The sequence below is a fragment of the Leptosomus discolor genome, chromosome 7, assembly GCF_034619465.1.
Source record: "Leptosomus discolor isolate bLepDis1 chromosome 7, bLepDis1.hap2, whole genome shotgun sequence".
Classification (NCBI taxonomy): domain Eukaryota; kingdom Metazoa; phylum Chordata; class Aves; order Leptosomiformes; family Leptosomidae; genus Leptosomus; species Leptosomus discolor.
Window position 1 is genome coordinate 29101996 of NC_141397.1, and position 556494 is coordinate 29658489.

A 556494-nucleotide genomic window follows, 5' to 3' on the forward strand; every position below is an offset into this window, starting at 1 on the left:
AGATTGCTAGACCAGCTCAGCCAACTGCCTGGAGGATATCAAAAGAGTGTAATGAATTTACATAAACTAGAAACCCAAGTTTTACAATATAAATTATTTTAAGGTGTACCTACATGGGAATAAGGTACAGAAGAACTTAGAGGTGTTTCCAGTCTTACAGATACACTGCAGTATCGCTATACCCTTATTCAGAACTTACGATGTTAACTACCTGTTTAAACCTCATAATTTGATGGTAAACAATGTATTTTTACTTTCAAACTCCAGTTATTAAAAAGAGGAAAAAAATCTTGGGAGTTCTGAAAAATTACTTTTCTTAGAGAACACTATAAAGAGATTACATTACTGTGAAGACATTCTGAAAGATCGCCTCCTTTGGATGAACAAAACGGAACACTTGAAATTTAATGTTTTTTGTTAGCACCCGAACAGACTTATTTAATTAGTTATTAAATTCTTAAGGCCAAACGAAACTCCTAGAGACATTACCTTTGAAAGGTCGGATTTTTCCCCCATCCTGTGCTTAAATGAAATCATGCGCTACAACCACACATAAAATAAATGTAAAGACCTACTGCTGTAATTTAAAAATAGAGTTTCTGGATGATTTTAACATGACAAAAGCCCACCTTAAACTACGACATTGTGAAGAATAATTGAGAAAATAACTAGTTTATAACAAACTATGAATATGTAACCATACAACCATGGTAGATCACCAATGTCTGGAATTAACTGTTAACGAGCTTGTTAATTTAACACAGGAGCCAGCACACAGCTTCAAGTCCTGAAGCAGGTCCACTGAAAGCAGTCAGACTCCTATGGGTCTCAAGTTAAACAGTTCACTAATAGACTAAATCAGGACTAAAATAGTTTGGTGAGCTGAATTCATAGCAATTCATCTTTCTTCACAATATCTAACCACAAGCCTGATACGGCTCCAAACTGTAAAGCACACTAAGTGATTGCAAGCACAAATCTTCAAACTGGTTCTTTTCTTCCCATTTTATTTCTTTTCTGTTCCAGAGTTAAGTAATGAGCTGAGCAAAGTCCAGTGAAATGAATTGCATAACAAAGACTTACTAGGTAAAGATTTTCACATTCTCTCTTTCCCAAATATGTTCAATAATCTGGATAATTTACAGAAACCAGTCTTAAATCACAATCAGAATTGTATACAGAAATGATGACTAACAGAAACTACAGTGGCTCTGCATGGTCCTAAGAGATATGGTGTCATAGACTGTCACGGAGAACTAGGGAACTGCTATTTCTTCATCTCCAGGATTGCGCTTCCGGGCCCTCGGTGTTTGGCACTGCATATGTTGCAGAACTGGACAGAAGACACCTAGAAATTAGAAAGAAAACAAGAATCTCTTAGACAAATGTAGCCACACTGGAATGTGGGAAGATGAATACAAAGCGCTCATGCCTTTCTCAATGTTACTGTTCACAGTCAGGCTGTTCCCTTTCAACATACTCGTGGATAGGTGTAGGAAGGTGATATAAAAGAACATAATAAAGCAGCCAGTTCTGGAGTCAGAAGGCAGTACTCCACTCACTCCAAGCACACTACCACCACCCTCCAGGAGTGGTTAAATTTCCGCCACAACAAAAATTAAAATCAGAGTCAAAAGCATCACTGATTTTCTTCATAGATAAAGAAGACAGTAAGTCACTTGGTCGGCTCCACTAACGCTGGATGTCTTAAGTCACAGCTCTGTCTTTGGATAGTGCTCCACAGATTTCCAACAGCTGAGAATATGGCCCGAATACTGTCCATTTGATATCAAATACGTGTTTATTGTTACTCCTGTGTTCAGCTCTGTGTGATGCTTTATGCACGCGTTACTTTCTCTTCAGTATTTTACCAGTAACACAACCGATTACCTAAGGCCAAGGCTTACTATAGCAGTGGAGAATTTGGCTCAGATATATGCAGATAGCTATGTACATTCACATGTATTATAGAATATATATCATGTGATATCCATGTCACATTTAAAAATCCCATCTGCCAAGTTACCTGTCCCAGAAAACTGCAAATGCTAGATAAATTTTAGATTATTTCTCAAATAATAACATTCGTGGTAAATATTGTTTAAATAAATATTTACTAGTTGTTGGGCTTTCTCATGCAAACGATCTAACTCAGTAAGATTTTCGTAACATACTTAAGTATACATGCTGAACCATATGGCTACAAGCACTTTGCTTGGTTATTTGCAGACTAAGTGATTCACCAAAGATATTTTTTCACTAGATGTTCATTTTCAGAGACAGATACAGAAGCAGAAAAGCCTGAATTTTCTTTCCTTTGCGATTTTGTTACCATTCCGATGCTTTCATTCCTAAATTCAAAACTGGTTATATCTCCCTTTTTTTGGTTTGTTTTCACGCAAAAAAAAAAAGAAAGGAAAAGAATATTTCCGTGCTGAAGAAAAAAATGTTCTGAGCATAAAGATGATTAAAAAGATATTTAAATAATCACTCTGAAATGAGTGACTTTTTTTTTTCTTCCAGGTGAGAATCATTTAATATTGTTCACTTGAGAAAATATCTTTATTCTTGTCTTTAATTAAACATAATTAAAGTGAGAGCTGCAATGGGAAAGAAATTAATTAAAAAAATGAATCAAACCGGTCGTATTCCCTGTATGTCTCAAAGCTGCATTGCATATTCAGATTGAAGAAAGTGATAAGATACTTCTCAAATAGCAGCAATTTCTTTCTAAATTGGATGAACTTTAGTTGCAGTGGCCCTAAACTCAGTCACACACTACTATGGGGTATCATCAGAAATAATCACTGCAATCATATTACATAATTCCTGACAGACCCATGCCCTTCTCCACAGCTGACAAAGGAAAGGATCTGTCCTTTTATCTTTAGCGAAGGTGTCAGAGAGATTAAGCTAGCTCCTTACCGTGTTAGATACCGGGAGGCACTCTTTGTGAAACATGTGTCTGCAGTGGAACACTACCACGTTGAAGGACTTAGATGCATCTGGGAAAGAGAAAAGAAAATTAATTACAACAGGCGATGAAACAAATGATGATTCAGTGGCTACAGCAGTACATGCCTGCATTCTGTTATACAGATAGAAACATCAAGTAACATCTCTCAAATTAATTTCCACATTATTCTGGCTCATTTACAGAAATGATGAGGAGCCATGGCTTCAGGTAATGTGTCCGAGGGATAGAGTTACAAGACAATTTTAGTCTGTGGCTTAAATACTGTGCACCTTTTCACCAGAAATTTTTTCACGTCAATATGTGCTACGTGCTAAACTTGGGGAAGGAGAAGAGTAAACTACCACCAAATAATTCAGCCATTTTGGAGGAAAGTTAGCAAAAAAATTCTTGCACTAGTGCAGGGAGAACCAGAACGTGAAGCAGTTCTAGGGCCTACACTGCATGCCATGATCTGGAAGTTTGGCAAGAAGCTGCCTAAGTGCACAACAATGTGCCTTTTGATTCCCACATGAATACTTAGGCCAATTAGAAGCCTACATACAACATCCACATAGCCAAAGAATAACCATCTCGCTCATCAGCATCATCCACATTCGATTCCTTGGCTCCCATTCCCGCGACACACACCCCCTCAAGGTCCTAGCACATTCAGCTCTGCCAGGTTCACTATCACCATGTGACTGCTGTGGTCTGTACGTTGGTGCATGTGACCAGGGTATAGTTGGTTTTATTTAAGTGAAAAATGGCAGAAATCAGATTAAAAATCTGTAAGTGATTCTATTGGGCCACGCACGCTTGGCAAACAAAAAATAGGTGCATCCGTATACTTTGTCTTATGTATTCTTGTTTGAAGATGCCATGACAGATACTCGCACAGTCAAACTATTTCTTCTTAAAATGCCCAACAACTATATTGGTATTTCTGACCTACAGTTGCCTTGCAGAATGTGCATCTTCAAAATAATTTCCTGAATTTCTAGTTTCAAAACTAACTTTAGAAGACGTTTTAAAACTACAGTCTGTTGTAAGTTGTTTCAAATATGACAGCAGTGACTGAAGCCAAGAGTTTTCTACCTCTTGGACAAAAAGTATATTCCATAAAACTTCGTAATCTAACAAGTTCAGTCTAAATAGTTTAACAGTCGAACAAGATTTGGCAGCAACAGCTTAGTTTTGTGGTTCTAATAATCTTTGAGAATAGGTATGTTGATGGAATTAAAAGTTGCCTTGCATTCCATGTGTTTCAAAACAGAAAATAAGGAAGTCAAACATGAAAAAGAAAGAAAATCTGGGTTTATTGAAACAAAAAGAAGTTCAAATTAGACTCCACCCCCACATCAGAATTCATAAGGAAGCTTTGCACAAGAGACTGAAATTTATACAGTTATTACCAAGAGAGATTACTAAACATTTTTATGAAGTAAATAGTAGTTCCTTTGAAAATAATAACAAAAAAAAATAGACAACCTCTTTCTCTTCTAGAAAAGCATCCTACCTGAAGGAAGTATTGGAGACAGACATGATTCACAGATATTCTCCTCTGGAAAAACAAAACAAATCAAACTTGTAAGGGCTTTGTTAACTAACTTCACGTTTACTTTTCTACAAAGCCGGCATGAACATACTGTTATTACAGAAATGAAGCTTGGTCTTCAAGTATTTTCTTAAGATGCCTAACAGAGTCTATTAAAGATTAAACAGCAATACTGAAGCAGCATTTCTATTAACAGCATGAGAAATGTTTAGATCTTCTAATCTTGACGATGGCAGAACTGCAGGAGTGAGGCTGCTTAGGATCAGCACTGTAGAGGCACAAGGCAAGCTGAAAAAAAGGAGCACAGGATGGGTGCCTGATCTCTCTGCAGCGTTTTGTAGCAGAAGCTCTGATCCTCCGTCCTGTTAGCTTTTGCCTCTTGGTATTAACACTCAGCTGGTGTGAATTACAGTGCTGCTCACACACATCATTAGCACTTTGCAAAATATTTTCAACCATTTCTGAAAACTATCTTGTAGCTTTTGTTTTGGTTACAGACTTTTATTACCTGACTATCTGTGTTGGCACTGAACAGCATTTTTCACCTTTACAGACACACTGCAGGTCACAATACGCTACTGGCTATGCAGAGACTGATCAAGGCAAAAAGCTACGCGCTGAGTCTTGTACTTTTTGAGACACGGGTAGTTCCTTCGCTAAGGGGAAAGCAGCTAGCATCCTACTACACTCTACAAATAAGGCACAATACTCAGGCTTTTGAGCAGCTTCCAAAGCTGACAGTCATGTGGCTTGCGTCTATAAACCAAGTAAAAGACTTCAAAACCTTGAAAGTCACCATGTCTCCCCTGTACCCACCGTCTACTAGAACACCCTTCATCTGAGTTCGATGCATTTTCTTCAATAAAGAAAGGGAATCGGCAACAAGTATCTTTTTGCAGCCTTCCCGCAGCAAGATCTGTTGGCGCAAAGAACACAAATACAGCGGTGGTTGAATAGATGGGCAGCTATTAACTATCTTGGCAAGTCTCCGCTGGGTTTCTGCTGCCAAAGAGAGCACAAGGAATGTTTAAGACTTTTCAAGCTATTATAAATGAGGGAAAGGAGGAACCTCCAGTCACCACCAGCTCTACCTAAATGAAAAACTCACATAAAAAAATAACTTTCAAAACTTCTTCTACCCATATCTTTCCTGTCTTCTTTAAGAAAGGCATTTGAAACTCATAAAACCTTCATAAACACAGCAATTCAAAATTTATTTTGTTCAAACACATTTCCTGCTGAGGTGTTATTTATAAGCAGCATTAAATGTCAATACAACTAACCAAAGGTCCAGAGTTGACTCCCCTTCAGCAAAAGGCTTGGCCACCTTTCGACTTACTTAATATTTTTAATTAGATTAATGTGTCATTGCCTGACAATGTTGTGAAACACAAAAAGGAACCAAGGGCCTTAAAATTATACAGAGCCTTAATGAAGTAAGTACGAAAATATGACAAACCCAAATAAGCCTTGTGGAATTTTTCTTCTTCCCAAACTGATGTTTGGAAATTTGTTTCTAAGACAACACTCTGAAAAGTGCTTTCAAATGAAGCTCGCTGTCAATTCCAACCTGAACGACCCTACCAAAAAAGTGGTACAAAGAGGCAATGCCCATTCCTTTCTCCTGATTATTTGCATTGCAGGAGACATTGAGCTTTCTAAAATAGTCCACAATACAGCTAATGCAAATACCTAAAAAGTAGTATAATGATAGATTTTACAGCCAGGTGAACACTGTCCAAACCCCTATCTTCTCACATACATATTGTGAAGTCATAAGGACACGCTGCCAAGAATGATATACAGTTAAGGCTGCAAATCTGAAATATATACAAAAAAAATAAAATTGAGTTACGCTTTAAGCATTTCAAAGTGGGCATGTCAGTGGGTAAATGACATTCTCCAATATTAGACACACTGAGCTATAAAATATTTCAGAGCAACAGAAACCAAATGCAGCTCTAGAAGACAAACACTCAGAAAACAAATCATTTTTATATGTCATAATCTCAGAAACTATCCGAGTATGTCTCTCCCCTTCCAACTTTATCCCAGGGCAACAGGGAACGTTAAATTTTGTTTTAAATATAGAAAAATGTCACTGACTTGGAAAAAAAATACTGGAAACTTTTTGCAAGGACAATTGAGTGAGACTATCTTTCAGAATGAGTGCTTGCCTGATTCAAAATATTCTCAATCAGCGAATTATTTCACAAAGACAGGTAAATAACTTCAAGTGGATGAGGTCTTGGCTATATACTGGAGTCTTTGCTAGCTGCAGGCAGCACAAGCAGATGAAAAATCCAGTGTTTACGTAAAAGGAGCAAAGCAAGCTTGTTACATGAGAGAAGCGGAACAGACATACAATGTGAATAAGGGAGCATGATTTACTATTTTCTACTTAAAATACAGAGTGCAAATAGGAAAGCTTCATTAAAAAAAAAAAAAAAAAAAGAGGGAAACAGTAGACATCATTAGGTCACTGTAAAACCTCAATACTGTTTGATGCCTTAAAAACCAGAAGTTACAGAAATATCTTATAAGATGTATCTTATAAGACACATGCATTATTTTTCCCCCACTTAAACTCCACTAAGATTTTTCCATACCACATTCAATGACTGTTTATCAGACCTTAATTTGCTAGAAATGGAATAGGGTAGGCAGCTATTGTTATATAAAAAGAAAAGTCACAATGAAGAATGTGAAATGTCAGATCTCAAGGTAATAAATCTCAACACTTCTGCAGAAACAGATTTGAAGAGCTCAAAGATGAGATGGATAATTTAAGCGTTACAGAAAGAGAAGCAGGAGAAGGAATTTGGAGGTGAGACAGAGGGAGAAAGAATGTTTGTGTTAACTTCTTTACACTGAAAGGAGGGAGAAGTATATAACTGTGCACCCAAAGATTAGGCTAAAATTAAAACTGACATCAGGCATAAATCTGTAATGAAACCACTTTCCGAGGAGAAGAAATAGGACTCAGAGAGGATGAAACTAAACTTTTTTTACCCTTTAAAAGCACATCATTGTAAGCACAAGCAGGACAGCATGGTACACCTACAGAAAGAAGTTTTAGGCAGATAAAATGCTTTTTATCAAATTAATGAAAACTGCTGAAATCAAAACATTTATTGCGGAAAAGAATTTTAGTTAATTTTCTGACTATATTAGGGAAGATGCTACTGCATAATTCAAATCAGAATCCATAAAACCTTCTATTTAATTATAAAAGTCCTGATTTACAAATGCCTAAGACTACCTTTAAAGGAAAACACTGCAGCACACAGTTGATTAGAAAGGGTGTACTCAAAGCTCTGGGAATAAATTCAGGCCTTGATTCAGCTTAGCCCTCAAACACGTCCAAGTTTCTCGAGGCCAATTAACCAAATCCTTCCAAACGGCATCATGACCACCATTAAAAGCACATTATTTTTAGCCTTTACAACCAAAAGCCAGATGTCCCTCTGTGCAAGCTGCCACCTGCACCCTAGTGCCTCCAAGGTGTCTGAACAGCAGCTTATTCATGTTCAGGAGCAAAACTCAACAATTTTTCCAGGTGCTGTTTCAAGCAGCATTCATCAGATTACCATTGGGGTCTATTGGTTCATAAGCTCTGTTATGAATAAATAGATGTGAATTCTATGAGTGGCTGAATCCCTGTTATCCACCGGAGTTACTGCAGGTTCAATCGAAGCGCAAACTAATAAGCCAACATTTGAGTAAAAGAGCTAATCCACAAAATATAGACGTACTGCATCTAAACAAATTGCTTTTGTATTTTAAAACTAGGGGAAAAAAAAGTCTTAGAATACCAACACCTCTTGAAGTTTTCTTTTAAGAACTGTAATACAAAGGATAAGAAATTAAACATTTCTTTCTGAAATGATGGAGGTATTTAAATCTCTTCCAACACCACAAGCATTTCCTAAGTTTCACTTGGGTATAGACTGAAGCTGAAAAGACACCTATTTTATACATTTGGAAAGTGTAACACGCTTATAACTAACTCACAAGTGCACAAATAAGGGGATTTTTCTTTCAGCCTTCTCTGAGAGACACGTGATACAAATACATTTAGAAACCTGAAGCATGATCACATGACTTATTTTAAGAAATATACAAACTTTAACAGTATATTTGAGAAAGAAGGTCTTTGTTAAGACCAAACCATTGTACAACTGATGAGTTTCAGTCTAAAGAAGTTTCATAAAAACATCGGTAGTACTGGTTTCACTGAAAAAAAAAAATAGCAGCTTGAATTTATATTTTTGCATAGCTATACTAGTAAATGCTGATTTTCCTACAATTTTCAAGTAAGAGCATTACTGCCCTAATTGTGTTGGCTAAGGGATTTTTTAAAAAATAATTGCACTGGTAAATTCCTAATGGGAGCAGAGGTTCTGTATGAGCCTCAGAGAAGCAATGTCTATGTGTGGAAACCAAACTAAAGTTATACTGCCAACAACTTTTCCACTGTACAGAGACAAAGTTGAGTTTTGATTCTGTGTTTTTGAAAACACTTTTAAATGCAAGCAGTAAAGATGAAAATTATTAAACTTTTGTCAGGGTATGAATATGACTTGACTCAATTTGGTTAGCTTGCCATAGATTTGAATGGTGTTCAGTTAGGTTGGAACTGTTGATGGAAGAATGGTGATTTATTCGCCATCAAATAACAAATGTGCTAGGAATGTGTCATTTCTAATAAATAAGGTTTCTCCTTAAAACAACGCATCTTCAGGAGTTTATAAATTTAAAGGAAGTAATCTGTGGTCTATTTTACCTACAAATTTATGACACCAAAGAACTAGATTTTAGGAGTTAGATACAAAATATAATAAAAAGATTTTAGACTACACTTTACTTGATAAATATTCCTGTTAAACTTCAGACAACTATAACCCTGTCACCTATGTCTTCAAAACTTTGTTGCCTATGAATGTTACTGTATATAAACTCTAAAATCAGTATTATTTCAGCAGTAAATAAACTTTCATCACTACAATAGATCAGTATCACTTGATTACGTACTATGTTTTTAATATATTAACTCAGAGGATGATAAAGTGAAGATGCTGTCATAAATGATCCTCAGGAGGGGAAAAACAGAACAAAAATAGCCACTTGGAGTTTTAATCCCAATTCAGAAAACAACTTAAGTGAGTACTTAAACCTTTTCCTGCTTAGGAGAATATTTAAGAGTCTGCTCAGTTTTAAGTTCATGGCAGAATTGCATTTCCTGAAGCCGGAAAACAAAAATGGGTATTCTTGAAGAATAATAAGGCAACGTAATAGATCCCTACTTGTAAAGCACAGCTGTAACGTCAGAGCAAAAGCAAATTAGTAGTACTTAATTGATGTTGTAGTCCAAGAGCAAAGTCTCATATGATCTACATTTTACTTTTACCCAATAGAATCCCTGTTTCTATCTTAGTGCCATGCTTGGTTGGTTGATAGTGAACAGATACTAACTCTTTTTCAAAGGTTTAGTTAACCACCTTACTTTAGAGCTTATGAGCAGCATGTAGAACAGTTGCAGTGGTTCATTTAATGGCCGGTAATTTGTTACAGTGAAGCAATCAGTCTGCAGAATGCCAACATTAATAAAAACTTAAATTATTCAGGGAAGATCATGGACTAAAAAAAAAAGTTACAACAAATTTTGTTACATTAGTAGACGCCTTTGCTGCATTCTCTAATGCACACTGTAAGCCACATATGGCATGATTTGGCAGCCATTAAATTTGAATCACTTGGTTTTGCTGGGATGTAAAGAATTGTTTTCAAAAAGACAACATCTGTCAAAGGCATTGCTTTTAGCTCCTAACGATATTTCAAATCACATCTAATGTAAAGTTTACTGCTATGGAAATTTAAGAGTATAACAGGAAATCTGCATCAGCATACTTATATAAGCATAAAACAATCTTATCGGGGCTGGCAAAAGGTATTATGGCACAGCTGTAATACCTTTAGGGGAGCCAACGTTATGAAAAGATCATCATAATTTTCGTGTTACGCAGTGACTTACAAGCCAAGCAACAGGTTCTAATTTCACCTGCACACCTCCTTTGTGGGTCTTGGGCACAAGATTTTCCTTTTTTGCCTTTGAAAATGGGAACAATAAAACTTACATGCATAGAGCTTGAGATCCAAAGAGATGAAATTACAGAAGGTCCCAGACAATGAAATTTGGATTTCTGTATGAATTCAAAATGTTTGGTATGTGATACAAATCAGGAATTTTTTACAAAAATCCAAAGAGTTGTGCCAGGCCAAAATAGAGGACATGGACTTCTCACCATGAACCTATACAACGTGACGTGAAGGTGTGAGCAGACATCATACAAACAACCAAAAGCTAGTTTTAAAACAGCTCCTGAGGCAGCAGTCATGATGAAGCTAGGGCAGAATTGCCCTCAGCAATGAGAGGCCCTTTAGACATTTACTTGAAGTCCCAGCCATGTCCTGACGCATAAGCTGAATGCAGAAACAGTCTTGCTATAAAATTTCAGCTTGTCAATCTAAGGCTACTTAGGTGAGTGTGCAAGAGCTTCGATCATAACTCTAAATTTCAGTGTAGACACACAATTATCTGTTCATAAATGCTGCACTTTATATTGCGTCTAACACTTCAGAAACAGTTTTATTTCAAGCTATAGCTTACATTTCTCTAAAGATAAATAGTCCCTGGGTTTTTTTGGCTATATTGTTTTGCTGTCGTACAAGCAAGCCAAGCACAAATTACACTAAGCTTTCCTAATTTCTATTATTCCTGCGAGATCTAAATTTTAGCCCTAGAGCTATCCAAATCTACTTCAAAGTGAATTAATTTGAAATCCATGAAGCATTTCAATGCTAACAGCAAATAATTTTAGATACCACTCTGAAGGTTAAATACATCCTTTTAATCCCAAAGTAATTTTGTTAAAAGGTATTTGAAGACAAAGTGATTCTTCCCTCCCCGAAATGTGTCCAAACAATGTCATCAGCTTTGTCTGAAGCCACACAATATGCTTTGCATATGTGTAAAGCAGTAGCTATGCACACAGCACTTTTGCAGTCTGCCTGCAGACACACCAAAAATTACCTTTTGATTTCAAGAGAATGCAGGAACAGGAGGATCAGCAGTGTAAGCAGCAGGGTACTGACAGCAGCATGCAACTGTTTAAACGCAGCATGATATTTAGCTAGTATTATTTGGGAAAGATATTAGTATCTCACAAAGTCAATTAAAACTGGAAGTAATGTTACAATGTGCATTATATGAAGACATGTGCCTGTTTATCTGGGGTAGCTCCTTGCACTTAATGAGCACCAGGAGAATAAGAGACTTAAAATGCTTCTTTGAAATAGCGAAAGTCATAATCTAAAGCCCATATGACAAGAAAACAATGGAAAAACCCTTGGAAAGGCTTAAATCCTGCATTTTTAAAAAGTCCTCTAACATCATTGAAGCCTCAAGCAGATATAGGCTTTATTCTGCCTGGTAAGAGACCAACCATGACCTTACTGAAAACCATCAAGCCCACCTATTTGCTAGAGATGTCCAAAGACTAATAGCAGATGGGAAACAAATGTTTACGAGGTCAGAAAACTGGAGTTTCAGCTGCTTACTGGGCTATGTTTTCCTCGGACTGCACATAGTCACACTGGAGGCGTTCAAACTGCTCTATAACCTTATGTCTCTTGGAGGGCAGAGCAGCGTCACAGGGAACTGAAGTTTGGGCCACCTTTTGTAGCAGGAAGAAGTAAAGTATGCAATGCAACTCTGTCTGCGGTGACTTTCAGGAATGTTGACAGGTACGCTTCTTGCAAATTCTTACAAACACGCATCAGAATCACGTAGGGAACAGCATATATCTGTACAATTATGCTGGGACAGGAAATCCCACAAACCAATAAGCAGTCTTTTTTTTTTTTAAATGCATAGACATCAACACATTCTGCACAACAGACATGAATTTGATTTTAAAAGTTCACCTTCCTTTAGTTAGTATGACAACATACGGCTCTAATACCTGGTGAATGTTTTAGTGCATGCTGTGCTCTGCCTCCACACACATGAAACAGAATGAAAAGTACTGGTCATGAGACTCTCCAATATTGGATAGTCAGGCAGTATAAAGTAGTCTGAATCACCCAAGATCCTTCCAGTTCTACCTACCCACCTGGCTTATGACAGTATAGGAGACATTTAGAAGTGCCAGAAGCCAAGAGAAGAGAGTATTCATCTTGACAAACTTCTACCTTTTTTGTCATAGTTTCGTCCCAACCTGCAGTGTCAATGACAGATGTCTACAAAATGAACAAACCTTCATGACAGCCATTTCTTGTGCTGTTCAGTGGCAAAGCAGTTTTATTGTCTCTGAAAATGAGTATCACAGGAAGAACACAACATTTACCTGCAAGTTGTAGTCCTGAAGAATTTTCACTAGTGAGTCTCTCAAATTAGGAATCTCCATACCTTCCTTGATGCGGTGTATCAAAAGAATGGGATCAACATGGGTTCCAATATTGTTCAACAAACCAGTAATAAAAGCTGTGAAAACCAAGAGGCAAAGAAATTAATAAAAAAATCCAGCAAAATATCTGATTAAAGGATGCTTTGGTGACAAGCTACAGGTTTTGGCTGATTCTGTGACAGTTCTCCACTAAGAGATAACACTAAGCCACTTTAACATAGCCCACATATGTTTCTTGCAGCTGTACTTTCTTGAATACAGGCCTTTGGAGAAGAGAGGAAGACACATTTTGGCAATTCACAGAACTCCTAGGGTATTCAGAAAAGGGGTAACAGAGCACCCAGCAGAAACCCACAAGTAAATAATGCATTTCAATTCAATAAAAAGTGTACTCCAGCAAATAAGAGCCAGAAAATTATCGACATTATGTGACTACTCCATTCCCAGTTCCAGGGTTTAAAAACAAATTTTCAAGCACTTAATGTAACTCCAATGTGTTTCTAAACATTGCTGAGAGCAGCACAAAACAAGTCTCTTGCTTTTTGAAGTGCACCTGGCTAAACAAAACACTAGAAGGATGAACCTGAAGCTGTGTTTCTTCTTCAACCACTAAAACTAAGGAATACCACTGGAGTCGCTCTGCATATGGGCAGATGGAACTGAGAGAATTCTATATGCTTTGAATCCCATTTGCTCTAAAGGTGTCACTAACTGTTGCAGCACTTTTAGTGAAGGACTGCTTTAAGCATGGTAACTTGAGAACACCATTCTTCTAAAGGAATAACAGATTTTGATTGCTTCGCCCTGTCAGAATTAGTGGCCAAGCTGACGAGGTATGTATTCTGACACTAATTCTGCCAGACATTCAATCCTTTGGAAACCCAAGAGAGACTTTGAAGCCTTGATTTAAAGCCCAGAAGAGGTTGCAAAACTAATGGAGTAGATAATTAAAATTATTTTCTCAGTCCTGTGAACTCCTCTGAATCTATCTGCTGAAGAAAAATGATGTTGCTTATGAGATTCTGACAGGTTCTGATTCCATCTAAACTTTAAACTTGAGTAGCTATTCACATAACGGACGAAAGGCAAAATGCACTCATAATTACAGATCCTTCCTTTGTGCCACTGAAACAAAACAAATTAGTTTTTCTACTGAGAAGCAGGAAGGTGTAGGTTCTTCATTTTCAGAATTTCAAAGTGAAGCAGCTGCAATAAACACACTACACAGCATCCTCATCAAGCCTGCAGACTTTGTTTTGAGGCTGTCTAAAAAGAAAGCCTGATTCTGCCAAATTAAAAGCACCATTCTCCCCTTCATTTGTCATTAAGGACATAACTATGCAGAGCTTAGTCAAATGTTAAATCCCTAAGTACTCATTTTGTAGAATGCCCACATGCTGCCTTACTGGAAGCTGTTACGCACAGTAGGATAGCTATGTTGTGCTCCACAAACCAGAACACCTCCCTGGCCATCCATAAACGCCTTCTCAAACATGCATGTGGATAATTCAACCCTTTAATTGCGATAGTATTCCACAAAAAAACACACATGCAAGCCTTCTTGAGAAACTATCCCGCTTACGTGGTTTGTCAATAGAATATAAAATGAGGTCTTCCCAAAGTTCTCCATCATCTTGTTCCTTGGCAAACTCAATAGCTTTATCTACATCTTGCAATTCTTCCATTATCATCTTCAAGGCACTGCGACTATTACCCATTCTGCCTAAAAGGAGAAAAATAAGTAGAGAGATTATAAATCCCAAATGCTTATCAATGCTCAGTGCTTTAAGAAGCTCTTTCAGCATGAATTTTATAAGTGTGAAGTTTCCTCAGACTAATTCAACCAACACCAAATCCAATCAAATCTGATGTAAGAATGCAAATCCCAGAGCAATCAGCATAATCTGAACAAATGCTTGGAGTACTTTGCTGGACCAGGACCGGAAGCCTGTCTGAGGATGTGTTGGGTCATATTAGGGGTTCTGAACTGCAGCAACACCTAGCGTAAAAGGGAGCGTGTGTGTATGCATGTAAACTATGACACGAAACATCCTCTTCAAGAGCCAGCATGGGCACTCTTAATTTGCAGTAAGTGTAGCACAACTTACACCCATGGAAAATGAGAGAAGGGAAAATGAAGTAGCAGTAGTAATGTTGAACTATACATAAATCCATGAGTACATCTTACTACTTCTTCCCTCTCTTCAAACTAACAGTATTACTCTTCTCTTGAAGATTGTCTCAAAAATACCTCCCCTCTCAACCTGTTCCCTGTAGCCCCTCAACACCTCCAACACCTCAGAAAAACACCAAATCAGAAACACAGTAACACAATACATGGAGTTAAAACATCATATGATTAATCCAGTGCTTTGTTTTATTTTCTAAACCATGCTATTTGGTTGTACTGACTGCATACCAACTTTGCCTCTGCGAAAGCGCGTTAAATTATATTAGACAATACATCATATATTTTCACAGCATAGACTTTATGACAAGATTAAAAACATTTTGTAATTTATCACACTGAGCATTACTTACTCAGAAGATAGACTGTCTCTTCTACAAAGTTCCTCTGTTGGCAGATCTCAAGAGCCTTGAATTTAAGGGAGGGAAGGAGGGAAAGAGAATACAGGGAACCATGTAACATGATATTTTATTGATCACAAATGCTGTAAGAGGCTTAAAGATCTTTCTCCATGAAGTCGCATTACTCATTTTGACAGGAATACAGCTCCCTTAATATTGTACTGTCAGGTCCTCTGGCATTAATTAAGAGGAGAAACTCCATGGCATTTTTTAAAATTTTTCTCCAAGATTAAATAAATCCAGGGACAGGACAGGTATTTCAGTCTGGATTATGCCAATCTCTACCTTTAAATCTACCGGCAACTTCTTTCTTCTGCTTCCAAAAGTTGGTCCATCCAAAAGCACTAAGGTTATCTCCTGTTAAGACTTGTTTCCTGCAGGTGGACTTATGAGGTCTCTAGTAACAAAGGTCTGCTTGGCATTCATTCGTAATATGAGACCATAGATCTCCTCAGGGTAACCAGAATGGTTTGGGGAGGTGGAGAATGCTCTCCAAATTTTGTATCCAAGAAGACAGTACAAGAATAATATAGCGCAAATATGAACGAATAACAAGGAAGCATTTATTGCAAATTTGGTTTAAAGACCTGAAGGCTAAATACCATAAGCAGTTACAGAATCTGTGTGTAGTTGAAAAACACTTAGCACGATTATCAAACCTACCAAATTAATTACCAACAAGCTTCTAGTAACAGGGCTGGCATGCCATAAACAATGCCATGTCTGTTTCCAATTTGGAAGCAGAAAGCAATCTCAAGATTCATGGCATTCCTGTGAAGAAAACTGTTCACCAATAAAAACTTCCATACTTGGAAATCAAAATTACAAGTGTATAAGATACAGGTGGAGCTCAAATTATTCAAATTTTCAGTTTATTTCTATGAAAATTAGAGATCTGGACAAGAAATTTCGGGGTAAGGGTAAGTGAATTACCAAGCAGATACTTCAGAGGAAAGAACAATACTAATAAGCTATAAACACAGCTGGCAGCCTTTTTTTCTCTCCACTTAGAAGCTGGACTACAAAGTACCAGATTTTCAGCAGTTCAGAATGCTGCACGTTTCTTGACTGTCGTGCTCCCTCTAGAGGAAAACGCGGAATATTCACACTTCTTTTTTCAGTTCATTTTATAAAACATTTGCTAAACTGCACTTGAATAAAAGTCGCTTACTTTTAAAGAACAAGAACTATTTCTTCCTGCCCGGTTTATAATTTCTTTAAAGCAATAATAAGTGTGAATTTGTTCAAATATCATTGCTTTTTTGAATTTATATACTGCACTGAATCTGCTTAACTGGAACTGAAAATACTGGTAACTGGGAAATTCTTAGTCCCCTTTTATTTCCTTAGAACAAAGATTTGTATGGGGCAAAAAGCATTACTACATGTTATGTATGGTAAGAAGTATAATTACAGAATTAGCAGTGACAGTATATGCAACTAAGTTTTATATAGTGTTGGTATTGTTCCTCTCTTCCTTAACTTCTTGAACACATTACCATTTTAACGTAAGGTTAGAATAACACTTTTTATAACACACTTTTCTCTCACTTTGGTCATTATTGTAACACACCTTCCAAAGTTTCACAAGTCTCTGACACGTTCTTGCTCAGAGCCCATAACTTCAGCGAAGCAGTGCCAGCAATGTGCTTGCATCATTTACATACAGCACTTTTCTGCACCACCCACCACTGAAGATAGGTGGTTGGATCTGCAATAACTAAAACTAATTTGCACCAAAAGAAAATAAAAAAGTGCAGGTAAGGTTTTACACAGAAAATCATGACTCCACAAATAATACATAAAGCAAAAACTAAGAGAGAATGAGTTAAAAACAAATAAGCCAAAAACAGTGGACAAAACTATATGGCTGGAAACCTCTCAGGCTCATTGTCTAAAAAGATCACTGAGACAACCTAGTTCCGTGTCACAGTTTCAACAAAGACCAAGCTTGCAATCCCAACAAAGTATCTTCCACCTGCTGTTGCAAATAAGGTGCCAGGAACAGTACTAGCTCTCTTGAGAATGTCAACCATGTAAAAGGCTATATTCAATATTACATTCAAAACTACTCCACTGGTGTCATCACTACAGCTGCATACAGAGGCATGCTTTCACAAAGTCTGCTCTGCTTGGCCATTAACAGCAACAAATACAAATAATAAAATACTGACCCAACTAAAGAGGAAAACTTAAATTTCCATTTGATTCCTTTAATTCAAGCAGGGGAAAAAAAAACAAACCAAAGACTGCCCTTAACTCTATTTATTTTTTTAATTTGACAAGAAAGAGCAAGGCAGAAAAATGTAAAAAAGGTTAAAGGGGGTTGAAACACGGTACTCTGTAAAACCCCAAGTCTCCTAGCAGAAGTACAAAGACAAAATACTTTCAGTCCTGCTAGTTCAGTAACTGTTATATTGTGTATATTATTTAAAAGCAACTTAGGACTTTAGAATACAAAGCCAGAAAAACTGCAGTTACAGCTACTCATTTTTCAAGATCTAACACTGAGTAGTCCCAGATTTGTCAAAATGATTGTTGATTTCTTGCAACCAGAACCAGCCAGGCACTGATGAGTAGAAATGCTGCAGGTACGCATCAAGTGTGAATTCAAACTTCTGCATTAAAACCCTCCACCAATTCCTGTCCTGTGAGCTGAGAGAGGAAGTTCTCAGCTGTCAGCCAGCTCTGCAAAGCAATCTTCTGCAGGTGAGGTCATAAACTCAAAGGATCCCTCCTTTTGGCAGTAGAGGGCAGTACCAGACACAGTTACAAATTCACAACCCTACAAACTACAGACATAAAAACCGAGGACCTATGTTTAGATTTTGGGGGCTTACCTTCTCTAGCGGACAATGTGTGCTGTCTCTGAGAAATGGTAGTAAGTTTGGACGATCATATTCAGCGTAAAGGCTGATCTGTTTCTCATGATATCGTTGGCCTTTATGGTGGTCTCTCTTGAAAAGCTTGTGCAAATACTAGGAATCAAAAAAGAGAATCAGAACTCAAAATCACTTACACAATATTATTCGTTCTCCACTAATAAAAAACTCCTCCTAATTTTCTCAGGAATGTGCTAACACATACTAAAAGGCACAGAGATTAAATCCTGATATAAAAGACTAATTTTATATTTTTCTGAAGTACCTTCATCGCAGCAGTCTCCAAAACTAGCTCTGAAAAACAGGTTTTCAGCAACACTTCAGTAACTGTCCTTTAACCTTCAAGAAAACTACAGGATTTTGAAAACTTTGGAGAAATAAGTCAAACGAAACATTTTGGTTATCTAGATATGCTTGACCATTACAGATAACTACATATGAAACTTTTACTATACAAAATGTTTTAACCAAAGCACCCTGAAGTATAGATACCATGGCAAAGCTCCTTCTTCCCTAGATGAGCACAGAAAAGCCTTGAGAATGATCACGAGGGTCACTTATATTCAAAAGGAAGTAGGCTTCACCCTTTGAAACTGATGCATCTTTTCCATAAACTGACAATCAGTCAGTTGTCTTTCCAAAGCTCTTGGGCTGGGGGCTGCACACTTCACAGAGCTGCTTCCTATAATCAGATCTCTAACGCATAAACCCAATTTCCACCAGACTGATGCCCTGAGCCCCACCTGTACAGCGCAGCAAGTTAAACTTCCCTCGCTAATACAGCTCAAGCCCACAGTTCCACGTTACGTATTCCACTGACAGCACACGTTGAAACTGAAGAGCTGCTTTTGGAATAGCAATGTGGAGCCACAGGCTTACAGTGATATTACAATTCTGCACAAACAAGAACAATCTTGCAGCGTATGGAAGTTACAGCTCTAGGAAGACAGGCAGTTCACTGTCTCCATGGATCAGCAAAACATGCTTCAGAGCTGCACCTACCATCCAACCCCATTTTTGTGTAGGGAAAGAGGAAGGGTACAAGCAAGAAGTAATTGAGCAGAGTCTGCAATGCCATAAGGAGTACCTCACGGTATGTTAACAAGTAAGCAGTATATTATCAAGTTCTCACAGGCACACATTTAAAAATTATTTTACCATTGTAAAAATGCTATGGCCATGCTAAAAAATGGATTAGCAAAAGTAGACACTTTGGCTCTGATGATTTATGACATTTCAGTGTCACGTGGACTTTGACAAGACAACCACATCTGTAAAAGCTAATGCCCAGCAAAGAGTCTATTCAGCTCAACTTGAAACCAACAGAATATAGGAATATTTACCACATGCTGTAGCTCAGGCCTGTTTTCCAGTTCTTCAACGACTCTGTCAATCTGAAAGAAAACAAATAAAACCCAACAGATTAGCAAACCTGTGATGAACATCACATTTACAGGACTGAAAGAATCATAGAATAGATTCATAGAATCGTTTAGGTTGAAAAAGGCCTTTAAGATCATCATTAACCTAGCACTGCCCAAGTCCACCACTAAATCATCTCCTTAGGCACACACCTCCAGGGATGGTGATTCAACCACTTCCCTGTGCAGCCTGTTCCAATACTTAACAACCGTTTCAGTTGAGAAATTTTTCTTAACGTCCAATCTAAACCTCCCCTGGTGCGACTTGAGGCTGTTTCCTCTTGTCCTTTTGCTTGTTATTTGGGAGAAGAGACTTGACACCCACCCTCACTACAGCCTTCTTTCAGGTACTTGTAGAGAGCGATAAGGTGTTCCCTGAGCCTCCTTTTCTCTAGGCTGAACAACCCCAGCTCCCTCAGCTGCCCCTCGTAAGACTTGCTCTAGACCCTTCACCAGTTTCATTGTTCCTCCCTGAAAACGCTCCAGCACCTCAATGTCAGGTACACAATGGGCAGGTAATACAAGCGAGTATCGGACTGCCATGCCATGAACTTGTATACTCACGGAAATTTTATCTTCATTATCCAAAAGCATGTCTACTGCTTTCTAAAGTAAAGACAGACAACCCAGTTAAGATCCAGGTACACACACTTTCTCACACTTTCTAGAGTTTTACGCTTATTCACTGATGGGTATTAGATAGATATTGTACTCTTTTCAGCAACAGTAATTCAGAGAGCAGTTTGCATAACACCAGCATTCCTCACCAGCACAGCATTACAGAAGAACACATCATGTATCCTTTCAGAATACTTCTCCTATGTTTCCACACTACTAGCAATCAATACTGTGCACTTATATTGCAGGTAAAGTATGCCCATCGAACCATGGGTCACAGAAGGCCACTGCCAAGTGATGTAGAAATATTATTTGTCCCACTGCAAAAGGGAACTGCAGGGTGCTGGCTATATAACAAACACATGACTCAACCTGCCTTACAACTGGATTCCTCCAAACTATCCGCACACCGACACTGTAACACAAGCAGACAAGACCATGTAAGCAGAATGGCCACCAGGATTCCTGTTCTGCTTCCTCTTACAAGAGCAAACTTTGCTTCTCATTCAAAAAATACAAAACCACAGATTCATGATATGATCTACTCTATTTAATAAAAAAAGAATTATACTTTTTTTTTTCCTCCCTGTAGTTTAGAATGGCATACCAAAGATGATCATCTTTGGTACAGATGGCTCCATATTTTAGCTCCAGTGCTTAAACAACCACTGCACTGAAAAAAGGGCAGATCTACTTGGTTTCCTCCCAAGGATCATACAAAAACTTACTTGCTGAGGTTTTACAGCCAGCTGGGAAGAAGAAACATTGAATTCAGACACAATGCATACTTCTTAATTTTTGGAATTTAGGTTAATCTTGCAAACTTTCAGAAACATATTAATTGACTGCAGTGAAAGAAAAGTGGCAAGTACATTTAACGTATGCGTCACAATAAATTCACTGTCTCCTTTCTTTGGCTTATTAATAGCATTATTTGATTAGAAATGCAGAAGGAATATCATGGTGAAAGTCTACTTGAGAATCATAACAAAGATCTCAGATCTGGCACTCTTTTCACTGTGAGTGATACTTAAATACAAATACTAAGGAAAAAAATCATCCTTGGGTCAATTATTTTGCAGTCTATGCAAGCATCATCTTCCTCATCTCAGAATGCATCCAGACACAGCGAACACACTCTCTGCCTCATCACCATCTTTAGCTCATTTATTTTCAATCTGTTAAAATATCTCTAAAGGAAAGTGAACATAAAGTCATTAAGATCACCATACCTCTGAATCGAAATCCATCAGCAGAACAATTTTGTCTCTGATAGAACTGAAAAGATTGTGCTTGTGGATCAACTGGAAGACGTCTTTGTGCCTCAGAGTTAGGTAAATTTCTAGGGCTCTGCCATAGCGCTGGTCATAAGTGTACCTGATAAAAAACAATGTTATAATACACGTGATCTCACGTATCTAAGCGTAGGAAAATCACCTTTGAGGGAAAATATAAATACACTCACAGATGTAAAGCTTGTTAGGATGCTACTTGATTTGATAAATAAATAAATAGGTACTGTGATTCATTTTTGTTAAAGGGAAATAAACCACCATGTAACATTAATTCAAACTCTGTTTATACCAGCCACTGCATTTATGTTCTGACCTGTGGTTCTCTGAATTTTCATTTTCCTGTTTTCAAACCACAGGGGAAGCCACACAAAAACCTAGCTTTTCTATTTTTGGAAACTAATTGGAACTCTCTTCAGAGCTAAAAACCATTGTTTTCTTAATACTTTGGGACACACTGTAAACAGACAGTAGCTCTGTTTTCTTCAAAGAAGCAGTTTGAAAAGAACTTAACATGGGAATCAGGCTGAGAAAACCAAAGAGCTTTATCCCTCTATGAAGTAGCCTAGAACCAGATCAGGTTTGGCACATTTTCCAGTCACGCAGTAAATCTAAACATACTACTTTTGAAATAGTGGGGAAAAAATACCATTTAATTTTCCTGTGGGTAATTCCAAAATCCACACTTCAAAAAAGAGGCTTCCTCCGACAGCACAAAGAGGAATGCTCGCTATTTGCTTTGGAAAGAGTAGCAAATCCAATCTTATACCAAACTCCTTGCTTTCACACTCAGTGTACATTTATAAGGAAGGGAAAAGAACTGCTAAGCTGTACTATCAGCAGAGTGGGGAGGAGAGAAAGCCGATACTCCATAGACCGCAGTAAAGCAGATATTTCTGTTAAGAGACTTAGGCAGATATTTATAGACTATAGTATGCTATTTCAAGCTTACTTTTTGTAATGGGAGTTTAAAATTGTACTCACAATTCTGCAAGCGTTCGTAGCAAAGTCCTGTTCTGTGGATCTTTCTTCAGGTGATCCACTACAGCTTGAACTATGATTGTGTTGTTGTAGAGATCTCCAGGCCACTCTTTTATCAGGGTTGCAAACCCCTAAAAGCATAAGAGATTGTAACATAAATAGAAAGGACAGCCTAAGGAACATTTCAAAACATCAAAGCTTCATCTAAGCCTCTGAGATGACACCTGCTGTGCTTCACCTCTAAGCCACTTTTACGTGCCCACAGATGTGCACAGTGCAGAACACAGATTTTCCTTCTTACGGCAATGTTATTAAGATTCATGATGTTTAGTCTCTTTCAGGTGCTATAGGCTTTGTGCAGCACCATAACCATTTATGCTACATTAAGCAAACTAAAAATAACAGTATTTATAACAAATAATCTCATAGTATTTGTGTTCTCTGAAGAACAGTGTACTCACTCTCTTAAAATCAAACAAAAAAATTATTCTTTTTAATCTGTTCATTATTGTGGAACTGTCCATTGATAATCTGTTTGGTTACATCAGAGAATTTGCTGTCAGAATTCTACATTGCTGAGGGTGTTTGGCTGGCAATAACTATTACAGGTGGACATGTCAGGTGGCAGTACCTCATAGTCACTCTCCAAAAACTCATGCAGGACCATTTCATAGATCAGAGGTTTTAAAACTGGATCCCGTCTGGGCAAGTAACGACTAATTGCCTATAGGAACAAAGAGAAAAAAGTGTCAGAAGGTGAATGACATGTATCATCCTGGTACATTGATCACAGAAAAAAACAACTGTTGTGAAATGAAAAAAACAAAGTTATGTGCAAAACATGGCTATTTGTAAACACTGGCAGTGCTGTACATTCATATTTGTAAGCAGTATCCTGAAGTTATTTACTTTAGGATTGCACACACTGGAATTGTATTACTTATCTGAAAGAATTTTCATTAGAAAGATAGGTGGTAAGATACTAGTTAGAATGGTAGAATCAGACATTGCACTTAGAGATGTCTGAATACTTACTGCTAGCCATATAGAAAATAAAACCCATAAAAGACCTCTCAAAAGAAGAAAGTTTTCAAAATCCATTTTGTACAGCCTTGGTCTTAAATCTTGTAAAAAGCTACAAGCATTCATTAGCAGAAAAATGTGTACTTTTGATTTATGACTTACTGTGACGTCACTACATTTTATGGAGAGTTCTGGTTTGTCAGCTATTTTTACATACCCAAATGAAAATTGAGAATACAACTCTCCATGGAAAGGGTGAAGGTGTGTAATCTGTTGCTCTATAAGAGGTGTTGATGAACTGCATTCTGGCAGGCAGGAGACGAGAACCTGCCAGAATGAATCAGCTCATTCCCTGGAATTTCAGCACAGCATCTTATTAGCACTATTATTCCATGCAACTAGGGGCCAAGGTTATTACCGCTTGCCTAAATAAACCCTACTGCTACCAGCCGTGTTGGGACTGTGGGGTTTGTAGCAGAGGGCCCATCACTGATGAAATTCCTCCAAACACTCAGAAATGTTGCCTGATAGTCACTAATGGCACATGGTGCACAAGTATTTTGTTACTGAAGTTGCTTGAACAAAGCAGGAGAAATAACATCTCGCTACTACATTTTTATTTTTTTTTTACAGTTTTACAGACAGCAACAACTATTCTCAACAAATTATCCTAGTATTTCAACGGAAACACTTGCCCAACTTGCATATTTCATTAGTCTTCCATCTATAGGTGAAAAAGGAGGTAAAATAAAAGACCAGTAAAAAACCCATTGTTAATGACTTTGCAAAAATTAAAATTTCATTGCTCACAGGAGACCTATTCTCTCCTCACACTGTTTGAACTTGGCCAGTCTTTGAAACATAGCATGCTGCCAACATCAGCTCCCGCCGTCTGTCACAGAATTTAATAGCTAACTCAGGGCACGGTCTTGCCAGCTGCCCTGGAGAATGATATTCCTGACCCCCTCATAAAAAAAACCCTTTTCTGACCATAAAGAAAGCAACCTGGACATAAGTTGGAGACTCGAAGGCAGAGTACATTCTCCAATGGCTCTTTTCATTCCCACTTTCTACCTTCCTGCCACCTCCTAAACAAACAGCCTTGCCCGACAGCCTCTGCTGCAACTCTTGGCTGTGGCACGGCTGCACAGTGAGCTGCGGAGCAGTGCAGCTGCCTCGTCGTGTGGGGGCCAGGCTGCCTCGGGAAGGAAATCTCTCCTGCCTCAAGTCCGACTGCTTTGAAGGAAAAGCACAACCACCTCCTGTAGTTTGGCCTCTGTGCTCAGCAAAGACTGAGAAACATCGGAATTATTTTTAAGCCTAGGCACAAAGGTGAATGAAGATCCAGGCTGGAAGTTACAAACTCTTCCTATTTTATTTTTAAGCAGCAGTTAAGGAGTAAGGTCAGACAAAAAAGGTCCAGAATCAGGATGCCTTTGTATCAATTCCTGAATCATGTGGTGAAAATGACTTTAAATAAAAAAAAGGATACTGTAGACAGAAATATTTTCTTCCTTTTTTTCATCTTAAGACCTGCTTTCAGACTTGATCAAAGGTGTAAGGATGGGGTATACACAAGAAAGCCCATACAAAAGTTGACAGCAGATAGCCTAAACCGTATCACCAATAAGCCATAATTATTTATTCCTCAGAGGATACCTATGAGACAAAAGAGGCTGTCTGGATAATGCTGCTCTATGCTATGCCCATCACAGTCAGGTGAAGTCCTTCCTACATCCTCTAGACAACATTTTGGTCATTAACACATTGCTGCCACTAGCTGATCATCCTGCACCCCTGCTGAAAGTCAATACTGTCACAGCAGAGTCAGAATGGAGCATATCCCTCACGCCGTAACAGCCAGCACTCACAGAATTTGGCATCTGCCTTTGAATCCACCTTCCTCAGCTGTTGGAGCAGAGACACTGGTTTCATTCTGAAGTGACTCGAGCACAAGCATGCAACTCCCTCAAGCCACTGCTACTGGAGGAAGAGAAGAGCCGATCATCACAAGGCTCTAAAATCTTGAATATGCCATAACAACGTTTGCTAGAGGACACTCACCGAAGTCAAGATACCAAAATGCAGCCTCTGGTAGCCAACCAGGACCTTTTATACAGAGAACACTCAAAAAACCCTAAACCCACAAGCAAACAAACAAGACACTCCACAAGCTTTGACATTGGGGTATCACTAATTAGTCCCTCTGCAGGCAGGAAAGTCTAAACCTTTAGTTTTATTGCCACCTTAGTTATTGGCAAACCATGTTAGATTGGAAACATCAGATTTCAGGCAACCACTTATAAGCAGTGCAAATTCTTTAAGAAAATTCCCTTTTGAAATACACTTTGTCTCCAAGTCTCAAACGGAGTCTCCTCATCAGGGCTTAAAGCCATTACAGCCCAATTACTATTGTATTTAATACCCCCTGGTTAGGTAAAGGTAAAAATTCCAAATAGCATACAAGTGACCCCAAGCATTATACGAACTGCCTCATTTAGATCTGGCTTAATTTAGTTCATCCTTTATGATATTCAGGTATCTTTAGGAACTTCGGAAAAGTTATATGGAACTGAAACAGTAAAATAAGAATGGCACCTTCTAGAACTGCAGCTTGAAGCTGAATAATGTAACGGACAGTATCTTATGTTTTTCTAAGTCTGCTTTCAAGGGGCTGAAAACAACCAACTGTTTAGAAAGGCAGCAATTTAGCAGAGATATTTTTTCAGCAAACCTGCAAATATTTTTATATTTTACACTCTGCTGGATGACATAAGTGGAGACAAGAAAAATATCCACTCCAGACACTTACGTCTAAAAAACAAAATAAACTCAAAACGACTAAGAAGCAGTGTATCAAAATTTCACCTGTACCTGCACTCAGGTCCTTTATTGGATTGAAATAAAGAGACAGAAACATGAGATTTCGTCTTCCAAGGTGGCAAAGAGTGCACTGAACCACTAAGAATTCATACAAAAGGCAAGGCTGTTCTTGCACTGGAGTGGCTCTAAAACAAAAGCCAGACATTTCTGAAAACTGTAATGCTGAAACACTTTCACTCTTTGAACAGAATTAAACAGCTCAAAACCAGCAAGGGACTGCATGCTGTGAGATCTTAATAACGCGTCCTTTTTGGCTCATTGAGTTTGAACAGGAAGACATAAAATTCAGAAATAAACGTACATGCGCTACCAAAGGGAGTGTGCATAACGTTTTCTGCTGGTTTGGCAGTGACGGCGCTATAGCCTGGGCAATTTATTAACTGAGAATCTCACATTAAACATGTACTGTTACGGTAGCTGGCTTGCTACCAGGGAAAACACAAGACAGGGCAGACTGCTCCTCTTTCTCGCCTCCGTTTCTAGCACACAGCATAGGTGTCCCCTGTTGCTTTGCAACTTAACTATTCTTTGACAATTAAAGCTGTGGTTCTGTTGCAAGAGACTTAGATTTCCAGGAAAGGCTGGCAACCACAGAGGCTATTTTCCTTAAGAGTTGGGGTACAATTTTTCAGGACGTACAGGAAGGAAGTGAAAAGTAAACGGGAAGATGTATTTAGCCTGAGCATCTTTGCAAATAAAGGTCTTGGGGGTGGGTCTTTTACTTGAGGGCTGTCAACAAGTTACAAATAGGTAGCTGAGTACCTGGATGTGCTATGCCTCCAACCCTGTTTTGCGGCTTGTTAACATAAACACATCAGTCTGAAACACAACTGTACAACCAGAGATCTGGGGCAGGAATTTCAAGCAGTGTTGTATCCTGCTACCACACTAGGGCCATTAAATGCTATCCTTTACATACTTAGTCAAAATACATAGGAAACGCTGCATGTCAATTACCTGAGACTGAAATTAACTTACCTTAAGCTGACCTATTTCTTTAAACTTGTAAACTTCAAATTCCCACAGTTCTGTGTTTTTCCCAAGAATCTTCTGGCACTTTCTGGAAGGAAGATGAAAGGCGAAAGAACAAAAGTAGGTACATAGATTAATACAAATTTGACAGCATTACTGCAAGGATTCCTTTCTTCTTTCTTCTCCCTATCAAGATGCTTTCAAATGCGACTTATTTTGGTAACCATCGCTTCAAGCAGAGTATGCCAAGTACTCCTCCTTCCAGATCTTACAATTTTGTTGCATCCAAGAGGACTCAAGTGCTTAGTATGCCTTCACCCTTATCGATTAGGGCCACATTAGCTTTATGACTGAAGTTTTCAAATTTCAGCTGAGAAAAACTAATCACTTAAAAAGATATGCTTATGCTTAAACATACAACAAAACACAAATCTTAGGTAATTTCTGATCTTTACTTTACATACCTATGTTTGACATTTTTGTTTACACTCATGTAACCACAAATTATTTTCTGATGGTCTTACTTGCAAGGACACACTAATAAACTTGGATTATCAACATCCCAAGAAAACCTCAGTTTCAAAAATTTGGTGTGACTGAAAATTCAAGGTTGACTTTCAAAAAGATACATGTCTTAATTCTAGTTAAACAGTAACTTTTGGGTCACTACAGGCAAAAAAATACAGGGCACAGTAATACATCTGTAAGTTTTGAAACTTCAGAACACATAGAAAAACAACATCACAAAATATTTCAGAACCAATAATTCGCTTTTGCTTTTTCTCCCCACACAGACATCCTTTAGCCAGCAAAGAAAATCTGTAACAATAAGTTACCGAGCAGCCAGGTCATACTCTCCTTTCTCCACTAGGTGATTGATATAGGCTAAGCCAATGTCCTAAAGAGAATAAAAATAAAGAATTAGTTACAAAAGTTTGGAAGCCAACTAACTGACCGCCACAGTAACTATCATTCCAGCTGTATGCACTGCAGTCAAGCAGCAGGCCCTAAGAGGATACCCTGAGCTCTCCTTTAGATGTAGGGCCCATAGAACAGTCAACAAAAAATACTCGTGTAGACCACTCACAGGTTCAAATTAAGATATTCTTTTAAATAATTCTAACCCCATTGATGCTGAGAAGACTGTGCCACCTCTACACATTAAGGACTGTTCAAAATGCATAGCTAATTATTCAGTGTTTGCATTAGTTACCTCAAAAAGAAAATCACCAGCATTGTACGAGACACTTCGTCAACACAAAGTTTGCAGGGGGAGAAAAGTTGGTTGAGAATATAAATCCTAGTGCTGCCCCGTAAAATAAAGGAATTACCAAGAATCTAGCAAGATTATTACACAGTATTACATACTAAATTCCCCTTCACAAGGGTCTATCACACAGGTCAGCGGCAAAATTTTTCTGGTAGGTATTTAATATATTAATATTTTGGCAAAGCAGCCATGCATTCTGCTGTAATCTCAACACTGGAGTCAACACAGACCAGTGTGCCCACTGCATAACTTAAGAATCACATCACTAAAAGCACATGGTTTCTAGGAAAAAAAAAAAAAAAAAAAAAAAAAAAAAAAAAAAAAAGAGCAAGCTGTACAATGAAAAAGAAGAAAAGAAGTCCTTGTTTCCTACAGAAATAAACACATTTGGGTCTTCTGAGGCACAACAAATTTTTTGATCAATATCAAGGACAGTACTGAGCAGAGCAGAATATGAACAGAGGTATCCAACAACTTCAATTGCTCAATCTACTACAAAGTTTAAAAAAAAAAAAAAATCACGCACACACATGAGATTTTAGGATTTCACTCCACAGCAGAAACCACCTTAGTATTTTCAACTTCATCATTTTCAAGAATGAAGATTTCTTGTGGCCTCTTTCTCCTGTGGGCCAGCTCTCCAGTGAGCAAAGAGTATACGGAAAGGAGCTGTAGATCTGTGTTTGTTTAGGACCACTGCACTCTGCTCAAGAGATGCACAGATCCTTACTGCAACCTAAAAAATCCCCAAGACCGCCAGACTTGTCAGCTGGTGTGAGTGTGGTGTCATTTGTCTGATCGCTGCTGGGCAGTGAGAGCATGGGTTGTTTCATCACTGATCCTTCACTTAAGGCTTGATGTCAACATTCCTTCTCTCAACACATTCCATGGGTTTTGCATTAAAGACCAAACACTCAACAACTCTGCTTGTATATATCCACACTGAATTTCATCCTAGCAGAGCAAATTTCTGCGAACAAGAGAAAAGCTCCCTCCTCGCCCCCCAATGTATTGCAAGGACCTCCTTTAAGAATTCTTTACGTTTTTTACAAGGGTTGGAGAGCACTTAAATCACACAAACTCTGTGACAGGCATGTCATTAGGTCTTGATTCAACTTCTGGACTAGACAAGAAAAAAAGGATTTTTAAGACACTGATACACAGTGTGCATATTATAGCAGTAATGTGGCTAAAAATTAAACACATCTTCTAACACTTTGTACTTAAATACGAATTTCCATTTAAAGCAGCAGCAGTATTAATGAAATACCAATGTGTTCACACCTAGGTCAATTTAAACAAAAACAACAATAAAAAAGAGCTAAAATTAGCGATGCTTTTGTGGCTATGACATTATCCCCCTCTCTTTTGTCTGAAACATCGATACCCTTTGTTGCTCTGCAAGGGACTATAAACACGGGAAGTAACAACACAGGAGAAAAGGAGCTTAACTATGTAAAATAATGAGAATTGCAAAGCAACGTGAGAGCGCTAGATGTGAAACTGCAACTGAATTTCAATAGCATTTAAAAGGTTTTCCAATTGCACCTTTTAAACTCCTGCCAAAACCCTGTCATATGTACAAGGTAAAAGTTAAAGAGAAATGCGTCACCTCCCACCCAATCTCTAATATTGCAATACTGTGTGTTACTTGAAACAAGAGCAAATTTAATACGAAAGTAAAAGCAAACAAAAAGCCCATCAGCAATCACAGAAGTGGAATTCTCTTCTTTTTAATGTCAATAGCACCTTCATAAAATCCAGACCCTTTTGTGTTTCACATACTAACATTCCTGCTCTGCAGCTGAAACCAGGAAATTGAATGCTAGTTGGGAGTATGCCTAACAGCTATTGTCTGGTGCAATACAGAAGAGGGAATGTATTTGTAGCATCTCACAGCATTCTAAAAGAAATCAGGTATTTTGTTTTGAATAGAAGTTTTGAGACTTACCAAAATCTTGTGCTTTTTTATGGTTTTCTGACTGATCTCAGCTGCCATCAAAGCTTCCTATATTCGAAAGGTAGAAAACAGAGATACTAGCCAAATACATAAACTTCCAATACAGAAAGCTCTAGAACTGCATACATCAACTATTTTTCAGAGCAGGGTGTTTGAAGCACTAGAATTTTTAATGCCATGGTTGGATGAACAGCCTTGAATTCATACTCAAACAAAAGCAGTCAACCAAAGAGAAAACTACCTTTGTTTCCATCTGGGTTCACTCCACATTACTATATTAGGATCAAATCTCAAGATTACAACGAAACAGACAATGTAATCGCATTGGATCATTTTCAAATGAGAACCCTTCACTACCAAAACCTGTAAAAAAAAAATCATCAGGAAAGGGGGTGGGGAAAGGCTAACTTTCACTTCTGTGACTTTTGTCTTCTCCAGTCAGACTGATTTTATATTTAAGTGTAATTTTCCGTTCTTCTACTTCTTTCAAATGTATAGAAACAAAGCTGGCACTTTTACAAACAAAATGAAACCTTTAACATACAACATAACACACAAACTATCTACTACCTTGACTGGCTTTCATAAAGGCACACACACAGCTGTCACTTGCAAATTGCTGGAGTCTTCAGGGACCAAATGCCGTGATTTACATAAACTGTAAAACTGCACTCATCGTATGAGTTTGCTATTCAGATGCAAAAGCATCCACAAAGATTTAACAGATCTGCATGAGGAATATCATGATTGCATTAACAAAAGGAATATGTGCTGAATGGCTTTCCCACATTTTTTTTTCTTATAATGGGCAACCAACAAATAACACATAAATAAGAATTTGCAAAGTTACTTTATGCATCATAACGAGTGTTCTAAGTCATTAACTGCAGAACATCAGAATCCAGAACATTGGGTGCATGTTGATATTGTCTGTAAGAATTTGTTATTATTGCTTTAGGTGCTTAGATATACATGCTTAAACACACCAATATTTATGCAACCAAATACTGAGCTGCTTTTTTCCAAGGGAGCTGTATACCCTTGTTTTTAATATTGGCTCTGCTTTTTTGTGAGTAACTCTACTTTCAACTCCAATACCTACAGTTCAAGCTCACATCATTTTACTTTTAAAAGCTTCAACACTGAAGGTAAATAACGCAGAGCAATGCACAATACACTAACACAACTTTTTTGTTCTATAGTGGAAACGATACAGAATGGGAAAAATCTAATACCACCCACCAAGTCTATTTCCCTTCCCTCTTTAGTTGGGACAGATCTAGAATATCCACGTAGCTCATCAGTTAACTGTTCCACTGCGTCAAAGCCAAAAAACAGCTTTAATAATTTTCAGTGACAGCTAATACATTTCATATCTGATGCTGAGAGCACAATATTCACAGCATCTAATTCAGCTACCTCACTTGGGTGCAATTCAGATGAGTTGTTTCAGTAGGAAGACTAAGTCTCCGGAGAGATGTATAGTCAACTCCTACGCTTTACAAGCATTTAGTCAATGACTGTAGGAACAGAAACTATTCAATTCCAATGACCTAGCAAAGTTCATCATCCCACTCCAATTTCCAAACCAGGAAAGCCTGAAGGAAAGAATTTTGTAAAAATTACTTCGTATTTCTTCTTTTCAAGAAGCCAGTCAATGTGGTCATCTTGGTCCCGCTCTTTAGCCACAACCACATCTCTTGGGCTGATGATATAGAAAAGTGATTCACCTTCCGAATACTCTGCAAATGCATACACAGTTTTATTGTTATTACATTTTCCTTAAGTAAAGCCCTGATTTTTAATACACCCTTGAGGAAAATTTAAAGAGGAGATGCAAGGAAGACAGCAAGGCTACTCCTGCACAACATGCTTGTTTGGGAAGCTGTATTCTCCAATAAACTAAAACCAGTTTAAATGGCAAAATATCTTTCAAAAAAATCAGTACATCTTATTGCAAATTCTGATTCATCCACTATGTGTAAACTTTATGATGGTTTAAACACATTATTATACTTTTAGAGGACTATTACACTACATAGCCTGCAATAAACTTACCCTCCCCATCAAGGTCAAGGCCATCAAAAGCATAAATGATAGATGCCGTAACCCCTTGGGACACAGCACATCATCACAGCAATGCATTTGCAATGCTATAAGTTAAGGCTATATGTATAATGCATTTGCTTATACCATAAGCCTTTATTTTTGATTAAGCTCAAAGTAAAAACGTACTTAAAAGAAAAAAACAAAACACAGAAGATCACTGTTCAGAGTAGTTAGTTCCACAGAACCCACAAAGAAACACCATCAATATTTTGTAGGTACAGGAAAGAAAACCATTCCCCATCCTTTATCTGTATCTATACATGCATACAAATACACTACTGAACTGATAAGCAATCCACAAAATAATGCTTGTTTTAAAGCCATTCAAAAAACGTGGGTTGTCAGATTAACTAGAATATTCATTAAGCATAAAAGTACAACTGTGGACATCAATGTTCTGCTTAGGGACAGGTATAAAGAAATCCCAATGCTACTGATAGCAGCAGAGATGTTTTGGAGATCAGGAGGAGATGGAGTGTATTTCTAGTGGCTTAAGGGCATTGATGTACACAGAGGCCTGCCAAGCCTATGATTTGAAGCATGCTGCCAGAGAAGATGCTTAAAAATCAGATTCATGGATTTTAAAAGCCAGAAGGAATGTTTTTGTATAACAGAGGCTATATAATCTTCACCAAGGAACTCACCATCAGCTTTGCCATGCATCTTTCTGAACTACAACACATATATCAGAAAACGAGCCCTTCTTATTTAAAAGACTCTGGTATATATTGTGCCAGGGCTTAACCTCCCTGCCTGTTACATAATTAAACCTACCTTCTAGGTAGGTTTAACTTGCCAAACTCCAGCTTCTATTCACTACATTTTACCATTCTGGAGTCTGTTACACACAGATAGCTTTGTCAGTACAGGGAAGCCGAATATCAGTGTGCCCCTTTTAAGTTGATCCAGGTGCATCTTACTATTGAAATTAAATTTATTCCATCTTTGTTTCTAAAGCAGCTTTTCCAGACGCTGTACCATTCATTTCACTATTCCTGAAGCCCTTTGTGTCCAGAGACACAAGAGCTGCTACAGATCACATGTTAAATACATCTTCATCAAAAACACTGCCTTTCACAATACTGGACATTACGTGTGATCTATATTTCTGCCTTCCCCAGCACGTCTGACTTCATAGATGGCATTACAAATCACGATGTTTAAATATGAACATTTTTTTATTTCATGTGACTGGTTCTTGTGGATTTCCACTTTACACTTCAGTGGCATAAGCAGTTACAGAGAGTTATTCAAGGAGAGGACATAAAAATGAAAAAGGAAGCCGAGTCCTCCCAAATCAAGTGTTTTTTAACCAAGGTACAAAAATAAAACAAAACAATATTAAAAACACCTACCTAAATGATAATCTCTACATTCATTTTCCTGAAATCCTCGTACTGTTAGCGCGTCAGAAGAGATCTCTTCACAAGACTCAGATAGGGGTTGTACAATATCCAGTCTAGGCCTTGCACAACATTCCACTTCCTAAAAAAAGTCCAACATCTTAGTTGCATCCTACACAATTTATCTTAGCAATGCCAGCTGATGGTCATCTACAAACAAGGCTGAAATTCAACAGCTGCAAACACTCTCAAAGGTCCTGTACCTTGCACTGGGTACTGAGTTGCAAACCACACAATTTGCAAAGTTGTGCTCCACAGAGTAGCTGTAATCACATCCGAAACACAAGTGAAAGTTATTCCTACTCTTGGCTTGCTTCCCTTGAACAGATTAGCGCAGAGAAGGAGGTTTTTAGACAAGACACAGGTCTAACCCTTCCCCTGAGTTTGCTCACTATTTTTCTACTGTTGGTCACAGACGTTTTCAGGGCGATCACAGATGATCATCAACCATTGCATTCAACAAGCAACAGAACAATTTAAGACACATTCTCAGCTGGGACCAGGCCCCAAAGGACAGAACTCTATGAATCAATGATATCCTGGTACCATGATGTTTTTTTTTTTAGCTGGTGTTTAAGTTTGCACTTTTAAACATCCAGCAGCAGTAGGGAAAAAAATTGACCTGAGAATAATCTAAAACCATTGCTGTGCTGATGATCTTAGAGTAACACGAACTTCTAAGTGCAATGTAGGTGGTTATGGTAAAATGACATTGGGGATTTTAATCTTCTATCCAAGGGAAACTGATGTCTTCAACTAGCTGTATTTTTAATTAAGCCAAGGTCCAAGACAACCCCTTTATTTCTAGTTCTGGCTCTGAATTATAACAAAATACAGAATGAAAGAACAAGGAGACATACTAAGTGGATTTACACAGCTCTAGCCTACCCATTCGGCAGCAGCACCACCTCCTGGGTCTTTTCTCAATTTAACTGTTCCAGGGCAAGTGATGGGGGTGTGTGTGCATGTGTACTAAATTAAAAAAAAAAAAAAAAAAACAAAAAAAAAAAACCATGAGTTCAATTCTGATCCGATCTGTAACAAGCAGGAAGCAGTCATTTGAAAGCTTTGAAAATCAAGCATAGGAAGAACAGTGTTTCTCACAACCCAACAGCATTTGTAGCACGCAGCGTTTCTGCTGCAAGCTTAGGCAGCTTGGGCTTTGCAGAGCCCAGACACTACCACAAGGGTTCCCACTATACCAGGGCACAGATACAGTGTCAGGGAGGAGAGTACTCTTATTTCCTTGCTTGAGTTATCCAGAAGACTGAGAAGTTATCAAAGTCTAGCATTTAGAGGTTGTTTAAAAGGCTAATTAAAAACAAATACATGAAAAAATCTCTTTCCTATGTTCTATTACCATTGTATCACCTGAAATTCTCTTTTCATCTTTCTTTTGTGAAGCAGTTAGAATGACTTAAACCTTTATCAGTCACTACCTCCTTTACACTAGTTCCTTTCCCATGCTACTTCTCCATTAACAGCAGCTTCCCACTTTCCTTGCTCCCTAGCATTTCAACCCACCTCTTCCTCCCCCTTCCTCATCCCATTTGTTTGCCACCTTTTCTTTCACAGACTCTCCCTCACGAGTGGACTACTGTACTGTCTCTCTTGGGAAACACTGCTGTGACATTTTTTTTCTCCTTAATATAAATAAAGAAATAATAATCTGACATGCTGTAGCAGAGCTAGAAGCTAACCCTATTGATTTCAGCAGGCTTGAGCATTTGTTTGAACCTACAGCATTTCATTGCCTAGCAACTTGTGCACCCAGTTGCTTAAGGTTTCTATGGTGATGGTTGTCTAACGCAGTCACACTATCAAAGAGATGATCACGAGCATCTGCCATTCTCACACCGCAACTTCAAGGATTTCCTCCTCTGCCTCACCTGTTATTTGGCAATATGAAATAAATGTTGGGAGACAGACAGAGCACTCACCTGTGCACAGTAAAAACGGCTGACATGAATTCTGATTTCTATCTATCTACACACGTATCTGGGTGTGCACAACTAAAGGCCTTGGAAGCAAGGCAGACAGTGATGTCACTCGCTCGCAAACATGCATCCCACCCCGCCACAGCAATCTTATTGCCCGAGTTGATCAACTTCACTACTTTCACCTCTTCTGAGATGCAGCGTCAGCAAGCCCCTCTTATGGCTAAAAAAGACTTCATTTCTTCTGGTGCAGAAAGAGAGAAAAGTAGAGAAAAAGAGAAAGGGGGAAAAAAGGAAGGAAAAAGGAGAGAAAGACTAGCTAGAGACCTTCTCTGCCTTCTGCAAGAAATAAAGTAACCCAGACAGGACTTCTGTCTTCAGTCTTCAACATCACCTTCACTGACCTTATTTTATAGGTCAGAGAAGTTTCAAGCACTGTTCACTACCAGTGGACTACAATTTTTTTCCACAGATAATCAGATCTGTGTAACAAGTGTAAGGCTCAACTCACAGGGCAGTCTGATGCTGTGAAGAAACTGTAACATAAAAACAATTACCGTTTTCTCAGAAATCTCCTTTACATACGAAAGTATAACAAGCTGGTCGCAGAGAGGTGCAAGTCCACTGATATAGAATTCGGTGTCGAACTGGAAAACTGAAATACAGGAAAGACGGACTGTTAAATAAATGAATGTGCATGAAGTACTCCCTAAGAAAACCACACAACCGATTTTCAGCGGCAAATAACAGCATGCAGTAGCACTTCAGAGAAATGAAGATTCAATACATATAATAAACCTACAGACTTCCCAGTTGGACCAGCAAGATGAAAAATTACATTTAACAGATTAAATTCCATTAAAGCTTGCAAGAAGAAATGTTCGTGCTCCAGGACATCCTAGAGATGAAACATTTGAAATGAGTGGTCAGCCTGAGTTTCAGTAATCACACTGAAAAAAAAAAGGAAGCAATCCCAAAACCAAACTCATTAAAATAGGCAATAAATAGAACAACTTCATTGGTTTGCACATTCCCAGCAAGTTTGTGAGAGGCCATAAGAGAATCACACCTACTACATCTACTGGTGTGATATATGAAAACACAAAGATCATTATTTATTTATCATCACTTTAAACATCCCAGGAAGATTTACAGATACCCTCATTGCAAAGAAAACATATGGTTAAATAGTTCCTTTTCTTGTTCATAAAATGGAAAATGTGATTTCCTTCTTGAAATCAAAAGTTACATGATGAGTACTTTGAGAAAGAGAGCCAAACTGTATTTACAAAAAGGCTCATTAAAGCAGACCTCTGCCGAAGAAATAGCTATTTAGTTTTATTCTGCTGAATTTACAGTGCAGTCCTTTTTTGTGGGCTCCTCTCTCATGGGGCCCAAAACAGGAATCATCCAAGTGCTTATATTAGAAAAACATACCTACAAGCTTTTACAAAAATATCAGATGCATCATAATCTTCTCCCAAAACATGGGTTTTAGAAGAATCTAAGCGTAAGTAGGAAAAAAAAAAAAGTTTCCTCACTTACTGCTTAGCATGCTACATTACTAATACCTACTATTTACTAAAATGGTTACTAATTATTTTAGCAAAGCAAACAGAAAATGCAGCACGATGACTCTAAAAATAAAGCTAATTTTCTTTAGCTAAGGTAGTAAGAAGGAACAGGAAAAATAATCATCCTCCTGCTAAAGGAGAAAAAAATGTCAAGAAAAGTACAGAATTGACACCTGTCTCTCAATGAATAAACAAATACCGTTCTTCTCTTAATGACTGCTGACACTTTGACATCACTAGGGGACCAAACACAGCACAAGGGTGGGACATGCAGTCTGTTCCAGGACAGAATAGGCTCACGTTTGTAATCCTGGACATAATTATCTTGTTCTAGCCTGCAAGCCTGATGAGATTACTTCGACTGTGTTACATGTTGCTCTGAGTGATGATTTTAAATAAACCACAGCAGAAACATCTGCATAACATACCTCATTCCCAGTTTAAAATTTAGTATTTAGCATTTTAAAAGAATATGGAACACAGAAGGACGAATATGCAAAAAAAAAACCAAAGTCAAATCCATAATGCTGGCTAGAAGAACAAGCAAAGAAGCTTTCATTCAGCTTTAAAAAGTGACAAGAGAAGGCTTGCAAAGGCATATAAAATACTGTGGTTTGAATTTGGAGAGGGAAAAAGCACAGTGAATGGTACATTTATAAAGATTATGGGGACAATTCTAAAAAAACACGTTTTTTGTGTGGTTTCTGTCTTTCACTGGAACTTTGGTTCCTTTGCCACTGAAAATGTTTGTGATGCCCACATAATGTCCACATATTTAGGATCAAGCAGTAGTGTTGTTCTACCAGACAAAAATAAATAAATATCATCACTTCAAGTTTTGTTTTTAAATAGAGTTTAGTTTCCTTGGTTTCACTTTCAGCTTTCTCCCAGCTCATCCTGCTCAAGAGGCCTTGTTGAAACACAATGCTCTAGCTCTGCTGCTGCAGCCTTGAACAAAGAATAGCTGGCATAGACAGTGCTTCTTGACCTGATAAAAACCTTTGATGCAGCTAATCAAAAAAAGTCTTACTGAAAAAAAGTTACAGAAGTTACAGTTGCACAGAACACTAATAGGTTAATTTGACTTACTCTCTGTACACTTTGCTGTGATCAAGGGGGGAAAAAAAAAATCTAACACAGAGACATTGCAGAAATGCTGTTAATTTGAAAAGGATCCGAAACAATTAAAACAAGTGTAGTATTGAACTAAATGGGAACGACCGAGGTATGGCTATGTGTCATACATGTTTATGCCTGTCATAAGAGAAGATGGAAGATATGCTGACAGTGGATCTACTCCATGTTAAGCATCTATGTACAGCTGTCAAACAGATTATCAGGAAGCAAAAAGAAGAAACCTATAAATCTTTTTTTGTTATTCATTAAAAAAAAAGTATCAAATACACCACACTCCAGAAATAAAACAATATATGCTACATTATTTACCCAAACTCTATAAAGCAACTTTCTCTGGAATTTAAAGATACAGACACACGTGGTAGACTGAAACTAAAAGAAGTCTATTTCATTTAATCAAATCTCAAAAAGCAGCCCCTGCTTTTCCACCGCAGATTTATAGTCAAGTTCAGGTTACAGTCCGAAGTTTTTGCCATTCATTTCAATAGGGCAAGATTTCAACACTGTCTTTCGGGAAGGTAAGCAGGAAGCTAAACTAGCACGCACAGAATTAACATGAAACTTAATGTGTGGAGAAAAAGAAGGATTTATTATTATGTTTTTTAATTCCATATGATATATGAAAGAAATGGAAAAGACAACACTCAAGCTGTTTTTTTAGGTATCCCACTCGTGTATCAACAGCAGCAGAACTACAAAGCACCGTGAACTGGCCCAGCTTAGCTAGAACTCTGGTGCATTGTTAGCTGCTGGGGCAATGCCACTACACTTTCCCAAATTACCTTTTAACCAGCTACTTCAGGTATATCCACAAAATTTGCAGTCACTGCAATGTACTCAGTACAGCATACTCTTAAGTGTTTTCAAGATCGTATCTCCACCAGAAGTGCTTTTACTGAGCTGGGTTATTTAAGCAAAACAAAACTGAATATAAAATAGCATGTTTTGATTAGCTATGATCATGTGCATGCAGCTGCATTTGATATAAAATATAAAAAGACTTTTTTTTTTCCACAGTATGTGCATTCAGTTCCAGCTAAAGGACTAGAAAAGCTCCCATATAAGTATCATTCAAGCTGCCTTTAGAAGGATAGAAGCAAATTACAAAGCATAAACATATATAGATGACATTTTTATTGAAATAAAAGAATATTCTTACTTTTAGGTGTACTATCTCACATAATCCTTAAAGAAAAAACAAATCTTTTTAACATTCATATTTTTCTCTGAAAATCTTCAGATAGGAACACCTGCCCCAGCATTTAAATATTTCCTTATAAATGGTTTCTATCTCCCATAAGACTCCGCAACAGCATTCACATATTCGCATTTCCAGGGCAGACCTACCTCTGACCAGAAGCCTGAGCAGAAAGCTCAGGATCTGCCCAGTTAAACAAATGTTAACTGTGACTCAAAAGTAACTGCAAACTTCTGGTGAGGAGCAGTGACACAACCCACATAAAGGTCCTTTATTTGGGCTTGAATACTCTTAGAACTCCCTGCAGATCTTCTGCCCATAATACTATATGTGAAATAAAGCAATTGTTTACCTAATCATGTAGATATTGTGATGGCATTTTAATGGACTATCTTTCTTCTTGAATTTCAGTGGGAAAAGCAGTAGGACAACACTAAAATTGATGGCAGGTCCTATACATCAATGAGTAGCAAAAACTGATGCTTCCAAACTCGGGAATTCACACCCTCTACTATTCACAATCAAAATGGTTGGAAAAGGTATATTTAAATTTAGTTTTGTTCAAATGTTGAAGGTTCAGAAAAGCTTTAGAGAAAATTTAGCAACCATTAATCATTCTACATATAACTTTGAATGCCATGCACCAAAGAGTATGACCATTTTCATTAAAGCAAAGCAGGACAATGAAAATGATACTGTTAATTGGATATAATCACTGAACAAAAAAACCCACCTGGGCTTAAAATCAAAACTCTGTAAAGCCTCTGTCACTGAAAGCTGTTGCCTTACTCCTTGCTACCAGCACAGAATGGAAACAAGGAAGAATTTTGCTAGTAAAACAAAACAATTTCTCTCAATTATAGTATCACACTAATCAGAAATATCAGGAAAAAAGCCACTACCTCATCATGTCAGTAATCATCCATCTGGTGAGGTCTACTACTTTAATTAAATTAGAAAGATGTCTACTGTATGCAGTGTTACAATTTGCTGTTTTACCTGCAGTGAGGTCGTGTGTAATAGAAGTGCTACCGGGGTGCTGAAACCTTCTTACCCCTACTCCATCTCACACAGTCATAAAAATCATCTTTAGAAATACAGCAATTGCCTGTACAACTCTCCAACTACAGACACACACAACCTTTAAGGAAATTCTGTGGAATCCTTGATGACAACTGCAAAGTCAGGAGCTTAAGTTTCAAAGCTTCAAAGTTGATTTGGGGTGGGGTTTTTTTGTTTTTTTTGTTTGTTTGTTTGTTTGTTTTGTTTTTTGTTTTTTGTTTTGTTTTTTTTTTTTTTTGTCAATTTGCTTCTCAGACTGTATCAATATAAGGTTGATGACATTTAGTGCCAGTTAATTTCCTGCTCATCACATTCATTAATTAAGCTTTAAATTCCATCCATATAAAGAGAAAAAATGCTGGTGTGGTAGATCCCAGTACCTCACTTTACAAATCAAAAAATAAATAACCCCACATTTTCTGTTCAGATAAAAATGCATGATCTCAATGCTTGGAGGTAACTTGTCATGCAGTTAAACAGCCATTCCCTCACAAAACATACAGATGTGCTGTTACAAGCATATCCACAAAACATGTCATTTTTAAACCAGGATTCTACTTTGTGGGGAAGTTGAGGGAATGCAGAGGGGAGACAAGGGCTCAAGAGGCATTGCTGGCTGGTTGGCACCTGGAATTAAGCTGAGATTCCTGAGATATAATTTGGGATAAAATAAATTTAATAGGAAGTCTCTAATCAACTTCAAGTCTTTTACTGACTTCCAGTGTTAATCTCTATTTTCCACTAGCATTAACAACCTGAGTAACTGAGGCAGAGATAAAGTACTTCTCCATAAAAGTATATAAAATCCTGAGCTACTTGACAAGGCCATTGAAGACCAGATGCCCGTTTCACTTTGAAAAGGCATTGTATTAACTGCAAAGTGCTAATTAGATCTTTAGCAACCAGCCTTCTTACAGGCTCCAGTTGGGGAAGGGTTCCCTGTTCAGACCAGAAGTTGTCCAGCATGACAGCTTTTGTACATGCATCAGGAGTGAGCACAGAGGTCAAGCACTCTTTAAGAAGGATCACAATGGCATTTAGTCCATGTTAAGCCTGTAATTCAATACCAATACTTTCTAATCAATACACTACTTCACAGTGGTAGCTGACAGAGCTGAACTGATAGGATCTGCTCAGCTAACATACATTTAAACCTAAATAGAAACATTTCACTGGAGTTTATCTTTGACACCGAATGAAGACCCACAGAGGCAATGAACTGTAACATATAACCAGAGACAATGGAAAAGATTACTGAAAAAAAGCACCATTAATATACTGAAAGATGTAAATAAAACTAGCAATGTCACACAGATCTCAGTGCATGAGACCTGTATAATTAACCTAATTTCTCTCACATGCAATCACAGCATTATATTCTTTAAATAAAACAAATGAAACAGTTCAGTAGCATTACTTTCCCACACTATGGGCCATCTGGTTTAGCATCATGGTAGACATTGTATTTATTTCCTGCCTCAGAGTAAGTATAGCTATGTGTCAAGACAGAATTAGAAGATGAGGAGGACCTTGCTACACAGGGTCCTATGTACCTAACTTGCAATGCAGGAAATGCTCTGTGCCCTTATTCACTGGGCTGCAAACCACTGAAGAAACATTTATGATCTACTAATCACAGTTTACTATGATACTATTGTGGAACTGAGGCCCTCAGAATGGCTCTAAATGAGCATAAATCTGAAAATGTTGAGACATGAGAAAATGCTGCATTATCATAGACTTCATATGACAGCACAGAAGCGACTATGAAGTCTCCTAGTCCACTTCTGGTTTTCATTCCAGGTGCAAAATTGTAAAAGCAACAGGGAGGGAATACCAAAAAACCCACACCACTGAACATGACAAAAGTTACTCGGTTTCATTTTTTGTAAGTATGTTGCAAAGATGTTACAAGTTAAAACATCCGAAGGATATTCAGCTATCCTGCCACTGAATCATATTCCTGCCTTGTATAAATTCTTTACATTATGAAAGTGTATCAGCTTATGCATCCACTTAGGATATTAACAGTCTTGCAAGAAACTACACTGGTTGCTGGTCTGCCCTTCAATAAGATCAGACCTTCCAGCTATGCCTTTGAAAAGTAAAGTTGAAATAAAAATGAAATAGATGCTATGGCATGACACACAGCTCTCAAGAAGACCTTCTATGTGACTCCATTAAAAGCTATTGTAATTTATACTGAGACTTGAACAAATAATGTGTCTCTCTTTTTCCCTCCCAACATAATACCCACATGCCCACAAGTGCTGCTGACAGTGTTTGGCAGAGCTGTTTCAGTGCTTTGACCTGAAAACTGAAAGAAAAATCTCAAGCACGTCATTAATAGGTTAAGTGAGATAAAACGCCAGTCCTCAAGAATATAGAGATGATTTTAGGCTAAAAATTGAAAGATGAAAAAGTTACTTCCACAAAAATCTCTAACCTTCAGGTATGCCCCTGAATAGTCTGATGACAGCTTTTTTTTTAAAAATGAAATTCCAGTAGACACACATGTAAGACTAGCTCCCTCCACGCAGACACATTATAGCTGAAGTAGAAGTTGCCTCTGTTCACTTGTCACTATGTAAATAATCCCATTTAATTATTTTCTAAAAGTTACTTACAGGTACAGAAAACAGTATATAAAAGATCTGAGGTTAAAACTCACCACTGTACTTCTTGACAAAATTCTCTCAAATATCCTAGAATTCCACAGTTAACTATTCTGTTAGGACAATGTAATCTTAAAACAACAAATAACTTTCAGGTCTCAGTTAATTGTCAGGCATGCCACCATCTCTCATTATCCAGAGTTCCTATAGAGTTTATCTTAGCTGATTTTCAGAAGCTATTTTAAAACGGTTCTTTCCTGAATCGGAAAGCAGAGTATACACCTATGCCATGCACCATTCTAATCTGACATGAATCAGAATCTTGCTGGAATACTCTTGTCTACAATCTCACGTCATTACAGTCACAACAAGGAAACACCAAACTGTTTATCTTCCCAGCACTAGCTCTTCACAGATATTTCCCTTCCCCAGAAGAAGTTTCTGGGGACAGTTGTGACTTTTTGATTACATGCCCTCTTCCTCTCCAGATTTCCTTTGAATTCTCCCTCCACTTCACGCTTTAATTAATACACACATTTTGTCAAGGCCTTTTCCATTCATCAACAAAAATGAAATTTATTCATATCACCTAAGCTAGACAAATAAGAAAGCAAAGAAGAACACAAAACGCAGAAGAGAAAAAAGGCAACAAAAAAAATCCATTTTGTAGTACTATACCAAAGAGATATTTAAAAAAAAAAAGAGAAAAAAAGTTATGAACAGTGTAATCAAAGGACACATAATCTAATAACGTAGCATCTATTTTCTTCTTACTACTACACTGATCATTTAACCAAGATGAAAACCAGAGTGCTCTGTAGGAATCTGTGTGAAAGTTAAGATATCCACTGTTCACACAAGGATCTCAGATTTTAGATGATCACAGAATTTAAGACTCTCTACGAACACAAAAATAAACCTACGCAGGACAACCTCATCAACTAAAAACAAGAAGACATTTATATTACGACTACGTGTTGCCTCTGAACTATGCTTTTTCAGGCTAGAAAGAGAAAACAGACCTTTAAAGCTTATATAAATTGTGAAAAAGAGTGCATTTGTACAATCATACCTATTTCCACATAGCGGTTTGGAAGGTCACGCATTTCACTGGCATGCCGTTCTTTTACTGAGCAAATCTAGGAAACAGAGGTTTGGATCATTATGATGAACAAACTGTAATTCCCAAAATGATACTAACTTGTCTCAGAAACATCTTTTCTTATCGAGGCATTATTGGACATAATTTCTGTATTTTGAAAAGCACAGACTGTAAAACAGTGACAATGCATCACTGAAGAAGAAAACCAGAGAGGGAAGTTGTAGCTGTAGTCCACAGCCTTATAAATACACTGGGAGAGCAGAAGGAAGACGGACTACACAAGAGAAACCCAAAAATATCTGCCCACTATAATTGCTTCATAGTAGCATATATGTGAGTCTGGTTTTGCTATCTTCCCACACTTGGCGTCTCATTACGTTACAATTTCAGGAAGAATATGCTATTGCAACTCTCAGTAACAGGAGGGGAGAATACACATCCAAAGAAATGCAAATACCCAAATGTTGTGAAGCACGAATGATACAAGGGGGAAGACAGATGCCAAACTTAGGACAAACCTCCTCATTTGTAAAACTCTAATGCTTCACCTACCTCACTTTACTCTCCCTTTACATCTACTTCTACCGATCACTTTTAATTTGCCACCGTGCAGCAATGTAGCAGTTTGTTATTAGAAAACAGCTAACAGGCTTGTAACAAACTCATGTCAGGTGCTGGTCTGAGTAAATCACAAGTTCAAAATGCCAGTTCCCTGCTGAAAGCAGAACAAACCCCCCAAGCAGCCTGTCCCCCCCATCCCACCCCTTTCTTTCCCCCCATGGTTGACTGAACTCTCATGTGGCTGTTCCAGCAGTCACAACCTCCTTGGCCACGAAAATGATCCCCTCCAAAATCACCTCATGGTAAGTTGTTCTTCCTTAATGCTAATCAAAACAAATGAATTCAACAGCCCACTAAAAGCTTTCAAAAGAGGAAATCTCTCCAAGGCACAGAGGAGAGAAGTGTCCCTGAGGATTAAATTCGCTGCGTGCTCACACACAGAGATCTGTCTGACCGCTGGGTGTCTATCACTCCTCCTCCTCATAAGGGTCAGTCCAATGACATTTCTATGGCAGCAGGAGTTCTGCACACTGTAGTCAAACCAAATTCTATTTTTTTCGATTGTCTTTGCTTTTCAGAAATAATCCTCCGTTTGTCTGTGATAACAGCAAGCATTTATTACACAGACAGGTAATTGCACCTTTACTGAATTTCCCCAGCCAATGATCAGTGTTAAATTATCCTTCCAGCAAAGGCTGCAGGGATACATATCTGGGCGAAGGCTTATGTCATCTCGAGGCACATTGGTAATTCTTTGCTTGGAGATCATGTCAAGTATCTTCACGCCCTGAAAGTTTAAATACAAGAGAACTTTATTCAGTATGACAAACTTACTCACTACATCCTGTATTATTTTGTACGCTAAGGCAGTCATAGCAGTTCAGGGCATAAATTTCAGGGTAGGGCTGAGCATGCCAACAGAAAAAGCTGTTGATACAAAGACCCGTCTAACCCAGGAGGTGACAGAAGGAACAAAGGGATTAGAGTTAAGTTAGGCATTTTAAATTCACATGTCAAACGAAAAGATATAATAAGTGAATGAGTAGCAGATTAGCAACTCCAGTCATGAATCGGTTTAGCTTGTTGGGCTGGTGCTACTACTGGAGAAATGAAAAAATTCCAGCTCTTCCACAACAGTTCCTGTAGAGAAGCAGAAATTTCCACCTTGGAGAAAGATAAGATGTGAAGCAACAGCTCATTAAGATAAATGAAGACAGCCTCTACTTCTCCAGAAATGCATTTCTATTCTTACATTAAAACAGAAAAGCAAGCATATTTAAATGATGCCTGGTTTTGTATGCTGTTATTTTTCACTGCCTCCTCAGGGAACATCCTAAACTAACAAAAAATTTAAAGAGAGGAAGATTAAAGTCGGGGGGGGGGGAGCCTTTAATCAGATTTTTCCGTGCCATTTAAGACAAGGTGAGCTATAATATCTCCAACAGCAAAATGGAGATTAATTTCATGTTAAGTAATGACTCGTTCTTAGTGATTTAAAAACAAAACTCCCAAAATAAAACAAAGTATTTTAGTAGATATTTCTTTTCCGCTCACTGAGCTTAAATAACAACTATCATGACCACAGAAAAGAGAATGGAAGGGACCTTGAAAGGTCAGCGTCCAGGATGCCATCCCATGTTAGGATTTTTCTAGTGACAAAACTGACTTAAAAGATTCCCCTGCCTGTTTCTGTCGTGTCCGTGTGTCCCGTCCCGTCCCGTCCCCCCCGTGAGTTTCTATGTCCCCAGCTGTACAGATTCAACTGTCTGTAAGTCAAAGAAAAGAGTCTAAGCATGGGGGTCATTGTCTAAGCTAGGTTTTGCCTTTTTTTTATTTTTTTATTTTTTTTTTTTTAATCACAAGGAGCAAAGGAGCAGTAAGTGGTATGGTGGTACGGGCCGGGTTTTTTTTTTTCAGTGATCTTTGTCACTGAAGAACTGCAAGTGTGGAACACACTCTTATTGGCATCTCTTCAGTTAACGGCCATCAAGGTTTCAGAAAAAACCTTGCACGTAGCATCTGCAGTGTACAGAGCCCAGATCTCTGGGTAACATAAACAAGGAGCTTATGCTTTCTGTTTTATACGTTCACCTGATAAAACTTCCAGTCTTGCTTGAACTGCATTTTAATAAAGCTGTCATTTATTAATCTTACCATTTCGTCTTCAAGGATGATTTTCAGATAAAAGTGACCCTTATCACACGTTCTGTTTTTCTACAAGGCAGCAAATCCTATGTGATATAGACTAGCTTACGTTTAAAGTGTCTTTCAAACCAATAGCGTAGGATCCTCTATAATTTGCATCATGAACCAAGAGAACTTCAGAGTCAACTTCCTATCATGAAGAATCCTAAACCCTGTTCAAATGGGAGTTATGCAGCCAAATGCCTCTAAGGATTTGGTCCTCATGTGTCTGTTTGGAAAATTTACACTCTTGGCCATGGAGGAAGAAGAGGGTAGCAAACATGGGTTACCTGAGCATCTGAGAAGCAGAATTAGACCTTGCCTAAACTACCTTAGAATATTCTATGTCTAACAAGCTTACATACAGTGTGCCAAAAAAAAAAAAAAAAAAAAAGGCATAAGAAAATAAAAACTAGGTAGCCACGCAGAGATAGTAAGAAGCAAGGCTAGAAAAGACTTTCTCTAACTTTGACAAAAAAAAAGGGAACATAAAACCTTGCGAGAGGATGCAGAAATTTTTAAAAAGGTAAAGGCGGAAGGGAAAAGCCAATAACCAAATATATTACTCTTTTGGAGGGCAAGTGTCATTTCATTTTTCATTGAAAGATAGGCCCTGACCATGGCTTTTTGTCTCTGACAGATGGCTCTCAACATTTTATTAGTATTCTGTGTTCTGATGTGGCACATCATCTCTAGGGATAGCTCTCCTCAACTGTCCTCTCTATTCCCAGCAGATTCACCTAGAATATATATTTTAATTGTACAGCTCTGAAAAGAACAAAACCTTCAGAAAAGCTAATGTTATGTCAATCAAGCATTCATTGAATTTTCAGTTCTAATGCAGTTATTAAAGGGAAGAAAATAAACAAAAGACCACTTCTAACAATTTCATATCAAACTGGTTTTGAAGGGAATAAAAGAACAACAGCTTTAAAATATTTTTAATAAATACTTCCCTTCAGCAGAGAAAAACAATAGAAGGAAAAAAGCTAGCATTTCAGAAGCACTTTCACGACATTTTAAAATAAGACTTTGAAATTTAGACATGATGCACACTTAAAAACATATCCCTTACTGCTAAGCTTTAAAACACTGACCTTGACCCATCAATTAGATATACAGCGATAGGTGAAATGCAACACTCAGCATGAAAGCAATGGTTCCCTTTAAAATATGAATTACACTTGGAGCAAAAAGGGCCTATTTTCTCCCAAGTCTAGCCTTTTCTAGTGGCCTACCAAAATGAGAAATTATTACTATCATTTTTTATAATCTCCAACATTAGAAGCGCATATTACAAAATCCAGACAGGTTTGGTTTGGTTTTTGGGTTTGTTTTTTTTTTGGAGGGGGTGTGGGGTGGGGGTGGAGATGTTCTATTATTTATAGAAAGAAGAGTTACACTGGCATTCCTTCCTCAGACAGTTTGCTTCAATAAATTGCACTGGTCAAAACTCTGCAAACAATAGCGTACAGCACTATGTACACACCTATCACACCCCAACAGTGGCATGTAGAGCAACTTTTCTTAATTACTTCAGAAGTGGCAACCATGTGGAAAACACTGACTAGCCAGCAGGAAACACCAAATGAAATGTCTACAAAGAAACAAGATCTAAACCACTATCCTTCAATGCCTTTTACACTTGATTCTTTAAATGTACCGTTTTTCAATGGAGTATTTTGGTAATTAACATTGAAACATTTCAAATATCAGTGTAACGCAGTGGTATTTTTGTTCATTCAACAAAGGTGACAAGTACTTACCATATTATTGGCCCAAGCAATTAAGTGTCCTCTCCATTTTACATTTCTTATATTTCCCTCCCCTTCATGTAAAACCGAAGGCTTCCATCTATTCATCCAGCCTCTCTCATATAACAGCAACTATGAAGAAGTGCAACAAGAAATATTTCTGTGACACAGTGCTGTATGTAAACATGGGAGGTATTTTTTGCTTCATTATTCTTTAACTCTGTTTGCATTCAAGGGCGATGAAAAATACACACCTACCACAAAACTAAAGCAAACACAATCAAACATTTTCATATAGTACATACACACTGAGAATCTTGTATACCGCAGAATTAATGTTACTTTACCAATAATATTAATATCAGGCCTTCCATCAAGTTTCTCCAAAGAAGAGTAAGTATAATTCTTTCCATTTTAAGGATAAACAAATTAAGGCATTTGAGAACCTAAGCCTACAGCACTAGTGACAACAATTTCAGAAAGTTGGTTAAAGAAACCAGGCCACCTCACCCTAACCACTGATCTCATGATAGGCTCATTCTTCCCTCCAGAAAACAGGTAGTCAAAGAAAATTATTGAGGACCCCCAAGCCTGCGACTTTTTGCTTGGCCCCATGTGGAAGTGCACGGCCTTCCATAGGGCCCTAGAGATGCTGTGTGTCCCACACATGCAAACTGCTCTGTACCACAAGTGCTGCAGATCATAAAACTTGGGTGATTTGGAATCCCAGGTTCTGCAAATAAGGAAGGTATTTTAGAATATCTAAATGCATAGGAGATGTTATGAAATGCTTTGCAGCAGCAAAGAAAAGCCCAACTACATACAGACAGTTTGCATGACAGTCCAGCTCTTTTACTGGTCCCTGTATGGTTTCAGGAAGTCATTTAGTAGGATTATAAAACTGAATTCCACCAAGTGATTCAAAGTGCAGTGCTTGCTAAGCAAGAAGCTGAAGGATCTACGAAGATCATACTGTAAGGTACCAGTCCTGCCAACTTTTGCACGAGCACAGGCACCTACAGACACATGCATAACCTGAACCCGAGCTCACACAAGTGCACAATGACCATTAAGAGGCGTAAAATTGCTACCTGCAAGGGCTTTACCATGCTAAAAGCTAAACCGAGTACCTATGTTGCTAATATTTCCCATCTAAGATCCAGCTGCACATGCTTTTTTATACATGGTTTCCCACCACCCATATTTGCATAAATATGTCAAATGATAAGATACTAGTTGTTTAAAATAATATCTTTTAACATAATAAGGCATTTTTAATAGCAATTACACAGACTGCCTCTCTCTCCTAAAGCCACAAGATGGCATCAGAAGACAAGAATTTTCTCCAAAACTTTAAAGCAGTCACTATCTAGGACAGTCTATCAGAAACTTTCGCGTGAAGTGTACTTGCAGACATCAAACTTCTCACCCAAGCGTATCTTGCCACCTTAACCCCACCCAAAATGACTCTGTCCTTCACATAGCTCACATGACGGTCCACCTTTTAGACAGTCTAGGGTGGGTTTTTTCCCACCTACAAAAAGGCTACTCAACAAAACTCTTAGAGAACAAGCTATTTTGCAGCAACAAAAGCAAGACACTGAAAACAGAGGTAACATCTATGGTCATAGGACAGTGCCATACAGAGGAATTCCCATTAGCAAGCTGGTATGTGGATGTGAAACACCAGGAGCAGCCCCCAGCCCAAACTCATTAGCTCCACTCAGAAGCTAAGGATGTCATTAAAAACTAAGTGCTGTGCTGATGCATACTTGAAAATTACTTTTTTCCTAGTTTACAAACTCCAAAGGAGAGACTTGACAGAAAAAGAACTGTCGCTTAAATGCTTCTTTCAATACTGTCCAATAAAGACAGCAGTAAAATACATAGTATTTTCACCTGGACTTACTGGACAAGGCTGCAAAAACTGAAAGCTTAAAACTGGCTGATGTCAATTATATTAACTGAACTTTGAATCTTTTCTGCCTGTGACTGAATCGTGATTTAAGTTTATTTATTACACACAAGATCCAGAGTGAGTTTGGAATGGCACTTTGTAGCTGTTTTGTTACTTTTTTTTTTTTTTTTTTTTTTTACTTTTCCACGATTCTCTACCCAAATAAGAAACTGCAAAGAAAATAAGTCACCTGAGAAAGAACTGGTGAGGAGAAGATAAAAAAATCCTGCTTCAGTCTATGCTTAACTCTAAGTACGTGCTTAATTAAATTCTCAGACCAAGGCAGTAGAGGACAACAGTCTGATATTGCCTGTAATAAATACAGAAAGTGACTCTGAATCAGTGCAGCACCCAGAATTCCCTGTTTCACATTAGCAAGTGCAACAGGTCCAACACTGAAGCCAAAAGTCACTCAACATTTTGGCTTCAAAAAAAAAAAAAAAAAAAAATTCAATCTGAAAACATGCAATGCAACTACCTGCATTTTATTCATACACATAACATGACTGACTTATTATTTCTTACAGCAATGACACCTGGAAACTGAGTTACTGGACCCAGAATTTTGCTACACGTTTTGGAACAGCTATCCACCGAATGCATCTCTCTCAAAATAAGCATTTCTTAGTTTTAAAATAAAATAAAAATAATTTATTTCTTAATTTTCCTTTCTGTCTTCACATTGAAATGTTTATCGCACCAGGAAGCCACTTAAAACTTCAAGAGAAGCTAGACACATAACAAAAATCCACTGTTTCTGGAGGGGTTCCTCCTACCACCTCCCTCCCTTTTTGGTAGGGGAAAAATATTTGAAGGCTTTATTTCCCATAAATCCTGTATTTTGGCCGTCAGCACTTACAGTACTTATATTTCAACATTTCAACAAAAATCACTTTCTTGCATTCTCTGCAATATAGTTTATATTTTCCCCTTTTTGATTTGCTCTGGTCAATCTTTCTAGTCCTTTGTTACAATACAGCAGTGCTTAGATTGCACTTCCAGCATCTCTTGCATGTACTGCAACATGATAACATAGCTAAAATAAAACAAAATAAACTTAGACTTCAAGGGTCCTCACACACACTCCTTCATAGTACACTGCAATCTTCTGATAGTTCACTACTAATTATTTTGCAAGTCTTCTTAACTGCTTATATCTGTCCACTGGATCAGTCAGAAAAATGGCACACTGAGATGCATGAAACAAGAGGACGGTGCAGGATGCTTTTTAGTTTTACAAACAAGTGGATATAATTCTCTTGGATTGGTGCCTACATCTCTCTCTATCTTTCACTACCAGGAGATTAACCTCCTCCAAAAAGAGCTCAAAACTCTCTTTTAGAGTGCATCCGCTAAAGAGAACAGACTAGTACTTGGATTTAATGGAGCCTCTCATGCAATTAGCATTAACACTAATTACATGTAATCCCAGTCTTTAAACTATGTACAGGAATTCTCAATCCTCTGAACAAAGAGGCCAATGACTGCAGCTTTGGTAGTATCCAGACAGTGAAGTAATTCAATTCAATTGCATCCCACTACCAAATATCATCTTTAAAACACTGACATAAAAGATGTCTGTTCTCACACAGCGAAAAGTTTCAAAGGAAACACACTTTTACTGAAGCGCTATGCACAACATTATCACTTTGTTTCAATATAGCCCCTTCTCTTTAAAGAACTGGATGAGTTTTACAGAAGAAAAAGGCTGAGATGTCAATTTGTAACTGAAGAGCCACCCTTCCCTTCCCTATTGCAGCACTGTTGGATTAGTTTCTATTTCACAAAAAAAAATTAGGAAAAAACTCCCTGTATTTTCCTCGTCCTGTTCTTTGTTTGCCTGAGTGTGAAGACATGCCTACCTCTGGCAATTGTTCTGGTTTTTGGCATCTGTGTCACTAACTCTCCCCTCAGCCAGGCAAGATCACAAAAACCTAAAATGCTACTGCCATGGTTACCAGTGATCACTATAGGTATTTATTGTTTTCAGCACAAAACCAGCAGTTACAGGCACAGCCAAGATTAACAGATATCAGAGAGTAACACAGAACAGCATGCCACATGAAGGCTTACTGTTTCATCGGGCACCCCTAGGAAAATATATAGCAACAGTAAAAAATTATCATCACTTCTGTTTGGAACAGCGATGGACTGGATGAGCTCAAACGAGGCAAAGAATAATGTAAGCCTCAAGTTTTCAACTGAAAATGAGTTTTCCAAATGTCATCACCAAACAGAGTTGTTTAAGGAGCTGAGGTGTGGATGGAGGGGAGGGCAGGAGGTGCAGTCAAGGGAAATCAAGCAAGGAGCCAGTGACAGACAACAGCAGCATTGGGAGGGAAGTGATGGGAACGGTGAGATACGAAACAGGAGCTGCTGCTGTAGTTCATGGACAGAGGAGCCAGAAATTTTGAGATGTTTAATACAAACAAATGCCATAGGACTTTTATTAGGTTGTATTTTTAATAGCTCAACTGCTAGATTCCAGCTGTTGCTTATTCACAAAGAGCTACAGAATTAACACCTTTGAAAGAAAGTCCTGCAGCCTTGCAGTCAGAGACACAAGCTCTCACACATTTCATATATTTAGATCCTCTTTGCTTGCAACCTCAGGAAATGAAAAAAAGTTTTCTACACAGACATTTGCAAAACACACAACCATAGATTACACGCACACGTGTATGGAATGGAATACAATCCATTCTCTCTTTACACAAACCAAATTTGTTTGCTACAGCACAAGGAGGATGTTTTGTTTTTCGCAATAAAGAAGAAAGGCACATCCAGACCATAATAAAGAAGAAATGTAAGCCAAACAATCTGCTTATTAAGCAAACAGCACACCACTACATATCAAAGTCTCATCTGCTCAAAAATATGGAATACGTCTAGGCATTATACATCGCAGCAATCAAACTGCAGACCTGTGTGACTGTGGCTTGCTTGCTGCTACAGTTTGTTTCCTGCTTAAGGTAAATTATCCAATGCACGAACAGAAATTGCCATAGTATTTACTCTTTCTTCACTTAAACCAGACCTTTGAGTATTTACTGACTGACATTTTATAGCTTACAAAGCAATCTGCCTTTCTTGTCTGGTACTCTTCTACCCAACATAATGCCAAACAGCTGACTGTCTGCTTTCTAAAAATGGACTGTGCTGCAAACAGCATCCTGACAATTTAATAATTTGTCAAAGTAGTGCAACCAGTTATTATGAAGTACATATCATAGGGTTCAGAGGTAAAGGTCATCTACTTACTCACAAAGCAAAGTGCATCTGCTGACACTAGAAAGCAGACAATTAAAAAAAAAACCCTGAGACATTCCCTGGCATACTTTAACATACAAATACCACTACCCATAACAGCAGTTGCAGAGCCCCAAGAATGCTATTTCTCTTCCCACTTGTGCATTGTTTGCTATCGCTATCCTTCTGTATTGACGCTGCTCCACTGGAGTGGAATGGAATTTAGATCGTCTTGTTTCACATCTCAGGCAGGAGACACCATGGTCCAGCCCAGGATTCTAACACTGAAATAGTATTTGAGGCTTATTGTGGGTTTTTTTATTTGTTTGTTCATTTGTTTTTTAATAATAAGAAATTTGCCCCGGGTAACACTAAGTTCTCTCAGCTTTTATGACAAAGAAAAGAGAGTTTAATGTTTAAGCATGTACACTGATATACAAAGATGCTAATTATGGGAGGATCATAGAATAGCTTGGGTTGGAAGGAACCTTTAAAGGCCTTCTAGTCCAACCCCCCTGCAGGGAGCAGCTACATCAGGTTGCTCAGAGACCTGACCAACCTGACCTTCAGTGTTTCCAGGGTTGGGGCTTCAACCACCTCTCTGGGCAGCCTGTTATGATAAATGGGACAAATGGGACAAACATGTTCAGACACATCTGCATGTGACAACCAGTTCTCCAGCAAAAGAAATACAGACCCCATTAAAAATATGTTTTTATATCTATTTCCACCATATATAGATAATACATTGTGTAGATATAGATACAGATTGATATAAAGTTGAGATTGTTGACAGTCACAGAGTAAATTTTCAGTTTTATCTTGGCTCCCTAGCCCTTAAAATGTTTCAGATTGGATACTCAAATCAACACTTATTATACAAAATGTACGTCTTTGGCAAATGTGGAGGCTCAATCCTTCAAGATACCGACTATCCTACTCCCATACTGGCTTCAGAATTCTTATGCTTAGTTGTACTGGGTCCCCACTACCATGCTGGCTAGAGAACCCCTCAAAAAACTTTCATTAGCACACATTCAGCAGTGTGACTCAATCACTCCAGAGGATTCACTCTCCTAGGAATTTCACTACAAAAACCTTTGTATCTGGTTCTTTACGTTAATCAAAACATAAAATAGGGAGTCTCATCAATGCCTCTGCCAAGAAAGAAACCTCAAGTTGTCATGCTCTTGTAAGTTATCTTTACATAAGATGCAGTAGCTGATATCTTGACTTTGGAACTGAAATATCCTTCAGTCTTCTCTCTTTCTTAGTTCTGCCTCTTTAACCCCCTGGATATAATGGATACTTGGACTTTGCAGTAACTTTCATTTAGTTGATGTGTTGGGAAAGACCAGCACTCTTAACAGTTAAATAAAGAACACCTTGTTTTCAGCTTTACCACCCTCATTTAGCTGGCTTTTACCCTGTTATTTTTTAAGATTAGACCCTTTTTTAAAAGGTAGAAGGTTATGGCCTTCAATAGCACAGTATTTGTCTTTTCCTTTGCTTTGAAACTGTACTGTCTGCTCTGGACAGGAATGCCCTGTTATTTACAATATAAGGTATTATTTCAGGGTTACCACCATCTGCCAAGTCATCACAATGGTGCTGTAGTTAATTGCAGAGATAAGGGGGAGGGGAGCAGGGAAGAGCCTCTGTTTAGTATGGTACCTATTCCTTCTCACTGCAATCATGTCAACATTTCCACAGTACCTGCCTTGTTTCTAGGCACAGATAATATTCATTCATCGAAAAAAAGGGTGTGGAAAAAAAGCTTTTCCAGCCCAAAATAGAAGGCAATGGTATTATCCCAAGCTTAATGAACATTGCTTACTTTTAAAAGCCAGTGCTTTAGTAAGCAAAGACAATTTAAATTGGTTAACTAGTTCATAATACAATTTAGAGAAAATCTGCTCTTAGAGGACTCTACTACACGCCTAGTCAAGCAACTGCATAAATGTATGCACGGTAAAGCCTCCGACAATCTGGAATGTTTGAAACAGTTACCCCAGGGAGCACTGCTCTTAAGTCAGCTTTAGATCAGGCTGAGTTTCTAAGACACGGCAAATCTCAGCATCACACAACAATTCATGGAAGTTCCAAACATCCACCAGCGCTGGGAACCGAGGACTTCCACTGCACATCCCTGAATCACATCACTTAGCTTTTTTTCCTCCCTCTCTACATTTTTTTTAGGACACTGTTGCTCATCTTGAACATTTGCACAATGCTCTGCAATGGGTCTTTGAACTGAAAAGTATATTTTTTATACATTTTATATTGTTATGAAGAACAGCGTATTTCTCAAAAAATTAAGGAGGTGGTAATTTACACACCATTCATTAAATATCCTACTGAGGCAGATGCTTGGCTATAAATTAATAAATTTAAGCAGATCTTAAAGTGGTTTTTTGAGGTAGGACCAAATAGGTTAAGATCAGGGGGGCAAGTTCTTGCTTCCTGTGTGCATGTGTGGTTTGGTTTCTCTATTTTGTTTCACTGTAAACCAAAATCAGCATGAAATTCAAGTAAGAAATTAAGAATATCCTTTTCATATTCTGAGACAACAATGTTCATAATGCAACTAGAGGAAGTGATCATATTTCTTTCTGGGTCCTTTTATCTGCACAAATTATCTTAGCAAGCAATTCTAAAAAAAACACCAACATTTAAAATGCTAATATACATCATGTCACCATCTCCCAGACCAACAAAAACCAAAGATAGACCATGAAACCCTGTGGATGAAGAGTTCACACGCTTCACACTATGTTTTTGAATGCAGCTCAGGCAAGGAGCATAGCATGAGGGCTTTAAGCAAAGTTTTTCTCTTAAGCTTGATCCAAAATGAGCATAGCCTTACCTCTATCCTTACTGCTATCCCTGCCTTGGTGCAGGTGGGGAAGATAGGCAGTATGCCTCACACCACGGTCAGCTATCAACTACGAAGTCGCTGTGTCCATGCAAAGGCTAAAAGCGCCCATACCTCAGGAGACACATGAGGTCCGGTCCCCCTCCCCAAAGGAGCTTACCCAACTACACAACCTCCAGGCACAGGGAGAGAGATATGAGGTCCACAGCCTGAGGTGCGATGCTTCAGCCTGCTTCTCCTCGCTCTTGTGGGCCAGTTCCCCATTACCTGCTGCCCCCATACAGCTCTTTGGCTTTACACTTAAGGAGAAGTGTAAATAAAAAGCAGGGATGTTTTTCAAGGCTGCCTTCTTTTGAGGAAAAGAAAAAAAAATCTTCAATAAATAAGCAGGTGGAATTTAACTTTCTGAATTTTCACAGAGCCTTTACACAAGCACATATGCTCCTTTTGGAGGAAAGGAGAAAAGGGGAAGGTTTCTACCACAAGGCTAAGAGGTTTTATTTTTTGGTTTTATGTATCAATAAAATCAAATTACAGGTGTCATGGGACATCTATTTCAATGCTAAATACCTTATGTTAAGATGTCAATTAAAGTTTTCCTGAAGAGGAAACTTCCTCAGCAAAAAATGAATGCATTAAGAACGAGTACACCATTCTCCAGAGGACGGAATATAAAACAACCTGTCAAGTAATCAAAGATAACCAAAGAGAATGTGTTAACTCCCTGATGTTTTTTTCTGTTCAGCATCAGGTGAATGCAAGCTCTTTTACCACCTGACGGAGCCCTGTTCTATTAATTCCCTGCTTCTCTCTTTCCATATCCCTTTTATCAGCACTAAAAAGCTTCACATACTGGTGGCTGACAAAGACATACACTGACTGTGCATTATTTTAAGGACAACACCAACTTCGACCAGCCAGCAAAAACTGTCAAGAACACACGCCACTTAAAAAGCAAAATAAAACACAGCTATGCTTTGAAACATACTGAACTGTTAATGAAAATTATGTTGTTTTCAGCACTAGAAGTCTATATTTCTTACATGCTGGCAAGGGAGAGCCATGGCATTCAGTTTGATGCATCTATAAGTGAGGATTGTTCATCCTTAATTCATAAGAGAAGGCAACAGGAAAATTTCATTAATTCAAGACACTGTTCCTAATCAAGCTTTTCATATTTTGACCGAAATATGCAATGTGATACAAGATACTTGTAGGAATTGGAAACAGCTGTAATCTGGAAGTCAGAATTGCACCCTACACCAGTAAGACACCTAATGCACATTTAAAATAACAACTGTCCCAAGTAGAAGAGTTTAACTACACATATAAGTACTTAAAAAAGTGGGAGCTCTACTCTACGAAGAGCTCCCCTGAATTACTTGAAAAACAAACAAATAAAAAACCCCACACCCTGAACAAGAACTGATGAATCTTCATGTTCTTGTGTTTGTTTACTTTAAAAAACACAAACAAAACAAAACAAAATCACCCACAGGTAAAGCAAAAGAAAAATCCCAAACACCAAGCCCAACGCGCATCGCAAAAGATCAGTATTAAGCTCTAAACTCTGCTCCCACTTAAACAAACTAAAATGAATGGAGAAAATCTGGCCTAGGAAATGCAAGTGATACTTTTTTCAGACTAGGTAGACAGAAGTATTTCTACTCTGAGGCTCAACTTGTTGCAACATGTTTTAACACAAAAAGTGCATTTCCCCCCCTCTGGAATTAGTTTTAATTAAGAAAGAATGTTTTGGAATACAATGCACAAAGAGAAGGAAAAAACAGAATTCTTCGCTCTAGGTGTTGAAAATCACATACACAGCCTCCTGAGCTGTTTTTAAAAGCTGTTTAAAGATAGCCTAAGTTCATTACATTACGACTACTTACCTTTTTCCCTCCTGTTACGAACTGCTTGAAGTGGGATCTTACAAAATGAGGATGAACAGCAACAATCTGGGGTGGGGGGGGGCGGAGAAGGAAAAAAAAAAAAAAAAAGAGGAATGTGGCTTAAATAAGAGTTTACAGGGAGCATTACATCACTTTCTAAACTAGATAACCCTTTGCCAAGTATCAAGTATTACAGCTGAGTTCTTTCTCTGAAGTAGAGCCTGGTTGTTTTGTTTTTCCTGGAAAAGAAGAAAATTCTCCATATTATATGGCAGGTGACAACTCACACCCTGACACTGAGGGCCACACCACACAGAACAAATACTTTTCTCGCACAGCTGTCAGCAGAATTAGGACCATGCAACACAGAATTGCTCTGAGCAAGGGTTACCCCAATGAAGTCTTGTTTGGGCCCTGCCTAGAGGGCGCACGCACCTCAGCTCTGTTGCAGGACAACCTCGAGTAGCATTGATGCACCTTAAACAGCCTCTTTGCTTTATGTGTTACGTGTCAAGCATGGGAGACCCCGCTGTAAGAGCAGTAAGGCCCTAGGAGGCAAGTGAGTCGCATCTGATGTGTGTGAAAACTTAATGACTTCATTACTTTTTCCCTACCCAAGAGCAGCTGTAACATGGAAGACCCCAAGCAGCAAAGTGCAATCATTTGCCCACACCACCTCTCCTCCTGCAAGAAAGGTTTCTTGTTTAGAAAGAAGCTAGATCTTCCCATACGCTTACTAGAGGTGCTTCTTCAACAGCCAGGCAGCCACAGTCTCTCAAGCAGAGTATAAGTGAATTTTTCCCTTCAGACAGTATACCTCAACATCGCTACTCACTGCCTTATCCCGAGGTGGGTTTAAGGGATATGAATGAATCTGAAAATATTGACCCCACAGTTAGCAGAACCCTTAGAATTTGTATCACAGATCTACAAAGAAAGAAATACGTTGAGACAGATAACAGCTGAAACAGGACAATTTCTTTTTCACTTTACCTTTTCTATTTGAAAAACTCAATAATACTCCTTACAAAACCAAGATTGGCTTTCTTCCTACCTAACCAGATCAAAGGCTTTTATATTGAGATATATAACTGTTTTTTAGTGACTTGAATAACATTACAAGGAAGTGGTATTCCTCTCTCTTATTTAGATTCAATGTGACCTTTCTGTTATTAAAGATGACACCACCACAATTACTAAAGATTAAAACAAGCACTTACTTTAATAGGACAGTCAAATGTTTCATGAAACTCTTCTGCCGAATACAATCCAAACACCTGCACCTAAAGAAGTATATAAAAACACTCAAAAATATTTACCTAAATAAACACTTCACAATTAAAGGCAAATGTAAATCACTAACAACTAGAAGATTAATTTGAATGCCAAGTTACATCTTTTTTCCTAAAGAAAAAAAAGTCATATTTAACAATTCAGAGTTAATTGAGACATCCTGGACTTCTATTATGGTGTATCTCTAAATATTTGCATCAGGGAAAAAGTAGTTATTTGAATTTTTTTTTTTTTTTTTTTTTCCAAACACAGCAAAAACTACAAGTTCCTTTTGCTTTAGGCTGATCAAATCTGTTTAACAGATACTGATCTAAGTAAAGTAAGAGCATCTTAATAACATTCAGGGGAAGATAAATTAAAAACTCTTCCTTTCCAAGAAATGTAGGATTTTTTCCCCTCCAAGCAATACAGGGTTTACATAAGAAAAAAAGAAATTTGTGACAATAAAAGAAAACCAGTCTGAAAACCAAGTCCCATATGTTTCTCGGCATCCTCTGCTCCTCCCAAGTGCATTCAGTGCTATTTTGTTTTATTCTATGACCACTGGAGATGTCTTTCTCTGAAGATTCGCCCTCTTCTCATCTATGTTGATGTCTCTCCTAATTGATGGCTAGGAATTAGTAATTAATTTACTAATTATGATTTCCACAAAGAATAACAACTGGCATGCTTTATCACTATGATTTTAAGAAGTTTCCACCCACTGCCAGAAGCTCTTGGAACAAACCACCCCAGCAAGGATGGACACTGCTGGTGGGAGAAGGGAGAAAAAAAGAGCATCCTGTGGAGTGATCAGTGGAAAACCGTATCTCACAGCAAATCTGCCTCAGAAGGTTCTCAGACACATTTAGTCATTCATCCTTCTTTTCTGGAAAAGGTAGTCCCTTCAGTAACTCTGCTCTGCATGTTCAACAAGTTGGACTGAAAGTTCTAAGAGATCTTTTAATCTTATTTCTTAATGTCTCCCCATCCCCATTGTGATTCCTTCAGGGGGAAAACCAAAAAATAATAGCAACAAAAAATAAAAACACCACCAAAGATCTGCAGAACAAAGCCAGTAAACACCAGTAATGGGCCACAAAAAGTGTGATTTAATGGCTCTAAAAAGATGAGTTCAGAGGACAAGAACCCCTAAAACTCCTGCAGTCAAGGAGACAGTAAAAAATTAGACTTTGGGTAAACTACAAGAAGAACTAAGCCATCAGTGAGGAACTAAGCCACGCTCAGAGTGGCTCAAAGTTCAGCAGCCTCAGTGAGGTTAAAACCATCTCAAACCACCTCATCTCCTTTTCAAGCTTGTCTCCTGGATACATCTCCTAAGCAGCATTATCAGCTCTGTCCATTACTCATTAGCGAATATACTGCTCTAACAACACGCTTTAAAAATACTGCTGCATGCACTGTGTAGGGCTGAGCTACTGCTCCAAAGGATTAGAAAATCAATATTTGGAGACAGTGAGATGTATCACAAAGCTGTGATTATGTAAGCCAACCAAAGGGTTGTATTTGTGTTGGGCCTGGCTGTAAGCCTAGAAAACCTTTGGACTGATATCTAGAGGATTTTGTTTTCTGGGGTTTTATTTTCATCTGTTGGCATAGCACATCCAATGCAAGAGACTAAATAAAATAAGAAACAGGAAAGAGAAAATAAGACAGAGAGAAGAAAGGAGGAAGAAAAAGAATAGATGTGGTTAAACAACACCACTGCAAATTCCATGGAAGCAGAATCCTCAAAAATGACAAAACACCCCTCTCAAATTAAAACTAATTAATCAAAGTTATCATTAGCAACACTGCCTTCAACATTTTCATAACACTGCATCCAACATGGCAATATGATATTCCTTTAAGAGTATGAAAACAAAATGGAGCCAGTTAACTAAACAGGAAAAAACAACTCTGCATAAAAGACATGTTATCATGTTTACTCTAGGGACACCATATAACAAAGTTTATTATTTCTTAATGTCTTTTATTCTTCAGAGAGAAAGTGATTCTTTTGATATTACAAACCTATACCAGATTTAACTATTTCTACTTTCTGTGACCACTCAGCTCATGATGTTTTTGGGTAGCTGGAAAAAGGATTTCATGATGAGAGTCCACTACATTCTGCCAGTCCTGTCCAATTTTAAATACCCAGAACCCACCACTCCAGTGCATCCAGACTTTGCTGTTTCTTTGCTTCCATATGTGGAACCTTCAGTGATCAAAAGGCAGGAAAACAAACACATTTTATCTACAAGCCACATTTCTTGAAAAATGATCAACGTAACACTTCATGGACATTCTCAACATAAATGTCGTTAAAGGCATTAAACATGATACCAAAACATGTAAGCACACAGCTTTTCAATATAATTTATATTTCTTTGTACAAAAAAAGTTACAAGTCAATAAGGCTGCAAATTGTATCATTGTTATGTAATGACATAAAAGAGCTTTAGCAAAATTGGGAGTCAGATCCAGATTTTTCAAGACAGCATACAAGTAGGGAGAAACCTAACCTAAAAAGCTCCAAAATTCTGAAGCTGCAAGCCTGCTTTCCATTCTACTTATTCCAGCACCAAAATTCTCCTCTTATATCCTAACTTTTCAACACCCAGCCATTTTCCGCAGCCAGTGGCCAGACTAGAGTGGTGGTGGTTTTGATTTCTGTTCCTTTCCATGCCAGTGGTGACCAGCTGCAGCTGAGTCCATTGGCAAAGAAGGTTTTAAAATGAACCAAATGTGCAGTACAGAAAAGCTGCAAGTGGCTCCCAAAGAGCTTGTTGGCCATCTATGACATACAGGTGCCAGGTTTTGACATTAGGTCTGGATGCCACCCGACAAGAAGAGGCTTAGAGAATTGCACTGTACTGCTATGCCCTGCTCCCAGTCAACGTAGCTCGTCCAAATCTAGTTTGAGGTGGGAAAAGAAAGAAAAAAGTAGTAAAATAAAATACATCAGACTGCAAAACAGGTATGAGGAGGGAGTTCTCATCATAAGACCTTCCTTCAAGAAGGCAAATGGTTTCCAAATCCCTCATACCGGATCCACTTTGATATGGGAAAACACACTCCCTGGCTATTGCAAGAATCCTTTGCAGTCGTCTAGAGGACTTCTCTTCATTAATTGGTAAAAAACGCTTGCATCAACACACATGGCTCAAAATTCCAGGTCTTTTTATCTTACCCCTTTTTTTGTTTAAAATTGATTTAAGAAAATGAAACTGTTTCACTTTTTTATTTTTTTATTTTTTTTTAGAAAAAGAATTTCACTATTTTCACTTATTTATCTGAGTAACAACCATTTGTGCAAGTGTTTAACTTCTTACAATACGAACACTCCCACTGTAGTAAGGAAAGAGCTATAGGGAGTATAAACTTACACTTTTGTTATGACCCAGAATCTTTAAGTGCTACATTATCTGGCCAGGAATTTCTGCTATTTTCTTACACAGTAGCACAAAATACAAGCACGTGTTTTCACCCATTTTCGGGGTGAATTCTTTTGAAGAGACACACCTTGCTGGGACAAGTGGAAAGTCTAACTTCTAAAACACCCAGATCTTTCAAATCTCCAGATGAGTTTTTCAGTGTAGGTTAGGGTGAAGCATCAATGTCCCTGAACTCTATGAATGCAAATATGATGAATATTGTACTTTTGATTCTCCAGGCCTGTATCAAATACATCACCAAAATTAGCCCTGGCTTGGGGACCACAGTTTAGATTGCCTTGTACAGCATGTAATGACACCTACTGGACCCACAATAGCTATTTCACTAAACAAAGACAGATTGACCTTTTAAATTATTGGAGTCTTTTCAAATACAGAGACAGCAGAGTAGGGATCATGGATTTTTGAAAGTTTCTGAAATAAAATACGTATTTTAATATTAATTTAATATATGAAAAATGTGCGTGGCTTGTAGTCTCACTGCAACATATATATTTCAAGTCAGTAATCCACAGTCACATCTGAGAAGCCCTTACAGCATGTGTTCCCTTCCCTCCACTACTCAAAACACCCAAATCAACAACGCTAGCTCAACATTTTTATTACCTTGCACAATTACTGACCCTTCCTTTATCTTGCTTAGACAATTAGGACACTCTTGCTGTGTTTCTCACAGGCTGTAAAATTCTACAACCCGCTTTGATAGGCACTAGTATCCCAATTACTGTGTCAAGATACTGACATCAAGATATCTCTGAGAAACAAAAGGCTTGGATACATAAACTGGCTGCTTGCTTGTTGAGGAAAAAACTCACCTATTTGGAAGGAAAAACCACAAGCACATACAGTCTAAAGGGTTTGTTTCCCCATTTTGCCTACTGCAAAAATCCAGTTTTATTTTTAATTTATAGAACTTCTGCTGAATGGGATGCATCCATTAGGATCACTGACATTCCTCCTCCCCCTAAATCTACCCTGTAAGAAATTTTCTCCTCAATAAGTCAGATGGATATTGAGAAATGATTTAAACTATTTTTAACACACTGCATTTGTATATGAGCATTATATTAAGAAAGAAACTTAAATACACTCTGTGTATTAGAATTTTATCATTGCAAACCAACATTAGAAAGGACTGCCATCGACTTAAAAACAAAAAAGACATTCTTATAAGTGGAAAATCAATCATCAAACCCACTAAATGTCACAGCTCAACATTCCAGAGAAGCACTGATAATTGTTAGTTATACACTGCACAAATGATATATGTCCTCAGTCAAGGAAGTAGGTGCCAGTTTTTTAGGAAACTGTACATATATTGATTTTACATTTATTTAATGTGGCTGTTGTAAGACACTTTATTCTTCTGATAAACTATGATTGCTTATCAAAAGATTCTATAATTCAAGAGAAACATTCATAATGTGTGTGAAAATGAAAACCACCAGCCCACAGAAATCATGCCCACAAAATCCAATTTTGTGGATTTATAGCAGAAAGGCATTAAACTACTGTCTTGCAGGAACAGCAGAGTAGTCACTGAAGTATAACTGGCACAGCAGTAATGATTAAGGTGACACGTCCTCCTGCCACAGCTGTTAATCAGCTTAATACCAGTTACATTATTGACATTCTTGTAATTACTTTTCCTACGGTACATTTGTGCAAAATATATTTTACTTTAATTTTGAGTATTCAAAGGTGAGCTCAGATCTCAAAATGGATGGTCAAAGTGGTGGTGCTAAACGTAAGAATTAACTCCACAGGTATCACAAATATCTCAAGTGTAGTACTGAGGACTACCTACTACCTCATTAAATATGTAAATGGATTTGTTGTACCTTGCCATCTTCTGAGCAAACACCCATGTGTTCTCCACTTTCATCCAGGCTGATCTGATTTATCTTCACCGGGCTCTAGAGAAAGAAAAGAAGGAAAAAAATCCTTTAAAGTTGACTTCAAAGTTACATCACCAATCACATGCTTTAACATACCCACATTTATGTGTTAATGGTTGCATGAATCAAAAAAACCCCACAGAATAGGTATTTCTATGACAATGCCAAATGACAGCCTTCTTTCCAGCCTTTGGCTTAGCCCGCAAATTTGACATTTTTTGCAGTTGTGCGTCTCAGGGCTCTGGAGCTCTTTATGAAGTGCCAGGCTCTGAGATCTTGAGCATCTGTGCCTGCGTACCACAGCTGTTCGTTAAGAACCTCTCCCACTATCAAAGCACAGCATAAAACACACTGAGCATATAGACATCAAGGCAACTAAAAATTCTTCTGGTTTGGTCTGATGGCTATACTGGTAATTATTTCTTCCTTCAAATCCCTTCTCTTGCATTCACTTTTGCCTCTAATAGTGTTCTCAGAAGCAAGTATTAAAAGGTATTGAAGTGCACAGGTGCACTTATTCTTAAACAAACTGAGAAAAGCCTGAAGACTGCCCCAATTTAATAAATTTCCCTTTCCCTATCCAGATATACTTTTGGTTCTAATCTACAGGATTACATAGCACCTGTTACTGTCTACTTCAGTTTGAACATCTATCCTTACCTTAAGTACTGAGGACTAACTTATAACATCATTTGGGTAATGTGATGCATACCCTCTCGCGTACAAAGCCCCATCCAATTATATTCAAGTATCAACAACCTTCTTATGTACCATGATCCTGATTTCACCCTCTGTAACAAATATCGTTTCAAGCATCACTGAAAGATCTTGACCCAAGTTAGTCTCTCTTACATGTTTAAGAACAACTTTTGTTACTCTCATAAAATTTTGAATGGACTGAACCACAAAACAGATCACTTCTGTGGTTCTGAGCATGATAAAAGAGAAACCCATTGTATGTTTGTGTGAAAAGAAAGTGTCTCTGGAACAGCGCTGGAGTCATGGGGTCACATTAGAAGTTATGCAACTGTGCCTAAAATATCACAAGTTCTTATATAGACTATGGCAGTTGCAATTACAAAGTCTATATAAAAAGTACATCATAAAAAGTTATATAAAAACATGCTGTCCAGGTGGACCATCTATGGGAGATAAACTGAGGTCTTCTCCTTTTCCCCATAAAACCAAAAAAATTCCAACATAGAGAAATGGAAGCTTTCCTGTCTTCCACCTTGAAAAGAATATAAGCCCAAATCACAGAAGAATTAGAAGCTTCTTTCTAATCAAGGTTGAACCCCTGAGCCATGCACTGCAACAGTTGCCTGATGAGTTGGGAAAAGGATGCTGCCAGCCCTTTTGCTTTCCTGCTCCTTTGCACGCAGGAGACACCACTCCTGGTGTCACTTTGTGTCACCACAAAATTCTACCTGGAAATATTGGAATTATCACCTATCACAAAGCGGTCTTCCCACTCTGTGCTGTTTGCCAAAAAGGGCACTGCTGAAGAAGAAGTCAAACTAATTTTCCTTGACTTATGTGCTCCAGAAGTATTTCCATTCACCACACAGCAGTTATGCTGACTTGCAGCTTTTAAAAATCAGAGGCCAGCACATCACTGGCAGTGCAGGCAGCTGGTGCATGCTTCCCAGCTGCACTCCTCCCACACATTTGTGGGGTGTCAGCTGAGGGGGCACAGCTCAAGCCCATCAGCCTGCTGGTGTGGTCAACATCCTTGTGAAAGCTCAAATTCTCAGATGCTACACACACAGTTGGCTAATTCCAGGACAGGAGGATGCTGAGTAAGGCAAGACATGTCAGTTGTCGGTCTCACTTCCTAGAAGATTCAAAAAAATTGCTAGCACGCACTTTTATTCCTGCCTTACCTTGAAAATGCCTTTCTAAACTGCTGTTTTGCTCATCAAGGTGCAAGAGAAGATTTTGTCTCTGTCTAGGGGAGAAAAAACCACTTTAAAAGAAGATGCCAGCACGTCTCCGCCATTCCTTCTACAATGAGAAACAACTCTACCTCTGAAAGAACAAGCACAGAAAGTTCAGCTGAGTTCATCATGGAAGTGGCATGGTTTTTTTGTTCTGGGATGCGTTTAAGTTGCCACTGCCACAACTTTCTCAAAAAGGTTTTTCAACTAGAAAGGCAAAGAATCCACACTGAATAGCCCCATCTTAACACAGCATCAAGGTACAGTGTTCAATTGTCCATGTTCTTCTCATCTCTCCAGCACCTACATTGCCACCAGGTCTGACATGACAGCAAGAGCAGATCTAGCAACACTCCTGCATGATGGCCTTCGTGGAGACACTCTACTGGAACAAATCCCAAGACAAAAAGAAACAAAACAGGACACACCGGAAGAGTCAACAGCTCAGTCCTATAGTCCACACTGTTCCCATTTTGCTGCCAAATGGCTTTGATAGTTTTGACACTGAAAAAAAGAAGTGCAGGAAGTAGGCAAGGTAGACTACGTAAGTTATCTTCACATAAAAGCTAAGATGAGGAGCAGGATGATGGAATTTATCTGTCATGCTGCAGTTTGAAAGTCACTATGATTGCACTCAGGTAACCCAACAGTGCCTAGCAAGACAAAACATCTCCTTATATACATGCAGAATGTTGTCAGTGGGGGAAAAGGTAATTCCACAGTATTCGCATTTTTCCCCACATTCAAAATTGTGCACAATACTTCAGAACTGTTTGTTGAGTAGAAATTTGACGACATAGTATTTCATACCACTGTACATAACTGGCAACTTGGTACAAGCCTTCTGCATGCCCAACACCTCTATCAGTTGCTTTTTACTCTTCCTTTCTCCAATTCCTTTTTTCCTGTTGTCGGCACTACATACAGATGACGTTCAGGGAAGACAAGTAAGTTCAACTAAAAGCAGACCTGCTCACTCACACAAACCTTTAGCTACGTTCCAACAGGAGAGACTATTCTAGATAATGTACACAAGGCAAAGCAAACAGACAGTAACTTTTTTGCAGCACTCAAGTTGAATTGGCTACTAGCCTGTTCACTGACTTTACCCATCAGAATGTTCTATGGAGCTCAGAAAGTGATGATAGACCATGAATTTAAAAGCAGTCAAGGCTGAATATTAAATACATTTCAAAATAACGTTCCAGCAATGCCAGGATCTCGTTCAGAGCTGAGTACCAGTCAAGGCTACCATCTCCAGAACTACATTCCACTGGAATGCAGTTTAAGATTCATAGCTAAAGCTATCCAGGAATTCAGAAATAAAAGACCATGGATAAAACTGGTACATGAGTTATCTAAATCAAAGTGTTTCTTCTGGAATTAGCTCCAATTCATCTTTCCATATAAATTATTTTTATAAATATACTGCTGTGCCAGTCAGCAGAGTTACTAACCGTTTCAAACTTAGTTTTATTTATACCCTGTCAACACCCTATGGATAATTTTGATATTTCAGAAAAGAGGAACACAGATGATTTTGTGGGTTAGCCTCCCTCTCGCTGTTTTTATTTTTTAATTTTATTGAACATTATCAATGAACAGAGAGTTACAGCTGTCTTTCTCTTGTGGTTTTTTTGAACCTTATTCCAGCTAAGCCATTGAAGAGTTTAATTTGCCTGGCAAAAGAAAATAGGTTTTGGGTTTTACAGAACAGAGAACAAATGCCCTACCTGCAACACCCACCTTTACAGGTCAACAAAAGATGAAGAATCACTCAAGGTTAGAGAGGACACAGGTAGTCACTAACTCATCGCAATCTGGAGGCCTGATCCTTTGATACAGTCAAAGCCAGGATATGCTCTGGGGCTTGCTCAGCTGACTGTTTTAAAGGTATTTTAAATGGGTGGCAAAAAACCTGTCCAAATTTACAAGCATCCTATTTTTTAAAAAATAAATTAATAATTACAACAGCAATCTGAGGTCAAAAATTAGGAACATATAATCCATGTAAATATTAGTCAATTAAGAGATGATCTAATCTTAAACCCATGCCGTAAAACCACAGGCAGCTGCACAGAGAGTGCTGAGGAAATTACTAATAATTATTTAAATATCACTACATTGGGTAATCTTCTTTTAACCTAATCAGGACCCCTAGCTTTAGGCCAAACAAGTAAAAACACACAACATCTTTGTGGTCACAACGATACTTCCAGTACTGTATAAATAATAGTAACACACACAGTATTCCTAAAGCAACGTAATTCAGATCTGGCAATAAGGAGCATACTGCTAGTTAGGAAGGGAAATACACTGAAATGATTAGCCTGGGAACAGCTTCAGAATTTCATGCAATGTGGAAGTTCTGGCAAAGAAGGAAGAATTTCCATTAGCTGCAGTTTTCTTTCTGATGGAGACATGTTTGGAATTCTGGACAACGTAAGTAAGTTTGACTGTTCAAAATCAATAATGTCAAGCTGACACTGTAGAACAAAAAAATGTTACCTTAATGGAAGAAAGAAAAGTTTAAGGAGAGGGAGAAAAACCTAGCAGGCACCTTGCACATAAAGATCTACATGCAGGCTTTTGGAAAATCCTAAATTTAAAAGTAAGGAAAAATCAAATATCTACCAACAAATGTATCTCATGTGATAATCAAATTACCTAATGTAAAATGCTTGAAATAAATGCACTTAGTATGGATTATGTCAGCTCTTCAATTAGGAGTAAATTCATGGCCACTCAGAAAGCTTCTTTTAATTGTGTTCTTTGTGGCAACTCCTCCTCCCCTGACACTCATCATCAACCCACCTTATACTATCAGTCCCCCAACAGTGAACCTGAGAAATCAATCTGCTAATGTATAATTTGTAAAGCTCCTCTGACTAACAAATGGATAATTGATTCTTTCACAAATGCTGCATCCCAATGGATATGAAGTGGATGAACAAGAAACATAAGACTGGATTTCACTCCAATTCTGTGAGAAATGCAATATTTACAAGCTAGGAATCTAAACGTTTTAATAGTTGCCTGTGACTTCATGCCTTTTAGCCACAGTTAGCAGGCACACATTAGGAGTGTGAAAAGCAAAGCAGTGTTCAATTTTACTTACAGCAAAGCTCATTTTACTTCAAGAAGTTCCCATCACTAATACAACCCCCTGAAGCAGCGTTTTCACCCATTCTTTAAAAAGAATTTTCAGAAACTTTTCCTAAACTAACCCAAACATTTTTATCTATCTGTCTCTACCCACACATATACATATCCAAAGCAGAAAAACACCCATAGATCTTTCCTGCTACATTAGTATCAGTCTGGATCTACATAACCACTATGTAGCTGCTCTCCATACTAAGGCAAATTGTATGTACACAGAGTTTGAATTGTAATTAAGAAAAACAAAACAAAACAAAAATTGTTTCCTACAAGTGCCTATTTTTCATTTATTCCTATGTTTCCATCTGCATGACGTTCACATAAACAAGCATGTAGAACTCCAATGTACAGCAATATGACCAATCCACCCACTGCTTAAAATATTAGCCACTGGAGTAAGGACTACCATTTTTATATTTGCATTCTTTCCACCACGGTGGAGGTATCCAAGTGCAAAATACTGATTTGTAAACAGAAACTGCCTCAGTTATTGTCATAACTGAGCTAAGATCCTCTCAAAATGCAAGCCTTGCTCTAGGAAGGATGAGGAACTTGCTTTGAATAGTCCCAACTGTTCAGTTTTCACATCCATAAATTAGATATTCTATATGCATTGATTATCAATGAATTGAGAAACAGACGCCTTCAAGACTCTCAGAAAAAAAAAACAAAACCAAAAAACCTAGGCAAGTACTGAATATTCTCTTTCCCCAAGGGTGCCTTTCCGATCCAAGATGATACCCTTAGCCCACCTAGAAGAAAGCCTGTTTCACCTAACTTACCAAAAAAGGAGTTTTGCTTTTCAGGCCCTTTTTATTTTGGGAAGTGATAGGATGTGAGAGCAAATAAACCAGACAGTGAGAATCTTCAACTACTTAAAAAAAAAAAAGGAAGGTGTGCAACAGCTAAGCATAAGTGACAAGTGTATTACATGTTGTTTGTCCCATCTGTTTTGACTTCAGAACATTGATGCCCAGAGATTTCTTGTACTGAGGAACTACCTTTAAAAAGAAGAAACTGAACCCATGCATTTTTCTTGCCCCAGATGCTGCAGTGCTGCACTGACTTATACATATTTGTACACTTTTACTGATATAATAGAGAAAAGCTACCCAAAAAACCAAATTCTGATGCTGTATCATGGTTAACCAATAACAAGGTAAAAGTACACACATACCTATGTGTTTATACACAACTGAGAAATGTAAGCTAATAACACAAAGGTTTAATTTAAAAGGCAGCTTTGAAAGTTAGAGAATAAGCTGTTCACCATTGCCTGCAGTAGAAGTAATATACTCTGAATTTACAACACTTAAATTTTCATTTGATGAAAATTTACTAATATCCACACCAAAGTGGTTTTGTTCAACAATACTGGCAGCCAAATTCTAAGTGAGGATTCCTGCTCCTGTGCTTTTCCTACAACAATCTTGAATCTGTCATTCTCCAAATGAAAAATGGGAGATTATATTGGTTAAAAGAAAAGGGAGGGGAGAAAGCTGGGGAGAGAGGTCTGGGACACAGAACAATAACAACATTAACTTTTGTTTTGTCTGCAGGAAGGCAAACCTTGCCTATAAAACAGAAAGATCTCAAATGCTTGTCTAAATCTAAGGGAATATGAGGACAAGGAATCTCTCATATATAGTCTGAGAAAGTGAGAAAGACCAGAAAGCCTGCAGTGTTTTCAATATTTTCCACATCAGTGAATCCCTTAATCTTGTTTGTCAACTACAGGGACTAAGAAAAAAGGAAAAAAAAATTAACAAGGGATGTCCCTAAATCTGTAGTAGTTGCTAGATAATCAGAAAGCTTGTCTAGGAATGATGGAACTATTACTGAAAACAAATCTATATTGAAAGCCTACACTTCTTCGTAGCAGAGTTTAACCATTAGCTAATTCCTGACGGATCCAAAGTAGAATCTATTTTCTATTAAAACACTGGTGTGTAAGGAGATATCCTCCTGGGAGCTCTGTGCCAAAGTAAACAAACTACTCCCTTTTCCTCCTCTCCCCCGGTCCCCTTCACCATCCACTGTATAACTGTAGGGCTTCAACGACGGCATGTCCTAAGCCTGCCTCTACTACTCTGTTGCTATTTCTGTATTAAAGCTGTCTGAGAATACGAAGCAGTATTCCCCATCACACACCCACGTAAAGGGCTGAAGTATACATAGAGGGTTGAGGAAGGGCTGCAGGCAATGACTACATACACCTTCCTCAGCAGACCCAACAGGGTGTGGGAGAAGACTATCCCAGGTAATCTGGAGGTTCACCTCACTGATTTCTCTACCTGCATTCTTTTCAGAACAGTTCCCCAAGCAGTGAAGAATTCATCATTGAGCATTAACTTTCCACACAGGCTACTTAATTATAAATTTGGCTTTGAAGAACAATCCAGAAAACATAACTAAACCTCTAAGGATGAAACTTACTGGGGCACTTTCACAGCTTGTTTCTAACAGAATACCACCACCACTGTCATTAATGTATTTAAACAAGATTTTGTAGAATTCTACCCCCTTGAAGTGGAAAGTATGAGATTTGTCTCCATTTCTTCACAAGCCACATTTCAGAGACGAGACTGATGAGAAAGGCCAGCCAGGTCACACACTGCAAGTTTTTGCCAAGACAGGTTTTATTTTTAGAGATTATTTTATTGGTGCTTTGACCAAACAACTTCTAAAGCAAAGAGGCTATTGACTATTCTTCTCATGGGCCATGCATTGTTGTGCCAACATCATTTCCAGGAAGGTTTTCACAACAGCCATGACCCTCATCCCCCTCCCTGACCTAACATGGGAGAGGACATGACCACATGAAACCTATCATCCCTGCTTCTCCATATATTCCATTACGTAGTCATTATTTTCTGCACAACTACATAGTTTTCTTCCTTCTATCAGCTCCAGCAATGAAAAACTGGACTAAGTATTTTTTTCCAATTATTTTAGCCTGTCAACCATTCTGCTACAGACAATGATCCCAACTGGATGGCTACTGAAATCGGTGAAAAGATCTCTTACTGATGGAATCAGACATAAGCAGAAATATTATAAGGGAATGAACTCCCTTTCCTGGCTGAAAATGACGTAACTAGTCATATTCCTGTCACAGTTAAATATTACACTGGGTGATCAATGCTGAAGTTCAGCCAATAGCTAGAACTGAAGTGCCATTTTCCATGTAAACATGTAGTTATCAACACTGATATAGTTTGGCATAAGTCAGAGCTATATGCAATAATAAACACATTTCCTGCTTACTGAAAGCAGCGTATTCTCTTTGGACACCAACTCTGGAAGTTCCTTTATTTGCAGTTATATCATCTGGGAAAGTCTCACAAACCCATCAGAGATACTCAGCAATGATCAACGTTGGGTGTCTGAGTCTTGACATGATCCTAAAAAGATGTGCAAATCAAAAAGATAGGGGGAGGGGGAGGAGAGTACTCACACAAGTAGAAACTATGGATCATGAAGTGCACTGTAACTTACCGTAAGCAGCATATTGTATGCCATATCCTCACTGTGACAGTAGGACAGGGAAAGCTAAATGTGAAGATGAATTGATCCTGTGCAACCACCTCAATGTATTTACATACGAAGAGGCTCTATTTCAATGCCAGTGAACTGTAGACATGACTGTTTATAATAAACTTTATTTAAAGTAGATCAAAAAAGCAAACAGATTCATTCATTCCTCCATCTTTACACTGCTCACATTTCACAGCTCCTACCTTCAAAACTGCCAAGACCTGCAGCAACTACAGACTTCAATTAGAAGCCTGTTTAGGGTGATAGTGGAGAACCTTCCAACACCAAAATACTGATTTCTGAAATTTCTTATACTTTTATTTCTCTGTGTCACAGGATGCTGAGAGGAACTAACTTCCTCAGCAGCATCACACTGAAGATGGCCAGCTTGAAAGAAGCTACTTTGTCAGCAGCCGCTCTGAGGCCATTAACACCCAACACTGGTCAAAGTGGAACTGTCCACATTTAGCATTACATCAGGAGTGCAATAAACAACTGCTACACACACTGTCACGTCTTTTAAAATAAATACGTCTCATCCTTCAGAAAGGAAGCTTTATTAGATTTACAAAGTTCATTATCAATAATATCTTACTCCCTATGGGAAAAAATACTTAGTTTTGCCTTCATGTTTCGTTCATCATGTTATGCCCCTGTTATGTCATTCTGTGTTTTTAATAGTGCTGCATTTTTATTGTTAATGGAAACAAAGGGCTGTAGCTCTATCATTAATGTCAACCTGTATAAGAAAACATTGTCATCCAGAACTCAGTTGCTTTGGACTTTCTAACTAGGAAGACATTTTCTAATGCAAAGAATATTTTATTAATGCCAAAAGTCTGAATAATTCTGACAAGCAAACTGCTATTACATTGTATATGTACACGTAAGTGCCTGCCTTCTGTATAGAGGAAAATGCCATCCAGGTATAATATGCCATTTGAAAGGAAAACAGCTCTAGAAATCGGCAGTATACTAGCTTCTTAGGAATCAAACCTTTCCAAATCCTCCCTATGCTTTTAAAGGTTGTTAGGGTTTAGAAAATGCACATCTACGTTACCAGTCTTTTATGAAAAGACTTCATTATTGCTACCTGAAACTAGGTGTTTCGTTGCTGCTAATAAAAACTTTAGAGCAACTTGGCCCAGTGGTTGAGCCATGTATCAGCAAAGGGCATTCGGCGGGGGGTATGAGGCAGACGTGGCACAAGGTGCCTCCGAGATGACTGGAAAAAGGAAGTGGTGAATCACTGGTCTCGTCCCAGTCAGCATCACCTGGTCAAACCAGAAAGTTCTCAGTAGGGCAGGGATGGTGAGAATCAATGGCTCTTTTGAGTAGCCACAAGTAGCAAAAGACAGAACAACCTAGCAGCATCAAGTCTTTCTTGTCAGCAACTAAGCTTCTGGAAGGCACTGAAAAGCATGGTCCTTATTTAACAGTTTGAAATTTGTTGGGAGTCTTTTGAGGCTTTCTTTTAAGAGACAATTACACTCTAGAAGAGTAATCTTTTGCTTAAGTCAGCGATGAAAAAAAACTTTACTGTGTGTGGTTGTTTAATGTGTCTTTGAAATCAGAAACTATGTTTCTGTGATTTTCTTAAAAGCAAATAGACTTTGTTGCCTAATACTGTGGTGCACAGGGCAATTTTTTAGATAAAAGGTCAGTAGCAGTTGCAAACGCAAATTACATTTTCTAAATTATCGCAAGCTGTAGTATGCATTCAAAACAGCAAATGTTACCAAACCTGGATAGTGACAGGATTAGAAGAAAAAAAAAAAAAAAAAGAAAGAATGGTTTTGATGTTTCTACATAATGTCACAAATAATTTTGTTCAAAAATGTTTGAAAATGCCACATGTAAATTCACTTAGCAGAATTACAGATAAGGTCCTCTACTTGATCTTTCACAAAAATAGACTCAGAGTTCCTACAAGGGCTGGTGGAAAAAAAAACCCACAAAATAAAACAAAAAAATTCATTGGAAGCTTTGCCCTTTCATTGGCCAACAATGCTGTATTAAATACTACAGTAGTAACATCCTCCAAGCTTAGCATTCTCCCATAATGAGGTATTTTTTTCCCTAGAATTTTCCAGATGTCAGTTTTTTTGAGAAAACACAGAATATGATAGGACCCTCCCTAGTCAAGAGAGACTGAACTATTTGTTATGTCTAGATGACTGTGACAAAACGCTGTCTACAGCCCTTTACCTCATTAAGACGTGACATTAACAAACTCTTACTGAAATCAGTGACATTAAAGAGGGCTGCTAAGATACCTTAAATGCAATACCTTTACAGTTGGTCATGAAATGCAACCTACAGACCACAGGATACCCACTCTGTAGAAAAGTGATTGATACTGGAGAACAAAAATGAAACTTCTTCTTATCCTTTATGTCAAAAACAGAGGAAAATCATTTGGACAATAATGAAGTTGTAGAAAGATGATTTAGTCTAAGAATGGGGTTGACATCCTTCTCAAAAGGACATACATGGGCAACAAGGCTGCTAGTGAAAAATCTCAAAACAGAAGACATAACCAATTGCAGTCCCAGAAACAGTTGATAAAAGTACATAGGCTTTAAACTTTAATTGAAATAAACTTAACCTACAGCATACATGTTACTATTTGTGACTCCACAAGCACATATTGGGTTTGTATGAGTTAACAGCATTCAAGAAATAAATGTCTGGACCATACAAGACCTTCTGTAGCAGAACTCATGCTTCCAACTAAACTTTCTACATTATTCTGCACTAAGCTACAGAGTTATTGCAAGCTACAACCTTGAAAGAATAACTGAATGAAACGGTCATGATTTCCTCAGTTTTGAGCTTACAAAATTAATCATACATGATATGACAATTGTTTAAAACTCCCATATTTCATCCATATGCCAAGCAACATTCCTAGTAATAATGAATGCCTTCCACAGCCATCTGATCTCTTTGTTTACGTAAAAATTTAAGCAACACTCCCTTCAAAGGTAAGTTAGATACAGTGGATACAAAGACAATGTGCAAAACATCTGAGAGGGGTTTTTTGTTTCAGTCGTGTCAGACAAGAAACTTTTCTAGACCTACAGAATAATGGCCCTGACACCACAATTTTTGCTGGTCTAGGCAAGCTACCTCACTTCTCATGCAGTGACAGATAGACACCATGATTCCTGACAAGGAAGGGTCCTAATCTTCAATAATTCCACAGCTCCCATTGGAAACACTCCAGGTCACAAACAACCTAATAAGCACGGTACCAGAACAAACATCATAAGACATACTTTCCAAGCCTTTATAAGATCCAAAAAGCCAGACTCAAAAGGCCATTTGAGTTACTCCCACAACTACTATAAAAACCTCTGGTTTTCCAAATTATCTGCAGTTAAAATGAAAAGACAGGTAGACAGAAGCAGAAGAAGGGCTATTAAATTTGGTTTAGACATCCAAGTCTTAAGAGCAAAATCCCAAAGCATGTCACTTTTCTCCAGTTTTTCCACCGGACAGAGCTAGGGGTTAACATACAGCATCTAAGCCATAGGATGCACCACCCATTTGGGTGTGAGGTCCCATGGAGGGGAAGGAAACCCATCCCCTGCATAGACACTCAATCCCATCGAAACCTTAATTTTCACTTTGGTTTTTGGAGCCTACATTTATAGCAGCCTGCTTGGTTTTGTACAAAACACAGGATTTCAGCTTCAAATTTAACAGGCACAGTGACACCCTGCAAATACTAACACACAGCTCTTTACTCTAAATTGTGTTGCTTCACTTCATTTCCTGACTAAGTCTTCTTTCATAGTCTGACAGTGACAACTAAAATGATGTAGTTAAAGTAATAAACAGGGAATTTTAAGTAGCCTGTCAAAATAAGTGACATTTATATCATCTTAGTCTTAAACTCTCCTATAAAGTTCCATTCAAAGTAACTTCTTCATTATACAATCAAATGCTAAAAGTTACCTTCCCCATTGAAGGATGCTGCATTATCTCTCACAGCAGTTAGTGGGCTCCGCATCATTTCCAGCAACAGCATTTTGCGCTTAACAACAGCTGTTTCTTCATTAGCAATTAAACTCTTTCAAAAGCGTGTCAAGTCAACAGAAACCTCTGACATTTTGTTTGCAACCTGCTGAGTTATCAGCAAAACCAACCCACTTGCTCCAGAGGCTGGCAAGTGCTGTGACTTTAATATACCCAAGGGCAAAAATACCACCACAGAAGGAACTCCCCTTTAATTTTTCAAGGTAGCAGAGATGACCTAGTGATTTTAGATTTCTGCCACTCTGATTAAAAAAACATAAAGAAATGTTTAGCACTACACAATGTGAGACAATTAGAAAAAAAGTGGCGAGGCCAGGAAAGAAATACATGGTAAAAAGAAATGCTTGAGAAAGGGCCTCTACTTAAAGTTTCATTCATTCTGAAAAACCAGCAGTCTTGAATAACTCACAAATGCTGTGTGCTAAATGGATTTCAATTTCTTTGCACTAACAGAAGCTTCAAAATACTATTTACATTGTTTTCTAGGCTCATGCATCACCTCTGAAACACCTCCAATGCATTAAACATTTAAATCCCCCCTACTTGTAAAATAGGTAACATTTCCCCTTCTCACACAGTATCACTGGCACCAGCCAAGGCTTCCTACCATTTTTGCTTTAAGCTTGATGTTTATTAGAAGACCAGAATGGGGGCAGGTTTTCTTGCCCTTTGAAAGGTTTTTGATTTGTTACTTAACTAAACATGTTTGTACAGCTTTCTTCATATCTACAAGTCCTTAATCTACAAGATGTCAGTTGAGGCAATAATTATATTAATAAATTGAGACAGTCTAAGAAAAACAGAAAGATGGAGAGGCATTTGGAATTAACATGCTGTGAATCAGTCCTGCATCATCCTTTGTCAGTGGCATTAGCAGGCTCTTTTTTCCCCCCACTTCTTGTTGCCTTTTAGTAATAATTTTCAGTGCATTTGACACATTTCATCTCACTCAATGCACTGAACCCTAATACAAGAGAATACCAGTTTGTCAACCATATGTTATTTGAGGATGCATATCAGTTAATCTTAGGCAGCTGACATTGTCAAAAGACAGCCACACTGGCAAGAACTAAAAACACGCTAGGGAAGGAGGAAGGAGGCAGCATGCAAGAGCACAAGCGTGGTTGCTGAGATACCAGCACTACCCAAGGCCAAAGCCCCCAAATTCCTGTCTCTCAATTCTCCCCAAAACAAAAGTCTTCCACACCAGTTTCAAAGCACACACTTCCACTGCTGCTGACAAGAGGAGCTGCTAGCCTGCAAAGACTAGTCATCCACCTGGCACAGGATCCAGCCTCAGATATTTTAAGAGCAGGATGAGAGCAAGACTGTCTTCTGAAAAGACTTTTTAGTCGTCTACCTTACTTTCACAGAAGCCTCCGTGAATATTTATAGGTCAAAGTCAAGCACGTGATTAAGTCTTTGCAGCACTAGGGCCAGTATTTGCAGTTCCGGATACTCACATTGTTTTGCTGCTATGGACATTACAGAGAAGTCCTCAAAGGTTTTTTTAAACAACAAACAAACAGCACAGCGTGTTACAATAGCAGGCTTTACATTTTAGTGTTTCTTATAGCTGTTTATAGCAATTTAAAATGCTAAATGTATTCAGTCTTCAATAGGAGGGTCACCATTCAAACACTGGCAATTCTGGAGATTATGCAACATACCTGTGAGTTCTCTCCCTAAAAGTTCACAGGAGCTGGAGACATGATAAAATAACTATGCTGCAAATCCTCTGAGATCACTCTCTATTTCTGTTTTACAATTTGTCTCAAATTCACATATGAGCCAATATGGAAAATAAAGTATTTATTATAAAAAGAAAACTCTTATTTCTTCAATTTCCAAATGCATTTATATTATTGAACAGAATACCTAAGATCAAGAAAGAAAAATGGAAATCAAGAGTACTACAGTAGCAGTAATTGTATTTTCTACATATATTTAATATGCACTTGCCATTAAAAATATTTTTAAAAAAGGTTAAAATAGAACCCCCTCTCCATTCTGTTTATTTCATATTTTAACACTATTTCAGATCTAGTGACTTTTAAAGTTTCCTGTGTATGGTTTGTTTTTTCTATTTACACATTTAACAGATTTATATGTATATAAAACTTATTAGTTTCTTTATTCCCCAACTTGGCTTTAAAAAAACCCCAAACCCCTGAAAAATACAGATAAAATCTCAAATGCAGAACAATTCCTTGAATTACATAATTTATTTCTTCCAGACAAAGGGCTTCACATAGCTATCCTTACTAGTCATTTCTGCCATCTCACAGGACTGAAAACATCTGCTGAAAAGATTCTTTCAAAACCAAAAATACATAAAACTCAATCCTAGGTACATTGTTTACTGCAAACAATTAAAAGATTTCAGTGGTCATATTGCTTGCTTTTTAATGACAGACTAATTTATTTACTCAGAACAATTTTTATACACTACTAACTTCCAGAAATTAGTAACAATAGATACTTCTCATATTTACAACTTCAAGGTAAAACCATACCTGCCATTCCAGTAAGAGAAGTGCTTTTCAGAAGAAATTTGCTCATTCAACAAAGAATGAGAGAAAATACCACTAGAGAAACTCTTTGCCCCAGCACATTTACAAGGAATGCTTTGCATCTATAGGACTTCAGGAAGTTACTCACTTTCTTCTCAAGAAAGGCTTAGGTTTTATTTGGGATTTACAACATGGCAATGCTCTAACGCAAATCCCCCAGGAGGAGAGACAGTAAACAGGCGTTGGTACGAGAGAACAGAAGTAAGACCCCACCAAACATTTTGATGCGGATGCCTCTGCTCTGTAGTCCAAGATCTTGAAAAGTTCAGGTCAGAAGGAAAATATTCTGACACACAGCATCCACTTCAGAATAGACTGCCTACGGGTTCAACAGCCAACAACATTCATTCAGAAAACTTCTCTGTTTAAGCAGCCAAGGATGTCACAGAGCTGTTTTGTTTCTCACACAGGCAGCCCATTCTGTTCTACCACACTTAGTAGTTCCTTGGAAATCTTTTCTTTTAAAGACAAGTGGTCCTAGATCAAAATAATTTTTCTTCAAACTATAAAAAAAGAAAAATAGAAGCTCCATTTCCACCTGATCCATGATATAATTTAACTGTTGCGCTGGAGACACGCACGTTACAAGAAGAGACAGAAACATTAAGAACAGAATCCAAGAAATAATTCTTTTTTCCTATTCTCCATCTCAAAAAGCAGTTCGTACTCAAACAATAGTTTAAAAAGAAATCACTGCCACCTCTATAAGAAGACAGCACAAAAATCTTCATCCTGAAGCAGGCTAAGTTTGGAAAAGGGATAACAAAGTAAGCACTGCAGAGCAGCAAGTGGTTTATATAGCCCAACCTTAACTTCATCATAAGAAACCACCCTCCCAGCAGGCACTGGTAGGACTTTTTATTAAGGAAAAGCAAAGAAAAGAATAGCAGATTTGGGTGGGTGGGTATAAAGAGGACGCAGGGATTTTGTTTTATACTCTCTAGTAGACAACAGGTCCCCTTGATCCTTCTCTACACCTAGGTAGTGCCCTAAGTCTTTACAGAAAGAGGACAATTTCACCTTTCAGAACACTTTAATCCAGGCTGCCTCAAATAGATGACTTTGGAGAGAAAGAAACTGTATCTTTAGGAAGCAGCATACATTTGAACTAATCAGAACTGTAAGGGAAACACCAAAAACTTTTCCTCTTTTGAAATGCAGTCAGCATCTCCTCTGTGGGGCTGATGAATACCCAAAGTTAAAAGAAATAGCAGAATATAATTAGCTTGACTTTCATTAACACCCAGTAAGGTCACTGTCAATCTGACCAATGCTATATATAACATTTCCTCCAAAGGCTGTGCCTAGGAGTCTAGGTTTTGGCTGTGACTTCCCCACCCACCTACCCCACCCCCACCATTGTACAATTGCATAATTAGATTTTTCAAAAATATAAACAAAAGCTTTCACTCTTCCCATGCAGCTAGCTGTGTCAAGTTTAGGACATGCATTCTCTTTGCAAACATGCCAACATCTTGTGATGGATACTCTGACAAGTGCTGACACTGCCATGAAAAACCAATGCTTGACTACTAGATTTTGTGTCAATGCCAGAAGAAAAAAAATTTGCTAATTCTCTCCCTCCTCTTGTGGAAGAAAGGGAATTTGAAAATGAGATATTAAAAAAACAAAACAAAAAAAAAAATCAACAAATATCCACAATTAAAAGGAACATTTAATACTCTAGAACATAGCTTTAAATTCCACATTTCATTCATCCTCTAATATTAGGAACCACGATAAGGAAAAATTCTGCTGCTTCTCCTTCAATCAATACAATCCCTTAAGAGTCCAAGCCTCAAAACATTCACATAAAATATTAGTGTTATATATTTGCAGAAGATAAACTGAACCAGCAAGGCAATCAATCAATTTTCAATTACTTGTGGCAACTAGATAAGATGATAGTGCACACGCTAACAACTGACAATAGTCACCTAATGAGCAGGCTCGTGCCTTATGGAGGTCACAAGCCTCTGGATTACATAATTAATAATAGCCAATTATAAATATGTATTTCCTCTTCTGTCTTCATAAAGGAAGTTTATTATATGTAAACTGAGATGTACTCATCACCAAACCATCCAGTGCAACTTCTTTTTGCAAGGAGCATACAGTGCCTCTTATGTTATGGGGAGGGAATTCATGAAATGCGTTAGTAAAATTTCAGGTGTAACAAAAGTGTTAACTTATTTCTTACTTGATACATCACAGCGTTTTTACATCCCAGTAGATGTGTTCTGAATAATGCCATACTTACAACATCAAACTTCTGTGTGATGTTCCCCTGGACATCAAGTAAATAAACTTTGCCATAATGTGTTCCCAGTGCCAAAAACTGTAAAAGAAAGAGACTGATTACACAAACACAAAGACACTGCAACCAAAATTACAATGCTAAATGAACTCCGGGATTTAACAGATTAATGATTAACAGCACTGGGGAAAAAAATACCCACCACCTTCTATAGACAAAGGCTATTTTAACTGGACCTAAAGAATAAAACAGGGCTTCAAGCCCGTATTACTGTGATAGTGCAAGTTAGCTGTCAGAATGAGTCATGAGGACCCTCATCCACTGACAACTAATGGTGCGTCTGCAGTCCGTACACACTGCCTGATAGACTGTGGCAGCAAATTAAAAATTCAGCGTGAAAGCAAGGACCGAGACAGATGTGAAATAGTTCCTATATCCTTTCCACAGCTTTGTTTCAATCATAATCGTTTCCTTTGGGCTTTATTTTTAATTCTCCTTCATTGTTAACATGAAAAACAAAGCATTCACACACAGCAAAAGGCCACTGGTAAGACATTGGTAAAACACTGCTGAATTACAGAAGGTCTCTGACAGCGCATTTAAGCACACAGATAACTACTAGGTTTGTTTTCCTTCACGTAGTAACGCTCCTACATTGAACACTCTTAAGACAAATACACTTTTCCTTGGAAATCTCAGGAGTTTCATTCTAAAAAATAGTACCAAAATAAAGAAATCTCCACACAAAGGCATGCTATCACAAACTTATTTTGACACAAACAAGAAGGAAATTTATTCTGGGAGATCTGCTGTTAATTGAACCATGTGAACTACACCTAAACAGAAAAGGAAGAACTTCAGTACTACTTGATTTATTACAGAGGTTTCTTTTATTGCCCCCCTCCTTTCAGCATTACTCAAATAGTCTAGGCTCCTCAATTCTCTGTATTTCACTGCATGTGACCATGCTTCATTGCAACCTATAATGAAATGCTCAAATTTACAGGCACTGCTAAGCGTGTCAGTCAGGCAGCACAATCTTTAAAAAATAACCTTACAGAAAGTCAAGGTTTAAAAGGATTTATCAAAATGGAATTGCTTAAAATGAAATTTCAGTTCAGGCACTTAAAATATGAAGCTACATTAAAAGGAGTCAAGAAAGGGAAAGAAGGGGTTCATTAGAAATTCATCCCCTGCAATGCCTTTCACTCCTGCAAGGTTGCCTTTTTTCAGGAAGAAAAAAGTCCCCCGGGTAAAAAAATCAATACTGGTTAATAAAACATCAGGTGTGCAGACATAACTAGGTATGACTATTCCACTGCACAGGCCTGCTTGAATGCACCAGGTGCCATGACGATTAGTCATCCAGTGCAGACAGCAAGCCTGGTGAAAATACGATGCTTTAGCAGTGAGAAGAAATAAAATAATTCTGAGGGGAAATTAGCCTGAATACAGAAGTCAGATTTTTCAGGATTCCCAGCAAAGTTACACTGTTTTAATCAGTGGCATATTTAACATAGTACTATATAATTTTGCTAATGATGACTCGTCAGCAGGGCTTTTCCTGCCCTTGCAGGGAAAAAACCAACCAAAAAACCCCAGAACAAAACAGAAAACACCCTCTCAAAACCCATAACCCAGCTTCATTTTCTTCATTTTTAAGCGCTCTGTTGTAAGAGACCTATTCCTAAAAGACTCCTGCATCTAGCTTCTAACAATATTGATCCTTCTCATAAATAGTGTATCTAGTTCGCTGGAAAACTAAAAGTGCTGGGATACTTAAACAGCTTTCCTGTATTGTCACTCTTTGTGACACTATAGTTAAAGCTGTATCTGTGCACATTCTTATAGAAAAACCTGTTCAACTCTCGGCTTTCAAAATTTACCTGAGGCTCAGGAAAAAAAGGTAACACAAAGAGGCCACAGACCAGGGAGGAAATACTTGCCAATTTTCCAAATACCTGTGTAACTCTAAGTTGTCAAAAGCATTTTAAAAAGACTTATTGTTTTCATTCACACAGTTAAAATACAAGCTTCATCTTAAGAGCCTCTTGAGCCATGGCAACAGTCCTTTGAGTAAAAGAAACACAGCACAAGTCAATCTAAAAATACAGCTAAATAATAGAGATAGATCCCTCAACAATAACTGTTAAGGAGCCATTACTGGCTGTGAGAAATTATACATTCAGAAAATAGCCATTATGTTTTACATACTAATAGTTACTTGACAAATCATTAACTCATACTTTCAGACGCTCTTCAGCATTCCCCAACATTTTAAAATGTTCTTCAGTATCTATAAAAGTGAAGAAAACCCAGAAAATAAAAAGCAATTGTTTAAATCACTGAAGAAACAGATGAAGTTTCTTCCTTGTAAGAACAAAGGAATGATTCTTTGTAAAATTTCTATTCTTTGCATTGTCCATCACTTTCTCCCTCTCATTCTCTTGTATGTCTCAAACTTATCAATATTAGACCATGTGCATGCCCTCTCCCTGTTTTTAACATACACTGTTTCCCTGTTTTCCATGAATGAGGGAAGGGGAACAGGGAAGTGTTAGTATGACACCCCCAAAAAAACCCCTAACAAACAAAAAAGGAATATTGTAATTATTTTCTTCTACACTTTATTAACAGCAACTTAGCCATCTTTCACATCTGAATATATGCTAAGCTGGCCCCTGGCATGATCAAGTCTGCCTTCAGTGATTTAGGCTGTACAAATAAGCACAGTATATGCCAACTCCCTTTTCAAATAAAGGAAAGTTGGGACTGTATCCCAATTCTAGTTCATAATACTGTCCATAATTAAAACCAAGTGAGCATTTTCCCAGTAGCTTACGTAAACATCCCACCTAACAAATCACACAGCTTTAATTCTCACCTCATTTTCTCACTGAGAAAGTATGGATTGTTCAACACAGGTTTACCATGAATTCTGTTTATATTAGTTTTGGCTTGCAGTGCACCTCTAGATTTGGCATAGAAATATACTGATGCCTTATAAGCATAGATAAATATATAAAACCAAGCAGAAGTTGTATCTCTGCCACAAAGTCACGTAATACCTTTTCATGCACTGTCATGCAGCTGGCTGCATCCTTCTGGAGAATTTCAGTCACTCCATTAGAAAGCCGTTCATACTTCAGCTTAGGTTCTTCTTCACTCTCATCTTCCTAAATTTTTAAGAGCGTAAGAAAAAGGGAGCAAGAGAAAAAAACCAAAGGAACAGTTTTCAGTTTATTTTATATAAAAACAACTTAAAAGACACCCGAAACCTATCACACAGCAACAGGCGAAGATGGATCACTGCTATCTCTTAACAACAGCCATTACAATCAAAAGCCAAACTTTCACATTTCTATCATTAGAGGGGGCTTGGGTTTTGCTTTTTTGTTATTGTTTTCTCTTTTTACTCCAAAGTTCTGGGTGCAAACAAAGACTGTATAGCAACATATCAATTCAGCTATAAGAGGCACTTAGTCACTATCAAAAAAGCAGGAAAAAATGTACATGTGTACTTTGTTACATGAAGTTAGTCATTCACAATTTAGAAGAAAAATATAAAAGGGATGGATATGGAAAAACAGATGACAAAATAAAGTGTAGCCACAATAACTCTAAGCTGAAGCATGCAGGTTACAAGAAACTTCAAGACCTTTACAAGATGCTGCACCTCTGTAGGAAGGATAGAGGCAAAATGCTGTGAACAAAAATAAAAAGAATCCGCTAGGAATAAGTTAATTGTATAAACACACCAATGGTTTATGTTTTTGTTTTTGGTTTTTTGTTTGTTTTTTTAAAAAAAAAGAAAAAAAAACAAAACAAACCAAAAAAGAGTATAAGTATGTTGTTGCAGTATGTTGTTGCAGAACTGTCTGGGAAAAGGATCCGGACACAGCCTATTCCTATGGATCACCTATATCATCTACATATTAGGAACTTTTTCTGGTAAATACCAAATACCAAAGCTTTCCTCTTTTTCTTTTCAAGCATGTTAGGCTTTACCACCCTATCACTACTTAGATGCAAAGAGAGATGATGCATCAAGTGGCACAGAGTGAAAAGAAAGGAGACCAAGCTAAAAAAACACAAGCAGCAAAATCATTGATCAAAGAACACACCAAAATATTTATCTCTTAGGAAAAGAAAATCCGAGGTGCAAAACACCTCTGTGGTCATAGGCTTCTATCTGTAACAAATGATCTAGTGAAGCACAACGCCAGAGAGAGACTTCATAAGGTACAGTAAGCCTCAGTTAATACTATACATGCACAGACATACACAAACCCATATATATCCCTTGGTCCTAACTGGGAAACAGTATACCTGCAATAACAGTCTCCTACACTCACTATTAGTTCTAATGAACACATCAACATTGAGCGTGTTTCCCACATAAAACATGTCTTTCATTCCTAAGCAACCAGAATGTACCAATGCAGTGCTCTAGTAAAGGAGTGCCTTTACTTCCCACCAACCACTGCTTTCCAACCGCCAGCACGGAAAATAAGAATGCACAGTGTCAGCCTATGGCAGAAGAACTACATTTTGCAACATTTTCTCGTAGCTAATGATGTGAAAAATAAATTTGGAGAAGAGACATGTTAACTTGTTAATAAAACATACTTTGTTTAAATTGCCTTTGGAGTACTGAAGCTAGGCTTTTCCAAGTTAAATATTACAGCCATTTACCATACATTACCATCACACACGGCAATATGTACATACCCTCATACAAAACACATGAAAGCCATACAGACCTATGGAAACACTCAGTATTTAGCCCCATGCTTATATAAATATGCTGCAAAGACAGGTCCTTTTAAAATGTTATTTGAGGGTTTTACGACAGAATACAAATGAGATTAATATAGGGATGTCAGCAGTCCATGACGTAGCAGTCTGAAGCGAGGTGTCAAAATGTCCACCAAGAAACAATTTTATTCAGTAAATCTAACACTGAACAAAGTTGTTACTAGACAGAATGACAATGTCAAATTACAGGGCTGTGTATAAATCAGCCAAATTCCTTGTGCCTACAGATCCCTAATAAATGAATGACTACAGGGTAGAGGGAGAAGGTAAAGTCAAAGAAAAAAGTGTCCACGTGATGGAAGGAGGGCATAAGGAAGTATGCGTCCATTTCACAGCAATTAATACATTACTGCATTTTATACATGGCTTACAAAGATTACACTTGAAATGCATGAGTAATCATTGAATAAATTCATAAAAGTAAAAATTGAACTCCAGTCATCTAGTTTTTATAAGATCCCACATGTTGCTGGAGTCTAGACATCCAATGAGCAACCAACGTGAAAAGTTAATTCTAGTCTCTTGAGTAGTTTGCATAAAAGCATTCATCCATGGACCATTAGATAAAGTTACTGTAAATAAGTTTTGCCTGTCTTATTTATGAGTGAAAACTAAGTAATTTTTCTGCACATGCCTATACAAAAAAATATATACTTTCAAAAGTCAGTGTACCGAAGCATTCTGCCCGGCTTCAAAAAAAGTAAATAAAATGAAAACTTCAAATATTAGGCATGATGATGTACCCATTTCACGCTTTCTTGACAGGTATCTTTTATGTTAAGGAAAAGTCAAGCTAAAAGGTGAATTGAAATGGGGTAGGGGCACTTCACTGTAAACAAAATGAAATGAAAAAGGTGATTTGCAAAAATGTAAGATTTCTCTACTGCTTCAGACTCTACCTGATATATTAAATGCATTTGATGATCTCTTATTTAGAGTATCAGAGTTTAATAATTTTAAAGGTATTTTTTTATTAGGAAAATCTCTTATGCAGTCTGAACTTCTAAAGTAAATGGAAGCCAGTGTTAATAAAAAACAAATCAATATTTTTTGTTAAATTTTAATAATCCTGAAAACCTACAAATAAAACCATCAGCAGCCTGAGTTGAGATGACAGTTAGCTGCGTTTCTATGACAACCTAGAGGAATAGTACAAGCCCCGACTTGCAGCAAAGCTAAGATATAAACAGAGTGACATTTACCCCATACAAGAAAAGTCACAGCTTTCCTTTTTTAAGAGGGAAAAAAATAGAAATCAATTGTTCAACTAATATGGATTTTTACTAAGTGTATGGCACTTTTAATTAAAGTGAAGTCCTTTAAACCATCCTAGATGATTCTAAACATTTCAAAATAAATTTTACAGCACTGCTCCTTGTACCACTGCTTATCATCACATCTGTATTTTCTGCCTAAAAAAAAAAAAACAAAACAAAACAAGCCCAACACTGAATTTTGAAATTCTTGTAAAGGAAACATACTGCACAAAATGTGTAAAGCGCTCCATGTGTGGCAGCCTTAAATTCTGAAAGGGAAGGAGAGCCACAGAACTGACAGGGGGAATCTGCCTTTGTGGTTTTGTAAAATAAGTAACGACCATTTTTCAACTACAGGAATGCTAATTTGAAATTCATATTCCATTTAGTTTTCTACTTGCCTTTTACTGCTGAAGCTAGCAGTCAAATTGCTAAAATATGCTGAAAAGGACCTGTACAGAACAGGTATGCTTAAACATTTCCCATTGATAGCACATTTCCAATTGAATGAAATACTCCAATTAACCACTAAGACCAATACAAATCCCTTCCCACAAAGAGCTCCTCCATTTGTCACTGCTGAACTCCTGAATTAAAACCAAATTCTTCTTCCCACACCTAACACCTGATAGGTCTGAAACTCACTACCAACTCTTCTGGAGCAGATTTACAAAACTGAGGAGAGTTGCAAACGTGCAATAAGCTCTCAAAAGGCCTACAGGAACAACTGTGGTGGAATCATGAGTGGAAAAAAATAATCTGAAATTGGTCCTCGCGAAGAAAATTTCAAGGAGGAACCTGTGGGCAGCTCCTGGAGTTATTCCATTAGCCCACATTTGCTCCTGCAGCAGAGGATCTGCCCACAGGACAGTCTGTCACATGAACTACATGCTCTACTGATTGCGGATACTCTAATTATGTTACGGGCACTGACAGCAAAGTGTCATCCTTCCCGCACGATTTGCCCTCAAAGTTTTTCAAAGCCTTTATGGAAATAAACGGTGCATACACTATAAGGCAAGTGCCCTTCCTCTTTGCCGCACATCTGTCCAGTCCCAGCCAGAATTCCAATTACTGTAGGTGGCCATTCCAGTCTTGTTTACACCCGCAAGTTTTGACCCTGCAAAGCATTTAAACTCAAATACAAAGATATCTCAGGTCCATCACTCAAGGAATTTCAAAGGAGCTACACTCACACTCTACTGCAACAAGGCCCCAGTGTCATAGGCCTTCCTAAAACATCATGTCTTAAAAAAAAAACCCAAACAAAAACAAAACAAACAAAAACCTACAGCTCCTTTTCATTTTTCCCATGCTTTCTTTCAAGTTCATGTCGATTTCAGAGATTATAGGAAAAGCATTAAATTAGCTTGTTTCCTCCTAGCTTAAAGGCCATTAAAAGCGCTCTGCCTCTGCATATCTGAATAATTAATGTTCAGGATACATTCTAAAATCTCATAAAAAACAAAACAAAACGAAACCCCAAGACACCACTCTGCTGCCAAAGCACAAAGCCAACATTATTGCTAAAAAGTGGGAACAGGCTACTCAGCAATGTCCAAGAGTACCTTTTCTTAACATTTAATACAGGCCAGATCTTTGGAAACCCATGTATAACTTACTAAGAAATCAGCATTTTTATTTATTTAAACAGTCATCAGTATCACACAGAAGAAAAAAATTAAACTAACTAGTTACAGCTCCAGAATTATTAGTTTAGAAACTATATGAAAATCTCCAGTAGAATGAAAGAAACCAACCCCATTTATTTTAGAATTAAAGGTTCACAGAACATCCTCAGTTATGCAAAAATGAATAAACACATCTTTAGTGCTCTGCTGAGGGCAGCTTCTCTTATTACAGAAATTCAACAACAAATATAAAAAAACCCCACCAACATAAAAAGACCTCAAGCCCCAGAATGCAGTCTCCAGGGAGAATGACTTCCTTCTCTTCTGTACATACAGATGCATAAAGTGCAGCAAAATACCCAGCAGAGGTCAGTTGCCAAGATCATGCATCACCTTTTTGGTCTTGACTCGATCCAAAGCATAACCACCTCCAACTGTTAATTTTTTATGGAAATGATGTCTTAATCAGGGGGTCGGATTGGTTGTCTCAGCTTTGATTTTGAGGGTCTGTGGGACAGTGGGCTGGATCTGTCCTCTACAAATCCCCTAACTGACATGGGAGCAACAAGGACTTATCTGAGTGGCTGGTACCCTGCTGAGAAGCAGAACGGGTGAATTCAAACCACACTGCTACAGAAAGCACATGATCAGTGTGGATTTACACCACCACCCAGGCCATCTGCAAACCTATCACCAGCATTGGCTGGGAGGGCAGGACTGCACCAGGCAGGCTGTGCAAACCTCAGTTGGACAAGGGGTCCCATCAAGCACCTTACAAACTTCAGGATAACTGTGGCAAGACTTCCATGAAGCAGCATGTGCTACCCAACAAAGAATATAGCTAAAATTCTTTATCTAACCTTCACTCATTGCCACACCTGGGAATTGTACCACATGGGTCATAATGCCTTCTTTGGCCTGGTAAAGAAATTATGATTATTTTCAGTCTTTATCCTCTCCAGTTCAGATTCCAGATCTTGTTAGGACCTGACTACCTCCCTTCATTCAGGGTCAAGAGATATGAAGCACCGATTTATAAATGAAGCTCACTTCAGGTTTGCCAAACCCCACACCCCAAATTCTTCAGAGAAAATACTCACCTGAGTCCCTCAGACAAGCAGGTTCACTATTTCGTTAATCTGTCATCTCTAGTTCTCTCTACCCAGATTGTATTTAGGCTAAATGTGGCCCAAATAATCTGGTAACCCAGATGACCAGACACAAGTGTCCATACTCCTAGTACCACCCCAGGAATATCCATCTGCATAATTTCACACTTCCTGCTTTACCGTATTTCACACCTACACTAATTTCTAATAGCTGTATGTTAAAACACTGAGACTGCCCATATTTTTTTTGTTCCCAAAGGCAGTAATTAGGTCTGACAAACTGTATAGTTTCTCCACCCTGGAAATAATGCTTCAGTTTAGACACCTTTGCTCAGCTAGGACAAGGAGCAGTTTCTTCAGCCTGGTCTGGAGGACAAGGTAAGATGTAGGCACAGCAATTCTTTACTGCAGCTCTGCAGAGCTGGGTCTGCTGGCTGGGCTACTCTGGATTTTGGGACGCCAACAGAAAACTAAACAAGTGACTCTGCTCACCACAATGCTACCCCAGACAGGTTGAAGGGGGTGGCCTGCCTTCAAAGCACCAGCCAATGCCACCTGTAACCCAACTATCCAAAACCAACAGGTTAAGGGTGCTGGCTCACAGTGTAACACTTAAACTCCACTTTTAAGACTGCAGAGTCCTGAACCCTCATGAGCGAAATGAAACAGAACCTAGCCCTCCCCTAGCCTCCCCCTTCCTGCTCTGCTTTGTCCCGGGGCAACCCCCAGATGGACATTTGCTGATACCCAAACTCCTCTCAAACACTTCACCAAACCCTCCCAGCCTGGACTCCCATCTCAATTTCAACACCTTCCAGTGTGCCTGCAGGACCCCTATTTTCTTACTCTTCAAAGCCACTACGTCCTCAGCTGGAAGCTTACTTCCAGCCAGGCAAAACTCACAGCAGAGCAGCTTTCCTATCCCGAGTTTGTAACAGCTGCTTACAGCCTGGCATGAAACAGCTGTACAGGAGACACCAGAACCCAGCATGAACAGCTCAAACACACTAAATCTGGATCTAAGGACAAGCAGAGTGCAGCTTCCATCCCAGCGGCCCACCCATGCCAACTCAGAGACACTCAGCAGCGCAGAGATCAAGAATGACCACCGAGCAAGAGGATTCGGAAATGTAGACAATTGCTGTCCTGTATTTCCGCGTCCTCTTTCTGTGCCTTAACAGCATAGATGTTCTTCAAACACATGGAAGGAAAAAGCAATTTTATTTTACTAATTCAGGGTTCACATACGCAAGCGAACGCACTGCCCATTTGGCAATACGTGGGAATATGGCTAGTGAATTAAAACATTAAGCAACAAATCTGCTACAAGTGAAAACATCACACGGGAGCAACACCTGCAGGAGGATTAATATTCCTAAAGCAGTTTTAGAAAATATTAAAAGGCAAGCTGTAACAAATTGTTAATGTCTGTTGATGAATGTAAGGAAGTAACACCATCATGTCGCAACACAGTTTGGAGATCCCTTCAACTTCCATCCCAGATCACATTTTAAAGTCCCTGTATTATTTGGTAATAACACTGAGTAGGTTTTTGGGTTTGTTTTTTTGAGAACACGAAAATGAAAAACTCCTACTCTTTGTCTACTAAACGGCTTATCATGTTCATTTTAATCATGATAACAGCTTGGTTATACCTGTGAAGGGTAAACCAGCATTCTCCCCCTCTTCCTTGTTATATTCACATTTAACAGTCACAAAACAGTCTTCATAAATCATACACTTGCCTTACGATTGCAGGCATCAGATTATGACTTGTACTTTAAAGATGAGAGGTAAAACCTTTGAACCTCATATATTAAATCAGAATTGGTGCATCACCTATTTGACACAAGAAGGGATCCAAGAATATTTTTGGACATTTATCCACCTCCCTCTACCTCAAAAGCAAACATGCTTTTTGTTTCTTAGAGCAACTTTGAGTAACCTGACCTGCTATTAACTGCATCAAGCGTGCATGCCAGCAGCGTCTTACTCTTCCCCAGCACCATTTGGAAAGCTCACATCCTTTGAAGATGATGACCAGTTCTGGTCAGAAATGGTGGGAGGAGAGAAGCTTGCCTTTGGAAAGTTTTATAAGTCAAATTTGTCAAAAGATGCAGATTACAGCAAAGAGGACATATCACTATTTCTGTAAAAGATGTACTTATTTGCTCAAATTTCTTCCATTGTAACATCTGACTTCAGTGTTTGCCTCTGACGCTGCTAATTTTGAAGGAAACTGCCCACAGGACAACCTATTGCCTGCCCTTCTGACATGGGAGTCAGAAAAACCCTGAGCCTAACTCACGTTTCTTGTCACAATTGGAACCTAAACACTGGTTTTGAAACGTAATTTAAAGAACCAGTATTTCTAGTAAAAACAGCTGGAAATTCACAACACAGATTTGCCAAAATGTATGTTTTCGTTGTTCCAAAACATTAGTGGGTTGTTACTTTGTATTATCAAGTAACACATTAAGTGCAGTTCAGAAGCCTATTCAGTCCTTAAAAATGTAACACCTCAACTTCATGTACTGGCCATATTTGCTTAAAAAGATTCCCATGTTCTAAAATTATGCAAACGTCACACCTTCCCTGCTGCCCATTTCTAGGTCTTACCCTGCCTTCTTTTAAAAGAAAACACAAATTCAAAAACAAACAAGAAGCAAGCACTCTGTCCTCTGCTGTTCTGGCAGATACATCCACTCGTGCTGAAGAAACAAGTGACGCAAAGCAAACAAGGAGAATTATAGCAGAAGAATGCCTAACTATTACAAAGTGCAGCTTCATCATTACTGTTTCTCCATCCCTAGGATATTGTTTCCAGACTTGTGTTCCTGTCTCAAGAATGAAGGGACTACCCATGCTATTTTCAGGATTAGGATCCTGACTCAATTTTTCTCAATGCAATCAAATCTCTAACACTAAAGGGATGCCAAGAAAAACTCAGACTAAGGCCTTTAACCTTCAAAAGCCCAGTTTGCTCGACAGTGCACAAATTGGAACACAACTGTATTTTAAGTTGTTTTATTTACTGTGCTGATTTTAGATACTGAGCACTTTACCAGACCCTCTGGAGACTAAAACTTACTGAAAGAACATAAACCTCTTTTCCTCCATTACTTTCGTATTAAAAAGTTCGTTCCTACAAGAAAATTTTAACAAAGCAGACAAAACAAGTTAGTTGGTTTAAGAATGAGAATAGCAAAGTGCATTTCATCTTGAAGTTACTGGTTCAAAAGTAGGTAGAGCAGTAGTGAATAAAAGCTAGAAACATGAACGGTCTTATTAGCCTGCTTAGTCAAAAGTCAAAATTGGGGGGGGGGGGGGTGAGAAAAAAAATCTCCCAAACAATTTCCTATAAAAAGAAAGCCCTATTATAAAATTATTGAGCTCAAGTGACAACTTGGGTAGTAACTTCAACAAACATGCAAACTACTGAAGTAAGCATGGAGGACATATCACTATTTTAGTAAAAGACCTGATTATTTACTTTTGTAGTTTTGTAGAACGCTTGCAGGACAGCGTGAAAGAGCACAGGCTGCTGTATTTTGAACCCTATATAAACACAAGTTTTGTGAGAATTAATGTAGTTTGGAATAAAGATCACAATCATTTGGAATAAATACCAAAAATCTATTCAAGTTTCCAACCTGTACAAGAATTAGTTTCTATTCTGCAACTAAAGGCATGAAGACTGCAATTTCTAAACTATGAAAACACATTTGTGACTTACGCTGCTAAAAATATTTTCCCCTAATTTTATGATGAAAATACAGTAAAGTTAGCTCAGTGAAGTAACTGAAGTGAATAACCTCCCACCCAGTTCCTTTATGATTCTTCATAAGGCAAAGCACCAATACTTTCCCAGTACCTGGCTGTAAAATTGGTAAATATGGATTAGGATGGTAAAATTTCACACAGCAGTTTTCCTTTCTCCCCATGCATTTTCCGCAGGGATTTATCTAATACCTTGACCCCTTTGGGAAAAAGCAGACATATACCAGGAGCAAGGAATTAAGATGATATGGCTGCCTGTGAATATGTATCAAAATGGGCTGCATTCACAGTATGAAATGACACACAGATGAAAGGCAAAGCAGAGAGCATTTTATTTCTTCGCAAAACTGTTGTGGTATACAGAATGTCACACTGTATCTGCGGAACACCAATTGAAGATTTGCTCCTACAGGTCTGAAGGAGTCGGGCACCGCCAAGTTGTGAAGCAGAAGTAACACACAGATGACATACTGCACATAAGCAATCATCATAAATGGGATGTTGAAAAAAAAATAGTAATAAGAAGTCCATATAGTACAATTTGGTTTCATTCCAACTCCCATCAATTTGTTTTGTGCATGGCAAAGAACACCTGAAAACTTCCAAATCCACTCCAGTGTTCAAAAGCACAGGATCAGCCCATCCACATCGAGCGGACCACACAGAGGCAGCACAGGACAGGCTGTTTTATCTTCCATCTCCAAATCCAATTCCAACACCGAAAAATCCAAACACAGTTCAAATCTCAATGAAACTATGCACTTCTACTTGTATTTTCCTTTTGCTGAGTAAGGAACTTGGGCAAACATTTGTTTCCCCCACGAACACTACTCAAGCAGCCTGGTTGCCACCCTGTGATGTACTGCATATGAAAACCCTACAGTGCAGTTTTGGGAACAGCAGTTTTTAAAGTTCACCCACCCACCGCAGCAGAAGAGCTAGATGGTATATTGCTGAATGTCCCCGCTACTTTCCTTTTTCCAGCCCAGACTGTTATTCCACCCAGATGGAACACATTTAGAATTTTGGAAAAGTCGCTTCTGCATACTCTGTTAGCACGCGAGCTTTGCAATTGCATTTAATTTATGTAGCGCTCACAGCAGCATTTTTACTTTTTCTGTATTCCACAACACACAGATAGAACAGGCACTTCTGGTTAATATTAATAGCTCATTAAATGAGGTATTTAATTTTCACTCAAACCCAGAAGATATTAAAAGAATATCGCAATAATCCATTTCTCCTGCAAGTCAATCCTCTAACGATGTATATTATAATGTTAGTTACTAGTCACTGCAAACTTGTTTTTCAAATTAATGTATGAAAAGATTCCATTTAAACTTCAATAAATAATTTACTATGCTCATCCTACTGACTCAAATTGATAAATTATTTGCATGATACATTTTCTCATCAATAAGGAGGAGAACTTTCTATTTGGAATTTATATGTCTTCTCCTTCCATTCTCCCCATTTAAAAGGCCAATTTCACTTAGAGCCATGCAGGGGGAAGCAATCTCTCTTCAGATTGCTCAGGTATGTGAAACAGAATATGGGTTTTTGAGCATTTTTCTCCCATTTTCTATCTTGAAAACAACTGGAAAAGAAAAATGGCAACCTAGCGCAGAGCTCTTCAATAGCAAGGAGAAGAGGCATGATGAAATATACTTTGCCAAAGGTCACCCAGGAGATGTAAAAAGGCAAGTTGGACTGAGGTACAGTAGCCAAATCTACTTTTCAACCATCCATTTTTTGTTGCATCAATGGTGACACCCCTTCAAAAGCTACCGGCCACAGAAGAGCTCACCTCTTCCAGCCCACTGCTCCACACTCCATGTTAAGAGAACATTTTGATGGAAACAAAGTATGACAAGGCGCTTTTTTTACCAGATGCTTTATTTACTTGAAATGATTTAATTGCTTTGACCTAATCGAGACCCAATCTACAAGACTAAGATCTGGAATGCACTGAAAAGGAAAAGAAAATATCAAAGCTTTTTGGTTGCGTCTTTTTAAGGCTTACATGTTTCTTAGCTGTGTTCCTGCTCTGATCAGTTTTCAAAACCTTAGAGAAAAAACCACTCAATTTCAGTGGTAAACGTGTAGCAGTGAGGGGTATTTCTAAACCATCATAAACTGAGTACTAGGTTAACCAAGAATTTCTACAATAGTTTCCTCTCCACAAACTCTCATAGAATTTATTAATATAGTCTTTAAATAACTAAAAGAATAAACTAAATTAAAAAACATTTCCCTTTCACAGGGTACCAGTGATCAAAGATCAGAAAACAGGCCAAAAAAATTAAGACCAGGAGATATAAAAATATACATGCTAGAATGGAAACATATGCAACAGTGATGACTAACACACACAAGTAAAAAACCAGCAATGAATATATTAATGCAACTTTTTAAAAAATAAGATCATTTTTAATAACTTTTTGCAGAAGATTAACATCTGCATCCACCTGCCTTTTTTTTTTTTTCAGTTTTCTTTAACAGGCCAACAATACAAAACAAAAAATTTACCCTGTAGTGCAGCACCTACCAAAAAAAAAAAAAAAAAAAAAAAAAAAAAATCAATGAAACTTCTTACATAATCACAGGATCATTTCATGGGACACAGCACTCACTTTATGATTCCAGTGACACTTGTTTTTGACAAGGTGCTCCCTGTAAAGAAGATATGTACTGGACTAGGGCAACTGGCTCATAGCCCCAGTAGTAAATTAGAAAGGAGCAGAAGGCTTTAACAAATAACTTACCAAATTCCAGGATGATAACTTAGCTTTGATTCCCTCATCAAGTAGGAAGGTTCTGGTTTTTGAACATCATGGTTTTAATTCTGTCAGTACCTCACACTCACAAATGGGGTTTGAAACCCTCTCTCTACTTCTCAGAGGTAGGAAACTATTGCTCCATTTTATAAGGTGGCATGGGGGAAGGGGACTGGGACATGGGACATGCGGGGTGGGGAGAGGCATGAAGGCAAGAAAAAGGCAGAGCATAATAAGTCTGTACATGAAGACTGAACATAACCTGTACTTGACGTCTCAGGTTGAGACAGAAGCTGTAGGCCCTGGGACCCTGAGGCATGGTTCCAAACACTGTTCTGCTACCTGCAAGTTACCTGAAATAACTGTTACTAATATATGCAGACCAGCAATTTTCCAGGGTGCAATTTATGCTTTTATCAGTACAAGTCCCAACGGGAGTGTTTCGTGCTCTATGTATACAGTGAAAACAAAATTAATTCACCTGACCGCACAAGATTTTGTAGTCTTAACACAACGAACAGTGACTCTGCCATACTGTGCACCTACAACACACTACAAACAAACACACTCTATAGCAATACAGTACAGAGCAGCATGGAGGTTCAGGGAGACTCAAGCTGACTCTTTAATAAGCTTTCTTTTGAATTAAGAGATACAAAACCAGTTCCTCTCTTCATAGAAGGCGGTACGTGGGTGCATTTCACAATACATGCGATCCTGTTCATTACTGTATTCTAATTATTCCTTGTTTTAAATTAAAGATCACTTGTTTTAAACCAAAATAAAAATTTGTTTAAACCACTCCACAACAGTCCCTTATGTAATATAACAGGATTTTCTCATTACAAGCAACTTTCAAAGACAAAATGACAAGCTGAGCAGCAGCATCAACTTAAATGCAAGAAAAATACCATTGTGCATCTCATCTTATCACCACATTGTACTGCTACTGAAGAAAGCTGAACTATTTACACATTTATTAGCATCCTCTTTTGCTAATTAGCTGGCAAAATGTAAGTATCTGCTTGACAGAAAACAGCTGAACTGAGAAAAGTAAGATTTTACAGAAACAGACACATTGCAAGGAAGAAAATTAATTTGAAGACAGAAATTCAGATTCAGGCTGTAAGTAATTTATGCAGACTTTTTTCCTCCACAGTTTACAAACAGCCAAAAGTCAGGTTACTTTTTTGTCTAAGATCTCATCAAATGTGACAGTCCAAATACGTAGCTCCAGGTGCTGTAAAATAAAATTAAATAACCCAATGAAACCACATCCTACAAGGACTTTTCAGCCAAACAAACCTGCTCAGGCTTAGCCCCAAATGTAGCATACTTGATGATTAGACAGGGTTGAGAGAACTAAAGCAATTGAACTCACAAGCACAATTAAAAAAAACAAGCACAGTCAAAACCAACCAAAACCAGAAGATACAAAAAGAAAATAATTATGTTTCAAGACTGCAGTAGAGTTACTTAGCAAAGGTTTTTCTCTTGAGAATTAAAAGACTGTGTTAGACGCACTGTTTCCTCATCATATCATGGTCTAATATCTAGCGATCTGTCTAGAAGAGGAGAAAAAGCTTCTAATACCCCTTATCATATATAAGGACACAAAATAAATGGAAGTTGTACTGTAGTTTCCAGGAAAGAGACATTATATTTCTACAAGTGCTGACACAAGTAACTACCACTTCCTCCACACTGAAAAGTCTGCTTAACACCTGAACATATGCACCAATGCACCATCTCTCTGTTAATCAACACCTTTGAATTGTACACATTCTGATTTAAACAGCTGAAAATACTAAACACTTAAGCAGCCTTAGAAACTCAGTTTCCTGGGAAGCAACAGTTGGAACCAAACTTACAATGAAGGGCTCTTAGCTGACATACCTTCAAGAAACTCAATTTTTGCAGACTCCCACATTTTAGGCCTATTATAAAGCTCTACCACCAAGTCTGTGCAAATAAGCATCCTGGCATTTGTTAAAGAGCCTGTCATTCAAAACAAACCAAGCAGGTAGCAGTTAGAGTTAGCATTTTATTTACTAGGATATACTAAAAGAATGATACTAACATAGAGAATCACTGTATGTTAGACTCTTTTACAAAGAAAATGGCACAGAAGTGTAAAAAAATACAGGAAAAAAAAAATCCCTAGTTTGTTTACACAACTAATTCAGACAGGGACATCTTTTACTCAAACCCAGGAATTTAAAAATTATGTTCCTCCATATTAGAAAAAAAATCTATAGTATAACTTGGCTTTGTGTCATGTGCCCTCTGAAATCAACAGTAATAATTTTCAAGTTTATGAGAAGAATTTATATTAAATTCAGTGCAAGACCAATTGTATAATCAAAAATCTTTATGGCTATGATGATGTCTACAAAAAAATATATTTTTAATACGTAAAACTGGACACAGGCTGCAAGGATTAGTCTCAGATTCTAGTATTGCCACCATAAAATCCAGCTCTGATTATTCAAACTATGGGCCACTCAAAAGAAATAATACAGTTTTATTAACACAAGAGCTATGAGTGAAGCCATCAGTTCAATCTTATCTCTGACCAATGTATAAGAAATAACATAAGCAAGCACCTTGCTCTGTGTTATCTGTCCTTGCTGGTGGCCCCAGCTGAGGCTGCTCATCCACCACTATTTCTTCCTTCCTGTAGCCATCCTAGACCACACAGAAGTCAAGTATATCTTTCCAGATTTCTCAAGGTTCCTTCAATATGGCAGATTCGGAGTTAGTACACTGCTCTTTGGGGATAAATTCTTGAAGCCTCTGTAGCTCCCTTCCCCTCCTCACCCCCAGGCTGCTTTTTTCAGCACCTACAGCAGGTAGGCAGACCTTGCCAGAACATGAGAATTTTTGACAAAATGTCATCTCAAGAACAGAGAGCCTACAGAACATGATTAAATCTAGACCGTGAAATTATTAAAGTAACACAGTAATTGCCTGAATGTAGTACTATTGCATATATAATTATTCTGACAATTAAATTTTCATTTGATCAAAACAGAAGTGCATGCACTTGTATTTGTCTGTCAACATAATTCATTTTACTATAACAGGGAATTGTGTGGGGTTTTTTTAAATATAAAGAAGGTTCTAATAGCAAATCACAGCTCCTTTTAAATAATTTAAGTCCAGATTCACATTCCTTGCTACACAGTACCAGCAAAACATCTAAAGACAACCAACGAGGTGGTATTTTTCCCTCCATACTGACACAGAACTAGAACCGACACAGATTTAAGCGTGAAGCATTTTAAGCAGGCTTACCTCAGATTCATCTGTTGACTCTTCATAAGACCTGGTTTCCTGAAAATGACACAAAGACCAAAGGGGAAATTAGCTAAGTACACATATAACTGAGAAGTATTTCCCTTTTTAAAGTACTTTTGAAAGTACTTTATTAAGAAACGGAAGACAAAGCAGAAGCAACTCAAAGTTCAGAGTTTCCATCCTTTCCATTCATACCCAATTTGTGCTTGCCTTGCAATCTAGTGCCACACTGACACTCGGTGGCACCAGTTGACTGTGTTACTATTGTCAGTTACCCTAAAAGCAAGAGTGATTGGATCATCTGAGAATCTATCCCTGTGAAAGCTTCCCTCCTGCCAGAAGTTTTCCAAAGCAACTGCCCATGTCCTGACCTGCAAGGCAGAACAGCATTCTTAAATTGCACACAAGCTAGCTTTGGTATTCAATTACGCAGCTCATAATAGGCTTATATCAAACTTCAAGAATTTCAAACAATTTTCCATAGAAATCCAGCACAATGACTTTCTTCTTCCCATCCCATGTCAATGCAAGCCGTGTGGTTTTCTCTTGCCTTTGAAGCAACTGTACGTTTAAAACATCTCTCTCTGGCAAGACAATGATTCTTACCATCCTACAAAAAACTTTTTTGTAAGTCAACTTCTGCTAATCTCTCACCTGTCCACCGAGAAAATCTGCTGATGCAATGCCTCCTCAAAGAGGTCAGCAAAATGAAGATTTACTTAACGTATTTATCGTTATCAATACCAAAAAAGGTTACAAATAATATGCTGACAGTGAATGTAAGCATTTTAACAACAAAATACGATACAAACAAAGAATGAGCAAGAGAAAAGGCAGCATTTCGAATCTTATGAAGCACTATTTGGATAGTAAGATAAAGATGTACAGAATTTCACCAGAGAAGGGAAAAAAAATAAAAATTACAGTCACCAACAGTTTAAAGAGAAATGGAAAGGCAAGACAATTTAATACACTGACAACCCATGTCCTTTTTAGTTTGTCACGTTTATTTATTGTCTGTGTTTACAAAATGCACTGATTGTGACCTCTAGGCAAAATGCAAATGCACTAGTGGACATTCACCTTTAGTGACCATCACAACAGATGGGGGAAAAGAAAAGCAGCATTTCTACTTGCAACTCAGTGCAAGGTAATTACTGCCATCCGTTTCCTCCATTTTACTCACTACAGCCAGGCCCACCTCTAAAACACACATCCCATACAAGGATTATCTGTGTAGTCTATACGTGCGACATCAGTTGGGAAATTGCAAGCAGAAAGAACATGGGAGTCAAGGGAAGGTGGAGTAAAATCCTGGCATACTTTCGGGCTTAGGTCTGACTTTGCAAGCACAACTGTCCATCAGTCTCACAGTCTCTACTCACAAGATGCAATTACCTTTCAGGAAGCAACAATTTTGTTACATACAATCCTTGTGCATCTTAAATTCTACTTAACAATAACCAAATGAGGACAGAATGAAAATACTGTGGTGTTAACACTGCCAGGCTATTGAACAAGCTAGATCAACACACAAAGTCCAATGCAAAATATCACATGATTCCTAATAAAAAAATCTGTCTTTCTCTCCAGAATACCAAGAGATGCCTACTCAACTCCTTAATAAATCAAAACTATTAGCACCACCATTTTGATATTTCGATACAATGCACATAGTTGGTAACAACAGGAGATTTTCTTTAAAAAGAATAAAGAATCTGTTCTCCCAAACAAAATAAGCAATTACAGCACGTGACATTTTTGCCAGTAGACGTGAGACTTTCTAGTGCAGGTACAAGTCTTACATTACTTTTCCCCCGTGGTTCTAATTGTTGGCTGTTCAGGAGAACACAAATGCAGGGAATGCAATGATGATAATTTTCAGGATGAGCCCACTATCTAACACCATGCAGACAGACTCACATATGTGCAGAGTGGAGTAATAGCCCACCTGCTGTTACAGCAGCTGATCCTTACATCCACCTGAATCACTTAATAAAGATTAAACCGACTTGCAAGTTGTAATGTGCAAGAACATCCTTGGAAAATACTGGCCTACAAAATCAGGGCACACCAGAAGTTGATGTAAATAATCAATCTGTGTGGACCAAGAGAGTATCAATCTGTTTTGATTTAGTACACGTACCCTGATATCCCTGCTGTATTCAGAAGGCACTGCAACCACAGCCACTAAATTTAATATATGGCACACAAATTCAGGCAAACGCTTCATAGTCTTTATGTTTTACTGCAGAAAATAACATGAAAAAATTCAGGAGTCTTGGCTCAGGAAAGAAATGCAGAAACTGTATTTGTTCCCTGACAAGGACTTAGCTGAAGGTGCTTAGAATTGACACTTACCTACTAACTCACTTTGCTAGAAACTTACTATGAAAAGCTTTTTGCCTGAGTTCTCCCACTCGCGCAGGCAAACTGGAAGAGTAAACTGCAGTTATGACTGCCCTGGGGTTTTGTTAGGTTCCTCTCTCCTCCCTCCAAATGCATGAACCAAGAGGATTATCCCCCACTGCTACTTTTAGTAGCCTTGTAACTGTGAAAAGGAAATCCCTCAACAGGGATTTGTAGACAACCAGAATCCCAAATCATGTAGAAATAGCTGTCATTGGTAGGTCTCAGACTCTAGGGGAAAACCAGCAGTACACTTCAGCCAGCTGGCAAATGCTGTTGCTCAAGGAGCCTAAGAATGGAAAAAGGGAACACAGATGAGGAAACCACAGAAATGTGAAGTAAGCTCTCACTTAGCAGATCCAACAAAACTTCTCAATAAATTCTTAAGCTGGCTTTCCAATATGATGGATATAGGGTTTTCCCTTCCCTGCCTTTGTAAACAGCAAATGCTATCCACTGTATGTTTAGGCCCATAACTTAAAGCTGCTGGAAAGGGAAAACCATGAAACTTGGGCTTCAAAGAAACCTACCCAAAACAAACCATTTCAAAAAGAACCTAAACAGGAAACATACACAACCCTTTCAGTAGGGGTGTGCATGCTCCCCACAGGAAATAAACAGAAACGAACAAGGTTACTTTCCTACCACAGTTCAAAGAAAGCAAAACACAGGGCGTTTTAATCTCTTACATTATTAGAGAAGATTTGGCAGAGGTGGTTTTATCCTGACAACCCTTTCAAACGCTGCCACAGCTAAAACCACACCAAACCAGGGGACAAAGCCACCCCCTCGGCAGGCAACCCTTCCCAGCAAAACCCGTAACAGCAGGGAATGCAGAAAGCAAATGCCAATCTCCAATTAAGGCCAATTCCCTTGAGGTAATTCCAAGACCCTCCCACCCGTACGCATTCAAGACAGGCAAACATCACACAGCCTAGCTGCGTGTCAATGTCCTGGCTCAGCAAAGAATTACTGAGAAAGTATCTGAAAGGACTGTGAACTTCACTTCTTGCTTTTATGTTATGGAAGGAGTGGTCTAGGCAGGGGGAGCTTTAGGAGGACACCCACTTTAGAGAACCCCGTGTCACAAGCACCAAACTCCTCAAATTCTGTCTCAGCAGAAAACTCCCCTGTTGAGACGAACTTGCTCGTGTCTCCTGTGCCACTCGTTAATCGACAGCTGCTCAACTATTTTAGACGGACCCTTCACCTCTTTAATCCCGGCCCTACAGCGGTGCCAGCTGCATTTCTAAACCCCTCCCTCCCGCCCAGCTCCGGGCTCCTGCATGGGGTGTTATGCAGCAAGAGGAGCCCTCCAGGCCTGCGCCGCCCCCCCTGAGCCGCCCGTCAGGTTTTTCAGACCAAGCCCGACAAGCAGCCCCGTCCGCGCACCGCGGCGGCGGAGGAGGAGGCCTCGCACCGCCGCCTCCATCCTCGCTCCTCCGCCCCGCCGCCGCGAGGCTCCCGCCCCCGCTCCCGCCCCCTCACACACGCCCCTCTGCTCCCCAGGGCCGCCCCGGCCCCGCCGCCCCGCTCCCTCCGGCGGGACACTGCCCTCACGGCCTCTACCTTCTCCTCGGCTTCCGCCATGGCGCGGCCAGGCGACTGTCATGTGAGGCGCAGGAAGCCGACGAGGGCGGAGGCACCCTGGGAAATGTAGTTTCGGCGAGGAGGTGCGTTTTTCTCCGTGGGTGTGTGGTGTTTTTGTTTGTTTGTTTGGGTTTTGGATGGTTTTTTTGTTGTTGTTGTTGATTATTTTGGGGGATAGGTGGAGGGAGAGCTGCGGGTACAGTGATGCTGCCTTACAGCCTACACCAAGGGCCGAGGCAAGGCTGGGCCCAACAGGGACAACACATCCCAGGCAGATTTTCCTTCTGCCCTCCTTAGCTGCAAAAGAGACACTTTTTTTTAAGATTAATTCCTTTGATTCTCTCAGGGAGACCTTCGCACAGCCAGCTGTGATAAGACTGAAGGTGACCACCATGATGATGACAACGAGATGGTCTCTGGTTAGTGAGGGTTTGGGTGTAGTTGAAGCTGAGAGCCACCTGAAGCATATCTGTGTTCACCACCATGCTGTGCACTAGACTACCAGTTCTCCAGGACAAGGCCCATTTATTGGCACCCATCTGAGCAGCACTTGGATGAGCACAGCTTTGGTTGTCATTAGATCCTCTGGTGAGACATGTAGCAGGCTGTGTCTATGTTTAGCCTGTACCCAGGGCTAAACTGTAACAGCTGCTCTAACATCCCAACAACCACTCACCAGCCAGGGAGAAGAATCAGGAAAAAAGAAGCCAGACTCACAGGTAGAAGCGAAATGTTTAATGAAACACCACCAGTACCAACAGAGATACACAGAGTTATACTCAGCCAAATGAATACCCAGCTGTCACAATCAACCACAGAGCAGACCTCAGGAGAAACCCACAGGAGCTCTCTCTCCTTATCAAACCTTCTGCCTTTATACTGACCCTGACATTATGGGATAAGCTACACCTGTAGCTAACTTAAGTCAGCTGCCCTGGCTGACTAGAGCCTACCCAGCATGGCTGGGCTGTGATTCTGTCCCAGCCAAACCAGGACACTCTGTTCTTTCTGTACTTTTCAGGTAATTTGTCAACAGTCAAATTGCGCACATGCTTTAGCATCAGGAGAAGGATTTTAGAAAGCCTAAATACCTTTCTATAATTCTAGAGGCTGCTGCATTTTCTCTTTTAAAACTTTAAAATAATACTTGAACACCTATTTTCACTTAAATTACTTTCTTTATATGTTAAAAATATAACCAAAGCTAAAAATCGATTGGCAGTACTTTTTATCACTTGGATTTTGCCATTGGAGCTATTCCAAATCTAAGGTGGAGCTACAGTGTTAATGTGCTCAGTTTCTACCCTTGAGATCAAAGCCAAAAATTTAAAAATGTGCAGGTCAACTTTGGCAATAAAGGAGAAATCTTGGAATATTACACTGGAAGACTATAAGGCCATACAATTAAAGTTAATCACAGGGATTGTTACCTTGGATATGAAAATTGTGTGTATTGTTGCTGTACCTTTAGAATTGCCAGAATTTCAACTGAGAAGTGATAGAACTGTTGTTTAAAATCGCACTGAGAGATTGACATTGGATGAGAGCTATCAAAGTTAACCGTGTCAGTACAAGACCATATGACTGTAACTATCATTTGCAAATGACATAATATAAGCAAACTTCCTTTTTTGGTCTGTTACCAGATGTCTACAGACTATCAGGTTACCGTGTAAATGTCATCCTGGCCATATAAGCCAAGAGATATCTACAGAGAAGTTGTTTGGCTGCTGTTGTACAAAATATTGTTGAGACTTCACCTGTATATAACAGGAAAGTTCAAGTCAAATTTGTTGCAAAGAAGATGAATTTAAACTGGAAGAAGGCAAAGGACCACTAAAAGGATCACAAAAATTTAGGATCTGTTTGTTGGGGAAGACTGGAAAAAAGAAAGGCTTGGCTTCTTCAGTCTAGAAATAAAAAAAAGAGCTGAAGAGGAAGAAGAGCTGTTAAAGTGAAAGATATGAGATCAAATAGGTATCCGCTATCTTCAGTGCACTTAGGCTGGAAATGAGAAGTAGATTCCCGTGTGTCAGTTGCATGTGGTCCTCAGAAGAACCTTGCTGGCAAGAAATTCACCTGATTTCAAGATGAGATTTAATGAACTTGTATAAGAGTCTTTAAGATATGTTTGCTGACAGCTGTGTTGCTCATCCAGAGAACTCATTCCAGTCCCATTGTGACCTTCTTGAATCTTAGTCCTGTTCAAATCAATGAAAAAAAAATATCGGTGCTGTCAATGGAGCCAGGACTTGTCCTGTAAGATATAATGTGCAAGCTGTCGTATCTGGTACTTGAAGACTCGGTATCGAGTGAAAGGAAACTTTGCTTGATAATTTTTTCCCCCTACTTTTAGGGGAAATAAAACTGCATAGCGGTTTTGGGTCTCAGGGTTGGTTTTCTTTTTTTTTTTTTTCTTTTTTTTTTTTCTTTTTTTTCTCAACAGAGACATTTTGTGGCACTTTTGAAACTGGCATAAACATTCATAGCTGTCTTTATAAATGCCAAGAAAAGAAGAGTGTAAGGGAAAGGATGGCAGATCTTGTAAACTTTGCTATTATAACAGCTAACAGTGCACATTTGTTACAAATAGCAGTCAAGGAACAGCTGTTCTTGTTTGCATTGCACATAGAGTAAGTGGTATAAACAATGTGATTTACTTAGTGTGCTACTTATTCCTGGCAGAAACATGCAAAACTAATTTTTTTCTTGTTTAGACTTAAGGTATGAATTCAATCTGTTGTGATTATAGCTTTTTATTGTGTCAGGAAAATTTAATATGTTGGCATCCAATTCTGCCACCCCTCCCACACCCACCCTTCAAAAGAGCTGAAAGCCATCATGACGCAATGATGTCAATGGGTTTTAACATCTTTCAGCACCTGCTGCAAAGCACTCAGCATCCTACAGACTCAGGCCTGAGAACATCCCAATCAACCTTTGGAGATTAAAAGCGTAGTTCAGCATAAGTGGAAAATAAAGCACTGTCTAAGGGAAGTAAACGTTCTGTCCTAACCTTAAAAACTACTCTCTCTCGCTGTCTGTCAGTGCGTAGATCTGAAGTTTGGGTTAAGTCAGTTGTACAAGAGGGAGAGGTTTGGGATCCCTGGTGAGATTATGAATGCCTTGAAGTTTAGGTAGGTTGTTTGCACTCAGATCCATCTCAAGTGACATGCTGGCTCTACCTTATTGTTTGGTTTTAACTCGGTTCACCAAAAATAGCATTCTTCATAAGTCTTTTTAAGTAGAGATTTTAGCCATACCATGATGCTTTTAATGCTTGTAGTGCCTACTTTAATGCAGAGCTTCCAGTCGATGGGAATTCTGCAGGACACTTCTAACAGAATGCTGACACCCTTATGCAGCTTTCTAAGATTCAAATCTGTCAGGAGTTTCTGATTTATCTTTAGCCACAGAAATCAGAATTATCATTGAAATTTGGTCCTTGACCAATATTCAGATTCCAAATACTGCTAGAATTTTTGTCTCTTGCTTTAACACACTTTCTTCTTCACTACTGTGAAACGTAACAAGCAGCAAGTATCCATGCCATTTGGTAGAGATTATTGTATTTCAGTCTCCAAGAGCTCTCAGTTGCTTTCAAGTAGGACTGATTCATCCAACAAAATTTTCAGCTGGGTTATCTCTCTCCCAAGTCTCGACATCACTTATTCATAAAAAAAACCCACCAGTGTTGTTTGTAAGTTAATAGCATTTAAAAACGATGTGCTGGATAAAACATAGCTAATATTGTTGTTGGAACAACAGAAGTTCAAAGGCTTTCCTCTTGTGTTTGTTTGGTTGTAGAAATAAACTTGCAAAGGCCTTTTTTTCTTTTTTTTTTTTTTTTGCTTGCTTTCAAAGAATTATGTCTGTGAAGATGCTTTCGGTTTGTAACATAGCTTCCATAAATATAATCTTGAATATGTTCAGGAACTTCATACTTCAAAAAAGATCTTATTTCACCTGCCGGCATGATATTGTTTTGCAATTCTTTATTTTTTCTTCTTAATTCACCTCTAAAATTTATGTATCACGTTTCTTCTTGAAGTAAGCACCAGAACAGTGACTATAAAACCATTTCAATTATAATTTTTTTTTTTTTAAATCGAATCACACAGGCTAGATAAGCCATGCTCATAAATCTAAGCTCATATGCAAATCTTCATAGGATAATCATTAACAAGGATAAATAGATTTGGTTTTGTGAAACATGGTAGTACTGTATGAGCATCACAGTAACTGCCTTCTTCAATTAGCACTAGAGATTACCCCTGTGTAATTTGTCATGGTACGAAAATGGCAAGGTAAGAAATGGGAGTATACATTACCACTATGTCCCACCACTGCAGCATATTTAAATTAAATCTAAATGATCCAGCTATTTTTATAAAAATGAGAGTGGTGATAATATCAGAAAGATTATTACAAATTCTTTAAAATAGTAGATCTGTGTTCTCTGACATTTAAAAACTTTTCCAAATTATAGTGAATTGTTTTCAGATCCATTAGGAATAACATTTCCCTTAGTCTTTTCTTTCTTCCTCTGACCCTCACTCCCTATCTGTGTTTCTTCTGCTCCCTTTCTTCATCCTCACTCTCAGGCAGTCTTTATTGAAAGATACCTTCTTGTGCTGGGTAGAGCACATAGAGAAGATGAAAAAATGTGAAGAACAGTAAACAACATAAAGCCAGTACAATTATCCATTTACTGGAGATAAACAAGGGCTGTGTACAAGGGGAGTAGTAGTAAGGGACCCTCTTAAAACCCTTATTGGTAAAAATATAAAGAGCCTAGTAGAGAAGGAGCAAGTCTGAAATTGGAAACTTATTATACTATGAGAAAATTTCATTGATCTATAGATTATGAAGCCAAATGGGATTAGCACTGTGGTTTAATCTGAACTCCTCCCTAACATGGGCCATGAGATTTACCTGAATTAATCCCTCTTTGTACCATTTTTTCAAAAGAAAACATACCTTGACATGACATTTCCAATTACACAGAACTCTGCACGTCTCTTAAGTTGTTTCAAGGGCAGTTATACTCCCTGCTAGAAAAATAAAGAACATGAAATGTCTTACCAGGTCAGAACAGTGGTCCATCTAGCCCAGTGCTTGGTCCTCAACAGTGGCGAAAAGAGATGCTATTTGGGGAGAGCATGCACTTCTGAGCTCCACTCCCCTTGTCTTACCCCATCATCTACTGGCACGGAGCCAGGGATGTTAGAAGGCAAACCCCTGTCTGCTCTGTCAGAAGGCACACCGCTGACTGCTCTTTCTAGCTTCTGTTAACAAACCTGCTGTTGATGAATTTGTCTCTTCTAGACCTGCTGATACTGCTTGCCTTCACAATCTCTTGAGGCAATGAAGCCCATAAGTTCTCTGCCTGTTGCTTTCTTTTTTTCCTGTTTTAAACTGCTCTGCTATGACTCTCCTACCAGTTTTGATAAGTGCCCCTTAGTTCTAATATTACAGGACTTTGTACATAATGTGTTTTCCTTATCCCTATGGCAAATGTAAATTTCTCTTAGTTCAGCTCTGAGCCACTCCATTATGTCCACTGTGACATCGTCTGTCAGCAACTTTTGAAAGTTCTGTATTAAAAGATTTCTGTTCCCCATGTCAAAACTTGTAGCCTAACATGAAATCAGTTCTTAGTTATTTGTTAAGTTAGATAGGAAGATGCCACTGATTCTTTCACAAAAGATGTTTTACAAATAACTTTTGTGACTGATTGCTGTACCGCCAATCTATTACCATCTTTCTTAATTTGTGCCTAGTGGGACATGACTTTATTAAACTAAAGTAAAAGACTCACTCCTCTTGCATTTATTTTATTATTGTGAATAATGCTACCATTTCCAGCTGTTGTTCCATTTTTAGGATTCCTTCTCTTTCCTAATAGAATTAAACCATGCCTTGTCTTTGACCCTTCTGAAGTTGTCTTCTTTTTTCCCTGTTTTCTATAATACATATTTTTATGATTCCTAGATTTTGATTTACAGATACTGCCACTGATTTTTTTCTGTTTGAAACAAATTATAAAAGTGAAAGTCTATAGAGCTAAACCTATAATGGGTGCTTTCACATCTTCCTCAGGAGTATTTTCAGTTTTGTGGTCTTGTTGTAGAGTCCTCACTACTCTGAAAAGAGTTCCCACTTCCCATTTATATCTTCCTCCTAGCTGGTTATTCATTAGTTTCATCATTTAAAGCAGCCCTAGAGTTTGTTTTTGGTAAGAGACATATTCCATTGTCAAACTTAAATGCAATTTCAGTAATGAGCATTTTCATGAACGAAAGCACTCAAATTTGATCTGATTTAAAAGTAGCACATAATGGTTAGAACAGTCTTAAGATATTGTCTGGTTCAAGTATCTCAAGAACAAGCTTGAATTTCATCCCCATGTTGACATTTAGGTTTCGTTAGCGTTTAGCTATTGGACTTCCTTCCGATGTATTGAGAACTGCTGTCTGTCTTTATAACTGAGATCAGTTCTCAAAAGAAAATACATATTTAGGTAGGGCACCAAATCTTGACTCTAGGATTTTATAGTTTTATTAACATTTCTGGAATTTGATATTGAAAATCCAGGATCCAAATTTCTAAAACTTCAGTCTAGTTTAAGATAATTTCTACAAATTATCTGTCTTACAATGTGACTTTAACAGAACTGTTTATCATGTTCATTATGATCAACTGTTTATCATGTACATTACTGGCATAATGAAGTCCTTGTCATTACTGAATTATCAAGACAATTCTGTCTATATTCTTGTTATAGGTTGCACCAGCAAGAGAATCCTGGTTCCCAAGTTGATTGGTGCAAACTGTCTTGAGGCATTGCTTTCTTGTGAGTTTCCAATTTTAAATACTTGAAATGATGTGAAGATAATTTTTCTGTCTGTCAGGTGGGTGTCTTGCATTATGCTGAGATTTTGCATGTCCAGGAAGGAGACACAAAGGAACAGGCAAAGGAACAAAGCTTTGTCTTAGTTCAGCTTTGAGACACTCCATTGTGTCCACATACAGCTGGAGGACTGTCTCATGAGGAAGGAGCCACACATGATGGGGTCTGCTGTGGTATTATTGGTCTATAGCAGACCCTGGAGGAAACTGTCACAGAGGGCAGCAGTTTCCTCACTACAGAGGGGAGCCTGGATGTGAACAGCCACATGCACAGTTTTGGTGATCAGAGCAATGGGGCACTGGAGATAAAGAGTGGGCCAAGCTGGCTATATGTACCTGTACACAGAACAATTTTGTGCTCCTGTGGGCTTTCTAGATACAGTTGATATTACCCAGGTATTTTTTGCTATTATTTTCCTTAGGCTGTTACAAATCTGCGTGAATCTCAGTAATACACTGCTGCTTTCACTCACACTTGCCACAGCTGCTTCCAGGTATTGATCATGGGTAACCAGAAGATGATGTAGTAGTAGGTTTCCCAACCACTCTGTGTGGTATGTGTTTCCTTTTAAAGAAGACCGCCTATTTGAAAAGCATCTTTCCAAATGGCTTATCTAAACTGACACGTCACAAAAATATCATTTTTCCAAATCTTAGTGACATTCTTCTATACAAACGGTATTACAGTGGTACACAGACATACCTTGGATATAATTGGTCTGCTTGTATTTTAATCTAAAGAAAAAGGAAGTTTCGGGACACAGTAGAACAGATTTAATAGAACATAAGCCATTCTTCTTTTAATCTTAACTTTCATGCCTGATGAAGGTTTTTCCATTGTTAGCTAAGAGGCATTCACTAAAAGGGACAGCGGCAGCAACATTTGTTCAAGTACTTTAGAGAATAACTTTGCAAAAACAGTGAAGGAACAGATTACTACCTAAATAGCAACATTTTCATCAAATACAATACTGAAGAAAACGTAATATTGTATATTTATATATATAGTGGATAGATGAGTTGTCACTGGAGCACGAAGCTTCTCTATATGTGGCTTGGGCTGCCTCACTTGCTGTGTTGTGAAGACACAGTAAATCAGTTTGTTTATGCTGCATCTTATCACTGTTAAAGATTTGGAGTTCTTTTGGAAGTCTTTTCCACCTGAAACAAAAGTGGTATTCTTTTTGAATTTATCATATTTTGTATGATTTCAAGGTGAAAAAACTATAGATTACATGTGTTTTCAAAATAACCTTGTCCCTCCACACACCAAAAAAAATCCCCTATAAAGTAATATTTTCAGAAGCAGCTGCTTATCCCTGCCACTGAAGCTGATAGGAGTTTTATTATTGATTTCAATAGGGAAAGAATTAGACCAACACTTAATGCTTTTGAAAATATAAACCATTATTCTTCAGATAATTAATACATAAGAAAGAAAAGTTTCAAATATTGGGATATAGATACAAAAATTTCTATTTTCTTTACAGCTATGTTGTATCTTGCCTTTGACTCTCAGGAATCAAATCACCAAAGCGCTCTCCTATTCCTTTTCTTCTCAAGTGTCGTTTCTGATAATTATTTTTCCTCACTTTCTGATCTGTTTTTTAATGAAAAACCTTCTTCTTCTTCGTCTTCTTCTTCTTCTTCGTCTTCTTCTTCTTCTTCTTCGTCTTCTTCGTCTTCTTCATCTTCGTCTTCTTCTTCGTCTTCTTCGTCTTCTTCATCTTCGTCTTCTTCATCTTCGTCTTCTTCATCTTCGTCTTCTTCTTCGTCTTCTTCATCTTCGTCTTCTTCTTCGTCTTCTTCGTCTTCTTCGTCTTCTTCGTCTTCTGGTTATAGCCATAAAGCATATTACACTAACATTCTGAAGTGAATTTTCAACTTTGCCATCTTTGTATATGCATTTTGTAACTGCTTAACTGAGATCCAGAGAGTGGAAGGAAGGAAAGAAGCAAAAATGTGAACAAAAGCAGCAAAATAAATTAAGCCATGAATAGACTTCTGCCAAGAAGATAGCTACTGATACGGCTGTTTGATGTAAAATTGTGGTTCCACTAAATTGAATAAGGCTTTTGCTGTTCATCAACGAGGTGTTAAGACTTCACACAAATATTCCATATTCTGTTAAACAGAGGATTGAAACATTCAGTTGGTATGAACACATGAAATTAGGGGCACATAGCTGGTTACAACAGAAAAAAAAAAAGCCCATATATTTTCTGATAATGTAAAGTTGCCTTCGTTTTCAGTTGTTACAGTATAACTGAGGCATTCCAATTTGGGTATGGATCCTGCAATTTTATTCACGAGAGAAGTCCAATTGACTTTCCTGCAGCCCAAAACATTAAATTAATTGTGTCACAAGCCACCCTGATGTGCTGCTACCATTCGAAGATGCTACCCTGTTTGAACAGAGGTCCAGAATGAATTCTGGCCAGTAGAGTAAACCCTCAATTGTCTCAATGTACTCCTCTTTCTTTACAGTTGTGTGTGACATTCACACAAATAATCATTTACGTTTCAGACCCTTTGTTACACTCACAGAAAACTTAAAAAAAAAGGCCTCAGTGTAACCGAGGATCAGGCCGTTTATTGCCATTTGGCCTTTTAATCACAAATTCCTGTACTACGAGACAACCTCCCCATTTACTGAAAGCAGAATCCTCTCTCTGAGTTCTATTTTCTGATGCTCTAATCATAACCTAGCTTAGAAAAAAACTCTTAAAAACAGTTCTTTCTTTCATTACATATTTAGCTGCATGTATCAACCCGCTTTTTTGCACAGCTATGTTTTCCTTGCCATTGCTTCCCATCCTCTTACATCCCCTCAGGATTTGACCCTAGACCATGTAGCTGAAGTCTGAAAGTTCACCCTGGGACAATCCTTGATTATGAAGCAATGTCAGAGTCAAAATCCAGGTCCCTGGGGTGCAGGGTAGTACCTGTAAGTGGTACCTGAGGTGGTATACAGACTGTTTAAGTATCTCCTCTTACCTCCCTGCACCTTGGAGCGGAATACCTTTTTACTCAAATACATTCTCAGCGAGTTTTATTTTGATGTAGGAAACATACCTAGCTCTGATAATGCACCAGCAGATTTCAGCAAATTCAAAGGTAAGGTTCTTGAAGTTGTGGTATCCAAAGGCTGCGGATTTAAAAAATGCTGTAGAATCCACCAACCTCTGTCCTAGAAACAAAACTAATGGAACGTTAACAATCCTGCTGAAGTCAATGGTCCCGACAAAGGAAGTGATTCACCTCCAAAGGTTTTAAAAGATACAAGTATTCCGTAGAAAAAAAGGCCACACAACTTTTAGACATAGGATTCCTACACAGCATTCCCACATCATGTGGTTCTAATGTAAAAATGTTAATGAGATGGTTGCTCTCGACAATGGATGTGGATAAATACAGCTGCCACATGGCAATAACAGGATGATATCCTCCCCAAAAGCCATTTTTTGAATTTGAAATAGATTCTTTCCATTCTTCTTATTCTTTAGCCCCCACGAAGCTATTTTGTGGATAATAACACTTCTATGAGCTCTTGGGTCAGATATTGAAGGGTTCTACCCATTGCAGGCTAGGTGTGCACACCAGCAGCAGCAGAATGCTGGTCCTCACCTTCCCACTTCATTTAAGCAGATTTTTAATACAGTGTTAAGAAGTAGCCTCAGTTTTATCTGTGCCTGGATTGCTGTCAGCAGTGATAAGGACAGGTCGCCAGCAGCACTTCTCCACAGTGTTCACTGCCAAGCCAGAAAATACCCATAGTGCTTGAAAACTGTTACCATCTGTTTGCTTCGTGCAGCATCCATGAGGAGCAACTTCCCGTTCTTCAAGTGGTGAAAGTGAGGCAAAGAGCAATACTAATTCATTTTAAGCAATTCAAAAGGAAAATCTCTGTCTCCTGGGTCCCAGCCTTATGCTCTGGCTACAGGACAGCCCTTCTGCCCTTGATGGCCTGCCTCAAGTATTGCCTTTTTCCATTAAGAAAATATTGATTTTGTTCTCCTGCTTGAAAACAGAATAGAAATTAACATGGCTCTTTTTGGTTACTTCATTGTTTGTGAATCACTTGGGAATAGTATTTATTAGTTAACTGCTGTTGCTCCTCCAATGGGCACTCACAACCTTTTTTTCCCGTAGTATGCGTTAAACAGCAGCTATTAAGAATGTTCCTCTGTGACAAAGTGCCAGGTTTTCCTTTTAACTATTTAATGTCATGCAGACAGTCCAGCCCCCCAACATATAAAACAGATTATATGGTTTAGAAGAAACAGGACAGGGGCACTCGAAGATCTTGTTATTAATTTTATGAGCATCTGGCTCCTCATTACAATTAGCCATTTATATTGTGGTGGTGACGAGAGCATGCTACATATTTTCGAGCATAACTGAGAGCATACAATTTCTATCTGAAAGAACAGACTTCTAAATCAACACAGGATCTCATTTGAATTCCATCTAATCCCTTGAAGTAGCTGGGATTAGTAAGAGATGGGGAGGATCAAAGGGTGATAGGAAAAGATGCAAGTGAACTGCCATGGCGAGAGTTGGTGGTGGCAGGCACAGCACACTGGGATTTTGGAGATTTACTAGTACATGTAGCACTAGTCCTGAGGGATCAGTATACAGATCTCCTCTGTCAAGTGATACATAACATGTTACTTAGGAGTTTAGTCAGAAGGGGGGCAAAATTACTGGAGTAACAAGCCTAACTATTATTTCCTAAGGCAATTTCTGTGAGAAAACTTGATTGAGATGGCAGAAAGGAAAAGTCATGGGAGCTGACTGTGATGTACCACAGACTCCCTAAGTGGTAGGGGGAGAATTGTTTCACTGTTCTATGTCTCAATTTACCCATCAATGAAATAGAAATAATGAAATGTACTGATTGTTGTGAAGTATTTTGATATCTAGAGATGAAAAGTCCTAAGAACTTGAGGCTCAATCCGAAGCCCTTTGAAGTCCTCAGAAGGCCCTTGATTCAGCTATCTTAATTTGCATTTGCCTTAGTCTGCAAGTCACCCACCAGTCACCTGAAATTTGGAAATGTACCACCCAACGCATTTCTCGAAGATGGAAAAATATATTTTTAAGTAATCATTATCATTATCTTCAACTATTTGACTATTCAGTTTGAATTTACAAAACAGCAGTGCAATATATGCATTTGGATTATTTGTAATATTTTACAAGATCAAGGTGAAAACTTAGAAGATGGAGAAGAAAAAATCCCAGCATGTTTCCTTGACACCAAAGAACTAACTCTGACAGAAACAAGCCTTTTTTTTTATCTTTCTTCTCTGAAGATAGATGAAAAAGATCAGGAGAAACTATGTCTCATTAGAAGTAAATGCAGTCTGTGGTAATCCATACTAAATTTACCAGGTCGTGTCTTCTAAGAAGGTATTAGGCACCAAAGGGCAGGTAGTAAGATTGCAAAAAAAACGCTAAAAGTATTTTTAAATTGGTGTTTAATTTTTTTCAACATAATAAATGAAGTGGCACAGACTTTCCAGAAGAATTTTGAATCTTCAGTGTGATAGGTAAGGTGAGAGAAGGTTGTAAGACGAATGACAGTTTTGCTCATTATTCAACAAAGCTCACAACAAATGAAATGGGCACCTTCAGAATATACTTTGTTTTCTTTTTCTGGAGACTAAGCAGCTTCTTTTTGCTAAAAGAGAAATATTATCTTTATGAAAAAATATTTTTCCTAATCAATATTTTTTTAACCTCTGGGTTATTACTTCCTCAAATCTCTCTTTAATTTTTTTCCTCAAGATTGGTCTATGTACTTTAATGAAAAATCTGCAGAACAGACACATGCTATTGTTCACATTAAAGCTTTCAAAGGTTATTAACTATGATGGGGCACTACTTGTCTTCAGCACATTTTTCTGTAATGTATCACGTTCTTGGGATGTATGTGTATGTGTTTATATAATTGGGAGCAGAAAGAATTAGCTGTTGGCAAAGCAGAAATATCCACATGCTAGTTATAGTCAAAGATCCAGGAAATAGACATTCTGTTCTTGCTATGCCACATATTCCCAGTGTCTTGTGTATGCCACTTAGCTTCTTTCTGCTTCAGCTCAGGTATCTGTTAAATGGGATTAATACCATGGGGACATTTATGTATCTTTCTTGACCACTTCAGAAGCCGATGATTACTGGAAACTTTTACCTTTGTTTTTATTAAACTTCCTGTGATGAAAAAGAATTTAACTCTTCAATTTTCTTATTTTTCTTCACTTTTAGAATATAAAATATGCAAAGAGCCTAAGAAGTGATTTACATGTAAAAACCATTATGCCAGCTAGTCATTCTCCAGAAGCCTTTCCTCTTCTCCTGCCAGGTCATTATTTTGCATTACAAAACAGCTTAAATTCTCAGGAGTATAAAACTCCAGTTTACTTCCATCAGGACTTTGTTCGAGAACTATTGGAATTAGCCCAACACTATTTCTTTTGGAGCCCTCCTTCCAGTCATGGGTTTGAATGTATACCCTCTAACCAGATGTAGACCGTACATCAAAATAGAGCCTTAGATGTTTTATTATTTCTTGAGTGCTGGCCAGAACAGGATGATGAACACTGTGTTTGAAACTGCTGATGCTATTGAAAAGCTCTACAATAAAATACCTCTTGCTATCTTTTTTACTTGATTACCAAGCTGAAAGCAGGATTTTATAATAAATGGCAAATCATGATCGCTTGCTTTTCTATGTCTGTCACCTATCTTATTTGGACAAACTTAGACAACTACTGCCTGAATTGGGCTCAATTCCAGCATGCTTGTAAAATTTCAGTGTTCTCTCTCATCTCACTCCCATGTTATTAAAGTTCTCTGTGCACTGTTCCCCCACCTCGCAGTACTCTTACAAGGTATACTCTCTACCCCATGGGAGTTTCGGTACACAATTTTAATTAGGCCTATGTCACAAACTTGGTCACTTATGTAAAAGTAGATAGAAGCCCAGTTCTCACCTCACTCATAAACACTTTTAAATTACAGTCATGTCCTTAACTGCGCTGGACTCAATTTTAATTACTAATGAGGTTAAGTCCAGAAAAGTGATTGTAGTAGAATAAGGATTAATACATAAGTGGGAATACATGATATAGTAGCATATGATATCGTGAGACTGGACTTGATCCAAGACATCCTTTCCTAGCATATTTGCTGTGTAAACATGAGGTTTTTTCTTTTTCTCCTGTTTAATTTTTTAAAATTTTATTTTATGAGTTTGGGGACTTTTCCAAAGTGAACAATATTGCTTTAAAATATACACATAAATGATAAGGGTACATTTCTTTTTGTGAGATCTGAGCTGACAGAAGTACAGGGGAAAGTCACTGGCACTGCGGGGAAGAATGTGACATTCCAACTTGATATCCAAACTCTTCTACAAGCTGAGGCTGTTCTGACTAGGGGCCAACCCTCTCTACTTCAAATTCTTGTTTCAGAATTGTTCGTACATAAGATTTTGGCACTTTCTCTTATGTTTAAGAACATGATTCAATGCTGTAAAAAGTACTAGAAACGTTCCCGTCAATTTCAACTGATATTGCATCAGAACAAAAGATAATGAAATACTCAGTGGATTATTTTTTCACTCTACAGGTTCTTAAGGTTACTTAGTTTTTTAAAGCTTGAATAAATTGTCAGGGAGGAAGAAAGTATTTCTAATGTTAATGTCAGCGGCAGAATAGCTTCGTTAGCAAAATGTACAGTATCGTTCATGGTGTGTTGCACACATCATTGGATTGAGCAAAGGAAAACTGGTAATGACAGATCTTGTTTTCTAAACTTAAAATTAAATCTGTAGTGGAGTAGATTCTCCCAGGCAAGTAAATGCCTGAGAAAACATTTCACATAGATATCAACAGCTATCTTAGTGAACCTCATGCTCCTAAAATTTACAAAAAAATGATAGTTCCACAATCCTTCTTAATATGCTTTTTGTGTCACATGCCAGATTCATTTCTCTGCAATACTGACAAAATAAATTATGTACATCATGGTTAATAGCTCAAAAATTAAGTTTCTGATCTTGTAATAAACATGTCTCAGGAAATGCAAATGGAAGGCCCTTAGCATTATGAAGGTTAAGGCTTCCAGGGTGCTGTACAGCGCTACCCTAGCAAGCCGTGGTTTTTCTTATATGGTACTCACCCTTCCATTTGTCCTGCATCTGCTGCAAACACATGGTTATGTTAGCCAGGTAGGCACAGGTTCAGTTGCAGCTGTAGTCATAATGATTAACAGATAACTTCATGATTATCTTTTTTTCCTGTTTTCCTACTGCATCCTACTTGCTTTATTTCTGCTTGCATAAAGAGTAGTACATCTAGTATCAAAGTGATCACAATGTGTAATAAACATGACTATTGTCCTTTGAAAGTTTTCTTCTAAAGCACAAAATCATGTCTGCTAGTGAATGAATACCTGAGACACAAGCCTACTGAGATTAGCATCTGTGTTTTCTTCTAAGACCTCTCTTCCAAGCAAAACAATGTGCAAAGTACCTTCCAAGGTCAAGTTCAATAGAAGGAAATCTCCAGCCGACAGAGGTGTATAGGATAACTGATACAGACACATGCTGGAGAATAAGAATCTGTACTGAGTGAGCATCCACCTGCAGCTTTTCCTTCTGAAGCATTAATACAGGACCACAGGAAGCTTCTGTCATTTCAGTTTCTCAGGAATTATAGGCTGTTTCTGTGCCTTGGTGGTACATTAAACAGAGACTGTGCAGTGCAGATGCATATGAAGGGCCTCCTTCCAACATGCTGGGCAGTTAAGGGACATTGGCACCTCACAGAGTTGGGCCTCAGAGGAAGACATCCCTATGGCTTTTTTATACTTAGACATTTACTGAAATAGGTGTTATGGTATAGCTATTCTACAAAGCTCCATATCAGTATCTTTTTTTCCCAAAAGAAAATTGTGTATGCATAGGAGGTTGAGGAGATGGAATAGGGGAGCTCACTAGCCCAAGAAAAACTTTGTGCTATAACCAAGTATCTTTCAGTATCTATGTTCTGGTTTAAACATACACAGGAAACGTAAACAAATCCACAGTTTAGTAGAACTTCCAGACATATTTCTCTTTGCCTTGCTCAGGGCTGAAGGCAGAAAACTCCCCCCCCCCCCCCCCCCGGCTTTCTGGAGCATTCGCCTGCCTCCTTCCCACCTGAGTGCTGAGCTGCTTCTGACACTTTGGACCTCATCCCTCTGCCAGCTTCCAGCCAAGGTCTGATAAGTGCAGGGAGGGCTATGTTCCGGAGTAAGATGATCCAGATGTGTATGCTTGAGCAGAGAGAAGGTCAGACATGAAAGTCTAGTAAAGTTTGTGCTTTTGCTGATTAAGGACAGAATGTCTGCCCTACTTCTATATTATACTGTAATATTCTTTTTTTCTACTTGTTAGTTAAGTAAGACTAGCAAGATGGCTCTTTTCTTTGGGTCTGATCTGAAGTCCATTGAAGTCAATAGAAATAACTCATATCCAGTTCCACTCTGACAAATGTTTTAACTCATTAGGTTTTTAATGTAAGTAAAACAAACCCTGAAAACAATTAAATGATGCATTAAATTCTACCTTTGTGTGACTCCCTTCTGCTCTTTGCCCACCCAAAAATTCCCAATGCAATGGGATGTGGTAGATTTTCAGAATTAATTTTTAAATTTGTCTTCTTTTCTCCATCATTGAAAAATGCAATTTAAGCTTTCGTGAATAGAAGTGCTACAATTTACAGAAAGACACTTTTAAAATGCATGCCTCATTTGTTTATTTATTTTAAATACCTTTTCTGGTGCTGTATCACTTTGGCCTGTTGATATTTTAGATTGGAGAAAGGGAACAGCTCTGCAGCAATACTGACTAGCAGAGTCTCACTAGAGTAACATTGCAGTGCAGATGAATTATGAAAACAGATGGTGGCTAATGGCAGCTGAATTAAAAATAACACCATTATTAATCTAGCGGCATTTCTGTAGAACTCTTTACCCATAGGTCTCAGCAGTTTATAGATAGGTTTTTAAACTGAAGACTCTATTTTGCCTTTCAGTTGCAACAAAACCAGAGCACAGTCCTGGCAACTGTAGGCAGCAGTCTGTGCTCCATCTGTTGTGCTCTACATCAAGCCAGCTCTGCTGGCTTTTGTCAGCAGGTGAGCTGGTGGTATCATATGTTGAATAAAGTATGCTTTGCAGGACCATAAGCCCTTACCAACCTGCTCAAGAAGCAGAAGGACTTTGGAAAAATATTGTTCCCATAAGCCAGAGAACTGCTTTCTTTCCTTTTCAGAAGAGCAGGAGACTCATATTCTTTCCCCGATCACTACTCAGCAAGCTTCATGAAACATACGAGTGAGAGGCCACATCTGAATGAAAAGATTACACTGGTGAGTTGGGTGGCTAACGGGGCCCATCAATCTGAACTACTATGGGATGTTGAGCTTCTACTGACTTCAGCTTTAGGCTATATTTATCTAGATGCTTATATGGTGATACACTCAAAATCTGTAAAAAATGCTGAAATATTAGCTTTAGTAGTCCTGTGCAAGGTACAAGACTCAAGCATTGGAACAGGCTGCCCAGAGAAGCAGTTGAGTCACCATCCCTGGAGGTGTTTAAAAGACATGTAGGTGTGGCACTTTGGGACATAGTTTAGTGGTGGACTTGGCAGTGCTGGGTTAATGGTTGGACTTGGTGATCTTAGAGGTCTTTTCCAACCTAAACGATTCTATGATTCTGGACTTTCACTGCTGTGAGAATTAAAGGCCGTGTTTGAAACAAGGTGAAGCCCTAAGCCTCTATCTGTAAACAAAGCTTTATTGCAGGATGTCATTGATGACACTGTAGTTTGTACGTGCTGTGTAGTTTGAGTGGAGCAGAAGCAGAAAAGCCAAAATTCTGATTCTGAAAATAAGAAGTGACAAAATGATGTTCACTATTGTTATGGAAGCAGCCTGGGTAGTCACTAAAACTAAGACTCTTTTAGAGCTAAAAATGGATATTGTCCACAGGATAGGAAAGATCATGATTCTTTTTCTCTTTTTCTGAAGTGGCAAGAGAAACTTTCTAACCGTTTGCAGTTTGACTTCAGACATTCATTTTATAATCCTCTTTTGCTTTGGTATACTCTGTACTAAATGCAGCGCTGCCGAAGTGCCTATAATGGTGTTTTTCTGCAACCTCTAACCAAATTCTAGGATGTGAAAAAAACTAAATTTTGAATCTTGTTGTTAAACTGTTACAGTGACAAGAAGCAATTATATGAGATAGTTCTTCTGCCTGTTGACTAAATTTTTCTTCTGCCATTTACCTCTTTCCTTGATAAAAATAATTACATTATCTTGCAAGCATAGAAACTTTTTTGCTCAAAAGATCATGAAAAAAAAATCACTGAAAAAAAAAAAAGTACAAACAAATGAAAAAATTAAAATAGATTTTACATTCAGTAAAGTCAAAATCCTGCAATTGAGAGTGAATATATTTCACTAATGCTGGTAAGAATTAAAACCCAAAAGTCTTGATGTTTCAATTTAAGAATTTTGCGATTTTAATTTCAGTAATGCCTTTGGGTTTTGAATTGCTACTTTAGCTGACTTTCTGCTAATGCTTAAATACCGCAGTCAAGGCAGCAATATAAAGTCATATTATTTTGCTGTCCTTATTCTGTTGTGCTTTTGTGTTAGTGAAATCTTTCTCAAGCAACTGGCATGATTAGATTCAAGGCTTTTAACTGGTTCAGCACTGAGTGTGATCACAAATGCCACCTCTCAGTTCAGGTGTCTTGGACAGTAACTAGACTGTATAGCTGCAATTTCTATCTGCAACCCTTCGCTGAGGACAGTAGCGGAACAGAAATTTTAGAAAAGATCATCTGTGCAGTCTCCTTTATTCACTATGATATCAAATGTTGGGATATTTTTTTAAATCACCTGTAAAATAGAAGGTGGGCCACAGCTTGTTGTTGCTTAAGGGATGCCAATGCTGTCTTCTTCTTTGTCTTCCAAAGCATTAAATTACGCAAACAAAAAACCCCCATCTTACCCCCTTTGGCATTTTTTCTGAACCGGAGCAGAGTTCATTTCTACTCCAGGAGACTTGAGAAGCTGCACTGTTTGAAAATCAGTCATTAGCAGCCCGTCTTTCAGACGACTAATATTAGCAGTGCTGTCAACACAGGTTACAGATCCTGTTAGGGAAACAAGGGCTGAGTTCCTCTCCCTGCCCCTCAGCCTGCCCGTGAGTCCACTAGACCATTAAAAGTTCTAAATGAACAGTTCCGTGCTTCTACTCAAACCGTGAATATCTATGTGTTTCTTGGCCTAAGATTTTTGATATTCAAGGTACTAAGGATGTTTATACACAAGGCTTTTCATGAAGGGATCCTAGACAAGACTTTCTTAGCAGTTGTGAGCGCCCAGTGAATTTGACAGCACTTACTTGATGTTCTGAAAGAAAAAAAAAACCCAATATTTTATATAACCAGTTGCTGGAAATATGTTTTATGGTGGTTTTTTTTTTCTGATAATGTTCTGCTTAATAAAATATTGATAAGTCTGTACTGATAACTCTGAAACATGAACAAAACTGGACGGCCCCAAAGTGTTCCGAAATCATGAGCCGGGACTATAAGCCAGGCTTAAATTACAGAAATGAAATGTGCATATGATTATTTTCTCTCATTTTTTCAGGCCATATAGCACAGTGAGGTCATATTTTCAAGCTTTCTCTACACACCCCAGTATTAGAAGTTTAAGTTTTTAGAGGAAATCTGAGATTCCCATGCAATAAAGACTCCTGGAACTGGAATTTTAAGGAAAACCAATGTTTGCAAAAAATAGCAATTACATTTGTCTGTGGGCCATTCTGCCTTCCTGAAGAACATAGTAAGTGCCATATTAATTCACACCACAGGTGTTTTCAGCAGTAGTTGCTCCTAGGTGTTTAGCAAAATAGTATAAAAGTAAGGTACATATAGAGTGATCCTCCTGACTTCCCACAATGAAGAACTCCATTAGGCTTTGCAACCAGACCACTGTGTTCCACACCCATTATCTTGTACCTTTGGCTTTCATAAAATCCTGTGGTAGTAAGTTCCATAATTTAATTCCGTTCTTTTCTTTAAAATAGCTCTGTGTGTTCTAACTACGTTATTTGATTATGCCACTTGCTTTTCTTGAGCTCGTGTATTATAAGCAACAATGACCAACTGCTCTGTGTTCAAGCTGTCCCCATTATGCGTAGTTTTGATCTTCCTTGCTGTTCTGTCCCTTCTTAGTCTTGCTTTAACTCACACCTCTGGAGTCTGGTCCTTAATAGACCTTACTCCATGAAAGCATTAATGTTTATTGGTACTTAGTTGCATCCACTGTAATTCCTCAAAAATCATTCATCCCGAAGGCACAGGCATTGCAACTTCAATCCCTTGTGAAGAATGTGATGAGTTGCGAAGGTATGACAGCCAGAAAACTACATTTGTGCACCATAGTAATTTTTGGGGGCTGAAAAGTGGCTGCAACTGACTGCAGATAGATTCTGAAGTGACCCTATTCTGTTATTTTTATACTCCCTCTTTTCCTCCTCCTCCAAAACCAGTTGGGAATAATGTCAGCTACCAAGGCGGTGAAAACATCAATAGCTGCTTTACCTATCTTGTTGTGGCAGTGACTTGTGACAGGGGACTTGGGAGCCACTTAGTCAATACTGTAATGGAGATGCCTGTTAAAAATACGCTGTTATCTGGTTGGTAGATAAAGAACATAAAAGACAAATGTACAATGGAAAATGTTCCCACAAATCGAAGTAGTGGCATCCTACAATGCGTCTGAGTAAATGAATACACATGAACTGAGGTAATAGGGAATGAAACCCAAAATTTTCAGCAAGCCCTGAGCAGCTAGAGACTTGGATATTTGGTCACAGTGCCACTGCTTCTGTTCTTGCATTTTTTCTCTGTTTTCATTCAGTGTCCAGGTGAACTTATGATGGTGTTCTTCCCCTCATTCACCTCCTTTGTTAGACTGAGAAAATCACATAAAAATAGAGGAAAGAAGAAGTTAATTCTGCTAGTTTTTAACACACCATTTTTATGGAGATCTACATTATGGAGGCAGGGATAGCAGGGGTGATGTTTCTGTTGTACTAGTCGGGGTCACCAGAGTGTAAATGACCCTGTTTTTCCCTCATCAGTCCTTAGAAGCTTGGAGTATTATTTGGAGGAACACATATAAGGGAAATTAGTTGTATTCCTGACCCAAATATCTACCATTTAGTTTTCAAGAGTCAGGCCTTTTCATTCCATGCTGATCCTCTTGTCCAAGCTGGACCTACACAAGACCTAGCAGTTTCATTACCCTCTACACATAACCTCTGAAAGAAACCAAGGAATCTTCTTGAGATGATCATCATTATCTTGGCTCTGAAACTTGGCAATTCTCTCTCAGCCTCCAGTCTTTCACCTTCTATTGCCAATGACTGCTGTTGCCCCTTTTCCTCCTGTCCGACTTCCATTCCCTCAATTGTTCAGTTGCCCATATCCCATTTCTTTGCCTTCTTCCTTCTTACCCTTCATTCTGCCAAAGTTTCAATTTACTTTTTTCTTCTCCCTCCCCTCAGTTTCCTATTTCCCACTTGTCTTTCTTCCCAAACTCCTTCATTTAAAGATCCTTTAAAGAAAGTTTAAAAGAGATATGATATAAAGTAAATAAAATTTCTGAAGATAGATCGAAGTAACAGGATATTCTCACAGCTGCCTGTGTCAGTTTAATTTGTGTGTATGTCTTTCATTTTTTCCACCATTCCTTTAAATAGTGAGCAATTTGGATCAGAAGTTTGTCTCAGAAGTTGTGTCTCATAATGAAGTAAGTGATATAATGAGGCCAAAGTTCAAAATGGTGTGCAGTCCTGATATAAATGACCATAAAATTCGAGATTCTTGTTTTGAATGGCTGACAGCAGGTGTGGATTCTGTATGGTTTTCTTGTGTTAAAGGAACGATAGTTGTACAGTTCTGTGTGGGGCTTCCAGCACAGTTGGGGTTTGGCTGGATCCAGTGTAATGTCAGCTATGTGGCAATGCAGTTACACATCTGCAACTGCTGCCTTTGCATTATATGTGGCTGAAAAATGGAACCTTTTTTCAAGGGATTTATTTTATATTTTTATTATTTCTTTTTTAGTTGTTAAAATTCTGAAAGCTAGAAATTGAGAGAAAATAAGAGAAAGTTGAGCAGTTGTTTGAGAATTAGAGTGAAGGATTAACAGTACAGTTTTTCAGAACTTATCACATGAGAAAGGACTGAGATCTTGCTCATTTTTAGAGTAGCTGCGACAGTAGCCAGCAACAAGAAGCGCACAAGAAATTAAGAATCTGACCTTGGCTTTGTAGGAAAAATCCATTCCAGTGCATTACACTATAAAAATACAACTTGTTTCAGACACGGCGCAATAATACTAGCATAACATTTTAAAATTATTTTTATTTGTATCTTGCTGGGTTTTAATTATGTGCACTTTTAGTTAATGAACAAATGAAGCTGCACAGTGAAAATTTAAAAAATCTTCTTGTTCTAATTTTACTGTTGTTATGCACTTTTTACAGCTATATTTCTTGACTACAGCAAAACTGATAAATGTACTGTAGGAGTCTCTATTTGATTACCAAATCCCAGTCAGGTAGAGTCAGGTCACAAACCTCCAATGGACAGATATGTGTGAGTTTTTCAATCAAATCTGACAGAAATTAATTTGAGGCTAACATTTTCCTTTGAGATGCCTTCTGTGTGTGTTTGTGCACACAATACAAGCTTTTTCCTGCTGGAAACCCTTAAAGAGGACCATGATTTTAAGGGAATAACTTTTCCCTTGCTGAATAGTAATAAGATTTGATATTATATAGGACAAGATCTTTGAAACTTTGATTATCCCACCAGAGAAAATACTTTCATGTAAACAGGTTAAAGCCATGACATTCTTTTTTTTTTTTTTTTTTTTTTGATTCTGAAGTCATTTATCTTGTGGCTTTATTCTGCTTCAGATATTTTATTTTATTTCTAGAACATCAAATGCTAACTTTATTCAGTTGCTATTGTTTTCTTTGATGTCTTGATAGCAGGTGCTTATTGAACTGAGGCAAAACAGAAATAAAGACACATGCAGGTGGGTGGGTGAGGCTTTGGGAATAGACAGAAGATTAGACAAAACTGATATTCCAATACTAGGGAAGTATCTAGATTCAAAACATATGCTCGATCAAATAGGAGTGCTCTACACTTGCTTTGGCATCCAAGCCCCTTTTTGTGCTGCCCATCAGAGTTGTGGCCTTCACCTTGGTCTAGGCTACCTCTTTCCCCTCTCTAGGGCAGGGAAGATGCTAACAGAAGAGGTTTTCCATTTTAGCAAGAGGAAAGGAGAGGACCTACAAGCAGACCATGATCCTCTTCTTCTTCCTACCACCTGCATCTTGACCTTTATGGTGAAAAAAAATCTTGGAGCGTAGCAGAGTTGCTATGTATGTGAGAGCAACAAAGATCCATGAGTCCCAGAAAGGGGAGCTTTGAGGAGCAGAGAGGTCCTGTAGCTTACATGAGTAAAAGCAGAGAGAGACAGTATGTCCTTCACAAAGTGGAATACCTTCACAAAGTAGTTGAAAGAAAACATCTGTACTTGATAAAAGGAGCTGTACCCTTAAACACACAGGGTGGACAGCATAAAGGCCTTTAATGCCACCCTGTCATGGAGCTCCTTCACAAAATGCTGTCTTAAAGGGAAAAGTTCTTATTCTCTGACAAGATGAGATTGGCTGGAGGCAGGAGACACTGAGGTGTCCCGGTTTCAGCTGGACTAGAGCTAATTTTTGATTCTTAGTATCTAGAATAGTGCTGTGTGTTGGATTCAGTATGGGATTTGGTATGAGAAGAATGCTGATAATATACTGATATTTTTAGTTGTTGCTAAGAAATCAAGACTTTTCAACTTCCTATGTCTTGCTAGCGTGCAGGTGCCCCAGAAGCTGGGAGGGAGCACAGCCAGAGTAAGGGACCCAAACTAGCCAATGGACTATTCCATATTATACAGCATCATGCTCAGTATACAGATGATGGTTACTCAGGAAGTTGGGGGCTCACTCTTTTCTGGGATTGCAGTTTTGAGATTTTCTCCTCTGGGATCACTAGCTGGGAATGGGCTGGGCCTGAGTCGGTGGGTGGTAAGCGATTGCATTGTGTGTTGCTTGTTTGTATATTCTATTATTTCTTTTATTATCATTATTATTTTAATTTTATCTTATTTCAGTTATAAAACTGTTCTTATCTTGACCCATGAGTGGTGCATAGTTGCCAGCTGGGGTTAAACCATGGCAGTCCTTTGGCACCAAAAAGGACTGTAGTGGTTTAACCTCAGCTGTCAACTAAGCACCACACAGCTGCTCGCTCACTTCCTCCTAGTAGGACAAAGGAGAGAATCGGTAAAGTGAGAAAACTCATGGGTTCAGATAAAGACAGTTTAATAGATAAAGCAAAAGCTGCGCACACAAGCAAAGCCAAACAAGGAATTCATTCACCACTTCCCATCAGCAGGCAGGTGTTCAGCCATCTCCAGGAGAGCAGGGCTCCATCACTCTTAATGGTTACTTGGGAAGACAAATGTCATCACTCCAAATGTCCCCCCCTTTCTTCTTCTTCCCCCAGCTTTGCTTGCTGAGCATGACGTCATATGGTCTGGGATATTCCTTTGGCCAGTTGGGGTCAGCTGTCCCGGCTGCATACCCTCCCGATTTCTTGTGCACCCCCAGCCTGCTTGTTGGTGGAGTGGGGTGAGAAGCAGAAGAGGCCTTGACTCTGTGTAAGCACCACTCAGCAATAATGAAAACATCCCTGTGTTAGGAGCATGTATCCAAAACACAGCCCCATAACAGCTACTATGAGGAAAATTAACACTACCACAGGCAAAACCAGCACAGAGGGAAATCACAGAAGTCCCATTACAGTCTCCCAGCTCCCTTCAACCTGTTGCCCATCACAACATCTGGTGGCTCTGTGTTTTTTTACTGATTATTGTGAAACAGGCTAATGATACTGATCATTCCTAGTTGGATATGGCTAAATGCAGAAAAATATAGTAGCCCAAATGGTAACACAATAATGGCACAGAAGCTGGTAGTAATGAATCCCAGTGGATCCTGAATTTCTGAATTCTTTCCAGCTGCTTCTTACTTCTTCTACAATGTACAAAACAGAGAACAGTAACCCAGCAGATCAATAAAAGAGCAGTGTACAATACTTTTAACGATGGGACTTAATTTTTTCAGATCTTATTCTAAACAAGCAGACAGACTGTCCTTTGCTGTGGTGCACTGCAGGAACTGGAAAGGTACCAAGATAAATCCCTCCTTTTTTTTTTTTGTTCTACCAGACTTCATGATGCTTGGGCCATATGCACTGAACAAGAAAGAGCTGAGGGAGGGCAGGTGCTGGTGGAGAGCAAGGCCCTGAGTCCTTAGCATGGGGTCCTGCTAAGGGACCAGCACTGTAAATGAGTGAGACAGCAGCCTCACTATGCAGAAGTGTGGCACAGGAGATGGCTCTGTGTAACCTGAGAGCAGAGCGCTTTATCCCATCTACAGAGATTCCTGGAGGCTGGAACTTGTGGCCCCTCTTTCCAGCTCTCTGAAGAGTCCATCAGTAGAAACTAGGGAAGTTAAGATGCTATGCTAGGTATTTCTAATGTGAGGAAGTGAAGGGAAACGGGGAAAAGGCATTCAAGACACAATCTGCAAGGAATTTCACTAAATCAGTCTGTACAATTTTAACAGTGAGGGTGTAAAGTCTAGCCTTAGACTCAAGTTGTTGAATAAATACTAGCTTAATATGTATTCGGTCAGTGTCTGCAACTGTCCCAAATGGCCTTCCCTCTGAAGGCTTATAATGTTTTTACCATGGCCCAGAGAAGCATCTCTAAAAATCAGGAACCTAAACACAGAGGGCTGTTAACCTTAGCTCAGAGAATCTGTGCTCTTAAACAAACCTGCTGCCCTTGATCTGCGAGGCCATTTGTGCTGATATTATGGGCCATTAGGAAAATTACAATTCTTAAAGGGGCTGCTGAGAGGCAGTTTAGGTCCTAAACTTTTGGAGAGGGAATGAACGTATTTTTTACAGTGATTATAAAACCTAATGATTTTAAGTAATGGTGATTCCATGGTGTGAATCCTTATCATTCTCCTTTCAGTGTTTTTGTCCAAGTACTGAAGCACTGTGCATTAAAAGTGGCATGAGAAACTGATTGAAATGAAAAGAGAGTAGTATATTTTTTGTCCAATCTGAAAAATCATAGTTTATAAACTGAAAGGAAAAAGAATGACAATTACTCTGAATTTTAGGATTCTCTCCATTTTGTTATTGATGTGGCTAACAGCATCAACTGCTTATACTTTTTTTTTCTCCACCCGAATATATCCATGGAGGTCTTAGAACCCCACTTCTCAGAAATAGTTCTATTTTGTGTATAAAACTGCTTCAGGGAATAAGTTTACAGGGCAAGGTCATAAAGGTCTTCCAGGAGTAAGAACATGTGAAGATAGAACTCATTAAAATCACAGCATGATACGACCTCTACGAGTCACACAAAGAAATCATCTAGAAGTGTATGGACTTTATGCATGTTGTACTTTACCTTGAAAACCAATGTAGTTTAAACACCCAGTGACACCATAGGCATTTGCTCCACTAAAGATGCTGAAAGCACTAAGCAAGGACTGGCCTGCACAAAACCGTGTACATTTGATACAAGTTTGTATAGCCTGTGGCATACAATATTAATAACAGTTCTCATTTTTACACTCTGTCCAACTTAATCCAGATCATTTGAAACTAAAACAGTTGATCCAAAATGCTTTGCATGTGAACATGGGACTTAGTCTGGTTCTTTGTATTCTCAGGAGATATAAATCAACATAGCTTCATATACTTTAAGAATGCTTCTCTGATTTACTGCAGTTCAGGATTCAGCTGGAAATTACTTCTATTTACTCAATACTCAGTTTAAAATAATTTCTATAGCTTCATAGAGCATATGTTGATATGATGCATTTTTGTCCTGCTCCATTTTCTTCAGATGTGGCTGCTTTTCTCATCAGCCCCCTGTTCTTGTGCTTTTACTCATTCACTGGCTAAATCCATTCATCCTTGAAAAAATAACAGAGTGTTCTGCCCTAGTCAGGAGCCTATAGTCTCCACCTCTTCATTACTGGATTGCATTGTGCCATTAGCTCAGCTTGTTCTCTTCATGGTTGCTGGCACCTATTTTTTTGATGCAGCAAATCTCTCATTGTAGGCTTATTAGCATCCATGTCAAGACAATGTGTAAAGTCCTCCTCTTTCAATACTGATGAATGCAAACAAGTAGAGAACAGAACCCATGAGCAATCTGTATCATTTCACTGTCACATTAATACCTCTAACTCTAATTGACAGGGTAATTAAAACCCAAAGATATCCCAAGAAAGCTGCCTGGGTAGCTGTGATCATGCTGTATAAGTGACACAGAACACATTCTGTGAAATAGGTTCAAAATGTTTTCTCTGAATTTTGTGTCACGAAAGCAGCTGTCCTGATTATTCACGTCCTATTAAGTGTGCTTTGAGCATGTCATAATCAATTAAAAATACTTGTCATTTCAGATAACGGTTTGGGAATTTCAAAACTAGAAATAGCTTCCTTGGGACAAAGACTCCTAAGGGCTCTCCGCCATAGGGGCCCTGTCATTCACCTGCCTCTCGCTCTTCAGGTTTGTGACAGTTCAAGGTCAGTCCTCCATAGGAGACCTCTACAGCAAAACTACAACTTTATTGCTCTACTCTCTCTCAAGTCTTCTCCTGTGTGCTTTTTCCAGAACCAGCATCTGTCTAGTTTCTCCTCAGTTGCTACCAACACTGCTCTCACTCTTCACCCTCTTTCTAGCTCCTGTGTTTTTATTCACCATCTCTTATATCACTTGGTCTGCCCGTTCCTCTGAGTTGAAGGACAACAACTGTGAGAAAGGTGATTTTCCATTTATGGACACTGAAATTGTAAAGGGCCAGTTGTGTCAGTTGAATGTTTAGAATAGCATAGCATAGCATAGCATAGCATAGCATAGCATAGCATAGAATAGAATAGAACAGAACAGAACAGAACAGAACATTTCAGCTGGAAGGGACTTACAATGACCACCTGGTCCCACTGCCTGACCACTTCAGGGCTGACCAAAAGTTAAACCTTGGTGTCAAGGGTCCAAATGCTTCTTAAACACTGACAGGCTTGGGGCATTGACCACCTCCCCAGGAAGCCTGTTCCAGGGTTCGGCCACCCTCTCAGTAAAGAAACATTTCCTAATGTCAAGTCTGAACCTCTTCTATTCCCTGCACTCACCATGAGTCGAGTAACAATGAGACAGTTATTTGCCTGAAATGCCAGGGGGACCTCAGCTCCAAAACCACTTTCAAGGACACATAACACAAAGGATACAAGTGGAAACAAAATTTTATTTTATCTTATATTTCTGAACCTGTTTCAGAGCTGATGCTCACAAGCACTAACACCATGTGCATGTAGCCAGAGCAGGCTGATGCATTCTTCAGTTTAGCTTGAAAAAACATCCCTTGCAGCCTGGCAAAGGGAAGCCATTGAGCTGCAGAAAGTAGCACCAGGAACATGGGCCAAGCAGTCCTTGTTTCCTGAAGTATGAACTTGAAGAATCAGGATCAGGGGTATTTTCCAAAGTATGACATATATTGATGATAAGATCCTCTTTGCCTTCCCAAACTTCCCCCACCGCCGTGCTCCTTGGCCAGTGACGCATGAAAAGCGCTCTCGTGCCTGCCTGGGGCTTGTACTGCACGCGGGGAGAGCTGGAAAGTGGCAGCTGCGGCTGGGGCAGCAAGCCTGGAGCCCTTCCAAGCACAGGCTGTTGTGCACAAGCCAGAAGTCCTGGCGAAGTGGAGCCAAGGGAAGAGCAGAGCTCACTCCTGCTACCAGCTTGCACAGGGCAAGAGAGCCCGAGGGAGCCAGGGCACGAGTGGTGCCTGGGAGGGGCAAGAGCAGTGGGAAAGGACCGAAGGGAAAGGGCCCAGAGGGGCCCTGACAGGGGCCGGTGCTCAATGCTGCAGAGGAAAAGAAGCGGCTCCCGGGCTCCACCACGAAGGCTTGCCCTGGGGCTCAAAAAGCTTCCTCCCCCCCTGGATGCGGGGCCCACAGGCCACCTTCGTGGAGCACGAGCAGCAGGCGCCTGGCCAAAATGGGCCAGAGGAGCCCTGGCAAGGGGCTGTGCTCAGTGCTGCAGAGGAAGGCAAAAAACCCCGCAGGGACACTTGCTAGTCCTGTGGGGGGAAAAAAAAGCCTTCCCCCCCCAGCTGCAGGGCACGAGAGGCCATCTTCATGGTGCACGAGCAGCAGGCCGTGACGCAGCCACAGTGGACCAGAGGAGCCCTGACAAGTGGTCGTGCTCAGTGCTGCAGAGGAAGGCAAAAAACCCCCGGGGCCCAGTGCCAATCTGCCCGGGGGAAAATTCCTTCCTGACCCCAGCGCTGGCTGGCGATCGGCTACTCCCTGAGCACCTGAGCAAGACCTGCCCCCTCGTCCCACAGGCTGGTCGTGCCTCCCCAGAGATGCCCAAGCCCTGTTCTCTCTCAGCCTGGAGCCACCTCAGGGGCTTCCCAGAGTGGCCAAATGCCCTTGGGCCGATCGACCTTGGGGCAAAGAATCCTTCCTGCACCTGGCAGGGGCACCAGTGGGTGCTCCAAAGCCCAGGGACCCCTGACAACATCTCTGCATCCCTCTTCTTATGGCTGCTGCCCCTGGCTCCATGGAGGATGAGGATGGTGAGCTCTGCAGTGCTCCTCAAGAAGGCATTCCCTTGCTCTGGCCACTGCTATCCAGCTGCAAGGGCCTGATGGTCGCCTCGGGCACCTCCAGGGGTTGCTTGGTGGTTCTTCTCCTCTCCAGCAGCCTCATCCAGCCTCTGCTCTTCCTCCCTCAGCCCCCCCCAAGGAAAGGATCCCACCGGCTCCTCAAGGGTTTCCTCTCAGCTGTGCTCGGGCTGCCCGCAGGCCAGCTCTGGCAGGGGACGGGGCAGGGTGCTCCCTTTTGCCCTGCCCCGGGGCATTGTGACTGCCGCGTTGCCGGGTGACGGCACTGTGACGTGGGGTGACTGACAGGCCCCCCCATGCACAGCCCCGCCCACTGCCCCTCTGCCCAGCACCCTTGGGAGGAAGGCCTTTGGGGTGCTGGCCCCGAGGCAGGCCCTGTGCCCAGGAGGCACAGGGGCTGTCCCTGCCCTTGGTGGCCAAGCACTGGGCACAGCTGCTGGGTGTCCCTGATGCCTCCTCTGCCACCCTGCAGAACCAGCCCTGCAGCCCAGAGACCACCCCTATTAGCCATCCCCTCTCTGCACCACAGCTAACGTCCACAAGGCCACACAGCGAGGAGGACCAGGCACAGAAACAGTTCACCAGGGGGATAACAGGGGGTGGTTATGGCAGCCACAGCCTGGAGGAAAGCCAAAGTGTAGCCAGAACCATTGGCTGGGATGGACGGTGCCAACAGACTACCATGGAAACAGGTTTTGAAAAACGAGTGAGCGGAGGTGACACTGCTGTGGTGGAAAGGTTGGTCATTTCCAGACCTAGAACATTTGGATCAGTGCCCAAAGCACAGCCAGGCAAATGACAACTCTTCCAAACATCAAAAATAGCCCATTGCTCTTATTGCAGTCACATCCCCTTGTCCCACTGAAGCCGAGCTGTGCAGGTCCTCTATTAAACATGCCCATTGGCCGTGTTTATACAGGATACAAAACATGCTTCAGCCACGGGGTAAAACTTTCAGAGTTCATTTGTGACTTTAACCTTTCTGAGAGTTATTTGCCTACCTTGATTTGTGGGAAGGTGTTCCGATCTTATCTAAAACCCTGGCAAGTCTACTTTTTTGTTTAGGATTTAATATTTTGAGTACTGAAAGAGTAAGGAATGTATTGTTCTCATCATTTTGTGTGTTGATGCCAACATTGGTACATGCAGACTATGTAAATAATGGCATTTATACCATAGACATTCATTTGGTTGTGGTGGTGCCAGAGGTTAAAGAAAGGGATTTAGTTCCCTCGGCATGAACTCTACAGAGACATAGACAGCATGCATGATTTCCTCACCATTCCTTACCAATGCACCAAGGGACATTTGCTACTACTGCACTGTTTATGGTGAGGTCTCTTCTTGGAAAGAAGTCCTGAATCGTTTTGTGTTCTTTACCATATTTTTCCTCGCACTTCAATAGCTCTTCTCCTTCTTTGGCCCTCAACCTTGATACCTTTCTTGAAAGAGATGGCAGCCCTCTTGGCCTTTGTCTAGCTCCTTCTAGTCATCGTCTTCTTCTGTAGGCCCTCCATGCCCCTCATCAACTGCTTAGTCTTTGTCTGCCTTTATCCAAGACAGAATTTGTCTTTCTTGAACCCGAGGAATGAGAAGCATCCATAGCGGTATAGGTGAGTTCTCACCAGGGCATTGCACAATGTTTGCCTTTCCTATGGAAATCCCTTGCCTGACACACAAGAATGCGTTTGTCTGTATCACATTCCTGGCTCGTAGTCACCCTGTGACCTGCTCACACCTCCAGGAATGTTTGCCTACTCCAATGTTTCCAAAGTGGAGCAGAAACTCATGGTGCTCCACCTGACGTTGTTACGTGTTTCTACCCTGCAGTTCTTCACCCAGGGTTTATTGATGTAGAGGATGTCTCTTCTGTCAGAGCTTCAGCTGGTGGAGAGGATGAGGGCTGTGGAACTATGCCATGAGATAGAGCTTTTTCTGACTCATGGATGCCATGAAATCCAGAATATGATGTGGACAAGGAAATCTTGAACGATGTTTTTCTGCAACCTAAATTTGAAAGACCTGACCATGAACTTCACTGTTTCCTACATATGACGACAGCACAGCATGAAGAGCGGAGCCTGAGAAATGTGTTAATGAGGCTTTCACCCATCAGCAGCCTTCTGGAGTCCAGCTCCTTGCAGTGATGACCAGTAGATCCAGCCGTCCACTGGCTGGCTGAGCAATGGACAGGCTGGGTGGGTGGGCTCTGAACATGAAGCTGGTGATGTCAGTCTGGTCACCTTCAAAATGGGTGTCTACCTCCTAGGGAAGAAAATATCCGCAGCTGGCACTAACTGAGCTTCCATTTTGGAAGTTTTGTGGGAGAGCATGACAAATCAGCCCAGGCACTGAAAAAGATACAAGAGACGAAACACTGGTGGGTCAGTGTGATGCAGTTCGTGGCACTGTCTGTGGGGATATGGTTTACTCTCCAGTAAAGGTTGCTGATGACTTTTTAAATTAATTTTTTTTAGGCATTTAGTGAAGAGGAAGGTTGTGGCTGGTACCACTGATGTGAGTAAGGAGGTGGCTAGCCATGTGGCCATCTGCCACTAAAAGGCAACTGCCTCTTTAAGAGGCCCTACATTCCTGTAAGATAGCTGCCAAGAAGAATGGAAGATTTTGCTTTTTATGTGCTCACCTGAAACAGCCTGAGAATGTTGGTGTGATGAAATTACTAATGACGCCATTCAGATACAAAGGAACATCTTTTTTTTTTTTTCTTTGATTAGTGAAAGAAACTATGAAAAACAGTCTTCTAGCACACACGTGGTAATTAGTTTGTAAAACTGGTGCAATGAGTGCAGAAAGCTGCCAGACTATGTTCATTTAAAAACCATCAAAATCTTGATAGATAGCTGTAGAGAGCTGCTCTCCGGATGGATGCCTCAAACCTAGGTCATAGCTTGTCTGCAGCCCTGCCTCCTGGGTGGGCCTGGGACCCATGATGCAGCCCTGTCTCCAGGCCTGTTTCCAGCTGCGTCTCTTGCTAATTACGGCCAGTCCCCCTGGTGGACCCTGGGCCTGGCTGATCCCCTCACTGTGTCAGGGCTATTGATGGAGTAGGTTACCAGCTGCTGGCTCTGCCCATCTGGGCTGGAGCCTGCGCGGTGGTGCCATATTGGTGAGGGCATGGCCTGTGCCAAGGTCACCAGCAGCTGCTGGCTCACCTGCCTTCAGTGAGGAGCTGGCCCTTTGTGCTCCCTGACACCCTCCTTGCATAGCCTAATCCTCCAACATTTTGCAGCTCAGGCACTTCCTAAGCCAGACAGTGTCAAAGTATTCAGCGACCCACCAGTGAATTGCCCTCCATAAATCTATCCTGTCTCACCTTGCAAGCTTCTGGTTTGCCTATGGCCAAACTGTAGACACAAGCTGATCCTCAGCAGGTGTGAGCATTAAAGCTGGCAAAGAGTCATAAACACCTTAAAGCAAGAAAATAATAGACAAACTTAAATATAGGTTTTACTATTAACTGCATTTATGATAATTGTTATCATCTAATTACTTACCTATATGTATAAGCAATTAACACAGTTTACTGATAGATGAAACAAACCCAGGAACAATTAGTATGTGGCAACTCTTTCAGTAGCTCAAACCTATCACGCTTTCATTCCTGATCCTGTGCAATACACAGCAGGATATAAAGCATGTAACCGAACGATGTGAACTGACTATCAGAAGATCAAACATTTCTCACTGCAAGATGTCCTAATGTAATGCCAGGAAGTACCTCCCTGTATATAGCATACCTTTGTTTGACACATGAAATATTCAAACATCATCTAAAGTGATTGGAGCAAGAGAAGCACAGGTATTTGGGTACATCATTTTACTTGGGCTTTCTTTTTTCTTTGTGGGAGAGAGGCATCTCCTTAGGAGTTGGGGATCTAAGGGATATGTAGTATGTAGGAAATGTGTACTTTCACTGGCACTACCCACGCGTACTGCCACATCCATATCCACTCTTAATTTTTGTCTCCAATGATGCTGTCACCCCATTGTGTTGTGTTGAAGTGGGAGTAGTGGCTATGCAAGACGAGCCATTTACAGCTCAAACAAATGAAAGCAGATATATCAGTGAATAAGAAGTTAATCATAACCACACACACTGTGAAACTACCTGCTTTTCCCTGTTGGTGTGATAAGAGCATTACTACTCTGAAGACTTATATAGTTAACGCTGCGACTCATTAATAAATTCCTATTTTTCAACTATGTTTCTGCTGTCCTTGTCAATGCCATGTTCTAAATCCTGCCAAAGATTTTGCAAAGATTTTGGAAAAAGACAATTCCTTTCACTGTAAGAATCATCTTTTTGCTTATTCATATTTCTTGGCTGTCTTGCTTGAATGATGTTATCTCACCCAAATATAGTCTGTTCTTTACATGATGTTGATCTCCATTATTGTCCATGCTACATCCAACAAGGATATGGCTTAAAAAGCCCATTGTACCAGATACTGCAGAAGAAACCATGAGATATGAGGAATGTGGTTTTGTTAGACTGCTGTAGTTAGTAGTACATCTGGGAAGTATATTCTTAAACCTTACTCAGTCACCGTCACCCTTTCTTGCCAATCCATCTTGCCTCTTGGCATGTTTTTCTTCCACAATTCTGTCTCACCTGGGAGAGGTGTGGCTCCTGACTAACCAAGTTCCAGCGTCGTTGCTGTAATCACCTCCCATCGCTTTACATAAAAGTGGAGGAGAAAGGTGCTGTCTCTTTACTATGTAGGTAGAAGGAACCACAGTCCCATTTCCTAGGTTTTTTTTTTTTTTAGGGAATGCCCTCCATATTATATGCATTCTAATTTAGTCAGGAACCTGAAAGATCTGTTGAACAATTGTCCTCCCTGAGACACAAAAATAAGTTTTCAACCAAACCAACTTGTTAGATCTAGCAGGAAAGGGGGAGAATTTATTCTCATCTTCCCAAAGATACAAAGCATGACAACAAGTCTCCTTTCTTTAAAAAAAAAAAAAAAGAAAAAAGAAAGATCTTTTGCAGAGATTTTCTTTAGACAGTGCAGGATAGTGCTGTGGGAAAGGGAGGCGTCCCACTGGCTGCACAGGAATGAATAAAATGTAGGTTATGCTTACGCCTTGTTCCAGCAATTTAGACACAGAATCATTTTCTTTTCCCAAATTTCCTTTCCATTATATGTCCAGGTGCTTATGAAGGGAAAGAAGTGCAGTCCTTGAAGTGAGGGAGTATGTCCTAGTACTTCAGTTTTTGAAAAGTGGAGCTCTGGGGGAGTGGCAGGGACCTAGAAATTATGCATTAATAAAATCTGGAGGAGCAGGATTTAGAAGCAGCAGGGTCTTTTTTTTTTTTTAATAGCAAAATTCCCTTCGAAAAGCAAAAATGATTGACTAGAATGGACTTGTGCAGAGAGAGACTGTAATCCATTAGTGCCTCAATACAAAACAATTCTTTTGGAATTAGCATAAATGAAAGCAGAATTTTGCTCATATGGAAAACCCACTCACATATCCATGAAAATCAAGATGCAAAATGCAATATAGTGTCTGGTTGGCAGAGATGGATAGAGAGAGGGAGAGAGGGAGGAAGAGCCATTGACAGCTTAGAATTAGGCTTGTTTATCTTCGAAGAGTGCAAGACCGAGCCTTGCGTGTTTAACCTGTTCAGCACCAGTGAGTAAAGGGCCTGTAGTGTGAGATACAACAGCTTGCTCTGACAGTGCCGTGCATCCATCACTCCAGAAAAGAGGAAAAATAGTCCCCCTAGTGTACCGATGCTGTAAGAAGCAGGATGATCTCGCTCAATTCACTAAATCTGCTGCAAGTTTTGTTATGTCATGTAAGCAACTGCACGGGCTCTGTTGATCACAGGGCTTGTAGTTTTTGAAGCAAGGAAGCATAAACAATCTTAAATAATGAGCATTAAAAAATAAATGTAGGGTTTAACTCGTTTTAACTATGAAGTAATTGGGTTTTGCATTGCTGTATAATTCTTAATCTTGCTTTTCTCACCTAGGAAATATATATTCTCCTGGAAGAAATAAGAGAAAATATTATATACAGTAATGCTATTTTCACAAGTTCTTAGCTTTGTAACTGAGCGGTAAATTCAAGCAGATTATTCTATTCAAAAGTACCACTTATTTTTTATTGTTTCAATCCAACGGGAAGTATTCTGTAGATAACTGATCAGAGAAAAATGTAGAGTCTGAAAGGGAGAAAGCATTCTGTGTCATCAGGGACTACCACTTTTCCTGGATGCCTGAAACGCAGTGTGCTGCTCAAAACACAGGCTTTGTATCACTTTGCATTTGCACTCTCATAGATTAAGTGATAACGGAGCCTTCTTCACATGTAAGCCTTGATCGTAGACCCCTTCTCCGTAATTTTAGGTACAACAATGCGAGTCTGGCCCTTTGTGCTGGGTGCTATAGTGGCATATAGGAAAGCATAGCTGCCGTATGTTGCTGTGGCTCCATAACCATTTTCCTCTTGAGTATGCTGAGAGAGCACCACGGATAAAAAGTTTCAAAGGAGACCAGAAGATCTCTGCTAGGGATACAGCACAACTGGTTGGGAAGCAATATTTGTCATTCTGTCCTTCAACAATTTTACTCAAGTTGGCAGCGTTAGAGCGAACCTGGCCTGCTGAGTTCCCCTTTGCACCCTGCTCTCCACCCGAGTCTGCCCTGTGGCAGGTTAGGAAGCACCTTGCTCCCTCACCTTTTTGAATGCTGGTGGGAGAGCTAAATCACCTTTCGAGCAGCAAAGCAAGGGGGTGTTTTGGGGGGGATTAGAAAGATGTTTCCTCACAGTGAGTAAAAAGACAATATTGGACTGACACCTCTTGGAGGATAGCCAGTGAAAGGCCCAAGGGATTAGCAGTGAAGCGGGGATGATGCCCAGGGACCAGCTCTACAGCCCCTACAGGACCAGATAGACCTGGCTGAGGGAAAAGGTCTCCAGCTCCACAGAGGTAAGGGCAAGCCCAGAGGTAGCCGAGGAGGCTCTTACAGCTGTTCGGGTTAACAGTGATGCCATGACTTATGCAGAGGCATTAGCTGCAGGGACATTGTTTTACATTTTACAGAGTAGATCGGCACTTCCTGGAAGCGTAGGTTAATCATGGTAAAAAGAGAGGCACAATACCCCTCACTTTGGGAGGAAGGAGCTCTTGCAGCTCTGCCCAAATGTGCATGAGTGTCTGGTTGGTTTGTTGGTGCATAAGGGTGCAGAAAATTCGTGTGCATACAGCGCTGTGCTTATTTGTCTGCTGCAACGTATGTCTAGGTCAGTGTCTTTGCTAATAAAACTGCTGCAGTAGTAATTGTCAGGTTTAGTTGCTTAGATAAGTTAAGGGAATTTGAAAAGTGCATGTGCATATCCACTGCAAAAAGGCTTCTCCTGAAGAGAAACTATAAAATAAACATCCTTAATTTTCCTTTCAAATTCATATACAGTAGTTCAGGGTGTCTGCTTTCCTGCACACAGCCAAGGCAATCTCCTCTACTCACTCCCCCATTTACCAGTTGTACTTTGGATTGCTTGCAATGATATGGGTGTTGGTTATGGCCTTCACAACACCACGTGGTTTTTCTGTGAGTTGTCTCGAGGGATGAGACTGCGTCAAATTCTCAGCTGACCAAAAGGCAGCCCAAGGTATTAGTTCAGTGTATTTTCTTTCGTGAGTAGGAAGCAGATAAAATTTCAGCACAAATGGTGCGTTTTAATTATGTTTATAAATGAAACGCAGAGCAGATGTTGAAAGCACCATTTCAAGTACTCCTTCCTCATCCCAGAGGCAACATTTCAGTCTTAATATTGTATATCTATCTCTCTAAAAATGCTTGCTTTGAAAAACTTTTTAAGCTAAAATACCTTGCTGGCTTAGGAGCACTTCTGGGTTCCTGTGCATCTATGTATGAATTATTTTCTTGTTTCTGATTTTTGACATACGTGCCAAAACTTCCTTTCTTAACTTTTTTCTTAGTAATTAAAACCCGCAAGTATTAGCTAAACTCAAAGAATGCCAAGTAAACTTGATATTACCTGACCATCTCACTTCCCTCAACATAAGTTGTCTCTCTCCTATACATGCATGCTTACACACATACATATATATGTACACATACACAAGTGCTCCGTCACATTCCAAGCACTCCTGGATGTTGAATCTTAAAATTATATTGTAGGAAATATTAGACTGGCAAGAGCTGTGCCTGCAATTGGAATACTGTTGATATTCTCACATTTCTTTGGCTATCACATGCTAAGATCAGTATTGTCAATACCTTTCAAAATGAGATAATAACTTCAAAATATTGCCAGAAACTTACTTAAAATGGAAAGGGTGCATTATAGTAAGCTTAGAGACTAGACCGCTTTTTTCTGCATTTTTGCTTCTGACAGTCTTTGAAAAGCAGGTTGTTTTTACTGGTAACAGAAATGCGATTTTAGGAGGGCAGAAAGATGCACTAATATTTATATGAAGCTGTAATACAGCAAAAATGATCCGGGCTGCTATTCCACTATATCGCCAGACGACTATATTGATCTTCAAAGGGTTAAAGTGCTACCGGGTTACATTAATGTCACCCTTCAGCAATCACTGGCCAATAACCTATCAGCAATCAATGCTACAGCGTGTTTTTCACGACACTCAGTTTTTGGAGACAAGTGGCTGATACATTTTGACAAGAAGAAAAAATAGTCTTGGAAATTCCTGCAAATCTTAACTCAGAGGGGAAGATATATGAAACAAACTGCTTCCATTAGAAAAAATGGTAATGTTTGCCTTCATAAGTAACAACATTTTATGTCAGTTCAGTGGAGCAGTGAATGAACCAAAACTCTGCTAACCTTCAAAACAGAAAGGATTCCGTAAGTAGGATTTACATAGTCTGAATATTTTATATTTTGAGTGCTCATCACAGCTCGCATAAGCTAATACTTAAATATATATTTTCAATAAAGGAAACATTTGACTTCTGGCAGAGTAAAGCAGTGAGGCACATTTTGGATTTTGAGTACAGACATAGTTTTCTCACCCCGTGCTCCTTTTTTAACAGTTAGCTATTTTCTTCTATCAAGTTCTCATAATTTGCACACATCCAAAAAAGGCGATGCAAGCCTCTTCACTTTGACACAAAAGAAACTTAAAGAAAAAAATTAATCAGAAACTCAGACAGACATAAAGTAGAAGTACAAAGAGGGGAATAAAAATAGAGGCTGCGAGAGAACGCAAGGGGTTAAAGTTCTGACCACTGTCTGCATATATAAAATTATATCACCTTATCAGAAAAGTTTAGGCTCAAAAGAAAAGCCTTGGTTTAAAATACGTTTTAGGTTTATTAAATCTTTAGGCTGAAGATTACAGCAAGTGTTTTGTCTTTGGTGAGTAGCTTTTTGTCTCACTTTATTTACTTGGTATTGGGTATTTGTCAATGTCATTTCATATCTGCAGAAAATTCATACGTTCTATGGAAGTATGTATGTGTGTGAGTGTGCTGAAGGTCACATGACTGTTTCATCCTATTTGGTGGAGCAGCTTGACTTTTTTTCCCTTGCTTTTGGTGATGGTTGTGAGTGCAGAAGTTGATTGACAGATGCATGCCAGAAACCCCCATTCTCCTTTTCAAAGACTACATATGATGGATTGCGATCTTTCAGCTCAGCAGGACACAGGGACCATGCAAGCTGTAATTGGTCAGGTATGGAGTCAGCCATTTCTCAACTCCCCTTTTATTTTTTTTTTCCACAAGGGTCTAACCATATGATTCACATAATTCATATTTACAGTACCATCTTTCTATCTGTATCTTCAGCTACCAGCAAGTGTAGTACTGAAAGTAAGAAAGGCAAAAGAACCACAATAATGTGGCCAGGGAATCACTAGTTAAACCTAAAATACCATGCTTTTCTTCCAATAAATCCGGTTTATAATTTAGTCTGAGCTTTGCCAAATCAATCTATTTATTAATATGCTGTTGTATTTTGTTTAAATGTGCTGAAGTAGAAGAACTGAGGAGTGAAAGTGTTATGTTTGCTGGGGAGTCGCTTTCTATTTCTAATGCTGTTCATTATTTCTATATTGACTGTTTTCCTCTACTACAGTCTGTGTATTCTTTTTTTTCTTTTTTCTTCTTTTACTCCTAACCCAGATAATGTGTGATTGAGCTTGGTAAATGTAGTAGTCTTTGCTGCTGCAGAGGGGCAGCCTGCAAATTAAACACTGCCACAATCTGAAAGGTCCAGGTGGTCTGCTCGTGCTTCCTAATGCAATCCAGCACAACAGCTTTAATAAACAGCTCTATTTAGTTCTCCCTCCCTGTATCCAGGGAAGTGAACTGGTCTGGGGCTGCTGTGATGAAATGCCAGAAGAATATCTCTCAAAGGCCTCACAAGCTGATTTTTAGAGCTTTTCCGTTTTGTCGTCTTTGTCTTCCAAATGGGTCAGTGAGTCTTTCTGTTTTCTGATTTCTGATAAGTCTGTAGGTTTTATCTGTGTATTTTAACTGTGGTGTTTCGAGCTTTAGTCAGAAGAGAGAAGAATCATTGTCTTTTCATTTGCTTCAAATAATAACCTGAAGTGGGGAAAGAAATTGAATTATTTTGTCCTGATGTACAGAGAGGGCTGTTTTCCTATGAATGCAGCCAGAGTCAGATGAGGGTATCTGTTTTTCTTTTTTGAACAAAATTTTAAGTGCTCAACACTTTCTCATTAACCACTGACTTGTAAATCAGTCTCTGGCAAAGGTTATTTTTTGAACTCTCAAAAGTTTGTGGTTTTTTGCATATGTTTCCAGTGTAGTGAACGCATGCTGCTGAGGTGATGACATAGTATTTGTGTTTCCTATATGTTGATACAATGGTGGAAAAATATGCATCCTACACACTGTTTTCAACTAAATTACGGCAAAGCACAGAAGTCCCTGAAAGCACATGCTTTATTAATACCATCGTACACAGTAATGCATTTCTGGGTGGAAAATGTCAAATATGTAATACCATGTTTACCACAGACTTTTATTGCTTTAAATATTTTAAAAATAGAAGACACATTTTTTATTAAAAATCCCCCGAACATTAGCAGCTATCTATTAGGCTGGCTTATACCTAAAAAGTGGGGCGTATTTCCCAGTATTACATTGTGTGAAAATATATATTTTAAAGTGGGTTAACTACCTTTTTGTATAAACTTGTTCAGTCTTAAAGAAATATATATAATGATTCTAAGGCAGATACAATGGCAATGTTTTGAGCAAGTACACTTGACAGAAAATGTACCTTGAAACTGTGATAAATCTCAAAGATTGTAATATCTATTTAATGTAACTTTTGCTTTGGCATGTAAGAGAGTGTAAGTTAGCTATTTTATGTTTAAAGCTTGCTAGTTCTCAGAAAGTGGTTTCGAGGCTGAAAAGGGTAGGAGCATGTTTTTTTTTTCTATGTGTAACATTCCATATTTCATCAATTAAAAAAAAAAAAAGTTCAGTGAATGTCTGGAAAAATGCTTATATCGTGTGTTAGTGTATTTCATTTCCTAAAAATCAATACCAAGGGCATGGACTTCAAAGAAAAATACATTTAGCTATTTTAAGTGACTAACTTCCGTGGGGGGTTTATGTCAGAATTTACTGATATTTTTATTGTGCAACGTAACGTGTTAGGTTTTGCAAACATTTTTTTTATATCTGGATTTGTGTGTATTTACGTATCATGTTTAAGTGTGCACAACCAAATGTGTTCAAAGAATCCACAAAATTTTCAAGTATGTTTTTGGTTCAATTAATTTTCCAGTGTTTGGTTGTTATTAGCTACATGTGAAGAGAGAACAAAAAGTTTAAAAATACTTTTTTCTGATTAAAAAAAGATGTATTTTCTAGTTGCATAATAAAAGAGTTCATTAAGACTTGGGAAGCATGGAGCAATCAGTATAATTACCACACATTGCTGAAAATAGGAATAGACTTTACAAACTCTAATACTCAGCTGACAAGAGAAAGTTACTATCAAAAGGCAAACCCTGTGCCATAAAATCTTTCTACACTGTAAGTTTATATTTAGTATTGATAAATAATATTGATAAATAATAAAGATTTGCATATTTGCTGTGTGTGTATTTTAGAAGAGACATTAATTTCCCAACACTATTATCTTAGAAAAAGTTCTTAAGAGTCTTTGTTAACTTTCAAACCTCCAAAAGCAAAAACTTAAATAAACGTTTATCATTTCGCCTTTTTATTTCAGAATTGTGTTTTTCTCCAGCAGTAAGAACTAAATTTTGTTTTGACTAGTCTTGTAGATGTAGCTTTAAATTCAATCTTGTTTGCTGCTAATGGAGTGTGAACTTGCCTAATTAAAAATCCAAACTATACATGCATATCTCTGCTCCAACGGAGATTAGAAACACCAGCAGTTACTTGTAGTTCAAACACTAGGCTGTGTATGACATGAAAGTAATAGCAGGAGCATGCTGATTTAAAGGCATTTTCAATACCAAGTACTTGTTCATCATTAAATGCATTTTCCACTTTTTATTATATTCTTGATTTCATCTGTCTCCAAACCAGTGCCCACAGTGGCTCCCACTGGTGAAGGCAATGGTAGGCAGAGTGCTACAGTCCTGACCATTACCTAGCACTGGGTGCTTGTATAACTTCCCTCTGGATTTTTCCTCCCCCAAGCAAGCAATAAAACAGCCAAGTACTCTGAAGAACAGCCTCCTTGCCTAGCATGTCAAGATCTAGAAGCTCATTGCTCATTGTGATTTTGATTCATAACTGGAGTGTTTGGAATGAAACTCCAATCCCTGTCAGCAATAGTCTGTAGCATCCTTCCTTGCACGCTGAACCACAATACCCGTTATTTCTTCAAATGTGTTCTGCTCTTATAGAAACTATTAGCTGGATTTTTATGCCATATTCCTTATATATCCTGAGCCCATCTAAATGAACAAGTAATTAAATGCATCATCTAATTATTCCAATTATGCTGTATTTTCTCTACCTTGTATGCTTTCTACAATCTGTACTGTACCTTTCTCTTATTTTTTTTTTTTCCCATCTTTTTTTTTTTTCCTTTTTTTTTTTCTTTTTTTCCCCAGACCTGAGCTTGTGAGTGACAGGTTAGTTCATCAGCATTACAGCCCTCCTGTTTTTGTCTCATCTCATGCAGACAGGTCACTGTGTCCAATCACCCTTCTGGCTCTGCTATCCCCGGGGGAGCCTGGGCCAGCCTGCCATCTTGATCCACCGGCCTGAGGGCCCAGGCTGGCTGCACATTTCTGTGTTCACTTGTTTTTGCGAATATAGTAAAAGGGGAAGGGGAGGGGGGCAGCTTAAATTAGATCTCTGTAAACTGAGAGAAAGTAAATTAGGTAACATTCTTCTTCAAATAAGCAGGTGTTTGCAGTTATTATTGCCATGTTTGAGTTCTCTTCCCTCACATTAACCATGTTTATTTTCTATATTTCAATGGTATCCTCCATGTGAGCTCATCATCCAGTAAAGGCTATTTATGCAAGGGTAAACATGTGCTCTTTTCCCGTAGAGTTCTGCTCTGAAGCCCAATACTGATCTATTGCTGCAGCCAAGGTGGGTCTTCCTGTCTTGTGTTTTAGTTTGTTGATTTTTTTTTTTTAAGTTGTTTTGTGTTTTTCCCCACAATTAAAGACAATAGAGCAGGGGGATAAATGTTTTGGAGAAGCCATTCACTTCCATAACTCATGGGTCACTTTTCAGAAGTTTGATCTGTTGTCAGTGTTGTTTTGCAATGCAGATCAATATATATCCAGGAGTTTAATTTTTACCAAATGAAGATCAGATTTATGATGTTAATTTGTCTTAAGCAATCTTTAAGTGATTCTTCTTGTTGTAGTAGGGAAGGTCGTTTTCTCTTGGAATACTTGTTTACATCTCTAATCTAATATACAGAAGTGCTTATAATGTATACAAACAGAAAAGAACCATCTTACACATTAGTTTAAGACCCACTTCTATAATACAGCAAGGAATTGTGCCCTCTTGTCTGCAGTTCGGGAAGAATCCTGTTCTTTCTAGCAAGAATTAGACCCATCACTGTAAGTGTGACTACTTGCATAAGTAAGGTCAGACTACTTGTCCCCTTGTCTGCCTACTGTATGTCCAGCACAGACATTGTTGTCCTTTACAGTCACCAGTAGTTGTTTTCTGCAGTTCGAGGCTGTGAGAGAGAGACTTATGGACAGGTACACACTGACTGTTGTTTTCAGTAGTAGAGAGACAATGTAAACAATAAGAATCATGTTTGAAAAACTTCAAAAACATATTTTTTAATATTTATGAATAAGCTGGTACTCTGATAATGAAGCATTCCATCTCTGCAGAAACCCACTGTTTTATACGCTCTCTAGTATACGGTGTCCTTAAGAATTATTATCGTAAGGAGATGCAGGAATGTGGCTGTAATATTTTACTGTATAAATATTTGTTGTAGAGGAGTTTGGATCTCGTTAATTTAATATATGTAAATTCTTTGGTCCTAGGCCTGGATTCCAGCAAAAGAATGCATTTCTCTGTTGACTTTTGGTTTTGCACCAGAAAAGATGGATTTTTACAATTTTCATTCATGCATAAAAACATTTTTCTTGCTTTCACACCAAAATCAGGTTTTAATTGAAATCAGCCCTCTAAAAACTTCTTTAGTCATTTTTTCTTATCAAATTTCTTTATTCTTTTCCGTTCTATGCTACTCTATGGTCTCATGTGTAAGTTTGTGGGTCAGACCAATTAAGAGGTCAAATTTTTAAAAAGCTGTGATTTACACTCTGTGTATATTCACTCTAATTGTAAGAGAAAAATAAAGTATGTCAGATGACCTTTAAATTGCTGGGCAAGTGACACTCGACCAGCAATGTAGATTTTTATCTTTTGGCAATGCATTTACATTCAAGTACCTCCGCTGTGTTTCCTAGATTGTAGACTGATAAACTAAATACCAATCTGGGCCACTTTTGTATGTACAGTACATAGAAGTGACTGTGCTGAGCCTCTTATCTTACGCTGACCTGTAGCTGTAACAAGACTTTTATTTTTCTTCTCTGATCTGAACTGCAACTCAAATGGAAGAAAATAAAAGGACAATCGAAGACAAATTGTATATAGCATTTTCAACACTAGATGAGGAGTTGGCAAAATATTCTTTTTTCCCATGATTTACATCTCTCTGTGGCATTTGCTTATAATGCTGCTTCTTACTCTGAAATTGTACATATGGCAGGAAGAACCTCAGATCAGTCATTTCTGAATATATGTGTTTATCTCTCATTAAAGTTAACAGGACTTAAACACGTGCTTAAAAGTTGGTCAGCAAAACCACTTAAGCCTATATAAGAATTCTGCAGCTGCTAGATCTTCAGGTGCACATACAGTACTGAACTCAGTGGGACTTGGCATGTAAATAACACTGCAGGATCTGGTCCAACTTGCCTATTGAGTACCTGTCATTGCTAATAAATACAACAAGTCTGGTTTAAATGCTAGCTAAATAATTGCTATGCAAATTTTTATAATTAGAATTGACTATTAGGATTAAAGATAGTAATTCAAGGGTCTTAAACATTTCTGTTGTTTGAGGATGTCAGGGCTACAGGTAAATGGACTATAGCTTCAAGGTTTTTGTTTTATCGTTGGCTTTGAAACCTCTGTGATATGTAGGACTGTTTCTTCAAAAGAGAAAGATTAGTTGTTGATATTTGCTGCTGATTCTTTGTTGACTGGTAGTGCTGTTCCATAGGAGAGCTTTATCTAACTGTTAGATCAAAAGAAAATTTTGAAGATCAAGAGACTGTGTTCTAAATTTCTAGCCATTTTTAAAAGTGGTGGTGGGAGAAAGTGGAGAAAAAAAAAGGGATGGGGGTGGGGGATGATGACAGGGGACACAAAAATCTTTATTCCAAGCCATCCGTTCATGGTGAATGATATAAATCAAATTTTCTTAAGCTGTTTAGAATAGATTTTGTACTTACTAATAAGCCTGGCTTTTGGATCTAAGTTATACAATTTGTATATGCCATACTATGTTATAGCAAAACTGGGTCCAACAAAATTTTATGTGTAGTCTTCCTTTTACTCACAAAGGTAATAGCAATTGATGTCTTTAACACTGATGTGTATACTTAAATTTGAGGAAATGTGTTTCAGAGATGAGAGCCTCAGAAACAGCTCTTGCCCTCTGGTGTAGTTGCACAGCTGTCCTGCCCTTTGCTCATGTGAATGGGGAATTACAGGGTAGGACACAGATAGCTGTTCTGGTCAAAACAGATGGGTCTTGTCTTGATGGGCTTTTCTGTACCACCTTACTATAAAAGAAATCAAATAATTTAATAAGCAGTGCTGCAAAATGTAACTTGCAAGAGTTTGGTCCTGTGATATTTCCAGTGAGTGTTACCTAAACTACTTGCCAAATAAGATCTGTTCCCATAGGTAACTCTTTCCATGATGGGACTCTGAACCCACACATGGGGAAGGGCATTGTTAAGAGAAACAGATTCTTAAGCAAAAGGAAAAAAAAAAAAAAAAAGGTTAGAAAGAAACTTCAAGCTACTTCAGTCACTGATTCCATCAAGTAAATTTTATTTTATAAGTTTCTGTCATTTTCAAGGATCTTGGGCTTGTGTGTGTTTAGAAGACACAATCCAGCTGTGTAATGGCACTTCCAAAAAGGAAATATTACAAGGGCAACAGTAAAAGACAAAAGTGGTTTTCTAGTCACCCCCTGCTATGGAAACAAGAGTTCCAGGCAATAGAAAATAACAGAGCATGAGGTTTTTAGTGAAAGTCATGTTAATAGAATTACACAACAGCTGCTGTTAGACATAAGAGATAGTTCTGTATCAGAATGTTGTCCTTTTCACTAAACTGTTTATATCTCTAACTGCTTTTCTACTCACTGAGCCAACTTCTGAAGGTCTAACTCAGCTTTTACTTTGCTCATGTTTCATGTGCAATGAAGCATGGAAGAGTTTTACCAGAATAAAAAGTCTGGGTTGTTTTGTTTGTTTGTTTTTAAATCTGGAAACTTTTTTGGGGGGAGGGAATAAATAAATTAAAAAAAATATATAAATTTGCAATATAGACTAAGACTGAAGCAACAATATTAATAACTAAAACATTTCATATCCTTATTTCAAGCTTATGACTTAAAATAACATTGTCTCCTGTCAATGGCAAACTAGCATCAGCTTCCATTTATTCATAGTATAACACTAAAGGCAGTGATTATTTTTAATTTATAACAAGAGAGAACTGTGCCTCATTGTTACTGAATCCAGCTTTAAAAATAAAAAAGGGCTAAAGATGCAAGTAACTAATAACATTTAAGTCTGGCAGTTCTGGGATACTGTCATGATGGCTATAGCGGTTGGTACTGGAACCAGATGCTGCCAAGTGCTGAATGCTTCCAGGGTCCTGGGTTTCCCACAGGCAGGACTCTTCCAGCAAGACCTGAATGTTTTCAGTCTTTTTGAAGGCAGGATTAGGCCCTGAAGCACACAGACGGAAATTTATTTGATATTTTTTTTCCTGCTCAGACATTGTTCGTAAAGGAAAATTTGAAAGGTTTCCTGTGAAAATTGTTCTGTTTAAACAGAAATAAAGTAAGCGGGAATAAAGGGCAATTAATGCTGCTCTAGGAAACAAACAGCTACTGCAGGATTCCTGGCCATCTCACCTTCCTTTCACTGTGCCCGTCCGTTTCTGTGTACAAAACATGCTTCACATTCTTCAAATGGATTATACAAAGCAGAAGTGATATCTGCAAGCAAGTAGCTCCCAGACTTTTGGCAGAAAGGTTGAAAGTTGTGGCAAATGTAGAAGTGGCTTCTAATGTAGAAGAATAAAGCAGAGAACATCAAACTCGTTTCACTTAGTGTCATTCATGATGATTTATCATTATAGGCAGGGTAAACTGTGATCTCGGAGCTGAAACAATTTTGTCCATTAAGAGGAAAAAAACAACCCCAAAAACCCAGAATGTTTCTGCTTGGTTCTTATATGCTTAGGGTTGCAATATTGAATTCAGAATTGGGGAAGCTTAATCTTGCAGCCAGATTTGACAAGATGCTGGTTGAACAGTAGGCAGAAGTGATGGTTTGTGTGATGTAATGTCCATGGTGGGAAATAAAGAAAGATAAGATTTTCCCAGAAGTCTGGATGCAATATTCTCCAGCTGCTCCAGCTTCTCACCAAAGTAGGCAAGAAAACTTGTGTGTGCAAGTTGGGAAGCCCAGCTCACAAGTTCAAAGCCTGACAGAAGACAAACTGAAGTGCTGTAAAACAGCATGTGAGGGTTTGAAGTGTCTTTGAATGCAGCTATCTGTTTGTTTGTTTTAGTGCTGTTGCTTATTTGAAGGGTGATCATGAAACCATTTAGGCACATCCAAAAGTATCCCCACAGACTTACTGGGAAAGCTCATACAAGCACTGTACTGTGCGTTAGACTATGTGATGCTAAAGGCTTGGATCTCACCTGGCCTCAACAGGATACAGGCACGTACAGCTGAAAAACATAAGCCAGTTCTCCAACTCCACTCAGTTAATCCTGGAGAGTAAGAGTCTGGGGGGTGGGCTGGGTGCAGGCTAAAACCTGGAGGCTGCATCTGAAATCATGGAGGGGTGAGCAATGGACTCATTGGCAGGTGTTTGGAAAATAAGGCCTGGATGGATTTTGAATAGACAAACAACCAAAAAAAACGGCTGAAGACTGGAGTTTCTTCCCCTGAATATGTTTGTTTCTGTTCATTTTTTAAGTTAATGCTGGATTTTTAGCAAGAGGAGAAATTGAGGCTTGCCCTCTAACTAGGGATTTAGAGCAACTGTGTAATGAATTTTAACCTAAGAGGCACTGTGGGTATTCAGCAAACCTTTGTTCTATTCTGCTCATGTCCTTATGCTAGACCCATCACTGTAGTTATTAGATCTCAAAGATTACATTCTTTGATCTAGTGCTTTCTAAATCCTTAAACCACAGTTTATTTATTTAAAAGGTTATATCCGGCATTGGATTGGATTGCAAAGTACCCTTTGACTCTTTCATGAAGGACACAGTAGAAACACATGCTGCCAAAGGAGTATTTCGTTCTGACCATGAAGTACCAGAGCATTTTATTGAATTAAGAACTGCACAAGTATCTGTGCTTTTAATCTGGCCAGTGTGTTGAGAATTCTTTTTACATCACTGCTATCATGATGTCATTCATTTCTGATACAACAGACACTTATTAGGATATGTAGGCGAATTTCAGTTACTCTCTAAATTAAAAAAAAACCTGCTAAGTATCCTTGTATTTCCCTGAGGAAATAAAAGCACACTGAACCTCAAACAGATGTTAAAAATGAGTATGTTCAGGATGTGTTCTTGGGGACTTTTTTTGATGTGGTGCTTACCAGGTTTTGTCACAAGTAGCTCTGTGGAGCTGAACAGAGTTACATTTGGGTAAACATCACCAGCAGCTTTTAAGCTTGTTCCGTCAGATTCAGAAACCCTTACATGAGCAAATTTCCTAGTGTAGTCTACAATGCTTGATTAATTATGGACTGTGTGATATGACTCCCAAGCTAACCAGCAAGAAGGCAGAGCAAGAAAAAAAGGAGGACAGTAAACTTGAGCCCAGTGTGCTCGTGCTCCATCCTGTCTGACATTAATTATACTGTACCCAAATGGCTCTTTTTTTTTTTTTTTTTCCAATCAGTCCTGAAAAGCAAACTGTAAAACTTCTCATGTTATTTCCCTTAATTCTGGAGAAACCAAGACTGAAATTGGCACCTGAAAAGAGAAATCTTATTAAAAATAGCTATTATGGTTTCATTTTTTTTAATGCTTGTGTTTGGTTATTTTTCTTTTTTGAGAAGCTCAGCCCCTGGAGATAGGCGCCTGATTCTACTTTATACTGAGACTTCTTTATACCATCTGGTAGTATAAACCAGCTGTAAAATGGGTGTAAGAGTAATTTATTTATGTGTACTTCAAAGCTCTCTTGTATTTCCAGGAGGGTAGAAAACCACCATAGTGTAAATGGGAATCAGGCCCAAATAGATGGACTGGAATTTCCATTTTTTCAGATGGAAATGAAAAAGAGATAGGGAGAAATCAGACTGGGGAAAAAGAGGAAGGACTAAGCCTTATTTAGCTGCAAATTGGGTTTCATTAACATCCATTCTGAACTGAGAAACAGAGAAGGTGAAAGGGCCAAATCCTGTTTCATTGGCCACATCCATACCTTTGCTAGCAGCAATGAAAGGGAGGGAAGTGAGCATCAGTCAAACCATACTAGTTTGCACCTGACAACACAATCAAAACAAAATAAAGGCTGCTTTCTCAATCAATCAATTGCATTATGGTTTTAAAATGAGTATGCTTAAAACAGAAGACTTAATTGATTTCTCTCTCATTTTTCCCCCTTTTCTTTTATTTTTTCTTTTTTTATTTACCCCATGGGCTTCACTGTTGCTCACTGTGCCCTTTGACAAAGATCTATGTTTCCAGAGCATTATTCAGTTAGTGCACCTGGATTAGTGAAAAAGAAAACAAATAAAATTCATAGGAATTAATGTCAGTTAAATTCCCTCTTTCTATACTTGTCAGATGAATTCTTGAACTCCAAGTCGAAGGGTGAATATAAACAGCAGAGAGAAGAAGCAAAACAAAGAATAATAGTTATGATAATGGGAAACACGCTAAAATTTAGTCAGACATGGGAAAAAATATTAAAATAGCAATTTTGGGGTTGACCCAAGGGTTTTCTTTGAAATGTTGAGAAGCTTTCTACTCCATTTTATTTCATAATCCCTTTTAAACAGCCACATAGGAAGCTTAAGGGATTCTGTGAAAGTTCTGAGATATTTCTCTCTTTGCTTCTCCATTTTGTGAGTCCAAGGGAAAAACATTGGCAGAGCTTGTAGGACCTTCTATGATTGAAGTAGCCCAGTATTTCCTATCTTAAGAACTTTGCTGCTGCTGCTGTTAGTGTTTCCACCTGGTTGGCTACCTCTTCCTGAATATTTTTGAAGACAATTTCAGCTAAAATACTTAGGCGGTTCCTGAGAAGGATAGGGAAATATGGGATAGTTTTGCTCATTTTGAAGCACCCTATATTTAAGAGCAAAACTCTAAATTGGGTGAGAAGTAGGAGCATTGTGTCACAGGTGTCTCTTCTGTGTCCTGTGACAATCCACCCATGTTTGATTATGTTCCAAGCCTTTAAGAAATGTAGTTGGCACATGTTTACTTTGCGACTCTGAACAGCTACATGCCCTAAAGATTCACAAAAAATAAGGTGTGAAAGGAACCTCAGAAAGTCATCTGCACATAGACAGGATAAGCTTATCTGAATCACATCTGACAGGTATTTGTCTAAGTGCTTCCTGAAAAACTCCAGCAGCACTTATTCCACAGTATCATTGTGCTATTAATTGAATTTAACTATTCCTGTCTCAGCGCCTACTATTAGAAAGTTTTGCTTGTGGCAAAAAGAATCTTTCTTGCTCCAAGTTAAGCCTATATCTTTTTCCCTCTTTCAGGGATATCAGAAATAAACTGACCCTCCTCGAAAGCCTAGCTTCTAACTTGGCCTGCCTTGGGAAATGGCAGAGGTGGCACCAGGGACCCTCACTCTTCTATGTACTTAGTGACCACCCTCTGGGGGAGATGGAGGATGAAGAGGTGTGATTCAAATGAAGACAGGACAAGAGCCAAGGAAGATATAGGTATAGATTGAAACAATGAGTGCACGAGTAGTCAACCAGGACTAAACAGTGGTGAGGGATAGAGAGGAAAAGTAGGAACTTGAGGGAAGAGCGGGTCCAAGAGTGGCTGGGAACTGTGAGTGACAGTAGGGAAGAGGACTTGCCCATCTATGGGCAAACTGAGATGAGAGGAGCAATGGAGAGGGGACTGGACCTGGCCAGGAATAAAGACAGAAATAGAAAACCTGTGGGAAGGTTCCCTCCGGAAGTTTCTGCTTGGAAGTTTCTGCTGGCAAATCCCACTGGCAAAGTATCTCAGTTTTCTTATAAAAAATGTGAAGCTGCTTACACCAAATATGAAAAACGCTATTTGTATTGTTGAGCCACATAATTCAAATGAAATATTTGTACAGTCATAATTTGTTTTCCTTGTAAATATGTATAAAAAGGCCCTTTAATTATGTAAACAACTTCATATACCATGGAGATTAAGTTCCTTTAATGTGACTTCCACACCTCCACTTATGTTTCCATAATAGTATTTGACAATATAGATAATATTTTATTATATTTCTTTCTGAATATTTTATTTGTTATATAATGGTTTTTGAATTCCTAGAAATTGCAGAATGTTTATGTATGTATACATACACACAACTACATATCCACACACATATATATATATATATACACACACACAGATGTCTGTATATATATATATATTCTGGGCCAAATTCCAGAAAAGTCTTGTTTTATTTTAAATGTTTGTGTGTGTGTGTGTGCGTTTGATTTGCATAATTTTTAAAGATTAAAAAAAAAAGATAATAGTTAAAGAAAAAGTGACTTTGAATTAAGCACTCAACTGTTCTGCTTACAAACCCCCAAACTGAAACATAGGGACTTTTTTTCTCTTTCTTATATGAATGGTAGAATTAGAGGTTCTAACATAGCTGAATTTTAATTTTGAATGAAAAATTTTCCAGAGATCTTGTCATTACTATTTCCAACAGACAAAACCTATCAACTTTGCCAGTAGTTTTGCTAGAACAGTGATAGACATTTAGATTTTTTGATATATATAGGCACTGGTCTTTGTACAAAGCAGACACATGAAACCCCTACAATAGATGTTAATTGGCTCATAATTCTCCACAGCCTCAATTAGTTATTTACAACATTAAAAATGGAAGCATTGCAAAGCCAAGTGCTTTTCCACTTCAAGTGTCTAATACAGTTCCTTTAGTGCAAAGTAAAAGCTTCAGGTTACTACGGAGAAACAACATTGGATTATCATTTGAACAGATATAATTGCTACTTTCAGCAGTTTGAAGTCACTTTAATTCCTATACTATGCCAATTTTATCTCTGATGGGAGGGGATAATTTTCCGAAACTTAGCTTTTCTTTAGCGTTATTTACAATTGCGACTATAATCTAATGTATGATTTAGTCAGAGCATGCCATCATAGTAAAGGAGAACTGGGAATACGTAGCTAGTACGAACCACTTATGTGGGGCTGAGTGACGTGCAAAAGGAAAGGAGTAATTGTCAACATGGAGGGTGTGGAAGAGGCAGGATTAGAAGAAAGGGGGGGATCCAAGGTGGAAGGAGAGCATGGCAGCTAGAGAAAAGATGTTTTGCTAAGGCTGAAAATTTCAGAGTTATTTTTAATAGGTTTGTTACAGTTTTATATATTGAACTAGTGGTAATAAGGACTCACAAAGGTTGAAAGATTAGGACCAGTAGCCAGGATTAAGCTGTGGCAGAGAGCTGTGTGAAACAGTTGTGTACAGGAAGACTGAGGATAATGAAACTACATCCGTGTTATATCTTTCTCCTCACCTTTATCCATTCAGCATCTGCTCAGATGCAAGTTCAGGGACCCATCTTACCAAGCGTCAGCAAAGCATGCTTGTGGTAGTGGTGCAGTAACAACTCAGACAAGCGTAAAACCAGGGCTCGAACCCATCACCTTCCTGTTATTTATTGGTAAGTTGCAAAATTATTAGCTGTTACTACCATGAATGTTAATCTCTTAAATTCCATTTTTATGCCTTAACTGAAGGTAGATTGGCATAGAAATTGTCCAGTGGCAAACTGGGGCCTATAATATTTTGGATAAAAGTTACAAAACCAAGAATAAGTCTATGAAGCTGCCCTTAAAAGTGACTTACATGCAGAGCTGTTCTGTTAGCAGAGGCAATGCTGGCTGTGATACTGATCCCCACCCAATGTGATTTACTGACTCTTTTGAAATTACTTTTCTAAAAGACACTTTTTTTTTTGGTCAGTATCCTTCTGCTTTGGATTGGCTTCTGCTTGGTAAATGCCACCTTGGACACTCACTGCATCTGCAGCTCTCTCAAATGTAAGGCTAGGATATTTTATCCCCCCCGTCATGATTTCATCTGGTAAATATCTCCCTTCATCCCAGAGAAAAAGAATAAGAACTTTATTTGATTCAGTTTTACTAAAATAATGCATTATATTTTTTTTGTCTTCACATAAGAATGGGTTTCATATGCAAGCTCACATTGGTATCTGGGATGTGTATTTGTATCACTGAATGAATGAAGTCCCATGTTGGTACCCCTGTGCTCAGGGACAGCTGCTACTGGCATCAGAGGCAGCAAATGCCAGGTAGGGAGACTCAAAATTTGGTTCTTTAGCTCAAGGTTGTCATATTATTGTAAGGCATGTAACTGCGACAGTATTGCACAATATAGTGGGGAACAAACCATGAAATATACAGCAAATTTTCTAATGAAGGTTATTTTTTCCATAACTTTCAGTTTTGCGAGTCTGTGCAGTGACATCAGCTCCTCTAATTCTTACACTGAAAAATTTTAGGCCCAGAGTTTTAGCTGTAGCATTTCCCCTACAGCTTCTTGGTCATGAGTAAGCTTAGTCATATGTATAATCCTTTGAATTTGTACAGAAGATACAAACAGTGTAGAGGACACCAGCTGGATTTTAATTCACAAGGACATTTATTTACACAGCTGTGGGTGAAATCAAGCAGCACCTTTAAGCAGGGAGGGGTGAAGGAGCTGCTGCCTCTAAGGTTTGGGGAGTAGAGCTGTGCCTCACCAGCCAGGGGCTTGTCCCCATGGTACCTGAGCAGGGCAGGACTGGGATGGCAGCCAGGGATGGCCAAGTCCAGGGCACCGTGCAAGGCAGTGGTCAGCTAAGAGGTCATGCAAGGACATGGGGCCCACAGCAGGACTACAGGGAGCTGGAGGCCAGCAGAGCTGTGGCGTTGCTGGGCTAAATGGGGCCATGGGCAGGGTGAGAGAGGCCCCAGGTGTGGCTGTTCAGGGCAGTTAAGGCCCGGTATTTCCCTGGGAGGAAGCTACGAGCAACTGGGCACTAGCCCAGCCTCTGGGCAGTGGCCCTGCTCTATAAAGAGTGAGCTGGGGAGGCTGAGGTAGGGTTTTCTGTGTTGTGTACTGCCTCTGCCTTCTGGGCCTTTTAAAGCCAAAATCCTGTTTTGTGGTTGAGCATGGATTTAAGATCAAATTTTTTTCCAAGAGGGAGGGTCTACAGGGAGTGGAGGAAGGTGGGCTGAGGGAGCAGAAGAGGCATGTGAATGTTCTCTGCATGCAAGTGCCCTAAGGAGAGGCAGAGTATGTTTCCAGTCTCTGTCTTCCTGGTCTGCTGGGTGACTGGTGCCAGGCTGGTAAGGCAGTGCCAGGCCCAGCCAACAGGGCACAGAAGCTGCTGACCATGCAGCTGATGGGCTTGGCTCTGCAGGCACATGAACACAGGCCCAGTTTTAATGCCATGTCTTGAGGGTGCTCCAGACTCCTGCTGCTCCTGGTTCTTCCCAGTTCGTGTAAGTATCACCATACATGTGGTGGCAGGTGCTGTTTATGTATCTTGCTATGCTAATACTGTTTCATTTTGGGACATCTCCTAGTATGTATGAAATTACCAGTAAAGATCCTGTTGATTGTAATAGGGTCATGTTTGCACTATGTACTCATCTGAAATCTTGTGTTGGAATCTTTTGAAAACTGGGTAAGTGCAACAGAAGGGGTGCTGCTGAGTTTCAGCCAAGAGCTTCCCTCTTGTCTTAACTGGCCCTGTGCTGAGGTTCATATCTTAAAGTGGTGCAGGAATAGACTCAGGTAGGTGCAGGGACCCACTTACCTAGAGAATATCCTGGGAAGCTACGAATAACAAGAAGTTAAGGAGAAAATGTATTTAGCCAGTCTTTACAAAACCTCATAGTAATTTTTTGATGTTACACTTGGTTTGGTGTATTTGTTCGCTAGTTGCAATGAGTGACCAATGAACCCTTTCATTGTTCTCAAATGTAAGGTAAAATAATTGGATTTCTTTGCAATTTTCTTTGAAGTTGAAGGGCAGTAAATGTGAATTAAGAATGATCACAGCATTGCTGAGTTTTAATTTTGCAGGTGAGGTTCTCTGTACCAGATGCATGGGGAATGTTGGAGAAAATTTAGTTGAATTTATCTGTGTTACACTGGGGGAAGCTAATTGTGGAGTGTAGGCCATCTATGAGCAGCTGCAGACTGTGGAAAAAGTTGTTGGTCAGGAAATATTTGGGCAATCACTGTTAAAATATCATAACTTCTTTGAGTTGCTTCCTAAATTGGAGTTATGAAATACAGATCAGAGATCCATGATAAAAATGTAGCATGTTCTCCAGCACATAGTTCAAATTTGGAAAAAGTATTTAATTTATTTTTCTTTGTTTTGGTAGTGTCTGGCTTTCCCATGGATTATTGTTTAAAGTCTAAAAAAAAAAAACCAACAAAAACCCCCACTCAGTTTCAAGACTGAATTTTTTGAAAGGTGGAAATCTTTTCTTCAAAAAGGAAAGGTGTACCACAGCTGGAAGAGTAGAATGTTAATGAAGAGCTTTGAAAGCTGTTTTTAAAAGGAGGAACAAAGAAATAATTATTCTGCCAGTGCATAGAAGGATATAGGATTCATCTTTTTTTATATTGGGTTCTTTTTCCCAACAGCCTGATGAAGGTTTTGACATTTAAGCAGCAAAGATCAGAAAGCTAAGGCTTACAGGTGTACCCTCATACCTCAACTCTCATACTACCACTTGCGAAATTCCTGTTAGGCTAAACAGAATCACAGTCAGGCAAAAACTGAATTATTTTGAGAATCTGTCCTTTGCTGTGCTGCATCAAGTATTGCATTACAGTGTTGCTAACAAGCTTTCTTCTCAACAGAAAATGTGTTGGGCTTACTAAAATTAGCATTCACTATGACTGTTTTTTCGCTCCCTACTTGTAGAGGACTTGTACATCAAAGAATTTTATTCTTGGATAATATTATGTCAGTATGTCTGCATCTTTCTTAAAGAATCTCTCTTTAGTGTACTTATATATTCCAAAGTGTTTTACAAATGCGGCGTTCTCCTGCTTCTAAGCCCTTCAGCTACCTGTAAGATGAAATGGAAAAATATGTAGTTGAGCTGAGTGATTTCGCATGGCAGTGTGTATATGGAAGTAGAGAACACATTATCAGTGGAGTTTGAAGCAGTGCAATTCCAGTGTGGAGCTCAGGAAGGATATTGGCAGTCCTCTGTGGGAGATTTCCATTGCCCTTGATATAGGCCAAAAGGAGTGGAAGAAGTAGCTCTGCCACTGCACTTGCGCAGGCTGCTTTTTCACCATGTTTCTCATTTAGAAAATAGATCAGTTGTTAATGAATGCTTGGAAACACGGGGTAGTATTTGGCTTCTGAAACACTTATTCTCTTCCTTACTTCTGTCTTTCTACCAGGTGCTCTTTCCAGTCTAAGAGATTGTCCTCCCTCGGGTGCTTTGCCAGTACTGCAGCTCCACTTTGGGTGGGTAATAGCAGTTAGGCTACCTTCATTTGCAATAGGCATTAATTAATTTTGTATTTGTTGGTTTCTAGCAAAACCTGATAAAATAGCCCACTCCATTCCTGTACAAAAGGAGGTAGACCTAGAATATAAAATGACGTGCAAATTTACTCCCATTGACTTTAATACAGAACCTTGTTCAGAACAGAGGTTGTACGCATGGACATGGTTCTGGTACTGTTGCTAAACATGCTGTTATCAGTATTGCTAAACAGACCTTTATTATGAGCACAGTCAGACTGAGTGTAAATACCAATTAAGGCCTAATCCAAAAATGTATTGAAGTTTGTGGCAAGATTCAATGTGCTTTGGACATGTCCCAAGGTAAAGAATTAATCACTATTTTAGCGGGGTTCTGCATCTGCAGTTGAGAAAATCACCTTGCTAATGAAGGACTTTTGCTTACCTGAGTCCTCCCACTTTCAGAAGATCTCCTGGTTTTGCCTTGGTAGAAATAATATGTAAACTCTTAACAAGTATGAACTAACTGTAGAGAATCATCAGCAGAAAAAGCTACCTTACTGCATAAAGAAGGCATAATGGAAACTTGTATAAATAAACCACAGGATATTTATCCAAGTTTACTGTTCTGTCAAGCTACAAACTCTGCTAAGATGGTTTACAAAAGTCTGTGGAAAAACGGTGAAAATACTGGCTTTACCAAAATCAACAGGGATTTAATCATTAACTGATACCACCTGGAGAACTTGTGGTAGTTACGGGTACAGAAAGTATGTGCTGGGGACAAACCCATTTTAAATCTGCTCTGAAGAATCTTGGTGAACTGAGATTATGGAGAAATTTCTGCCTTCCAAAAGCTATGTATTGACTCATGCCCATGCACCATGAAGGAAGCTTAAAAAATAACTGCTCCAGAACCTGAAGGTATGCTCATTCTCAGTGGTCTAAAGAACTCCATCATCCAAGGATGAATCTTCTTTTTTTTTTTTTTTTATTGCTTCATTTTGCTTTGTGGCAGTACCTATGTTTTATTGTAACAATTCACTGGTTCAGGAGTGATGTGAACATTCAACACAAGATCCCTATTAACGAAATGTTCCACTTACGACAGTATTCAATACATAACTTTAATGTTTTATGCACTATTTTAGTATTGATAGGCACATTATCCTGTGTGTATTAATAGGTGTATGTTAGGACCCTGTGATACTTAAAAGTTACTATGGAAGCAAACTTCAAACATTTTCCTACTGTCAAGCTCAAATGGTTCTGCTTCAATAATGTTGTTCTAATCACAATATTTGAGCCCTGCTTGGATGGGAGGAGCCCTGCTGTAGTCAGTGATGCTCCTCATGCCCTTAAAGTTTGGGGTATGCTGGAGTATGTCCTAACCTCTGAATGGGCCAACAAGGTCAGTGTGGGAATATCCCCAATAGGCTTCATACAGGTCTTCTCTTCCTCCTCCCTGGGTTATAGGTGTGTAATCGTCATTATCAACTTGCGTATACCTTTAGGATCAATGTTGAGTTGTCCAAACGTCATCTGCTTGGCTTAAACAGAAACATGATATAGGAATATACACAAGTGATGCTTTCATTTCTACAGAACATCCGACAGATTTACTTCTGTTATTTGTTTCTATTACACAACTTATGCAAACTAAAAGATGTGTGTTCTATAAGATGCTGGCTGTATATAAGCCTCCAGACACACAGATGTCAGGATGCTTACAGTCTTTGCCTAAGCATAGTATAATTGGACCTCAATATGTTGATTCAGTAGTTCTGAAGAGAAAGATACTTCTTTCCAAGATCAGATTTAAACACATCTTGGTATTTTTTTTCCTTTCCCCTCAGAAGTTTGTTTTCATCTGATGAAAAGATTCTTGCTGCACAAATGGGAATTGGCACTTAGCCCAATTTTTAGGAATTAGTGTAGAGTTAATGTTACCTGAAAGGTTTTTAAATTGTTAAAAGTATTTCTTAAATATAAATCATTACAAGCATCTCATAAATGAGAGACTTAATTTTGAAATTTTTAGCCTTGGAAATCAACATAAAACTGCAGCATGTTTCTGGTAACTGGAGGGATGTTGCACTTTTCCATTAAAATATATAATTGTACAGAATTGCTTGGCATGCCTCCATCTACATCATTTAGCGAAAACTTTAAAGACTTTTCAGTTTTTCAGATGTGCTTGCGTGTTTTATGAATCTTGTAATTGTCAGTCAGTAACTTTCCTCCTCCAACCTATAACTATGGCTAGACTCTTTCAATGTGTGCCTGTATGTCTTCTGATCCTTGATTTCTCATATGGCATTCATCTGCTCTGACTTGGGCATCTTAAAACTTATACATCAAAGACTGAGGCCGTTGCTCTAAAGCCTGTTTTCTCTCCAAGTGCTATAAAGGAAGGCAAGAACTGTGAGCTACACTGGAAGGTCTTAGTGAACACTTGTTCAGTTGAACTCTTAAGTTAGGAGATCTGAACTGTGGCTTTCATTATATAGCAGTTAAATAATTGTTTAAAAAGCTAATTTTGAAATTCTAGCTGGCAGGTTAATTCTCAGAAATCAATTTCCAAAGCCTGCAATTTTGCCTTGATAGAAAGAGCATCCTAAGAAGTGTACTGAAGTTGAGGGCTGGAAATGCTCCAACTCTCCTCCATCACAGGAGGAGGACATGTGTTTCATAGCACAATTCACTTATATCAAATAGTCAGAAGATTTTTTTTCTCATATGAAGTATTATCTTGATTTTTTAATGAATCATCTGGTATGTGAGGTTATGTGCTTCCTTCCAAAAAAAGTTTTTAAAAATACCATGAAATCAGATTTTTTTCACAGAACAAGTACTGACTGTCACTTAACCCTTATGTGAGTTGAAGACCTGGAAGTGCTGATATGCATGTAGGCAGTCTTGATCACTTAAACAGAGCCTCTTTGCTCTCCTTGGATTGCCCAGTGCCACACATGAAATCTGTAGAGAAGCTGTGAGTTTCAAAGGGAACCGATGTGGTGCTGGTGCTATGCCAGTGGAGTTGGAGAAAAAAAGCTCTTGGGGAAACGTGAACTGTGTCCAGCTGACGCTCTGGAGCCTCAGTAGTGAGCTCCAGTAGTCCCACCATCAACATGAGGTACACATTAAAGTTGTGCCTGTATAGGGACCCTGTGCATGCCTCTGACCCAGGTTCCACAGGAGCAGGTGGTCGTTCTGCTGTGTGGAGCAAGATGCTTTGCCATCTTCCTCCTCCCTTCATTCACTGCCATCAATGCTACTTGCACAGTTGCTACTTCTTGGTGTTGGCCTCTGCTGACTGTCTCCTCAGGATGTAATGGGAATTTTCAACGAAAAAAAGTGGCTGTTACGGATTGGATGTTTTGTCACGTTGTTACTTGACTGTGTAGCTGCAAGCAAAAGTTAGGGTTCAGCTTGTGTCTGGTAAGAAGCAGCTGAGTTGTAACTGAAAATGGATGGGTTTAGTTTTTAAGGTTGAAATAAATTTCTGTAAAGACCCTTCTCATTAGTTAATCACCTGTATGTGTCACTTTGAGGAGAGGTTAAGTGGGAGACCCCAGTCCATGTAGACTTTGTAGTCATCCTTCACATGAGACCAAATTAAATTTCACGCCTTTTAGTGGGGGATGTGTTTCAAGTCTGGTATTAGCAGGATAAAGTTGACATAAATACATGCATGTTTAATTGTCAAATGACAGTGATTACAAGTTCTCAGTGATTTTTACAGGATTGACTATGTATATTGTTCCCAAAGACCTTCAAAGCTCAGCAAAAATCCATCCAACCAAGAGGTTCTGTTCCAGTCTATTACCGATGTGTTGCATCATAGCTTTAAAAGATGGTTGCTGTAAAGATGAACACAAAACCCAAGACAGACCCCTCTGCCCTGAGCTCAACTCATTGCAATGTAACAGAGAAAATGCTCTGATGGGTGAAACTTTCTCTTACTCTGTGGTGGGATTAATTGAGACCTCAGATGGCAGCGTGACACAATTACCAAACATATTGTCTGATCGTGAACAATACTGCCAAGTGACAGATTCACCTGTAGGGAACTCCCTCCCCAAAAGAAAAACCTCAACTTCATGGGGCTGAATAAATATATATTTTTTTGTTGTTGTTTCCTGTCTCATGTCAGGAACCTGTTGAAGTATGGATGGCAGCTTGACAACAGGCCTCTTGCAGCCAGATGATGTTTTTTGTCTCATTTAGAAAAAACAAAGCGAACTTTGGGTATGTTTTCCCTAACTAACTTTGTGAACTGGCAACCTGTGTGGCACCATGTAGTGGGGCCCTGGGTCAGCCCCATGGGCTGGGGCAGTAGGGCCCCTGGAGTGTGGGAGCAGACCTAGGCATGGTGGTTAGGTGTGGGAAGAGGGTCACTTGGGTGCATTTTGTTTAAGCAAAGCTATTGGGAAGTGGATCCAAGAGGTACTGTTGGGGGAGGTGAAATGCTGTTTGCTGGGTTATGGCAGAAGGAAAGGAGGGATGGGAGTGAGTGCTGCAGAATGGGGAGGTCTGCCAGCCCTTGCTCTAGTTACATGGCTGATGCAGCAGGCCCTATGTTTGCCTGTGCAGTGCCAGGATGGCACAGGCTTGCCCTCAGTGCCTGGGCCAGTCAGCCCTGGGGCTGTGCCTCTGTGCTGGTGGGCTCTTTGCTGCAGCCCCTTACTGCTCCACCTGTCATCTCTCCTATTGTCACTTTATTAAACTGTTTTAAAAAATAAAGGCCCTCCTCAACCTGTTCTGCTGTTTGCTTCCACTATGCTGCTCTTTAGGAGAGCGAAGTGTCCAGCTTTTGTAGCTCGTGCTAATATCATGTTTGAGATGATGAGCTGGATGAAAACACTATGATGCATATTGGAAGGCTCATCCTTTGCTGACTGTTTGCTTGTGTTTTCCTCTGTGTCTCAACTGAGAGAGTTTTCTATCTGTTTGTGTAATTCTTCACAGTCAAAATCGTACTTGTAGGCACAGCATAAATAATGGTCCTGTAACCTTTTACAAACAAAAGGTCTGTAATGGAGTTAATTCCATTATTGCAATAGAGTGGTGTATACACAAGCCCATGCTGTGGGTCTAGGGAGCTCTATCCTGGTTGATGTACTGAATTTGAATCTATGTAACCCACAGTAAATAGTTTGCTTGTGCCACAGAGCACTTAAATAACTATACAAAATTAATGTCACTGGGGGGGCGGAAGCTGGATTTTTCTGTTCTCTGCTCTATTTTCTATCTTTTAACATATTAAAGTATAAATGTGAATTGACTGAATCCCAACAATATTCTGGCTGGTGCAGGCTATCAATGTCCAAATCTGCTTTTCTCCCGGGATTCTTCTTTGCTTAACTGAAAAGAACAAACAGACAGTGGCATAAGCTCAGCCTTCTCTCCAATTCCTCTTGAACTGTTTCTTTCCATCCCTTCTCACACTACTGCAGTAAATTCAAGCTAAGTCACCTGTCTCTGTAAACTGATGGTGGGATAGAGCAGTAGAAGAGCGTGACATCTCCAGTAAGGGGCTTAAAATCCCATTTTCCATGATGAAGGCTCTAACAAGAACTGCACTGTATTAAAATCGTTAGGGTTACTGTAAAAATTCTTTAATAATGTGGATCCTGAACACCTGAAAGCTGTTAATATTTATCACATGGCAGCAAAAGCATCCTGTGCAGTGGGATATCAAGCAGGACTGGTGTCTCAAGTACTATCCCATTATGCACCAGTTCAAAGGGAGGGGGGTGTTTGAAAGACAATGATCCCTATCAGATGGGCTGGAGCAGAGATGCCTGCAGATAGCACAGGCTGGTTTGAGGTGAAATGATTCAAGGAGAATGTTCGAGTTTTATTTCTCTGAACTTTTTCTCACTATATATGCTAATTGTACTGGTTAATGAAAGAAAAGCTTTCTTTAGCAGTATTTCTATCCCACCCTGACGAAGAAAAAGCTATCTGCTGGCAGGATCGTCTTTCTTGTCCTATCTGTTGAACAGAATGTTCCTAAGTGCACCAAGTGTTGTCTGCGCTCTTGTCATGCGGTCTTCCCACCATCTCTGCCCCCTTTTGGAGGATGTATTGGGATGGTTCGCCGTCTTTTTTTCCAGCAGAAAAGACTCAAGGTGAGAGACAGAACAAATCCTATAAGGCAGTTCTGTCACTCACCTCATCTTCATAATCTTTCCTTAGCTTTCTCTGCCTTCTAACCCTGGTATTGATCGTGTCATAGGCTACAGTAGACCAAGGCAGGGGGCTGAAAACCTTTCCGAACAGCAGTTGCCAGTCTGCCTGTTGCAGCTGGAAGAAGAAAAGCATGCTGTGAAAACAATCAGTGCATTTGCTTTAGATCTAAGTGATTCCAACTAGGTCGATGCTTCATGCTGATGTGTTGAAAACATTTAAAAAATTTCTCAGAGTTTGATTTCAACTGAAACATTTCAGCATGTGTCTGACTCTCTGAAGTTGTTATTTCTCACTAATGTAGCAGACAACTGGTTTTGTTTTTTGTTTTTTGGGTTTTTTTCACCCTAGCACAAAGCAGTAGGGAAATTGGGCCTTTTGTCTAGGTAAGTTTGTTCTGAATGTTTTTATGAGAGGGGGAAGGTTTTTTTAAATAAGATGAGGCCCTTGCAAACTGATTTTAGAGGAGTCATAGTTTATTTAATGAAGAGAAAAAGAAGTAATCACACTTTTACAGAGTGTGAATGAGAGTAGCTTTACTTAAGCTGCCTTTGCTCCCTGTATTTGAATTTTCATTCAAAGGCAGGCTAGATCATTCATAAATACATGAAGAATATTTTATTTTCTTTAAAGCACATGATGCTTGTAGTGTGTTTGCACTCAGTATAATTGGCCTGATTCTCTCTCAGCTTGTGATCACAGAGCAAATGAAGCATTGCAAAAGGAAGCTATCCTCATCCAAATTAGTATTTATTCAGTTTCCAGGAGTGGCAGGAACCCAGGACAACATTTTTCTATGGCAGGTGGTAGCACAATTGGTTTCCCAACTGCTTGGAAAATACCACAGAGAAACAGTATTTGCTATAGTTTCTGTTGCTGTTTGGTTTGATTTGCACATGCTCTGCAGTCACTAGAGTCTATAGGAAGCTAAACCAGGCAAAAACCACAGGATTACTCTCCTAGTTTGGAGCTGGCTGTTCAGTGGTCTCTGTGGGAGCTGATTGGCAAGACCTCACCTCTGATTCTGCTCCACTGCACTTCGGTGCATATTCCCCTTGTTTCATGTGCTGTTTTCAATAACGTGCTTATCAGTGCCTGTTGTTCTCTTTGGGATACAACATATAAATTATACAGCGTATAAATATATATTAAATACATGTTGGAATTTCTTTTCCCCCAAGGAAGTGAAGTCACCCATGTGTTGTTGCCATCTTTGCTGCTTGCTTCAAATAACAGAAAGAACATTCTTGCGCTGTTCCAACAGGAAATAGCAAACAAATACTTGCCTTGAGGTATTTCATTGAGTTTCAGGATACCAGGAGATAGAGATGTTCCAAAAAAAATAGGTATTTTGTTGGAAGAAAATAATAATAATAAAAAAACTTTAAAAGCTGTATTTATCTGTGGAGAGGAATTTCCCTCCCCCCTGAACTAAGCCTTTGCAAATGCAGTGTATAGTATATGTGGCACTAATGGATTTCATACTTCAGCATTTATTTCACCAAATATCATGCAGTGAACAATAGTTGTCATTTAAGCAGCTGTAGTTTGCAACTGTGTAAGTCCTAGATATTAAAATGAGATAAGGCAGTGTAAGGGGGTGTGTGAGAAATTCTGTAGTCTTAGCGGTATTATTTCATTCATTCATTTTTAAAATTAACTCCATGGGGATGCTGCGAAAGTGCAAGATATAATTTAAATGCACTATTAGGAGTCCTGTTTATAAAGAATGTGTATACTTAATTTATATACTCAAGCCAATGATTTACTTAGATACTTGATTTTTTTTTTTTTTTTCCCCCTAGAGCAGTGGGTAGAGTCTAGAGAAGGAGAAACTTCAGCGTTTAAGAAGCTTATGCCTGGCAGGAATTTAGCTAGGTCAAACTCTTTTCCCATGATCTAGTATGGCTGTTGAGCAACAATAGGCTCTCCTCATGGGAATTTTCCCATTGGTTTCAACAGGACTATATCTGTGAAAGCAGGGGAGGGAGGAGGGTTCTTAGGTACAAGTCCTCAGTGGTCCAAATGAATTACCTTCTAGTGTGGATTTAAATTTTTAGCTTGCAGTGGTTCACATAGCATTGGAACTGGTTGGGAATTCCCAACAGTGCCCGTTTGCAAATGTAACACCTCTTCAAGCAGAGGCTCTTGATGCTGAAGTGCTCAGTTCCTCCACTGAAATTAGAGGACAAGGATTAACATGTGCTTGTGTTAGTCTTTTTGGTGAATTACTGAGGAACCAGTTGAGGGTGACTCTAGACTGATTTTACACATTCTACTGTGCCTCTGCCTTTTACAAAGACTTTTCCAAACCACTTCCAGTGTAACCTTTCCACCTTCCATGAATCATAAACAAAAGTAGGTTTCAGATTCACTATTCCAAAAGGAATTCAAACCTAAATCATGGTGCTTCCCATGTGCATGCTGACCTTCACCCTGCTTTTCTTGATGTAGTTTTTTAAGCCTAGGGTTTACACAGCAGCAGCCATAATTGGAATCGACACTGGAAAACCACATAAGGCAATTCACTTAATCTGAGTTTGTTGTGAAACTGAAAAACGAATTCTGCCTTAATTCTCTGTAGATTTCCTGGCAGGAAGCATCTTGGCATTTTCAGGTGAAATTTGTTCAGGAGGACCTTAAAGAAAGGGTCTTGCTTTGATCTGTCTCTTACAGAGGTCAATGAAAGAGACTCCATTGATTATAGTGAACACTGGGAAGCTGCCCCATTCAGAGCTACATGTAACTTCCACTTCTGGACAATTGCTTTTCCTCAATAGCAATCCAAGGAGAGACTGGTGTAACTACATAGGGAAGCCAGACAGTGGTGAGTAAGAGGGAGCTCATCCCAAAGAGCAACTGAACAAGGAGGGAGTAGAATACGAGGACTGCTATGCTTTGTTACTGCTCATATGCTAAACTGATGGATGCAAATAAGTCTGCTGTATACTGAATTAGAAGAAAGAAATAAGGGAAGAACAGACTTGCTAGATACAGTTGGCTGTAGAGCTTGTCATTCTGTAATATTTTTAACTCTGTTTTCAAATGCTGTTTGTGCTCAGGTGCTCTTACTGCTATAAATAAAGTATATCAATATATCCAAGGGGAGAGAAAAAGCTTGCATAACGCTGTCCAGCAACTACCTGTACCTCTACCCTGTTGCTTTCTTTAAATTGTCTCCTTTGTGTGATCATAATACAGTTAAAGTTGCCTCAAATCTTTTATGTACCAAGGTCAGATTACTAATTCTGTGTATCCTATAAGTCTTAAATGATTTCAACAGGCTTGTCTAGCTAAATTGTCAGCTAGACCATATACCTGTGCCAATTTCTCTGCTACAGAAACTCCACAGTGCAGCCCTGAATGATAATTGAACCAGATGGATATTAAATACGGCAATGAGAATGGGACCTAATATTTCAGGTTTGGCTCTACCATCTTCAAAGTACCTAGGTCATTTGCAACTATCACAAGAGCCAAGGACACTCCATCCAAAATGGTAGCCACTGAGCCAACAAAATGCCAGGTGAACAAGTGCGTGGGGCTTCTGTGATCTCTAAACAAAAAATTAAAATGAAAAATGCAATAGGGGGACTGATGGTCAAGAGACTGTTCCTCTTGGGAATGTGGGGGTAGGACGGCAGTGGGGGGAAGGCATTAGCAGAGTTGTATTATGCTTATGCTCCCCTTGCAGACACCATTTGATAAAGCTTTGACTTGGGCATCTGAGAGAAAAATGCTCTCTTGGGCACAAATCCACTCTTCCTATGGGCTTAAGATATATACTGAGACCTTTAGTTACTCCAGGCTATCAAGGGAACTAGCTAGTGCATGGTCAGAAAGTTTGTATGCCCCCAATACACTAAAGTCAATGCAAAACTCCCTTAGCAGGATTAGCAGCTACACTCTACTCCCTGCTGCCCCCAACCCCCAAACTTGTCTCGGTTTTTCTTTTTCTGCCCAGCCTGCCAAGCTCAGGGTTTCTTTTTCAGAAACATATGTTTCTTCTCTGGAAAAAGTTGATATAAAGGGGGAAAATAATTTTCTTTATCCTTTAATCCTTTATTCTCTTTGCTTTTAAAAGTTTATTTCCTACAGTTGGCCATCTTGAGCTTCTGCTTCTCTGCTGTGTCAAGACTTGCTTAAGCTTGAAGGTTTTTTAGGCTTGACCAAGCATTGACAGCACTATCACAGGAGCTAATGCTAGAGTCTGCCAGTTTGATGGATTAAGTAAACTTATTGAAATCTTTTTTCTTTAATACTAAAAGATGCCAAGGGCTGTTTTCTATTCTTGTGCTTTATGTGAAACACCCACTGACATTAATGGGAGTCCCATGTGTGGAATTAGAGTAGAACATGGACCTTAATATTTATAAGACTTGTCAACCTTGTGCATAGAGTAATCTGGAGGCGTGTTGTGATGCTGCTTTGCTCTGCAGAGACTGTTCTGCTTATACATCCCCTGCCTTTTAAAGACACTTCTTGCATGAACAGTATGGTTGCTAGCAACAGCATTACTCAACTTTTTCCCCTTCTAAAAGTATTTTAAAACATACTGTTCCCTTTGTGCCATCTGCCTGCTTTCCTTGGTCAATAAAATATACTTCAGCTGTTTCAGTCTGGTTTATAAACAGTCTTGTTTGCTGGCTTGTTCATACTGCTACTCTCTGGAGGAAGAGAAAGAGAGAGAAAGTTTAACAGAGAAGCCATTTCCAATGGCCTTTACATTCTTTCTAGTGTTTGAACAAAATACCTAATCTTTCACACTCTACCTACCTTGAGTCTCTGCTTGTTCTCAAGTTGTACCTTGCTCTAACACAGTGCTACTATGCTAGGTAGCTAAGGAAAGTTCATTTTTTTTGTTAACAAAAAAAAATCACCACCAGTCCCATTCCTATTTCAAATACACACCCTGCTTATTTTGTTAGAACTAGGGCGGCAGCTCAAGAGGACTACCGAACTGTCATGGATGGCCTCAGTAGGGCAGAACTTCCTGCTGCAAAGCTGCTTTCTTTATCTTCCCAGAAAGAAAGACATTCTTTGCCCAATCTCCAGCTCTTCCTCAGTCATGGTACTTGAAGTTCTTCATCTTTACCTGGGAATGACTGCTTGTGCCCACAAAGGAGGCCTTATGTGGATTTTTGACGGGGAGAGTAGAACTGGTGACAGAATTGCAAACGCTTTTTGAAGATTTTGGTTATAATGCTGGAAGGTTAGTGAAGAAGTGCATGGAGGTGGGGAAAGAAGGGCCTAGGTAATTCTTTCTGTGTTTTGAAGATAATTTGGACAATAGACTGAACAAGACAAAGATGGTTACTTCCAGTCTCAAATGCTTATGAATGTGGCATTCACTTACTGTCATCTAAGCCTTTCACAAATGCGGCTGGTGAGTTTGCTCATTATGAAGTACTGTGGAAGTTCTAACAGTATTTTTATTAAAATAAGACTGTTATTACTTGTGAAAATCTCAAGAATGCTGCCCAAATCTGCATACAGGGTACAGTAAACCTGCTTATACTGATGTCAATGACCTGGATCAGGTCCTAGATGTTCATCTGCTTTAATCAGTCCTCGACAGATCTAAAGATGTTCACACAGAAGTCTACTGAAGTTAAGTATTAATAGCATATGTGCTTTACAGTGGTGTGGGGTACTCTGCAAAAAAGCTCTGCACTTGGTGTTTCCCAGGGATTTAAAGGTGTTTTTCCAGAGGACCTGCCTGCTATGCTGTTTCTTTAAACCTTGTAATTTTTAGTATTTTTAAACCAGATCCCCTGTGTAAGCAACTGAGAGATAGGCTACTTTTAATTGGATGCACTTGACCTAGGTATATGGTTCTGAAAACACATATGGGCATCAGCAATTAGTACATTTTCTTGGTGTATTTACTGGGTTAGCATGTTAACGGTTAGTTAGTCAAACCTGAGAGTGACTGCAGAAGGTGGATGATATAAACAAGTGATAATAGCAGTTAACAGTGCAGAACTGTCAGAAAGTGATGTAAACCCTCAAGTCTCCTTCTCAGACCCTTTACCTTAAAGTTGTTCTTTAAAAATTTACATAAATTACTGCAGTGTTTTAGGGTGGTACTAGCACTGCACTGAAAAGACGTTTGGACTCAACCCCTTTAGTTAACATTATTATTTATTTATTATGAATGAAAGAGTAGAAGGCTTACCAGGCCATTCCAAGTAGACTTTATCTTGCAGATTCCAAGGTGTCCATTTGCAAAATGTGAAAATGACATTCCTCCATTCCTTATTCTGCTTCACTGTGCTCACAGTGAAGTTGGTTACTTTCAAAGCAGGATGTCATTCTCGGTCCTCTGTTGTTCCTCCTGTGCCCTCCCAAACTTAGCTTCTCAATGTGGGACTGATTTTCCCCATCTGTCTCTCTTTTTGGTTCCCCCATGCAGAATTTTTAGTTCCCTTTTCTGTTAGGTAAGACAGGAAAACCCGAAGCCCACCAAAACAAGATAAGTTTACTTTATTAATCTTTATATAATTAAAGGTGACTCTCTTTACTGTTCTTTTCCTCCCTTGCTTCTATCCGATGAGGAAGAAAAATGCTAAAAATATCCAGAATCAGAGTGGTTGACATTGGAAGGGACTGCTGGAGATCTAGTCCATACCTCATGCTCAAGTAGGGCCACCTAGACCTGGTTGTCCAGGGCTGTGTCTAGATGGTTTTTGAATATCTCCAAAGATGGTTACTCCACAATCTCTTTGGGCAGCCTGTGCCGATGCTCAGTCACCCTCACAGTGAAAAAGTGTTTCCTGATGTTCAGAGAGAACTTCCTGTGATTCAGTGTGTGCCCCTTGCCCTGCTACTGGGCACTGCTGAAAACAGCCTGGATCTGTCTTCTTTACACTCTCCCTTTAGATATTTATATACACTGCTGAGATTCCCCTGAGAGCCTTCTCTTCTCCAGGCTGCGCATTCCCAGCTCTCTTGGCCTTTCCTCATACATGAGGTTCTCCAGTTCCTTTTGCATCTTAGTGATCCTTTGTTGGACTCTTTCCAGCATGCCCATCTCTCTCTTGGAGCCCACAACTGGATACAATACTCCAGGTGTGGCCTCACCAATATTGAATAGAGGGGAAAGATCACTTCCTGCAGCCTGCTGGCAACACTTTGTCTAATGCAGCCCCACGGTACCATTTACCTTCTTTGCTGCAAGAGCACATTGCTGGCTCATGTTCAACTTGGTGTCCACCAGAAAACCAGGTCCTTTTCTGGCAAGCCCCTTTCTAGCTCATTGGCCATCATCATATACTGGTGCACAAGACTGTTACTACTCAGGTACAGAACTTTGCACTTCGTCTTGAAATTCATAAGGTTCCCATCAGCCCATTTCTCAAGCCTGTTGAGGTCCCTCTGGATAATTGTTCTTCTACAGGGCATTTAAAACAGGTTAGAATAGGTTCATTTTCAAAACTCCAAACATCCCTTTTGTTATGTTTTTTAAACTTCTCAGAAAGAGATTTACCCTGTGACGAGCTATGGTTTACAACTTTTTAAGTGGGGCTTCTTTGAGAAATTAGGTGAAGTGTTATGGCATTAAGAGGGGAAGTAAGTCTCAGCCTTTACTACAGGGTTGCTCAATAATTTAATTTGAAAATTCACATTGTCTAGTGGTATTAGTATGAGTGTAACATGCCTTTGAATACAAACGTAACTTTTAGCTTACGACATAGAAGAGCTCCTTTCTGAAACTTTCTAGGAATTTATTACAGAATTATATCCTGGAATTTTGCATGTGCATATGTGCTGTCCTATACAACATTCACGTAACTGTTCAGAGAATATGTAATTCAGTTAGTGAATTTCCTTAACATAATTTTTTTTGGACAATAAGTCAAAAATATTGCTTTAAAATGTAATTGGAAGAAACTCCTTAATATTCTGGAAAACACATCTTAACTTGTCTAGTGTAAGGTTAATTTTATGGTGTTGCACCACTGTTGTGATTTGGTGTGGGCATTTGATGACATAAAAAGAGCCTGTCCCTCAGACGGAATGTTTCTGTGGGTCTTCACTTGATGAATGTCTGTCTGGATTTCCTGGATGGCATCTCCCCTCTTTGAAAGCAATGGGAATTTTATATTTTGGTGGGTGCAGGATTTGGTCCTTTGTGCATGTTTCAAACATTGGTCTCTGAAAGGTGTGTGTGTGTCCTTTGGTATTTAGGCATTTTAGCCAGTATGTCTGAACAGAAACCTATACTGTTTAGTATCTGGTTTTCTTAGTGCAGATGAGGAGTAGATAGGTGGTCTTAAAGGGTTGACTACAGACAACCATGATTTGTCTTGGCTCTAATCATGCAAATGCTTCCTGCTAGGCAGTGTCCTGCAGTTGGGATTGACCTCCACTGTATATTATCTCAGGAGCAGACACAGAGATTCTGAATCCACCTCTGTTGTACGGTTTGTGAAAGGGCACAGTATAAAAAGAAAAATGGGTAAATAAAAAAGTTGTGTTAAAACAGGAATGAACAGTTACTACTCTTAATTCAAAAATTACATCATATCTGAATGTGAGGAAATTAAAGGAGATAAACTGGCAAAATAAAAGCTAAAAAATAAAAATTTTCATCCCTTTCCTGACCCAAATAGCTCTTGTTCAGTAGCAACAGGCCCATCTTGGGTAGGCAGACAGGGAGCTGTAAGTGTTGTTCCCTCTGTGAGAAGACTATGACCAAATTTCAGATCTAGGAGTATTTAATCTTACAGTCATTGTTCTCCTAATCTGTGATATTAGAAAAAGAATAAAAAGTTGGTTTTTTTTTCCTAAGCAAATGATATTACCTTTATTCCAGGAAAATCCAGTCACTGAACAAAACAAAAAACTCCAACCTTTCTGTGAACAACAGAGAAAACTGAACACCTAGAGGCGCTGGCTGTGCGGGTTGCAGAATGGTCTGGATAAATACTTACAGACTAAAGCAGGTGATTCGTGCTACTCTAGATCAGTCAGTCACAGCTGGAACACTGGACATGGGCTTGAACTATGACTTCAAGAGGGGGCTATCCTCAGAAGTGTAGTGCAAGATGCATACTGATGTAAGAGAGAATGGGGTTTATTCAGTATGACATAGAGCCTGAAATACAACTATTATACCCTGCTGGTGTGGTGGATCATGAACTCCTACCTTAGCAAGGCATGTTCTTCTTTAACAGATCAGGCACCAGTGTGCTTCTTTGCAAGTAGTATTAGGCCCTTTCCATTTTTTTCTTTCTGATTTGTGATGCTGCAGGGAGATTGGATGCTTCCATGGTTTGGTTTCAATGAAGATATCCTTTTCCAAAAATCTGTGGTAAAAGACGACAATTTCATGTTTCTCAGGAGGAACATGCGAAAATGGTTTGGGGTATTTGTGACGGATGAGAGCAGGTATATCGTTGTGTGTGTATATTATTATATCTGTATGGGCCAGCGCTCCCCTTTGATGGGTACTGGCTATGGGCTGCCACTGACTAGCTGTGTCTTTCTGACTTTCAAGTACATTTCCATGTGTTCAGGATAAGAGGAAAGGACTAGTCGGGCATTGGTTTCCTGTGTGGTTTTTACCTAGTCATTAGATTAAGAATCCAGCTTTAAAATGTTGACCCTGCCTCTCAGTGGTACTCCCGTGTGCGTGCACATATGTACATGCGCATGTGGGCCTTATTTCTGTTCCCTGCCACGCCTTGAGAAGGTGTAGTGAAGGTTTGTTATCTGGAACGTGCAAAGTGCTTTGAGAAACTCCACTGGAAGTGTTCAAAATACACAGTTACGAGGAGGTGCTGCAGTGAACTCGAGAGGATCCCTTACCATGGCGTCCTTGGGTAAAAATAAGATTTGTCACTCCAAGAGAACTTAATTTTATCCTTTTGTCCCTCATAACAATGATATGAATTGACTTTATCAGGAATTGACATAGCACATTTTTTACTCTTCTTTATATGTTTTTGTCCACTGTAAGTCCACTTACTTCAATCTCATTTGTTCTGGTGGACACAGGGATGGTAGAGATAACAGGGGGAAAAGGTGATAAATTTAACCACATGCTCCCTCAAGCATGAAACAGTGCAGTGGCCCAGCCTGTTCGGGTACATTCTGATACCTTTTGCTCAAGTAGCACCTAGGGCAGCATCTGTTCTTGAGCACTCTTGTTAGTACTGCCCTGGTTATAAATACAAAACAAATTAAAGACCCCACGTGAACCAAGAAAAGACGAGCAGAAAGGATTAAGGAACTTGTACAAGCAGTCTTCTTGAACTCTGGAAGTGTACAAGGCATTGAATATTCTGAGTCTAAACAGTGATGCCTTCTACATCTGGAAAATGGCAGAGAAACTTATTCAGGTGCAGAGTTTAGTTTTCAGGATAACACTAGCTTCATTAGAGTTCTGCATCTCAAAATATTCAGAACTGCACTGTAGGGTTCAAACTCCATCCCTTTTGGGGGGTCAAATATGAAGCACTTTCAGAGTGCAGAACTCAGAATTTTTCCTGCCTCTGCTTTCCCATCATATTTGGTTTCTCAGGTTATTCTGGACTTCCTTAGACTTGATTTTCTGTGTTCGTTCCAAAACCTACTTGCAGGAGAGAGCCTGGTCTCCAGACTGTAGATTTCCCTGGGCAGCAGAGGCTGCCTCCACTCCTCTCTGATTTCTCAGCATTAGGGAGAGGGACAAAGCTCTTTTTTTCCCTTCCCCCCCTTTTTTTCCCTTCCCCCCCTTTTTTTCCCTTCCCCCCCTTTTTTTCCCTTCCCCCCCTTTTTTTCCCTTCCCCCCCTTTTTTTCCCTTCCCCCCCTTTTTTTCCCTTCCCCCCCTTTTTTTCCCTTCCCCCCCTTTTTTTCCCTTCCCCCCCTTTTTTTCCCTTCCCCCCCTTTTTTTCCCTTCCCCCCCTTTTTTTCCCTTCCCCCCCTTTTTTTCCCTTCCCCCCCTTTTTTTCCCTTCCCCCCCTTTTTTTCCCTTCCCCCCCTTTTTTTCCCTTCCCCCCCTTTTTTTCCCTTCCCCCCCTTTTTTTCCCTTCCCCCCCTTTTTTTCCCTTCCCCCCCTTTTTTTCCCTTCCCCCCCTTTTTTTCCCTTCCCCCCCTTTTTTTCCCTTCCCCCCCTTTTTTTCCCTTCCCCCCCTTTTTTTCCCTTCCCCCCCTTTTTTTCCCTTCCCCCCCTTTTTTTCCCTTCCCCCCCTTTTTTTCCCTTCCCCCCCTTTTTTTCCCTTCCCCCCCTTTTTTTCCCTTCCCCCCCTTTTTTTCCCTTCCCCCCCTTTTTTCCCTTCCCCCCCTTTTTTTCCCTTCCCCCCCTTTTTTTCCCTTCCCCCCCTTTTTTTCCCTTCCCCCCCTTTTTTTCCCTTCCCCCCCTTTTTTTCCCTTCCCCCCCTTTTTTTCCCTTCCCCCCCTTTTTTTCCCTTCCCCCCCTCTTTTTCCCTTCCCCCCCTCTTTTTCCCTTCCCCCCCTCTTTTTCCCTTCCCCCCCTCTTTTTCCCTTCCCCCCCTCTTTTTCCCTTCCCCCCCTCTTTTTCCCTTCCCCCCCTTTCTTTCCTCAGCATGCATCCCCTCAAAGATTAGCACCAAGAATACTTCTGTGCTGGGAGCACCAGGAATAGAAATGGAACCCAGCGTGTTAAGTTTCATACTGGCACTGGCATTTAGAATTGGAATGAACATTTAAGTGCCCACACTGTGCATATTGCCACCGCTGCAGAAACAACACTACAGACGTTTCTGGCAGGATCCTCTTACTCTCTGCAGCAGGGGAAAGAGATTGTGTAAAAAGTACAAATTAATTCCTCTGCTTGAGTGCATAGCCCACTTCTGACTTGGCACTACATTTGGACTGCTACCTGTAGGCCGTATTATCATCCTGTCTTCAGGCAGACGCTGCTTTTGCTTGTATGTAAAAATGACGTGTTTAAGCACAACGTGGCTATCTGATTTGAAAGTGTAAATGCCAGATGGTGTCTGCTACTTCAGTAACTGGCTGAACACCTTTCAGGTCTGTGAAGCACCTGGTAGAGTTATAGTTGCTATATATGTTATAATTAACTCTCAGGGCCTGAAAATGTAGCTATGTATGTGCACGTAGAGAAAAATCATATAGCTGCACACAGTGTATTAAATATTTGTATGTGTATATATATAGGGAAAAAAGTACAGAATATTTGTGTAGGTACAGAAAGAGTGATATAGTAACAAACATATATGTGTGCATGGGTGTAATGCCATTTCCTCGTATCACATCTATCAGGTTATAAGCAGCTAATAATTTTCTTTTTCTACTCACAGCCAAGCATTATAATGGCATATGCTCATAAATCAACATCAACATGGAACATTGCTTAGCAAATATAAATGTATGTGCATTGCGGAATGATCTGAGATTACAAAAATATATCAGAAGTCAAAAGTAGCTGGTGGAGAAATGCTATGTCTTTAGTTTATTGAGATTGTTTGGAGGATCCTAATGTACTGTCACTGAAAGAATAATTTTTCCTTTACAATCTACTTAGCAAAGATTTATCGATCCTTTTCCCCTTCATAGAGAATTACTGATCCATTTTAGAAAATCAGATTTTCACACCTTTCATGAGAATGTGAACAGCGCAGTTCCCTAGGGATTGCCAAGGAAGTTGACTTTGACATGAAATCCCTAGGTACCAGCACAACAGCCTATAGTCTCATCACTGATTTGTTGCACAGGGTAGTAAAATACTTTTATACATTTACAGAGAAATGATTGCACTGCAAGGACTTATTTTTCCGTGCTAGTGGATGTATTCAGGGTCCTGTAATTTGTGTAAACAGCTTTTTTCAGGGACTGAGGGGGCGGTTCTTCTCAGCTGTGATGTTATGAACAGTAAGGTAAGATAAAAGTTGTTGAAATTCCTGTTGCAAAGGTATTTTGCTGTACTGTAGAATTTTTCAGTGTGTGTAAATAACTTTCTTCAAGATGTGTCTACTCTTTGTCCTCATTATTGTAGTATCCTAGGTAGCTAAGCATTAGGCATGTTATATTGAAGTATGCATCATAATGAAGGTGATTTATTATAATTAAAATGGCATGGAGAGCAGCTTTTATTAGACATATTGTTTCACAGGAGAGCTTAATAAAGAGCATTATTATTAGTTATAGATCTACGTGAAGGATGTTGTTTACTGAGAGTTATGTGAGTATTAGTCAAAGTCTGAAGTTGCTCATTTGAGCTGTCCACTGTAGCGGGGGGGAAGAAGCATTCGGCACAGCAAAGAGAAGAATTTTAAGATTGGAGGGGAGAGAGAGACAGACAGAGAAAAGGAAATGCCGAGTGCATGAAGTGTTCTCTGCAGGAGCAGTTCTAGAATACTTTATTACATATCTACGGAGACAATGGCATGGACTGTAAGTAGCTCCTGTCTCTCAATATAATAATGCACATAAAGTCGGGGTCAGATTGGGTTCGCTCTGGGCTTTGATGCTGCAGAAGGTCACCAGGGGAATCGATGGACAAAAATGAGACCTGAGTTTCATGCAATCAATGAGATTTTTCTATTTAAAGTGGACACTGCTGAGTGTGAATCTCGGAGCTTCAGATGTGATTTTGCTCAGCTTTAGCAGATTGAGAGAAAGATGCACTGTAAATGTATTGTTTGTTTTAATAACTCTGCTGGCACAAGGAGTGTACATCTAAACAGGTTAGTCTGGCAAACTATTGTGAAGTTGCATGAGATGCAAGAGCTGCAAATATACAGGCAAATTAGCAGCTACTTTGAATGTTAATTACACGGAGTTTTTATTCTGTTTCTGTAGAGATTTAATTGCCTGGCATTTAGATAACCCCTAAAATACGGTTAGAGAATTACTGAATCATTTGGTTAAAAATCATGTGGGATTTAGCTGTCCTATAAAATACATTTTCTATTATTAATTTCATAGTCCTCTACACTCATTATAGCCAACTCCTTAGTTTCTTTGGAAATGATTCACATTTCCACAGGTTAAAGCAAATTTTTATGTGCCTTTGGTTAAGAAGCTTCGTTCTTTTGAGTAGCAAGTGAATGCTTGGGACAGAATTGCTTTGACAATTTTCTCAAAGTTTTCAGGCAGCTGAAAGATCATCTGTTGTTTTGCCTTTATTGTGTACAGTTATCTCTCTAGGATGAGGGAAGCAATCAGGAAGGATGTGATCAGTGAGTCTGACATAGCTGTAACACTGGCAATAGCAAATAATTGACTGATATGGGGGACATTTATCTCTGTTGTGAAATGGTTAAGAAATTAAAGCATGTTATAAGCCAATTTCTAATCACTGATATATAAGATTTTAACTGCTTTGCAGTTGATGGAGTTGTTCCAAATTTACACTGCCCTAACAGACATAGGTCCTGACACTGCTTTCCATTTCAAAGCAAGTCAGCTATTGGACTGTATTTCATGAATGAGAAAGCCACTTAAATCTAGGATTTAAATGATCTGGTTGGTTGTTTTTAAAAAGTAAAAAGAAAACTGCTGACATCCTCCCACCCCACCCCAACAGTCCTCTTTCAGTAGATTGCATCCTGCGTTTTCTGAGCTTCCATTTCACAAATTTAAGTATTCAGTCTGAAGGAACTGTTTATCCTACGTCACTGCATAAGTAAATGTCCACCAGAGGCTATGAGGGAGGAAAAGGGGAAGCAGCAAACCCAGCCCCCTGTATTTTTCAGTCTATTATTAAAAATGGCCTTTTTGATGACAGTAAATAAAAATCAAATTATTCCTTCACACAGGTTCAAAACAAACCCAAAACAAAAAAAAAAACCCAAGCCAAAGCCTTGACAGTCTTTTTCTTACTCTTAAAAACAGAGTAATTGAATATTTGTGAGAAGAGCACTAGCAATCATAGATTTTCTACAGCTCGAGTCTAAATTCGTTTGCCAGAATCTGAAAAATGCCCCAAAGTAGGGTAGGTGTACAGAAGAGAACTTAAGCTTCTGCCTCAATTTCTGTTAGCAGGGCCATTTACAATTCAAGCAGAATTTATGCTCACCTGAAATGATTTATTTGTGTTTTCATGTATGCCCTGAGTAAGAACACTTCAGTTTATATTATTCTCATTAAAAAGAAAAAAGAAAAACGTCCTCCACCTCAATATCCTCTCTTAATGGTCCTTAGTGTTGCATTCTTAGGATGCGTTAAACACTTTCCAGCTAAGTCTTTTTGATAAAGCGTGGAAGGATATGTATTAGTTGAATTTTTTATATGAAAATACTGGCAATAAAAGCCCATTGCAGCAACAACATTCCATTGTAAAACAGTTCTCCAGCAGATAATGGAAAAAGTAAGGAATTGCAGGTAGATTATATAAAACTCAAACAATAGCACGATGAGCCACCAGATTTCCTGTGTAACGTAGGAGAAATCAGAAGGTGATACAGAAAAGGGAGGGAAGAAAATACTGCAACATCTGTAACACTTTTCTCTGGACTCACCTTGTTTATCAGTATTTCTCTTTCCTCTCTCTGGCTGCAAACATAGAAAGGTGATAAACCATGGCACATACAAATTCAATTGCTGTCAATTTGTAGCACAACTAACATTTTTTTTAGCTAATATTGGGGTGTCTGTCTTTTGGGGACAGCAGACCTGACATGATTCTCATTGAAGAGTCACCAAGAGTTAAATTATGTGTTTTGCAGTAGCTGCAATGATTGCTGCCCTTTAAGGTACTTTCTTTGAGTTAAGTATATGCGGCCTCTCTTGGGCTCCCCAGAGAGATCTGGTTGGTTTCAGCCAACCCCAATAGGGTTGAGTTCCCAAGTGTCCACTCTTGAAAAAGTTTTTTGAGATTTATGGTGAAATATTTGCTTGCAGAATCTGGAGCAGTGTCAACTGGGTTTCTGTGTGTGGATTGCCGCAGAATTAGGTACTGAATTAGTGCACGGTTCCCTGAGCAGACCTTGCATATGAAACTAATAAAAAGGTGGTTTTCTGATTCTCTGGTTTAAAAGTACTGTATATTTCATTGTACTTTATCTTTCTGAGTGTTTTAGGAAAGGGTGGAAGATGAACTGCGTTTACAACAGCAGGAGCGTATGGGCTACAGGGAAAAGAAGGACAAATGATCCAAAACTGAGGAAACAGATGAGTTCAAATGAAAATTTTGCACACTGGGAAAATGTTGAATGTCATTTATATGGACTTCACCTTATACTCACACTTAGTATACTTTCCTTTTCATACTAATTACTGAATCATCCTGAAAAGAATTTTTTTTTACATTTTCCTTTAAAAATACTGGGAAAACAGGAATGTAAATTAAAGCTTCCCATGGACTTTTTAACTTCTACAACCAGCTCTTATTCAAGATATCATCCTAGGTCTCGCTGATCTTAGCAGCATTATGAAGATCATATTTTCACACAGATGAACCATTCATGACAATTTCTCCAATAGATTTGACACAAACATTCTTTTCTTTGTTATTGGAGATATAAGCTTTCTATTTTTGACCTATTTTTTCCCCCCGACTGACATATTTATTGAGGCTACTGCAGGGAAAATCCCACTTTCCATTAATATTTGACTTCTATTTGTTCCTCTTGCAGAGTTTCAGGCTGATAGAGCAGTAAGAGGGTCTTGGTCAATGTCAGCTTATGTATGTGCATGAATTAATAAAAAACCCCTAAAGTTTATTTAGAATTAATGTTTAAAGAAACACATACACATATGCAGTGGTTAATACGTGTATATGTATTGTTTTGAGTAGATACCTTCATGATTCTGCTGTTGTAGATCAACAGGTAGCATTTATTGATCTATTATAACAACAGTTCTAGTTCCAGAGAAGATGAAGATTTTGATTGATTGTCCTCATCCAGAGTGAGTTCTTCCTCCATCTCTCCAGAGTCCTCAGTGGCACTGGCTGCAGATAGCATGGAGACAAAAGATTTCTTTCTGAGGAAAGGATGTAATTGTATATGTGTATAATAGTGTTTGGATTCCAAGTAATTATTTCAGTGCCCTTTGCTATATCTATCTGAGCAGTTTGATACACCTTTTATGCTAAGAGTATGTAAACTATTGGTAGTAGTACAGAGATCTTATGTCAAACCTCCAATCTACAGAATAAGATGATTACAACTTAATGTACCTCATGGAGTGGGAATGTCTTTTGTGACTTGTGCTGTTTGCCTCTTCAGACAAATCTTCTTACCCTTTTACCTTTTAAATTAAACCAAAAATCAATGTTTCAGTTTTAAGAATTCCAAACATGCAAAATTCTATATTAAGAAGGTAGGAAAATATTTAAATAACTTTGCATTTTTTGATCTTCAATATTAAACTGTAAGATACTTTACTTCATATTTCAATGCTAAATGTTTATTGCAATGTCAGTTTATTCTCAGTCTAGGTCAACAAGGAAGAATGTGTTTGTATTCATTTAGATAAATAAGCTACTTGGCCACTCACCACTCACTGGTGCCAGGTGCAGCCACAGAATATATTTTACAGAACAGGTTTTTGGATCACAGTCACCAATTGAAAAGCAGATCACCTTCCTTATCCTGCTTTATTCCTACCTCCTCCTATGGTCTGTATGATCTCTCAAAGTTTATCTCTGAGTTCCTTCTACTTGATGAATGGAGTAAAAAGTAAGGGATTCTGTTTTCCACCTTTTGCTTTCGCTTTATAAACTGAAATGTTCCCCACAGAAGCCTGGAAAGGAAAAGTATGAAAGCCAGTACTACTTCCTAGGCAGTTCTCCATCAACCAGATCTCTTGGTTAGACTCAGTAAGACCTCCATGTCTCCAGGTTACCGTCCAAAACCAAATCTCAGAGTGTCCTGAACATTTCTATAAAAGCCCCTGCCCCTTATTGCCATGCTGTTTCGTTTGGTTTGGGTTTTTTTGACCAGCCATACATTGCTCCCACAAAGCTTTGTCTGCATGCCCTTAACTGTCCTGAAAAATGAGACTGCTGGCACAGAGTTAATCACCTCTTCTGACAAGCTAAACCAGAAAAACCTGCTTGGAGGCTATTTTGCAACAGATCCATACTTGGCGATGGCACGAACAGTAGATAAACCTCATGCCTTTGCAGAACTAAGCTTCCCCATCAGTTGTATGGCTCCCTGAAAACTGGAGTCTGCCATGTGGGCTGAAGGGGGGCGTGTCTTTTCTTCATGCCAATTCAAGAAGGTTTTTCTTGGTTTTGAGCTGCAGCCTACCTCTGGATGGCAGTACGGTCACTATGAACAGGTCAGAGCTCCTCCAGCTTTCTCTTAGGAAGTAGATACCTGGTAAATTTGTCTAGTCTTCATCCCACCCCAGTAGAGTTTGCCTTTCCCCCAAGCTTTCAAAATTTGACACAGGAAGTGAAGCCTCAAGGCTGGAGTCTCCAAGCACAGATGAAGAGCTACAGAAAGCTTCCTTTTCAGCTGCATTGTTTTCAAGTTTTTGTGTCTCTTCCTCCAACTGAATTGTCAGCTACAGCTGTTCAGCATTTTAAGGGGTTTCTTTTTTTTTTTTTTTCTTTTAAATTGAGTATTACTACAGGTACCTGATCTGAATGTTCTCCAAAAGTCGTTGAGAAAGTAAGAACTTCTTTCTCTCATGCAGACTGGTTATACTCAGTTATAACATGGTTTACTCACAGCTCATTTCTTTCAGTAGACTTAAGCTCTGACACTTTATATATTTTCACATTATATAAAGATATTCAGGGTTGATAATAAGTTTTCTTGAGCTACAAGGAGGCACATTAGTCATACACGAAAAATTTCAGAGTGTATACTTTTCCCCCTTGCCCATGTGAACTGCGAACAGGAATTGTCTGATAAATTTTCTCCAAGTTTAGTGTAAGTCTTTTGTCTTTGGTCTTCAGAATGTATCTGGCTTTTTTTTTTTTTTTCCTTGCAAGCCAAAGCAATGGGATTTGAAGCAGTACAGGAGCAAAGAAAAAGGACTTTGCCATGAAATTTTATAATTGTCGTGCTCATAATTAAAATGAGATTGTTTGCTAAATAATATCTATTCATATTATAGGTCTTTGATAAAAGTACCGTATCAGTGCAAATGTGTATGCAGAGCAGGAGTACTAAGCAATGTCAGATTTTACTACTGTTATCTGTGACACCAACAGGGAGACTAAAAGGGACTCTGCTGTGCATTGTCATCAACAATGTTATAGACTGTGCTCCGCTTTCTAGACTGCCTTTGTAATGTCATTGCCTTAAATGAAGTGCTAAATTATGGTTGTAGAATCCTAGTGAAGGCAGTAGGATTAGAATAGGTGTTACGAAGGTCATAACTTATTAATGAGGCAGGAGGGAAGCCACTTTGATAGAGATCCTAGGCTGAACCTGTAGAGATAGCATTTAGAGGGAAGCCCAGCAAACATGGGAAAGACTTTTGGAGATAAACACAAAACCGTACATTCTCTCACTTTCGTTATCAGTGCAGTGTTTTAAAATCTTCCACTGGATAACAGTGCAGAGTATTTCTTTGACTTGCAACATGTTCGAGGTGAAAGAGCTTTGGAGATACAGCTTAGAAGACACCATAACCATGCGTGATTTTGCCACTCCTCTGTTATGCATGTCTCTGTCCAGTAGAACTTCAAATATCACAAACAGAAGAGCTTTTTCTACTTGTCTTTTCAGAAGGTTATAGCCTAGCACTTGCTTTCCTGTTTTGTTTTTTTTTTTCTTCCCACTCATAATGCCCATTATATATGCTTTGATGTCATTTTCATCCTTTTCCTACTTAGGTCTGTGGTTACCTTTCAGCAATTTGGCCCTACTGCTGTGCTCCATCCTCACAAAATCTGATCATATAAGTGGTGCCATTGATTCCAGTATGTATACTTACTGCAGGGTTACATGCTTGAAGGACCAGTTTATACCTCTCAGATATATATAAATGCCTGTCATATCTTAAAGACATAATTTAACCACAGCATAAACATGGCTTAGTTTTCATCACAGCAGTTCAGTTCCTCTGTCACAATAAATTTAACATATCTGGTTGGTCTTCTTGTAGTGCTTTTCAGTATATTGTCATCTTTTCATTTAAGACGTGTACAGACACTAGGTCATCTACAAGAAAGATCTCTTATAGATGGAGTGGCTGCACAGGGGGTTAACATGATGAGACCCCTAAAAACTGGGGTTTGAAGCCCAGTGTAAGTGGTCATTTGTGTTGCCACTTCTCAGTGTAGTGCACCTTCTTTGCGGTCTTCCAAATCACTTTGATATCACTGGAACTGTGTGTATAGGTACTTTTGAAAGCATTACCTTACCTGTGTTAGTTTCTGTGAAGGAGAGAGGTGGAAATTACAGAATTTTCATTTAACAATTTCTTGTCGTAAGTTCACATTCATTCACTCTTTCTTCTTTCCTGATGTCTGTAAAAACAGAATGAAAAATAGTTGAAGTCTGCAGCTAGAAGTCATCTTCAGAAAACAAGCCTAGTAACTTGGTCGACTGTTTGTACTGTTAGGTCGTCTGTCCTTCTCTTCCTGTTGCTACTTATTCTCAGCTGCTGTGCTGAAATCAGGTTGGGGAGCGGTGTAGAGTTGGGAACAGTTCTCCGAGTAAAGCATTGTGCATGTGGTCATACAAGACTTCTAAGATCATAAAGGCTTTAAACTACTAGCTAAGGCAGATTTTGATGTGGTAATGTCCAGGGAATTGCTACTTAAGCCTGCAATTCATGTTAATGCACCCTAATCCTTAGTGAGTTGCCAATTAATCTAAGTGGGTTATAGCATAACCCCTTAGTAGCTTTTCTTTAAGTGATACTAATACATGATCCTAGAAAACTGAAAAGCAGCTCAGCTTTTTTATCATTGTGTATGTAGATTTTCTCCTTAATTTATTAACTTCTGTTCCATACAACACTATGCCTTGGAATGTAATGAAAGTGATAGTCTGTGCTTAATCCTCATAGTACTCTAAAACTGTCATTACTTTTTTTTTTATTATTATTCTTGAAGTGTATTCCCTTCAGACTTCAAGGCTTGTGAGTTTCCAGACTTCTCACTTCAGAGGTAGTTTTGAGCCCAACAGATACTTGGTTGTGTATGTCAGGATTTGAAGCTTAAAGATGAGCAGAAGAGGAAAGTTTGGGAACTGCTGGTAGAACTGTACAAATAGTACTACTCACGCAGAGGTTATAGTTTCTTTTCCACTTGAGTTTTATGTACTTCACAGGGAAGATCTGTGCAACACCACTAATCCCATGTCCTATTTAAGTGTCTAGTCTGAGAATATTTAATGCTTTTGCTATTTTGACTGCACAGGTGAAATAATTGTGTGATTGATTTGATTCTGTTGGAGCTGTTGGTCATCTTTTAATAATAATTCTATATACAGGCAAGTGGATGTATTACTTTACATTCTCTTGGAAACAAGCAAATACTTTGTAATGGTCACATAAGTGGTGGTGTTGTGCTCCCTATGAATATGCCCTACTTGTGAGTGCAAAATGGCAGCATGTTCTGAGGGTAAAAGACCTTTTTCCAAAACCGTTGTGGCTGCTATTGCAGTAATGGGATATCAAACAGGCAAAATTATATATGTTGTGAATGGCTACAATATAGTTTCATTTACTTACAATGCTTGAAGTGAAGGCATGATGGTAAGCTTATACAAGGTGTTACATTGAAGTAATTGCCCACGAACTTGATTTTATGCCAAAAGAGAACATTTTAATATCTACACAAATTCTGAGGACGCCGTAGCCTGTGTGGAAACACAGAGACCAAAGGATGTGATTAAGCATTCAGGTACTATGGTGCTAAGAAATACTTAAATAACCCCAAAAATAAATGGATTAAGTAGATGTGGGTAAAAGTAAAAGAGAAAGTTAATTTAAATCTATGAATAAGAATTTGGTCTAAAATGCAAAGAAGAGAAAAAGGAGATATTTTAAGTCACTGGTTTTACTCACCCCAAATGTAGCCAGCTTTATTTATTTGGTGTTTGCCTAAGTCTCTTTGCTTATGCTTTCATTATGCTAAGAATTCTGTTCAGCACTCTTCAGACTAATGTGTGAGGTTGGAGTCAGGTGACAGAAAGGAGGCTGAGTTTGGCTCCAGAGGAAGCATATGAGCTGGGACCACCAGGCCTGCGAGCTGAGTAGAGCTGCCTGGCTGTGCGAAGCGGGAGCTCAAAGAATGTCACAGACATGTGGGTGCTCCACGTATTTTCCTAAATTGTAGATCTGAATCGTTATACTGGGGCTGGCTGGCTGGAGGCATCTTGCTTCATAGCAGCCCATATGGTGCTGTGTTTTGGACCTGTGACCAAAACTGGGCTGATAACACACCAGTGTTTTGGATGTCGTGGAGCAGTCTTGCACAGTGTCTGTGTTAGAGGTAGACAAGAAGTTGGGAGTGGACGCAACCAGGACAGCTGACCCCAAGTGACCAAAGGGATATTCCATAGCATGTGATGTAGTGTTCAGCATTAAAAGCTGGGGGAAAGAAAGAAGAAGTGGGGATGTTTGTATTTATGGTGTTTGTCTTCCCACATAGCTGTTATGCATACTGAGGCCCTGCTGCCCTGGGATTGGTTGGACATCTGCTTGTCAATGGGAACGAGTGGAAAAAACTCCTTATTTGTTTTGCTTGCATGTGCACCTTATGCTTCCCCTGTCAAGCTGTCTTTGTATTAATCCACAAGTCTTCCATTCTTCCCGTGGGTGCTTGTGTGGGTGCTTGGCTGCTGGCCAGGGTCAGGTCACCACAACAGTGCAAATCTTCAGGAGGGAGCAACTGCTGTAACCACTTAAACCAGGAATAAATGTGCTAGAAGAAAATCTCTGCGGGTTAAGGACTAAGAACCATCTACTGGGATTTTAATGTGAGTTGTTTTGAATGTCACATTAATAACTGCTTGGAAGGGGAATATTACTGAGGAAGCATCAGTATCAGCTCTGGCTGTGGAAGAAAAGGAAAAGGAACAAGGATAGGTCCTGATAACAGGACCTCTGTAATGAAGAACTGCTTTCCTAATTCTTCTTGAGATCTTCAGGCTGGGAGGATGGAGGGTGCACATTGTACCAGTGAGTAGCAAGAGAGCAAGGAAAAAGTGTATCTTCCTCCTAGAAGACCCTTTGAAGTTGTCCCAGTGTTGAGTTTCCCAGGCACAATCAAGATCTGCAGCAGCTCTGTGAAATGGATCAGAAGTGCCACTAGGTTAAGAAATGGGAGAGATGGATTTTTGTTGATGTAAGGATTAAATTGGTTAAATATGCATAGATTGATTATTTGCTCAATACATGAGAAAGTGGGTATCTGTGGATATTGGAAGCAGGTAAATTGTCAAAGGAGTAGGTTAACAGAAGGAATAGATGGAAGTAATTGGATAAAATTAAGAATGGGCCGCTTAAATACGGTGGAAAGTGCCCTAACAGTAAATATGATTGAAATTTTATAAGTATTCTTTGAGGAAAGTTGGTTTTTATGAAACTTCGAGTTGGATATTATTAAACCTTGGAAAAGCATAGATTAAGAAAGAGTTCAGTAGAGGCTCTGTGAGGATATGGTGGATTACTTTGCAGATGTTCACAGGAATGCTTAAAAGTCAAGAGACACCTTTGCCCTGCTCCCTCTTTTGCAAATGGGTTAAACAGACTATAGAGATTAGGTGTCTTGGCCAGCCGTGCATAGAGATTCAGTGGCAAACCTGAGTCTCCAAGGTGCCAGCCCTCCTATCCTAACCACCTGGTGGCAAACTTTCTCTCCCACAAAGAAAAGGCTGTTTTTCATTGAAAGAGGACTAAGGGGAAGGGTGAAGGTGATTTGAATACTGGTATGCTCTCACAGCTGTCCTAGGGTACTTAAGCTTGCTGCAGGAAACCCAAGTGGCTTTTTGCCTTTTGCATATACGAACTGTAAATACACATAGATTCTAGATTCAGAAAACTAATGATAAATAAGGACATAGGAATTAGCTTTTTCTTAAAAGTAAAAAGCAAAGATGCTTTTTTTTCAAATACATATGCCAAACACAGTATTAATTTCCATTTAGCATGATGCATGAAAATAACTTATAATGAGAAAATAATGCGAGATTGTGATCAAAACTGTCATATTCTGAAATTTATTCCTTTATTTTTGTAATTTTTTATCACTCTGAAGTTATTAATGGCTATTTTTATATTTGGTTTTGGTATGCTAATGATTCCAAAAACAGATTTTGTAACGGTACACATATTTGTGCATTGATTGAGCATACTTCGTGTAATTCTACATATTGCAAAAAAATCTGCAAATTATGCCATGTCTCCAAATAATGTTAATTGTTTGAAAGAAACTCTTATGTTCAAAAACTATATTTATTAATTGTTTTATTAAAAATAATATAAAGTTTGTAGTGGTTTGAAAAGTAATTTGAGACCAATAATCTTATGAGATTGTTTATGTCTGCCAATGTTGTTTTAAACAGCTAAACTACATTTAGGGTTACCAATTGCAACTTTGTTACCAATTTCAGTGACAAGATCAGGGCCCTTGCATAGATCTTGGTGATTTTTCAGGTGGAGAATTGCATATGTATATGGCCCTGTTGAAGCAGATGTCAACAATCCAAATGGCTTCATTGGGAAGAAATCAGGACTGCTAAAATCTTTTCTATATATGTACATACATTATATGTGTATGTGATAATAGCAGGATCTTTGGAAAGATTTTCCTGCTGTTGAAGCAGGAGGGAATCAACACTTGTGACTATGCTCTCTGTGCAGAGCAGGGATAGTTACTCTCTAAGGGTGAAGCTGAGCAGCCCAGTGATATTGGCTGGTTTGCAAGTAACAGGTGCATGCAGCCAAGTGTTGCTGTAGTTGCACCTTTTGTATTCCTCTCTGATCAGGTTTTCTGCCTTAAAACATTGTTTGTTTAGAAAGAGTTTCCTTAAGAAACAATAGGGAGCCAATGGCAGATCACTTCATGGCAACTTTTTTTTAAAAAAAAAAATACAACAAAGGCAAACAAAAAAAAACCCCAAGCCAAAACACAAGCTCAAACCAAACAATATCTAATAGAGAATAGAATTGTCCATGTAAGAAAATACTATGAGATCTGAGAAATGCTTTATTCATTGTTTATTGATAATCCAGTTACTGTAATTGCTGCTAAAATGATCAGTAAGTGTTATGCTATTTTCCCATTGTAAGGCATTAAACAGAAAAGCTGCTGTTACACTGCTCTGAATTGACATGATCCTCCTATAGATCCAAGACATAATACTGTTATTGTGTGTGGTGTGTGACATTTCCTACCCCAGCATAATGAATGAAACACTGGGAGTTTGTAAGCATACCTGTAGCTTCCAGCAGATTAAGGCCATTGACAAAAAGGTGAAGCACCTTTTGGGCTTCAGGTTCTCAAAACCAAGTTCTGATGCAAATTCCGTCAGAAGCGTGAAGTTGTGTGATAGTTAAAGGCATGTTGAATTTGGGATACACTTAATTAGAAATTAGTATATTGTAATCAACAATGTGAAAAGAAAGATGTGGTACCCAGGTGTTGATGAAGACCTAGTATGAAGAAAAGTAACCCTGAAGATCCTCTGTAATGATTAAAGAAAAATTGCACTCATTTATCAATGGGAAAGGCTTGGAAAATGTAAAAAGCATAACATTATTGATCTGCAGTATTTGTGGTGTTAAGTACGTTTAGCAGTTATAACAGCAGGTTTTGCTGTCAGATGAGTTCAGCATAGGAGAATCATAGGAAAAGTATTCCCTGATAAGACCATGTCCATGACTGGCTACAGACAGATCTTGATTTGGGTTTTTTAGACCCAATGCAAGTAACTGAATTAACTGCTGAGCTAGGTTACTATTTAACCTGTGCTCCGCTTTTCAAAAATTCAAGTTAGTGGTTTCTTTGTTTTACAACTTGCAAATCCTGACATGTTACGTAAAATCAAGCTTTTGTTTAAGAGAAGAGAGTCTCTTTCGATTACTGTGAGACCCTTCTATGCTGCCAAGTTAAGTTCCTCTCTTGTACGTGATCAACATGCAAAAACTATTGTAAATTTGGTTTTGCTGTGGTTCTGGACGTGCTGTTTTCTAAAAAAAAAAAAAAGGCAACTTTAACTGAATTTTGGCTTTTGGGGGCTTCTTCCCCCAAAGTAGTTTTTGATGTATGCATGGTAGACAAAGCCTGACAAATGAAAATATAGAAAAATTGTATATAATACCATATTTAAATTCTGATTTGTTCAAATTAGTGTCACTTGAATGCTTTGTGGTTGAAATCCTGATGAGCAATATTTCACCTGGGAAAGACTAACTCAGACTATTCCATGCAGTATTTTATGGTGTTTCTTAGTTCCAAAGAGGCCGTTTATGGCCTGTTCTTCCTTGTGGAGAACAGAAGGGTTAAATTGATTAGGGGATGCTGTAGGTTCTAGAAGGATTTTTTTTAACATCTGCAGCAAGATTGTCTGGAAAGAGAAGCCTTGTGCTTAAGGCCCCTTCAAAATAGAAATTAAGTAAATATATTTTAAAAAAATAAAAGTAAAAGGCAAGTTATGGAATTGCCAGGCTCACAAAAGAGCACTCATGAAGATAATGCAATCACTTGGTAAACAGAACCGTGTTTCCTTTAGGTGCTCAGAGAGTTGGAGACTGAAACAACGCAATGTGAAATCATGTTCAGGGTGAATGGAAGTTTTTGTTCTGATAGCAAGGATCATTTAGACAGCTAAAATATGTATTTATTACATTAGGGTAGATTTTTTTTTCCCTAAAAATGATCAATACCTTTATAGAAATGTTCTTTTTTTTTCTAATGGAAGACAATGCCTTCCTCTTCATAAAGGATTTTTTTTTTTTTTTAAATCTTCTGTTAAGTTGGTCCCACAGTATACAAGTTTTAGAACACCCTAGATATTCTTATAGGCTTGTAATTTTTGAGATGGTTTCTTATGTTTGACATGGCTCCCTACAGAATAAAACTGACAGAGCAGTGGGAATCATCCACTGCTTCTGTGAAGAAAATGTGTCAAAGTCTTACTCCTGATAGGAACCATCTTCTAATTTCAGATTTAATTGCTCTCCTATGTCATCTCCTTTCAGGAGACCAGATGGCAGAAAAGTAGGAAGTCTCTTGATTCAGTGGTCTTAAAGGTTTTCTCCAACCTAAATGATTCTATAAAATGAGTGGGAAAGTCTCTAGAAGGCTTATTCAACCATGTTGGCCCCAGTCAAAAACTTTCCTGCCTGTTCCACCTTTGTGCTGTCATGATCTGTAGGGCCTGACCTTCTGGTTTCTCAAACATGGGGTCGGCTTTTGTGTGGCTGCAAGAATCTCTAACTAGAAGAAAGCTGTTTTCTCCCACCACTCTCAGAACTTGCTGTTTCTCCTGGTGGCTGTGTGCTGTGACATCTATCATGTCTTTTGAGGAGTATGGTAGCTTCTCTGGGTCTTGACCTCTATATGCATACAAACTTCTGGTACATGCCCACAGATAAACAAACTCCTTTCCAGTAAACCAGAATGTCATTTAAATGGGGAATCATTCTAATTGGGCCAAGGCCAAAATTACAACTCTTGTTATATTAATTAGTAGAGGAAAGTTTGATGTATCTTCACCTTGTACACGGTAGAAAACTCTAAAGATTAAATGATTTGCAGCAAGAGCAGAATGATTCTTAAATCAGACTAATAATTGGATAAGAAGCACCAAGGTCAACTCCAAGAGTTGAAAGCAATGTTTAGAGTGAGGCTTTTACGCTGTGTGCGCTCTGGCATTGGTGATTCCTAAGTGTCACATGGGCCAGAAAAAACACAAAGTCTGGATTCATACATGTGAATCTTTCTTTCCCAGCCAGTTCCAGAAATGGCTTTTCTGGACCAGAGGTGCAGCAGTCTCCTACAATGATATAGTTGTTCCTTGCTTTTTCTCTGGTGAAACCAACATCGTTTTCCTGCCTTTCCTGTTTGAAACATGCAGCATGACCGCTGGGGTACATCTAGAACAATAAATTCAAGTTGATTACAAAATAAGTGGTGACCTAGCTGTTTACTACTGTGCAGCTGCTGTGTGCATATTCTTATTGTGCAGCCTCTAGTCAGCACATTGCAGAGCAACCTAGCTAACAAATTGTCTAGGACTTCCCTTGTAAACCTTTCAGCTTGCTCTCAGTAGGCGTAAGAAATACGTGAAACATTTTCATTAGGGAGAAGAGTTCAATAGTGGGGAAAAAATATGTTTAGCGGGGTGGGTTTTGTACGATTTGAAAACACATTGTAGTATCTCAGTCTCAAGGCACAGCAATTCAAGGGGCATTGCCCTGTAAAACTTAGTTTAATCAAGTTTCATTCAACTTCAAAATTCCCAATTAAAAGTTCTATGTTTCTGAAAATCCCCTTTTCTGTCAGAAGCTATGTTATGCTAACAATTTCAATTTCCAGAGGACTTAAAATTAAGTAAATAAATGAAAGAGACCATCCTAGCATTACTGTCTAACCTGAGAAGATTTCAATGAAAGCAAGCACATGGGTGCTTATTAATTAAATTGTTGATTAACTTCAGTACTATTAATAACATGAGTATAATTAGACACTGGTTAGTTAGCTATGTTATTTTTAACTAGAAAATGCTGTTCTTTAACTGCAACCTGGACACTAGGTGTGAAGATGAGTATCAGTGCAAAAATATAATGTCCAAAGTCGCACTAGTATTGAGAAAAGGGAGAAGAAAAGAACTATCTTTTCTGCTACAGAGATTTTCATAAGGAGAATAAATACTGTTCTAACTGAAGAAAAGTGGAGACTGTTTTGGGTGATAATATTCATATTGAGTGAGAAGAACAGGGAATATATCAGCTTTTTGCTGTAAGAGGGAGGGGCAATACTGAAGATTTTAGTAAGTTAAATATGAGTAATATAGGTAACATAAGTAAATATGTAATGCAGTAAATAGAAGTACAAGGTCAAAGTAGTGAAGGGAGATCAATGATCATATATCAGCACTTTTGTTTGTTTTGCTTATAGAAACATCCGTCTAAGGATGGTGGCACAGGTGGCTGTGAAGAAAATGAGAAGATTTTTATCTGTAACTTTTTCTGAGGAAGTGACAGCCAGCAGGCAGCAATGGTCAGTGGCTAGCAGGGGACAAAAGGTTGATTCAAAGTAGGCTGCATAAACCAGAGTATGGATCGATTGGGATGGAAATATCAGCACATTAGTGACAGCAGATAAAACAATGTTTAAAGAAGAAAGAACCAAAGAAGGTTGTCTATGAGAAACTGCTATTTATGGAAAAAAAATTAATACCTCTTGAAGCAATAAGAGAAGGAAGAAGGACTAGTTCTTAAAAGGAACATAATCTTACATTATACTGCTACTTGACACCAAATAAATCCAACCCTTCCCCCCAGTAGAGTCTTTCTAATATATTCCTCACTCAAAACCTATAAGCTGTGTCTTAGAATAGCTTTATCCAATGTTCTGATGGTGCTCTGTCTCTTGATTAAAATTTAGAAAAAAATCTATAATTTGAGTACTCTTTTGGTATAGTCATTAGAATAATGTATGAACAGTGTAAATTGTATGTTTATTTGAGGTATATTCAGAGTGTTTGCTCAAACATGCACTGTATGTGTCCCAAACAGAAGTCTGTGCCAGATCAGAATCCTAGAGGGGAAGCAGGGTTTATTTCATATTTTGGAAAAAAAACCCAAAAAAACCCCGAAAAAAAAAATCAAAAAAAGAATGTGAAGCACATCTAAGCCAGAGAAATAAAGTCTATGCAAAATAACTTCAAACTAAGGGCAAAATAAAATGCAAAACAAAGGATCTTACTTTTTCTCCTAATTAAAGTAATTGTTCATGATGCAGTAAGTACAAAATTTAAAGCAGTGGCTAAACCAGTGCCTTTATAAAGCCCAAGTCCTACATTAAGGATAAAAGTACTTCTCCCACTTTTAGACTTCTGCCTAGGGCACGTTTCACACAAAAAACATATAGTTTCCTTTAAAAGCTGTTTTTGATTACCAAATAGTTTTGCTTAGAAACTGCGCCCTTAAAGTGCAGAAGCAAAGCTTCTAACATGTTAATAAGTGTTCTCCTCACTTCACACAGTGCTGCAGATAAGGTGGTGGTAAAGGTTTTGGCTTCTAAAAGAGGGTATGTAACCAGAACTGTAATTTGCATTTGTAAATCCACATGATTTTTACTGTTAAATCAAGCCTTATAACTTGTTTAAATCGTCTAGAAGTGGTAGAGCTTAACAGAGGTGTAGCAGGTATTGCAGCTGAATTACAGGAGGTATAAGCCACCCTTAAGGGAGACGCACAGCAGGCAGGACCACTGGCTACACAAAACTGTCAGTGAAATCTCATAGAAACAGGCAAGTCTGGAAATACTAGTGCTAGTTGGACAAGAAATAGATGACGAGTTATATAAGTATCTGCAAGAGATGCGTGTAAAATTTGTCACTGCATGTGTGGTATATACAAGTATGTTTTGAATAAGGGGATTGTAATTCCTTAGTTCTCACATAACTAGAACTCTGCTCTTTTGGTTATGCCATCTGAAATTCTGAAGCATTGTATTCCTTTTATATACCTTTGTCGCTTACTTAAAGAACATAAACCCTTTTCACAAAGTTCATCTTGTTGGTTTTTATGCCTTCTTAGACTTTGCAATTCTATGATTTTGTATATGAAAAGCTAAAACTTTTGTGTGGCTGTCGGTCAATGGAAGATCCTGTTTTACAGCGCAAAGTGTAACCTGATCTTTAACACCTTCCAAAAAGCAAATGCTGAGTGTCAAACTCACAGACATCCAGGGCAGGGAGGAGAACACTTCCTGATGGCACTATCTGCTGAAGATGTGTACGTAACTCCTTGCCTCAATGCCTCCTCTCCAATGCTATGGGTTGTCTCTGGGTGGGGGTTTGTAAACGGGCAGAGGATGAGGAGAAGACTGCTGGGCCTGCAGCTGGCATAGCAACTACTCCAGGTGTTTTCCGATTTTTTTAGGGAGGCTATTGGGAAATATAGAAACAATTCCTCCGGTCCTCAAGGATTTTGCAGACTAGGCCACTTGCTGTGCACTGGAATTAGGATTTATTACACTTATTGTAAAAATAATAATTTTTAATCATGCATAATCCACTGCAGAAGAGATGTATTCTTAAGTACAAAAAGCAATTGAAGGCCTGGAGAAAACCTGAAGTTAAAAAATGCCCATTTTTTTGAAAACGTGTTTTTGAAGGAGACAAAACTTCCCTCAACCCATCATTTAAGTGATTTATTTAGTCTTCTTGTAGACTAGAATTTTAGACAGTACCTAATCCCTCTGCTTACAGAGAAAGTTGTCATTCATTCACCACCTGACAGAGAGCGCTACCCTGGGGGTTAACTACAGGTTCTGGTACTGTCTGAGTGAGGGGCAGCAGTTTATGTTATTTCAGTTTTTATAGTCCTTGGCTCTGTGTTTGCAAAGCTGTTTTAAATTCACTGCTAGGAGTCTGCCCAGCCATGTGAGTGACTGTGACACTTACTGTGGTGCAGGTCTCAGAGACATCTTGCAGCAATGAGTTCCACACGTTTTCACCACTTCCCATTTGGAAAAGTATCTTTTATTATTTATGACTTTTCCATTTCAGGGAAGGCCCCTTTTCTGCTCAGATGAGATAGAGTGAATAGTTCCTGATCTACATTTTCTCCCTGCCATTTATTATTTTGTATACTTTCGATCATGCTTTTCTTATTCACTTTTTTCTGTTAACATTCCCAGTCCTTTCAATCTCTTTATCGTTCTTACCGCCCATCTCTTTCCAATGTATGTTTCTTACATGGGCTAACCAGAACTGAACAAAGTACTAGGATGAGGCTGAATAATTGGTGTACATAACAGGCAAAATCCTGGCCCCATTGAAGTTGCTGGGAATTCACTGACATCTAAGGGCTGAGGTTTCTCCCAGTGCTGTCACATTTCCTGCATTATTCTTCTTTCCATTTTTCATATATTCAACTTCAAAATTTGGCAGCTTAGACTTTAATCTAGAGTCCTACGGATTCGGCATCCTCCATTAAATTGCTGTTAGTCCTCAGAGTAGCAGTGTAGCTCTGTGGACAGGATTAGTTCCCCAAATCACTTTGATGAAAAGGGTCAAATTTTGTCCTAATTGACATTTGTTACAGAGCCACTCTTGATGTTAATTTTGAACAGCTGAAACTGAGGGCAGCAGCTCAGACTTTGAAACAATGCTGTTTGTGTTCACAGTGACCTTTAGCTGTAAAACCTGCTAAAATACATTATTTAGTATATGAAAGAAAAAAACCAAAATTTTTGCCGCAGTAAATGACTGTCCATAATGCAATATGAATGTGAGGCAAAACAGGTCAGAGTGTTTTTACAGCATCTGTAAAAGAAATCTGTTAACTTCTGTTTCCTCCACAGAAACATCTGAGAAATGTTCAGATTGTTGCTGGCTAATAAATACAGTAAATGAAATGTTAATAAATCACCAGCAATTTAGCCTGACAATAACATGGATTGACCACATTGATTAAATTGATTATGTTTCATATATTTACAATATGTAGACACAAGCCTAATTTATTTTCTGAAGAGTTCAAGGTAGGTATCACTGGTTAAAAAAAAAAAAAAAAAAAAGGCAAAACAAAACAATGGAGTAATGTTTGTGGTTGCTATCTGCAATAATCTAATGCTGACAGAGAGCAGTATTTTATTTAGTAATTAACAGTGTAAAGGGGAGAGAAGCTGTCATGTTGGTTCTTAAGCTGGGGAATGTGATGAAAGATGATATCTGCGATCTCATCCTTTCCACTTGTTTAGGATTGTCAGGATGAGAAATGTCAGCATTATGAAAGCTCAGCTCTGCTCTTGATATGATAAAACCCTTCAAAAGACAGTCTTTCTCTCCCTCTCCCCCTCCTTTCTCCCTCTCCCTTTCGCACTTGCTTTTTATTTATCCTGTTTTGTTAGATGGCAGAAATATAATTCTTTTCTTTCTTCCTATTATAAGCCACCATTTTTGTTTTATTATATGTTTCACAACCCCTAATGCCCCACTGAAAATTACCTTGTTAAATGACAGTGTTTCAAAGCCATGAATCCTTTCCACCATTCCCTCAGAGGTTTGAAACAGTCAACAGACTGTAAAGAATAAATAATAAAAAAGTATTGATTATTTTGATGACTGTGAGATTCAATTAAGTATTAATTTTGCCCTCCAGTGGACCTATCAAGGTATTCAAAAGGGAGGATTCGGCTCAGCTAAATGCGTGCTGAGTGCTTCAGCCTTAAATAGGGAGAAAATGTGTTTACCTACAGTATTTGAAGAGGAGTGCATTGATGCACAGAGTCCAATATTTAAGTGCTGTGCAAATTAAGCCCTGGTGACAGTGACATTGTTTTCAGCGATATGAGTATTGACTAAAGAAGTGCATTTGATGACAGCTTAAACTATTTGTATTGATTAACATTTTCATAGATTATCATGTGTCATATCAAATTCACTTTTCAGACATGAATACATTAAAAAACCCATAGGCAAACATCGACCAATGTAAGGACGGGACAGAGGGAACATGCTAACCAACCTACTTGCTCGCTGGTCACCTGTTCTCTGCATAAGAACCATTTAGGCATGAACTTTGCAATAAATAGCTGCCAGAGAGCGCAACAAGGTCACTTGTTCCTTTCCTTTTTTTTTTTAGTTTGGGTTTTTTTATTACTGTTTTCCATGCTGTCATGATATTGTGCCTACTAGTTTGCAAACGGAATAATAGTATGTGCTTGGAAATAATGCCTGACCCCCAAATGTCCTCAATGAACAGAAGATAAAACACATCCAAATCATCAAGAAAAAATTTAAATGTCTGTATATATGCGTAAGTTTTATGGGGGATATAATGTCGCAAACACAAGAATAATTGCAAACTGTATGCGTAAGTATCTTCCCTAATTTTATCTTTTAAGAAAATGGTATCTGTGGTTTTTATTTTCAAAAGAAAAATGTACGTATGTGTTTATGGACTTTTGGAGCATAGTATCCCAAAGACAGGAACAGTTAGAAGAAATCTGTGTCTCTGTTGAATATATGTAATGAAATGGCTATTTGCAGCTATGTATTTTCATAGAAATGCTGGAATCTGTATATTTGATTTTGTTAATGTACAGCTGAGGATGCCTCTTTAAATCACTATGGAGCGCTCGCAGGGCGCTCCTCTTCCACAGTGCTGGAGCATACAGGAATGTCTTTTCTTACTATGTTAAGGACAGGGTGAGGTGTAAAAACATACACACAAAAAAGCACATCCCACAATTAAAGCTGTGTTGGTTATGTTGCTTTCATAGAAGTTTTTCTCCAAAGCATCCTGAATCTCTCACATGCTAGTTGAGCTTTAATAGGGTGGGGAGTAATGGAAAACTCATTGGATCTGTAATAGCTCTTCACTTGACTGCAGCCAGCAATAACAGCAGGAGCAGCCAGAGATAAGAGAGAGAGAGAGAGAGAGAGTGTGTATGTGTGTGTGTGAGAGAGAGGGAGTGGAAGAGAGAGTATACGCACACCAAAGCTGCCACTTTTTTTTTCCTCTTACTCTTTTTTTTTTTTTTTTTTTTTTTCTCCTTCCCCCCCATCCTAGGATCCAATGATAGCTGGACAAGTCAGTAAGCCCTTGCTGTCACTGCGGAGTGAAATGAATGCAGAGTTGAGAGGTGAGGACAAGGCAGCTACTTCAGACAACGAGCTGAATGAGCCCCTGCTTGCGCCTGTGGAATCAAATGACAGCGAGGACACTCCCAGCAAGCTCTTCGGTAAGTCTGTCTAGGTATTTCATTTCACTGCTACCATGTTGTCCGGAAGAGCAATCTCCCCCCGTTCTTTTTTTTTTTTTTCCTCATTCCCACAATTTTCTTGTAAGTATGAAGGAGTAGCTTGGAGCGTGCTGGCGTACAGCCCTCTGCTCCCATTGCAACTGGTTACCAGAAAGACAGCACCACTCCTGAAAACTTTTGTCAACCATGAGCTTATTTTACACAAGTTGCAGACATTTTATGTTCTTTTTTGATCCATGGTCTCTAATGTAAAAAAAATGGGGGGGGGATATGGTAATTTTCTTGGAGTAGTTTGTTAACACATACTGCGTTAGGTGCTGATGTGTCTCGTATGCTACCAGCTTTTGCTAGGGCTGGATTAAACTGAAAAGTTATCATTTTGTATGGTAAAGATAAAGCAGGCTGAAGAGAGATGAAACATTCCCATAGAAAACACTCTGTACTGAGTAAACAAAGACTACCAAGTGTACTGCACAAGAAGCTAATGTTTTTGGAATTTAGATTATAAATTAAATATTTATTCTAAAGCTTGTGCAAAGAGGAAATTACCTTTTGAATTTTCATTTATTTTTAAATAATCTAAATTGTACCAGATAAATGTAACCTTTCACAATCAAAACAAAAGCAGCAAGAGTGGCACTCCAACACAGACATCTGTCATTCAAATGGATGACACCCTGTAAGCCAACTCAAGCAACTCTGATCTCTAATCACAAAAAGGGAGCAGAGTTGTTGAAGCGCGTGCTTGAGTGATAGATGTTGATAGATGTCTGAGCTGGAGCAGCACTATATGGTACATAGTGACATTTTGGGTTTAGAGGGACTGCTCTCCTGAAGGAATTTCTTTTAATTCTTTCCATCTGTGACTTGAAACAAACCTTAACAGAAATGGAGCATTTCCTTATTTTACATGACCCTATAGGTGGAAGTTGAAGGGAAAAAACCTTGTTTAAAAGGAATGCAGCTTTAAGGCAGAGAGGGTGAGAGCCTATTTTCTAAGATTCAAGTTTTGATTTCATAATCTGTAAGGAAATCTGTAGCAGTGTTCAGATTTCAGTATTCCAGCTACAGTAAGAACTGCAAGATTTTTTTAAACAAAAGAATACATGCAATTTTCTTTTAAAATTTTGCCCCTTACTAAAAGATATAGCACAAAATGTTTTACTAAACAACTTCACTGCAGATATGGGAAAATAATAATAATTTTAAAATCCTAAAATTCAATTTATGGATTACAGTAATGACCATTACTGAATGTCGTATCTATTTTTAAGCACCCTCTTATTAATCTTTGTTTCCATGGAAAGCATAATTTCTATTAGCAGTTTGAATGTTCAAAAAGCATATAAAAATTGTTTTAGTCCATTTTATCCAGGAAAGAATTGTAACATCTAAAATCCAGAGGGCTAGTAGTTATACAGAGTAGTATAAATACCTTCAGCTGTGTTTACGTATTTCATTTACTCAAATGTTTAGGGTGCATCTACTAAGTATTACAAGGCATATATAAAAAGAAAAATGGACTTTTAATTTGAGGGTAGTGAAGTGTCTGTTTGTTTGTAGATCAGGCAAGTTTTGTAATAAAAGGCACGATATTTTTTGAGCCCTTGTCATTTGGATGCTCTGCAGTAATAGTGAAATAGACACAGACACTTTTGTTGGAGTTGCCATGTGGGATACAGAAATGATGTGCAACAATATCTTATCTCCTTCTGAACTGCAAGTGTAATTTAGGTCCCTAAAAGCACTAATGAAAAATTAATTAATATATTGTGCTGTTTCTATTGGTGAGTGTAAGGTGTTTGCTAGCCTCATTCTTACACTGCTAAAAAGATGTTCCCAAGTAAACAAAAGTAGGTGAATTAGTTCAACTGCCTCAGTATGAACTCATGTACCATTTAGTGAGGTTCTGCTACAATTATGACAGATTCTATGAGTCTTTCAGCAGCAGCCCTTGTCAGTTGATTTTAGTAACTCTGAGAACATAACAGAAAGGACAGTGGGCTATTTTGATATATTTTAGGATCAAACCGAGCAAATTTAAAATAAAGATGATTAGCCTTTATGTCACAGAGGCATCCCTTAAGATACATTTGCAGTAAACATTTAAAATAAGTATAGTCTAGTTTAAAGCTTTGATGCATAAATATGGAGCATTATCCTATAACTGTTTCTCTCTTTAATGTTATGAATAACATGTTAGGAATGCATACTTTGGGCCTCTCTCTGCAATCTCTGAAATGAAATTATTTGTGGACTTACTGACATGTCATGGCGTAGTTTGACAATTTTCTCCTCCGACTTTCTTTTGTGTGATCAGAGGTACTAATTTTCTTTTTACAATATAACATTTAATACAAGCTGTGTGAAGATTTGCCCCAAATCTGTTAAGCAGGACAGGGAGGAGTGTTTTAGAAAGTCAAGAGGAGGAGACAGGTCCATAGAGAACAAAGTTTTTCTACACTGCTGCTTTCGTGTTTGAAAATCTGTGAAAATCGTGTACTGATTTAGTTGGAATGAATGACTGATGTTTGAGTGTCTTGTTGATGTAGCAGTATTTCACGAGTCTTATTTTCATATAGATGAACAGAGTTGAGTGATTAGATGCGAAGAGCTTTTTTCTTTCTCACCGGACACATTCTGCTTAGCTTCTTTGGATGGATGTGTTTATTTCTGCAAGGACCTGCATTGCTCACCTGTACCTTTTCCTAAAATCCGCCTCCTTTGTCTCAAACTTGCTAGTTTTGGTATTTCACTGCATACTATAGAAATAGCGGATATTTATTTTTTGTTTTGTGCAGATAGCACAATTAATCATTAAAATGTGACCTCTTCAATAACAATCCCTGCTGCAGGTGAGGAAAGGGCAGGAGTACAATTAATTATACTTATCTTTGACTTAGGAAGATATGCAGTAAATTTTGTTTCTGTTACGGGTGCTTTGCTGTCAGTGACAAAGCAGGTGAATGCTGTGGCTGCTTGAGTCTCAAACACCAGCACAAGCTGGGATAAGTTTCCCATCTGAAACTGGTGCACAGGTGTCTGGGAAGAGGCACTTTGTCACTGTGGTGTGGTACTTACCTGTGAGTGACGACAGGAGCAGCTGTGATTAGAGAGGTTGTGCCTGCTTGTTGTGTGCCTGCTTGCTTTCTCGTGGTGGTGGTGGCGGCGGCGGCTGGTTTGGTTTTTTTGGTTTTTGAAATAAAAGGATGCCCTATAGTCTGGCGGTTTACATCTGTAATCCTCTGCTTGTGCATTTATACCAGCAGACTTTTTGGAATCCACATACCTGCGTGCAGAGGACTTGATACTGAAATCACGTGAAACAAGAAAGGAGTAAAAATCGTGGTGAAAAATACTTTCTGAAGTGCAAAATACTGGTAAAGGACTCTATCCTGAAACACATTAAGTCAGAAGTACAGTTTTGAAGTGTGGAGTTAGCGCAGCTACAGTGTTTCAATTGCAGAAATCCCAGTTTTTCTGAGCAGTGTGAGCTGGAGTTGTTTTGCAAGAGATCTTGTGGCATATTACTTACTCTAAAACATTTGTGAAGAAGAATCTCCTATTTTAATCATGTGATGCAATTAAGAAATGGAGAAACTGAGTCTGGCTGATGACATTCCTGGTGGTGTCATTTTCAGATCGACATGTCTTACTCTGCAATATGCTTTAAAGTCGTAATGCAGGCCAAATGCCACGGCTCTTACTACAGAAAGCTTTTGTTAATGCTAAGTCATAGCTTCACTTGAATAAACACATTGGGATTTGATCCTGAGTTAATTAATCCTAGTTGCCATTTTATGCAATATCTTCAAACACGTTTAGAATAAGTTATGAACTATTGATCTGAAAAAAATTTTAGTAAAGAAAAAAACCCAACTAGTCGTATTTAGGTGTGTAATATTATAACTGCTGAGGTTCAAAAGTTGGTGTAGACACCAGGGAGACGTCGTGCATAAAATTACCAGTACAGCTGAAATCCCAAGAAAGAAGTCGCTAGATCAAGCACCAAAAGGCCCTTTGGACTGAGGCTGGCTTTCCTGGAATTAGATCCAGTCCTTAATTCATCCTTACTTTAAGATAATTTGTGACATAGTTAGATGATGGTAAAAAGAAAGCCAGGAATTCACTTGCATGTTAAGGTAATTTTACTGCATTACAAAAAGTTGCTCTTTGAGATTGAGCTTGTAGTTCTACACATCAAACTCATTGAAATAAACCAAGCTGCAAGTATATAGTGAGTGCAAGACCAAGGCTCTAATTGTGGAGCACAAGTAGCACAAGTGTTTCGCATTTAATAATTGCAGGATAGCAAAAATCTGACTGCTAAATATTTCTCTTTTTTTCTTTTCTTTTTTTTTTTTTTTTTTTTTTGCTGGCAACATTTTGTTCTAGTGAAATTAAATCTTAGATTTCCTGTGCTGGATCTGGAGACTGTTGTTTCATTTGGTTCGCTACCAGTTTTTTGTTTGTGGTTGGTTTTTTTTTTTTCATAATGCTCTGTATGCTTGAAATATGGAGCGGGAATATGCAAGTTAAATGAATTTGCACACATTTCTGTAAACAAGGGTTTATTTTCAAACCCCTGCACTGGCTTTGGGATTTTGTTTTCCTTTCCCATGTTATTATCCGTGTTTCAGAACCTCATGCGTCTGTCTATATAATCGTACATATATACGCTGTAGTAGAATAGGGTAGAAGTTGTTTCTAACTGATTGTGTTTTGCTAGTAGGTCCCTCATATTGCTCTTTAAGGTAACATACATTATCTAATTTTATTTATTTATTTTAAATCGAAGTTGCCTGGATTAGAATTTATGGCACTGGAGTAATTTCAGTTACAAAGGATAAAGTACTAAATTGTCTTTTACCTCTGGAGACAGTGGTCTCTGCAGGTCAGAGCAGAGGTCATTGCCAGGTTGCTGTGAGGAAGCTCACGTTATTGTTATTAACAGTGTATCTTGCCTGTGGGAGGAAAAATAGCCTTCAGACTAAGAGCTTTCCTTTCATCAGTGTCTTTAAGGCTGATTCTCAGTGTTTTGGTTATATCCTCAAAATTTTAAGGCCTCTAAGATCTCTGCCCATCAGGAGCACTTTGATAAGGTTTGGTAATTTCAGTGAAAGAAAGCAATGTGTGTTTGTTGCTCTTGATGCTTTTTAAAGCTTTAGTGAATATTTCCATTCTGATACGGAAGTTCATGGCCCAAATGGTCTCAATATTAAAATCAGAACCTTCTTTTAGATGTGGTAAACACTTGAAATACATTTAGTCTGCATATAAAGATTCTTGTCTCTTCACATAATTTTATTCAGTAATTTCCACATTATGGCTGCTTTGTTCTGAGACACTATCGGTTACCCGTGCTATCCATAAGGGGTGTAGGACTGATCCTGCTAGTGCTTGAATGTTTGATACTTCTATTAAAACAAGTAATCTGTGGATTAAGAGCACTATATCATTACAAAGACTGTGTCAATGAGGAACGTTAATGGATGGCATGTTTACAGAACTGGGTCATTATACAGGCTTGTAAATCTATTTTCTAAAATGTAATGGTGTCTTTCTCAATTAACGAATAAGTTTCCAAAGAATCTGAAGATCTGGCTATGTGATGGATTGTTATTTCTGAAGGATATATTTGACATGAGCATTTTTCAATAGGTGTTTGTAAACAGTTAGGGACTTGAATAACTACTCTGAATAATGTTATTGTCTGACTTCTTGGAGAAGTTCTTACTGAAGTCAGTGGGGAATGCACTTGTGAATGTAGAGTAAATGCCCATTAATGCCTAAAAAGATGTTATGACTATTTAGACACAAAGCACGATGCAATGGTAAGACAGAAAATCCATCCTTAGCTCAGTATTCCTGCTGTGCCTAGGTATTGCAGGTAGCTCAGGCAGTGGTGATACTGATGCTAGCATGTATATTCCAATTCTGAGGAGACCGGAGTCTTACTTTAACCTTTGATGAAAGCAGTATTGGGCTGATGAAGGGAAAATACTGCAGCCCCACTTATAAATTCCCCTGCTTGTATGGAAATAAATCAGTCTTATTGCTGTGCCTGAATTGTGACAAAGACAGCCTATTTTTAGAAAGCAAACAAAAACAAAAGCTGTTTTCAGTATGGAGAAAGTTTACTGTGTATTTTAAAGACAATTCTGTTCTTTCTCATGAATTTCTAATTCTTTGCTAAATTTTTTGAGCTAAGTGTATGTTATGTGTTTCTTAAATTAGGTTTGATTTTCTGTATTTATATACAGAATAACTAACATTAGAGAAGGAAGGGAAAAAAAAGAATGAAAACCTAGTATGTAATTGGCATGACCGAATGACAAATAGTTCATTTCTAATTAGTTAATCTTTCTTCTCCCTGTCTTTGAAGTTATAAAAATAACAACAAACTTGTTTAAAAGCAACATAAATGGCTGTTTCAAAGGAGACTTTCTGGCTACTAGACAGTAAACAGGTAATTTGTGAAAGAACGGTTACTTTCTTTGATTGAGGTGCTTGCCGGTTTGTGTTATGAGATTAATAATAGATCAGACACTTGCACATTAAAAAGGAAGCAAACGTAGGAAGGAGAAGGAAGGAAAATTGCATGTTTCTGTTGGACTTCACATGATTAAGCAAGTTCTCCATGGAAATGTGTGGGTGATGCAGGTGGAGGTGAAGTTAGATTTGCCCAAATGTGCACATGGCACCACTTAACACCACTTTTGATTTCCTTATGCTAAACAAAGAGATAGCAAGTGCTTATACCAAGCTGGCACCCTGTCAGGGGGCAATCTGTATAAAGTTTCCTGCTGTCAGGTTAATAAATTTTTTAAAAATATCCAAAGGCAGAGGTAGCTGTAGGAAGCTCATAGTAACAGTTGCCATTCTCCTGCGGATCATTTTTTCCTTTAATATCCTGTGTAGCACTTGGTTTTCTTTGTTGCGTTGTCTTCATAGGTTTTGTTCTGTCTGACATTTGTGGGTTCTTCTTTGTTTTAATTCTTTTTCTTTGCTAAGCTGTTTCTTCTGATGCATCTATCGCCTGCGGTCCCATTTTTGGGGGAGAGATGGTCAGGGGATGGGAAGATCAGCTTTGTGGCTGATTTAATTGTGTATTTAGTATACTGATGTTTCTTCCATTAATGGTTTATCTTCTGACTTTTTAAATGACTACTCCTAGTACTACCATTAGTGCTACCAAAATAACACTATTTTGCAAGTTGCAAAATCATTTCTGATGAGCTTAGTGGTAGAAGTTACATTAAAATGACAACTAAATGAGAAAATTAATGCTGAACAGGGGCAGAAGCAGAATAAAATTAAATGTGTCATAATTTGTGGGTTTCAACTGGAATATAATTTTGTTATCCAAATGGTTTGCTATTTGTTAGCATAAAGTCTCGTTTTTCTCTTTTCCCCACCATATAAAAATCAAAATCAATGTCTGTATGAAACAAAGGAAGATTTGTATTGTGACATGTTCTGCTTTATGTTGTGATACTGCTTTGATGCTCTCAGAAGTAGGACTAAACCCTTTTACTTTGAAAGCTGAGGTCACCTAGAGAAGAATAGTGCCTCATCCCGTCTGGCTAAATAAAACCGTCTGTTTTCAGAGAGAGTGAAGTAGGATTCACTCTCTAGATGTTCCAGGGATATCTACATCTACCACATCAATGCACAACCCATGCCCCTGCCACTCTAAAATGTTTGTTTAACACTAAACTACTGTTTGTCTATTTCTAAAAGTAGTTTGGATTTCTCTTTTTATTTTAGAATGTGCAAGAAGAGTTGTTGGGACAGTGTGAGTTTTGTTTTTCTTATCAGTCCTTTCTTTTCAGAAAGGTAAACCATGAATTTTATTCCTGAACAGAAAATGTTACATTTCAGAAAACAGAGCAATCATGTTATTTGAAAGTGACTACAAAATTAAATATACACATATTTAATGTATATATAAAAATTATCAGACAGTGTGACAGGAATATGATGTAAATTATTTTAATAAAATTAAAAAAAATCAGTCCTAAACCAATTTCTTGTTACTTTAAAGATTCAGATATTACAGAAGTAAGAAATAAAGATTTTCCTATATTAGGAACAATATTTGCTACAGCAATCTATCATTAGATTACTTCTTTGAAAACTAGCATGGAGTTTATAGAAGCACATACATACTAGCTTTGAAAAACACCTTTGCGCTTTTTGGTTCAGGCGGTGGCTGTATGGTTTGACCACTGGAGATCGCATTAAGTAATTTTCATTTTCTAGCGCAGTCTCCTTTCTGACATAGTCCTGCTTTTTAAAACCTTGTTTTTAAGTTGTTGAATAAAGAATTATTAGCAGTCAATTGCCTTCCAGCAGAAGACAAAGGAAGTCCTCTCCTAGACTGCACTCGTCGCACAGCCTAGCCTGTTATTCTCCCCACAAACTCTAAAGCTTGTAAAGTAGAGGAACAGTAAAAGCAAAAGTGCCACCTTTCCTTACTGCCCTTCTCTTTTCTAACAGCCAGGCTTGGAGCCGTTCCCTTCTCTTCTGCTTGTTGGTGTGTGCACACAGCTGGAAACGCACACAGCAGCGCATGGGCAGTTGTTGCTCAGGTCTACTCACATGTATTTTGCCTCTGTCTGTCAAGGTCTGCTTTAGGTCTCTGTGCTTTGTTTGAAGCTTAGCATTTGGGGGGATTGTTCCTTGAAGAGGATGATCTAAAACCCGTGTTTAATCAGGAAGCCAGAATTGCTTTTCAGTAAATATGCCTTAAGGCATACTTTAATATATTGTACTATTAAGTACGTGTAATTATTTCTTGAGATAGCACAGTATTAACCGGAAAGGAAGAAAGAGCATTTGAATTCAGTCTAATCTCTTGAGCAAACACAATATGGGGCAGTTCTTGTGTTTTCTTTTGCATACAATTAGGATTTATTCACGTGGTGTAGAGATGTCATGTTTGTTTAGTGATTTGAATAAACATGAGGCCAGTTTCTGACAGGTCTCAGGTGACCATCCATCACATATGCAGCAAGACCACAGATTTCAACAGGGTATTTACCCTATCAATGCTTGCATGCCAGTCTGTGGCCTCCACCTCTCTACTGTGCTCACCACTCTACAGCTTCCCATGTTCTGGAGCTAAAATCAGCTAAGCAAACATGCTGACAGGAAGGAACAACCACTCTATAATTATGCTGCCTTCATATTTAACAAAAGACGAATTATTGAACCAATCCCAGGGTTACCACGGGTTTCTGTTACGCTGTGCAGGTACATGTACGTATTGCAAAGGCTCTGCAACTCCACCTCCACTGTTTTGCCTTGGGGAACAGGCAGTAGCTGTGGCAGGAACAGCATCTGACCTGCTGCAGGCAGAGAAGGGGTGCTGGTGTTGGAACCTGTGTAAAGCTTCTGTAAAGGTGGAGAAGTTTTTAGGGGATGCTTATGGGACAGGTAGAGTGGATTAGCATAATTAGGCATTCAAAAATAATTAAGGACCATAAACGGTAGTTATTACTGAAACAAAAACATGACTAGAAAAATCAGAAGTGATTAAAATGGCAGGGGGGGAGAAATTATATTGATATGAGCTCAAAGGTGACTGTAAATGTACAGGCTTGGTGTTTCTCCTCCTTTCTTATGCTTCCTTGCATGAAATCACATATATTTGGGACTGCAAGCCGCAAATCTCTCTGAAAGAAAAATGAAATTTACAACTGGGAGAAAGCAGAACATGAAAATATTTTGAAAAATATTTTTTCTATTAATTGAATATACTTTACACTCATAAGCACAATAAATTTAATGATAATATCCAGCAAGAACAGCATCTGCATAAGTCATTTGAGTTGTTATGGTTTTTTCCTTGGTATGAAGAGTGCGAAGGGAACACTTGTGTGGCTCTGCTGGGATTTGATGCATTGCTTTCAGAGTCTCCTTATTTTAGTGCATGGATACAACACAGTGAACCTTCTCATAACAGTTGCTGACAAGAAAAAAAAATCTTTCAATCAGCTGGTCCTGCTCACTTTCCCCAGCCCCCACATCTCTTTGCTTTTATGAGGCAATGAATAAAAGAGGGACCAGATGATGCAAAGGCTTACTCAGATGAAATGTCCTAGTCGATGAGCAACTTTGGATTTGCAGGACTCTGGCTTGTGACCCTGGGCATCAAAGGGATTGAATTTGGGGGCTGAGCCTTTCTCACATTGCCATTTTCTCATTTGTGTAAAATGATTGCTGGTGTATTTTGAATAGCACTTTACATATTTCAAGCCTGCATGTGGCGGCAGACCCCCATCTGGTGTAAAGGCTGGTGTGTTTTTGGCGTGTTACAACACAGTGCATCCTCCTAGCAGCAGCCATGGGGCTGTCTGGGGCTGTACTGGAAGGGAGATGGAGGGGTGGAGGGAGGGGTTTGCTTCATAATCTGAAATCTCAGGAGCAAAACATTCATGTTTATTGAAAAGAGTAGAATCAGGCCCTTTCTTGCAATGATTTAAAAAAAAAAAATCTAGGCTTTGGTCAGGTTTTGTTATTTATTTTTAATAAGCCATTCTTCTGGATTTGTATTCCCTTTTTTGTGGGTAAGTATAACTGCTGTATTTCAAACCAGGTTAAAACAGTTAAAAAAAAAAAAAAAAATGTTCCCTAAAAGACAGCTTACTGCTGACTGTTTTATTTTGTTTATATCTGGTATTTCTTATGGTATTCAGATGGTTGTGATAGACTAGCACAAGAGCTGCATGTCTTGTCATCTGTACTGTATCAATACATTTTTATAATGATACAATAACCTGAACCCTGTAACAGTTTATGATCCATTTGAGAATTCTTATGGATTCTCAGAGTGACGGAGACCCGAAAAAAGAACTTGACTGCTTTCGCAAAACTGGTGCTGTGACAGGAAAAACTAGCGCGCCTGTGATTTAGTTGCTAAGGAATCATATTGATCTGATTCGTCATTAAACTTTTAAGTTTTGGGGGAAAAAAAAGTCGAGCTGGTTGAAGGTGGAAAAACAGTGATGTGATTGCGAGGGTCTGCAATACAGGTAAACTGTGCCATACTACTGCTGATATTGATTTGTTATGATTAATAAATATGATTTTATGCATTACCCATGTACTGTATCTGTAATAGTGCTTTTTTTAGCGCAGAAGAAAATGACTTCTTGCTCTTTATTTTTCATTGACTATTTTTAGTCAATGATAAATAAAGAACTTTAACAGCAGTCTGAATAGAGGAAAGACAGGACTTTAAAACAGAAACATAGCAGTAATGAATAACCATATAGTGAACTGCACACATGCAGCCATTTTAACATTTGTAATGGTGCTAATTTCCTACTGCTTTTTAAAATATGCTTCCACATGAGCTCTCAAAAACCATAAAAGCTTGGCATGTAAAGTAAATTGTTTGTCACTTGCTGACGACCTGCCATATTTATTGTCAGGAGAAATGGACATTAGTTGGAAAAGCAGTTGTTAAAGGCCAAACAATTTTTAAAGATGGCAAAGATGTGCAAGGGCTTTCCTTTTTCTAACAATGAGCCACCCCTTCAGACATCAAAAGACAAGATAATAAGACACTTCAAGCACAATTCAAGATTATATTCAACATCTAAAGGCTCATCTCTTGTCAGTTTGCATTTACTCTCCTAGGGATGTGATGCTTCTATCATCATTCTGTCAAGAGGAGTCTGGCAGAAGCGGTGAGGGCCCCTCATTTCACACACTTAGTGTTTTTTATCAAATAGCCCATGCTCATTCAGATTCAGCCAAAATGGAGGGATAATTTGAAGAAGGTCACTCACAAGTACAAAAATCTTGTGCTGATTTGTGTGATTAGAAGGCATTAAAATTGCACGTTTATGTTAGTTCTGAGATGTTTTGTCAGTTTATTTAGTAACACACTGTTGAAGCATAAAATGTTTTTAAAATAAAAAAGGAAAGTTTGCTTAAAACAACACACGCTCTATTATTTAGCAAATATTTGAACAGTGAGCTATTCTAAATGGCATTGTTTTAATATAACCTTAAAATGCATTCACCTTCCATTTCCCATTTGAGAGTGGGATGTTCAAGAGCTTTAGAGGTGAAATCTTGGCCCACTCAGAGACTTGTTAAGATTTCACTCACTGGTCATTTCATCCTTAGAAGGATCTAGGAGGCTGAATTCAGCATAAAAGGAAGCATTTTAACAGCTTACGTAGGCATACTTGAATACAGACTAAAATAGTACAGCACCAGTAAGGTTACCTAGAGATGATATATAAATTATGTCACACAAGATCTTTGATTTGGCACACGGGTGTTTTGTGCCTTACTTTTTGTGCCTTATTCAATTCTGTGTGGGCAGGTGTTTGGACCACATTCTTCTGGAAACCGGAGTTGTGATAACATGTGCTGTCTGAGGACATATTTCCAGTCTCTTCCTTCCCCTTTCCATTCTGCAAACTTGTGATATGGCATTATATGTGTTATTCATGATAACTTTTTCAGTGAATTGAGGGGTGGTTGTTCTGTGTTTTGGAGAGTCATAAAGGAAGGAAGGGGATATGATTACAGAAAGAGTTCTTTTGGTTGTTGTTTTCATAGGTCTTAGGTTAATAATGAAAGTTCTAATTACTAAAGACAGCATTTGAAAAGTAATTTTATTAATCCTAGGGAAATAATTTGGTGTGACAGTGTTCTCAAGTAAACCATAATAATACCTGTAAAGCAGTGATCACCAATTTTTTTAAATTGTAAACTTCTAGCAGTAAAAAGTTTTTGAGCATGCACCCCCAATATACACATATTTATTTATAAATTATATATACATACTACTATACTAACACGTACAACATAAAGTGTACACAGAAATATTTAAAAAGGATGAGATGAAGGTGAAATAAACACAATTTAAAAAATATCTTTAAATTTTACTGGGGCACAAAAAGAAGTTTTTTCTGCACCCCTATGGATTGTCTTGCCTACCGCTTTGCGTGCGCACACCCCAAATTGGAAAACACTTCTGCAGAGGACCAAGAACTGAAATGATATTAAGTAAACTGCCTGTCTGTCTAGGCATCCTGTGCTCAAAATCCTCACTGAAATGGGTGGGCCAAAAACTGTGTTTATTTTCACATCTGCTGTCTTACTAGATTCAATGTGGGTCCCTTAAAGATGAGGGAGGGTAGAATTTAGCTCTGCAATTTCAACCGTGCAAGTCAAGTTAAGTCCTGAGAAGGAAATTGAATCTTTAAAATATGGGGTCACTTTGCTTGTACAGGCTTCTAACTTTTCAGGAAAGAAAATAAGAGTGGTGCTTTAGCAGCTTTTTTGGCATCTCTATTGGATGTCATGAATGAAACTTTTCTGAGGCTTTCTTTAGTGATATGTATTATTTTCATGTCATCTGGATGTTGCCACTTCTTGTCTTGGCATTACACAGCTTTTCTTTGCTAGCAAAGAATATGAGGATCTGACAGGGAGAGGTACAGACAGGCAAGATTGGGTAAAACTGTATTCCTTGTTTCTGACTTCTTTGGTTTAAGCAACAAACAAGAAATGACCAGATGGTGCTATCATATTCAAAACATACGTAGACCATGTAACACAGGGGGGCCAGGCATCTTCATCTCCCATTGAAAACAATGGGATGTGAGGCTGTTTAACCTCTCTTAAAAGGGAGCTGCTGCTGAGGGACTTGGTTGGAGCTACTCTAAATCTTGAATCAGGAATTTATCAGCTCAGGAAGGAACTGTGAAGAAATGTGCGTTTGGCCTCGTGGAAAAAAAAAAAAAAAGAAACTCAAAGAAACTCTGCTCTATGGCTTGCCTTTGCACAACACTGAAGAAAAGGTATACTGCAATCATGGTGCATTCGAAGGGGTTTCACCAGAAAAGAAACTGCAAGGGAATTGGGAAGCTGTGAACAAATTGTCAAAAAGACAGATGGAATCACTGACTGACGTACTGGTAAGGTACACTAACAACTTCCACCTCAGTGGTACAGTATGCTGCAGTGTAGAGTGACTTCTCAAAGGAATTTGCTCTCCTACACATGTAAATGCTGTTGTGTATATAATATATCAATGTAGTGTGCAGTATTTCCAGGGAACTTATAAGGAGAAGTGAGTGTGCATTTAAACAGGTGCAGATGTTTAAACTGCCAGACTGTTATGTCCAGGAGAAACAGCATTTTTTGCGCTCACTGAAAAGGCTTTCCTGCTTTATTCATAAGGCCTATCTATATTCAGAAATTTGGCTCCTTTCTGCTGAACTATTCTGGAAGAGAATTTATGGCTGTTTCCACATCAGTGTGATTCTCTGTGCATCCACATCTGCTCTGCTCCATACTGTCTGCTAGAAAACCAGCATCCTCTGAGTCTGAGTGGGGAGAGAGTGAGATGCTTCCTTTGCAGGATGCTCATTAAGGAGCGACAAAGATTGAAGGGCAAATATGACCAAAAGGTAGCATGAATGTAGTTATGCAAGATCCATAGTACCACTGGAGAGTGCAAGTAGTCTCTCTAAAAGGCTTGCCTTCTGAACAGAATCTGGTTTCTAGTAGGAGAGGATTTATTTGCTAAGTTTTTACCAGGCCTGAGAGCCTGTGAGCCAGCTCTGGCCTGTTTTGTTACCATCTCTCTCAGTAGAAGCATGTGAGCTTATATGCTGGTTGTTATGTGTGTATCATTATTTTGGTTTTGCTCCCTGGTATTCATATTCATTAAAGATTGGCTTCTGACACGCTGTAGTGAATTTTGGAGGGGAAAGAAGAGTGGCTGCAAAGTTACAGGACCCTGTGCATAAATTCAGCTGTACTTGAATCTTTCCTAGCTTGCTTGTATATTTTCCTTACTCAGTCCTTTCCTTGGTGTTCTAGGAGGCTTCTTCCCCTGTGCCTGGGGATGTTGTCCTGGCAGTCCTCTTCCCTAGCACGAATGTGCAGAAAACAAACACTAGTTACAAGTTCAGTTAAAAGTCTGTAAATGGTTTTCTGTCTGCTCTCAGACCTCAAACTGTGGAAGTTGTAGGGATACATGCAGGGAAGCTAATGCAGATTCTCAGTGCCAGCAAACAAACTGAGCATCCCCACACTGAGCACCAACTCTGTTTAAAAAGTATTTAAACTGTAGCTATTGTGCAGTCCATTGGGAGCATTCACAGTAGGATCCAGGAAATAAAAATTAATTCCCATAACTGAAGACAGAGGAGCCACTATGTTTAAGGCATTATGGTTCTGTTTTATCTTTCTACCTATCCTCCTACAAGTAACAGGGATAGGTAGTAGATTCTGCTAAAGTAATTGTATTGATTTGCTCTGTGCTGCGCACCCAGCTGCTTTCTGAACCACTCTCTGAGCTGTTCTGGCAAGAATTTTGTGGTGCTTTAGAGAGAGCATCATGTGATAGACAAAGTGTGCATGAGTACAGTGTTTCTAAAACATAAATATTAAAAACTGAAGTTCTGTTAATTTCAAAATCAAACTGAAAAGCTGGAGTGGCAAATTTGACTTTAATTGTGTGTTTGCAATCTACATGAAGGCGTCTTTCCCCCAAAGCCTGCGCTAATATGCAAAGAGGCTGGGAGGAGCATGCACTTACATAAAGTAAATGCCTATTTAAGCTCTTGAACGATGACACTTTGGGTATTTCTATATGCTTCTGGGTTAGTTTTTACATTAGTAGACTGTGCATTGTTTTCATGGGTAAGTGGAAGTGAATAAGCATGAATAAATGTGTTTCTGAAGATACAATTCAACCTTTTTTGTGTTACCATTGAACTGCATGTTTTTAAACTGTGTCTTTGACTGTGGCATCTCCTCTTAGAAAATTCCTGCCCAACAAATAGCTCATTACATCATTGATAAGATTCTGCTAAACAAACACTGGATAACACAAGATATCAGTCCCTGACAAGCACGTGCACACACACAAAATGTTGCACTTACCCAGTTTTGTGAATGCTTTTGTGGGTTTTCTTTTGAAGTGGAGCTGTTGCTAGGCTTAGAAGAATTACTGCAATTCTTGAACTAGCTACTAAATAAATAATGAAACCTGCAGGTATGAAATAAAATTTTTGCACTTTTTAAATCATTACCGTGTTTCTTAAGTATTTCTCACTTTCTCCCCAAAAAAAGATTTTCTCCAGCTTTTCCCTCAGAGGGAGGAACTTGCAGTAGCAAAGTAAAGCCACAGGAGACAGTTTCTCAAATCCTGCTGTTATTACATCCTTTGACCCCTAAAAGCCAGGCTCTGACACCAGAATTTAAGCCATACATCCCTTAAAAACACAGGTACATAACTCTTCAGTTTCACTGAGGAAGTTTAACCAGGTCTGAAAATAGGAAAAACCATGTGCTGGTGTTAGTCAGGTACAATAGCAGGTGTTGAAGGTTGTTCTTTCACTTGTCCTTTGCAAATTGTGACTAATTTCAGCAAATGCTCTAATTACTTGGCAATATTACATTTCTGCTATACTTGTTTGTGTATAGTAAGACATACCACAACTTCTAAAAGATGGGAAAGGTGATTTTTAGAGGTGTCCAGTCCACGTTGAGTGTGTTTTGATGTGATAGAATCTGCAGGTTCTAAGTGACTTCAGAAAGCACCCTCCCCCCTTAAATCATTCAGAATATGTTACAATAAAATTGGTTAAAATTCAGTAAAAACAAGTGACAACAGGTACAGATCAGTCTATAGGAAGTAGAGGCTTGAGAGCAGCTAGAATTGGTCAGACAAAACAAAGCCTCTTTAATGTAGTTACAACTATTTCTTTGATTGTTTTGTGATTAGAGGGTCTTTTTGGTTCCAACATGAATTAGACACATGAATGCCTAGAGACTGATGCTCTCTCACCTGCAGCTAAGCTCAGGTGCTGGTATAGAGTAATGGGATAATGGAATTTGTGGCATTTTGAACATAAGTATTTCTCAAGTCAGCTGTAGGGAGGAGAGGGGTTTAGTATGGTTCTGTTTTATTCTTTTAATTGCAAAGGACTGTGTATAGAGGCAGAAGCAGCAAAGACTGATTATTTGTCAGCCTTCCAGAAAATCAATTTGGTTTAACTACTTAAAATGTAGTTAACTACTTAGCATGTCATAAAATACATAGAATATATGGGGAGATCTGTTGCAACACTTGAGAACGTGCTCAGTGGCCTTTCCTATTCACATGCTGTGATACTGGTTCTGAAATAACTTTCCAATCCTTTTCTTAGAAAGAATTGTCATGTAAGTGCAGATAAGAGCCAAATCTGCTTGTTTAATGAGAGGTGACAAATGACAGTGGATTCAGGTAGAACATATAAAAATGTGTCTACCTGCTGGAATATACAACTTATAAATGTAGTGCTTCTAAAACAATCAGTAGTCATTTAGAAATTATTTTTGTAGGGCATTTTGCTGAACTGCTACTGTCCAAAGAGTTGTCTGTGATGCGCATTTGCTGCTGCCAATGTTGCATATTTCAGCTGCAAGAAGCATGGTGGTTTACATGAAGTATGCTTGTTTACTATGCTTTATTTTTCTATAATGTAATTTTAGTTGAAGTCATATTAATGCATTTTAGACAAAGCAGAGCCCACGAAAACACCATCAAAATAGCTCAACTTAATTGTTATAGCAATACCATGCTGCATTGCTTAAAACTTTTAAATAGGACCTTATGCAATAAGATCAAACATGAAATGTTAAAACAGTTGCCTATCAATTTGCTTAGTTGCAATTCATGTAAACTCCTGCTCCATGCTGTGGGGTGGGAACACATGGCCTGTAAGTATGTAAAGAGGAGTTCTGTTGCAAGAATGTGATGAACTGTCCAGGGAAATTAAGGGAGGCTTGCCTAGGATGGTGGCAATATGTAATAACTCCATGAGAAGTGTTGTGACAATGCTACCAGGTCCTGATCTGGGCACCAAGCAAGCAGCACATTCAGATCCTAGGATGAGAGAGCAAGAGGTGCAAGGTTGCTGAATGAAACCCACACAATGATTTGGCATATCTGAAGACTGTGTGTCTAGTAAAGCACAACAGCTGTACAGCTGCAGAAGTATTTACAACCTCTAAAGCCATCCTGTTCTTTGGGGATGTGATCCTTCTCTAGGGAGGACTGGGATTGGGCAGGATTCCAATGAAAACCTGTGGGGCAATATTCCTCTCCCTGTTCAATCATTTACCTGTATAGGATAGAACTAGCTCCTATTGCTGGAAGGAGTAATCATTTATATGAATTTAATAGAGATTGTGTGTATCTGGCCTGTATTCCTGTGGCACAAGAGCTAATTTCTGCTGAACCTCATTAAGGTCATTTTCACCTAAACTTGGTGCGTGTAAAATGCTATCTCGGCAGGACGGGAATGTGTTATGCCTACTTAACACGGATCTACCCATGGTGCAATGCAGGAAAGACTTTTCTACTTTGGGATTATGTTTTTATCTCAAATGCAGCACAGCAATATAAAACCCATAAACCCATTTATTTTTTATAATCATGTATTGCTGTAAGTCACAGTTTTAGCTGACATTCCCTACTCTTTATTGACCTGTTTTGTGAGATTTTGTAAACTAGCTAATAAACCTTTTCCTTTGCTACTGTTAAGTGTAATACAGTACATTGCATTCACAGCTAAAATAAAAACTATGGTTTAGATAATTAAAAATTGTTCCAAATGTCTTAACAATAAGCACTTAGATATTTGTTCACAGATATACTTTTATGTTACACCCTACTCAACACAGGACATTTTCTCTGACTCATCTTCAATGCCCCGTTTTAAAGCACATATTTCTGAGTTTGGATTTAACTTGTATGCCTCGGGCAGTGGCAATTGCACTTTCCCATAACTGAGCAGTAAAAAGTGTATGTTGTGACTGTAGCTTGGTCTTCAGGAGCTGTGTTGGAATCTAGGGTAATGGAGGCTGCTTGGGGAAGTACGGAGTGCAGTAGACACAGTTACCCTCCTTGTTCATTGTCTTTGGAGGGTAAGATGGCTATTTAGATCCTAGATGTTGGACTTTGTGGGCATTATGAGTCTTTTAGCCCAGACAATGGTATGACTCTGGTGATGGTTTATCTAGTGCATGTATCAATGAAAGGTTCTCGCCACCAACTTGTTGGGTGTGTGTTGGATGACAAGAGCCTCTAATGTGGATGAATGGTCTTGTCCTTGGAACTACATTGAAGAAGGGAAGCGTTTGTAAAGAAATAATGGCATGTGATGTCTCTGGTGGGAAGGTGGGTTGGAGTACCACAGTGGGGTACAGCTGTTAATAATTAGATGAGTTTTAGGCTTCCTGCTGGAGTCTTCTACTGCAGACAGAGTGAGTAGTAAGAATGATTTAGGAGGACTAGAGATCTTTCTCAAGACTGTACTTGATGTCTGTCCTGTCAGGGAGCAGTGAGGCTGGCTGTTGCCTAAGAGAAGGTGAGCCAGAAGTGAAGGGTGACCCCCACTGATGGGGAGGGAGTTCAATGGGGTCTGAAACCAGGTCCAAGGCCTACCCAGGGAGCTCAGAGAGGAACAAATGTAAATGGGGCCAAAGACAGGACTAGAGACAATATTACAACATATGTACGAGTTTGGCTCAGGAGACAAGTTACCTACAATGTAGATCCAAGGCTCATCCAGAAGGCAGGGCCAGAGACGACCAGAAGCTGGTACAACAGAAAATGCAACTCAAGCAAGGGTTGAGCACTCAGGGCAGGGTATGCAGGGGATGCCCCAGGTCATCAGACTTGCACATTCGGGCCTATTGGTACACTCATGGCCCTGACACACACGGGCTGCTAGAGCTGAATTTTTAAGTGTCTTTGTAACTCTGCAATACGCAACTTCAGAGGAGTTGTGTAACAAAGTGTATCGGGTACAGGCAGGTAAGACACCAGTGGGGCAGGTTTTGTTGCTGTACTCAAACCAGTGGTGCTCAGCAGGGGATGATGCTATTTTCACAATGTATGTGGCCCAGATTTAAGGGAAGATGCTCTGTGAATTTCTCCATACTGGTTGATTCTATGAAGTTTGATATGTGGAAGGGTTTTTTCCGCCCACAACCTCAAGCAGTGAGGAAAACTGCCTTCTCAGGTCCTCCTTCCTCACCCTTATGAGCCTGTGAAGACTGATTGCGCTGTCTGTATTAGGAACTTGTATAACAAATAAGTCTTACAGGTGCGAGTGAAGACTTCCTAACTTCTGTAATTAACAGGTTTTTACCCTGGCAAAATTTTCTAATGCTTATTTTCAATTAAAATAGGAATGAACTGTGGATAGGAAAAACACTTTCACTCCCCAAATTTAATGATGTCTTTGTACTCTTTGAGTTATCCTGGTCTTTGGAGTTTTTGTGGAAGGCCCTTCAAGCTTATCTTGGAAGAAAATTTTCATTATACCAGTTTTCAAGTGCAGGACCAGCTCTCCAAGGATCTCTGCTGGTGGTGGCTGTGGAACAGCATGCTGCTACTTCTGATTATTTCTTCTGTGTATTAAACCTGGGTTGTCTTTTATGGCTATTGTCCTTTTAGCTGAAGTAGTTAGGAAAACTTGTTCCATTTGTAGCATGTACGGGTTGATACTGCCCTGGTGATAACTGGCTATTACAAGTTAGTGGTGACTGTCTAAGGAATGAATTTTATGCATGAGGAATATTAATGTGAGGTGCTCATGCATAAAAAAGAAGTTAGTTGAAATTTACATAACACTTCCTGCACCTGCTTGAATGAACTGTTAGATTATTGTACCGGGCTGCCTCAGTTCAAACACTTTAGCTTCCGCCATTCTCAATGGATTAGTAAAAATAATTCTGTGGTTTGACAGAGGAATTTATATTGTGTTTGAGAGTCTTTAAGCAAACACTAGAGAGTGAAAAATACATCATAGACCTGGTGAGCTGTGCTGTGGGAAATGTAAACTAAAGCAGTGATATATCTTTAGGAGTTGTTTCCCTTTTACTACTTGTGAAACACCTCCTATTTTAACCAATTGTGAATAAATAAGTTCTGTGATATAAACTGATGGGTGAAATTTATTAAATTGTAACTATCATGCAATACATACTGAAGAATAAGGGAAATCATTACATTTTCCAGGAAGGAAGTTAAATTTCATCTCTGAGGACATGCCCAAATGCCAGCTTCAAACTCAAATTCTTAGGTTTTGAAGAAGAGTATGCTGTTTTCCGTGTGCATGTGTTTACATGGCATCTCAACCTTTGTGTTGAGAGAAAAGTTGCCTTTATTTATTAAGACGGAGACAGTTAAGTCTTCTAGTCTTCTCAACCGTGTATTTCCTTCGGCTTGTTCCTCCTGATTAAGAATGCAGTAGTTATTGATACCATAGATGTTGACTGTTAGATTCCCACAGCTGCACTAACTGTAATAGGAGTTGAAAAAGAGTTATTATAACCTATACACCCAAGGGTCATATGGAGGAGAGAACAAAATGAGATGGTAAGGGTAAAGCACTTAGTGTACTCTAGGTTTCCTATGTTTTTTTTTTTTTTAAAAAAAAGGCGTTACACAGCTCGGAGGTCAAATCCAGGTACCCAGAAGACGAAAACAGGGAAAGCACACTTGTGGTTGAAAGTGCAGCCATAAACACACTAGCAGAGTTTGTGCTATGAAATATGAGTATTTACAATCTTAAAACAGTTAATTTATTCTTCTTGAATTTTGTTTACATTTACTTGCTACTACACTCATTCCAAGTCACTCTGGACTTACACCAGTATTTTAGATTTTAATAATGTGATTGTTTTCCCATTTATACTACATTCTATTTCTAAATTTTGAAGCTTTCTTAAAAAAAATAAGCTTCAGAACATCATTGAGTGTGATTTTACTTTATACAGTTAGACAGCTATGTCTTGAAGACTAAGAAAACTGGGAAAAAGTTTTCACTTGTTGCTTATATATGTTAAATTAACATCAGATTTAATGACTCTTGTTATCTGTATCATACTTTATATACAATTCTGCTAGTATTGCATGAGGGCACTCTCTAATTAAAATGAAGTTAAACCACTTAGGGTGACTGTGGGAGACACTGCAAGCACCCTGGAGAGCAGGCAGGACTTGAGAAGTGGTGTCTCTGGGAGTTGTCTGCTCTGACTCAATAGATTATGATTACTTATTTCTTTATGCTGTTAATGAACTTGGTGCTTTGGGAATATGTACTAGGAACAGTCATGGGTTTATCAAACAGCATGGTTTTCATTCTGTTCTAGTATGACCACATGCGCTCATCATTTACAGGCAATTCTCTGTCATTTATGTAATTGACAGTTTTTTGTGTACTGTAGTAGAAATATGATTTGGTCTATATATTTCTAATATAGGTATCAACCTGTAGTTCCGAGGCTTAAGTACTGTAGTTGTATGGTTTAAATATCTCTCAAAACCTTAACAAACCCCAACCAAACACACACCACACACACACAAACCCCCCAAATGAAAAAACACCCCCTATACCTCTCTCCAAATCAAAACCAGCATTGTTTTCAAGTTTTTCAGTATGCAGGATACCTCACTAGGCAAATGTGGTCAATGACATCAGGACAGCCTGTTGAAGCAGTGGAAACAGGAGTTAGAAATTTGGGGTTGTTAATCTCTGAAAGCTACCTGGCATTCAAGGCAGCAAAAGGGGGAGGGTTGTATGAATAGTGCATTCCACAGTACCAATCCTACTGAAATGACAGACTTAGACAAGCTTCAGGACTGTATGAAGGTTTTGTTTAGGTGTGCTTTGTGTGGGAAACTTCTCCCATGTCTGAGGAAAATCTATTGTACCTAATGTTGTCTTTGGTCCGGGGAGCATCTGCGGTTCCCAGCCTCGAAGACTGAATGCAGTGACAGGCCAGACCAGCACAGTTCGTGAGCTGTAACCCACAAACTTGGTAAAAATCCATCAAATAGCTCTGCACTATTCTGAGCTTCTTACAAGACAATGGTGGTGGTAAGGAGGTGGTGGGTTTCACTGTATTTTTATTTTTTCAGAGTAGGGGAGACCATGCTTGTATGTGGTTCTTTGTTCCATCCAAATTCAGTGCCAGCATCTGGCCTCTGTCTAGAGTTCAGCTGGCAGAGAGAACCAGAGGTGGACAATTTTGCCTGAGATCTTGTGCCTCTGAGAGGTAGTAGCTTTCGTCTCCCAGCTCCCCACTCAGCATGGATGCAGTAGAACTTGAACCCATGGTTCCCTGCTCTTGTGGGTTCTGCATCCTATATACTGATAACCTTTATGGAAACATTACAACAAGCTAATGGTTATTCTCTGAGCTCCTTCAGGTTTAAATTAAACTCCCAGTGTTTTGAGAACTCTATGGAGTTCAAGTCCCTAGGCTGGATCCTGAGACCAAAACTCCCACCGGTCTTCCACGATACCTACAGGTGTTCAGCCACATGCTACTGAGGCCAAGTCCTGACACCAGATGCTCAGAACCATTGTCACTGGCTCAGCTTAAGGAAACTCACTGTGTTTAGCCTTCAGAGGGTCTTCAAAAAGCCTCATGCTGCAAAGCATGCATGGTTACTGTTTTAATAAATTCTTTCCTGATTTAAAGGCTTGGCAGTTTGTAAATTAATTATTAGCTCATGTTGCTTTATAAAAAACCAGATGGTTTAATAAAAGTCTACTCTGTAGCTGCCTTTGCAACATCCGAAATTTACCTCCTCATGAGAGCAGTGTTATAAATACATACAGTGTGAAGAGAGAGTGAGATACTACAACAGTTTTATGGCTATGTAAGCAAACCTCCTTTGTCAGAATTCAGTCATCTTTAACAGCTGGGAGGTGATGCTTCTACTGATGGTGATCACCTTCCAGATGATAGTACCTACTTATCCATCTCACAGTAATTTAAAGAAGAGCCACAGCTCATCCATCTTTTTCAAAGAGTTACAATGAATATTTGACTGTAAGAATTTAGCATTTACCCTTCATGGGTCAGTGGATGGGTTAGTCTTAAAGCATCTTTAGGGAGAGATTATTCTAATAAAGCCACTTTACACACAACATACTGTACTAGTACTCCATGTTTCTTTTTAAAAAGAAATAAACAGAGTAGCAGGCTACATTTCCTAATAAGCTGTGTTTCAGACGTAACATCCCCACAAGCTGGGGATGATGTGAACTTTCATTGAGAGTAGATTAATGGCAATATCTAATTTAAACCCTTTTTGGGAAAGTAGATATCCGTAACGAGCTAACAGGAAGACACTTCGACTATTGTTTTGAGGCAGTGTTCTAGGAATGTTCATCTTAAAGGCAATATTTTTATACTCCTTTTGCTGTTGCTTCCTCATTTAATCTCGATTTTCATTAATTCATTATTTGTGTAAAGAGTGGTTTAGCTTAAAATTTGCAAGCCATGCAAACATAAGGTGAGATCTTAGTTTAGCATTTCTTAGGAAAACGTGTCAGTTGTATTTTAGAGACATTGAATTTTTTTAACCACAAATTACAATTGTTACAAATTTCATGGAGACTGCACACTTTTCCTCCCTGTTTTGCGTCTGCAACACTTGCTAGACTCAGTAGCTCGCAATTTTAGAAAGCAGTTCAGGACAGGGACTGAAGAACATCATATTTAGTTAAAAGTGGAAGGGGATTTTAGTCAACAGTGCAAATAGTGGGGTGACCTTTGCTTACCACATTTCCTTGCTCTGTCACTAGAAAGAAAAGTGTCGTTTCTCCCCTATGTTGAGAAACTAATGGAATTGCTACATGGTAAAATGTTGTGCTTTTACATTTGAAAATACTGTGCTAAAAACTGAGGAAGAACTCAGGTTTTTTTTGTTGCTTGTTAACACTTACTACTGAAACTGCCGTGTGTTTATGAGGATGTGGCCTCCTATTAGTGTTTTTCTCATAGTGAATAGTGGGTCTGAGCTCCTATAAAATACTAAAAAGGGAAAGATCTTAACCTCTCCTAGCCATAAAGCAAACCTCTAATCTGAACAGAGTGTAAAGCAATGCACTGACGTCTACTTGAGGTCTGTGAATCTGCTTAGCCTCAGCTAAGGGATGCAGAATTGGCTCACTTTGAGATGAATCTTTGATTCTTGATGATGATACTGGAATTTTTTTTTTTTTTGCTATTACTGATTATTTCAACAGAAGCATCAAGTATTTTTTTGGGTTTTTTTTGTCATATTCTGAAGGCACCCTCTTGCTCACCAAATGTTTCCCTTGTTCTACGCCCTGTAGTTAAAACCTCAGCATTGTTCTGTCAAAACTTGTGGCACTGATCCATGTCGGAGGAAAAAAAAAGAAAGTCTGTAGTATGCTGTTAAAAATTTAGAGGAAGCCTAAAATGCATTAAATCAGGAGGGAAAAAAAAAAAAAAAAAGATGCATTGTTCACGTTCGTATTTCATTCACCCATTTTTAAAATTGAGCTGAACTGCCTGAAGATTTCTGGTGCTTCCTTGGGAGTACAGCGGGGTTCAGACTTCTACTACAGAGCTTGGACCAGGCAGGGAGGAAGCTGTGTTATCTAAGGTAAAACTGAAAGTTTTTAATATAGGCAGGATATAAGTTAGTAATTAGCATGCATCCTCTAATTTTTAATATGTAAAATGATGCTATTTCACTTGAACTCAAAGTAACGTTTCGGAGACAGTAGCAGTTTCCCTGTTTCACAGTGATAAAAACATTAAAAGATTGTGAGATTTTTTCCGGTACTACACTAACGGGAGCTATGTAAACATCTTAGATAGTGGAAAGGTAAGTTGAACTTGCAAAGAAGAGGTCTTGAGCAACTAGAGATGAGGTGTACCAAGGGCCAAAGTTGCACAAGGCCTGGAAGGCCTGGTAATAACTTTATATACTGTATTATGTCTAGGAGGGAGAATTTCAGCTTTCACTGACCTTTATTTTGAGGTTTTTCTTCTCTATTTTATTTACAGTTACACGTACTGACATTTGTACAATTTCACATTTGTCAAAGACAGAAATCTGGCAATTTTCTCGTTCAGGCTTTGTTTTAAATTGTGTGTGTGTGTGTGCCTGTATGAGATTAGCCTTCTGTTAACTACTGTGGCATGCAATTAGAACTTGCAGCAAGGGTACAAGACACTCGCTCTTCTAATAGTAATGGGTGTAGAGGTACACATCTGTTTGATCTGAGTAGCAAATTTAGCTAAGAATGGTCCTGAAACTTTCATTTATGTCATAAGAAGAGGAAGAAACTCGTACAGCAAGGCTTGTCTAGTATTTTCCCCTACAAGACCATGTTTTTGGAAATTTATGACTTTTTTTAAGCTACAGTCTAAAGTTTTTAAACTCTAAACTAAAATTTTCCATGTCTCATGATTCCTGAGGGCAACCATGATGATCCAACCATTTCTTGAACCAACAGCAGGGAAACGTGTATTGCCCAGTTTTGTTACTTTATGGTTCGTCTTGCACATACTGAAACAAAATTTGGCAGGGTGATGTCCTGTCAACATCTCCTTTAGAACCTGCCTGAATTTATCTCTTCTATCATCATTGAGAAATCATCTTTTTCACACTTAGCCTTGTTAGTTGCTGGCAGCTAAGTTACTGGAGGAGTCTATCTTGCATCCACCAGTGAGATTCACCTCAGGTGTACAAAAACTGAGCAAGGTGACTGCTTTTGCTTGTCTGTGATTCTATGGCAGCTCTGGCATGAAGTACTGTGTCTAGAGAGCAGGTTTGCTGAGGAGTGGGTTGGGGGAGATAAAAACAGAGAAAAGGGGTACAGAAGAGGCTGGCCGATAGCAATTGAAGTAAATTACTTCTTACAGTTCAGAACTACTCTAGGGAATCAAGGATAAGAGGGTCTTATCTGGAGATAGGAGCAGGCAACATGGCTTTACCAAGGGGAAGTCATATTTGACCAACCAGATAGCCTTTTATGAAGACATAACCAGGTGGATAGGTGATGGTAGTGCAGTGGTTTATCTTGATTTCAGTAAAGTATTTAACACAGTCTTCCACAGCATCCTCGCAGCTAAACTGAGAAAGTGTGGTCTAGATGATCGGGTAGTGTTGTGGTCAATGGGACAGAGACTAGTTGGAGGCCTGTACCTAGTGGGGTCCCTCAGGGGTCAGTACTGGGACCAGTACTATTCAAAAATTCATCAATGACCTGGATGAGGGAATAGAGTGTACTGTCAGCAAGTTTGCTGATGACACAAAACTGGGAGGAGTGGCTGATGCACCAGGAGGCTGTGCTGCCATTCAGAGAGACCTGGACAGGCTGCAGAGCTGGTCAGGGAGAAATTCAATGAAATATAACAAGGGCAAATGTAGAGTCTTGCATCTGGGAAAGAACCATCCTGTGTACCAGTATAGGCTGGGGACTGAGCTGTTAGAGAGTAGCGTAGGGGAAAGGGACCTGGGGGTCCTGGTGGACAGCAGGATGACCATGAGCCAGCAATGTGCCCTCATGGCCAAGAAGGCCACTGGCATCCTGGGGTGGATTAGAAGGGGTGTGATCAGTAGGTCAAGAGATGTTCTCCTGCCCCTCTGCTCTGCCCTGGTGGGACCGCATGTGGAATATTGTGTCCAGTTCTGGGCCCCTCAGTTCAAGAAGGACAGGGAACTGCTTGAAAGAGTCCAGTGCAGAGCCACAAAGATGGTTAAGGGGGTGGAACACCTCCCATATGGTGAAAGGCTGAGGGAGCTGGAGGAGACTGAGGGGTGACCTCATTAATGTTTATAAATATGTAAAGGGTGAGTGTCAGGAGATGGAGCCAGGCTCTTCTTGGTGATGGCCAATGACGGGACAAGGGGCAATGGGTGCAAGCTGGAGCATAGGAGGTTCCACATTAACACAAGGAAAAACTTTTTTACTGTGAGAGTGACAGAGCACTGGAACAGGCTGCCCAGGGAGGTTATGGAGTCTCCTTCTCTGGAGACATTCAAAACCTGCCTGAATGCGTTCCTGTGTGACCTACTCTAGGTGGTCCTGCTTTGGTAGGGGAGTTGGACTAGATGATCTTTCAAGGTCCCTTCCAACCCCTAACATTCTGTGATTCTGTGAATAAATAATTTCAAAATCCCCTAGCAAAATCTTAGCCACATGGTTAGTGACTGGGCTGCCCCAAGGATCCCTGCTACCTTCCTACTTGACCTGTGTGTGGAACCAAGAAGTCCCAGTCCCACTTCAGGCCCTTTACAGAGCCAGGGCTGTGCTGTGTGATCTTACCTCCTCTGCCTCAGTTTGCTTTTTTGTGTTAGGACATTAAAATCCCACCATTGATCACTTCAGGGTTGTGAGATGGCACCCCTAAGACCCAGATAATATTAGTACTTCTCTGTTTTTACATGCTTGATTACAATCTCATTTTTCTTTTGACCTACAGATCTGAGCGAGGATGTAGCTCTTCGCTTTGCTTGAGCACATGAAACACTAAGCATATTTTCATGAGATGTATGAAGGAGGACAATCTCCTTAGCCCCAGGGTTGTCTGTAAATTTCATCACCTGTAGTCAGTGATCATCTTTAGGAAAGCTTATACTTTGGGTAAAGAGATGGCCTGATCCTGCTCCTGCTGGAATAGTGGGATTTTCCATTACAGCGATAGATACAGGGGTCAGGCCCAGAAGCTTCTGAACCAAGAGGCTGGAGAAAATTATCTTTCAGACCCTTTCATAATTTTAAAGGTGCTCACAGAGTGATTCACTTCTTCCTTGCCTCATTTTGACACTGAGTTATCTGGCCAAAAACCAATCTAGCAAAAGACCCTTTCGAAGCTGATCCTGCCAGAGGGCGACTGCTTCTTTAGCAGCGTGGAGCCCTCTCACCACAAGGGATATGGGTTGTGTATTGAAGATATTTGCCTCTCAGCACCTTGCAGCATTTCACCTAATATGGCTCATCGTGCAAGTATGTCAGATCTGTAACTGTCATATGGCAGGTTTGCAGGATTAGACCCACCTATTGCCCTTTAAGAACTGTTCTCTAACACTGACAAAAAAAAAATGTGTGTGTAGGTGCATATATGTAATACGTGCATACATACACACACACACACCAGGTATGTATAGGCTGACGGTCTTCTATTGTACATTAGAGAGCAAGACAATTCACTGTTCTCTGCTTAGAATGGAACTTTTAAAGAATGTGTATGTACTATAAATATATATATATGCATAGATGTATACATACATGCACATGCATGCACACAAATATTCTTGTCATCTACAGTGTATTAAAAAGAAAGACATTTTAGTTTATTCCCCTTACGAAATTTGTTCAAAATGTATGTTAGTGTATCAGTTCCTGTATTACAGAAGAGAGCAGCAATCAAAAGTTGCCTGGTATTTTTAAGCTGAAATTAGATTCATTGCTTTGATTATTCCATTGTGGGCCCCAAGTTATATTTTAGTGTCCTTCACCCTTTTCTCCTTTATTATTTATAACCCACACTCTTTGAGCAATGACCAGGACTAATCTGTAACCTTCTGTCCTTCTGCCTGATTCGTTCTCTTTTGAAACACAAAGATTGGAGAAAATATTTTCAGACTCTGTTAAAATATAGATAGATAGATAGATATTTCTCCCTTATGTCTTAAACTGAAATAAGACTTAATGGAGGTTTTGCTTTTCTAATTCAGTCTCAGTGGACCTACTTTAAAGGAAAATAACAAAGGACTGGGAAATATATATTTGGTATTCATTGTATTATAATGCATCTACCGCACACACATCCATGTAGGTATTTCATAGGCATTCACCAAATGGCTTGTGTGGCCATCTTGACTGTTATATTAATGCATCTGTGTTTTGTGGGGTTCCCCCCCTCAATGTTTTTTTGTTTCCCCTGCAATGTTAGCTGCACCTAAATAAATAAATTAAATAGTAATTCATTTGTGCTCACTCTGCATCACAAAGAAGTGGGGCATAAAACAGCATTAGCAGTGAATCCCCCGAGGACCAAAGAACCTCACAGGGGGCTGGTCGTCTGAATGGTCTGTGTCACTCCCTAGCAGCTAATGACTGAAACAGGATCCATTGCCACTGGGAGCTTTTAATTTCTTACATTGCACAGACTGCTCTGATCCAACGCAAAGTGACAGCTACCATTTCAGTACAGCTCATTAACAGCTTTTGCAAAAGCCAGCATGCATCATGACTTCACGTATGCTATATTCCCGTGATCAGTGTTCATGCAAGCTAGAAATCAGCCTTTGGATAAGTTATAAAATATCATAGTTACAGGCATAGTAAGTGCAGTGTGTTAGATACCTGGGGAAAAAAGATAGTATATTTAAACTTATCTTGGGGCAGAATGATTCATGTCCATACTTCAGAATAACTTGAGAAAACTCAGGGATTTATTTACTTGCTGCAAGACCAGCAATAATGTATTCAAGAGCGGGGAGGACATAACAAAACAAGCTTTCCAGGAAATTTAGGAAATGTCAGGATAGTTGACAGGGGAAGAGGAAAAAGGAGACAATTCAAGAAAATAATTGGAAAATTAAGGGAAAGTTCTGAAATTCTCTAAGGTATATGAAATAGCAAGACATAGTTATGTCTGTCAAACACAGGCAACAAAATTAGAGTAACTTTTGTTGTGTTAGGTTGATTTTGTGTTTGTGTATTTTTGTAAGCACTACAAAATTTTAGCCAGCTCTGGTATCTTCAAAAACAGTGGAAAAGTCTTGCTTTAATTTATACAGGACTGTTTATTTTCCCAGAATATGTGTATATAAGGAAAATTGTTTTGGCTGGGTTAGCAGTCCTGAAAGCAACTTTCATTTGTTTACTTTTTTAAGTAATTTTTGTTAAAAAACCAAATCCACTGAAAGTAAGGAAAGAAAAGCCTGGGTTTTCCATTTCCAGAAGCACTATTTATGTCGAAAGGGAAAATAGTAAAATAGGTCCAGAGCACCCTGGTGTTCCTCATCCTTCAACCTTTTTGAGAGGGGCAAGAACTGTCCTGCTGTGGTCTACTAATTCTAACACAACTGATGCATCCTGGAAGGGTGTCCCAAATCAGAAACAATGTTGGTGTTTGCCTTATGATAAGTTTGTGGGAACATATCTGTGGTGCTTCTATATCAGCATCTTGGATCTGAGCATATCAGAGTAGATTCAAAACCAAACATTATGTTACAAAAGTATACTGTTACAGTAGACTCAGAGGACATCGCTGAGTAATTTAGAACAGTACAGGTTTTTATCAACCCTCCTTCAGCTCAGTGAAACTGAAGGTATTCAACATTTTCAGTGACTATAAAGAAGATATGGTCTCAGAACTGAGGGTATAAAATATTCTGCGGGTGTTTGCTGAAGGTGATATTTACAGTTGCAGAATGAGAAGTTTGGAAAGTCCAGTGGGACACAGGTCACCCTTAGGTATAAAGTCCGTATTCGGAAAGAGGCAAGACCTGAGAAATGAAGTGTGGCGTGTGCCTTGCTCAGTAGTGGTAGCCAAGGTGCAACTAGTTGCCATTTAAGTCCTTTCCTTAGTTTTGCTTCTGACTGTTTGTGAGACTGATTGGAGTCTAATTGCCATGAAAAGTTTAGATTAGTGCATTAAATAAATAGTACCAGACATCGGTAACATAATAAGAAAAACTGGGATGTAGTTACATTTAGAGCTTGCAGTCCAAATACATGAGTTAATGAAAAGCTGTAAGATGTGGCACAATTGTTTTAAGGTGGAAGCTTCCATTTCAAGGAACTTTTCTTCTTCTTTTTTTCTTCTTTTTTTTTTTTTTTTTTTCTTTTCTCTTTTTAATATAGAAGATGAGAAAAGTGCAAATGTTGGGCCTGTAGAGTAGATGAGTTGAAACTATGGTTATTGACTAGGCGACTTGTACTGACATCCTACAGGACTGGTAGCAGACAGAGAGACAAACCCAGAATCTTATGTTTTTAGGGCAGTAGAGAATGGGATCACTGAGGAAGTACTGAGGTGTGTATGGGTCACTCTATTTCGGATGGCAAGTTTGTCCAATAAAAAGAGACAATACATTGTCAGTATCAATGATGTATTTTGACAAGTAAAACTACATCTGAAAACATGTAAAACATTATGTAAACCACCTTGCTTCAGCTCATAAGCAGCTGTTTCTATTTGTGGTGTTCCTTTGACACATCTCGTTCCTCACTCATTTTTCTATTAGCATGCAACACGTCAACATGTAAAGAGCAAACGCATATGCACTTAATAAATCATGGAAGCACAACTCAGTTTATGAAACAAAGCTAGATATAGGTCCATAATAATATATTTCAGGAAACAAATAGAATTATGTATAATTATAACTGTGTTCACACGATGCACAGAGAAATGATGATTGGCTATATATAAACTGGAGTATTGGTAACACTGAATTTTTAAAAAATATTACATCAAATGTACATATCATATGGCATTAAATGTGTGTGTATCAAAAATACATTGTGTTAAGCTGGAAAACTAGTAGGTAAATATTTATGCATTCAACAAACAAAAGATACAGTGGATCCTCATTAGTTCAAACACTTTGAGGGGCTGTATCTTAGTAAAATCTTATGTTCCTAAAGGTGACAAGCTGCTAGTGCAAGTACATAAACTTGGATTAAGTTTTGACACAAAGAATGAATGTTTTCACCTTATAAAAATGATTCGCCTAAATGTAAAGGTCTCTCAGAGGAGAGCAACAAGAGGAGTAGGAGAGTGGCTCAGCATTAGCAGAGGCAGCTGACTTCCAGAGCTCCGGAGCAGTCAGACTTCTTCTCTAGATAACAACTTGACCACCGATGGCTTGGCGGGACTCCCTACTTTGAGAAAGTGTCCTTATTGCAGGCTCTAACCTCTTGCCGTGGAGCTGCTGTCTCCTAATCGCAAGGTGCCTCCAGGCTTGTCTGAGTGTGGGATTATGCGTATCCCATGTCTAGCACAGCTTTGAAAAGTCTCTGTAGCTAAACTAGTGCAAAAGGCCAGTTAACCCTTTGTGTGGAGATTATTCAGCCTTATTCAGCCATACTCACCCGTCAGCAAAGGAGAAAAAATTAAAGTAGTTTTAAATAAGTCAGTTAAGTGAGTTATGATTAAAGAAGCTAGAATTATGTCTATATGCAGGCAGACTTTTTAAATGCATTTAGTATCACTTATACTCCCAAACCATCACCTGTTGGTTCAATCAGGCACATCTCTAGTAGTAGGAGACTAGCACTGTGGCTGGTGATATACCTCCAATTGTAATTTTTCTCTGTTTGGTTGGAAAATTCAGTTTTACATAGCTGCATGATGTTTCTACAATATGTTGTGCTCATGAGTAAGGCAAGAAAGCACCCAACCAGGAGTCTTACATCTCTGGCTGAATGCATAAACAGCCTGAGTACTGAAGCTCTAAATAGCATATATTGTTGTCTGTCTGTCTGTGAAGACTCAGAAGTCTGCAGAGCAGATGTCTCAAAATTAATTAAAATTATGGATTAATAGTACTTAATAGCACTTAGAAATATTTATTTTCACCTCTGACTTCTCTGTAAGGTCGAAGAATTAGGTAGCAACTAAGGACCTATTGAAGATCCTGTCCTGTGGCCTTTTTCGTACGTTGTTCTATCAAAGTGCAATGATAGTTTTTCAAGTGGAAAGGTTACATGTGTGAGTTAAATTGCAGGGTCAGATGCTGCTCTTGGATATGCATGAAGAATCCAGTTGATGGTGATAGATGAATCAGGCCTTAGGTGGTAATATTGGGGTATTATACTCTTTAAGTTGAAGGAGAACATGCGTGGCCGTGTTTTCAGAAATATATAGTGACAGTGTACCCTTAAGACAATATTCCTAAAATAAGTACTCTGTATTGGTTCACGTGAGCAGGGCATGTTAACAGCTGGATCACTTTGGGAACATCAACTCCTGTAATCATGAATATAAAAATCACAGGTTTTTGATCTTTTTTTTTAAAAAGAGTAATTTCCTCGATCTTAGGTTTTGAGGCTCCATGGTCCTTGTATTCAGATTTCTATTCTTGAAAACCATGAAAAGTTGAGGTTTTTTTCTTTTTTTTTGGTGGGAGGAGGGAGAGGGAAGAGAGAAAACTCATCTTTCTTCACTTGACTCCCACAACAGGACCCTTAGAAAAGCATTAAATACCATAAGTCTCAGTGGAGCAAGGTGACTGTCAAGGCTACATGTGGCCAACAGAGAGAGGATCCTGTGAAAACTTAGCAGATGTGTTGATTCCTCTTTTGTTATTGGAGCTATAGCTTCTAGGATTAATAAAGCAGCAAGCAGACTTTGTGACTCTTCAAAAAGTGTAAGTCTTGTGGTGAAAGTTGTATCCTGGTATGGGACACAGTGATGTAGCTCCATTTGGAGTTCAGTTCTCTGCTGGCCTGTGTCAAAAAACAGCCACTACAGATACAAGGTGAGCTCTGGGGAGCTACTTAGCTAGGTATCAAGAACTGCAGGAGGATGTCTGGTGAGCCTGTGCAGTGCCTGTGCCTCTGCTGGGCTGAACTCCCAGGTAAGAGTGGGTCGTGATGATTTTTCCCTCTGCAAAGAAAGGAGGCGCTGTTGTCTGAGGTAATCCCACTTGCCTTCCACTTTCAAATAGCACATGGGCGGGAGGGGGGGAAATCGGGGCAAATAACCTTTTTGACAGGGAGGAAATGAAATGGGAAACTTCTAACTCTGAAAAAAGACAATTGCTTTGTTAGGATGCAGGACTAATGTTTAGTCTCTTTCTATGTGCTTGTTTTTTGACAGGGTGAACTTAGTTGATCTTACAGGTCTAAATGTTTATCTTAGCTGGTCGTAGTCATACCCATCCCCTCCTGCTCACAGCCCCCACCCCGACTTTTGAAGGACTTGGGGGTAGGCAAAAGAGTGTGTCTGGGACTGAGTTATTCCAGCTGCAAGAAAGAGGAAATGGTATTTAAAAACCCATTTAATTAAATGACAACACTTGGGATTTCATTTAGTTCACATTACAGGAGGAATTTAGACTTCCACTGCTACCACCTGCTGCCAGCCTGAGCTGTGAGCGTTGCTCCTGAGTCTCACCGATGCAGGCGAACTTACCGCCGAACCACTTTCACAGTCCAGAAAGCATGACATTCCTTGTTACCAGTGGGAGGAAAGGCTAATTGAGAAGTGTGTATAAAAGCTGTAATGAGTAGCATTTACATGTATTGATTAGAAGTAGGGCCACCGTCTCTCATTTATCACCACCAGCAGCTGTGAAATTTTCCCCACGTCGATTGGCACGGCTCATATTCCCGCTTCTCTGGTTCTTTATTGCTTTTTCTTCCCCCCACCCACCCTGAACCAGAGTGCTGATCCACCAGCTGGAATGGGCTGGTAATTGCTCCAGCTTCTCCACCAGCTGCCACAATTGCCAAACCGCTGGAGTGAAAAATTCCATCCCGCATTTCCGATTTTTTACATTACCACTGCATAATCATATTTGACGAATAATTAACCTGGGTTAATACTTCAGGGAGCCATTTGCAAGTAAATTGATAAGCTGAGTGCTGTAAAGGCGCACCAGGGCTAAAGGCTTTAGGAAGCTGCACACAACAGCCCACTGACTGAGCTGTTTTAATATGCGCACACCTCCTGACCATCTTAATTAAGAGTGGACTGTGGGTGCTGTCCTCCAGCCTCCTTAAACAGAGCATGGCTCAGGAGCGGGGAGAGGATGGGAAATACACTCAGACTCTCTGCTGTATCTGTCTCGTGGCAGTGGTGCAATGGATGTGAATAAGTGCACTTTTCCTCCCTTTTAGAATTAGAAATGAACACTGTTAGATCAGAAACTTGTTAGGATTGAAATCAATGGAAATTTTCCCTGCCAATTCAGTGGAGCTGGATGCAAGTCAGGTTGGAGAGCTGTTTTCCATACCTTTAGTAATGGCATGCAGGTCAATGAAAGAGCAGAGTTGAGTCCTTTTGGGAATGTATATATTTGTATATTTTTTTCAATTAAGGCAGCTGCACTGGATTTCAAATAAGTGCCTTTGCTTTGGGGTTGATCCTGAACTTCTGAGACAAGTGGAAAACCTCCTTATAAGACTTGTGTGGTTTATAAATTCACTTTTTCTTCAACTTCATCTTTTAGAGTGTTTGACACGTATCTTATTTGGAGCAAGATTGCACCAAATAGCTATTTGTAACATTCAACAAGGTTTTTTGGGGGATGAGGGTACTGTAAAAAATATTTTTGGTTTGTTCTTTGCTTTTAATTCAGTGGGTGGTACACATTTTACTTTCATCCTTTTTTTTCTTTTTTTTTTTAAATATTTTATAGCTAAATTATTTAGCGATTAAGCTTATCACAAGTGAATCAACAGACGTTTTATAATGCACTTGTAAGGAATCCTGTAAAAAATAAATGAAAATAACTTATTTGCCTAAAGACAAGACTGTTCATATAACAGTTCCCACTGAAGCTTTGTTTGCTGCGAAGCCTTACGCTTTCATTGCTTCATTCAACATGGGCTCTTTGACAGATCCTTGCTTGATAATTCAGCAAGAGAATAAACAAGCCTCCTTCCTTTAGGAAGACAGGCAAAATTCTTTCTATTTTCTCATCTTAGTTGATTTCTGTAATGTCTTTCTGTCTCAAAAAGTCAGATATTGATTGAGACCCACTAAAGGGTGTGGATGAGGGATCCAGAGAATTTCTGTTGTGTTTGTTTTTCTGGCTTAACATTACTGTTATCCAGGCAAACGCTTCTTCCTCAAGGTGTCCCATAAATGCCATAGAAATCTGAAGCACAGTTTTGGGCAGAGCAAGAGGCAAGAATTAGAGTTAAATAAGAGTCATATTTTTGCAAGTCTTATCTGGGTTTTGGTTTGGTTTGGTTTTTCCTATGTAACAACGTTCCTTAGATTCCCAGGAAAATCTCATAAGGAATATTAAAATATATCTTAGTTTCTGGAGAGAAATGCCAGAAAACGGTATTTAATGATCTAAAAAAGAAAATAATTGGTCACTTAGTATTTCCATAGAAACTGTGTGATTTGTTCAAGACTTTCAGCCTAACCCTTGATTTTTGGGAATATCTGGTTAGATAGTCTTGGTGGCAGCCCTGATGTGCAATACAACTGCAAAGCTGTAAATCGGGAGAATATTTAATAGATTTGTGTATCATGCACTTGTACTTGCCACCATGCCCCAAGCTGGTGGCATGCAGAACATCATCAAGATAGCGTTAGCAGTGGAGTTATTAGCAGCTGCACACCTAGCCGGGGGGAACAGTTCCCGGGCCAGGACGCTGCCTGTCTGAACTCCCTGTGCAAAGCCCTGCGAGCCCACAGGGCCCTGGCACGTCCCATCATTCCTGCCCCAGGAATACTTCTGGAGATGGTGAACGGGCACGTGGAAGCTACAAGAGCCATTTAAGTTATTTCATCTCTACATGAAAATCAATCAGAAGACAGTTAAATAAAAATGTATGCATTAGGGTTTTAGAGATCAAGGCAGTTTTATTATTCACTAAGATGACTCATAAGAGAGATACAGATGGGATTATTTAAAATTAGACAGTGACACTACAGTCCTGTGATGATCGAGGCTTTCTGTAACACATCTCTCTTACAGGTATGCTGACTGGAGCAGATTTTGGTAGGCTGCTGTGAAATTATAAGCCGGGTACCTGGAGGGAACATAATTTTTCTTGAAAGGCTTAGTATTTCTTTAAGAAGCATAAACCCTAGTCATGTGGAATATTATCTTTCTATTATGTCATTTGCTTTAAATAATGGGGGTTTATCAAAAGTAGCTTAACTTAAAATTTGTCTTATGTTATGTGTAGTGATTTACCCTGTTGCTGGTGAGAACCTAAGGATTTCTGGATTATTTTGTGTCATTGGAAATCTATGTAGTTTCAGAGAATTCCAAAAGGAAGAGTAATGCTTGAAAATATGGTGTTTACATGATTTTCAGTGGTTCTTCTCTTTTTTGCAAATAAACTCAGTTTAATAAGTATTTTTATAAAAAAACTTCTCCATTGCACAGGGGAAAGGGTAGCCAAACTCTGAATTCCTTTAAGCCTCTCAGGCTGAGAGCTGTATGCATTGTGGTAGATGTATGAGCCCGTATAAATCCCCATTAGTGGTGCAGAGGGTTTCCATTGCAAATATGATACCCTAAAGACTACTGCTAAGTCATTGCTGGTCAAAATTCTCATGCACAAGGTGAGTTTGCTTTAGCAAGTGCCTTAGCTAGAAACAGGGGTGAGAGCATGAGGATGTGGCCCATTCACAGTAAATACAAAAGGAATTAGCCTTTTTGGTTTTGTTTTTCTCTGCCACACAGCTTTCCAGGTCTGCCTTATAATTTTCATGCAGCCAAATTGTCATACTCAGCTGTTTCTGTGAACATCCTCTTTCAAAATTAAATAGAATTGCACAGGATGGCCTGAAGATTCAGAAAATAAATAGAGACTAATACAAATATGACTGTCATGCTGTATTCCCCTGGCATGTAAGCAGGCTGGCTTTTTTTTAAAAGTAGATCTTCTGTGCATGCTGGACCTAAAGTCAACGCTGGGCATTTGTCACCATGTGTGGTAATGCAGGGGAAAGCAGTTCCTTTCAGAGCTCAACTGTAGCACTAAGTGAAATCAATGGCCAAACAATCTAACACAATTGGTCACATATTGATAAAATTAAACACCGCTGTTAACGTGACTTGTCATTGATCTGACAAAAACAGAGTCCAGGGTAAAAGTCGCCTGAAGCCTTTAGACTCTGTGTTTACGTAGGAAAGGTTGGGAAATTATTCACTCTATCTGCTTCTAACATAATTTTTTTTATTATTTTTGCTGACAATACTCCTCACTCTAGAAAACACTTGCAGAACTTTAACCTCTTCATTGTCAGAAACCTGTGAGTGTGCAGCATCTCCCTCGCTGTGCAAATTCTCTCTTGGTTGAGGGAGTTGAGTCTCTCTGCCCATGGGCAAATGGAGGAATACTTACGAAGTTACTCCGAGTACTGGGAAGCTTCCCTGGGCCAGGGACTGAGGGAGGCTGGTCAGCACAGGGATGTGGTCATTCAGATCGGCTGCAGACAGTTTTGCCAGCAGGCAACCCCAAATGGTGGAACACAGTGTTACTGACTTTGAAACAGGGAATATATCAGGAGAGCAGAATTAGGCCTATACCTTCTGGTGCACAACGTATCTGGCTCATGCAGGGTATAGCCAGTTGTCATGTAGCAGCTATGGTTCAGAGGGTAAAAATACCAATAAAGACAGCAATTAAGAGGCTTTCTGCTAATATCCCTTGAAAATAGTCTGCGTTTCAGGAATCATTTTTATTGAGCTCCAGCTTTGCATCTGTAGTTTAGCTGTTGGCCTTTTGTTGGTGTGTCAGAATCCAAAAGATTTTTACATTATGAAATCTTCAGCTGGCTGGAATAATTGCCATGCATGCTGGAAACAAACGCCTAATGAGCTTCTGAAATATCTGAGCAAATTGCTTCAGAGTATTTGCAGGGGAGAGTTGTTCTTATTGCTGCTGAGTTCTCTGATCTGACCTAGGAGTCACGCTTTGCTTTTAGGCTGATTGCAAACCTGATAATGTTTTCTAAAGTACTGTAAAAGGAAGGAGCCTGGGTTTGTAAAAAGCACATCTTACTCGTAACTTGTAGTCACAACATGTCAGCCCTCGTTTCTGCACCATTCACAGTGTCAGGAAAGGCATTCTCACCTGTTCTGTGCTCACAAGCACTTCTATCCTCCTCTCCTACAGCTCTTTGCCTCTTAGATGTCTATTTTGTTTGCTGTAATTTTTATGTTGTGTTAGAGGTTATAGATATTTGACACTTTGATAGTGGATGTTGCTTCTTTATCTGCTGGCTGCCGAGCATGGGCATCGCTGACGATGATGCCAGCAGGCTGTGCCCCTGCGTGTGCCAACATAGCGTGCGGTGCTCCTGGGCAGCCCGAGCACCCCGGGGTGATCAGCAGCAAAAGACTGCCACACACCTTGGGTTTGGGGGAGAGCAAGAAGGAGCTGTGTTTGTGGGGGTTTTGTTTGCTTTTTTCCAATGTTACAGTTGTATAATGAAAGCTTTCTACCCAAGTTCAGTGTAGATATTGCTGGTGGATTGTTGTTGCCTGTGGCAGCCATAATGGCAAGATTTGCTGTGCTGTGTGCAGCCTAGGGACTCTGAGGCAAGTTATCACACCTCCACGGCTCCTTCCTTTAATTCACAAGCCTTGTGAAGATGGAGGGAGGGAGAAAAAACTTTAATGTACACAGTAACCTACTCGCAGGGGGGAGAAAGTCAGAAAAGACTGATGCTGCATACTTGCACTTCTGGCAACATTACAGAAGCAGACAGGTTTCTTCTGAGTGGAATATGAGTTTTTCCAAGATTATTAGTAGAAAGACATGTCCCCAGTAGGAAAGGAGCAAAGATACCTGTGCACAGTAATTGCGTTCTTGCAGTCTGAAGCTCTGTGGGACGCAATGATGGTGCTAATCCACCTTCTCCACATCCTCTTCATGAAACACCAGCTCATTGATGGTATATTCATCTGAACTGGAAATGTGAAATGCTTGGAAGATATTACCCTATGCTGAAGTTGAAAGCTAATCGCCCATCATGACAATTCCCAGTAGACTCATACATCTAAAGTCACAGTGTGAACATTAAAAGCTCATTCCAGGAGTTAGAAAACCCTACTGACAGATGGGATGTCAGGAGGGAAACATAATTGCACAACAGAAGTAGTAACCTGTCCAGCTTGGGAAAAGAAAAGGACACAGCTCCTGCATCTTCAAAGAAATAGCTGTGGCCATGCCTGCGAACTCTATCAGGAAAGATCACCCCACCAAGGCGGCAGCAATGTGATGTGGCCTTCCTCTGTACAAATGCTGCCTTCATCCCTCCTCTCACAGTTCTACTCCTTCTCTCTTCCTAAAGTGATCTGAAAGTCCTACAACTTAGGGATGGTTTCACAAAATGCCCTGTCGAAGGATATAAAGCTCATGTGAATACTAAACATCATACTGCAGTATGATGGCAACAGAAAGACAGTGCGCACACAAGGGCTTTCTCTCATCTTTCTTTCTACGCAGTGGTTGGAGTAACATTCATAAAAGTTCTTTAGCAATTGTGCTTGGGTGGTTTGGATGCTTACAGCACCTGCTAAATCTGTTGAAGCAAGAGTAAATGATGTGAAGTGAATTTCAAATGTTTCAGCCTGGATCCACATCTGAATAGTGCCTGTAGTTGTTGAGAGTCCATTTTCAGTTGTAGCAGGGAATTCAAGGTGTTTTTGTAAGATAAAAGGTTGCATTTTCTTCAGTAAAAGACCTTACCTGCAGTGGCATTTTCTTACTGAAAGAAATTAAAAGACAGCTCAATTTAAGGTGAAGAGACTACACAGATATTTCTCAGTATCATTTTCTTGCTGTATTATTAGCATGAAGTATCAGAAATGCTCATCTTGTTTCATCAGTCATTGCAAATAAAATGGATTAAAAAAATAAAAAGCTCTTCATGTTTACTCAACACACCTGTTCCTATACTTTTTAGAAGGTAAAGGTTAAGGGCTTAAGTTATCTTTTAACTTCTAAGTTTTGAAGTACCAGAGATTTTTGGACAAAATGTCCAAATATATTCCTTAAAACTACAAGTTTGCAGTGTTTCCCTTTGAATTTTTTTAACTATCAGTTAATGGCAGTTCTGTCCAAAAGCTGCTCAAAATTTGTGTCGGTTAATTTTTTCTAGACTTCATAGGATGCAGGAGCAATGGCAAACTCTGCCCTGAATTTGTTCCTAATCGCTAGAGTAATGGTACTTAATTTTAAATGATGAGCTAGTTAAATAACTACATGTAACCTTCATGTGAATGGTATTTCATCACTTTCATTATTGTGTAACCTCTATCAGGGAATTAAAACCAAATATCTTAGATGGACTTGCAGTGATGTATTGTGGTCACTGGAGACATTTTAAACAGTACGGTCAACTGAGTGAGGCTTCTGTGCTGTCTTTATCTCATTGTGTCCATGAAGTGTTTAATTCTTATTACAGTTTACTTATGCAGCCTAGGATTGAATTTTTTTCCCTTAATTTAGACAATTGGCTGATCAAGGACAGCTCTTTAAGTGGGGTTGAGAGATCTGTAACAAATTATCAAAGACCTGTGAAGCCAGCTTCATAATAAATTATTCCAAGTCCTGTGCAGTCCCTAGCATTGCAATTGGGACCCTGGCCTGACATATCTCAGGAGAAAGTCTTAATCCTTCAAGTGAAAGCCTGAGAAACTTGGCATGATAGAGTGTATAAGATAAAGCCATGACGATCTGCCAAGACTATTTTAGAAGTTTTGTGCTTAATGGCCTCAGCTATATTTCTCACTGGTATTGTTCCTTCTCCAATGGATCTTTAAGTCTACTGATATGGTGAAATATGGATGGGCCAATAGGACAGGGGAACTTTTAATTATCTGTGTGTCACACTTCTCTTGCAATGAACACCATGGCTTCTTGTTTTCATAAATATTTCCATGTGTCCATCATCTTACTGACATGAGTTATTCCACTGACAACAGCAGAACCCCCACCTCACTCCAGTTCATGGCAGCACAAGCACTGAGTGGGCAGGGAAGAGAGAATTTGCTGCCACTTGCATCACGTGAGGTGGGAGCAATACTTAACAGGGGCTGCCACCCCCTTACCACCCCACAATGTCTCTATCCACTGTATCAGTTCCAGGGTAAAAGAAAGCACATGCAAACATGCCTGCAGAATCAAAGCTGATAGCTACTGAATGTTCGCTTCATTGCAGCTGGTTTTTTCATTCTCAGGTGTATTTGGATCACGCTGAACTGAACAAGGCTCAGAGGGACCCACAGTCTTAAAATATCTTTTCTCTACATAAAACTGTAATGACATTGAAGTGTTTTCAGTGGAGACTTTCTAGTGTAGAAAATGTGTTGCTTCGGGAATCCAAGACTATCCCTTTTAAGGGTAACATTCTTAATTTTTCCTGTAAGAGTGTTGTGAAAGGCTTCCACCTTAAACCTACCATTAGAGCAAGTTACTCTACTCCTATATCCTGAGCTAATTTAACTTTTGGTAGAAGTTTCATGCTTTTGGAGAGTGACAAAGGAGAACACATTGCTGTGGCAGAGAAACTGAAATTAAATAATTGTCCCTTGAATCTGCCAACTAATTAGGGGATTAAAGGTTAGGAAAAAAAAATCCATGTGAGATGCATTCATGAAATGTTTGTATGTGACATGGCAAGATCTGAATGACAGAAGTATGTCATGCCTTGTAACACCACATGGATATGGCAACCACCCAGATTTTATAGTTCTATATTATTTGTATTGCAGTGTTTTCTAAATACTAAAGAAGGATTGCATATTATTTTACAGTGTACTTATAAGCTTTGGAAAGCCGGTCAGGAAAGTGAAGAAAATATGTATCATGACGACTATAATAAATTCGGAGAAAGAGCACTGGAAGCAAACTTAGAGAAATGTCTGTTGGCAGATGATGTGTATTATATGATGTATCTGTGGGACATGTATGACACTTCTATAGGAATGGCAGCAGCAATTGCCTGCATGCATGGCATTAAAGAGAGAATTCATGTCCTGCATAAAGACAGTTTGGTGTATGCCCAGGAGCCAGTCTGCCCAGTGATTAATATTAGTGCTATTCTTCTGTTTTGATTGAAACTCCTCTGGAGGGAAAGGCAACAAGTAGCTTGAGCGTCAGGTTATTAATGTTACTGACATATGGAGGAACTGTGGCTAAAGTTGCAAGGTTTAACTAAATGGATAACCCCTGTATGCTGTTCCTCTAGAAAGATGTTCACAACCCCACAGAGTACAGTGTCCCCTGGCTGTGACCCAGCAAGACACTTATGTCTAATTTTAAGTACAGTGATGATGCACTGGATCAGCCCAAGAGGGCTTCCAGCATCCCGTGTGATCAGTCATCTGTGCAGAGCTTGGAAGGCAGCAGAGAAAAAAGTTAGTTTCCTTCCACTGAAGGTGTGAGAAAGATCTCTTTATTGGAAAAAATATTTCACAGGAATAGGTAACTGATGACGATGGAAATTTCATTACATAAAATTAATATTTCTTAAAAATACACATATACCTACTCATAGTTATTTTTATGCATGACATGAGATTGGTAGTTTTTTGAAGGACAAATGTGTAGTTTGGCAGTATTACCAATGCTGAAAACATATACGTCTCAAATTCTTGGAATTCCGAGTAAAATTAACACCAGTTAATTTTCACAATTAAATGCTAATTTTTGGTTGACTTGAGTGTTGTTTTTCTTTTTTTAGTAAGGCAATATGGGAGGGTGATCTTGGTCCTCCTGTTTTGTCTGCATGTGAACCACCTCTGGCCTCACGTGAGACTAGGACTATTGCAAGCAGCTTCTTCCCTAGAAAACAAGATGGTAGCTGGGCCTGAATTTCTGAGTGCTGCACTGTGTGAATTGTGCACTGGCGCTGTGTTCAGGATGTCAAAGCACATGCAGGGTAACTCTGTGTGCGCCTGTGCTGGGCTCCAGGAGGGCCAAAGGCTGCTGGGACTGACCCAGGCACATGAGTCCAACTTCACTAAAACACCAAGGGTTTGTACCCAGCTTTCTTCACATTGCAGAAGAGAAATGGAGGCTATTTCAGTAAAAGAAGATGGAGAGGATTGTGCATCTTGGAGAACATGAGTGTATGGTGTCATTGGGCATTAGCTTGGGAAATGAGAGACTGTTTTGTGTGACTCAGCCCTTAGTGCTCCTAGACTCAGCCAAGTGAAGAAACCTCTGGGGTGCTGGCTGTTCCTAGGAAGCCTGGTCTGTTTCTTTCCCACCTCAGTTCTGGTTTCAGTCTGAAGTCTCATTCTGGATCTTAGAAATTAGTGCTATATATCGAGTGTACCCTTCTGTGGAAGGATATTTACAAAATAAGGGACATGTGAACAATCCAGCCTTTTCAGAGAGCCTGGGCTGGGATGTACCGGAACTGCGGAAAGCATAAACAAATTCCGGTGCAGAGGGCATCAACATCTTGCAGGTGCAGAAGAAGAGACAGCCGCCATTAATGACACAGTTTTAATTCCTGAAGAAGATGGGTGTGAACGTCTGTGAACGTGACTTGAACATGACTCGCAATATGGCCAATTGGGTTGGACTATGGGCTGATTATTTGCAATGAAGCCAATCAGTATTTATTGGGTGTGGTCGAGGGTTATATATTGCACTGAAAAACACGGAAATAAAGGTTCACTTGTTAGATCACATTGATCGTGTCAGTGTCCTCATGTAGCTCCCGCACCCTTCCTCTTCTGAAAATGTAGTTTTGGTGAGATTTAGTTAACTGGTTTTAGCTACTTTGGTATTTTCCAAGAAAAAGAAAATAACATAGAACCAGAAATTTTCTGCCTGTGTCTACAGGTCAAATTAACCCTATGTCAGTGACATAGGATTTATAGCAGTCCTTATTGCCAAGCAGAGAAAATTAAATTTGCAAAATTTTGGCGTCCTAAAAGAAAATAAATTGGAAATGTATTTTAAATTACTTTATAGAGCATTGGGAATTAAATGATGTAAGAGAATGACACTTTTTTTTTTTTTTTTTTTTTTAATAGGAAAATGGTTACATATTTTTAACCCTCTCCTTTTGGTCAAATTCAGGAAGGCTGAATATTGTATTGGCTCTTTGCGATCCCACTCTTTGTACAAGGGGTTTCAAGACACTAGGTGCTGTATAAATACAGGACAAAAAGATGGAGCTATCTACAGAAGTTACAGCATTTTTGAAAAATAAGGAAAACTTAACATGCTGGGAATATTAAATTAGGTAGTGGAAATGAAAGGTAAAGAATTTCAGGCACTGTTCCCACTAGGCACTAATTAATTCCAAGATGTGCCAAAATGTTCCCAATTTTCATAAACTACAGTATGACTCAGTATCTGGTGGGACTGAACCCTATAATGATGAAACAACCATGATACTGATGAGCAGGAGTTTTGTTAAAGACTTTTCTTCTTTTTATTTGTTCTTACAGGATGGAAAAGAGTGAAGTATACAACAGCTAGAAACAGAGCAGCATGTATTTTGCATCCATAGAAAAGCAAACAAAACAGAAATATCATGGCATTGATACACATGAGAAAAATTGCATCAATACTTTAGTCATACATCAGCTTATGAATACTGTATTGATCTGTTTTTCTTCCAGCATCAAGATGAGATTAGTGTAACATGCATGGAGCTTCCTTAACTATCGGATGCAAAGATTAGTGATTGGAGCATGGGGACTGGTAGTCAAGAAATCCCAAATCATAAGTTGGACAAAACGCTCCTGACTTTCTTTTCTTGTTTTCCCTACCTGTTATTGCAACCAGAGAGGTACTTCATATTTGCCTGTCTTACAGGTCTGATGTCAAGTATCAACAGGACAATTAAAGTGATTTTTAAATGTTGTATGTGGGAAAAAGCTGCTGCCTGTTATTCTGGTCCATGAGTGTCCCTTTCACATTTGCATTTTTTTGGTATGTAGCATTTGTATTGCTGTGGCAGCCAGAGTCCTGAGCTAAGTGTTGTGTCAACACTGCATGAGAATGTCACAGGAGACAGTGCCTGTGTCTCTGCAGATCAGGCTAAGTGCCACTGATTGTGGGTGGCTCCCTCCAGCCTCTCTGGAGGCCTTATGCCTCCTCCTGGCAAAGGCAGCCTAGCATCTTCCCTCTCTCTGCTGAGTAATGGGCCTACCCCTTCCAGAGCTTGCCACGTGTCTCTGCATCTCAGGGATGTGAGAGAGTCCTCTGGCGATGTATCTTATTGAAGACAGCAATGGAAATAATAATAAAAGGCATCAGTTCCTTAGGAAAATGGAGTTTTCTCGGGTATCATGTCCTGGTCAGGGTTTCCTCCCTCCTCCACTGTTTTTTTTCTAGGAGAGAGGGAAGGTAGGAAAAAACAAGTCACGTAGCTGTTCATCATGACAACAGATAATAGTAAGCAGCTTTACTGGCCTTTCCTGTTGAAGTGCTGCCACTCTCCTTGACAATTTGGGCATGCTGACTAAGAAGGATAGAAAGGAGAACTGAGCTGGTACAAAGGCAATACAGAGTATACTGTACTTAAAGAAATTAGATTACTTCCTGAGGAAAATATTTTTATTCACCACCTTTGCTTTACAGCTTTAAAAAGGCATAGTTTTCATTGTCATCTCCTGACTACACTTGTGTCAAGAAAGTGCTTCTGAAGTAAAGTATGCTTCTGAGTTTATAAGACATGGGGTTTGATACAGCTCCTATTGACTGCTGTTTGAGCTTCTCTCACTGGCCTTATTGGAAACAAGTTCAAGCACAGCAGTAATGGGAAGGACCTGTTTGTTTTTGTATTCTCACTTAAAGTATTCTTAGGGTCTTATGAATGCTCTAATAAAACCTGCTTTCCCCCTAGTTACCATTTTCAGGTACAAATCTATCACTACAGGCATAGTTCTGTGCTAGCGTGTGGTTTGGCCCAGCCCCGTTAGAAAGTTCCAATGAAGTAGCCATTGAACTCTTGCATGTTTTATGAGCTTTTAGAGTCTGTCAGAGTTTCAGGTTTGCCTTCTACCTTCAGACCTACTTTTTTTATTTCAGGGGTGGGAGGGAAGCGAGAGACAAAGAAACACGAAGAAATTGGACAGGTAAACAGGCTTTGCACAGGGATTGTTAACACACCACTGCTTTTATTTAAAGCACGCTGTTGTTTCCCTTTAGCAGCTCTGCTGCCAAGCTCCAAACCCAATCTATTTCAAGCTTCCCTTGGGAGTCTCCTTTACTGAATTCATGGTGAGTCAGGAAGTATTTCTGCCTGCCTCAGCGTGCTCCTGGGACAAGACAAGCTGGAGAGGAGAAGCACTTTTGCCTTTCTGTATCAGGTACTGATCAGTTTTGCTCCCACTGGGCGATCAGATACTCCTTTGGGGGTGACTTACCCCCATGGCTGCCTTCATGACAAGCTGATACTCCTCAGCAGGAGTTATCTTAGTCTGGACCAACTGCCTGTTGGTTTCATAGCAAACAGGTCAAAGACCTTCCTTTTCAGGCTCAGTGTGCAGGTTTGTGCACTTCCAGTCTGCGGTTGAATACACAATTGTCATGCCCCTAATCCAGGGCTAGCTGTCTCCTTGCTGGCCCCTTCTCCCAGCTCGGTGAGTCCATGTTTGCTAGCAGTGTGCATTGCTTATGTGCAGAAAGACATTGTAGACGCTTTCCTGAAAGCTGCGTGTAATACTAAACGCTATCTTTTCCATCACAAAAGTTCAATGGAGAATACTGTGCTCTTGGATAGGAATTTCATTTCTCTACAGGCTTTCCATGCCATAGTGAGATTAACCCACGTGCATTTCACCTCTTTATGCCAGGGATAGATGTGATCCTCCTGATCCTAAATACTCTTTCTCTGCATCTCATCCACCCAGAACACATATATTGAAAATGTGTTGATTTGTGGTGCAATTCTGAAAATCTTTTATCTTCCCATCCCAGCTACAGTTATATTTTAGAGTTAAATTTTGAGAGATTGGGTGGAAAGTGCTGGATATACCAAAATAAAAGGAGAATGAGTTGCAACTTGGGCCTTTTCCTTATTTCTCAGACAGTAGAAAAAAATTTTCAAGTCATAAAACTGCAGCTCCCCCTTCAATTAATTTCTTGAATCTGCTTTGACCCTGCAGATGTTTCAGGCTCTTGAGATGAATGACTTACAGAATGTAAGTAGTTTTTTTAAAAACAAACTGTTGTTGTAGTTCAAGTATTTTAACTCACCTTTACAACCAGGTACATGTAACTTCTGCAAACTGCAGACGTAAAATTTTGCTTAAAAATGAGACAGTGGAGAATTTGAGAGGAATATCTCTATTGTAATTCTTTGTCCTTCAGAATGATGCTGAAAAAAACTAACACGAAGGGAGGAAGGAGGGAAATTGTGTTTCTACTTGTATAGGAGTCAGCCTGTTTGTTTTTCTGTGTATGAGGTTATCTGAGGATAGTTTTGCTCGAAAAGGAGCAAGGGGTGCGGTGGGAGGAGATATGTGCACACACATGTATTACAACAAACAGGTTATTTCCAAAAGTTATTGAATAAATAAAATTATTGAATAAAACAAAACATGTTAAAAGCATCCAGCCTACTTCCAATGGTTTGTGCCATATTCAGAAAAGACAGTATGAGCAGCAAAATTAGTTGCATCCCTTTTGCATTAAGCTTGTGTTAATGTTGTTGATTTGCTTGTGATATTTTGATTGTCATATACATTTGGTTTTCAGTGGGCTTTTAGCTGGTGTGAATGTACAGTGCTTCCCCACTGTTTGATGTTTTAGCTGAGGATGGACTCATTGAGGAGGATGTGTAGTTAAATTCGGTTGGCTGCATTTCCCCCTTCTCTTTCTGTTTCTAATTCTTTTTTTAGCGTGCTAATATTTAAATGGTGGCGGGTAAATCTTTCTGTTACAAACCTCAAATAATAAAATGGTCCTTTTCCACAGTCATCTTTCAAATCAATAGGAGTCTTTCCACTGGCCTTGCCAAGCCTTTCTGTCATTGGGAGGCTTGCATATTTCAAGTGCTTTGCCAGACTGAGGTTTAAGTAATCGAAGTAGCACATTAAGGGCAAGGTGTCGTGTGGTCTCATGCCCTCTGCAGTCACTTGCGCTCTTGCCAAGTCTGTGGAAGAATGTTTCCTCCCATTCCTCTCAAAATGTCAGTGTTATATCTCCCAGCTTATGCTGGCACCAGAAAGTACTAAGCGATATGGGACTGGACCCTCTATGTTTAAAATTATCTTCAATTTATTTTGTCATCGAAGTTCTTAGGACACTCACCAGCCACCTCATTTGCCCATGACGTGACATTCAGCCCTGTAGTAGGAGCAGGTCTGTTGTGAGGCTTTGCTCAAGCATGGAGCTGGCTCCAAGTGCTCTGTTTAGTGTCTTGCACAGCTTTGCAAAAGTGTTATGTTCTTAAAAAGTATAAGATAATGTTGCAAAATGCTGTTCTCCACTCTGGAGTCCCCTATCCAGAAGGAGAGCTGGTACTTCTGCTGGCTGACTTTGGTTGTGAAGTCCCATACTGGTTGGGACGCCACGTTATTATACGCCGTCAGTGTTGAATCTAGCAGAAGGCTACAAGAGACTGAACCGTCTCAAGATCTAATAGCCCTCATCTCAATTATCTTTTCAATGTCTTAAAAAACTTTAGGAAGATGGTGTGACTGAGACTGACATTTTAAGAGGTCCATATGCCATTGCTGGCACGTGATAACAGAGCTGTAGAGAATAAGAAACATCTTTCTTCATTCCTTTTACAGTGTTAGAAGTTATTTTAGGACTTTTTTCTGTTTCTGCTTTTTTGAATTGTTGGAAATAGTAGTGGAACTGGCTAGTCCTGTTTAATTGAGGTATTGAGCTCTTGTTTGGTAAAGACTTTTCTAACTACTCTGTTTGAAGCACCTGAAAAAAATGTTATCAAAACTCATTGGTTGGAGTTTTTGCCCTCAAAAAACCCTTTTCCTGATCTTTAAAATGGACAAAACCCTTTGCAGTAGTAATAATAATAATAAAATCTCAGCTTTTCTTTATTTGCTGTTGACAATGAAAGCACATAAAGGTATATTTTTCTCTATTTTGAGTTCTTGGTGTTGACATAAAGTTGACTTGAGAATGTGCAGGTGAACGTTTCTTAGTCTCATCATTACTTGCTACTATGTTAAATCCTGCAAACTAAAATATGAACCTTTTTCTTTAGAGAGCAATCCTTTTGATATCTGGGTATACACTTGAGTAAAAATACTTTTGCCTGTATGAATGGAGCTACTTATAAGAGTAAAGTCCCAGTGCAAAGTATAAGTTGGATTTGGACCTTGTAGTAGCTGTCTAGTTATTTGCAGGGACACAGTGGGAAGCAGAAGCAATTTCTTTCATATTGTGCATCAAAATCCATTCAGATTTCCTAGAAGAGTCTGATTTATTTCCACTTTATTAAATGTAGTCTTGCTTATCCTCATACCAATTACATGCCTGTGCGTGTGTGTTTTCTGAATGTATCTTCCTTTATTTATTGTAATACGGGGATATTGTATTTTGCAGTCTGTAAATTAAATATTTGATTCAATGCAGTGGCAGAACACAGGAGTGTTAAAAATGTCCAATTCCAGCAGGCGAAGCCAAGGGATGTTCAGAGCTTGATGCATATAATGTGTATATTACATTAAGTACTGTGTTATTGCACAGGATGCTTATTGTTAATGTCTGTAGGGAGAATCAGTTCCAAAGATTTCAATTTCAATAAACTGATTATGCAGTTCCATCACATACAATTAGGAATGTAGTAATGAAATGGTTATGAAGTCCCTTGGCATTCTGTAGTTGTTTTTTTTTAATTTTGTAAATAACATCAGGAGCATTCTGGTGGGAAGTGTTTATGAATTTATTTATTATTGATTTAAAAAAAATACATTTAACATTACTAGTTATTACAAATCCAGTCTCAGCAAGAGGAAGGAGATAAGCTGTTTCCACATTATTAAATGCAGGATGCCTAGGGAATTGAGGAGATTTATCCTTTCTATAAATATATTCAATATTAATGAATAGTGATTACAGAAATTAATTTATAGCTGCATTTAATTTTCTAATAATCTTTCATAGCTTTATTCCTTTGTTGCAAACAATGCATATTTAAATACAGCCCCTTGATAAATACATTGGATGATTATGGAATGATCTCGTCCACTTATTAGAGTGTTGCATGCACTTCACAGGATAAGAGAGAGAGGATGAAGTGAAAAGAGGTTGGATCTGATCAGTGGTCTATGACTCAAGAAGAGAGGCGTCTTGCGTCGTCTGAGTCGAAAATTAGAGGCAACACAAGGAGGATTCAGAAACTTAGCAAAGGTTGCTGTACATATTACTACAGGCTATACTTGGCCCTTTTGGGAGATTGTATCTATTATCACCTATTTGAAAAACCTAAAAGTATCTGGTTTGCCATTTCTCATCAATTTGTGTAGAGTATTTTGAGTTTCTACAACTCAATTTTCTTTAGGTTTCTTGGGAAGAATGCTTGCATTTATGTCCTGTGCAACTTTTTCTCCCCATGAGTCAATCTTCTACTTTTTCAGCTGCCCATAATATTTATCGTTGTCTTGTGGTTTATTTTTTCTTTCATATGAGATCAGGTCTAGGCATGAAACAGCTTCAAAGGAAAGGTCATTTCCGATCTTGACATGGATTTGCTGTGTCATCTTGGATGGGTCAATCTTGGGCAAGATCATGGTTAATCTGCTGCCTGTGCCTAAATTTCCCTATTAATGAAATAGGAGGGGGAAAACTTATTTCTTTTTTACTGGTCTAAACAAACAGATGCAGGAGGGTGCTGAACTCTCTTATGTTGTTTCAGGTTGCTAGAGCTAAGCCCTCAGACAGTAAGTTGAATGTGAACCGTATCTTACTGTTGCTGACTGCAGAGATTCTAGACTTCCAAAATTTTCATTAACTCCTTTTTTCCTTTTTGTTACTTTGGTGGTTTTGGTTTTGTGGTTTGTTTGCTTTTTTCCTATGTAGTTTACAAGTGGTAGCAACATAGTAAAGAGAGAAAATAGTTCTACCATGTGTGCTTATTTTTTTCTGGTTCAAGCTTTGCACGGCTTCTCTTGGGAATAAGACAAATGGCTGAGCCTTAATCTGAGGGCCATGAGAGATCTATGGGGAATTTCCACAGATCTCGAATAGGCAAAGCGAAATAGTGTTTTGTGTCCTTGTCTTTCCCTGACTGTGGTTAGAACTGGGCCATTACTATCCAACAGGAGGAATTTTAACATTCAGGAATTTCAGGTTTTCTGTGATTAACTAGATTTGCGTGATTAAGTGTCCCTGAGAACTTCATAAACAACAAATTAAACCTCCTGTTAATGGGGAGACAGTTGAGGGGAGACTTTGGGAAGAAGACACAGAGGGGAAAAAAGCAGCCGTGGATTGTCACCTTCAGAGGACACAGGGACAAATTCCCACCAGCTCAGCCATGGAACAGAAATAACAACAAAACTTCCAAACAGAATGGCACACAAGAGTGTTGTACATACAACACAGCAGCAAAGGAATCTGTACAGTTTGGTAATGACAGTCTCATAAGCTGCTTTGCTGAGTAATTCTCACTGTGGCCAACAGTGATGGGGAAGTGTGTTTTCTTTTTCATGTTAGGCTGATTTTAAACAGTGGTGGTTTCTCTGTTTCATTTGAATTGTCTGCTAACGAGGGCATTTTTAAGTACATGATAAATTTATCATAAGAGGGAATTGCCAGATTCCGGGGATGATGAGAGCACGTCTAAAGAAATGTTTAAGTCAGAAGTGGGTGGAATGCCGATCCCTCCTGCAGGGCACAATGGGAGTGGTTCAGCACTTTTCTGGGACCTTGGAAATCATCACTATTTGCATGTGCTTCTCCTGGTCTTTATTAGAAGATGGCATGCTGAATCAAACCTATGGAATTCAATGTCTTTTATATTGCAATCAGTTAAGTTTGTGGCATGCCCTGCACAAGTAAGTTCACTGCCAATGTAGAGCATCCCTGGCCACCAGGATGCAGCAAATCTCTTAGAGAGCACAAGTTCTCTTTGCAGAGCAGATGTATCTAATTCAGGATGAAAACTGCAATTTGACCAAATAGGTATGTGTTAAATCATCTAGATACTCTTGGGGTTTTTTTCTCTGTTTGTTTGGTGTGGTTTTTTTAAATCAGCAGAGGAGAACTTGAAAATTCTAACAACTGTTGAGTGCTCAGAACCAGGACAACCTCCCTGGGAACCCACCCTGAGAGCAGTGTATGTGTTGGCTAACATGAACTTGAGCACCACATCAACAAACAGTGCTAGGGAAGATTGCAGACCCGTTGGGAGACTATTGGTTTGAGCATTGATTCAGACATGTGTATTAGAATACAAAGAGCCACTCTGGATCTTGTGTCCTGGCCTGCTGCCAGGTTCATTTCCAAGCTCAATGTTTCACACTGCAAGCCTGAGTAATCTATGCCTTTGTGCATCTGGACATATCAGCTCTGCTTGCTGCTGGTGAAATGCATGCTTTCCTCTTTGCAAGAAGGCAAACAACCGCTCAGTACTGCTCTATTTGGAGGCAAGCAATGTTCCATGAGAAGAGGAATTTTTGAATAAAACTTATATTGTCAGGCTTCCGTGCCCTCTGGAGTGAACATATGTGAATCTAAAGCAGGTAAAGTATCGTACTATATTACAATGTGCCTGTCTGAAAATTTGAAAGCAAGGTCTTCAGTGTGGTTTGCTGCTTGAAGATGTTTCCAGTTGTGTCTGCTAGAGCAGAAACTCACAGAATTGGGTTTTGTGGTCAGGATCATAAAAACTACCAGTCCAATATACTTTCAATGTAAGTCCCTCTATATGTTTGAACTGCTCGCATCAGTAGATGCCCAAAGAGGAATCCTTTCTGCAGAAGCAGCCGTTAACACCTTCAGTAGTACTGCTGTTTAAGCTTCCTCACTCCACCCTGATCCTGCTCTGACCTCTGCACTGAACCTCTGCGGTGAACCAGATCAAGGAGCCCATCCTGCTGAAATGTGTTCTCCCCAGTCCAGCCAATATACTATTTTCTCCAGATGGGTCACCACACAGGTGCATGAAAAGAGATACCAGCACATCATGTTGTAGCAAATGCATAAACACATGGACTAGGTGCAGAAATATATGCCATTGCACCTTCACGTTCTTTGCAGAGGACATGATATTTAAGCATAAAAATGCATGTAGAAGGGGTTTTGTTTAGCTGTCACTTCATCCCCATGCCTGTACATGTTGGCATGTGACTAGTTATACTGAAATGAAACAGAATTATATAGGCTTAAATTTGAACAGTAAAAGATGATGATGCGTGCCCTGCCTAATCTAACACACGTTAGGACCAGCAGAGGTGGGGGACAGTCAGACCTTCACAGGGTTCATCTTTTTGAGCAATCCGTTGGAGCTCTCCTGTATTCAGCTCAACCGCATGAGTGTTGGAGAGCAGCATTTGGTATTCACTGATGTTCGCTGGCATTACAGTAGGAATGGCCTGTAGTTTTATGCTGCAAAATCAGTAAAAGCTATCAAACGTGTTCAGGAAAATTAATGGACCCAGAATCTGTGAATTTCCTAGAGGAGGCAGGAAAGAGTTTTTAGCCTCTGGTTTGCTCACTTGGGGACCCATGAAAAACAAGCTATTGTACTTAGGCTGAGACTGTATGAGTGACTCCACAGCTGCTCCAGAAAAGGTTTAGGGGTTCAGAAAGTGAATACCCATGGTATGGGAGGACTGAGAGCTGACTAAGCATGGCTCTGGCATCTGTCTTCGTATATGGCACTCCTATCATAACCTTCTGCAACTTTCAAGTGTAGCCCTTGAGAATAACTGCAAACTGGTGCGTATCAGAGAAGACGAGGGTTATTTAAATTCAAATATTGGTTTGGAATCAATTTGTCTGTCAAAGCGTGGGGTAGAAATGTGGTGGAAAACTCTATCTGGTTCTTCATGGAGTGCAATTCAGTGAGATCTCGTGTCCAAATACAGAAATTCAGTCTTTGGTTTTCTGTTCTATTGAAATTATTTAAAAGTATATTAAAAGAGGAGAATGACAATGATGACACTTTTAATTACCTGCATTATTCCAATCAATTGTATAAAATTTAAATGGCAAAAGAATTTTAAACAAGAAAACTTTTATTTTAAAGTACAAATTCTGTATGTGTCATTTTGTCCCAGAGTGTGCTTTTACCCCCCAAATGCTGTAAACCCATAAAAAATAGGATTTATGGTGGTTGTAATTTGACTCAGTACAATGTGTTACAACTGAAAATTCGTAGTCAATTGAGAATTATTAGTAGATTGAGAATTTCAGGAATGGGGCAGGGAGATAAAGCTGTCTTTGAATGTTTTTCCAGCATGACTTTCAGCCTTGTTCAGGGGGAATAAAATGAGATGACATTGGGAAGAAAAGTACATCACCAGAGCTTGTAGTTATTGCTATTTTGAATGGTTATGCAGCTGCTCCACTGGAGCCAGATTGATCCATTTCTAGGCAATGGTCATTATATATCGTTTCATACAGAAAATGCAAAGCTTTTCTTCTTAGTTGTCCTTTCTGATGGATGTTATTATGCTGAAGCTTATTGCATTATATTATAATTTTGAAATATTAAGATATTTATGTCTTTGGTAAGTACAGGAGAAGAGTGTGAATATGATACAGTGTTTGAAAATATTTGTCTTTGTGGAGGAGGAAAGCATTCTTGGAAGATGAGCTGCTCCTAACAGGGAAATTCTCCTTCCTGTTCCAGCATGAGAGGGTGAAGTGTGTGAGGCCTCCACCCTCAAGGATGGCCTGAAAAGTTTTAAACCCTTGCATTTGTGGCAGGATCTGTCACCCATTTCTTTTGACTTCCTCCACTGTTCCCATTTTAATGCAATTTTTTTTTAATTCAAAGTACAAAGTTATTCTCAGAAAATAGGGGGGTTAAAAGTTGCCTTATATACTGCATTTGAGACTTTTTTTTTTTTCAAGACCTACTCCACTTTTAAAAACATAAGTAATTAACCCCACATATTTTTAATTTCTTGAAGTCGCTGTTTCAGAGTTTTTGTACAAGAATCCTCATAAAAGTAAAGGAAAACAGCACAGAAGGGGAAGATAAGCAGGAAAGGGGAGCCAAGGAAAGCAACTGTAGCCTGAGACTGTTTCTTTCTTAGAAAAGGTATGTCAGGTGTCAGACTTTGTGTTGTATGTACATTATGAGAATGCAGACCCAGTGAAGAGCCCTGGAGGAAAATGTAGGGATTGCTGTAGGAGGGCTTTTTTCCTCCGATATCCACAGGATTTTTATAAGGATTACAGGGTGTCTTTGAGATTAGGTGATTAAGAAACCATTGACCATCAAGGTCTTTCTGTATAAGAAGGGATGGTGTGATTTGCTGTGTGACATTTGTCACAGATCATCAGAGTGGGAGAAAAAGAGCTCAGAATTATAGATTTGCATCCCATACCCTTATTTTTCTAGTCTTGTGATCACTTTATTGTAAATAAATAATGGGTGCATATTCTTGCTCCCTCCTCTAGAACTGTATGCTTCAAAAGACAATGAATAAAAGTTAATACAGCACCCATTCTACCTGGATATGAGACATAAATGTTGTCAGTATTCTTCACAGTGACTAAGATGCTTTTTTTCTGTCCCCTGAGCTGTGTCCCCCCATAGTGGGTCAGCCTGAACTTCTGATATGAAATTATTTCAATGCCTGGAGCTCAAGCACAGAGGCACGCTCAGCATGCTGCCTGATGCTGTAGGTCAACAGCAGCCGGTGCTGGCATGCCTTCACTCTCTGAGGGGTAGGCCCTGCTCCTGAGGTGTACAGTGTATAGGACGCTCAAACAACTGACCAAATCTTAGCATTGGCTCTGCCTTACTTGATGATGCTGGCCTGATGTTTTGGGGAGCAATCTCTAGAAAGGCTGTCATAGAAATATCAACCCCTACTAAAGACAGCAAGCACCAGCAGACATGCTGCTAGATCTGCTAGATGAACTCTCTTCCACCGTGTTGTTCCTAGTCAGCCCCTAAGTGTGCTGCTCATGGATTAGGAGAACGGATATTCATGCTGCTTGGCCCTTTGTCTGGCACTTTGTGTGCTGCAGAGCAGTACCACAGCCCTTTCCTGCTTAGCCCACTGGTATTTCAGAGCAGCTGGGCTGCCTGGACTGCTGCTGAGGGGTCCCAGCATGGAAGTGCTGCAGGTAAGGAGTGTACTTACAGACCCTGCAGGCTCCCCTGAGAAAGAACAGCAATACGGCTTGCAACACACTGTGATAACCTCTGGGGCCAGCACATGACACGGCATAACCATTGCGCCATCCTGCAAGTTGGTATGTCAGGTGCATGCATTGTCGTATAATCCAGCGTTTAAGATCTCAAACTTTGCAAAAGTCACAGGTGCTTTAAAGAAACCTTATACTTTATTACAAAACAGCAAGCCTGTATCTTACTTGTCTTGGTGTTACTATGAAACTTGGGGGGAAGAAAGTAACTTCCTTGCAAGGAACTTTCATGCTGTTCACAATAGATACCACTCTATCTCCTTCTCTGGAGACATTCAAAACCTGCCTGGACATGTTCCTGTGTGATCTACTCTAGGTGGTCCTGCTCTGGCAGGGGGGTTGGACTAGATGATCTTTCGAGGTCTCTTGCAACCCGTAACATTCTGTGATATAGCAATTCTGTACTTGCATCTGCACAGCTGCCAGAGCCTGGTTCTTCAATGCCAGACATGATTCTGTAAACTAAAAGAAAATATTTAAATTCTTATGAAGCCTTACAACTTCTCAAAGACCACAGGGTAGTACCACACGCTCACTCTGTGCACAGAAAGGTCTTTCCCCAGGAGCATAAAGAAGCATCACTGGTGCCTAATGCTCACGTTGTTTCAGTGAGTGTGCTCACAAGAGTGAAGTTGTGTACTGAGACCTTTACAGTATCCAGCCAAATACAGCTTACGTGCTCTTCTGTGCCAGAGACAGTGAAAGTAGAAGTGCAAATCTCTTTCAAATGAAACACCAAAAGGAATCCTGAAGTGCATAGTCTGCTGTTGCTCATCAACTGGATTTGTACTCTGTATCTATTTTTAAAGCATTTCCTGTTTGTTTTTTTTTGACTTAGGTTAAAAAAGTGTAGGAATGTGTCACTACCCTCTATTGTTTTAGGCAACACTGTCTGTGGTCAGTTTTTTAAAAACAAGGATTCAGAGGATGCTGTTGCACAACACGCACCTCCTGTGCTTCTCTGCAGATAACCTGTAGGCTGCTGGAGCTGTGCAGAAGGGGCTTGCATTTGTCCCCTGACCAGAGCTCCACAGTAATCTTATCCAAAAGCCAGATGCAGAGTTAGGTCATATTTCTGCAATGAGAAGAGCAAGCATCAGAACAGGAAAATTTTCATCGATAACAGATCATGTGATCAGCTAGCTAAGGAGGACAAAAGAAAAAGATATTGTATCTATAAGTCTAAGTAAGCCTGTGGGTGTGTATTAAGGACTTAACTCAATTTGAAAAATGCTGCCCAAATTTGTTTCTACTGTGAGTAAAGTGTTTCTAAGCCTCAGATGAGTCATTATATTTATCCAGCATGACATCTGTTAAAATATTTTTGAATGAAGAGCCTGTATGGAGCATACATAATAAGATAGCTTTTGTGAGCATGTTCATGTTACTGATAGACGAGAATGGCTCATTTGGAGCCCTCCCAATTTTATGCTGTTGAGGAGGTGTGCTAGATCCCAGGTGAAAATCCACAAGAAAATGTAATTAGTGGAACAAAATTTAGTGCATATGCCCCACAGCTAATTTTTACATTGCAGCAGCTTTGCTGTCAGTTTTCTCAGTCTTCGAAGTACTGAAAACAAGAGATTATCAAGTTAGGGACCTATTCACATCACAAAATCAAGCCTTGTTTTCCAGTGCTTCTACATGGTTTTTTTTCTTCTTAAAGATTATTTTTAAAGGGACTCAATACTCTTTTCATTAAGAAAATAAAACAATCAGGGTCATAAACTTTGACCTTGGATTGTAATCTGGCAGGACCCAGCTAATGGAAACACTCCCACTGAAATAAAATAGTCTACGTTCTTGAGTAAGGATTTGTAGAATCTAGCTTCTGGTTCACCAAGTTTCAGGCCAAAGCAAATTTTATAGCCAAGTCATAAATATTTGAAAAATGGGGAGCATAATGGAGATGCTGACACAGCCTTAACCATAGAGGCATAAGCAGCACAGCATTGTAATCTGGTGGTGCTGCTTTGACAGTGGTTATACGATAATGCAATCCAGGCCTGGAGCACTTTTAGGTAAATGTATCAATATGAACCTAATTTACTTAGACCTTCATGTAGTCATTCACATTAAAAATCTCTAGCACTGATGTATATAGATCAAGACAGTTTCTTTCTCCCTGATTTATACTAGACAGACCAGACAAGTATATGTTAAAGTACACAATAAATAGAGTATTAAATTGCTGAGGTGGTGTTTCTTCAGACTTTTCTTCAGACTACCTTTTACTAAACAGTATCATAAGAGCTATATATCCTTCGGAGTGTTAATATGTAACCAGAACAAACAGAGGACATAGGAAAGGTGGAGAAAAGTTAGATATATAAGCAAGAAAAAGTGAGTTATTGATTTTATTGACTGGACTGTTAACTTCTGACATTGCAATAAAGCCTTATTTATTTGTATACAGAAGACTCAATTACATAGATACATATCATTTTAACAACTGGGTTATTTACAGGAGAATTGCAGCTTCATAAATAATATAGACCTGCGTTTCTCAAGCTGATATTTATCCATTGTTACCATTTAGGGAGTTGTGGTGTCCACAACTGCTCTTTGGAGTAAAGTCATTAGAATAACATTAAGTAGAAACAATGCTTTTATAACAATACATGTGCGATGTACACTGACACGTACAAGTAGTGTACTTCACAGTGACTGAAATAAAACCTATTGCCTCCTGTTTTCTGTATACAACTGTCTTATGAATGTCAATTGTACATACTGTGGTAAAGGGCTGGATTTTCTCTGGAGGTTCTTTAAATACCATTTTAATATTTTAACTGAGAAGATGGTAAATCTGGATCATAGAATTGTTCAGGTTGGAAGGGACCTTAAGACCACCTAGTTCCAATCCCCCTGCCAAGGGCAGGGACACCTTCCACTAGACCAGGTTGCTCCAAGACCCATCCAACCTGGCCTTGAACACTGCCAGGGAGGGGGCAGCTACAACTTCCCTGGGCAACCTGTTCCAGTGTCTCACCAGCCTCCCTGTAAAGACCTTCATCCTAATATCTAATCTTAATCTATGCTCTTTCAGTTTGAAAACCCCTTGTCCTATCACTCCACTCCCTGATAAAGGGTCCCTCCCCACTTTTCCTGCAGGCCCCCTTTAAGTACTGGCAGGCCGCTGTAAGGTCTCCCTGGAGCCTTCTCTTCTCCAGGCTGAACAACCCCAAATCTCTCAGCCTGTCTTCATAGGGGAGGTGCTCCAGCCCCCTGATCATCTTCTTGGCCCTCCTCTGGACCTGCTTCAACAGGTCCATGTTCTTATGTTGAGGGCCCTAGAGCTGAACACAGTGCTCCAGATAGGGTCTCATGAGAGTGGAGCAGAGGGGAGGAACCACCTCCCTTGACCTGCTGGCCATGCTTCTCTTGATGCAAATGCACATTGCCAGGTCATGTTGAGCTTCTCATGCACCAGCATCCCCAAGTCCTCCTCTGCAGGGCTGCTCTCAATCTACTCATTGCCTAGCTTGTATTTGTGTTTGGGATTGCCCCCACCCAGGTGCAGGACCTCGATTGAACTTCATGATATTTGTATGGGCCAACATCTTCAGCTGTCACGGTCCCTCTGGATGACCTCACTTCCCTCCAGTGTGTTGACCACCCCACACAGCTTGGTGTCATCAGCAAACTTGTTGAGGGTGTACTCGATCCCACTGTCTGTGTTGCCGACAAAGATGTTAAACAGCACCAGTCCAAATACCAATCACTGAGGAACACCACTCGTCACTGGTCTCCACTCAGACATTGAGCCATTGACTATGACTCTTTGAGTGCGACCACCCAGCCAATTCCTGATCCACAGAGTGGTCCATCTGCAAATCCATGTCTCTCTAATTCAGAGACAAGGATGTCGTGTGGGACAGTGTCAAATGCTTTGCACAAGTCCAGGTAACTGTTGTCAGTTGCTCTTCCTTTATCCACCAATGCTGTAACCCTGTCGTAGAAGGCCACAAAGTATTTTATTTTTTTTAGTGTTTTCAGTCTAGACTGAGTTTGTAACCCAGACATCTCCTGATGAGTGAAATATACTTAGTCTGTTATAATTTATATAATCAACAGGCCCTACAGAACAACAAGGGGAGAAATCTGAGTGATGGTCAAAGGAATGACTGATTGTGACCAGGACCTCACTTGGGACTACATAATAGTCAGCAAATACTATTTCTTCCAGCAGTCCTTCAGTAGCCAGTGTGTGGAGAGAGTTAAGGAGGGACAGGGTGATGAGGGTAAGAGGTTTTTATGCCGATGTGAGGATGCAAGGAAGACATGCATTGGCTGAATGCAGATTCCTTCAGCGTGGAGGAATGGAAACTCTAAAGCCCTATGGCAAGACATTGCACCATGCCCAACACATGTGTTTGCCCTAAAGATAGGCTAGTGTCAGGTGATAAGAAGTCTGTTACCAGAGAAAGTGGCATGTTGGCAATGCCTGCTGATGCAACTAATTGACATGCCCCTTTGGTCCAGGACTTCTCTAAGCTCTGAAGGCCCAACAACATTCTTCACATGCGAGATGAAAAGCACTGGTGAAGGTCTCACAGGAATTCTGTGATGGTTGGGCATTGACCCTAAATCTTGCTTTTGCCAGATTAGCACCTGATCTTTCTTTATGGCAGTCATAAGGAACAGACAGTGGAAGTGTTGACTATTTCAAAACAACCCTGGCTGTCTTTTGCATAGCCTCAAAGCCAGGAGCACTGAGAGAAGGTATTAAGAAGGCAACGACAAACCTCTTCCATGAGGCACGTCAGGAGTGCTGAACCATTTGTTGGCTGCCAAAGGATCTGACTTGTAGGAAAGGTAGGCCCAGGGTCCTCTTTGCTCCAGGTCCTCTGTGCTCCACTGTGGCCAGATACAAGACAGCTTCTGCTTAAAAGCAACACAGCTATGTTAGAGTGGCACACAGAACAAGTGTATAGAGCACCATGTGAGCACAGCTGTGTGGCTTCCACGCCAGGACTGGCTTCTATCAGCTCATCTGGGAGTAGGGACAAAGAAGTTCAAATCTGTTTGTCTATACATACCTCTAGACATTGTGTTGGTTTTTTGAAAATATAACTAGATTCTTCTAAAGGGTTGCATGGGTCAAAACCAGATGACAGAGCTCTTACAGAAATGTAGAATAGTTTTCCTAAAAAGCATTTTTAGAAGGAATCAGTGATTACTTTTTGCTCAACTCCAAATTATGTTTAGTAGGCACGTACACATAGTCTGAGATCTGACATAATCCTCAAAATAAATAATATGACAAATGGAAGCTGATGCTGGTTTTGTGTTGTGTAATGGAGTTAGAATAATGACAGGACAATAATATAATAGAATTCTGCAAAGCCCTCACTCGACTTTAAGTGGAAGTAAAATCTTAGACATGAGAGGACAATAAAATAATGCTTTGTAAAAAGGATAAAAGAATAATGTTACCTAAGTCTATTAGTGACATAACACACTACGAATGCACTTAAATTAATAGCATCTTTTACCAGTAGATATTTTTCAATTACTGTAATGCTGAAAAAATAAACAGAACAATAATGTAAAAATGAAAGGGATGTAGGAAATTAATTTGTTTTAAAATATGTATCTATATATAGAGGCATACATATATATATATGAGCACAAGCATTCTCATGGATTAGAAACAGTTTGTATATTCCATTTAATTTAATCCGGTTAGAATGTATCACAGTGCCCTCTCTCACTCTTTCAAGCAAGTTGCGTGCCACTTGGTATTTTGGCAAAGCTGAGTCGTGTGGCTTCTTTTTGCTTTTTTCCTTCCTGCACGGCATGTTGTTACAAAAAGGTCTTGCCATGACAAGGTGTTACTAACCAGGAGATCATTCATCCAATATGACTGTCCTGGGATGCATGGCTGTTATGTGTAAAGCTTTTTTAACCTGTGCTGTATTCTGAAACCTTTCCGAGAGAACAAATCACATGTGTGAAATCTGAGGGGAGTTTGACTCACATAAAGGCAAGATCAACATATTACAGGAACACTATCCAAATGTTTGTAAACCACTTGGTTGTTTCCCTGCAGATCTGTTTTAGGGTATTTTTAGGTTCCAAAGACCGTCTTAGTGGTTGCTACAGAGTGTTTCACTATCATTGTCTGGTAAACAGCTACTTAAATTCAGGAGGCAGACAGGATGATAATGCTGACTACTAGTTCTTTAGGTCTTTTTTATATTTTTAGCTTATGACCTACAAGAGAGGGAGGGAATGGAAGTGGTGGGGTGTGTGGGAACTAAAAGCCCTTGCTGTGTGTTTTAAACTTGGTTTAGCAATGGTCAGGCTTGACATAGCTTGCAAGACCTGTCTGGCAGACTGAATACTCTTTAAAAACAGGCGAAGTGTTTGGGAACTCCTGGCAAAAGCTCCTTGTAAATAGTCACTACAATTGATTTCAGGCAATAATAGAGAGACAGAAGTTAATTCAGTTCAGGATTTACAAGATCTGAAGGCATGCATACCATGAGTTTCTGCAGCTCCCAGCCAACACTTTCATTTGAAATAATGGCTCATCCTGCTGAGCCTCATCATGAGAACTTGCTGCAGATATCAAATGGTGCAGGCTGCTTTTGAAGGGGGAAGGCTGTTGAATTTTTGTAGCTAGAAATTTCTGAAGGTACATGTGCAGCTAAATAGGTTTATAATGTAGACTTACCAGTTTTGTGATTTAGTCTGATCTAGGAGTGTGGTCTCCTGCATACAGAGTTGCTGCCACTGTTAAGGTTTTCTCCTGGATCTCAACTGGACTCCTACAGCATGCTGCTCTGTGGGATGGCTCTTTCAAGAGTCTCAATAAAGTCTGAACAGCTGAACAACCTGTAATGTGACACTTGATGGAGCTACCCCACAGGGCAGTATAAAGACCACAGCAGAGAGTGTGAAATTGTTAAAGACACCCCAGGGATGAAACCAGGCAGTGAGCTCAGTGGCAAGAATGATAAACCACTGTTGCTTGACCATACTTGCTGGTCAGAACACTCCAGTAGGAGTTTACATATTTTGTGGGGTGCATTTTGCTGAATGCTGGCTCTACTGAAGATCTATGCGCCAGGTGCTTTTACTGGGTTTAATTGAACACTTCCTCCCTTAACTGGATATTCCGCACTCACTGAACCAGATGATTCGAATTTCTAAACAGGCTCTCCTAGGACTGGTAGGACACTAGGTTCATCCCCTCCCCACCTTACAGTTTCTCCTTTCCAGTCCCTGGAAGATGTCAAAGCTGCAAGTTAAATTTCTGTTATCAGCCACATACCTGTGCCCTATCCTTTCTAAATAAGTCTATCAACATAACCTTTAAAAAGCAAAAGATGTCAGACATGCTACCCTTTATGTCAACTCAGAAGCCTGAATTACTGTGCTCCAGAGGCTGTCCACGTGTATTTCAGTGGCCTGTAGTGCCAGCAGCCAAGCCCATATTACGTAAATTGTGCAAGGTTCCCCAGGCAAAGAGAACTGTATATCATTATAAGATATCATTATCATAGTCTACCTCATTTTGGGGAGGGCAGAGGAGTCAGATGGGGAGGGTAAGTGTCAGGAAGTTGGGCTTTTGGTGAAAAGCTTGCCCTCTGCCCTGTTAGGTATAAAAACTCATGCATAGATAAATGCTGTAAAAATCATAAAGAAGTCTTAGTTAACTATAAAGATGGCAAACTGTATCAGTTGTCCCAAAATAGATGTTTTTTAACATGCTCACTCTTTGGCATTTAGTAAGCTTCCAGGGATGGAAAGAAAGGAAACTTTCATTTAGAGAAGCCTCCTGCCCTTCTTAGCTAGGGATCAGCTGCCCAACATGAAATAATAATGCCTTCAACTGTCCATCTTCTGGTAAGTAACCTTTATCATCACTGCATTCACCAGCACTAACAGCAAACAGTGAGTATGAAATGTTGTATAAATTCAGGGAAAACTGATAGGGTCTTTGTGACCTTAATGTGATTATATTTGTGCTAATGCATACAGTATAAAAGAAACTAGAACTCTCAATATGAAGGGTCCAATTCATAAAAAATGTATGTACCATTAACAAGGGATTTTTATGCACTGTACTTAGAGGGTGAAGAAAAGTAGAATGAGTCTATTTTGAATAAAGAACATATTTTTGCAATTATATCCCTTCACCTTTTCTGCAGTAGCGATGCTTCTTTTCTCATATGAAGTATCTGAAGTGGAAGAATATTCGTATAGGCACCAATAAGAAAAAAATTTCACTTGGGAAAAAGAGAAAGTAGAAAAGACAAGACGAGGAAAGAACAGCAAAAATAAAGATGAGAAAGAAGAAAATTTAAGGCAACTGGGAGAGTTGGGTTTTTGCGTTATCTGTGATTTTTGTGCCTTGGTATGGTAGATTTTTGTTTGGTGGTAAATAGAACTGGTGATTGCCCAGAAGTTCTCTGTAACATGAATCACTTTAATAGCCTGATTTTCATTATAAACAGTCATGGAGTTTTAATGTTATCAGTCCTAATCCAGAAAGAAGCAGGTGCGTAAATACAAGCCAAACTCTGTGCATACGAGTAATTAGCCCAGTGATTTCTGCTACCTTCTGTGTCTTGCGGGAGAAGATCCTTTAGGAGAAAACATCCCCAGGGACCAGGCAAAGATGAGATTTTGTGCTCTGCTGGCAGAATGATTTTGAGCTCTGTAGTGATTTTGGTAGCTTTGCAGTAGCAACTGCGTGGCAATTTCAGATAAGTATAAAACTGTGGGGGTTTACTTAAGTACTGAATGATACAGTCAGTAAAGCAAATCTGCTCTGTTTATTCTGCTGTCTAATTCAATCCATTCTGTGTGCAGCATTTTTAGCTTTTCTGTATGGGATATTGCATTGACATATATGTCAATATGGCAGATCAATATGGCATTTCCTTATCACACCACAAAGGTTTTTAGAGGTAAACTAGAAGGTTTTTGTACATAGGTAGGGGAAATTAAGAGTAAGAGTTATGTGAGTTGAGACAATCTGATATGGAAGAAGATGAGCAAAGTACTCGTATCTTGTGCTAAAATTATCAAACAGTAAAATAAACATATTGACACTGCAACATTGTTAGGTTTCAGAGTTAACAGGTACTGGTGGAATTCTGCACACACCCAGATCTCTACTTGTTTGGTTTTCTTTGCAAGGCTGAAATTGCTGCCTAAAAATAAAATCTTAGAATCTGAAGCAGAGGTCAGCAGGAAAAGGTGAATTACTTAACAATCGGCAGGATAACCTGATACACAGAGAAGTTTTATACAATCCAGGTGAGTGAATTGTATGCCACATCTTGGTCGTGGAGTGGAAGATGACAACTATCTGACTACTTAAATCAAATATGAGAAGTCCAAGCTTAAATTCATACCTTTCAGTGGGTGATTCACTATTCTCATTTAGTGTCTGAGCTTGATTTTCTTTGCCGAGATAATAGGAATATCTCTTCTGATAACTGTAGGATAATACCGATGTAAAATGGATTCAGTATAGAATCTTGATTTTTTCTTCTGCAAGTATTGTAAAATTTAGGCATGTTTGTGAAATTCTGTGTAGCAATCTTATTACTAAGGTTTTACGATGAGGTGATTTGGAAAGGCTTCCTAACTACACGTCCAACTTCTGAAGCAGCAGGAAAATTAAAATAGTGGAATTAAGAGCCATGTTATGGTGCTTCGTGGCAGAATGAGGATTGTTTGGAGGGAATGTTGCATTTTTTCATTATTGGCTGCATCTGTTTCTTTCAACTATTAAATTTTGTTCAGCAAGATTGCTCCTGGTATAATTGCTGACAATTAAGTGTTCATTTAATGAAGAACTGAGTTACTTTAATCAGTGATAATGGACTTTCACACACCATACCAAATAATTTGAATATTATCAGTTGGTCTATTTAATTTCTTTTCAAAATTTATCTTTTTTATTCCTGATAATATGATTTATGATCTAAATGCAGCTGTATTACATGTTCAGACTCTGAGTTTACTAGTTTTAAAAATGTAAGGCTATTTTTTTCTCAGAGGCAGTATTTTCACTTTAATGATTTCATTCTTAAAGCTGTATCTTTAATGTGAGTTGGCTCAATGAGTAAGAAAAAAGTCTGCTCTTGGTTTCTTATTGTTACGGTTACTGAGAGATAAATACAAGTAATTTAATGTCACATTGTGGAACTGTATCTAAGGATTTTAATAGGAACTGTTGCTTGAAGTGCTGTGTTCTTTTATTAATGTTGATTCATTTAAAATATTTGCTTAAATGAGTATCTCAGAACAACTTAACGCATTCATTTAATTACTGAAAATCTGGTAGTATTACATTTGATCCTGCTTCTTTTTCAAAGGATTCTGTAATAGAGAGAGATGGCCCGGCATGTCCCTGGTTCTTATACAAATGTGAGACACATTGAATTAATTCTTGAAGACTGTGAGGAAGTCATTTATGTCCAGATTATCTGCTGAGGCTAGTCATATGCTTGAGCATTGGCTTTGAGTGAGCTTTGGTGTGGAGTTTGAGAGGAGATGCCAGCGTGCATCGTGCCTTTGAGCAGGCACAAGCACACATTTGCAGATGAAGCAGGAGGTCCAGGACAGAGCTGGCTGTGTGTGTTTGTCACACTCCCTCACATACCCTGTAATGCCCTTCAGTATAGTCGCATTTGACAGTCAGTTGCAGGTTCTCTGCAAGCATCGGGCATCGTGTGAGACAAGGGCTGCTAGGATGGGCAGTGCATCCAGCTACAGGTGCTGGGGAGCACAGGCAGGTTCACCTTGCCAGAGCTGCTGGCAGCCCCGGAGCAGCCAAGGAGTCAGAGAGCAGTTTTGTGTTTTGACCCATGCTTTCCTGAACAGTGTGACTACAGCTGAGGAGATCTAGGTGCCTAAACAATGCTGATTTGAGAATCCGGATCAGCGTCCCTCTGTCCATTAGTTGCTCCTTTGTGAAGTAGGGATTAGATCATTTCCTCCTTCATGGGGTACTGGGAAATACAGACATTTAAAACTGAATTACCTGTGGTGCTTCTGAAGATGTGTAAGAAACAAAAAGGAAGGAAACTGTAGAAAGCCTGTTTGTAACCACTGCATTTACAGTTGTAATTTTGTATGAGGCTTGGAGGCCTCGGAACGTGGAACTTTTTTTCCTTATGATGTTTCTCTTGTGTTTTTCTCTTTTTTAAACCAGGTATTATTCAACAAGGTTTTTCACTTAGTTTGGGGGATATATTTTTTTTTCTTTTTGATAAAGGGAGAAGAAGGTTGCTTTTGTTTTACTTAGCTTTATTTTAAATAATATTTTATTTTAAAAGGGTTATTTTACAGTGTTTACAGTGCACTTCAGTTTTTTATTGTATCATGCCCTTCCAGACCCTTGGTGGGATAAGAGGTGAGTGTATGTATTATATAATTTATAATTAATTTATGATGAATCACATATGATGAATACTGCTTATTAAATATTAAAGCCTTGTCTACAGTCATGGCTGTACCATGGCAGTAGCACTCCTGTCTGTTCATACAGTACTACCGAGCAAACTCATTGACTTGGGCTGCGATGGCAGCACTCGGTTATGAGCCCTGCCTACGCAAACAGTGTTAAGGAGAATTACTTCTCTTTCCAGAGTAGGTGCCCTGTTACTGCCTTCTCTCTGCCCCTTGTGCATCAGCAGACAGAGGCGTAATGAGAGTACAATCTCTCCAAAACGTGGTTGAGAACAGAGAAGCTGCTGCTGGTAGCTCCCCACCTCCATAGGGACTGCTATGAGTCCTGGTTCCTTGCTGCCATACCCCTCACTGGTAGAAAGCTGAGCAGTGTTGGAGGATAGCCTAACGGGAGGTCGTAGCCTGGATCTGGACAAGCGGAAAAGCTTGGCTAGATTTTGACAGGCTGTTTTTGTCAGTAAGGACTGGAATTTGGACAGGGGAATAATTTACTTACAAAGGACATTCCAGCATCTGGAACTAATGAACTCCCAAGTAAAGGTGTCAAAACAGAGGGGAAAAACAGTGCAGGGAGTTGTGCGCTGCCAGTTTAGGGCAATGGTCTTAATGAAGGTACTTTTCCACATTAGTAGCAGCGAGCCTGTGAATCAGAAATAGTATCTGTCATGCAGAGCTCTCCCAAGTCAGATCCTCTGACACCGGAGGAATCTACTCGGTCAACATTATAAAGCAGAAAAGGAAAAGTAGCCTTCTACCAGTGTGTTCTGCTCTGCTTCGCCTTCCTGGGAGCTTTGACCTGTGCGTCTCGCTGAAGATAGCATACAGTAAGGAACAAATGCTGTCACTGTGTGTGATGCAACACAGAACTTAACCCTGAAATCCTCGCTTCGCTGTATTTACTGCCAGCCCAGCAGGCAGATGTTCCTGCACGTTTTGAAAAAAAATCTTGACTCTTGAGTGGCTGTTATAGCAGGTAGATTAGAAAGGGGCATGAGAGGAGACATGAGAATTTCAGTCTGAGAATACGGCATGCATAATTTTACGTAGGGTGCCATGTAAGACCACGTTCATGCACGTGAAAGTGCGTGCTGTATTGCTGAGATGTCTGCATCATCGGGAAAGTGAGCTAGAAGCAGCAGGCAGAGCATTCAAGCACTGAAATAAAAACATACATCATCTGCAATGAGTGACTGTATGAAAAGAGTGTAATCGTAAGTGATTCCAATTAGTGCCATGCAAAAGGAAAGGAGTGTAATTAATTTTGACTTTATGATCCTGTATAACCCACTTGTACTACCTACAGCTTGTGAAATGAAATACTGTGAAAGCCTTAGCATGCAGATAAAAGAAAACAGTTGTTCTTAAGATAGCTGCACCATGGAGAAAAAATACTAAAGCACGGGACTATTTCTTCAGAACTTCTTATTTTCTGAGAGCTCAAGCTATAGTACTTGCAATAAAATCTAATTCTAGTGAATATATAACTTCAGTTTTGTTCTTCTCCCAAAGCTTTCATAGGACAGTTTAATGATGTGTTAGATTATCAGAACTTGTTTTAATATTAATTAAATCACACACAAAGACAAAATTCTCAGCCCTTAAAATTACATAAACAGAATTGACTTATAAGATTTGATCTTGATGGGGAGTGATATATTCATTGGTATTGAGCCTTTGATCTAATATCCCTTTATACATACAGCTGTGATGAGAAGATTAAAAAAAACCCACAACAATATGTGAGCATTACCAAAGGCAAAATTGTGTTTAGTAACACAGTACTTTGTTTTGTATAGGAGGAACCCACACTGAAGAAAAGTGATCTTTGGTCTTAGGGATGGCAGCAGCTGTAGGATTGTAATGCATTTGAAAGAAACAGTTTTCACTGAATCTTGCATATCTAGTTACATTTCTTTCTTTTCAAGTAACATGGATGAGTAAATATCACATAAAAAATTTAGTGACTAGGTCTCTTTTTGCGTGTTATTAGGCATTTGTTGGAGGCCTCACTGATTATAGTAAGTCATCTTATTCTCATTATTAAATGACAGCAGTCATCAAAATGCCAAACATTTTTATAGAATTCACTTTATAAAACATCAGCAAGTCTGTACGTTTTTATTAGTTGCAAATGAGATATTTCGATAGTCTGTTTGTAAGTATTCCCAAAGCAATGTCCATTTCTGACTTTTTGAGACCACACAGAAATATTACAAATTAATCAGATTTTCAAATTTCTGCATAATAACTCTGCACACTTTTTGTTTAATCCTATTCTAAAATGCTGTTATGATTGACACCTTGCTGTAGAGATAGAAGTCAATTGAATAATATGTAGCAGTCAATTTTATTTGTACCTTAATGTGCTGAAGTTTTTTTTTCACATTTCCATTATTTATAAGTCTGTCCCCTTGGAGAATATATAGAAGAATTTGTTTTAAATGAGCTGATAATACCCTCTTTAAAATTTATAAGTATGACGGAATTGTATCCTTTTTCTTTACTGTGCTAAGGTGTGCCAAAAAACTGGTTCTGAATTATCTTGCACTTACTATTCATAGGACGAACATTGGAAAAGAGCATCTTGTTCAGGTTTACTTAGAATGGAATTTCAACCTCTCATCAGAAAAAACTAACAGAACAGGAGCTATCGTACCAACCAGGAAACCTAACGCCGTTGCCAGGGTTTTCTTTTTAAGAAACCACAGTAATCTCGCAGCTACTTTTGATGCTTGCTGTCATTCTTTCAGCTTCAAAGATAAATGTGGGCCTGATCATGCCATCAGCGCTGAAAAACTTTGTGAATCAATGAGGGCCCTTAACCCAGAGGAAATGGAGGATTGGGACGTAGTTTTGAAAACATCTTAGTACTTTCATACAACTGATTAGGAAGTTTTTCTTTCTCTTTTTCCTTTTCAAATCTGTATTGCAGACTTCAGTGAAACCCAGTGGGGCTGGACTGTGTTCTGTGCTTAGCAAGCCATTAGTGTCCAGCATATAGTTTGATTGTCGGATATTGATGATTTCAATAAATGCTGGAAATCCTTGGTTTCACAGAATTTTGCTCGCCCCACATGTAATCTAGAAAACAAGCTGTCATTTGGAAGCATACCTGTTTTCAGTTTTCAGAGTGCCTTTTTATTGCACATAGTACAGCCTCTGCTGCCTCAGTAACTGACAAAAGAAAATATTAAGATACAATGTAGATGTGACTTGATTGTTTTTCAGATAATTTTTGCTTTCAGAAATTAGAATGGCTGATGCTCACCTAAGCGTAAAAAATGCAGTTCCCACACTCACAGAGTGCTCATGTACTGTATGTAAATTGATGTATAATGCAACCCACATTAGCTGGGTTGATGATAGCTTCAGTTTTGCTGCTGTCAGATTTTGTAGCTCGTTGAATGAGTTGGCTGGTCTGAATGAATGTTAGCATAATTTATGCAGCTGATAAGTGATTTGAGTGCTTGAGTTATTGATAAAGCACTTTAACATATCATTTTCAGCTTGATGTTATGTGACATCAGAGTGGAAGGTAATGTGACTGTCCCTAGGCTTGATATTAAAGTCAATTTGCTCTTTGGATTTCAGAGGCCAGAGGAAACACAGTGCTGCCTGACACAAGCCCTGCAGACCAGCACCAACACAGTCAGTCCCATCCTGCATTCCCTGTTGGGCCTCAGGTCAGTATCTTTCCTTTTGACTAATTGAGACGTGCAATCCAATTAAAAGTAAATAACTGAGATTGATCATCTTTGATCTGTGTAATGTAGAAAATGTGATTCTGTTCGGCTGCATTTAGTGTCACAAGAAGGGAGCATGTACATATTGTGTATGTTTTAAGTCGTTTGTTTGGAATGATTACCTTTTTGTATGTTTTTCTAAAATAAAACTTAAGCAGTTTTGCATATTTATGTGGTTAAATTATTTGAATTTCTTATATAGGTTATTTTTTAAATACATGTCATAATTTAACATTAAAAACCTTGTGCAATTTTAATGCAACCTTATTGGCTCTGACAGTTCTGCCTGTCACACATAGCTCCTGCATTAGTAAAGGCATTTCATTATCTTTTATGCCAGGCATATATTTTTTTCAGATCAAAATGTAGGCACGATGGTATGGCACTGTATAACAATTTAAAAGATTTCCCAGACCACTTCACAATTTTATCCAAGTTCAGCAATACTCTCAAGAAGATATTCAATCTTCATGCACTTCCCAGGATGGTCTTGGTCCATAAAGCTTCTGGTAGTTGTTACTGTAGTGTTTTCCACTTCTACAAATCAGTACAACTGCAAAATTTGGGAAATGTTGGCATTTAGATACCTTTTAGGCTTACTTGAGTTAGACTTCTTGTGTTCATAAATTATCTTAGGTGCCTGTGTAGTGAATTTTCCAGTCTAGATTCAACTGGGATTGCTACCATGCTACATGACTATAAGGGTTACAGCTTCAGCCTGTCAACTTTGTCAAAACTTTCCATGGTGGTGAAGAAATATGCTTTAAGATATTGGAAGCAGTGTATGTCTATAATGGAACACGAAAGGATCCCAAGCCAGAAGAGTTGTAAGTGTGTAATACCAAGCTATGCACAGTAGAATAAGCTTCCTGTCTGTGTTTTGTTACAGCCATTACTAACAGCCCAACAGTTAGCCTCAGCAGTAGCAGGGGTGATGCCAGGAGGCACTCCAGCCCTGAATCAGCCGATCCTTATTCCTTTCAACATGGCTGGGCAGCTGGGGGGCCAACAAGGACTCGTCCTAACTCTACCTACAGCAAATCTCACCAACATCCAAGGGCTGGTAGCAGCAGCTGCAGCAGGAGGCATCATGACTTTGCCATTGCAAAATCTACAAGGTAAGTCGTGTTTATAATTTTTCTAACAGGTTCTTTCACCTGATTGTTTCACTTTTGTCTCTCTCTTTTAAACTGAGTGATCTCTTTTTCCAATGAAATGTTGCTCTTGATGCATATTGAAAATTAATACTTGGATTGTTTTTGATTACTTGAGAGATACTTAAGGATATTTGCATTTTTATAAAAACAAAATGGAGGTTGGGTCATAGATTCTATGGGTCAGTAAGGTAAAATGCTTGTGTGATTCATTAGGCTTTTCTGTCACCAGATGTCGATGTTCCCTACTCACAGTTCACTTTAAAATTTCAAATGGCAGCATGAAGACCAGTATTCTGTTTCATCACTACTGATTAGGGTAGCTGAATGAATAGGGGCAGATAAAAACACAGTGTCACATGAAAATCACTTTTAAAGAAAACTTTTATTATAAAATCAGTTTTCTCGGCTGCCATCAGTGCCCCAAGTATGTGTTCTTGTTCTTGCTCTGGGAGGTTTGCTTTATCAATAAGGTTCTGCCATCCTCATCCAAGCTGTTGAGGGAGTTACATGACTCCAAAGCCACAAACAAAAAGTTAATCTCTATATGTACCCTCCCTTTGCCTGAGCTGTACCATGTCTGCAACAGTTCTACCCTAAGATATCTGCTGTATTCTCCCTGTTGTCTAAAATCAGACTGAAAAGCAGTTCTGTAAGATCCCTGTTCCTCCCTAATACTCTCTGCTGTTCAGTCCGTGTGTCTAACACTGTTAGAACCAGTACTCAATCCAAATACCTAAGATACAAAATACAGATGTATTTGTTTACTACTCCTAATTATGTTGATTGCTTCTCAGAAAGCAGTTGCTGCTGAACAGAACTGAACCAAGTGTAGCAAGATAAGTGTTAGCCAATATCTTAAAATAGAATTATACAGCTTCAATGGAAGAGGATGGTAAGGAAGTGATTGTCCACTGTGAAAGTGTTAAAGGTGTGAGCAGGAAGTATAAAAATAAAGCTTTGACTCTTTCAGTTTATTTATTTTTATTTCTTGCTGATGTAAATGGTAGGAAAAGTTTTCCTTGAACAGAATGGTCATTTTTTAAAATTAATGCTCTGCTCTGCACTGTACCCCAAGTACTTTTTAGTTACTAAACTCTGGTGGATTCTGATAACCAGACAAATTTTTTGAAGTGCCAAATCCTACAGGTTGTGAAACAGAGAAAAGGAAGAGACAGCTCATCTGTTGTACAAACTCCCTTACAAACCGTATGCAGAGTACTCTTACCTGTTGGAGCAGCTACTTGCCTTTACCTTGTGCATGTTTTAAAGTTTAATGTCAATAGACCTCTCTTATCATAGTTGTAAATGGTTTTCACTTTAATGTTTAAAATAATGTCTCTCTCATACCATTAAGCTGCACCAAAGAACCTGTCATTCATAAATCATAGATGAAAAGGACACACTAATGCACAAATTTTGCTTGTTTAAAATTTGAGAGTGCATGTAAAGTAGGGAACTGGAGATTAAAAAAATAATGTGGGAACAGGAGCGGGTAAAAGCAGATACAACAAAATAAAGGGGAAGTGGCTTTTTAGCGTAGGTGGATGATGAAATCTTAATGAAGAAACAGGCATTATAAAAATGTATCCTACTGCTCTGGAGTGCTCCAGGTTACAGTTGCTGGGTATGTAGTATTATAAATAAACATAAGTTTGTGCAGTTTCACGTCATTTATTCACCCAGTGTTGCAAAGCTGGAGGATAGGGATTAAACCAGGCAACCTTTGCTCTTCAGTTTAGCCATCCACGGGTGTCTAATTGCTAGCTAAAAGGTGTAACTTTGCTGCCAAATAAATTTTGCAAGCAATGACCTTACCAGATGAAAGTGTTTCCTCTATAATCTTTACTGGTAGATAGAAACATGGCATCAATAGGGACTTGCTGGATCATCAGGTGCAGTTCACTGTCTATGAATGCAATCACATCTTCCATAAAAATAGCTGAAAGGAACAGAACCCACTTAGTTGCGTTGCTGTTTGTTTTCTTCTCTACTCTTCCCTCCTGGTCCTCTAAGCAAGTGCCACTGCATTCATTATTTGGAAGTGAACCTGATATGCAAGGAAACAAAATAACTTGGTCAAGATAGCTCTTAAGAGCCCTGAATCACAGTTGTAAGCTTCCATTGCTTCTTATATAGCTGACTGCATGATGCATGCGTGAATGAAGGTAGGAGTCAGGTGAGAGTGCTGTGTTTCTAGAGAACGTCTTTAGCTCTGTGGTGTTGTCAGTTCCATCGAACCTAATCGACTTCTGGTCCCTGTTGTTTGTCGTTATTTGAAAGCTAACCAAAGCACGTGTGTTCTGTTTTGTGACCAGCACTTTCATAGGTAGACTCATAGAAGCCCACACTTCAACGCTGTTTTGGTAATTCCTGCCCTTTGGGAAAAACCGAACCATATTCATCAACTTCCATCTCTCTGAAACCTCACTGTGGCACAGTCAACCTAGATGACTGGGGGGACCTGTTTTCATGCTGTTCTCTAGCCTGTCTTATTACTCCTGTGGTTGTCACGTCTGCTGTCCCTGAATTTCCAGTGGAGTCAAGCATAGATGTCCACAGCTCACATGAGCTAGGTCTTCTCCCATCTTCTTTTTATTCTCTCCTCAGTAAACTTCTAAACCTCTTGATCACAAACTACCCCAGCTAGGTAACTCAAAAGACACCCTGAGGACTTTGGAAGAATGTATGAATTCAGAAAAGTTCTGATCTAACACAATACTTGAATTCATACTAAACATTGGTCAAGGGAGTAATCCCACTGCATTTTGTGTGATCCACATATACGATCAACTGATTTTCTTTTGGGGAACTTTCAGGTCTGGTTCGGGGTGATAAGTATGAGACCTCAGGGTGACTGGATAAAACAATGAAAACCCTTGCTTGTGGAAAGAGGAAAGACCATTCAGTGATAGGAATCATAGAGTAGCTATGTTAAGTATTTAAAATGAGAAAACAAGAGTTTCTTTAAAAATTCAAGACATTGGTAAAAAGGAGTTGTTAATGATATGGAAATTACTCACACAGTAGAACTTAAGTGAAATTACCTATTCTTCAGTTGTCAGTTACTTATAAACACAGGGAATTTTTTCCAAATGTATTTGTGTTAAATTGTTCGGTTGTTACATGGTCCTGATCCACCACCAAGTCAACAGGAATTTTGTTGCTGCAAGTGAAAAGAGGTTTAGGCTAAGCTTCTTTCAAAACTGCTTCTCTTGATCTATACATGATTATTTTCTGTTCATTACACTATGTCACTTGCCATACACACTGCTGTACCATATCTGTTCCCTGAGCAAATAAGTCAAATGTGCGTGAACAGAAGGAAAGAAGGTGAATGTGTAAATTCTTGCTGTGAAATTCTCAAAAATGTGTTTTCACTGGCTCCTATTAAGCAAATTTCGTATGCACAAAGAATATGCAAAGAATGCGATCCACTGAGATGCCAGAGGGCTGGTGTCAGGATAGAGCCATCTGCTTTAGAGTAAACAGGCATCCCTGAACACAACACAGATTCACCTACAGAACTTTGCCTTTCCACCAACAGTTCTTTGAAGAAAACAATAAAATCAACAACTATAACCTTTTACTGCAATCCACTAAAAGCTCTGAAAATATAAGTTTAAAAACAATCTAAGAGCTCTTGTCCCAAGAAATTTACACACCTGTTTTCCCCTCACCATGTCTTAGAATTACAGCTGGAACACAGGCCTGCTTTCCTAACCAGCAAAAATTTTGGAGATGTCACACTAGCAATGGTGAGGTTGTGAGAAGTGAAAAAATGAGGCAGACACCCTACGAGACAATGTGTTGCCTGTCTATTGCTTTTTGTGCACTGTTTCTTGGCCTGTCCTTATTGACTTAATGCAGAAAACAATCTGCCAGCTTTCCTTACTGTCCAAACTGGTGTTCATCAATCTTCAACCTTCCATCTTTGGAAAATGTTTCTCAGGGCTGAACAGTTTCAGTTTCTGCATTTCCTTGGCCAGGTCAGATTTCTTAAGGTTTTGAGGGGCCTTTTTTTAAATTTTAGTTACCCTTCTCAGGAGTCTCTCCAAGGAACTAGTAGTTGCTTAATCTCAGCGCATTCAGTAATGCCTGGGAGCTGATGTTCACAGAAAGACGTTCTCTCCTTAAGTTCATCTGATTTTTATGTCTCAATGTAATATTTATGTATGTCTGAACAGAAAGATACCTTTTGGGGGGGCTGAGTTTTTTCTGTCTTGTTTTCTTAGTATAATATTTAACCCCATTATTTCATGTTGAAATCACTAACAAATGGGATGGTATTCCAGTGCTGAGGAGTCACTAAAGGCTGTCCTCTTGTTTCGTTCACTTTTCCATGACAGTGAAGCAGTTTTAGCTAAAAAGTTCATGTATTTTAGCTATCCTTTTAGTATAGTGTACATGTTTGAAATGAGAAGAAACGGTGTTTCCTACCAGCTCACTGCTGGCCACTCACACACCATGAATAACAATTTGGGAGTCTCTCTGCAAAGTGTTGGCCCGAATATATAACATCACATAGCAATGGCACAACAGTGTTTTAGATATCTCCACTGAATTGGAGCTTGAATGACACTTGAACCTTGACAGAAATCAACACGTTGGAGATTCTAGTCTCATGGCACTGAAACCTTATGTGGTTTATTTCCACTACACATTTTACTGTTCCTAAAGGGGATGTCAATAATTTATTTCCAAGTCTGAGTTTCTCGGACTTGAGTTCTGAAAGAAATAAGAACAAACTATCCCCCCAAATCATTAGCGTAAGGCTTGAGTGCTGAAAGGAACCCTTGCAACGCTGAAAATGTGGAATCATTAAATTACATTATTTAAACAGTGGCAGGTCATATTTTAGCTGCAATACAATGGAAAGGAAAATGTATTAAACATTTTGAGATCTAGGAGACAGCCAGTAAAATGCACTCATATGGGTAACAATAGACGTAGATGATGGCAAAAAAAATTATATAGGTTTTTTTACATGGAGATCAATCAATATGAATGCTAGGTAAAGACAATGGTAACAAAAAGAAAAAAAGTATTGTTTACATTTATTAGATCTTGTTTCATCTGAACATAGTCTTGTATCATTAATTGTTCAACAGATAAAGTAAACATATTCTGTCTCCATTCCTCTACGTACACACACCTTAAAAATCAGAAATCAGAGAGAGATGAAAAACAAAAAAGGGACAGAAGAGAAGTAAACTACAAACCTCGGTTGCTTACTGATCTAGAGTCCAAATTCCAGTTTTTTAGAATATTTTCCCCTTTTAACTAAAGTGATGCAGTCCCTATTCATTTGTATTCCCCTTCAAGTAACATGAAATAGCTTTCAGAGTCTACAGAAAGGCAGTGTTTCACTTATGTATTTTAATGAGCACCAATGTCAGTAATAATCAAAATGATGTTTCACTTAGAGGAATAGTTTATTCCCAGGTATTTCTGCAGTGTACTAACATAACCAGAACAAGAATGACAACAAGCAAGAAAAGGAGCTGCACTCGCTAGCAGTTTCTGTGAAGCCCTCAAACCAAATATACCTCTCCTATCACTGTATAAATGCTGCATGTAATGCAGTCACTGTGAAGGTCTCACTTACACAAAGAAGGCGTTAGCCGCCCCCTAAGACCCCCCCTACCTTCGTACATGGAAAAAAATAGGAGAAATTTGTGCATCCTTAAGCATGCTGTGCCACGCACAGAGCATGGACGGATTAACAGACTCTACAGCAGGTTTCCTCAGGCTAACAGCTGTATCCTATCCAAACAGTGTTGTAAGGGAACTGAAGTAATAGGCAAAGATCCCTAAAGATGGGACTGGTAGAAGGATTTGTGTCTCCATCTGATCTCCCAGGAAACGTACTGTTTGGGAGGTCTAACATTTGCTTTTGGGAAAAAGGGCAAAACCTGCTTTTCTGAAGGTAGTACAGGAAGAACCTTACTGGGCTGTTGTTTGTTTGTTTGTTTGTTTCCTCACCATGCAAGGCTGCTTCTCCTCTGGGAATGCTGAGGCCCCATGTTAATTGCTCATCTTGCTCAGTGGCAAATTGCTGCCTTCACAGAGGGAATGTGAAAGGTTCAGGGCTTTAATAGTTACTGGTTGTTTATTGATCACTCCCAGTGTGTTAGCTATTTGTTGTTTGGATTTTCTGCCCCATAAGTTCAAGGCCTACTGTCAGAGGCATTAAAATGCAGGAGTCATAATGCTTGTGCGCTCTGTTGTTGACTTCCACCCAAAACAGATTTCAGGCATGCTTTTTTTTTTTTTTTTGCTACTGATGGTTATGGAACAACATCAATGAGGAGTAATGATGTGTTGTAGATCAAATCAATTCTGAAATCAAAGCATTCACACCTATTTAAACTTTGTGTTTCAAGTTTTGGCAGAGTCTAAGTTTCCAGACTTGTATGCCAAGAAGCAGATAGGAAAGACAGAAGTAGTCTGTACGGCCCCAAAGTTTCCACCAAAAACCTATCGGTTAACTACCCTTTAGCAGACACGACCACTAGGATAGGAGTTGTGGTGTGACTGGTATGCAAGACCTGGGCATTTCTGGGAATGTACCCTTTATTCAGCCCGGACTCAGACTGATACAGCTCCTGGCAGGAATATTCTGCATGCAGGATTATAAATGAAATTTCTGTCAACCAGAACATGGATGCATTTTAATGCTGCTTTTAAAGTATATCTTTGCACCTGTTTCCAGGAGCCTTTAATCTTCTTCTTGAATTTAGACCATGACAATTTAAATTAATGTAGAGAAAACTCATTCCAATAATGTTAAGCACTTAACTTACTGTAATCTTACAAAAGCCAAGAAATTTCAAATGCAGGTGAAAATCCTAGCTAGTGTTTATCACTCTATTCCTCACCTCTGCATTGTAACATACATGCTATATGCACTGATAGATCACACGCAAACAGATAAGTACATCTATATGGTATATGCATATATGACTCTCATGCTGAGCCAAGACTCTTTACTGCAACAGAGTGAGTTGTGGAAGGATTACCAGGATGGATTTGCAGCCTTCACTCTTAATTTCTTTTCCTTAGTGGATTTAAGTCAGACATTTATAGTCTTTGTGGTTTAATTTCCTTTGTTTTTCCATGGTGTTTGTATTAATAAAATCCCTGTGATTCATGTTTTAAAAACTCCCTGGATACAAACTTTTGTTCCTGATAGACCAGTGAGATTCTAATCAAGCACATATATATTTAGGGACTCATAAAAACAACAAAGCCTTTATTGACCAACTGAGTTTATGGGCATTTTTAATAGTGTGAATTTTGAATGCATGGAACATACAAGTTAACTGCCTGGGAGCCAATTTTTTAAAAGAAATTCTTTAAAGTCTGTGTGGTTCTGTACCATACTATACACCTCATTTTATGGACATCTTTGAAACTTCTGAAGGTATCATGACTTATTAAAATCTTAAAGTTTATGCATCTTGAAACATTTTACAGAGGTTTTTTTTTTTCTCCCTTCTTTTGAGAAAAAACTTCTGTCTGCCACTGAAATTACTCTAGAAATGGGAACAGGATCTGGGAACAGGATCTGTCTGGTGACATCAGAAACGATGAAAGTGAAACTTCCTTCAGTTTTCTCGTCCAAAGACCTCTATGCAATTTTATGTCCTTTGGGTAGAAATCTGTACACATGGAGATTTTCAGGCCTTAGTCTCATTTTGCTGCTGAACCCTGAAGTTGCTTTCATTCCTTGAATGTTTCGTCTTTACAAGCCTATTGCTCTGACAGATGTAGCATGGAGCGCAGACGTGAGACCTGTGTTCTGCTCTGTGCTCTGTCCCATGTGACGGCAGACAATTCATGCGTGTTTTCTGCAGCTCTCTTCCCACCTGTAAATGAATGTGTGGATAGTTAGCACTATGCTTTCCTACAAAGTGGCTTAAACCACTACTGGTAGACGCTTTGAGCTCCTCAGACACAGCTAGATCTTTGCTAAATGTCCTAGATTCTTATGTCTTGTTCGGATTCATAGACCTAAAAGAGGCTAGGCTCTTTTTCAGTAGCTGTAAATAATAAGGTGAATTTTCCTTATTTGGGACCTACAGTGACCTTTCCCAGCCCATAGAAGGATTGGAACTTTCCACCAATACAATATGGGTTCTTAGACTATTGCCTTGGGTTTTTTCTTGTTTATTTTAATATGGGTATTGCTTTTAAACTTAATCAGCTGTAGGTTTGACATATCTTCTTTCATTTAGTTGTGTTTTTTAATGATAAATTATGCAATGTTAAAAATAAATTTCAGCGTAAAACCAAGTTTCTCATCTCGTTTCCGTGATTAATTTGATTCAAGTCAATGCTGATGCTTCAGGTTTACATAATCTGATCCTTGAATATCTTTCCCTTTCTATTTCTCAGATCCTATTTCAGTCTCTTGTCGCTTTCCTCCTCCAGCACTGTTCCTGTACATCCTTTATATTTCAGCTTGTTTTTTTTAAAGTTATTCACAACCCAAATATTCCTGAATGTGTTTTGTACTGTGTAGCTGATTTCCCATTACATCAGCAGTAATAAATGAAGAAGAGGTAAATGTCTGGAGGTGATAAACCTGTTGTAATTTTCCAAGTATGTTGAGCTTCTGTATTTTAGAAGATGCTGTTGTAACAGGACATGAATCCTGTCTAAAAAGCAAGTAAATTATAGTAGTACATTTTCAGGAAATTCACTTACTGGCAAACTGAAAGTTTTTTCATTTCGTTTATTTTTAAAAGAATAAAACCTTTCAAGAATAAAACTTGTACACGTTCCCTGAAAACTGTAAGTCTAGCAATCTGAACAGAGCAATCACTTTCAGATTCTCTGTTTGAGATTTTATCTTTTCCTTTCCCAAATCAATGTTTGTGAACTGTAAAGGAAGATGGTGTTTCCCTCCCAGCACTGTAGCATGCTTAAAAATATTCAGTCCCTGCTTTTTTTTTCCCCTGTTCATTTTACTGGTTACAAAATCAGTTCTTTAAATCTTTGTTTTACTCTGCTTTAACAGGAGTGGTAGTTCAAAGTTATGTCTTATGAAATTACATTTATATAATATGAGCACCTTGGCCAGTTGCAATCAAAATTAAAAACACATACTATTTGTTCCATTTGTCAGAAGAATATCATTGGTTGGAAGTGTAGGACTTATCAAGTGTATCTTTATGCATTTATGTTCCCATGAGTGCCATTATTTTAAAATTTCTTAGTGGCATTTATATATATTCTATGTTGGACACCAGATAATTTGAGTTTACTATGTTTGTGAGATAACTCACAAGGGGAAAAGTTGTATTAAATAAATAATAGAGATAAATTTTATACTTCCATATATTTCAAAGCTAATGCAGCTAACTTGCAGTGGAATGGTAACATGAAGACATAGTGCTATAATATGATTGATTTGTTTTGACAGCAGCCAAATAATTGAGAGTGAAAGGTGTCAGCACAGATGAAATATTGTATAAGCCACATTCAGAAGGCAACCCCAGCAGCAATAGCAACTGGAGTTTTATTTCCTTTGATATCGCACTGTTACTCACTTCCAGTTTATTATAAAACCATGAAAGGTATGCAACTTTCCATATGATGGAGGCTTTTATGGAGGGGATAGAAACAGAAGTTTGTCAGGTACTTGAACAATAGATACTGACAACGGGATTTATGATGGATACAATATACAAGGGTAAATTATCTTAATCTTTCCCCCTGGTTTTCTCTCTTCTTTTAATCCCTTTTTACAGGCTACTGCTTATCTGGCATCTTACCTCTAGCTTGGAGGGTAAGTGACTCCCTCCAGAGCAACCATCAGTGTCAGTCTATGGATTGCCTGGCAGGGGACTGATGCAAAAGCACTGCTGCTATTACCCTCCCCAGCAGTGAGACTTGTTTTTAGTTCACCTCTTCTGCACAGCAAACTATACCCATTCTGTCTAACTGAGACAGGGTAAGGCTTCTATATTTGCATCATGGCATCCTACTGCACTGCAAGGAATTCAAAGAACTACAGAATCTTTTGAGCCTTAGGAGAGTGTAAGCGTACAAGTAACCTAGTACAGAAAGTAGCCAAACAGACCAGCTGAAATAATGCCTGAAAGCAAAATGATTTGAAAATCGCTATTGGCTTTCCTTAAAAGCACACTGAACAAGAGACTAAGGTGTGCCTGTAAAAACACAAGCCATAAAGCTTCCTTTGTCCTGAAGCCCCATTGAATTCAGTGGGAGCAAGACTCCAAGGTACAAATTTGAATTGAAATGTGTACATCCTGCCATTCATTTCAGAAATGCTCCATTAAGAAGACACAAGTCGATGTGAATGACAAAGGTTGTCAGTAATGAGCTCTTGCTCATGCAAAACAAAACAAACTATGACAACCATCATGTTAACAAGATCAGGAACCCTTGTGGCTTTGTAATGTAACGTCTAATCTATAACTATACCTATACCTATACAAATACAATTATCTTACTTGGAGAAGAGTACATAACAGAATGGGAAGAGATTTCCAATACAGAGCAATTTATATACAGTCACATTCCACTTGCATTCTCTTTGTCTCCTGAGCTGATCATTTCATAAATGGCATGGTGGAGATTAGAAACCAGGGCTGAAAAACCTAAACTTACCGGTGTTAATAAGGGAAAAGTTTTCGTAGAAGTGGTGTAGGAAGGCAGGAGCTAAGTCACTGTCATAAAATAAATTTTACTCTATAGTAGGCTGCATCTACTGAAGTATTTTGGTTTAGAGAAGTAAAGCAGACTTGAAATGAATCTATTTTCACCATTTACCTTATGTCAGTTTGACATACGCAGACCAGATTTCTTTTGGAGGAACCTAAACTAGAAGCTCCACTCCAGGTGCATGCCAACTGCATTCTAGAGCCAAGTGGAGATAAAAAGGCACAAACCAACAGTATCCCTTCAGACAGCTTCAAGACCCATATATTTAGTGCAAGAAACCAGGGTAAATACAGTCCAAAGTAAAAACCCTGAACCTCAAGTAGAGAGAGAGAAAGGGACTCAGAACCAATTGCCTCCACCTAGAGATCCTTTCATACTGCAGCAAATCACTTGCTAATGTTGACACAGCCTTAAATTTGTATTAATGCTTCAGGAAGAAGTAACTGGTGACTGGTGTACAGGCAATGAAAACAAATCCTCCTTGCTGTTGATTCAGAGCAATGTTATTTAGGTAGAGGCTTCTGTTAGAGCACTGAGTGCCCAGGTTGCAGGGTTGTACGGCTTACGTAATAAATAACTCTCTGCTATCAGCACCTGCAGAGTTAAATTTAACTTGGCAGCTCTGATTTTAGCCACCAGCAGCTATAATGTTCTGTTTAGTAATTGTAGACAAAATGGTGAAATTGGAATGCCTGAATGTTGTGTGTATATAAATCTATTGGTAGGCATTGAAATGGGCACGTAGACATCTAAATCTGAAGTTCTGATCTGTATTTGCTAGTGTGTGATTCACAGTGGAAACACAGACACATTACCAAGTGTCATGTTTTCTGTACCAATGTTAGTCTCCACATCAAGAAGCACTCAGAATTACATGGAAAACATGGGTGGTTGAAAAGACTCTTGGGAGACTGCATGGTTTTCACGAGAAGTCTTTGCTTTTCTTTCTAATACACCTTCAGATATTTTCTTTTTCATGTCCCAGCTTGTACCTATGAGCATGTGTGTATACTTCTACTGCCCCTTCTAAGCTAAGCTAGCTCCCTCATCCAGAAGCCTCTCTTTAGTAGGCTGTGGAATAGAAACTGCTCCTGAGAAGAATTTCATAAAGCAATGTAAAGAGCAGAGGATCTAGTAAATGGAAGGACACTCAAGTGCTTTCTGGCCACCATAATTGGGATTCTTCTTTGGTTGTTCACCTCTTGATCATTAGAGGCATTTGCCAATCCATTCCTAAAGGAAAAAAAGGCAATAGAAGAAATATGAGTGGAAAAATGAAAAGACAAATGAGGTTAAACGCAAAAAATACAGACTTCTGGCCCTTAGCTGGCCAAACAAATGGAAAAGAGAAAAAAGTAAGCTAGCCACTTAATTGAACCAACTCATAGGCATCTCCCACATTGAATATTTTTGTGGGCCTTTTACTGATTGGTCAGATAACCCAACTAACTACTTGTTTATTAGTTAAAGTAGTTAACTTTAAAAGTCTTGTTAGAGCATCAAACAGGTTGTCTTCATAGTAATCCCTCCTCCATAAAGATTCCAGTGACTATTAATAGATCTGTTTTTGGAGACTTCACTGTTCTGAATAGCTTTCTTCTTGGATGATGGGTTTTCTCTAAATCAGGAAGCAAAGTAAACATTTTTCCCCACACCTCTTCATATCTGAAGTAATTCCACATCATTGTTACAAGTGGTCAGTTCTGAGTGGTGATTGTGATATGCAAGCACAGAGCCAAATCCGGGGGCCCTCAACTCTCAGGTTTAGTGAGACAGATTCTCATTAAATGTGATGCTTGAGGCCCCATTGACATTTGGAAGTTTGGGTTTGAAAAAACCCTGTGTGAACATCCTCAAGCTTTGGCTGACTATAACCTGCAAATGGTTTGGCAAGACCCTATTTACAGAGGCTGCTCAACAGCCTTTCCCTTCCCCCATTTCAGTGGTCAGCACTGACATACTGCATTATGAGAAAGAGCCCCACTTAACGCAGAACTACTTTCAATTGTCATAAGCACTCAGCCTTATTTAAACTGACACCCTCTCCATCACCCCCAAGCTAGAATCCCAATGTCAGAGTGCTTCAAGAACTTGAGATTCAAAGCTGTACCGTCTTGCTAAGAGCTGTGAGAGAGTAGTGCAAAACAGCACGGAAGTGAACTTCAGAGATGGAAGGACAATTCCAAAGGTGGAGGGAGACATGGTAAATATGGATATACCAGGTAAGCTGAGGAAAAGGGAGTGAAGGGAGTGCTTGCATGTGGGTTCAGATCAGGAAAGAGACTTGGAGGACCTCCACTTCTCTCTTCCCTTGCACTTTATCAATTCATTAGACTTCAGTGATCTGGGGTCACATTAGAAAGGTCACAATTCCTTTGTGTTCCAAGAGCAGATACAAGTCTTCCTTCTCCCACCACACCAGGTTGCTCTGTTAGAGTATTTGTCTTTCAAGGTTTGGTGCTGAGGCTCTCAAGTACCAAGAATACATGAAAACAATCTGAGATTAAACAGCATGGAAATTCCTGATGTGAGGAAACACAATCTACCTATAAAAAGGGTTAAATGACCACACGATCAGTCCTGCTGCTTACTGATTGGCAAACGCTTACGCATATGTCAGCTCAGGCATTTAAGTGGTCCTGTTTAATATGAAAAAAAGGGTCATTTTAATGATTCACTGTTTACTAGTGGGGAAACTAAAACACAGAGTAGTAAAGTGACTACCCTGTGTTTCTCAGCAGGGCAATAGCAAAAATCAGCCATAGAAACCGTGTTTCCCAAGTCCAGTCTGCCGAATGTGTGTTTACAAATTTGTAGGAGGAGAGCACTATGTTTAAAGTAACATAAGAAAAGGGCATTTCAGACAATACTGTTTCAGGGTATTTTCTGGGCATTCCTGTAAATAATTTCTTATAGACTGTTTTAAAGGCTGAATCCTGCTTGTCTCACAGGCATATCCCATTGCTTTTAGGGTGGCTGCTTCTGTAAGTAAAGTTAGCAATATTCGGTTATATATTTTAGCCCAAACAAAGGTTTTTCCGAGAAAAAGAATAGTTAAAATAAAGCACAGCCAATGGCTGAACTGTGAATGGTTTTCCTCCTTTTATTCCTTTTCTATCGTCTTTCCCCTAGAGAAGTACCTGATTACAGTAGGCGTTTGGGATTAAGTAATCATGTCTGCTTTCTGCAAATCTAAAGCAGTTTATATTTTTGCCCGAATTTTCAGCTCAGGAACAAATGTCATTGTCATGAAAGACTTCTAGCTCTACATATAGTTGCATTTCCAAAATGTACCTGCTTTTTAGAGGTGGGGGAGAAGAGGGAAGGAGGAGTACTACTACTTGGGTCTCATGCCAGACTTTAATGTAAAATTAATTCCTTTTAAAAGATTTCTAAAAAACCACAACATTTTTCTAATGTGCATTAAGAATGTTGGAGAGCTCACTGAAGCATATGCTTTGAGCTTTCAGGAGCAATCTGTAGTCAGGCATTTTAAATGAAAATTGATTTGTGATTTACATGGTCAGTGGAAAGAAAATTAACTTATGGAAGGTTGTAATGAAATATTAGACAAGTAAAAAAGTAGATGGTGATCTAGTGGAACTAAAAGTCCCATCTGGAAGAATTCTGTGACATTTTTACATTTATCTGTGTTCTGCATGGGTTGTAATGTTAGTGGTAATTTTATGGGACTGAACTGAAATGAAAAGGGTGTTATCACAGATTGCCTACAATATAGGATTGTGTTCAGTGGAGAGTCCTGTATCCTTTTCTCCATTTTCCTATAATATGACTCATTGCACTTTTTTCAGTTACTGTTGTTGAATTCATTCAGCCTTTTACTTGAGGTTATTAAAGAAGAACATCAAATGCTCACAAATATAATCTAGCAGCACATTTAAAAGCAACACTGCTGCTTCTACTTACTCCTGCATAGTTGAGGCACTGTCCAGGACACCCTTTAATATATATGATAAAATAACATGCTACCACTCTGAAACACAGTTTATTAACACAGTTTTAAAACATGTCCTTTCTTGATTTGTGACTCATCAGCATAGTAAGAATAAAGAATTAAAGCTTCTCCAGAAAACTTACTGCCATACTTCTGTTCCTCTGTCCCTTTTGAACATCCCTGATTGATCTTGCTGTCAGCTTCTCAGAGAATGAAGGAAGAGAAACATGTCAGAATAACATGACAGCATACTCCCTGCACTCTTCTGCTTTTGTACTAGAAAATCTTTCTCCTATTTCAATAAGCCAGAATTTACTGTTATTGGAAAGAGGAACTCTTGTACGACCTTCTAATGGATAATCTTCCTCCTTCTGTAGTCTCCATGTGTGACTTCTGATTTATTATAATTTACACATTTTGAAATGTAGGGCTCTGATTTGACAAATTAATATTCTTTGGAATCAATAGGATCTATTAAAGCATTTGGCAAAATTAGTCCCATCATAAATTTAAAATACCTGCGATTTTCAAAATCTAGAGAAAAACTTTCCCATTCAAGGCTCGCTTCCTTCTGTTATTAAAAGAATTATCTCTATGTCCTACCGAAGTCTTGTTTGTTGTGGACAACTTATCTCCCCATTCACAGGAGAGGTGTATTAGATTCCCTAAGCAGGTGAAACTACATTTATGTAATTTCCTTTTCTCTGTTCCTTTAGGAAATGTATAGGTCTGATTTAAACATATACCAAGCATTCTAGTTTCTTTGAACTGCATAGGGTTTCAACATGGCTCAGCACCATGCAGGATTTGGACACTGCTGAGCAAACACAGACTGTAGACCTGTACCTCTTCTCATTGCTATTTTTTTCTCACGAAGACTGGAGAATCAGGTTTGAAATCATACCATGTGTGTATCACCATTAGCTGAAATAGTCTTAAACATCAAATTGTACAACTAATTATGTACCAATGTATTAGTTTGAATTAGGGCATTATTAAAGAATATAGTTTGAAACATACCATGTTATTTCTCCAGGAAATTAATTTTGTAAGCACCTCTGAAATAGGAGAAGTATCACATATCTGTCACAAACAGTGTATATGTTTTTCAATAGAATGATGTGGCTAATGATGGTAGGAGCAGCATTTCTAATCACAGGGTACTGTAAAGGTCAATATTAGGTATTGGCTTTCCATCCTGTCCATCTGAAACAATATGCCATAGTGAATGTAATCAGTAAATGGTGATAAATGAACCTATTAGAAACATTAGCATTGCAGAAAGACAAGTTTTGAGAATAGATGTTAAGTGGATCCTGCAGCTGGTAATTGTTATCCTGGGAATAATTGCACTAATTAATAGTTGCTAACCCCAGACCCCTGTGCCTGTGCCTTTGAATGAGTTAATGATTGCTGCTCTGGAGAGTGTATTGCTCTAGATTTTCAGTAAGTGTCAGCAGAGTAAAAAGGCCCCAGGGAAGAGACTTTGGCTCTGATGATCTTCAGGGTCCCCATTTTTACAAACCACAAGTACATCACCAAGCGATCAGATAACATCTCCACAGACCACAAAGTATTTGGGGATTTTCTAATGAAGAGATCCATTTCATTATAAAGTTCCTGATTTGTAAAGTTAATATTAAGTTCATGTAACATCAGACTCATAGCACTTGCAATCAGTGGGTTTTATTTTTGAGACTGTGCTTTAAATGAACCACAAAAGCCAATTTTTTCTATTGTCTTCCCTCCTGACCCTAGTTAAGTGGACTCTATTTCTACTGGAGTTAATTTAAAATGCTACCAAATCTTTATTGACACCATTTAATTTTTGTAGGCTTTTAAAGACTGGGAAGTTTATTTTAAGTAAGAGAGTGGATCTAATTCCTTTGACTATTCTGTTCTCTGTCTCTCTTTCATCCCTCCTACCCTCCAATAAATAAGTATATGAATCCTGTAATCTCCATAAATTCAGGGCATATAATCTAGCTGTCTTCTAAGGGTGAATATCAGGGATAATTTTGTATCATTAAAATCAATATTTGACTGTGTCCCATCCCACTTGGTGGGTTTTGGGGTAGGTGAAACTTTTGTAGCCTCCCTTTTAAAGGGGTTTTCCTCTGCACGGCAGAGACCCTTTGCTTGACAAAGGTAGTGAGTTAATTAACCCTCCTTGGTCAGTAGATTGGCAGCAATAACACCCTTTAATAGTAATAGTATTTCTCAGATTGGATAAAGGTACGGCTTTCCCTAATTCTGTCTAATAACATAGAGAGAGATGAAAACAAACAAAAAAAAAAGAAGATGAAAAAAAAAAAAAAAGAGACAGCAAGAAAGAAAGAGAGAAAAGAGATATCACTACCCCTGGGGTCAAGCAACATCTTGCAGGTCCGGTCTGATATTCAGTTCTTTGGTGGTGGGTGCATACATGTGTCTTGATTGTTGGTATTTTTATTGTCGCTTTCCATTAATATTCACAACTTCTGTCCATGTTATCCCCTACTCGCTTTTCATGCTAATTAGGATGCAGGTGCAGTATGCAACATTTTGGGGTTCCAAGGGGGTTCTGTCCACTATAGATAAGGGAGTGGACCTCCTCAAGTCCAGCGCACACCTGTAGATAAGGGAGTGGGCCTCCCTTAAGTCCAGAAACACCCCTCTTCTGCAGGGTTTCTCCACTTGGATAGGGGAGGTTGGGTAGCTGCTCCAACTGAAGCCCCCCCTTATCGGTCTCCCCAACTAAAGTTTCTGAAGGGAGAATCCCGCTCCACCCTCCTATCTCCAAGGAGGGAGCACTGGTCCACCTTCGCAGGGCTTGTTCCCTCCCTGGAGCAGGCTGTACTGCAAAGCAGGCTGGTTTTAGGGCTAATACATAAAACTTGCACTGTAAAACAGGTTTGTTCAAGACACACACATAAAATCTGCAAAACAAGTTGTTTAAGGCAAAAAAATCAGACTGTCCTTCACAGAGTGGTGTCAAAATGGCAACAGAAGAACTCCATTAAAATCAAGATTATGTTCATCAAGCACAAAGGAAAATGTTAGGAGAGCTGTATTTCTCTTGGTCTTCCAGTCTGTGAAGGAAAGGATTATTAACATACTTTGGAATATTAGTCCATGGCTTTTGATCAGATGGAATGATAGAAGACTACACACTGCCCCGTATTGGAGGCTTTTTTTGTCTAAACAACAAGGTAATATTGAAATATAATATTACTTACACTACTAGTTGGTGATTCCTCATATTGTCTTTAGGGAGTTAGAAGAGGTCGTAAAGATAGATCTCTTAACTGCACCTGCTGCTTCTGATGGTTTCCATGGCCCTCCAGAGGGGCAAGAGGACTCCTTAAAGCCAGTGTGAGTGTCCTGGTCTAAGTTGTAAAGCTACTAGTTGACAAAGGTCCTAGCCATCTTTAGTTATGTAGGAAAGGAGAACTGCTCATAGAAAATCTATGAAAGTTTCAAAGAATTGGAAAAATAAGTGCTTAAATGTTGCTTTGAATGTAGAACCTGGAATATAAACCTAGTATTTGTACAGCACTTCAAAAATAAACGCTACACTGAATGGGCAGCTCATTTGTTTTCTACAGTCTGCAACAGAGAATTTATTTTGTGTTTTTTTTCTTTTTTTCAGCACTTCTTTCTTATAGGCTTGTGATATTTTTTTCTTTGCTTTGTTTTGTTTACTAATTATGCCCATAAAGTTAAGTGTACATAGTGCCAAAGTAAGATAAGAATGCTGAAGTTTTTAAGGAAGAAAGCAGAATGAATTTTAGGAGCTGCATAGGTACTAATAGGCTCTTTTAGAGACCACAGCTTCATGTAGACTTCATGTAGGAAAAGGTGCCCAGGCTATCTCCCTTAATTAAGATCCTTTGAATTCCCCACATGACAATTTATAGAATGTTATGTTTTATAATGGTAAGTATATTAGTTGCCTCAGAAGGAGCAAACTATTAGGTATTGAAGTAGCAGAGCAAAAAGATGCGAAACAGTTGAAGAAATGTATTCCTTTGCCAACTAAAATAATTAGTTTTTATAGCCCTTCCAAAAGATTTCACCTCTGACAATATGTGAAAAAATTATAAATATTTTAAGTAGTTCACGTTGCATTATGCCATGGCAGTAGCAATGAAGCTCAATTGTCTTTATCTTCATTCACACCCCTGAGAAGGGTGGCAAATAAAAAGATGGTATCAGGGTTAACTATAGGTCTGCTTAGCCTCTGTGAAACAAGAAGAAAAGGCACAAGATCTACATATTGTTGTATGTTTCAAGGATACTAATGTCTATTTGATGAGTTAAACAAAAGAATACCAAAATGTTATGGAACAGGAAAGCAATCCTGAGTAACAGAAGACTTTGAGGGAAAGAACAAAAACTCAGTGGAAGAGAGTATTATGGAAGTTGCAACCTTCTCAACAAGGCAGGATGAAACAAATGACATTGAAAATATGCTAATTGTCAAAAAAAATGGATATGATGTACAGCAAGAAAGGAATGGAGCAATGGTAGTAAATAAACTACTTTTTGAATGATAAGAGGGCTTGGCTTTTAGAACTACAGAGCAGTGTCTGGGTATTTGAACTCAGATAGTGGCACAAAGAGCTGGCACAGGAGATACCAACAGTCTGAAAATGGTAACAGAACCCATGGAGTCTCCTCACATCAGTGTTGAGAGTGAGCCTGCCCCTGGAAGACAACAGTCATTGCTCAGTGCCAAAGTTAACCAGACAGTGCATAAACCCTTGACGTTTGACATCAATGAAACAGATTAGGTCTTTTGTTCCAGGCATAGCAAAGATCATGAGACTTGTGTGAGAGGGCAAAGGACAGAAATTGGAGGCTTGCAGCAAGTGGTCTCATTTTCCTCTGAGTTGCAAAATTAATTAATTTCACTCAGAGAGTTAGTTCTTAGACTGCTGTTGCTGAACCTAGGAATTCGGAGCTAAATTTCCAGAGGTCTATGACTAGTCAGGATCTATCCTCACGTTTCAGAAAGCGCATGGACTTTATCAAATTCTGTCCGTTTAAACCCCAAAGACCTCTCATTGCCTTTTTGTTTGTTTTTTTTTAGACTGATTCACTGTGCTTCAAAAGACAGCAGTCTGTCTAAGCAGGAAAAGTTTGGTTCTGAGTTAGTATTGTAAGGGTAAAAAGTTAGAGAAAAATCACAAAATGAAAATTAAAATCTGGATTTGAGACAAACAGAGAAACAGTAAATCCAAATACACAGCGAGGTGCAAAAATGTTAAGCATAGAGCCAAAGAACTTAAATCAGCAAAGCCTAGAATTAAGCAAAAACGTGAAGTCCTAGTCCCATTGGATGGAATAGCAGAATTTCCTTTGATTTCAGTCAGGTCAAGATTTTGCCATTTGGGGGGAAAAACAGCCTAAACACATGGGATGGAAATAGTAAGCACTTGGGAGAGCCACCCCGAGAATGAGACAGATTCTTTCTGGAGGTGTTGTGCATCAGAGTCTTTCTTGCTTTCCAGTCAAAATGCTTAGATAAATTGCATCAGCACTACTGTTAGGAAAGGTTGTATGCCTAGAAAATGAACAGGGCAAGTCTATATCCAGAAGAGAGGCTACTTCTGGTTCGTTAAAGAAATATTACTGCTTTGCACATGTCTCTTTGTGACTCTTTGTCACTAACATATTTAGAATAGGATGGCAATAATTCAGCCCATGGAAACAAGATGTCACAACAAATGTTGTCAGGGAATGGAACAGTTATGAAATAAATATTTGAGTGTGACTGTAAGCATATTTTACTTCTGTTTTGAGTGGGATGTGGTTGAGAGGGATTGCTAGTTAGAAACAAGATGGAGAAAGATAAAAGAGGGAGACCTTGCTGGTTAAAAAAAAAGACAATAGAAAAACATTATGGCACGAAGTATGTTCTGCTGGTTTTAAAATTATTGTGCACAGTAGAACTAAATCAGCCAAATGTCTCCAGAGGTGTATTTTATCCAGTAAGGATGTAAGAGAAGAGCAGGATTTGCTACTCAGTTTACAAAATTGTTCAAGAATTTAAATACAACCACTACCATAAGACATAGTCACAAGCCAATGTCATTATGCTAGATTTATTGTAGTGTAGCAATTAAATTTCAAGAAGTTTCAGAAGCCTCTTTCAGGTAGAATTCCAGAATTTGACCAGCTTTTCCAATGTTAATCTGTCTTCAGTGAGGCTATACAGCTGGCAGACATAAAAACAGTCGCTCTAATGTAATTTTAGATGTGATTGCACCTACTGTCAGAACGTCAAGAAGTTTCTCTTTGCTATTTGGTGTACCTTTTTGCAAGAAAAGAGAGTATTTATAGTGTGTTAGGATTCCTTGATTATATGTCAGAAATTTTTATTATGAAATGTTTTTGTAAACAAACTAAAATCCACTGGGAAATATACAGATACCGTTCCCTTTTTTTCCCTGGGTTTTTTATTGTTATTTTTAATTACTGCTCTCCACAGAGTGTTGAAAGTTATGATAAACATTTCCTGGAGCAGATTTTCAACCTGTAACTCTGAGGAAGAAATATGCATTTAAAAATGTTGCTTTATATTCTGACTCTGAAGGGAATTTTTAAAAATATTCACACTAGATTCTTTACAGTTTCTTTTCTCAAAAGAAATTATAAGATATCTAATGAAGGAGGTTTATCCTAGCATTAAAACTAAGCCAAATTTGTGTGTATGTGTTTATTATTTTCTAAACTACATGACTTCAAACAGTTAAAGCACCAGGCTCAGCCAGTATGGAAATACAGCTGAATTTGAAATTTACTATATGCTGTTTCTGCTTTTCATTTTTTACCATTTCACACCTTGTCCGCATCTCGGCCAAGCTTGTAAGTTTCTAACGCATACATTTCTTGTGATGATATATTGTCCTGGTGGAAAATTTCATTTACTGGCTGTGCCCTTTGCTGAACCTGTTGCTAGTCAGGGAACATGATAAGCGTATAAGTAGCATGCTACTTCATTTATCATACATCGTTTTAGACACTCAAATATCTCATATACAATTCTGCATTCTGCACCAAGGGAAACTACTAAACTTGCAGGAAAAAAAATGTACAAATAAATTGTCAGTTTATAATATATAAATGTATCATCCTAATAAAAATTAATCATAGTTTATACTAAAACTGTAAGTGCCCTTTATTTTTTTTATGGCCTCAGTAACCACGTGCTATCAAGCACTAATAGAAAATACCTGGCTTTTGTGATTTGGTGTATAGAAGAATTGAAAGATATAAAAATACTGTCTTTTTTTAATAATTGAATTACATTGCAAATAAATCACAGGCTTGAAATATCCAGCGGTGCTAAGAATATTCTGCTCCCCTGGCATTTCTCTCTGGTTTAAACATTCACCATATCTTGTATAAAACAAAATTAGATTCAAAAAGCAACCAGAACAGCAACGCCAACAAAATCCTTTCAACATTTGTGGAATTTAGAACCTACCAGAAAGAAAACCAATGCAAGAAATTTAAGGTCAAATAAAGCCAAGTCTACCTGATGTTCTAGCCATTCCTAGCAGAGCAGGTCAGGCCTCCCTAATTTCAGTAACTTGTCATCTATTGATTTCAAAGCTTCGTCATACCACCTTTGCAATATTTTACTACAAGCTGCTTTTTATGTCCAACATAAAATAATCTAAGTCTTGTTAAGAAGTTGCATTTGAAATGTTGAATACAAAGCTCTGATTTATGTTAAGCGGTGCTTACACTCATTACAACTTTTCACTAAGATAGTAGACTATGAAAAAGTCTATCTTACATTTATATAGCCCTTTTCATCCTGCGTCCTTTAGAAACTATACATAAAAGAGTCACTTCCACTACCTCTCACATATATTCATTTCTAGGGAGGAGTAGAAGCCTTTAATGGCTCACAGTGGCATTGCATTCTAGCTTTAAAGTAGAATTGAAGAAGGATTTTTTTTTAAACAGAGCTTAATTACCTAAGCTGTAATTTTACTAGGTTATCAGAGCTGATACAGATATGCCTGGGGACAGCAGAGTAGGGAGAGAGAGAAGTGTAATGAAAAAAAAACTAGCCCAGATCGTGCATTTCATGAGGGAATGGGAAGGAATCTGCATGCAGGGTTTTTTGTACTTTTTGAAAACATTGGCTTTAGAAAAGATGTCAGGTAAGGTGATAGAATAGAATCTGCAAAGAAGTTTCCTTCAACTGAGAGGTTTTCCACCGAAGTCACCATCAGAACTGATCATGTTTGGCCTATGAAATACAGAAAGTTGACATATAAGTGATCTGAATATGAAAACTATTGTTGAGTTGCAGTTAAAATTCACCTAGATGAAGAGATTGGAAAGATCTGAAGCCAAGTAGCTTCCTCATGTAATCACCACGTATTGTAAAGGATGGATGGGAAAGGAAGGAAGTAGAATTGGGCCCATACAAAATGGTATGCTAGTCTAAAACTTCATGTCAAGGAGATTTGTATCATTATTCACATCTCTATCTTTTCATAGAAACACAGAGGTAAATCTGAAACTAATAGCTGAGATTGGCTTATTAGAGAAAGAAGTTTGCAAGGTTTATTAAAAACAAAAGTATTTTTTTCCCATTTAAAGCTCAGTGATAAAGAGGTTGAAGCTCAAGTCAGGTTCGGGACTTACAAATACCCCTCTAGAGTTTTAAATATGGATTCATTTACAGTTGCCAGGAGACTGCAGAGGCAGACATTCAGAACTTTCTGGTAGAGAGCTGCATGACTCATTGAGCTTCAGCAGAATTGCTGAAATCAATGTCTTCTTTTAGGTTTGAGCAGTTTATGCTTATCTCTATAAGCAAAAGATTACATCTACTGTGTTAGCTGGCGCTAATGATTACATTTTGTACCTTCAGCTCATGGATGAAAAAAATTACTGGATAAATGGGTCATTCTACATTTTATGTACTTCTGTAGTGTTTTAATTATGGGATTTGGAGGTGGAATCCATTTTATAGCAGAACTTTGCACAAGAACAGGTAGTTTCGCAATTAAAACACATCAGTTGGGTTTCTTCATGATGAGGTACTTCAGGTCAGTGCAACGAGACAAATATTTGCTGCATTTAGTTTTCAGAAAGCAATGTGATGCAAAGTGATTAATAAAAATTTCAGGTCGTTTGTTTGGTTTGCCAGAACCAACTAGAGTGGAGGATACGTGTCCTGCTTTAGAATGGTTTGAAATATAAACAACCATGGCTTTTCCCCTATAAAACAGACACGGGCTCAGCACAGTGAGGGATCAACCTAGAATGGAAATAATTTCTTCTTGCGTTGAACATGCTTCACCTTCCTTGCTTTACCAGTTTCTTTCATATGCTGTTGAAGTGGTAAAAGATGCTCATTCACTTTGCTTTTTTGAAGCTGCTGATAAAACACGGTATATTTAATATGAGTATAGAAGACAGGAAAAAACTCTGTATTAATGGAGAAAGATTGTCGAGATACTTTAGTCAACGATATTCTCGTTTGTTCACCTGAAAGATATCCAAGGTTGGTTAGTAGAACAGTTGATTTTATTGTGGTGGGTTTGTAGATTTAAAGATAGCCTTTAAAGGAATTTGCGCACAGCTACACTTAAAAAAAAAAAAAAAAAAAAAAAAGGAGGCAACTGTGGCTTTATTGTGTAGAGATAATGGTTACATGCCCATCATTTGTGTCATCTTGCCATCTAAACGTGTTCTACAACCATTACTTAAGATTTCACAGTATGTCTATTAAGTAATGTTATATCCATTTTATTGCTGAGGGAATTAAGATGTTGAGAAGTCAGGTAGCAATAGAATCCAAGATCTGCCTCCAAACCTTTTCATACGCAGTGATCCCTTTCCTTTCTACACAGTATTTTCTTTATTGCTCAGAGTCTAAAAACACCTGCAGAAAGGAAGCATCCCTGGAAAAAAACAGAAACACCAGGATCAAGCGTTGTTTGTTTTAGAAAAAGAAACCTCTGTTAGAGAAGACTTAGACCTCTCATCCCTGTTATGTATTCCTCAGCAACACCTTCATTTTAGTTGCTGTCTCCTTGATTTATGTTTCGGGAGACAAGTGTTGATGCCCTAGACTTGCAGTACTTCAAGTTCAAAAAAGAGTTCTGAACAACGAGGAGGACAGAAAGGCCTCTGTTATGCTCTTACTGCAGAGCTCCTTGGCAAAAGTAGAGCAATGGAATGCAGTCCTAGTAGAATTATTCAAGGGGAGAACCACCCTCAGTTAGAGGAATCTACACTCCCTTGTGCTTTCCTGGGGGACTGAGGGGATAGAGGAAGAGAAACATGGTCCTTTGAGAGTCCTAACTTCATGTGGTTCAATACATTTGATGCAATTTTTTCCCAAGGTTGTTGGTTTCGGTTTAGGGTACAAGATTTCCCATTGAATCCTGAAGGTAGCTGTCAAATACCCAGAGGTTTTCAATATCTCTTTATTATTCTATTTCCACAGAGCAGTGGGGCAGGGCTTGCCCTCAAGTTGTTCTTGCTCTAGGTAGACTTCCTAGACAGAGATATCTCTGCAAAAAATTATAATTATTTTTGTTTGGTTGCTTGTTTACAATTTGTTTTATATTGGTGCGTAAGGAACAGACTGGGATCCCATTGTGCTGTGCACTTAAAAAAATATAGAGCTAGAAGTTCTCCCAAAGCTGTGTGTAAGACAGGAGACCACAGATTAATACGATCAAGTAGGGAATACAAAGAAACAGTAAAGCAGTAGTACTCAGTATGGTTTTAACATACACTGTCTGTCCTTGAAGAGTAAATGAGAGATAATGGGGGAAGAGGAAGGGCAGAGGTGGGCAATAGAGATCCTTGAAAATGAAAATAAGCAGCTTGTATTTAATGTGATGAAAAAAGGGTAAGCTAACTAAATGATGTGAAGAGACATCACAGATAGTAGCCTTGGAGAACTAGCAGCACTCCTAATGGGTAAAAGGAGACCATTTTATTTTCTCATGAGCAGAAAAGGATGTTGTCATAAGAGTTTGGACAAGACTTTTGGTTGTGCAAGTAGATAGGGAAAGCCTTAAAACTGTATGTAAAGAAACTGTACAATCTAGGAGTTGACAGGCAGATTTGTTTGCTGTCAGAATTGAATTTGTGTCTTTGAGATTACTAGGATAGAGTATTAGGAGGACCAGAAACAGGATCTGAAGAAACTGCCACAGAAAGCTGGATTGAGGGATTAGGAGGATCTTCTGCAAGGCCTGCCAGTGAAGCAATTAGAAATGTGAGATGTGAAGTGCTCCATCCTGGAGCACTGAATCTGAACAGGTTTAATTGAGTGCAAATGATGGGAGACAGGATATAGGCGTATATGGTGAAATTAGTAAACAACTTCAGGCTGTGATTGTGAGTATATGTTTAATTATTAACTAACTGAAGAAGGCAGCTGAAGCAGTAGTTGTAGTGTCAGATGAGGTCAAAGATGAGGTTAAGGCTGATATTTTTATGTTTATATTTATTTTTCTAAAACTAAATCAAATTAGTATTTTGAAAAAGAAGAGCCAGCAGGGCATGAAAGTTGATGAACAAAAGGCAACAAGGGTATCTCCAGTGAGGAAAGAGGACCTAGTTAGTGGTACTAATGGCACAACCAGTAAGAAACTGATGGTTGGAGAAAGAGAAAGAAAGTTGTCATTCCATTGTATTTTGTCAGCTTCCCCTTGGAAGATATCAGAGCAACGCTATGTGGAAAGAGGAGTGAAGAAAGCAGAATATGAAGAGGAAGCTGGTGGTTTCCTCATGAAGAAGCATTTGGGTCAGTATGAGACATCAACAATACAGTAGAAGGGAGAGAAAACTTAGATGCAGGATTGTTGAAAGGAAAAGCACAAGGAAAAGAGCCATGCTTTGATTTGAAACCACAGAATCGGAGAAGCATCTTGTTTTGCTCACAAGCTAATTTGGGTCAGGCAGTACTGGGACAGGAGAGGGTTCCGCACAGGATGGTTCTCAAAGCAGCAGCAGCAGAGTAGTGGCACCCAACTGCCAACATATCACAAATTCTTCTGATCACCTCAGAAATACACTCTATATTCCAGAAACAGTTGAAGAGGGGAAGGCAAAGACAGTAATGTAATCACTTTAATTTTCTTCCTGAAAATTAGTACTTAGAATTCTGCCTCTGAAGAAATACTTAGCATTAAATTAACGATTTCCTCTACCATTGAATGCAAATCTGGACAGAATAGTTTCAGTTCTTGCTGCCTTCCTCTTAATAGTAACTTATCTTTGGGAGCAACCACTTTCAAACTTCTTGAAACATATTTCTTTTCAGAAGCAGTTGGCTTTTCAGGAGTGCCATAGCAGCTCATCTCTGCTGTCGCTGTCACTTTCCAACTACAAGATCTGTGGAAGTGAAGTGGATAATGACTTTCCACATCCATTGACTTCTTTAAAATCTTGAGACAACTAATTATCTGTGCATTTTATTGTATAGCCAGCTATCCATACAACCTTGTTTCTACTTGTTCTTGCTCAATCCATTAGACCAACAAACATACCCCTGTAAGTAGGTGTATTACATTTTAGAGCTACGTATTTGACATAAAAAGTACTGTTAGTTCAGTGTACATCCACCTACGAATTCAGAAGCATGAGTGCATCGTTCAGAAGATGATGACCTAAAATTATGTGTGGAATCCAGGGTGTACTCCAGCTGCAAGTTTCTTGTTTTTATAACAGTAGTTTCTCCCATTCTTTTTTGGTTAATCTTGTTACATATTAGATTATAGAATCATAAAATAGTTTGGGTTGGAAAGGACCTTTAGAGACCATCTAGTCCAACCCCCCTGCAGTAAGCAGGGACACCTTTAGCTACATCAGGCTGCTCAGAGCCTTGTCCAACCTGACCTTCAATGCTTCCAGGGATGAGACTTCTACCACCTTTCTGGGCAATCTGTGCCAGTGTTTCACCAGCCTCATCATAAAAAGTTTCTTCCTTATATCTAGTCTAAATCTACCCTCTTTTAGTTTAAAACCATGACTCCTTGGCCTATCACAACAGGTCTTGCTAAAAAGATTGCCCCCATCTTTCTTATAGGTCCCCTTTAAGTACTGGAAGGCTGCAATAATGTCTCCCTGGAGCCTTCTCTTCTCCAGGCTGAACAGCCACAACTCTCTCAGCCTTTCCTCACAGGAGAGGTGCTCCAGCCCCCTGATCATTTTTGTAGGCCTCCTCTGGACCTGCTCCAACAGGTCCATGTCTTTCCTGTACTGAGGACTCCAGAGCTGAACACAGCACTGCAGGTGGCGTCTCACCAGAGCAGAGCAGAGGGGGAGAATCACTTCCCTCGACCTGCTGGCCATGCTTCTTGTGATTCAGCCCAGGATACAGTTGGCCTTCTGGGCTGCAAGCACACATTGCCGGCTAATGTCCAGCTTTCTGTCCACCAGCACCCCGAAGTCCTTCTCAGCAGGGCTGCTCTCAATCCATTCATCCTCCAGCCTGTATTGATATTGGGGATTCCCCCAATCCAGGTGCAGGACCTTGCACTTGGCCTTGTTGAACCTCATGAGGTTCACATGGGCCCACTTCTCAAGCTTGTCCTGGTCTCTCTGAATGGCAGAGGGGCCTCCAGTGTGTCAACTGCACCACTCAGCTTGGTGTCACCTGTAAATTTGCTGAGTGTACTCAATTCCACCATCTATGTCACTGATGAAGATACTAAACAGCTCTGGTCCCAGTGCAGGGATGCCATTTGTCACCGATCTCCATCCAGACATCGAGCCATTGACCACTACCCTCTGGTTGTGACCATCCAACCAATTCCTCAACCACCGAACAGTCCACCCATCAAATCCATATGTCTCAAATTTTGAGAGAAGGATGTTGCGGGGGATCGTGTCAAAGGCCTTACAGGAGTCCAGATAGACAACATCTGTGACTTTTCCCTTGTCCATCATAGGACGCCACTAGGTTGGTCAAGCAGGACTTGCCCTTAGTGAAGCCATGCTGGCTGTCTCAAATGACCTCCCTGTCCTCGATGTGCCTTAGCATAGCTTCTAGGAGGATCTTTTCTATGGTCTTCCCAGGCACAGAGGTGAGACTGACAGGTGGGTAGTTCCCAGGGTCCTTCTTTCTACCCTTTTCAAAAATGAGTGCAATGTTTCTTTTTTTCCAGTCACCAGGGACTTCACCTGACTGCCATGTCTTTTCAAACATCATGGAGAGTGGCTTGGCAACTCCATCAGCCAGTTCCTTCAGGATGCTGGGATGCATTTCATCAGGTCCCATAGTCTTACATATGTTCAGGTTCCTCAGATGGTCACAAACCTGATTTTCTTTTACAGTGGGAAGGACTTTACTTCCCCGTCTTGCAGTCTATCCACTCAAGAGTGTGGGAAGAGAGGAAGACTGAGGCAAAAGATTTGAGTACCTCAGCCTTCTCCTCATCCATTGTTACCAGCTTGCCCACCTTGCTCATCAGGGGGGTACACTTTCTTTAACCTTACTTTTCTGGTTGACATACCTGTAGGAGCCCTTCTTATTATTATTCTTTTTGTACCTTGTCAAGTTCAGCTCCAGCTGTGCCTTAGCTTTCCTGATACAATCCCTACACAAACAGGCAGTGTCCCTATACTCTTCCCAGGATATCTGTCCCTGCTTCCACTGTCTGTACATTTCCTTCTTGCCTTTTAGTTTGACCAGCAGGTCTTGACTCAGCCATGCCACTCTCTTGCCTTGCTTTCCTGATTTCTTATCCTTGGGGACTGAGAGCTCTTGTACTTTATGGAAAGCAACCTTAAAGACCCGCCAGCTCTGTTCTGCTCCCTTGTCCCTGAGGGCAGTTCCCTAGGGGATCCTATTGACTAACTCCTGCAGAGTTGGAAGTTTGCCTTCCTAAAATCCAGGGTCCTGACTTTACTCTTTGCCTGACCCATGTGCCTCAGGACTATGAACTCCACCAGTGTATGACCACTGCAGTCCAGACTGCCTCCCATCTTGACATCACCAACTAGCTCACTTGCACTGGTGACCATCAGCTTCAATATCGCATCCCCTCTGGCAGAGCTGTCTATATCTAGCTTAAGAAGTTACATTCCATGCATGCCAGGAGTCCTGGACTGCTTACAGTTTGCCATGCTACTTTTCCAGCAGATGTCAGGGTGATTGAAGTCCCTCAGCAGGACAAGAGCCTGCAAGTGTGAAGCCTCCTCTAGCTGGAGTAAGAAGACTTCATAAGAAGGCTCCCCTTGAATGGGTGGCCTGTAGTAGACACTAACCACGAGGTTCCGTTTGTTTATTACATTGTTAAGTATATATTAATTTCACAGGTGCTAAGAAGGTGGGGAGGCTTTTTATGCTATCTGTTGAGTATTCCTATTCTAGAATACATTGTCTTTACTATATTGAGTTGTACTTTAACGTGTAATATTATTATCCCATTGTTTTCTATGTGGTACCACTCAGCATAATTAAGGTTGGCACTTTCAGGTCTTTTGTACTCCAATGTCTACTTTCTTAGTTTCAAAGAAAATACATTTAAATTAAGATGTTACTATGGAAAAGCTGAAAAAGCTAAACAAGAGTCTAAGAGGACTCCATACAACAAATTCTCATGAGGGAACCAAGCTGGAAGATGTGTTTTCCAGCTGAGTACTTTGTCAGTGGTTATTTGCAAGTAAACATTTTTTCAATGAAGTTCTTGAGCAGAACAAGACAAAGTAAACCAATGGTTAAGCTCATGCAGAATAACAAGGTGGCTGCATTTACTCACTAAAAAGAGAATTATAGGACAGGAAGAAGGTTAGTAGCTAAGAAAGTTAGAGGACCCCTCTTTCACATCCCTGACTAGTCACCCCACCCCATTTGTAACTGTACAAAATGTATTTGTATGAGCAGTGACATAGCCTGTCCAACTGCTTCTCACTGAATTTCCTTCAAACCTGATGTTTTAAACAACAAATACATTACATTGTTATGGGGAAAAAAGTCAACACACATGTTATGCTGCTTTGAGGTAGTGAAAACTACTGTTCTTACACAGATAACACACATTACTCCTTAATTATTAAATTACAGTTTTTACTGGATTCAGTTGAAAACTATGTTGATTTGTCATCCCTCAAGACATCTTCACTTAGAGTCTTCACAGTGGTGACTTATGGGTGTATCCATCTGCTCCTGACTTCCTTAAACCTGTCTAGGTTTTTCTTTCTGATGTTTTGTTTTTCCAGAGATGCCTCAACTTTCACCATCTATCCTCCATTAGTCTGTCATTTAACTTGTCTTTGACCTCCCTGTTTCTTCCTTGCATATTCAACCTTTCCCCAAAGCTTGCCATTCCAGTGTTTCCAAATAGTTCTCACAGTTGCCCTCTACAATTAACAAAACTTTTTTTGCATATTCTTTCTTATTTTGATCTTTTCCCCTCTCCCTTTCCTAATAAACCCTGCTAAAGCTCCATGTCCTTTCCAAGCTCAGTCACTAGGATCTGAACTTTTCAGTCTGATCTCTCAGGAAGCCTTGCACTGCTACCAATCTGTGGTCAATGTTGTGTTCCATGTCATTAAGGTTCTGCTCATTTCCTATAATTTTACTCACATTTCCTCCCTTCTTTTGGTCGATGTGTTGATGTAGCATAAAAATACATCTGTAAGAAGTATTGAGTATCTGAATTAGCCATCACCTGGTTGTGCTGTTCTTGCCTTTGTTCTCAGGGCACCTACTTACTCTATCCTTTCCAGGGACATATTAGCTATGATTATTCATAGTGGCAAGGGTGCAGATTAACCTCAGATACCTTTAATTTTCACTGTATGTATATGCATGCATTTAAATATTTTCAAAAAGTTGTCAGGATTTTCATTTAACAGGCTGAAGTACACCAGGTTTGCACTTTCCTCTTTTCCGTCTATCAGTTCTTCCTGCTATAGTTTTGCCCTTTCACAATTTAAAGGTTTTATTTTTTTCTTTTTCTTTTTATAGTACCTTTCACATCAGGTAACATTTAGCTGTTTCAGTAGAGCTGGTAGAGTTAGGGTTTATTTGTACTCCAGTGGCACCTAGAGACACTGATCAAAGACCTCACATGCTAGAAACTTTGCAAATACACATTAACATAATTATTCTTGTCCTGGCCAGCTCCCAGTTCCAGCTATGGTAGATACGCTGCATGAGAGCAGCACACAATGGAAGAAAAGCAAGCTGCTGTGTATTAAGCCAAGTTCTCAGTTCACCATCTGGCCAAAGTTTGCTAGTAAAGCTTTATAAATGTGTGAATAGTGGAATAGGTTTGTGGATACGTCAATACAGTTCTTCCATGTCTCTGGATAAGAAGATGCTTTCTCACTAAACTGTAAGGTCCTTGAAGCAAAACCTGTGTATCTTCTATAGTATTGAATACATTTTCTTTCAGCAAGTAACTCTCACCTTATTTGCCGTTACTTTTCAGTGTTTGATTGTTAAATGTTGCTTCTAATATGGCTTTAATGTGGCATTTTTGTTTGTTTGTTTGTTTGGGGGAGAGAGGGAACTTCTGGGTTTGAGCAGAGAAAATTGTAGCTATTTCTTTCTCAGGCATAGCGAATGGGTTTTTGATATGGGGCAAAGGAAGAAATGACCACACCGTAGAAACAGCCAGCCATGTCTTCTCCTCAGTTACCTTGGACCCAGAAGTCTGAACTCCCTTCAGGGGGACTTTTTGCCAGTTTGGTGTTGTCACCTTCCTTAAGCCAGATCTTGTAAGCTGGTGAGGAACCCTCTGCAGCCAGAGGAGTAGTTGCTGTAGGAAAGGTTTGAGAACAGAGACGTTGGTTTTCAGCTCAGCATATATCTGATGGTGAGACACCTTCGACTTATGAGAATGTTCTGTTACACAGACTTTGTTCTTTGATTTGGCATGCCTGATGAGGCATGAAAGCTAACAAAGATTACTACACCAGTCTGTAAACAGGGTGATGTCAATTCCTTCCAGCAACAATCATCTGTGGCTCTGAAATAAATCATCTTTCTCAGTCCTCACATGTCTCAGCTCTAGAAACCGGCTGTTTTCACCACTGTTTTGTTTCTAATAAAGATTACCTATTCACATTGTTAATCATTTAGGCTAAGAGAAAAGAGATATCAAAAGAATCAGTATATTTTATCATGGAAACTGGCTGTGAGCCTTCATTTGTTCTTTTTAATGGTCTACTGGAGAGGTGTATCACTGCATAGCAAAAAAAAAAAAATTGAGGAAAGGGTTTTGAAACACAGAAGCCTAGTTTACCAGAAAAGACTCTCAAACTCTTTCAGGTCTTCTTCTGTGCTGTTGGTTACAACTTCCGTAGGTAGAAACGTGTATTGCCCCACATACTCCTCTGCCCTGCCAGATGTGTGTATAGCCTCTCTCCATGGCGGCGGAAAAAACAGGTAAGCTAGGGATTTGTGTGAGAGCACCCATAGTCTAAGGCGTATTGCAGGTGCCTGTGTTCCCTGTTGTTGGGGTTTTTTCCCAATCAGCAGGAAAAAGTTGGTTTCAGCATTTGTTCAGAGACACTGTAGTCAAGGCTTGACAGACACCTCCCATAGAGCTACAACGTGACGCTATGTTGGCTAGTTCCTATCAGGCATCAATCAACTATCTACCCTCTGAGTCAGCAGGTGCCTTCCCTCTTCCTTGCTGCTCCTCACAACAAGCAGATGAAAATTCCACACCTCTCCAAAAAGAATTCACTGAATCTCCTTCCCACTGCCCATGTAGGTTTCATGCAGCTACATGATAGCCCAGTCCCTGTGGTGGTCCCCTCTGTGCCCTAGGAAGGCTCAAACGGGTGCAGTCATTCCACAGACAAACTGTACTGATTTCAGGCAGAGAGGATCAGCATAACAAGAAAACAGAATGGGGGACCTTGATCTGAGGAAGGTTGGCTACTCCAGGATTTTTAATGAAGTCATTGCAAGCAGATGCTCTCGTCTCCTGAAAGTGGCACCTGAGTGAAGCATACTGAATGGGGATTCAGAGCTGATTTATAGCTGTGCCAGTCCAGCCTCTGTAGATAGCAGCTGCTTCTTGGTGGTCCCGAGTTCAAAAGGGTCATATGCCTCCACTACCCACACACAAAAATAGAGAAACCTGGTGGCAAATTTAGTCTAAATTTGCAAGCCCTATTTGCAGAAATTTTTATTTTAGAAGAGGGTTAAAATAGTGTAATCAGGATACTTGGATGCCTGTTCCAGCTGGCACTATTTATCTGTTAGACTCAAATCCTTTGTGAAACTTTTTTGGGGAAATACACTGTACTCAGCTGCTCTCAGGTGGCTGTGGCTCTGCTGCAGGAGCTCTAGAGGTAATAATTTTTAATTTGTGAGAATTCACCTATGTAACATTTATTATATTTCTATAGCAAATAAACACCAGTGTTTTATAAGGTAATTTGTGTGTTTCGTCTTCATAAATTTTTATTTGGTTTATGGCTAGAAAGGCCCGTATTTTTTACCCACCTCACATCTGATGGTTTGATTTTGAAATAAAGCCACCCACTTGACTTGTTCTAATTAATCAGCATTACTGAATGTTTCAAAGTGCAAGCCCCAGATAAATAGGTGTGTAGTTATCAGAAAGCTGAATACGGAAGTGTATTTTGTAATAATATAATCACAGTCTCTATGGAATTCAGGGATTTCTAAACCAACTATCAGTGCATTACTTAATCCTTTCTTATCTATATTAATAATTTTATTCATTACCTATGAGTTATAACAAAAGTAGAAGACTGATAAAGCTTGTAATACCATCTAATGTTTCTGTGTATTTACAGTGACAAAAACGCAGTGCAAATGTATTCCTGTTCTGACTAGAGGTATTTTTTGATGGAGGGAATATATGTAGTTTTCTTAAAGTAGACTACCAGAGTTTGTTTATTATTTCAAACATTAATTTTCTGACACCCACCTCTATGTCTAACAAAGAAGTGTTCACTGAGACTTTAAAAATTCTTGCAGGATCTTCACCCGAACATTACATCTTGAAATCTGTTTTCTAAAAAATCTTTGGGGAGTTAGGTTTTGTTTAGCTGGTGTTTTATTTCTCTCTCTCTGTCTCCCTCTCTCTCCTTTTTTTTTTTTTTTTTTTTAAACTCCATCTTTGTGGACCACATCTGTCCATGTTTAATGGGCAGTATTAGCATTTTGAGCTACAACAGCCTGCACAATCTGTGCAACATCCCTGGCTTGTGTTGTCCTCCCATATAAAAACAGACACCCTGTATGTCTTTTTTAAGACTTACAATGAACACTGCATTTTACTCTTTTTAAAATAACATCTGGGAAACAGAGAAGCTTCTTTTGAAGGATTACATTACAGCTTTGATTTTTATTTATAAAACATAAAGGACTAATATATATCAGTTAGGACATTTTGCTTCCAAAGTGCATTGTAGCAAAATAATTGGAAGGCTGTTGTGGTGTGAAATATATGACAGCTTTACAGGACATAAAAAGCAGCTTTTTCTTTGTAATAGTGTAATTGCCTTAAACCCCACAATCATAATTGTTATCAAAAAATAATCCCAAGGAAAGGCTAATATAAGGTGAGCAGACTATTATAAGAGCTCTAATACACTCAATTCCTTGAACGGCAAATGCAGCCCCTCAATCTCCCAGTGCTTTTAGTGTCAGTCAGAGAGCACTCAGTCATTTCTGTGCATCAAGCCTGCAGTATTGATTTTTCCACTGACTGAAACAGCCATATAAGCATAAATTTTGCATGAGGCTTTCACTTTGTAGACTCTCCTTTGGTCAGATGACACATGATGTGAACATGAAGACTGTATAATAACAATGCATGGTCAACCTGCAGGCATTAAAGCGTGGTCTCTCACAGCTTTGAAGGACAAAAGCTGGAATAGTGCATCTCTGGTGTGATAGAAAACAAATATCATTTCCATCTTGGCAGCCTGCATTCAATTTTATACTCTCTCCCTCCCTCTACTTTCACATTCTCCTTTTAGAGAGGAAACGCACACGCGCGCACACACACAAACTCATATAGACATAAAGTATACTTATCGCTGATATCCAGTCCAGATAAAAATCAGCTCTATGGAAAAGCAAAGGTGTGATAATAACTGTGCATCAAACTTGAACCCTTTGCTGTACTTGCCTTCCACTTTTCTTTGGTGGTAGTGTGTTGTTTTGTTTTATAGTTGATGCCATTTCTTTTAAGTCAGCCCTTGAGACTAAATATTGTGCAACAGCATTTGATAACATCTTGTATCATGCTGAAAAACCCTTATCTAAAGATTCGGCCTTGTGATAGACAGGCAGGAGTAAAAACATTCCTTAATAACAATGTTGCTTTCATCTCGTTGGTGCCCTGTTGAAGTTCCCCTGGTCATTAATATTCCCACAGTGACTCTTTCTCTCTCTCTCTCTCTCTCTTTCTCACTCCTCTTTTATTGTTCAAATGTTTAGCGTAAAATACGTTCATCCTGTTATGGGATCATGTCAATGGAACGAGACAGAGGAGTAATCCTAGCCAGTGCGAGTCTGAAATAACAGCACGAGAAGTAATTTCTCACTGAGAACTGCAGAAGTGCATTAACTATTCGTTAAAGTGTATTAAACTGCAGGCAGTTGATGTAATTAATTTATAATATGATGCAATACAACCTCTTAAAATTAAGTTGAATTGACCCAGAGGAAAATTTATCTGTAAGCAAAAAGCTCACTGATAAGCCAGTTTTAGTCAGTGAAAATGAGAGAGCTGTTTCATCTTGAATAACAATCACAGGAGGAGAGCGGGCCCTACTGTAATGAATAATTGCGAATGAATGCTGTTTTCGTTTTGTAAAAGGATCCCAACATAACCATTGCATGGCAACATGATTATTCCAGCAATGACAGATGTTAGAAACACTGCTTCTCTTCTATTTATGCAGAATCCAGATAAATGTTTAATGTTAAAATAGTACGAGTTAGTCCACAGTATAGGCAGATTGGTGTTCAGGGCATTAAAAGAAAAGACGCATTTTTTTCGTTTGAAAATGCTCTGCCAGGGGAAAAAAAGCTCTGACCTCCCCGCCCAGAGGGAGTATTTTAGATTTGTTTTCTTCCTCTTCACCCAACTCTGCCTGTTTCCTCTCCTGAGGTTACAATAACGTACTGATCTGCATACAGTGTCTGTGTAAGCGCTACCTTTCCCTAACAGGTAGAGTTGTGAAATTACTGTGACTTTTATTTCAAGTTGAGCACATCTCAGAAGATGAGGGTCAGGGATGCTTTTGTTCTGTTTTGGTTTTTAACCAAAGGAGTTACACTAGTACAGTGAATCGTTTCCTTGAAATGAGCTTTTTTCCAGAAAGACAATGAGCATAATGAACTTACATACATGAGCTCCACTATAGATGCTTGTTAATGAGACTAGGATGACAAGAAATACAAATCTAAGACAAAGGTGTGTTTGAGATTATTAGTAGTCCTAGGTGTTAGAGGCAGGTTCACAAGTGCCCTCGAATACAAATACCTCTATACACCACAGTTCACACTACAAAAATCTGGTTAGATGTGTAAAGCATTAGAAGTTGTACTGAAAAAACATCACAACCTACTAGTTTTAACAGAGAATTGCAGGATAATAGAGACAGAACTAATTCTCAGTGTGACTAATGTTTGACTTATGAATAAATCTTTAGACCTCTGAATTCATGGACAGTTTCTAAAAGGGCCCTAAACAAAGGTATTTGTGTTTCCGTGGTGGAAGCCATGGCCCTGAGCATGTTGGAAGGCTGGCTTTTAAACACAAATATACAGATTTAGAAAAGGGGCTGGGCATTTTTTATGAATTGTGGCTGACCGTCCAAGCAAAAAGCTAAAAAGAGACAGGTTGTGTCCCTATGTTTGCTATAAGAAAGCTGTGTAAAAAGCTAAGTACCATAAAAGAGAAAATTTGAAGGCAAAGACTATCTGCCTAGTTCTGCAGATGTGGGATGAGTTTTGTATCTTCTCCCACATAAACTACCTGCCTGAATCCAGTATAGGCAACAGTCCCATTATTTGAGAAGCATTTGGTGGCACATTCAGAAGGGTTAACTGTCCTGTGAAATGCATTTTTGTTACACTAGCCCAGCAGGTTGCCACTTGAACACTGCAACTCTCCATAACGTCATAGCTCTAGCTAGCTGCAGTTCTGAAGGGTGGAAATCTGGGTCCTTTCACGAACGCTGGATCTCCAAGAGCAAATGCAGGCTTCTTCCATGTTGCACTGCAGTGCTGCTCCTGGAGGGAGCAACGACTCGGGGTTATGACTGTCCATAAGCTGGCCGTTTGTGACATTCATAGAGGCAGAAGCAGAGGAGGTGTGTGAGGTGGCTGTTGTTTTTAAATCACTAAGATATATGACCTGGTGAGGAGCTTGCATGCTATGGCACTTGTACCAGCAACCACAGTTCAGGTGAAAACAAAGATAATATGGATGTATTAGCAAATGTGAGATGAGATTTGGATCCTCTCTGAATCCAGCTGAAATCCTAGGATTCAGATGGCTACTTCCTTTGATCCTGTTTAGATAACCGTATGTTTTGCCACTGTATGTTGTGGCATTTCTCTTTCTGTTACCTTGTTTAGATGTTGTGGCATTTCACTTCGTGTGCCCCTGTTTAGACAGAGCTGAACTTTTTCACAGTGTTGCAGAATAATGGTGATATATATCGGAGGGGAACTTTTCAATGATTTAAGTGAACTTTAAGTAGTCTAATTATTAAATTGCCTCTTGGTTGACTGAATGAAAGCTGATTTTCAGGAATCTGGTGCTATTCTTTATACCAGTAGAGGTTTCTCTGAGATTCATTGATGTTTGGGAAGCATATAAGAGCAATAAGTTCATCTGTTGTAAAATAGTAAACAACTACATACATATTTTTAAATTTGTGATGTTAATCTCTAGTTAAAATAGGTAAGTCCCAGAGCTACATCCCAAGTTCCTTTCAGAAAAATATTTCGTTGATTTAACAGTATCCATAGTCATACCTATTCCTATACCTCTACCTAGAGACATACGTCTCTCTATGTTGATATAGATATACTCACACACTCTTAATCATGCAAACACTTACATATATCTAATATTAAGGAGGGAGGAAGTTCTATTGAGTAATGCTGAGAAAACGTATTTATGGAGTCTGGGATGAAAATGCCAAGTCAGTGGTTTCCTGAATTACCTATGTACACTTAAGTAGTAATGGGGGGCGTGAGGGGGAAGAATTACATTTCAGTGTTTGACATTAAAACAGCCAACACAAAACAAGCCTATTGTTGGACTGTTTCAGAAACAAAGGGTCACTGTTGTAGTATTGTAACTATTTGTTGTTTGTTTCCTCCTAGCTGATTTGAAATTATTAATGAATTTGCAGTAACATTAGCTGTGCAGTGTGTTAGTAAGCACTATGCATTTTCATGAACTTCGCATTTTGGTGTAGTGGAAGTAGAGTGCGGCCCTCAAAGGAGACAATTCTTTGAAATCAAATGTTGGCCATACTGTTTGTAAAATGGAATAAAAAAGAATGTGTAAAATTGTTCTGCTAAGAAAGAAGGATGAGTAGCATGGATTCTCTGAAAATGTAGATGACAGGACTTGCTGAAAAAATCAAAATATTAATAATAATAAAGTTGCTCATGGAAATATTCTGTGCAAGATGAAAAGCTGCTTGGAAAATGGAGGAAAAATTCACAGGGATGAGAAAGCAATGAGGAGAAAGGAAGAGAAGAGGAGATGTTACCTGTTGTAGAAACAGCATGGAGTAGCAAAAGTCACTTTAAAGAAGGTAATTCAAGGGGAAGCATGCTTATATACCTTTTTCTTTCTCTGCATTTCTCTCAGGAACGACAGATCTTTCCCATCTTGTTCCTCTGAGGTGCTGGCAGATCTGGCAGAGTGCGTGCTTTGGGATAATTTATGCATATAATGTCTGCACATGCGAATAGGTCATAGTTCTGCTCAACTGGTCACAGATTATAAATATGAAATTAAGATACTTGTTTTCTGTTACCTTGTCCACTGTTAAGAGAGTCTTTTTTAGCATTTGGCTACTTCTTTTTGAGTAGTTGGTTTGCAGGTGATCCTTAGCCTACCATAGTAATAAACACAGAAATCAACCGAATCTTTGAAGTAAGAGTAAAGGGAAGAGGTTTCAGAAAAAGTAGGTTAGAGCAGTGCTGTAAGACTGAACCGAAGCCTATTGAAACAAAGAGGAATTAAATCAGATTTGTAATTGGGAGGCGAGAACCTCATCTCATATAAATTGGTAGAGTTTTCTTTGCAATACCTGAGAGCCTGGTATGCCTCTTATAGTACTAAGAAAAATCTCAGAACTCTGAAATATAGATTAATTATTATATGCTGAAGTTCATAGTTTGATCCAAACTGTAACAATATCCTCGAGAATACTTAGACACAGACACCAGCGAGATCATGCTCACAAGTCAGTGCAAATCCAAAATAGCTCCATTGATTTCAGCAACAATCCTGTGCCTTGGAGCAATGTAAGTGAGGAGAGATTTTAGCCAATACCTGAGCAAATAAGCAGAGAGGTCATAGCACTCATCTCCTACCTATAGAAAATACTATAAAGTTCAAAAATAGTAAGAAATTTATGTCAAAGGCATAATTTTACTGAAACAGGAATCGGGACATTCCAGGTATACAGGTATAGTTAGTACCTGAGAAGACTGATAAATCACCAATCTCAAAACCCAAATGTACTGTCCAAACAGAATAAACAGTGTTATATTTTTTACTACATGCTGCAAGATAAGGAGCTCTTAAAAATTTTATTTTTATGAAGCTCCATGAAGGTAAAGAAGGGGAAAAAGTAATAAAGATAGACACAATTAAATTAAAAGCCCAGAATTATAGAATTCCTCATCAAATCTTCTTCAGAGTCTAATGAATCATTCAATTCCTTTTCATTCGTCTTTTCTAGTTCTTTCCTCGGGGCATTTAAAATTGCTTTGCATCGTCGTAGTCATAAAAAAGAAATTTATGCCCCTCAGAAAGGATACGCAGTTTTGCAGGAAGTAATATAGACATGTCCAATTTAAGATGAGCATAGTCCACCTTCAAAGAAATAAGTCTTTTCCAGGAAGCCTGAGTGGCTTTAACAATATCTGGGTAAGTAGATACATGCTTAGACAGAGCCTCTTTCCCTTGTGCCGGGTTTAAAATTCAATCTTCCCAACTCACATTAGAGGGAATACCCGACTGAGGTGCAGGAGTAAATTCTTGAGGTGTTTTTCTCCTTTGCTAGGAGTGCTGAGAAGGACAGGGGAGCACCAGAACTGAAATTTGAGGTGAGCATCACATTTAGCCTCTAATAAAACCTGAACTCAGGATGCCTGGAGATGGCTTCTCCAGAAAGGTTCATAATCCCAAAGGTGGTGTTGCTGCAGCCATTTCCTGGGTTGAAAAGTCTAGCAGCCTTGCATTGTCTGTTGAAAGAGAGCTGAAATTTCCAGGTCAGCTTACAGGATACAAATGCCTCAGTTCTTCCCATCTAACTTTACCTGAGGCACGTGTTTTGGGAACATGATCCCCCCAAGTGCCATCTGGAGTTAATACTCAGAGAAACTGAATAAGTGGACTGAAGTGCGAGTCAGTTGCATGAAGTGCCTGTGATTTTCCACTGGCTAGCAACGGTGTCTAAGACTAATTGAGATGCACAGATTTAGATGAGTGAATTTGGCCTCAAGTGTCAACATGTATTTTAGAAATATTTTTACTGAGTGCAAAGGTAGCCTTTCCTTTCGTGCAAAAGCTTTTCCTCCCAAAACTCTCAGAGCTCTTTGGATATAGGAAAGTAAGGACAGTGAAGTGAAAGCCACAGGCTCTAAATGCCACAATTTTTAGGTGACCAGCCTGAGATATGCTGGGGCGAGTACATCTGAAGTATCTGTGTACTAGTAACTAAGTTGAGAGTATAACTTCAGGTCCAAATTCTGTGCTCTAATTTGGAACCTGGTGCTTCTTCCAACAGGTTATTTTTCTGTTCTAAGTAAGCATTAGGGAGGAGTATACAAGTAACATATGTATATATTCCCAGATACATAATTCTGAGTACTTGGAATTCCTATAGAATAGTCATCCCATAAGCAGATGTGCTTGGGGTGATTTGATGCTTCAAGGAATTGGAGGTCATTGTATTTGGTCCTGTATAACTACATGTGCTGAGCCCATGTCTAGTTGATGAAGATAGTGAGCTGCCTTCACAGATCCTAAGGCTTTTTTTGTATCAGTGTCACTTTGGAAGATGAGGCAGAGTTTTTTGTTTGTGTTTGCTGATACTGATTTTTGTCTCCTGCTTACCTCATGCAAGTGCTGCTTCACAGCCGTTCCCACGCGTTAACTTTGTCCAAAGTGTCTTCTTTGAAAGGAACAACTTCATTGTTTCACACACTGCAGAAAATAGATGTCCCTAAGCACAGAATGAATGGTAAAGAACTGCCTTAATGTGTATAGACCAGTATGCATAAGTAGGACATACTAATTTGCTTGACTGCTTTCACTTTTTTAATTTCCTAAACTTGATTCGATCACTAGCCAGCCTGTAAATAATGCAGAAAACAGTACAGCATCCTAAAGCCTGTTGCAACTAGGATTTGCTTGACTCTTCGGCAGACTTAAAGTGTAATTCAGATCTGACCAAGCTTATATATCTTCTGATCAGGAGTATTTTGGCCTGTTCTCTCTTCTCATTGACAACAAGACCCCATCAGTTTCATATTAACACTAATCAGCTCTCTGAGATTAAAACACATGCATTCACACACACATGAACAAAAGCCCAATCTCACGTCCATATGAATGCCTCAAAAAGTCCAGTGAATGCAATTCTAATGAAAGATTTATTCGGATTTCAGGGAAGGGGAAAAGCTGATTTTCAACAACATGAAATAATAGTTACTCTTTATTCAAAAGTATATTTCATCTTTAACATTTATTTTCACTTGAGCAGATTGCTAATGACCACTCATTTTTTTATAAAAAATTACTCCACTACATCTTGCAGAATCTGTATTTAAAAAGGCATTGATAAATTGAAGGAAGTTCAAGGAAGAGAATCAAAAATTATTAAAGTGCTGCAAGTATTGACTTATGACTGAAGATTAAAATAATTGAATGTGTGTGGGCTTGCTAAACAGTTCTTACAACTTCATTCTCAAAAAAGTAGGTGTTTGATTCTTTTTAATTCAAGTTTTAAAATTAAGAAAATTCTCAGGAAGAATGATCTAATTGTAAAGTGGATACACATTTCAATTTAAAGACTCCAAGTTTGTTTCTCCCATAGCTACCTATCTTGCAAAATTCCTTACTTCTTAAATATTCTCCTTGTTATCAACGAAGTATTTTCCAGATAAAGAACCGCATAACTTTATTAAGCAAGACGGAGCTTAACAAATTAGAAGTAAGTTTTGGAGAAATTTATTACATGAATACAGCTCTGAATTCCCTGTCTTTGAGTGACAATAAAGATTCAGCTCATCAGATTAAGACAGTATTTAGCACTCAAGAAAAGTTCGTGTTTGGTTCTGAATCTGGATCTGGTGTCATGATGTGACTCACCTTTGTTGGTTAAAAAAAGAAAGGAAATCATATTATGCTGCTGTAGGACTAACAGAGATAAACAAGAGCAAACCAACTGCAAACACAATCCTCAGTTTATTGTTTCCCTACTTTGCTACTTCATCTCTCCGTCATAAAGCCACTATCATGTAAGAAGCAAAGAGAAATCTTGGAAAAGGGATTTATATTTCAACCCTGAGTAGGAGCCCTGTTTGACTGATAATAACATTCATGGAAATGCCTCTTAATGTAATAGCAAAGACACCCAAATTTACCTTGATGGCTCGACTAGTCCTCCATCTCAGCACATCCATGTGGAAATTTAATAATTAGAAAAGATTTGTGTGGGCCATGGTGAGTTTTGTGGTGAGGTGGGAGACATCACCTTATTATTAGGAAAGACCATTTAAATGGTAGCAATTATTAGAAAGAAATGGAGAGAAAAATCAAAAAGCATCATGACGCTATTTTTCAGACACATAGGTTGCCTGCATGCTGGGTATCTTACCCAGTTTTGGTTACTGACCCCATACACAGGATGTAATAGAACTGGGAAGACCCAGAGAAGGGTGACCAAGATGTTCAGAAGTGAATGTCAGGCTTTAGACAAAGGCAAACTAAATAGATTAGCTGTCTTCACTTTTAAAAGAGAAAACAGAAAACAGGGTATAGAAATTTGTAACGAATTGCGTAGAGCAACTAAATAGAAAAGGGGTATTCAGCATGGGCTGCCCCTTGAAATTGTCAAAGAAACAAACAAAAGGACATACTTCTTCTCAGACTGTGTAATTTAATTGGGGAACTTGTAGCCACAGGCAGCTGTGAAAGCAAAAAGTATAAATGAGTTCAAAACGGGACTAGATAAATTAATGGACTGGTTTGGTGGTTCTTCACCATAATTAAATTCAACGGTTTAGATGCGACCTCAGGCTGAGGAATTCCCTTGACTGCTGATTTTTGGACCCTGGGATGGCGGACCAAGGGAAGGCTCACTCTAACAGTGCCCTTAAACATCGTAAAAGTCTGCCAATACCATGGTTGGAGAACTGTACACCATGTCAAGTAGATCTGATGCCATATGGTAAATCTTACACTTTTGTAAAACAAAGACCCTGACTCGTTCTCCCTGAATCCCATCCATGCATGTTTTATTCCTTATACGAATACCCTGAGGGACTCAGATCCTGCATCACCCCTTAGAGAAGGAAAATCCTATCAGCAATGGTGATACATAACGTGCCTTTGCACATTATGTCTCAGGTGGATTTCTGAGATACGCTTACGTGGTTTTCCTCCATATTCTTATGATTTACCACAGCATTCAGGGATCTCACTCAAGAACAAGGACATTGTGAAAACACTTAGTAAGAGAGATTCCTTGCCCTGGCAAAGAAATTACAAAACTATTCAAGTGCAACATTTTGAGGACCTCATCTTTTCCATGTGGGTTTTTTTTCTTTTCTTTTCTTCTGTTTTTATTTCCTAGGAAAAAAATAGTTTGTTTCTAGTTCCAAAATGCTGATATTTCTCCCAAAGCATAAATGGTTTCTGAAACAGTTCCATCTGTCTCTAAGAGAATACAAACTAAACAGGCCTTCAATGCGCTGTAGTGTTATCAGTGAGTGATAAAACCTGTCTGCAGACAAGTCACTGTGGTTTCCCTCCCTTAACTCTCTTCCCATCATAATTCAGTTGGTAGGACCTGGCACAGAACACAAGATGGGCAAGAAGACTTCCTTTATTGTGTTGGGCCTTAATAAGTCATATTTTTTCCCTATCCTTTTTAAAACCTCTCCTCTAATTCCTGGTGTTTTAATGTATTTGTTTGATATAATAATCGACATACAAGTTAAAGAACTGAATAAAACAGACACACTAACACCTGTTAGAAATGTGAGGCGGCACATATTGTTCTCTTCCTATTGTAATGCTCTTAATCCACACCTCTTTTTGCTGTTTGATGTCATCTTTCACTGTGTACATCTGATTTAGACTGTAAGCACCTCAGGGCAGGGTCTTGTCATTCTGGATCTCTGTAAAGCATCAGGTTCACCTGTGGTGATGTATAAATAATAATAATAAAAATATGCTGAGCCACATCACTCAAATGGGAAAGGGACAAAATGGATCCAAGCAAGGACTTGATTAATAATCCCCTTATCTCTTATTTGCGTTCATGGTAACTTTGTGGAAAATAAGAAGAAACACAAGTATTTGTTTCAGGATTGTTTTTGTTTGTTTGGGGTTTTTTTTTTTTATTTGTTTGGATTTTAAGACATAATAACCTATGTGTTTGGAACAACTTCAGAGCCTGAGGCTGCTTACTGTACTATCCTATTTATCCATCAGGATGGAATCATGGATAAAATAATAGAAAGATAATACCGTAAACTAGAGTATAGGAATGAGATTTCTCCTAACTGGCACTGTTTTTTGTAGAAGTTATTTGGTATTTTAATGAACTTTAGTGAACAGAAAGAATTTGTCAATAGAATAGGTGTTTTTGATGCCCTGCTGGAAAAGGTGCATTTTCTTCAGTGAGACCACATATACACTGTGGCTGCTGCTCTGTAATGTCCTGGTGGACACCAGACTCTGTATGTCATGTCTCCTCCCTAAGCGAGGTCATACCTGATTGGGGAGTACTGGGTTGACCTGCCATCAGCACAGTAAAGGCTGTCTTCCCATGTTTGCACAAAGATGCAACAGCTAATGTATACTAGTGCTCTAACAGCAAAACAAACACACAAACGCCCCACTCAAAAAACAAGAAATAAAGCACAGTCTCACACCTGCATTGAGGCATTTAATTTTGCATTGTGCAAAGTTATTGTTTAAAAGATTAATACTGCCCAAGATCAAGGCTGAGCATGTGTGAAATGGGAAGTAAAAGCTTATTGGGAACTACTTCAATGTAAACTGTTTTAACTGCCTTAAAGCTGGTAAGTGGAGTTATTTCTACGTGCAGACAAGAGCAGGGAGTTTGTGTCTCTTTTTAGCACTACTAAGATTCTCACAAAAACAGTTGCACACTTTTGATAGACATCCGTCAGAAATGGTTGCATTGGCAAAGATATAGGAAAGGGGTTGAAAAATGGCTGGAGGGCTGGAAAGTTCGCTTTACACCTGGAAACTTAAAAAGTCTGATGTCTCTAGCTGTAAAAAGAGAAAATTAATCACAGCCTACAGGTGCCTAAATGAAGGAAGCTTTTGCGCTTACAATAAAAGACTAACAGTAAATCAGTCTAACAGACAAAGCTATAGCTTTGTATGACAGGAAGCTGGTTATGTGGTGAAAAGAAACATTTTGATTAAAGCAGTGGTGATTAACCATTGAATAATCAGGACTGTGGTAAATTTCTCTGTCCTTGAAGACTTCCAAACAATGCTCTGATACCCAAAAGGTTATCTATTGCATGGGGAAGCTGTGTGGCTCAGCTGAGTCCTGAAAGACCTGTTGTGTACGTATGGGTGGTGCCTTTGTGTTCAGAAGGGTTATTTAAGGTTTTTAAATTAAAGATGTGCTAATATCTTTGCAGGGTCAATATTAAGAGTTGTCAGTCTCCTCCTCCCTGCTACAGTTATCTTTTCTGACTGTTTTGTTGAAGTTAAGACTGTGTAAGTTGAAGCCCCACCTCACATAATACAAGTTTGATTAGCTGAATCTGGATTCTTGTCTCCAGCAGAGCTGCGTGTCTCTTGTTATTTATTTTATGCATTAAATGCTTATGGTGTGCTTGGGACTGTAAAAGACATAAATATAAAGGCAGTCCATGCCCTGTAGGACTTACCATATGGAAGGCAGAGAGGAGTAATAGATTTGGTATACAGTACTGGTTGTTTGTTCAGAAATAACGCATTATTGTTTCAGGAATAGGTTGATGCTTGAGTCCAAGAGCATGGATCTGAGGAATGATCTGGCCCGAAGAGGAGGTAACCAGGGCTTGAACAACAATTGTCATGCCAGGAACAGGATGTGAGAAGTTAGGGAGCAGAAGTTAGAGGAGGGCACGAAAGGGACATGGAGTGCCACAGGGTGACAAGCACACATGATAAGAATTAAGATATGAATTGTAGTCTGGGGCACAGTCTGTATAAACAGATCCTGGAAGTGAAGGAAGAGTTGCTTAAACTTGAAATAAGCGTGAGAGAACCAGCAGAGAGGAGAAGGTAAAAGCATGTCTCTCTCCTTCTTGAAAATTACCAATCTTTAGTCTGTTTTATGAAGGAAGTTGTATCGAGAGATCTTAAATGCCCTGTATATGAATGACATCAAGAGGACAGTTGCAGAGGGGATAGCCATCAAATATTTATATTTATGATTTCCTTGATGACTTAGGATCTCTGTCGTCTGGCTTTATTCTAAGTCCTTCCTGTCTTCAGGATAATCATGTTTGTACCACAGTAAATTTTTTGCCTTGTGTTTATGAATTTTACATAATAAACACTGCCATCAATTTATCTGGTGGTAATTTCAGCTGCTGGAAATATTTCATATCACAGGTTGCTCTGATTTCCCGTATAATCTGAATCAGTAGCAGTCTGACTGATTGTTAATTCTTTCATCTCAACCTTAAGATTACATAGGGGCTCTGAGCTCAAATTATGTTTAACAGCTTTTGACATTTTGGATGTAAAAATCATGAATAGCTGTAAATTGTTTTCTGGCTGATTTGTGTGTCTGTACTTTGAGTAGAGAAGAGGAAATCTGTAATGTCATAAAATAGCCCAGGTGTGCAGAAAGCTACAGTGACAGGTGTTACAACCTTGCTACAGATTTCACAGGCACAGTGAAACAACGTACTAAAGAAAGGGGACTGGAAAACAATTCTGCTACTTAAAGTAATTGCATTATTCATAGGAAAGTAGTTTGTAGTATTTGTAGCTGTTAGAATATGTAAACTTAGTTCTTCTTGAGGTAATTCCAGTTTGTTTAATATATTTTTATTACGCGGTTTGAAGGAGAAACTCATTCCCTCACATAAAGTGCTCCAGTGCTTCAAGACTCATGTAACTTGTTTAATTGTGATAGTTATTTGATAGCATTATCTAGTAATCACTTTATCAAACTGTGATGATCACCCAGAAGCAGCTTTGGGCAGGATTGCTGAGAACAGTATGGATTGATGAAGACAGAACTATTTGTTATTACGCATTGAGCTCTATGGCTTGTGGGCAGTAAATGGCACTGTTTTTCACATTTGAGACTTGAAAGATATATTCACTTCAGTATAACACTGCATTACATCTTCTGAAAAGGGAAACTCTCTTGCAGTCCATAACTCCTCTTTTCTCCTCCAAAATAAAAAGCAAAGATATTTTGCACTTATTTCAGTAATGTGGTGGCCTCTCTGTAGTTATAACTGGATCTTGCATTGTACCACAAACCTGATTTTGCTCCTCTTCGTGTAACTATCAGCATTTTAAATTTCTCAAGAAATAGCCCTTCAATTTCCAATTTTGCCTCACTGAATCAGCTCTTCAGGAAGCAGGTTTGGGAAAGGCTCCTCTTCCATCATGGTGAAGCAGGCAAAACTAAGTTTTTCCTCCCATTCATTGCTCCTCAGAGCAAGTATCAGAGGCAACAGCAGTACACTTGCCAGCACCAGTGCTCCAGCTGAGGGAGGCACTTGATCTTCACCTGTCCTTGTACAGGAAGAATAGTGAAGATATTTACATGCAGATATGTGAAATATGTCCCCACCCTGCCATGGAAACAGCATGTTAGAAGTTATGTAGAATGTTAGCTTATACCCAAACTCACTCACAGAGCTAATGTTCATGTGAAATAAGGTGACATCTTTTGCGTGCGAGTGAAAGTCACTGATTCCTAATAGAAAATGCACCACTCCTTCCCAATGTGGCAGATACAGGGGTATAGACAAAGCAATAGAGTAGGAGTGGGATACAGTTTCAAAAGACTCCCTAAAAGATATGCAGATGAATTCACTGAAGTTTGCAGTTTATCTAGAGCTGAACTATGGTGGTCAAGTCTCCTGAGGATGACAAGCAGGGCTTGCATGTAGCTAGCGTGTTTTATGCTGCCAGACCAGACATACAGGGCTCTCAGAATTTAGGTGCAAACATCCAGTATAGATAAAACTGGACACACTTGGATAATGCTAAAGGCACTGCTCTTCTGTGCAATGAACTAGACTTTTGATCCTTAACATGGATGTTTGTATCTGGAACGCTTCCATTAGCAGTCCTTTGAGGGAAGCATGTGTGCAGTAAATGAATGTAGTAATGTATTGATTACTGAGGGCCTGAAAGGTTTTGAAAGCCTTTGGTCTTGAACTGTTCTTTGGTGCAGGCCTGCCAGCCAATGTTTGTGAGCCTGGGAGCTGGCCAATGGTCAGGTGAATGCAGAGCTCCTAGAGTAGTTCATAAACAGGAGATGTCCATGCCTCCCCAGGGCCCTGCTGCAAGATGGGCTAATGTCCATGTGCCATCTGCTGACCTTGAAAGCTCCTTCCTCACAGAGGCTTGGATTTCCCAGCAGATCACACCCTGCCCCTGGTTGCATGACATAACTCAGCATGGGAACCACATTTATACTGCTCACAATACAGCGGAATACAGGGAACCAGGACAGGGGAACTGCATCAACCATCAGCCTGCCTGATGGGACTTGGTGCCTCGTACCACTAAAATGGTCTCTTTTTTTCAGAGTGCAAATTGTTTTTGATGCTCAAAGTATTCTTGCATCCTTAAAGTAACTCCACGTCAATGGAAAAGAAGCACACTTGTGACAGTAACGACCCAGTGCAGTAAATATGGAGGGGATGCAAGTTGTATGATCTCCATTGTTGCCACTAGAGCACAGTGAATAATTACACCAAATTAAGAAAAAAAAAAAAAAAAGTAGAGGAAAAGATCATTAAACAACTGTTTAGGCATCTGTTTGACCTTCTGAGGAATTTTCATTTCATGTCGGTAAGCTAAAAAGATGGATTGTGATCAAGTCCCTGGTAGGAAAGTCAGATGTTCGCTTTCTCTTTCCTGGCGTGTCACCGACATACTCTGCAATGTTAAGCCAGTCACAGGCCCATCCTGTGCATCAGTTTCCCAGTCAGTAAAATGGGATACATCATCCCCTACCTGTTAACAGAATTAACTTATTAACAGTTCCATGATGCTGAGATGATATGGTGGCATGTCCCACAAAAATAAAAAAGGTAAATACAGAAAAGTGCAAGCCACCTCCTTCTTATATTTTGCACCTTCTAGCTTGTGCTTTATTTGTAGATTTATTCCCTTCTTGGAGAGTCAAAAAACATTGTTGGGGTGTTGGTTTGGTTTTTTTTTTTTGTATATTATAAGCTGCAGTGAATAACATATACTTAACAAAATTACCCACTGCATTTGCTGTGAGCAGTACCCCAGTTCCTTTTCACTTCTGACAAGAAGAACACTATCACCAAGAAAATCACTGACCTCTATTTCCACCTCACTTTTAGTTGGCAGAAAACAGTCAAGTTTGTCATTGGCTTCCTGTAGTATTGTTCAGCTCATCTGGTATGAGATCACATTAAAGAAGATTGTTGCAATTTGTCTCATCTTGTTGTGAAAGCACATACTGTCCCTGTGCACTCAAGACATACTTTAAGTATGAGTGATTGAGTGGACCTAAAGAATGCTGAGTAAATATGTTACTGCAATTAGGGCTTGAGAAAAAAAAAGTGTATCTAGTATTTTCCATCCTTTACCATTCGTGTATAAAAGGTATACATGATCTTTCCCCTGTACGCACAAAACTTAGAAGATAAAATAGCCTGGAAAAATTTATCGTATTGAGGGCCATTTTCTGTACTGGTTTACCTGCAGAACAACACAAAACCACTGCCTGTAAAACAAAAGAGAATCTGGCCCTGTGAATATTAAGACTGTCATTACTAAACTAAGCTACTCAAACTCTCATATTTCTTTGCATTTTGTGCACAAAGCAGGGATGTCTGAAACACATTATTCTAGAAAAGGGTGCTGCAAGATAGGAATCTCTTCTCCATGTCATGCAATGGTTTGATTTTGCATTTAAATAACATCTTCCACCCGAGATCTTGCAAGTTTTTAAAGCTATTAATTTAGCCTCACAACAGCCCTGTAAAGAAGTTACAAATGAACAGTAGATAAGAGCAGATGTAATAGTAGATAACTTAATAATAGGTTTATCTTTCTTCTGTGGTCACAGAGAGCAACACAAAGCCCTGTTTTATTTTCTGGATGAATATTAGTTTGCGATGCTTGTGGGTTTTGGATGGAAAACTAAGAGAGCTTGGTTTTCATTTTCAGAGAAAATGAACACCTGAAATTGTTCTTCATTTCAGCTAAAATTCTGAGTGCTTAGAAAGAAAGTCAAGTGTGTGGGGTCTCAAATTAGTTTCCCATAAACAGGTACTCTGTGGTCAATGAGCTGCTTCAGAAAACATTACCTGAGGTATTTGTCTCATGTTACATAGGTTATGTCTAGCCACATAGATACAGATAGACCCAAGCTCCTCTGTCTTTGCTTTGAGATGGCCAAAGATGAGACAGTCCAAGTGTGGAAACAGAATGCATAAAGCTAATGGCCCGCAGAGGATCGGTTGAATTTCCAGTCTTCTTCCTGAAATATAATAACTAGCATTCTTCCTCTTATATCACTTCAAAGGTGTCTACAAGTTGTAATTTTTTGACCAGACTCTGTATTCAGACATTTTGTTTTAAATGCCATTACTGTACCTATTTGTTGCTACACAGAAGACAGAATTTAAAGTCAAGCTATTTAAGCAGCAGAAACACCATCATCTGACCCATGCTTTAACTGCTGAACAGCAACAGCAGAATGCAGTCTTCAGTGTGCTAATGCCCATGTCTTGTTGCTCCAGGACTTTGGGAAGAGTTTCTTGCAAGTACTTTACTATCTGACAATGAGAAGTACATCCATTGTGCTGGCTGCGTTGAGATTTTAATGAAAGACTGTGTTGCTCTTTACATTCACCCTTGTTGACTTTACATTGAAGCTAACAGGAGCTTTGTTGACTGGGTTCAGCATCAAGTCTTAATACCTAACAAATGTGTATGTTATTGCACAGAGAAGATCTACTTTAGATTCGTTTCCAAGGTACTGGCAGCAAGGAGGACCAAAAACTATTTTAAAAATGCCAAAAGTAGGCTGGTGATTAATGAGGAATTTATTTTATTTAGCAGTGTTTCTTATTTAACTGGATGCCTCTGGAGGCATGCTTTAAACAGCAAGGCACTATCTTAGACTAGTATGGTAGATTTTCATCTCACGTTGACTCCATTAAAGTAAGCTTCTATAAACAGACATCAATTACAACCAGTTTAAAGGGTTTTAAAATGTAATCCAGCAGTGCTGCTTAACTAAATGAATCCTGAGAACTGATCTCCAGTGAATTAATAGAGCAGTGTGAGGAGAGCTCACTATGAATCTGAGTTAATGACTGGAGAAGATCAAATTAATTACAACTGTCTCCGAGGACCTGCAGGGAAGAACTCCCCTGGATCAGCTAAGGTTTGATTAACTCTTCAGGTACCAAATAGAGATTTCCTACAAGTCATTTTTAAGTAATTGCTGGTAAGACAATGGAGTGAGGCAGTCTGGTATTTCTCGGGTGGCATGCGACCACTGCAAGAAGTGAGGGTGCTGAATTTTACTGCAAATTTCAGTTTTCAGTTAAAAACATAGGAACACAGGGCCAAGTAATTTTTTATTTCTTTTGGCTCTTTGTTTAATCAAGGAATTTATATGAAATATTAATGTTAATATCATGCTAAGATTATAACAAAATCACTATATGGCATTTTCTCTATGTGCTAATAAAGAAACCATTGGGATGATAGGTTCCCATTTTGGATAAACATACAAGGTTAAACCACTAAGGTCCCTCTGAATTTTTGCACACATAAATGTTGTTACTCTTATTCTCTAGACAATCTTATTTGATCTTATAGAGTCAAAGAAGATGTGATTACTGAATTAATTAATTAGCAAAATAAGAAGATAACCATCGGTTTAAAGCAAGGTTGTGCTGATACAGTAACAAGGCCAGGAAGGCAAACTGGTCTATGTGAAATGAACTGATACAGTTCTGAGAAAACAGATATCCACGTTACCAAAAAGTCCAAGTCATAACTGATATTAATTGGCCATCTCAGAAGTGTATACAGGCATTGGTCTAAACTTTCATCTTCTCGGATCTTGAACTTTCTTGAATTTCTTGAACTTTCACTTCTTATCCCCCCTGCCCAGCACAGCAAACATGTCTTTTTGCAGAGATGTAAAGTCCACATCCTTTGTGAGGGATAGACCAACCAGAAGTGTCACCAGACACAAGGGCACACTAATATGGACGCCAACCCCATGGCAAACTTCTCTTGGGTTTCTTTACAGAAACTCCACATATGTACAACTGGAAAGAGACACCTTTTGCACCAGGCAGCATAAAGGCATGCCTTCAGCCTATGAACCACATTAGCAGCCTGTAATGGCAACCGGCTGCTGCAGATTTAAATTTATTCTCTCTCCATGCTTTTCAATTACTCAAAGCTTTAAAGAGTATGCTGCTTGATTTTATATTCAGCAACTATTCAGTTCTTGTTTTTTCCCCACAAACCTGTAACAATAAAATCCTGCAATGCACTCAACTTTACAGTACATTAGAAGAGTAATGGGGGGGCTCTCAAGCAGGAGGGCAAGGAAGGCTAAACAGATAATTACAGGGGGCCTATAGTGAAGAGGATACATTCGCTAGAAGGGAAGGTGCTAATCAGCTCCTGAACTGTTAGACAGCATTTATAGTATGAATACGAGGAAGCAATAGAGGCAATTAAGCTGGTGATATATCCGCACATTCAGGGACAAGCAAGTCCCCCAGTCCTGTCCTCCTGATCCCATAACTGAAGCTCCAGAAGAATTTTAGAAAAAAAAGAAGTATTTGCTAAGTTTCAGCAATTTTCAAACCATTTTATAAGCATGGTGAATTAGGCACATGATAACATGATGGTTACTCTGAAATCAATGGAAAAACCTCTTTCCTGTGAAGTGAATACAGTGATTCAGCAAGAACTGCAAAACAGCCTCAACGGCCCAATTTCTAGACTGATGTCAGTGTTCTTCCCTCTGTATTTGAGTTCCTCTACAAAATCTATATGGCAAATAGAAAAATCCCCAGCATTAGATTTTGAAGAGACTTGTTTTTCTGATCTAAAATGTTGTTTGTGTTGCATTTTGTCACTGGGTGCACATAACACATACTTCTTATCCAGTACTTTTCCATCCAGTTTGTTTTATAATTTCAGATGTTTAGAACTAGAAGAGTCATTTGTTTGTCAAAAATATTCTTATTTTTCACCCAGTAGACTCTGGAGTTAAGCTGGCATATTTCTTTCAGAAAGGTGTCAAATCATGAATTTGAATTCAGAACAATGGAAAAATCTGCTGTTTTCCAGTCATCTTTTTTGCAGTGGCTTTCATTACTTACAAGCTTCTTTATTCTTGTTTTTATATACCTAGAATTCAGCTTCTTATGCCTACCTCAAGGAATCTTTTAGTGAAATCAAATGACCTCACTCACTAGTTGCTGGGTTTTGTTTCAGATGAATTAAAGTCAAGCTCTTTCAGCTTGTCACAGTAGTGTACTTTCTTTAACAATTTTAGCAGCTCTTTTCCGCATCTCTTCTGTTTTCAAGAACTTTTTAAGAACTTTTTTTCTTTGGTCACTGGAACTTAATACAGTGCTCCAGTACCTTCCTCATCAGTGGCTTTGACACAGCAATAACATTACGCTTGTTCTCTTGCACATGATGTTTATGATTCCAGAGGTTCTTTGGGATGCAGCTGTGCCCTGGAAGCTCTCTTAATGCATTAAAATAAGGAGCTTTAGCTTGCAAGAGGCAGTTCTCCATTTGGTCCGTTGGTATGTCATTGTGCATTTTGTACTCTGTTAAAATGGATTAGGACCTGTCTTACCCAGTGTGTCAGGTTACTTTTTATGACTGTTCGGTTCCTTCCAATATTTGCCATTTTGCTGTAGTGATTATATATTTACTTGATGGATGAAAATATTAAATGTTAGGAGAGAAAATGACATTGCAGTGGTCTTATTCTTCTGTCTACTTTTGATCCATGCAGACTGTTAAAAATACCCCTTTCAGAGAATTATGCCCAAGTGTCAAACTGTCAGTTAGCTAGTTCTTAATCCATTTGACATGTACTATATTGTTATGATATACGCCTGATTTTCTAAAAAGGAAGTCTAAGGAGTTCATGTCATCACAATTTCTTTGTCCAACAAACTTGTAGCTCTTTTGAAGCCTGTAGTCAGGCTTGTTCAGCTAAGCCTGTTTTTCGTAAAGCCACATTGATTGGCACTGTTTATATTCCTGTTTCCTAATTACAAGAATCCCATATCATATATTTTCATTATTTTTCTTGGGACCGAAGTCAGGGTTAGCGTCTTTCTTATTTACAGAACAATTCTGGGTTTTCTCCTTAATTTTAACAATTGTGACTACCTTTATCTAATAATGGGCCTGGCACACTACTGGACTTTTTTTTTTTTTTTTTTTTTTTTACTTTTATTATACCTTTAAAATCATGTTATTGTTGCTGCTCTTAGTCCTGCCATAGTTTTTACTGGATATTTTCATTTATCACACTAACTATTTACAAAATAAGCTTTTATTTTAGACCAATTGCTTCAATTTATTTTTTCCTATTCGATACGTGTTTGGGGTTTTTTCTTATTCCTGTCTTTGATTTTCTTATGAAACAGGGAAAAGGTTTTAGTTAAAACTATCCTGTTTTCTTAATTATGCCTGTTTGCTATCAAATGGTGAATTTCGTCATATTTTCCTTATATGCTTTTCTCTCTTAGGTTTTGTTTTCAGCTTTCAGTAATTTCTGTTTTGAATCCTCAGCAACAAATATTAGAAAGACTTCAGTCCTCTATATGACATCAGAAACCTGATGAACCTAATCTGGTTGTGATCTCTAGTCCATAATCACTCACCAACGTGATGTCCAGATGTTCATTCATCTTCACCAGTCATTGGGATGTCCAAACTGGGGTTACCACTTTTTAGATGCAATATATTTTGTTTCAAAGAATTGTCTACATGCTTTAGAAACTATGATTGTTGTTGGTTTGTTGGGTTATTTTTCACTAAGGAACTATAGAAATTTATCCCATAACTTGCCGCTTTTTGCATCCATCCCTTCCCTCTCTTCATATATTAAATGCAAATACATTTGACAAAAGCATCCTGGTTAATTTATAATAAAGCACTATCAGGGATTTTATAATGATCAAATGATCCACATTGCACGGAGACAAGGAAAAGGTACAAGGACATCGTGACTGAGGTTAAGTACTTTCTGAAGCATTTTACTGTTCATGTTACATCATTTGATGCAATTCAGCACTTGCTGATGTTTTATTGTGATTCAGGCTCCAGTATCACTTAACTATGTATTTAATTATATGTTTCTCTAAGGACATCACAACTGTGATGAAGACTAATACTAGTTAAATATGAAGGTTTCACAGTGTATTTTGCCCAAGTGCAAGTATATTCGCTATTGCTTATCTTTTCCTTGTCATTATTAGTTATTTGTGTTACACTGCAATGCAAAGCACTGTACAACCTTTGCACTGCACCAAAGAAAGAGGAGGGGTTGAGGTTCCATGAATTTAAAGAGGCATCCTAACTGCTTTGAAACCATAGCAACTTTAGCAACTCCAGAAAAAAACCACAAATGTGTACAGTATAGTTCATATAGTAGTCACAGTAAGTGGTTGACATTTGTGGAGGATTAAAGAAGGAAAGACTCAGAGTAAGGTATGGCCCATCTCATTTGTAGCTTCATGGAGTGGGGAGTATTTAGAAGTTCCCAGACTGAAAGCAGGAAACTTGGTGGATAACAATCACTAGATAACTGATCCAATAGCAGGGTAGGTAACTAGAAGGTGAGAAGCCAGAACCAGGAGGGGAAAAAAGCTAAAAAGAAAAGACTGCTAGATGGCAAGAGTTGAATAAAGGATATGGGAAAAAAAATAAGTTTAATGTTATAGTCAAGCACAAGGAGAGATTTCAAAATAATGAGGAGAGACATGAACTTGGCATGGAAGTAGAGAGGTGAGGTGAAGTGAGATGATTCATGAGTGGGGAGAGTAAAGTAGCTGATTTTGGAGCACCTTTCTGAAATGCAGGGGCAAAGAAACAGGATGAAGCAGTCCAGCAAATAGTTATGAGTAGTCAGAAAGGCAGAGATGAGAAAGGTGCTTTCACCCAGTGAAGATGAAAGCAAAATATAAAGGTCAGCAGTAAACAAAATCTTCTTGCCAGGGCAAAATAACAATTAGAAATTACATTGGAGGCCTGAGGAGAAGGGATTGTGGTGGTGATGTCAATCTGGACAGAAAAAGAGGAGGATTATGGAAGAGAATAAAGTCATTTTTACAATGTAAATTCCTCATGGCAGGAATGTCTTATTTCTCTGCAAAACATCATGCATGTTTATGACACAGAAGCAGTCCTATGTTCTGCAGATAGTAAACCTGTAATAGCAAACAGGCTCCCAAACAGAGGGAAAATGGAGCAGATTGAACGGAAAGTGACAGTGCAGGGGGGGAACCCTCTTCAGGAATCACGAGCTTAGAGACTACAGCTGAAGGTGATACAGTGAATGCAAACAACCTGAAAGGGCTGGGTAAAAACCATGAAAAATTGTGTCCTGGTTTGTGCTAGAACAGAACTAATTCTGTTCAGCGATTTTATTTTGCGGCTAAGTCTCTTCTAAGTAACTGCACTTTCTGATATTAATGGTATATTTTTTACAGACAGTGTCTGCTTTTAGTAGTGATAGTACTTGATGTTTATAGCTACTACCAAGGAATGGTATGCACAAAGGCTCTTGCTTGTACATGCTCCTATAGAAACCAAGGTCACTGCTGAAACTTGTGCCCCACGTTGAAATGCCATAAGTGAAAGGGTCACAAGTAAGTAAAAAGCTCATGTTTGTGGGGACGAGTGAGCCGGACAGGTGACCCAAAACTGACTGACTAAGTATTTCATCCCATATACGTCATGTTCAGTATAAAGCTGAGGGATCACAAGGGTTAAGCCCTCTTCTTTGATGGCTGGTGTCCAAGGAGGGTTTCATCTGTTCTACTGTCTACTGTCCCGATCTGTGCACTGCTGAATCCAGTTCATGAATCCAGGTCCTGAGTTCAGTTCTCATCTGCTGCTGAGTCCAGCCTGGAATTCCCCAGTGCCAGTCCTGAAGTGTCAGTGCTGCGTGATGTACCGTCACCAGCAGGGGTGGGTTTAGTATTGGTTTTATATATATTTGTATATATTTTATTATTTTCTTAGTAGTAGTATTATCTTTTTATTGTTATTTTTTCATTAAAGCTTTTTTAGTTTTCTTTCCAAACCCATAAATCTCTCTCCCTTACGCTCTCTCTCTATTCGCCTTCTGGGAAGAGAGAGGGGTTAATAGAGAGAATCTGTCATTCATTAGTGGCTAGCTCAGACCTAACTGGTGACAAATTGTTAGGAGCAAGAAAGAAAAACAGTAAGAATGTATGAAAAGCAGCAAGTAATTAAGGTGATATCTCTGTGCCACAGTACAAGAATGCAGTCTTCTCTGTCTGGGTAATTAATATAGGTCCCCAACCACCAGACTGTCTTCTGCCCTAGGAAGGAGACTGGAAACAGAAAGTGATGGAAAGCCAAGGAATGTGGTGTGGAAAAAAGAGAAAATGATCAGCTATGTCAAGCAGGTGTAGTAGGTCAAGATCCCTCAGCTTTTGCTTTAATACCAGCCTGAGCCGTGATACAGCAGTGATTAGGCATCCAGTGTCCGCTACTACCACACAAAAATATGATTAATGTAGCAAGTGCTACCACAAGTCGCTACTTCATTACTAGGTTGGGTTGTAAACGAAAGAGCAAATAGTTTCAGGCTTTGAAGGGTCAATTCCAACATGCCATGCAAAACAACATACCATCTTCCACCTGCCAAGCACCTAATGTGTCTCAGCACCAGCCACGTGATGTATCATTTCTGCTAGCCTGTACAGACAGATCAGAGGGAATGCGCACACATGGCTTGAAGAGCTAAGGTCATTTGCTTTGTGATCAGCTGGTGCCGTATTTTCCTATATCCAGGGAATTATTTCGTAGCCACAGAATTATATGAAAAATACCAGTTCTTAGTATTCTGCCAGCAAAGGGGATGCTGCAGATGCAGATCCATAGGTGACTCTGAATTACCACAGCTAAAAGATCGCTGTGCTCTTTTCTTATTCTTGCTGGAGAAGTCCCTTGCAGCATTCCTGTCAATATTACATCCATGTTTTCAGCGAGAACAATATTGCACTGGGAAGTATTCACATTGGGAATAATTTTCCCAGGAAATAATTTTCATTAATAATGGAAGGCAGGGATTCTGTTATTTACTTTCTGGGCCTTTCTTGGAATATAATTCTTCTCCAATATGCTAGAAATGTATTGCTGTTACTTTTAAGCTGAAAAAGGATAACTGGACTGATCACTCCTTAACCAGAAGTTCTATACAGGAAAAGGGAGTCATAAAGCCATCTATGCAGCTGATCAAGTCAATGTACCATAACAACTGAGCCTATATATGATCTCTAAAATTCCTATTATTTGAATGGTCAGAGCCATAGGGTAAATTCTGGAGGGAAAGAGAAAGAAGGAAATCTGGGACAGCGTCCTGGCTCTACCCTTCATATCAGCAACCAAGGGCTGATGAGGCAGGCACCAGACCTAGCATAGTTCTCCTGTTAAGTGCACACCAAAGAGCGTTAGGGATGTAGTATACTGAAGCATTTTCAGTCACATGCAATAAGAAAACAACTTCCATAAGTTCAGCCTGGCAGCCTGCTGTGGCAGTAAAGCACCATTCCAGCTGAAAAGTGAGTCATTTTGTAAGTCTAAGGATACAGAAATAGCCATACTGCATTGGTCCAGGAATCCATCTGTCTTAATGTCCAGTCTCCAGCATTGACCTCCTTCAGAAAATGATGTCTGACAGTAATCTCACTGATAAATTTTTCATATGAGAATTGACTGCAGGATAAGGCCCTAAACACAGCATGTACAAATGGATGAAGCTGTGCAGATGGATGTAACAGAGAAGAGTAGAGCCGCTCAAGGATGTTTCATGAGTGGATGAAACATGAGTGGACAGGTTTTACTTGAAGATGTATCTTTATTAGTGATTTATTAGAATTTCTGATGTGCATCTACAACCCAAAGCATGCAACAAGGAAGGAACAGTGAGGGGGCAGAATCAGGGATAGGTTTCACAGCAGATCCAGCTGCTTGGGCGAGGGTACAGAGAAGAGACCAAGAAAGGAAAATTGCTGGAATTAATAAGTGCCGTAAATAGGGAGGACAGAATGGAGGCAGAAAATAAACAGCTGAGATACACAAGTCTGTTGCTTCCATGTGCAGACAGCAGTATCAGATCCTGCAGGTAGGCCCTAGGTTGGTGCTTTGCAGAAATTTGCAACATCTGTTTAAGCTGTTTTGTAGGCTGTAACCCTTTCCCCATCACCAGCTGCCACAGGAAAGGACAGTCCTTTTCATTAAGTTTAGATATGTCAGCTTTCCATTTAATCTATCCCAGCAGCTGACCAAGAAGAACAAAGTATTAAAAAGCAATAGGAAACAATTGGTTTGTGAAGGCTTGATGCCTGCCATTCTGTCTAGAGTAGCAGGAGCAGGGTAAATGAGTTTATAGTTTAGATAGCACATGAGATGCAATACAGTGAATAGTATAACATGACAAGGCCAGAAAGCTCATCAATACCAAGTATCCTGTAGCCTCCCAGAATAATTATTGACATGGTTCTGTTCTCTCATTTTGTCCTGAATATAGAGGAAATTCTTTTTTTAATTATAGAAACATTTTATTCCACTGTCTCTTGCCACGGCCTGTCCATCATTGTTCTGATAAGTATCTTGTTGGATATCGGTATCGTTCTGATCAACAGGTACACACTGTACAGAAATCTGAGTGCCAACAATACCCAGTTGGAGAACACCCTTAATTAAAAGTTTCGTATTGAATTGGTTCAGTTCTGTAAAGAACAGACTGAACCTAAACTTGAATATTAAAAGTTGTGTAGACCATGGTATTTAAAATTGCCATTTTCTTGCAATGTTTAATCAAGTGGTTTTCTTCTGTCTCTTACTGTATATGCTAAAAAGTTTATGTTTACATAATTTTGCAAGTGATAATAACAGTAACATTTCAGAGCTTTGTATTTAGAGTGCACTCATAGCAGATCATTGTTCCAAGGGGTAGTTTTCCCTCCTCCTTGCCCCATCCCTACTACCAGAACTGTATAACTGCACACCAGAGGATAAAATTCAATATAGTTAAATACAAGATAATAAACTTAAGATATAAAAATCTAAACTATATACAAAGGATAGAACATTCTAAATTAAATGTAATAAGAAAATGTTTAGAAACCGGTCCAGGTAGCTTAAAGAATTTGGATTTAATTCACAGTTAAGTGAAAACATAGAAATGAAAAAAATGGCCATTTAAGAAAAGGAGTAGGAATTTATAATAACATGTTGAAAATGTTGGCTTCAGTAGAAACAATGGCCACATTTGTTCGTAATTGGAGTCTTTAAGCATTCATCCAGCATGTTACTTAACATGTATGTAAATTTAGAAATAGTCTGTTCAAACTCAGTGGAGATGTGTTTTGTTTGTATGTTCTTATACCCAGGATATGTGCTTAATAACTTTACCAATAATCTTAGTAAATTAGAGACAAAGTTACCAAATTTATGCTTGGCTATGTGAATCTAACTTCTGGTATCCCGGCCAAACACAGATCTGAATCGTGGAGATGTTAGCTACGGGACTGGAATTAAGGATAGTAATTTTTTTTCCAACATCATAAACTTCCATTTGGAGTTAGAAAGAAATACCCTCACCTTAACATGACTTTATGTCTTTGAAGGATCTCTATCAGTGGCCATTTCAGGTTGGAGCTGTTTGGGATTGTTAAAGCAAGGCATAGAAAGGAAGCCACTCAGCCTGTACTTCTAAATGTTCACATTAAATGTTTTACATGTTGACTGTCTCTTGCGGATGGTCGCTGCACAGGCAAAAGTAAGTTTACCTCATTTTTGTTGAAATGGAAGCATGTAACTCTTAGTTTGTTGGTATGAGAGGGGCTGCTCATTAGCAGGGATGCTGGGGCCACCTTCTTTGGGCTCCTCTTGACCACAACATGAATGCAACGTTCTGAAAGAAGGCATCAACAGACCTGCTGTGTGACTGTTTTAATCCGCTTTTGTAATAGTCTGAGTAAACTGAGGCAATTCTTCCTCTCAAAGGTACACACAAATGTCACGCGTTAACCAATACACGTGTGTGTGAGAGAAGTATTCTCTCCTAGTATCCCAGCAAGTGACATCTCACTGCATAAATGTTCAAAGCCAACTGCTTTCACACCCAGTTTCTCAAGCTAGTAGGAGGGGGAAGCAACATGTTTCCCTGTCTCTGTTTTAGTGAGTGAGCATTGCACTTTTGATTGCTGCTGACCCTGCTGGTGCCATGACACCCTAAGAGGGACAAGTGGCACTAGGAATGACTGGTGGATAGTTTTTGAGACTTCAGTACTCTGCTAGGGGACATCATGGGTGGATGCAGGCCCAGGAACCATTCTGCTTGCTGAGATTAAACAGCAAGAGCATTGTGGTGGGCCTGATCCTTCTGAAAGGAGTTTACTGCAGGGGGAGAGAGAGCAGCTCCGAACAGGGGAAGAGAACATGAGGGCAAGGAATCCTGAGGAAGTTTTAGCTGCAAAGGCAATGCACTGGCTGATAGGCTTCAGATTGTTGAATGCTGCCTCCCAAAATGTTTGGAAAGCCTCTCACTTTCTGCACACTAGCCAGTATAGATAATAAATAGTAACTCATAAGTCAAATATGGGTAGTTGTTTATTTCTCTAGGGGCAAGAGCAAGCAATTTCCTAGTCAACGACTGTGTGTTAAAAGTGCTATTTGGTGAATTGTGAAAAGGAATTCTGGAAATTAAAAAAAAGAATAATCTTAAAATCCCAGTTAGCGCGTCAGATCAAATTGAAATTATTTTTCAGTGGGGTCGGCTCTACCACTTCATAGGAAAAACTGTTCTGCCAGTGCATAAGCGAGCTGCTCAACTTGCAAACATTTTTTCCTATGAATGTGCTACAGGAAATTTTTACTGACAGGTTATTATGACTACTTTAATGCACATATGACCCACTGTCTGGAAGACAGTTAAAATTATAAACTGTTCATAAATTTACTGACACTGTTGGCAACACTGTGTTACAGCAGTAAACATTTAATTTGATCCTCATTTCTTAAAATAGTGGTATTGCTATGCCTGCAAAAATGCAAAGCTTCCTATTGAAGAAATATATTTCAGGTCTCTGCATATTAGTCCTTCAGCCTTGCTTATGTGCATTTGTGACAAATGAAAGTAGTCATATTAAATCTCCATTTAATGTTAAAATGAAAGTGACAAATTCATACAATTCACAGCTTTCTGCATTAAAGTTCCTATAAAGCCTTATTCCTCTATTCTAAGAAATCATTTCTGTCCACGATCTTTCTCTAAATGATTTTTTATGTAGTTGTGTGCCCCAGCTACTCATGATACATGCAAGGCATAAAGAATAATCTTGTACCAAGGGAAGCTTATAAGTTCTTACAGTGCTTACTCTGGCAAATTTCCTTCAGTGAATAGGAATTATGCTCAAGTGATAATTGCATCATCTGACTCATGGTTTGAGTATTTAGAGATCTTTCAATTCAATGCCATAAAATGATGTTAGGATGTGATGAAGCAATATCTATAGTCCTCTGCCCTATTGTTCACTTCCTCACATCCTGCAGCTGCAAGAAAAAGCTTCTTTTTCTCTCACACATAGGTAGAAGTCACTTTCTGACAGAAATTCTTAGGAGCAGCAGTAAGTTGAATCTGGAATAACCCTTGCTCACCATTTCAATCCTTTAATTTTTGTATAATGTTTTTTGCTGTGAGGCTGGAGGAGGAGCTCTGAGTTCACCAGCTGTTGATTGTATGCACAGGGCTTTCACCAAAACCAGACTTAGAGGGTGGCTGTTAAACTCTTTGTTTTCAGGGACCATATTGCTATCAAAGCTCGTTTTGTTGGGTTTGAATACTTCTGGACTCTTTTGATGCCAAACAAATAATAGCCCTATATTCCTTGCTGCTCACGCTACAGGTTTATTTTAACGGCTCTCACTGTAGCTTTCTAGAGTCTGCCCTTCTGTCTTGCAAAATCCATGCTTGTTGGTTCCTTGGTTTTTTAGAAAAATCCAATTCTGGATTCATTTGCAGAATTAATGATGTAGAATTTTAGGACTGTCTTAAGGACTCCTAAAGTGCAACTATAGAAGAAAGTGAGGTATTGAAAGAGATAAATCAGCATGATCAGAACATACATGTTATTTTATGTTGTTTTGCCATAAACCTGGGGTTCATCATGGGAGACTAGACAGAAGACATAAAGATAGTGTCAGGCCCAAGTAGTGATTGGAGAAAGTTGTAAAAATGCTGGTGAGACAGGTTTATGTAAACTTCATGAAGAAAATATAAACCTTAAAGAATTGAATACAGAGTCAGGAAAGAATAGAAATGTCAGTGCATTAAGGTTCAAAACCTCAACAAATTGTGAAAGAAGAAAACCACAGCAGACGTGAGTTAGGAAGGGAGATTGGAGATGAGATGGGATGCTATGTGCAGATGGGGTGAAAAGGTACTCCACTACTTAGGAAAACAGCCTCAGCAAAAGACTGATGACAGGGAAAAGGAATGGTATTTTGTATTATGTAGATCTGCAAACTGTGCAGAACTGACACGCAGCTAAGTAGAAGAATGAAGTAAATCAGAGAAATGTTGTTCATGCCGCAATAACAAGGCTGTTGGCAACTGATCATAATACCACGGAAAACAGTGAAAGAAAGTGGAGGTGAGAGGGCAAAGTTCTGTGAGAAAAAGTCTGCTTAGAAATTTAAGTTGTATGAACATCAGTGTTAAAAATAACATGGAAGAACCAGGCAGGTTGGGTCACCCTGCAGTAGAAACATCACTAGTGTCTGAATAAAGCAACAGTGAGAAAAAAGTGTTATTAATATCCTGTTCAAGAACAGAGCAGCTTACTACAGTTTTCTCGTTCTATATTAATTATACAACAATTTGAAAGGCCAAAAGCATGGAAGAGGCCTCAGGCAGATGAGAGTAAAATTTAGGTTATTTCCCTGTAAAACTGCAGCCCTCAATAACATGGAAAATAACCAGAATTTTTTTAAAAATTCGTCTCAGCAGGCAGCTTTCAAACTGCTGTTGCCAAAATTGAGAGGAATTCAACTGCTTTTCACTCATATGGTTCAGTTTCATGCAATGAGATTTGTAAAGATGCTGTCTGATGGTCTACAGCAAACCCATACAGGGAACCCTGAGGAGTCACAGAATGAAAGGAAACAGAGGGAAAAAATATAAACAAAAAGGAAACAAAAAAGGTAATTTTTTGAGAAAGGAGGGACCAAAGGGACTAGTTCAGAGTAAGAAGAAAGAAGCAAAGTGTGTTACGGGAGAGGAGAATTAACTGACTTTCAACAGGCATGAAGGCTCATGTACCATCTTCTCTCCTTCACTAAAAATTTAGCATTTGTTGTTGGGTTCCACATAATTAACAAATGTTCCTCAGCTAATTGAGGGAAGCAATGCTGAGTGGCACTTATGAGGCTGAAACTTTGAGTTCCACCACACTTGGAAGTAGTGCTTGACAATCTGTGTCACTTTCAGACTACTGAAGAATGCAGCTGCCTGTGTTATGTCCACAGGGGCTTCTCTGTGCTCCCCACTCCCACCTGAGCAACAGAGAAGGACTCGCTGCCTCCTCAGCTCATTTCTGTGCTAGATGTGACCAAAAAAACTGAGATGTGTAATCCCTAAGAGCTGTGGGTAGTAGAGAAGGCTGTAGCTTGTCAGGAGAAAGCGTGGCAGTTTGGCAACAGCCTGCTATGAATTAGTATTCATTCGAGGAAGCAGAATGTGTTTATGGTGGCAGTTCTCAGCACAGTATCATGGTTCTGATGTACTGTTTAGCTAAATACCATCTATTAATATTTCAGTGAACAAGGCCCCACACAAAACCCAGCTGGGATCTCATGATCAGTCATTTTACGTAACAAAAAGAGGCTCACCCAGACAGCGCCCAGCTCTGTCTTCCACTTACTTTTATCCATGCACTTTACCTGATCCCACAGTGCTGCTCCCCACATTAGTGATGTAGAGTCACTCCAGGTTTTAATCTGATACACTGCAGCACACGTTCAGAAGGATATCCACACTGCAACATGGCAAGAAAAGGAGTGTAGAGTCAAACACAGTGCTACAAGCAAAATTATTTTAATGACAAGCTCTCTATTCAAATTTTAGTTGTTGCCATCCTCATCTGATCTCAAAGTTGAAAATTCAAATTCTGTTCCCACTGGAAATCTGGAGTAAAGAAAAGCATACTGAAAGAAAACTGAGTTTTGCGATAAGAATGGGTTTTCTCTTCACTTTGCTTGTTTTCTTATGTTGAAATTTCCTCCAATTTTATCTTCTTTGAGAGTTAGGCAAAACTGAGATATTTTGGCTAACATTTTGGAAGCACGTCATATTTTGTATGCCCTGGCTGAAACAGGTCAAAAAAATATCAGTATTTCCCAAAATTGGTCTGTCCTAAACATCATCATTGCTGTCAAATATCACAGGAGAGCCAGGTACTCTTAAGTTTTGGATTAATTAAATACTCAACTTGTGAACCCCTTGTCTCTATTTTAAATAATTCTGCGATCCCCTACTCTATGAGCTGAATTCTATAAATTTTAAATGGGTATTTTCCTCCACCTGTGTTGGAAGCAAACAGACTAGCTTGTTTTCCTGCAGTAGCCAGGCCTGCAGTAGCTCTCCCAAGTTGTAGGTGGGTAGTCCACTAAGGATTTTGAAATCAGAGCCTTTTCTTTCTGTTTTGAGTTGTCATTTATTTTGATCTTCTCTTCACAGTTAAAACCGATTTGTTTCTGCAAAACATTTTGAATTTCCTTTCCAAGATGCCATTCATGCTGATAGTTTCACTGAAGTCACTATGTTTGCTTGTGCAGGGAAATTAGACTAGGGTGAAATGTTATTCTGTACAGATTTAGCACAGGATTTGGGGATATTTTTGCCCAAGAGTGATTATAAATATTTTTAAAAGTCATTTTTCTAGCTAAAAGGAGGTATTATGTCAATTAGTCAACATACTTAAATCACCCTGTGCAGCAATGAGTTTAATGAAAATTAATTTAGTAAATCCTCTCATTCTGTCACCAAAGGGTTCGTGATTCTGTTCCTCTAAACTCAGAGGCAGTCCTCATATGGATAGGCTTTAAATAAGGTTTAATTATTTGTGTAATATACCCTGAGTTCCTTTTGTGAAAAGCACTCAATAAACACAAGAGTATCACCTTTATATAAATACACAAGCGAATAGTTGCACCTAAACTTACCTTTGACACAAAATGTTTCTATTTGAGGAAGCATCCTTTGGATCACCAACTGCTGTCTTGAAATGCCATCCCATTTCAGGCAGCTGAAACTTCGTCATGTAGGTGTAATTTAACTTTCATTAATTTAGACATTTAGTTCTTTTTAAGGGAATTATTGGCTATGTTTTTATCTGAATCAGGCATACATAAATCATATTCACAGTAAATCAATGGATAATTTCAGTATTAGCATTATTCCAGTGATGCACAGCTTGTAATTATAACAAAAAGTTATTTTTTTCCCCATAAATGATTTCAAACTATTGTATCGTGCTGGTTTTTTAAGGATTCCATATGAGGTGCACAGATTTAATCATGATTCAATTACATCGCTGTGTGGGCTTTGGACTTGCTATGATTTAATTACATTTTTGTTCATTCAGACGTTTATACTGCATGTATGTTTTCAAACCATTCACACTGTAGCAGCAATTTTCCAACTTCTCTGTGCAAGAAAACGATCTTTAAAATTGTCCTCACTCTGTAGTACTTACGAAAGGGAAGAAGTACATGAAGAAGAACCTCAAAGATGAAGGCCAGGCTTGAAGCACAGTTTCATTAATACTGGATGGCAGGAAAGGAGCCAAGTCCCAGATAATGAGGAAGGAGTTGCAATTTTTTTTAAAGCTATCTGGTGACAGGGAAAACAAAAATGACATTCAGCTGACGAATGAGCAGAGTTTGACCTAGCCTTTTGACCCTTGACAATCAATCTTACCTGCTGCTTCATAAAGAATTATAGCTGTGCCACTCACATTTGACTCTGGATTTTTACTAATCCCTGTTACTTTTAACTTCTTTCCCTTCCCTTCTTCTCTTCTTCCCTTCTTCCTTTCTTCCCTTCTTCCCTTCTTCGCTTGAATATGTAGTCCAGGAAGAATCAACATGCATGTAGCATGCAAGACTACACAAAACAGAAGGTAGTCTTGAGAAAGAGAGAGAAAAAGGATGGAGGAAATGGAGAATCAGGACAGGGTGAGGTTAAAAGAAATGCAGTAATAAAAAAGCTTATACATGCAATTCGTAAATGCTTGTGTAATATCTTTGGGGCTCTGGGGGGTGACATAAATAAACACCAGCTTGGCATCCTCCGCCTAAGTGCCCTGTGCTCAGTACAGTGTCCCTGTCACAAAGAGCTGTGCGGAGCAGCTGCTGGTGATGCCTAAGGCTCTGCAGGGCCATTTTGGAAGGTAATGCCTCGACTGTGAAAGACAGAACAGATTGGGTCTGCCTGAAAACACACAGAAGGCTCCTAATGTGGTCTTAGATAACGTAGAAAAGAAAATAATGGAATTGTTAAATATAATTTGCCTTTGCTTAATAAGAGTGACAACACAGTAAAGGTGAAATACGATCCCATGCAGGAGCTATGAGAAAGCCAGCAAGAAACCAGAATTTTTGGACTTTATTGTATTTTGGTTTGGTTTGGTTTCTTACTGTTTTATTTCAAGTTTTATTGCCGTGTACACTATTAAGAGTTTGCATACCCTCATTACTGGAACGGACAGTAAGTCTAGACAGCAAAGGTCTGCTATGTTATCTATTACGGGTGGCAAAGCAAGTACCGAGCACAGTGTTAGTGGCATAACTGAAGCAAAGAGAAAATCAGATCCATAAGACAAAAACCTCTTAGAATTAAGTAAGCAAAGGCCACATTTTCCTCTTGTTTTCAGAAGTGTAAATTCACTGAGACTGCTCTCATTGCGCTGTGAAACTCAGAGAAGAGTTTGTCCTGCTGTCCTCATCAGTCATGTTGATTTTTATACTTCTATTTGCAGCAATTTTGCTTTGAGATACTAAAGGTAAAGCTAGTCAGCAAGTGCATCTGTAATGTAGTTCACTAGCTGCAAGAGGTGATCACCGGGAGGTTTTTAGCTTTTAAGCACAAAAGGTTGTCTGACGGAAAAGGAGGGGGCTATGAGGACCTCCCCCCACCCCAGTGCCAGTGATTACTGTGAAGGTACTAGTCTCATAGATGAAGGAAATGATTGATCATTTGTTTAAGCTTCATACTGTAAAATTTTAAAGGTACAGCCTTGGTATACACTTGTATGAGTGAACACTCAAAACTGGGCAGCTGAGGGACAAGCCTTCTGTGGTTCTTACAGCGTGCACACATTTTTGCCCTGTCGGGTGTCAGAAAACGATGACTCTTCCTTGATTCTTCTTGTGTCTTTTTAGATTGGAAAGAAAAGGATACAAAATATAGACAGGACAAGTCATAGGCCTGCCTTTCTCTTGATCGTGTGTGGCCATAGCCAGCTGGGCTGGACCTGGTCTCAGCTGCCTTTGCATATTTTGCACCTCAGAAGTGTGTGCTAAGAGAAGTAACATTTTTCTCCTATTTTTAGCTGCAATAAAGAGAGCTGTTGAGTATACAGCCTGTGCAGGCTTTGTGCTTGGAGAGTACCTCCAAAACACCTCACTTGGCTGCTTTCTCTTTGGCACTCTGACCATTACTATGTGTTCTCAGTGGACAAAATGGGTGACTGTTGCCTGTACGGGCTTTATAATGCCTGAAGGCCTTTCTTGCATGTATAAATGTCACACCTATATGCGAACGTCATAAAATCTATTCAGATTTCTCAGTCTATTACCATTATTACTTGTAATATATTCAGAAACAAAACCAAGCAAGCCTTAACATCGCTGCTTCTGAGAGCCTGAGAATTATTTTGCAAGGGGTTAGGAAGAGTGAAAGAAGAGGCTATTGAACCAGAGAGAGAGAGGAGTTTCCATTTCCCATTTGCTCTTCTGTAATTTGGGAGGCAGTAATGATTGGTGTCAGAAGGAAGAAGGCTCACACAATGGTTCAAATTTCATAAGCATAGTAAAGGCCTGGGCACAAAGCAGTGCAGTCTTATTAGTGAAGGAAGTGAGATCAGTAGTCTTCAGCCTCTTAACAAGACGACAGAATTTATGAAGCATCACGGTGGCAGGATGTGGTTACCTGTAGTCTATTCACATAACAAGCCTACTGGGGTTCTATAGTTATCACCCTTGATTTTGTTTGCCTTTCTTCATTTTCTTTTGTCATCCTCCTGTTTCTTTGGCCTAGCTTACTGCACTGGAGGAATCACTTTATTACCTGTGATGTCCTATTGGTGAAATTTTCTCGTGGATTTTTTTATTGTTATTATCATTAGCTAGTTTGGTTTAGCTGGCTCCATCAGTGTCTCTCTGATGATAGAAGTGCTCACACTGGTGTGCAATGAACTCTAAGTACTAGTCTTCCAGGAAATCCGGGATTGTTTTTCATTCTGAGGCATCCTTTAAACCCAGTCTGAGGCAAGTACCTAAAATGTGCCTGAGCTGAGAGTTCATCTTAAAAGACATTGTTATTATTAGAGATCTCAAAAAGTTTTATGAGCTGCTGGGATTAAAAGCATTACCCAGACATTATCACAGAGTAGGAAAACAGGAAATAAATGGTTGCTTTAAAACGATTTATCTCTCATTAACACAATGTAGGAGGTAGCTCTATAACAATCTTTTCCATGTGGAAAAAAAGCTTTGTGTATCTTTGACGCCCTCCATTTTGAGGCTCTTAGCGCACATTGCTGTACTTCACTAATTTGCTTCCCGTGGTGAGGGAAGTGAAGTTTATTATCCCTCCTTTTCTTTTATAGAATGGGAAAGTGCGGCAGGGAGGTTAGCTGCCATGCACAAGGTGGTGCAGGTACAGTAGAATAGGAGGTGGATTCCCAGGCACTGATCTTCATCCATAAGCAGTCAGTCCTAACTCCCTGTTTCTGATCTGACTTGTTCTGTCATACAGGATTTTTAATTTTTTTTTTTCTAATTAGAAAAACTGTGCTTTGCATCTTGGAAGCACAGCATCCAAGTGGGAATAATATTTGTCAGTACCGCATATTTAATTATTTATAACTACTTTCTTTGTCTGATGGTTTGATTGTTACTTATTTTATTTTCCACCAGAAGGTTTGATCACTTAAACAGCCTGAAATCAAACATTCAGCAGTGTTTACAAATTATGAAAATGGTTTCTGATTAAAGTGTTCTACAGGGAGATTTCAGTTTCAGATCAGTACATAAGCCACGGGCGTTCTTCTGAACCACAGAGAGAGCTGCTCTGTGGCATGTGCTCTGTATTCATACCTGTGCTGGCACAGGGTGCGGTGCAGACCATGGCTCGCACATTTTCCCCGTGGTCTTCTCGGGGCTATTTCTTTAGCATGCTTTTATGGCAGGGGTCAAACTGAGCCATCGCAGCCAAGTGAGATGCAGGTCTGCAAAGCACCCATCAGATAGTGCCTGACAAAAAGGCCACTCCCAGTTGCAGCTGAAAGAAGTGACAGAATTGTGCAGACATCTAAAGCTTATCTATTTTGTGGATGTACTGTGGTCAAATCCAAAAATCACGGCAGCATCAGTTAAATCAGCAATGCTTCTAGCACTATTATTGCAAGAGGTCAGATATCATTTCACTGTGCAAGATAATTAAGGGCTATTAGAATTAATCTATTCAAGAAGACCACTGCTTTTTTTTTTTTAAAAAAAAAAAGAGATGGAAATTACTTCTGGTTTTGTCTGTACTGGTCTGTGGACCAGTGTTGATTCACAGACATCAGAGGTCTTAATGTTCTTGGCTTCCCCTCTTAATTTCCCAGTGAAAAATATTAAAGCGTGAAATGCTTTCCCGGCATTAATTTCTTTATGAATTGGAAATCCATGTGATCCATAATCCAAATACGTAAAACAGTGAGCAGTGTATGGTGCAAACCTCCTAATGAAATGTGTTGCACTGAATGATTGCTTAAAGAACACTTGCCTTCACTTATGGGTTTTATTTTTGTGGGTGTTTTTCTGATGCAGTTCTCATCAGCGCTAGTGATTGAGTAGCTATTGGCAAAAAAATATCACTAAACATTCCTGAAAAAATAAAGGCAGGAATTTACATAACTGCTTTTGCCCACAATCACATGAATAAGACTTTCTGACAACAATGATTGGCCAAATTTACAGTTGCTTCAGTCCCCTGTTCAAAGGCAAGGATTTCCGGGATGCCATCGTAGTTCCATAAGCTTTAAAGAAGTAAATGTCTACAGCTGGTAGGAAAAAGAGGCTGTTGGGGCCATATCTGCTCAAAGTGAGGGCTCTGTATGAGAACAGCAGTTGAACTGCTGGAGATGACAGCCATAGGATCTGCCTTCTGCTACAGAATGCTGGAGGACCCCTATAAAGCTAGTCTTTCCAGGTAGTCTTTAGACAAACTTGAGTCCAAAAATTGCCTTTTCTGGAATATTGTGGGGAAAAAAGGAAAGAAAGAAGTGTTGTTGTGGTCACGTGATGGTGGACCTGGCTCTGTCTCAAGGATGGAGATGAAAGCATAGTTTGCCCCACGCTCCCCGGGGGAAAATGGATGGAAAATCAAAGGGAATCGTATTAATTTCAGCTTCATTGAAAACACACAGTAGAAAAAACATCCATAGTTGGCAAATGGAAAAGTTTTAAATTGATGATGGAAGAAACATTCATTTCCAAGCTTCTGAGAGAGCTATTAAAATCAGCAGAGTAAAGACAAAATACCTGGCACTGAAAATGAAAGGAACGGTTTTTTGCATCTACTTAGTTAAAACTTGGCAAAAGAAACCTAAAGTAGTGGTTTCAGATTTCTGTGTGCACTAACTGTGCCAACTTTTGTTCTCAGGGTTGCCATGATAGATAGTTCATCCCACTTGAGAAGCATTTTTTGCTCTAACTTCTTTAATCAGAAGTCAATTTAAGCAAAAATCTAGATTTTGTATCAGCACTGACATGTGTTTCTTTATTTTGTACTGTTGAATGGTCTCGGCTTTTCATTTAAAGGCACTATTTTGGAACAAGTTCATCCCAGTTTAATTGGCTTTTGAGTTACTGCAGTAAATCTAGTAACGGTGTTTACCCAGTATTTATGTAGTATTTTCACTTACACCTGTCAGTGGGCTTCCTCAGGAGGATGATAAATCCACTAATTCCACATGCAAGAAAATCTGTGAACAGTAAATTCTCTCCTCTTGCCCTCCCCCATCATTATCTATGCCTATACATTAGCAATCAATACCACGTGATGACCAATGTTTTCATTATTGTCAAAACACTTAATTCTCTACAGTTAAAAGTTAGGTTTTGCATTATTTTATGAAATGGTTATATGTAACAGAAGAAAAATTTAAGAGAAAATTGTAATTGTTGTATGCAAACTTCACACAACTTAGTTACATAACTGCCAGTATGTTTCTATAGGATTAATAAAATATACTTATTAGGATACATTCTCTTCTGAATTTTCTGTATTTTTAGAGCATGTTCTGCAGGGTTCTGTTATCATTCTCAAAAGGATATCATTAACGGAAGGTGTATTTAATATTTATAACAGCCTTAGTTAACATTGGTAAACACGTTTATTTTTGTGCGTTAACACACTGTGGAATTTGTTTAAATAACTGAGGAACCTGGAGATGATAAACAATGAGAAGAATGTTTTGTAGCATCATTCAGGCTTGGTGTAGATAAACCCATGCAGCTGATGAGACCTAAATTGTTATTTAAAATATTTTTTTATCCCAAATATCAAAATTAAGATAATGTTGCCTTAAGGAAGGCAAAGACTAGCTTCCTGTTAGGTTTTTTTTGAGAATTATTGGTTTAGCAACCAAATTTGTCTTTTCTTCCATTATCTACTCTGGAAAAGCAAGTATTTCCATTGATAAGGGCAATAAGGTACTAGTTAATGCATCAAAAGGGCAACAACATTCTTTTCTGGCTGAATATGTGGCCAGAAATAGTGAGGGATTTTTAAGTAGTTTTTTGGCCAATTGTAAATCTGTCCTTTGGATTTTGTTCCCTTTCTATGACTGAGGACTCCTGCTCTATGTAAGAAATACATTATTTAAGTGGAAGTTCTTTTATTAACTGCTGTGTATCCCTTTCAAATTAAAAATAATTAACCTTGAAGAAGCAGCTTAATAGCTAAAATAAAATCTAGATGCAGTTTATTCAAAGGCCTGCTATTAACTCTTTTGCAGTGTACAAAAAACGTATGAAATACCAGTGTGGGGATTCCTGATGTGCTTTTGACAGCCATAAAGTGGATAATGCATTGATTGGACAGAGCAATGCAGCTGCTTTTCGGGACTCCCCAGCCCTTCTGTCCAGCTGCAGATGAAGCTTAGTTGTAACACAGAAGATTGACTGACTTTATAGCTCATGAATGAGGAGTACCTATAAAATCTTCTCCCTGAGCCTCCTACCCAAATTTTCTACCGATAAGCTGTTTATCTATGTGAATAACCAGGTTCTTTATTTCAACATTGAGAAGGAAATTTAGGCAGATGGAAGCACATGAGCACTCGAAGAGCAGCTAATTCACTGTTGCTGAGTAAAGGTGATAGATGCCAAACACAGCTGAGCTAGGATTAGCACCTGAAGCAGCCACATATTTGGCCAATGAGAGAAATCTGATATTGAGCCTCCCTTATTTTGCTGCAAATTAAAAATGAGCAGTCAGTCCATTCACAGCAGATGACCAGCTGCAGAGTCCAGAACTGCTGCTCACCTACTATTGAACTTTTTTTCTAATCTCTCTGCAAGTAAAATGAAAATACTAGAAAAAGAGATATAGGCACATTGCCTTAAACTGTCCTGTACAAAAGAAAACAGCTACGGATACTGTGATATATTTTAAAATGCACACAACTGAACACAGCTGTTCTTATATATGCACAGCAAATAGTAAAAATTATGGAAGTTTCTTAAAAACAGCAAAATAGAGCTACTGTGAGTCAACAGCAGGCAAACATAATGTACCTTGGTAGTGGTACATACCTTCAGGAATGGCTTACAGTGTGACAAATTACCAAGTTAGAGTTCACTTCCCAGCTCTTCTACAATTTCTCATGTGAAGGGAATTGCATAGTCTCTCTGCACTGATCCCTTATCTAAAGAAAGGACACCCTCATCTTCTGCTCACATTACAGCACCTAGCACAGCACCTTCTCTCCAACCCAGTGACCTATGCTTGGAGATTGGTCCTGTACCACAGCTACTAAGCAATATCTCGTGCCACTTAGAAAAAGATTTTTAGTGTGTGTTTATTCTTCAATGACTGATGAAGTACATGTGTTCAACATGGTACTGTGTGTGTCCCAGCTGGTGAGGAATAGCCTTCAGCCCCTGGGAGCTGCATAGGGACTGAGAGCATTACAGCCTTGCAGGATCAGGCCAAGTATTTTGTTTTGTTCTCTTCCCTATTTTTCTCACTCTCTTGCTACCATTTTTGATTTTTCATGGCTTGGTAAAACCAGAAGTTCAAGGCTATATTGAGGGTAACGGGGACCGTATTTAACAAGGTTGAAGCCTAAGTCACTGCTCCAGCAGAGTTATTTGTGTGCATGGCCTTGCAGCAAGGTAGAACTGCCACTTTTGCACCTGGTTCTCATACTTGCTCTTGTAGTTTTATTGTCTGTAAAGGAAAGGACTGGGCTGGGCTGCATTTTTTCCCTTCCTCCTTATAGTGTACACGTTGCTGTTTTCCAAGTCATTCCATGACCTGTTCTCACTGCTGTTCAGGTAACTTCTCTAGCTGGAAATTGCATGCTGGGAACAGAATTTGCAGCTGCTTGAATCTTGGAGTTCTTAATAGAAAACAGAGTTGTCTCAGGTCTACCAGCTTTCAGAATAGACTGGAAGTGGAAAATGATAGAAACACAGATATAATGAGAGTCTGAGAGATGAAAGCAACCAGTCATACCAAATCGCCTGATGGGCACAGTACCCTCTTTGGTTGAGGCTGGGGGAAAGTGACATTGTGCTTTGTCGTTCTCAGGACACTTCCACAAGCTTAGCATCAAGACCAACCTTTTAAGCCTAAAACACTTTGATCCACTAATCGATTGTATTGTTTAAAAACCCCCAAACACAAGCGTGCACAAAACCCGCATTACATTTCACTTACAGTAACTTCACTTTCAGTTAAGGAAACATGACTCACTTCAAAGACTCTTTGAAGAGACTTCTACTAATTCCTGATCTTCAAAGAACCATTGCTGAAGATATATGAAGCTACACCTGGGTAAATATTTCTTTGTCAGAAGAGCCATTTGCGATAAACAATTATAGAAGAAGCAACTGCAAATCTATTATATGAAAGAGAGCAAAATCACCCTTTGAAGGCACCAGGCAGTTCAACCAGTTCCTGTTGACAAGACTTTGCCCCAAAGCCTCACATAGCCACCTTGCCAGCAGAAATGGCAGGGCACTCGGCAGACTGGGGGCCAATGGCTCTCTGAACTGGAGGACAGGATTCCACACAACCTCTTCCAGAGCTCCTGGGACCATGTGTCATTGCACTGCTCTGTCTACAAGCATTGCTACTTCAAGGCACGTCAAACACTTAGTCAGCATAAGTGCCATGGAAATTATGTTCCCCATCAATATTAGAGCATTTGAAAGAGACAAGGAGAGAAAAAACCAAACTGCAGTTCCTGTTATTAAAGGTTGTATGTGCAGAGAGTGCCCAGCCTTTGACTGGTGTCCGTTAGGAGTCATGGTCATTGTTCTCTGAGTCAGCAGACTGTTGTTTCGAACTTAATTTCTTTGTGTCATCCATCTGTTCCCTGTCATATCCCTTCGGCTATGAAATCTTATACTGGGCTCTGTTGGCCTTTAGATAATAATTTTTTCTCTGTCAACTAGTTTCTTTCAAAGGAGTCCTGCAGAATTTCTCCCAAGAAATGGGAGAGGATCTTAAATTCTGGTCCAGAGGAACGTTCTTATGGGCTCAATATGGTCTGGAAATTCAATCTGTAGGAATACCATGCCAGTCAATTCGATTCCAACGCTATTCTGTTCTCAGACAATCTGGGACCTGTCCTGCTCTCTGTAACTAGAAAACTGCTTTTACCTGGAATAAGGACTTGATCTTAAGGTCCTGCCCCCTGATCTCTGAGACAGTCATGTTTTCACACACAAAAAACAAACAAACAAACAAACAAAACAAAACAAACAAAAAAAAACCCAGACAGGTAAAATTAATTTAACACATCTAGATATCGCTTGCTTGACACCCAGTCTTTGGCATTCAAACTGTTACATTGCCCTCAGACTATGTTATGTGGGTTTTTAATTGCCTGTCTTTGCATGAGAGCCCCAAGACAACTCCCTGATTGATCCCCTGTGTCTTGATGATACCCTGACTCCAGTTAATGTTTCAGCCATCTGTACAATATGAGGCCTAAGGTCCCATTTGAGCTGAGGAAGCAAATGGCTTATTAAAGTCTAATTTCTCCAGCTTGTTCTTGCCTTTGGGCATTTTAAATAGGTTAATGCAATTTTTACAATACACTCAGGGAACTTTACTCACAGTATGTTGTCATAAACTAGAGGAAAATAGCCCCTAGATTACCTTAAAATGGGAGGTATTCCAAATATACTTGCCTTGATACTTAGTCAAGCTCTGTACCTAGAACAACAACTTTTTTTTTTTTTTTTTTTTTTTCCCCTTAAGAATTTAGTGGATTATTGTACATTTTGAGGTTTGGCAAAGAAAAAAAATGTCAGATTTATTTAATGCAGTGGATCATTTTTCAGGGAAGTTCCAGTATTCATCAAAATGTGGAGACACCACAGGCACCATATAAATTATGGTGGTTTTCTTCTTAATACTTCCTTTTTATTGCCTATATTCTTTAAAGTGAATTTAGTGCTCATGAAATATGCTGGATATGACAAGAGTAGAAAGTTTATCTGCAGAATTGGTACAGAGGAGCATTGGCAATGCAAGTTTCTCCCCATAACCCCATCTGCTGTAACCTTGAGGTATCACCTTCACGAAGGAGAAGATGACTTGGTCTCCTTACTCTTTCCATCCTTAGCCTCTCTGCTGAAAGTGAAAATAAAGATGTCAATTGATGCCATCCAAGGCCGTAGTCTTTATGATCTTCCTAATAGGTATTGGGAGACCATCAATTTATTACCTTAACTGTGTGGCAGACTGCTTCCAATGCAGGCTCTCTGCGGATATCTGCGTGGGAATACATCTTCTATACATCTAATACATCTTCTATAAGGTAGAAAACACTCAAAAGCACCATTAAAGTGCAATGACTTTTGTCCCCTCTATTGACCTAGAGTGGATTTGAACCAGTGATTTAGAAACAATATGCTCTGTATCCCATTACTAATCTCTTCAGCCACAAGTTCAATCCTTCCTTTTTTTTTCACAAAAAGGTTGCTAACATATTTAAAACAACTCGCATTTTGGTCTCAAAAAGAAAATTCAAATGCATGCAAAAGACACGTTGGGTAGCTGGCTAACCTACCCCTTGTTACCCAGGAGGGAGAGAGTATAAACACAGGCTTGCATTAGACTGTTCAGCGTGTGTATTCAATCTTTAGAAATCTGTTTCAAAACCAGAAAGGCATATATCTCATTAGAAGAGAAACAATAGGGTGGGGGAAAAAAAACAGGCCTTGTCAGTTCAAGCGCAAGCCCAGATGCTTAAGTTAGTTACACTTTTCAGTTTAAGGCAATGCAAATCCATTCTCCATTACTGGGGAAGTGGAAAAAGGCATTAGGCTCTTGAAATGGCAAGAGCCAAGTCTGTGCTCAGTCAAATAGGAGAAGGTTTTCTGTATGATTTTCTCCTTTTTAGTCCATTGTACATTGTATCAAGGCAGTGAAACACATCTATGCAATTATGTAAATAGGAGGATAGAGGACAAAGTAGCACAATACTTTGTAGGCTAAAGTGGTTCCTTATTCCTCCTACCCCTTCTTCCTCTTTACACAGAAACAAACACGCACAAAACATTAATAAAATAAATCAGACATTATGTGAAGCTTATCCACAAGAGCAGATTCTAGATATAAATTCAATCTCTGAACATTAATTTGATCTTCTGCCAAGAACTGTAGAGGTCTTAAGAATCTGGATTTATATTGTGAATGAGAGGTGAAGAGAGTCCTAATTTTTACATTGTTTTCATTATATGAACATTTGTGGGCTTACTTATGTTCCTTGCTTTTTGGAGAAACGTGATTAAACTTTAAAATGTTTATTTTTAATTAAAATATAACCAGAGCCATTCCCATACTTATGCCATAATATGTTAGCCAGAGGCAGCAGGCAGTTGATACTACTTTCAGTGAATACAGTCAGGATTGGGATTTGAAGAGAGAGCCTTTTCATTTTCCCACTAAGAAAAAGATTGTCATTCCCCCTGTCATGGATCATACTGCCTCTTTCACCAGGGTTGCAGTAGAGCTGAATTTTTCCCATTGCACCACTCTACTTGACAGAGGAGCGTTTCAGTTTCATGTCAGTTTCCTGTGTAGGTAACCAACAGAGGAACTGAAGATACAAGAAAAACATGAAAAGTCACATTTTATGTAAATGTTGTAAATGCATAGCAGCATTGTGCCTAAGGTAACCCCTAAAGGAAGTCAGGAAGGAGTGTGTTCCTTAGATCATAACTTCCTCTAAGTCCTTGAGGTAGTCTGAGGCCTGTGGCAAGTACAGATGTAGGTCACCTGGGAGATCAGAAAGTTTACTTTCGCTGTCTCTTGACCATCCATTTGCACCACTTAACTCCATATCTCTTATTCTAATGTAAATGCTCTGATACTCTGGCTAAGCACAATCTGCTTAAAGTAGGATCATAAAAAGTGGGATGATCCCTTGGGAAGTCTGCCATGGCACTGCAGCAACCAAGAAATTATAGTTAAAAACTGAGTTTGAAAACCCCTCATGCCATTGTTTCTTGGTAGGTATTAGTTCTTACTATCTTCTTGGACACTGGTATATATTCAACATGTATGTTTCTTAAGGAAAGTTGAAATGTCACACAGCTTTTATGGATTTTCCTCATAGTTTTTTGTAGCTTGCGTGAATTTTTAGTTGATTATGATCTCTTTTAAAGTGGTGTATATTATGATGTCTTTTTAACAATAGAAATAACTTTTTGCAATTTTTTGCAAACCTTTTTAATTCTTAAATGCAATTCTGAAGGAAAGCAGGCACTTCTCACTTATATGTGTCAAAGTTTTACCCAGCTGTTAGCCAGTAAGTTATAAAAAGATTCCTGTGAGGTAGGCAGTGCGTGTTATCTTTTATACATGCAGACATAGCACTGTTGTACCACCTGAAATTCCATCAGGCTCCAAGCTCTGCAGAAAGTGACAAATGCTAGACAGGTATACGATTTATAATGGATGAGCTATGCAAGCAAGCTCTGGGAGTTGGATTGGATTTGATTACAAACAATAATATGACACAACCCCTACTGTGGATAGTACACACATTGCAAGAGGCAGTGCAGTCAGGCAGTGTGAACACTGGACTGCAGGCGTGATCTGGAGCCCTACATCCACCTTTACAGTACTACTGTGTGGCTTTGGGAAAGCCTTGTCTTGATCCGTGATCAGTGGCGTTCCTCAAGGGGAACCAGCACAGTTTAACATCTTTGTCGGCAACACGGACAGTGGGATTGAGTGCACCCTCAGCAAATTTGCCGATGACACCCTGTGTGGCACAGTCAGCATGCTGGAGGGAAGGGATGCCATCCACAGGGACTTCAACAGGCTTGAGAGGTGGGCCTATGCAAACCTCACGAAGGGGGTCCTGCACCTGGGTCAGGGCAATCCCAAGCACAAATACAGGCTGAACAATGAGTGGATTGAGAGCAGCACCGAGGAGAAGGACTTGGGGGTGTTGGTGGATGATTCTATGATCTAACAGTCCTTCTTCCAATTCCCTATCTGTTTAACTGTAGCACATTAAACAACCACACCTCACTAAGCCACTTCAATGCCATTTATAGCTCAGCATGATAGTAGGTTTCAGAGAGACTTTTTAAAGGAATTCTATGAAAAGACAAGAAGTTATTTGAATAATTTTGTGCAGTTGTTGGCAATGAACTTGGAAAATTTTCCATGAAGTAACTTTTCTCCATCAACAAAATTTTCCCTGAGAGATTACCTTCCATCCCAGCAAGAATGAGTGCATTTCAAGTACAGAAGCGAATGCTAGAGATACTGATATTCCTGCATCAGCCCACATTCAAGTATTGAGCCATACTAAATGCAAAGCTTTTCTATTCCTAGATGGGGAATGGAAAAAATCTCTTTATCAAGCCAATATCTGAGAGTGCTGGGCATGCCCACAGAATTTACAAACTTGATGTTTTCCAAGTTAGCTTCAGACCCTCTTCGTTCATCGGACAAGTCAGCTTGCCTGAGTGGTTGCACCTGCTCACATTGTCAATGCACAGATTTATGTTGGTGATGGCCAGTCAACATCAGTTACATTAGCAGCTCAGTAGGACCTGAACCTGCAAAATTTTAGGTTAAAAAAAAACCTCTTGGGGCACTTTCCCTCCCTTTTTCTTCCCTCTGGATTCTGTCCCTTGTTTTATGTATTAGCAGAAGAATGTGCAAATCAAAACGGCTATTAAACAAACGGAAGTTTAATGAAGATTTCTTTTTTAAGAATGTAGTTCAACAGCTGATCAAAGGCATGACTCATTAATGAAACTGAGGCCTACATCATTAAGATAACTGTTCTAGCAAGTAAATCTCAACATGTGCAACAACATAATCTTTCTTTCTTAAGCAGATTCATACATTTAGTAAAACCGTGTTTCAGTAAGTGTGGATTTTTGTCCAATGGTAAAAAACCAGATCGGTACTATTTCTGTATATCTATATCTGTGCTTTAGACTCTGTAATTTCGCAAGGCTACTTATATCACTGTTTGGCAACATTTAAAGCATCCTGAAAGTAAGCCATATGCTCTGTGGGGAACACTAATGCTAATAATTATTAAATATTAGTCTTCTGATTGCTCTGAGCTACATGCAAACACAAAAAACATTAAACTTTTTGCAACATCATGTAACACCCCTTCATTTGTTTTAGTTTGTTAGGCAGCTTCATCTATTTTGAACTTTGGGCTTCTTTACTGTTCTTCTCATGTCATTGTTTTAAGAAGTCCAGGCAGTGATGGTTTTTTTTTTAATATTCTACCAACAGATATTTTTTGCATACTGTAAGTTCAATCATAAGATCATTGACAAAAATTGAGCACTGACCTGTGTTAGCACTTTTATGTTATCAGAATCACAGTGGTCCCTCCATCCTATGTTACCTCATGTTATCTCAGATTGATACTTTCAGCGTTCTTCTAATTATTGGCCATATTTTCCAAGTCCTAGCTGAAAGGCGTAGCTCAAGGAGTCAAACATGTCTGTTGTCCAAAAATGTTTCAGTAGATGGCTTTCCTTTCACCTCAAATGCTTTTGCCTGTCCCCTACTACATGACCCAGTGCCTTGCATACAACATACAGCATTCCAAAAAATCCATTCTTCCAAGCCCTGGTCTTTAAAGAGTGCCCTGTGGGAGCAAAAGTGGTGGGGGATCATTGCAGTACAAAAAACCCCCACTATACCTAATTTGCTATAAAATTTTGTCTGATCCTGTCCAGTTGTGCACATAGGATGTGAAATGACACCTTGTTCCTTTCTATGAGCTGTGTGGATTACAAGTTATGCTTCTGTGGGATGTCATTGCATCCAGTTCTGTAGTGGAGTCTATGGAAGCAGGAAGGGCCTGTTGTGTTCAAGGTTGTGGTTCTGGTTACCAATGGTTTGTCCAGACTGCTAAGCTATCACAGGTGAGGAAATGGCCTGCACAGAACAAAGAGGTGGCCTGCATTGGGTTTTTCCTCATGGGAATGGGAAGGATCTTTCTGTGTACATACCTACAGATAGAATTGATGAATAGTATTCCTTGACATCTGAGGTGCATCATGCTATGGTTAATATATTTCTATGCAGTTGCTTGCTTGTATACACACTTTCTCCATTCTTTGTTCTCATATACCTCGGATTATATTTCCACTTACTACCCTCTTGGCTTTGGTGCATTTAGGTATGATTTCTGGTTGTGGAATTGATGGGAGTGTACCCTTACTTCTCCAGGCTGAACTCTTCTGCATGAGATACCACGCATGTTTTTAATCTGATGGTCACTGTTTTATGTTGAAACACAAAACTTCCACAGGTAACTTTCCTGATGGAAATATATTGGTGTTTCCAGTCCTCCTTCTCTGCTTTTTTCAGGTTCTTTGTTGAAGTCACATACACATGACTATAATTCTTGTAAAGGCATATTTGTAGTTTGATTCCTGCCTCTGGTGAAAGAAAATTTAGAGTGGCTGGCTATGAGTAAGGAATGGGTGACCAACAGCTCTTCCTACCAAGCCTTCTACTTTTCCTTCATACAACGTTTTCTGGCTTACCCATTCTGCCTCATCTTTCTCCATTTTCTTTTTATTTTGCTTATTCCAGTTTATGGCTCATTGATTTCATAAGTTGTACCAAGACCTTAGGTTCATCCCCAGGGCATAAACATCTAGAAAGCTGAAATAGGGATGCCAGCATGAAAAGAAAGTGGAGATGACTTGGCTTTATGTGCCAATCCACAAATAACTTGGTGAACAGTGTTTCTGGCCATGAAATCTGAACATCGTTTTAGAAATAACAAATTTCATTCATTCCCAGTTTACTTTGGCTTCTGCTGATGGAAATTAGAATCCAGAGTGGTATTGTACACAGAGCAGTATACAGAGTGCAAAATAGTGCAATGACCTTGTAAGCTGTTCCTCTTGGAACCTTATAACCATCTAATGCAACCCCTGAGACGTTTATTAAAATGGGTAAGGCTGGAGACACAGGTGACTTATTCAGGGCATAACCCCAGAAAGCATTAGGCTCCTGTGGTGTTCTGGCCGCTGCTTAAAGCTGTTCTTCCTTAGTGACATCCCTGCAGCACCCTTCTTGCCTTCCTAAACATAAAGAATGCCCTAGTTAATTTGAAAGTGTCTCTGGGAGATAAAGTTTGGTCCTCTGTGCCAGCAGGTTGATGTGAGCCACCAATTCCCAAGCCTTGGAGCGTATGGTAGCAGAACATAACAGACTTTTACTACCAGGAGTAAGTGAGCAGTGCAAGTGCACAAAATGTCTACCGTATTTCACAAGAGGAACTTTATAGCTTTTAGATATGGTAAGGAGAAGTTCTAATTTCAGATATTCACAAATGTTATTGGGTATTTTTTCTACCTATGCATTGCACAAGAAATTTCACAGCTGAATGTTCTATTTCCTGACACCCGCTGTATGAAGACATGACAAAGCTCTTTTCAGAGGATCCTTTATTTAATAACCATGGTTTTCTCCTCCTTTATATAACAGCAGCAGCTGATATTATGAGTTCTTGCTATGCTTTGTAAAGCGACATCCTGATTGCCCTTCTCGAGGCATGCAAAATTCCCATTGGCTTCACGGGTAAGCTCGTCTGAGCAAAGACTGCTGGTCAGCTCTGACACCCATCCTGTGGGCAGAGCTGTAGCCTTTCCAAAGTTTTGCTTTCCTTGCCTCCAGAGAAGTCTGACTCTTACCACAGAACTGTGCTGGCAGAACCACAGGATGTTATTGATGGGAACATGTTTCCTGACACAACCTGAAGTCTGAGGCCAGCTGACCTCAGTGGGCAGTGTGCCTCACAATGCAACAGAACCAGAATTTCTTCCAGAACATCTTTAATACAATAGGTATTACTGAAACCTACATAACTCCCCTCACTCTCTTCAATTCACAGCTACCTCATCCCTGAACTCCCAACTTCAACAGCTTCAGCATCTTCAGCAGCTCCAGCAGCAGCAGCAAGGTCAGCAGCAGCAACAGCAGCAGCAAAGCCAGCAGCAGCAGCAAGGTCAGCAGGCACAGACTCCACAGCCACCCCAGCAGACCCAGCAGCCACAGCCACAGTCATCAGCAACACCGCAGCAGAACCAAACACAGTCCCAGAGCCAGAGCCAACCACCTCCAGCCCCACAGTCCTCCAGTTCGCCTCAGAAACCCAGCCAGTCACCAGGGCATGGCCTTTCATCTCCTCTTACTTCACCAAATCCACTGCAGGTAGGACACTACATACAAATGTCTAACGAGCTAACAACAGAAAGTGCATACCCTCCCACTGCAAGGAGAAACCAAATGAAGGTTACACCTTCTGACCATACAGGCTGATATTCCACCTCCTATTAGTTAATCCTTACAGGCAAGCAATTTAGAACAGCTAAAAGGCCTGATAAGCCAGAAAAGCATGTCTAATGCTGGTCCTAGTCTGCTTCTTCATGAAGAGTTAACATCTTTTGCTCCTAAAGTCCATATCATAAAAACCCATAGAAAACTATCTGTTTTTTTCCATGGATTCAGCACGTCACCTTCACAAATGGTGTTTGCCCAGCAGTCACCCTTTATGGTAACTTATGAGGACAGCAAAGTTAGCTGTTCATTGGCAGATGATCCTTGCTGACCCTAAAAGAAACAGAGCTTCTGCTGGTAGACGTGTGCAAGGGATGGATGGGTTATCCTTCCTCTTGAAATCACAGTCCTAATGTTTATCCTGCTAAGAATCAGATGTTTCTGTTAAACTCTCAGTATAGACTCCAAAGCTTAAAATGCCAGTTAATGGCTTTCCTAGATGCTTACTTCAATGACATAGATGTTTTTAATAGACCAACAGCTATGGCACCCACACCGATGCTGGGCTTTGCCTGTTTTGGAATTCACGAGCAGAAACGGAAGAGCTGCGATACAATGGTCCTAATCTCTTATACTTGGGTGTTCTCACATTTGTGTCATGCTATATTCACGTCCTGCAAGAACAGATTTGACTGTACCCACAAGTACGATTCTGAATAAACACCAGGATAGTCTGTGAAGTGAGCAGAATCTCTTTCACTGAGCAGTGGAACTGCACTTAGAAACCAGCAAAGTCTCTATTCACTTTATTCTCTAAAATTTGAGGCCCTACTTTAAAGGTTTTATCCACACTGATGGATTTGTCTCCATTTCCTGCAGAAATTAAACTGCATTAGCTTAATAATTAAAAAATCCTTTTTCGAACAATTAAGGGAATTGGTTTACAACAAGCTGTGTTTGCCATGTGGCCAGTTAAACCTGCATTAATCCGAGCTTCAACTAAATTGCAGCAAATCTGATTTTTTTAATGGTTTAGATAATAGACTTAAAAGTCTACAAGAGATGTGTCCTTGCTTCCCAAGCTTTTTCTTATAGTAGAGCATAATGTTTCTAGAGCTTCTTCTGTGTTTTGTCTTATGGTCTACTTAGGCACTGCTTAATGCCCAGTCTATCATGTTAATGAGTGCTTTGGGACTCTTTAGCATGCAGATTATTGACATACAGAGACAAGAATATTTCCAGAGGAGCTTCTGTTACATTTTATTTTCTTGGTGCAGCTGTAATGTATGCACACTAACTGTATACGCTATATGTTGCTAAAACTGTCTGCTAAATATTGTGCTTCAAAAGGCATTCAGTTTTCCAAACAAAGGAAATGCACACATAAATTAGAGTTAGGGTAAGGAGGAAGTGGGATTATCTTGGTGAACATACCTCAAGAGGGTTGTACTAACACTGAATCTGAAGTCTTGGCTCTCATATAGCCTCTGGCCTCAATGTAAATCTCAACTGAATCTTTCAGTCTCATTTGTGCCCTATAGGTACAGGCCAGTAGAAGGCTTTCTACTGTTAGCTCTCCAGGGTCACATCTCACTTGCAGAAGTACAATAAAAGTAAGTGAAAGCAAGAATAACTTGCATGGGAGGTGCTGATGTCAACGTTTTCATGGAGATACCTCGGCACATCGCTGTCTTTATCACGCTTACCCTCACAACTACCCTTCTGAGGGCAGTCTGGATGTGGCATACTGAATGGAAATGGAAGGAGGGAACCAAGTGCTCTGAGGTGGTTTTAGTTCAAACATGATCTCCTAAACCTTTTAGGAACAGGGATTAGAGTTAATGAAAGACACCAGCGTGAGAGGTCTGGCATTCCCACTGCGCTGAGCTCAGCCAGTACTGCTAAGCCAGCTGTGTGACTGGGACACTTTCAGAACAACAGTCAAGGAATTAGAAGTCATTAGCTGTCAGCTCTGGTTCAGCATTAAAGAGTTACTAATAAATCGGGGGATAAGTATTTTTAATGTCCTTTCCTCTCTGATCCTCGCCATTTAAATAGCCATGGAAACCAAAAGTTTGTTCGCAGATACAAATACACCGTGTGCTGACATCCAGAAGAGAAGCCAGAATGCAGCACAGTACTTCAGGCCTCACCTTAGCAATGTACATAGGACCATTAGTTTGGCCTTCTAGCCATTTTTACAGCATTTCTACAGCAAGCGTGATACTTTTCAAGCTTCCCTAAGAAGTACTTGAAACATGCTCTGTCCTATTGCTGATAATGGTGAGACTCTTTAATAAGCAAACAAGGACACTCAGAAATATTCCCAGAGGAACTGCTGTTGCACATTATATATGGTTGAAGGAGGTGTTCAGGTACTTTTCCAAAGCGAAGCAGTGGTAAGATCTCCTCCATGAAATTTGTCTGTCCATTCTAAATCCTGCAGAGAAAAGCTGCTTTACCCCCATACATCTAGCTTGAGGACTGGATCTGAGATTGTTTTCTTCTGCACACACATAACTAAAAAAAAAAAGGAGGGAACACATTTGGCAGCAGTTCATAAGTTCATATATCCAGTTCATAATAACTGCTTAGAATGTGGACTTTTTAATGTCTAATACTTTAACTTAAAAATTGACCTAGAACAAAATTCAGAGATATTATAGCCTCTGAGGTAATGTTCTTTATGAACTAGAATGAAATGGGGTTTGTTTGAAGAATATTAAGGGAATAAAGATCAACTAAGTTAAAGTTTGACAGCTTAAATTTCATTTCTGAATTCTTGATTTTTTCATGTGGGCTTTATCCTCTTACATTATTCAGGATCTGTCTGAAAGATATTAGTTTAGAACAATGCAACCTCAAAAAATTGTCATGGAAAGTCAGTAATTCAGGAGGATGATTGTGTTTGTTTCAAAAAACTCTGAAGGATAACAGCAATTACATCTCAAAAAGTACAGATGCTGTCATGTCCTTCAGAAGGCAAATTAAATGAAAGTGACTTGCTTAGGTATATCTGGGTGAGGTACTTTCGCTTGCTGATCAGAAATTAATAATACCAGTGCAGCGCACACCAGCTGAAAGTCTCAAAACGATTCTTGTCAGATTGTGCTGTAATACTGTGCTCTTTTTTATCACTATTCTGTACTCAGTTCAGTGGGCTGGATTGCAGTTACAAAACTATTATGTTTAGGAAGTCTTTTAATGATTGTGTAGAAAGATGAAAAACCTCACTTTGGGTTCCAGGGCCTGGATTCTGTGCTGACATTAGTGATGATGCTCCAGATTTACACTGGTAAAAGCAAAGCGCTGCAGAACTAGGTTCATCATTCATTTGCAAAAGCCAACAAACCAGAGGAGAATTTTCCAAATCAGAGCTGTATTTCAGGAGGTGGTGGGTCAGGTAAATGGTGGAAGGCTTTCATACCTTCATTTTAAAATGGTGAAATTCCTCATATAGATAATCATAGTCTGATTTTTGCTTTCATTGTGCCAATTGATCGAGACAAAGGAATCCAGAGGTGAAAGACAACCTACCTCATGTTGTAAATTGGGCACTTTGAAACCTTTATTTCTGGGAAAAAACACTTCTCCAAATATGCTTTCCTGTGAATGTTTAATGTTACTACATGGCAAACTGTACAGGTTCTTGAATGGTCAGCATGTTGCAACTTCAGACCATAGTTAGCACTTCTCACAGAGTTTCCATTTAATGAAATTTCTGGAGCCATAAGATCTTGATTATATGCTATATAAAATCAGATGAGCCAAGTACTAAATAGCCAATTATTCTGCTTGACTACCAGAGAAAGGTGCTTTGTGTCAGCAGCATATGTTTAATGGGCTCCGGTGGAGGTTAGATTCTGGTGCTGACATTCACTGTATGTTTTAGTGATATAGATAAGATGAATGTACCCACAGCTGGATCTAGAGAGAGATGCGCTATAGGTATAGAAGAATTCCCAATGATTTCTACTGTTCCGTTTGTGTGCAAATAGGAACAGACAAACAGGAAATTCCCCAGGGGTTGCCCCACCGTAAAATTATTCTGACCATTTTCAGAACTCCTTCCTAAAGCACCTTTTTGTCATAGAAGCCTACCTATAATAACTGCAGCTGACAGAAGATGATGAGTGAGAAAAAAATAATAATAAAAGGAGGGAAAAAGGAAGTGAGGAGATGACAACAGCAGAAAATTCTTCCAAGTAATAGCAAACTCTAGGATAGCAAAACCAGAACCTCCTTCAGATTAAATTTTCATACTAATCTTAAATAATGTATTTGGAACCTCAATACTTTTATAACAAAGGAGAAAAGAAGAGCAGAAAGGCTCAAACACTCAGCTGTAAATGAGGGAGAATGTGTACACAGATGCCTGTGGCTCCAACAGCCACAAAAGCCAAGCCGCCCCTTCCCTTCCCCCAAGCCTCATTCCTTGGTTACCTTCTCATTAAGGAAAAATCTGCTTTAAAGAAATCTCAGCATTTACTGACACTTTGGTAAATTTACATATATTTAAGATACAGAAGAAACAACAAAGTCTCTGTTGGTTTGAGGAAGGCAACAGGGAGATGTTTGCAAGGACTATAGTCATGGGCTGTCTTTATGTCTGTATTCACATCCAAATCCTGCTGTATTTTTCTCATGCTTATTGAATCCTGAGATCAAGAAAACTTGATCAGGATTATGACACCAGTAATCCTGCTGAGGGTTTTTTGTTTTGTTTTGCTAAAATTACCTAGCCTTCTTCCTGTATAAGATACTGTGCAATGTATGACCGTCTGAATCTGTTCCCAAGTTACTTGGTAATCAGTTTGACAAAGAAATATTTTATAAATGGTAAGCAAATGCAGTTCTTTGAATCCTTTTTCCAAAATTTCCTAATTAGGTTTTTTTTTTTGATATTAATAGGGGGTGTGATATTGCACATCACAAGGCAACAGGTGACATAGACCTGTACAGTGGATTTTATTTTTCATTTATTCAAGAAGGTTCATGCCCATCACCTGCTTAGAGTGAGTCTGTTGAAGTGCTGATATTGGGTGGATTTCCAGGAGGTGCTGGCAAGACCTAGGTCTCGGCTCTAAACTAATAGCATGGAAACTCCCCTGCAGTTAGCTAAATTGAGTTGAGCGTGGTGAACTGTTGAGAATATTTTGCATATTTCACCCCTTGCTCTTTTCAAACAGGTCCAGAAAGATTTAAACATCATTTTCTACTGAGAGTTTTGGATTTCTGAGTATTCTTACAGTATTTTAATGAGTTTGTGGGTTGTTAAAAGTCATTTCATGAGTGGAAGAGGCAAGTACTGGTGTAAAAATTTCCATTAGTTAGAAAGTCATGGTCATACTGATGTACCACACACACACATGCTTATTATCAATTGCAAGTGCTGTTGTGTTTCAGATCCCCTCCTTTTTTTTTTATGCTTTTCGTTTTGCTACTGCAGTAGTTCTGTGAACCACACAGATGCTACTGAATCATGCTTGAGGAACTGTTGGCTTTGAGTTTCAGTGCATCCAGGACCTCCTTTCTTCTTCTCCTCTCACCTCTTCTGGGACACTACCATGACCCTCCTCATCCCTTCTGAGTCTGCCACTGGCTAGGCCACTCCAATAAGGCAAGATGGCAGTTTGTCCCAGCTGGACGCTCAGGTGTCTCTGCACCGTGATGTACCATGCTCCCTGGCCCCAGCATACAGTGCAGAGACATGCCAGCTGGTTTCCTGGCATGGCTAGCTTGTCTGAGGGCTGCTGCTCTTCCTGTCCTTCTGGAGGTGTGTGGGCGTCATTTCCACAGAAAGGCTAGTTTCAGTTGCATGTAAGACTGCATCCATCTGCAGGGCTAAGTAGGGTTTCAGATCTTCTCCTCAGCTGTCTTCCTTCTCCCAGAAGCTTACTGCTTTTTTGGGTCTTTGAGGCATTGGGACTTCACACTGTAAAGCTTTTGAATACTGCTTTTAAACAGACCAGAGAGATGTTTAAGGGTTCTCAAACAGACTTCATAAGCAAGTCTCTTCATTCCCTGCGGAAACCTTCTCTCAGTTGGAGCACTCGCTGCCTGATCCATCCAAATATACTCTGCAGGTGTTGCTATTTTCAGAAGCACAAAGAGTACTGGTGTCTGACTCACATTTAAAGCAAAGGAAATTAATCTTTGAGCAAAACAACCAGCATTATTAGCACCCAAGGGGCAGAAGCTGAGGCTAATATAGGAAACCATTTACTAAAGAATTCTCTGAAGGAGAGGAAAGTGGAGCTGTTTGCCCAGCAAGCTCTGCCCTCTGAAATGGGAGCATTTAAACTCCCTAAAGCAACTGAAGTATTTAATAAATGGAGAAATAAATAAATAATATCCTCCCAGGAAAAATTTGGGAAAGGATCCATATCCCGTAAGGTCTTCTATTTCCAAAGCCTCTGTAGGCAGAGAGGAGGACCCTTGGGCTCTTAGGGACAGAAAAAATTGACACAGCCCTTCAGATACTCTTTTAAATCCAGTGGATCTGTTTTGCTACCATTCTTTTCTTTTAATTTCTCTTTTCACTCGTATTTCCAAAAATTTTCAGGGAAGTAGAGAATATCCCAAAGCATTACTTTATTTTCCCCTATTTTTCATACCCCTCACCTCTTTGTAATAAAGAAAAAAAAAAAAAAGAGAGAGAGAGAAAAGAAAATTGCAAGTCATCACAGGTTTCTGGTTCTACAAGAAAAAAAAATCTTCTACTTGGAAGCAAGTGGACCAAGTGAACACAGAGAACCTAGTAGGCTTGTTGGATCTGATTGAGGAGCAATATTCTGATGGTGGTATAGCCCTGGTATTATATCATTCAAGACTCCTTGTACAAATAAGCGCCTAAAAGAGATTGTTCAGCCTCTAGGTACTGCCTCAAAAAAAAAAAAAAAAAAAAAAAAAAAAGCAAGCCACTCTAGACTGGTTTAAAGTTTAAAACTAAGCCTTTTTCAGCAGTATTGCTGAGATCTATCAGAGTGTCCACTTGTGGCGGTTTTAGCAGATGCAGTTTAGGGCAGGTGTTTAAAAAACCAATACTTTCTCTTTTTTATTGGTAGCCAGAATGTTTTGAGAGAGTGACTAAGCACAGGCCTGGAGATTATGAAATTTGCTTAAGTGTTAATGGGTTGATTGCTGAGTTACAGCCTGCCGTCTTTACTGGAAATTGATTGACTGGTGCTGCAGGTCTTCACACTTGACGCTCGGATTTGACTCGAAAATTCTGCCAAGTCTTTTACTCAGAAATTTATCTTAATTAGATCTGAAAGACCTGCCACAGCAGAATAGTCACACCGATTAAAATGAAAAACAGGAGAAATTACTGATCAAATTAATCATAATGTCGGGTTACAGCTGTAGGTCTGATGTAATTTGCCACTCCAGTGAGTTACATCGGCCCAGGCAGAGGAAAGAGAGCTGGTTTTACGCTGATCCATAACACCAGGCAGCTTCGGGCAGCCCATCAGGACGTTTATTCCATTCATTCTCTTGGCTTAGTCTGACCTTAGTGCTGCAACTAGAAACAAATTAGGCAAAAGAAAAAAAATATCCTTTTATCCAAGGGGTCGCACTGGAAACATGAGCTTTCCAAATCCTTCTTGTTTCATTTTTCCCGTTTCTCCGCCAACCTTCTACTTTTGTTTAAAGTAACCAACAATTAATTATGTGGAAATTGGAAAATTAAAAGGTCAGAGGTTCCTGCTTCGGGCACAATTCAGAAAATGTGTATTTCTAAGAGCTCCTAGTGGGTCAGGATACGAGGCGATTAGGATCATTTAAGCAAATGGGTATACAGCAGCACATGAGAAAGCATGTCTTAGCAGGTGGAAAATCAACAATCAGACTTGATATCTTATAGATGTGGTGATCCTAAAATTTATTTTAAATTACGTACTTGTACTATATTATATACTAATATATATATTCTACTATAACCTTTAAAAAACACAAAACATACAAATCACTAGTTGCATCCATGTTAGAAGGAGGTTGTGGGTCTTAAGGGGGCCTGAAAGAGAAGTCATTGGCAAGTTTCCTAGTATTCGTTCCACCAGTAAAGTTTAAAGATTTTTAGGACAACCTGTCTTGTAGCACCACTGTATTTTTTGCTGCTGATCCAGGACAAAGTCAAGAAATGAAAATATTTGCCACCAGCTGAGAAAGGAAATGGAGTAAAGGAAAGAGATCGAGAAGGCGGATGAGCACTATGAGTCTTAAAAAAAAAATTGTCTTACCTTTGAAATACACCCAATTTTTATTTTGATACTTAAACTGATCATGAATTTTCTAAGGGATTTTTCTTTTCCAACAGTGACGCGATCACACAAAGCTGGTTTCCCTCCTGCCCAAAATTTCATTTATAATTTCCTATTTTAGGCCTGGAAAATCAAAAAACCTGACAATAGCTTTTGTGTAAATCAACTTAAGTTGTATATAAACAATTTGTTATATTGAAATGCCTAAAAATAGTGATTTGACAAAAGAAATTGAAAACATTGTAATTCATGGTGATGATTTGAAATCTGCTTAATTACTTCATCATTTTCAAATGAAAGTTTTTGTTTGCTGAAACGTTTCAATACTCTATCTTTTATCTGCATTTGCATCAGAAATTCCATCTTAAATTAGGATAATTTCCTGTGGGACAGGAATTTGACTTATTTCTGATAGCTTAGAGAGGACCCAATATCCTGTGAGGATTTGAGTTGGAGAACCAAGCCAGGTTATGTTTGTGAAAGATATTGGAAGGCAAAGCCGAGTTTCCAGAAGAGAAAAACTGATGTATGAAAATAGCACATCGTATATTGCTAGGATTATCCTTTTACTAAAGGAATGATGATGGTGCATTTTGGTTCTTAAAGGAGCTGAGATTCTTTAAAGCAGCAATCACTGCTGCAATATCTTTCTATACCTGTTAAGAAATACTTACATGCTTGTAAAATGCATCAGGGAAGCAGTCAGACCTGGGGGGATCCTAGGTTCTTAGCAAAAATACAGATGCTATAAAGAAAACCCTAAAATATCCGCCCAGTCACAGTACAGAGTGGTACTCTCTAGTCATGATGGCAAATAAATTGATATCAGAAGATGATTCTGAATGAATGTGATAAAAAGTGATATAAAAACTTTTAGTTGTTAGTGCTCTTTTGATTTTCACCATAGTAACATTATAATCCCATTTTCAATCTGCTGGATAGCCAAACCCAGCTGGAGTGCTTCTCTGTCTCTTCTTGCTCTCCTTCCAGTTTGGGCAGTCCAGTCCTTGTCGACTGGTGGCTCCAGCTGGAACAGAACAGGAGGTGGTAGAGGGCTGATGTCCTCTTGACTTTTCTCCAGGGGGGTGGGAGACACCTCACAGAGTGCCAAGCAGAGCTGCCAACATGAGTGCTCCATGAGCTGGAGGGGGGGGGGGGGGGGGGCAGATGACAAGGACTAGGCCTGTACTGGAATCAAGGTCCAGGAAGGGGCAAGTAAGGAGAAGCCAATCTCATTCCCAGGATTCATCTGAGGGTGAAGCTTCCATCAGTGTAGAATTCCTCAGGAACAGAGACTGATTTTAGGGAGCAAAATGAAAATGTTGGGAGGAGGAGAGAGGAGAAAAATGACATCTTTGTTATGCAAAGTACCTTTATTCCTACTGACCTTTTCTACTGGGAGAGAGAGACGCATAAAAAAAACAGAACAGTTGGCATTGTGAAAAGCTGAAATTGTGTCACTGATCACTACACTGGAATAAGATGCTGTGTGCATTTCCATCCTACCTCTGTCTGCAACTTTTCACTTTATAACGAGACCTAACACTACTACTAGGGAAGTTGGCAGGAGGTTTCTCATAGCTCTCAAATGAGACAGGAGCAAGCTCAATAAGCCATTAGGAAGGTTTCCCCCTCTCCTCCCTCCCCAACTTTATAGAATTACAGCTTCCTATTTTTATTCCTTAACTGTCTTCTGACTATGGAACATGTTCTCCATGAAATCAAAATGTGTCTGACAGAATTTTCAGTTCTTGTAAAACAAATATAAAAATAAACAAAACTTGAGAAAACCAAGCCATTCTAAAAACCCTTGATGTTTTTCCCCATAGACATTCAAAGAGTATGTCTAGGGGGAAATCGCTGGTACTTCAAATGTACAAGCAGGTATAGAGATAACATATGTCAGTCCTGTAGAACCAAGTTTGGCACTCCATGCTCTCATGAGTGAAAACTGCAGGGAAAGGAGGGGAGGGGGTTCTTTTACCACCACATGCAATCTGCATATTTAGCTCTAATCTCATTATCAAATTATACCTTTGCTTACTGAATTCACTTTTGAAAAACAATTCGCATCAGGACGCAAAGTGCTCTAGTAAATGGGTTGTTGGAGTCAGGAGCACCAGGCTGCTGTCACTGTCTGGCATGTCACTTTGTCTTTCTGTTCTTTTGTTGATTCTCCCACCATTGTTTGATCTCTTTAGACTGTAAACTCTTACAGTTTTTTGGTATAATGCAATGAGGCCTTGATCTCGCATGGGGCTTCTAGGTACTGCTGTAACACTAGTACTACAAAAGCAAGGAATATTCAAAGGAGGAATCGCATAGTCCCAGTCATTCTCATGCTGAATTGGGAGTAGTAATGCTGTTGACTTGAGAGGACACAGAACTGGTATCCATTTTGTTTTCAAGTATATTGAATATTTTAAAGTTTCTGTCAGCTGCTCAGTGTGCTGTCAAATGCACTAATGAAAGGTTTTCCTGAAGTTAATTTTCCTGCTCGTAATACAATAACCAAATTTGCTTTAACACTTGAAAAAATCCATCCATACTAAAGAGAATCAGTTGCTTAATCCTAAAATTAAAGGTTATTGCATGCAAGAGAAAATAATTACATGCTCAAAGTATGGAAAAAAGAAAACTTTTTTAATATGTAGGTATTTGTATAATTAAAGACTAATCAAGCATGAAGGCTGCTGACTAAACCAGAAAATGAGATTGTTGGCAAGCAATATTGTAATGTAAATGCCATTTTTGTTTAAGTACTAAAGAGCTGGAGAAATGATATCCTGAACAGATTAAAAGCAAACAGCATTGATAATAAATATTTATCAGATTTCAAATGCAACACACAGAGATTTTTATATTTTACATGCAAAATATATTGGCATTGAAATATTCCGTCACTTTTCAAAGGTTTGTTCACATCTTCACTTTAAAATGTTGAAAAGCAAGCACTCACTAGTAAGAGAAACAGCTTTAGAACTCAGTCTTAACCTGTAGCAATGTCAGTAATCTGTAGGCAATGGAAAACAGCTGAGAGTTGCTAAGGTGCTTAACTACAAATGTATAAGATCAACTCCTGGGGCTGGAGAGTCAGAATTTTAATGGTCTTTATGTGTGTTTTCTATTCTTTTTTCCAAAATGCTCACGTTAATTTTTCAAAAAGAGAGGGAAGCTTCTCAAACTTAAATCTGTGCCATGAAACAGACGCAGTAAGGTATTTATGGAGGGCTTATGTATATACGGAAATTATTCCAGTGTAGCCATCATTTTGTTGTAGAGGACTGATTTGGTTAAAGACTTGTATCTTCTTGGGGCAGTGCTTTTAAATTTGTGCAAAAGTATTGCGCTGGTTAAATATATTAATCATATCCCTTTGTGTTATGTTATTGTAGCCTAGATTTTGTTCAGAAGAGGATATAAAGTTATTTGGCTATATCAGCAGTTGAGGAGAATGAGGAAAGGCTAGAAATTAAGTACCAAATGTGATCCCATTCCTACCCGTTTTCTTTCCACTACATTGTTCCCAGAGTTGGCACTGCCTAACATACTGAGGTCCAGCAGAAACCATCTCTTAGTCAAGCCTAGTTGTGCAATAGTTGAAGTTAATTTAAAATGTCCTTTACATCTGTGAAAAGAGGCTTAAACCCAATGGTTACGATAGTAAGGCAATTAAGACCTTTGCTTAATACGTGCACTGTAGGCCATTGCATCCTTTGTGTTGGTGTGTACCTTCTGTTGTTTCCTCATACATTTACTTTTCAGAATAATTTTCCTCTCACTTGATTATGACTGAGAGGTACAATAGCATGTCACTGACAGAGTTATCGGGGGAAAGTGGCAGTAGGGATTTTTGAAAGTGAGGCTGCCTTCGTTATCAAATTTTTCCTAGCCTAGTGTAATTATATTCTATTAGCCTTTGGACAAAGAGAGTGTAGACAAGTTACAATTAAATAATACTGTGCAAAAGTCTAACGCTAGTCTCTCAAATAAGCATTGATCTAATTTTCAGAAGGGTTGAGTCACTGCCATTAATGTGAACTGTAGAAATTATTACTTAGCCCTTGAAGGAGCAAAAATACAGATTTCAGCACCTGGATTTCTTAGAAAAATCTTGCTTGTGGCTATAGTTTATATCACAGGAAACTGACATTTGCAAATTCCAAAATTCAGACCAAGTCAGCCAGGTTCATACAATATCCTGTTATTATCTGAGTTACAGAGCTCTTAAATGTGTAACTTCACAGATAGGTATATTAATATATTATCATTAAGAAACTTTATAATAAGTAGTTTATAAGTCCTCTGAGCAATTCATATTTACACTAGTTTAATGATACTAAGGATTACGTTGGTAAAAATGCACTAAGGAAAACAGTAGGAAAAGTACAAAGCCACATGTTTAGATGATCAATCAGCAGTCCAGCATGAAGGAAACTAGAAGAGCCAGCAAAGCACCTTTAGATCAAAGCTATGCAACTAATGGTCTATGAGCCAGGTCTGATCCATAGGAAGTTTTTCTCCAGCCCGCAAATGAGCAAATAAGAGAAAAATAAGAGGTTTTTGAAGCAATTGCACATGTGCCCTGCCCTAGGATGTGCTGTTGCTTGTGAGTCCCAAGAGCAGCCCAATTACCTAAGAGAGGTGGGCAAGTGAGAAGTCTGCCTTTTGAAATTTGTTTCTTTGGTTGGTTGGTTTTCACATGTACCTAAGTGAAGCATAGCATTAAGTTTTAGGTTGCCTGTTAGCAAAAGAACCTAATTCTTTTCTTCTACAGAAATGACTGTGCCTCCCAAAGATTGCTGATCCTGTCAAGCAGGAGATAATTCCTTTTTTTGTTTTCTAATTGTAGTGTTGTATGAAGTGTAAGTTACAAGAAGGGTTTACCTATTATTTCTAGAAGGGAGATTACCACAGTTTACTGAGGAAAACATGGTAACATGTAAATTATTTAAAGGCTGAAACAGACTCTTTCACAAGTCATTAAACTACCCTATATCTTGGAACACAAAGAGGATATCCCTGGGATATTTATCTGAGGGGTCTGCAGGTCAAAAGGGGAATGGAGTCAGCAGAAAAAGAAGCAGTCACATACAGGAAAAGCAATTATTCACAAAATAAAAATGAGGATAGCGGTTAGAAGTGTCAGCATATACATCTGAGATGCTTTTGGTGGAGCCATTACTTATAAAAAAGTCATTACTGGCATTTTGCGCTAGATATTGTGTACCTATTTCGTGGTAACCATGGCTTGCATAGCATTCATTTATATGGAAAACCTACAAAGAAACCTCACACCACCTAGTGAAATGTAGAAATGTCTTCTGGCTCTCTGGCTTTGTAGTCTTTGACAGGCATCAACCTAAACAGGGACCTAAAATGCTCAACACTTTTATACATCATCTCCATTTACTTTCGTGAATCAATCAGGGTATGCAAGGCTCGGCTTCAGTGTGTGGTTTTTGAAAGTCTTAATCTGACTCTCTAGGTTAACCAAATCAAACTCCAAATCATAAAAAGTAAGATCACAGTTGTGGTTATAGCCTTATTTGGAAGTCTGAAGGCCAGCCAGATGCTGCTTTACTTTCTGGAACCGTCCAAAAAAGTTGCCTATTTTCAGGCAAGACTTGCCCCTCATCTGAGCAATGTGTATTGGAATTTGTGGATTTTTTTTCCAGACATGCTGTATTTGATTTTCCCATTTCTTCACAAGAGAAAGTCTTACTACTAGTATTAGGCAAATATTAGACCCAAGGAAATTCCATGATCTCAACAAATATTTGACTTCCAACCAGAAAAAGAAAACAGATAAAACAGGGCAGGGTGGCTGACAAAGTTTCATGTGGATAAAGTAAAACTGTGAAGTCTGATTTCATCTGGTTTACTTTACCATATGTACATGCACACCCGTGCCATTTGAGAAACTGGATTCAAAATTAAGAGCCCAAAACTGAGGAATTCCAGTACTACCAAAACACTTCAGGAGTTATGGAGGGACAGACTTCCTAAACACAATCAAAATGCCCACCACTTTTCAAAAAGTTTTGACTCCAATGAAAATAATAATAATGCAATAAATTTTTCCATCAAAATTTTTAAAACCTATTTGCAAAAAAAAATTGTAACACATTATTTAAAATTAATCCTTATCCTGGAAATCACCATGGTTCAGAAATTATTCAGAAATACTACTTGGTGCTTAGAAAAGCTGAATCTGACATTTTTGCAGTAAACTGGAAAGCTACATGCTGTTGAATATAATCTTCCCATTAGGGTGCTGTTTTTAAATTTCCTGGAGGGTGATTCAGTGCATCAAGGCAACAGGGATAATGATCTGAGGAGGAGACTCCTCACAAAGTAGAAAGAAAAGAGCAGTACACTTCTTACTTCTGACAGCTGACAGAGCAGGATTTGCCCTATGAAATATAGTCAGCCATGCCAGTGAAACGGTCCAGCACTAAGCAAAGGAGATTTACCTCAAGAACTGAGGTTTGTAATCATGAGGGCGATCACCACCCTCATTTTTCTATAACTTATTCTTTTACAAAATGCCTAGCAGCCTTCTTTGAAACAACTGGACAACTCAAGACTTCCCTTACATCAGTTTTTGTTGAAAACTGTAGATTCACTGCAAAGCAAGTCTATTCACGGCATCTGGTGAAATCATCTCATGTAACAGTATCTTAGTCTGAGGTCCAAGCCTTCCACTGCACCTGATTCAGATGTGAGGTCTCCACATGCTGGTGAGTGCCCTGATTTGGCAGAGTAATGAATGCTTGAGGGCTTTTGCTTTTCCATCTTGGAATATAAATAGTTCACTGTTCATCAGGTCAGAAAAAGAACCTATCCTCCTCTTTGTCCCAATGCTTATGGTAACTTTTACAAAGGAAGTGATTCTAAATAACAGCAGAGAAAGGCCATGAGCCTGTAACTTACTATGTGTAAGTATGTGTGTCTTTTCTATTTGAGAATTGTCTGCTGGAAATTTTAATTTCTGTAAGTCCTAGACAAGCCCACAAGGAGCTCTGTAAATATTCAAGATGTAAGCTAAGACTAGTTTGGCTTTGTTGTCTCTGGAGAGAAGAGGGGCTGAATGTATAGGTTACACGATATTCTATCAGTTGTTTGGATGGGAGAGCTGCCACTTTAGCATGGTATGAGCAGTGCTTTTCCTGGAGGGCTGCCTGGTGTTTGGATTGCGTCTGGCTGATTTTCATTTTGCAGTCATGCAAAATGAAAGGATGTTTCCTAAGCTACTTTAAGTGGGAAATTTTTAAAAGATGATTGATACAGAAAGATGAGTATAAGATACATAGAGAGCATATATATGATGAAGGTTGATCGGGTTTTTTAAAAAATAATTAGTATCTTCTGAGAATAAAGAATAATCTTTAATGTAGGCATTGAGTGACTTCCTACCACTCAACACTAATTTTAATATAAGGAAGTGTTGAAATGCTTCTAGAAAGTGCAGTTAAAATAAATCCCTAAATATCTATCTAGCTACCTAGCTCCAATAGGATTGAGGCCTTATGAGCAAAATTTGACTTTCAATGATATTAGGTCAATACAGACTTTTAGAAAAGAGGAATTACAGGTTCTGAAAATAAAGTTTTAGTCTTAGTACTTTGATAAAGATCCATAACCCCTGGCCCTTTAAATATTGAACTTAGACTGTAAAAATATCACTTCTTATTGATCACATGGTTATTAAAGTCAGTCAAATGCTCAATTTATATGTCAAACACTTGTAATATTTCCTGTAAATATTAGAACAAAAGAAGAGGGTGATAATATCATTGTGTTCAGTTGCATTAGATTTATTCAGCTTTTAATCACTGAGCAATAATAAAAGTGTCACTAAGAAATGCATTAAATATGCCAAGCATTTGTCAAGGATAAATTAAATCACAGCTGCATCATGTATGTTGTGTATGTGTGCATTAGTTCATGCACATGAAGGCAAAAACATACCCATCCATGTAACTGAGTGTGATAGGATATATACACCATGTGTTCTTGGTCTCTCCTTTCCTTACACCTTCCCACTCCCTGCCACATTCTTGCAATCCTGGAAAGGTATACGGCTTATTTGTTGAATCTCAAGGAGAATGAGGAAACTTAATAAGTCAACAGATATTAATTAAATGTTAAAGGCAGGATTTAAAGCACCTTCAATATATATTGCTCCTAATGACATTCAAGTGCACTTACAAGAGAGGTCAGGGAGGAGATCTTTAGATCCCCTAGGCTCCCCCAAGATGCCTTTCCATAACCAAATGCTTTCATATGAGTAATCGAAAGAAACCTTTAGTCAACCACTGGGGAGTCTTTACAGCCTGGCTTCGATTGGAGCCTGAGTGCAGGCCTGTGAGCAGGAGGTGTTTGTAAGCATTTCTAATGGCATTTTGATGTACATGTACAAAATTGATGTCGGAAGGATCATTGTAAAGTCCCAAACAGTGGAATATTGAGGACATTTTCAGGTGGCAGTCAGATTCTGGCTGGGTGAGCCCAGTATATTTTCTCATGTCACAGTTGATTAGGTTCACAGGGAAGTGGAAAGAGTAAAAAATTCTCTTATTACTGCAGCAATGCCATATCAGCCTCTTTTCCCTTTGAATGCAACATTAGTTTTTGTCCAGAACTCTAACTGCTTTCTACAGTTTGGGGAATTGTAAAGCAGAAACAATTTTCCCAGCTAGGCTGACCTTCACAGTAATGAGAAATGACTGGAATTTCTCTCTGTTTCTCTAACATTTGGTGGGGGGGTTATAGGAGGAATGTGTTTGTTTTACCTGATATTATGTTGTGGGCGTCTATTTGGCACTTTGAGCCTAATTTTTTTCCATTCAGGAGATTACATGGACTGTTGCACCATCTGACCCAGTAGCCAGCCCTCAAGTGTATAGAAAAGCAACAGTAGTGCACTTTAAACCTTCTGTTATCACAGCAGTGATGGCATTTTGTTTCTGCCATTAAATGATTTTTTTTTTTTTTTCCCATGGGATGACTATTTTCATTTACTCTTCAGTACTTGTTCAGCTAACGAGCAATGATCTTGAGAAAATCTAAAATTCATTACAGGTCAGGCAGGTGGGGGAGCCCCAAGATGGACATACATCTGAAAAGCGTTCCTTGTGAGGCTAGTACCATAGTACTGCAATGCTGATCATCTCTTGGGGATAGGATTAGAAAATTCTGCATTTACGTGCAAAACAAATAAGTGCCATGTCCAAAGAGTCTTTAACAGCAGCACATCTAGCTAGAAATATGAGTTGTTGCCTGTTCTTTCCAGGTGTTTCAGAATAAACCTCTTTCTCTGTGGAATCTGAGGTCTCTAGCAATGCATGGCAGGCCAGGTTAGGTCTGCCCTGCAAATGCAGAAGTAGGATTGCGGAGGTGTTGACATACCCAAGCTAGGTTTTGTGAAGCAAAATTCAGTGCCAGGAAGAGTGAAAGCACTACAATAGGGCATTAAATGCAACAAGTAAACACACAGGATCCCAGGCACACTTATACAGCCTATGCTGAAGTCCATACTGCTGCGTCTTCGTTGTGATGTTGACATGAGCTAGGTGGGCGCAGGCAGGACTCTACCTGCTCTTGATTACAGTGTAGATGTCTCTGCCACTTTGCGTCTGTGCTAGTAAAATACCCAGAAGTTCCTGGAAATGGGCACAGGTGAAAACATTTCAAACAGAAGACATACTAGATCAAATCTCTGTCTGCAAATCACTCAAATATGAAAGCTGAGTGGTAGTTTCAGGGAATTCATAAGTTTCAAATGTTTTTCTTTGATTTTTGGTTTGTTAGAGCTAGGACAGGCTATGGAAATGTCAAAATAGCATGGAGGAGGCAGGTTTTCACCTCTTTTCACCATGGAGGAATAAAAGGTCTCATGCTCTTTCTGGGAAAAGAAGATTGCATAATACCCTGTAAATTTTCAACAATTTGACTGTACTCCTCTACATTTACCGTATCTGAAAGGCCTGAAGTGGTGAACATATGCCATATAAGTTGGAGTTACATTTTCCTAGTTAAATATTTCAAGGTTACAGCCATGATGTTAGAGCATGGCTTTAATTCCATGTTAATAGCCCACAATATGGGGAGCAAAGTCAAGGCATATTAAATTCCATGATCATGCTGCAACACCTAGAATGCAATATCTCATTAACTGCAACCAGTGGGCTCACCGGAGCCTCCACTTGAATTTTTTTACGCCTCCAACATTAGTTGGATGCTATAATACTAACAGGTGACTTTTTTCTGATCTACTCCATTGTATGTCTGCAGCTCATCGATTACGAACAAGGTCAATGGGGAGAAAAATGCTTGAAATTGCAGGGAACATTTTCTTTGTATTGTCATAGAGCATTACAGGAGGCTTAATTTAGATGTTCTTTTTCTAATTCTGTATTAAACTATTCAGTACTCATCCTTGCCTTTCTCTTCTGGTCTTTTAAAACAGATGTTTCTTGAAGCCCTCAACAGCCTATTTCTTGGGCAGTGCTGCTCTTTCTCTGTATTCCCTTTACTCCATGCATGATTATCATGAGTAAGAAAGACTGGATTATGTGGCCACTAGATGAACAGAAATAAACTAAGGCAAATTCTTTGTGGATCAAGACAGATCTGACAGCTCTTCCCTTCTAGGAAAGGAGAACAAGCAAAGAGTGAAGACAGCCCTCACACTCGGATCTAATCTTTTTCAGGAAACCTTCATTCTCAGTCTTCATATAAAACTGGCCAAATCTGTCAGATCCTAAGGAAGTTATAATCTGGGAGAATGAGGTTAGATAGTGTCATGATAGAGAAAAGCAGCAATCGCAAACAATGCTCAATAAAGCAGATCTTAGGTAATGCCTTTGCCTAAATTAGTTACAGAAAATAGATTGATAATCTGAAATGCTTCTTTCTCTTTATTATAGTTAGGAATGCCCTGCTTTGTTCACTATTTGCAGTGTCCTGATGTTCGATTCATACTTCTATCTAATTCCATCTTCCAGCTAATTTTTATGAAGGCTTCATAAAAGGACAGAACATTAATTCAAAGATGTTCAATATTGAACAATATTCATTGCAAAGCAATTGCAAACATGTGATCTTCTTTTTCCTTTTGACAGCACTAATTAGATTTTTTTGTCTAGTCCTGAATCAAACCCTAAGTCTAACATTCATTTCATGCCAGTGTAAATCAGGACCAACTCTGTAGAAGGTCAAGTGTGAAACAATGGAAGCGAGATTGACCTTAATTACTGTGAACATTGAGAAAGTTTGTCTTCATAGCACAACTAAAACTTTATGACTGTGACTTGTCTTCATCCTTGAGTTTCTCTAAAAAGCTCTGCACATGAGAAACATCAGTAGAGCTGTCAGCACAGGACCATGTTTAAACCTTCCCTGCCTGGCAACATTACGAAGTCCTTCACACAGTAAGGCAGGATCTGATCCCAGAAACACAAAAGCATTACCCTGTTTCCAGGACTGATAAATCAGCATCTGGTACCAGTAGCCCTTACTGAGAGAGGCATTCCCTCAAGCATTTCTTATTTGACTGGAGTGGGAAAGTGTACACTGTATTAAATTTGGCATGCAAACAAGATATACTCTAACTTTAAAAGTAACAGCAATGTCTCCACATCAAGTGCTTTGGGACTTGGATTACACACAGTTTTGTATTTGCTTTTCTGTCCTAGGTAGTACTAACAAATCACTGGTTTACGAACATACTCAAGCAGGAATGAAAGGTGTTCTATCTCCTGATCTCTCTCCCCAGTATGCTCTGTATTATGAAGGAACATTATTACGTATGTAACAGGCTAAATGTGTGAAAACCGATCAGCCAGTCTCAAAGCACTGGGCTAAGGTTTAATTACGCTTGTTAAGAAAGGGACAACATTGTCTAAGATGTATGGAGAGGTTGCCCACAGCTGCTAGGGTACGTTAAGTCACAGTCAGCTTGGGGCCACCTTCTTCAAATTGAGAAAAGGCTATGGGTAGGCGGCCGTAATAAGAAGGAACATGAGATGTGTGTATGTAGGCTTCCAAATACACGAGTGGCATAAAGGGGCTGTGGCTGTCCTGTCTCACCAGACTGCCACACTGAGGATGAGGAGTATCGTATCCTGCATCCCATCGAGCCCCACAGGTTGAGTCCTCACACTCCCTGTGGCTGTTAGGAATTCACTCAAATTCCTAAAAATTTCAGAAGCTGCAAGAACAGCCAGGGAAAATAAAAAAAGTATCTAAATATAGAAGAAATAAAAGCAGTATATAAATATTGGAAACTGCTCATTCCTGCTCTAGCCTGCAGGAAACGGCTGAGTGCCACTGAAACTGTGGAGAGCCAGGACACTACTGCTCTCTGCTCTGTATCTCTACAGGAAATCTCAGCATAGCCCTTAGTGTGATCTTGTAAATGCAAATTACGTTCATAGACATTATTTTAAGGTTTTTGTCTTCCTCCTACTGCCAGCCAGAATTGATGGCACAGCAGCAGAACAAGCAAGCGCTGCATAGAATTTTCCAAGAATGTGGGCCGTAAACGTACAGCGCCAGGTTGCACCTCAACCTGCCGTAATTCTACAAGCAGAGTGCCCTTGGGTAGCTAAACCCTACCCTTCATCTTTTTGTTAAGAGGGTCCCCTTCTCAGCCCATTTCCTCTACCAGCACATACCCTCTGGACTCTCAGACTGGGCCTTGCTGCCATACTGCAGCATGCCATGCAGTAATTCTCCTTGTTTCTTCTTCGCTGAATTCCTTCCAGAGAGCCTGAAAGTGTGCAGCCACCAGGGCTGGGCAGCAACAGGAAAAGTCTTTCCAGAAAACAGCAGGCTACCAATCAGATGAAATGAGGGATTATAGGATCCTTACGTTGGGTGGAAAAGAGTAATATGTAAAGCACGGGGTAGCATTACCTGCCTCTGTTCATCAACAGGCAGGATTGCTCCAAGCCCCACACTCTTGTTGCAGCATTTGGAGATTTCTGAAGCTGTAATGATGCTGTTAGCCCACACTCCACTTTTAGCTGGCTAGAAGGAACTGTCATTTGATGACTGACTTTTCCATTCTGTTATTAAAATAGTATTTTTAATATACAGGTAATTCCTTTTCACCAATGTAGACAACAGTGAGAGCAAAAATATACTAAATAAATCTATTTAGCATGAATCGTTGCTCCAACTCTGCTAAAATGTATTACTGATAAAAAGACTAAGGAAAAGACAGTTTTAAAAAATATTTATTTCAAAGAAGTCCTTACCCAGACTTCTCTCATGCCTTAGTCAGTCCATATTTTAGCACAGTAATTTTGCCTACTCCCCATCACACTGTGCCTTACTGGAGTGTCAGACCCAAATCACAGGGACCAGCAGTCATACTGGCTGTTCACTGTTGCCATCTTAGAGCAGTTCACGGCTCCACCTGCTCCTGCAAAACAAAGATGCAATTGATAAAGAAGATGTGGATTAGGGGTGGGTGTTAGGAAAGGATCTAGAAGAACAGGCTAAGATCACAGGCCGTGGGGCTGTATGAAGTGTGAGCACATAGTCTGTAACATTTCCTGCTCCCAAAGATGTTCCTGTCTTGGCAGACAAGCGAGACAAAGGAATTACGATTATCTCCACTTTACAGATGGAGAAATGAGTTACTAAGAGATTAACTAGCTTGTCCAAGGTCACTCAGGAAGCCTGACAGGCACAGAACTAGGACCTAGATTTTCTGAGTTCCTAAGGAAGGATCAATCTCTAAGAAATAGTGTCCTAAGCTATGTTTCTTAATAAAAGAATCTCGTATTAAAACGTTACAAAAGTAAAAATGCAATTTCTTTACCTTTCAGTTTGATTAATGGATTCTTCACAGCACAACAATAAAGCAAGTTCCTTTTGTAACATAGAGTATTTGAATCATTTTTTTCAAAAAGTAATGATGGGGAAAAAAAACTTTTCTTTGATTAATTCCAGGTAGATTTTACTTTCTCTTTTTTTTTTGGCTAACAACTTCAGGATATCAAATAGATGCAGTTTAAAGTGCTAGGATTTGGCACGATGGTGAGCCAACTAGCAAGAAACCACCCTTTATAGATAATATAATAGTAGAACAAATTGAGTTTCCAGACCTTAATCCTCTAAGAAAAGCTGAAACCAGAGGGGAAAACTTCCACAGTGTTACTCACTTGGTTCACCCTCTTTGATTGCCGGTCAGTACATGAACCCTATTTTAGAAGTGATGTGATTTCTATCTAAAATAAGCTGTTTACAGTGTTCTATGGGCTATTACTGTTTGAATGCTAGTTTCTAAAGTTCTTGAAAGAAGTCTACATTAAAGCAACATTCAGAAGATTGTAGGATTGTTTTGTATTCTCTCTGAAATGGAATGTGATTTCATCTGCATCGGGCTTATTTCTACAGAGTAATTTTGTTGTTTTGCTTTTCAGCATTTTATGAACTCCCAGAGAGATTATTGACCCCTGCTTTAAAAGTTTGTGATGAGAAGATATACCAATAGTAGGCCTATTATTAATAATAATGACCATAATGGGCACAAATTCAGCTGTTTTTTTAGGAGGTGAAATATTTTCTTTACTCTTCTATAGGCATAAGTAGGGCTTAAAAGCAAAGATGGCGGGGGGAGGGGGGGGGGTGTGCCAGGATTTTCTGCAAGTTCCCTTCCACTGTAATATTGCAGTATACAACAGCTGCAGAAAACAGGATCGCAACCAAGCAGGAATACTCAGTGAGGAACAAGCACTAAGGAATAATCTAACGATTAATTTTTAATTATTTTGTCAGAGGTTTACGTACCCGTTTGTTAAAAACAGGGGCAAAATTACTAACACTTTCCTTATAACATGGAGCACATTCAGGGCTGCACCTTTATTGTCCATGTGGAATGAGCATGTGATTCTGTCCCATGGCCTAAGGCTCTTGGGCTTGCCCTGTGCAACACAAAGCCGTGCAGCAGTACTGAAGCTGGTGCAGGGCTCTGTCTTCGTTGACACTCTACCCAGGATAACTAGGCTGAATGAAAAACAGGGAGAAGGGGAGTACCGTGTTAGCACAGTCAATGGGCTTTGTGGCCTGGGTGAGCATTTCTGCATTGCTGCTCTTTGCAGTTTGCTTTCATTATAAATAGTCAGCGTATGTGCTCAGAGACTGGTCACAGGTTCCCAAAGATGAGAGCTGTAAGGTCCTGAATCTATCATTCTGCTTTAGATGCAGAGACAGTCACGTTGCCGTGTAACTTAATGATCATTTGACTTAAATGTGTCATTTGGGAGCTAGACTGTGTGGTCCTATATAGCTAGGGCTCAGAAGTAGGCCCCGAATGCAGGTTCTTACCTCTCTCTGCTCAAATCTAAACCTCTAAGTAACTCATACACATGTCCAAAGTCAGGCAGCAGGACTTGGTGTGCAGTGTGGCCTACACCTGGGAAAACTGCAAAACTACATTTGCAATGGGTCCTTTGGTATGTGCCATCCAACTGAGCAGCTTAAACGTCGGCTCGGTTGCCCCCATGGTCAATGGAAAAAGAGTTCTCTCTGGAAGACAGCTCAGAAAAGGGCCTGGCCTTGTAAGCTCTGAACTACTCCCTAGAGCATCTGTTTCCCTTTACCAACTACAGAGATAATGAACGGTGATTGGCTTTATAACTTCAGTGTCTGAAAGTAGGTGTTGGGGGCATTTCCCAAACAGGTAGAAAGAAGACAGAAGTGTGACTGCAGTGTGGGCTAACTATTCCCACACAGGACACTTTTATAGCTTTGTGACAGGATATGGGCTGGAGAGGAGCATTATTGCAAGTGTTTTTCTCCTGTACTAATGTAAGGTATATCAGAATAGTTGTGACACTATTTTGTAAAACTAAAAAGAACACTAGTCAAAAAGACTGCATGTTTCTAAGATCATCACATGTAGATTAAAGGCTCATCTCGTATGCAATGACTTATGTATGCCTATCACCTCTTCTCCTAGATCTTCTGCACAGCAGGAGTGGTGTATAGGCTTCATAAGATGCAGAAAGATGACAGAAATACACAAGTTTTTTGATTTACCTATATTCTTCTCTCTTCTATTCCTAATCTAGGATTTAGTGGTTTTATGATGTGTTGTATGTCATGTGTCTGATTTAAAATAATTATTTCGATACTCATTCTTGTGATTCCACTTTTTTATGTTTCAGCACTCTTGTGTTGATATGTTAGAATTAGTTATTTCTTTTATTAGCTCAGCAGTGCTTTGCTTCTGTAAACATAATGCAAGATCTGTAATTTTCTTTATCGTTGGTGAGATTAATCTCTATATACATTTTTTTCACTTGTGTTCTGCTTGGCTAATGGAAACATTCCGAAATGCATATATGACATATTTCTTGCTTTTTCTTTGATATAGCATATCACCTACATTAGATGGTAGCCTATATTAGCCCGTTATTTGTTCATTAAAGTTTATGGAGCAATCCTGCATTTCACGTATTTTGTCTTGCACATTGCTTACACACAAACGCATGCACACAAAGGGTCAGGGACTTCTAGGGCTCAGTCCTAAAGGCAACCAATCCAACTGAGATTGCTTTTTTGTTTGTTTCTTGTATTCTTTTTTCTCAGTTTTCCTTTTATGCTGGTTGTCTTTTGTAATTTGGCTTCAAGGACATTTTTTATACAGGTTTGGCAAATATGTTGCATGTACAACATTGCTGTGGAGTTCCTTTTTTTTTATTGATGCATGTTTTTTCTGTATACTGTAATTTGATTTTTCGTCCATCTATTTTTACTTTTAAGTTTCTGGATCTATAGTGTTAGGGCTTGACTCTTACCTTACTTACACTGGTGCAAGCAAAGAGCAGGCCTTCAGCTGTACTAGGTTTTTCCAAACTTTTACTCACTTTTGGAGGTAAAGGATAGCCCAAGAATCATTTTTTTTCCTACTGCCTTCATTACTGTATATGCAATCCAGGAGATTTATAAAGAATAGTTAGTAAGCACTAGACATAAATCTCAGCTGTGTGAGAAAAATCTTTGCTTGAGATGCCCTTACAACATCATCTGTTGAGGTCACCTGAGTAAAGCACCACCTCCAGTTTCAGTTCTGGCTAATTAATATGTTTTGAAGATTCAAAGGCACCCTGTCCTCAAACTGCTCCATGGGGTAGCATGCAGTAGCATATGGTCTCTACTGACTCTCCAGCCTCTTTCACCAAGCAAAGAAAAGGTAGTGGCGAGGAAGCAAAAATGGATCTTGGCTAGTAAAAGTACCCTGAAGGGGAGTAGGATTGCTAACATCTGAAAAAAATATCTGCCCAACAGTCACACAAAAATAAAAATTTTAAAAAACAAACAAACAAAACCAAACAAAACCACCAAAAAAATCGCCACACCAAGAAAACAAATTAGGGCAGTTAGAGCCATCCTTCCTGGGGCAGGAGCCATCCCCAAGACATTGCTGGTGATGTGGGGAGCAGCAGCTCCAACTGGAGGCAAAACCGTCTGTGTCCCAGCAGTGACAGATGAGAGGCAGAAGCAGAGCTCCCTAGTATCCTCAGCCCTTCTTTTCACAACAGCCACTTGTAAGGATGAGTAGTTGAGGCCTTGCATCCATGGCTACTCATCTTTGCCTGCCAACCTGGAGACCAGTTAGTGCCAGTCATAAATAAGCGGCCTGTAGTACTCTGTAGTACAGCTCTTGTGGCTTGACATACAATTTTCTCCCTGATTTTATTGTCTTTTAACAGCTCTATGATGAGGGTCATTTATACAAGCGAATCATCTTTTCTGCATAATAATATAGAGTGATAAGTCTAGAGCTCAAGTAAGCACTATATGAGTTACTGTAATTCATTTTAAAATAGGACTTGATAAAAGAAGACATCATATGTGACATTTACTACCAGAGTGTGAATAAACAGAAAAGCAGAAAGAATGGTAGGATACATCGGGGATTTCCCCGTCACTGCAGTGGCAAGTTGAGTAATTGTTTTATCTTATGAAAAGTGTCCAGAGCATTAATGGTAAAATTAGTGTTTTCTAGAGAACACATACGTTGTCAGATCACAACTTTGGAGAGAAGACAAGGTTTTCATTTATGCAGGGTGTTCTGATAATGTAAGCCAACACAGTTGAATCAGTTCATTTATAAACAGCAGCAGATCTAGACATATACTGTGCTCTCCTGGAGATACCATTTCCTTGCGTAAAGTCAGCCTTCACTTTGAAATAGCCACTTGTAGTTATTTTTACCATTTGCACGCTTCTTAGAGACCTACATTTTGTGAGCAGCTTGACTGGTCACTTAGGTGTTCATTCATTTCAGTACCTTAGAGGAATTTTTTGGCCTGTCTTTATATTATCTTTGTATATACTATGGCAGTAGCTTAACTGCCCAGCTTACACAAATACTAGACCAATACAAAATCACTAGGAACTGTGCAGCAAACAGGAAGAAATATTCCATATGCAGATTAACCTTGAACCAAGAAAACTGATTTTAATTCGGATCTTGCCTTGGTATGTGTGCATATGTCATCCAGTCCTAGTGGACTTTCAGGTGTATTATCGAAAGGGAAAACGTACAAGCAAAGGGGATGAAACAAAGGGATTTTTATTATTCTCATTTTTCAGACAGGAAATTAAAGAAATTAAAATATATGGAAGAATTGGAACACTAATGAAATTTCTAGAACTCTATCCAGGGACCCTGATCACAGGACTGACTTTCTCCTCAAACATAATTATTACTATTTCCATCACATACACTTTGGAAAGTTTTTCATGTTTCCACACGAAATACTAATTTTCTAACCTTGAACTTTCCTTTTAAGCAAAATCAATGAAAAGCTATTGTTGCTTTTACAGATGCCAGAGAGAATTATTACCATCATAGGCAACAATAAAAAAGATATTTTCACCCTCAGTAGATTGAATTACTGAGAAATAACCTTATAATTACTGTATAAAACACCCTGTTTTAACACTGTTTTTAATATCCATAAAGTTTCTGATTTATTTTTCACAAGCCAGCATCAATGTGCTAAACTCTGCCTTGCTTTAATCTGGTACAGTTATGCTGACCTCTGTGGGACTCTGCCTGTTGCATTGATGGCTCTTAAGAGGCACACTATTTTTGGATGAATACTAGTTAGGAACAAAGAAAGAGGTCCGATTTCACTGACATTAACTTAAATAAGCAGCATAATTTTTTTTAAATCAAAAGAAATATTTTGCAGTTCTAACAGTATGTCAGGTAGATCTGCTTTAAACTAGGTCTTTGTCAGGCCAGTGGGGAGAAGATTTCTGATATCCCCTGGTGAGGGATTCACCAGTGGAAATGTCCCCTTGAGTTATAGAGAACAAAAGGACCCTGGTCCCTTGCTCCCTGCAAATCTTGGTTCAGCTGCCTTAGCTGCCATGCTCAGCCAGCTCGTGGTCTTCAGGAGAGAGGAAGGAAATTCCTCCTCAGCATACTCACATTGCAGCTACAGCCACAGAACTGGCTCCTGGACTCAGGCAAAAGTAACAACTTCTGGTTTAGTTTAGGCTGCTGATCTTGTTTGGCTCTTCTAGCTGACAGATGTTCACCAGGTCTTGTGCAAGTCAGAGTCCTTGTCTGTCTCTCTGAGGTGAAACTAAGGTGTTACCTGCCCACTGATTACCATTGTTGAAAAAGGAAACAATTCAACATGGAATGACCGCAGCCTCATTTTGTGTTCAGTCAACACTTACTTAAAACTAGGCCATCCCTTTTCTGTTCATCTGTTTTCTCCTGGCACGGTAAGAAACCATGCGAGTGCCCTCTGGAAATTTCTCTTTTCAAGGGGATATATTCAGCTTTAAGTTTGGAAAGCAAACAGCGCATACCTCATACTTTATAGGGCGTATTTGTTTCATTGCATGTGCAAGTAATACGAATGTGACAGGTGTAGTGAAAGTCTTGCCTTAACTGCACTCAGGCTGGATTCATCACAGTTTCTGCCTTGTTGGAGGTGCATTAGAACAGCACCAGTGTCTGATGAGATTGTCTGCAAAATCATTTTTGTCTCTTGGCTTACCCCTTTTACTGCCAGAATTACCAGTAGCAACCAACAGTACCAGTGGCTGCAAAGTAGTCTGCAGACTGCACCCTTTCCAAAGGTATGTTTTGGCAAATAGTTAAGAACACATATAAGTTCCTCCCACCCCAAGAAGCGTGAGAATAGGAAAGGGCGCGTAAGACTGATTTCTTTGAAATAAAGTGTTTCTACTCGATTTATAAAAAAAACCCATCTGTGAGGGTGATCCATTTTACATTTCCTTTCAAGAAATCATTTTGTTCTGAACTAAATGTTTCATGTGACCTAAAATTTATTTCTTTTCCATTCTTTTACACTGCAGGTCTGCCTGAACTGTGCTTTGTTATTGTTTTGGGTGGTTTTTTTGAGGGGGTGAGTAGGGTGTTTTGTGGGAATTTTTCAGTCTGCAAACAGAAAAATCCATTAGTTTCACAGTTGTAGGTGTAAATGTTTTGACTTCTGACTTCAACGGATAGCTTCTCTAGTGACCTTCTCAGTGGCATAAGTGCAAAAAAAAAAAAAGAAAAAAGAAAAAAATCAGGCTTTTGGTGAGACTATTCAATTTAAAGAAAATATTAGTATAATTAGCTAATTCTAGTATTTCAAATGAGGGTATCATTCCCCCCTTACTGCAGATTTGAAGCCAATAAGAAATGGAAGAGGCTGATTCTGACAGTAGTTACCTCTGTTTTAACCAATTACAATTTTGCTGACCTCATTAAAATTACACCAGATTTATATCCTGGTGGGGAGAAATCAGAATCAGACCAAGAACTCGGAACTTATGTTATTTTTAGCACAAAAAATCCTTGTTTTGTAAAGCAAAAGAATTGCTACGGGGCCCATAAATATTTTGTGAATCTGGTCAAAGATAAAAGTAGAAAATACTTAGAACACGAAGAAATTCATCTGTCTGTCTATTGACAGTGCCTTATAGACGAACAAGAGTCTAGGTACAATAAGGCAATAATGAATTTAATGAAAAAGCTACAGACATTCAGGTTGTAAGCTGTGCTGCTGTTGAAAAAGATAGTACATATTTTTGCCCATATAGCAGAATTCCTTGGCTGAATGTCTATGAGTAGATTTCCATTGATAATAAATATGGAGGAAATTATTTATTGTAAATGATAATTAGACTTTCCCAGGCTATGCATTCATCCTGTAGCAGATACTGAGTAATAACATAGGCATTATTTCTGACATTCTGCCTCCACACAAAAAGAAAGAGGATGATAGGAGCTAAACCTTGTGATGACTTTTGTTTAAAGTACAGTGATATCAGCATAGGGATAAATTAATATTTGCATGTGATCTTATGTAATGACATGTATAACGTGGAATATAAGTCATACCCTGTCTTTATCCCTGAAGTAGAAAAATCACAGTCACAAGAACACACTATAACACAAACTCTCTCAAGTCTACCCCGGACTGCATTAGAACTTGCATGCAGGCTAACTTCAAGCAGCCTTTTCAGGATCTCAGCCTCAGATTTTAACCAATTTGGAATTGATCCTTGCAGCAAAAAAAATTTCTTCAGTTTATACTTGCAGTCATCACTCACATTCAGCTAACAGCAGTTCTTCTGTTACCTCAAGCAATGTGCAGCTATGCTTTTGTTATAAGAGGATCTCCGTTTCATATACCTTCTTGCCATCAATTTATAGTGCCTAGCACAGTGGCAATTGCAAAGACCTCAGAAACAATACGTTCCTAGCCTATATGTTTTTAATTATATTTCCAAGTTTTATTTGCTGTTGGCAACTTGACGTTATTTTGATTTTGCTGAGCTGAAATATGTGAGTTTCAAATACAGCTTTGAAATTAATTAGGAATTAATATGGCAGCATTACAGACACAGTAGATTTTCTGCTGCTTTTGCACCTCTGTGTGAACTTTCATATGGAAAACCCATTGTGACCAGATCCAGAGTGACATGAGTAAAGTGGCTGAGACTGGAGATAAGAGATCAGAGAAAAGGAATCAAATAGGTAAAAGCTGAAAGACAGTCTATCATGGCAAAAAATTTATACCCGCCCTGCACAGAAACCCAGGGAGGAGCCACAGGAAAGGTGGGACACGGCTGGATTATAAAAAAATAATAAAAATAAAAATAAAAGCTTTCAAGACAATCAGTAAATTTAAAATAATTGGTAATATTCTGTACGCTTTTCAGAACAGCATAAACCAAATTAAACCTGGGATCACCTGGTTGATGCTGAGGGCAGCCCAGCCCCACGTAGCATGCATAAGCATACTCTGGCAGTGCTGCTTCTGGGGCAGGACTTGCAGCTCATTTTGTGGAGCAAGTTTCTTGCTGACACCAAAGGAGGCAGAAGTGCCTGTGAGGAGAGAGGGTTCTCTGTGGAAATGTTAGATATGTGGCTGCATTACACTGTTAACCCTTCCGCCTTTCCTCTTCTGTAGGAGCTGCATCGAGGGCACAATTTTTGGCGTGTTAAATACTCAACTGTTACCACTTTATATGTAGCTTTATATACGGAGCAGGATTGCTGGTGAAAAAGAGAACAGTGGGTGTATGTATGCGTGAACAGTGGCTTTAACGTGCTGTCCTGCATTTTCTGGTGGCTTCTTATATGTTCACAGTCAAATTAAGCCTCCCAGAGGTGTCTGTGGCAGGACGTTGCTACTATCTGAGATGCAATGTGCTCACACAGTGCTGGCGCGAGGAGGGGGAGCGCAGGATCATAAGTGTTCGTTGCTCTATCTTTAGAAAGGAGTAGCAGCAGTAACCTCCCCATTGGCACACAGACAGCAAACAGTTGAACACAGTCACATTCCCAGCCCAGCACTGAGCACTAAGAACTGTACTAAAGTAATAAAATAACGCCCCAAGGAAAATGTTAACAGAGCATCCTTTTTGCATGCCCTCTCCCCTCACACACACTTTCACTCAGGTTTCTTTTTTAGTGGCTATCACTCACCCCTTATATTTGTTTTATTAGAAATGTGGTTTTGACTTCAAGGTTTTCAAACTAAATGCTTCCTTCAACTTTGTTCACACTTATCAAATGTCACTTTGTACACTAAGATTTCACCAAAACTCAAACATCTAATTAAAAAACAATGTCTCAATTCATTTGGTATCTCATACATTCTCCATGAAACTTGGAAAATAGAGAGAACTTCTCAAACATGTGGTATTAATTACAGTGTTGATGCCATTTTGACTTTGGGGCCAACTGACAAAACTGTGGAGGATGAAATCCTTCCAGCTTTCTGGATACCTGGATTCAGAACCAGATTTAGATTTGGAACTGACTTGTATCTTTGCCAGCAATCTTTCCACTGCACTCGGGAGTCATCTGTATCATCTAGTAAGGGCAAGTTTGGAGCCGAAAGTAGTGGAAAGAAAAATATTCCACATAATTCCAGTTTTGGATAGATCTTTTTCACATTCAAATCAATAAGACTTCAATGTAAGCACCTACCTTACATGGAGGCACACCTATTTGGTGACGCTGTTACATTAGAAATAAATGAAAGTGTCCAGATAAATTTCCAGCTTCAAAAATTAGGATCTTTGCAGAGCAGCTGGCATAGAATTTTTAAAGAAGTGTTATATATGTTTTCAGTCAGCAGTGTGTCCCTAAGTATTAAGTAGGATTTCTTCTTCAAAGTGCAAAGAGAAGGTCTGTACCTAAAAGTCTGATTTTTAATGTGAATATTTGAATAAACAGTTCCAGGCATGTATGCTAAGATTGCATATTGTACTGTAAAACAGGGACTGCTTCAGAAATATTTTCTCAAATACTCAACGTGAAGCATCTTATTAGCATGATGTGACCTCACATTGCATTTTTAACATTTATATATGCAAATGGTCATATTTACATGTGCACATACCATTCATACATTCAAATTAAAGGCAAATAAATGTTTTAGATTAAGGAGATTAATTTGGTGTGTCTCACGGTTGACACACTTTCTACAGAGGCTAGATCACTGAGACTCAAGTGCTGGGCTCTTATCCGAGAAGACAGATGGCAATTTCCTTTTGATAAGAGTTCATTTTTTTAGCAGCAAGGGAGCCCTGAAGTAACCATTTTTCTTGTGGGGAAAGCATCTTTCAGAAGCCAGATAAATCATTCTAAAATAGACAAACACAGGAACCGAGGAACTAATCAACCTGAAATGAGCTGAGTTGCAGCCCCTTTCAGAAAGTTTAGGAGATGCTCTTGGCTTTCACTCTCAGCACACATGAGCTACTTCTAGAAATTAGAGAACTCAGACAATTTTTCTGAACTCTTTCCTCTTTTATGGGCACAAATAAAGTTATGATTGGTAGCAATACAAAATTTCATCAAGTCAGATGAGATAGTTTGTTTACAGTATGTTTACACCATGCATATAATAAACAGTGGTAGATATTTTAAAGACTGCTTAAATACAAAGGTAACTAACCAGACTAAACCAAGATGACTCTGTTTAATTAAAATCTGGAACAGGCTGCACCAGCTTATACGGATCTGGAATATTTCATACTTGTAATTTACAAACACGGACAGCCAGGAACTCACAGGACTAGAGTCTGTGGGTAGTCTACAAGTACTGACTTGCTGCTAAAGGAGTCAGTTTGCTATTCTTTGTACTTATTTATATTTCAATATATTAAATATATTTAAATATCTTCGCTCTTCTTTATGGTAAACTATAAGACCCAGCCTCAGACATGCTGACAACTTAAACTTAGCTTGTCTTGTAGGGTTAGACCCAAACAGGATCCCTTTCCTTCAGTTTCCTTTCCTCTCTTTTCTATCCGTCACTAACAGAGCAGAAATGAAATGGCTAGGGTAGTTTCCACTCACTCCTTGCCTGTGCCCTAACGTGTTCTTCATTATTCATGTCTACAATAGTTTGGTCCTAGAGATCTGGGAATGACGCCTGCTCTTTGCTTGCTTTGCCATGGCCCTGTTAAAAATACACCTTTTTTTTATTTTGTAAATTGTTATCGTAGGTTTTTTGACTGGTTCCAATTTGACCAGCAGCACCTTGTTTACAAAGATATTGTGAGAAATTTTGTGCATCCTCCTCTATCCGTGTCATATCAAGGCGTACATGAGCACTGCGTGCTTCACATCACCTCAGGTCGTGTCACTTTGCATTGAATCAAGTCATGTCACATCAGTGATACCACTATCAGTACTTATTCCTGATAGAAAATTCAGCATAGATTTAGACAGCAAATAGCTCAGCCACAATAAATGTATATAATGAGCAGATTAAGTGTCTGTGAAAACCAGATATTTTAAGTGTCCCTGGCAAGTCGGTGCTTTCAGTATTCCAATATCCTTGTCTCTACACTGAACCCTGCACATAAATTTCTGATATATATGCATACAATAAAATGTCTGTCTAAGCAGCCTATTTGGAACTCTCACCATTTATCCATTTGCAAATATAGACCTGTGCAGTTTTGAAATAACTAGACATTCTTGGATGGGTCTGGATTTTGTAACTACATTGTATAGTTTATAGGCTGATAAGATCCCAGCACTGTACAAAAAACAAATGTTGACAGATTTGATTTTTTTTTTTTTTTTTTCTTTTCATAATTTGGGATTTACTTCAAACATTTGCCTGCTGGGGCATGTTTTCAGTGTTATGCATGATTAGGCTCTATGACAGCCATTTTATTAGACATTATACCCTGTTGTTCATTTATAAAAGTTAAATGTTGTAATTATCCTATTACATAAAATCATAAACTGAAAAAAAGGGAGGGGAGGGCCTGAACAAAAAAAAAAAAGTCCCTAACTGATATCTAAAACATACAGAGTTTCCAAAATGTTTGATCATAGTATCTTTCTGGATAAAATTAACTTCATTTGGTTTATGTTACCTACGTGTTCTCTCTTGCATTTCTTGGGATCCGCACATTCACAGGTTTCTTGAAAATTTGACTTATTTTTACTTAAGACACTAAAAATAAATTAAACTGGCAGAGCTCAGGAACCCAGAGTTGAAAACTTTGGCTGCAAAATTCTATATAAATGCTAAGCGGTTGTCTTCTTATTGTTGATTATTACAAATATTTGTTTGGCTCTCATCGCTGTGGTATCTAGGAGCTTTCCCAGGATTAAGTTGAAGCAGTCTTTCCAGTGTGTTTTTTAAGATTCCTTCAGGGATTTGGGGATTCAACTTAGGTCCAGGGAGCTATCAACTGTTACAAAGTATATATGCATATTGAAGACAATTAGGAATATGAGTATTAAAACTATGTAAATAATTTGCCAGAAGAGCTACTAGGGACTTCCAGGGAAATTGTACTTCTGCTTCAATCTATTCATGTTTGGAAACCAAGCATATGTGTATCTAGGTTGGAATGCTCTGCTTCGATGTCTTCAAGGTATCAAAGACACTTGCATATTGTTCTTGTTAGATATAGTCTACAGTTATCATAAGGGGATGATGTGGTGGGTTAGCTTTGGCCAATAGCCAAATGCTCACCCAGCTGCTTGCTCATTGCCTCAGTGGGGTGGGGGACAAAATAGGATGAGAAGGTTCATATGTCAAGATAGAGAGAGAGCTTACCAATCACTGTTGCAGCCAAAACAGACTCAACTTCAGGATAATTAACTTTAATTTATTGCCAATTAAAAGAGATTCAGTTAGTGAAAAACAAAAAGACAAACATTAAAACAACTTTCCTGCTTTCCCTCCCAAACTTAACTTCACTCCTGGCTCCTCTAGCCACTCCCAGCGGTGCAGGGTGCGTGGGGGCCTATGATCAGTCCATAACCGTTCCTCTCTACTCTCCTTCCTCTTTACATTTTTCCCCTGCTCTTGCGTGGCCTCTCCATGGATCACAGTTCTCACCAGGAAATATCCATCTGTTCTTGAGTGTGGGATCCTCTGAGGGCTACAGTGGGGACACCTGCTCTGCTGTGGAGCACCTCGTCCTCCTTCCTCTTGGTGTTCCCTCTGTTGTGTTCACTCTTTCACCCCTGCCCCCTTCTCTGCAGCTCCCCCACTACCAAAACCTCACCATCTACACCCAACACAGATGATAACACTGGTCACAGTTACAAAGATGGTACCAGAATACCCTCAGGAGCTGTGCTCAGTTTGAAACAGTCTTTTTCCCCTAAGGCAAAGTGACTACTATCCAGAATCTGTCTCATGAGCCACTGTGAAAAAAATGAGATTTTAATGTGGAATTCTCTCATAACCTAAACACAGATAAAATTCGCATAGATTTTTCAGTTACAAATTCCTACAACAGCAAAAGCCATGCTAATAAAAATTTCATTTCTGTGATCATTCTTCACATAGTCTGGATAGAAAAGAAAAAATGCCATGTGTTTCTGATTGAGAGCCATTGCTGAATTTTTCTCAACTTTTAGTTATTTAAATCAAAGGATTTTTCTGTTTTCCCTTGAAAAGCATTGATTTAGGCAAACACTCTCAGTAGCTGATCTAGTAGTGTGATGCTCCCTACAGAAAGGATTGTCAAGAACATAAGAGACTGAGGATCTGTGGGCCCTAATCAAATATACTGCTTTTCTACACTAATTTAATCTCTAGGAGATATCCAGGAACACGATTTTTTTTAACAGCCTTCCTAAAAAACACTGATACTATTTTGTAAAATGAAGTTATGCCTGCTGTTACTCCACAATATGTCCTTCCAGTCTCCATTGCTGCATTCTGATACTGTATATTCACTCAACCTCTTCCACAAGCCCTTTAGAAAACACAGAAGATCTAACTTTATTCTTATACTCGCTCTACACAAAGTGACTTTACTTTTCAGGTTACAGGCCCATTTTTCATATGATGCTCTGGCATCCTGAAATGCCTTGGTTTTTCATCAGTCAAACCATTTGGTTTTTTCTTTATATTTGTTGAATGAGTGACATTGTAATGAGTAAAACTGCCTCTCTGATTTCCAGACCAAGAGAATGAAAGTAGGATATGTCCCGTATAAAGAAAAGTAAAGTTCCTGTGTAGGCTATCAATCCAATTTTGTGTTCAACAATACATGAATACTTGATCAGTTTCTCACAGCAAGTTCACTGAGATACTAAGTTAGCATTGGAAAAAAAAGAGAGGAAGAAGGTATTCTTCTAGAGGAAAAAAGTATTTGTGGCTCTCAAGAAAGCTGCTTGCAGCATTGACTCTACCATCCTTCTCTTGAAATTGTTCTTTTTGAAGACTGTTTCTTAACCCTAGAAACTCTTATCTCACATATCACAGTTTTAGGATCTTGTAAGCAGTGTCTCCTTCACCCTCATCATTTTACAGGTTAGTTTTGTTTGTGTGAGTTCTGTTTGTTGCAGTGGAATGGCACCTGCTTTACACTGAGCTAGAGCAGAAAAACTTTCATATGCTTTTCCTTTAAAAGTTCAGCTTTGAAAAGTCAGAAAAATGCACTGAAGCTACTCAGTTATTACAAGATTTTTCCTCATAAAGTTTGCTTTCCCATATAATCATGTCATTAGCAGAGGCATCTTTGAGAGGTCTAGCTTGTCACTTTAAACTAAGATTGCTATTACCCGCTGCTATGGCCGGTGTTTTGAGTGGGAGCAGAAATTTGGGCACTGGAACTGACAGCTCCAAATGTCTCAGCCTTCCAAAATAAATCATTATTTAAATACAGAAACAAAATGGGAAGAGCCCCTTGTGGGATCTTTCATAATGTATTTCTACTATTTCCAATAAGTGTTCTCAGGGATCCAACCTGCACTACCTAAACACAGATAAAATTCGCATAGATTTTCAGTTACAAATTCCTCTCAAGTCAGAGATTTTATTTTTAAAATAAAAGCAAGATATAATGTGTTAGAAGTCACCTTGGTGTCCAGACATAATGAAATGAGGTGTGTTTCTCCATCCTCAATTTGCATACGATATAAAAAGGGTCAATTTACCAGAGTGTAACTTGCAGTCAACAGCTTCCCAAAGCGCTCACAGAAAAATGTGTCTTCTCATTTTTAATCAGACTTATGAATAGATAGGGATGTTTTTATACGCTCTTGGAAGTCTCTTACCCTGCAAGTTGGTCCATTCACTGTGATTTTTCCTGGAACATGGTACTACCCAGGGTACCTTTGCATATCATAGCCTCTGTCATCATTTTTAATAAGCAGCTTATCTCTGTGATGCAACTAAAAGCAATCCTGAGTGTCTCCAGGGTTTGTTGTAATTAAATTTTATTGTTGTGTTTGAAAACGTACAGTTTTTGAAAACTGGAGCAAGAAGAATGCGAAGAAGATTCTAGGAGGTGATAGTTTGATTTTTAGAAGGTTTTAACCCTTTGTAGTTTCCAGATTCACAAGCTTACTTATGCTCCCCGAGTAACTGTTCCTATACACAACTGAAGCCATAAACTATAGCAGCTAGCGTAGTTTATTAGCTGACGTCAGGTAACCGTGCAAAAATTATCATTTATACCTGCAGTCAGACGCTGTGGGTTCATCGGTGCAGTAATTTGTGCATTCCTAATAAGATTGTAGAAGGTCTTTTCTGAAAGTCTTACACTTTTGCTGCTGCCCCTTTCTCCTCCAAGTATTTACAGCTACAAGGGAATTACTCCAAGTCCCAGAGCTGCCCATGAAGTGCTGCGGAGAAAGGCAGGGTTGGTACTGTCTGATCTGGACAATAAAGAAAGGTCACTGTTTTGAACAGAAAACTGACAAGTTTATCTATACTGTTGTCTGGCATTATACTGCTGTGCTCAGGCACCACCACCCAAGTCACTGAGGAATGCATGCAACTGCATTTAGGCTCACACCTTTTGCAGTCAGTGTTGTTGCTTGCCCTCCACATTTAGGGACCAAGCTTCTGCTTGGTCATTGTGCCTGTCTCTGCTCTCCACAGCACATCAGGACTGCTAATCAAGCAGGCATTGCAGATTCCCCCTTTGTGTTTTATTTCTGATTTTCTTGCCATGGGATGCTACAGACTGGGTTTGGAGATTCATATAACATTTTTTTCTAAATCAAAATATTTTCCCCAACAATGTTGTCTTTTCTGTCCAGCATTGCTACTAATCTTTATTTAGTTATTTACTTTACAATTTCTAGAGGGATTGGATGTGCCCAAGGTGCCCCTTTAGGCAACACTTTATATCAAGGTTCCATTTATAAATACTTCATGAAGGGCTAATGAATGATTAATCGATGTTTTAATGTATGACCAATCAATTGTTGTAGATTTTGCAACATTCAACAGACAAGTAGGTTTCTTAAAAGCATAGATTATAACCATAGCTGACATCTTCTACTGATGGGCTTCTAAGCATCTATAACATACACACTACTCATATCTGTAACACGCTTAAAACATCTACTAATCACTGATTAATTTTTTATAACCTGTTTTGAAGTAGAGCCTGTCTGTTGAGTACATCCCTTACCAGTGTCTGTGACTCTCCATTTCTATAGGATTGATAATTTACTCATCATCTAAGGACTCAGAACTCCTACTAATTTCAGCTCAAACATTAAGCTTTTCTGAGCTAGCTTCAGCCTAAAAAAAAGTCTTTGCTCTCCCCAGACTTTTTTCCTCTCAAACTTCCGGCTACTTTACCCTGACAATGCACATTTTGCAAGCTCTGCTAAAATGCAATGATTCTTAGTGGGTAAAACCACTCTAAAATACATTTTCAGCCTGTTGAACTCTGTTTGACTGTTCACAGCACAGCTGTCGCAGTGATGATGGCTCCCAGTATTTTTGTGGTTTTTGGTTTTTTTTACTGTCATCCCTGTGTGCTTGGTTCAGTTTGTCCATTCTCAGAAAATGATGAGAAAATATAAACTTCACAATAACCCAGTGACCAAGCCATCTCCCAAAGGATATTTGATTCTGGCAGAGAAATACACATTTTGTATGTTCGGTAAACCCAAGCGTTGCTAGGAGTGTTGCTCTGTGGGATTCCTATGGTGAAAGCAGTGACTGTGCTCTATGCTTTATATGGAGCACCCAGGTAGAATGGACTGAAGTGGGAAGTACAACCACTGCCTGAAAATTTGAGTCCCGTAATTAATCATTAGCAGTTGAGAAGCAGTAAGTTGCTTAATACTATGTTTTGCAAATTAATTTTGAAATTTTAGTCCATTTCTACTGAACTTAATCACAGGGTTGAGTCCTGTGCTGTGATTTATCTAGATGTTGAAACCACTTCTTTAACAATATAAATTAAAAGGGTCTGCAGGTTTTTCTTATTTCTGGGGTCATTAGTAAAATGGTCTCTGTTCTGAATATCCCCAAGTAAATATCTCACTCCCATTCAAATCAAATGCAAATATTTCACTGGTTGCTCTTTACAGCAACATTAGGCTGCTACACCTGCAGCATTACCACATTGAACCTAAAGAAACACATTAAGCATAATTAAAAAAAAAAAATAATAAAGAGTGAAAAAAGAAAGTTTTCTTCTTCAATATTGACATGGAATTTCCTCTGGCTTTTTAAAAACCATTCATTGTCAAAGACACCAAAGCCTCAGAAACAAGAACCTCTCAAAACTACTCAAGCTCTTGGAGATGGCAGGTTTTTACCCATGTTGCACAATCGCTTTTATGTTATCCAGTTAGCACTCTGTGTTTCTGTGTTTGTCCAGGGTTTTACCATGATCTTTTCTTTCTTTTTTTAGCTGGTTAATAATCCGCTAGCAAGTCAAGCAGCAGCGGCCGCAGCGGCAGCAGCCATGGGCTCAATAGCAAGCTCCCAGGCCTTTGGCAATGCCCTCTCCAGTCTTCAAGGGGTCACAGGTCAACTCGTCACTAATGCACAAGGACAGGTGAGTAGAAGATGGAGCAAACAGTGAATTCTGATGGCAGGCTGATCTTGGGACAAAAATGAGTTCCGCTGGTATGACAGCAATTTAAAAGTGCACATATTGAAGATAAAAAAATATTGATTTGCCAGATAAGGCAAGAAATGGAAAGTCTGAGAACTGGGGGGAAGTCAGGAGCTGTTAGAAAGTGTTTTGAGGCCAGAAAAGGTTTAGGGTTTGTTTTATTTTAGTTCTATTTTGGAAAGATCATAATAGTGCAATAACATGGTATTTTAAAAGTCAAACAACCCTTAACAAACAGACCAGCTGTCGTCTTCCACTTATATATGCCTAATAACAGACAACTGTATTAAAGTGCTACTGTACTATTAAGTCTACACTTTTTTGCAAATCGTAGCATTTCTGTATTACTTCATTTCTAAAAAAGGTATTAAGTGTTTTAAGTAAAGGAACACAAATTGTAATCAAGTACCTGAGATGGATTTAACTGGGTGGCTTACTCATTTGCTGATTAACTAAGTTAAGCAATTTGCAATGAATCTCCCAGTCCGTAATGCAAATCTGGGAGACTTTCACTTTAAAGAAAATTTTCTGAACAGAAACTTGAACAGCATTTATGGTGCATCTAAAAGAGAGATTGTGTGTTATCTGCATTTGGAAGCTGTTTTATTTGTTGCAAACTATTTCAGTTTCAGTCTTAATATGATGCAGAAAGATACACATCTGAATCCATACATATATATAAATAATTCCATTGATGCAGCATGCTTAAGTAGCTTTCAGATTGCGGCCACTGTCATGCTTTATTGCATGTACTAGGGCTAAATTTAACACAACTACTTGTTTCACATAAAGTCACTGCAACAGATCTGTCAATATAACTTATGACTGGACCTGGTAACTGAGTAATTTGAATGTCATTATTCTAAACGCTACAAATTGGGTGTATGGTGATATCCACAGTGCTTATACAGATGTTCGGCCCTGGTAAACATTCACTGAAATGATGCAGCTTGGATGACACACAAATCTAAAGTTTCATTTCTACTCTTACTGTTTACTATAGGGGAAAAAAACACGAAGAGCAGGTTTTTTCCTGGTAATTTTCTATCACCATGTTATTTAACTAGAACAGGGGAGACTTTTTTTTTAATTTTGGCCCATTAAAAAGCAAAAGACAACACTTTATAGGAGCCCTCCCTTTTTTTTAACATAACACGTAAACAAAGATGCATCCTGAGCTTCACTATCACCATCCAAGTCCCAGGAAAAAAAAATGCTGACCTTGTTATATTTACTGGGTGGGTGCAGAATTGTTCCATCACTACCCCGAGGGTTGAACGATGGAGCTTGTCAAAGTGAGGCCTTATCTAATGAATCATCTTATCGCAGGTGCACACCACACATATTAAAGGAGGATTGTATGAACAATGTGCCCTCTACAATAACCTTTCAATGTCTACTTTAACCCTTGTTTCAATCCCTTTTCATCAAAGGATCATTTTATGCAGCCAGCTTTAAATGGAGGCTCTCAAAAGCCTATTAAGATTTCTGGAGGGATGGGGTATTGGTTTGGAAGAAAAGTTGGTTATAATACCTATAACTCATAGTCAGATCAGCTCCAACCTAGAAGCCTGCTTGTTTCTATCTGTGCTCCAGAAATGGCTCACTCGCATGAGGCACGTGGCACCAAAGATGTTCCTTGTAAGAGCTGAAGATACAAACCCAGACTAGTTTTTCGATAGTTTTCCCTTTACACGTTCTCCACAGAAAACGTAAGTGAAGTGTGGCCATTCATTATATATTTAAAATAAATACTACTGTGAAGATATCACTGAATGAAACTATAGATTCCCTTAGGCTGAGTCTTGTTTATTCCACACATAATGTAAAGTCCAATAATTCCACAGGTTGTAAAGAAAGAGAAAGGAAGAATCTTCCCTGTTGTTGGACAAAATCACAGAATCTATCTGTTTGCCTAGCTCTTTTAAATAAGCGATGTATTTTTATTACTTGTTGTTGTAAATGTTCCTTTGCTTCCTCTGCAGTCTATAACCAGTGCTGCAGACCTTGCAACAATATAGATAAATATCGATAATAAGTTTGTAATATAACACCCATTTTTGTAATATTCAACATAAACCTATATTGCTTAGAGCACGCTTCTGAAGCTATCTGTCTACAAAACAGGACTACTCAGTGTAATTAAACTACATCTCAGAAATTAAATTACATTCCCTGCAAATTAATAAAATCATAGCAAGTACACAAGAACAGAAAGGTATATTTATTCAAAATTCGGAGCATAAGTGTATAGTAATTTGGGATACTCCATTTCTGAATTATCTGCTTGAACTCGTTAAGGAGCCAGATTTCCACTGTATGTTAAGAATCTACCCTTTGAAAATTGCCCCTTTCAAAGAATCACAAATGTGACACCCAAAACTCATTCCTGCAAATATAAGGCTGGATGACTTACCAGACTGTTTGTGTGTGCAATCTTTGTAATTATACGCTGCTTCTGTTATAGAAATTTGGAGCTTGTAAATGTCCATCTGTCTACCTAAATATATGGTGATCAGTAATCGCTGGAGACACTAAGCTATAGGTCAAATCCAAGATCCTATGGCAAATTTAGGGAAATGATCTTTTAAATGACATATGGCATGGCCTTAATTCCCAATAGTCTAGGAGTTCTTACAATCACAGTAACAAAATTATATATATTAACAATCATTTATAAAGCATATTTGTTATTCATGTAATTATTGAATTCACAATTATGGTATGATTTTTTTTTTTTTTTTTGGCTTTGGAAGGCAATATGAACCTTAATTCCAGAGCTCCCCAAGACCACTGTAGCAAAGAGATCTCATCCATTGGAATAATATGATTAGTTCACCTGATTAATTTGATATAGTACAGGTAGAGGACTTTAAATCAAATCTTCATTTTCAGAGGCATATTATGAAGAGCTATTGGCCCATGTAATGCTGCTTACATTCTTTTTGCCCTCAGCACTTTCCAGGAAGCATTTGCAGGAGTGGGCTTTCATATCTTAAATTTAAAGGCCAGAGTAGTAGAATTGCTAGGTTCCACCCTGTCAGTAAATACACTCATTTCAAAGAGAAGCTGTCTACACACTCAGCTTTAGACTGCCCTTACAATAGGGTCCTAGTGCCATTGCTGCACTTGGTTTCTTCAGAGATGTAACAACCAGACATTTCTATTTTTCACTCTGTTATTGCAAATGAAATATAATATTAGGAGCTTTGAGTGGATTTTACTGTATCTATTAAGCAAATGAAATGTGTACTTTGGCTGTTTTGTCAATCTTTGTAAGGAGATGAACCACAGATATATGGAAGCAGGGTTGATACTTCTGGTTTCCATAAGTGCTACCTGTAAGACAGCTTCCAACTCGGCTAAAACATAATGCTTAATTGTTATCAGTTGCATTCGTGTAAGTCCCTCGATTTCAACAGGATCAAATACATTTTTAACTACGGGTGCAGAGTAAGTTTCCTTTCTTTTTTGGAAAGATGGGAGTTGTCTAATAGGAGAAGAATACTTCCTGATTCAGCAACTGCAAAATAAGATTTTACCATAATGAGTAAAAAAGTAGCATGATAAGAGCTGGCAATATGAACTGTCTTGTGGTTAAAGAGGACAATACATTCTATTTCCTGTTGGGTTAATAGGAAAACCTAAGTATGTATGGTGTAATTGTACAGTACATACTTTAATTGTACAGTGAATTTAATTGGGATGGCATCAGTACATTCTAAGAATGCCCTTGGAGGACCTCAGGCTTCATTGTGCCCATGCCTTGCTCTTAAGATGTGAAAACTTTCTGTATATGAAAAACCTGGAGCACAGCTCCACCCTGGCAATTAACCAAAAATAACTAATTTTTGAGAGCTGTAGTCCACAAGTAGCTCAGGAAACTAAATGGAGAGAGAGGCATTGTTGATCCAATTAGATAATAGGAGTACTTTGGTTCTCATTATTCTGATGAGAGGGTACACATTTGCTCTTTGAGCTTCTTGATGGTAAATGGTGCTAATGAGGCCTGATGGATTCCCTGCTCCTAACAAGCCTCTCAGCAGTGCGAGTGATTACAATGGAGATAGATTTGATGGGATGCGCTCCCTTTTGTAGTGTCTCAGCTGCTGACACTCTGCGACATAATCAGGTCACAGAGCCGGTCACAGCCATCAGCAAAAGCCATAGCTCTATCCCTCATTATTAAAGTGCATTATTCAGTTCCAGGCCTTCACAATACTGCCAAGGGCCTTTTTTTTCTTCTTCTTTTTTTGTTAAGCATCAGTTCTCAAATACAAGAGTTAATAAAATCATCAGCTAAAGAACCAGTAAATTACAGAAATAGAAATAAAGCGCTCCCTTTCAAATTCGTTGAAGGATCACAATTAAATAAGCAGGGAATTTCTCGTCACCACACACTGTACAGTACAATGTACTATGTCATGTGCAATAAAAACAGGGAATAAGATTTTTTTAAAAAGCGTTGTCCTCATTGTGGACTGGCTTGGAAAGTACTGAAGTATCTTTCATTCCAAAGGAAATTTCCGTCTTCCCAAATATTACATGTGTACACATAGGTACTCTTATTTTCACTGTTTTCTGTAAATACTTTTTTCCGAAGTGGTAAGAAATACTTGCAAACTGGGTTTATAATTCTAAGCATAGCAGCTGTCTTGTCTTGGCTAAAGTGGCCGAGGCCACAATCTGGAAAACATATGATAGGCCACAGAGCTAGGACCGCTCCGTTCCCACAGACGAGGCCATTGCCTTCTTTTGGAGGGTGAGCTAACTACAAAATGGTGTGGAAAAAGGTGGTTGTAGCATTTTCTTTCTATTCTGACGATGTTCAGTTAGGGCTATCTCCCCTCCAAAGGTAAATACACTTTTAAAAGCTAGGGTGGATTTTAATGCAGTTTAGTTAAACAGATGAGAAAAACCTGAGTGGAGAGCCTGATTTTATTATTTATTTATTTGTAAACATTTTGTTTCAGTTTCATTTCAGCTGACTATGAGCAGGTTTCAGCTAAATAGAAATAAGAAATTCTAATACTGAAATGGATACCCTTACAGGGGTCTACACTGTTTCTGTTAAATTTCTGAAGTACATATTCACTGACAACAGTATAACTTTGTGTATAAATACAATCGAAGGGACTAATACATGCCTTTTATTTTTTTTTTTTGCTGTTGCTCTTGTTCAATTTTTCCTCCTTTTTCTTGCTGATAGCATGTGCTATGATCACCAAATGAGTACGTATACTCAACGTTGTTTATAAAACTTTCACCTGTCTTGAACTACAGATGCAAGAATCTCTTGACAGCTACAGGTCAAAGTACAAAGTTAGCATTGTCAAATTAGCAGTCATCTCCAAGAAGGTACGGAGAGACTCTCATGTGACCTGGGTCTTTTTTTACACTAACGAATAAAATTGGCAGCTATCAATGGGAATGCAAGGTGTGCCTCCTCATGGGACTTAAATGGAGGACGTTTGTTGGGTATTTTTGGTTTTGGGTTTTTTTCGACTCTCCCAGAAGTCCTAGGAGGCCCAAAGCCATGTAATATGTAACACTCCTCAAAGTCCTGAATGTGTGCAATCCATACTGTTCTCCAGCTGTCCGACGTCCATTAGCCTTTTCTCTTAACAACTGTTATCATTGCTACATCTGTTTCAGCTCTGCAGCTCTGATACATGCTAACCACTAATGTTTTAGCTCTCACAGTGTCCACAAAAGTCTAAACAATAATTGTTTAAATAATCACTGCTAAGTGTCTTCCTAGGGCTAAGACTGACAGAAACCTGTGTTGGTGGTATCAGAATAGTATATATTAAGAAAATTTCATGACAAGCCTGAGATAATAAAAAAGAGGCACATTTTGAGGGAGAGGCTAGAGGGACAGATTGTAACACTCAAATAATACTAGCATTTAAGAACATTCCTTGGAAAATCCTTTACCAGGAGAATATGTTTTGACAGACCTTCATATTAATATATTGAATTTCTGCTGGGTGGAGTCTGACTCTATTTTGCCCCTCAAAGTTTCACTGGGCTGAATACATGTAGTTCTGCTGTTTGCAGGAAGAAAAGGGCACATATCATGAGAAAAGGTCAGTTGTAAGGGAAGATTTCTTTTTCCACTGACTTCCTCTCTCCACAGCTAAACATCAAGGAGGCTGTTTGTTTAATTACCTCCCATGTGAATTTGAAACAAAAGATAAATAATTCTTTTAACATACTTTTGCTGATTGTCTTTATTTTACTGCACTATTTATCTAACCTCAATTTTAGCCACAGTGGCATAAATGTAAAAATGTATGGACCAAACTCTCAGGTCATGCAAATTGGTAGTTTCATTGAAATGGACAGGGGCAAAAAGTGAGGCTAGTTATACCAAAACTAGAGCTGGCTTCTCTGTTTTGTCTATTTTAGGCAGTGATCACTGACAAATTTTGGATACCCACAATCATGAACAATTGTGAAATCCACATCTACATTTTTTAAAACAGGGGTGAAAGTTGAACAGTTACCATCTGCAACACGGAAAAATGATATTCAATTAGCCCCTCACAACAAGAAGTTCAGAACCACTGTGGTGCCACCATATTTAACAGATGGAGTCTAACCTTCTCACAGGATAAAAAAAAAAAAAAAAAAAAAAAAAAAGCAGGGGAAAAAAAGATTCAGAAATTAATTATCCAAAGAACCAACCATTGCAAAAACGTTGCAAAAATGCAGTATGACCAACTCGCAACCTGCTCCAGCAAAGAGGGCGAGTAGAAGCTCCACCACTTTCCTCCAGAAAGAAAATGAGTAGTAGGAAGGAGAAGTTCAGAGTAGCTCGTGAACTGAAGTCAAACCTCTAATCCAGGAGACTCTAATATTCTCAAAAATGTACAAGCCAAGAGCTGGTATGCTAAATAATATTTGTTACAAATAGCAATTGCAAGAGGAACACCATTATTTAAGAAGAGTATGGAACTTTTCCTTACTGCAAAGCACATACTGGAGCCATACTGGATCACAACTGCAGTCTTCAACCAGATTTACCAAGTAAAGGATAATTGTGTATTGAACTGTTTTAACAGCTTGAAAATTATCAGCATCTATCCAGAAAAGCCACTGAAATTTCTTTTATCTGGCTTGCACAAATCTTACATCAAGTACTAAACTCCACTCTTCAGATTTGTAGCCTCTTGCCTGGATCTCTGCCCAAAGTACTGTATCTCAGACGTAGATTTTTTTCAGAGGTGCCCAATTCTTATTTTCAAAAGCAACTTAGCTACCTGTAAAAGCCTGAGTTTCCTTCAATCAGTGTAACCAGTCCTAGTGCTTGAAGGCATGTTTATGCGCTGTAATGGAGCGTTGCAAGAAAACTCCAAGAGAGTACATTTATACGTCTCATACTAGCGAGGATCCCAGAAGCCAAAGCCCTTGGTAGTACGGTATTATGGCTGGACTAATTAATTCTGCTTCTCAACAAGGTGACACAGGATCTAGCTCATTAGTTACTAGCTCTGGGGTCTCAGTAATATACAGTATTATGTGGAGTAAATATACTTTGAAGAGAGCCTTAAAAGCCTGAAGCATTTAGGTGCTTTTGAAAATGTTATTCACTAATCTAAATTAATTCGTTCAACTCAGAAATACGGGACATACCTGTCCTTTTGTCGTTGCCTTCTTCATTACTTTTGCATGGAGGAGGCAACCAAACTGACTGCTTGTTCAGCTTAAATACCATTTTCATGAGAGCTAAGTAGTAACTAAAGCACCTACCACTCCTATAATCTGTTCATTTTAGCATTGTGAGGTGGTTATAAGCATGGCGAATTTTCATTGTTATCACCAGTGACATACATCACAGTCAATGAAATCTTTCTGCTCTATAGAGGTTCTTACACTGCTCTCCTTATCATCATATCTTATCACCTTCCAGTAACACATTAAGAAACATGACTAGTGACTGCCACAAATTGGTCTTCCTCCCAGGAGAAGCTTGTAGAATACAGCCCCATGTTTGTTGATAAGGGCATTTGGTTTTGCCTGTCTTTGTTGGAAATTTCTTTGTTTCACTTCCCTTTTAAAGTGTTGTTTTCATTTGGATTTAAAAATCTTTACGAAGGGGTTTCTTAGAGATGTGTATTCCTTATATTTGCATAAGAGAAAGGCAGATAACAGAAATGTACTTAGCTTTTGCAGCTGAATGTGGTGAAGCCAGAGGTGATAAACCCAGGAATGTTCCTCAGCTATTGTTGGAATTCATTTCAAGTCCTTGAGCTTCCCCTGAAAACAAAGTGCTGTGCACAGAGAAGGTTTGACCATTATCCTGGAAGACCGAATTTGGTAATTATAGATTTGATTCAGGAGCATTAGGTGTCCATTTAGATTTCTGGGAACCAGACCACAGAGGAACTTGAAGGCAAAGGCTGAAGTTTTCTCAAGTTCTTTGAAAAATCTTAAGAAGACATAAACAAAGCAGCAGACAGGGTTGAAGAGTGTAGATGGCACTGAGAAATGTGCTTTGTATGTTACTGATGTTTCCCGAGCAGTGTCAGTGTCATGCTCAGGCATATTCACTGCATCACTGCATGCCTTCAGAAGCTGGCAAAGTTGAGAACAATTTGAGGCCCCCTCATTGTCCAACCAGAGATGATGGAAATCCTGCTGCATGAGATTCACATTAGAGTGGAATCCAAGACTGTTCTTAATTTGGGATTTCTCCTTTAGATTGTCCAGAACTTCTTATAAGGCAATGCTCTGCACACTGGAGTATAGGAACGCTGTAGGAAAACAGAGGAAATAGTGGACCACATCTGAGAATTTGAGTTATGTTTCTAGATGTGCCTCACCATTCTGAGAAAACCCCAGGTTATAGTTCTTTGTCTAACGTGGTCCTTAGATTTATCTAGATTTTATCTAATTTATCCTGTATATATCAAATGCGTTTTCCCAGTGTTTGAATTTTACTTTTTGTTCAACTGGCATTGATATCAGAAAAAAAAGAAAGCCAAGAAGGGCTATTCGGGCAAAGGGGAAAAAAGCCAGATCGCTCTCTCAAAAGTGGAAGTTAATGTAAAACGCTAAATATTTAAGGTCTTTGACTCACTGGTAGAGCACTGCTGCTGTCTTGGGAAGGTTTGGAATTTCTTAGAAGTCATAAATCTTCATGCATAAATGAAGGTCATTGGCTTTCCTGTTGGGCTGCAGTCTTGATATCTGTATGTAAATGTCTTAGAGATACAGGTCAGGAGAGGAAAGTTTGGGTTCCCATGTTTGCAGTGCAGTCAATACTTGTTTCAAAATCTGAAAAGATGAGGAGTCCACATATTTTAGCAATATCTCATGAAGAATTTGAAAATAAAAAAAAAATAGGACTTCCCTGAGCAGTCTTCACATAAAGAGGAGGAGAAAATTGCAGAAGTACTTGATCCTATCATTTGATAGGAAGGCAACAATTGCGTGGCATTCATGCAGCATTTATACCGATAACCAGCCACTTGCAGACCCACAGGCTTCTGCATGCAGACCCACAAGCTTCCGAGTAGCACACTGAACAGGAGCTACTCTGTAAGAGGAAGGATTCTCTGCCTTCTGGTTTGAATTTAGAGGATTGCAAAGAAATGTGCGATGACTTTTCCTATGGGTTGGTCTATGAACAGCGGCAGGGAAAGTTCAGGCAGAAAAAATCACAGTCCTAACCATGAATGGACACTCAATCTATCTTTCTAAAAGTATATCTCAGCTTGTCATTTTTCTTCAGATACTCACAGTGTTAGGCTTCAGCGTGTGTGTATGCAAATGATCCAGATATCAAAAAGAAAAAAAGGACTTTGAAATATCTCTGTCAATGTTATTAAATATATATGATTTTTAAAGTACCTTTTTCACTTAAACTTCCTTCTCTGCACATTAATTAAATATTATCTCTAGGATAAGTATCTCTCATAGAAGATTAATGTATTATTGTCACATAATAACAGAAGAGAATGACAGAATCTCTTTCCTTAAGCACAAAAAAGAATTTATTAATATAAAGAAAACACTCATAGCCCTTAAGCAATTCTGTCTCTGCTTCATAGAGAACCTTTTCTAGTCTTCCCTTATGACTAGCTTCATGCTCGAGATTCAAGGAAGCAATACATACATCCTGCCAGTTAAAAATCAATCCATTTTTCAGGAGATAATTTAATATCAAGACATGATGTACCCAATATCCAAATATACATTCATTTTAATGTTTGATGCATCAAATACTCTGACACAGCCAAGTTTCAAAATAAATGGTTTGTTTTAGAGGTTGGATATGTCATATTAGCATCCACCCAGCAGATAGAGAAATAGATCAGAGAGCGATCAGGACATCAGGGAGACAGTTTAGAGAGAGATGAGAGAGGCCAGGTACATCTTGCAATGTTAAAAAAAGTGAGCTAGCAAGAAAGAAATTGTATAAATAGGTCATTGCAACCCAATTCAAAAATAGTTTAATTTCAACTTGTTAGTCATCATCTCCAGAGGTCTAATCCACTCCCTTCGTTGCAGGCTGTGCATTAAGCTGAGTTATGTCTTATTTGATAGCACAGATAGACAGACAGCCTCAAAGTGAAAAGATGGTATTAGGCTCATGCAGTGCACTAGCTTTGAGGGGGAATCGGCACCATTCAGCATGTTAAACTTTCGTTCTTCTTTCCTTCTCAATTCTTTTTATTAGCCTTAGCTTGTTGTCACCTGTCCTGGCTTTGTTCTTTTGGTTCCTTCCATAAGTGGAAGCATAAAACCATGTGGAAACAAAGAGTACGGATGAACAGATACCTGGTGCAAATGGTGGTGACAAATCCACAGACATCCCAAGGTATCAAATCCCCTCATTCCTGTTCTGCTTCCCCTATCGTTACCATTTTCATTTCCTGCCAACAGCTCTTTGCCACATGCTGTATCTGGAATTCAGTTACTTCAACATAGGTCTTTAGTCCCATTTTAGGGAGGGTACTCCATCAGGCCTTCTGTGGCCAATCCAGAAAAATGCTCTTCTCTCATAAGTCTTATTGTCTTATCCTGCCAAAAGCCTAAAATATTTTAAAATAGATAGATGTCTACATTTTTTTTTCAACTGAATTGCTCCTCATTTACATGAGCACGTGTCTGTGTATATATACACATACACAGCTGAACATACACTTACTTGAACCTTCGTGCTCATTTCCTCAGGGAAGATACAATTACAAAGAGGGACCGCAAATTACAAATACTTTAATTACCTCAAGTCACGTTTCTGTCTCTGGGATCTGTTGGACTTTTATTCTGACAAATGAAAATAAATTAAACCTTCTCATCTTGGCATGAGAGATAATGTGCTGCTCTCTTTTAACTCAATTCTTTCTCTAGTGTAATGTTAGAAGAGTGTAATGATGACTGTACACGGGTCATAATTGCCTGCAATCTGTTAACCGGGGAATAAAACTAGGCCCATATTTTTCTAAGGGTTTGATTTCTCACCAAGATACAAGTACTAGTGAATGACTGCAAAGTGGGAGTTAAAGGATAACACTCTGTCCTTTCACTACTAGGAGGTACCATGTAGACTGGTACTATTGGCAGCTCTGCCCAAGAGACCAGAGTGAAGTATTTAGAAGGTCAAGAAAATGAGATTTGTTAGCAGAACAGCGTAGGAAAGATTTCCCAACCCCTGCCCACAGGATGGCACAGTCTGCCTGTTTCTTGACATGTCTCTCACACTGATGAACATCACCTCCCCAGCCCGCTTCAAAGTGCTGGGAGGTGACTTCCATTTTAGGTGTTTAAATCACATCTTCCAGGATCTGCACTACTTATCTGCTAATTTTAATTGTACAGATGCTGATGTATGGGTTTTTGACGAGCAATCTCTCATCATTATTATTAGCACATACCGTGCACCACTCATGTTTATATCTGTATGTTGTTCTTCTGGATAGTCTATGTCTATACTCGGGAGCATGTCTCTCATAACTGTGGTACACTGAAAAGGCTCAGCCATCACACCTACTGTCCAGGTAGACACACATGTAGAACAGAGTCACCTACCTTTGCTCTCAAGTAGATACATGAATTTGAAAACAGAAGTTGTTCATGAGCATCATTGAAAGATATTCCTTTATCTAAAGCAAAAGTTTAAGAATCTATGGGCACAGAGGGTAGATAAATCATAAGGTCTCCACCTTTGGATGACAATAGCACATAACTGCCATTAGCAAAGAATGCCACATTCTTCCCTACCACATCAGAGAATTGTTGCCACAACAGCCAAGAAGAAAACCAACCTGGAAACTGTGAGTAAATATTTAATGACTGTGGAGAAAAGTTAAGATTTTGATTTTTAAGTTTTTTTTTCACAAAGATCCAAAGAGAACAACACTACCTGATGCTCAGTTCACCAGATACTGAAAGCCAAAGGAAGCCCTGATACGATTCTCATCGACAAAGTCTAAGCTGATTGAAAACGTTCTGAGATGACGATCACAAGCTATGTATTTATCAGAGTATAGTGGGTTTGGAAGGGAGTTAGGGTGATTATTTAAAAACTGAATGTTAGACTACTGACCTATTACTGTTAGTAATATAGAGAAGCATTTAGCTGTTCAAATACCTTCATGCTTCTGCTATATACAATGACAGAGCTTTGCTTACATGGAAGTCCTTAACCAACAATGTATTATATCCTGTATTTTGAGAATAAAATGCCACAAGTAAATGTGCTACAATAAAAGCCTTTTTTTCTGAAAACAGATACAAACGTGTATGTTAAATATTACTGAGTCAAGCTCAGATTCTCATAACCTGATCCATCAGTGAAAAGGGCCCCTCTTAAAAAGCATTTACTGAGGCAAGTTGTACCCTTGGCTCCTCCTTGCCTTTTATTTCTCCTTAAAATCATATGCAGTGAAAAGAGGGAACAAATATGAATGATGCATGCCTGATTCACTAAATCACTACGGTCTCTGGCAACAGCACAAACATAGAAATGTTTAAATCAGCCTCATACTACCCAACAAATGGTGCAAAAGGAGACTTCAAAAAACACAGAGTGAGGGGAGATAAATGAGCATCATGTCAAAAGGCAATTTCTCACTGAGTTTGCACAGAACATGGAAATTTGACTTCCAAGAGATGGTTAGGGATCTTTCTAATAAATCTTCAGTCCACAGTCATTGCTGGGTCCTTTTTTTAAACTTACTTTTTAAGAGCTGTGTAAGTTATACCCTCCCCGGTGAAATGTGTCAAGATATTACAAGTCAAGTTGAAGTCATTTAAGTGAATCATCCCTGTCTCCGTGTTTATGTTTGTGATAGACAGGGATGGTCAAACGGGTTTCATTTTGTATGTATGCATTGAAGAGCTTTTCAACCAGTGAGGTCTTCTCAAAGCCTTGTCCCTCACAAAGGGAAAAAAAAAAAAAAAGAAAGGTTGAGCCTCTTCCCCAGAAAAAGCTGCTGTGATTTTATTTTATTGGGGGGGGGGGGGGGCGTCTGAAAAATTATTTGATCCTCTTTTTTTTGTACAGCTTGGATATTCAGATGGTCAATAGAAAGGCAATTGTTTTCCAAACTTGGAGGCTGTAGGTCAATATTAGAATTTACTTTGGCCCTCAGCAGAGTCCTACATCTCTTTAGGCTCCTGACTTCGTTTTCCCTGATTTTGACACATGAAGGCTCGCTTAGGCTTCATCAAATCTAAGCTAGTTGCTTCGTGTTCTCTGCCATCACTGAAAGAAATAGGCACTCTTGAAAAATAAAACATCTCACTGATCTCAGGCATGTATTTTAGGCTGAGATGAATCACCTTGCAGAGATTCCTCACTCTCTACATTGACTAGAGAGAGCTTGAATGGCAGTCTACAACTGGACTTCTAATGTTACGTGGCTAACATTAAATTACAAGAATTCCATCCTTAGAACACCACACACCAGTTATTTTTGATGGGACTTGAGTCCATTTGATAATGTTATCCTTAAGCTCCCCATGACAGTCACAGGAGCTTTAACTCGGATCCTGGCAGCAGCTGATGATGGCCACGCAGAACTCAGCACTGGCTGACCTGCCTTAAGTTTGGGACAAGCCTAGAAGCACTCTTCAATTTTTGTGAAAATTGTGCTCCTGTTTTGCTTGCTTGCTTCTTTGTGTTTCCAGAATAAATAGAGAAGTAGCATCCCAGAGACCAAGGTAATGGTATTTGTTTGAATTATTTAAAATGTACTTAACTTCACTGATACTGTAACTAAATGATGGATAGTGATATGAAGGGAGGGTCTTTCTGTTGAGTATCTTTTCCTTCAAGTAAGATTAAATATTCCATCTGTAGGATGTTATTTAAAATCAGTTGTGCCTAAATGAAGACTTTGCATCTCTGAGGTTCTTCTGGTTTAAAAAACAAAACTTGGAGCCTGTAGTAGTGGTGAAGAAACCTCTTCCTTTGACAGATTACTTCTCCTGTTTCCCTGGGCATTTACCCTGCTATTTTGGTTAGGACGGAAAAGGCATGCACTAAATCCTCAGATCACAGGCCAGCTTAAATATATTTCCACGACAGCTCCAACCAGCAGATGCCACAAATGTCATGAGAGAGTCTTATCACATAAGAATTTCTGTCCTAAATAATAACCTAAGTTGATGGTGTTTAAATAATTTTAAGTACGTATCTAAGCCAAACTGATCAACAGCCTTTTGAAGCTGGGCCATCATAACTATTGCCAGCTTTACCAACTAATATTTAAATTTGTATTTATTCCCAAATATTATGTATGCTTAGAAGGGGAGGCACATCCTCTAATTTGATTCCAAATATTCTGCTTTGGTTCAGAAATGAAACTCAAATGTTGATCACGGAATTCTCCTCATTTTTTACCAACAAAGCATACCTTAGTCTGTATTGTGGACAGTGTCATAACCAGCCTATCCAAAAACCCCACGACAATCAAACAGCCTTTCTACCCAGGGCTTGACCTGCTGCACTTTGACATCTTTGCCAGGACTTGCACTGAGCCTATGGGACACAAGATAAGGGTTTTATTATAGTCGCTTTAATAGCAGCTCAAAGACAGACGTCGCCATCTCCACTTTGCACCTCTCTAGCCAGTCTTCTGCATGGGAGCTGCAGCTTCTTGTCAATTAACTCACTTTAATTGGTTTCTGTTTCTTCTCTAACTATGACCCTTTGGCCTTGCCTGCTGCACAGCACTGTTTATTCCTAAGCACTGGGTTTATATAAACTTTCTATCAAAGTCATCCCTTTGTAAGGGAAGATATGTCATAAGCAGTTTCAATACTTGTGCTATCTTTGTTATCTCTTCTGGCTCACAATAGAACCTGAATAATCATAAAATTTCGCCAGAAGTTTGTGTTTTATATGATGAACATCTGTAAAAGAAGGCAAAAAAGGAGCTGACAATTCTCTACCTGACTCTGTATCTTAAAAAAAAAAAAAAAGAAAAGAAAAAAAAGCCATGATTGTCATGGATAAGAGTGCAAATTGCTCAACTCTAAAAAAAAGTGGTGCAACTTTTTTAGGTATAAACTCATCAACATAATTCTAATGAGTTATGGTCTTTGTTGTGAGAAATGAGAAATCCTGTGGTCTCACCCTACAGAACATTAAAAAAACATTACTGACAGGAAATTGAAAAAGTAATATATGTCTGAATGAATATGACAACTTTTTTCTGATAGAGCAGATAGATAAATGTCACATACAAGTTTCAAAATACATTTAATTTTGCCACCACAATGGATATTCTCTTCATAAAATATATATGAATCAGGTTTGAATCATAAAACTTGACTGTGATAAACAAATGCATATTTGATAACTGTCGTCTTTTTTTTTTTTGAGATGCTCATTTCTTTTTTGAGGTTATTTGTTGTTTACACATCTTTACGTTTTTATTTCGGAGTGAAGCAGCCCAGGTGACAAATGTTATGCATGTTGAGTCTGGATGAACTTTCTTTTTAATCTGAGAAATAGGTTCCTTTTCCTTTGGGGGTGTGTTGAGGGGAAAGGTGAGGGAAGGAAGGAAAGGCTGGTTGATGCACAGACTCGCTTAACTATCATGTTAGGCAACACCGAGTTTTCCGAGCATCATTCAGGATAGGGTGATGGATGAGCAGTGCATGCAAGTATTTTCAGAGCCCAGGTCTGGAGGAGGGTTTGTGGTAGAAAGAGCACTGTCTTTGATATTTTCCCCCACTGAGTAGCAACTCTGAAACTAGGGGCCAGGTTGTCCGAGTCCCAAGAGGTTAAAAAAGACTCCCTGTTAAAAGCTACAGAACAAATGGGAGCTTTAGGTTCTCCTTGGGGGAAAGAGGTGAAGAAGGGAGTGTTCTCCTCTTTTGCAGTTTTCAGGCACAGACGCACTGGGGAAGCAGAAGGTGCATGCCGGCATACCACCCGTCCTGAGAGCATGAGGGCCTCCTCTCCCTTTCCAAAACAGGGACTAGTTCAGCCTTTGCTTTCTCCTGTAGCTAGCACATCAGGCTTCTTCTAGTCCTCAGCTGAACTTCAGGAGCCTGCCCTAGTGCAAGTGCTCTTGGAGACCTTATCAGCAATGAATTCAGTGGGCTCTAGAGAAGGAAATCTATTATGTATCCAGAAGCATCCCTCAGGATTCTAGTGCTGCATTTGAATCTATGTTAAAGAGTGAGGTATAATTATATTTTACTTCCTCATTTATCAATCTTTTAGTAAAAATTCCTGCAGCATTGTGAGCAGAACTGAATAACACTTTTTTCATTGCTGACTTCTGATGGAAAAATGGCATTTAATCTAAATATAAAATGTGTCATTTTGACAAATTTTGTTCAGTAAAAATTTAAAGTACGGTGTCTGGATAAGATATAAGTGTCTCATTTTTACATGTTCTGTTTGAAAATTTAGTGGGTTTTTTTCCAAGTTTAGAAAGGTTAAAAGGAATATGAAATAGTTCAGTTTTGATAGGAATGGTTCAATTTGCCCAAACATTTTTTTCAGATTTTTATTTAATGTTATTTAATTTTTATTTAATTTTAAACTTAGCTTAAGTTCTATTTTGAAGTGAAAACAAAAATGAACATAATTTCTCACTTTCGTTCCAGAACTACTCATAAGTCATCCACTCTGTTTGCACGGGGCTGCTCCACTGGGTGAAATCTCTAGTTTTTCTAGCTTCATCTGAAACCAAAGCGTGGGATAAGCAGACCTGGGCTTTGCAGGGTACACGTTAGCCTGAGACCACTCATAATTTAAAAAGAACTACGGGCTGCAGCTACACCCAAACATCAGCCTGTGCCTTGTTCCAGTCCCAGAGGCCATTGCATTCAAGTCAGTAGATTTACTTTTTAGTAGATTTTTATTAGTAGAAGTCAAGTCAGAGAGAAGCCTGATAATATTATGCAAGCATAGCTTCAAACTGAAATGGAGTCCAGAGATAATTGGCATTATTATCAATGGATGAGAAGCCAAGAGATGAAATCTTCCTAGAAAATATTACCTGGCAATTGGCAGCACAACTACAGCAGACCATTGGGTGCAGCAGAACCAGCAGACCATTGAGTGAAGCTCAATGGCTCTTGTAAATGACTTCTGGGATTCCGGTTATTCAGTCTGCTCCTTACTCATAAGATCTACACTGTGATATAATCCCAGACAGTTTTCTTTCCCTGATATTGGGGGCTAAAAAGATAGAGCTATTGTGTGTGTCAAGATCAAATATGTTTGCATACTAACAACTTCACCTGAATGAAGAGGGGAAAAACCAAATCTATTGTGGCCTGAGACTCAGTGGGGTGGAACTATGAACAACAAATATTTTTGTAGTCCCTAGTACACTCTGTTTCACTACTTGGGGATATTGTGCTATCTTGGCAATTAATAATATTTCTTTTCTGTCTAGCCTTTTCCTCAAAACTTAGCGGCATTGTTCCAGTATCTTTAGGTATTCAAAAGGATCATAGAGCTTTCATATTTTAATGCATTTTACTGTGCTGTGCTCTGCACAGGAAGAAATATTGATACTATTTCAAGGGCAGTTAATATATTCAGTTCTGTCTCAGAAATGAGAACAATTCCTTAACTTACAAAATTGAAAATCTGCCATTACCCACAATTAACATGTTCCATATATGAATTATACTGTGGCATTTGCACTTCACTCATCCTTTTCTGCTGTAAGTTCACATACACCAGGGAATCTTCTCCACTATTGCTCCAAGATTTAATAAGCAGTACTTTATAGAGGGTTCGTATTTTTTAAAAAAATATATCACAAGGACATTTGTAAGTGCAATATGCATTTTGACAGTACTTAAAACTAAATTTCGTGTTGCAGTTGCTATTTCCCGCTTCCATATCAGCTTTGGTCTCCTTATAGAAGATTCCACAGTTTTTAGTCTTATTAACTAACATCTTGCCCCGTGGATTGCCATCAGGGAGACTACTCAAAGTAAGGCAAAGCCTAAATGAAGGAAGCAACATCTGGTGGTCCTTCCTAATACTTTTAAATTTTCATATGCTAAAGATATCTGTGGTTAGGTTCTCTGGTTCTTTCAGGCAGTGAGTATAGTGTATATATATATATATATATATATATATATATATAACACTTCATAAAGAGCCTTCTTGCTTCATTTGGATCTTTTCCACATTAAGGCATTACATCCCAGGAGAGGGAGGCAGAATCTGGTGGACTTGGCAGTGTTAGTTAACGGTTGGACACAAGCATCTTAAAGTCTTTTCCAACCTAAATGATTCTGTGATTCTTCATGTGGGCTGGCAAAGCTGAGCTGTGGAAGTGCTCTGGATGTTCCTGGGGAGGAACATCTCGGGTAACAAGAGAAGAGAAAGGCTGTAGCTGCAACTGTGAATGATGTCCTCTGAACTTGGGAAGGATCTGTTAACTCGGTGAAATTCATTGAGGTTCACTGACATCCTGGCTGCCACAGTTGCAACAGTAAGTTGTGCAAGACAATAGCTCCAGGGAAATATTTTAAATGAACTGTAAGCATAAGGGTTTCTTCTATCAGTATAATTTCATTTTTTTCCCCATCTTGTAGCCATGCTCTTAAACTATCTCCACAGTGTGTAAAAATGACCTTAATGTATTTTCCTCTTGTATTGGGAGTGTTTCAGTGCTGATGAAAGTAAAGTAGCACCCTCTTCATTCTACCCGCAGGAACCTATAATGCCAGTAAATTTTACTAGAAAGTGCAGCACTATTATCCCACTTGCAACTCTTGATAGAGCACACCACAGTCTTCAGTTATCTTAACTAAGAGGAAATATAAGAATATTACATAATATAGCAATTTTTTTCTAATGACAAGTAGGATTGTTGCTATTTATTGTTTACAGCACCACTATAATCACAGCTGGAATACTGTGCTAAGGCCTGGTTCTAACACAGAAAAAAAACTGATAGCCTGCCCAAAATAACTTCAGATGTAAGCGTAAGACAAGTGACACACAAATGGAGAAGGGATCCTGGAAAGAGCTGATCTCTGCCCTTATCCTCCCCCTCTTCTAGAGTGAAGAAGCTAAAAGAGCCCCTCGCTTTCAGTCCTCTGCAGGTCATAGTTGAGAAGCAAAGGGAATCTTTTTAGGACTGATAGAGACATTACATGCAAGGACAGAAAATGTACAAAGTGTTTGCGATCCTCCACCTTCCCCAGAACTGGCCTCAAGGATATGGGCTCTGCTGACAGCTGAAGAGAAAGATGATGTATTTTGAATTCGTATCAAAACACATAAAGAGGAATTTCAGTATGCCTGTCTGTATAAGTAGCATGTTGCTTCAGTACAGTAGCAATGTAGGTGCTGCAGGTGGGATTACCTCAGGTCCACTATTGCTTTTAATAATAAAATCATAGTTATTTAACTCTTCCTTAAGCAAACTTATGGACCAGCCCAGAATGAAACTGATAATTAAGCTGTATGTCCTCCTCACAGGTTCATTAAACACAGCCTCTCGCCATATGTTCCCCAAATTTAAGAATAATGTAGTTAGATTTAACTGTCTTTTTTTTTTTTTTTGACTATTTTTTCAGTTAGAAACATCTTGAACGTACAAAAATAAATTGATAGCCCTGAGAGGGACCCAAATCTGTATATAAACTACCACAAACAAATGTATTTTGAGCAACGGGAGCAGAGCAGTGACTGAATGCTAGATATTTATCTACAAATCCACAGACAGCTACCTCCTGAGTTAAGTGCCATTGCATCAGGAGAATGTTTTGTCCTGAGAGAGATGCTAGGACCAGTCATTTGTGGTAGATACCATCACATATACCAAGTATCTGTATTACAGAACTCATGATTATAACCGTGATTTGTGTCGGGTGGTGGCCGGAGTGGAAATGTAAGTCCAGCTGTTAAGGTGTGAGCAGAACACCTTTCTTTCCTTTCTGTCTGTCAGCTCAGGTGAAACAGATTAATGATGCATTTGATAATGTGAGATACTTCAGCCATTGCGCTTTCCAGCAGTGAAGCATACGGTCCCACTACTAACGTCCAAGAAAAGAAACAGCTGAGGGTATTTTCAGTGAGATAGTCACCTTTGACATAAAAAAAACCCCACCCTTTCTTTACATGGTATCTTTTCTTGATACTGTAAGGTAGCCTTCCAAAAATTACTTAAGGCTTGTAGGGATACAGTCAAGAAGATAAATAGTGTTTATAGGAACATATTACAGATTGTCCTGGTTTGGCTGGAACAGAATCAGAGCACAGCCATGCTAAACAGGCTCTAGTCAGCCAGGGCAGCTGACCTAAGCTAGCTACAGGTATAGCCCATCCCATAACGTCATGGTCATTATAAAGGAGGGAGGTTTGCTGAGGAGAGAGAGCTCCTGTGGGGTTTCTGCAGGTGTCCTGGCTGCATTATTTTTGTCTGCTATTCTAGGTACTTGGTTTATGCCCTTTCACTATTACCAAATTTAGCTTTGCTGTTATGTTGCAACTGGTGGCTAATGCCATATTCCTTTCTAATTGGCTGGTGTTCTGCTGGGTTTCATCCTCTGGCTTCTCCTGAGGACTTCTATCTGGTCAGTTGTGATGACTGGATGTTCATTTGGCTGAGTATAACTCTGTATATCTCTGTTGGTACAGGTGGTGTTTCATTAAATCTGTTTCACTTCCATCATGAGTCTGCTCTCCTTTTCCTGACTTTCCTCCCTGGTTGGTGAGGGTTCATTGGGTGGTAAAGTGACTGTTATAGTTCAGCCCTGGGTACAGGCTAAACATAGGCACAGATGATTGAATGGAGAACTGCAATTTTAGTGACTTTCCAAAGGTGAATTAATTGGCAGAGCAGTGCACTGAACCAGCAGCCATACCAAATCTCACAAGGTAAAAAGAACTAAGTCTGGCTTATGTTTGGTTGGCAAATTTTCAAAGAGGCATTGGCACCGAAATGAACAATCAGCTCTTTTAGTGATGGTTGTGTGACAAAGGGAGGTTATATTTTATCTCAGGAAGGATTTTTTTTCCTAGAGATTCAGACCTAGAAACTTGGAGTCATGACCGTTTTCCATCCAAGAACTTGCATATGACCCATCTAAACTTTCCCACCTCCTTTCAGCGAAATGAATTTTTCATTCTTATCCTGAACATCCACATAACTGTGCTGCACTATAATGAAATTCCGCTTTATAGGCTGGAATATTGATTTCCATAGTGATGACCAATGGTATGGAGGTGATCCAGAATGGTTTGTTCTACCGTAGTCATACTGGTGATTAGCGTTGTGGTTCGTTCTCAGTAGCCTGAAAATCACTTGTTGAAGTGCATGCACTGTAAAATTTAAAAATTTGGAAGTATTTCAATAGTTCTGTCTGGATTTGTCTGGCTAGGGGCAAGGGTTTGCACAGTTATTCACCTAAGCAGTCTTGAGCTTCTGTAGACTGCCATGTTAAAAGTTACAACAATTAATAAGACCAACAGTTTTCTCTTTTATTTAACTAAAGTCCAGATCATCTAAAATTGTAGGAACGTCAGCTGAAGAAGGGCACTGTATTTAAAAGAAAGTCTTGTTGCACAGGTGCAATGTTGAAGTGATGTATTGACAGACAACTACTGTGTAATCCATAGTCATTGTATCTGGGCAGCAAGCTCAAGATTTGTAACAGTATTTGAAGAAACATGATTGTATAACAACAACATTGACTATCATTGCTACTGATTGATTGCAATATCTGTTAGCCTTCTTGTAATAAATTTTGGCTAAATCTGAAATGATCAAATGAAGCAGCACGCCTAACTAATTTCACCTTTGAGTTACAGACTGAGAAATCTGGTGATCTCTGATAAATATTTTATATAGCGTATGTAATTTGATAGTGAGAAGATGAGAGTAGATTATTCAAGAATATATTGATGGCCAAGAAATTCTTTGACCTGTAATCTCATTAAAGAACTGTGGTCCTAAAGATTGCATCTGAAGATTATTTGATGGCTAATGACTTCGGTCCAGTTTATCATGGAGAAATGTCCAAGAAACCTTGGTATTGGTAGTCTAAACAGACAAGTCAAGGCTAGAATAAAACATCATTAAGCCTTCAAAGTCATTTGTCCAGAATGCACTTCTGTTTTCTCAGGAAATTTCGTCAATGAAAATTAAAAAGAAAAATAAGTCTTTGAGTATTCCAAATTTAATATACATTTGCAAGACCATAATACTTGTGGAGTAAATTTCTCAGGAATGGCATCACAAGATGAAGTAGTGACAGCAGTGATTGCCTACCAAAGGCAGTTAAGAGAGTGCCATCTCTTTAATCAAGCTTCTTGTCTATGCAAAACAAGCTAAAAGGAGTTACCAATAAAAAGAAATAATAAAAATAGAGCACCAGAAATTCTCCCACTCACCCAGACACAGACAGTAGTGTGCAGCATTCCTTTTTTAAAAGAGTAATATTACAACTTGAAAAATTAAAACAGCTCTATTTCAGTGAGAACTGTGGTGGCAGTAAAGAACATTATCACGTTCATACCTACACAAGATTATGTCTTAATAGCAGCTCTTATTTAAAAACCACAGGATCAAAGAGCAATTACTAAACCTTGCCTCATTCTGGCTCCTGACCTCTGGTCAGCGTCTTTATGGTAGTCCAGTACCGTGCGATACAACACCAAGCAGCAAAGCTGGTTCTGAACAAGCTGATAATGTTGTCATAGCACGGAAGCAACCTAATCGCATTGGCATGTATTGTGCTTGGCCCAATTAGCCTTGCTGAGAAAGGGCGATTTGTTTCCCAAGCTAGCCTTGAATGGCTCAGCATGGTGTGTATTCCAAAGTGTAGGGATGTCTACATTTTCTTCTACTGTGTGTTAGATTCTGACATGGCTGAAAGCAAGTCCACTCTTTAAGCTACGAGGGAGAAGTAGCACTAAATATGTGTATTAATGCCCAAAAGAGAAAACCCTTATTCTAAATGGTTCGTAATTTAAAGACAAAAAGTAATGGTAGGGTTTGGAGATACAGAGCATATACAAAGCCTGCAAAGGTTGAAAAATTTTATTTCAAAGCTGGGATTTCCTGTCTCTGAGATGCTTGATACTTAGTTGAGATTGAAATTTTCAGAGAAGCTAAAGTAGCAATGATACTTGTGTAAATGACTACGAAAATATCAGCCTGCATGAAAAGCAAGTAGATGTGAATTAATATTTACCAAAATATTTTTGTTGTAATTAAATCTAGAAATTCATGCTGGTGGCTCAGTTGCTTTGTATTTGCTTCCTGAAAAAATGAATACCGTTACTTTTTGTTCTCAAGAGTATCTGCAGAAAAAAAAGATACCAGAACTGCACTTACAAAAGTGTATTTGCTTGTATACACCCTACAAGGATCTGCACAGCAATCGAGCAAGCTGCTTGTGGTTTAGGAGACAAGCAGTCAAATGCTAAAAACAGTAAGTTGTGACTTCTTTTTGTGATCATCAGCCATTATTAGAAATTATGGCGGTTTTGTCATAGCAATTCTGTTTTGACAGTATTGGCTGTTTTGTCACAATATAATATTGTGGATCTGTTCTCAAAACAAACAACAATATTGTATACAAGTCATCCATCAAATAATTTTAAATAATGAACCCTTTCATAAGAATCTAGCTAGCTGATTTTCAGAAATGCTTGATACCTGTAAATCTAATTAAAATCAACAGCTGCTTTCCTCAACTCTGAGAACTGTGACCTCTAAGGATCCTTATGCCTGACTTAATTTTTTCTTTTAAAAGGAAGCTAAATCTGATAAGTAGATTGCTTAGAAAGAACAATTCAGCAGACATTCAACACAACTTTTAATCTTTAATTTGGTAATTATGTATCTTTAGATTTTTCTAATGAGAAAATGTGATGCTGTGTTATTTGGGATGTTTAATAAGACACACTCTTTTTTATGACTGTATACATGCCCCTGCTAACACAACATAACTGTATTTACTTGAGAAAAATTTCACCACATAATTCCTACAGTGGTGACAAATAAAGTCCTGTATAGTTTGATGTTAGTATACAAACATTATTTTCTAAAAAATAAAGCACTGTAAAAGTCAGGCAGGATGTCAGACTCAATGTTCCATTATGATGCTTCACAAACAATATACCATCCAATACATTGTATGATATATGAACAATACTTAACCTTGAAAATTATAGTTCCTTACATGAAATGGTGACTCAGAAGCACAGATTCATAGGTGCCTGTTTCTAGTATCACTTGTTCTCATAATAGCATTTTGCTGTGCCATTTTTTGAAGTTCTCATCAGGAAATATAATACAGCAAAGGAAATTTGCAAGCTTTGCATAAATTAATACTGCTTTTACCTCAAAAGACACAGGCAGCCTTAGCCTCATCCTGTCTTGAGGTTCAAGAATCATATTGTCGTTACTCCAAAGAACAAGATGGAGTAGCATTTCTTTCAGAAGTAGTCTGCAAATGGAGCTTGTATTCATGCTTGCAGTTTTTCAGTGTGTAGATTGGTAGTATACATAGTACAGTGTATACAAATAGCTGGGTTTATTGATATTGGTAGGTAATAAATCATATATTTATGAAAAGAGGTGTCTATGTGTTTGTAATTTATATAGGTGGTATATAAACATACGTGTTATTAAGAAAGGGGCAGCTGCACAGAGGCTAAAGAATCCTGTGCAGATTCTCATTATTCTGTCCTTTCCTCAGTCATTTTCTCTTTAGATTATCTCCTTAAAGTAACTCGTGCTGAAACAGTGACCACACAAGAGCAAACACATCTGTGAACAGAAGCAGCTTCTAAAGGAAACTTGCAAAACTGTAGAAAATTAACCAAACCCTAAACACTGTCCTGTGCACTGTAGGTGGTATGACTGCTGGGGTTAAACTAGCTTTTGGCCCTGTAAAACCAGAAAAAAAAATAATTTAAATGTACCAGTATCATACAACAGAAGCCAAAGTGAATTTTCATTTCAGACTATATTCTAAGGACTAGAAAACGAAGTTGAGTGAATTATATTTAAATCAGCAAACATTCACTCACATCATGATTTTTTTGGCTCACTAGGGAGGAGTAAGACCCTCACGCATTCTGTTAACAGTTTGAGATGTTAAATTAGCTTATGTGTATATGGTGGTTTGCCTCATTTTACTGAACAATTTTTCTGTTGCTCCTTTTACTTTTTCCCTGTTTTTCTATTTTATTTTTATATTGTACTTCTGCTGCTCCTTCAATATTTAAAGGGCTATAACACTGATAAAATGGGAGAGATGTTCATTTTGATGATATTACTGAAAAAAACCTAACATTTCTTTTTTATAGTTAAAGACTTCTTTTCAGATGAAATGGTACTCTTTGCTTTATGTCAGCCTTGCCTGACAGTAGAAACCACTTCATGTAGCTGATCTTTGATTTTACTTAGCCTTTTCACCGCAGAAACAAAGGTAGTTGTTGAACCATTCATTTGGCTACAGTTTGTAGTATTCCTTTGGTTGTGCTAGGAAAACAATGAAGCAAAGTGGCATATCTGTTTTTGATGAGGGAAGAAGGAAAACAACTTAAAAACTGTTGTATGCTTCATTTTCATTTTGGAGTATCATACTAACTTCACCTAATGTCAAAGCACAATTGGTTTATTAGGAGCCACAAGGAAAGATTCACTGCTGGGAAATCAACAATTAGTCCTCCATACAGTTATGCAAAATCTGACTTTATATCTTCAGAGCAAATGGGGCTACAGCTAGACATTTATCCCCAGAAGTTCCAAGCAGTCACTAAGCTTCTGCCCACAGCCTGCTTTTAGGCTGTGAGTTGCAATGTAATCCACAAAGGCAATTAAACATTAAGATGTGTTGTCAGTCAAGAAAGGATAAGAATAGATATTTTTTTAATGTTTTTCTTTCTTAAGGATTGGTCGCTTAAGGGATCAGATGTTTTTATTTGATTTCTAAGAAGAAACTGAGCAAGACAAAGGACCAAAATCTGCTTAACAGTACAATAGTGACTAGCACTTCAGTATATCAGTGCTAGTATATTACCCTGCCATTGGGGGTAACACCCACAGATGTTGCTGATATGCTGAGGGTTTGGGATTTTTCCCCTCCATGGTTAGCTCCACTCCTTGGGATTTCTCCTTAATTGTGGGTTTATTCTTTCATTGCAGACGAATTTACATTTTGCAGGACTGTGTAGGTAAAGACCGCTGAGCCCACAGATGGTATGTAGGAGCAGATCAACAAATTGACTTCATGTGCAAGCCAAGCCTTACAACTTTATTTCCTATAAAAAACACTTAATCACAGAAGTTGTCTTGGCAATGCAAGATTCAAGTTGTAAAATTTGAGGGGCCTGATCTAAGATATCTTGAAATCCTAGGATTCTAAAATGACACTAACAGATTAACCATGGAAAATATTCAGATGTCCTTAAAAAAATCACCCTGAATTTCCTTTCAAGTTAGAAACAAATAATTGATTTTTAACATTTAGTTAACATCTAGAAGCATAAAAAGCTGAATTAGCATCTGTGAAAACTGCTCTATAAGCACCTGAAGATGCAATTGATGTATCTATTAATACATAACCAAAAATGAAATAACTTTACTGAATACTTGAAGTGAAAATCTGACTCCACCAAGGCTTCTGGCAACACTCTGTCACTTCAACAGGGCCAGAATTACAGTCTTGATGTTTTAATCAGAGGTGGACCAAAGCCCTGTCTCTGTAAAAACAGTGAGGTCTGAATTTACATTAAACATCTTAGTACGATTTCCAGTGTCACATGGGCACTACATTTTGTGCCTACATCTGGAACCTGTACCTCAGATACAACCAGGTGAAATTTACTTTAATTGACAGTGCTCTGCAGATTACTGTGCCTGACACCCTTAGAGGCCATGGAGCGCTGACAAGGGACCCTTGGACTTTCAAAACTGTCTGTTTGTTGTTTCGCATATGGCACCAGTTTTGCAACTCCCCTGTGAACATTTAGTGCTTGCTTTCAGTTGTATGAGGTACAAAAGGAACTGTGAAAATCATATACACAGTGTGATAAAAAAAAAAACAAACACAAAACATTTAAAATTAATTTTTGTAGCACGACTTTTATGGATGTGTTTGTTTTCTCAAGAACATGTTTGACACATGGAATGTTTATGAATTTGAGTCCAAACATTGACAGAGTAGAAGCCTCTTTTGCTATGTCTCAGAGAACTGTTCAAGGCCAGGTTGGATGGAGCCCTGAGCAACCTGGTCTAGTGGAAGGTGTCCCTGACCATGGCAGGGGGGTTAGACAGGATGATCTTTAAAAGGTCAACTCCAACCCAAACCATCCTCTGATTGTGTGATTCTAGGGGTATCTTGCAGGATAAGTCCCTGTCACATGCTATTCCTGAACTGTCCTTGAATAGAATCTGAAATAGCAGCACTTGCTAGAAAGGAGCAATGCCTCACCACTAGGGAAGACACTGGCAATTAAATAGTCTGCACTGTGGCACACCAGTGTCTCAAGTCTGTGTCATGGTCTTGTTTCATTTCTTCAGAAAATTTAGATGTATCAAATACATGAATTGTCTTCATAAAGTGTCTGCTTTTATGATACTTTGATGGGACAGATTAGCAAGGCCCAATATGAAATTTCATACCAAAATTAGAGGAAGATGGATCTGGCCCAGCATCAGGATGGTCCCACAAGGTTTGAGGAGGGGATCTAGTTTCAATACTTCTCCCTATGTATGAACTGGGGAGCCGTTAGGATATTTAGGAGAGGGTACTTGGAGAAGGGGGAACTTGAAAGGGGAAACTTGAAACTGGATTTAGCCATACCAGAGATGCATGCCATGAGCAGCCCTGTTGGTTAACCAGAAACAAGTGGACGTCTTCTTTCTTTTTTCTTTTTTTTTTTTTTTTTTTGAACAAATATTTTACTTTATTTTGGTATAAAATGGGAAAAAAAAATCTTGAAATCTCAGTAAGTTTTAGAAAATGGGAAAACTGCTTCCCATTCAAATTTACCCTTGGCTCCTACAGTAACACCCCTGAGGGTGTCCGTTCATTTGTCCTTCCGGAACACCTCTCCCAGCTGTGTTTTCCCTGCTCCGTTTCTGGCCGTGTGCATGTAAAGCATGCCATGTACAGAATGGTGTGACACACATTAATACATATAGATAGCCTTCTGCTTCTGACCTTACAAACTGTCCACTTCAGCACTGTCATTCTATAAAATGTCCAACTGCAGTCCAAGAAATGCATTTTAAATGTGAATGCAAACATTTCTATTACTGATAACACCAGCGCAGCATTTTTTGCTTTGCTGGGATTAGGACCTTGATAGTTAAAGTTACATTGGAGTAATGACACTCCAGGGTCACGTCCTTTCCTGACATGGCAAAGGAAGGAAAGCCCTTTGCTATGTTTCTGCTGGTAACATTAAGAAGGATTATTCCTTGTGTTTGATGAGGTATGTTAAAAGTAAAAGAATACATTTGTGACCCATAATTATTTTAGGTTGCCAATAACTGGGAGAAATTTACACGTTGTGCTGCACAAAAGTTGTATTTAATTCATGCTGAAAGTCAGATTTATAGAAAACATTCTGAAATCTGGTAATGCTGTACATAAATGCCTCCCTCAGAGAACAGCCATCTTCTCACATGAACAGTAAAGCAGTTGCAGTTCAGCTAGGGACAACTTAAAAAAAAAAAGAAAAAAAAAGTACTGTGATCTGCAGAGAGCAAATGCAGGAAATTCCAGCTTAGAAGGCTAACTCACAAACTCTATCTGAATATGCTTCAATGTGCTTCACTTTCTTGCTCTGTAAAATGGGGTAATAATCTTTATTGATCTGTCTACCTTTTAGGAATGCATTAAGCAGAACTTAAATGATATCCTTGCAGTGTTTTGAACAGTTTTGATATATGCAGCTCTTACAGTACAGCTTAGTAGCTGGGCTTGCCACTTTACCAGGTCCTCCCACAGGAGACCTGTCCTGCTTTTCTTTATGGTTCTCTAGTCTTCCCATTCAAACTTCTTCTAACTGGGCAAGTTTGGTAAATTGATAATGACTTCCACACCTTGTTGACTTGTTAGCTGAGCTGCTATAGCTAACCAAGCGCGCTATTTTCCCCCAAGGAGTCGGTTCAAATTGTAATGTTGTACTTCACAGTTGAGCCTACCTAGAGGCATGCCATCGGGCTGTGACTGCTGAAGGAGAAGTCACTCATTAGGATGCTGTCACTTGATTGAGCCATACCTTAGCCTAATAACAGAAGGAAGTGGGTGATCTTCTGATGAGAGCTGCCTGCCCCTCCAGCTATGCCTGAGCTGGTTGGATATCATTGCATGATGCTTTCTTGAGGATGGATTTTCTGGGGTTCTTGTGTGTTGCCACTGGTGATTTAAGTATGGAGAGGTCTTCACAGATCCCTGTTACTCTTCACAGCACAGTTCATACATGTATACTTTTTATATCTTTAGCAAGAGATTCAGAGTTGTTCCTCTAGTTTTGCTCTCTCAGAAAGCAACTCAGTAGTCTGCCTGCAAAGCCACTGACATTTTCACTAAACAGTTATTTTAGAGCAAATTTTACGCTGTACCCATTGATACAATATAAATTAATTGTTGAATTCAATAGGAACTCTATGTGTTTGTTTTGGAGACAAATTTGCCTTCAAGTTTTATTAGAAACACTTTAGCCTGTTTTCCTGAGGAAACTAGTCTTATGACTAGTGCTGTCTATCCTTCTCTCCCTCTTTCTATTCATTCATCTCTCCATACCTATCTAATGGCTTTGAAACTGCTAACTGATTTCAAAGAAATTTATCAGAAATAGAGATCTAAAAAGACGTTTAAGCTCCTAAATGGAATGAGAATCGGTAGATAGACTGAGGAAAGCTACCCTGTTACTATCCCCACTGAGGAAAAAGAGGGACATCCCAGCCCTAATCCACCCTGTTTCTCAGCAACCAAGTAGGGCTACACTAGTTAATGCATGTGATAAGGGACATAGGGCAACTGGGGTCATACTAGTGGGGGATGAAAGGGACATACAGCATGAGGGATATTGAGGATAAAGAGGAAGAAGCCAAGCTTCTGGAGAGGGAAGACTGGAAGCCTTAGAAGGGGATATATGTTTTCTGGAGGGCTATGATAAAGTCAGAGGAGATGTGGTGAAGGAAATAGGGCTGTGTTTTGTATTTTCCTTTTACTGTTCCTGTTGCAATAATCCTATGACTCTAGCTTCACTTGCTCTTGTTTGCAAAAAAAAATTTGTTTCATTCCCAAGTTTCATCAGAAGTTTATAAAAAGAGTCTTCCAACAGTGTAACTTTCTTCAGCCTAGCAGTTTATTGACTAATAAGCTTTCTTACAGCATCTGTTTGACATCTCATCCTAATATTAGTTTTACAGGCACATTCACATTTTAGGAAATCACTGTATTATCAAGTCTGAGATGTCACAAGTGTCTCTTTCTGCAAGTATTTGCCCCAGAAATGTTAGCTAAAATGTTTTATCTAATACCATCCCTCCCGTTGTGTTGTACTACTTAGTTGTCATCCAAAAGCAGCTGCATTTTTATGAACGTATCTTAATAAATCATGTCCTGAAAGGCACCAGTATCTCTTTGTTCCTCCCTGAGATCACATGGGAGTAATAGGTGGTCATCTAGAGTACTAGGGATCAGTAAACCAAGGAAAATTATGTAAGCACCTCAGTTCATAGTTAATAACGTTGTACAGATGAGTTGTAGAAAGCAAGACAAACAGACTGATAATTGCATCTCTTTAAATCTGTGTCGAAACGACAGGTGGGAACAAAGCATCATCCTGGGGCCAGAGTGTGGCCCGGCGTTTGTTTCAAACACTGTCAGCCACAGCAGATTTGTTGGGGATGACAGTGGACGGTGGTAAAACATATAGGTGATATGTGACACGACAAATGAGTTTGAAAGTCCTCATCACCCCAGTAAAGGAATGGTTGTTTCCCACCCCTAGCCTGTCATATCTGTCTCTCTGTGCTTATTTCACCTAAGTTTGATTTAACATGTACAAAACAAGTAATTAGGCGTGGCAAGTGTATGCAGCATGTGCGCATTTTCCCTTTCTATGTTGTTTTTTCCAGATTATTGGAACAATCCCACTGATGCCTAATCCGGTCCCCTCCAGCCAGGCGGCAGGTGGAGCTCAGGGACTTCAGGTGCAGCCAATAACTCCGCAGTTATTGACTAATGCCCAGGGTCAGATCATCGCTACTGTTATCGGCAACCAGATACTCCCAGTGATCAACACCCAGGGAATAACACTATCACCGCTCAAAGCAGGCCAGCAGGTAAAGTGTCTGTAGCCTGAATGATTACCAAAACAGATGAGCAGAAATCTTCTACTCCTCACAAACTCTTTCATGGCCTTTCTAAAAACTCCTGCTTCTTTATCATTTTTAATAACCAAAGACGAATTCTATCATACACAGCATATTAATGCATACTATATATGTGGTCATTCTGTAATGTTGTATTATATAATTTATTTATACATTCAGAGGTTTATCCAGTTTTTCTTTTTTTTTTTTAAGGACAGTATAGGGCCAACTAAGACATTTTCTGCAGTGAAAGCGCAGCAGGAACACAAGACAGGAGAGGTCCATATGACCTATAAAGTTCAGTTCCTTGGTTAGTGGTCACCGAGTACACTAGGGTTTGAAATGTTTTGGAACATGCAGAAGAAACAAAGAAAAATATAAACTTACTAGTCTTCTTCATTGGAAAATGAGATATGATTGTGCCTATTTGCTTAGATAGAAAGTATTTTTAGGGAAGTTGTTATCCAGTGTAAGGCGCCAGGTAGTTCACAGACTTCAGGATGGGTGCAGCAACATCACCAAGGTCTGAAAAGATTTCTATAGTTCTTTTTATAGTACTCTAAAGTTCATTAGTTTTGTCTACATCTGTACAGCAAAGAACGGTAGCACCACCTCTTTTGTCTGAAAGAGAGGAAACTGAGGATGGAAAATACATCAAATATGACTACCAAAAAGGTACTTATAAAAGTGTCACTCACTTAAATGTTCATCTTACCATTCCTATTGCTGGTAGCGCTGGTTTGCTAGTCCTGCCCATGCCCGCAGCTGCAGGTAGCAGCCTTTTGTGAATTTCTGAAAATCACAGGCCCCCCTGAACTCCAAACTGATGATTCTATTTTTTGTTTTAAAATTTCGAAGTAGTGAGCCAATGGATCTCTAAGGCGACTTTTTTGGGTTTTTTGAAAATGTTTCATATCCAAGTGGTTACATACACCTTTTTTTTTTTTTTTCTCCGTCCCATGCTCTGTGGTATCTAGCAGAAGCATTTTCCAAAGCACTTGTCATCTAGCTAACTTTTTTTTTTCTTTAATGGCAGCAGACTTATACTACTGGCGAGTGCTTTTGCAATTGTTGCATGCAAGTGGTTTCAAACAAAGTGGGATGGATGCAAGGGCGGGCTCTGTGTTCTCCAGCACGGGAAAGCTTGACAATGGAATAAGAAACTCAGCAGTTTACATTTGGTTTCCTGAGGGTGTGTGGGGTGGGGTGTTTCTTTTTGAGTCAGTCCCCTGCAGAGATCAGATCTTCCCCTCCTTTATGGGGGAAGCTCTCAAAAAATGTAGCAATCCTGAGATCCCAATTGAAACTCATGAAATTCAGAAGTAGAGAAGAGAATAGAGGTCCTGTATTATTCCCTGAGACCTTCTCACCCGCAGAGCAACACACCTTCTGAGTCCTTCAGCAAAGCAACCTCTTCCAGGCAACATCCACTAGTAGTATCAGTGGGCAGAGAGGAGACAGACATGCGAGCTTCCTCTGCACAGCTAGTGGCACCGGGCTCTCATAAAGAGACAAACTGCTGCTCAAGGCTGCAGCTTGCTGAATGAGCAGGGGTTCAAGGTAGAAAGTCACTGCTTAGCCATATCGTGCTGTATTGTACTTCTTTACCCAACCTGTGTGCTCGTGATCTCAAAGGTCTATTCCAACCCTATGATTCTATGTGCAACGATCAGCTGGCAGAGATCATCAGACAGCAGAGCTTTGGTTGTGTCCAAGAGCCAAAGATGCACCCTCTACTGTGCTGGTCTGCCCAGCAGTGCTATGTAGGTAGAAAACATTATTTTGCCAAGAGCAGTTTCGCAGGGTCCAGCCTGTGCCCCTCGCACAGAGTCCTGAGGTCCCAGGGGTTGCAGGAAGGGCCACCAAACAACGCAGAGCCTACTTACCCGTGTCTGTTGGAGCCTGATCAAGACAATATTTTTGATCGGGGGGGGGGGGGGGGGGGGGGGCGCAAAAGTAATGCAAATACTACATGAAAACATAGTACACATTATCATTTTTATAGGAACCGCAGAGAATTATTTCTGTGTATTTGTGCTCCCTCTACTGGCTTTTCTGTTTTTACTGAAGGAAGTTGTAGGAAATTTTGCCATTTATTTCAGCGGGACCAGAAAAGAGGTATGAGAACCAGATTCTTGACAGGAATAACACTGATGGATAGTCAAAAGCAATTGAACTACTACTATCCAAAATTCCATATCATTTGAAAAGTAAATAGGATTACACAAAATATAAGGAAATCCTGAATTTATCTTATTTCCTGGGTAAAGACTTAGCCACATGGTAGTGTTTGGCGAACGATAGTATATTTAGTCACAAGTTTAAAACCTTGTTTTCAGAAGAACTGAGTGCTCAAACTCAGAGGGCTCAGCAGGAATTCAAAATATTTTTTAAAATGGTGTCACACAGCATTTGGTGTCTTGTAACTTGATGAAAGGAAGACTACAAGACAAGTTTGGGAAAAGTCTTGAGAACGTCATGGAGAAATAAATGAGGAAATAAATAATGTAGTAAAACATTCCAGTTGAAGACAATCCTCGTTTAACTTTCAAGCTGTCACTTCTTTGGAAACAACGTACTGCAGGAGAAAGAGCTGACTGCAAGTGATGATAGTTAAGCTGCTGCTTGTTAGCTGAGTCACAACAGTTGAACCTGTGCAGCCTGTTTCAGTTGCTAAGTAATGCATGCTAGTGCTTATTTTTTGCCTGAAGACTTAAATGCCTCAGATATTGTTTTTAGACAGCTTTACTTAGGTAGACTACATGCGTTATTTATTCATACAACTTTTTGAAACATGACAGACTAAAACCTCAATGTCTCCTCATGGAAATGAGCTTGAAGATTACTTACAAGTAGTGTAAAGCAGTGCTTCTTTTTCTGTGTCATAAATAGGTTGCTTTTCAATATACCCCAGCAATTCCTTTCTAATCCTATTCCTCTTGTTTTTAAGAATAAATAGATGTTTCTGATTTATGTTCTTTAAACTACCCACAGCAGGGATTGTTTGTCTTTAAATTACACTGAGTAGTTAAAGCTTCAGTGTTTTCACTGTTTTCCAGGATTTTGCTAATCTAAGCAGCAGCATCTACGCACACACCAAGAATTCTCCTAGAAATTGTAATGGCTTTCTAAAGCGGGCAGCTGTTTGCATTCCTGTTGTAGTCTATGTCTTTTTTATCTCTGTTCATAAACAAATTTTTCTTTGCCTTTAATAATTTTTAATGCCCACCTTCCAACCATTTCAATTTCCACACTAATCTCTTTGAGATTTTATGATCAGAACTGAATGCCATGATCACGATGAGGATACATCACTGTTTTACATAATAGCATTATAATATTTTCTGCATTATTTTCTGTCTTTATCTCCATTCAGCCTAACATCCTGCTTTTTTTCTACCTACCTCTGCTCATTGAGCAGATTTTTCAGTAAGCAGATGTATCCACCATGATACATCTTTGCTTTCCTGATTGTTAACATGTGAATCACTAAAATGGTTCCTTTTAACGTGAATCACTTTGCACCTATCTACTCTGTATTTCATCTTGCATAATGCTCCCCCAGCGTGTTGTAAACGGGATCTGTAAGTTGTTCATGGTATTCCGTATTAACGTAAGAAATTCACATATTCCTCCTGCTGATTCAACTTCAACATTGTTCATCTTTCCTTGCTGCTTGCTAAAATAATTCAAAAAAATTTTTAAAAATCCTTTGATCTCTACTTGTAGTTTCCTTTCTTGAAAAAGGATGATTTATTCCCTAATTTTATGTTTCTTGCTTTTTTAAGTTGCTTATATCACAATAGAAGAGTACCTTGTAACCTTAACTCCTGCACTTCCTCCATGCCCCTCAGGAGGGATTTTGTCAAAATCCAGGTTGTATGGCTAAATGCATGTGTTTGTTTTGTTCAAGAACAGATGAGCTGCTTGTAACCACTTGTTAGCATTGTCATTTGCTATCAGACTTGAAAATCTTGTTTTAAGGTTTTCTTTCATATCTTTAACAACACATGTTAACACCAATGCAACTGACAGAATTTGAACCATGAATTGGAGTCTTGTGAAACTTAGGAAAGGATTTGCCTTGCCAACTTAGTCAGAGAGCAGTTAGCTTTCTGGTGGAAGCTGCTTAATGAGATTTCCTGTAGAGACAGAGACGTAGAGAAGGAGACACGTGCATGTCCAATGGGAAACTCAAGCTGTCAAAAACGAAATAATTTTTAGATAGGTTTAATCTCTAATAGGTATCTTAAGGTATCTGTTGTCTCCATTGACATGAGAGGGGGCAGCAAATTAACGTTTAGATGAGCAAAGTTAGGTAAGAGGAGTTCAGCTGCCAGTGATAGTTCAAAACACATTCTTGTTTATGAATTCCTTGAACAGCTTTCCTAATAATTGGCATTTTCATCACTATTTTCTTGCCCACACAGAACTGACTTCTACACCTTCTGTTGTTCTCCAGTGTGCCTCATCAAGTGGGTTCCCTTCTTGCTGTTGTCTGGCTCTTTCCTTCTACACACTAGATTCATTAAATCAGGCGTGTAGTCCTAGTTGTCCTCAGACTTGTTTTATCTACACTGCCTGCCAGAACTTTTCATATTTCATCGTGTCTTATAGCACAAAGCTTTGGGCTTCTGCCAACTCTTAATACAACAAAACGAGCTACTAGGCAGCATTTTCTTATGTAGTCAGTTACCCATCTTTTTTGTCAATGGCCATTGTGTGCCACATTAACTGTTGAAAAGACATGGATAGCTCTCAGACGGGTCTGTGGTCATTCTCATACATCTGCTCGCCAAATTTCATGCCAGACATTTTCGTTCTGCAGTCTCAACCTACCACATACACCCTACCATCTCATTATCACAACTCTATGCAATCCCTTGTTATCCTCTCTCATTAAAACCTAACCAGCTCTCAATCATTTTCTCTCTGCAATGCTCTTACTGCTTTGATGCTGTTTTGTTTTATGAGAAATGCACTCTTCTTTCTGAGTGTTTGAATATAGCCGCTAAACTGTGTTGTCTCAATCCAATTTTGTTTTTCTTTTGCTTTCTATACGACTTTCAGTGATGAGGGTAACAATTTTTCTCTCTCTTTTCCTTTACCATCAGTGTTGCATAATTCCATTTAATCCACAGATAAAATTACTAGATTTTTGAAAGTCAAGATTACCAGACTATTTGCTAGAACAAGGGACTACATTAGATTTTCTGTGCCATAGCATGAACACTTGACTTGTAACTTACATCTCTTCCTGACCAGTTTTCTTTGTGACATCTGCACTTGTAGGAATAGAATATCCCCCCAAAAAAAGTCAATATAACTGCACCACACCATTTGGAATAGGAAGATATCACTGCACTACCTGAATGATTCTAAGGAACCAAGGCATAGAAAGAGTAAAGCACCATTCACTGTAAGAACATGACTTTTACTTTTGAATTATGCACTTAGCTACACGTTTAAGTCTGTTACTGTAATATTGACTTTATATCACTCCTGATGGGGGTCAGAAAGATGACTGATGCACCTGATTTGCTTATAAAATTTTATCTTCTACAGCAGCCCAGCTGCGTCCTCAGCCTCATTTAGTGAGCCGAGAGACCTTCAATTACAGCTTATACTTTGAACGTCGTTCTGATCCCACAGAAAGGCTTTGAAAGACCTTCAGCAGACGCTGTCAAAGTCCAGCCCCCAGTTATGCGCATAGCACACCAGCTGTAGTCTTCATTTTGAGCTAAGCATGGGCACAGCCTGTGTGCATCCGAAGAGCTTTTGTATGCTAGTTTCCAAATGCACTTATTCTGTCAGTCTAAGCAGTGTGTGTAGAGGCCCTTTATACTATATATACTACATTATACTATACTGAGGGATAAGATATTTATTAGGTATCAAATAGCTTTCATATTCAGATTCATATGTTCACTTACTTGAATTTAGTTGAGTAAGCTAAATTAGGGTGATGGGGTACAGTATTTGGGAAACATTCTGGCAGATTCAATTGTGAAAGTGATTCAGTGTGAAGCAAGTAGATACACATAACTTATTCTTTCCATTTAATAGAAGATTTAAGAAAACTTTTTTGAAGCCCAAGACTGGTCATGCAGTTTGAGTAGGTTTGAAGACAGACTTTCTCTGCCATGGTGCTTTTGAGTCATGCAGCGGCCACAGGGCACAACTACTTTTTCTCAAAAACAAATGTATGGCACATTTTGGGAAACATAAATGGAGCGGAGAACTCTGTTTACGGGGAAAAATGGAACATGAAACACTTAAACTACTACTTCTGCAAGGCATTATCATGGCATTTCAAAGTGTTTGGGAAAGTATTTTTCTTTCTAGGTATTTATTTTTCAGCACCTTCAATGGACTTTAATCTTCACTAGAGCTGATGACCATATTTCCCAGGAAGAACCAGGACATCAGAAAATATTGAAAATCTTTATTTGTATCAAAAAGGGGATTGTTTAAAATTTATTTCTTGCTCTTTGTACCACTCTGCTTAGTTTCATCTTTTCTGCCCTTTTTGTTATACTTGTCTTTTTCACCTCTGTTTTCTCTAATTTGTTGTGTTTCCTCATCTCTCAGATTTCCTTTTCATTGAATCATAGAAAAATAGGACTGGAAAGGACCTAAAGAGGTCATGCAGTCCATCCCCTCCCCCCAGGCAGGATCAACTGTCCCTATATCATTCTTGACAGATGTTTGTCTAACCTGTTCTTAAAACCTTCAGTGATGGAGGTTCCTTGACATCCCTAGACAACCGAGGTCACTCTCCTTAGCATTAGAAAGGTCTTCCTGATGCCTGACCCTAGCCTCCCCTACTGCAATTTAAACCCATTACTTTCTTCTCCCTTCCATTAGGGCATATTTTGCCCTTGCTGTTTGTCCACATTTTCTGTAAAACCAGTAGGAGCTCTGTCATGATACAGGGCAATAATCTCTCAAAAGTTTGTTCTCTGTTTCCATTTAGACCTTCTCTTTCCTCACCTTATGCAAAATACCTTGTTACTCTATCACTATCATGTAACTTTCTGGATGCAGGGAACATCCCTGAGCTCATAATAAGACTTTAATACAGGACTCCAGTCATCCATCCCAGGTGTAGGAATATCCTACATACATAATTTAAGAACAAAATTTAGTCTTACAGACCTAATTCATTTTTCAGCTCCACAATTATCAATCAATACTACCTTTACTGTTGACAGCAGCATGTAAAACTGATGTAAAAGAAATACGAATCGAGAACTTTGCATTCTTCAGTTTATTCTTATAAAGTATGTGCTGCACTTTATGCTCCTCATATTCATCTATTCCTCTAGCTGTAGTGTGCATACATGTATTCCTGCCAGATACTGATCAGTGTTGCATACAGTCATCATTCTTGGCGTGTCTACTATATCCATCTACACAGAAAGGCACTTACATCAACTGCTTCTGCAATTTCTGTGCCTCCTTCTGTCTTTGGATGGAAAATGCACAACAGGCATAAATATAATTCACATAGTATGTACGTATCCAAAATTGGGAAAAGTCAGCTATCACAAGTTTGAATTGATTCTGTCATCTAGAATCTAATTCATAATCTGATCGTTGCCTCTCCTTAAGGCTATTTCTGGAGTGGAAATTATAGTGGATGAAAAGAGAGAGAGTATTTTAATGCAATTTCATGACACAGATAACTATCATTGTTCTTTAAGCAGGACATTTATGGCTTAACAGTCACGTCTGTAAAACAGGGGGTGTGCTGGAAATTATGTAGGGAGTTAAAGATGGAATCCTCCTCAGTCACTGATCAGGCCTTAAGGTGACTCTTCAGCCTCTCCAACCCCATTGCTCCCTTTTCCCTCACAAGCAGTGAGTTACAAACCAACAATCTGTAAATACCCCTTATATATTGCTATTACACCAAAGGTCACTGTGCAGCAAGACTTCACTAGCCATATCCCTTTTTGCACAGCTAAATTTTGAGAATTTCTTACATTTGTCCAAAGATGTATGAACATCTGACAAGAAAACTGCCAAGCTTCTGGGTATCCCAGTTACTTCAAAAATACATTTGCAAATGGATTGTGCAATACACGTTCAGGGAATCAAACATCTCCTAGACTTAACCAGCATACTGTGCATGTGCTACACTGTGGCTGTCTGCACACTTTGCATGCACTGCTGGAGAATGCAGCATGCCCTCTCATTCTGGCGCTTCCCGGAAGCTTCAAATTTATTGTGTGCATGTTCAGCACTTTTTCAGGGACTATGTATGTAGCATGGCTGGAAAATGTTGGATTTGCCACTTGTGTCTTACATGATCACATATTTGTCCCAAGAAATATTGATGGGAAATAGCATAGAATCATAAAAATTTAAGGCTGGAAGGTCAAGGTTCAAGGGATTATCCACTCCAGTCTGTTGTTGTCAGGCAGAGTAGCTATTCCAGTATTTGTTTAACTTGCTCCTAAGCGCTCTCGTAGGAACTCCACAGGTTCCCCCAGCAATTTATGCGAGTGCTTCACTGCCACATTGCACAGCTTTTCCCTGCATCTAATTTGAATCTTCCAGATTATTGTGCCTTAGTATCTCTGCTATAAAATGTAAGACAGACTCATTCTCTCTTCATTAGCTCTGCCTGTATTTGAGGCAGGCATCATATCCCACTTAGTCTTCCCTTCTTTAGATTAAATATGACCACTTTGTTCCAGGTGTCTTCGTAAGACTCAAGTAACTCCCAGGCCTTCAGCCACTCTAATTATTCTTCTCCAGTTGGTCCAGATTTTTTCTGAAGTGTTGTATCTAGCTGTGGACATGGTGCATCCCCCTGCCCGCAGAGTTCTTTCCAGCACTTAGTAGAAAAGAAGATTCTTCACGTGCACTGCAGTCATCACTCCCACTCACACAGCTTGGTAAGGGAGTTGCCTTTTCTTTGTTTATGCAATGCCCCAGGATTGCTGGTGGCATGTTAAAATTACAGGATCATTTTGAATCCTAACCCTGTATTCCAGACTACCAAAAGTCTCTTCCCAGCATGTCATCGGCATGTAAATTTAGTAAGCATATTCTCTTCTCCATCATCCAAGTTGTTAAGTAACTATTGAGTAGTGCAGAACAAGGACAGACTTCTGTGAAGCACCAGACATTCACATGTCCGTTTCCACAGATAGGTATCTATCGTCTCAGTTTTGTTTTCCAACTACTTTTGCATTCATTCTGCAGCAATTTCATCTAAACTGTTTCCCTAGGTTATAAAGAATGTCACATGGGGGAGTGTCGAGAGACTTGTAAAGTCAAGCCACCTACTGCTTTTTCCCTGTCCGCAAGGCCAATTACCCTGTCTTAGAGGGAGATCAGATTGGTTTGACACAGTTTGTTCCTAACAATCCATGTTGTCTCTTGCTACCTTGTTTTCTTGCGGGTGCTTACGAATTGTTTGATTATTTTCTTCAGTATTTTTCCACGGGTTGAACTTTAGTTGACTGGGCTATAATTTTGTAGATCTTTCTTTTTAAAGATAGCTGCTACATTTACTCCCCCATCCTCACAGATCAGCACTAACATCTTTAAGACTGTTCCAGATAGTGTGAAAGCATCTAACTCGTCTAAATACACTATGTTTTTTCCCTCACCTAGGTTGAAATCTTTAGTTTTGCCAGAGATTCCCTCGGACAACAGACCCAAAGACCAAACGCCTGCCTGTTTCCGAAAGCTGCAGTCTGGAGTGATGTGGCTGCAGCGGCTGGGCAGTCCGCTTCTGCAGCGTTCAGAGGAGGCCAGCCCTCCTAGTGGACTGCTTCCTTAGGAGAAGATGCTATAGTAGTAGACGTTCTGAGTTGGGAGCTCACTATAAATAAAATCCAGCCCTTAGTGATTTTTTTTTTAACGATGCCCAGTGTTTGCATGAGTCTGAAATTTGGAAGCCTTTCAATCTGATTCTCAGCTGTTATCCCTTTGATAAAGTGCCAGTTGGGGTTTTCTTTAGATGTGCTTGACTCAAAAAAACTACTTGAGATAATAAAATGTGTTTGTTTATTGATCCCTAGGGAAGTCAGAATTAGGCTAAAACTCATCAGATAAATAATTTTCATTATTATTAAAGGGTAACTCATAGTTTTTTGCTTCACTTTGTGTTTTATCATTCTGTGTGGGAGGTAGAAAAAGGTAATTTTTTCCATTCTTAAACAGACCCATAACAGGAATAATGTCATTAAAATTGTTCATATGTATTCCACAGAAAAGTGTCATCTTGAATGTGATCAGATACCTTTATCTACTGTGCCATACCATTTGTTGTCTACTTAGCATCAGTCATTTCTATGTGTTCTGGGAGCATATTATATATAATTTGAGTATTACTAATGAATTCAGCTCCTTTTCTGAAGTCATTTGTTCAGTTAAATATCAAAAGAGAAAAACTCGTACTCCTTAGGATTCAAATAGGCCTTTATCTTTCTGCCTTTCTGAGAATGCAGATAATAGCTATCACTTAAAAGTGGGGCCTTTTAGTACATTTTTGCAATCCTTTTTGGGCAATATCAAGAATCAACATAAAATAAAGGTATAATAAGTAGCAGTCACCTGAGTGTATCAGGACTAGATTACTGTATTATTAGGCTCTGAAAGGGCTGTACTGGACTACTAGAAACTAATTCAAAACTGTAAGGTCCATTGTGAACCTTCATTCTGTGGAAAGACTGCCCTTTGGGTTTGCTGGGAGTTTTATGTAAAAATCAGTGTCAGAGAATGTTCTTAGTTTTCAATCCCACATGAAAGCTTATTATAGGCAGAAGGGATTAATGGTTCTTTCCTTGCCCCTAGTGAACAACCAAAGACTACACTATTGTAAAAGTTGTAAAAAAATAATTTGTAAAGCCCATTTCATATACATGTGTGATACACAGTGTATCATTTGCACCTACTGTACTCACTAGACTTTTTAGGTGTGTCTTGACAGTTTTGCTGTGTGTTTTAGGCAAGGACAATTTATCAATTGAGAAATAAGATTTCAACATTTTGGTTTGTTTGCTAGATCTAATGTCATAAAACAAATTATTCCTTGCTTTAGGAAAGGGATTTTCCCCCAGTTTATCTTTTCTTCCCCATTCCTCCTCTTCTTGGCCCTGGTCCTGCAGTATGAAAGGACCTCTCTGAAACAATGCTGATTTGTATAAGAATCCATGTAGGGAATAGAAGTCTGACTTCATGAGTCAGAAAACAGGTAAGGACATGTATTTATTAAATCAGAATGCTGCTGTGAATGTCATAGGTATCTCATCACCCATTTCAAACAAATATTTAGCTTCTAATTAGATTAAGTATCTGGTTAAACTGAGAAAAAATGGCAAGTCAGAATTCAAAAGATCTCAGATTGCTCCTGCTGTAATACTCTGTCACCTGAACTAAGTCCACAGTATTTAATGCTCTTGTGGAATTTGCTCCCCAGAAGTAGATGGGTGAGATGGTGCATTGAAAGTTTCCTATTATTGCTTCATTTTCTAAATACCTATTTTTACATTTTAACATATAGCTCCATCAGCCCTCCCAGACGCAAGTGGGACAAGCAGCCTCACAACCCAATCTCCTGCATTTGGCTCACAGTCAAGCATCTATGTCTCAAAGCCCAGTGCGTCAGGCTTCCTCTTCTTCCTCCTCATCCTCCTCCTCTTCAGCTTTGAGTGTTGGCCAGTTAGTCAGCAGTAAGTATTGCTCCCTGGCTCTCCTTAATTCTCCCCTCTGTTTGTCCTCCTCACTGCTGAGTCTCCTGATCTGCTTCCCTGCCTTTTTTTTTTTTCATATAGTAGAGTGTATATTGCTAAGTAGAGTGACTCTTACAGTGAGAACTGCTAAGTGCTGTCATGGATGGGCCTTAAGGTAAACATGCCTTGAGAAATTGTAATCAATGCTAAAAATGGTCATAAAAATGGTAGCAGCCATTAATTGACTTATGAGGGCAATTCTTGTAACTGAAATGTAGTCTATGTTCTTTGGAAGTGAGAAGTTTTTGACCCAGTCAATATAATGAATTATATTGCTCAGAATTTGGTGGGCAGATAGATCCTCCTACTTTTGGTTAGGCTGCTTATTCATTACTGATTGTTTGCTTAGCTAGTGTGGCAAACCATCTTACAAACCCTAGCACTACACAAATCTAGAGCAAATCTGGAGGGAGAGACCTTTCTTTCTAGGAAAAGCTTGCACAATTTAAACAAGAACAAACTGTAGCATGTGGGAGAGGAGAAAGAAGCACACTGCAGTGAAATAACTGAGTTTCAGCGTTAGGATTATAACACCTGACCTCCTGAACAGCCCTTTCTTCCAGATCATACAGTTCAGAGTCTTTGTTATTACCTTATCAGCATTAACTTTGGTCTTTACATAGCAAAACCAACAGGTTAAAAGTACACATAAGAAGCACTAACAGTTTTGCATATCTGCAAAAATCTGAGTGTATTGGATGACCTTGTTCAAAGACACTCTATGTACATATTTCAAGTAAACAAACACTAAGCTCACACTGTATTGGTAAGGTAAAATATATGACTGATAGAAGCTTATGAACAACTTGGAGAAACTGTCATGCAAGGGAAGATTTGAAAAAGTCTTGGTTAGATTATTTCAGAGATTGTTTACACGGGGAAATTACCAACAGAGCTATAGTGGTAAAATTATGCTGGTAAGACTCCCATTGTGAATACCTTTATTCTAGAATAAAAATATCTGCATTGGTAGCTGTAAGTACATAAAATATATAGATACAGATATAATTATAGTGATATAAGTATACTGCTATTGCTCTGTCAGTAAATTTTCTCACGTAGACAAGCTTGTAGGAAGAAGAAAAATAAGAGGCTTCATGTTTAAAATACATAAAGTTACCCCTTGTCTATGTGGGAAAATTGACTAAAATAGCTAGTGCAGAATAAGTTGCTTTTCGATGGCTAGTCCAGAATAGCTTCACTTGTGGACATTCTTATTAAAAAAATATTCCAGAACAACTATTGAGGGGTACTCTACCCCACAATTTCCCCATGTGGATAAGCACACCACACAATAAAAGCAATATGGAAGAAGCCCTATTAAGTTTACAGGATAAATCCATCAAATGCTAGGAGATGCTAGAAAAACAGCTGCTTGTTCAGCTCTGCTCAATTCCTCTTAGAACATATATTTTATAATAGTGATATATGTTGTGATTAAAAACACAATTGTGATTTTTTTCTCATCCATTTTTCAGTGCCCTCCCAATGGAATTGTTCTAGGGATGCATCAGAATTACTAATGCAACAGGTGGGCTTTTGTCCCAGGGTTTGTTCCCTACCTGACTCACTAGATTGTTACCCAGTTTGCTTCTCATTGGAGGTAGGGAGCTGTAGAAGGGTGAAGGATGGTCTTGCTTCAAGCTGTAGTGGGCTGAGGAGTTGAAGCTTTCTGTTTGCCATGTAATTACAGTGCAACAGCAGACAAGTCACTTAAAACAGATTTTTCACAAGTGCTCCCTCAATATCCAGCTTGAGACTCTGGACTTTAATTTACAGAAGAACCTTGTACTCACAGCTACAATTTTAAGTGCACTTTCACTGGGGAACTGTATAAAGAACCATTTAAAGACACAGTCTAAAAAATCATCTCCTACTTGACCTAGACTGGGTACCCAAAAATGCTTTTTCCCTTAATACCTGTCCACTTCTCTGTGAATAAGAAGGGGAAGACACTCATCTTGTAGAAACACAGGAAAATAAATTAAGATTTAAAAAACCAGAAGAGCTCAAGAGGAAATGTCTTTGGTGAAGAGCTTTAATAGAGGTCTGTGGCCACACAGGAGAAGGCAATGCATCACTCAGTTCCTCTGTAATGAAGCATAATTCATCCTGTGCACTAGATGAGGCAGAGGTCTGAGGAAAAAGAGCTGGTAATCCGGGACTCAAAGACTATGCAACACTGCGTTGTGGGCTACTGTAACTCCAGCATTTTGTAGCTGCTGAGTGTTTCTTTGTGCAACTCTAAAGATGTTCTTTTAGCTTCATATTTTGCTTGGATAAATTTCGCAGTTGTTACAAAAGCAGCATAGTAATGGAAGTCAGTCATATGGTGAGATAGTGCTTATATTCATAGTTGGATATATGAGATCTGCCAGTTGAATGGATGGAAAAGCTGATATGTTGTGTCATCGTCTTGTTGGTCCTACTCATGCTGTGCTCATGGATTTGGCTGAGAGCAGATGAGTATGAGGCACAGGAACCTCAATGTGCGGAAGAGGGGGAAGACACACTAATGAACATGGACTTTCTACTTGTTCCTCTCAGGCTTGACTCCTTCCACCAGTTGTCATGTTCCAGTCCCATTACTTCCTCAGGCTGTTCTCCACACAATCTGCACTCCCTTTGCCTCCACGCTTTTGTTCCTCTTAACTTCTCCCTGCAGCCCTTTCCCTGCAGTCCATTCATTCATTAATTACTCTTCCAGTTTCAGTTCCCCTCCAGCTCCAAGTCAGCCTCTGTCCCCAAACCATATCTGGGTCCCTTTTACCAGCCTTTTTATTAGCTAGTTTCTGTCCTCCTCTACCTTGTTTTCCCACTAGTGCTGCTTCTTTTTCCTCATTTTCTTTCCTCTACCACCTGATTACTATTGTCTGCACAGTCAGGCCCTCTCTCCCTCCACTCCAAACTCAAATCCCTCCTCCTTAGTAGTCTTCAGGTTTTTTCTCTTCCATCATTTCTTTTTCTTCAGACTCAAGTTAATTTTTGCCCACTCTGCATCCAAATCATGCAGATGCCACTCCCACCCTCCCTGGAAGCCATCAGCAGAGTGTGGAAAATGATCACCAAGAGAAGCGAATCAGTCTTTCTGTCTTTACTGCTGTCCTGGCCCAAAGCAGGCCAGAGCCACAACTATAGGAGGGGAGTTCTTTTCCATCTACTTCAGCCTTAGGCTCAAGTTAGTACAGAGAAAATCTTAAAGAACCTAAAGACATCTAGCAAATATCTGTTGAGTAGATATGAGCTTTGGAGCCTCACCTGCTTGGACCTGTTGGAGACAGATTACTTGGGATGGCAAGACATACCAGCTATCTCCCTTACAACTCTCAAGGTCATGTTTCAAGTTGTAGGGAAACTGAAACTTCTTAAAGAAAAGAAGTTATTACAATTACAACTCAGTTAACTCAAGTGGGAAACTCAGACTAAAGAAAATACTTTTCATACAATCGGACTGGCGAAGGTGGTGTACTTGGGAATTAATTCACTGGGACCCAGATCTTAAGAGCATTCCAAAGGAAGAGGCTATTGATAGGGATCTCCTGTAAAAAAAGCATGATGATAATTACACAGAAATAAAAAGTTCTAGAATTGTTTTAAATTTATGTTTCCAGCTTCATCCAGTCCCTAGCTGTTCAAGATGAACAGACTGAGTAGTGTGAAGGGCAGATCAACTAATTTCTGCCATTCACGTAATGTTAGCACACAGACAGAAGTAGAACAGTCATCTTAATGGCTGTCCAGTGTATTGTTGAGAGCATGTAGCCAGCCACAAACTGGAGCTAACAATGCATGCATAAGCCTGCTTGAGCTGGCACGTAAGTGACAGTGTTCTAGGGCGCAAGAGAGCTACCTGGTGGTTTCTAGTAATGTGGAAAGAGTTTACAAGAAAGAAGAAAACATGATCAGTTCAGTAGGGAAAGATCAAACCGCCTGTGCAATGAAACACGAAAAGGCAGGCAGGATGCTTTTTACAGCTTTTCATTGTCATTGATTACATCATCTTTTCAGATGGTCTCACTTGGTCTTCACGAATTTGAAAATTGTTTCATGTGACCAAAAAGCTGTTTGCATACAACTGTGACTGCACACATGGAAATAAATAGATGGAAAGTTGTCCCTGTTTTGCTCCTTTGCAGAATCCGTTCAGCTTCGGGGTGCAGATCCCCAAGGGGTAGGAACACCGCGTTGTCAAGCCTGTGGCCTGTAATTGAGCAAAGCCTTCTTAGCGTCCCAGCTCCCAAACTGCCTAGCAGAGCTTTGTATAACAGGCCTACAATTGAAATCTAGTGTCTGCCAAAAGTCCATTCAGAGTCTTTTAGTGGGATAGGCCTGCAATGGGTCAGTGGTTCTGAAAGAAGTCCATAGGCCTGAGGGCAGCAAGAAACAACTTGTGGCCTCCTGAACACCTCTTCGATTGTTTTGCCCCTCCTGAGAGAGGAATATTGTTGTTTCCTTTTCCCAATTCATTCCAAAGCTGCAGTCCAGTCCTCCAGAAGAGACCCTAGAGTTGAGTACCTTAGTAGAGATTTCCATATTCCAAAAATTGTTGCTAAATATAGTAAGGAACATGTAAAACTAGGCATATTCAGCTACCTTATTCTGTTAATTGAATTGCTTAGAGCAACATAACTTCAGTAAATAATTATTTAAGGCAAGGTTCTGCAAACTTGCTCTAAAGAGAGTAACTCTCTTTACAAGAGGCCACCTCATGTCAGTGAAATTACTGAAGTACTACGAGAAAGGGATAAGAATCGCGCTTTAATAACCTTAGCATTCCATGTTCCTTGGTTTTATTCCTTTTACTTTTCATTCTAGTCATATTTTCTTTATGATTTTACTTTTTTGTTTAACATATTTCCTAATTTTAAAAAGGTGTATTTCCTTCTTTTTTTATCTCCCTTTATTTATTTCCTGTCCTTTTTTTTTTTTCCCTGGATTTTTGTTATTTATAGTTTCTCCCTTTTATCTCATCCTCACCCCTTCATCTCTCACAGGCAACATGTGCTAGTTATTTTTAAGAAAAAAAATTATGATTGTTTCCAAAGAAAGGACATTTAAAAAGAAGCTCTGCCTAAGCAAGAATGGCAAGATTCATCTCTGCTCTTCCTGTCCGTTCTGTATGATTCCTTCACACTGTCTCATCCTATCTGTGTTCTCTTTTGTCTTCTTTGTTTTCTCTTCATTCAATTCTACATCATTATTCCTCCTATTTTCCATTCTATTTTCCTCTTCTCAGATGCATCCCTCTGCACATTCAGTTTAACTTTTCCACTGTATGTTCTCTTTGTGGAAATCACTGATTTCCCCTCATGCTCTGAGACTTGTGTCTCCATGAAGTTCCTTTCTTCCTTTCAAATTCATTTTACTGTCATCTGTTACTATAAAATTAAAATGCCTTCTACAAACAAATTATTCTTCTTTCTTTCCCCTGATCTCCAGTCCATTTTCCATTAACAATGCTTTGTCCTGCCTTTCTTACCTCTCATTGGACTTCCTCTGCCAGCTCTTTACCCTGTCTGACTGGGGAAATCGTTCCCTATAATCCCTCCCATGCTCGAACTCTGTGCAACAGAAATTTTGCTTTCTCCTTCAGGGTGCACTGATTTATCTACAGCAACTCTTTCCCCTAACTATTAAAATCACAGCATATTTGCACTCAACAACAAACTCACGTGGGATTTTCAGAAGAATTCAAAAGTGCAAATAGTATTCCCTTCAGTAGGAAAAATGGGGTTTCAACGCAGAAGGAGAGCCTGTGGGTTTTATTTCTTCCACTCTGCTCTTCCACCTTCACCATCTGCCAGGACACTTGGGGGAATTTTAGCTGGCTTCCTTTTTGTTAGGGGATATGTTCCCCTAAAGTGGTCCCAGACAACCCTCTCACCTTTCTCCAGCACCCAGTAGTTTCACAGACACAACAGCCATTGTTTTTTCAAGTCATAATGTACACTGGGATTCCTTAAATGCTGTTACTGTAGATCGCCACCACTCAATGAGATTTGTATTCTTTATTTTCCTGTTGGCACTGTGCTGCCTTCTCTAGGATACCGACTTAATTTAAAAAGCACCAGTTTATTTACACTCTTCAATAAGCTACTTTTCCTAAAATGTGAAATGCACTATACACTTAACCATTCTGAGCGCTCAGAACTTACTAAAATAAAGTCCATTCTCTATTTGTATGTTTATGTATGTGTATGTATAAGCCCACAGAGTCCAAGATTACGTACTGATGGCATTTTAAAGGCAATAGAGTAAAACACTCCAGTGCTGTTATATGATGATGTCAATAGAGTGGTCTTCACAGTATTATTTGAGTTTTATGGAGCTGACAGAAATCAAGGGACTGCTTCAGTGGATTTCAAAGGGCTTTGAATCACACCCGAAGCAGGAATGGTTCTGAGTTGATACAAATGCTGTTTTCCTTAGAGTTCAGGAATACAAGGCTTCAGTGTTCTGGTCTACCTCTGTTAGTACTTTTCTCCTCCCAAAGACACTTTGTAAGAATGAAGCCTCTTTCTCAACAGATACTCCGCCATATATTACAATCTATTCCCATATTCCTGAAGTGCATCACAGCTTTTTTTTTCATCTCAAGGAGAGTTCAGACTAATTATTACCTTGCCAAGCCCCCAGAGCAGGAAAGGACTTTCCATGATATTCACAGCTGCAACAGTGTCATACCAGAAAGATCAGCAGAACTTGGCAGAATTTCCCATAATCATGTGCAAGCAAATAACCTCTTAGCTTTCTTACCTTCCCTTTTATTCCTAACAGGAGTTGGGGAGGTTTACAGGTGCCACTTGCCAAAGTGTTTGCTACTTTGAAAGTTCTCTGGGAACACCTGAATTGTCCTTTGTCACATCCCTAATAGCCTTAGTCAGAGGCCTTGAAGTGAAGGAAGGAAAGAGATGAGGAAGGTCACCATCTTAGTGCACCTTACTCAAGGGAATCTTTGAGGCCATTATAACTTATATTTTGTACATTTATCAGTTGCTCTTCAGAGACTCAAAGGGCAGATAAGCATCCAGCTCTGAAAATCAGAACTGTTATGCCAGATAGACAGCATATTGGGTAAGTAGGAAAATTTTACACCTCTAAAGGCAATTACTTTACAAACCTGAGTGGCCACTGTCATAGCACCAACTACTTAAAAGCAAATAATATGGGCCCTAGCTTTACACTGAGTGAGTGCATGTGTGTGTGCATAGATGAGCTTAGGCACAGCACTGACAACAGGAGGGATGATGCTGGGTGTGCACCATTATCAAAACTAGGTTCAGCCTGTGTGCATGTTTACCTGTGTGCATAGTTCATGTGGTCCCTGGTTGTACACAAATGTATTTTTAAAAATAATTTGTGTTTCTTACACTCAAGCTATGAATCAATATAGGCTAAATTGATACAGCAGGATAACCTCCTCCTTCTGTCTGTTATGGACTAAAAGATTTTTTTATAGGACATTTCCATCATAAGGGTATTTTATATCAGGTTTATAAACCGCTGAAAATACAAGCTTTGTTATTGTAATGCTGACAAGCCCTTAGCTGTGGCAATACTAGCAAGGTCCCCTTTCATATAGGGTTCAGAATAGTAATGTAGTCTAGCACCATCCTTGGACAACTGCTTGTGTTTACAGAAATTGATGGGTTATTGTGCCGCAAACTTTTCACCTAAGAAGTCTGAGGAATGAGGTGAAGAACAATAGAGATGTCTCACCGGGAGAATGGCATCACTACACCCAGGATTGCACAACACTTTGAAATCTTCCACCATCCCAGTCCCATGCTGTCTCTGACTTGGCAAACGCTTTCATTTAGCCAGGGATCAGTAGCTTGGGGGGAAAAAAAGTTCTGTTCTCCAGCTGTTGTGTCATTTCCTTTGATAAGTCCTAAATTGACCGAGTTATCCAGCACCAAAGGAGCTTTCCTGTGGTAGACATGCTTTATTATCTGCCCTTTCAGGGACAAAGGCTTCTGCATCAGTAAACTGCTATGGAAAAGAAGGACAGATTTATTCTCACAGCATCATAAGCATTATCTTCTGAGGGGCTAATGCAAAAGTAAAAAATTGTGCAGCATTACTATCCGAAACCTAATGGCTAATGTTGCTGCTCCTTGATTACCAACCTGATGGGAGGCAGAATGAAAAGCTTGAAAGGCTGCTTCTCAGAAAGGCATATTTTAAAAGATCATTTTTAAATTAAGGAGCTTTTAAAGGCAGCATTTTGTTGGGGCTTTTCATTTTCTGGGTTATCTTGGACGTTTGGCTGGCAGTTTGGGTTGGGTATCATGAAAAAGGGAAGGAAGGTGGGTGAATCTCCTTCTTTGGCATTAATTTTACATAAAGTTGAAAGTCTTGATTTCAAATTAAAAACCCGAGCAGTTCATGCAAATATTTAGCCCTCCCTCCCATAGACTGCAAATAAATATATTAACAGCATCCTTCCTTCTGTATGTAATAAGAAGGGGAAATGGGGAACATGACTCGTCAATCTGGGGAAGATTTTGCATGGCACAAATGGCAGTGAGGAGCCCAAGCACCGAGGAGCCCAGGCACACCCTCAGCTCTGAGGTGAGCTGGCCATTTTCAGGAGTTCAGCAATGAAATGTGTCTTTGAAAATCTTTCACCAGCACCTGGAAACACTGCAGACTAGTTAGCATTTTAGCAACCTGAACGTGCTTCATAACACCCTGACAAGGCAAGCCTGCTTCTGTTTGGGGAAGAAGAGAAAGGGACAAGTATTAAAAAAAAACTTAACACGAACATCTTGACAATGAAAGTTGGTGTAAGCCTGGCCCACTCATATGTGACGCAAAGAACTGACGTGATTAAAAAAATATTTCAACAGATCCTCAAACAGCCACTGGAGAGGTGGATGGGGTGAATCTGGAAGAAATACGAGAATTTGCCAAAGCTTTTAAAATCCGGCGCCTGTCCCTTGGCCTGACACAGACTCAAGTTGGCCAAGCCCTAAGCGCCACCGAAGGCCCAGCCTATAGCCAGTCTGCCATCTGCAGGTAACAAGTTACATCATAAACTCTCCTCTCCTCTCTTTGTTCTTAACAATTATTCAGCTAATTGCAGGGAGCATGCTTTTGTTTGAGTCTCGTGTCTTTAGAATGTATTATTTAATCTGGGATTTAAATTGGCCAATAATGTTGGTAACTGGCAGATAAATGTTCTTATTGTGTACCCCTAAAGTAACTTTAGTCTGTCTTTTTTCCTCCTTTTTTTTTAAACAAGTGAGAAACAATGTTCCTGGCATTGAGACTTAATTCAGTAGATGAGCTGGAGACCCTGCTGATGCTGGATAAGCACCAGCTGACCCTCTTCATACTGTGCCATTTTCTACAGATAGGGTTACTGAACAAATATTTCATGGCTGCATCCCCGCTAAGTTAAAACCTGTATTACTGGGGCTAGCACTTCACATATAGGATGTTAATGATGATTTACCTAGGCAACACAGAAGGGAAAAAATTATCCTTCCTGCTATCTTGCAAACCAGCAGCTATTCATCTTTTATCACTCAAATATTTACTAAAAAACAGAGAATCCATGTATGCAGAGCAGAAACGGAAATTTCCCCTAATCATAAGAAATGATAATACAGTCTTGACAGAGTTAAAGTAGCTAGAAGTAAACACCGTATATGCATGTATGTGTGTTACAGTAATCCCATGTTTATGCATGAGGTAACAAACACACTTAGGTAACAGCTTTTTCCTCTTGGGCAATGCCTTATAGTCCTTCTCCATCAGTGAAAGCCAAGAAACCAACTCTAAGCTCATTTAAGTGGATTTTGTTCTTGGTGATCCATGAAATGCTCTGTCTTTTTATCTGCTCTTTATACTTTTAATGTATTCCCCATAGAACGGAAGTGTACTTTTCCTGCAGTTTAAGACTAAGGTTATAAATAACATCAGTATGGGGTAGTGAGCTTGCAGCTCACATTTTGCTCAATGATTTTCCATAAAACCCATTGATTGTTGTTAAATACAAAAAGCTCCATAGGATCCTCTCACTTCTATGGTCTCCCCTACTGTTTTTTCTTATAAGATACCTCCCTGTAGAAAATAACCTTTATTCAGTCTATACAAGGATACTACTGCTGGGAAATTTGTTTCAAGACTTGTATATCGTTATACCAAGCAACATGTACTGCAGTATCAACACTAACAAGCAATGCCAATGATATGAATGCTATTGCTCCCTGTTGTTAAGGATTAATTTATTTACTTTTTTTTTTTTAATTATTCCCTGTGGTCAATTGGTAAAGAATGTCTAAAATCAGTGGAGTTTTTAGCAATTGCCAATTTGTTGTAGCCTTAAGTTCCTGTTTAACATGCGATACTTTAAAATGATAAATTGCAGTTTGCTTTGCTTTTGTCTAGTTTGCTGTCTTCTCATTTGCTCCATCTACCTCACACTTCAGAAAACCACTGGGGATGGTTTGAATTTTACTAAGTTAAAGGGTTCCCCACTAACTGATTATCATGAAAACGCCAATGATGACGAAGTTAGAGCACAGACATGGCTAACAAAAGCCCAGAATGTGGAGATCTTTCACAGAGGGCTCTTTAAAGAGGCAGATTGCTCAGAACATGAGGACTGGGTGCAGAAGCTTGTCCCAAATACTTGCAAAGTTACAGGTTTTTTTATTTCCTTTGACTGCCCCAGGGGGATATCACTTCAGGGTATAATAACCTGCTATGACTGTGCATTTCTTGTTAAGCACCAAGACAAGCTGCTTCAGTGGCAACATGCTGTTCCACAGAAACAGTAGGTTTAACTTTTCTTTTAATGGTAACAAAGGCGTTTCAGTACGAATTCCAGGGTAATGGAAGGGACAGTAAGGTAAGGAAGCTGAATGACCAACTCGGAGACAGAAGCAGAGTCTCCTGGCTGTCTGTGCAGGTCATATCAGCAATATACCACCATGCTGATATGTTCTGGGTGCAAATAACGGCATTTTCTTAAACTGAGACAATACATTCTAAAACATACACTTCATCCTGAAATATCACTGGACACCAAGGAAGGTCACTTTGCAGTCAATACGACACTAGGATCCCAGGCACCAGTTACAAATTCTTTTGAGTGTTATTATCTGAAATTATTCCTTGTCTTTTCGTTTGTGAGAAATGCTTTGTTTCTTGCTGGAATATTTTCTGCAGCCACCATGTGCTGAATAGAGACACTAAAAATTGCCAGCTCCAGTCACCGGATTGCTTTGCACAGGGGCATTGATTCAGATGGTCTCTTCTGCAGAGCATGTTGTGATTAGGGGCAACGGTGGTGCTTCAGCACTGGGTGGGCTGAAGAGTGCAGCAGCATCATGCAATAATTGTTGCCTTTCCGCAACATTAAATACCGCAATGCGTGGGGTGGATGTAGGCAAAGTGGGGAAACGCTCACGGGTGGCATCAGAGGACTTGGGTTAAGACTTTTTTATGTGTAGCAAGAGAGGATGAACTCGGTAAATGAAAGAAACAAGTACTTGTAAGACTTGAAATGTGAACTCAGCTCTTGCTTGTTTTTGAAAGGATTAAAGCTTTGTGTGGCTGCTTTTCCAGATGTTTTATAATACTTGTAAAATCTGGTTTGGCAAAAGACTTTTGATGGCAAAATGATATATAGAGGACCTCATTTACAGGAAATGATATCATTCTGGTACAGTTTGCAGAAATCCCACAATAAACCCAGCTTGGTGCCACAGCATATTAGTAGACTATTATGCTGGGTTTCATCTGGAAAACATGAGTCTGTCTTTGCACATTGTGGGGGCAGTCAAGATAATTGCAAAGTGTCCAGCTGTTTCAGCTGAACACCATCGTAGATATGGGAATCTTTTTCCGACCCAGAAAGGGGATATAGCATTAACTTGCAAACAGTGAAAATTGCTGAAAAATGAAAGGAAAGAAAACCTGATATTCAGAGGCTAGTAACTGCCACTGGTTTGTACTATTAAAGCTGTGGTGTTTGGACAACATGGGATGGGAGGGGAAACAAAAGGATTCATCACAAAGACGAGATGATAAAGAGCAATTGCCTTTGATGTCATTTCCTGTAATCAGACTTAGCCTTCAGGGTTTTGAAGATCGTCAGAAATACGAAAATGCAACTTATAACCTGTATTATTTAGTGTACTTAGAATTTTGTTGTAGTGCTCGTTTTGTCTTAGCTCTCTTTATATATGACTATAGATATAGCTATACTCGTAATCCATTGTAAATTACCTCTGCCAGTCAATTAGTCAGGCAGGCAGGAAGTCCCACCCTGGCAGAGCATCAGTGTAAGACTCTTCTTTCTCAATTTTCCCTCAGACACACCATCCTGAGAAGCCACTTTTTCCTACCACAGGAAGCCCAAGAGAACACTATAGCTAGCAGTCTGACAGCCAAACTGAACCCTGGCCTTTTGTATCCTGCCAGGTTTGAAAAGCTGGACATCACCCCTAAAAGTGCCCAGAAGATAAAGCCGGTGCTTGAGCGGTGGATGGCTGAGGCTGAGGCCCGCCATCGAGCAGGTATGCAGAACCTTACCGAGTTTATTGGAAGCGAACCATCCAAAAAGCGCAAGAGGCGTACCTCATTCACGCCACAAGCCCTTGAAATCTTGAATGCCCACTTTGAGAAGAACACGCACCCTTCTGGGCAAGAAATGACAGAGATTGCAGAGAAACTGAACTATGACCGGGAAGTAGTTAGAGTTTGGTTCTGCAATAAGAGGCAAGCACTGAAGAACACAATTAAACGTTTGAAACAACACGAGCCTGCGACGGCAGTTCCTATGGAGCCTTTAACAGACTCTCTGGAAGAAAACTCCTAAAAACAAAACAAAACCAAACCACACACAGAAAAAAACCCACACCAACAGAAACGTAACTATTCGAACTCTGTGAAAATACCTGTTCATCACCCTTGTAAGTAAAAGACTGAGAAAACTACAAGAAGGACAGAACAGTTTATAAATGTCCGTGGGTTTTCCTATTTAAAAAACATAACAAAAAATACACAACACTTACTGTGTGTGTGTCGTAGAATTAGTTCCAAAAAAAAAAGAAAAAGCCAGTTTTTTTAATGGACTTAAAATAAACCAAATAACTGCTTACTTTTTTCTGTATATTATGAAAATGTGAACACATTTTAAGGAAAAACAAAACACACCAAAAAAATAAAAAAAAAGAAAAAAAAAACTTTTCGGTTTAAAAGAAAATACAAGCCTGCCACCTGGAGGAGTGATTGTAGCCTTTCAGGTATCAAGTGCTGATTCACTATGAAAACTATTAACCAAAGTCAGAAACATGGCATTGCAAACTAGATTGTTAGTCTACTCTTTTATGAGTGTAAAATTGTGTTACAAATTTTTACATTTGTATTTTGCAAAGAGGAAAAAAACAGCATTAATTTCTCTCATCCTTGTTCACACCCCCTGCAGGTGTGTACAAAAAGATGTTAAAGCCATTCCATAGTGATCACCTCCTTTTCTTTTAGTCAACAGTTTTGCAATCTCCAAGCGTCTGGGTGCCAAAAATAATTTCTTTTTATTGTGATTTGCGGGGTTTGGTATTTCTCTTCTAAGGGTGTATGTCTTGGTTTGCATTTCTTCTTTTTTTTTTTTCTTTTTGCCACCTGTCCCCTTCCGGCTCATTCTCCACCCGTTCCCCAAACCCACATAACCCAGTACTGTTTGAAGATTTTTTAAAAAGAAAAGTAAAATCTGAACACTTTTATATTGGTATGCTGAAATGCAATAGAGGACAAAGGATTAGGATTATGTCTGATGACCTGTCAGCCCACGCTGAACATTGTGCTTATTGTCAATGGTGTAGTTTGGGATTTCTCTGTCCTCTGGCTGTGGAGAGGTTACCAAAACTCACTTTGTAGTATAAACATAAACTGCACACTTGGTTCAGTACTGCAACTGCATTATGGTTCTGTTTCAAGCAATTTCTCTCCGAAGTCTTCTAGCCAAAGACATTTGTTGAGATTCTGATGAAAACAAACGGACAGGCCGAGAAGTGATGAGGATGTTTTGATCATTACGTCACTATGGACTGTTTCAATGGTAGTGCTTTGTTCCTTCTGCCTTTTTTTAATGTCACCTCAATATTGATGCTTGCCCTGTTCACCTCTTTAGTAGGAGGATGCATTTCTGCGGGTGTTTGCTGTGACTGCTGTCCAGATTAAGCAATCAGGATATAGGGAAACCTGTTGAATATCCTTTGATGAACAGTAAGGTGGGTCACCTGCAATGTATTTCAGGTGAATTGATTTTCCTTTAAAGACAAGTTATCTATGTGGCTTCCTTTTTGATTGGACAAGCATCTTCTAAAATACTGTGGTCATTCGACCTATGAGTATACCAAGGCTCAGAGGGAGAGAAAGGTGTAGCAGGTTCTGAGTGGGGTATGGGCTGACCCCTGAAGGTCACCTGCGATTTTTATCTTCTACCGAGTTTGCTCCAGCCTTTAGGGTTCAGCCCACTATTAGGGTAGAAGGATCAGGAGTTTCCAAAAGTTAACATTGGGGATTGGGTTTAGCTCACTGTAGAGGTGGTAGGGTAAAATTCTGCTGGTTTAACTCCTGATTGCATTCTCTGACCTCAAGATGGTTGTACTGGATTTTTAATGGCCTACCCAGGATGTTAAAGGAGGTTCCCAAAGTGCTGGAGTCTTCAAATAACACCTCTCTTACAGAGTTTTCAAGAACTCAAGGCCGTATCCAAAACTTAGTGAAAGAAAGGGACTTCCATTGATTTCATTAAGCTTTGAATCTGGCCCTGGCTATTTTATTAATGGGATTTGCCTTGTAGAATGGGGTATTTCATGCATGGTTGGTGGAGTTCTCTTAGAACTCCATCTTCAGAGACCATCATCTGTGCGAGAAACTGCCTCTAAATGTGAGCACTCTCAAAGGTCAGCGTTGGAGAGCACTGAGGATCCAGTAACTCCAGGCTGGGCTCATGTCCAGCAAACGCATTTTAGGCTTTAAGCTTCAGCAGGCTATGTTTAAGATATTTTCAGTATTGCTTTTACGAGGAGGAGAGTGAGAATTGTTATTGACTCTTTTCTGACTGTTGATACTTAAATATCTGCAGGGGGAAAAAAACACCTCAGTAACCACAGGCAAATTGTGAGGGACAAAAAAGATGCTTTTGCCAAGCTGAGCATGTGAAGTAAAGAGCATTTCACAGCAACATCTGCCCCTCTGGGTTTTCATTTTCCCTCATTATCCATAGATACCTATATCCACAGATAAATCTATGTTACCTATACCAAACAGCCCTCAACTAGTGGCCACAATTCAATTTACATAGCAATCAGGAGACACCCAGAAGCCAACAGGGAAGCAGGGAAGAACAGATCCTATTTGGAAGCAGACACTCCTGAAGTCCTACTTCTGTCTCCAACATGTTGCTAATTGTCCAGTCATTAATGCCACATACATGACTACTTGTTCCACCACCCTTGAGACCATACACGCCCCCTGCTCGCCACCCCCCGCCCCCCCCCCCCATCCTATTATGAATAGCCTGGGAACAAAACTATCAACCATTCTTTGCCTAAAATCTAGATTTCCAGTTTTCCCAGGGACTGCTCTAAATTTTCTGAAGAAAAATCCCCCAAGAAGAAAAGTTAACTAAACAGTGTATGAAAGATACTAAATGTTTAAAAATATGCTGGCAGCAGTTATATAAGATCTTTTCTGTTCCAAAGTACATATCGCAAGGATATAACTAGGACAAGAGAAAATGTAAAATAAACATAAATCGCCAGCTTGGAAGAAAAAATGATGTTCATCCCACAGTCTTAAAACCATTCATGTGCAGTGATTTTTTTTACAGTTTTCTAATTTTGTATTATGTTTTGTAAATTATTTATAAAGTGTTGTAATGCTTCTTATATTAATTTTTTTATAAATGAATTTTTGCTATGAGGCATAAATGGTGCCTGAACAGATTCTTAGGAAGATAAATTATGTGTAAGTCATGCATCTTTGGGGGCCATAAATATTTTGTTTTGTTTTGTTACTGGTAACATTTCTGGTTTCCATTTGTAAACAATTTTCATGTATTGATTACATTTGAACACCTTTTAATTTTGCATGTGACTAAAAGATAGATTGCTACCAGCAAATGAAACAAAAGTCTCTTCAGTCATATGTGAAGGTTTAATGGTTTTCCAATTTATTGATCATTGAATTTTTTTAAATATATATATATATATATAAAAAATTATTTGAATAATGAACCAAGGGTTCACTTACTGTTCTGATTTTATGTTTTTCACTAAAAAGCTATTTTGGACAGTTGAAGAAATCAAACGCATTCAAATGGTTCCAGTTTATTTACATTATTACCAGGAAAAAAAAAAAAAAAAAAAAAAAAGAGAACAAGAAAGCAAAAAGGAGCTAGGAAGGAACAAGTAGAGGCGTATCAAAGAACTCAAGCTATAACCAAAAAGAAATATGTAAAATGCCTTTGCTCGTCTTCTCAATGCTGGACCAAAGCTCAATGTATGTAGGTATATGCACATTGTATAGATATGGCTAAATGTTGCTGACAATCTCGCAATACTAAACTGTTACTATTAAAAAAAAAAAAAAAAAAAGAAATACAAAAATAAAACTGTTCATCAGTGTTTTACCTCAGCACTCTACTTGTACCCAGTTATTGACCAACATTCAAATAAGAAGATAAGAGAGGAAATTGATTTCCATGTCAATGTTTGACTGTAAAATCTGTTTGGAAAACATTTTGTAATGAGCTTTTTGTCATGTGGTTTGCTTGTTTCCAACTTGAGATTATGTGAGGCACATTTGTTTATTTATTGTTAAAAAGTGATATTATTATTAATTATTATTATTATTACTATTATTATTATTATTATTTTTGTCCTATGTGCTATAATCTACAGAATGGTCACCAGGGTCACTTATGAAGCACTGCAAAGAGATCTGTTTTTCCATGCATGGAGCATGCAGCAGGAAAGATGGCAGTACAAAATGGACTGTATTCTGTCATTAAAAAATACAAATAATTATGAAAGGAGTTGATGTGGTGGACTTGTGACCAAGAAACCAAACTGGATATTTAAAAGCTCCTTACTACTCTGACTTTGAAACCAAAGCTGATTTATCTGCACAGGTTGCTTAACATGAAAAAAAAAATAAAAAAACTGACAAAAACTGTACTTAATCTAGAGCAATATCTGTATGGTCAGTAAAGCTGCACTTTGTGTATTTCTTAACAGCTTCAGATCTGTCACTTTTAATTTGTACCATAAAAAATAAAGAATTGTTTGACATGAAAAGTAAGCTCCTTTCATGTGTTTGTCTAAAATCTCATGCATTATTCACATGATCAGAGCTCATGTAATTTCACATCAGTTCAATATAAAAATGGTTAAATGTTGGAAAGAAAGGAAGAAAGAAAATCCGTTTGCGCTGTGGAGCACCACTTTATCTGCAAAAGTAAATGCCGTTTCTGTACCCAGAGTGGATGTATACATTGGTGATGTCTTATTTTCTCTACAGATGTGCAGAGTAGAAGATCTGCCTCAGGAATATCCTGGAATCGCTCAGGTGAGTGTGTATTATCCCCCAGGCCAAGTGGAGCAAAGCACATATGGACATGAAGGCCAGAAACGGTGAATCTCCCGGTGCTTCCACAGCTCCCATAACAAAGCTCTGGTAAGTGACGGAAGGGGAGTGTGGTAATGAGATTGGGTCAGCCTTTCAAATGGTTTCTCTTGCAGAGTTCATGAGGTTCGTTCCTCATTTCTTTCTGTGATTATGATATTTGGTAGCAGAAATGCTTACTTTTCAGGCTGCTTGCATTGAGTCATATTGTGTTCTGTCTAAATATATGATTCTGAAAAATCAACACGTTTTGAGAAATTAATTAGTTGTGTTATAAAGGTGTTTCAAAAAAACCAGCCTAGAAGTAAAGCTCTGACGATATTAGAACACTGCTTTTGAGACCTGGGAACAGAATTTTTGCAAAGCCTTTTTCCTTTGATTTTGTTAAATACTGTTTTACATTTCCAATACCACATGTTAATCAAGAATGAAAACAAAATATTTGTTTGCACAGAAAATACAGGGAGTATCTGGGATATATATTTATTTATTCTGATTTTTTCCAGATTGGAATTTCCCTTTTCCATGCATTTTTTACTGCATTTTATGGGATAGATAAGATAGAGGAACGAGGTAACTTTCTTGTAGACATGATGATCCAGGCATCATAAGCAGGGCAAAGATGATAGGGTATAGCCTTTTCTTAGACAAGCCAGTATATGTGGGAAAAGTAGATAAGCTTTTAAGTACCCAAATCCTCCTTTGGTCTGAAACAAAAGCAACTGAATCCAAAGGTAAACAGAGGTGTGAACAAATAGAAAGAAGACGCTGGGGTACCATGATAATTTGAAGTTGTATCATAGTACTACCTACGCTGTGATTTCTTTGTATCGTGGGCTAAACCACCACGTGCCTGTTTCATTTCAAAGTAGTGACTACAGGTTTCCGCACACCACCTACACACAGGGTGTGTCAACACCATCAGTCCCCAAGAAGGATGCCTTGAGACTGAGTAGTCTTTACATCTGCCCACTGGTGAATACCTGCTCCACAGCACACCTCTCATGGTACAGATAAAGACAGCCTAGTGTGCTACAGACCTACAGTGGTATCAAAATTACACCAGCTTCCCTAGGCAGCGTGTGTCCACACCACTGTCTAACAGCCATACTTCAAACCCACATAATTCATCTACTTATAGGATATGAGGACGCGGAGAAGGACCCTTTGTGCTTTCATATCAGCTGCTAAAATCTGAACACGTATCTTTTCATTCAATAGTGATAAAGCAACAAGCAAACATTGACTAGGGTCTTTTGCCCTTACCCTAGGGGAATTCTGCATCTGAAAACGCAAAACTTTCTCTTTGGATCATATCATAGGTATTTTAGCTGCCTCATAGGCACACGACCCTACCTAACCATTACTTAAATAACCTGGAGCTATTTTGTCACAAGAAATGGTGACTTTACAAATTGAATCAATTATGTTCCCATTGCTCACTGAAAGCTCAAACCAGGCCCTACCTTTAAGCCACTGAAAGCTGACAACAAACAAGACTTTGCACCCCTTACTGCCTGCTTATAAATCAAAATTGTAGAGCTTGGCTATGACGGTACTTCAAATCTCCCCAAGTGCAACATTAAGTACAAAGATCTTTAGAAGTACAATTCTTTCCATGGCATCTCTTTTGTACTTCTTGCAAAAAAAGAACATATTTGCAATATTCTTGATAAATGATAAACTCTGTGCCCTGCCCTTCCCTTAAGACAGGTGCGATGGGAGGAGAGCTGGCACAAGATCAGAGAACTACACAGAAGTTGTAGAAGCCATGTTTTCATACGGCCTATTCCCCTGTGCAACAGCTTTACAACCAGTCAAAGTCTACGGCTATATCTGGGAGAAAAAACTCAGAGTATTAGCAGGGCTTTTGGTAAGCAAAGATTCTCCTCTACTGACTTAAACTTCAATTAAACAGCACTCAGGAAGCAAAACTGACTTATCAAGAGGGAAGGTTCTCTTGGGGTTTGTTTTTTAATCTGAGAATTCAGATTTAATATGAATCACTCCCATATGAGAACGTGATGTTCTCGAAAAAATAATTGAGAATTAGAGTGTTGGAAGGGTTTTTTCCTTCTCTCTCCCTCTGCTCTACAGACTTGGAGGTTTTGTTTTTTCCTCATTCACAGTCCTTTGCTGCTGCATTTTGCCAAGTTATGGACAGGACTGAGCAGAGTCACCAGGTAGCTCACCAGCAGTGACCCCAATTGCCCTGATTTCTTCTGAAATGCCAGCAGCAGCCTTGTCTAATCCACCAAAGCAGCTGCAGAGAGGGCACGTAGCACCCCATGTAATAATGAGTCTTTCATTATATCGTGTTCATAAGGACACCAAACTTCTTGTACCATTGCATGATCGCTGGCCTCACTCAAAACACTTTCTCAGCCCAAGAGCTATATGTCTGATCACATGCACACTCAGTGTGGGTAGATCTTGGTTCAGGTCACAAACAAATACACGAGCTCAAGGGGTAGCAAAAAAAAGGCTTTGACAGTACCAAAACTGGGGACTACATGAGTGGGCCAGTCCTAAAAGAACATGAGATTCTGTTTTTGTGGAACAGCAGCTTAAAATTGTGGCACAGCCCCGCCAGCTCAGCATCAACAAGCTTGTCAGGTCTGGACCCACTTCCTTCTTTTTGGACACTACATACTGTTGGTGTTCAGCTAACGAGCTCCTGGCTTTCAGTTAACGAAAATTCATGCCCCGTCCATTCTATCCAGCATTACCATCAACAGGAAGATCTAAGACCTTGTATGTTCTCTCTCACTGATGGTCCCAGGATGCCGAAGGTCTCAGAGGACAGTGAGTAAGGTGGTGACACCGCACACGTCTGAATTGTGTGGCAATTTGCAACTGATTCTGGGGCAGCCAGGATTGCCCCAGCAGCCGTGGACTGCCTGGCTGCAGTGTATAACCTCTGCATGCCCACACTTTTTTAAAAATTCATTAGAGAACTTGTGCTGACATTCAGTCATTCCTGCTAGTTTCTAATGCTATTAATTTTAAACATCTCATGTTCTCATGAACTGTGGATACCTTTTCTCTAAAATGTATAAACTTGTCTTTTAACTATTAGCTGAAATGAAGACAAAGCTATGAAGATCCTTTAGGTGTTTTTTGCAAAGAAGACACTCTGATGTTTTTTACCATCTTGCCTCTGTCCTTTTGACATTTTCAGTTCAATTATGTGTTCTTAAACAGAGGAGCATGAAACTATCCCGCAAATTACCCCTCAATTCATCCAGGTTAAGCTACCTGAAGAGAAGTGGTTATTTCTTGAATAGCAACAGCTATTTTCAGTTACTAGTTGTGGAACATGAAGGGACTGATCTTGTAAGTGCATAATGTAGATAACTTTATTTGCCCAACTAGTGTTATTGATGTTTTGATGCTACCTTCGTAGATGCATTTAGTGACATGTGTAAGTCTTCACAGGGTTGGACCTACCCTAGGCATTTGTGAATCGATACTCATATTTATCACTTCTTCTAGCACATCCATCAGTAAATCTTGATATATCCTTTATTATTTTTGAAACACAAACAACTTGAGTGGACTGTATCTCAACAAGAAAGGTATGTGCACATTCCTTCTAAAGTCAATACAGCTATTGTTTCTGACTCAGCAGATGGCTGCCAGAAACACTTGCTGCTAAAGATAATCTGGGGTGGAGGACGCTGGGGGAAACAGGATAAATGCAAGAGCACGAGCCATTAAATGTTTTTAAAATACTCTCTGTTATTCCACTGCACTTAAGATACTTCTGAAGGTGCCCTAACTCACATACTGACCACTAATGAGGAGAATTTACAGCAGCACCATTTTGTGCCTGCGGTATACCTAATCCCAAGCATGTGCATCAGCAACCTGACTCTAAGACTTATCATCTAGTCTGGGTATCAAAACTCACCAGATGGTCTATTCACCCAGAGTGAGGAACACAAAAAGCAGGGATTGAAAATCCAGGCTGGCATATGTACTTTACAGGTCATGCTATCTTCAAAGAAATTACTCAACAGGTAATAGGCAATAAAGATCACATCTGAGAAAGGAAAAGACAAAACTCACAGTCATTTGTTTAAAAAAAAAAAAAAAAGAAAAAGAAAAAGGACAATTGACAGAATATGTCTCTTCTTAAGACATGTTAGAACAGCTGTTCGCGGTAATAAAAGCCTATCAATCGCTTGGTATCAGCTGAGCATACACTCACTGTACATCACACTTGTGAGGACTCTGTATTATTTATAACGTACTTTCTTCTGCTGTGGTTAAAGGTGTGATATCAAAAGCAGGTCTCATGGCCCCAGACATCAACTGAAGATGAGAATATGACAAGTCACATTTATGTCTGGAAACTACTTGAATTTCACACTAAATTTGAAACCTGACCATTCTAAACAAAAAGTTAACATTTTTAAAAAGATAAATGTTGAGCCCAAGACTATTTTACTGTAGTAATAGAAATAGTTTTCCTAAAACTAATTTAAACCTTCTTTGATATATAATCATTCATGGTTTTTAGAGGGCAGGAAGGTAATGTCCATTTTCAAAGAATCACATGGCATAGTCACTTATTTTTTGATTGTGCACAGCTTGATTTTTTTCTATTTTAATTAGATGTAATTCTGTAACATGTGAAAGTGAATGTGACTATATGCAAAGACAGCATCTCCAGCCTAGTCCAACCATGTGTCAGGTAAGCAATCAGTTCTGCATGTATTTAAATGTTTACATAACCATGTTAGCTTGATATCATAAAGAAACAACCCATTGCACACTTGCTTTCTTTATCTTCTTAGATTTCATACAGTTTTAACCTCAATATTTTAAAAATATTGGCCAGTTTCAAACTAACCTGACAGAAGGGAAGAAACCTCACAGATAAGTATAGGTTTAAGGAAAATAGCCTAGAGAAGAAAGAGGCAGATCAGAGTCCCAGGTGAGAAAAAGGCTGCAGTAAGTTCAACCCTTACTCAACACCAGAGAATCAACATGGGACAAGGAGAAAGAAAGTCCTTCTAAAATCCCCAGCTCTAAGAAAAAATATCAGACTGAGTTTACAAGCCACCAGGAGATGTGCATCCTAGGAAACCAGATTTCATTAGTCCTGGTGCTCATAGTTCTTCATATTTTTCATGTGATTTACAAGCCCAGGCACCGATGCCTCAGAACTGGCACAACACCAAGGACCAGTGGGCTGTCTGGTATCACATCCTTCCTTTCACAAAGCCCACTGCTAACTTCTTCAGAGAAGTAGATCTTGCAGGCGTGCATTTAAATTACAATAAATGGGCACAACTCTTCCCAGGACAACAGGTAGCTAGGCCTTGGCTTCCTTTAAAACTGTTCCTTACAGTGGAGAGGTACTGCCTTTATGAGAAAGCAGCCTCTCACTTCCATTTCCAATACAGCAGTTATATTGTAATGTAGGATGAAAAAAATCTCAAACTGAAAAGAGCGTTCCATTCCTGTTGCACTGGGAAGGTGATTAAAAGGAAGGCAGAGAGGAAAATAGCCTCCCAGTAGAAACTATTTATGAGGTATTGTATTATAAAGTCTATTTTTCTGGCTCAGGGTTTAAATCAGAAAAACGGGCTAGTTGTGAACACAGGAAAGAAATAAACACAACCTTCCATTCATTAATAAAATCTGCAGCAGGTTTGAGGCCCTTTTTGTTTGCTACTGTCAGCAAGATTCTGCACACTGGAAGCAAGTGTATGAGATTATAGGTTTACCTTAAGTAGCTTTGTTGCTTAGCTGCTTGAGTGTTGGTTCCAGATGTGGACAGGATTTGGACATTTCTTTTCAATGCTTTCCTCTTCCTCTAACACTCATCTGCTTTCATAGAGGCTCTGAAGCTCACTGCCTTCAGCACCAGTGCAGTAAAATGGGTTAGAGGAGGCCAGCAAAGTCTATAACCAGCTCAGTTTTTCAGAATAACAGTTGATCATGCTTGGCAGTGAGGCTTATTGCTCTCTCCTGAACCCACCCACCCAAAGAGGTAAATACAGGTTCTACCACAGAGCACTGTGCAAGGCAAACATACTGCAAGGCTAAATGAAGCCCACACGAACCTTACAGGCAGCTCTCTGCACTGGAGGTGCATCTTCATGAGCTGTCTGGTAATAAACCTTGTGGCTGGAATAGGAAGCCCTGCAATGCAGGCACCCAGAGCACACGGTGCCTAGCTCTTGAAGTGTAAGGAAACTCCAATATGTCAGTATGGGAGATATGAATAAGGAAGCAATTACAGACACTGAGGAGCTGGAAAGCACTGCAGAGCTGACCTTCCAGTCTCCAAAACAGAGCATCTGATGAAATAGCAGGTTTAGCTAAAGAATACAGTCCTGGGCTAAAGTACAGTCCTGGAGATCTTTTCTTTCATGAGGTGGTAAGGTAATTTTTAAGTATAGTCCAGAAAATCAACATACATTTTTTCCCCTTTGCTTGGTCAGTCCTAATGATTTTCTTTCAGGCTTTTCAGAGTTTCAGGCATTGCTTTCCTTTGCCTTTGACATTTACAGTGCAACCTGAATGGAGTCAAAGATGTGGACATAGCTGGCAGAGGTAATTTACAGTCTTCCCCAACACCTTGATATCCAGATCAACTAGACAAAAAGTTTCAGAAGATGATGGTCCATAATTTTCTCTTGGCATAGACAAATATGCTCTGCAAACATCACAACAGTAGAAACGGCCGCTATGTCCCTTTCTCATCCCTATCCCCAACAGCCAAAGACAACTGACTCCGACTCTTCAGGTCTTCCAGCAGATACTCTCTTTGTCTCATTCACTAACTCATTTCAGTTGGGAGAACCTCAACAAATACTTAGTATTCAAATTTGTGCTTTGAATTTTCTGCTCTCTTACACTCTCTGAGTAACATTTAATCTTCCTTTGGCAACATGAAGAATATGCCATATCTGTTCTGAAGAAATATTTGTTTGAGGACTGAATTGCCAGAAATACCTGTATTTTCGTTAATGAACCTCAGAGACTTCCCTCTAAACAAGGAATACTGCAAGAAAAAAAAAAAATCTAATGCGCTTTTGTTTTTCATATCTGTATTGAAGAAGTTTGCCCTTTTTCTTTATTAATTTTTACCACTACGACATGACTAAATCACTTCTTTGCCTCTCAATCTCATAAATTCTAATTTAAGCTGCTATTCTGGTGAAGAAGAAAAATTAAAATTCCTGATTTTTGATTCAGAAGGTAAGGTGGCCCTAGACACAAGCACGTCTGAGTAGAAAGCCAGCTGTTGATCACCTAGTACCCTCCCTGCAACCCTGCTGGGAGGATGTTTATTGCATATGTGAAACAGACCGGTAGAAAAATCAAGACCTATCTTTCTCACTGATGCAGTATAGCACATACAACAAAAGAAAAAAAAAAATCAAGTTCTATACCCCCACATAGAGCTTGTGCTTCCACTTGAGACTCCTGACAGAGTGCAAGCTACTGCCAATGTAACAATAGTTTTCCTATTACAGATACTGCTCTGTTTTGAGCCTGATTTGTCATCAACCATTCACCTCACATAGGACACCAAATGGTGTCCCTCATGTGAAAACAACTTGTAAACTAATAAATAAGAGGAAGATATATTTAATAATTGATAATGAAATGGAGTAAAACCAGTGACCTTGGCAGGAAACATTCTGCATCTTATTAGCAATTGCCAGAGCCAGTCATCCATCCCTCTTAAATCCATTTCCTGAATGTGTTGCATCTCTTGAATTTATACTGCTCTGGCATCAAACCATGAACATCACATTTCTGATGCTCATTGTCTTGCAGTCTAAATCCAGCAGACTGCTCCTCCTACCAACAACATCCCCTTTGTCTGTTTTTCCTACGTACGGATATATATATACTTTCCACAAAAGTATAGCTGTAGAAATATTTGTGGGTTCAGTAATTTTATTGATCTTGGTAGCCTCTCGTTGCATAGTGCCTGAGCACAACTGCAGTTTATGGACTTCTGGCACAAGGCATATATTTTAGAGCTCTCCTTAGAAGCTAGAGGAAAAATGAGGGCTGTACTATTTTTTTCTACAGGTTTTATGGTTGAAAAAAAAAAAAGTGCATTGTAGACAATGATTACTCAGTACGTTGTGCAAAAATCATTGCCAGGGACCAAAAAATCACCTCCTATACAGTGTTGTTGGCAGTACAACAAACATTCTACACCAGGCTTTTTATAGGTAGTATTAATCTTTCCTGCTGGACTTGGCCACTGTTAATGCACTGTCATGGTAAGGCTGTATATTTAAGCCATTCAGAAGTCCTCCCATTTTAAATAAACTGTTTTTCAAGTATATTCCAACCAAACAATTGCAACTACATTTCCATTGTGCATCTTTCAGGGACTTAACAGGAGAGTTCAGCCTTTTGGAAGAGATGCAAGATTAATCACATTTACAATGAGTGTTTAAGTGAATATATATTCGCATAAATGTAAATCAGCATACATATGTTTATGTGAGCACTTATATTTGTGTATTTTTATATATATACACACACAAACTTGCCATAGATGTTGATATAGATACATAAAACTTTTCAGTTGTGGCCTTTGTAGCCACATTTGAATCCACTGCTGAATGGATTGTTGACCCACTTAATCTTTTTCTAAAGAAATGCCTTTCTATGTTATTTTTGGCTTCAGCTGCATTTTAAAGCACTCACCCCTAAATTAGAACTGTGGAGGTTCCAGGCTTTAGAAAAAGGCTAGCATTCACTAGTCTCCAGAACAAAAGCAGCCTGGTCCCTGAAATAAGCCTTCATAACAATTTTTCTTAACGTGTTTGTGTATTGTAAGGGCTCAGCAGCAGCAGGGGAACAGGTCAAATATTTTTGATGATTTCATTCCTTATACCACACAGCTAATTATTTTGAAAGTGTTTTTTTTTCTTTTCATTCTGCACAAATATGGATCGATTTTTTTTCTTCTGCCATTGCCTGCAGCAAAATGAAATGCACACATAAAATCACCATATAAAAGTCTAACAACTTTTTTCAAAGTGTTTTCTTACACATCCTCCTGGAAGAAAATTCACAGAGGTTTGTTGTTGGGAGTGTGGGGGATGTTGCAAGAGGAGGAGGGATAGCATATTTATACACCTGCTTAGATTCAGAAGAATTTTAAAATAATAAAACTTCTTATGAGCAGCTGCAAGGCAGGGAGCAAGCAGGAGAGAATTTGGATTCTGTGAGATAAGACTATAAGTGGTGTCAAAGGTAGTAAACAATAAATGAGACTTGAATGAAAAATGGAAAAAAAAAAATTCTGCATGTGTGTTGAAAATCATTAGTGACCTTTCTCTTTGCTATCTGAAGACGTTTAGGGGTTTGAGCTGCAGTGCCATCTTTATTGTCCAAGTCTGAAACACAAATAACCACTTACACTAAGTTTCAAGTGGGAGATGCACTATCTTCACTAGCTACTTTGAGGGTTGTTACATAAAGCACAAATAAGATAATTAGCGGAAGTGTCTCTCTGGGGTGTACAAGGAACCAGCGATACTTTCAAACTTCAAATTCAGGAGGGGTCTGGTTTCCTCTCAGATGTGATGGAAGAGTCCAGTCCAGTGGTGAACAGCAAGTTATGTTGGGAAAGGGATGAAATTCAAACATAAATTATACTATCAAGACAGCCTGTCACTACTGGAAATTACTTGAAGAAATCTGCACTGGTGCTGAATGATATAGGCTGTTGGTTATTTTCCACTACCCAATACAATCTAAAGTAATAGAGCTATTTACATGAAAGTACATAAATTACTTTATTTAGCTTTAGGAATACTGATATTTTCCATCTGAACAATCACTTGGAAGGTTGTACAGATGCATCCACAGCTTCCAAAGCATTAAAACTCTTTTTGTTTGCATTTTGGCAGGGTACCCCTGGGGAAGAGCCCTGTGGACTCTGCTCCCCCTTTGTTTCACAGAAGGGCAGATTGCCCTCTTATCTTTCTCCAAAAGCTTTTACAGTCACTTCCTTGGCACCTCTCTGCACGGGCGAGTACAGGGTACGCCACTGCAGCACTTGCACAGTAACCACCACCCAGAGCACCAGGGACTGCAGCCCCCTCTGATCATCTTGAGGCATTTACAGTTTCCCCCCTCTCTTTCCTAAGGGCAGAAGTCACTATAATCTTGGGCCAGACCGCTCCTCTTGGCACCATGAACGCAACGTTCAGATGAACACAAAGTGAGCTGGAACAGGTCTTCAGGGGCTGAATGTCTGACAAACTAAAGCATGCATCTACTGATTGTCTTTGTCAGCTCTTAGCAGACAATGTTTTAACATTTACAGGTAACTGAACGCTGCCATTTCCAATACATTTACAGTAAGAATCTCTCTCATCATTAATTCTACAGACTTCTATAGATGTTAAAATGGTGTTGACATTTTAAGCACGCCAACTCTAATACTTGTAACCAACATAGATGTCTGCATATTTGAAAATAAAGTTCCACACTGCTGACAATTATTCTAGTTTCTAGCATTCAGCATTTGTCTTGGCAAGTAATGTGTACGTGTGTGTTATCAAATGCATGGAAAACTGAAGAGGCAATTTTAAAGGCATTCCCCTGCAATTTCTGAGTAGCAAAAGAGGGAGTTTTGAAAACCAGTAGCTGTCTCAGAAGGCAGAGGTGGAGCAAGGATGGACCATCCTGGAGAAGAGCTAAAGGGCTGGCAAGACGGCAGGTGGACTCTGGAAGTTGCTGGCCCTTTTCTCTTTGATGGGCAAAAATCCTGGCTGCATTTTCAGGCTTTGTCAGTTTGATTTAGGGTTTATTTCCTCAAGGATGTGAACTTATGCAAAGACTGGTACTGTCAGGCCACTAATAGACCTTACTGTTCCTGCCCAGCTCTGCCCTCTGGAGCTCCCCCTGTCCATGGCCCAGGACCCTATTTCAACCCATCCCAGAGCCATCAGACCCTGCCACAGGAGTGCTGACCTGCTGGCATGGCCTCCAATCAGCCTCATCACCACAAACTTGCCTGACAACTTGGGCTGAGCCCAGCTTCCCACTCTCCCTAAGCCTGCCCTGCTCACCTCTCTCAGGGATGATGGGACCAGTTCCTGGTGAGCACATCCTGCTGGCTGGATCATCCCCCTTCCAGTCCCATGAGAAGCTGCTGCTCTAGCTGCCCCCTGGCAGGTACTGTACAATGTTAGCTTTCTTTGGGAGAAAGGCTCCCTTGAAACAGAGCAGTCTGCAAATGTTTCACCTGGATCACCTTGCAGATTGCAGCCACCTGAACTCTCAGAGATGATTGTTTACAGTTAGACCAAGAAACCTTTGCTTCCCCAGGCTTGTCCTGTCTACATCACAAATACATGTATCGTTAGACCCAGAGACAGGACCGAGCAAGAAGGCTTAACGAGGCACTGCACACTGGCAGAACAGTAACCTTGGAGTGTGTATTCCCATGCAAACATGAAGTCAAATTCGTTAGCACAGCCCTCTGCTGTCAAGGTCATGGGCAGACCCACAGCAGAAACAGCTGCAGCAGCTTAAGATCTTGATGGCAAAAGAGCTGATTTATATCATCTTTTTGCTTGTTTTCTCTTTTGCCTTGCATCCACTTTCCACCCCAAAAAAGTGGTTCAGCAGTTTAGTTTCAAATAGCCTATGACTGTGGGTTTCAGTGTGTGGTGAGGAGACACAGCTAGTGTCTCTAAGAGCTTGGAGGTTCCAAAAGGGGCTCACTCCTGTCCCCACCTCTACTGCCTCCAGCGCTTTTTCCTGGCTCTTCAGTCCTTCACTTTCTCTTCCACCAGCTCTGATGCTCATCTAACTGCAAGGTAAACTCCCCACCTCATTAATCCAGGAGAAAACACAATGGGTTAAGGGCTACCTGAGTTAGCTTTCCACTGAATTAGTAAATTGAATTTGGCTGATCACGCTATCAGAGAAGCATCACAGCCAAGACAAAGGACAGGGGGATTGGAACTACTCTCTTTTGGTATTAGTAAACTGCTAGATAAGCTTCTAAACATTGTCTAACCACACATAAAGGTGCCAGACCTATCACTGATATGACTGAGGTGTAAGTTCATATGTTACAGGCTTGTAAGAGCCTCTAATATAGGAGGAAAATAGGCAGCTTGGAGCAATCAACTATTAGAATCACAGAATGGTAGGAGTTGGAAGGGACCTCTGGAGACCAGCTGGTCCGACTCCCCCGCCAAAGCAGGTCAGCCTACAGCAGGTCACACAGGAACGCAACCAGATGGGTTTTGACTATCTCCAGAGAAGGAGACTCCACAAGCTTCCTGGGCAGCCTGTTCCAGTGCTCTGTTACCCTTAATGTAAAGATTTTCCTCATGTTGAGGTGGAACTCTGCTCCAGTTTGTGCCCATTACCCCTTGTCCTGTCACTGGGCACCACTGAGAAGAGCCTGGCCCCATCCTCTTGGCACCTGCCCTTTAGCCATTTATAAATATTGATAAGGTCCCTTCTGAGCCTTCTCTTCTCCAGGCTAAAGACCCCCAGGTCTCTCAGCCTCTCCTTATAGGAGAGATGCTCCAGCCCCCTAAATATCTTCATAGCTCTCTGCTGGACTATCTCCAGTAGCTCCCTGTCCTTCTTGAACTGGTGGGCCCAGAACTGGACACAGTACTCCAGGTGTGGCCTTACCAGGGATGAGTAGAGTGGGAGGAGAACCTCCCTCAACCTGCTGGCCACACAAGATGCCGTTGGCCTTCTTGGCCACAAGGGTACAATGCTGGCTCACCGTCATCCTATTAACCACCAAAACTCCCAAGTCCCTCTCTGCAGAGCTACTCGCAAGCAGGTCAACCCGCTACCTGTACTGGTGCATGGGGTTATTCTTCCCCAGGTGCAGGACCCTACACTTGCCCTTGTTAAACTTCTTTTGGTTCCTTAAAATGCCCAAATTAGCTTCACCAAATTTTGGTGTGCTCTGATCACGCTAGGATGAAGCTAGTGCATTTTATTCCACCCTTGCTACTAACTACATGCTAGTGCCAGGTCAGCACAGCTGATGACACACCAGGACTTGGTACTGGCACTCCTGAGCCCACAGCTGTGGTGAATGGAGTCATCAAAAACATAGTCCTTACTCTGCAGACAGGAGACCTCAAAACAAGGGGATGAGAATAGACTGGGTAAATAAAAGAATGAAATGTGAATTAGAAAGAGAAGGGGGGGGGGGGGGGGGGAGGGAGATTATTTGGCAGCTTTTTTTTGAAACTGTTTTTTTTTTACACTATAAGGACTTAACTTACAGGTTAGTAACGATAACTAGCAACCAGAATTATTAATAAGATACGTTGAATTACTAGCATCTGTATGAGCTAGGATAAATTGTAAGGTAATTGTAGACATTTGTCAGACCACACCTTTTCCTGACTGGCTGTGACCGCTCCACATTTCCACAAATATTTGCTTTGTGTTCACTAAGTCATCAATTACTCCACTAAGACTATTTCTTTCTAGGTATGCCCTCCTGTCACACTTATTCAGCAATGCTAGAACACCACAGTGCAGTTCAGACTGCCTCTTAGTTGCAAGCAGCTAGTCCTGACCTAAATTGATTAAACAGATATTCTTCAAATTAAACAACTTACCTTTGTGATATAAAGCAAGAAAAAAATATTTGAAAGGATATGTACAGAAAAGAGTACATTAACTTTTTGATCTCTTCCCTGACTGCACACTGTATGGGATATGCCACACGGTATACCTTATGCTATGGGTATCCTTATGTAGAGGTGATTGATAATAAATTAATATTCTTTTTTATCAAAAAGAGGATCTGAAGTTCTAAAGTCAAAATGCAGACCTCTAACTGTGACTTCTGTCTGAAAGTAGAAAACACTTGCTCTTTCACTATTCACTTCAAAAGGAGCTGGTGGGGACTCAACATGCTTTTAAAATTAGTTGAAAGTAGGGGTCCCAAATGTGATTTAATTTTTTAACAACGTCTTGCTCCATTTATCATAAAGATTGATGGCAGTTGAACGTTCCAGGTGCTGTGGGCAACACCTTGAATAAATGTGCTGCTTGAAGTAATGAAAAATTTGACTACTGATTGTGGGGTGTCAGAATTTTGTCCAAAATGTCTACACTCTGCACAGATACATTTCTACTTTCAGATTTGAAAAACGTGTAAGAAATCTTCATGTAATACCTCTTTCTGCCTACACTGCAAAGTGCAGCAGCAGGAGGCTAAGGAATTTACAGAGTTAGTGATTCTGTTGAAAAATAAATGTATTTTTCTTGTTAAGCTTGACTTTAAAGAGTGAGAGAAAATGTTTTTATGACTTTCTAAACTATTGATGGTACGGAGGACACGGAATTATTATTAGTGTACCCCGAGAATCAGGAAACTTTGTTTCTGATATTGGCTCTGACTGTAGTTGCAGCATCCCTTCTCTTTCAGGAACACATAGTCTTGTACAGTAGCTTTCAGAGACCGATGAAGCTCCTGAGTATACACAAAGGAGATTTCATCCACATGGAGGCATGGTACACCATTAAGGCTGCAGTACAGCCTTAGTGTGGAAGTCATATCAGGGGCTTCTGTACAACATGTTACTCTGTGAAGACTCCAAGCACTATTGCCACCCTTGTCAGGCAGAGAAAGACAATAACTTGTGTGTGTTGGTACCACGTGGCTGAGGTCCTGACACAAGCCTCTAGGCAAATGGTAACACAAACAAATTATAGAGGACAGGTGGCATCTGAAAAAGAAGGCTTACCCTTTAAAGGACAAGACACCTGTAGAAATCAGGAAGTCAGGTCCTGTACAAATATTTAAAATACTACTATATTTTGATGGTTGGGGATATGATTGATTTTTGCTTTTATTTGTCCCCTTTCCATTAGCTTTTTAATCAAAATGAAATCTAATGACAGTCAGTTACTAGAGCTCTGCTGACAGATGGTAACTTGTTAAGCCACGGTTGTGTGATTGTGTTCATCGTTTGCCCATACTCTCTGCCAGAGCCAGTAGCCCTCATATGGTCCCAGAAGCTTTATTAATGTAACTCGATTCAGCTCAGAAATCACTCTGGCCACTTCTTTACCCCTACTGTGAGACATTATCTTATTTCAGGTTAAGTTAATAACTGACCAACTAAATATAAGACACTGCTTAAGCCATTTAAGTTTTGTCTTGAAGGCTGGAAGATAAATAAGTTTAGAAGTAGTTTTGTTACACTGACACTAAGTAAATTACTACACTTTTCTGTGTATATACACTTTAAGTACACTTGAAGAAATGTCAAGTTACGGTGGTTTGAAATCGTGTTGTCCTTCAATTAAGCCACAGCAACAGGCAGAGTGCATGCTCCTATGAAGTAAAACACAACAGCTTAAATCTCCCTTTGCTAGTTAACCTACAGATTAACTTGTTTCATTAAAATGTAACCACTGTGTGTTACCTTGAAGTCAGACTGACCTAAGACAGTGTCTGTGGTCAGTTGGCACATCTCGGCTGATGAGGTTAATCGGTTAAACCACTCACTATTGCAAAGCAGCTTCACAGGCTAAGTGCATTAACCATTTCCATATTTTAACCACTTGAAGGTTGAAAGGCATTTCAATTGAAAAATTCTCATAGCTCTAATAAGCTTGATTCTTTTGCAGTCTGCCTAAAAGCAGAAAGGAATTCACCTTTTGGAACAGATGCACAAATGGATGTGTCTTTGATGTGTTTAGAGCTACAAAAGTATGATGTTTTCAATTAAAACAAGTGCTATTTACTTCTATACTTACGGATAATAGAACACTTTTGACTTTTACAAAGTGCATGTTATTAAAGCACTTTGCTAATGTACAAAGGCACTTTCATAAAACAAGGAAGAAAAGAAGCAGTCCTCTTTCAAACTGTCGCTGGAAAATGAGATGAAAGTAAAAAAAAAAAAAAAACAAACTTGCGAGAAAAGAGTTCTTTAACAATAAGAGAGCTGTCTTCAGCTCTTCCCATGTATGATTTCAGTCATCATCTTTATGCCTAGAAGCACTTTTATAAACATTTGTAACAATTTAAACATATTCCATCACTCAAAACTTTTCACACAAGGGCTCTTCACCCTAACCTTTTTGATGAGGCCAGAAAACACTTATCTTGCAGTTTCCAAGGTATTCCTAAAATAGTACAATGGAAAAATAATATGATACTGTTAGTGTTCTGGAGTAACTACTACTGATTTATTACTTCATCTCATTATTGAAACTGTGAGTGAACCTCTTACTTCTGTGTATCTCAGTTTATTTATTTTCAGCAAATATTTCCTGTATTACGCTCTGGAATTGCAGTTTTCAGGAATTTAGGTCCTGATCCAGCCAGGCACAGGATGTGTTTAAGTCTTTTCTTAAGCCATTTCCCTCTTCTACACTTGTTCTTCTCCTCTCTTGAATTTAGCACTGACAATGACAGAGTTCCATCACTCAGAAATTTGCACAGTCAGATCTACCACTCCTAACTCTCTGTTATGATATGCCTAAAAACATAACTACTATGTTAGGTTTGTGGTGGCCAAGCTGAAGGATCAGTGAGTTTTTCTCCAAACCTTTTCCTGTTAGGCCAAGAAAGGCTGTTTTATAGAGGGGGAAAAAAAATTATTTCCAAGAAAATACCTCTCAAATTGTGAGTGTCTCTAAAATGGCAGAGGGAAAAAAAAAGTATTATTCTTCAGGTCATATAGCAATGTTTCCAGTAATGTGGCGTTTCTAATGGAGAAATCAGCAGCAGAGATGTTATTTTTCTGCAAAGACCTTTGTGCAAGGTGCTTAAAACCTCTTTCATTTCAGTTTCAGAATAAGGGAAAAGGGTGGACACCTCACCCACTATCTCTTAAATATATGTATTGCTTCTCATTTCTAAGAAAGGAGTTTTCACCCAGGGATGATGATTACACTGCATTATTTTGATTCTGCAGTGGTACCTTCAAGAACAAAAATGCCTCATCTTAGTTTTCCATTAAAAACCAAATTCTGATGCTTCTTCTTCACACCTTGTCCCATCAATCTTCACGTCTCTAAATGATTTCTAGCTTTTCATTCTGTTTTGCTTTATTGTTTCATAACGATAGTTTTTTCATCACTTCTCATTGGTGCAAGTAGTCAAATAAATAGAACAAACAGCTAGAACAGATATTTAGTATAGAGTATGTAGAGACACAGATACAAAGGAATTTGTCTTGTAGGAGAATCCAAAAGCAAAGCGTAGCTTTTGGTAGCTGGGCTTCCGAGGCCGGAGTCAAAAAACACCTATTGGGGAAAGGATGCATTTTTACGCCTCTATGTGTGTAAGCATTTATTTATTTATTTATTTATTTATTGTAAAGTAAAATATCATCTCATAAAAGCATCAGCTGCAACCAGAGATGCTATTACAGGTTTTGTATTATTAGCAACCAAGAGTGCTGGGGGTGAGCAAAAGGTGCAGGAGCAGCAGAGGACTGTTGCCATAAACAGGATTTCACAGAGTCATGGGTCTTTCAGAGACATCTCCAGCTTACATTACTTCTAAAGTTAGCATTATTTCTCCATTCCAAATAATCAGAAATAAAACATCAGACAGTAAATACTCCCCCAGTGACTAACTGTGTTGTTTGGGTCTTTTCTTCCCCCCGCTCCCCACCGCTCCCACTACTTTGCAGAAAGAAAAGACACTAAAAGTTCCTTCTGTGAGTTGCCAAGGTGCTCCCAGCCCATTGTGCAGAATCATTGTCAGGTTAAATTAGGGAGTACAGACTCCATGAGTGTAAAAAAATCAATACTTGATGGAAGATTGCTCCCCGGAAAATCTGTTTTGATTCCAGGATTAATTCGCGACCAAAGGCTTCTGCAAAATGACATGCCATTAGTCAGAAAATGAACACATTCTACCCTTGAAATTGGATGGAAATATGTCAGGTGATTGACCTATTCATTCTCTTCGCTCTCTGGGCAGAGAGAGTAGGTGTGGTAGCTGTGAATTAGGCCCACGAACCAGGTCCATTTTCCAAGCAGTAAAAAAAAAAAAAAAGCCCAATGTGAATTGCAAGTATTCTCTAGGCCATTGTTGTAAAGCTATTGCAAATGCATTCCGTCAAGGTAAATGCATTTGTCTGGAAGGCCTGACTCTCTTGTGTTTTCTAAATCTCAGAATAAACCATACTAAAAATCTTAAAATAAAGCAGGGATTTTTTTCTTCTGCAAAAAAGGCTTGCAATATTAATGATAAAGTAATTTGTTTGCCATATATAAAGTAACGTTCCACCCCCCTCCCTTTGCTCACCAGTTTCTTCCACAAAAACTTTCACAAGACAAACCTGGTGCTTGAGCTGCACTGGCTGGTCTGTGTTTAGGCCTCTCTGAACAGTCTCCATGGCAATCACAGCAGCCAGCCATGAGCTGTGCAAGAGACCTCTGGGCTGGCTTCCTAGCACTGTGGAGCCAGTGCGCTTCCTTGCCTTGCAAGGTGCCAAACTCTAGGACAAAAGGGCATTTTAATCTTTGCATTTATATATTCTGAGCCTGAACTATGTCTGCTTATACTGTTGAAACATGCTGAATACGTGGAACAGAAAGGTCATGACATGAGATATTTGTATTTATTTATCTGGTGGAGAATTGCCAAGGTGAAGTTAACCTCTTGGTAGATAAACTTTTCCAGTAGAGAGAGAAGTTACAGGCAGCAGTTTTAGACCTTGTATCTAGAGAGTGGCGAGGTTCTGCGTCACTCACAGTGACCTGACTGCAATGCACTGAGATGGGAGAGGTTGCTCCCAAACATATTAATGAATGCAAAATTGCTATGTAGCCTTACCTCTTTCAGACAGAAGTCACCACAGGAGTTTTCTTTTTGTAACCTCTCTGAAGAACATTGGCAGCTAGTACATCATACAAGGATTCAAGCAATCTGGAGATTTGCTTAAAAAGCTCCTGAAAAATCGTTTATCGAGAGAAAATGCGTGCACGGTTAGAATGGAAGCAATCAACAACATCACCAAAAGGTATGTTGGCACTGACTGAATACTCAACAGCAGCCTAATCCACCAAACTACTAAGCACTGACATATCAGGGAATTGATTTGTCTTTGTCGACGACATGGACAGTGGGATTGAGTGCACCCTCACCCAGTTTGCCAGCAACGTGCCCTCACAGCCCAGAAAGCCAATCACATCCTGGACTGCAACAAAAGAAGCGTGGCCAGCAGCCTGAGGGAGGTGATTCTCCCTTCTGCTCTGCTCTGGTGAGACCCCACCTGCAGTGCTGCATCCAGCTCTGGGGACCCCAGTGTAAGAAAGACATGGATCTGTTGGAGCAGGTCCAGAGGAGGCCACGAAGATGATCATGGGTCTGGAGCACCTCCCCTGTGAGGACAGGCTGAGAGAGCTGGGGTTGTTCAGCCTGGAGAATCTTATATAGGCCTTCCAGTACTTAAACAAGGCCTGCAGGAAAGGTGGGGAGGGACTCTTTATCAGGGAGTGGAATGATAGGGCAAAGGGTAATGGTTTCAGACTGAAAGAGGGGAGATTGAGATTAGATATTAGGAAGAAATTCTTTACTGTGAGGGTGTTGGGACACTGGCACAGGTTGCCCAGAGAAGCTGTGGCTGCCCCCTCCCTGGCAGTGTTCAAGGCCAGGCTGGATGGGGCTTGGAGCAACCTGGTCTAGTGGAAGCTGTCACTGCCCATGGCAGGGGCATTAGAACTAGATGGTCTTTAAGGTCCCTTCCAACCCAAACCATTCTATGAGTCTGTGATTTTCTAAAAATTGGAACCTCCTTTGGCTGTAATTTGCCTCCAAAAATGTCTCTAAAGTAACTTTGTTGGAGAATTTTGGACTTGAAATTTTGCAGTTATTATCTTCTATTTTAATCTGTTGGCTTTCTCATAAAGATTGTACAATAAAGGTTGAACTCACAAAATGTCATTTTTATGTCCAGTTCTGGTGATTCTTTCATTCATGGATTAGTTCTTCCACATGAGGTCAAGCTAAGCCTTTCAACATGGCTGTCAATAGCTATGGGGAAAATAAACTGTTTCCTAGCAGTACCACAGGAGCGGCTTATGATGGTAATACTAGAATGCCCAACTAATCTTTGTTTCTCTGATGATTTCATGGACTAAGCATCTTCCACGAAAACTACTTAGAATTACAATTCTGAGCTCAAAATCAGCAGGAGACATTTCTCTCTCCAGGTTACAGTGATCCTCACTGACAACCCACTGCAGTATTTCTATTATAAATGTGAACCACACTAATATTGTAACCTTCTGGTCAAGCACAGAAGATACTATCAGGCATGTTACACAGAATTGGTAGCTCTTTCTATTTTGTGGGAACCCTGGAGATATAAAACCGTCAAAACGGCAAGAGTCATGTCCTATGTTAATATTATACAGTAGGACCAATTGTTCCCCCCAGAGTCCATATCCCAACCACACTAGCAGAGTCTTATCTTTAATACAAAAGTCAGTGCGGTCACCACTCCACTTGAACAAACAGCGACTGTGAATATAATTTGTCTCTTCTCTCCTTTTCTCATCTAAAAGCAGGATGTCAAGTTTCCTTCTCTTGGAGAGATGGTAACCTCGTGGAGAGGGAGTCATCCCACAGTAAGACAGGAAGGGAGAACTGTTCTCCAAAGTTTCCCTTCTCTTCCCATTAACTTCAAGAAGGATCTTACAAGATGAACTTAGACTGGATGCCAAAGTGTTAATATTAGATAAAATTAATCCCATTCTTCATGCCCACACCCACACACCTGCAGAAGAAATATGAAAATGACGATCTGTCAGAGCACTGAGAGGGTTCCCTAATTAAAAGCTGTGTGCTGTTCTCAGTGGCAAAACTCTCATTGATTTCAGTGAAAACACAAGCAATCCATGAAGTGTTTGAGTGTTTTAGTGGATTCTAAATGTGATGCAAGTTAAAAATGCCTTGGAGGCAAATTGGTTTTGATAGAAAAGGAAGCAACAGGCTAACCTTCAGCAAAATAGGTTAGATTAGAGGTTAAGAGAAAAAAAACTTTCTTAGGGCAAGGCAGGTGGACAGCTGTGCTTAAGAGCCTGCCTAAGCAATCAGGAATGACTTAAATGCATATGATTCTGTTTCCAAACAGGAAGTTAATTTTTATAATTCTGTAGCAGTTTTGATACTCTTGCTCCTTCATTTTTGGGGGATTCCTCTAGAAATTTATCATTGCAGAAGATATGCAAGCACAGAAGGTGTGTGAGATGTTTCCAAGTTTCAGTAGCACAAGATGACAGGTATAATATGAAGGTATAATAACTTTTGGGCTGCAGCTACATTGTGGGTGCACATTTCCAGACATCTGCTTATCACTGACTTTATACTCCAGGCTCTTGATTACTCTGCTTTCCTCTTCTCTAAAGCCATTTCTTCTTTCTTACTCATTTCCACCTCTGAGATCTTTCAGCTGTATTGCCTGAGCTTCTCTCCCATTTTGTATTTTGGACACTTTGGGCATTTAGTCTCAATTCTAAGGGCCACTGCTACAGGTTGATAACCAACTAGTCTTCATGAGCGACATGTGAATAAAAGGTTGCAGGACTGAGGGGCTTTGCCTAAACATTTTCAAGTTCTATTGAAATATTTCTCAGTGGAAAAACCCTAATTTGAGCCTAATGAGCTAAGACACTTTTTTATTATTATTATGAGAAGGCTGCCGTGACTAGGTTGTACATGAAAAAAAAGGAAAAAAAAAAAAAAAAGACTGGCATATGCAGTTGTGTGTGTGCTTGTGTGCATCTCCTGTGGTGATGTCAGTAGAGCAGCTCCTCCTATTTTCTATAGCTGTTAGACAAGCTTCACTCTTAATGGATCTAGAACTTGAGGTAAGTTGATAAATTATTCTAAGAGTGTTGGTGGAGCTTGTCCTTCAAAGAAAATAAAAATTGCTCCTGAGAGCATGGAAAAAAATATGTTCAAATGAGTTTAAAATGGCCTTGATTGATTATTTAATTAATACAGCAAATTCTGTAAATAAAGCCCTTGACCATGGAGGTCTCCCAGACCTACAACACTGAAGTGTGTACTCTACAGAATTCTGCACTACCTCATTTTCCTGTACACCCTAAATATCAGTAATGGTTTCTGGCCCATCTTTCAATCATTCCTATACATAGCCACAGCTATATACTCATAAGTGTGGTCATCAGCCCAAATTTTGCGATGTACAAATTCAAAGAAACACTCCAGTGCTTCCACTGTGAACGCCTTTTCTTCCTGTTCTCATCCCAATCTCTCATCGCTTCCATAACACAGGAGAAACCTTCCCCTAGGACAATTCCTGTCCATATAAGAGATACGGTAACCACCTACATTCAGTCCAAAATCCAAACTTATCTCCACCAGGCACTATGAGCGGCCCTTCCCTCTTCCTCTACCCGTAATCACATGCTATGGGTCTGCCTTGTGCCTGATCATGAACACTTGAGCTCTCCAGACATCTACATTTGAATATGTGACCCTTACAATGATCTGCTGGACACTTGAAATTTGGGGGGAAAAAAAGAAAACAAATTTTCCTGATGAATATGCCTAAATAAAGGAGGTAAACTTGGAGTAAGCTTGAAGACTAGGTATCATTTTATTAAAGTGCTATTAAAGATGCAGGCATTTCTTTCAAAAGACTGAAAATAGACCTTGAAGTGAATGATTAGCAGAAGACCAAAAATCCTGTAAAGCCAGAAAATTGACTGTACAGTACAATCAAGTTTCTTTATGAAGTTCTAAATGCTTTCTTAGAAAAATCCCTATAAATTAGTGACTCTACAAGAAAATCTAAAGGAAGGTGAACTGTTGGCATAGCTTCCAATCACAGTTTGCACATATAGTTCATAACAGTTAATGACATTTTTCTTCTCTTCAATTTCACATAAAAAGATAAAAAGGAAAACTGCAAGAATTTGTCTATAGCATGATGACCGCGGTCAATATCTTGCTATTTGCTCTGTCAATGCCATCAAAATATTGTTTAATAATTTAGAAGCAACCGTGTAATTTTCTTCCCCAGTAGTAGCAAATTAGGCACTTACTAAATTGACAAAAATACTTAATTCTAGGGATGCCTCGAGGAACATACTATTAGCTGACAGTTTTTAAAACTTTTCCTTGCATTAGTGATTATATTCTTAAATTATTTTCATGCCAATTCTTACCAGCATAGGAAATTGTGCAGCTTGATACTTCGACCTTCTCATTTTCAATAACTAACCACCTTCTCAGAAAAATAGAGAGGGAATCATGCAGAGGGTTCATGGAGAAGTAGGTATATAGGGAGAAGAATTCACATAGGCAGGGGTATACACTTTCAGGCTCCGTATCATAATGTATTAAGTTTATGTGCCTATTTCTATGAAGATATTGCAAAAATTAGAATTTCAAGGAGAAATGTCAACAATTTAAAAGAACTATTAATCTAGTTTTACAAGCAGCTTGAAAAAGACAGTTTTAAATAATATAGAAATTATACCCTTAAAAATCTTTATAAGAAAAGCATACCTATATTCATGTAGTTGCCTCCTTCAGACAAAGAAGCTGAAATACTGATACTAAAATGCATTAAAAACACCTTTAACCTGGAAATGTAAGAAGTTCCACATTCTCACAAAACCAAAGGAGTATTTCCATTGTGAAGCATTGTCTGATGATGAAGTGATAGTTGTACATGTGGGATTCTTCTTTTGGGAAGGAAAAGTATACTATTTAGCTGAATTCATGATACTGAGGGATATCCTTTGTTTGAGGATTAATTTGGGTGACTGTGTATTCTGAGCAAACAGAGCCAAGGGAATTGTATGCCACTGTCTGCTTGGACCAAAGGTGTTTCTAGGTATTTCAGTGAAATGACCTGTGTAGTTGAGCTAAGCAGAGTTGCTCAGCAGTAGAAGGAGCAGCAGCTATGTTGGAAGAATGTTTGACATTTTGCTCTCACTCACTTTTGCAAAAAAGCTCCAGGAGTAGATCCTATGAGCCCTTTAACAAAGATCTCTACAATTTAATTGATGATTTCCAGTAAGCTACATTTTCTTCTCCAGGGAAACTGATGTTGCTGAAGTATTTATTATATGAGCTCCAAGAACTGCCAAGGCAAGCGGCTCCAATGCCAGCAGGATCTGCAGCAGAGCACTCTAGCGCTGGTGCACAGTGGGGTTTCCTGAACCAGGGGGATGAGAGAGCCACCATGAGTCTGCAGCTTGTGCAACAGCGACAGATGGGACCTGGCTGGAGCCAGGAGCAATGGTGGCCAAGCCCCCCCCACCCCTATAAAAGAGGCCCTCAGGGAGCACCGCCACCAGGGCATGGTGCGGCAGTTGGCACAGCAGGATGCACAGGAAGAGTGCTGAAGTTCTGCCAGCTCAAACAGGGAGCAATGGCATCCACCCAGCAGAAAGCTATGGCATCTCTAAGCTCTGCACCCACCACAACAGACATAGCTGCCCAGCCAGAGCTCCGGTGGGAACACACTATCACCCAGGTGTCAGGCTGCAGGCTGTGCCCTGCTCTTACACCAGAATGGGATGGCAGCAGTGGGCACAGCTGTGGGATGGGCGCCGAGGTCAAGGAACTCCTCTGCTTAGTGACAGAACTCCAGAAGGAGGTGAGTAGGTTGAGCAGTATCAGGGAGTGAGAGTCTCCATCTGGCTGAACAGTGTCTTAAGGGATAGGAGTAAGGGTGCAGCAGGCACGTCTCTTCTGTGAGAGAGGCGATGGGGTAGCCCTGTATGTTAGGGAGTGTTTTGACTGTCTAGAGCTTGACGATGGTGATGAAAGGATTGAGTGTTTATGGGTAAGAATCAGGGCAAAGGCCAACAAGGCAGACATCATGGTGGGAATCTGTTATAGACCACCTAACCAAGATGAAGAGGCTGATGAAATATTCTATGAGCAGCTGGGAGAAGTCTCACAATTGCTAGCCCTTGTGCTCGTGGGGGACTTCAACTTGCCAAACTTCTGCTGGAAATACAATACAGCAGAGAGGAAAGAGTCCAGGAGGTTCCTGGAGTGTGTGGAAGAGACCTTACTAACACAGCTGGTGAGGGAGCCAACTAGGAAAGGCACACCACTGGACCCGTTTTTTGTGAATAGAGAAGGACTTGTGGGTGATGCAATGGCTGGAAGCTGTCTTGGGCATAACTATCATGAAATAGGAGAGTTTTCAGTTCTCTGAGAAGTAAGGAAGGGAGTCAGCAGAACTGCCACCTTGGACTTCCAGAGGGCAGACTTTGGCCTGTTTAGGAGCCTGGTTGACAGAGTTCCTCAGGAGGCAGTCCTGAAGTACAGAGGAGTCCAGGAAGGCTGGATATTCTTCAAGAAGGAAACCTTAAAGGCACAGGAGCAGGCGTTCCCATATGCCGAAAGATGAGCCTGGCTGAACAGAGAGCTTTGGCTAGAACTCAGGAAAACAAAAAAAAAAGAAAAAAAAAAGGAGAGTTTATGGTCTTTGGAAGAAGGGGCAGGCCACTCAGGAGGACTACAAGGTCATGAGGTTATGCACGGAGAAAATTAGAAGGGCCAAAGCCCAACTAGAACTTCATCTGGCTACTGTCATAAAAGACAACAAAAAATGTTTCTGTAAATACATTCACAACAAAAGAAGGGCTAAGGAGAATCTCCATCCTTTATTGGATGAGAGGGGAAACATAGTGACAAAGGCTGAGGAAAAGGCTGAGGTAATTAATGCCATCTTTGCCTTAGTCTTTAATAGTGAGACCAGCTACCCAGCTCCCTGAGCTGGAAGACAGGGACAAGGAGCAGAATGAAGCTCCCACAATCCAAGGGGAAATGGTTAGCGACACTTTGTTTTGATCATGCAGAATCATTTTTTTTTCCTGGTCAATGAATCTGTTTTATTAGTAGCTGGTCAGTAGACGACAGGTTAATGTTATAGCTTAAAACTTTCAAGTCTTTAGCTTCAAGCTCAAACACTGCAAGATCCTCTAGGCAACTTGCTCCCTAAAATTTGGCACCTAAGTGCCCTTGAGGATCTTGATTGTATACACTAATTATTTGTCATAGTGATTATTTCTAAGCTGTCTCTGAAAACAGCTGTTTATCTGCTCTGCAGAGATAGCAATAGGGAATTCAGAGAATTAGTACTTGCTTAGTGGGTGGGAGAGAAAGGAATAGAGCAAGAACTCAGTTCCTTCCTGCTCTCAATTTCACCAGAGTTTTTTTTCCAGTGAAATGCAGTTGATTTTAATTCCACAGTAATGAAATTACTATTCTACCCATGCCACAAAGCTCAGAGTCCTGCCCTACATACTGGACGAAATGTAACCTCTGTAACCATGCAACCTATGATGCCCTGTTGCTGAAAGCTCAGATATTTATATTTCTTCTGTTCATGGCTTTAGCTGTTCTGACCAACTGTCACAAAAGTGAAGGTGTGTGTTAACTGTTACTTTGTTTTTTAAACAAAAAGAAATTCCCTATGCTTAAAAATGTTAGTATCTAAGTGGTACACATTACAAGCCTTGCCATTTACACCTTACTGAGATAATGAAGTGGAACAGGGGTAAGTTGCCATCTGCTGCTGTTTGGCTGTAGACAGTTTTCTGCAAGACTAAGTTAACTGGTCAGTAGCACATCTGTTTTTCCTGTGATCTGTGATGCCTGTAATTGCCCACTGCAAAAGTATAAAAGCATTATTTTAAGATGAAAATTGAGAATTTGCAGCAGATTGTTGCAGGCAGTAAAAGCCGGCAGGGCGTCTCTGAGACAGCAATTTCCAGAGCTTTCTTACGTTCCACCTCTGGCTGATATCCTGCAGCAACTGAATGTCCTTGTTTCAGTAAGACATTGTGGTGTCTGCCTTGTAGACCGGAGAAAGAAAACTTGTAGTGATTCTACAGGTTCACAGGTATAGGAGAGAGTCAATATTTCTTATGTTTACGTTTTTCAAATAGGCTAATTAAAGTGCTAACATTTGTCACAGCAGAGTTCAGCTTTAGTAGATGCCTAATAGCAACTCATTATCACAAAACACTTTCAGAAAGTAGTCAGAAGTATTACTAAGATTTAGAAATCTAACCAGAGTCAGAAATAATTTTTATCTGCTTTTAACACTTTTTTTAAGAAAAGGCTCTACGTTAACATGTTTTCATGTAATGGTTCAAAACTCATCCTTGTTGTAGATCTATCAAAAATCCTGTGGTTATAATAGATAATCCAATTTGATTTGAGATTGGGTTTGGGGGGAGTGTTTGCTTTTGTCTGTTTGTTTTCACAATATGTGTCCTGGGGGAAAAAAATATATATAAATGAGAGTTTTAAAGTAATGAATTTGCAGGTGTTTATGAGATCCTCCTAGAGGGGAGGTATTACCTTTCACACTCACGGAGGTTTTGTTCCAAAGATAAGAGATGAGCTTTCTTTTTAAAGACAAAATATATTTCCAAGAATCTCAGGCAATGGCCTGATTTGAGCATCTAAAACTGAATCCATGAGAAAATTCATCCACCGTAACAACGCAACTTTGCCCTTGTCATCTACATATTATGCATCCACCTTTAGAAACAAAAAAGCTGGACGAAAGCTGAGAATGAATTATTCCAGTACGACTGTGTTCTTAAAGAAAACATCACACAATAAATGAAATACTTGGTCTTAGTCATTGCTATATTATACAGCTGTCCGTGACTAACCTACCTCTCTCAGACAAAGATATAAGCAATATTTGTCTTATTCACTATAACAACTGAGAATCAAGTAAGTTTAAAAACAGAAATAACTATAACCATTCCCTTAGATATGTTTCTTGTAGGAGAGAAACATGGGTAGCATATAGATTTGACTTTTATGTGTATGCATGAAAATTGCTAAGGGAAGTTAAACTGAAGAGATTAAACTATAGTCATTTTTATGTCTGCTTTAGAGCAGTTTTCACAGGATAGGTCCAGCTGAAGTGTAAATTTCATCTGTCATAAATGGTGGAAATCACAAGTGACAGATCATTGTCAGTCTGGGAAGTAGTGGATCTGCAAGGAAGCCTTGCTCAGGACACTGGGTTGAATAAGCAGGTAAAGCATGTGCTAAACCGTATTGTCTCAGTCAAAGAAACCATTTAAGAAGCTAGTAAAACCCTTTAAAAGGCTTTAAATGAAAATGTCAGTGAAAAGACTTTTTTTTTTTAAAAAAAACAGGTTTCTTTTGGCTTTTTAGAACAATAGCACAGCTTTGGAAGGAGGTCATCTGGTTCAGCCACCCTGCCACCCTCAAAGCAGGAATAGCTTCAAACTTTAAGAAGCAAAGTATACAGCTGGTTGGTGAAATTTTTAAAAGTACACACATTTTGGGGAACAATTTTTTGTCTGTAGTTTATTACACTGTCTTGTACTCTTTGTCTCCATCCTCCTGACTTCAGTATCAAAAAAAAAGGGGATAAGGAAAACCTAAGGCTGTTCTCATCATGGTAACTGTGAAATGACACTTTTATGATTCTAGCACATATTTTCTATATCATAACAATGTCTAGTTTTGTTTGGTATTCTCTGACTGTCTCTATCTCAAGGTTTCATGGATAACTGAGCTAGTGGTGGTTTCAGCTGTTACAATGCATAGACTGTGGGTCAAATTATATTGACTATGTTGTCACTCCTTGTTTCCCTCACCACATTCATTCTCTCACCTCCAAAAGTGAAAATAAACCAATTAGAAAAATAAAGTCTCTAACTTTTTGGGAATATAAGCACGCAGCCTGTTAATTGCAGTGGAGTTATTTCAGAACAGAAGGCAAGGCTGGGAGCTCTCAGAAGTTCTTGTGAATAGATCTGGGGAGGGATGAGACCAGTTGCAAAGCCTTCAGGGACACTTGTGAGAGGTAAGAGAGGGACGTAGCAGACAGTGAGGGAGACCTTACAAATGTGGTGGAAATAGCTAGAGGAACATCAGGAGAGGCCAGAAAGGAAACAGATTATGAGACAGGAGAGACTAGTAGTAACAAAAGCAGCCAGAATATTAAAGATGAAAAAATAGACAAGGAGTTCTGGGATTTGCCCAGAAGGAAGACTTGGGTGACTTTTAGCAAGAGCAAACTCCTACTAAGTGCAGGGTTCAAAATTAAAAAGACATAGATCAGATGGAAAGCAGAAAAAGTATCAAGGAGCTAAGTGACTGGCTGAAGAGGACGGCTTGTCTGAACAAGGCTCGCAAAAGCATTGTATATACTCAGGAAGGTAAAAACATGCATTTGTGAGGTAGTTCTAGCCCAGAGTTGCTAGCTGTCTTATTTTCCAGCTCTAGCTTCTACGGCTACAGTGAAAGCAGAAGGATAGGAATTGAATAGCAACCACCAGTTAATGCAGATACTAAATGACAAGGGAACAAAAAACTTCTGAGCATCATTTAAAACATGTGTGTAAAACATACACTGTATCATATATTTTGCAAATGAACTTGCATGAATATCACAGCTGAATTTGTATTTGGCCATGAAAAGGAGAAATAGCACACCTAATTTCCAAGCAGTCACTAGTAGCGTTAGAAGCCATACAGAGTATATCATCTCGTTACAATATAAATCTTTGCCCCTCACCCACCGATGCTCCTTGTTCCAGTAATCATTTGTAGTGAAATTCCAGGGAGAACAACTAATAGAGTCACAGCAGTACACCTGCATTATAACAGGAGGGGACTGTGATTACCAGAAGAGAATTTAAACAACCCAGGATTAAGTGATGCCCTAGCTGTTCCAGTCCACACAAAGACCTCGATGGACTTAGGCAATTCTGTTTCAAAATCACCCACTGTCCATGGAATTTTTGCAGTTCTCTGTGTAGAATAATGCACTATTGGCTCACGAAAAAAAGGAAAATGACTGGTACTGCCCCAATTAGAGGGTCTCGCTGACAGTTTTGCCATCCACTGATATCTAGTATGACAAGAATATCAACATGACCTCAGTTAAACTATCATACCATGTATCTAGGCAGATTAAGCAGGAATAATCAACACACAATCAGGTAGGATTTGCTCTGCCTGTGCTTTGGAGTATTGGAAGGTGGCACCTGCACAATCAATACTTGTTCTTTGCAGAAACCATTGATAGGGAAAGCTGCAAGGGTCATTTTTATAGATGTAATATGTAGGGGCAGAAGGGTCTAGGCTTGCTACTCTCAATGCCCTGATATCTATAGTTAAAGTAGGATTACTCTCACTGCATATAAAGGCATGTTTCCACCTCTTCTCATGAATGTAAACATAGGCTATAACTAAAAATTCCCTTCACCTCTCACAAAAAAACCTGCACTGTAATAGAAGATAAGTAGACTAACGTACCTGACATGAACCTAGATATTAATAAGGAACATTCTCAGTACACTTCCCACAAGACATGCTGAAATTTTTATGAAAAACAGAAAAATAAAACTACATTGCTGATATTGTTTTGAACTAAAACACTATCACTCCTAATGTGAGGTAAAATTGTCATATTTATACTCTTGGCTGATTCTATACTTCAGCTTTATGCTTGAGTTCTTGAGTGTATATTCATGGAAGGATCATGACCTAATGCTAATCAATATATATAAAAATTGATTCATGTCTAATGTAAGTCTATGCAGTTGATGTGCTACGTCTGTTTGTGGTGTAACTACAATGACAGCAGTACAGATATTTCCAGGGTAAGTCTTGCCTTGTTTCAATACAAAATCTGGGAATATGGAGTGTTATTAGAATAGTTCATCACTTATCAGTGTTTCCTGGCCACATCAAAGAAGTTAGCACTTTCACTTTTTAATTTCTTTACACAATCAGAAGTTTAGCTACCACATAAATGTTTAAAAACTCAAAGCTGGAGGGCAAAGAGGTTTGTTTTAGGGGCAGCACGCAGAAATTTAAATGTATCATAGGTAGAGTAGAGTTGTTTGAAAATGCATCAATAAAGCAATGGGTGCTTTATTGATGCATAAGAACAATGGCAACCAGAGGTAGAATTCAGAACAGTAAGACAACACAAGTATATCTTTATTTTACTTTTAAATTTGATATTGAAATGAATGTACAGCATAATATGCTGTAAATGGTCATCGTGTCTAACAAGATATACAGCAGTGTTATGCAAATTTTCCTACCAAGTTCTTATCATAGGTAAGGCAGAGCTGGATTTCTGATTGCTCATTTGGTAGCCATGAAAGGCCTTAACAGATTCAAATTCCTTCCAATGCAGTTCTGTCAGTACAAAGAAAAGTGACAAAGAAAACAAAAGCCAACTGATCCCTGGCCATGCCTGGTAATTTCTCTATACATATAAGACTTCCCAACTCAATGGCTTTACAGTTTCTACCACGTCAAGAGAAAAGACATATGAGAACACTGTCTATACCCTGGCAATTTCTCCCTCCCCAGTAGCCTATCAAGACCTACTGAAAGTTCATGAAGCATTTCTGTATTGAGCTAGGAATGAAACATGTATACAGAGGTGCCATGGATTTCCAAATTCTCCGATCTTTCTTCAAGCTGTCAGATGAACAGGGGAAAGAATGCCCATTTAAACCCTTTTCAATAAATATTTACTATTAGTACTGAACTCTTTAAGATTTCCTGTCATTCCCACAATTGAACATTGTAGTTCCTTAAGCAATACTGACCACCTTCACCAGAGATTTGGACCCAAAGACAATCAGAAACTAAAATAATACCAATAGTTTTTCCAGGTCAGTCTCCTCCCAGCTGACCAAAGGAAATGATGATGTGGTAAACACAGCAGGCAAGCCATGATGCAAGCAGAGACTATTTGGCAGCTCAGGACTGAACTGTATGCTTATGGTCTAAAATGGAGGTTGACAAAAAACAGTCCTGGAGCTGGCCTCTAGCCATTTTTCTATGCTTTCCCCTCTGCTGTTTCTGTTTATGAAGTTATATGATAGCAATACACATCTTAAATGTGCTTTAGTCTGCCTTCAACATGTTGACAACTTCTCTGATTAGCAAGCTGGGTTGGGAGTGCACTCACGTGGCTGCTCTGTGATGAAAGACAATTTCACCTTGCAGGATCTACTCCTGAGCTGCTGCTGACTTCATTTTTCCAACCCCTTATGAGGGCTCTGTGCATCTTGCAGATTACAGGTAATCCTCCCTCCATAATTCAGTATTTCAAGGAATCTTTGTACCTTCTTATTTATCTGTCAGAGCTATGTTAGTGATACCTTCAGCTTTATTGTGATCTACATGTATATCTCTTCCAGGTATGTTACTTCCATCATACAGGATTTAAGTTTTCTTTAGTTTAGTTCTGGTTCTCTCCATAGTTGCTCTGTGCCTCCAGCCATGCTCAGCTAGTGTTTTTTCCCAGATCAAAACGTCATTCCATTAAACCTTCATGCCTTCCATCCCATCAAAATATTGATGAATTTCCCCATAAAACACCCTGGGAGCTGAATACATGCCAGTTCCACTTGCTGTTTTTGCTGGACTGAAACTTTGAGCTCTGCGTGACTTTCTGCCTCAGGTGGCTCATAGTGGTTTGGATTTTCTTATGTCTTCAAGTTCAGAGAACTGGCCATCCTCCATAGTATTACTGTGGACTGGTCGATTTTCTTTGCCTGGTAAACTCAAAATGTTTCATGAGGGGTTAATTCTGAATTTTTCTGTAGTAGCCCCCAGAATGTTTTGATTCTGCTCACAGACTCATCTCCTGCTGGGAATATATCTAGCCCTTAAAAATTGCTCTTCAGTCTCAGTTCTGTCACAGACTGTTCTCCGGTTTCACTTCGGTATTTTTCACTGTTTGGAGTTGTGTGGTGCCATACTCTTCAAATTTCCTTATAACAGTAGTAGCATTACTTCCCTTTTGTCTGAGCTACATGGAAATGATTAGGCACACAAAGCACTTTTAAGACAGCTATTCTGGAAATAGGGCAACCTTCTAACTGATTTCCTCTGTTGCTGGCATCCTAATACAGATGCTTGCAAGCACAGCGTGACATGCTATTTAAAACTTCCTGTGAGTTTTCCAAATCTCCAGAGAGTTTTGGCTCCAATGGAGCTTTTAGTTGCTCCATTCTTTCACTCCAGCTCTTTTCTTGTTCCATTTTACAAAGACCAGGAGACGACCAGCAATCATTCAGAGCTTACCATTCCCACTGGAGTTCTGCTTTATTTGATCGGGTTTGCCAGCTGCCTTGTGCGCGGTCAGAGAGAGCAAAGCAGCAAGGACTCTTGCCATATGCCACGAAGGAACGTACAACTGCCGGCATGAAGGAAGAGGTGACAAAAGTCACTGGGAGCTCTGAAAGGAAGCAAGTAGGGAATGGCAGCTCCTGGTGGGTGATGGAGAATATAGACGGGCAGCCCCTGGCTCTGACACAAGCCCTCAAATCAGTAAAGCATGCAGCCCTTGGTGCCTATTGTTTCATGTACATCAGCTCATTTCTTAGATGAAGAATACATTCTTTGCAGCTCATGCTCCTGTCAATCACAAAAGAGCCAAGCATTCAGCTGCTACCATCAGGGCCCTGTGGGCTCTAATAGCCCTGACCAGCCTCACCTGGAGCCTCCCCAAACCCTCTGCCCATTGGCCCAGGAGCCCTATTTCAGCTCAGCCCAGCATACCCACTTCTTGCCTAGATTGAGTCACAGGAGTGTCTGTCTCTGGTCTTGACTCTGGCCTTGTGTCCTGGATGGCGCTGTAATGTGTGTTGTGGGTAGCTGGTCTCCAGCCCTGCCTCCTGGCTAGACCTGGACTCCATAGTGCAGCCTTGTTTTCAGGCCTGTCTCTGACCAGGCCCTGGACATGGCTTATTTCCTCACCATATCAGAGGCTGTTGATGGACTCTGTTTGAGATCTCCAGCTCTGCTCACCCGGCTTGGGCTGTGTGAGAAGATAACCCATCAGTGAGGGGCTGACCTGCTTTGGGGTCACCTGGGGCTCCTGGCTTGGCCCCTGTCACAGTGTAGCCCTGCTCATGCTGCTCCCTGACAGCTACATCTTCCCTACCTGCAGAGAAGAGCAACCTCACACTATGGCAGCACTTGATAAAAGACAGACGTAAATTGTATACGTAAGTCAGTGCAAGGAGTTTGATCACCTGTTATGCGACCTTTATTTATATGCAGTGGCCATAAAATACAAACTTTCATCTATGCTTTTTCAATGAAAATATTTATCCTTGCCACATTAGATGATCCAGAGTCAGATAGGCTGGTCTGTACTTTCCTACCATTACATCAGAAGGGAATATGGCCTAAACATGTTCAGCTCAAGCACTTCCCAGCTGATGTTTGTTGAGCTGAGATATAACAAGATTAAAACTAGCAGAGAGTATAGCCGAGGGAATAGGGAAGGCAGGAGAAGTTCTGTGACAACTTTCTCAAATACAAAACTTTAGTCTGAAGTCCCTAGGGAAGACTGTCAAATCTCACTCCACAAGCGCAGTAAGAAAGGGAAGCAAGCAAGCCACTGTCCTTACTGTAACAGCATCTGGAGAAGCCATACTAACAACTGAGAATATTTGAGAGGAAAAGCACATAATATGCAACACGTTTTTCTAAACATAGTTTGGAATAATGTGGCAGTATAGAGATTCCACATATAATAGAGTCCTAAATTAGGCTCATGCTGGGATGGGTGTTTACCTGGCAGGGAGAAGTCACAAGCAGTTAAACAGCCATGTGAGAAAGGAAGAAAATCATACCTCTCATTCCAAATATTACATCTGAACAGTCAGTTATAGAGCTACCAGAAATAACAGCATGCATAGTAGCAGTGGAATCCTGCATTTAAACACATAATTTTTTGCTAATAGGGGTCTACAAGTAAGTTTCCTCTGACATGTAATTAAAGGCAGTCAGCCAGATAGGCTGCTATTCCAGTTTGGAATTTTTACATGAGGTTTACTCCAAAGCCATGTGAAATGCTTTAATGAACGCCAAAAGAATTCATATAGATTTTTCCAGGTTTTTTCTAATGTAGGAATGTATTTGACTGATTACCTCTAACATTGTTGCATCAAAATAGGACACGGGAATTTCTATCTGGTGACAAAACCTGTCAATATTTCTCTAAAGCATTTGTTGATTCAACCTTCATCATAAGGAACAAAACTTGTAGAGCGATGGTGGTATTTATTTGAGAGATTTCCCTGTGTGTTTGTTCTCAAATTGAAAAGTATGTGAAATTCAAACTTTTCTGTTTCATCTCTAAATTAATTATCTGGAAGAAATTTTTAATTCTGAGTTTCTAAAACAGACATTTAAATTTCTGTGAGTGATTTTGTTTAAGAATAGAATTATAAACATTTCTGTCCTTGAGCAAAAACAGTGAAAATGTTGCTGTACTTCTATCTGAGTTGAAAAAGTAAAGAAACAAACAAAAAAGCTACTAAAACACCCTGTGAATTACTTTTCCTGAAGTATACAGATACTAAAATAACTGTCAAACACTGGGTTTGTGTTTCACCGTTCTGCTCCTATAGGGAAGTAAATAGAAGAGAAAGCAATGTAACTGTTGTACTAACTGAATGCATGAATATTTCCAAGCTATTAAACTTAAACCCAAGTTTTCATGCCTTTTCTTGTCACTTCCTATGTCAAGTTTGCTATAGGATCTATCAGGTACTAATAACAAAACAGCAAAATCAAATTTACTTTTATTTATTATAAGTTACTATGAAATGGCATTAGCAGATCAGGTGGTTTCTCTCCCCCGGCCCCATTCCTGCTTTCTTGTCTTTGTAAAGACCCTCATGCTGCTGCTTTGGATATAGTTAGAACAGTTTTGGTATATAAAAAGTTATTTTTATGCATGTCTACATGGCATTAGATCTTTGACAGTAGTTACTAAAGTCTGCATTTCTTCTTATTGAGGTTTTTCTATGTTGTAGTCCACAGAAACAACCTGTGCAAAAGGCACAAGCCTCTTAAAATGTAACACAAGACTATTGCACCCTGCGTAAAGGCTGAGGGCTAGCTTCGTTCCATGGGAACTTGGTGAGGAGCTTGACGTAGGCTCCTCTGAAGAGCTAGTTAAAACTTGGGTTTTAATGTGGTGGCACAAATTAGAAATCAAACTTTTTTGTTGTTTTGTGAAAGAGTGAAGTGTAAAACTACATTTTATATTACACTGGGGACCAGGTGCCTGAAGAGACGGTAAATAAGCACTGTGCTAACAGTGGTGGAACAGAAATATTTTTTTTGTGATGGATTTGTTATTCTTCTGTCTACCATAGATATAAACAGAAAGAGAATGTAAGACTTAGGGCAAGGAACGCGGAAATCAAAATTCCTATTTATTTTCCACTAGAGTCCAAGGCAAGAATTCCCTAATTCTTGTCCACTTCTTTAACTTTCCATTTATTAAGTAGACTTCAGCAATTTTCTGTTTGTTGCAGTGAAAAATTCACCTTAAGACTGAGGTTTCTACCAGCCCTAGAATATCTCCCAGATGGAGATTTAACAGAAGCCCAAAAGCAGGGAACAAAGGGACCTTCTCTGAATTGGGCTGACCCTGGTACCATGTTTTCCAGGATATTCAGCAACCACATAAATTACTGATATAAAACAGCTTAAGAGTTCTTTTTGTTTCTGAGTGCAACCGTCTTAGTCATGGTATCTGCATAATCTCTAATTGCAGACTTCTCTGACACAGAGCAGAGGGAAAAGCGCAGCACGTTTTCCTCGGTCGGTGGCAATTGCAGAGTCGAGTAAGGCGAGTGCTTAATCTCAAGTCTTGCAGCACCACCTGCTGTTCACTGTCATGGCTTGCGCTCATTGTTAAATAAATCTGCATAGGAACCAGTTAAAAATACGTAAATAATAAAAAAAAAAAATCTGTTTAGGTAGGGGCGGAAAAGTCCACATCCAAGACCTGTATGAACAGGATCCTGTGTTATTGAGAGGCTGAAGTGCAGAAAGTATTATGCTTGTGATAACCCAGGGTTTTGCTGCCTAGGCCAGCCTTCCAGCTCTGGCTTTGGGAAGGATAAAGCACTGTGTAAACAGATTTGTTCGCCCGAGCTGAAGGAACTGTAGCACCTGCTCAGCTCTCTGCCTCCTCCATTGTGCTTTTGCAAGGTAAGTTCAGTCTGAGATCTTTCTGTCTGTAAAGAAGTACCCAGTGGGACAAGCACTAGCCTGAGTAAAAGTCTTGAGGTGGATTCTACTTGCTATGGCTGACTGTCTTCATGACCTAGACAAAAATCTTTCTTTCTCTTTGTCTTCATTCCCTTCTCCGTAAAATGTAAACCAGGCAGTGCCCAATGGATGTCACACTGGGTTAGGACTCAGAAGATCTGCAGTTCCTAGCTCTGTCATTGACCAGCTAGTTAATTTTGGGCACTGTCTGGTTCCCCAGTTTCCCTACCTGTAAGACATGACCAACAGTTCCCAGTTTGCTAATAATGCAGCTATGTATTGGTCCTTTGCTACTCTCTGGAAGATATGAAAACATACATCAAAAAGTCTGAGACACTCAGGTAGCCAAGTTGTGGAGAAAACTACCTGCATTTGATAAAAAGCAAAAATCTATGCAGTTGGATACATTTCACCTTTGTCACTGCAGAGAGCCTTCCCTATATCCAGGATACATGAAAGGCCTCAGACCCCATTATGTTCAGTGGCAGTCAAGGACAATAAACCCACAAGATGGGACCTAATGAACACAGTTCTATGTCACTACGGAGATTCTGTGAAAAATGTTAAATGCAATGGTTCTTATATTGTAATGAATTCATGTGTAGACTTCAGCAAATTTTCTGGATTTAGAAGACGAATGCAGGACAGATTTAGACAAATAAGATGCTATTTTTCTGCTTACAAATGCTTTCTCTGTATGCTGTTATATGAATAGTTCTGTTTCATTAACTTTCATTTCTTCACGGCACATCATCAGTGAGATCTTCCCATTAGTATACCCCGCTCAGTGTTTTATATAAAGAAAATAAGTCTTCTCATTTTCTGCTGCTGTTACGCCACTAACTAGTGGTTAAATGACAAAATTAAATATTCTTGCTGGATCCTGCAAGTTAGTATCAAAAAATCTTGATGTTTTCAGTCTGTAGGTGCTACCTGATGTCAGTACTGCACAGTCAATGCCCTTGAACACTAAATATTTTATACAGAATCAAAGTGATGATGCGATCCATTTCCTTACAATGTCAGCACTCTCACTATTAACTGTAGTAAAAGCTGCTGGAAGGATCTTCATGTAAGAAAGAAACTGTGAAGTCACTGTCAACATACTGCATACTTTCATGCTATGACCATGATGGTCAGGTAAATGGTGGCAGAGCAATACGCTGCATTGCCAATTTGAGGAGGTGGGACCAAGATACAGTTGACCTAAGCAACCAAACATCAGGCCTCTGCGGGGTGTCAGTAGAAAGAAGAGAAACCAATGATGGAATCAAGCATCTTGGTTATCTCAGAAATCTGTATTTCTGAAGCAGTGTCTGCTTTCCTAAACACTGAAGGAACTGAACAAGACTATTTCTTTAGTCATGACTTCTTTAGTGGAAGGAGATTCACCTGCAAAGCTTCCTCACATTGCTTTTTTTTAGGGCCAACTTACCAGATGCTATTGCTAGGGTTGTGTTTTGGGTTTTTTTTCTGACCCCTTAAATTTTCACCTTAATACTGCAGTTGCAACCATCCAAATACAGTTATGCAAATCTTTTCTTGGGTCTCTAAGTCTTGTACAGTATACTCACATTGTCACATAAATTAATGCTCTGTCATTGTCCTGAGTCCTTGTTCCTTGATTATCCTTACTGCCCTTGCATTATGTTGTTACAACACACTGCTGTCATTACTTCGGGTATTTTGAAGGGGTGGGGAAAAAAGGAAAAACTTTTTTTTTTTTTAATTATCTTATGGCCACTGTATCAGGGCTCAGGTCAAACACTATGTACAGCGGCTGTTCAGCTGCAAAAACGGACTAGCCTCTTGAGCAATGCAGATTCAGGCCACTCTCCTCTGCTTGGCTGATGGGCCAGGGATAGCCCCCTGAGGCCAGAGCCCTGGGCAATATAAAGCTGCAGAGTTGGAGGCCCTCTAGGCTACACCGATGAGCCCCCTTTTAGATCCGGGGGGGGGGGGGTGTGGCAGAATTCCTGCCATTTTGGTCACCTGCAACCAGAGGGCTGCCATTGCCTCAATATTAATCCAAGTCCATTTTAGTGAGATTTAACCCGAACCATAAAAGCATACTTTATTTCTTGCAGCTTCACAGGTTCCTCAGCATGCATCCATGTGCCTATTACTATTTTGTAAGTCATTAAGACGATCTTGGTTTCCTAAATGACAGCAGAAGACTTTTGATTCTTTCCTTCCATCTGTGCGCACAAGAGGACAAAAGAGGTATGATTCTCCTCCTCCACTGAAAATCATTCTTCACAGAGAATCACTCTTCAGTCATTTCCCCACTCTTAATACAGCACTTGTCTTTATACAATTCGGCACCTGATCCCCAGCAGTACAGGATGCAATTTCATATTCTGCACAGCGCTCTTCCACTCTGCAAGTACATAGACAGCACACACACATGGCTCACTGATGTTTTCCCATCAGGAATCTTCTCTCCTTTCAGCTGTAATGGCTCCAACCAAATTCCCAGATTCAAATAACACAAGGCACTCCTCTTCATGACTTTCACACTGTGTTGTTGCTTTGAACTTGAATAAACAAGTAGCAAAACTTTTGCACCTAAAGCAACAGAACTATATAAGGAAGCTGTCAAATATAGACAGACAGATTCAAGAGATTACAGCCGCATAGGTCAGCGGGAGAGAGCAGTAGTAATAAAGAAGACAGATGATCTGCAGTACTCCTGATTGTTGCTGCTACACCAACAGAGGTGCAAGTGCCTCTGCCACATCTGAAGAGGCCAATACCTTTGTCCTGGAGGTATTGCCTGAATGTGGAGTTACACCACCCTAGACAATGCACTGTGGAGCTTAGGTGGGGACAAATGTGCCCCCTAAAGTGTCTCTAACACACAGTGCTTCCTCAGCCTTTGTGGTGCAGCAGGGACCTTTTTGCTGCTATTGCCCTACATGCAAAAAAAAGTGTTATAGCAAACATTATGCAGTCACTTACTGCTAAGATCAAGCTCTTTCACGCTCAGTTAGAACAGTTTTGCTGTCCCAAGAGTTCTGAGAGACACACTGCAATCAAAGACTATTGCAGGAAAATTCTCCTTTAATAATGATCTTCCTTCCTTTTTTCTGCTCTCTTAACATGAGAGAAGTGACATTTTTCCTTAATAAGAAGGATTGGAAGGGCTGAACCAAACCAGTCCCCAGCACCATAGCATGCTGCTGCTGTTTCAGTGGAAGCTTTGTCTCATTGACAGTTGCTGTCACTAGCATCAATAATTTAAAGCCACAGACACTGTGAAGTTGTAAATAATTTAAAAAATATAATTCATGTCCATTCTTATTGCTGCAGCTCAGTCAGGATCCAAACTTTTTTATACCTGTATTTATAGTAAGGAGCACACTCAATAGCCAGCCTGCAGCAGTTCCTTCAAAACAGCTCTTATTATTTTTATTTCGTTAACATTTCAAGATTATGTTCTTGAGAACTGAGGCTCTGACATACTGTAGCACATTGGAACAGCAGGTTCTGAAATTCTTTGTTAAAAGGTTCCCTAGAAGAATGGGAGCATCATGAAGTCATAGACAACTCTTGAATAAATAATAACTTGACAAAAAAACAGTTCTCACTGCTTGCCAGAAAGTTATACAAAAATACAGTGAGTCAAAGTATGGTTAAGATGTGCTGCACCTAACAATTCTTCCTCCAAGAAACATTAAAATAAACAAAAACTACAAAAAAAAAAAAAAAAAGGCAACCCATCCTCATTCTAAAGTTACCTGGGACTTAAAAAAGCTCTACAAAATTTTTTTCTGTCTTCATAGAATAAGAAATAATGCCGGGTGCAAAGAAGCCTTGTAAATTTTTCCTTAAGGACAACTTTCTGACAAGGACCCTTTCCAATAAATTCAGGTTTCTTTCCTGATGTGAAGCATTCATAAATCTGATGCTAATCAGTTATCTGAGTTTAGCTATGGGGCTAGGTGAGTCTCCCAAGTGGCAGGTGCCTTTGAACCACAGACATTCCAGTATTATTGAGGTACATTGAGGGAAACATCAAGAATCAGTGCGGTTGGTTGCTCGTGAGAATATTCCTGTCACCAATGTAATTTACATGCATTAATATTTTTTGCCTATACAGGTAAGGTTGCTTTACTGAGTAAGGCTATTGAATTCAGTTACTGACATGCTGGATTTTCTGACAAATATGAAAGTCTTCTGATACAGGCCTCACACAGGCTTTGGAAAAGGTTTTTCTTGTGTACTGCTTTTATTTATTGTTTTCCTTTTCTTTTATAAAAGGAAGAAAAAGTTGTGAATTTTTCTAAATATTGATGTTATGGCTTTAATAGGCTATCCTGTGGGGGGAAAAAACCCCTTGTCTCTGGCAAGAAGTCTTTGTTGCATCTCTTTTCAGTTGCAACAGTAAGCTTCAGAGCCTGCAAAAGAAAAAGTGGCTTGTGTGCTGACTAGCTATAAAAAAAGGTAAACCAAAATAGTTGCAAGGGCACAAGAAATCCCTAGATACAGAAAGAAAGGCAAAAAAATATATTCAGGGTTTCTAAAGAAGGTTCAGTCTTTATTTTCTATAAACTTTTTCCAAACTGTTTTCATTTCACTTAGTCTCCCAGTAGTCTATGTAGCAAGCTTTCCCTTTTCACCAGTAACATCTCAATCCTAAGGAATGGTTGCCCTAGACCCTACCCAGTGGGATCAGATAAGATGATGGGGGATGTTTTTATTCATCTTGATATAATTGATTGGTTATTGGTTTTGCTCATTTTTTTTAACAGTGTTCCTGATTTCTCTTACTGTAATTTAATCCATTGGGTGGCCTACTCCAGCTAGGCTGTTGTAACTCATGCAGAATTCAGCTATACTTTTATGTACAGAAACGTCCAAGAAGATTCACATCATCCAACCTTCCAGCTAATTTTTTTATGAATTCAGATTTCCCTGAAGTAATTGGAAAACTTCCTAGTTATTTCATTGTATGGGATTGGGCTTTTTTGTTTGGTTTATGTGAGCGAATGCAGGCTTCCCTCTGAGCTAATAGTCTTGAGCACTTTTAGAATCAATGGAGGAAAAATGGACGCTTCTAGGCAACAGTTAGCTGTGTCAAAAATCATGCCTTTAAATTGGCTTTTTCTAACCAATATCTATATGGGGAACCAAGGATGACTTCTTTGGATGTGTAAATATCTATACAGAAGAAACATAAAGTTGTGAGAAGTGAGTCATATCGTGTCCCTGTCATTCTGAAAGACATGGAGCTCTTCCAAGGGATAGACAAAAAACCATGCCTTAGAAGCAGCCTTCAAACGTAGGCATAGCACAGTATGATTCCTAGTGTCACTTACACTTCTAGTTTAGCCAAAGCAAAACTTTGCATAACAAAGTCAAACACACTTCTACAGCAGATGGACAGGCAGGACCTCTTCATTCAGCCCGTACTAGTTTGAGTAGTATGAAAAATAAAACTCTGCAAATCTCAGATTTCTGCATATCAGAATAATCAGCCAACTTTGTGGGTGCACACAGAAGTGACCCCAGACCTTCAAAACTTAAACTAATATGCTTTCCATTGGAAACTGTGGGTAGTGTCCTCACATCTTGCCTTTTTAGAATTAAAGAGCTGGTTCTGAGCACGTTTTGCTCTCTTTGTCTTCAACGGCAATTCAAGCATGGTGCCAGCTGCAAGATACACAATAAGTTTCAGGCACCACTTTCTTACCAGACTACCCACCAACAGACTGAAATAAGAGACCACAAAGCAACAGCCCTCCCAGTTTCTTCTAATACCACGTAATGTCTGACAGACATTCACTAGTGTTTGAGAGAGGGGAGTCTTAGAAAACGGACAAAACTATCATCATCTCCTAGCACAGGATGGTCTGTGTGTTACAGCTGACTAAGGGTTAACGGTCTGGAGCAAATGCATGGTGAAGTTTTTCACTGTGTAATGTGATCATCAATAAGATTGTTATAGAGCGTGAACTTCAAAGCTTCATTTAGACAACTTTAAGAAGGTTTTAAAATACTTGGATCAGAACAGAAATATCCAGGTATTGAAGCTGGATTTTAAAATCTACTGTAAACATCCATTAGTGCTTCCAAATCCAGCCTTTAGCTCCTTATAGCTACAGAAATGCTAAATCCTTTATTCCAGGTAGTAGGGGTAAATGATAATGTTGAGCTAAAGAAGCCATACACCTCCAAGAACAACTGAGTGTGATCTCTGGTTGCAGCCCAAAATTCTTGCACAAGATTGTATCATTATCTAGAAATACACAAGTAAATTAATATATAAATCCACATGTCACAGAAATGTCAAGGTCTAGGGTCCTCAGCACGTATTTGATGGGCTTTCTTATTCAGAATTACTGAAGCCTGATTTCATGCTGCAAGAATTAGAAATCCTTAAGTTAGATCTTTTTAAAAATGGATGTCTACACAATAACCATAGAAATATTTTACTGAGTTATCTAGTAAACCAGGAGAGGTGATCATGGTTCTAACCAAGAATTCTATTTTTACCACCTTGGATCCTACATCATAAGTCAGATATTTTTCAAATTATTTTCAAAGAATTTTTTACCATTTCTCTTTGCCTTTGAGGAGAAAAGAAGGCTCGAGACAGAAAGTTACCAATTCTAATTAATCACATGGCTAAATCTTCTTTAAATTATCATCCTTCTTGCACTGCACATTTATGCTTAGGATATAGAACTTTCTCTTTCTATTCCCATTTTTCAGGTAGTTATTAAAAAGAAAGCTTTAAACTGACATTCCCAAAACTGTTCCTAAGTGTTCACTCTTTTAAATGTTTTACAAACATCCAAGGCTCCAACATCTCTGTCCTTGATGAACCAGAATTCCCACTGAAACTTCCACTGGAGGAAACCATACTCTTTCTACAAATTGTAGTAGCTGAGCACTGGCCAAGCAGAATAGCTGTTGTACTCTGTTTACAAAGCTGTTTGCATAGCATTAGTAGATGAAATAACATTTATGTAAGCAGCCTATTAAAGTGGTATCAGATCCTACTATCATTAATATGAACCAGCCTTAGTTTTACCCCATGTGACTTTTCCTTGGATGTCATGTTAGGAGTTCATTGTTAGCTTCCACTGCAGCTGGAAAGAACTTGACATCTTGGGTAGACCAGTGTTCTCCTGGCACTGCTTGAACATTGTGTCGATTACACACTGTGATAATGTTTTGAATTTAGGTGTTTGGGAAAGGGCTTGAAGTTAGCCTGGGTAAATCTAAGCTTTGGTGTCCTTAACGACTTAGTAGGCAACAAGAGTATGAGAAATGGTATTTGATACTACTAGGGTCCTTAGATGTTGCCCTAGTGTTCACTGCAGCTTCATTCTGTGGCCTTATTACACCCACAGCCCACTACTTTACTTCCTCGAGGAGCGGAGGAACATGCTGCTCTTTTAACCTTTTCAGTCATTTCTCTGAGTCTTATCTGAGTTAAAGAGATATTAAGAAGAAGCAACAGTGAGAGGAAGAATGGATGAAGAGTGGGCTCAAGACAGGCAAGTTCAGATTTAGAGGCTCTGGGATAACACATTTGAGAAAAATGGGGTTTAGCTGAGAAACCTGAGAAACTTTACCTTTGGAGGTAGAGAATGTGCAATGAAATCTTTCATATTGTATGCTTGTCTGTACACTAGTTTCTCCACTTCCAAAGCTTTAATAAATAACAGTACTTACTTACCAAGAGCATTGCTTTTCAGAAAGTTATTTCATGTAAGTAGACTAATATTTATCTATTCCATCCATATTCTGACTATGACACCTACAGGCCAGAGGAGAGCTGTGCAAAAGTGAAGATTATTTTCAGGGAAAAATAATTTTTTTTTGCCAAATCCATCACAAGAAAAGATATTTATGATGAGGCATATACCACTTGGGCTAATAACAGTACTGAATTCACATGCTTTTCTTTCTTTTAACTTAAAATGGAGAAAACAACTGCTTCCCTAAATCCCTCCAAGGATATTTTTAACAACATATTTTTAATGGCATAGCTGTAGATTAGTGAGAAAGAACTTTACAAAAGGATTGTGTAATTCCTGAAAAGTCTCTTCACTCTAAATAGCTACATTGTTCCATATAAGAATGCGAAGATATTAAAATATAGTGCTTTTCACCAATGGCTATTGAAAAATTACTGCCTGAAGAGAACTGTGACAGTTTTTATCTTCCTCAAATTGAAAGGGGTCAGTAAAAAAAGGAGTGTTTGCAACAGGGCAAGGGATGCTGCAATTTCTGTTTGCCACTGGATCCCATGAAAAATGAATTTTAGTCGCCTTGGGCTGGTGAGACATGGTGCCCAACCCAGCTGTGATTACAGCTTCGGTAGAGACTCTACGAAATGAAAACTTGTTCAGGAGAACTTGAACACATGGGGAGGGAGGAAAGGTGTCAATACAAAGGAATCAAGAAATTGAAAAGGCACAGTAAAATTTTTATCTACTGAAGGCCAGATATATCTTTTCAGAAATGTCACCAGTCTTTTTTTTCTGTGAGCTCTTTAAATATGTGTCACATTACTGGGGAAACTACCTGGGTAATACAGTACGTGTAAAAACTAGAATAGAAAAGATCAACTTGAATTAACACCAACTATTGTCTGCTTTTCAGCTCTTAATAATGTACAGCATAGACATACCACAGTTTTGATCAGTCATCAGAGCTGCTGTCCGTACTTCAGATCCACCAATACTTTTGCTCTTTTTGTTGTGTGTGGAAAAATATCTGGTGTCTGTTTTGGGGGCTTCTAAGTCTCCCAATCTCTGCTTGCTTTGCCCCCCCGCTCCCTTCTTCCTTTTATAGATCAGTTTCTGATTCTTCCTAGGAACCCCTGAGTACTTCCCAATGGGAAGAGCCATATCCTGGCTGAGAAAATAGGAAGTTTATTTCAACCTACTCTGTGAAAGTAGTGGAGACTCCAGCCAAAGCTCTATTTATTTTAGTGAAAGACTTCTAATCACGATTGCTGTTAATTTTGCCATTACCCAGTGACTTAAGGAGACAGATTTAGCAGATTTAGAGGTTATTGAATATCTTTCACTACTAATTCCACCTACCATCTTCTCCGGTCACTCTGGATTTAATTCAGTTTACCAGAAAACAATTTTCCTCTTGTAGTCTATACCAAGCAGTTGGTACCACTGCTTCCTATTCTTCACTGTTAAACTTTGTTATAACAAAGTGCTGTGATGTAACTAATTCTTGTTTGCATTGTCTCTTTTTCAAGACAATGGTCTATGGTCCCAAACTCAATTTATTTTAGCTTTCCTTCAGCATTATACCTCAAGACTTACTGATTCACAGTTGAAGGAAAATAATTCAGTTAGCTTCATAACAGAAACAGGACTTCTGGAATTAGTATTTGTGCCTCCTGGGTTTATCTAAGGCTATTTTTGTTTTCATTCTCCCTATGTATATTTATGGAGCTGTATTAGTCATATTTTCATTTGAATTTTTATGAAGACCATATCTGATTATCAGCTGAATTTTGCAAGATTAAGAGACCCAGGAGTTTTTCATGCCAGTTTCTATGTCTGTACGTGAAAGGATTATCAGGTTACCTTACAGCAAGATGTCCTTTTGCTGGATATTTGTCAAAAGCTTTTCTGGTATCTACTGTAGGAAAACTATTCTTTGAGGATGTATGACCCAGCTCCTGTTCATAAAGCTTCTGCCGTTAAAAACTGAAAAGACTATTCCATTATCTGAAATGATGAAAGATTTCTCACGGGTCCCAAAATCTTTATGCGCCTTTTCTATTCCAGGAAGGAACTGGCGGGGGGAGCAAGATCAATATTGCCCAAACAAACAATAACATACATGTCAGTGTCCCTCCCTGGCAACCAGGGGCCAAGATTCGTTTCTCACGCAAGAAGCCAACTTGTTACACTGATCTCTTCAACGCTCAACAGTGAGGGCTGAACCTTGGCCCAGTGGGTCTAACACAAACCAGTCTACTATTCTGAGGAGGAGGGATTGAAAGGGTTAGGCAGATATTGCTTCTTATACTGCTTCTATACCATGCTTACAATACAATGTTAGGTACTCTGGGCTTCTCTGCATAAATGTCTCGGGCAATGAGATTTTAATGGCTTGTTTAGAAGAAAATAAGTCTTGCTACTAAAAAGTTTTCTTAGAAACTGACCTACTTTAGCTTTTTTCCTAACTTTAAATCCCTAAATTCAAGACTAGGAACACAGCAAGATAAACATTTTGGCTGAAGATCTTATCCCTAGAACCAAAATCCAGATCAGTTCAGGCTTTTCTCTTAAACTATTATCTGTAATCATAATCTACTTTCTTTGCCCCTAGCAATCACTTGTCTTCTGTGATGTTTAATATCGTTCAATTTCTTCTTTCACTTATAGAGCATCTTCATCATGCAGACACTCAAATCTGAGATTAAAAAAAAAAATTTCTAAGAAATACTATGACAAAGACCATCTGGTCGGCATAAACATAAATGAGATGCAAACCAAAAATCTCAATAAACACTGAATCACCATCAATCTAGTATACATGCAAAGTCCCAAACCAGAATTATTTTGCAGTGAGTAATGTCTTGCCAGTGGGGTACTATGCACAGTGTGATTAATTGTCACAGTCTAATGAGTTCCCTCCATCAAAAAAAGCCAGTCCAAATTTATTTTGTAGTATCAGTCTTAAATTTCATTCATTCATTTACTCTAAAGTACATCGGTTGTGATTTTTATCTATGGCACTGTACTGGGAAACATGTTTCATACGCATACACAAATTCTTGTTATTTTAGCTTCAGAATCTATAAAGTTTCTTGCTTTCTGTTAAAGAGGGGGAAAATGTATGCAGCAGGAAGACAGCGACATGGTTAAGGTCAGACCACTACTTCTGATCTAGCAAAGAAGGAATAACGCATCAGCTACCCACAAAGATTTGACTGAAGGTTCTTTTTGTCGCAGACAAATGCTGCTGAACAACCCACACCTTATAATTAAACATCAAAGGCTAGCCTGTGCCCTGCACTTGGCTGGGGCACAGGGGTTGAAATCCTGCCTGCTGAGCCAAAGAATTGTTGAATCAACGTCGGCAAATCCAAAGTTTCACCCAAAGCCCACACCTTGCTATCACACCCTGCTGCCTGAAAACAGGGCATGAGAGCTATTGAAGGGATGACCTGGACATCTTGCAAATCTGCTAACAGTTAGCTGAAAGGAAGGACATAATATCCCGTTACCTCCTGTGTACTGTCCTCTCAGGAGGAAGATTTAGAGTCAGCAGCTAATCTGCCAAAGAAAGGGTTTATTCTCGCTTCAAGGAATCTTTCTTTTTTCCATTCCTGATAGTAATCTCAAATAAACAATGATTTATCCATTGTTCTTTCATTTTATCTTAATGCTAATGACTGCAAAGAAAAATTTCAAAATCAAGAGTTTAAACCAAAGAAAGTTCACAACACTCCCCTTTCAAGTGTATACAGAACAAACAGGGGAAAGGATATAATTTCAGAAGTATTTCAAATTACAGATAATTTAAAATTATTTATTGATACTTAACAAATGAGTGATACATGCTGTTACATTATTTAGTAGCAGAGTAGTCTTTGGAAGCGCTTTAGCTTCTGTAGATATTTTTACGCAGTACCTCTACTTTTTTTTTTTTAAAAGGACAAAATACTTAGGAAATGTCCACTGAATGGCGTAGAAACAGAGCATCTACCATCTACCTCACTTTTTTGACTGGGTTCAGCTACTTTGGATCTACTGTGTCCTAACCAGGTACCAATGTGGAATCTAAGCTGACAGCAGAAGTTGAGACTGTCCTTCCACTTAGCCAGATGTAATGTGAAGTGTTAGGACCTGTTCCAAGTTCTCAGCTACAGAAGCCACAATATACTTGCTCCATCTTACAAATGGCTCTGCTTTCACCAGAAGTAAGTCCACATGCTGTTATGCTGTATAGCATTGATATTGCATCTGCTGTGGAATCCCACTGGCAGATGCCCCTAACTTTTTCCAGGTTTTTGATGCATTTTAGAAATGTGGTGAGCTGTAAGTGCAGAATAAATTAATAATTTCTTAGTGGTTATCTTAGTGTCCATAATCATCTTATTCCACAATACTATCCCTACCACAGCCAAGCTCTAAGGTTACGTGGTCCCCGCAGCTAACAACTACTGTCATACAAATGTCAGAGGTAGTTCTAGAAGAGGATTTATCCCATGAACAAGAGAGCTACCAGAAAGCCAGGGTTTGGGTGTTCTTTTTCCCACATGGTCTGCACTATTCTAAAAAGAGCATTAGGATCGCTGCATATTCAGTACCAAAAACTATCTTCTGTAGCACAGTACTCTCTAATATGTTACCACATCCTTCCCCAACACTTCTCCCAAAAAAATTGCATTAACATGGAGGCTACACTCCATGTACTGTACCCTCCACCCCATCATTCTTCCTATTCGCTACAGGTAGTATCTGTTTTTATTTCCTGAAGTGACGCAAGATTTTACCAAATCGGCCTCCTTGCTCTCTTTATTTTATACCACACCAGGCATTCTACCCTAATTTCAAATGCTTTTTGGGCCCCTTTCTTGCTGAAGGACCAGTGGGTACTAGTGACCCTTCACCATTCTGAGCAACTTCTTTTTCCTCTGATCCTACATATTTGCATACTGCATGCTACTCATGCTTCCCAGTCTCTGATTAGAGCTGCTTAGGTCGTTCTTACAAGTCATGCATTACAGGAATTCTCATCCTTTAGTATTAAAATTAACTATTCATGTTCTTTACAAAATGAGCAGTTTCATTGCTGCTGATTAAATAATAAGTCTAAAATAAATTGTTTGCAATATTTTTTGCCTACCAATCATTTAATGAATTAATCAGAAATATTTGTACTATGCTGTCTCTGGCACTGATGATTTGGAGTCAAGAAGACAGATAAATATCCTCTTAACATATTCTCCCTCAACAGAGACTTGGACTCGGAGATGGGGGAGGTGTTGCGGGTTGCTTGCTGTGGGTGTTGTGGGAAATACCTAAAAAGTTTTTTTAAAATGAAGAAAATGTAGATAAAAGAAAAATACTAAGATTAGATGCTTGTGATTCTAACTACAGCGTGACTTCTTTCTTTCCCCTGCCTTTCTGAGAGGGAAGGTGCTACAGTTCAGTAATGAATTTGCTGTACAGAGTCCAGACTGAATCTCCAGGAGAGGGAGACAATGAATAGGCCAGTAGGAAGGATTGAACACTGATGTCAATCAAACCAGAACCATGAAATAAATGAGGGGTTTCAGTGGTTGTTCTCCATAGCTGCTTCAGTTTGGTATGCAAGGGAACGCTTCCGTTTTATTGCAATAGTAAATTTCAGAGCACAGAGAGAGGGAATATTGGCATTTCAATCAGGGTAGCTTCACACGCGCGCAGCCCACTCAACTCTGTGTCGAAAGCTTTATGAAAGAAAGCCTGTAGGATATCCAAGAGATTACTTACAAGATTCTAAGGGATGGATTTTTACGAAATCCTTATAACGTAGGCTGGTGCCCTTGTTGAAGCAAATTTGAAATATGCCCCTGAGCTCCTCAGAGTCTGCAGACAATGCTCATAGGTATCAGGGTATACATGCATGCCTACATTTATTACAACAAACAGACATATGCTTGTTTCAAATACAAAGATAAGGTGTCAATCTTTGAGATTTTAAAAAATCAATGGTGTTTCTAAGGGCTACCATTAATTTTCATTAACCCAGCAGTCATTCAGAAAACAAGGTTTGTCTATGTTGTTTTAGCTTCTGACAAGAGAAAACAGCCCTTGCGCAGGAATAGGGGGGTAGAAGTGACAAAACAAGTTTTTACGTTTTCAGGTAATCACAGACTACACCATCTTACGCCTTAATATATTCTGAGAATTTTCTTGAAAAGCTAACATTGCATGAGGATAAAATGTAGCTCTCAGTGCATTAGTAAAACATCCATACTTTCTTGTTAGAAAAAAAGGGATGTATTCCACATGTGCTAAAATGATTCTCAGTGGACCTGCAGATTTTCCTTGGCCAAACAATTAAATCACAGTCTCTTTAATAAACTGGAAATGCCTTTGCCAAACACTGTGATAAAGGGTGCTCCACGATAGCATAGCATAGTTCACAAAAAGTGAAATTTTTATAAAGAACTGACAGTTAATTTCAGATCATACCATGTTTACAAATAACAGGAACAGACATTGATTCCACAGACAAGCGATGCTCTAAAATCTTACAATCAGTTTGCAACTGCTGCATAATTAAAATTATAACACAATTCCCATTTTGAGACGTATTTTTCACCTCAGTTGAACTATCTAAACAAAGCTATCGCAGTGAGACAGGTTTCTCAGAGGAATTGGTATCTGTATGGGAATTACAAAGAGAAATTACTGGAATCTGGGTTTAGGAAGAAACAAAATTAAGTAGCCCATTTCTATAGAGAGCTTTTTGACATCTCTGTGCACACATTGCCTCAAACCAGCTTCCATTACATTTCATCTCCTGTAACTTAGAGTGTCTGTCACATGGCCATGGAATTTGATTCCCAGCCTTCAGGTGGTGCTGAATTCATTCTGATTTTGCTGTGTAATTGCTGTATTACTTATCAAATTGTTCAGCCACAATTAGCCAGCTGATGCATTGAGTCAGTGGCAAAATACAATATACAGTTTTGCTGAAGGTGTGACCTCATTTGTTTCACAAAATGGAAGGAGAGTTTGTAGGTCTTTTTCTTCTAGTTCTTCAAAGAACTTTGAAGATCTTTCTTGCTATTTAAAATATGAGCCAAGCCTGACTGATGTATCCCACTGAGCCACTCTACTCACTGCAGCTTTTGGATGAGCAGAAAAAATAAGGCAGCTTCGGACTTTGAATGTATCATCTGATTACTCCAAAGTTTGAGCCTCAGCTTGTAACATGACCATTGCTGTTTCAGTTTTCTTAAAGAGCTAGCAAGTCTTCTGCTGCTGAAAATTTGATGAGAAAGCTCACCTTCTCTGTGATCCTGCATGCTGAGAACTGCGTTACCCTGAGTGCAAACTCACAGAAATCAATAACTACTGAATAGCAATGTGCTTCTCAGCATAAGTCAGGGTGACAGATACTGACTGCAATAATTCAATGAAAAAAGTACCTAATGTAACTTGTTTTGGTGGTCGTTTATTGTTGGGTCAGATGAACCGTGTTTGCTCCTGAGCAAAATACAGTGGCAAAGTATAGGCAGGTAACTGCATGTAAATGTGTATAGTTAAGTCCTGTAAAATAAATCCTGAGTAACTATGAGTAACCATGCTCGATCTTTTCCAGACTAGTAAGTAATATTCAAGACATGTCACATGCAATGGTTCATCTTGTTTAAATGTCAAATTCCCTGTTCCATTAGCTGCATGGCACCTGCAGTTGCTATCGAAGATAGCACCTTCCACTGACACGGGTGATAATTGTGAAAGATGAGCATATCTATACTTGCAGGCCTGAGAAAGTAACCCAAGGAAGTGGTAAGATCACATTCAAGGGAAGTTAGGAAAACAAATTGCTGAGCACAACTCAGAGCAGAGCCATAAGCAAAGTGGTACTTGCTCTTCCAGCTTTAGTCAAGAGGATAGGACTAAGAACGGGAGAAAGAGAGGAGCTAGGAGAACGGAAAGCCACTGCCTCACTGCCCTGCCAAGGGTGGTACAGTAACCTCTAACACCCCACCTGGCTACAGCAGTAGTTGAAAGGTAAAAGTGGGCAAAAGGGACAGAAACATTTTGCTGTGCCCAGCAATATGCTGTCCTGGGCAATTGCTTTGCCTCACTTAGCAGGGCTCTTCTCAGAGAGCTCCTGTAGCAGTTTACAGGTGACAATGGCTCTGCAAAGGGCTGCAGCTCCCTGTGGGAGGGAGCCAGCCCCAGTATATAGCTGGGTCCTGAGAGGCCCAGTGATGCCAGCTCACTTTCTTCCACAGCTGAGGACATGAACTGCCCAGCAGCCTTTGTGCTAGCAGAGCCCAACAACCAATCATACGCTGCAGATACATGCTGCACTGGAATTGTTCACAATTCACATGCAATTCAAAAGCCACCATTTAACCACCCTTGTCATAACCTCAACCTTTCAGAAGTTGTGCATTGTCACTGAAACAATTGTTTTCTCGTGGTTTCAGGTGCCAAAGAAATCAGTGCACTCCACAAGTTTTATGCCTTCTAGCAATTCTATTCTCTTCACAGAATTGGATCAGCATTGTACGCCACATTCTTGCAGTTTTTTATCATTTGCCTGAGTTTATCCAAGGGATAAAACAAGAGAGGCAATTCATCTCTTAGCCAAACGAAAGAGCTGGCGTCGCTCTCCTGTTGAAGCAATGCAAGCGGGATAAAAAGTCTGTGTGATTTGGAGATGCAATTCACTGGGGAAATTCTGTCCTGGGTTACAGTGTAAAATGTGCCAAAAGAAAAAAAAAAAAAATTCTATTACCATCTTCAGGAGCTGTTGAGACCAGGTGGGGCGGTGCTCCCTGCCTCCCCCCTCTGGACTATCTCCTGTTACTGGGCACAACAATGACTTATCGCCTGACCCATCGATAACTCGCTCCTGGGCTATCTCCTGTTAATGGCCCATCAAGGAACTGCCTCACGACTCCCCATCCCATTGTGAGATGCTCCGCCCGGGGAGGGGGACGGAAGGAGCCAAGCAGTCCATGCCAAATAAAAACGGAGATTTTGAACACCCTAGCAGCCTTCTTCCACTGGATTCCCAGAGGAGCTTTTCCCCCCACTGGAGTTCCAGAGGACAAGAGCTACCTACCTACCACTGGACCTTCGGAGGAAGACCAGACTCTTTTCCCTGATTGCTGCTTCCACAGAACTACATCCATCGCTTCAGGAGGACCGCAGCCAGCATCTTATCGGACTGCTACTGCCACCCTAACAGGGTGTCAGGTTGTATTCCTGACTCTGTCAGTGTAAACCAGTGGGTTGTTTGTTTTTCCCTGCCTTGTGTTATATATATATATATTAGTAAAGAACTGTTATTCCTATTCCCCATATCTTTGCCTGAAGGCCCGTTAATTTCAAAATTATAATAATTTGGAGGGAAGGGGGTTGCACTTTCCATTTCAAGGGAGGCTCCTGCCTTCCTCCACAGACACCTGTCTTTCAAACCGAGACAAATTCCTAAGTAGAATACAGTATTTTCCTTGGACCAATTATATTTACAGCAATTACTTGCATATTATGATCAAGTATTATACAAACAAAAAAGGCAGCTCTGAATCAAAAAAATGTAATCAATAAGGTAGAAAAATCTTATTGAAGGATATCTGAGTCACAGAGCTGCAAGATCCTGATTTATTGATGACAAAAAAAGTCAGACTCATTACTGATATTACAATTTCAGCAGACACATTTAAAATGTAGAATTTATTAAATTTTCTTGTCCTTATTGACATAACCTTTTCCTGTTCATGTGGAAGTTCACACTGTGAAAAGCTCACTGTCACCAGATTGAAGACAATGAGGAATATTCCTTCCTTGCTTCTCTGTTCTATATTCTAAAAAGGATAGTGTAATCCCATATTACACTCTGTTCTGTTGGCATTAATCTGGAGCTGGAATGTGCATATAGCTCATTTTGATCTCAGCCATACCATCCTTTCTGCAATGTTAGAATTATTATCGAAGTTCCAGAATGAAAATATGGACTATGTCTGTGGACAACAAATTTCACTCATTTGAGGAGCAAACCAAGGAAAATGGCAGACAGAGGGGAACTGCATTAATATTAATAAACTATACTGGCTGCTCTGTTTAGCACAGAACGGTTCAGAGTACAGTTTTTCAGGCTGCAAGCCTGGCCTTCCCTGGTAATGATCAAAGCAACCCTGGGAAAAGCAAAGGGAAAAAAAAAATATTCCCTTGCTTAACCACTTCTACTTATAATTCAGTACAAGCCAAACTGCTGGCAGTCCATGGAATATTCAGGAAAGGTTTCTTTTTTTGACAGGATCTGAAATGGTGATGATTCTGCAAGCAGGAAAACTGCCCTGTTACACCATTTATCTATCAAAGTTCTGTGGTTTGGTAATACGGGGGAAGGAAGAGGCAGAAAACTATCCCCTCCCTTGACAGCACTTGTGTGACAAGTAATGGCAAAGTGGTTATTAAGATTCTTATGGTGCTTTTAAGTGAATGCTAGACATTTGCCCTTGATATATTCACAAATTTCTAGCTCTGTTCCATATTCTTCCACTTCCTTCTGACATTAGATAAGACATTTTGACCAAAGAGTTGTGTAATATTATCATATTATTAAAGAAGGGAGACATGATTTCACAAAACCAGGGAAGTGATTCTTATGTGTTACTTATCTCCATCACAAGAAGGTGATAGGAGTTTAGTACAAAATTGCCTTAATATCCTGAATGAGAGATATTATAGGAAAACACAAAAATGTATGTTTATTACCATGCCCTGGTAATAATAATTGATTCAAGAGGTTTATTTTAGCCCTTTTGTTTAATTTAGGGTCATTATAGTCTCCTGTGCTGTGAGCTGCAATATTTAAAACCTCCTTAAGCCTATGACCTTTCAGTTAACCTGTTAGCTCATTGTTTCCTTTCCTGTGGTAGGTCTGGAAGCAAAGGATTTAAGCATTGGAGGTCACTGTATTATTATTGCAACATTCATCTAGCAGTACGTAACCCCATCATCCCTCGCTTGAAGGAAAAATATACAGAGAGCCAAGATCAGGACAGAGATGTAGGCTGCACGTGAGCATAAGTATGTCTTGTTGCTGTTGTAGGCAGTCCTACCAATGCCCTGTTATTCATCATATTAAAGGAAAACAGCCTAGAATCTGACCAGGCAGTAGAGCCACATACCAGGAAAAGACTACAGACCTGACCAGAGGCAGAATATGCATTTTGGGAGGGACTTATGGTTTAACGCTCTTCAGAAACTTTGAGCAATGTTTGGTGACAATGCATATACCACCTGCAATAAATATTGATGGTTTCCATTCTTCTCACACTTCAATAGCTTACTCTTTTCCATTATGTTTTAGACTTGTTTACCACAGAGAACAAGCGAACAGTGATTTAAATCTTCTTGAACTTCTTCCAATACCATTTAAGAGCTGTGATTTCTTAAAAGGACTGTATTACTCCCAAAATTAGAGCCAATGAAACGTGGTTCTGTCAGGTCCATGACAATAAGCATTGTCTCACTGGATAATAACATATGGTGTAAATAGTCCTCTGCCCTAGGCCCTTCACAAGCCTTAGCTCAACTCTGCCAGAGACAGCAGTACACAGCAATAGAAATTGCCCTAGGGAGGATGTGATCATCCTGCCCCATGGAGTTACCCCTACACAGCACAAGTCCTGTCAATGGTAATCAAATACCCTTCAAAAAAGCGTGAAATCTTGAGGTCTCTTTGCGCATGATGATGAAATCCAATGGATGTTTCTGTTAGTTGGAGTTTGAGGCACTGAAGACTGAAAGAGAACTGTGTAATAACAATCTGAATGTGAGCGATGCTTTATCTGAAGCATTATGTACAGTAATAAAGGTGTTAAGGTGCAGCCCATGCCTCTATGTTCATACATTTTACTTTTGGCGATCACTCGCAGCTGATTGCTTAATGACAAACCTTACTGCTAAGGTGAAGCTGACAGAAATCTTTTGTAATGATCTCCTGCAACCCCTTGGTAGTCCCAAGCTCTGCATGACTGTGTACTGGTCTCTCTGGAACCAATTCCCGGTACTCCAGGTGTGCAGAGAGTAACTACTGAGCCAAGCATGATCATGGCTTAGAGGTACCTTTGGTATAACAGATACCATAAGCCTAAAATTAGCCAGTTTTTACTCTTAGATATGGCAGTGTCACAGTTTACAATGGGTCACAAATCAACTACTTCTTTGTTTTCCACGTTTTCAGGTAACTTTTCTTTATTCCACAAAAATGTGAGAAGTGTTTTGATCCTTTGGCATGTGTCATTAGAAAGTGGCACTATAATGAGTACGCACTGTTTTATTTAGAACACACATAGGTGTGGGAAACATCTATATCCTGAGGCACTATACCTCATCCTCAGGCTCTGCCAGCAGCCCTGTCAAACCCATCAGTGTACAATCAAGTTGTCTTCTGCAACTGCACTTCATAACCCAACAATGCTGTTCTGTGGAATCGTCAAATTATCCACCCACAAGTGCTAAGAGAAAGGGATGGGAATATGAGCTTTCTTCATTGTTTCTCATGGTTACAAGGACTTACCTTAAACAAACATCTGTGTGGAATGATCAACTTTGGTAAATGTAAGACATTTAAACTGAGGTAATGTGAATTTGGGAAAATCACAGTGACCCTGAGCCGTGACCTGTGTATCTTTTCCAGAAGAGCAAGAGGCTGAAGGGACAGACTGAAAGATGATAAGCAAAGGGTTAACCCAGGTTTAGTAGTGCCATTATGACCAGTCATGAGAGTTCATGAGTTTCTGTTGCTAGAAAGCTTTTCTGTGACTGTGCATTTGTACATGAGAGCTACAAATCGTCTGTTTAAAAAAAATGGCAAAGCTAGCTAAATAAGCCTCTACCAGACAGGAGGTGTAAGTGATAGGACTGGGCTAGGAAATCGGCAGTCATGGACACATACAGTAACTGCTGAGGAACAGATGTGCACAGTTCTGGCCATCCAGAGGCACCAGTGTCACTTCATTCCCTTACACACCAGTTTCTACTCAGATTTGGGTTAGCTGGCCACTCATACCTGAGCAAGCAACCAGCAGTGAGCGTCCGAGAAGGGCCACAAGAAGGAGGGCATGCTGCCTCTGCGAAACAAAGAGGACAAGGGGAATGAGAGGGCTGTGGCTGTTTGAGTTGCAACATGCAATCATTCATCTCTCAGTGCCTGCAGCATAAGTATAGGCTCTTCTGTCAGCCATGGCAGTGTCCCTAGCCCTGCTGTAATGAATGTCACCAGCCATCCATGGGACACCAGGCAGTTGCTGGGGGATAAGTGTGGTACCACGGCCAGCCCAGTAAACAGGGAATCAGCATCTCCAGACAAGGAGCAAACGTGCTCCCTCTCAGGGACCCGCAGAAGCACTCAGTACATGACAGCATTTAGTGTAACAGGAGCTGGTGATTTGGAGAAACATACAACTCGAATTCAAGGTCAGTGTATAGTATCTTTATGAAGATTAACCAGCTTTAAACCTAGGCTCATAAGCCAAATGCAGCACGCACTGAGAAAAACACGTTATTCTGTTGTATTTACATCAAAAGGCTATTACTATTTTCTCTAATAGAAGTAAGCAATGAAATACTTTACTCCTGCTGGCACCCTTCACATTAAAAAGGATTTATTATTGTAATGCCTAAATCTTGTAGAGGACAGCTTAAGGGCACCCCTGACACAAGGACCTTGAGGATTCAGAAGGCAACAAGGCCGAATTTTTTTTTTTAAATGCCACAATTCATGACTGAAAAGAGGACGAAATCCCCGTGGCCTGAGCGCACCGTGGAAGGCCCGAGGCAGCCACAACGCCCCTCGCTCCAGCGAGCCGGGAGAGGGGTTCACAGCAACGGCTCCCTCCCCCGCCGCCGCCCGGCCTCGCCCAACGGCCCGGACCCCTCGGCGGGCACCAGAGCCCAGCGGCCCGGCCACCCTGCCCCGCCTCCTTGAGGAGGCTGCGAGGCTGCGCCCGCACTCAAGATGGCCGCCCGCTCCCAGTGTCTCAGACGGGCTTTGAAGCCACAGGGTGATGGTTAAGATGGCGGGTGTTTACCTGCAGCCTCCGCGGAGCTTGCCCTCGGCTAACATGGCCGCCGCTCCCCTATTGCTTCCGACGGCAGTGAAGCCAGTCCGCCCTCAGCCAAGATGGCGGCCCCCTGCAAGCGGCGGAGCGCCGTGAGACGGCAGCTGTAGTGAGAGGACAGGGCGCGGGGCTGCGCTGGCAGCGGGGTCTGAGCGAGCGGCCGGGAGAGGCGAGGCGAAGGAGGCTGTGCCTGCCGCCAGGCTGGGGAGAGGGAAGGCTCCCCGCAGCGTGGCCGCTTGTGGGGCGCTGGGCGCCTGCCGGCCTGAGCGGCCGACTGTGAAATGGCGGCTGGGGGCCTGGCCAGTGCCGCGGTGGGGGGCCTGTGGGCCCGGCCGAGGTTTGGGCAGGGTGTGGGGACGATGGGGTGCGCACTTCCGGCCCGACGCAGGGAGGGAACCTGGAGGCTGCGAGGCTCCAGGCGGCTGTGGCCTGGGAAAAGCGGCGTGGCCGGGCCCGCGGTGCCGCCGCGAGAAACGGCGTTTGTGGGTTGTGGGGAGTAACAGCGGTGCGATGAGTGAGTTGTGAGCGGCCTCTTGGGGCTTTCATCAGTGGAAAACATGAAATAATCCAGTTCTGTCTTTTTTCCTCTAGTGAAACTACCTCATCCTTTACTCAAAATGTAAAGGAGTAGTTCTATGCAAGATTTGTAAGATGGTGAAGTATTTGTCTTTACGTGCTATTAACTCTGCAGGCAGTTACCTTTGTGTATAACTTAATGCACCACATGGAGGCTGTATGGGGCTGTTTGTCAGCTGCTGTCAGAATCAAGGCATAAAGTTGTTTCTGCCGGGGCTGTTCATGTACAGCAACGTTTAGAAATGCTATTTTGACATGCATATAATATGCATGGTGCTTCCACAAGAAGGGATGAAACTGCTGTCTTAGGTTGTCCTCATAAATCTCAGAAGTTGCTTTATGAGTGATGATCTGACTGTTTTTCCTTGACAGATGCACCCTGATGGCAAACAGCATCGAGTTTCCCTGTGGAAACAAATGTACAGGTTGAATAATCAGCTCCTTACATGACTTCTCTTCGGAACTCACGCTCGTTGCCTATACTTCTAATCTGACACTTGGCCAGAGGGACTTTTGAAAGTTTCTCAAAACTTTTTACCACATAAACAGAGATCATAGTCATCAGTGCTGTTATGTCCTGGGTACAAGTTGCAGTCAGCCGATCCAGTGAGGATATATTTGATGAAGATGCAGATGAGATGTATCTACTACGGAAAGAATGGAACAGCACCATGAAAAGAAGATTGAAGGTATTTCTATAACAATGATTTAATAGGCTCTTTAACCATTTTAGATTTACTGATACATACCTTGCTATACGTATGGCTGATTTAAAGGGGAGAACTAAGAGTGGCTGCTTAAAAGTTCTTGTGGCTTAGTTTCTTCTGAATGTCAGCAGAATGTAGCAGGGATTTACGAAAACTCTACCCTAGTAGTCATCAGAGCAAAGTAGTGTTTTACCAAAAGACATTGTCTTCCTTTGTACAACCACGTGCATTTGCGAAATTCTGATGTGAGCTTTTTGCTTCACACTTGTAGGTGTACCACTAGTAGATGCAGGGCAACACAGCTAAACAGTGCTAATAAAAACCCAAACATCTCTTATTTCTTTAAGTAGAGTTCTTCATCAGTCAGATTTAAGATCTGTGACTCCATGTGGAACCACAATTGGACGTTGCGGTCTGGGTAGTTCTTTGGGTTATTTATTCTCCTAGTGAAAATTAATACAATTTATGAAAACTGGTTTCCACAGCCCTTGGCGCCCTGGAATTCTACAGGGGACAAAACAAGGACATAAAGATCCCTTCCAACCCCTAACATTCTGTGATTCTGTGTGATAAACCCAGGTTACTTCAGCAGATACATTATCACTCAGAGTGGGGCCGGTAGGGCTCGTCTGCTCACGGGTGAATGGTGTTTGGCTGAAGAACGTGAATGGAAGCTGTTGTGTAGGATGTTGATGGGGAAGGGTATTACAACGGAGCTGTGGTATTATTCTCCAAGGAAAAGTTTCCTGCATGTAAGTCCCTTGAAAAGACTGGTTTTCTTAATGGGTGGTTTAGTGTTCTTACACAAATCGCTCTGGTATTTTCTGAGTGGATACCACAAAATCGTAAAATGGTGTTATTGAAGTTAGAGCTCTGTTGGGCAAAGAAACATTCCTGTTCCTGGCTATTTTTCTAGCAAGACCACCAGTTTTCTTCACTCATGAACAAAGAGAAATTTTCACTCTTACTACTTGCAATTTTGGTGTGAAAAAAGTTAAGAATTATTCTATGTTGTATGATAATGTGATTAGAATATAAATAAATTAATTTGCTTTATGATCATAGGCTGTTTCTTACAGAAAGCAATCACAGTGTTGTGTGTATTTATATGTGACTTGCTCCATCACCCTCTCTCTTCCAGTATAACTCTTGAATTGAGTGAGATCTGGCAAATAGAAAAGCAAGGCTCAGTAATTTCTTTTGTGAAAACGAGTAGATGGATTGCAGACAGGAGAGTACCTCTGCTGAAGGGGAGGCTTTGCAGCCTCCTGTTTTCAAACGTCTGGAAATCTGTATGTGGTATTCTTTAAGGAATTTTTCATAAAGGGTCATCATAAAACCAAGCATGCTTTCCTGCAGATTTCTCTTATTTTTTGATGTTTCTAAAAATACTTTCCTTATCTTCTGAGCTTCTTGGGATCCTTTTGGAAAAAACCCTGGATGTTATAGATCAGTAAATCATAACGCACTGCAAAAAGCATGTTTTGGTTTGGCAGTGGAGGGGTAGCTGGGAGGGATGTTCAGATAGAGAAGCTGCAGTTTAAGAGACTGAATACTTGTTTAAACTTTTTTTATTGTTACAAAATTGTCACGGGTCTAATTTTTCATCTTGTGAACAACCTGTGTCACTACTTTTATTATAGGAAGGCTATAGGGATGGAATTGAAGCTGGGAAAGAACTTGCGCTCCAGGAAGGCTTTAATCAAGGTTACAGACATGGTGCTGAGCTGATGGTTACATGTGGCCAGTTCAGAGGAACCCTGAAGTAGGTTACAAACTCCTTAAGGTTGTGTGCGTGTGGAGGGTGTGTACAGAGGGAATGTGCATGCAGTTTTTTGTTTTAATTAAAAAAAAAAGTGTGTTGTAAATCTGTCCAATATGAGCAACCTGAGAATTCTCAGGTGTTGAATACAAGGAATTGCCTACCTGCATGTGGAGTGATCATTCTTAAAAATCCTGCTTCAGTTGCTCTTCCAAATTTATCTGCATCTACGTCTTCAAGCTTAATATGAATGAAACATATATACATTTATATAGCACAGATATGTTGTTGCATTGCTGTCTCCCCTCAACAACTGGAGGTCTGTGTGGGTACATGTAATCACTTTTTTTGTTGTTCTTCACTTTTCAGTGCTCTCTTATCCTGGTGTCATTTTAATGGACATGATTCTGCTTTAAGTAAGATAAATAATCTTCTTGATGTGGTTGGAAAGCATGAAGAAGATGTGCTTAAGTATCTGAATTCTATGGAACAACAGCCACATCTCGGACACATTTTGGATTCTGTTCAGGACATGGACCTTAATCACACAGCTCCAGCTGGGACAGGGTACAATGAAGTTAAAGCTGGAAGTCACGAAGACGTTGGTAACTCTGGTGAAAGCATTTGTAGAAATAATGATGAGGTTGGTTCCTTGCAGTCTAAGTGCAGCAAGGCAAAACTCTGCACAGATCCTGAAAGGTCAACCCTTGCTTGGGTTAAAAAGCAGACTATTTGGCTAGTAGAGCAACTGGGCTTATCACTGGATATACTACATCATGTCCAGCGACTGGAACATTAGTTTTTCTGTATTTAAAATTATCTCAACTGGATGTGATTCTGTTTGTGGACCGCATACCGGCTGATGCGTCACTTCGTGTTAGGGAAATCTCATTTTGATGCTTCCCAGTAGCATTTCTGTAAATCTTTGCCATCCTTTGGCTCCTGGCTGAAACACCTCTTGCTTTCAGTCTTAAATGTAACTTTCACAGAAAGGCGAAGTGACTTCTAAAGCTCTACAAAGATTTACTAAATGTATTTCTGTTCGGTGTCAGAAGCTATCATTTCACCCTCGCTTTCTCTTTTTGGCAGTTTGGAAATGCAGCAGGTCCCATAAATAGCCCCTCTAATATCTAAAAAAATAAATGCCCAGCTTGTCCAGTGCTATGGACAAGCTATTCTTGTAGAATGAACTGCTGTTGATGATTTGCTAACTCTGTGCAAAATAGAACAGGATTTGCTGCTGACTTTCTAGAGTGCTGTGGCTCAAGTCACTATATAAAATACAGGAATTTTTCACCTTTTGTCAAATTCTTCCTCTTGTCTTTTGTAACCACTATGCAGTGCGCTTTCACAGTTAAAAACATTTTTTTTCCTCCTCATACAGTTCTAGTTATTTCACTTTTGCTGAAAACACACCATTCCCTTCACATGCAGCATTACTGACATTTCCACTGTTTTACTGTTAGACCATCTTCTCTTACCCTGTTAGACCACACTGAACACGTTTCCAGTCTAATGAACTTCCTTGTGTTACTTTTGTGTTTATTTTGCCAGCCCCTCTAGCCTGAACTCTCTTTCCCTCATTCCTATGGTGTTTTTCCCAAACTCTTCAAGGAAGCCAGGTTTATTCACCTTCTTTTAGAAACGTGTTGTCAGCCACACGTGCATATTTCTGACAACTTTGTATTTCTGTGCCGACATTCTGTACTTGACTCCTTTTCCTGTTGCTTGCCTTAACTGTAGCTGCAAATTGCTCTGGTCAGGAAGTCTTTTCTTTGTAAATGGCTATCTCTGTTTTACAGTAGTTAAACTGATTTACAGTAAGTTAGCAGTTTTCTTGTTTTAAGTTGCTTGTAACTTTCCTTCAGGTCTGAGACAAAGCAGCTCTAGACAGAGACAAATGGAAGTTTTGAACAGCTGACTTAACTATACTTTAAGAAAAAAATTTGAATCACAAAACAGTTTTATACTTTGAGGCCAGAAAAAAGCTAAGGTAAAACTTATGTGAATTTCAGAGACTGAGTTTACAACTTTCTTACTAAAGACTCTCTTATCCTGCCACAAAGTTGGTAGACTCTTGTCTGCCGTTCAGTACCACTTTGCATTAGGGGAAAACAGAACTGCAATTAAAAGTCTCTTACTGAAGCTATTTCTGAAATAGTGGACAGAGCTGTCTGCATTAATTACGTATGTACAAAATTGTTCAAACAACTTTTCTTTTTCTTTATTTATTTAGTATAATACTGACATGGATAAACATTACTTTTCTACAAGTGCATGTGTTGTGTTACAGCCTGCATCACATACGTTAGACAGAAATTTCTTCCATACTGTGATAAAATGTGGTGCAGACAAAAATAAAGGTTACTAGAGCAGTGTTAGACTTTCCAAATTTGGACATTTAAAAATGCGAATTCCGGAGTATTCCTTCTATGTATTTCATAATGTGCAAAGAAGAAACTCCATTCACAGATTACTAAGTAGACAGTGAGCTTGCCAAGTTCTCTCCAACATTGCAAAAGCAATCTACACCAGGAAAATTTGCTTGGTTATCAAACAATAGATTGTGTGTTTTACTTCTCTATTGTAACAGCTTCTGTAGTAGCTGTGGAATTACTTTTCCTCCACTCTGCACAAAGTTTCTGTGCTTTTTTCCATGTTACCACCCAGAGTTTCCAGTTTGGCTGTGGAGAGATTTTCTTTTAGGCTGTCTGTAATACTTGGCTTATCTGTCACTACCAAATCTTGCTGACCAGCCACAGAAGGACTTTCTGCAAGACTATTAGAATCTGTAATTTGCTCACATGGTGGTTCCGGTTTTTGTTCCGTGTCTGCTTCCATGTCTTGTGTTCCACTATCAGCTTTCACCTTAGCAGCGTTCCTGAAAATAGCTCTCATGACAACCGGGACTGACATGCAACTGGGGGACAAAATGAAACATCAGTCACTACTACAGACTTCATCCATTCTTCAACATACTACTTTTTTGAAACTGTGGCTGACACCTGAACGGTACCTGTGGTGAAAAACAGCACTGCCGCCTTGCATCTCTTTGCCTTGTATAGCCTGATCGCCATTACTCTGTAACTACAACATAACTGCACGTGCTGTACCAGACAGATATATTGACATAATGAAATCGAGTGCTGGATCTTTGAGCTTAGCGCACAAAGAAGCTTTGGTAGAAAGAGTGGGAGGGTTTGGTCAAAAAACAAGGAGTCATAAGGGTGCTTTTAATGAAAACCTAAACTAATAATATTTAAATATATTCATTCCTGCTGAGTTTTGTAATTTTAACCTTCATGTTTTGTATAAGACAGGTACAGAGCATATCTTCTCTAAAACACAATCCACTAGAGGAGATTTTTCCTACTCAGATGATAGAGTTACATGGTTCTGGGAGTAGTATCTGTTATCCTGTGACTTCAGACAGGGCAGGCTAATCAAACAGGTTCAAAATCCAGCCTTGCTGACATCAAATAGGTAATAGCTGTATGCTAGCTTATGCCAAATGAATTGGTGCTCTCAGTCCTTTCTCTAGTGTATGTTCATATATCACAGCAACTTGACTCTTTTGGAATTTGTTTCAGAAAACAAGCCAGGGACAGTGTTGTAGACGTGCCATATACACCTCACTTTCTGAAAGGAAGCACTGATTGGTATTAGGTAGATGTGGAAAAAGTCCTTTCCATGCTATTCCAAGTTACACCTGTCATGAGCTAGAGCCTTCAGAAAAGCATGTTTACAAAAGAAAAAAGTATCTTTATAAAAGATAAAACTCTCTTCATTCAAAAGTGTTTCTGTTTCCATGCCCCACACGCTTTCTACTAGAAAGAAACACTTTCCATCATTAGTAATGTTTAAAATTTTTGAAAGAGACACTTAAGACATTAAAGTGATGTATTCTTACTATTATATTACAACTTTTTACTAGAGTGGAGTTTTCTGGTTGCTGAGTTTATGGCATTTGGGACACACATGATATTTCTATGACATTGACATCTGAGGTTCATTCCAACTGTTATGAAATAAAATAAAAGTACTTACCGCTTCATGGCTCTTGCTATAAAGTCATCACTAGAATTTAGAGTTGGATCTTGAGGATTTAAATGAAGGTGACATTGGACTTCTCTGGAGGTTACAACATCAATTCTCACTATAAGAACAGAATATAAATACTTCAAAATAAACATTTTTATAAACATTGAAAACCATCCTTTCGTTCTAGTACTTCAAGAGAGGTAAGACTGAAGTCAATGGGAAGGGCCATGCACCAATGCTCTTGCGTAAGACTTGCTATTTCCTAGTATACTTAAATCAGAAATGGTAGAAGTTACAATTTATTAATTAATTGCAGGCTAATACAGAATAGGACTTGAATATTTGCAATTGCTTTCTGGTTTATGCTGAATACAGAACATGCTTAGTAAGCAGTTTATACACAGAGAGTATAAAGTAGAGAGTAGCCCTTGGAATGTGTTTGTAACCAAGAAGCACAGTGCAAGAGCCTGTGTAGAACCAAGTCTCTTGTCAGCCCAATAAAGAGGACAGTATCAATTATTCCACACGTACCACAGGCTAAATTCTCTTTCACAGGATGAGGGAAGAAGACAGAAAAGCTGGTGGTCTTGTCTGGTACCACTTCAAAGTAAAGCAGTTCTGAATCATCTAGAAATAAAAATACTATTTAGTGATATCCACCCATTGAACATGGACTCTTTTTGGCTGAATCACATGCCAGAATCTAAAAAATACTGACACAGTAGAATCTATTTGTTTAGCATCTTAGTTTATGCTTATAGAAGTGTCAGGCCACAGAGATTAAAAAAAAAAAAAAATACATTCAACAACATGTAATACTAGAATTAAGGAATTTTTATAGTTTGAAATACTCCACAAGTAATGACAGCTTTGGCAAGGGAGCAGTAAATCCGTTAACACCCATCTTAGAAGTTCGTTTCTCTCTAATGCTCTGCCGTTACTTCCAACCACACGATTTACCTTCATTTTCATGCTTCTCAGAGACACAGCTGCTAATAAGAGTGTTACATGCCACTTGATGTCGAAGAACCTCTATTACACCAGGCACACACTTTGGATGGCTAAATGGGATTTTACTGACCAAGGCTCCTGCTAAATCTCGTTTTTCTGAGCCCTTGTTTATGAAGTAACAGTGCTTTGGGCAATCTGGAAGAGACTGAACAACAAATACGGTGATATTTCAAGCACTGAAAACAAGAAAGTAAAGCTTGATGTTATCAGCCAACTGCACAATCTGACAGCAAAAATAATTTTGGAAGACACGCTTCTAGCATGTCCATCATGTTTCTCTACATTTCAGTAGAATTATAATCCTTAGAGGAAACTAAATGACATCCACTTTCCCTCCCAAATACATCGAAATGAGGCGAATATACCTAGAGCCAAGTGGTCAGGAGTTCCAAGTGCCACCAGTTCCTCCAACTACTCTTAAGAGTGCTGTAAGCTATAGAACTGTTTACAACCAAGATCGTCTCTCAGAAGAGTATCATAGTAGTGCTCGTTGACAATTGTACAAATAGGCTAATAGTTTTGCCCAAAATCTCTTCAGGGCATCATATGTTGTTCCTCCCTCCATCACTGTGGCTTTCTTTGGAGAAGCATGTTTGGCTAAAATATCTCCTGATGATTCATTTCAAGAGGAGAAGAGACAGTAAGAAAAATTTGTCACCTGTCCATGTTGACAGTGATTTATGACAAAATTAGAAGTGCAATATTGTGTTAGCTACTTCAGGATGCCAAATGGGAACTGTCACCTTAAGAACAGGGCAGGGCAGTTAATTAGCAAGGTCTACATTAAGAAAAGCTGAAGAGCAGACTAGAAGAGCTTTTCCTTGTGTGTTCGTAGAGCAAAAGTTTCCCCTACATTCTTTTCAAGGCGACAATTCAATTTAGTAATTTATTTCTAGAAATTAAACCTTTAAACTGAGAAGCAAAACAGTTTCCCAGCAAGTACTAATATTTTAGGAAGTTGCTGAAGAGTTACAGAGCCTTTCATGTGTATCTAATGGAAGTGAAATGGATTTTATAGAGAAGAGCTTTGCTAAACCTTATTTTAGTATGGTGTAAACTTAATACTACTTTCCGTACCACCACTTCAGAGTCCAAGAACTATGTAGGTAATAGGCTCTGCTAACACCTCTAGTAGAAGAGAAAGAAGTGCCCTCTTCTTTTGTGCCATGAATTGCAAAATTAATATTTCCTAGCAAAAAAAAAGTAGATTTTTGAAGCTTGTCTTGTAGTTGCTCCATATGTAAAACTGGCAGAAAGCATCTTAGCCACCATTTTTTATCCTAGAACTTTACATCTAATACAGCCTAAATTTAAATATTTTTTAATGAAACAGTTATTAAAAGGGAAGCCATCTACAGTTAAACAACAACGGCTCTAGACAGTAACTGGCATCACTGTTGTAACACTCTACACTTTTCTTCCTGCCAGTCCCTTTACAAGAAATCAGTGTTCTCAGTGTTGCCTGATCAAGAAATCTTTTGTTAAAACAGCATGATATGCAGCATGATAAAGACCTTCAAAAATCTAAGTAATTACCATCTTTGGACTTGCTCCTCACACCAGCCAATAAGTTCCCTTCTTTTTGAGGCATTAATGAGGAAGTTCTGAGCAATTTTTAGAAGAGTAAATATTTGGGTTACACACAGACAAATTAGTATGACTTCAGCAGGCCTGCACACAATGTTTCATTAATGATGATGAGAAGCTCACTTGAAAGGGTCTAATATTGTTTCACAAATAAGTTGAACTATTTCCTAAAGAGCATTTAAATACCATTGGGATTCTGGGAAGTCTGCATTGCTTGCTTATGGGGAAATATAATCCAGTATATATCTTGCACAAAGGCAGAGTGTGTGTCACATGCACACTATACTCACCACAAAGAAACAGGATTTATGTGTAGACAAGTCTTCACTGCATTTTTCTTTAAGGGTAGACTGAACAATCAGCTCATATAGAGGAGCTAGTTTCAAGCCAGTAATCGGAATTCCTGAAACCAGGTGATTTTTTTTATTAGCATTTAGGTTATGACTGTACATGAAAGCTAATATTAAAAACAAAACCAATGTTTTGAAAAGACAAAACCAATAACCTTCTCTGTTATTTGACTTTTCGCTAATGGGGATTTGAGGCAGTGTGTTTAACAACTTTGGCTGTAATTGGCATATCTTTCTTAGAACTTACATGTTTTACACTGGTTGCTAAAAATGATACACTTGGGCTGACAGAACAAAACATGTTCTGCGTTCTGCCCCAGAAACCAGCATTTCCTCTTACAACATTAACACAGGGAAATAAAAAGCAAATAAGCAATGCATAGTCACAGGAGTACTTAGTCTTAAAAACAATTATAACTTGCCTGTGAGCCTTTGTATCTCTTCAATACTGGATGAGGACATAGGAATAGGCTGGTGAAACTTCAACACAAAAAAAGCTGGCAAATCCATGCCAAGTTCGTCAGTCAGCGGCAAAAAAGCAGGGTTGCTGGAAGAAAAAAGAAAGTAGTCAGAATGAAATCTTGTTATAGCAACTGACATAACAAGGACTCTTCGTGCAAGGCCACTGTTGGGTCCCTAGTGGTTTACTACATTCCATACTTTTTCTGACTTGAGAAAAGTCTTTCTTTATAAATGCAACCACAGCCTGTAACGTTTTAAAACAAGGTTAATGTGAAGACTGGCAGAAAGGAAAAGTGAGCCACCAGAAACTAAGGAACAGTGCATAGGGGTGTTTGCTATAAATTGTTCTGTAGTGATTTATTTTAGAGAACGAATTCAGACTTTCCCTCCAGCCGAGCACTGAAGTAGAGAGAGATGAGGCATCAGTATCTATGGTGGGATGGCAAACTCTTTTGTACAGTTAGGTGTGCTATCTCTCAATATATGCTTTATTTATTCTGAAACTATGCAGGAGTTGCTTGTTGAATACTAGGAAGTTAAGTAACATTGTTCCAGTGGCTCCTTCTGGCTTCAAATCTATGAGTAAGTCCATAGCTCAATGCAATTGACTCAGTTAAATTTGAACATAATAACCTTAAAGGCCGTTTGGAAAAACTGTAAAAGCCACAGGTTATAGAGGGTGTAGCTCTGGAGCATAATGCCATCAATAAAACAGAGCTTCCTGGTTGAGCAGAGGCTGAATGTAAGTTATGCTGAGGTTACTGCCAACAACTTCCAAACCCATCTCTGTATTGAGAAGTGTCCAGAGCCTCACCCGTCCTCTCCAGCTTGAGAATCTACAAGTAGTGGAGAAAGAGGAAGTTTGTGGAGCGTGTGTGCATCTGTGCCTTCAACAGTTACAACTGCTTTTGTTCCGCATACCTGGGAACCTGAAGGAGGAGAACTGCGTTATTTTCCTTGTGTCAGCGTAGATTAATCCTGTGCATACAAAACATGCAATGGAAAGGTCTTTGAAAGGTCAGGTCCAACTGACAGCCGCAATGGCTCAGGCAGCAAGGAGAAGCCTGCACAGACCACACCCAAAATACCAAAGTTGGCCAACGGTGACGGCAGCAATAGCTGCTTTTGGGACATGCCATGGAACGTTGATCAAGCAACCACCAGTCATTTTCATGCTGGCTAGGCAGTTACTTTGTTTGATATCACTCTCACTTGAATTTGAGTCAACAGACAAGAAATGGAAAAGTATTTCCCTGATGTACATTATAATTGTGCTAAAGTACATTGCATAAATCATCCTGCTAAACTAGAATTTTAAATCTTATTTCTGAGTTTAATTAATGAACTTTGTTTAATGAAACAGGTAGTGCTGAAACAGTTATCACATTAGTTATTTCTGCTTGTCTAGCTTTACCAGGATTTAGTTCTTCTTCCAAAACTTGATAGGGAGAAATGTAAAATTCAATGTTCATAGGAGTTCCTGAGGAATAAAAAAAAAAAAAAAAAATGGTTACTACACATGTCAATAGAGGAAATATGTTGGGCATCTTGACACAAGGGAAAAAAACAAGAGCAGTGTAGACAGGCAGAAGGGGATTCCTCAGAAGAGTTACATCTCTGATTACAGTGTATGTATGTTTCAAATCACAGCATTTTTTTAGTCAGCGTTTAACAGCTAAATCCTCAGTGTATGTCATCAGACATATTTGAGAAGATTACATTAAGTTTCTATCTCTTGCACAATAACCTGTTCAGCCTTAAAAATCTAGCTGAGCTGCTAGCTTTCAGTGACTACTCCGAAATAGAAAGGAAAGTTGTAATACTTGCATAAGAGACACACACATTGAGCTGTGCAACAGGATAGCGGTAGCATATAGAAATATTTTTATGAACTGTAACACATTAACAGCTAAAGCTCACTTCTGACAGTATAGATGAGCCAAAATCTTACCAACTGACTGTATTTGCCTTTTAGGCAACACATGTATTATCTCAGCTACTACTGCCATCATCTCACAGCTACTCGCAAACTGTGGTTTCCCACGTAACCTCAGAATATTCCTGGCTTTGCTTTTAGGCTGCAAAGTCAGTGTTGCAGGAGCTGATAAATCACCTGGCCTCTTTATTTTCTCCTTCTGCATGTCTGTACACTATCTGAGAATTACAGACATAGTAAGTCCCTACAGCAGGTTTTATTTATAATGGAGGATCTTTACTGTAAACAGAGATCAACTCAGTAGGGTTTTTTATTACAATTCTTCGAATCCATGAAGAAAGAAAAGGAAAAAAAAAAAAATCACCTCCAGTTCTTGGCACCAGGTGTCCTACTTTTCCATGAAGTACTTCAGTAACTCTGTTTACATCCTGTGTTCTAGTTCAAAACACACCTTGATTAGTGTTTCCTGAGTTGCAGTGCTAGCTAGGCTAAATGTAAAGGGTAATTTGCACCCTTTATCAAAGGGAGATGATGCTTTCTTGGAAGTAGATTGTGTCTCCATTTGTTATGACAGCTTCTAAAACAGCATGATTCCACTCATTCATGCAGTACTCCTCGAACTTGGACTTTCAGTTTCAAGCCTGTATCTGAGATGTTTCATGTTGCAATTTGATGTGCTATTTACTAGAAATGAATCATAGAACCATAGAATACCTGGTTGGAAGGGACCTTAAGGATCATCTGGTCCAACCTTTCTTGGGAAAGCACAGTTTGGGTGAGATGGCCCATCACCCTGTCCAGCTGAATCTTAAAAGTGTCCAGTGTTGGGGAATCCACCACTTCCCTGGAGCAATTTTTCCAATGGCCGACTTTCTCATTGTGAAAAATTTCCCTCTTGTGTTTAATTAGAATCTCCCCAGGAGTAACTTGTACCCATAATGAAGGGGGACAAAAATATTGGAGTGGCAGGTTGAGCAGAGGGAGGAAATAACCTGGATAAACTAACTAACTCAAACAGAACCAGTCTCTAGCCTCAAAGGTGACCGTACATATCTGGATACATACAGCCATACATTTACATAGCTGTGTATTAAAACTCTGCAGTACATTACCTGATATTGTAGATGGGACAAATAATCTATTTAACTCATAAATAATATTTAGAGATATATCAGTGATCAGGAAGGATTTAGTACTTTTGTTCATGGAGTTAGTATGCTTCCTAAGGGAACACTGTACAAAAATAAGCCAAGTGTGTTTCAAGTTGCAGAAGGCCATGCTTGCCAACAGTACTTAATAGGCAAGATATCAGAAAAGATGCTTCAAAAATCCAGGAGGAAAGTGCTGCCCTCAACTCTGATTTTCTGAAAAGAATGAAAATAATTGTACAATTACCAGAGGGTTTAGGAAAAGCTGTTCCCCATATATCTGTAATCATACTCTCTGAAAGGAGAAAAGGATAGGAGGAAAGCTAGCATCCACAACTCCTGGTCTAAAACCCAGGCACAAAATGAGATATTCAAGCAGCAGGACTCCAAAAGGTCTATTTTATTTCTGCCACAGGGATATCTAAGCATGATTGCTGACTTTCAGGGGCGCTGTTTGCTGCTAGTGCGTAGTCAGGTGCACACACACTCAAGCTCTGCAACCAACCAGTTTCCCAGCAAGTCTCTTAGATTAAAGCACAGGAGTTCAGTAGATCATCTTCTTTGGAGTGCCTGGGGCTGGCAAACTACAAAAAGGCTTCAAGCTTTCCAGTGGGAGAAAACTCATTAGCCTTCCACATCCTGCTCTTTAATTAAATCAGTTAACTTGTTTTTTAGTGAAATGGAGGGGTGGGGGGTGGAGGGAAAGGGAGAAAGAGGTAAACTTCAAGTTACCTGCCTAGAAGATACATTGAATAAAGATCTTTTTCAAGGGCCTGCAAAGCAAGGTATCCTTTAGCTTTCATTTCGCTGGGAGGGAGAGAAGACAAATTATTGGTTTTGTAAGTAAACAAAAGCTAGGCTATGGATTTTAAAAGTTTTTCAAGCACAAACTCATTGTAACCTGTTTCCTGGAATTTGATACAGATTTGACAGGTCTTCTAGAATCTTTCCAAAGGCATCATAGTTCTTCATCCTACCAAAAAGAAACAATCGCTATCGTGCTACTAAATGAGATGGATAATAAGTCTTTTACATCTAACTTGCTAGAAAAAGCACCAGTGACATAGCCCCCCTCCTTATCAGATCTGGCAAGTAGCAGTACTGCTTTTAAATTTTCTTAGAAGATACCAGGAAATGTGAATCCTTAGCTCTGTTGCAAAAAGCAATGTGATCATAGCTGACACTGGTTAAATATGTACTACTGAAAGCAATAGATGTGCACGATACACAAATCTGACAGCTCATCAACTGCAAAGCGCTTTTCCTACACTAGTCATGTAGTAACACTTCCCTAATACCATGCACTTGTACATTGCTCTTTTCATCAAAATATCATGGATTGTATTAATATTGCACTTCACAGAACCCTGTGAGAGAGACAGATTGTAAATGCAATTGATCAATATATCAATCTAAAAAAGAACAGGGGACAAGTAGGTTGCATAAGTTTGTGAAGGAATGGTTCAAGCTGCTCAAAACCTAGGATTCCTGCACATTCTGACTGGCTGTGATAGCCTGGAACTCTGCTTGGACTAACCCGCCAGGTATTTAATGACCTGCCTAAGTGGATTTTAAGCAGATTTTACAAGCCTTACTAAACTCTCTAGTGCTGCAGTTATGCAGGGAGCTGTACTCAAGAAGACGTACCTTCCCTTTCCATGCAGATGTGGCTGCAATGTGGATCAGCAGAGAGACCAAATAAGCCTGCCTGGGCTTTCACACTGGGACAAATCCTTTCCAAACAGAAAACTAAGCAAGTTACTTGGCTCTTCCATGACTCTTTCCAACTGGAGTAGTGGGGAAGCAGGGAAAAGGAGGGGATAGCAGGCATGTAGGTACAGGCACAGACACAGCACTGGCCTATGCAGTAGCTGGCTGGCTCATCATGCTACTATAGTTACTTTGAGACTCACAGGAAACATTACACATGTAACAAACTGCCTTATGACCAAATAAAATACTACACCAGGAGGTGTAGAAGGGATATTTGCACTTTGTGCCAAATCCTAACGAAAACAGGAGGGCGGACAAGTAGTACCCACAATGCCAATGGTAACTATATGCCTTTGCTCAGAGCCAAACTGCTGGCAGTTAACATCACTAGGAGTCAAAAACCTAGGAAAATGCAAGTTAAAGCTTTAAGATCACAGAATCACAGTATGTTAGGGGTTGGAAGGGACCTCAAAAGATCATCTAGTCCAACCCCCCTGCCAAAGCAGGACCACCCATAAAGCTAATATAACTTCATTCTGAGGAAAGGGAGGGCTGGAAAAACTAGTGATGCATTACAGGTCCACATAGAAGACATGAAATATGCAAGATCAATGATTACTCTTTCTCTCTTTAACTTCTTTTTCAACTGTTCTGCCAAGGTATTTAAATAAGAATCCAATTTCTTAAATATACTCTTTATTGGTAAAACCTGGAACCTCAATCATATTGGCTGGAGAACTTCTAAATGGACTTTTAAGGCAGTGGCCTAACCTGGAACAGCAACTATTCAGACAGAACAAAGTGTGGTAATGAAAAAAAAAAAAAAAAAAAGTATAGTGCCCTACTGGTACATAAGAGAAAAATAGGCCATGTCATATCACCTTGCTTTCATTGCTGTGACAGAAGCCCGAAGGACATGTAGTTAAGACATTTGCATAAGGACAATACAAAGACTATTTAGTATATGATGGAAGGAGAAAGGGAAAAGTAATATACGGTTTGGATCTGTAAATCTGCCACTTCTAAATTGTCATCATCAATCGATTTCAAAAATTATGAGTCCAAGTATTTCTGTAATTCTTGCAATCAACAAACACATTCAAAAGCTGTGTTCAACTGGCAGCTAGAGCCAATGTATTGGGGAATAACCTTTCCCCTTTCTCCAATGAAGCAGATGAAATTTAGCTATTTTCAGTGGAATGACTTGAGAAATAAGTAAAGCCTGGAGTATCTTCCCAAAATAATATTTGAAATAAGTAATGCCTAAGTACCTTTTCAAAATCATATTTGCTGCAGTTTTAGCCTTGAATTTACAGATTGGAAGCAGGTAATAACAGTTACAACAACCACCAGCCTCCAATATGGAGAACCGGAACCAACTTCCCACGTAAAATAAAATCCAAAAAGGTGTCAGTTCTTCTGTTGTTTTCTGGATTCATGTTATTGTTTCCTGATTCTTGCTTTTTCCTTTTTTTCATTCAGGTCTTACACTGAAACCATTCTAGCCTCGACTTCTCCACAACATTCAGAAAAAAACACAAGACTCAGGAATTCCTTTCCATTCAACAAGAGATTCTGCACCTGATTCTTTACCTTAGATGCTGCAACAGGTCATCACAAACCTACAGGAACGAGAGAGGAGGTTCATGTTTCTTACCATCCTTCATGAATCATCTCTTAAAACATTTCATTGGTAACGATAAGATTGTTCCCCATTACTTCTAATTAGTTGAGTGGTTAGATTAAAAAAACCAACAATCAACTAGCAAAAACCAGACTAACATTACAATAGCTAAAATGTAATATTAATATAATAATTAGAAGAACAAAGGATCTGTAGAAGAGGATAAAATTAACAGAAATAGTTTTTGATACATTCTTTCCAGAAAAAAAAAAATTTGCATCTTTGCCATTTTTTCTTTTATTGGCAGTTACTGTGCTAAAATTCTCTGGATATGCATTTCTGTCACAATAATATTGTCCAGCACTCACTGATCAACAGCCCTGTGCTCGTTAAATAGAACAACTTGAAATTCCTGGGCTGACTGCAACTGAAAAGAAGGGACTAAATTAACTCCAAATTAATATAACAATTTGGATACTTAGTGATAAAAATCAGCGTTTATGCTCCCCGCCCCCCCCAACAGCTTGTTATATCTTTGATCCGAAGGATTGTCTGTAACATTGAACAACTGCAGAACATGGTATGTGAACTGCAGAGTGGTACTTTGCCAATATTTTAATGAGAGATTTTGCAAGAAAAACATGCCCATTAGTAGGAATGCACATACTCCTAAAGAAGGCAGAAGGAAAAACAGAATCTCTGGTAACAGCTCCAAGACATCCATTGGGAATATATATTGCACTACACCTTGGTAGGAAAATATTTTAAGACCCTGTTATTTACTGTATATTGATAACATCAAAGTATGAGAATACAAATATTTATATGCAGGGTACTACAAAATTCTTGGAAGGTGGGCCCATCAGCTGCGTTTTACCTTAATATTTAGTGTTACAGTACTTAATATCTGTAGCCAAGTTGTAAGGTTAGGTGAGAGATTCAGATGCCTAAAGAGGTAGATGCACAGGCTGGGAGGTGTGACAAGACCAAAAGGAAGCCAAAGACTTTCTGACATGGCAGCTGGAGACTACAGGGAGGTGAGAGACAGAGAAAATTAACTTTACCACAGGAGCATCTCCGAGGTGAGCCAACTTTACATCCATCACTTTTCCATCCTTCTCCAGCTCAACTTCTACATAAAACATGTTTGATGTTATGTAGCAGGCAGTCCCACTGGGGCTAATATGAGCATTAAGCCTGAGGAGAATATGAGAAAGAAAAAGGCTTGTGTATCTAAAAATTCTGTCACATGAAGAAAGGAAATGAGTATAGTTTACTTGGTCGTGGGAAGAGACACCAGGGATGCTTCAAAAATAACTCCTCCTTGGCTCAGCTTCTGAAAACTATCCAACCAGGCAATATATTCATGCCCTGTTCTTTGCTTTATCATGTTGGTTTGCTGAAAACTATTTACCTCAGTTTATAGCTTTGGGACCTAGGCATGCATGCCCTCTCTTCACCCAACAACCTGCTCCACAAATGTTTCTATGAATACAAAGGGCTAATCAAAATAAGCAGTTATGCCCATTCCAAGTAATCACTCCATTAGAACACTGAGCTGAAAAAAAATATTGTTGACAAGCCATCCAGATGGTGATCCCCACTGGACTCGGGGCCATGCTTGCTTATTTGCATTTATTCATAAACAAACTTACCCTTTTTGTTTGGATAAAGATTCCAATCTGTTCATCACAGAAAACAAAGATTTAGCTGCAAAAAATGGAAATGTTATTTAATCAGACTGCAATGATCAAGAAGTAGAACCAGTATTATCCTGCTTTAAAGGGTATGATTTAAGTAATGAGAAAATAGTATCTCTTGCATGTCTTCTTGTTATTAATGACAACTATTACCCTAGGATTAATGAGTTCTCTGCTGGGTAGAGCTTATTCTCAGACTTTGAGAACAGCTATAGCCTGAAGGCTTAGCCCAAGTCACAAGTCTCTTGTGTCAAATCCACCTCTGTGTTTGTACATTTGACCCCTTTGTGCAGAACATCACCAATAGAGATGGATGGGTAGTTTCCACAGAATATTAAAAAATACACTTTGAGTTATCTGACAGCTCATTACCATTTAACGTCCTCTGTATCTTCTCCATGCAAGAGAGCAATGGACTATCTGGAGCGTTACTGACAGGCCGTCGAAGTGGCTTATCCTAGCACATTTGTGAAAACAAGAGACAGAGAAAGGGTCTTTAAATTACCAGCCAAAGAGAAATATCACTGCACGTGACACAGAACACAGATGCCCAGTACAATGAAACGCTACTTATTTCTCTTTCTCAAACACAGAGGTGACCTATGATTGTAGCTATCCCTAAAGTGGCAGCACTGAATGGATTCGTGAAGACTCTGTTGTGCAGTAATTATATATCAGAGGCCTTCGGAGCAAGGAGCAGCTTTCCATTACCTTTTCTTTTGAGCTGAACACAAGTCATGTCAGCTAATTTCACCATGATACTAGAGAACAACTAAGGAAATACTTGTATTTTTATTTTAGGAAAAATCTGCCTGAGTGAAAAAGAGAGATCAGTAAGGACCACAGGTGTACTTGGTTAGACTCAGGGTGCAAGTTCCAGCTGGAGATATTAACTTAGAGAGCAAGCAAACTCTTCCAGCTTCTCTTCTAGCTCTTGTCTGAAAACTTCTCATACATCACACTTCAATTCACAAAGAACATTTGCTGCTGAAAAGTTTTCACTGTGTTCAAACTCAGGACATTGTTTTCAGAGTAAGGCTTTAGTTAAGCATTAATAAAAAAAAGCATAGAAACAAATGGCACTTTTTATACTAAGCTTACAGTAGTTGTGCTAATCTGATTTTTACAAAAATGATTCTTAACTATAATTAGCTACTGCAAGGGCGGGAAGCATGGAACAACTTAAGGTATATCACAGCAGGAGAGAGTCTAGGTAGCAGGTTTCAGGCCAGCTTCTGAAAACAGTATTTTCTCCCAGTCCTATGGGCAAGAAATTGTCTTTACATACTATGAACGTGCTAATGATAATGAATCAAAAATAACCTAAAATATTGGACAATCAGTGCTAACTCCTGAAGAGTTAAAATAATGCAGAAAATTCTTCTTATCCATTGCTGTAAGAAACATCAGGAGCCAGGCTATAAGAGGCACGAGGTTTTTGGCTTTTTTTTTAATAAAGTCAAGCAGTTTTTTAACCATCTTGGCAACTTGCTTTTACATCACATATCCTTCTCTCATCTAATCTGCAATTCTTACCATGCAAAAATGGACAAGTTTCAGAGTTTCAGTCCATGGTTTTTGTTGGTATTTTAAACGCAACTGTTCCATTAAAGCATTTGTAGAAATGGCTGTCACAGCACCTGAAAAACATGCCAAAATATTCGAAATATAATGGCGTGTATTTACATTGGCAACCAGAAAAGTTGGAGGAGGAAAAATGTAAAAACTTGCTAAGGTCATAAGCATTATGCTTCAAAAGAGGAGTAAGGAAAAAAAAAATGGTTTAGTTGAATTTTGCATACAAATATCTAATTTTTGTAAGACTTCAAACAGAAAAAGGGCAGGGGGAGATTTTGTACAGGCAAGTATTCTCAATATTAAATACAGAGGTGCAGCCCAATCTTCAGCTGGTTAAACAACTAGGCTTTCTTTACCTATGCACAATCTCATATGTGTATTCTTAATAACTACCGAGGCCTTGCTATGGGTATCAGGCATCCAGATTTCTACACCCTCCTAGAGCTCATTAGAGATAGAAAGTTACACATGATTTTTTATTATGAAAGTGGGGAAACACTGGCACAAGTTGCCCAGAAAGGCAGTAGAAACTCCATCCCTGGAAACATTCAAGGTCAGGTTAGATGGGGCTCTGAGCAACCTGATGTAGCTAAAGATGTCCCTGCTCACTGCAGGGTGCTGGACTAGATGGCCTTTAAAGGTGCCTTCCAACCCCAGCTATTCTATGATTCCGTGATTTCGCAGAGTGATAATCTCAATGCAGAGTTGCAACTTTTTTTTTTTTTTCCTCATTGGGATGGCAAGGAAGGAGAACGGGGCCAGGTAAACAAACATTTCCAGCCCATCATCAGTCTCCTTATAAATATTCTTTCTGGCCTTACATAGAATCCAGAGGCTCAAAGGAAGTTTTTTGCTGAAACGTGATGCATCTATAACCACTAATTCCATCAGGAATAAACCCAGAGTGAACTTCCTAATACATCAGCCTGAGACAGGCAAGAAGACTCCAGGCTGATTAATAAGAGGAAATTGAGTCCCTGCAAACACGCCGCGCACTCTGCTCTGCCCCTTAGAACCAGAAGAAACATTGCAAAGTGCTTCTTTGACCTAGAGGGCACTACAGCCACAGGGAATTGTCCCCTTTGAGCTAGCAGCACTGCAGCTGGGGAGGGAGACAGACTAGGAGAGGGACCTCTATACCCTTTGTATACACCAAGCAGGCACGGTGAGTGGAGGCTGGCAGCATCTTCCTCCTACTGGGAAGGTGAGAGAGCAGAAACCACAGTCCCTATAAAATAGGCCTCAAGTGGCTGGAGAAAGGGGAAGCAGTGGACCCCAACTAGCTCTTGCAAGCACCCCAACTGGGGAACATGCCCCCACTAATGTTCCCATTCACCCATGCCCTGATGCCTACAGGAGGGCTGCAGCCCAGCCTGTACCTCCATCTCCATTCGCTCTGCAAGAAACCAGGGCTCCCACTTGTAGCACCTGCACCACAGCACCTACAGGTGCTATATGAGGCAGAAAGCTTGCTCCCTCACAAAACTAGTCCCCAGGGGTTAGCGTTTGAACTTGAGAGCTTGATAAGTACAGCAACATCACCTCTGTTAATTTTTAGAAGGGGTAAGACACCCCATCAGTCATGCTCTTCCACATCTAAGTTCTAAACAGAAGGCATAATGTCTTCCCCATCTTTTCAGAAGGTGTAGCACTCTCAGGAAAAGACTGAGTTTTACTGGGGGAAGAAAGGCAGGGGGAGGTGTGATAGCAACAATCACTCAGCAAAACAGGGAAGCACTCCATAAGGGAGGTTTTAGTCAGGGGTTGAAGGGGGGGGGGGGGGGGGGAATAAGACTATGGCTAATGTTTGCATTGTATTTGTGCATCCTTTCATGGCAATCTCATGTTGCTAGTCTCCTTCTACATAGGAATCACTGCACAATGGCAGTGTGAGGTTTAATCCCTGACTAAGCACTATCTTGAAATTTGGTCAGCAGGGACTGCAAGGTCTACAGCAAGAAGAGCATGTCTCCTACAGAAACCATGCATGGCAGTGTTTCAAGATGTCTTGCAGCATACTCTCTGTTTTCAGCTGTCATCAGTCATGCTGCAGTGCCTGTCTCACTAACACATAAAGAAGGTGATCTTGGACTTGTGTGTAGGTACCTGAGTAGAAAGTAAATAGTCTGGTGGCTTCACTAAGATAACAGAGAAAACAACATATGGACCTAGGAAAACAAGTAGAAGCACGAGGTACATGCCAAAAAGTGGTATTTGTCTCCAGACAGACAGGTGTCAAGCATATTACTTAGGGAAAATCAATGCAGCTAGAAGAGTTAAATATGTTTGCATTTCAACTTTTAAAAAGGAGTTGAAAGGTGATCACATAAATTGATGATGTAATTTTATGCTTGCGGTAGATCACACTTCCCTAAAATTATTAGCTTGGTTTATGCTATTAAATATTCATTTATTTTTAAAACTGACACTAGAAGTGACAATAGGTATAATCATGAGCTTTACCCGTGACTTGGGTCATGTTTTCAGCATTTCTAGAGAGGCATTTTAGCGTAGGTTTGCTTGAACAATGTATTGAAATGTTTTCTGCAAGAACATGTACTGTGGCCCACGTAAAATAAGAAGGTTGCCTCAGTCCAGATCATGTGAATGGGTGTGTGCACATATGACATACCACAACTAGATAGTGTTTAATGTTTTTGTGGTAATTTTCATAATTGTTTGCATGATCCAGAGCTCATTGGAGTCCCTGTGATCTTGATACTGACTCCAGTGGTTTGATCATGTCCTGAATATGCAGAAAAGTAAATTATTTGCTGAAGAGAACACTTCCAAAATAAGGAAGGGAAACATGTCCCTGCTTACCTTGCTGCATAATAGCTGTTCTGCAAATAAAAAGAGGATTTGAAGTTTAAGTAGTCACAGTCTGGCATGGCTGATAAGCCTAAAATTCACTTTTCATTTTTAAACACAAAATAACCTTTTCCATTGTGCTCAAATGTATGTATTTCAGTAGGTGAATTTGCATGATTTGTCAAGGGTAGGGTTAGTGACACGTTTTCATAACATGTCAAATATTCTAAGGCAAGTAGTAGCCTTCATACCTACACAAAATTGTAGCAGTGGCTAAGATCATACATGAGAAACAGCAGCTTAAGCATCCTCGGATCAAGGTGGAGTTCTAGTATTCAGAACTGTCATGTCAAATTACCACACTCAAGAGAAGAGTTAAGAGTGTTGAATAATTAAAAATGTTCTAATTATAGCATCTCAGGCATATTAGATACACAAATGTTTAACTGGGTCAGTTCATGGGGAAAAAAAAAAAGCAACTGCCCAAGCAGTATCATCAGCATAAAATAGGAATTACTGCATGAATACTGCATGCCCACCTGCTCTAGATTACTCTTTCTGTGTGTTCAGCAAAAACTGCTGCTGAAAGAAACTTTCACGTACACAGTTACAAAACAAGTTGTCCCCAGAGAAAACCTTCTCTTACTCTAAAAGAATTGGAGGTTACCTTATCCTCTTTTAAAAGGTTAAAACCAGTACAATTCTTTAGGGACCTTTTGAGAAATTCATTATTATTACTATTTTGTTTATTTTTGTTGTGCTTTTCTGCATCTTGCTAAATTCCTGACTCTGTAATATGCTTCACAATGCATGCCCTGGGAACATTGTGATTCATATGAAAATAACATTTTGCAATTTCATAGTTCTTCCATTTCTGATGATTTTTCCAATTCATTGAATGGTACTTTGTTTTTCTGAGAAAGGATCAAAGTGTTTTCCGTTCATATTCTTGCATGAATTCAAGTAAACTATTTGTTTCAGCGAAGATGCTCTAGACTCAACAGAGAACAAAGGAAAGCTTTGCCTACTCTTGATACATTTTAATGATACCAGTTTGGAAAAGATTCCAGGAATTCCATATTCAGTGCAAGACTGGTGTATTTTTTGTTGTTTCTGGTTTCTTTTGGGGGGCTGGCATTTGTTTTTTTTCTATTAATCTTACATCCAGTCTTGATTTTTTTTTTTCATCTAAAGAATAAAAATCAAAATAAATCACCAGCAATATCTTCACTGGCCTGCTTCCAGCACTTTCTTGGAACTCCATCTTTCCAGAAGCCCTCAGCTGAACTGTTGATCAGAGAAAACAGCAGCTACCTAAAAGCCCATAGTAAGTCTAAATACAGAATTGGGGACTGGGGCAGTCAGTGAAAACCAGTGGTTCCAGTTAGGACTGCAGGATGTGTAAGAGGAGTCGCTATGATTATCTGAATTGATACCTGGTCAGGAGATGAGAAGTAACATGGTGTTATTTCACAACGTGCCATGGGATTTTAGCAGTGATAGAGCTATAAAATTGGCACGTAACTGGAACATGAAACAGTGTTTATCAAAAATGGTGAGCATTCAAACCATTCCTTTATCTATCCTAGGTGCTCTTCCATCTAAGGTAGGCTAAACTCAGTGCTGCTTAGCTTTTATGAACCATAGCTTGGTCTGATACGGTCTATAGTTCATGGCTTTACAACCCATAAATACTACAATATGTTTTGTCATCTTTCCTTCACGCTCTACAGTTACGGAATGTAAATATTTTGTTCCTGAGAGTAACATCAGAAAGTTGGTGTCTGCATTTTATTTCACTACAGCCATATAGACTGAACCAGTTTTACTTCACAACTTAAGAGCACTTCTGGCACTGTAGTCTGAGGCACTTTACACTGGTGGGCTTTGACTGTTTCCTACTCCTTCACTGAAAGTGATTAAGATCCTTCAAGGCCAAAGGCTGTATAGACAGAGATAAAAAATATAGGTTCATAGCAAATGGCCATGGATGTAGAAATGCCAACACTGATGGGGCATATCTTTTTCTTGGAGCATAGTCAAGATATGGCTAACATTTGATTTCTGCTTGACATTAGCATTTTAATATCCAAGTATAAGTCTTTTCCCAAAGGGGAAAAGAGACACATGTGACCATGATTTAAATAACCTCATGAATGAACATGGAAGGGCTGGCTTCACATGCACACATTTTCCCTTTACATGGTTTCATAGGAGACCATAACTGCTGTTCACAGAATCATAGAATCAATCAGGTTGGAAAAGACCTTTGAGATCATCAAGTCCAACCATCAACCCTACTCTACCAAGTACACCCCCAAACCATACCACCAAGCACCACATCAAAACACTTGTTGCTTATCCCACATCTCTCATCTTTCTAAGACTCTTCTGATCGTTTTTATAACTAAAATCAGGTGTGGCACCACCATTCATGTTCTTTACTGACATCAGTCAGCTGAAATCAATGAAGCCCATCACTTAAGAGTTGCAACAGCTCTCCTTCAAGATAGAGATAAAGCAAATGCAGATGGCACCTAATAACCATGAAATTTTGAACGTCCGCGTTGAAAATGTTACTTTGGAGGTGGGGAGAATGAGAGCTAAGAGTTAGTTGAGGAGCTGAAAATCATAATAAGCACTGAGGTAACTGAGGTAGGGAAGAGGTGAAATAGAGAAAGAGAGTAATTGTGCTTAAAGGAGCTTTCCACCAGTATGTCTCAAAGCTAACCAGACAGGAGGCCAGCTTAATTATCTTGTTTTTCTAGTTTGCAAACAGAGATGGGGAGAGGAGTGACTCCTGAAGCTGGCCATAGCTGCAGAACTAGAAACTGAACTGCAATTTACCTGACTCCACTATATCACATCTCTGTCAGAAGCAAGAAGGAAACCTTCAAAGAAAGAAAGAAAGAGATGGGGAAGAGACTAGAGGAACACAAGAGGAAAGGCTGTAAAAAGACATGTAAAAACCTTGAAGTACGAAACTATATAAAGTATGAAAAACAGGAGCAGTAGAAAAGGAAGGATATGGAAAACTGAAAAGATATAAAAGGGAAAATATGAGAGAAATAATTACATAGACAACTCTAAGATTAGAAAAAATATTTTTACAATATTTTTGGTGTTATTTTCAGGACAGAAAAGTGAAATTACTTTAGGTCTACTTTGAACAGTTTTAAACCAATATTGGTTTGGAGATGATTAGGCTTAAGTGTTCTGATCTAATATATATCAGGATATGGGTTATGTAACATGCAGACTGAAAAAAGAAACCGCACTCAGTGGCAAATACTGATTTCAGTAAAATAATGTGTAGGAGGGACTAATTTTTCAGATAAGAAAATACCATGAAGGAGCTCAATCCCAACAAATGCCAGTTAAACATGTTACACCAGTGCCATGTAGATGGGTACTCCATATAAGCTGCATATTTTACAGCATTCTATATTAGTTAAGCAATTTGATACTGGTTTTCATATCTTATATTTTAAATCCAAAACTAATTAAACTATGAAGGCTTGTTATAAATACATGCAATAAACATTGTATTATACATTTTAGTGCCTGTATATTTTTAGACATTTGGTAATTCCTCAACTGTGTTCCTAATAATGTTCTTGTCTATTCTAATGTCTCATAAACCAACTGCGCTGCAACCTGGAATCTCAGATTTCCAGATTCCTAGTCACCTACTAGAATATTGTAATTTCTCCTAGCTCTGCTGAATGACAAGATGAATGACTGCAAACTCATCACTACTCTTGGATTCATTGTTATTCAAGTCACTTTGCGGCACTTTCTCTATAGGCACAAAGCATTGAGGGATGGATTGTCTTTTCAAAATGGTAAGAAAACTGTTAAGTGCTAAGCATCATGGCTAGCTCAGATGGAATACTGAGAATAATGTCTATTAGCATTAGCTAATAGAGCTAAGCAAATGCAAGTATCTCATTACCCAACAGTTTATTACAGTAATCCCATTATCTTGTTTTTAGGCAATATGTATCTGCAAGTGTAGGGCGACATGTGTGACAGGTTTGGAGGCAGTCACAGATGATGGGAAGCTCCTCTGTCAGCTGACAGATTAAGACATCCTTGCATTGAGCAAGAGTAGTAGGAGCAACTTGCCCACACAACCTGTGTGTGTGTGTTGATTTGTAGTGTTCAGAATCTCGGCTGGATTGCTTCATTTTGAGAATAGCTGGTGTTTATCTGTGCACATCACAAAAATATTCCCTGGGTTGTATGTGCTGCAAAAGCATACAGAAAGACTATTCCTACCTTCTAGAGCTTAACCTCTAAATATAAAAAGCAGGTGAAAGCTGGGATGGGAAATGGAGGGGCAGTGGGCTGGCCAAGATCAGAACAGATTAGCAACACTGTGAGAGTATGCTGTGGTGTAACCCCAGCTGGCAGCTCAGCCCCACACAGCCACTCACCCACTGCCCCATGGTGGGATGGGGGAGAGAATCAGAAGAGTAAAAGTGAGAAAACTCATGGATTGAGATAAAGACAGTTTAATAGGTAAAGCAAGAGCCGCGCGCTCAAGCAGAGCCAAACAAGGAATTCAGTCACTACTTCCCATCAGCAGGCAGGTGTTCAGCCATCTCCAGGAAAGCACGGCACCATCACTTCCAACGTGTCCCCCCTTCCTCCTTCTTCCCCCAGCTTTGTATGCTGAGCATGATGTCATATGGTATGGAGTATCCCTTTGGTCAGTTGGGGTCAGCTGTCTCAGCTGTGTCCCCTCCCAAGTTCTTGCGCACCCCCAGCCTACTAGCTGGTGGGGCAGCGTGAGAAGCAGAGAAGGCCTTGGCTCTCTGTAAGCACTGCTCAGCCATAGCTAAAACATCCCTGTGTTATCAGCACTGTTTTCAGTGCAAATCCAAAACAGCCCCATAACAGCTACTATGAGGAAAATTAACTCTATCTCAGCCAAAACCCAGCAGAGAGTAGAATTAAGATGACCTGCATCCCAATCCAGTAGGCTGTCCCCCTAAGACCTGCTGTTGCACTGCCTAGCAGCAGGCACCAAAATAAGCTTTGTTACATCAGATTCTCCTGCTAGTTTTTGGAAAGAAACAGGCAGACTCTAGAGGGAGATTCAACCCCCCGATACAGGTACCACCCTCTCAAGGCAGCCGTTGCTCTCTTTTGTGCAAAGTGGGAGCTGCGTACCCAGTCTGCACTTGGGCATGCCAGACGTATACCTCAAGCGTCCTATGTCCCTAAAACCTGACTATCCCTTACACAAACGCGCACAAAAGCACACAGAGTTACAAACTTGGGAAGTACGAGTATGTTGATAATTAGCCAAGCAATAGTCTACCTTATTCTTCACTCACTGTTACTTATGTTTTCTCACAACTGGTACAAACTGGAGGCAGGTGAAAGCTTCTAGCTCTCTCCTTTTGTTGGGGGATGATTCTCCCCAGAATACATGGGTGGATTTGAACTGGGTGGTTTCTTTCCTTCAGTCCTGCTACTTAGAAACTCCATTAAGTCACAAATATATTTCATGTGTCCTGACGCACGTATTGGTAATAAAATGTTGTCTAATAAATTCTAATACAGTTGTGTCACCAGAATAAAAGAGAAGAAATTACCCGTGATATCAGGAAATTCTACCTCCCAGTATTAATTTCAGTTTGGTAATACTTCACAGCACAAAGGGCCACAGACCCAGCAGATGCCAGGCTAATCAATTCTGGGCTGAAATAGGAGGGTGCCCTCAAAAACCAGTAAGTGGTTTTGTTCCCTTTCTATTGCATCCCTCAGAAAAATGAAGTCTCTCACACTGGAAGATTTATTGAGATCTTGGAGGAAGAATAGATGTTTTATGCGTGATAAGGTGGTTTTCCAAAGAACGTGATTCATTCATTCATGTCAACAGAAATCTAAGATAAAATTACACTGTTAAATTATGCATACTTTAGATATATAGTGTGTGCTATAAAATGTGTGCTAAAGTAAAGGGAACAAGTATTTTTTGTTCCCTGGGAAAGGAAGTTGCACATCAGTGTTTTTCCCAAAGATTTGGACATGTTTTGTCTGATATGTCCACAGTATCTTTAGCTTTTTAAAATAAATTAAATCCTTGTCAGTATCAGTTGATTTCTTGGTTGTATTATGGTACATAATGCAAATACTGCTGGCACACAATTAATTACATCTCTGCTTAATTACACTTTGTGATTTTTCTCTGCAAGCATTTTAGGTGCAGAGCTGTACAGGCACATACACTAATACATAACAAAAGGCAATCACTACAGACATCCTCAGGGCCACATGGCAAATGTCTGCTACACTGGTTACACCAGTTTAGGTGCCTGCTGTAGCATTTAAACACCAGAGAGCAGCGAGCGATTCGAACTTTCTGCTACCTTGGGCTGCTCAACCCTAAGTTCTTCTGCAGTCAATGGAGCGGAACAGTTGCAGCACCTACTCTCCTCTGTGCTTACACTGAGTCACGCCCTAAAACATCATGGGTGCTACAGAGATGTGGTCACCTGCTAGCAATTGAATAGGAATTATTAATGTAACACATTTTCATGGAAATATTTCTGTTAGTTTTGAGTTAAAGAGCTCATTTTTTCCGCTTGGTTTAGGCAAGGTGCCAGGGGACATTTCACAAGCGGAGGATGAGGGGTATAGTATAAACTGTGTTTTATTGCATTATGATATGCAGCTTGGGCCACGCGACAAAAATTCAAAGTAAAATGGCATTTGTTTTCTTAAAGAAGACAGCTCTAAAGGGAGATCAAAAGGACAACGGCCAAGCCCATTAACAAGCAGCATGGTGCAAACAGGGCATTTCCATAGAATGAAACAGGTGGTATCAAGGTCCTATCCTACGCTGTTTGCCTGTTCCAGGACCACTCTACAATGCAAGTCAAAGCAGAGCAAATCAGGACAGTTCAGAGCTTAGTTTCAGAGGTGCGCTCCTGAGCTGAACCATAACACTGACAACCAAATGAATGTCTTTGATGCTTTTTAGGCACGATCCAGACTGCTATTAAAATCAATGCAAGACTTGGTTGACTTCAGCAGGGGAGCTTCCCTCAATGCGAAGGGAAGGGATACAACTATTGGTCAAGAAAAGATGAAGGCAACAAGGGAGGGAGGAGTGACAGCGTGTGTGCATTCTGCCAACCACCAGTGACACCTTTTCTGCAACTACGGATTTTCAAAACTGTGATTTCAGGGCATGACTGAAGGCTGATGTTGATGACAGGGAGTAATCATTCTTGGCTTCTCTGTGCACTAGGAAGTATTGAATGGCTGCAGACCACGGCATTAATGATACCTTAACTATGACTCGGCAATCCTTCCAATTGAAGATTGTGGCCAGCAGCCTGAGGGAGGTGATTCTCCCCCTCTGCTCTGCTCTGGTGAGACCCCACCTGCAGTGCTGCATCCAGCTCTGGGGACCCCAGTGCAAGAAAGACATGGATCTGTTGGAGCGGGTCCAGAGGAGGCCACGAAGATTCTCAGGGGACTGGAGCACCTCCCCTGTGAGGACAGGCTGAGAGAGCTGAGGCTGTGCAGCCTGGAGAAGAGAAGGCTCCAGGGAGACCTTAGAGCGGCCTTCCAGTGCTTAAAGGGGGCCTTCAGGAAAGGTGGGGAGGGACTTTTTATCAGGGAGTGTAGTGATAGGATGAGGGGTAACGGTTTCAAACTGAAAGAGGGGAGATTGAGATTAGATATTAGGAAGAAATTCTTTACTGTGAGGGTGTTGGGACACTGGCACAGGCTGCCCAGAGAAGCTGTGGCTGCCCCCTCCCTGGCAGTGTTCAAGGCCAGGTTGGATGGGGCTTGGAGCAACCTGGTCTAGTGGGATTTGTCCCTGCCCATGGCAGGGCGGGTGGAACTAGATGATCTTTAAAGTCCCTTCCAACCCAAACCTTTCTGCAATTATAAGGGTTCTGGAATACGTACCAAGAAGTAACACAGTAATCACTATGTGCACAGGGTCTAAGATTCTTACAGCATTTTCACGGTCTCATGAAAAGGCTAATCAGAGCTAGCATGCAAATTTTTCCCCATCATGAAATATCTAAAATGTTTTGTGTCTTATTTTGGCTGTTCTGTTGACTCAGAATTACTTTACTGCCCCCCCACCCCCGACTTTTTTCCCCTCCATTTACCCGAATCCAACATTTCTTTGTGTAAATGAACGTATTCGGCATTCTAATCAGCACAAACTGCATCTGGATTGCTCCTTTATTGCCATCAGTTTCTCAAACTCTGTGGAATATGCAAAAAATTAGGTCATACTGAAATGTGAGGCCAACGAAAATAAATCGTAGCAGGAGATGAAGTAAACACTGACTAAATGTCCAAGATGTCAAAAACTGGAGAAAACTGAGCACAGAGAACAACCAAGAAGACTGTAAAGCACACCTGCTTCGCAAATAGAGCACAACGGCTGCATGATGCGAACGTTGCGGCCGAAGATTTCCAGCGGAGGTGATAAAACCTGAAATTTCCAAACTTAGAAGCTATTTTCAGCAAAGTAATTGCGAGGAGGAGGGGAAGATT

The 556494-nt window shown here is 39.2% G+C and overlaps 3 protein-coding genes across 9 annotated transcripts; 2 read left to right on the plus strand and 1 right to left on the minus strand.

Moving 5' to 3' along the window:
• Positions 1-403: 403 nt before the first annotated feature.
• VPS41 (VPS41 subunit of HOPS complex) lies at positions 404-106294 on the minus strand. Of its 4 annotated transcripts, XM_086467875.1 has the most exons (29): positions 106270-106294; positions 102289-102327; positions 86689-86796; positions 83624-83701; positions 66054-66128; positions 60700-60762; positions 59480-59545; positions 49519-49638; positions 46209-46355; positions 44978-45044; positions 36877-36974; positions 34335-34464; positions 32497-32612; positions 30862-30918; positions 28477-28538; positions 27647-27728; positions 23394-23486; positions 22766-22893; positions 21722-21866; positions 20436-20477; positions 19794-19844; positions 18409-18546; positions 15521-15575; positions 14562-14702; positions 12920-13056; positions 5328-5427; positions 4473-4517; positions 2926-3005; positions 404-1348 (listed from the first exon to the last, which is right to left on the minus strand). In XM_086467875.1, the coding sequence occupies exons 1-29, from the start codon at positions 106288-106290 to the stop codon at positions 1268-1270; spliced, it is 2565 nt and encodes an 854-aa protein (XP_086324001.1). In that variant the 5' UTR covers positions 106291-106294; the 3' UTR covers positions 404-1267. The 4 variants fall into 4 exon arrangements, with proteins under 4 accessions (XP_086324001.1, XP_086324002.1, XP_086324004.1 ...); XM_086467876.1 differs by lacking the exon at positions 20436-20477; XM_086467877.1 differs by lacking the exons at positions 404-1348; positions 5328-5427 and having other exon boundaries at positions 2942-3005.
• A 39436-nt stretch (positions 106295-145730) lies between these two features.
• POU6F2 (POU class 6 homeobox 2) lies at positions 145731-461241 on the plus strand. 2 transcript variants are annotated; one of them, XM_086468248.1, is made up of 10 exons: positions 145731-145835; positions 204463-204634; positions 277498-277589; positions 278539-278767; positions 364324-364643; positions 404645-404791; positions 436417-436623; positions 448178-448346; positions 457259-457427; positions 460737-461241. In XM_086468248.1, the coding sequence occupies exons 1-10, from the start codon at positions 145731-145733 to the stop codon at positions 461239-461241; spliced, it is 2115 nt and encodes a 704-aa protein (XP_086324374.1). The 2 variants fall into 2 exon arrangements, with proteins under 2 accessions (XP_086324374.1, XP_086324375.1); XM_086468249.1 differs by lacking the exon at positions 145731-145835 and having other exon boundaries at positions 204469-204634; positions 460845-461241.
• A 63682-nt stretch (positions 461242-524923) lies between these two features.
• On the plus strand, positions 524924-531264 carry YAE1 (YAE1 maturation factor of ABCE1). Of its 3 annotated transcripts, XM_086468294.1 has the most exons (5): positions 524924-525056; positions 525896-525942; positions 526118-526212; positions 527874-527995; positions 528362-531264. In XM_086468294.1, exons 2-5 carry the CDS (start codon positions 525906-525908, stop codon positions 528789-528791), a joined length of 684 nt encoding a protein of 227 aa, XP_086324420.1. In that variant the 5' UTR covers positions 524924-525056; positions 525896-525905; the 3' UTR covers positions 528792-531264. The 3 variants fall into 3 exon arrangements, with proteins under 3 accessions (XP_086324420.1, XP_086324419.1, XP_009946105.2); XM_086468293.1 differs by lacking the exon at positions 524924-525056 and having other exon boundaries at positions 525369-525942; XM_009947803.2 differs by lacking the exon at positions 524924-525056 and having other exon boundaries at positions 525902-526212.
• The last annotated feature ends 25230 nt before the right edge of the window (positions 531265-556494 follow it).

Coding starts and splice junctions, on each gene's coding strand:
- POU6F2 (XM_086468248.1), top strand. CDS start 145,731: ATGCATGCCAGAAACCCCCATTCTCCTTTTCAAAGACTACATATGATG. Junction 278,768..364,323: donor GCCATTGCAAAATCTACAAG/GTAAGTCGTGTT, acceptor TTCAATTCACAG/CTACCTCATCCCTGAACTCC. Junction 404,792..436,416: donor TCACTAATGCACAAGGACAG/GTGAGTAGAAGA, acceptor TGTTTTTTCCAG/ATTATTGGAACAATCCCACT.
- YAE1 (XM_086468294.1), top strand. CDS start 525,906: ATGGCAAACAGCATCGAGTTTCCCTGTGGAAACAAAT. Junction 525,943..526,117: donor GTTTCCCTGTGGAAACAAAT/GTACAGGTTGAA, acceptor TACAAGTTGCAG/TCAGCCGATCCAGTGAGGAT. Junction 527,996..528,361: donor CAGTTCAGAGGAACCCTGAA/GTAGGTTACAAA, acceptor TTCACTTTTCAG/TGCTCTCTTATCCTGGTGTC.
- VPS41 (XM_086467875.1), bottom strand. CDS start 106,290: ATGGCGGAAGCCGAGGAGAAG. Junction 83,702..86,688: donor GCATGACAGTGCATGAAAAG/GTATTACGTGAC, acceptor TTTCTTTTACAG/TTTTTGGCACTGGGAACACA. Junction 46,356..49,518: donor TTGCTTGGGCCAATAATATG/GTAAGTACTTGT, acceptor TTAAACTTTCAG/GGCGTGAAGATACTTGACAT.